Raw genomic sequence first — 576716 nt, 5'->3', positions numbered from 1 at the left:
ATCTTCTGTATTCTTTAAATATTTATGAAGGTAAATAACACCAAGTGAAAGACCATTATAATGTATATGTATTTTTTATAGTAAAGATATTATTTTAATTTACTTTTAAATATAAGTTTTATGTTAATACTCTTGAATAAAGTAGCTCTGACTTATGAACAAATTTATTTGCATCCAAATATAGGTGTGATGATTTGCAAAACTTGTCGTGTATGTTATCTCCAAAGTCACTGATTAAATTAATTTTCAATTGTGTAATAAAATGAACTTTGAAAATAACTTTAAAAAATTAGTTGATTTCTAAAAAAGTAACTTCACTATGAATTAATAGCTTATTAATGAATGTTAAATAATAAGGTCATAATATATAAGACAAAGTATGTATAAAGTCTGTAGAGTAGATTATATGTTATGCGAATAATTATGTATGTTTGTAAGATACATTTGTGGCATATTGATAATGAAATAATTAGTTATCAATAAGAAATAATAGTGTTAAGAACCGCATAGAAAATTTGCAGCTCTTCTATTCATCTATTCTATAAACATCAGCTAGATACTATTTTATTTTTTAAATATTTTGATAATACCTTACAGAACTCTGTGTTCTCAGTCCTCTTGCTAACATATTAATTGAACTGTAGCATAAAAATAGTAACTAGGTAAATTAATGTAATTGAAGATGACCTGTGAAAAGAAAAGTTTAATAGATACAATAATATAGATATGTGTTAGACTGTTGTATTATGAAGATAGGTAGTATTTTATGATTTAAGCTTTCATCCGAGACCTGATATATTGACTTAATAAAATATTGAAAACTGATTTCTTGTATACAAACAGTTATTACATATCTAGGATTATCTTGAGGTTTTAGAAGGAGAGTGTTTTGTTATCAATGTAAGTACTCACTTATCTTTAAAAAATTAATTTGGTTTGACTTAAAAAGTTTTATATTGTCTTAATAAAGTAGCCTCACAGAACTGGGTATGTTATAATTAGCAAAGTAAGCCTAAATTATTCAGATAACTGTGAATGTTATTATCATTCACAGTTTTGTTAGCTTCTCAATTAAATCGTTTTCCAGATAATGTGGTTTTAATCCATAATAATATGCAAAAGTTTGTTTTGTTTTAATTTTAACTACAGATTTTAAAATAGATCTGTTCCGGGTTCGGATGGAAATGTGTTAACTTTTGAAGACTAGTTTGATTTTTCAGATATCGCTAATGTCATGCAAGGAAATGGGATATAATAAAAATAGTAGTACTAACCAGTCGTTATATCTTTACCAACTTGTAGTCTTTAGTGGTTCAGTCTGTAACTGTCAACATTTAACGTTCTGTATATTTACTGCTTTTCAAGACTATCAGAAACCTGCACATAATAATTTTAGGAACAAAATAAATGGCAGAATACTAACTCTAAGAAGCACTTAATATGGTATCACAGTGATCTCCAAATCAGTAGTGATAGACTCAACATGGAAAATTTCTCATTCTAGGCAGATTGTGTTTGGTGACCTGTAGTGCACATTAGGAATCCATGTAAGTTCAAAAGAAACTTAGGACAAGTTAAGAGCACCTGTTCTTTAAAATGCCACTTATCTCAGCTTCATTCTCCACTCTTTCCCAATTGGAGACTTTCTAGAAAATTAATATTACTAAAGCACATTTGATTAACTTGGAAGAGTAGCTGAAAGAAATTGTATCTTTCAGTGAGAGGTCAGACTCCACCAGTTGCATTGCAAGCAATACATTTTTAAACCTTTTGCTCACCTTCAATAGTTAAAAGTTTTAAAATCTGGATGTATGTTAGGGCTTTTCTTTTCTGTCTTTTCTGTATACTGCTTAAAAACAAAACAAAACAAACAAAAAACAGAAATAATTAAAATTCCCAGAAGAGAAGTGAGATAATCCTAACCAGTTTAAGAATGAAGGTTCTTTTTTCCCTCATGTTACCCATGTATTAGAACCAGGAATACATTGTTGAAATAATTTTTGGATTTGAGTATTCTTCTTTTTTTTTTTTTCATTCTCTACTTTTAACTGACTTGATAAATGATTTAAAACCATTTCCAGATTCACAAGGGTTATATCCTATTTTGTTTTGAAGTACCCATGTTTCAAGAAGTGACTGCTTTCTAACACCAAACTAGGTTATTCAGTCCTCTAAACCTTTGGGGTTACCTTGGTAATTAGGAGAGTTAATATTCCATATTACTTTATGGAATAATACACAGCATACTTTTATTGTGCTTGTGTCTTGTGTGATTTTGCTTGATGACCAGTGGTTAGAACTAGGTTGATTTTGTTCATATTTGATTATGGTTTTGCTTAAGTAAGTGTTCATTGCAATAGCCTTTTTTCTTACCTCGTTCTCTCTTCCTAGCAACCAGCATTACTAAATTCTTCAATCTTTTAGGTACTTCTAGCATCCTTTTGTTTTTACTTTGCCTCTCAGTTCACATCAAATTCCTCAGATCACATCAAATTCTCTGTCTACAGACCACTAAAAGGTCTTCCTCGTCTTTCACAATCATTTTCTGTCGCAACTGTTCATAATCCCCCCAACCCATTCAGGCCGCGTACTAATTCTTGGAAATATAGATGAAACAGAACTTGGAATTTAATAGCCTATATTTGTTTCGTTTCTTTTGTAATTTCTACAAAGATGGACTTATAAATTATTACAAATAATTCGATGACAGTTTGGTAAACAAGTAGAGTATTGACAAATATGCTAAAGTAAAATACTTAAGATTTTTTTTTTTTTTCACAGAGAACTATCAGACCCTGACTAGAGCATAATGATCATGGAATAATCTATAAGAAGCTATTGCATAATAAAATGCCCCTGGGGAAACAAGACTTTGAAAATTCTTGGCTTCAGGAGCTGCTAAAATGTATAGGAAAGATACATAGTATCAAAGTATACACTAATACTGATTTTCTTTTATTACTTGCCTGTTTGTTTCCTAAGTCATAGAAATTACAACTACCCTGCAACAGGGAAGATAAATTATTGCAAAATTCTTCTCTGGCTACAGTCCTAAAAGTAAGCACAGAGCAAAGAGGAAGAATAAATCAGGTATCATCTCATACCGTTTTATCTCATGGAAAGCTACAAATGAGGTTTTTTTTCTTTTTTTCTTTGTTTACTCAGGATAAGGAAAGGGGGGAAGATCAGATGATGCTATGGAATGAAGCTGGTTGGTGGAAAGTTTTTATTTAATTTGCATGTGATATCTTTTGCCTTATTTTTCTTTGGAAGAGAAGTTGCTTAAATGTGGAGGTTATATATTTTATTTTCTTTTGGATTGTTGCTATTTCTTTAAGGAGCTCATTTGGAGAGTCAGATCTACCAAAGTAGTTTAACAGATACAGTTTTCTGAAGTAAAATTTTTACTGAAATGCACAAATTGATACATTCAGAAAAATGCAAAAATCGTAAGTATTTAGTTGGATGAGTTTTCACAACTAAATCCATCTGTGTAATGACCAAGGTCAAGAAATAGAATGTTACCAGCCTTCCAGAATACCTCCCACCCCCCCCACCCCCCCCCACCCCCGCTGCCTTGTGCTCCCTCTCGTTTACTCTCCTTTGGTAGTCACTATCCTGCTTTATAACCCATAAATTAGTTTTATCTTTAAAATAAAATCTGTATACACAGAATCACACAGTATATACTATGATTGCTTGGCTTCTTTTGTTCAGTAGGCTCACAAAACTCAAAATTCATCAATGCTGTTGTGTAGAACAAAAGTTTCACTCAAACTTATTGCTGTCTGTGCATTTTCATTGTTTGAAGGTACCCCAATTTATTTACCCAGCCTACTGTTTTTTTTTTATGTTTATTTATTTTGAGAGAGAGAGAGCGCACACGTGAGTGTGTGTGAGGGGAGGAGGAGCAGAGAGAGAGGGAGACAGAGAATCCCAAGCAGGCTCTGTGCTGTCAACACAGAGCCAGATGCGGGGCTCAAACTCACAGCCCTGAGATCATGACCTGAGCCGAAATCAAGAGCTGGATGCTTAACCGACTGAGCTACCCAGATGCCCCCTATCCATTCTATTGTTGATGGATATTTAGGTTATTTCCAATTTGGAGCTGTTATGAACAGTACATGTATGAACATTTTTGCAGATGTCTTTTGATGAGCATATGGGTATGCACCTAGGAATGAAGTTGAATGAAGTTGCTTGATCATAGGATGTGTGTATATGCAACTGTAGTAGATGTTGCCAGTATTCAAATGGTGGTGCTAGTTTATTCTCCCTCTAGCTGTGGTTTGATGGTGTAGTTTCTCCATATTTTTGTGAACACTTGATATTACCTTTATAAAAAGAAAGTCTTTTATTGTTTCGTTTTATAAAGATTAAAAAATTATCTTTTTAATTTTGACTGTTCTGATAGGTACATAGTGGTATCTCGCTGTGGCCTTAATTTGCTTTTCCCCAGTGGTGAATGAAATGGAGTACTTTTTCATGTGTTTGTTGGCCATTTGGATATAAATATATAGATTGTAAAATATTATCTTTTTCTCTATGTAATATGTAGGGAGAAAAGCTGGGAACTTGAATTTACTGATCATTTTATTCAGTGATTGTCTAGTATAATTTTGGTTTTTCACATGTCACTTCTCAAGTTACTAAATTATCAGTTATTTTGCGTAAAACTGGAAATATGAAGAAACACTAACGTAGAAAAAAGGGTTAAGTTAAATGTAGATGTACCACTACATACTTCAGACCTTCTTTTATTTATTTTTTTAATGCTTATTTATTTTTGAGAGACAGAGCTCAAGCAGGGGAGTGGCAGAGAGAGAGGGAACCAGAGGATCCCAAGCAGGCTCCATACTGTCAGTGCAGAGCCTGATGCGGAGCTTGAGCTCACTTACAAACTGCGAGATCATGACCTGAGCTTAGCCAGTTGAGCCCCCCCCCCCAGGCACCCCAGTCCTTCTTTTTAAAGAAGAGCTAGAGAAACTTTACAGACTATTACTAGTTCTGTCTCCTCCGTATCCACCTGTCCATTTTTTCCCCTTAGTGTGACCTTCCTGCTACCTCTGATGAAGAGTTCAAGGCTAGGGGCACCTGGGGGGCTCAGTTGGTTAAGCAGCCAACTTCGGCTCAGGTCATGATCTCACAGCTTTTGAGTTTGAGCCCCACATTGGGCTCTGGGCTAATAGCTCAGAGCCAGGATCCTGCTTCAGATTCTGTGTCTCCCTCTCTCTTTGCCCTTCCCCAACTTGTGCTCTGCTTCTCTCTCTCTGAAAAATAAACATTAAACAATTTTTTTTAAAAAGAGTTCAAGCCTAAAAGAACTCTATACCTTCAGATTATACCCTCATTCTTGTTAATTCAAGCAAAGAATTCCCTTTCCAACTTTTATTACCAATGGGATTTATAACATTTACATTCAGATGCTTTCAGCTGCCCACGGCCCACCTACAGACTTACTCCTACATCTGCCCTCTCCTTGCTGTTGGAGATGTCCCTGCTTTGAAGGCCAGTCTTTTTCTCATAATTTGAATTTTATCCCTTGCTCTGCTCCCACCCACTCTGGAAGCATACTCGCAGTTATCCCCTATTCACCTGTGTTTAAATTCTTCTCTCAACTGGATCCTTCTCAACCATTCTTTTATTCTTGAAATAAAACTACACTCTCTTCTTTCTGACTTTCTGCCTGCCTCTGGTTCTCTGCCACTAATTATTTACATTTTTTATACTTATTGAGGCCTTCATATCTTACCACTCCATACTTTCTTCTTTAAGCAATGTTATTCATAGTTTGATTTTTCTTCTTGTCCAACTAAATTTCTATAGCTCGCACAAACTACTTTACTTTGAGCTTCAGACCTATGTATCCAGGTGCTTAATTGGTAGTTGCATCTGATTATTTCAAAGGCACCTTCTGCTCAGCAAACTCACGGTCTTCTCTGCGCATCTAGTCCTCCTCCAGTATTCCCTGTTTCTGCCAATGGCACCAGTATCCTTACTTGTGCAAGTCTGACACCTACAAGTCATCTGTCATTTACACTGAACCTCGATCTAATTTATCAGTGGAAGTTCTTCAAATATCATTTCTTCCTTCTCTTTCCTTCTCTTTCAGAGTCTTCCTTCTCTTTCCCCCACAGGTTACCCAAGGTAAACTCATTGCCACTCTCTTGTATCTCTTACTTGAACTGTACTATGATTGCCACAATTGGGAATCACCATGATCAGGACACTTTCATGACCAGTTAGCCACTGCAACTTGTGCCAGCTCCAGACCTACACCCACCTCACTCAGAGACGTGCCCAGCATTCCTGAAGCTAGTGGTTAAATACTAGGATCTTTACTCATACTGTCGTCGAAAAACCCTTGACCTTGTTTGCCAAGTGGTCTTTACCTCATTTCTGCATTCTGTATCCAAGTGCATCTGCTGGCCAAATCCATCTCACTTCTAGTTTTTTGCTTCCTATCTCCTGTAATATGAGAAGGTGCTCTAGAAATGCATTGTCAAGTACAGTTAGCCAGCAGCCACATGTGGCTATTTATTTATTTATTTTTAATATAATTTATTGTCAAATTGACTTCCATACAACACCCAGTGCTCATCCTAACAAGTGCCCTCCTCAGTGCCCATCACCCACTTTCCCCTCTCCCCGCTGCCACATCAACCCTCAGTTTGTTCTCTGTATTTAAGAGTCTCTTATGGTTTGCCTCCCTCCCTCTCTGTTTGTAATTTTTCCCCCTTCCCTACCCACCATGTTCTTCTGTTAAGTTTCTCAAGATCCACATATGAGTGAAAATGTATGGTATCTGTCTTTCTCTGACGGACTTATTTCATTTAGCATAATACCCTCCCGTTCCATCCACGTTGCTGCAAATGGCAGGATTTCATTCTTTCTCATTGCCGCATACTATTCCGTTGTATATATAAACCACATCTTCTTCATCCATTCATCAGTTGATAGGCATTTAGTCTCTTTCCATAATTTGGCTATTGTTGAAAGCTCTGCTATAAACATTGGGGAACATGGGCCCCTATGCATCAGCACTCCTGTATCCCTTGGGTAAATTCCTAGTACTGCTATTGCTGGGTTGTAGGGTAGATCTATTTTTAATTTTTTGAGGAACCTCTACACTGTTTTCCAGAATGGGTGCACCAGTTTACATTCCCACCAACAGTGCAAGAGGTTTCCCGCTTCACATCCTCACCAGTGTTTATAGTCTCCTGATTTGTTCATTTTAGACACATGTGGCTGTTTAAATGCCAACCTGTCTCTAAAAGGGAATAAATGCAAAACTGCATTAGGTGAACAACAGATGTTAAATGTTCCCTGTTATATCTAGAAGTTGTCTGGGCTGAGCTTTCAGATGAGATCATTCAACCCTGCTATTGAAAAATAGAGGAAAGGAAAGGAAAGTTGATATGTGACCATTTTCAAGATATAGAGACTGAGGTTTTGAGTGACTAGTGAGGCACTCCCTGGTACATTTTGTTCATCTTTCCAAAGAACTGGCTTTTTTCCTTTTTTGTTTCACTGCTTTCAGCTTTTATGATTATTCCTATTTTCTTTTGTGTATTTTGTTATTTTTTTCTACTTTCTTAGGTTGGGCACTTGGTCTATTCATTTTCAGTTTACCCTGTTAATAATAGCATTTAAAGTTACATATATTTCCCTCAAAGTAGAGCTATAGCTCTCCGAGGCTTTGATGTTGAATATTTTCCTTTTCATTAATTTCTAGGCAATATGTACATAATTTCAACTTTTAATTTGCTTTCATAAATCTGTTTTTTTTAATCTGTAAACAGCTGAGGTTTTTGTCATATTTGACACTGATAGTTATTTGATTGTTATTTTAAAATGTAAGCTGTAAAAATCACTTTTTAGAATTAAGACTTTCTTTGTGACCAAATTCATTACTGTTGTTTTAAATTTCTGAGCTTGGATTTGAGGCGTTGTGCTGTTTTGTTTATATGTATGTTTGTATGTTTATATCTATGGAAAGTATAAGCATCTTAAAGGTTTTTTTTTTTTTAATCATTCAAATTCCTTATAACTGTGCTTATTTTTGGTTCACTTATGTCAAGTTCTGTAAAAGGTATATTAAAATCTTCTACCCATGATTATTTTTATGAAGTTTGAGAGTTTTTGCTCTTATGTATATGGATTTTGGGTTGTTTGGAGCATAAAAGTTTATGACTATTTTAACTTTTCAGTTGGTTATATGCCTTTTATCATTACCTACTACCACTCTTTGTGGTTAATTTTGACCTTAAGTTCCAATTTTTCTGATAATAATGTCAACACTCTTGCTTTTCTTTTGTTTACTTTTGTCTTTATCTCTGGTTTCAAAAGTCTTTCGGGTTTGGTTTTGTTTGTTTTTAAAGGCAGTCTTTTTTTAAGTTTATTTATTTATTTTGAGAGAGAGAGCATGAGAGCATGACCGCCAGCAGGGGAGGGACAGAGAGAGAGAAGGGGAGAGAGAGAGATTCCCAAGGAGGCTCTGCACTGTCAGCACAGAGCCCAATGCAGGGCTCGAACCCACGAACCATGAGATCATGACCTGAGCTAAAGTCAAGAGTCGGACACTTAACCAACTGAGCTACCCTTGGTTTTGTTTTTAACTCAATTTGATGATCGTTTGTATTTTGATAATGGAATTCAATATATGTTTATATTTACTGAGAAATTAATGTTTGATTTTTTTATTCTTATTTTGTCTATAATATTTATGATACTTTTTTGTTTTTTACTTGCTATTGTTGGCTTAGCAAAATTTTTTTTCTGCTAATTTGGAAGTTTTTGGTGGCTACCTTCTCATTTTTAAAAATGATAATGAAATCTATATTTCTCTTGTGGATCAAAATATAATAATAGCTTTTGTTTCACTACTTATCCTTTCCCTCTTTACTCTTCCTTTTTTTTTTTTAATTCTTGGTTGCTAATAGTTTGTCTCTTATGGCATATCTCTTCTGTTTCAAGAGCACTTACTAAATACATAAAGCAACCAATTGTAATAGATTTAACTATATATTGCATGATTTATTGCTTACCATTATGATTTTGGGGTTTTTTTTATTAAGGATATTTAAAAACATACACAGAAGCAGAATAATTTAATCTCCCATATGCCTTCTTTAAGATTTCAGCATTTGCCACATTATCCTTTTTTTTCTTCTGAAGTATTTAAAAATGAATATCGACATTATGACATGTTATGCCTCTTTTAGATAAAGATATTTTGTTAAATAGTCATGATATAATCATCTAGCTAATAAAATTAATAATAATTCCTTAATAGCACCTAGTATGTAGTTCTTAGTCACATATTCCCAGTTGTCTCAAAATGTCAATTTTCACCTTGGTTTTGTTTGAATCAGAGACCAAACAAGGTCCATACGTTACATTTGATTATTCTGTCTTTCAAATCTCTTTAATACTGAACTATCCCTTCCAGTTTTTTTCACCTGCCATTGACTTGTTAAAAAGACTTCCTCTTCAACAGGAACTAGTTGCAAAATGTAGTCTAAGATAACTAATCTGGTTACCAGAAGTGATAATTTTGTTTTGTGAATAGTTGATCTGGTCTTCCTGCCAAGTCAGTCCCCCAGTAATTAGATACCAGAAGCAGCTGTTTCTTGAGGCTGCAATCTTTTTTTTTAACCTACATTTAGATAATGCTTACTTTTTTAATCCTGTGGAGAGAGCAGAGGTGTGGCCAACTTAAATAAACATGTTACTAATCCAAATGTGTTTTGGTACAAGTTAAAAATGAGAGGGCTCGGGGCGCCTGGGTGGCGCAGTCGGTTAAGCGTCCGACTTCAGCCAGGTCACGATCTCGCGGTCCGTGAGTTCGAGCCCCACGTCAGGCTCTGGGCTGATGACTCAGAGCCTGGAGCCTGTTTCCGATTCTGTGTCTCCCTGTCTCTCTGCCCCTCCCCCGTTCATGCTCTGTCTCTCTCTGTCCCAAAATAAATAAAAAACGTTGAAAAAAAAAAATTAAAAAAAAAAAAATGAGAGGGCAGTATTCCTCTTTTACTGTACTAGGAATTATCTGATTTGTCAACAAATCATTTTTACTGACCTTGACTCCCAAAGGATTTTTATACAGGCTAACCTATCATTGGTTCCTATGTAGAGTTTAATGCTAAGAAAAATCTATTAAAACTGTCATGTTATATAAATTTCAGTAGATTTCTCTAAAAGCAATCGACTTTAACAGATTTATAGCAGAAGAACCCAAAGCTTCTCCCTGCTTCTTTTGTAGATTAGCCATAGAAGCCCAGACTTAAAATTTATCGTGAAGAAAACTTACTTTATTCTATGCTATTTATTTATTTTTGCCATGGAAATTATTATTTATCTTTATTTTTTTATCAAATTTTTAAAATGTTTATTCATTTTTTGAGAAAGGGAAAGAGAGACAGAGATGAGTGGGGGATGGGCAGAGAAAGAAGGGGACACAGAATCCTAAGCAGGCTCCAGGCTCTGAGCTGTCAGCAAAGAGCCTGACGCAGGGCTCTAACCCATAAACTTTGAGATCGCGACCTGAGCCGAAGTCATGCATTTAACGACTGAGCCACCTGGGCGCCCCAATCATTATTTATTTTTAAAACATTTTCCTTTTTCAAGTTATTTTGAATTTTATATGCACCTGTTCTAAAATCCCATGGTCCTGAAGATGTGAATACATATCTTAGTATGTATAAGTTTCCTGCCTTATTTTCCCAGTCCACTGACCAGAGATTTCTTCTCAGTGTCTCTATTATTTAGTTCTTTTCATGGTAATTGCATTTATGTCTAGGCGTGTGTGTGTGTGTGTGTGTGTGTGTGTGTGTGTGTGTGTTTGATGGCTTTTTGGGGGAAGAGGGTGGACGGGGTGCACTCTGTTGACTAATAAATTTAAGTGCAAAGGCCAGAATAAAGAGGACAAAGTTCTTATTAAGACTTCATTTAGTGAGCTTTTAATCAGTAGTACCGAATGTGAAAATGACCAAGTCAGAAAGATTACATGGAATTACTAACTTTGAGACAGTTGATCTTCTGTAGTAACACTACACAAATTAAGATTTCTAGATGTCAACCAGAGTTTGAAGTCCCTCAGGTTTGTGCCTAAATACATAGTTTGGGTAACTGTGGTCTTTTCTCCTTGCTGAATCTGATTGCCAAATATATGTTCTTCTCTTGGATTTAATATCCTTGTGTTTTTTCAAGACAATAGAAAGTTTTATTAAGAAGAGTTTTCTTTGGTCAGATCTTGGATAAGGTCTTCTGATTTTTGTTTTGATTAACTAGTCATGTGTTTTTCTACAGCCTAGCAGACCTAAAAATAGGTGGGTTTCGCATTTGTGAGATGAGCATAAATAGAATCAATTAAATTATGGGCAATCCACTGATATAAATCAGAGGTGAACAAACTACAGTCCAGCCCATGGCTGAAAGCCTGCCGCTACCTGTTTTTGAAAATAAAATTTTGTTTGGACAGTGCCCCACACATTTGTTTTTGTATTCTCTGTGGCTGCTTCCTCACTACAATGGCAGAGCTGAATAGTTGGAACGAGACCCTTTGGCCTGCAAAGCCTCAAATATTTATTATCCAACCTTTACAGAAAAAGTTTGCCAATCTTCAATAGAAAGTAAAATACATCTCTCTTAGGTCACCTAGGCAGTGATTTCACAATGCTCTTTGTCAAACTTTTATAAGAATAGACTTTATGTTTTGTTCACCACTGTATCCTCAATGCTTGCACGTAGTAGGTATTCAATAAATGTCAAACAAATCAAAAAATAAGAAATCTCCAAATCCATTTTACTCTGCTCAGTTCCCTAGTTCTTGTGGTTTAAAGCACAAATCCAAAGTAACTTCCAGTCAGATTTGCCAAGTGTAAAAATGAAGGATAAATCGTGACTTTCTAGCCTACGTGTTATAATAATAATTTTCACTTCCTTGGCACTGCTGCCACATACCATAATAAGCACGTCATTCATACGTATTATCATTTAAACATCCCAGCAATCTTTTTTACATTTTACAGCCGAAAAATTCTCCAAAACCACATAACTACTAAATGGCTTAGTTATGTTCACACCTGTCTTCATCATAAACATTGTAATGAATGCAAAGGGGCTAGTTCTGATAGGATCTAGAATATAAGTAAAATTTCTGTGAGCTCTGTCCCAATCAAACAGCAAGCCTACCAGGTCTATACATAAATACATTAGGTGAGAACTTTTTCTTTTACATTAGTACATCTGTCTCTAGAAGAATGGTTCACAGGGAGCAACACATACATTTTAAACATCTCTGAGTTGAGCTGTATCAGATCATTAGTAATCTTGTTTTTCCGATTCCCAGAGATAACTGCCTCCATTTTGCCATATATAGGATATCTTACATTAGAAGATGACCAAGGGACGCCTGGGTGGCTCTGTCGAGGCAGCGTCTGACTTCAGCTCATGGCTTGTGGATTTGGGCCCCGCATCAGGCTCTGTGCTGACAGCTCAGAACCTGGACCCTGCTTTGGATTCTGTGTGTGTTTCTCTCTCTCTGCGCCCCCCTCCCCCTGCTCACTCTCCATTTGTCTCTCTCAAAAATGAATAAACATTAAAAAAAATTAAAAAAAAAAAGAAGATAACCAAGGAGTGGCCATAGGATATCCAGAAAAGTCTTTAATTCTAGAAGAGGTACCATGGGAGGTGAGACCAAATTTCTGGCAAGAAATTTTTGCCACTTACTACCTGTGTAACATTGGGCAGATTACTCAGTCTCAGTTTGAGCCTCAGTTTCCTCATTGAAATAGAGATAGTAGTTATCACAAAGGGTTGCAAGGATGAAGGGAATTAGCATATATAAATATATATGTACATTAATATATATATTCTATGTACATCCTATATACATATATATACATATATGTGCTAATTCCCTTTATATATGTATATTTATATATGCCTATATATATATGCACATATATGTATACATATACATACATATAGTGGCTAGAATGATGCCTACTACATAGCATGCAATAAAGGTATTTCTGCATTGTCTTGGTTTTTTAAAAGCGAGATAAAATTCATGAAACATAAAATAACCATTTTAAAGTATACAATTCAGTGATTTGCAGTATATTAACAGTGTTGTGCAGTCATGATTTAATTCCAGAACATTTTCACCACCCCAACAGAAACTCTGTGTACATTAAGGAGTCACTCCCCTGTTCCTCATTCTCCCCAGTCCCTGGGAACTACGGATATGTTTTCTGTCTCGATGGATTTGTTCATAAAGTACAAATGTATAGTTAAAATGGATTCATATAACATATGGCTTTTGTGTCCAGCCCTTCTCACTTAGCATAGTGTTCTCAAGGTTTATTCATATTGTAGCATATATCAGTACCATATTCGTTTTTGTGTCTGAATTATATTTATTGTGTGTATAGACCTCTACTGCATCCATGCGTAGGTTGGTGGACATTTGGGTTGTTTTCACTTTTTGGCTATTGTAAATAATGCTGCTGTGAACATTTGTGTACAAGTTTTTGTTTGAACACCTGTTTTCATTCTTTTCAATAAATATCTAGGAGTGTAATTACTAGGTCATATGGTGCTTCTGTGTTTATTTATTCTATGTTTATTTATTATATATATTTTCAAGGAATCACCAAACAGTGATTTTGCCCAGTGGCTGCAAAATTTTAAATTTTGATGAAGTATAGTTCTCTCTTTTATCTTTTGTTTTCTATCCCTTTGATGTCGTAGCTAAGCGTGCATTATAAAATCCAACGTCATGCAGATTTACCTCTATGTTTTCTTCTAAGAATCTTACCATTTTAGCTCTTACATTTAGGACTTTGATCCATTTCTAGCTAATTTGTGTTTGTAGTGTGAGGTAAGGGTCCAGCTTCAGTCTTTTGCATATGGATATCCAATTGTCTCAGCATTGTTTGTGGAAAAGGCTATTCTCTTCCTATTAAATGATCTTGGCATCCTTGTTGAAAATCAGCTGACCATGAAAGAAAGAAAGAAAGAAAGAAAGAAAGAAAGAAAGAAAGAAAGAAAGAGAAAGCAAGCCAGTTAACCATAGATGACTAAGTTTATTTCTGAACTCTGAATTCTTTTATTGAGCTATATGTCTGATCTTGCTTCATGACCATACTATCTTAATGACTGTAGATTTATAGGAAATTTTGAAATTAAGACTTGCAAGTCCTCCGATTTTGTTGTTTGTTTGTTTTCATGATGTTGTAGCTATTCTGGGTCTCTGGCATTTCCCTATGAATTTTAGGATAAGCATGTACATTTTTCCAAAATTCCAGGTAGGATTTTCATAGGGATTGTATTGAATCTACTTGGGAAGATCAACTTGGGAAGTATTGCCATCTTAACAGTATTAAGTCTTCTCATTCATGAAATGGGATATCTCTCCATTTATTTAGATCTTTCATTTCTTTCAGCAATGTTTTATAATTCACATTGTACAAATGTTACACATTTGTTAAACTTATTCCAAAGTATTTTATTCTTTTTGTTGCTATTGTAAAAGATTTGTCTTAATTTCATTTTCAGATTTTCTTATTGCTAGTGTGTAGAAATACAACTGATTTTTATATGTTGATCTGGTGTCCTACTACTTGTTGGATTTATTAGCTCTGGTACTTGTTCTGTGATGCTTTAGGATTTTCTTTTCTTTTTTTTTTAAGATTTAATTTTTAAGTAATCTCTGCACCCAATGTGAGGCTCAAACTGACAACCCCAAGATCAAGAGTCACATGCTCTTCTGACTGAGCCAACCAGGTGCCCCATACTTTAGAATTTTTTCCTTTTCTTTTCTTTTCTTTTCTTTTCTTTTCTTTTCTTTTTGTCTTAAGTTATGTATTTATTTTTGAGAGAGAGAGACAGAGAGAGAGAGTGGAGAAGGAGCAGGGAGAGAGGGAAGAGTGAGAATCTCAGGCAGGCTCTGCACTGTCACCACAGAGCCTTATGTAGGGCTTGAATCACAAACCATAAGATCATGACCTGAGCTGAAGTCAGGCACTTAACCAGCTGAGCCACCCAGGCACCCCTTAGGATTTTCTATATATAAAATCATATCATTTGTGAATGGAGATGGTATTAATTCTTCCATACCAATTTGGATGCCTTTTATTTGTTTTTCTTGAGTAGTTGCTCAGGCTAGGACATCCAGTACAAAAGTGGTGACAGCAGACATCTGTCTTATTACTAATCTTGGGGGGAAACTTTCAGACTTTCACCATTAAGTATGAAGTTAGCTATAGGTTTTTCATATATGCCCTTTATCAACTTGAGAAAGTTCCCTTCTAGTCCTAGTTTATTTATTTTGTTATCAAATGGTATTATATTTTACCATATACTTTTCCCATCAATTGAGATAATGATGTGATTTTAGTCCCTCATTTTAATAATATGGTATATAATGTTAATTTTTCATACATCGAATCCACCCTTGCATTCATGGGATAAATAGCATCTGGTCATGATATATAATTCTTTTTATATGCTGCTGAATTTGGATTACTAGAAATTTGTTGAGGAATTGTGTCAATATTCATAAGGGATATTGGTCTATAGTTTTCTTTTTTTGTAGTGTTTGTCTGGCTTTCAGTATCGGTGCCCCATAGAATGAGTTAGAAAGCATTCCTTCCACTTCTGTGTTTTGGAAGAGTTTGTAGAGGACTGGTGATTTCTTTAAATGTATATTAGAATTCACTAGTGAAGTCATCAGATTTTGCAATTTGGGGCTTTGTTGGATATTGAGGTTTCTTTTTTGGTTTTGGGTCTTTAAAACTAATCAATTTCTTTATTGTTATAAGTATATCCAGTTTTTCTGTTTCTTCACGAGTCAATTTGTGTGTTTCTAGGAATTTGTCTATTTTGTTTGAGTTTTCTAATTGCTTGGCAAACAATTATTTATGCATAGTATTTTCTTTTTAAAAAAATGTTTATTTTGAGGGGTGCCTGGGTGGCTCAGTCATTTGGGCATCCAACTTCAGCTCAGGTCATGATCTCATGGTTCATGAGTTTGAGCCCCGCATAGGGCTCTGTACTGACAGCTTAGAGCCTAGAGCCTGCTTTGGATTTTGTGTCTCCCTCTCTTTCTTCCCCACCCCCTGCTCATGTTCTATCTCCTCTCAATAAATAAAAGCATTAAAAATTTTTTTTTTAATTTTTAAAAATATTTGAGAGAGAGAGACAGTGGGTGTGAGCAGGGAGAGAGAGAATCCTAAGGAGGCTTTGTGCTGTTGTCACAGAGACTGATGTGGGGCTTGATCTCACAAACTGTGAGATCATGACCAGAGCTGAAACCCAGGATATTTAATGGACTGAGCCACCGAGGTGCCTCATGCATAGTATTTTCTTACAATTGTTTTTATTTCTGTAAGATTGGCAGTGATGTGTCCCCACTTTTAGTCCCGATTTTAATAACTTGAATCCCCTCTCTCATTCAAGTATAGGTTTATCAATTTTGTTGACGTTTTCAGAGAACCAACTTTTGGCTTTATGGAGTCTCTCTGTTGTTGTTCTGTTCTTTATTTCACTAATCTCTGCTCTAATCTTTATTATTTCCTTTCTTCTATTTGCTTTGGGTTTAGTTTATATTCTTTTTCTGTTTCCTTAAGGTGGAAGGTTAGGTTGAGATTTTTTAAATCATTGTTTATAGCTGTAAAATTCCTTCTGAGCACTGCTTTTACTGCAGCCTAAGTTTTGGTATGTTGCAGTTTTGTTTTCATTTATATCAAAGTGCTTTCTAATGTTTATAGTGATTCCTTTTTTTACTTTATACAAAATTGAATACCATGATTTAATTTACTTCTTGCTTAATGCTTAGTCATATTAAGTTAGAAAAATACTGATAAATAACTATTAATGTTAATGAATTAAAACCTCCCAGAATGAGTAAATCCAAAAGGAAATGATATGATCTCGAAATTTAATGACCTTTCCTGTTTCATTCACAATCTAAACATCCCTGGAAAAAGATTCTCTAGAGTTTTTCAGTTTTGTTCTTCAAGAACACAGTTTTCTAGGGGCGCCTGGGTGGCTCAGTCAGTTGGGCGTCCGACTTCGGCTCAGGTCATGATCTCGCGGTCTGTGAGTTCGAGCCCCTCGTTGGGCTCTGTGCTGACAGCTCAGAGCCTGGAGCCTGTTTCAGAATCTGTGTCTCCCTCTTGCTCTGACCTTCACCCATTCATGCTCTGTCCCTCTCTCTGTCTCAAAAATGAATAAACATTAAAAAAAATTTAAAAAAACCCACAGTTTTCTAGACTGTTTCTGTGTTCTTGTAACATGTACACAATTATCTTATAGAGAGATAACATAATGGCACTTGTCATTCATATATAAGTTGTTTTTGGTGTTTTTTTTTTTTTTTTTTTTGACTCACTGGTTGTTCATGAGTGTGTTATTTCCACACATTTGTGAATTTTCCAAATTTCCTTCTGTCATTGATTTTTAATTTTACTCCATTGTGGTTAGAGAAGATACTTTGTATGATTTCAGTATTTTAAAATTTATCTTGACTTACATTGTGGCCTAAAATCTGGCCTATTATGGAAATGTTTCATGTGTATTCTGCTATTGTTAGGTAGAATGTTCTGTGGATGTCTGGTAGGTAGGTCAACCAGTTGGTTTACTGTTGTTTAAGTCTTCTGTTTACTTGCTAATGTTTTGCCTAATTTCTCTGGACATTATTGAGAAACTGGGGTATTGAAGTTTCCAATATTACTGTACAAATGCTCCATTTCTCCCTTTAAATCTGTTAAGTAGTTGCTTTATATGTTTTGGGGCTCTGTTGTTAGGTGCATATATGTTTATAATTGTTATAGCATCTTGATGCATTCATCTTTTTTCATTATGTAATGTTCTTTTTTGTCTCTTGTAACCATTTTTGTCTTAGTGTCTGTTTTGCATGGTGTTAATATAGCCATACCAGCTCTCTTTTGGTTACTCTTTGCACTTAGTATTATTTTCCACCCTCACATTTTCACTTTGGTTCTAAAATGATTTTCTTATAGGCCCCATATAGTTGGAGCATGGTTGTTTTTAATCCATTTTGCAAGTTTCTGCCTTTTAATTGGAGAGCTTAATCCATTTACATTTAAAGTAATTACTGATAAGGAAGGACTTACTTTTACCACTTTGCTGTTTGTTTTCTATATGCTTTTTGTCTTCTCTTTTCCTAAGTTCCTCCTTTTCTGCCTTTTTTTATGTTAGATTTTTTTTCTAGTGTACCATTTGACCCAGTTTTTATTTTACTGTTGATATCTTTGTTTGTCGTGCGGATTACAGTTAACATTTATTTATAGCAATGTAGTTTGAATTAATACCTATTTAAATCATATAAAAACTTTGGCTCCTACAAAGCCTATTCCTATTTCCTTATGTAGTTATTGTCCCTGATTACATCCATATACATGTATGCCTATAGACATAGATTTATATCATTGTCTTCTTTTATATAGATTTATAATTATTGCTTTAGTTGTTGTCCTTTAAGTTGTATAGAAAAAAATTGAAATACTAACCAAAAATACACAGATGTTGACTTCTATATTTATCTATATGTTATCTTTCCAGTGTTTATCTCTTCATATAGATTTGAGTTACTGTCTAGTATTTTTTTTTTCCTTTCAGCCTGAAGAACTCCCTGTGGTATTTCTTCCTTAGCAAATCTATTAGTAATAAATTCTCAGTTTTTATGTAATTGGAATATTCATTTCTCTTTCATTTTTGAGGGATAGGTTTGCTGGACTTAGAATTCTTGGATAAAAATTTTTCTTAGCACTTTAAATATGTCATTCTACTACTTTCTGGCCTCCATGGTTTCTTACGAGAAATTAGCTGTTAATAATGTGAGGATTCTCTCCCTTGGACTTTGTCTTTTAACAATTTGATTTTTATGTTTCTAAGTGTGGCTGTCTGAGTTATACTACTTAGGATTGTTGTTGTTCTTGGATGCATATGTTTATGTCTTTCATCAAATTTTGGCTGTTTTCAGGCATTTTTTCTTCAAATATATTTTTTTTCCATACCTTTCTCTCTTCTTCCTATTGGACTCTCTTCTTCCTATTGGACTTCTTATTGGACTTCTTCCTATTGGACTCTCTTCTTCCTATTGGACTTCTTCCTGTTGGACTCTTCCTATTGGACTTCCTATTGGAACTCTTTATGTGTTCATTTTTCTTCATTCTTCTTTCTGCTCCTCATATTGGGTAATCTCAATTTGACCTATCTTCAAGTTCATAGATTCTTTCTGCTCAGCTCTGTTTTTGAGCCCCTCTAGTGAATTTTTATTTTCAGTTATTATATTTTTCAAGTCCGCAATTTCTATTTGGCTCCTTTTTAAAATTTCTGTCTCTTTGTTGAAATTCTCAATGTGGTGAGACATTACTTTACTTCTTTGTATGTGCTTGAGGATATTTAAAATAATTGACCTAGGGGTGCCTGGGTGGCTCAGTCAGTTAAGTGTTGACTTCAGCTCAGGTCATGATCTCACAGTTCATGAGTTCAAGCCCTGCGTTGGGCTTGAACAGCTGTCTGTGCTGAGAGCTCACAGCCTGGAGCCTGCTTCGATTCTGTGTCTCCCTCTCTTTCTACCTCTCGCCTGCTCACACTCTGTCTCTCTCTCTCAAAAATAAGTAAACATTAAAAAAATTTTTTTAAAAAATAGTTGACTTAAAGTCTTTGTCTAGTAAGTTCAATGTCTGGGCTTCCTCAAGGATAATTTGTATTAATTTCTTTTATCACCATACTTTTTTGTTTTCTTTGCATGCTTTATGATTTTTAATGAATACTAGACATTTAATCAGATTCTCTAACCCCACTAGGGTTTTTGTTTGTTTTTCTGTTTTTTGCTGCTTGTGGTTGTTGTTTGCCTAGTGACTTTTTTTAACTAATTTTGTGACATGTATATGTTATGTGTAGCCACTGACATCTCTGTTTGATTTGCTTAGTGGTCAGCTAATGATCCAGCAGATTTCCTTAAAGGCCCAAAGCCAAATATGTGGGGGTGGGGGGGGACTTAGACTTTGCTAGGGGTAGATTCTGTGTGTATGTTGGGGCATGCCTTCAGCATTCAGCTAGGTTTACAACTCTCTCAGCCTTCACTTTCTGCTTGTGTCCAGGCTAAAGGTCAGTCAGAAGTGAGAATTTAGAGCCTTTGCAGGTCTGAGTATGTACTCCACCTTGGGCATGCACATGGTCTTCTGGTTTCCAAGGAGTATGTGGGAGCTTTTCAAAGCCCATATTCTCCAAAGCATCTCATCAGTCTTTCCTCCAAAGCTTTTTGATGTGTCTTTGTATGGCCCAACTGCTATTCCTTGCCCCCTTTGGCACTGGCTAATAAATTTGCCATTATGTTTTTAACAAGTATCTTAGGTAATTAATTGCCTCTTTGCCTTGGAAGAGTTCTGAGTTTGGTAAAATAAAGGTAAGTCCTTTACACAATCCATCAGGGAACCAACAAGCAGACCAAAACAAACAACCATGGTTCTTTAAGAACCACCTTGCTTCCTTCAGCACTTGGGAGCCCACACCAAGAACTCAGATTGGTGTCTTCAAGACGCTGAGAATCAGCTGCCTTTTTCTTGTTTAAGTAGTTTGCATAGTTGAGATTGGGTCGATTCTGACCGTTTTTGCCAGATTATTTGCTGTTTCTGTGCAGGGACAGGCCCTTGCAGTTCCCTACTCTGTCATTTTTGCTGATGTCCCATAGCATTGTTTCAATTTTGACAAACATATCACTTTCATAGTTTTATTTTAAGAATGTTCATATGTACCTTCTTTACAGAGGTCATCCAAACATTAAGATAATTCATGTTCAAGTTGCCAAGGAACCATATCATATTTAGAAGGAAAAGAATTCTGCTAATTGACCTCTGTAGATCTACTGATGTCAACAGTGTTAAAGATAGCCACTTCACCCACAGCCCTATCAAAAACTTTTCTCTGCAAGCCAGAGAGATAAAAGGCTAATCTACTGAGTATAAGAGGTGAATGTTCTAACATTCAGGTCTCTAGTAGAAATATTATGTAAAATGTTAGAAAAGTTAACACATATTAGGGTCTTTACCTGTAAAATTGCAGTTGAGGACCACCTGGGTGGCTCAGTTGGTTGAGCGTTGGACATTAGCTCACGTCATGATCTCTCATTCTGTGGATTCAAGGCCCACATTGGGCTCTGTGCTGACAGCTCAGAGCTTGGAGCCTGCTTTGGATACTTTGTCTCCCTCTCTGTCTGCCCCTCCCCTACTTGTGCTGCATGTGTCTGTCTGTCCCCCCACCCCACCCCCTGCTCTCTTTCAGAAATAAAAATAAACATAAAAAAATTTTTTTTAAATAAAATAAAATTGCAGTTGAACATTCACATTGTAGTTATGGGGATGTTTTCCACATGGTTTATCAGATCAGTATGAATCTAACAGTTGTTCTCACTGCCTTCCCAAAGCTGTAGCCTCTTACAAAGTGACTCAACCCAAGTCTACTAACTGAATCTAAAGAGCTAATATAGAGATCTCTGATTCTGATGCGGCATTTTTTAGGTTTGAATTCTGTTTTCATCTATTTACCAGCAGTATCAGTTTGAGCAAGTTACTTAACCTCTCTCACCTCATCAGTAAAATTAGCCTAACAACAACTATACTTACCCTGTAGCTTTGTTTTGAGGATGAAATAAGTTAAGATTCATTAAGTAATTTACTGAAATTAAATACATCCATAAGCTAGTTTGAGGTGAAGCTTATCTAGAGCATGTATGTCTTTTAGACAGGGAAATCCTCAAATTTTTCAGTTCTGTGCACGCAGGGTGGAGCTAATTGGTGAAATAACCATACTGGACAGATTCTCAAGAGGGAAAAGTCAGACAATATTTGTGGGTAGCCTGAGATACTCATTCCTTAGCCAGGAGAGAACTGTCTATATCTACAGCTGGGTGCAAAACAAAAACATGAGGTTAGGGAACGGCATCCTAATGTGTAATGATCTGGGGGACTAGGAGGATGGGCCATGATAGTGGGAGATAAAGCTAAAAAGATTGGAAAAGACAGATGATGAAGGCACTTGGGAGTTACTGAAGGGTTTGTAATAGGAGAGCCATCTGGCTACATTTATATTTAGGGCACATATTGTGGCAGGAAAATGGAGAATTAGAATCAGCATGGTAAGACTAGAAGGAGGAAAATGCCTTAGGTGACTATTAGTTATTTTTATTTTTAAATATGGCAGAGGTGTTTCATAATGAGCATGAACTAATTTTGTAACACAAGAAAATACATGTTTTATTTTGTAAGAAATCTACTTTTGGAATTGTTCTATGATATAGTCCCAATTTAATAAAATCCAAAATTAAAGTCCCAACTAGAGAACAGTTACTGAAAGACATTTGTCCTCTTTGCTCAACAAAATCTCCATCACAGATTTTCAGTAAATAATCATCCTCTTCTATTGCATGTTACCTATTAAGTATAAGGAACACATCATTCTGTCTAGCAAACTAGAATGAAATTTTAACTGTATGACTAGCAAAACTTACTCTGCTAACTTTATATCTTCGCAGTCCTCTATAAGTCACAAGAATATTCACACCTAAGCTAAAATTGTTAACTAGAGTGACACCCAGGAGCTGTAAGCCCCAGAAAATTGATAGTGAAAATAGTGGTTCATAAAGAAAAGCTTTACAAATTCTCACTTTGCCTCTCTCCAGCTCTGTTTCTTTAACAGCTATTTAGTCCCAGGTACACAGATTTTTTTGTGTGTTTTGTTTTGGATTTTGAGTCATTTGGCCTTTTTTCGGACAGTAGTTTTAAGAATTGGACAAATTTTCAACTATAAAACAAAATAAATTTAATAAACAACTCTATTATCATTTTGTACTACTATGAATATGCTAGTTAATAGAATCATTTTGACCTAGGTGGAGATCGAGTTTTAAACCCAATTTGACATTGTGTTCATTGTTATTGTCATATATTTTATGCTGGCTATGTGAAATCATGTTTTCCGAGTTTATCTGTACACACAGGATTACATAAAATGTAATTTTATGCATACCCTTACTGAACTATTGTGACCTTTTAAATATGTCTAAATTGTATATAAATAGTGGGCAAATTTATTTTTGCAAACTAGACTGGAAACTGGACCCCACTGAAAACACCCAGGAAACACTAAAAAAATGTGAAGTATAACATACACAACTACATCTAATTATAGTTATTTTGGATAAATGCAAATGTAACTGCTTTCAAATAGGCATACTTTTGACATGTGAAATTGAGATTCCATAGGTTGTGGCTCGATGGTAAATTCAATATAAATAACAATGAAGAAACCACATATGGTAAGCCTGGGATTCAGAAATTGGCTTTAAGATTCTCAAATAAATAAAGACCTTCTTTGAAGGCACATGGATGTATTAATTTTTAATTTGTTTCTTTTTGATCTCTTAATTACTGAAAAAGATTTATTGGTTAATTTTAGGAAGGCAAGTGTTTGAAAAGTTTTGCCAAATACTGTCTTCTTTAAATGACTGTATGGTAATGAAAAGTTAAGAGGAGAGCCAAATTAGATTGAATAATTGTTCAGTCATGTGGGTCAGGCCAGTTGCATAGCCTGGTTGTTAGACTGATTGCTCAAATTACATTGCCTGGGGTCCTGCACTTGGTTGGCTGTCTTCTCAGATCTTAACAAGGTTCTGGGAATTTCTTTTTCTGACAACGTTTGCTTTGTGTTTTTCCCCTCCCCCTACCACTTCCAGGATGCTTCATCTGCAGACATTAGAAAAGCATATCGTAAGCTTTCACTGACTTTGCATCCAGACAAGAATAAAGATGAAAATGCAGAAACTCAGTTTAGACAAGTAAGTGAAGTGTGCTATTAATATATTTTGTAACAGATTTATAAATAAATGTTCTCTAGTAGAAATAGTAACTTATAAATGTAGAACATTTCTATTTGAAAATGAGGTTGTAGTTTAGGAATATAACACCATGTTTATTCATTTTTTTACAAAATATCACCAATATTTTTTTATATTAGAACTCTAAATAATTGGAGGATCATAATTGTCATAATTTTCTTGTCTAAATTATAGCTTTTGTTTTTAAAAAGCACATTTTAATAATTACTTTTGGATCTTTCACAAAGATTTATTTTGGTATCAAGCATGTTTTAACCTCCGAAGATCCTACTAAAAACAAAATGTTACATATAATTAAAATTGTGTCTGTTCATTGTATATATGAGCACCCAGGGTTTTCTCCTTGTGCATTATAATGTGTTCACCTTCCTAAGTGATTTCTTATAGTTGAGAGTATTTTTGTTTTAAAGTGATGCTTTTATTTTAGTTGGTGGCCATTTATGAAGTTTTGAAGGATGATGAACGAAGGCAGAGGTGAGTGTTCATTTCTGCTTTTGAATTAAGATGTTGTAGTTTGATGTCTCAGTTTATAAAGGAAAGAATTGTCTCACTAAACATTATAAGTTAGTGTTTTATTTCTGTTTCTTCCTATGTTTAGAGCAGAGTTTATTTACATTCAGAATATTCACTAGGTTGATTCCGTACTCATGGACTTCAGGATCATGAGTCGTAACATTAGCAAGTCATGGCTCCGTTAGATATGATTTTTAATGTGAGTGTCTATGCTTTGGGAAATACAAATACCACTTGACTTCAAACAAATGCCCAGTCATTTTTGATATATCAGTAATAACTCCTATCTATGCTTGGTGGTCTGTATATTTTTCTTATTCCTTGAATGTTTTGGAATTAGGTTGTCAGTGATATTCGCATTATCACAAATTCTTGATATTTCCTCACTCTCAAAATAAACCCCGGTATTTGTGAGAGAACAGACATGTATAAGTCTGTAAAAATAGGTGTGGAAGAAAAATGTTTGCTTCTTTTTCCTATTTCTTTTGCCTTTTTCCCTTCTCTTACTCTGCTCCGGTGATTCTGCATTTAGGGTTAAGCTTCGTAGTGGAGGCAGCGCCCTCACTTCGAGACTTCTCTGTGCCCTGTTCGGAAGAGGAAGAGTAGTAATATATTTATGCAGTGGTTTATAGTGCCAGTGACAGGAGGAGATTGCAGAGAGGCCCCTTTCCTCTGCTCCTTCAGAATGTGTGGAATGTATAGACACTATTGCATTGGGCTTCAGAGTTTCTTAAGTCAGACCCACAGTAAGAAGTATATTTGGCAAAAAAAAAAAAAAAAAAGTATATTTGGCATCATGCCTCAGAACACACATACACGTTCACATACCAGAAGCAAAAATTCCACAAAATACTTACAGTATATGAAACAGACTGATATGTTCTATTCTAGGCTAGTCTAGACTAGCCATTTCTTCAAAAAAAAATTCTTCAAGTGTATTATCTGGAATTATTCTGTGTCCTAAAACGTTAGCTACTACTCTTGGTTCTCATCTTAACTCTTTAATTTGAATACCTCAGTTTGTCAGATTGCAAAGCAAGAACTCAAGATATTCTCTGTAAGTGTTCTTTGCTTTATAACAAGGGCTGGCATTGGTCCAGATACCATAGCAGACATTCCTCTGGTTTGAGATAATCCATAGTGTTGAAAGAGTCCTAGAAGTGTGTTGAAAGAAGTGTTGGTCATTCTGTGCATATTTTCTAGTTGGTTTCTCTCACTGAGCCCCTAGTTTTATTTCACACATCAAGAATGTGTCTGTAAAGATAGCTTTATTTAGTCTCCCTACATCTTTGGCATTAGATTTTGTCTTTTTGTTTGTTGTTATCTTACAGGTCAGTAAACTTTGTAACAATTTCTTTCTGTTGGTGAAAAATCATTTATATCTTTACAGAACAAATCACTTCTTATGTATAAAATGTTTCTTCGTTAATGTATACTCCTCTTTTTAGGATTTCTTCTCTTTGCAATTTTTTTTCAATGTTAGTCGAAAAAATGGATCTGACAGTTACACAAACAGCTGTAGTATTTATACCCCCTGAGGCACAAGTAACTCTTTGGTAACTGGTTTTCCTTGAGGCAAAAGTCTTAACTAATCAAGCTGAGAATCACTTCTCTAAAGCTTGTGCCTGAGGCCAGGTGACCTATGTGTATTTAAACGTATATGAGAAATGCACCTCTACAGACAATTACCTGATGTTTCTAATTCCTTTAGGAAAAAAACCCCAGTAGTCATTTTTATCTTCCAAAAGAAGATTGCCTTATACTGGTATTAAAAAATACTCTTTGGTATCACAATTATTTATTATAAATATTCATTAAGTAAGTACTTTTAAATGTGTAACCTCCCAGGAATTTGCAATTTGGAAAGTTGTCATATGTGTTTCCCTATTTATTCCCCTTACAGGTAATTGTGCTTTCGCTTAAATCAAGTGCGTGCTTTAAATTTTGGTAGGAAAGAGAATAGCAATGGAAGTAGATAAAATAAACTGGATAACCTTTTTCTTTTTTTCTTTTTAAGTAAAAGACAGATTTTATTTTTAAACAGCCTTACTTGGGTATAATTTGCATACCATAGAAGTCACAGATTTTAAGTGTACAAGAAAATGATTTTTATTTAGTAAATTTACACAGTTGTGCAAATCACCACAATCCAGTTTTAGAACATTTCCATCACCTCAAAACATTCCCTCAAGCCCGTTTGCAGGCAGTCACCACTCTGATCCCAGATCCAAGTGATCACTGATCTCCTTTCAGTGTTTGTAAATTTGACATTTCTGGGCCTTTCGTATTAATGAAATCAAGTAATATGTACGCTTTTGCATCTGGCTTCTATCATAATCTTTTTGAGGTACATCCATATTGTAGCATATACCAGTAGTTCATTCTTTTTCGTTGCTGAATAATATTCCATGCCATATACCACTTTTGTCTATCCATTCACCAACTGATAGACATTTAGGTTGTTCCCGCTTTTCAGCTGTGATGAACAATGCTACTATGAATATTCACATACAAATCTTTGTGTGAACAATTTTTTTTTTTTTTTTATTCCTCTTGAATAGATTCCTGGGAGTGAGATTCTGAATAAACTTTCAAGCCTTTTTTTTTCCTCCCCAAACCATAGACTACATTATGAAAATAACAAGTCTGCCAGGTTAGTGGAAGGAAGCTTAGCATAGCAGCCTTTTCTAAACTCCAGAGGTAACTTGGTTATTTTGGGGAATAGCAGCTCAGCTATATTCTGACATAAATTTCTATACAAGTATCCTGAGTGTTAGAGGAAATGAAGTCCTGAGTAGATACCAATCATTACATATAAACACTAGATTATGCTTTGTAATATCAGTATATTACTTTTGTTTAAAATATATTCTAAATTTTTAACCAGCGGTATTTTGCTAACCCAGTTGTACAACTTTAAATTTGTTTTAGTTTTTTCGGTCTGTTTTACAGAACTATATTTGTAAAAGTTGAATGTATTTTTTTAGCTTACTAAATAAAATCATGTTTTATTTCAAATTCAGTAAAAAGTATAGTTATCTCAGCCTTAATATGATAAACATTTACAAATCCATTACATCATTATTCTAAATTTGATTGCAGGTGTGTTTGAAGAAAAGTAAACATTAACTTGAGAATAAGAAATCTTAGTACCTTCCCTAATTAGGAGATATAAGATACCTATTATATGCAATACATGAAGTGCTGTGTACCACAAGTTTTGGCATATATATATACATTTTATAAAGGAGAGTATGATTGATTAATTTAGATGTGTTTCTTGCTTATGATCTTTGTGTAATTAATTTTTATTCAAAGGTTCAAGATGGGACCTAAGTGCATGTGGTTATTAGTGTTTTAAACTAAAAATTCACACTTTGTATGATGGGAAATTTACAGTTTAGGCAAATGCTAGAATTATTTAAGTACTTGTTTTCAAAATAGGTATGTTTTCTATTTTAGTTTCATAGTTGCTATTTTATATTTCAAAATATGCAAATATTTTATATTTATATAAATTTTTTTCCATTGGTAATTTAAACCTTTTTAGATTTATTTGCTTTCTGATGTTTGTATTAGGCTAAATAATATTTGAGAAATTGAGGTTATAGAGTGAAACTCACTAATGATTATGTAACCGTTATTTTATATTTATCATGTACATTTTAAGAAAATCAAAGTAAACATATTTTAGGCCATATGTTGAATGTGGAACTGATTAATCAGTATTTTAACTTCCAAGATAATGGCCTTAATAATTCCATACCAGTTTTTGCATTAGCGATATTTTCATCACACAGATTTACTTTTGTTTTTTCTTATAACATATTCATACATGTGCGCATTCTTAATCTGGTTTTAACAAATTATTGAGAGTGGTTTGCATGAACTGAATTATAGAACATTTTAACAGTGTTATGTGTTAAATACAGCAACAGCATAACATAGTGATGCCTTAAATTTTATGTGTTGTCAACACATTTTTTCTTAAATGACTATGAATATAGTCCCTGCGTATTGTACAAAATATCTCTATTTTTCGGTGTTTCAGGAAAGTGGTGATTTATCTTTTAACAGCGTATATTCTAAAAAAGTGAACTATAATAGAAGCTATCTTCCCTTAAAATGGCCAGTCGTGTGAGCCATAATGTTCATTGATAGTAAAATCAATAGAGCATTGATTCTAAGCTTAATCCTCGGAGACTGTTGTTTAGAGTGGCAGACATAGCTTAGTAAATATCTGGTTCTGTTTAATGTGTTCAGTGCATGCGGTTTTGCCGTCTTGAATTTGGCTGTATACTAAGTACAACTTGTATGTGAGGGGAGAAAAGAGTTAGCTATTACTAGATACATAGCACTTCAACAATGATGGTGATAAAATGTGTGATATGAGATTCATAGCTACGAGTTTAGTTATGTCTTCTTACAATACAGTGTAGATTTAAAACAAATTCAATACTTAGTAATGCTCTTAGGGAATCGTCGCCACTTCCTTAGATGGTCTTTATCAATAACCACTTTCTACATGAAGTTATTTCATGGGAGAGATTCGCTGAAAACAGTGGTTTCTATATTCACCTCCTTTTCCCTGAACAAATCTGAAGTAGAATGTAGATTTAGAATACATGCAGGATTTAACATTCATTGGCCTTCATTCAAACGTTGTAATCTTGAAACCTTTTTGCCAATCCATTTCTAATTTAAAATGAGTCAATTTTTACAAAGATGGATTTAAACAAACTTCTGAGGACAGGAATGATAGCTTTTGATTCAATCATGTTATTATATCTTGATGTTAGTGTTCAAGAATTGCTATAAATATTTAAAAAGAATAGTTAACATCACATTTTGTCTGGTCTAGCCACTACACAACCATATTTTAATTTGTACACTCTTGTATACTACACAGTTTGCCTTTTAAGAGTTTAGTACTAATGTCTTTTGCTTTGAACATTAGTTATTCTGATCTGCCATTATTATTAATAATCTAAGTTGATCTAAATGTCAGATTTTCCAGTCTTGCTAATAAAGTATATTTTGAATTTGTAACCAATATTTTCCTACTGAGAAAAGAAGGTGCCTATAATAAATCCTCTGCTTTATTTTTTTTTCCAGCATATCTCCAAGGTATCAATTTAATAACTATCAAAGTAGCTACTGCAGTTGTTGCATTTAAATTGATTTACATGTCAAGACTGGCAGTTTAGCAGCTGCGCTATTATTCCTAGATCGGTCAATTTACTTGAGAAAAACCTACTACTGAGTTCTACTGACCTGCCTGACAATATAGGCCCTATTTCTATTCCTGTAATTAGGCCTGCGACTAACTCAGAATATTTTTAATTAAAATATTTTGGTCAATGTGTTGCACCAAATTAGGCCTTTCAGTGAAGATTTAATTCCAGAAATAGTGTGATTAGAATTTTTAATGAGTTGTGTTCAATTAAGATTAACAGGTTGTGTGTTTTGAACATACAGTGTTTGTGTGTGACCATTTTGAGTTTTACAATCATAAATGTTACTCCTGATTTTTAACCTTAAAAATATTTGTCTTAATAATGGTCTGACAGGTAAATTGAAATTCAGTTAAAATTTTATTCTAAAGAAAACTGATTTAAAATGCATTACTAGGAGAGCTTTTATCTGTTATGTTCTGTCCCTCCAGCAAAGCCAAAAATGAGGAAATTGCCACTTAAATGTTTACAAATAAACAGTTTTACTGAGAAATCTAACATAAACACTGGTTGTTTCCCATCTCTTTCTACTATGGAAACTTGTTATTCTTTAAAGGAATTTGAGCAATACAAAATTAAAAGATGCTTGTCTTACAGGCTTTTAATCACGAAGGAGCTTTGATGAAATATTATATATGAATTTTTCAACCTTGAACTACATAGTGCAGGGTTGGAAATAATAGCACTGGCTAGAAGATGTATCCTGAATTTGGTTCAATTAATATATAATTCATGGTAACAAATAGAGCTCTTATCTTGATTTTTATTCCATTGAGAACGTTCCCTTTGTTGCTGGCTTCTATGGTGGGGTCTTTACTGCAGACTGATACAGAGGTAGACTATATGGCTCCTTTAGTTTAGATGTCATTCCAGAAGTCACATCACTGTTAAATACAAGGTCTGGTATCCACAGTGTATGACTGTGTATCTTTTTGAAGATTGTGATTGTACTACACACAGAGGTTTGAATTTATAGGCCATTGTAATGCTGCTAATCTACACAAATGTTACATATTTTGGAGAAATTCTTCTTCTCTTGCCTCTTTGTAAATATGGGTATGAATAAATTTTTTTTTGTTTTTATTTTAAACTCCCCATGAAAAACTATTATATTTGCTACCGTAGGTATGATGATATTCTGATCAATGGACTTCCAGATTGGCGACAGCCTGTATTCTACTACAGGCGGGTGAGAAAAATGAGCAATGCTGAGCTGGCATTACTTTTGTTCATTATTCTCACAGTGGGTCATTACGCTGTGGTTTGGTCAATCTACCTGGAAAAACAACTGGTAAGTATTGGTAATAAATCAAATGATCTAGCCTCCTTAATTTTATCTGGAATTTCAGACATTTTATTTTTCAACAGATAAAAATTTCAATTTTTCTATATGTACTCCTTATCCTAATAGTTTTGTACTCCATAGCTGGTGTTCGATGTGCTCCTAAGTCAAGAAGAACCTATGACATAAAAGAAGGGTTGTTTTTTTTTCTTTTTTAATAAAAAAATGTGGCATTTGAATTTGTCATAAAATTTTGTGAAGGTCCAAATATCTAGCTGAAAATTACCAGGGAGAGCCATGTTTTCTTAATTGTCACCTTCCAAACAAATATTTTTTATGTAAAAATGATTTTAGAAATTTTTGTGTCATAGCCTTTTATGTAAAGAATTTTACTTTAAAAGGTTTTTTAACTAAATATAAGACTTGAAATGAGTATAATTTTATAATTTCAGAGATCAGTTGGTTAAAAAATTACACTTTTCTTCTTTTAACATACCATTACATAGTTTATTCTGCTCAGATTTTTTTTATGTGCTAAAGATAATCAAACATATTTATCAGTATTCATAAATTAGCATCTGTTTACTCATTCTTTTTGAAGTGACATTATTAAAGTTGGATGAATGAGAAAAAGTAAGTTGAATGCTTTCTCTTCTTAGAAAACTTTGATTGCTATGGAGATGCACATGACTGACAGTGCTGAACTTCATGTGTGTTTAAGGACTGGATGCCATGGCAACAGTTATTGTTAAAGATTGATGATTTTACTTAATCATGTTGGACCCTACATACATTTGCATAAATGTTCTTCTGTAATGTTTACCCTTCACAGAAGACTCTTGATAACATTTGAAGAGTATGTGTTAATGATAACCTGTAACCATAATTCTTTCCACATTAAGGATGAACTGCTTAGTAGAAAAAAGAGAGAAAAGAAAAAAAAGACAGGCGGCAAGAGTGTGGATGTGTCAAAACTTGGTGCCTCTGAAAAAAATGAAAGGTGGGTGCATATAAAAATATTGTGTAATTTGAAACTGTTTTAAAGCGTCTTTAATATGATCCAACTTCATATGAATAGTCATTTCAGATTTGCTAACATTTACATCTGTAGTAGGTTTATAAAAGATTAGTAATGTGCCATAGTTTATGAGACAGATCCTAATCTTAGGCAAAAGTTCTACAGGTTTTTTCCCCTTGTAAAGTGTAAACATATATTTAAGTAATCAAACCCCCGAATGTTTGTCATTTGAAATTTTTATACTGAACTTTAGAAATAAAGTATTCCTAGAAGAACCTGTCACTTTAATGTTTAGCTCAAAAGTGACAATATGCAGAAAGGCAGTGATATGCGGTACACTCAAAAAGATACCATTTCTAGTATCGATTCATAAAAAGAAATAAAGGGTTTAAATACTTCACACAGCAGGGCAGGAACTGGATCAATGTGAGATGGAGATCAGAGACTATTCTGCCTGTCTTCTGTTCTGATGACATCAGTGAGTAATGCTTCAGTGAACTGCAAATGACATTAATTTTTATGTATTGGTTTGTTTATGCTACAGTCTTCATATCTGCTTGTCAGCACTTGGGAACACTCTGATGGTGCTTAGTCTTTTATAGCTCAAGTAATCATAAGGTTTAAGAATTCATTTTACAGAACTGACGAAAAGTCCAGGTTAGAAAGAGAGCTTTTGTTTCTTTATAACTTGTTTAGGAGTCTCCTTCCCCAAAATCTTAGCCTAGCTTTTCTTAGTTGCTATGCATATTGCACTTGTTGTAACTAATGTATTTCGTGATAGAATACATCAAATGTAGTGATAACTGTCATAAATATTTCATTGAAAAATTTCTTCGTACTTTGGTTGAAATAGCCATTCATAATAGAATTCATGATCTTTATAGAAATATTTGTTTCCCAACTTTCTATATTTTACTTCTTTGTTTCTGTTTTTGTTTTTTTTTTCCCTTTTAGATTAGTGATGAAACCACAGTGGCATGATTTGCTTCCATGCAAGCTGGGAATTTGGTTTTGCCTTACACTAAAAGCACTGCCTCATCTAATCCAGGTAGAGTGTACCTCTTTCATATAATATTAGATGCTTTCATTTTAATTATTCATGAAATAATTTATGCCCATGTCTGCTATCCGAGTACTGATAGACAATGGATGTTTTATAATACTGATTGAATTGATATAAGTATAAACCTAGTTAGAATAGTTCTAAACTTATTTAGGTGTTTATCCCTATAACTGTCTCTTGCATTGCTTTTAGAACAACTTAGAATTCTAAGACATAGAAAAAGAAAAAAAAATACAATCGTTAGGTATAAGAGCAATAAAAATTTAAGTCACTGTAATCACTTAAGGTGTATCCAGAAAAAAAAAGAACAGGACTCAAATAGCCTGTCACCTGTTACTTTAACAGCATTTAAGTACACAGTGGGGGGGGGGAGGGGGGGGGAGGGGAACGCATGAACATTTGCATAATTATGCAAAAATATATATTGCTTTCCATTTTATTTGCAACTTTAAGAGGAGTGAGATATTTTGTCTTACATTGGCAATCAGTTTCTGTTGCTAGTAGGTCTCGATCAAACAATAGAATGTGGGTAATTTCTCGCATTTCTTAAAAAAATTCAGCATACCAAAGCATATTTTATTAAATTATTGCTTTGCTAATTTTAATTATTACATCTGGTTAGAAAATTCCGAACACATAAACATAACGTTTAAAAGTATATGTAATAGTTTGGGTGTAAAAATTTCGACGTTCTTTTAAGTTGTAATTTTGGGTAGGAAATGTTTCATTTCAGAAAATAAATGTTTAGAAAAAACAAGAGAGCCAGATGATTCCCACCCAGTTCTACCGCTTCTTTTCACATAGCAGAGCTGTTTTTCCTAATTATTTAAGGAAATGAATGACTCCAACTTCTGCATTTTATCCTTTTTTCCTCTTAAAACAAAAATTTTATGTTAGAAGGGAAAATGAAATAAAAATCACTAGTGTGTTTCTTTGTGGTCGTTCAAAATTATTTGCCAATTCTTCCATCAAAATAGTTCATCTTAATAGTTATTGCTTGCAGAATCATATATTTTGTTTATAGTTAATAGAGAAAATTGGAGTATTTTGGTAATTTAAAAGCTTTTGTTTATAAGTCATTTAGCATATTATCTTGTTTATTTGCGTAAAAACCCACAATCCTTGTATGCTGTGTATGTAAGTCTTAATAAGAGAGAGAGGTAAAGTATATTTGTCATACCAGTATCTATGTGAGAAGATGTAACCAAAAAATATTTTAGGACATGTATTTTCTTATGTTTTTTAAGAGTGACATTTTGTTTTGTTTTGTTTTGTTTTGTTTTGTTTTGCTTTAGAATCTGCAATAGGCAAGCCAGAGTGTAGATGCATTTTATAGTCATGAGGCAGAATAAATTGAGTATCACATAAAATGTCAGTCTGAAACACTTCTTTGTAATTGTAAGCCAAGTCATTTGAAACAATGTTTATTTGGTAAAATTACCATAAATCCAGGTTAGTATGCAGAGCAGTTTGCAAAACTAGAACCGATATATTAAGATGGCTTAGATTTATAAGGTGTTATTTTAAATTATCTGCCTGCAGAGTCTGGAACTAACAGATTATGTTGCCTTGCCATACATTTTTTAAAAGTTACAAAAATTAGAAATTTTACAAAAAATAGTCTCTTTAGAAACTCTGCTTTCTTAAACTGTTGGATCAGTATGAGTTTTAAAGTTTTTACTTACTTGGTTGTACCTGTTGCTTTCAGTTTTGAGACACTAAGCATTAGGTTTTTAAAACCTTTGTAAATATGACTTTTAAATTTTGTTCTAATTATTTCTTTCTGATAATTTCATTCCAAGAAGAAAAATAAGACAATGTTCCTTTTTTTTTTTAACAAATACTTGGTATTTTAATTCTGTTTTGAGGATATAAGATTTGTTTTTTCATGTTCACTAACAAAATAATGTATATAGTAGACTGATACAAGCTGTAAAAGTGAAAGTATTACAGATTGGTCAACATAGAAAGCATTAGCAAAGCAATACTGAATAGTTGCTGTTAGGATTAGATTTGTGTCTGCTTTTTTTTTTTTTTCTTCAGTCTACTGTAACTCTGTATTAATCTATCATCCATAAAAATGTGTAATGTGAGTACATATGCCTTCTTCACAACACTGAAGTTCTGATGTGATACTTCTATGAGGTCTTCAATAAGATATTTGTGAAATTTAGAAGAAGCCCTCCTTACCTGAAGCATTGTGAACTGGTAATTGGTACAGTGGTCAAAAAAGAGCCCTACTAGAGCTCTAAGTATACAAAATGATGCATATGACCTCAAACATTTTAAGCACGTACTTTAGATTTATTTATTTGTTGACCACTCTTGTGATACAGGGCCATCGTTTTATTTTTTCTTGCATATACTGTCTCTATAATTTTGGTTTCTCTAAGGACAACCTTCCAGTTGATTTCTTAAAGAAGAGTTAAACGAGACTCTTGCCAAACAATGTAATTGTATAATCCTTACAGAGTTTTATGATTTCCCCTGGTCTTTCATAATTGACTAACTTATATCTAGTTAACAGCATTTTTAGCAACTCTTTCATTGAGCTTTCCAAAGCATCTACTTGGTTTTCATAGAAAGAACTCTTTTTCTATTCACTTTTCCTTTTTTAATATAGTATTTAAATTGAATCATATAATTACATAACAATTATCACTGACAGATTTAAGAGCTAACACATCTAGCTCCTGTAGGCATGCGGTAAGTTAGTTAAGCAGATGTCCGTTAAGAGAATTTTACTTCTGTGTGTGAATCCCTTGAATTTTATGAAATTCATTAAAACTGATCTGCAAGTATTCTGCGTAAGTATGTAGCTATTTGGATATGAAGAAGGGTCCAAACTAAAAGTGGGAGATTCAGAGACTTCCAGCAAGTGGCCTTTACACTAGTCAGGTCTGTACTCAGATTTTGTCCTTGTCATATCAACAGCTCTTCGTCTCCAACTTCTTCCTGTGAATACCTATTCCTTTATTGTACTTCTTACACATAAATGGTTATCCGGTAGGAGTTGGAAAATGACAGTTCTAGATAATGGGAAAATTACAATAATTGGTATATTAGAAGAATGAGACAAAAGAACTAAAACCTATTATACTTGACACATATAAAATATTTGATAATGTTAAATTAATGTCAGACACTTCCCAGATTGGAAAATATCCAAGGAAAGGCGTATGGGCATAACTGTGTTTAGCAAAATGTATGCCTCATATCATTCACGCACCCACATATGCAGAAAAGTAAAAAGTCAAATGAGAAACCAAAGTAAAAAATGTGGAGTGTTTGTAAATTGACGAGAAGGAAGGTTAATGTGTGCATAGAGTGAGGAGAGAACATTAGAGAAGAGTAACATGCATGACTATATGCAGAGAAGTTGGGGAAACTTGAGAAAATGTATCTTAGTACAGAAAGCAAGTAGAATGATCAACAGAAGACATGGAATATGAATTCGAATATAACAGAGAGCTGGGACCGTATCAAGAGAGGCACTGTATGCTTGGAGCTTAGAATTTAATTTTAACATTGAAAGTTTAGCCCTAGTGACACTTGCGTCTTACCAGCCTGTTTCTCTTCTCATGGTAGTTTTGAAGGGAATACACATTCTCTTGGAATATGACTAAGCCAGTCATCTGTGTTAGCTAATTTCAGCCTATAATACCCAGAAATTTTTCTAGCCTCCAAAATGCCCTTTTTGGATATTTTTTGATTTATCATATATATTCTGAAACATATTCATAACCATGAAAGTAGCAAACAATTGACAAAATATACTATGTGCGTATTTCCAGTTTAACCCTTATAACTTAGTTAATTTTTGTTATTGCCTGTCTTTGTTGGATTCTTATATATTTGGGCCCATAAAAATTTAGGTTGGTAGTACCATTTGATTTCTCATATATAAAATCAGTAAGTGCCAAATATTCTAAGTAATTACCAGTCTAAATTATGGTTTATTCATAGTTCTCTACACTGCCTTTTTGTTGTTGTTGTTCTCTATACTTTCTAAGATGAAAACGGTCTTAGGCACTGAGAATTTATTTGCTTGATAGTTTGTTTGATTCTGAGGGAATTCACCAAATTTCTCTCTACCTGCTATATTACATTTCTCAGTTACATAATTTATAAAACATAAAACTCCTTTATGTGTGCACTGCCCACAGTTGTAAATTTTTCCCATTGTTAAGTCCCAGCCCCATCTTTTCTCACTACCAAGCTGATCTTATGTGAACACAGTTAAACTAAGAATTATTGTAGGAAATTTCCAGCACGCATAGCCCTACCCCCATCAGGATTCATAGATTGCCCAGGAGCAGTGTCTGAAAAAATAGAGGAATCTTCTCTATAATGCTGTGGCTTTTACCTCAAAAAATAAAAAGTTACCTAAGAAAGTAAAGGGAATATTCTAGTTTACGGAACTGTCTGTAAATGGAGGCATCCTCCCTCCCAAGAAGCTTCTCCCATGGAAACTACAACTGTGGACAAGCCTGGAGGTCACCTCTGTACAGTCAGGGCCCTTCCTTTCTAGCCCCTTTGCTTCTGCTTGCTGGGACTCTGTCAGAAACCAAATAAACAAAACATTCACAGCTAATTAGCAGCAGAAAAAAGCTCCTAAAAGGCTTTGAGGCAATTGTAGCAAGCTGAGTTGCCTGTTCTACTCAGAGTTAAACACAGATTCTCCAAGGGATGGAAAAGCTTACTTTTAGTACTCTAAGAACTTTAAAAAAAAAACTTTACAAACATACTTTATGTAGGGAGTATGCAAACAAATGAAAAGGGATGGAAAAGAGCGTCTGAATTTTTGTAAGGCTGAAACTCTACTGCTACAGAAGGACAGAGAGAGAAAGGAAGATTGGAAAGACCTCACAACAGAAGACAAAGATTCCATTCCTTCTGTCCTCTGAAAGGGGAACGAACATAACATGGAAGTACTTGGAGGTCCGAAGATAGAATATAAAGTAGAGTTTTGTAGGTTATTGCTAGATGTAGAAAAGATTTAAAAAAACACAAAATGTTAGGTACAATGTTAGAGATATATAGTCTCATAGATTCCATATTTTATAGATAAAAAGTAGTTAAGACTTAGCTTGGTGAGGCAGTTTGCTCAAAGTGACATAACTAGTGAATGGTAGAAATGAAACTTAAAGCAGATGAAAATAAGTATTAAAATATGAGAAATATAAAAGCTGAGGAAGATAACTTTTCCCAATAGTGGAATAACTAGAAGGATAGCTACTCTAGAGCGAATGAATAAGCTATCTGCTCTTACAAGTCCCTATCAGAGTATTTAGGCTGATTATAATTATTCTAAAGTTATAGGATTCTTGCATTGAGTTGGGGCTGAATAGATGACTTCTATATAGTCTCTTCTGTTTCTTAGCCCAAATGGAAAAAGTAGCTGTTAGGCCTTACATCTTGAATACCACTGACTGAGGGAGAGGAAGGCATAGCTTCTCAGTTTTTGTTTTATTTTTATTTTATTAATATTTGTGAATTCAGTGTTTGTACAAAACTTTGGACTCTTATTTAAAGTCTACAATATAGGGGGCGCCTTGGTGGCTCAGTTAGGCCTTGACTCTTGATTTCGGCTCAGGTCATGATCTCACGGTTTGTGAGATCAAAGTCTGCGTCGGCCTCTGTGCTTAAAGCACGGAGCCTGCTTGGGATTCTCTCTCCTTCTCTCTCTGCTCTTCCCCCCCCCCCCCCGCCGGCCCCCTTAGGTTTGCTGTCTCTCTTTCTCTCTCTCAAAATAAATTTTTAAAAAAATGAAAAAAATCTTTTCAAGGCCTACAATTTATATTTTTCCTATGCTCTTCATTGTAATTTTATTACACATTTTGTGTAACTCTGAGATTATAGTATAAGCCAATGGGAGAACAAATCTTGGCATAATACTTTGTGGGCAGATTTTCAGAAATGTACTTACGCTATTTCCCTATGTTATATGTAAGCTTCAAACAAGAGATTTGTGCTGTCAGACCATCAAAGAAGTGGCACATCCTTCATCTCTTTTGTAGCTACCTGTCCTCAGAGCTCTTTCATGTTCCTTATTCCCATTAGGACAAGTGATGGGTAGCATTTCGCTGCTTGTACCACTCTAGATCAACTCCCTTCTTTCCTACGTTTCCTTCAGTCATTTAATATTTTGAAGGTTATTTTTTTTTAAGAGGAAATGTTTATTTATTTGGAGAGAGAGAGAGATTAGGGGAGGGGCAGAGAGAGAATCCCAAGTAGTCTCTATGCTATCAGCACAGAGCTGGGATGGAGAAGTAAAAGAAAACCAAAACATGGCAAATAGTACCAGCTCAGCATGTTATTTTATCACTTAAATGCAATATGTCAGTGATGTTAAAAGCTTGTGGTATGGATATTCTCCATCTCATAACTCACTAATCTTGGAGGTAGTATCTCCAAGGCTTATATGAATGGTCATTATCATTAGGAAGTCCTTCCTGATTAGGCCAGTTGAAAACTTCCCATCGTATATTCTCTGTGGTAACTTCTAACTTCATAGCACTTATTATTTATATTATAATAAGGATAGATTGATATACTATGGCAAGGTACAGATCATCCTGAAATTCCAGTGGCTTAACATATTTCTAGCTTATACCATTCGTCTATCACTTCTTGGTAGGAAAAAGGGCATTCTGCTCTAACTAGTCATTCAGGGACTCAGAACAAGGACGTCTTTACCATCTTCCAGCTGTATGATCTGGAACATGTGGCCTCCTTCCTCACTATGGCAAGAGTATTGCACAGGCTTTTTGGTGCCTTCGTTTGAAGGTGACACCTGATATTTCCATCCACAGCCCATCCAGAACTAGTCCCATGACCCCACCTAATCTCAAGAGGATAAGGAAATGTAGGGAAATGTAGGGAAATAGAATGTTGGGTGAGCTTCATTCTGTTTTCAAGCAATTCATTCAACAAGTATTTATTGAGTGCTTACTATATACCAGCTACTCTTCTAGGCCCTAGAAATAAAAAAAAAATTTTTTAAGGCAAAAATCCCTATTCTCATAGGTTATTTTCCAAATTTGGGGTCATTCAGTTATTTTAACATCTGCCTTAAAGACAAGTGCTTGTCTTTTCCTGTAATCTCCATATATCCCAACAAGGCGCAGCACATATAATAGTGGTTCAATAAATAAGCATAAGTTAATATAACTAAGGTCTTATTGTGCAAGGACCATGCTCTACAATTACATACAAAGAAAACTCATAACATGTAAATTCTTTAAGTTGGCTGTACTTCTGCAATGTAAGATCAGGTCCCTGCTTGATATATATGTAGATAAGCTTTGAGCCCTTCAAAAAATGTTGTTAAGTACCAGGAGAGTGGCTTCTAAACTAAAAACTTTTGCTCATGTTCCGTTCATTGATGATTATGCTATAAGCTCATTGCCGATAGGAACTCTTGTTTGGAACCCTGTGAATCACGTAGTTTTAATAAAGTCTTAACAGAGCTAAACCTAGGCAGTCCAGAGCCCTGATTGATTAAAGTAAGCCTTCATTCATTCATTGAGTATTTATTAAGCTTCTGTTATGTTTCGGGCAATGTCCACAAAGATGGATAAGAAGTTTACTTAGAAATTCAAATTTTTTGTGTATAGGTAAACTGAGCTTATTTTGTTTGGACTCAAAATGAGACTTTATGTTTATTTTCTCTACTTGACAATTATATTGATGTGAATTAGCCACTCAGGAAGAATGGGAGGGGGCAATGTTTCAAAACAACTACTCATTTTTTTTTATTAAAAAAAATTTTTTTTTTGTTTCTGGCACAAATAAAGACACAGAGATAAACAGAACAGAATAGAAAACCCAGAAATGGACCTAAAACTACATGGTCAAATAATCTTTGACAAAGCAGAAAAGAATGTCCAAAGGGAATAAAAACAGTCTCTTTAAAAAATGGTGTTGGGAAAACTGGAAAGCAACATGCAAAAGAATGAAACTGGACCGCTTTTAATGCGACTGGACCACTTTTTAAACCATACACAAAAGTAAATGCAAAAGGGATGAAAAACCTAAATGTGATAAAGGAAACCATCAATATCCTACAAGAGAACACAGGTAACAATCTCTTTGACATCAGCCATACTAGATATGTCTCCTGGGTCAAGGGAAAGAAAAGCAAGAAAAGAAAAAAGAAAAGAGGAGAGAAGAGAAGAGAAAGGAAGGAAAGGAGGGAGGGAGGGAAGGAAGAAAGAAAAAGAAACAGAGAGGGGCAGGGAGGAAGGAAGGAAGGCAAGCAGGCAGGCAACTATTGGGACTTCACCCAGGTGAAAAGCTTCTTCACAGTGAATAAAATGAAATAATAAAATTAAACGGCAACATTTAGAGTGTGAGAAGATATTTGCAAATAACATATCTGACAAAGGGTTAATATCCAAAATACATAAAGAACTTATAAAACTCAACACTCAAAAGACAAATAATCCAGTTAAAAAATGGGAAGAAGACATGAACTGACATTTTTCCAAAGAAAGCATACAAATGGCTAACAGTATATGAAATGATGCTCAAAATCACTCATCATCATGGAAATGCAAATCAAAACTACAATGAGATTCACCTCACACTTGTCAGAATGGCTAAATTTAACAACACAAGAAATAACAGATGTTGGGGAGGACGAAGAAAATAGGGAACCACCTTACACTGTTGGTACAAATGCAAACTGGTGCAGCTTCTCTGTAAAACAATATGGAGGTTCCTCAAAAAGTTAAAAAGAGAATACTATCCCACAACTGAACGTTTGCACTACTAGGTATTAACTCGATACAAAAATGGCAATTAAAAGGGAAACATGCACCCCATTATTTATAGCAACATTGTCAACACTAGCCAAATTTTGGAAAGAGCCCAAATGTCCATTGACTGATGAATGGATTAAAGAAGAGGTACTACGTATATATCGCTTCTTGGCCTTTTGGCCAAGATCAAGTGAAAGAAGAGGTAGCATATATGTGCAATTGAATGTTACTCAGCCACAAAAAAAGAACAAAATCTTGCCTTTTGCAATTGCAAAATTGCATTTTGTTGATGGAGCTAGAGACTATTATCATAAGCAAAGTAATTCAGAAATAGACAAATACCATATGATTTCATGCATCTGTGGAATTTAAGAAATGAAACAGATGGGGGCGCCTGGGTGGCTCAGTCGGTTAAGCATCCGACTTCAGCTCAGGTCACGATCTCGCGATCCATGAGTTCGAGCCCCGAATCGGGCTCTGGGCAGATGGCTCAGAGCCTGGAGCCTGCTTCCGATTCTGTGTCTCCCTCTCTCTCTGCCCCTCCCCCGTTCATGCTCTATCTCTCTCTGTCTCAAAAATAAATAAAACGTTAAAAAAAAAAATTAAAAAAAAAGAAATGAAACAGATGAACATAGGAGGAAAAATAGAGAGGAAACCATAAAACAGACTCTTAACTATGGAGAACAAACTGAGGGCTGCTGGAAGGGAAGTGGGCAGGGGGATGGGTTAAAATGCTGGTGGGTATGGGGCGCCTGGGTGGCTCAGTCGGTTAAGCGGCCGATTTCGGCTCAGGTCATGATCTCGCGGTTTGTGAGTTCAAGCCCCGCGTCGGGCTCTGTGCTGACAGCTCAGAGCCTGGAGCCTGTTTCAGATTCTGTGTCTCCCTCTCTCTGACCCTCCCCCATTCATGCTGTGTCTCTGTCTCAAAAATAAATAAACGTTAAAAAAAATTTAAAAAAAAATGCTGGTGGGTATTAAGGAGGGCACTTGTTGTGATGAGCATTGGCTGTTATATGTAAGTCATAAATCAGTAAATTCTACTCCTGAAAGAAATATTACACAATACGTTAACTAACTGGAAGTCAAATAATAACTTGAAACAAACTAACTAAAAAAAAAATTTGTTTTTGATTCCAAAACAACTACTCTCATTCAACCCCTTTGACTATGTGATTCTCACTTAGAATATACCTTAAATAATAGCCATAGGTCTCTTCTTGAATATTACCTTTGAGATCAGTCTCTTTCATTTTAAGGTAATTTTAATTATTAGAAAGCTCTTCTTTATATTTATCCAAAATCAAAACTTCCATCTCTAGAATACACCATTCTCTCCTATAATGACCCTTAAGATATTCTATGATAGTTATCAGGTTATCTCTAATCTGATCTCCACCCCCTTTTAAGAAATAATTTCAAGCTTCCCTACCATTTGATCACTTTCCTTTTAAAGTGTTCCAGTTTGTCAGTGTACCTTAATGTGTGGTACACCAAACTGCACACAAGGAGGGTTGGAGTGGTGTAGGGTGTTGAATGCAGTAGAGTTCTTTGAGATCATAGGTTTCTTACAGAAGTGAGCCTTTCTGGAGTAGGCATATTGTTATTATGGTTTACAAGTACAAGTACGATATGACGAGAAAAAGGATGAGGAACATTTAAATAAATGCTTAGAAATGGAGCAAAAGAAGGAACGGATTCTTGGCCTAGAACAAACCGTGAGTGCAATTAGGGAATGTGTTAAAACTCTTGGAATTAGGTGAAGTAGGGTAAAGTGACTGAGTGGATAATGATCCTCAGATAAGTGTGATTTGGGGTCAAATGGGTAATTTCAAAGAGGAATTTTTGGTGGAATTCTGTACTGTAGCAGGAAGCAAAGACACGAACAGAGAAATATTCAAGTTTGGTAGAACCACTAGGAAGAGGCTGCTATTACCAAGTAAAAGATTTTTGTTTTGAGAGGGTGCAGGTGAAGAAAGCCTCATAAGCAAGAAGTTATAGGATTCTGCGGGAGTTTTGGTGAGGTCTGAAGCAGAAAAACTCACTTTTTGTGGTAGAGAATAAGGCTTTGGTAAAATAAGTAATAATAAAAATAGGTAACATATAGAGGGCCTGTGTGCAAGATGTTATTCTGAGTGTTTGATACATGTATCAGCACTTCAGTCTTCACAGTAGCTCTGTGATCGTCCCCATTTATGAATGAGATAATTCACACAACGCTGAGTGAAGTAATTTGCTGAATCCTATTTAGGCTGAAAGAAGGCAGAGCTGAGACCTTAATTCAAGTCATGTCGGGCTCCAAAATCTGTCCTAGTAATCACTGTATTTTCTCTCACTATACTGTACTATGATGTTTGATTTCAACCTACCTTCTTTCACATCTCATAGATAACTTATCTGTGCCCCTTTTTCTTGTATGGTGCCACCTTTCCTGCTCCCTTCAAGGGTCCAGTGCTATCCTGACCTTTTCCCTACTATTATAAACTACTGCCTGGGGGCGCCTGAGTGGCTCAGTCGGTTAAGTGTCCGACTTCAGCTCAGGTCATGATCTCAAGGTTTGTGGGTTCTAGCCCTGCGTCGGGCTCTGTGCTGACAGCTCAGAGCCTGGAGCCTGGTTCGGATTCTGTGTCTCCCTCTCTCTCTGCCTCTCCCCAGCTTGCATTCTCACTCTCTCTCTCAAAAGTAAATAAACATTTTAAAAAAATTTTTTTAATAAATAAAAAATAAAAACTACTGCCCGGAAAGAAGGTAATAAGCTCATTCATTCATTCATTCATTCACGTCATGGAACAAATGACTGATGTGGCTTAAAGAAAATAAGAGTATTCCAGGGCTGAGGTGTTTTTAGGGGTGCAGGGAATGTTAAGGGGCTATAAATCCTTCACCCCAAATCCTGTTGCATTTTAAAGTATATATGGACTGGGAGGATGAGTACGTTGGATTCATGACTTTATGTACCCTTCAAGTTATACCATTATTTCGCTGACCCAGGGCTTGTGGAGTCCTTCTGGTAGAAATGAGGTAGGAACATAAAAATGAGAATGGGAGAATAAGAGATACATCTTTATTATACTGATCCAGTGATTTTAGGAATGCCTATTATTTACCTAATTCATCGTCAGATGGAAGAGTTCTGATATAAGCCCAAGAGATACAGACTCTAAGAAAAGCTTTAACTCTTCTTGGACAGTCACAGATGAAAAGAGAAAATTCCATTCTAGGGTTTAAGTGTTCATGCATTTCCATTTGAATCAAGATAGAGCTTTTGTTCCTGTATTTCCTTCAAAAATAAACCCTCTCAGATGAGTCTATGATTTATCTGCCCTAGGGATCTTAAAATCTGGGAATGTTACCCTAGAGTTAATCCTTGATAGCTCTCTTTTTCCTGTTCCACACACAAGCCCTTTCATTTCTTCTTTTACAAGATTTCTCATATATTTTGACCTAGTTCAGTTCAATGAATATTTATTGTGTACCTGTTTTATACCAGATTCTGTGCTCTGGGCACACAAGTACCCCTGTCTCAGATTTCCCATTTTCTAAGAGAGAATATAGCATGATACAAGCAATCCTAGAAGTGTGCTTAAACACAGAAGCAGTATACAGGAGAGAATTCCTCTGCCAGGGAAGGTCAGAAAACCTTGCAAAAGGAGGTGATGCTTGAATAGTTTTCAGGGATGAATAGGAGTTCATCAAAATAATGGCAGGGGAGCAAAATATTCTAGTTAGTGGGCAAAGGGTATGCAAAGACTTAAAAGCACAACGTGGCCTGGCAGTTACAAGTAGTATTGCTGTGTGATGAATGAAGTTGAAGCCAAGAGGTAGTGGAAAATTACCTGTTCTGTTTTTCTCATTGTCAGGATCTTCATATGCTTAGAGCATCAATTTGTTGATCTCCACGTTTGTGATTATTGTAGGCCTGGTCTTTTTTCAGCACTCTGCTAGAGTCTTGCCTGTGTGCCATTCCTTGACACTTTAGCCACTGTATTTGGACACCTAAGTATGTGTCCTCAAACCTCCATGACAGGAATGGATCTCTAAGTGTGGTGGAAGGAGGAATGACATCTTCACTTGTATTGACAGGGTCAGATAGGTTTCTTAATCAGATTTGCATATGATAATTTTGAAAATCTTTTGCGGTGAAGGGATGAATATGAAAATAGTGCTTTGTTAGTCACAGTGACATAACTTACTGTGCCCATTTAGCTTAATTCAGCAAGTGTGTCTTCTCTTTGTCCATGGAGTAGCCCAACGTTGAGAACACAAACAGTGGTAGAAAACAGGAAGAGGAGTCCTCCCTTCCATGTCTGAGAGAAGAAACTCTCCTTAGATTTATACTCACGCAGGTTCTGGCCTTAATAAATAAGCTCTCTGAGAGAGAAAAATCGGGGAGAAACATTTATTGTTTCTTCTGTTCGTGGTATAATTTAAAACCATAAACTGAAAGGAAGACAATACACGGCTTTAAAATGAAGTTGTGCGTGACGTAGTATCAAAGCAAACCGATCTTTATGTTAATTTCTTTGTAACTTCTTTTTTAAGGATGCTGGGGAGTTTTATGCTAAATATAAAGAAACAAGATTGAAGAAAAAGGAAGATGCATTGAGTCGGGCTGAACTTGAAACACTTCAAAGTGAGTTTTAAACATTGTCTTCTTACTGTGTTAACAATATCATATAAGACTGATTATTTAAATTTGGATTTTCCTTTAAAGTCAAAAGTAATTAAATTTTCTGTGCTTTCATTACCATTCTCCATGAGCAGTTACTTCCTTAATGTATTAGATGTGGAAAGTACTATATTAGTTATTGCTGAACCACCCATAGTTCGGTATCAGAGGGGGGATAAAATCCACATGAAGTCATTTAGTTTGTCAAATCTAGGAAGCATCCCAAATCAAGGAAGTCGTAACATACCCCAGTGTTGTAATTGTCATTGATATTTAGTGCCATTTGTGTCCAGTTGGTCATTCAACTTACTGTAAAACAGTATCAAATCAGAAACCTGAAAATAGCAATGACTTTTGTTTTGAAAGTCTTTGCTTCATCATTAGTTGATGTATTATTATACAACATGAAAACCCTGGATTAAATTATCAGTGTGTTGAAGTCTTCTATTGAACACTAAAGGCAGTACTTGCTGATTTTAGGAAAAGTTAAACATACAATTAAAGAAGGCATTTCTCCAGCCCTGGTCTTTTTGTCTCATTTTGACAGATCTACATCTTTCCCACATATATCCCCTCCTCCCTTTACTTTGCTTTATTTTTTTTAAGTTTATTTATTGGGGTACCTGGGTGGCCCAGCCAGTTAAGCATGCGACTTTGGCTCAGGTCATGATCTCGCAGTTTGTGGGTTCGAGGCCCCGATTGGGCTCTGTGCTGACAGCTCAGAGCCTGGAGCCTGCTTCAGATTCTCTGTCTCACTGTCTCTTTGCCCCTTCCCTGCTTGCTCTCTCTCTCTTTTTCAAAAATAAATAAACATTTAAAAATTTAGCTTATTTATTTTGAGAGAGAGAGAGAGAGAGAGAGAGAGAGAGAGAATCCCAAGCAGGTTCCACACTGTCTGCATGGAGTCCAACCATGGGACTCCAACTCACGAACCATGAAATCTTGACGTGAGCCAAAATCAAGAATTGGAGGCTTAACCGACTGAGCCAAAGGCAGCAGTGTGATGTCCGACTTTGCTTCTGGAGTCACGTCTTTCTTTGACTGTAACTGGGAAAAGTTTCTGCTTTTAAGGGCCCATGTGATTAGACTGGGCAAATTTGGGTAATTCGGGATAGTCTCCCTTTTCAGGGTGCTCAGTCTTAATCATATCTGCAAAATCCCTTTTGCCATCTAAGATAAAATATTGCCAGACTCTGGGAATAGAATGTGGACATCTTCAAGGGTCCGTTTTTCTCCCTACCACAATCCTTCAGGTGTCTGGGCAGCTTTAGAACAGGGGCTGTTTCTTTTTTATCTTTATGTCTGCAGAATTAACTACAGTGTCCTGGCGCACAGTAAATGGATATATTGGATGAATATATGAATTAATGTCATGCCATGAATATTAATGAGCACCTATCCTGTATAAGAACTCTGTTTTAAGGAGCACATAATTTAACTTATAAAGTTTCAGGGTACTTGGGTGGCTCAGTCCATTAAGAGTCAGTCTGACTCTCAGTTTCGGCTCAGGTCCTGATCTCACGGTTTCCTGAGTTCGAGCCCCACTTCAGTCAGTGCAGAGCCTGCTTGTGGTTCTGTCTCGCTCTCTCTCTCTTTCTCTCTCTCTCTCTCTGCCCCTTCCCTGCGCATGCTGTCTCTGTCTCTCTCAAAGTAAACAAACTTAAATAAACTTAAATAAACTCAACAACTCTACATACTATGTAATTTTCAAGCCAAGGATATCAAAAAGTAGATTTCTGTTAAGAAAGAGTTTAGGATGATAGAAGATTACATATAAAGATAAGCGTTGGGGAGAAAGAGTGGGCAAATGACTATTATTGTTATATTAAGAATATTGAAACAAGTTTGTTATAGTAATTGTTGGGAAGTTTTAATTACGGTGAGTAAATCAATAAAAGTCTAAATGTAATATTTAGAGTTAATGTGGATATACATTTTATAGCTTTCATAGGCACAGCTTATTTTTATGTAGCTTTTGTAACAAACCACTTAATTGTTATAATTTTGGCATATATATTAGAACTCTGTAATAATTTGTTAAGTTTATACACTAAAACTTGGAAAATAGGAGTTAGACATAAAATATGTATCACAATGTAAGATATTTTATCACAATGTAAAAATTCCTTGTTCGTGACCATTTTCCCAAAGTCACTTGAAGATTTTTGTTCTAAGAGTTTGATGGAGGTTTTTAAGCAGATTAATAATTCAGGTTTTTTTTGTTATTGTCTAATAAAAAGATGATGTAAAGAAACACATGTTCGAATACATAAATATATGAAAACTCTTGTTTGCTAGTAAAACTACGTAGTAATCTTTTAAATATTTGAAAATTCATCATGAGCTTATCAGTTATTGAAACTCAAAATGGAAACAGCACTACCAGAAAGCATATTAAAAACCATATTCATACCAGCCATGAGTAATAAGACTTCTCATGCTCATGTTTTTGGTATCAGTGGTACATTAGGGAAAGGTCATGGTATCAACATTAAGAATGTTAAAGTACAGTCACATTATTAATAATGTCAGAAACTGTCATGTATTTTTTAATGTAGTCTCTAATGGTTACATGCAAAGAATCTTTTAATTAATTTTGTTAACTTCATTACAGTGTTCTGCATTGTATACTTTAGAATTAATATATAAAGGCCCCAAATCCCCCAGTGTGCATTTCATTTGCCCCTATCCTTCTTAATTTTAAAGACCATCATTGGAGTACTGAGTTCATAATAACATTTCCATCTGCTTAATTGAGTAAATGCTTCTCATGTAGATTAGCAGTAGCTATTTTATGCTGCCTGTTTTTCATGACCTAATTGCTAATCTGCCCTCAAGAAATCTGCTCTACTGCTGAGATTGTGCAGTACCCTCAGAGGGCCAGACCGTAAGGTGTGGTGGTCTCATTAAAACAGTGTGTTCAAACGGGAAATACGGAAAGGACGATTTCTTAAAAATAAATATCATTGTTCTGGGAGTCTATGCAGAAGATGTGATATCTGTTTGGAAAACTAGAGGCCCTTATTTATTTATTTATTTATTTATTTATTTATTTATTTATTACAAGCTTAATCAATTTTTATGTTTTATATTTCAATACGTTGAATATTTATACATATGACTTTTTCATTGTTAATGATATTTTTATACATTCTCTAATTATATGAGTTTTCTTCTAAGTCAATAGATGCAAATTCTAAGTACTATAATGAAACAGCTCATATCATGAACGGGAAAAATGAGTTATTTTATAAATAAATTGGCTCTAAAGGTGAAAATTTGAATAGACAAAATTGGGGGAGGAAGAATAGAAGTAAAACTTAATATTTCCCTTATCTTTTTCTCCATACCTTATATGATGTCAAACAGAAACAAAATCAAGTAATCAAAGCCTTACAGTCAAGTACTTTTTTGGCTGCAGATATGATAGTTTCAGACATTAATTATATTTTCTCCTAGTTTTGTGGTCCCCATTGCACACCCCAGTGATGGACCTAAGTACAGCGAGAAGGTGGAGGACTTTTTAGGGGGACAGGATGAGAAAACATTCACCTTCCCTAGAGTAAAGGAAGACTGGCTTTTAGAAAACTCAGGTTCGTGAAGAAATGAGATGCTAGTGCTGATTTAAGGGGTTGGTTGTGAGGAGGACAAAGGAGATAGGGTAGAGGTAACTCCAATTTAGGTTAGCACATTTACCCTGTGGTAATACAGTGTGCTCGTGGGTGGGAGAACACTGTCGGAGATAACCTAAGAAAAAGCATATTCCAGTCAGTAGCTCCAGTACGTTTGGAAACATGACCAAACAGAAACTCTGTACCTTAACTTAGGAATTGTGTTATATAGTAAAACCTAATAGGAGCCCCGGTCCCAAGAGTTTATATGTAGGCAGAGAATATCTAAAGAACAGTATTATTTCTTAGGTACTTTGCTCAAGTAACAACGGAGTGTGGATTTTTTCAGTCATACAGCTCAAATGTAAATTTACAATTCCTTCAATATTTCAAATTCTATGTCGTGTAGGCTTTAGTATAATGCCGTCTTAACACAATCTTAGTTTTCCCACTGAAATGATTTTAAAACCTTTTTATCCAACTGAATATGTAAACATTTATGGCTTTAGATTAAATTTGAACTAAAATTTTAACAATTAATTTACTTAATTTGGAACTAAAAATATACTTCTTAATATTATGCTTTTTATAAAATAATGTGTCCATGAAAAGCTTCATGCAGGAAGGTATTTTTGTCTGTCTTCTTTACAGCTGTAACCCCAGAGCCTAGAACAATGCCAGATATATGATAGGTAACTCAGGAAATACTTGTCAAATGGGTTAATGAAATACTTACTGTATTGTTCTTTTCTACTTCACACTTGTTAAAAGAATTTATTAAAACTTTTCAGTAACATTTTTGACAAGAAGATCTTTGTAATCAGTAAATCAGTAAAACTGCTTTTTGAGTGATCAACACAGCTTATTTATTAACACAGCTTATTAACAGAGTATATCCTCTTTATTTCCGTGTATAATGAAATATGGTCCCATGTATAGTGCTGACGCTGGAAACTTTATCCCAAGCCACAAGTACCTAGTCACTTAATATTAGGATTTTTTTTTCCTTTCTTCATGATTGCTACAATAAAACCACTGTATTGTTTCTTTTTTTTCCCTAGTATTTTTTATTATGGTAAAACACACCTAACAAAATCTACCATCTTAACCATTTTTAAGTATACAGTTCAGTGGTATTAAGTATGTGCATAACGTTGTGCAGCCATCACCCCATTCATCTCCCATGGCTCTTTTCCTCTTGTAAAACTGAAAGTCTGTACCCTTTAGACGGTAACTCCCTAGTCTCACCTCCCCACAGCCCCTGACAACCACCATTCCACTTTCCGTCTCTGTGATTTTGACTAAGTTTCTCCTGTAAGGCTGATCACATAGTATTTTCTTTTGTGACTGGCTTATTTCACTTAGCATGAAGTCCTCAAGGTTTATCCATGTTGCGGCATGTGTCAGAATTTCCTTCCTTTCTAAGGCTGGATAAATAATATACCATTCTATGTGTACGCCACATTTTGCTTATCCTTTCAAATTTCTGTCAATGGTTACTTGGGTTGATTTCACTTCTTAGCTATTGTGACTAATTCTTCTATGAACGTGGGTATACAAATAACTCTGAGTCCCTGGTTTCAGTTCTTTTGGGGATATACACAGAGGTAGAATTGCTGGATCATATGATAATTCTATTTTTAATTTTTTGAGGAACCAACATACTGTTTTCCATAGCAGCTATACCATTTTCTATTCCCACTGACAGTGCACAGGGGTTCCATTTTTGCCACATCTTTGCCAACACTGATTTTGTTTTGTTTTGTTTTGTTTTTTTATTGTAGCCATCTTGATGGGTGTTTCTTTAAAGAAATATCTATTCAGTGGGGTGCTTGGGTGGCTCAGTCGGTTGAGCGGCCGACTTTGGCTCAGGTCATGATCTCACAGTTCGTGAGTTCGAGCCCCGCGCTGGGCTCTGTGCTGACAGCTCAGAGCCTGGAGCCTGCTTCGGATTCTGTGTCTCCCTCTCTCTCTGCCCCTAACCCACTCGCATTCTGTCTCTGTCTCTCTCAAAAATAAAAAAAAAACCATTAAAAAAAAGAAAGAAATATCTATTCAATACCAAGTTTGAATTGGATTGATTTTGTTAAGTTTTAGGAGTTCTCTATATATTCTGGCTATTATCCCTTATGAGATATATGATTTGTAAATATATTCTCCCACTTTGTGGGTTACCTTTTTACTCAGTTGACATTGTCTTTTGATGCACACAATTTTTTCATGAAGTCTAATTTGTCTATTTTTTCTTTTGTTGTCTGTGCCTTTGTTGTCATATCAAAGCAATCATTTGCCAAATCCAGTGTCTTAAAGCTTTTGCCCTGTATTTCCTTCAGAGTTTTATAGTTTAAGGTCTTACATTTAGGTCTTTGATCCATTCGGACTTCACTTCATAGTGGGTAAGGGTCTAACTTCATTATTTTTTATGTGGATATCTAGGTTTCACTTGTCGAATTATTGCTTTTTTATTTAACTTTTTACTTTGAAATCATTATAGATTTATAGGAAGCTGCAAAAGTAGTGTAGAGAAGGTCCCATGTACCCTCCTAAAAACCGGGAACTTGACCTTGATATGAAGTGTGTGTGTAGTTCTCTATCATTTTATCACATACGTGTATTTATGTAACCACCATCCCAATCAGCCACTACCCCTTTATGATCACACCCATCTCCTCTGGTTCCCCCATTATCCCTAATATCTGGCAACTACTAATCTATTTTTTATCTCTGTTTGTCATTTTGACTATATGATTTAGAGAATGTGATTTGGAGAATCATACAATATTTGACTTTTTGAGATTGGCTTTTTCACTCAGCATAATACTCTTGAGATCCATTGAAGTTGTTCCATGTATCAGTAGTTCGTCCCTGTTTATTCCGGGTATGGCTGTACCACAATTTGTTGAACTTTTCACCAGTATAGGACATTTTGGTTGCTTATGGTTTTTGACTGTTACAAATAAGGCTACTGTGAATAGTCAGGTGTACATTTTTGGGCGAACCTAGTTTTTATCCGGGATAAATGACCAGAAGTGCGATTGCTGGGTGATAGGTTTATGTTTAGAGTTCAAAGAAACTGCCAAATTATTTTCCAGAGTATATATTTATATTTATATATATAAATATATATATTTATATTTATATAAAGAGTATATTTATATTTATATAAAGAGTATATTTATATGTTTATATATATATATATTTTTTTTTATCATTGAGTTTGAGACTCCTTTATATAATCTATATATGACTCATTTTCAGATAGGTGGTTTACAAATGTTTTCTTCCAATCTGTAGCTTGTCTTTCATTTTCTTAATAGTTATTCACAGATCAGGTTTTTAATTTTGATGAGGTCCAATTTATTGTTGCTATTTTCTGTGGATTATGCTTTTTATGTTATTTTTAAAAACTCTTCACCGAGCCCTATTCTAAAAATTTTATCCCATGTTTTCTTCTAAAATTTTTTTAATTTTATGTTTTACATTTAAATCTATGATCCATTTTGAGTTAATTTTTTGTAAGGTGTGAGGTTTAGGTTAAAGTTTTATTTTTTATTTTTTGCCTATGGATAGGCAGTTTTTCTAGCACTATTTTTAAATTTAAATTAAATTAAATTTTTTTAGAGAGAAAGTGCGTGCATGCAAATGTGCAAGTGGGAGAGGGGCAGAGGGAGAGAGGGAGAGAGTCTTAAGCAGGCTCCATGCTCAGCTCAGAGCTTGATGTGGATTTGATCCCATGACCCTGTGATCAGGACCTGAGCCAAAATTGAAAGTCAAACGCTCATCCAACTGAGCCACTCAGGCGCCCCTCTTTTTTTTTTTTTAGGTCAACTAGGGTGATTCTTCCCACTTTCCTATCCTTTTTCAAAATGTTTTAGCCAATCTAGTTCCTTTGCCTTTATATATGAATTTTAGAATAATCACTTGTGTATCTGCAAAAAATCTTGCTGAAACTTTAGGGATTATGTTAAACTTGTATATCAATTTGGAGAGAAGTGGATATTAACTATCTGGAGTCCTTTAATCTCTGGCTACTTATATCTTCTTTGATTTCTTTCTTAAGTGTTTTGTAGATTTTAGTATACAAATCTTTGTTAGATTTATATCTAAATGTTTTTCTTTTTGAGTGATTATACATGGTATTGGGTTTTTAATTTCACTTTCCATGTGTTCACTGCAGGTAAAGAAATGCAGTTGATTTTTTCTTTAATTTTTTCTAAGGTTATTTATTTTTGAGAGAGAGAGAGAGTGAGAGAGACAGCACACATGTGGGAGGGGAGAGAGAGAATCCCAAGCAGGCTCCATGCTGTCAGCACAGAGCCTGAAACGGGGCTTGATCTCATACATGTGAGATCATGACCTGAGCTAAAACCAAGAGTCAGAGTCTCAACTGACTGAGCCACCCAGATGCCCAAAATGCAGTTAATTTTTATATTTAATTATGTATCTTGCAACCTTGCTAGATTTACTTGTGAATTATAGAAGTTTTTATATAGGTTCCTTGGATTTTCGGTATGGACAATCATGTCATGTGACAATAGGGATAGTTTCATTTCTTCCTTTTCAATCTATATGCATTTTATTATCTTTTCATTTCTTATTTTGCTAGCTAGAACTTTCAAAACTATGTTGAACAAGAGTGGTGTGAGAGGACATCCTTCCTTTATTTCCAAACTTGGGTGGAAAGCATTTAGTGTTTTACCATTAATTATGTAAACTGTAGGGGTTTTTTGTTAGATACTTTATGTGAAGTTAAGAAAGTCTCCCTCTATTCCAAATTTTCAGAGTTTTTTTTATCATGACTAGAGGTTGACTTTTGTTAATTTTTTGTATCACTTAAGATGATCTTGTGATATTTCTTTACTTGTTGATTTGGTGTATTATAGTGATTGAGTTTTGAATATTGAGCTAGACTTGCATCCCTGCAGTAAATATCATATAATCTTGGTATATAATTCTTTTCATATATTGCCAAATTCTATTTGCTAATATTTTGCTAAAGATTTTTGCATCCATATGAGAGATTTTGGTCTATAGTTTTCTTTTTGTACTGTCTTTGTATGTTTTGGTATCAGAGTAGTACTAACATCTAAGGAATTGGAAGCGTTCTCCTATTTTCAGAAAGAGACTGTATTTAATTGGTGTTAATACTGTAAACATTTGGTAGAATTCCCTGGTGAGACCATTTAATATTGGCCTATTTTGGGAGTTTTTAAATTACAAGTTAAATTTATTTTGTAATTACAAGGCTATTCAAATATCTATTTTATATATCTATTTTATGGGGAGTTGCAGTGGTTTGTATTTTTCAAGCAATTGGTCAGTTCCACCTAAATTGTCAAATTTATGTGTGCACTGTTGTTTTTAAAACTAATTTACTATCCTTTTGATGTCTGCATGTCCTGTAGTGATTTCTCCTGTTTCAGTGTTAATATTGGTAACTTTTTTTCTTCGTCAGTTTTGCCAGATGTTTGTCAATTTTATTGATCTTTTCAAAGAACTAGTTCTTTGTTTCATTGATTTTTATCTATTGCTTTTGTTTTCTATTTCATTTATTTCTGTTCTTAATTTTATTATTTTTTTCCATCTGCTTGATCTTGTTTTGGTTTTGTTTGCTTTTGATATGGAAGCTTAGATTATGGTCTTGAGGCTTTTCATCTTATCTAATGTAAACTTCTGGTGCTTAAAATTCCACTCTCAGCACTGTTTTGTCTGTGTCCCACCTATTTTGATACATTATATTTTCATTTGATTCAGTTCAGTATTTTTTTTTTCCTTGAGACTTCTTTGATACCTGGATTGTTTTAGGGATGTTATTTAGTTTCCAAGTGTTTGGGAATTTTCCTGTTATTTTTCTGTTATTGATTTTTAGTTCGGTTACATTGTTGTCAGAAAACCCATTCTGGGGGCGCCTGGGTGGCTCAGTCGGTTGAGCGGCTGACTTTGCCTCAGGTCATAATTTCGCGGTCCATGAGTTCGAGCCCCGCATCGGGCTCTGTGCTGACAGTTCAGAGCCTGGAGCCTGTTTCAGATTCTGTGTCTCCCTCTCTCTGACCCTCCCCTGTTCATGCTCTGTCTCTCCCTGTCTCAAAAAAAAAACCAAAAAACAAAAAACCAAAAAACAAAAACAAAAAAAACATTAAATTGTTAGAAAAAAAAAAAAAGAAAACCCATTCCGTATGATCTCAATTCATTTAAATTTGTTGAGATGTGTTTTATGGCCCAAGATATGGTCTAGCTACGTATATATCCCATGGGCATTTGAAAAGAACATATATTCTGCTGTTGTTTAATGGAGTGTTGTTATGCTCCCAAAAGTCCCCAAGGCTCTGCTCTTTTTATTTTTTTTGTTTATTTTCTCTGTTTTTCAGATTAGGCAATTTCTATTATTCTGTCTTCAATTTAACTGATTACTTTCTCTGTTCCATTTTTCTGTTGAGTTCTCTCTCAATCATTACATTTTTTTATTTTAGTTAGCATATTTTCAGTTCTGATATTTCCACTTGGTGGTTCTGTATGTCTTCTGGGTCTTTGTTGTTGACTTTTTATTTCATTTGTTTTGAGGATGTTCATTATTACATGTCAAACCATTTTTATATGCCTTCTCTAAAATCCCAGTCGGATCCTTTGGATGTCTTTTTCATCTTGTTGATTATATTTTTCATTCAAGTTGAGATATTCTTGGTTCTTGGTTTGATGAGGGATTTTTTTTTTTAATTAAAACTTGGACATTTTGGCTATTATGTTATAGTTCTCAGAATCTTGTTTAAGTATACTACCTTACCTGATGTTCTATGGCAATGCTGTAGCTGGGGTGAGGAAGGGGAGAGTTGCTGCCCTGTTACACTCAGGTAGGGGTGGAAGTCCATGGCCTGTTTTATAGCTGCAGGAGAGGGTGGTTGTGGATCTTCCTAGGGTCGGGCAGGTGTGAGTGTCCTCACTTACCAGTAGGCTGCCTCTAAGAACACTCCACTAATATCCCCTTGCTGGCATAGGTAAGCAGGCCTACTTACAGCTCCCCACCTGGCCTTTGCTGACATTGTGGAGTGTTGGTCTCTTTACTGCTGGGCAGTTGTGAAAGCCCTAACTCTCCTGTAGGCTTTCTCTGAAGCCACCCTGAAAGCAATGGGGAGGGATGCCTCATTACCCCTGGGTAGCTATGGAAGCCCAGACTACCCCTACCCCTGCCATTGACTTTACAGGAGGAAGGGGTAGGAAAGAAAGTCTGGCTTCCTCCACAGTCTTCTCCCACATCACCCTGGTAGGGAGATTGGGGTGCCTTATTATAGCCTCACAGTGACAGAAGTCTAGGCTTCCCATCAGCCTTTGCTGGCAAGGAGAAGAGGTTGGCCACAATTTTGTCTTTTGTTTGCTTGAAGTAAATCAGTTATTATCTAAACTTGTCTTGCTATGCGAGGAAACCCAGGGTACTCACCACCTTGGTGTTCATCATGTCCTGCCATACCTAGCTGGCCTGTCTTCTCTTCAAAAATCAGTCTTCCTATATTTGTTTTATATGTAACATTTAGGGTTTTTCAATTTTCTTAGGGGGAGGAGTATGGAAAAGTACTTTCCCTCCATTTTTTTAGAAGTGGAAGTTTTGAATTACTTCTTTTAAGCGATTTAAAAAAAAAAAAGTTTATTTTAAGAGAGAGAGAGTGAGAGGGGGAGGGGCAGAGAGAGAGAGAGGGAGAGAGAATGCCAAGCAGACTCCATGCTGATAGCACAGAGCCTGACGCAGGGCTCGATCTAACTGTGAGATCATGACCTGAACCAGAATCAAGGTTTGGATGCTTAACTGACTGAGCCACCCAGGTGTCCCTTTAAGTGATTTTTTTTAAATGCTTCTTTACAAAAACATCCAACACTTGAAAGTGTGATACAACACCCTAGAAATAATAACTACATTTATTTGTTTATAACTGATTCTCTTCAAGAAGGCAAAAACTAGTACTGATGAGGTGGATTCTAGCTTATACGTGTTTTCTTCAAGCAGTACTTTGCTCAAAATAAAGGAATTGAGAGAAACTGAGTAATGTGACGTACGTCATGAGGAATCAGTTCTATGACTTCTTCCCCTTTCATGAGAAATATTTTGAAAAACAAAACCTGGTTGCCTAATTTGGGCTCGTATGGTACTCTGGTAATGCTGTCTTTTTAGTTTTTTGATACTTTTATTAGAGTCACCTGTCATTTAAATTGCTAATTTTCTATTACAGTATCAGGAACTTTTTTTTAAAAACTCACCATCTCAAAAGCCTGAAAATACAAAGGTGTTTAAGCAATATAAGGTAAAATATAGTGGTTAGATACCACATAATTTCTAGTTAAAATAACCCTTTCTAACTGGAACTGTTCCCACAGTACTATGTTCTTAATGTACATTATTCTTGGCATAAGCCAACTTTACAGACTTGAATGAAAAGTGAGTGAATGAATGCATGATACTACTCCTCCCTTCAAAGTTTCCTGTTCACCCGGCAATTTTTTATTTGAAGGTGAAATAAAATTCATAGAAAATTATGTATTAATTTGTGGCTTCTTTTGATCTTTTCCTTTTGTTGTTTCTCCGGCCCACATATGTGTTTTAGGAATTCTTACTTTCTCCAGAACAGCCCCTCTTTGTATATTAGGATAGTAATTTTTTTTTTTAAGTGTAGTTTTATTTTCTTTGAGAGAGAGCTAGAGAGCAAGTGGGGGAGGGGCAGAGAATCCCAAGCAGGCTCCATGCTGTCAGCACAGAGCCCGACGCAGGGCTTGAACTCATCATCTGCGAGATCATGACCTGAGCTGAAATCAAGAGTCGGACACTTAACTGAATGAACCATGCAGGCACCCCTAGGATAGTAATTTGTAAATCATGCTAATACTATCTTTTTGCATAGTTCTTTATAAGTTCTTTATTTTCCACATTCATTCTAATCATTTTATATGTGTTAATCTCATTTATTTCCCATTAACAATTCATCAGATTCAGTATTACCATTATTCGCATTTTACAAAACAGTAAAGGACCATAAGAAAAAGAGCTAGTAAATTGCAGAGGCTGAGTTTTAATCCCAGATCTGTCCACAGTGAGAGCTTTTTCATTCATTCATTCTCTATTTAGCACCAGACATTGTCCCAGACACTGGGAATTCAGTAGTGAACAAAATAAGAATTTTTGCCCATGTAGAAAGCATCAGTAAGATGAGTAGTGATAGATGCTGAGGCAAAATATAACAAGGAAGAGGGATAGGGAGCGTGTGTGTGTACACGTGGATGTGGGAGGCCTGCTGCGATTTAAATAAGGTGGACAAGGAAGGCCTCAATAATAAAGAGACATTTGAGCAAAGACCTGCAAGGGGTTAGGGAGTAAGCAAGGCAGACAAGGGAGTGGGTTTCAAGTAGAGGAAACAGATGAAAGGAGGCATAAATCACTTGGAGCCTTATATTCTAAGAACCTGGCTTTTACTCTTAGTGAAATGGGAGGTCCCAGGAAGGTTGTGCAGAGGAGTGACATGATTTGACACGTGTTCTCAGAAGAGTGACTGTGAGGTGAAGAACAGACTGAAACAAGGACTTGAAACAAAGAGACCAGTTGGGAGCTCTTTTAATAATCCAGACAAGAAATGGTGATGGCTTGGATCAGGGTGATAAAAGTGAAGAAATGGAACTCTATGTATTTTAAGTTCGAGACAAGATTTCCTACCAGATTTCATACAGGATATAAGAGAGAAGGGGGGATTGAGGACTCCCAAGGTTTTGGACCTCCGTAGGTCGAAGAAATGGGAACTTCACTGGAAAAAGCAGACAGAAGGGAAGGGATTTTATCAAGAGCTTAATTTAGAAGACGGTTCTATCCCTCCTTAATATTTAGAGCACATTCCTATACAAGCCAGGATTTAACTTCTGCACCTGTGCTGTGAGATAGGTAGAGCAGATATTTCATTTTATAGGTGGAGACTTAGAGATAAGTAATGTAAAGGAGGTACTAATGTATTGGTGAAGGACTCATGACATAGAAACTAGTTTTTCTGACTACTCGTTTCCTCTTTTTTCTACCACTTTTCATATTAATGATGTGATTCCAAATCTTTCCTATTCTGATAACTTTTCTGACATAATCTAGTTTTTCAGTTCTGCGTTATAGTATAGTGCTTAAAACTAAAACTTCCTTCCTGGGGCACCTGGTGGCTCAGTTGGTTGAACATCTGATTCTTGATTTCAGGTCACATCATGATCCCAGGGTCATGGGACTGAGCCTTGCATCGGGCTCCACACCAGAGTGTAGAGCCTGCTTAAGATTCTCTCTCTCTTCTTCTGCCCCTCTCCCCCACTCTTGCACTCTCTCTATAAAATAAAAATAAAAATTAAATAAATAAAACGTATTTCCTTTTCCTTTTCCAAGTTATGTTTCATTAATAACTGCTGCACTATTGTCTGAGCATTTCCAAAGAGAAATTCTCTGTGCCTGCTAGAAAAAGAAGATAACAAGTTAAGATGTTATGACTTTGCTCAATTTAAACTCTGTTCTACTGTTTTCAACACCATAGAGGTACAAGTGTTAAGACCTAAAGAATATCCTCAGGTTAATGGTCAAGGACCCCAAATTACTATTCAGCAAATGTGTCTTAGCATAATAAACACTTTTGCAACGTGTGACAGGAAGTATTTGGTCTTAGTAGCTGGCCCACTAGTTGAATTGTTTAGTGTAAGTTTCCAGATATATGAGAAGATAGGCTACTTATGCCAGAATATTTTGTTTTTTGTTCCAATGAAGACCCAAACTCTTCATTGTTTTGTTGAATAGGAGCATTAAACAGAAGGACTCCTTTAAAATGGTATTTGGCTCATTTCTCCTTCCTTTTAAAAATCATACTGTGTAAAATTTTTCTCTTGAGAGGAAACCATTTCTCTTCATTCACTAGACAGAGTACCTTGGAAATTATTTATCTTTTCTTTTTTCTTCCAAGACTTTATTCAAATTTAAGTTAGGTAACATATAGCGTACTATCGGTTTCAGGAGTAGAACTTAGTAATTCATCCCTTACATATAACACCGAGTGCTCATCCCAACAAGTGCCCTCCTTCATGCCCACCATGCAAGTAGCCCATCCCCCCACCCACCTCCTCTCCAACAACCCTCAGTTTGTTCTCTATTGTTAAGAGTCTCTTATGGTTTGCCTCCCCCTCTGTTTTTATCTTATTTTATTTTCCCTTCCCTTCCCCCATGTTCCTCTGTTTTGTTTCTTAAATTCCACATATGAGTGAAATCATGTGGTATTTGTCTTTCTCTGACTTATTTTGCTTACCATAATACACTCTGGTTCCATCCAAGTTGTTGCAAATGGCAAGATTTCATTCTTTTTAATGTCTGAGTAATATTCCATCATATATGTATACTACATCTTCTTTATCCACTCATCAGCCAATGGACGTTTGAACTCTTTCCATAATTTGGCTGTTGTTGATAATGCTACTATAAACATCGGGGTGCATGTATCCCTTCAAATCAGTATATATATTTTTTTGTCCTTTGAGTAAATACCTAGTAGTGCAATTGTTGTGTTGTAGGGTAGTTCTATCTTTAACTTTCTGAAGAACCTCCACAGTTTTCCAGAGTAGCTGTACCAGTTTGCATTCCCCCCAACAGTGTAAGAGGATTCTCCTTTTTCTGCAGAAAACATCTTTTTCTGTGGAAAATAACCTTGCCGACATCTGCTGTTTCCTGAGTTGCTAATTTTAGCCATTCTGATAGGTGTGAGGTGGTATTTCATTGTGGTTTTAATTTGTATTTCCCTGATGATGAGTGATGTTGAGCATTTTCTCACGTGTCTCTTAGCCATTTGAATGTCTTTTTTTGAAAAATGTCCATTTGTGTCTTCCGCCCATTTTTAACTGGATTCTTTATTTTTTGGGTGTTGAGTTTGAGAAGTTCTTTATAGATTTTGGCTACTAGCCTTTTATCCGATATGTCATTTGCAAATATCTTCTCCCATTCTATAGGTTGCCTTTTAGTTTTGCTGATTGTTTCTTTCACTGTGCAGAAGCTTTTTTTTTTTTTAATATTTTTTTTGAGAGAGAGAAGGAGTGAGAGAGCACACAAGCGGGGAAGGACAGAGAGAGAAGGAGACACAGAATCCAAAGCAGGTTTCAGACTCTGAGCTGTCAGCACAGAGCCCAATGTGGGGCTTGAACTCATGAACCATGAGATCATGACCTAACCCAAAGTCAGATGCTTAACCGACTAAGCCACCCAAGCGCCCCTCTGCAGAAGCTTTTTATCTTGATGAAGTCCTAAGAGTTCAATTTTGCTTTTGTTTCCTTTACCTCCAGAGATATGTCTAGTAAGAAGTTGCCACAGCCAAGGTCAAAGAGATTGCTTCCTGTGTTCTGTAGGATTTGATGGTTTTCTGTCTTACATTTAGACATTTAATCCATTTTGAATTTATTTTTGTGTATGGCATAAGAAAGTTTCATTCTTCTGCATGTTGCTGTCCAGTTTACCCAACACCATTTGTTGAAGAGACTTTTTCCCATTGGATATTCTTCCCTACTTTATCGGAGATAAGTTGACCATACAGTTGTGGGTCCATTTCTGGGTTCTCTGTTCTGTTCATTGATCTGTGTGTCTCTTTTTGTGCCAGTACCATACTGTCTTGATGGTTATAGCTTTGTAATGTAATATAGCTTGAAGTCCGGAATTATGAGGCCTCCCGCTTTGCTTTGCTTTTTTGACATTACTTCGGCTATTTGGCATCTTTCTGGTTCTATACAAATTTTAGGATTGTTTGTTCTAGCTCTGTGAAGAATGCTGGTGTTGTTTTGATGGGGATTACATTGAATGTGTAGATTGCTTTGGGTGGTATAGACATTTTAACAATACTTGTTCTGTTCTTGGTTAGCTAGTTTTTGTTTCTTGCCTTTGTCAGGCTTGCCATTAGGAATCAATCTATCTTAACTTGAAGCCCATAACTTACAAAACTTTAATAGGACTTACAGTTCCAGCAAAAATACTCTATATTTTCTATTTAACTACTTCCCCATGAAATTCATTGTGCTGCTTAAAGATCTTAGATTTTTTTTTCTTGGATGAACTATAAACACGGATGTGTTCACAACCCCAAAATTCATAATAGCTGGGCCCACACTAATTATATAGAGTTTATTGAAATTTGGAGGAAAGATGAGGGTAGTTAGCAGATAGGACTTTTTTTCCTTTAGGCATGTTTTGAAAACACCTGTTTTTGTTTTTGTTTTAATATATGAGAGGTTTTGCCAAGTGTAAAATGTTAGTTGCTATAGTCTTAGCCCTGTATTATTAAAGCAGCAAGAATTTAGTAAATATTTATAAGCTGTAGGTTTGTTGGTTTTAGAAATTGTATTTTCAGAAAGACTTATGTTGTATAATCTTTAAATTTTGTTTTTTTATTGATATCTACAACTTGGTAGAAATATATAAATATACATTCACATATATTATTTATTTTACTGATATGTTTCTTTCTTTCCCTTTATTGTCTCTTCCCTTCCTCTTTATCTGTACCCCCTACATACCTTGTAGGCATTCACCCATATTTTTCCCCATACTCTTATAATAATATTCAAATGTATTTAGATGAAAATATATATGCAAGCATATATAGGGATTTGAAGAGGCATTATTTTGCTTTGCAAATAGAGAATCTTATATGCTTTTCTGTATCTTGCTTTATTACTCAATGAAAATCCCTGTAAGTCAACTGGTATAGCTGAACTTTAGTATCTTTTTATGGTAATTTAATATTCCTTAGTATAGATACATCACCAACAATTATTCAGTCATTTCTTCTATTAATATGCATGTACTACATTAACAGTTTTGTATCTCCATGCTAACAGACACATATACATATATACCACATACTTACATACAATTACATTTTAATGCTTTTGTTTCTGAGGGGATTGCTGGAGAAAAGATTATTTTTTTTTATTTTAATCGATTCTCTTAGATCACTTTCCGAAAAGGCTGTAATATAATAATTCAAATTTCTACCACCAATGTAGAGATGGCCCTTTCCCTGCCAGCAGTACCTTTTGTTGGATTTTTACATTTCTGTCATATGATAGGTATGTTATTACTTCAATCTGCATTTCTTTAACCTTTTAGAGGTTGTGAGTATTTTTTCTTGTTTCTTGGCCATTTGGATTTGTTCTTCTGTAAACGTTGCCCATTTTTTTCTGTTGGGTGCTTACCCTCTTGTCAATATATACTATCTCTATATATTCTATAGATCAATCTTCTATTTGTACTCTAAATTGTAGATATTCTTTCCAAATATATTATCTCTCTCTCTTGATTTGTTTATTCTTTTTTTTAAATTTTTTTAACATTTTTATTTATTTTTGAGACAGAGAGAGACAGAGCATGAACGGAGGAGGGGCAGAGAGAGAGTGAGACACAGAATCGGAAGCAGGCTCCAGGCTCTGAGCCATCAGCCCAGAGCCCGATGCGGGGCTTGAACTCACAGACCATGAGATCGTGACCTGAGCTGAAGTTGGACGCTTAACTGACTGAGCCACTCAGGCGCCCCTTTATTTGTTTATTCTTTATCTTTTTTATAGCATCTAGGTTTTCAGTCTTAGTTAAAATTTCCTCATCTTTAAATATTACACATAATTTTTTAGATTTCTTTTTGCAAGATGTTTATTGTTTGGGCTTTTAAAGTCAAGTCTCTTATCTAACTGGAAGTTACTTCTATGTATTGGATAAAATTATGTCTACTTTCCTTTCCAATGGATATTAAGTTGCACCTGCATCATTTATTAAATCATTTTCCCACTGAATTGAAATGTTTAGGGATTCTTGGTTCTCTTCTAGGAATTTATCTATTTCTATGCCAATATCATGAATTTTACCATCAGCATTATAGAATCTGCAAACACACATGCACACACAGTAGTGAAGATATGGTTATAAGGCATTCGACTGTAGCAATTAAGAATGGAGTTTCTTCTCAGTATTGACTGTAATCAAAATGGGATTTGGGGTGACTGGGTGGCTCAGTTGGTCAAGTGTCCGACTTCGGCTCAGGTCATGATCTCACAGTTAGTGAGTTCCAGCCCCATGTCAGGCTCTGAGTGTCAGGCTCTGTACTGACAGCTCAGAGCCTAGAGACTGCTTCGGATTCTGTGTCTCCCTCTGCCTCTGTCCCTCCCTTGCTCTCACTCTGTCTCTCTCTGTCTCTCTCTCTCTCTCTCTCTCTCTCTCTCAAAAATAAATGTTTTTTAAAAAATGGGATTTGAAGAGGCCAGTTGATAATTGATAACTATCTCTGCTGCCACCAGATTAGATTTTGCCTTTGTTAAAATATTGAAAAGATGAATATATATGCTATTCATTAAAGAGCCACTGTTATACCACATAGTATGTTAGAGTTATATAATTTTCTGCATATCAACTTAAAAGATTAGATTTAGCTCTCTTTTACAAATGAGAAAATAGACACTTGTTCTAACAGGGTTAAGTTACTTGCCCAATATTATGGCACTATTAGGTGGTAAGGATAGAATTAAAACACTAATGACCAGGCTTTTTTGTCAATATGAAATGTTTCATGAAAAGTACTTTGAAAACTAAAGATCTATACAAATTGATATAGTGGTTATATCATGATCATCATCTCATCGTTAGCATCTCTGAGTTTTATTTAAAAACAATGCAGTAGCTAATGCACAATAAAACAGCTAGCTATTTACAGCAAAGCAGTTGTAATCTTTTTTAACCCCCTTCACCCATCTCTCCACTCCCCACACCCACCTCTGGCAACCACTGATCTCTGTATTTGTGAGTGGGTTTATTGAGGGTTTGGGTTTTGTTTTGTTAAGCTTCCCCATATTAGAGAGATCACAGGTATTTGTCTTTCTCTCTCTGATTTATTTCACATAGCATAATGCCCTTGAGGTTCATCTATATTCTTGCGAATGGCAAGATTACATTCCTTTTTATGGCTAAATTATATTCCATTGTATAGAGTTCTATTTTGATGAAAGAACAATTTTTTCAAGATACAGTATGAATAAAATGTTTAAAATTCTTTTTTATTCTTAACAAATATCAATAATTGATTCTCTTAAACATTTTTAGAACAGAAGAAAGTTAAAGTAAAAAAACCAAAACCTGAATTTCCTGTATATACGCCTTTAGAAAGTGCATATATTCAATCTTATGATCATGGAACTTCTATAGAAGAAATTGAGGAACAAATGGATGATTGGCTGGAAAACAGAAACAAAACACAGAAAAAACAGGTAAATAAACTTTAAAACATTTCTTTTAATTGAGTAAAATACAGAAAAGCACATAAAATATAGATACACAGCTCAGTGAACTATCACGATTTGAACCAAGTTAACTGTTGCCAAGATCAGGATGTAGAACATTGCCATTGTCCAGAAGCCTCCCTCATTCTTCCTCCTGGTCTCTACCTTCCTTTTCTTCCACAAAGATAAAACTACCCTGACTTCTAACATCATAGATTAGTTTAACCTGTTGTTTGAAGTTTCTAAATGGAATCATCCTGTTTTAGTCCATTCAGGCTGCTATAACAAAAGTATGATAGACTGGGTGGCTTTAAACAACAAACATTTATTTCTCACAGTTCTGAAGACTGGGAAGTCCAAGATCAAGACGCCGGCAGATTCGGTGTCTGGTGAGGGCCCTCTTCCTAATTCATAGACAGCAGTCTTCTCGCTGTGTCCTCACATGGCAGAAGAGGTGAGAGAGCTCTCTGGGGTCTCTTGTGTAAGGGCACTAATCCCATTCATGAGGGCTCCACCCTCATGACCTAATCATCTCCCAAAGGCCCTACGTCCTAATATCATCACATTGGGGATTAGGATTTCAACACATGATTTGGGGGGAACACAGAATTCAGTCCATAACACATTCCATGTGTACTCTTTTGCATCTGCTTTCCTCCATTTAGTGTGATATTTGTGAGATGTGTCCATTATTGTGTGTAGAAGTAGGTTGTTCATTTCATTACCGTATAGTAGTCCATTTAGAAATGTAGCAGAATTTATTCTGTTGAAAATTTGTATTTTTTCCAGCTTTAGGCTACAGTAAATAATTTTCCTGTGAACTTTGTTGTACTTTTAGTATGCATATGTGTAAATTTCTATTTTTGTAGTTAAGTTGCAGGGTCGTAGCTCAACTTTACTTCTAAACTATTTTTTAAAATATTTTTATCAATTTATACTTCAGCAGCAGGATATAAACTTTCCAGTTACTCTACATTCTTGCAACATTTCATCAAGTCTTTTATATTTTAACCATTCTGGTAGGTATATAGTGATATCTAATATGGTTTAATTTGCATATTCTTTGATCGATAAGATTGAATGAATACCTTTTCTTATGTTTTTGGACACTAATATTCTCCTATGTGAATAGGAGAATTGGGTTGCCTATGCATTCTATACTGATTTGTAAAGAGTTCTTTATATAATTTGTAAACAGGTTTTTTACATATATTTTATTCCACTCTGGCTTGCCCTTTTACTCTCTTAATGGTTTCTTTTGATGATGAGAGTCACTAATTTTAATTACCATGCTTTTCCTTTACTGTCCTTTCTTTGGTGTTTTTCGTGTTGTGTTTAAGAAATCTTTTCCTACCTTGAAGTCATAAAGATTAATTGCTAAATTCTTCTACAAACTTTAATGTTTTGTTTTTCACATTTAGATCAATAATCTCCTGGAATTTATTTTTGTGTTTTGGGGTGAAGTAATGTTTAAGTGTAATTTTTTTTTTCAAAAGTTTTCAAACAAGTTGACTCAATTAATGAAAATACTGCTTCCTACAACTCTACAAATAACCATCTTTATCATAAAACAAGTGTTTATAACTGTGTGGGTCTGTTCAGGCTTTCTACTTTGTTCCGTGAATCTACTTGTCCATCCTATGCCAATACCATACAGCATTTATTACTGTAGCTTTGTAATAGGTACCTGGTGCAATAATTTTCCAGCTCTGTTTTCCTTCTACAAGATTTCCACTTTATATTTTCATACACATTTTTGAAGTACTTGTCATTTTCCACAAATTATTCAGCTGAAATACTCAATTGGGATTATATTGAATATATAGAGATCAATTTTGGAAGAATTCACATCCAGACAGCATTGAGTCTACAAACCATGAATAAACCCATTCATTTATGTCTTTAAAACACTTTAATAATGTATTGCAGTTTCTTGTGTGTACATATTGCACATTGTCTTCTTGGATTTATTCCCTGGGTATTTAGTGTTTTTAGAGGACATTGTAAATGATATTGTTTCTTTAATTTCACTTTCTAATTACGTTTGATATATAGAAATATAATGGATTTTTTTAATAACCTTTTATCCAGCAACCTTGCTAAATTTATTTTTAAATTCTATTTATTTGTATGTTATTCATTTTTTTCTTTTGTGCTAATTAGGATCTCCAGTACATGTAGAATAGAAGTCATGACAAGTATCCTTGTTTTGTTACCAATCTCAAAAACTTCCATCATTGAAACTTTTTATTTCAGCTGTGAAATTATGTTTAAAATTTTATCATTTCATTATTAAATATGACCTATGTTGCCAGCTTTTTATAGAATTTTTATTGAGATATATTTCACATAACTTGAAATTCACCATTTAAAAGTGCATACACTTTGGGGTGCCTGAGTGGGTCAGTTGGTTAAAGATCTGACTCTTGGTTTTGGCTCAGGTCATGATCTCATGGCTTGTGAGTTGAGCTTTGTGATGACAGTGCAGAGCCTGCTTAGGATTCTCTCTCCCTCTCTGCCCCTCCCCTACTCACACTTTCTCTCTCTCCCTCTCTGTCTCTCTCTCTGTCTCTCAAAATGAATAAAGATTTTTTTTAATGCATACTCATTAGTGATTTTTAGTCTGTTCACTGTGTTGTGCAACCATTACCAGTATCTAATTTGAGAACATTTTCATCATACCAAAAAAATAAAAATAACTCTCTACCTGTTAGCAGTTATTTCCAATTCTCAGCCTTTCTATTCCATGACAACCACGAATCTACTTTCTGCCCCTATGGATTTGTCTATTGTAGACATTCCATTTAATTAGAATCATGTAATATGTGCTCTTTTGTGTTTGGCTTTGCATAATGTTTTCAAGGTTCATCCATGTTGTAGCATTTAATGGTACTTCATTTCTTCTTATGGCTGAATAATATTCCATTGTATGGATCCGTCACATACTATTTATTCATTCATCAGCTAATAGACATTTGATTGATTCTCCTCTTTAGCTATGATAAACAAAGCTACTCTGGACACCCACATACAGGTCTTTGTGTAAATGTTGCCTTTAGTTATTTGGTTTCCCTTAGTTCATTGAACATATTTAAAATAGAAGATTTAAAGCTTTCATCTAGAAAGTACATTGATCTTCCTCAGGCACAGTTTCTGTTTCTTTATTCCTTTGTATGGGGCATACTATCTTTTTTCTTTGCAGGGCTTGTAATTTTTGTTATTGTTATTGAAGACCAGATATTATCAATATTATAACTTGGCAACTCTGGAAACCAGATTCTCTCTCTCCTTCCTAGGATTTGTTGTTATTTGGGCTAATTGTAGTTGTCTGTTTAGTGCTTTTTTTTTTAAACTAATTTTCTGAAGTCTGTATTTTTTGTCATGTGTGAGCACTGAACTCTGTTTCCTTAGCTTAGTGAACAGCTAGTAATTGGACAGAGATTTCCTTAAATACCTGGAGCCCAAAATTCTTCCAGTCTTTGCCATGGCCTCTGTGTATGTGTTGGAGATTGCCTGGTGGTTTATAACTCTGCCCTATTCTTTTCTGTTTCCAAAGAGACTCAACATCAGCAGCCAGTGAGAACTTAGATTATTTTCAGGTCTTTTCTGAGAATGCTCATAGCCTTGAGCATGCACATGGACTTCTAGATTCCCAGCAATGTCAGAGGATCTCATTCCTCAGCCTTTCCCCCCATGCTTTTTGGTTAATCTGTTGCTTTCCCAACTGTTTTCTGTCACCTCCGTCAGCAGCGGCTAAGATATCAGCCTGTAAAAGTTTTCAACCAATGCCTCCAGGGTAGCAGCTTTAGAATTAGGCCAATTTTGACTTAGGCAAAATAAAGACAAGCTTTTTGGACCAGTATTCCAGGCAGCCAGCAGACAGGTTAGAACAAATAATTGTTTTTACTTCTTTGCAAATTAGCTCATTCTGCTCCTGCCATAATTAGGAATCAGTTATTATTTGCACAGGCTGTGATGAGCTGTGGAAAAGGGTATATGACTGGGGTCAGTTAAAGTGCCACAGAGTTTGCTGTGCTTTTTTTTAAATTGAAGTATAATTGACATACAATGTTATATTAGTTTCAAGTGTACAACATTATTGATTTGACATTGTGTACATTACTCTATACTTTCCACAGTAAGTCGTCATCTGTCACCATACAACGTTGTTACAATATTATCGACTGTATTCCCTGTGCTGTGCTTTTCATCTCTGTAACTTACTAATTTTATAACTGGAAGTTTGTAGCTCTTAATTTCCTTCATCTCTTTTGCCCACCCCCCAATTCCCCTCCCCTCTAGCAACCACCAGTTTGTTCTCTGTATTTAAGAGTCTGTCTGTCTGTTTTGGTTTTTAGATTCCACATATAAGTGAAATCAAAAGGTATAGTTTTCCTGTCTGACTTATTTCATTTAGCATAAATACCCTTTAAGGCCATCCTTGTCGCAAATGGCAAGAGCTCATTCTTTTTTATGACTGAATACTATTTCTGTGTGTGTGTGTGTGTGTGTGTGTGTGTGTGTGTGTGTGTCATCTACTTTACCCATTTGTCTATCAATGGACACTTAGCCATATCTTGGCCATTGTAAATAATGCTGCGGTAAACTTAAGAGGTGCATATATCTTTTCAAATTAGTCTTTTCATTTTCTTTGGGTAAATACCCAGTACTGATTACTGGATTGCATGGTATTTATATTTTTATTGTTTCAAGGAACTTCTGTACTGTTTTCCATATTGACTACACTAATTTACATTCCCACCAACAGTGCACAAGTTTTCCCTTTTTTCCACATCCTTACCAACACCTGTTATTTCTTGTCTTTTTGATACTATCCATTCTAACAGGTAAAAGGTGATATCTCATTGTGTTTTTGATTTGCATTTCCCTGATGATGAGTGATATTGAGCATCTTTTCATGTGTCTCTTGACCATCTGTATGTCTTCTTTGGAAAAATGTCTACTCAGGTCTTCTGTTTTTTCATTGTATGTTTGATTTTTTTTTTTTGGTGTTGAGTTATATAAGTTCTTTGTAAATTTTTGATATTAACCCTTTATCAGACATACCATTTACAAATGTCTTCTCGCATTCTGTGAGTTACCTTTTTGTTGATGGTTTTCTTTGTAGTGCAAAGATTTTATTTTGATTTAGTTCCTATAGTTTATTTTTCTTTTTGTTTCCTTGCCTAAGGAGACATATCCATAAATATGTTGCTAAGCCTAATGTCCAAGAGTACTGCCTATGTTTTCTTTTAGGAGTTTTCTGGTTTCAGTTCTCACATTTAGATCTTTAATCCATTTTGAGTTTATTTTTGTGTGTACCATATGAAAGTGGTCCAATTTCATTCTTTTATGGGTAGCTTTCCCCAGTTTTCCCAGCATCATTTATTGAAGACCCTATCTTTTCCTCATTGTATATTCTTGCATCTTTTGTCCTAAATTAATTAACCATATAGCTATGGGTTTATTTCTGGGTTTTCTCTTCTGTTCTGTTGATCCTTGTGTCTGATTTTGTGCCAATACCATACTCTTTTGATTACTGTAACTTTGTAGTATAGTTTGAAATCCAGAATTGTGATACCCCCAGCTTTGTTCTTCTTTCTCAAGATTACTTTGACTATTCGAGATTTGTGTGTGTGTGTGTGTGTGTGTGTGTGTGTGTGTATGTGTGGTTCCATACAAATTTTATTCTAATTATGTGAAAAATGCTGTTGGTATTTTGAAAGGGGGTTGCATTGCATCTGTAGATTGCTTTGGGTAGTATGGACATTTCAATAACATTAATTCTTCCAATCCATGAGCATGGTGTATCTTTCCATTTGTGTCATCTTCAGTTTCTTTCATGAATGTCTTATATTTTTCAGAGTACAAGTCTTTCACCCCTGGTTTAATTTATTTCTAGGTATTTTACTCTTTTGATGCAGTCATAAGTGGAACTGTTTTCTTAATTTTTATTTGTGCTACTTTGTTATTAATGTATATAAATGCAACAGATTTCTGTATATTAACTTGGTATCCTACAACTTTACCAAATTCACTTATCAATTCTAATAGTTTTTTGGTGGAGTCTTTAGGGTTTTCTAAACATAGTGCCATGCCATCTGCAAATAGTTTTACTTCTTACTAACCTATTTGGATGCCTTTTATTTCTTTATGTTGTCTGATTGCTGCAGCTGGGACTTCTAAGGACTATGTTGAATAAACTAGGTGAAAGCAGACACCCTTGTTGTGTTCTTGACTTTAAAGGAAAAACTTTCAGTTTTCACCACTGCGTATGATGGCAACTATGGGTTTGTCCCACTTGATTGTGGTGACAAGTTTTTTTTATGTATCGTTGAGTTTGGTGTGATAATACTTTGTTGAGGATTTTGCATCTATGTTTGTCAGAGATACTGACCTGTAGTTTTCTTTCTTTGTAGTGTCTTTGGTTTGGTATCATGGTAATACTGACTTCATAGCTTGAATTTGGAAGTTTTCCTTCCTCTTCTATTTTTTTTTGAAAGTTTTAAAAGAATAGATATTAACTTTCCTGTAAATGTTTGCTAGAATTCATCTCTGAAGCCACCTGGTCCTGGATTTTTGTTTGTTGGAAGTTTTTTGATGACTGAGTCAGTTTCATTGCTGGTAATCCATCTGTTCAGATTTTCTGTTGATTCATGATTCACTTTTGGAAGATTCTGTGTTTCTAGGAATTTACCAACTTCTTCTATGTTATCCAATTTGTTGGCATACAATTTTGTGTAATATTCTTTATAATTCTTTGTGTTTCCGTGTTGTCAGTTGTTATTTTCTTCCCCAATTTCTGTTTTTACTTACTCGAGTCCACTTTTTTTTTGTGATGAGTCCGGCTACAATTTTATCAATTTTGTTTCTCTTTTCAAAGGGCCAACTTTTGGTTTCCTTGAGCTTTTCTACTGTTGTGTTGTTGTTTTTGTTTCTGTTTCACTTATCTGCTTCAACCTTTATTATTTCTTTGCTTGTACTAGCTGTGAGCCTTGTTTTGTTTGTTCTTTTTTACTTTCTTTAGGTGTAAGGTTAGAACTGTTTATTTGAGATTTTTCCCATTTCTTTTTTATTAAATTTTTTACTTAATTCCAGTACAGTTAACATACAGTGTTATATTAGTTTCAAGTGTACAGTATAGTGATTCAACAATTCTATACATTCCTCAGTGCTTATCATGGTAAGTGTTTTCTTAACCCCCTTCACCTATTTCACCCATCCTCCCCCCACCCACCTCCCCTCTGTAACCACCAGTTTGTTCTCTATAGTTAAGAGTCTGTTTCTTGGTTTGTCTCTCTCTTTTTTTCTTCTTTTGCTCGTTTGTTTTGTTTCTTAAATTCCACATATGAGTGAAGAGATTTTCTTATTTCTTGAGGTAGGCAGGTATTGCTGTAAATGTGCCCCTTACAACCGTTTTAGCTGCATCCCAAAGATAAAGATTTTGGACCATTGCATTTTCATTTTCATTTGTCTCCATGTATTTTTTATTTATTATTATTATTATTATTATTATTTAATGCTTGTTTATTTTTTAGAGAGAGAGACACAGTGTGATCAGGGAGGGGCAGAGAGACAGGGAGACACAGAATCTGAAACAGACTGCAGGCTCTAGGCTCTGAGCGGTCAGCACAGAGCTTAACGCAGGGCTTGAACTCACAAACAATGAGACCGTGACCTGAGCTGACGGTGGATGCTTTTAACCAACTGAGCCACCGAGGCACCCCTCCATGTATTTTTTTTTTAATGTTTGTTTGAGAGAGAGAGAGAACATGGACAAGCAGGGGAGGGGCAGAGAGAATCCCAAGTAGGCTCTATGCTGTCAGTGCAGAGCCCAACGCAGGGCTCAATCTCACAAATCATGAGATCATGACCTGAGCTGAAATCAACCAACACTTCACTGACTGAGCCACCCAGGTGCCCCTCCATGTATTTTTTAATTTCCTCTTTGATTTCTTCATTGACCTATTAATTGCTTAGTAGTATGTTGTTTTACCTGCACATGTTTGTGTTTTTTCTGGTTTTGTTTTGGTTTTTTCCCTGTAATTGATTTTTAGTTTTATACTGCTATGGTCAGAAAAGGTATTGATGTGATTTCATCTTCTCAAATTTATTGAGATTTGTTTTGTGGCTTAACATATGATCTGTCTGGGAGAATGTTTCATGTATACTTGAAAAGAATGTATGTTCTCCTGTTTTGGGATGGAACGTTCTATATATATGTTAGGTCTATCTGTTTTAATGTGTCATTCAAAGCCACTGTTTCCGTGTTGATTTTCTTTCTGTCTGAATGATCTATCCATTGTCCCCTACTATTAACTGCGTTTCTGTCGATTTCTCCTTTTATGTTTGTTAATATTTATTTTCTGTATTTAGGTGCTCTTATCTAGGGTGCATATATGTTTACAATTGTTACATCCTCTCATTGGATTAATTCCTTTATCATTACGTAGTGCCCTTCTTGGTCTCTTACTGTGGTCTTTGTTTTAAAGTGTATTTTGTCTGATACAAGCATCGCTTCCCCAGCTTTTATTTTGCTTCCATTTGCATAGTAAATGTTTTTCCATCCCTTCATTTTTCTGTCTGCGTGTGCCTTTAAGTCTGAAGTGAGTCTCTTGTAGGTAGCATATAGTTGAGTCATGTTATATTATCCATTCAGTCACCCTGTGTCTTCTTATTGGAACATTTAGTCCATTTACATTTAAAGTAATTATTGGTAAGTATGTATTGCCATTTTGTTACTTGTTTTCTGATTGAAAGTTCTCTGTTCCTCCTTCTCTTGCTCTCTTCCTTGTAAGTTGATGGTTTTCTTTAGTGTTATACTTGGATTCTTTTCCTTTATTTTTTGTGTATCCATATGAGTTTTTGATTTCTGTTTACCATTGGATTCATATATAATATCATATATAGTTCATATATATAGTATCATATATAGTTCATATATAGTGTATATTAAATTGATGATGGCTTAAGTTCAAACATGTTCTAAAATCACTAACTTTTTATACCCTCCTCCACATTTTATGTATATGTCATATTTTACATCTTTTTATTTTGTGTATCCCTTGAATAGTTTTTGTAGATACAGTTGTTTTTACTACTTTTGCATTTTAAATTTTTTTTTTCAACGTTTTTATTTATTTTTGGGACAGACAGAGCATGAACGGGGGAGGGGCAGAGAGAGAGGGAGACACAGAATGGGAAACAGGCTCCAGGCTCCGAGCCATCAGCCCAGAGCCTGACGCGGGGCTCGAACTCACAGACCGTGAGATCGTGACCTGGCTGAAGTCGGACGCTTAACCGACTGCGCCACCCAGGCGCCCCTCTACTTTTGCATTTTAACCTTGACACTGTAAGTGATTGATCTCCTACCCTTCCTTTATGTTTGCTTTTACCTGTGAAATTTTTCCTTTGATAATTATCTTTCTTCTAGTTATGGCCTTTTCTTTCTACTTAAAGAATTCCTTTTAACATTTCTTTTAAGACTGGTTTGGTGGTGACGAACTCCTTTAACTTTTGTGTAGGAAAGTATCTTTCCTTCTATTGTGAATGATAACCTTGCAGGGTATTCTTGGTTGTAGGTTTGGCACTTTGAATATGTCATACCACTCCCTTGTGTCCTGCAAAATTTCTGCTGAAAAATCAGCTGACAGATTTCTTGGGTTGTTTTGGTTTGAGTTTTGTTTTGTTTTTTTTTTTTAATGTAACTGTTTTCTCTGTTGCTTTTAAAATTCCCTTTTTAACAGTAGTCTTTGCCATTTAAATTATATGTCTTGGCATTGACCTCCTTGGATTCATCTTGTTATGGGCTTTGTGATTTTCAGACCTAGAAATCTGTTTCCTTCCCAGATTAGGGAATTTTTCAGCTGTTATTTCTTTAAATAAGTTTTCTGCCCTCTTTTCTTTTTCCTCCCTTTCTAGGATCCCTATATGAATATGAATATTTTCTGCTTGATGATATTATAGAATTCCCTTAACCTATTCTCATTTTTTTTTATTATTCTTTTTTCTTTTTTCTGCTCAGCTTGATTGCTTTCTATTACCTTGTCTTCCAAATCATTGGTCCATTCTTCTGCATTTTCTAATGTGTTGTTGATTGTCTCTAATGAGTCTTTTATTTCAGTTATTGAATTCTTCAGCTCTGACTGCTTCTTTTTAATATTTTCTGTCTCTGTTGAAGTTCTCACTGAGTTCATCTACTCTCTTTTCAACTCCACTGAGTATTTTTGTGTCGATTACATTAAATTCTATATCAGAAAGTTTGCTCTTCATATCAAGAATCAGCTGATTTTCTTGAATACATGTTACCTGTGGTGCTGCAAGCCTTTGACTAATTTCCAGAGTTAAGAAGGGATTGATTGTCCTAGTTTTTGCCCATTTTTTCTTACTTTTATAGAGAGATGGAATTTGGAGTTCTTTACTCTGCCATTTTCATTGACATTATTCTAGGTTTTTTATAAATCAAATTAAGTAAATTCTCTTCCTAGTTTTGCTAAGAATTTTTATTCATTAAAAATTAATATTATAAAATGTTATCAAATACCTTCCTCTTTGTTGATTAAGGTGATCGTGTGATTTTTCACCTTTATTTTGTTAATGAGATAATTTATATCGATTGATTTTCTAATATTAAACCACCTTGCTTTCCTGGAATAAACCTATTTTATTGTTTTGATTTGACAGTACTTTGTTTAGGATTTTTGTTTTTATGGTTATGAGAGAGATTGGCCTTTTCTTATGAGAAAGATTGATTTTCTTTTCTTAAATCTTTGCTAGGTTTGATGTCAATCACATGCTGGACTTATAAAATATGAAACGTTTCTTCTTTTTTTAAACTTTTATTTTTAATCATTTCAGATTCATGGGAAGTTGCAAAGGCAGTAGAGAATTCTTTTTTTTTTTTTTTAACGATTTATTTATTTTTGAGTGAGAGTGTGAGCAGAGGAGGGACAGAGAGAGAGGGGAACAGAAGATACGAAGCAGGCTCTATGCTGACAGCAACGAGGCCAAACGTGGGGCTCAAACTCACAAACTGTGAGATCATGACCGGAGCCAATGCTGGATGCTCAACCACCCAGGACTAAGTTAAATGGACTAAGCCACCCAGGCACCCGGAAGTACAGAGTTCTTATTTAACTTTCATCCATTTTTCCCTAATGGTTATATCTTCTACACCTACAGTTTAATATCAAAACCAAGAAATTGACATTAGTGCAGTGGTTTGTATGTACTTGAATGTCATTTTATCACATCCATAGATTATATATATAAAGATATAGAACTATTCAAGATAGAGAACACACAGGTAACTCTCATGCTTCTTTCTGTCACACCCATCTCCTCTGGCTATTGGATTTAAAATATTTATATTTCTCTTGGGTATCTAAACGTGAAGTTGCTGGGTCATCTGGTAAGTTCTAGGTTTAACATTTTGAGGAACTACCACACTATTTTACACAGTGGCTGCACTGTAAAATTTACATTCCTGACAGCAATATATGAGAGATCCAGTTTTTTTCATCTTAACGAGCATATGGTGTTTTCAGTTTTTTAAATTTTAGATGCTGCAATAAGTGCGTAGTCATATCTTATGATGATTTTAATTCTATTTTCCCTAAGGATTGTTTATGTTGAACATCTTTTCGCTTCTTTGTTGTCTGTATATCCTCTTAGAGTGAAATCGTCATGTCTTCTGCCTTTTTTCTAATTCAGTTGGTTGCTTTTTTTGTGATTAAAGTTTGAGAGTTCATTATATGTTCTCTATTTAATGTTTATTTTTGAGAGGGAGAAAGAGAAAAAGAGCTTGCGTGAGTAGGGAAGGGGCAGACAGAGAAGGAGAGAGAATCCTTAGGAGGCTCTGTGCTGTCAGCGCAGAGCTAGATATGGGCTTGATGTCTCTGGGATTCTTTTTCTCCTCTCTCTCTGTCCCTCCCCCATTGGTGCTTGAGCACACGTGCACTCTCTCTCTCTCAAAATAAATAAATTTTTAAAAAAAAGATCTTTTGAATTTTTTGAGTCTCTATATTGTATGCCTCTCTTCTGTATCACCGATTAGTGCTCTTTTATTATTTATTTCCTTTTACTTTCTTTGAGTTTGTTATTCTTATCTAACCTCTAAAGATGGAGAGTTACCACATAGATTTCCAGTATTTCTTGTAACAACATATGCATTAAAGGCTCTAAGTGTCCCTCTAGAAATGGTTTAGCTACAAAGCCACAAGTTTTAATATTTTGTATTTTCATTTATCATTCAGTTAAAATATTTCTAATCTCAATGTGATTGCTTTGTTAAACCACAGACTCTTTAAGAATATATTTCTTAATTTGCAAACACATGAAAATGTTCTAATTATCATTTTGTTATTAACTTTCTGTGTAATTAAGTTTTGTGATAAGAAAAGATACTCTGATTTCAGTCCTTTGAAATGTGTTGAGATTTGCATTATGGACTACCCTATGTGGTCAATTATTACAAATACTCAGTATTCTTGAAAGAATTGTGTAATTGTGGATAAGTAATGTATATATGTCAGTTAAAGTTTGTTAGTTATGTTTTAAAACCATTTGACCATTATTATTAGGTTTTATTATGCTTGTTTAACCAATTAGAGTGAGACAGGTGTTAAAATCTTCCAGTGAGAAATTTCATATGTCAGTTTTTCCTTATAATTCTGTCAGATTTTGCTTTGTAAATATTGAAGGTATTAGTGCCTTTGAATTTTGAATAATTACATCTTTTTGATAAATCAAACCTTTTACCATATGAAGTATTTCAATTTCTCTCTGGTAGTGCTTTTTTTAATTTTTAAGTTTTCTTATTCTAATCTTAATATACCTATATTAGCTTTTTTTTTTTTTACTTTCTGTTTACAAAGTACATATTTTTCCATCCTATTACACTTTTGTTTCCTTAGATATGCCTCCAATTTTTTAAAATTATTTATTTATTTAAGTAATCTCTATACACAACATGGGGCTCAAACTCACAACCCCAAAATCAAGAGTCACATGCTCTCTGGACTGAGCCAGCCAGGTGCCCCATGCCCCCTATTATTGTGAAATTTAAAAAATCTAGTCTGACAGTATTGAATTTCTTTGAAACATTTATTCTATTTTTGGTTTAATAAAATTGCTGAACTTTTGGAATTTAAATCTCCCATCTTACTATTTGTTTTTTATATGTCCATCCTGGTTTATGTTCTTTTTCTCTCTCAAATTTTGACTTATCTTTAGGATCATTTGACTAATTTTTAGTATTCCATTTATCCTTCATGTTCTAAGTTTTTTTTTCATCTATTTTCTTTTGTGTTGATCGATTATTGTTTGCATTCTATCTCCTTTTTAACAGCTTTATTACTGATATGCAAATGACATATATGGCACATATTTAAAGTGTTGAGTTTCGTCCATTTTATGATACATGTTTACCTGTTAAACTATCATCAGAATCAAGATATTTAACAGATCTATCACTCCCAAAGGTCTTTTCATGCCCCTCTCTAATCTCTCATTCTCCACCCTACATCTGTCTCCTCGCAACCTGTCTTTGCTTTCTATTACTATAGGAAGTTTGCATGATCTAACATTATGTATATGGAAGCAGCATGCAGTATGTGCTTTCTGCTGTCTGGCTTCTTTCACTGTGCATAATGTTGAGATTTAACCATATTTTTTATGTTTCAATAGTTTGTCTTTTTTAGTACTAATATTTTATTGTATGGATATATTACAGTTGGGGTTTTTAAAAATCTTTTTACCAGTTGATGGACATTTGAGTTGTTTCCGGTTTATGGCTATTATAAGTAAACCTGCTGTGAAGTATCATCTACAAGTCTTACGCCAATATATGCTTACCTTTCTCCTGGGTAAATGCCTTATAGTGGAATGACTGGAACATGAGATGGGCATATATTTAAATAAGTAAGAAGCTGCCAAACTGTTTTTCAGAGCGGCTCTCCAACTTTACATTCCTGCCAGAAATGTGTGAGAGTTGTAATTGTTCCACATCCTGACCAAACGTCGCTATTATCATTCTTTTTCCTTTTAGCCCTTCTAGTCTCATTGTGATTTTAATTTCCACTTCCCTAATGATTAATAATGCTGAGCACCTTTTCATGTGTTTATTTTCCATCCAAATATCTTCTTTTGTGAAGTTCTGTTCAAATCTGTTGCCCATTTTTGTCATACTATTGAGTTTAAAGTTTTTTATGTATTTTAGATACAAGTCCTTGTCACCTGTGTGTTCTGCAGGTATCTTCTGCCGTTTCATGACTTGGTTTTTATTTTAGTCATAGTGTCTTTTGAAAGCAAAAGTTTTAAATTCAGATATTCAGTTTATCCAGCTTTTTTCCTGTATACTAAGTTGCTTTTATGTTCTAATTTAGAAATCTTTATCAAACCCCAAGTCTGTAAGAGATTCTCCAACGTTTCCATCTGGGAGTTTTATAGTTTTATAGATTTAGGTCAGTGAACCTTCTTAAGTTAATTTTTGACATTATGTAGGGTAAGGGTAGAGTTTCATACTTTTTTTTTTTTTTTTTTATAGCTAGCCAGTGTTCTAGCACCTTTTGTTAAAATGTTATCCTTTCCTCATTGGATTGTCACGGTATCTTTGTTGAAAATCACTTGTGTTGGTTTATTACTGGGCCTCTCTATTCTGTTATATTAATCTGTATGTCTTTATTTACATCACTACAATTGTGTCTGGATTACTTTAGCTATATAATAAGTCTTGAGATCAAATAATGTAGATTCAACTTTGGCATTTTTAAATTTCAATTTCTAATGGCCTTTGTGAGTATATAGAAATACAATTGATTTTTATATATTTATCGATCTTTTATCCTGAAACTTTGCTAAATTCACATATTGGTCCTAGTACCTTATTTATTTATTTACTTATTTATTTTGGTACACTCCTTGAGATTTTTCTACATAGATGATTATGTGCCCTGCAAATACAGTTTTACCTCTTCCTTTTCAATTTTGAGGCCTTAACTATCTTTTTGTTGCCTTTTTGATTAGATAGGACCTCCAATTTTAAGTGATGAAAGAAGATATCTTGGTTTCCTTGTTGATCTTAGAAAGCATTTAAGAATGATGTTAGATTTAGCCTCTTCATCAAGATGAGCAAAGTCCCTTCTGTTTCTAGTTTTTTGATAGTTTTTATTTTAAATAGATGTTAGATTTTGTCGAAAATTTTTTCTGCAGCAAATAAGACAATAATGTGGCCTTTCTCTTTTATGTGTTAATATAGTGAAAAAAGGGGCACTGGGTGGCTCAGTTGGTTGAGCGTCCGACTTCAGCTCGGGTCATGATCTCACGGTTCATGAGTTCGAGCCCTGCATCGGGGTGACTGCTGTCAGCGCAGAGCCTGCTTCAGATCCTCTGTCCCTGCCCCTCTCTGCCCCTCCCCTGTTCACACTCTCTCTGCCAAAAAAAAAAAAAATTTTTTTTTTAAATATACAGTGAAACATCTGTCAGAATGGCTAACATTAACAACTCGGACAACAACAGATGTTGGCGAGGATGCAGAGAGGATCTCTTTTGCCCTGCTGGTGGGAATGCAAACTGGTGAAGCCACTCTGGAAAAACAGTATGGAGGTTCCTCAAAAAATTAAAAATAGAACTACCCTGCGACCCAGCAATTGCACTACTAGGTATTTATCCAAGGGATACAGGGATGCTGTTTCTTTTTTTTTTTTTTTTTTTTTAATTTTTTTTTAACGTTTATTTATTTTTGAGACAGAGAGAGACAGACCATGAACGGGGGAGGGGCAGAGAGAGAGGGAGACACAGAATCGGAAGCAGGCTCCAGGCTCTGAGCCATCAGCCCAGAGCCTGACGCGGGGCTGGAACTCACGGACCGCGAGATCGTGACCTGAGCTGGAGTCGGACACTTAACCGACTGAGCCACCCAGGCGCCCCCAGGGATGCTGTTTCAAAGGGGCACACACACCCCCATGTTTATAGCAGCACTATCAACAATAGCCAAAGTATGGAAAGAGCCCAAATGTCCATCCAGGGATGAATGGATAAAGAAAATGGGGTATATATATACAATGGAGTATTACTCGGCAATCAAAAAGAATGAAATCTTACCATCTGCAACTACGTGGATGGAACTAGAAGGTATTATGCTAAGCGAAATTAGTCAGAGAAAGACAAATATCATATGACTTCACTCATATGAGAACTTTCAGAGACAAAACAGATGAACATAGGGGAAGGGAATCAAAAATAATATAAAAACAGGGAGGAGGACAAAACAGAAGAGACTCTTAAATATGGAGAACAAACGGAGGGTTGCTGGAGGGGTTGTGGGCGGGGGGATGGTCTAAATGGGTAAGGGGCATTAAGGAATCTGCTGAAATCATTGTTGCACTATATGCTAACTAACTTGGATGTAAATTAAAAATATATATATAAACACACAAATATATATATAATATATACTATCTATATACATATAATATATTGTATACAATATTGTATGTATACAATGTATATTGTATACAATGTATTGTGTGTATATATATATATATGTATAGTATGTATTGTATATATATTGAGAGAGAGAGAAAATATTAAAGCAGGGATAAACTTATCTTCCAGGGATAAACTCCACTTTGTCATTAGTATCATTTTCATGTATTGTGAATTTGTATGAGAATTTTTTTAATGCTTATTTATTTTTGAGAGAGAGAGACAGAGACAGAGGATCCAAAACAGACTCTACACTGAGCAGAGAACCTGTTGTGGGGCTCAGACTCACAAACAATGAGATCACGACCTGAGCTGAAGTCGTATGCTTAAATGATTGAGCCACCCAGGTGCCCCTGGATGAGAATTTTTTTTTAATTATGTCTATGTTCATGAGGGAGATTGGTCTGTAACTTCGTTTTATTTTCATATTGGTGTCTGATTTTCATATCAGGTAACTTAACCTCACTGAAAGCATTGGGAAGTATTCTGTCATATTTTCTTTTCTACAAGCATTTGTATAGAATGTCATGTCTCTTTTTTTTTTTCTTTTCTTTTAAATTTATTTACTTTTGAGAGAGAGTGCAAGTGGGGGAGGGGCAGAGAGAGAGGAAGAAAGGGAGAATCCCAAGTAGGCTCCACATGGTACCCAGAGCCTGATGCAGAGCTCAAACCTATGAAACCTTGAGATCATGACCTGAGCCAAAATCAAGAGTCTGGACACTAAGCTGACTGAGCCACTCAGGCGCCCCTCACGTCTCTTTTCTTAAGTGAGCCGGTAGTTTCTATCTTTGAAGGGATTTGACCGTTTTCTCTAAGCCTTTAAGTGTATTGGCATCAGTTGCTTGTAATATTCCTTTATTATCATTTTAATATCTGTAATGATGTCTTTTGTTTCTGATAATGGTAATTTGTGTCCTCTGTTTTATTTCTGATCAGGGTCTTTTAAAGTACATGCATTTTACTGGTTTTCCTTAAAAATCAACTTTCAGTATTACTGATTTTCTTCATTGTTTTTCAGTTTTGTATTTCATTGCTTTCTACTCTTTCACTGATTTTTTTTCATGTCTTCTACTTATTTTGGTTTAATTTGCTTTTTCTAGTTTTTTAAGGTGGAAGCTTAGGTCACTGATTTGAGAACTTCCTTCTTTACTGTTACTGCTGTAAATTTCCTCTGAACACTGTTTAATTTAAATATAATTTTATACCTTTATATATTTATATTACATCTTAGCTATATCCCACAAATTTTTATATTATATTTCATTTTTATTCAATTCAAAATATTCTTTTTGTTAATGTTTATTATTTTAATGTTTATTTCAGAGAGAGAGAGAGAGAGACAACTCGTGAGCAGGGGAGGGACAGAGAGAGAGGGAGACACAGAATCTGAAGCAGGCTCCAGGCTCTGAGCTGTCAGCACAGAACCCTACATGGGGCTTGAACTCATGAACTGTGAGATCATGACCTGAGCCAAAGTCGGACACTTAACTGACTGAACCACCGAGGCTCCCCTCAATTCAAAATATTCTAATTTCTCTTTTGATTTTTCTTTTTGACTCATGTTTAGTTACCTATTTGATGTTTATTTTCCAGAAATCTGTTACTGCCTTCTTTTTTGCATATAGTTTTTTAAATTTCAGTATTACAGTTTTTGAAATCTTGGGTGAGCATTTAATTCATTTATATTTAGTATTATTGACATTTTGGGATTTAAATTTGTTATCTCAGTGTTTGCTTTCTGTTTGTCCTTGTTTTATGGCCTTGTTTTTGTTGTTCTTTCCTTTCTTGGTTTCTTTTGGATTTATTAATTTTTTTAATTTCCATTTCTCCCCTCTATGAACTTGGTGTAGCTACATACTCTTTTATTCTTCTATTATTGGTTAATCTAGAGTATTTAAGTGCATCTTAACTTATTATACTATTGTATGACTTTCTTTTTGCCACTATCCAGATGGTAAAATGGTGTTGGACCCTTCGTATCATCTGTCTTCTTCCTAACCTTTTTTGTATTATCATATGAGTTGAATTGTATCACTCCCAAAATTCAAATGGCAACTCCCAGTATCTTAAAATGTGACAAGCAGCTATAGGGTCACTGCATATTTAGTTCAAATGAGGTCATACTGGAGTTTTTGTATGTAGAACTGTATGATGATGTAGCATTTCCTTTCCTGAATTTCTTTGTTTCAGGGCTTATATCTTTAAAAAAAAAAAAAAAATCCAAGGTAGTTAACATACAGTGTAATAATGGTTTCAGGAGTAGAATTTAGTGATTTATCATTTACATATAACCATATATGTACATATATCATACATATATCATACACATAACCCAGTGCTCATCCCAACAGGTGCCCTCCTTAATGCCCATCACCCATTTAGCCCATCACCCCACGAAACTCATCCAACAACCCTCGATTTGTTCTCTGTATTTAAGAGTCTCTTATGATTTGCCTCCCTCTCTGTTTTTATCTTATTTTTCCTTCCCTTCCCCTGTGTCATGTTTTGTTTCTTAAATTCCACATATGAGTGAAATCATATTTATCTTTCTCTAACTTATTTTGCTTAGCATAATACATTCTAGTTCCATCTACGTTGTTGCAAATGGCAAGATTTCATTCTTTTTGATTGCCTAGTAATATTCCATTATGTGTGTGTGTGTGTGTGTGTGTGTGTGTGTGTGTGTGTGTATACACACATATATATATATGTATATGTATATATATACACACACATACATACATTCACACACACACACCACATCTTCTTTATCCATTCATCCATCGATGGACATTTGGGCTCTTTCCATAATTTGGCTGTTGTTGATAGTGTTGCTATAAACATTGGGGTGCATGTGCCCCCTTTGAATCCACATTTTTGTATCATTTAGGTAAATACTTAATAGTGCAATTGCTAGGTTGTAGGGTAGCTCTATTTTTAATTTTTTTGAGGAACCTCCACACTGTTTTCCAGAGCAGCTATGCCAGTTTGCATTCCCACCATCAGTGCAAAAGTGGTCCCCTTTCTTAGCATCCTTGCCAACATCTGTTGTTTCCTGAGCTGTTAATTTTACCCTTTCTGACAGGTGTGAGGTGGTATCTCATTGTGGTTTTGATTTCTGTTTCTGATGATGAGTGATGTTGAGTATCTTTTCATGTGCCTTTTAACCACCTGGCTGTCTTCTTTGGAAACGTGTCTGTGTCTTTTGTCCATTTCTTCACTGGATTATTTGTTTCTTAGGTGTTGAGTTTGATAAGTTCTTTATAGATTTTGGATACTAACCCTTTATCCAATATGTCATTTGCAGATATTTTCTCCCATTCCATAGGTTGCCTTTTAGTTTTGTTGATTGTTCACTTTGCTCTGCAGAAGGTTTTTTATCTTGACGAGGTCTTAATATTTCATTTTTGCTTTTGTTTCTTTTGTCTCAGGAGACATCTCTAGTAAGAAGTTTCTGTGGCCAAGGTCAAAGAGGTTGCTTCCTGTTTTCTCCTCTAGGATTTTGATGTTTTCCTGTCTTAGTTTCAGGATGGTTTCCTGTACATATAGTACATACTGCCTTGATGATTACAGCTTTGTTATACAGCTTAAAGTCCAGAATTGTGATGCCTGCAGCTTTGGTTTTCTTTTTCAACATTACTTTGGCTGTTCAGGGTCTTTTGTGGTTCCATACAAATTTCAGAATTGTTTGTCCTACTCTGTGAAGAATACTGGTGTTGTTTTGATAGGGATTGCGTTGAATGTGTAGATTGCTTTGGGTAGTATGACCATTTTAACAATATGTGTTCTTCCAACCCATGAGCATGGAATGTTTTTCATTTCTTTGTGTGGTCTTCAATTTCTTTCATAAGCTTTCTATGGTTTTCAGGATACAGATCTTTTACCTCTTTAGTTAGGTTTATTCCTAGTTATTTTATGGTTTTTGGTGCAGTTGTAAACCAAGGCTAATATTCTTACTAGAATTTTTATCTATGGTTTCTGTGGTGGAACTGGCCATAGAAATGTAATCACATTTGGCTCTTATTTGATAAATTAATCCAGTGTTCCAAGTAATTTATCATGGTGACTTCTGCTGAGAGAGCATAATAACGAGGGGAGTAGTGACAAAATACTGGATTTTTAAGGTTGGGAGAACTGAATTCTAGTTTAGCATCACTGTTTATTACCTACTTGATCTACAAGTTAGTTTTCTTATTACTTAAAACCATACAAAACTTGTGAAGTTATCTACTCTTTCCACCTGAGAAATAAGAGTATATATGTTAAAATATTTTATAAACTGAGAAACCTTAAACATAGTTTTCTTTTATTCTAGCCTTCTTTGAGATCCTGTTGTAATTTTCAAAGTTTTTATCTACATTTACACTTTCTTTTTGTCTTTGTATTACTAGAAACCAAATGAAGATAAATATGTCCCAGTTGATCTCTCTGCTGTTTGTGTTAAGGAGTTGAATCTTTCTTCAAGAGTTTCTGTACTATTTTCCCTAGAGGTTTTGGTTTTATCCAGTATATATTTGGGAAGGTTTTAATTTCATATCTGTAAGCTCTTACAAAGTATTGATGTAAAATGATGTAATTGAGAAATGTGCTTCTAGGAAAGGGTGCTCTGGGGATATGACATGTTGGTGAATGACCACAGACAGAGGTTAATGTACCCATGTATAGCTCGCATAGACAAATTGGCGTAAGGAAAATATTAGAGTAGAAGGCTAGCTGGTTATTTTACTGATGATTCCATGTCAAATAGGGTTAATACAAAATTTTTATCATCATCATCCACATTTCTAACCTCTTTTGAGTACCAGATATTGTTCTCTGTGCTGTATATGGAGTAGCTTATTTAATCCTCACAAGAACCCTAAATTAACAATGTTTTATCCATTTTACAAAGGATGATTGGTTTGGGGGGACCACTGTGATATATATCCTTGAATCATATTCAGTAACAATTTTTTAGGGCCCAAACCACTGACATATCAGGAACTGTACATCACTTAAACAGTATAAATAAATTAAGCATTAAGCCATCCATGGAATTTCTTAACCTTCTTAAGCTCGTGGAAGGGTCAAACCCTGGTAATTTCTCCCTGAATTTGCCAGAGCTTTCATTAGTGATAGTGCCTAGAGCGCTTTGTAGCAATAAGTACAAGATGAAAAATTTCCAAAGAGTAGGAATATGAAACAAAAAGCAAAAATGTTTAGAGTTATTTCGGATTATTTTATAATTACTTGGCATTATAAATTAAGGTGGTGATGCTAATTTTTTTTCAATTCCTGAAACAATATGGTAAAATATTTTAAATAAGCAGGTGTCAAACATTTTTTGTTAAAATAGCCATTCAGATATACGATCAAGATAAAAGAGGTTTTGATGAGTCATTGGGTGAGCAAAACCAAATAATTTTCTACCATAAATCTTATAACAAATAAATCTTTTAAAATAAAATGGTTCCTTCCCCCTCCCCGCCACTGGTGACCTCATAGTGATGGTCTGCAGTGTTTTATGTAGGAGACCTGGATTCCGTTCCTGTTCTCGTTATCTCTCTCCCTGCGGCTGCAATGAATAAAATAAGAAAGAAAATCACTATCCTGCATCCTTACTGCCATGGGCTGTACCCTTGTCAGATTTCACAAGCTAAGCTAGATGGGTCTGGTCGGTACTGGGATTGAAGACCTCAAAGAAAACAGAGTCTGTGGAACACACAGCTTCTGTGCAGCCAGTATTTCATCTTTCTTGGACTCTTGTCTTATAGTTATTATTGCACTTTACTACTTGATTGATTTACTGGCTCTAGGGGGGGAAAGGTCTCTAAAAGTAAATGTATTCCTAGTAATTTAAATCAGTGCATTTATTTATTTTCCCTTTTCACATTTGGAAGTCTGTTTAGTTTGAAAGGTGTTTGGCCATATTTTTGAAGAGACACTAAGTATTCCAGTCAGCACTTTTTTGTTGTCTAAAAATTTAGTTTTTCAGGAACTTTTCATTTTATTTATCTGCCAAGTGTTGTCTGTTTCTGTGCGTTTGTGGAGAAATAGTGTTGCCCTTATTTTACAAATGATATAATACCACACATGAAATTATTTTTAAATAATTTATATAATTATTGTAATTGATACAAATACAATGTAACTGGGAAGATTCAAAATTTAGATTGTTTTCTTCTTCCCTCTAAAGTAGATTAATAAAGGGGTGACTGGGTGGCTCAGTCAGTTGGGTGTCCGACCTCAGCTCAGGTCATGATCTCACGGTTAGGGAGTTAGAGTCCTGAGTCGGGCTCTGTGCTGACAGCTTGGAGCCTGGAGCCCGCTTTGGATTCTGTGTCTCCCTCTCTCTCTCTCTCTCTGCCCCTCCCCCACTCACTCTGTGTGTGTGTGTGTGTGTGTGTGTGTGTGTGTGTGTGTGTGTCTCTCTCAAAAATAAATAAAAACATTTAAAAAAAATTTTTAAATAGATTAATAAATATACTCTGTAATTTTAAAATTTAATTTAGAGGTCTCGTGGCACAAAATCAGACACTCAGATCAATGGAACATAATAGAGAACCCAGAAATGGACCCACAAATGTATGACCAACTAATCTTTGACAAAGCAGGAATGAATATCCAATGGAATAAAGACAGTCTCTTCAGCAAATGGTGCTGGGAAAACTGGACAGCAACGTGCAGAAAAATGAACCTGGACCACTTTCTTACACCATACACAAAAATAAACTCAAAGTGGATGAAAGACCTAAACGTAAGATGGGAAGCCATCAAAACTCCTTGAGGAGAAAGCAGGCAAAAACCTCTTTGACCTTGGCCGCAGCGATTTCTTATTCAACACATCTCCAGAGGCAAGGGAAACCAAAGTAAAAATGAACTATCAAAATAAAAAGCTTCTGCACAGCAAAGGAAACAATCAGCAAAACTAAAAGGCAACCAATGAAATGGGAGAAGACATATCCGATAAAATGACATATCAGATAAAGGGTTAGTAGCCAAAATCTATAAAGAACTTATCAAACTCAACACCCAAAAAACATATAATCCAGTGAAAAAAAGGGCAAAAGATGTGAATAGATACTTCTCCAAAGAAGACATCCAGATAGCCAACCAACACATGAAAAAATGTACAACATCACTCATCATCAGGGAAAGACAAATCAAAACCACAACGAGATACCACCTCACAACTGTCAGAATGGCTAACAATAACAGCTCAGGCAACAACAGATGTTGGCGAGGATGCAGAGAAAGAGGATCTCTTTTGCACTGCTGGTGGGAGTGCAAACTGGTGCAGCCGCTCTGGAAAACAGTATGGAGGTTCCTCAAAAAACTAAAAATAGAACTACCCTACAACCCAGCAATTGCACTACTAGGTATTTATCCAAGAGATACATGTGTGCTGTTTCAAAGGGGCACATGCACCCCAGTGTTTATAGCAGCACTATCGACAATAGCCAAAGTATAGGAAGAACCCGATGGATGAATGGGTAAAGATGTGGTGTGTGTGTGTGTAATACACAATGGAGTATTACTCGGCAATCCAGAAGAATGAAATCTTGCCATTTGCAACTACGTGGATGGAACTAGAGGGTATTATGCTAAGCGAAATTAGAGAAAGACAAATATATGACTTCACTCGTATGAGGACTTTAAGATACAAAACAGATGAACATAAGGGAAGGGAAGCAAAAAGAATATAAAAGCAGGGAGGGGGACAAAACATAAGAGACTCTTAAATATAGAGAACAATACGAGGGTTGCTGGAGGGGGTGTGGGAGGGGGGATGGGCTAAATGGGTAAGGGGCATTAAGGAATCTGCTGAAATCATTGTTGCACTATGTGCTAACTAACTTGGATGTAAATTAAAAAGTAAATAAATTTTTAAAAAGTTATAAAATGGCAATATAATTCTATTTAGTTGCCTAGAAATAAAGGAAAGTAGATATTTAAAAAAGTAAACTGAGTTCTCTAATATCATCCCAACAGTGACCTATTAGTTTAAATTTTTAAAGCATCATTATGCACTCATGGGTGTAAATAAATTTGATGTATTTCAACCCCCCCCAAAAAAATTTCAGAAGTCTCAGGGGTGCCTGGGTGGTTCAGTCAGTTAAGTGTCTGTCTGACTTTGACTCAGGTCATGATCTCACAGTTTATGGGTTCAAGCCTTGTGTCGGGCTGTGTGCTGACAGCTCAGATCCTGGAGCCTGCTTTGGGTTCTGTGTCTCCCTCTCTCTCTGCCCCTCCCCTGCTAATGCTCTGTCCCTCTCTGTCTCTCAAAAATAAATAAACATTGAAACAAAAGAATTAAAAGAAGTCTTAAATGACAATTTTAATTAGAGAGATGTGTGTGTGTGTGTGTGTGTGTATAATACACAATGCATATAATTCAATTAAAATGCTCTAATGTTTTAACCATAAATGTCCCAATCTACCTACAGCTATTCCTCATAAAACACAAACACACCTTTCATATGCACATGCATGCACACACATAAACACATGCTTTTCTAAAACAGTGGCTTTGTTCCTTCCTTCCTTTCTTCTGCCCTCTCTCCCTCCCTTTTTTCTAATGACGTTCTACATAGAGCCTCAATATATGCAAGAAAGATACAAAAAGCTGAGCTTCTCTGATTAATGTCAAAATGAGGGACGCTAGTCCCATCCATCCATCCTCTTCCTCACCCTGTGGAGGTAAGGCACCTAGGAAAAACCCTGAAGTTCTAAGATACATGTCTGCCCTCCTCAGTTTCACGTTAATCCATATATACAAATATTTATATTTTGAAAAAAGAGTTATGGTGAGTAAAGAAAATTGAGTAAACAAAACATAGTAAGAACAGAAAGTCTGGTCATAGCAATCAGTTAAAGATGAATGGTTTATCCTTCTTTATGAAATAAGAATGGTCATTTATATTATGCAGTATTCTAGAATGATCTAATTTATAACTGAATACCATTTAAGATAACCCTTATGTGTCACTAATGATTTTTCGGGGAGTAGTTTTTCAAGTATTTTAGTGTTACTCATGTTAAGCCATCGTCATCAAAATTTTAGAATGATCCATGGAAGTGGTACGTGATAAATTTTTAAAATTTGATTCTTTAGGGGCGCCTGGGTGGTTCAGTTGGTTAGGTGCCTGACTTGCCTGACTTTGGCTCAGGTCATGATCTCACTGTTCAGGAGTTTGAGCCCCATGTCAGGCTCTGTGCTGACAGCTTAGAGCCTGGAGCCTGCTTCGGATTCTGTGTGTCTCTCTCTCTGCCTCTCTCCCACTCACACCCTTTTTCTCTCGTGCTCTCAAAAGTAAATACTAAACATAAAAGAAGTGATTCTTAGAGGGAGAAAGCCTCAGTTTGTAGCATTTGCCAATTTCAGTGATAATTACTCCCATTATAGCTGATTTGAAATTATCAACATGAAATCACTTGAAAGTGGACTTAGGAAGAGATGTGCAATAGTAATATATCATTACATAATATTTTTACCGTGTAGAAACCATAGATGTGAATATTCTCAAGGGCTTAGTAGTAACAAAGTACAGTAAAATAGGAAGTGATGAGTTTTGGGTTTTACCTTTGGTAGGATAATTCGATTCATTATACGTTTATATAATTTAATTTTTAGTGATGGATTTAATAACTGGCTATTTTTTAAATTCTTAGTAACTCATCTTGTTATAGAAGTATTTTCTGAGTGGAAAAAGATAAAACAATCACAGTCTTGACCTCAGAGTTTTACAGACTAGGGTAAAGTGAAAGCACAAAATAAACTGTCCCTCTGTTTGAACGAAAATACGTACATGAGGTTTTTGTATCAGTTTGTATGCATCACGTTCATGCACACATTCAAGTATGTGTGAGCAAACCAAAAATCCTATGAGAATAAATGAAATATATACGTCGTAGCCCTTCAGTAAATTTTTTAAATCTTAAGTAGACCATTTTCTGAGAGTTAATGGATTGTGGTTAAAATGGGTACTTCCCAGCATGTTTTATTCTACTGATGAATAAATACTCTGTAACGCCTTAGTTTCAAAATGTCTTTCAGGAACTGTATTTCACAGAAAGCTGAGGAAGATTTTTTTAATCATTTCTCTTGTGATGGCTATTTAACTTTTTAGTTACAAATTTAATTTCTTCTTAGAAACTTCCTATAATGGAAACAGTTTACAATCAGTTTGAAGAATGCCAAGATATTATTGATAATTAAGTCTTTAAGGTAGGACTTTTGTTAAGCCTGGGCATCTTATAATTAATGACTGCTGCCACACCACCTGCTCTCTTCTGCCTCGAATCTTATCACATCGATGTTGCTTTGAAATCTGAGCATGCTTTCCACTTCCTAACAATAAATATGTTACTTGTTTTAGTCAGACATGATATTACTGATTAGCTGAATACTGTTTCCTGTTTTTTTCCCTCTGTCTCTAAATAAATTGTTTCTGTCTTAGTAGGATTATGATGTTATATAAAATACTTAAATAAATTAGGATTTGTGTTTTGCAGTGGGAAGGAGGTAATAGAAAAGACCAATCATAGTACACTAACTGCTTTCCAAAAGTAAAATTTTGATATTTGAAATATAGTGAGGTACACCTATGGAGAGAGAGTTTTTAAAAATCCACATTTGTTTCTGGTCTCCCTTTTATAATGTAGTGATTTTTTTCTGTGTTGTATATATAGTACAGGGTTTAGTTTTTGTGTTATTATTTCTCTTGCATCCAGGCTTATTAATAACATAAGTAACTTTTTTAGGAAGAAACTGAAATATGATTCTGGTATTAGAGTTACTGGTCACTATTTTCCTTCTTTACTATACCATGAACCTCCCGATAGTGGAGTTCATGCTCTTTTTATATTCACGGTAGTGTCTGTCTATAGGGTAAATGTTAATTGAATTGAATTGAGTTCAATTAAACTGATTCCTCTAAGTTACTTACTCCATCACTGAGTATCCATTACTTGCTCTTATCCTCTATGTGTTTACCTTTCAAAGGACAATCTTATTTCCATTATTTTGAAGTTCCTGGGAGTATCTCACCATATTCTCAACTAAGAATCACAGGGGCAGCGCTAACTTACTTTGATTCTGAATTAGATTCAAGTTGCTAGACCGGAAAAGCAGTTTTCCAGTGTCAGTCTTTTAAGGAGACATTCTGATAGAACAATATGGGTAGAATAGAGGAAATAATCATTTCTTTTAACTAAATAAAATACCCAGGAGGCCAAAGTTATGCTTTGAATGTTAACTTACTCATTTGTGATATGGATCAGACTACTCTCTAAACATGATCAGTTTATTCTCTTCCATGTGTAATCTGTATTACATATAGAGGACCTTTTTTTTTTTTTAATTATTTTTGAGAGACAGAGACAGAGCACGAGCAGGGGAGGGGCACAGAGAGAGGAAGACACAGAATCTGAAGCAAGCTCCAGTCTCTGAGCTGTCAGCACAGAGCCCCACACGGGGCTTGAACTCACAGACCATGCATGATCTGAGCCAATGTCAGATGCTTAACCAACTGAACCACCTGGCGCCCAGTAAATGCCTACACTGATAAAAAAAAAAAATGTCAAATCAATAATTTAAACTTTATATCTGAAGGCTGGAAAAAGAAACTAATATTTAACCCAAAACTAGCAAAAGAAATAATTAAAATGAAATGGAGATAGAAAAGCAACAGAATCACTGAAACAAAAAGTTGGTTCTTAGTAAGATCATCAAAACTGAAAAAAACCTTAGCTAGACTGGCAAGGAAAAAAAGGTTATGCGAGTAAAATCAGAAATTAAAGTGGCAACATTACTACCAATCTTTCAGAAATCCAGACAATTTTTAGAGATTACTAATTGTCAACAAATTAAATAACCTAGATGAAGTAGCAAATTACTCTTCTCAAAGAAAAGACAGTGAATTCTTGGAAGACATGTTGAGCAAAGATACAAAGGCAAGACATTTCAAAGCATGCTCAAGGTAGGTGTTAGGTCATGTATGTAGCTCCTAAAATATGATGGGGGTATACTATAAGAGAAGGCTAGAAAGACAGGTAGATAACAAAATGTAGAAGTCTTTGAATGCTAGGCTAAGAAACTTAGATTTTATTTTTTATGTAGTGGGGAAACTGGATTATGAGCTGGAAGGAGTAGGGTGTTGATGTGCTGCTTTATAAATGACTCTAGCAGCAATAGACTGAAATTAGAGTGAGAGTAGAAAGGAAAAAAATTCCAGAAATGATACAGAAATAAAAATCAGACTTGCCTATAATCATAGCTAACTAGTAAATCATGGAGCTGAGACTCAAATGGTCTGATTCCAAAACCAATATGCTGTCTATCCTCCACAATATATTGTACTGTAAGTATTTATGTGTCTCTTTATTAGGAAAGAAAACTATGTCTTCTCATTTTTATGTTCCAGTACCTAAAAAAAAGAGTGGGTACTTCATTAGTTCAATCAGTAAACATTTACTGAGGGCCACCTGGGTGGTTCAGTTAGTTAAGCATCTGACTTTTGATTTTGGCTCAGATCATGATGATTCCAGGGTCATGGGATCGAGTGCCGCTTGGGGCTCCGTGCTGAGCGTGGAGCCTGCTTAGGATACTCTCTCCCACTCTCCCTCTCTCCCTCTGCCCCCCCCACCCCCGCTCACATTCGTTCCCTCTTTTTTTCTCTCTCTCTCAAATAAAAAAAAAAAAACCATAAAACTGTCTCTTGAGCACATTGTAGACATAGCGCCAGGGTGCACATGTTCAGCTCTAGTAGATAATCCCTGTTTTCTTTAGTAACTATAACCAACTTAGCACGTCCACCTTTAGCTGATGAGTGTTCTTGTTGCTCCACATCCCTGCCAGCACTTGGTATGGGATGTCTTCTCTTCATTCTAGCTCTTCTAATGGGTGACCCAGTGTGGTTTCTTTTTAAATAATTTTTTAAATTGAGGAGAAATTCACATAACATAAAATTAACCTTTTAAAAGTGGGTAATTCATTAGCATTTAGTACATTATTGTACTAACCACCACCTCTTTTCAGCTTCAGAACATTTTACCATTCCAGAGGGAAACTCTATACCCATTAAGGAGTTGCTCTCCACTCCCTGCCCCTTTTCCCATACCAGCCCTGAGCAACCACCAACCTGTATCCTGTCTCTGTGGAATTATAAAGTGGGCGACCTATTGCTTACGGCTTCTTTCACATAGCATGTTCACTTAGCAATGTGTTTATCCACACTGTAGCATATACCAGTACTTCACTTTTTGTGGCTGAATAATACTCCATTTTATACACACAGACACACACACCACAGTTTGTTTACCCGTTCATCAACTAATAGACATTTGGGCTGAGTCTACCTTTTGGATGCCATGAATGGTGCTGCTATGAACATGATTACACCTGTATTTGAGTACCTGTTTTCAGTTTCTTTAAGTATATATCCAAGTGGAATTGCTAAGACATATCATAATTACGTGTTTAGCTTTTTCAGGACTCCCCAACCTGTTTTCCACAGCAGCTGAACCATTTTACATTCTCACCAGCAATGGATGAAGATTCATTCCAGTTTCACATATCCTCATCAACACTGGTTATTTTCCGTTCTTGTTGTTGCTATAGCCATCCTAAGTTCACTGGTATCTCATTGTGGTTTTGATTTGCATTCCCCTAATGACTAATGATATTGAGCATCTTTTCATCTACTTGTTGATATTTGTGTGTCCTCTTTGGAGATCTGCCCTTTTTTTGAATCAGATTGTTTATCTTTTGTTATTAAGTTTATTGTGTATTCTGCATATTAGACTCTTATCAGATATAACTCACAAATATTATCTCTACCATTCTGTAGGTTTTCTTTTCACTTTCTTAAATATGTTCTTTAATAACAAAAGTTTTTAATTTTCAAGTTCAGTTTATCTCCTTCATTTGTTGCTTTTGGTACCACAGCTCTATAGTCTATTGTCAAATTCAAGCTAATGGATTTACCCATTTGTTTTCCTCTATAAACGTTATGGTTTTAGTTCTTATATTCAGTTATCGATCCATTTTGCATTAACTTGGGTATATTGTGTGAGTTAGGAGTATTGCTCCATTCTTTTGCATGTGTATGTATAATATTAGCACAGTTTGTTGAAAAGACTGTCCTTTCCCCAAGGGTGTCTTAGCATCCTTGTCAAAAATCATTTGACCATATACGTGAGGGTTTGTTTTAGGGCTCTCCATTCTGTTGCATTGGTCTGGTCTGTGTGTCTGCCTTTTGCCAGCACTCCGCACTGTTTTGATTACTGCAGCTTTGTAGTGAGTTCTGAAATCAGGAAGTGTGAATCCTCCAGCTTTCTTCTTGTTCTTCTGCCTGTTTTGGCTGTTTGGGCTCCCTTGAGATTCCATATAAACTTTAGGATGGATTTTCCTATTTCTGCACAGTATCGTACTTGGGATTTTGCTGGAGATTGGACTGAATCTGTAGATTGCTTTAGGTAATATTCACATCTAACAATATTAGGTCTTATAATCTGTGAACATGGAATGTCTTTCTATTTATGTCTTCTCTAGTTCCTTTCAACCATGTTTTATACTTCTCACTGCACACGTCTTTCACCTGTTTGGTTAGGTTAATTCCTAAGTATTTTATTCTTTTTGATGCTGTTTGCAAATGGAATTCTTTTCATAATATCCTTTTCAAGATTGTTCATTTTTAGCGTATACAACTACAACTGAATTTGTGTATTGATTTTCATATCCTACAACATTGCTGAATTCATTTATTAGTTCTAACAGTTTTTTTGTGGGATCTTTGCAGTTTTCTACGTGTAAGATGATGTCATCTGAAAAACATAAATTTACTTCCTCCTTTACAACTTGAATGTCTTTTATTTTTTTCTTACCTAGTTGCTTTAAAACTTCTAGTCCCAGACTGAATAGAAGTGGCAAAAGTTGGCATCCTGGTCTTGTTCCTGATCTCAGAGGGGAAAGCTTTTAGTCTTACCATAGAATATGATGTTAGCTGTGGTTTTGTCCACATGTGACCTTTATTACATTGAATTAATTTCATCCTATTTCTAGCTTAAGTGTTTTTGTCTTGAAAGGGTGTTGAATTTTGTCAAATGCTTTTTCTGCATCAATTGATATATGATCATGGGTTTTTTGTGTTTTTTTTACATTTTTAGTTGGTTTGCTAATATACCATTGAAGATTTCTGCATTAATATTCAAAAGGTATATTGGTCTGTAGTTTTCTTGTGATATCTTTGTCTGGCTTTAGAATCGGGGTAATACTGGCTTTATAGAATTTGTTAGGAAACATTCCCTCTTCTTCAGTGTTTTTGGAAGAGTTTGAGAAACATTGATCATAATTCTTCTTTAGTGGAATTTACCAGTGAAATCATCTGGTTCTGGACTTTCTTAGTGTGGAGTTTTGTTTTTATTTTTAACTCGTTCAATATCTTTATTGTTATAAGTCTGTTCAAATCTTCTATTTCTTCTTCAGTTTTAGAAGTTTGTGTATTTCTAGGAGTTTGCTATTTCATCTAGTTTATTTAATTTGTTGACAATTACTGTTAGTAATCTCTAAAACTTGTTTGGATTTCTGAAAGGTTAGTAGTAATGTCGCGACTTTAATTTCTGATTTTATTTGTATCACCTCTCTTTTTCATTGCCAGTCTAGCTAAGGCATTGAAAAATGTTTTTGATGATCTTATTAAGAACAAACTTCTTGTTTCACTGATTCTGTTCTTTTTTATTCTGTTTCATTTTAATTATCTCTTTTGCTAGTTTTGGGTTAAATATTAGCTGCTTTTTCTAGCCTTCAGATATAAAGTTTAAATTATTGATTTGAGATTTTTTTTTCTTTATCAATGTAGGCATTTACTGGGCGCCTGGGTGGTTCAGTCAGTCAGCATCTGACTTTGGCTCAGGTCATTGTCTCGTGGTCCGTGAGTTCAAGCCCCATGTGGGGCTGTGTGCTGACAGCTCAGAGTCTGGAGCCTGCTTCAGATTCTGTGTCTCCCACTCTCTCTCCCCCACTTTCCCACTCATGCTCGCAGGCTCTCTCTCTCAAAAATAAATAAACATTTTAAAAATGTAGGCATTTACTGCATAAATTTCCTTCTGAGCACAGTATTCATTCCATCCCATGTTTTAATTTCATTTTCATTAATCTCTAAGTATTTTCTAATTTCCCTTATTTTTTTTTTGACCCTATATGTTGTTTAATTTCTACATACCTGTGAGTTTTCTAGTTTTCCTCTTGTTAGTGATTTCTGGTTTCATTCCTGGTGATTGAAAAAGATACTTTGTGTCATTTTAATATTTTTAAATTTATTGACACTTGTTTTGTGACCTAACATAAGTTTATCCTGAGTTTTATATTTCAACTTGAAGAATTTTAATATTAGAGGCTCTACATGGTACTCTTTCTAGTCTTTTTGGTAAATATACATAGTTTTTGAATCCCTGTGGGTATTTTCACACTGATTATTTCTTTAAACATACTAAACATGGTTTTATAATCTTTGTATGACAATTCCAATCTTCTGATACTCTAACGTATAAAGTTTTTGTGGGTCTTTACCTTCTATCTGTTGTTTCTGCAAGTTCTCACTCATGCCTAGTGGTTTGTTTTGTTTTTTTTCCATTATTCTTATTGTTGGGAGTTCATCTTTCTTTAAAAAATATTGAACTCTTGGGGCATCTAGGTGATTCGGCTGGTTAAGGTGTCCGACTTCGGCTCAGGTCATGATCCTGGCTCATGAGTTTGATCTCTGCATTGAGCTCCACACTTGACAGCATGGGATTCTCTGCTTGGGATTCTATGTCTCTCCCTCTCCCTCTCTCTGCCCCTCCCCTACTTGTGCTCTCTCTCTTTCAAAATAAATAAATAAAATATATGTATTGAACTCTTTGAGGCCTTGAACGAATGTACTTCCTTCCAAGCGTCTGGTGATGGTAACACCACTAACATAGTATCACTTTAAACTGAATTCAGGACTTGCGGCTTTTTTGGATTGCCCAAGTAATAAATTTGGACTATAAATCCTGGTGAGAGCCAGCTCATGGTTATAAATTCTCCGGATCATCCTAAGGTGCTCAGCCTTTGGAAAAAAAACCTTTCTTTATAATCCCACGTTGATGGGAGGTGTGTAGTGAAGTTTTTTCTTATCTGCCTTGAACTGAGGATGGAATCCTTAATCGAAATCCCAGTTTTAATAAGAGGAGAAGATTCTATTAGACTTCCCTCCTTGTATGGACTCTGGAATTTCTGTCTCCTAAAATTTCAGGCACTGTTAAACTAGGTTTTTGCCTTTCCTTAAATTTTAGATAGAAAAATCCTTATTATCTTGTGAGTTCTTCAAAGCTTTTATATAGACATATATAATTGTTATTTTCCAGCCACAGTGGTAATCCACATACCTGGTTAGCCATTTTAAGGAAGCCCTAAGTTTTTGATGTCCATTTACTATACTAAATTATTTTCTGTAGAGCCCCAAATTATATTCTAAAAGTATCAATTAAAGCAGTTTCAGTAAAAGAGCAGGTCGCTCCCTTCACAATGATATAATAATAGCAGTTAATGTTTGTTGATCATTTATTATATAATAGGCATTATACGGGAACTACCTCAAGCCTTAAATCAACTCTATAGGGTACTATTATTATCTTCCATTTCCTAAGGAGTTAGCTGAAGCTTAAAGTAGTTATACTTTTGCACAAGTTTATATAGTTAGTAATTAGGGGAAACATCGATTCAAAAGGCCGTCTGTCTGATCCCAGTACTTTTACTCTTGATCATTACACCATACTGCCTTTAATAGGATGGTGGCCATTATATTATAGACCTTTCATAACTGAATTTGATTCAACTAAGCATGGTTATACTTAGTAAGTGTAATTTAACTTAGAGCTAATTAAGGAAATCTGAAGCTCAACAGTTCTTTTTTAATTTTTAAAATTTTAGAAGTATTTATATTTTATCATTAATACATTCAGAGCATGGGATGGCATACATTTCTTTCTTTGACATTTTAAGTAAGTTTTTATCAAATAAAAATCATTTTTCCAAAATTATAACAACGTAATAGCTATGCAATTTTAAAGAGTTTTTTATAGACTTTAATGTACTTCTTTCTTTGGAAGTATTACAGTCTAATTACCCATTCAGACTATAGTGTATTTGATCCACATGCCTGATTGTCTTATAATCAGATTACCAGGGTGTTTCTTTATCATTATTTTCTTCATTAAAACAGTTGCTTTGGGGCGCCTGGGTGGCGCAGTCGGTTAAGCGTCCGACTTCAGCCAGGTCACGATCTCACGGTCCGTGAGTTCGAGCCCCGCGTCGGGCTCTGGGCTGATGGCTCAGAGCCTGGAGCCTGTTTCCCATTCTGTGTCTCCCTCTCTCTCTGCCCCTCCCCCGTTCATGCTCTGTCTCTCTCTGTCCCCAAAATAAATAAACGTTGAAAAAAAAAATTAAAAAAAAAAAAAAAACAAACAAACAAAAAAAACAGTTGCTTTGGGGACGCCTGGGTGGCTCAGTCAGTTAAGTGTCTGACTTCAGCTCAGGTCATATTCTCACGGTTTGTGAATTCGAGCCCCTCATCAGGCTCTGTGCTGACAGCTCAGAGCCTGGAGCCTGCTTCGGATTCTGTGTCTCCCTGTCTGTCTCTGCCCCTTCCCTACTCTGTCTGTCTATCTCTCTGTCTCAAAAATAAAACATTTAAACAATTTAAAAAACAAAAAACAGTTGGCTTTGGAGCATATAACAATCATAAATAATTGAGTGAATACTTTATGATTCTAAATGCTTCTAGTTAACTTGGACAGCCCAATTAAAAATAATATTTTAATTTTTATGTAATTCATGTAGACTTAAGCAGGAATTTTAGTGTAACATCTATTAACCACGTAATAGTGACCTTCCTCCTCCAGTTTGTTTGATCAAAGGTCAGGCTCTATGCAATATGGCAAATGAAGTTAACAAATTTGCTGTTTATCATCTCCTTATTAGTGCAACTTGAAAGGACAAAGAGAAGCATCGATATTACAGTATATCATCTAGAAAAGCCTTTAAACTTATCTCCATATATTACCAAAAACCCAGGTAATCTCTTCCCCTTAAAAAGTTGAAAAATCTGTTCTTTCAAGTAGCCATTAAGTCATAATATCTTTAAAAGCACTCAATGTAGGGGCACCTGGGTGGCTCAGTCTGTTCCTATATTACTGACTAAAACTTGTTAAATTGGCATTGTCCTCTATATACTCCTAAAATCCTTTTTTTTTTTTAAATTCCAGTATAGTTACCATACAGTGTTATATTAGTTTCAGGTGTACAAATAGTGATTTAACAATTCTAAAAACCTTAATATTCATATCTCCTTATACCTGCACAGATGAAAAACTGTCCAATGACAATAAGATTATGAAATAGTTTCAGAATTTTGAGGTCATTAGCAAACCTCAGTAAGTAAATGTACCAACTAAAACTGGAATTTTGATTAGAAGATAGCACACTTCTATCTTCTTTGATTTGAATAAAAAATGAAGCTCTTCACCAAAAAGGTCGGAGAGCTAGGACTTATTTCACTGAGCTCACAGAACCAGCTACATAAGTGTTTTTGGATTCTCTTACTGATAAATGCAGGTGTGTGACAGAAAAAGAAAGTTAAGCTTATTCTAATAAATGATACATATTTCTTCTAACTTATGAAATACATTTGCTCAATTCAAAATAGTATATACTTCCAAGAACTTTGTACCTCTAATTCTGACATCTTGCTTAATATTTACACATTATCCTAACTATTATATTGAATCATTTTACCCACAAGCATATTTTTCAATACTTCTTATTCACTGATTAATTCATCGGATTCTAATCTATTGACTACTAGGTACAAGGCATGAACTAAGCCCTCAGGCTCCATTTGAGAACATAGTAAGCCCTGCTCTCCCGAAATTCACATTCTGACTAGAGGGACAGATTTTACTTGGTGTTCCCACTGACTAAGTTTACTGTGTCTCCCATGAGAACCTTCTTTGACAGTTTTTGATAACTGGGCTGTTAACTTTGTTAGAGACATTCAAAATTGCAGAAAGGCAGTGATGAATTTCCTTACAAACTGTACTCCACAGTCCTCTGCTCATCTTCCCTCTTTACTCCTGCCAGTTCATGTATGTCTCCATTTTCGGCCATCAACTCCATTCTGAAGACTTCGCAATTTCCATCTTTAAAACCTCTCACCTTTCTTTTATAGCTGCCTACAGAACCTTGATGTATCATCACACACAGTGCACCTTCGATCAATATATCTAAAACAGAACTTAAGCCTCCTGACTTTCTCAAATCTGTACTTGTACCTTAGTCTACCAGTACCATAGACTCAAGATTTTATATCTGTTTTCTTTAACTTCTTCCTGTGTTTATAACCCAATTTATTCTGGCTTTGTTATCTCTCTGTTTTTGTATCTCCCTTTGAAATCCCTCATGGCCAGCCCTCCTTAGTCCAGTATCTCATTATTTCATGACTGGTAATAGTTTCTTGACTATTACCCTATCAGTTCATCCTGTTGGCTTTTCTCAGATTAATCATTTTAAAATACTACTTCAGGGGCACCTGGGTGGCTCAGTCGGTTGAGCGTCCGACTTCAGCTCAGGTCATGGTCTTGCAGTTCATGAGTTCGAGCCCCACGCCAGGCTCCGTGCTAACAAACAGCTCAGAGCCTGGACCCTGGTTCAGATTCTGTATCTCTCTCTCTCTCTCCCCCACTCCCCTGCTCATGCTCTGCCTCTGTCTCTCAAAAATAAATAAATGCTAAAAAAAAAAAAAAAAATTAAATACTACTTCATTGGAGAGTCACTCTTTCCTAAAGTATTTTCTTACAAATTTCTCTTACCGTGATCTCTCATCTGAAGTCTTACAGCACCGTTTCTGTACTGCTTATACTTGGCTGTTACAGTGCCTGGAATTATCTAGTACAATTTGTATTAACTAATGTTTATTAAGTGGCTACTATGTACTTGCTACTGTTCTGTGCACTTTGTATAAACTCATTGAATCCTCACAGCAACCCCACGTGGTATGTGCTTTTATTTTCCTCATATTACACAGGAGAGAACTGAAGTACAGAGAAGTAAAATAACTTTTTCCAAATTAGCTTACTGGCATAGCCAATGATTCATGCCATAGCCATGATTCACACCCACCTCACTAGCTTCGATCACCATGCTCTTAGCCACTGCCACTACTATGTCATTTCACTGAAAAGTTAAGACAGAGACTTAAACACATTTTGAAGGGTACTGTAAGAGCTTTGTGAGAGGTTTAAAGTACTTTTGCAGTTCAGCAGACGGCAAGATGACTTCCACCAAGGGGACAAAAAAAAAAAAACAAAAAAACGAAAACAAACCCAAAAGCTTTATGAGGGATTTGGAAGTGGGGTGGGGAGAAACATTCCAGAGAGAGGAATTTGCATGATATAAAGCACTCTTGAGACAGACTATTCAGAGCATATTACCAGGAATTCTAAGTAATGTAGTTTAGCTGGGACAAAGGATACTCAATGATAAAGGGAAATAAGTTGTAAAAGTAGATTGCAGCCAAATTATAGGTCTTAAATGTGAAATTAAGGTGTTTAAGTCATAATTTATAGGTTGTGGAGTGATAAGCCTGTATCTTAGAAATGTTTGGCTACAATAATGTTTAAGGTCAAAGGGAAGAGAAGGACTAGCTAGAAAGTTATTACAATAGTCTAAGAAATAATGAAGCCCTGAATTAGATAACTAGCTGGAAAGTAGGGACCAGAGAAGAGACTGTATGTATCTTCTTGAATCTTCAACATTTGCCAAATGATTGGCTACCAGGGGGTTGGAAGAGGCAGGTACCATTAACTAAGATAAGGGAGCATCGTTAGCAGGGAACAGAGAAAGAAGATATAATCAGTTTGAGACATATGCCAAGTTTATGATGCCAGTAGGAGGAAACATTCAGCAGACAGTAATGTAGAATTTAAGAGATCAGGATTAGAGATGTAACTGTCGGAGACCTTGGTGTACATCTGATAGCTAAAACCAGGGAAGCAAGTAGAGGAAAAACAGCTAGGGGATAGATGGAGGAATCAGAACTACCGAAGGAATGTCCCCAAAGTAAGGAGAATCAGAAGGATTAAAATTGGAAGTGAGAGAGTGGAACGTTGCAGAGAGGTAAAACAAATGTGGCGAATTTCTTGGCCACATTTATGAAATCTAGGTTGTGAGAACAGGAGTAATTAGGCTTATATATGCTATTCTATTCCTTTCCCTTAGATACTTGTTTTGTCTCCTGTCATTGACTATTCTTCTTCAAATCATTTTCTAGTCTTTATATCATACAATTCCAGATCCTTTCACAGCACCTGGAAATCATAGACTGTGGTACCTATACATGTTGTATAGAATAATATGTATATGTATATGTGTGTAGATAGATAGATAAAGTATATCCAAAATATATATGGGTAATAACATATATATGAATAAAGTAAATATTATGTTATAGGCACAACAGTAAATGTAGGTTAGGTCTTGAGAAGGCTCCCTTGGGATCCCACCAACATGAAAGACAGCTGATATGAATGAACCCTGCCCTTCCAATATAAGATGAAGTATTCAGAACAACAAAAAAATGTAATCATAGCCTTAATAAGAATAAAAGAGAAATCCAGTTTTGTTTTAGTGCCAGTAACAACAGTTCAAAACCATAGTCATAAGTAGAACTGACACCACAGAAATAAGCCTTGGTCCCTGGGGTTTTAATACCTACTTGAGTCAGAAATTGTGCCTTTGGGTTCACAGGCAGCTGGAATTGAGCCTCTTGCATAAAGCCTAGTCTCACAGGGCTACTCTCCTGTGAAAGGAGAGTGAGCAAAATTCAGTGGTCCAGAGCCATTAAAACCTGTAGGACCCTGACAAAAGCCAATGCAAAAATTGTTCTGTACCATGAAACAGGGCTTTGGAAATTCCTGTTGAGGGAATTAAAAAAAAAAAAAAAAAAAAGCCCCAGTAAGGATGTGCTCACAGTGAAAATATAAATTTTGAGGGTAATCAACAGCTCCAACAAAGAAGACAATTGTAATTCCAAGAACAGAAGAAAACCTGACCTGAAGGAGACCATAAACTTACTTATATTAAATAAGTTACTTGAGAGATTAAAAAAAGGAATCAAACCATGATGAAAGAATATGACAGGAATAACAGGATAAGAAAAAAAAACAAACGACAATGTCTGGAAATGAAATGTTCGTTGTTGTTGTTGTTGTTGATTGTTTAATGGTTGGATTAAACTGCTGAGATGAGAATTAGTGAATTAGATGATCTGGTCAGATCACCCAGAATGTAGATTGAAGAGATGGGGAGATCTGAGAATGGCTGGGAGATATGGAAGGCAGAATGGGAAAGAACAGTATATACCTATTCAATGACAGTTTCAGAAGGTGAGAATGGGAGGTGAAGCACTCAACAAAATAATGGCTGCGATTTTTCAGAACTGACAAAAGAGTCCTGATATAGAAGTACACAATATCCTGAGCAGGAGAAATAAAAACAACCCATATCTAAACAAACCATGGAGAAATTGTTAAACATTAAAGCAAATGGAACATGCTAAAACCAAATGATGGAGAGGAAACCAAGGAACACCAGCTATACTAACAATTGCCTTCTCATCTACCACAAAAGGTATCAGAAAAAGTAGAAAAAGATCTTCAAAGTGCTGACAGAAAATAATGGTCAACTTAGCATTTTAGGTCTAATTAAAATATTAGTTGAGAATAAGAATAAAGACACTTTCAGACAAATTAAGACTTAGCTTACGGAGCGGAGCGCCTGCGTGGCTCAGTCGATTAAAGCGTCCAACTTCTGATTTCGGCTCAGGTCATGATCTCACGGTTCATGAGATCAAGCCCCACATCAGGCTCCATGCTGACAGCACAGAGCCTGCTTGGGGTTGTCTCCCTCTCTCTCTGCCCCTCTTCCACTTGTGTGCATAGGCACGCTCTCTCAAAATAAACTTTAAAAACGATTTAGGGGTGCCTGGGTGGCTCAGTCGGTTGAGCGTCCGACTTCGGCTCAGGTCATGATCTCACAGTCTGAGTTCAAGCCCTGCGTCGGGCTCTGTGCTGACAGCTCAGAGCCTGGAGCCTGTTTCAGATTCTGTGTCTCCCTCTCTCTCTGTCAAAAATAAATAAACATCTAAAAAAAAAAAAAAAAGGATTTAACAACTTGCCTTTCCCTAACCCTTACTATGAAGGCTATTAAACGATATATCTGCTTCAGCTAGAGGAAAATTGAACATAGAAGAAAGGAAAGGGCAGCAAGAAAAAGTTGTGACCAAAAAAATTAAATGTGATGGTAAATCTTAAGTGTTGTTGTACAAGAAACTATTGTAACAATGGCAACTAATTTGGGAGGGGTTAAGAACTAGATGGAACTAAAATACATGAGAGCAGGGGCACCCTAGTGGCTCAGTCAGTTGAGAATCCAACTTCGGCTCAGGTCATGATTTTGCAGTTCGTGGGTTTGAGCCCCAGGTCGGGCTCTGTGCTGACAGCTCAGAACCTGGAGCCTGCTTTGGGTACTGTGTGTGTGTCTCTCTCTCCCCCTACCCTGCTCATGCTATGTCTCCGTCTCTCAAAAATAAATAAACATTTTTAAAAAATTAAAATACATGACGGCAATACTTAAAAGACTGGAGAAGGAAACCAGAAACATTTTAGGATCCTTGTATTGAGTGGGACAAAGACAGGAAAACTAACTATAGACTTTGTTAGTGATTATTTGTAAAAAAAAAAAAAAAAAAAAAAAAAAAAAAAAAAAAAGGGGGGGTATTCATTAATAAACCTATGATGTGCAACTTTCAAAACCACTAGATGGAAGAAAAGAGAATAAGAAAACTTGATCAATAGAAGGAAAATAGAATAAAAAAAAACACATGGTAAATTAAAAGAATAAATTAAGATAAAGAATAAGTCCTAATATTTTAACGATCACAGTAAATGAAAATAGACTTTTCAAATTGAAAAACTAATACAAAATGCAGCTACGTGTTATTTATAACAGAGACATCTAAAGCACAATGTCCCTGAAAGATTGAAAGTAAAAAGAAAAAATAAGAATCCTGACCCTAATAATCTTTATGCATCTAACATAACCCAGACTTATATATGGCAAAAAAAATATACACAATTACCACACCTTCAAGGACCAGATAACCTCTATCTTATATAAAGTATTCTAATATTCAAGGAAAAACTCCCAAAGTTTTTTTATGAGGCTAACATAAATCTTAATTTCAAAAGTAAATTCAGTATGTATTCTGAAAAAGGAAAAATAGAGGTCAGTGTTGCATATGAATATAGATACAAAAATCTCAAAACTGTTAGATACTGAGTTTTTAGAAGTTGTTTTCTAATGTCTTAGAGTGCTATAAAATAATACAAGTAATCCATTACACCCAACTGCCAAAATATAAAATACTATATACTTAGTAGTGAAATACTTAAGGCATTCCCTTAAAAATCATGAACGTGAAAATAATACTTGCATTTTCTTCCATTCAACATTATCTGGAGATCCAGTTTATAAATAACTACTCATTTGTTGTGAAACCTTAGACGAGTTACCTTATTTTGGGGCCCTAAGTTTCTGGTCTGTTAAAGGAGCAGGATTAGAACACTGGCCCAGGAACAGGGACTACAGGCGATCCAGCTGAGCTCCCTGAGCCCAGTCCAGCCCAGATCAGCCATCTCTGAGTCCCAGAGACTCATTCCATAAATAAATGCCTGTTGTTTTATACACTGATATTTGCAGTTGTTTGTTTTGCAATAATAACAAACTAATACACTGGCAGAGTTAAAAATCAGATGTTGGCAAGTATGTGGAGGAAGAACAGGAACTCTCCATTGTTGTCGGTGGAAAAGTAATACAATCTCTTTGGGGAAGAGTTGGGCAATAGTTCATTGTAAAGTTGAAATTACCCATATTCTATCTACTATGATGGATCAGAAATTCTGCTTCTAAATATACCCTCTAGAGAAACACACATACAGGTAAAGAATGTTATTACAACATTCTAATAGTGAAAAATTGGAAACTGCCTAAATGTCTATCAGTAAGGGAAATGAATAAATTATATATTACATCATACAACATGTAGTGGGTTGACTAGTGCCCTCCAAAAATTCATATCCACCCAGAAGTTCAGGATACGATCTTATTTAGAAATAGGGTCTTAATTAAGATGTGGTCATACTGGATCCAGATGGGCCCTAAATCCAATGATGAGTATCCTTATAAAAACAGAAGATTCAGGGAAGAAGTCCATATGGTGACACAGCAGAGATTGAAGCAATGCACCTACAAGCCAAGGAACACCAGAACACAAGGAACTTGCATTGCTGGAAGCCCCCAGGAGCTAGGAAAGAGGCATGGGATAGACTCTCCTTCAGAGCTTCCAAAAGGAACCTACCTTGATTTTAGACTTCTCATCTCCTCATGGTGTATAGCCACCCAATTTGTGGTAATATTTCATGGTAGCCCAAGGAACTAATAACGCAACGAATACTACATACCAGATAAAATGAATGAACTGCAACCATATATGTATGGTTGCAGTTCATTAATTTTATATATATATATATAATGGAAAGGCATCTCATGATGATGGAGGAAAGACTTAATATTGTTAGAAGTGAATACTACTCAGAGTGATCTACAGATTCAGTGTGGTCCCTATCAGAATGGAATCTCAAGGGACCTCCCCCAATCGTGAAAAGGAAGAACTAAAATGGGAGGACTCACATTTCCTGAATTCAAAACTGACTGTAAAACTACAGTAGTCAAACTAGGGTGGTACTGGTATAAAGACATACAGACAATGCAGCAGATTAGAGAGCCCAGAAGTAGGCCTCACATAAGGGTCAAATTATTTCCATAAAGGTACCAGGACCATTCAGTAGGAAAAAGACAATCTTTTCACAAATAGTCTTGGGAAAAGTAGATGTCCACATGCAAAGGAATGAAGTTAGATGCTTGCTTTACACCATATACAAAAGTCAACTCAAAATGGATCAAAGACATAAACATAAGAGCTAAAATGACAAAACTCTTTGAACAAAGCATAGGGGGAAAGCTTTCAGGACATTGAATTTGGCAAGATTTCTTGGCTACGACAACAAAAACAGCAACAAAAGAAAACATTAAATAAAATGGACTTCATCAAAATTGAAAACTTCTGTATATTAAAGGACATTATCAAGAGATAAGTGAAAATGGGGGTGGCTGGGTGACCCAGTCAGTTAAGTGTCTGACTCTTGATTTCAGCACAGGTCATGATCTCACAGTCGTGGGATCAAGTCCTGTGTCAGGCTCTGTGCTAGGTGTGGAGCCTGCTTGGGATTCTCTATCTCTCTATCTCTATCTTACCTCTCTGTCTCTATCTCTGTCTCTTTCTCTATCTCCCTCTGCCTCTCTCCCCTACTCACATTCTCTTGCTCTCTAAAAGTTAAAAAAAAAAATGTTTTTTAAAGAAAGTGAAAATGGAACAGGGTGGGAGAAAATATTTGCAAAGCATATATCTGATAAGAGATTAATTTCCAGAACATATAAAGAACTACAACTCAACGACAACAAAAAACAACCCAATTCAAAGGTGGACAAAGGCTTTGAATAGACATTTCTCCAAAGAAGATATACTCGTACCAAATAAGCACATGAAAAGATGCTCAACATCATTAATCATTAAGGAAACACAAATCAAATACAAATATAGTGAGATACCACTGCACACCCACTAGGATGGCTATAACATTTAAAAAATGTTTCCTTAAAAAAGGAAAATAACAAATGTTGGCAAGGATAAAGAAAAAAATGGAATCTTCATCAATTACTGGGGGAAAATGTAAAATGATCCAGCTGCTATGGAAAACAGGTTAATGTGTCCTTGAAGTTAGTCAAACATAGTTACCATATGACCCACTGATTCCATTCATAGGAATTGAAAACACATACACAAATACATGTACACACATTCTTGGCGACACCATTCACAATAGCCAAAGGTGAAACGGCCCAATGTCCATCAATAGATTCATGGATAAACAAATGTGGTAAACACATAGAATGGAACATTACTCAGCCATAAAAAGGACTGATTCATGTTACGATGTAGATGAACACTGAAACATTATGCCACTAAATTGTACACTTAAAAGAGTTGATACGGTACATTTTTATATTATGTATACATTGCCACAATAAAAACTTAGTAAGTGCAGGTTTGTGGCAGTTCTGTGAACTGGGTAGGAAGTGGCCGCCGAGGGGAAGCAGTGTTGTGGCTGAGGCTGGTAGGAAAGCAAACACCAAGATCAGACTTCCCTCACTTCCACCTCCCGTCAGAGTACTGGGACCTATTTGCGAGTTCAATAACCCAGGACTAACATTTATTAAATATTATTTTCTAGGGCCTTAATATATGCCCTTAATCTATGACCTCACTTCATATGCTCAAATGTATCTCCTTCATGCTGTGATGACAAATATTTCCAATGGTTTGAGACATTAGAGCTCTTATTCTTATGTACCTATAACGTTATTTGTGGAACTCTAACACTTGAGCCGCATTAAGCATTGAGAACAAAGCCTGGTTGAAACCCTCATCTCGAATGTTCCTTCCCTTCCCCTCTTGCCAAGCCGAGGTTTGGTATGGGCCCGCACCACCCGCTCTTAAACCTCCTGCCCTTTTTGAATGGAAGCTTTACTCTTCCCTTGGAAAAGCAAGGGAGCTTAGTCTGCTAGGTTACTTAAAAGCACTGTTTAGTGGCAAATTACTGCCCCTCTCAGAAGGACCAAAATCTTTCTGTTTCTTTCAATCATTCATTCAGCATAATAATCATAAGTTCGCCGGCATGGTCTAGCATGCTAAGATAATCAAGGAATCTCTCCCCACATTTTCACTTGCGGATAAATTTATTACATCCCATTTTTACTCTCAAATACTGAAAACACATGAAGGAATAATAAAGCACTTTGTACATTGTTCAAACTAAAAATCTGTTGGCTGATACTATTTATATATGTGGAAAGCATATCAGAAGCCATACATTTTTAAGACTAGATAAGGAAGGAAAAAATATATAATGACAGTTGAATAGCTTTTCTTGAGAGTGAGGAAAATGAACAACAGTGAGAGAAAAATAGCCACAAATGTTAACTTGGGGGGACAAAAACCCCTGAACTTCTCTGTCTAAAAATGCAGTTAGATGCGTGGTGGTGCACACATATGGGTACCATGGAAGGTATCGTGCTGTGATTTGATCCTGGTGTAATAGTGGCTTTTATACTTTTCACGTCCACTTCTCATCCTAGGAGTCGTCGTACAGCTGTGTAGCTGGTCATAAGGAGGTCTGAATAAAACATGAAAATCTGCCCTTCAAAGAAGTAGTTCTTCGGTGCACACTTCCTCTAAGTTCTTGTTTGCCCCTAAACAGCCTCTAATCGATTTGGTTGGTGGTTTTCTAGATTTAAGTCTCTGAATTTGCAGAGATTGGGGACCTAAAGAACACCTGTTTTTTAAATTCTCATTTTATAAATTATTCTTCTTTATTATGTTTTCCCCCGCTGTATTCTTATTCTTACCCCTTTTCTGTAAGTTTTACAGGCCTTCCCTTGTTGATGGTTAATACCTGATACTACCACATGGTATTCTTTCTGTCAACTCAACAAGTGTTTTTTGAGCACCTAGTATGTTTCTAGGACTTTGTTATCAGACAACATTTACAGAACAAAAAGGAAATAACGATATTTGTCCTCCTCTATAGAATTTGCAGGTCTTGTCATGACTATGATGCTGTTTCAAATTGTAATCCTCCCTTAACTTTGTAGAAGCATTGAAAAGGTGTCCCACTTCAGCAATTTGGCTGGATGTATGTTTAAGGTGTTTCATGGTACAATACCTATGCCCATTGTCAGTGACAGCTTGACGCTTACACTGGTAACCTATAAAACTGATAGTGTGTTACTGGGCTACAGCGGAAAGCCTTGGGTCTTAACTTGGCTTTGCCAATGATTATCCCGTGAACCTAAGGAAGTTTTTTTCAACTTCTGTAGGCTTCAATTTCTTCTCTTAAATTATCTCTGTGATCCTTCTAATTCTAAAAATCGTATCAAATATTACAGCATATACACTATTGAAATGCAGCTTTTCTAAGAGAATAGAACTCCAGTATACATATGTAATACTTACTGAATAATATGACTTTGACAAGTACTGGATGGGCCATAGTTGAACAGAATGGAAAGAATACTGCAGATTTCTCATTTCCCCTGTACCATTAACAATCATAAATCCTGATTTTTTAAATCCCTTCAATTGCTTTTTATTGCAGTTATTTCTTTCCAAATAAGATAATATGGGACATTTTCTACTGGAGACAAAATACCTATTCCTTTGAGGTTACGTTGAACTTTGAAACTTATAAATACATAGCTGATTCGAATGTTTGTAGTAGCACTATTGATAATAGCCAAATCATGGAAAGAAACCAAATGTCTGTCGACTAATGAATGGAAAAAGAAGATGTGGGGGGCTCCTGGGTGGCTCAGTTGGTTAAGCAGCTGACTTCGGCTCAGGTCATGATCTCATGGTAAGTTTGAGCTCTGCGTCGGGTTCTATGCTGACAGCTCAGAGCCTGGAGCCTGCTTCAGAGTCTGTGTCTCCCTCCCTCCCTGCTCTTCCCCCACTTGTGCTCTGTCTCTTTCTCTCTCAAAAATAAACATTAAAAAAGGGAAGAAGGTGTGGTATATATATACAATGGGATATTTCTCAGCCATCAAAAAGAATGAAATCTTGCCATTTGCAACAACGTGGATGGAACTAGAGTTATTATGGTAAGCAAAATGAGTCAGAGAAAGACAAATATTATATGATTTCACTTGTGGAATTTAACAAATGAAACAGATGAACATAGGGTAAGGGAAGGAAAAATAAGATAAAAACAGAGAGGGAGGCAAACCATAAGAGACTCTTAAATTCAGAGAACAAACTGAAGGTTGCTGGAGGAGTGTTGGGTGGAGGGATGGGTAAATGGGTGATGGGCATGAAGGAGGGCACTTGTTGGGTGAGCACTGGGTGTTATATGTAAGTGATGGGTCACTAAATTCTCCTGAAACCATTATTACACTGTATGTAAACTAACTTGGATTTAAGTTAAATAAATAAGTGTGTAGGTATGTATGTATGTATGTATGTATATATGGTATAAATACATAAGTAAAAACATCCCCTGAAACATGAAAATGTGTCTTTCGCAGACTTCTACTTAGCACGAGATCTACATTTTGAGCCTCACAAACCCTGGGGAAAACATGTAATTATTTTTACTTCCCTTTGTGTATGTTATTCACTTCAAATAATACATCTAGACATTATTTTTATACCTCCAATAAGCTTTCCATTTATTTCTCCTATGGGTTCTTGTATTTTTCCCCAAAAATACTCATTCAGCAATTACTCACTGACTTTATAATGTACTACAGGCATTGAGGATATGAAGGCATGAAAGGCATGATCCCAAAACTTGAGAAGATTATCATACACACAATTACATAAAGAGACCATCATAGGGGCGCCTGGGTGGCGCAGTCGGTTAAGCGTCCGACTTCAGCCAGGTCACGATCTCGCGGTCCGTGAGTTCGAGCCCCGCGTCAGGCTCTGGGCTGATGGCTCAGAGCCTGGAGCCTGTTTCTGATTCTGTGTCTCCCTCTCTCTCTGCCCCTCCCTCGTTCATGCTCTGTCTCTCTCTGTCCCAAAAATTAAAAAAAAAAAAAAAAAAAAAAAAAAAAAGAGACCATCATAATATAATACAATGATTTTTTGTAAAAGTGTACTGAAGGTATGGAGTACCTCAGAATCCTGGGAGTTAGAAAGCCTTCACAAAGGAAATCTATTCCCCCCTGCCTTTTTTTTTTTTTTTTTAATGTTTATTTTTTGAGAGAGAGACAGCGTGAGTTGGGGAGGGGCAGAGAGAGAGGGAGACAGAATCTGAAGCAGGCTCCAGGCTCTGAGCTGTCAACACAGAACCCGACACAGGGCTCAAACTCACAAACCTTGAGATCATGCCCTGAGCCAAAGTCAGCCTCAGGTGCCCCCCCCCCTTTTTTTAATTGAAGTACAGTTGACCTACAATATTAGTTTCAGGTGTACAATATAGTGATTCTACATTTATATACATGAAATGTTCACCACGATAAGTGTAGTTACTTTCTGTCACCATACAAAGCTGTTACAGTATTAATTCCCTATGCTGATTAATTCCCTATTCCCTGTTAATTCCCTAGTTCATCCTCATGATTTATTTTACAACTGAAAGCTTGTACTTCTTACACTCTTTCACCTATTTTGCCCATTCCCCCCTGGAAATCATCAGTTTGTTCTCTGTATTTATGAGGCTGTTTCTGGTTTTTTAGTTGTTGTTTGTTTTGTTTTGTTTTTGATTTTACATAAAAGTGAGAGCATATAGCATTTGTCTTTTTCTGTCTGACTTAGTTCACTTAGCATAATACCCTGTGGTCCTTCCATGTTATTGCAAAGGGCAAGATTTCATTCCTTTTGATGTCTGAGTAATACTCCATTGTAGGGGCGTCTGGATGGTTCAGTTGGGTAAGCATCTGACTTTTGATTTCAGCTCATGATCTCACAGTTTCGTGAGTTCGAGCCCCATGTCAGGATCTGTGCTTACAGTGCAGAGCCTGCTTGCAATTCTCCCTCTCTCTCTGCTCCTCTCCTGCTCGCACTCTCTCTTTCTCAAAAATAAATAATAAATACTTCATTGTAGATATATATACCACATCTTCTTTATCCATTCATCTATCAGTAGATACTTGGGTTGCTTCCATATCTTGGCTATTGTAAATAACGCTGTGATTAACGCAGGGGTGCATGCATAAATCTTTTTAAATTAGTATTTTGTTTTCTTTGGGTAAATACCCAGTAGTGGGATTACTGGATTATATGGTATTTATATTTTTAATTTTTTGAGGAACCTCCATACTGTTTTCCACGGTGGCTGCACCAATTTACATTTCCAGTATCGGTGCACAATGGTTCTTTTTTCTCCACATCCTCGCCAACACTTTTTATTATTTGTCTTTTGATTCTAGCCATTCTGACAGGCGTAAGGTGTTATCTCATTGTGGTTTTGATTTGCATTTCCCTGATGATGAGTGATGTTGAGCATTTTTTCATGTGTCTGTTCGCCATCTGTGTGTCTTCTTTGGAAAAATGTCTATTCAGGTCCTCTATTTTTAACTTCTAGATTTTTTAGTGTTGAGTTGTGTAAGTTCTTTACATACTTTGGATTAACCCCTTATCAGCTATATTGTTTGCAAATATCTTCTCCTGTTCAGTAGTTTGCCTTGTTTTGTTGGTGGTTTCCTTTACTGTGAAAAAAATTGATTATTTTGTTTCCTTTGCCTGAGGAGACATGTCTAGAAAAATGTTCCTGTAGCCAGTATCAAAGAGATTAATGCCAATGTTTTCTTCTAGAAGTTTTATGATTTTAGGTTTCACATTTAGGTCTTTAATCCATTTTTAGTTTAATTTTGTGTATGGTATGAGAAAGTGGTCTAGTTTCGTGCTTTAGCATGCAGCTGTACAGTTCTCCCAAAACTATTTCCCATTGTATATTCTTGCCTCTTTTGTTGTAAATTAGTTAACCATATAATTATGGGTTTATTTCTGGGCTCTTCATTCTGTTCTCTTGATCTGTGTATCTATTTTTTTGTCAGTGCCATACTGTTTTGATTACTGTAGCATTGTAGTGTAGTTTGAAATCTGGGGTTGTGTTACCTCCAGCTTTGTTCTTTCAAGACTGCTTTGGCTCTTCAGGGTCTTTTGTGCTTCCATAGAAATTTTAGGATTATTTGTTCTAGTTCAGTGAAAAAATACCATTACTATTTTGGTAGGGATTACAGTGAATCTGTAGATTGCTTTGGGTGATATGGGTATTTCAACAATATTAATTCTTCTAATATATGAACATGATATGTCTTTTCATATGTTTCATCTTGAGTTTCTTTCATTAGGGTCTCAGAGTTTTTAAAATACGTGTCTTCATCTTCTTGGTTAAATATTCCTAGGTATTTTTTTGTTTTATTTTATTTTATTTTATTTTTTTATTTAAGTTTATTTATTTATTTTGAGAGAGACAGAGACAGTGCAAGTCAGGGAGGGGCAGAGAGAGAGAGACAGAGAGAATCCTAAGCAGGCTCTGCACTGCCAGGGCAGAGCCAGACATGGGGCTTGAACTCACAAAACCGTGAGATCATGATCTGAGCTGAAACTAAGAGTCACACGCTTAACTGACTGAAGCCACCCAGGTGCCCACTTTTTTTTTAAATGTTTATTTATTTTTGAGAGAGAAAGAGAGCATGCACTAGCGGGGGAGCGGCAAAGGGAAAGGGGAACAGAGTTTTTGAAGTGGGCTCCCCACTGACAGCAGACAGCTCAGCACAGGGCTCAAACTCATCAACTACAAGATCATGACCTGAGCCAGAGTCGGACACTTAACTGAGTAGGCCACCCAAGTGCCCCTTGATGCATTTGTAAATGAGATTGTTTTCCTTCTCTTTCTAGAAATTCATTATTAGTGTATAAAAATGGCACAGATTTCTATATATTAATTTTGTATTCTGCAACTTTACTGAATTCACTTATTATTTCTGTTAGTTTTTTGGTAGACTCTTTAGGGTTTTCTATATGTCATCTGCAAATGGTGAAAGTTTTATTTCTTCCTTATCAATGTGGATACCTTTTATTTCTTTTTCTTGTCTGATTGCTGCAGCTAGGACTTTCAGTATGACATTGAATAAAAGTGGTGAGAATAGGGGTGCCTGGGTGGCTCAGTCGGTTAAGCATCCGACTCTTGATTTCAGCTCAGGTCATGATCTCATGGTCCGTGGTTTGAGCCCCGCATCTGCACTGACAGTGCAGAGCCTGCTTGAGATTCTCTCTCTCTCTCTCTGCACCTTCTGCACACTATCTCTCTCAAAATAAAAATCAACTTAAAAAACAAAAGTGGTGAGAATGAACATCCTTGTCTTCCTTCTGATCTTAGAGGAAAAGCTGAAGGCTTTTCACCATTGAGTATTGTTAGCTGTGAGTTTGTCATATATGGATTTTATTATGTTGAGAGATGTTCCCTCTAAACGTACTTTGTTGAGAGTTTTTATCACAAATGGATGTTGAATCTTGTCGACTGCTTTTTCTTTATCTATTGAGATGGTCATATGATTTTTAATCATTCATTTTGTTAATGTGGTGTGCCACATTGATTGATTTACATACATTGGACCATCCTTGTATCCCTGGAATAAATTCCACTTGATTGTGGTGAATGATCCTTTTTAATGTATTACTGATTTCTGTTTGCTAATATTTTGTTGAGGATTTTTGCATCTTTGTTTATGAGGGATATTGAACTGTAATTTTCTGTTTTTGTGGTGTCTTTGGTTTTGGTATCAGGGCAATGATGTCTTCATAGAATGAATGTGAAAGTATTCCCTCCTCTTCAATTTTTGGACTCATTTGAGAAGAATAGGTCTTAATCTTCTTTAAATATTTAGTAGCATTCACCAGTGGAGCCATCTGTTCCTAGACTTTTGTTTGTTGGGAGTTTTTGATTACCAGCTCAACTTCATTACTAGTACTTGGTCTGTTCAAATTTTATATTTCTTCCTAATTCAGTTTTAGAAGATTGTATGTTTCTAGGAATTTATCCATTTCTTATAGGTTGTTCAATTTGGTAGGCATATAATTTTTTGTATTTCTATGGTGACAGTTGTAACTTAGTGTCTTTCACTTCTGGTTTCATTTGAGTCCACTCTCGTTTTTTTCTTGATGAGTTGTCTAAAAGTTTATCAGCTTTGTTTATCTTTTGAAACAATCAGCTTAGTTTTATTGATCTTTTCTGGTTTGTTTGCTTGTTTTTAGGTTTTTTTTTAATTTTTTCCACTCTGATCTTTATGACCTTCTCCTTCTAACTTTAGGCTTCATTTGTTCTTCTTTTTCTAGTTCCTTTCAGTTTGTAAGGATTGTTTAAGATTTTTCTTCTTTCTTGAAGTAGGCAGGTATTGCTACCAACTTCCCTTTCAAAACTGCTTTTGCTGTGTCCCAAAGATTCTGACCATTGTGTTTCCATTTTCCTTTGTCTCAAAGTATTGTTTGATTTACCCTTTAATTTCTTCATTGACCCACTGGTTGTTTAGTAAGTTGTTGTTTAGCCTCCATATGTTTTGTGTTTTTTCCAGTTTTTTTCCTTGTAATTGATTTATAGTTTCATACTGTTGTGTTCAGACAAGATGATTGACGATTTTAATCTTCTTACATTTATTGGAACTTATTTTGTGGCCTACCATGTGATCTATCCTGGAGAATGTTTCATCTGCATTTGGAAAGACTGTGTATTCTCTGTTTTTGTTTGGAATGTCCTGTATATGTCTGTTAAGTCCATCTCATCTAATTTGTCATTCAAAGCCACTGTTTCCTTATTGGTTTTCTGTCTGAATGATCTATCCATTGATGTAAATAGGCTGTTAAAGTCCTCTACTATTACTGTATTACTGTCAATTTCTCCCTTTATGTCTGTTCATATTTGCCATACATATTTGTTTCTATTTGTGTTCCTAGCACAGATATATAATTGTTTTATCCTCTTGTTGGACTGATCCTTTAATATATATGCCTTTCTTGGTCTCTCGTCACAGTCTTTTTTTAAAGTCTATTTTGTCTGATAATAATATTGCTACCCCAGCTTTTTTTTCCACTCTCACTTGTATGGCATGTGTTTTTTCCATCCCTTCACTTTAAGTCTGTGTATGTCTTTAGGTCTGAAGTGAGTCTCTTGTGTATTTTAACTGGAGCATTTAGTTCTTTTATTTATTTTTTTTTTTTAAGTAGGCTCCATGCCCAATGTGGAGCTTGAACTCACAACCCTGAGATCAAGAGTTACATGCCCTATCAACTGAGCCAGCCAGGTACCCATAATTCGTTTACATTTAAGGTAATAATTGACAGTTATGTATTTGTCGCACCTTTGTTTATTGTTTTCTGGTTGTTTTTATACACTTACTCTATCCCTTTCTTTGTCTCTTACTCTGTTCTCTTGTGATTTGATGACTTTCTTTTGCTTTAGGCTTAGATTCCTTCTGTTTAATTCTTGTATCTTTATAGGTTTTTCACTTGTGGTTAGCGTGAGGTTCATATATAACATATATATAGCAGTATATAATAAGTTGATGGTCACTTAAGTTCAAACAATCCTAAAAGCACTACATTTTTACTCCTTCCTCCACCTTTTATGTATATGACACATTTTGCATCTTTTTATTTTTTGTATCACTTGACTAATTATTTTAGATATAAATGATTTTACTGGTTTCGTTTTTTAACCTTCAAACTAACTTTATAAGTGATTACTCTACTACCTTTCCTATTCCAGTGAAATTTTTTCCTTTCATAATTGCCTTCTAGTTATGGCCCTTCTTTTTCTGCTTAAAGAAGTCTATTTAACATTTCTTATATGGTTAGTTGTGGTGAACTTCTTTAATTTTTGTTTGGGAAACCTTATCTCCCCTTAAATCTGAATAATAACCTTGTCAGAGTCTTCTTAGTTGTAGGGTTTTACCTTTTACCACTTCGACCTGTCGAGTTTCTGCTGAAAACTCAAGTTATAGCCCTGTGGGATTTCCCTTGTATTTAATTAGTTCTTTTTCTCTTGCTGCTTTTAAGATTCTCTCTTTAATTTTTGACATTTTAATTTTTATGTGTCTTGATGTGGACCTCCTTCAGTTCATCTTGTTTGGGGTTCCTGGACCTGAATATCTGTTTCCTTCCCCAGGGTAGGGAAGTTTTTAGTTGCTATTTTTTTCAAATAAGTTTCCTGCCTCTTTCTCTCTCTCTCTCTTCTTCTGGGGCTCCTGTAATTCAAATATTATCATGCATGATGTTGTGCCAGAGGTCTGTTAGCCTGTAATTTTTTGTAATTCTTTTTTTCATTTTGCTGTTCAACTTGGTTTCCACTACCCCATCTTCCAAATTGCTGATCTGTTCTTATGCATCCTTTAATCTGCTGTTGATTGCCTCTAGTATATATTGTATTTCAGTTACTGTATTCTTTAGCTCGTTTTGGTTCTTTTTTTATATTTTCTGTCTGTTTGTTGAAGTTCTTCCTGAGTTCTTCCACTCTTCTGTTATGTCCAGTGAGCATCTTTATGACCATTAGTTTGAACTCTTTGGTAGATTTGCTTATCTCTGTTTCATTTAATTCTTTTTCTCAGAGTTTATCTTGTTCTTTCATTTGACATCTATTTCTCTGTCACCTCATTTTGTCTGATTCTGAGTGTTTGTTTCTATGTATTAGACCAGGTATAGCTCCCAGTCTTGCAGGCGGTGGCCTTGTATTGAAGGCGTCCTGTGGGGCCCAGGAGCACACTTCCCCTGGTTATCAAAACCAGGCACTCCAGAGGTGTCCCCTGTGTGGGCTGCACGTGGCTTCTTGTTGAGACTGGGCTGCAACTACTTTGGGCGCACTGGTGGGTGGCGCTAGCCCCCAGCTCAGCTGCTCGTGAGGACCAGCCGTGGCTACTGCGTGCGCACCGGTAGGTGGGCTCAGCACCCAGACCCCCTGTCTGACGGCCCCGGTTGCAATTGTTGTGGGCATGTTGGTGGGCTGAGCTGCCCACCACTCCTCAGGGCAGGAGCCGCTTTGGAAGGGCACCTGCAGGGGCGAGCAGGTTAAATGGGACATGTCCACAGGGGAATACGAGGGAAGGACAAGCAGTGCTATCATGGTATAGACGAAGTGTGTCAGAACTGGCTCCAGTCAACGTCAGGCCAGCTGGGCTAAAGGAGAGCAAGAAAAATTGTGCCCGCCAGCACTTCCGTTCCCTAAGAGTTCCTACCGAAATTAGTCAATAAATTTACCTCATGTATAACCCAGGAGCTTTTCAGACTGTTGCCTGAGAAGAAGAACTATGGTAGCCCTTAACAGCAGAGTCTGAGTTTCCTATCCCCCTCTGGCTCTCCCCAAGTTAAATCCTGCTGATTTTCAAAGCCAGATATTATGGCGGCTTGTCTTCAGAGTACAGATTCCCAAGGCAGAGGATGCCCAGTGTGGGGCCTGATCCTCTCAGTCCTCAGGGAGGACCCCTGTGCCTGTGCTCTCTCTCCCACTTATGGGTCACCTTACTGGGGGGTTGGTTCCTGACCAACTCTCTGCCCCTCCTGCCCTTCACAATGTGGCTTTTCCTTTGTCTCTTTAGCTATGGGAGAGCTGTTCTACTAGTCTTCAGGTCATTTTCAGAGTGAGTTCCACTACACTGAGTTGCAGCTTTGATGAGTATGTGGGAGGAGGTGAGCTCAGGTTTCTTCCATTCTGCCGTCTTCCTGAGCTCCAAAGCCAGTAAAATTTTGTTCGGTTTTATGTACACTGATTTTTAAAATTTTTTTTTTTCAACGTTTATTTATTTTTGGGACAGAGAGAGACAGAGCATGAACGGGGGAGGGGCAGAGAGAGAGGGAGACACAGAATCGGAAACAGGCTCCAGGCTCCGAGCCATCAGCCCAGAGCCCGACGCGGGGCTCGAACTCACGGACTGCGAGATCGTGACCTGGCTGAAGTCGGACACTTAACCGACTGCGCCACCCAGGCACCCCATATGTACACTGATTTTAAATCCAGAGCCTACATGTGATTTTGGAGGCTCAGAAGTCTCATGATCTGCCGTCTGCAAGCTGGATACCCAGAGAGGTCTGTTTGAAGGCCTAAGAGTCAGAGAGTGATGGTATAGATTCCAGTCCAAGTCTGAAGGCCTGAGAATCAGGAATGCTGGAGAAGTTTTCCAGTGAGGACAGACTGGGTGGGCCTGAGAGGCCTCTCTGAGAAAACTTACTCTTAATGGAGGAGGAGTTAGGTAGACAATACTGCATTCTGGGCAGAAGGAATGTATTCAAAAAGGCATAGCGATAAGTAACAGCCTGAATGTTCAGCCAGTGATTTTGGATATCTGAGACATAAGGTTTGAGGCAGAGATTAAGAGGAAAACTAGAGAGGTAGGCAAGAACCAGATGCCAAGCCTTCAGATGTCATGCATAGGAACTTGGATTCTTTTTCCTATAGGAAATGGGGACCATTGGTGGATTTTTTAGTAGTGGATCCCATTTGTGAGCTCTTAGGCAAGTTCTATAATATCTCAATACTCTGTGATATGCTCTTAGATTGTTGAGGATTAAATGATTTAGTACATGTGAAGCACTGATAGATGCTTACTATGTGCCTGGCACTGTCTCAGAAGGCCGTGGAAGCCTTGTATGATCTAATCCCTGAATTCTTGAGTCTTATTTGTCAAAATATTAGTTACCCTGTATTGGACACAAGATTCAGGTTCATTGTGGTTTTGATTTACATTTCTCTGATAGCTAATGATACTGAGTATCTTTTCATATGCTTATTGGCCATTTGTATGTCTTCTTTGGAAAAATGTTTATGGATATTTTGCCTACGTGCTTAATTAACATTTTACCTACTTGCTTAATTAACAGTTGCTGGCCTGTTTTATTGTTGAGTGTGAGTTCTTTATGTATGCTGGATACCAGGCCCTTATCAGGGGCATATCTGGAACATGTATTTCACATTAGGGAAGTGCAAAGCAATGAGATATCACTTTACTTCCAGTAGGATGGTCATAATAAAAAAGATAAGAGAAATACTGGCAAAAACATGGAGAATTTGGAACTCTTGTGAATGTAACATGGCACGGCTACTTTGGAAAGCAGTCTGGTAGTTCCTCAAAAAGTTAAACATGGAGTTACCATATGACTCAGTAGTCCCCTTCTTAGGCATCTAATCAAGGGAATGAACATATGTCTACACAAAGGCTTATACATGAAATGTCTGTAGCAGTATTATTCATAATAGTTAAGAAGTAGAAATAATCCAAATGTCCATCAGACAATGACTGGATAAACAAAATTTGGTATATCCATACACTGGTGTATTATTTGGCAACGAAAAGGAATTGACGTACTGTTACATGCTACAACACAAATCTTGAAAACATGCCAAGTAAAGGGAGCCAGTCATAAAAGACCACATACTGTATACATGAAATACCCAGACTAGGGAATTTTGGGGGGGAGAATGTAGATTAGTGGCTGCCTAGGGCTAAGGAGATTGGGGCAAAGGGGGGGACACTAGGTAAAAGATTTCTCTTGGGGATAATGAAAATGTTTTAACATTGATTGTAGTAATGGTTGCATAACTCTTAATATACTTAAGAAACATTGAATTTGATACTTTAGGTGAATTTATAGTATGCTATTTAGACCTTATAATGTTATAATAATGTTTTTTTATACATTTATTTTTTATTAAGTGTGGCCTTATCCTTATTTAGGGAATCAAACTAAATAACTTTTAAAGGCTACTTCCCATGTACCTTGTATCTAATCTCTCTAATCTTAAATTATGTTAGTTTTAGAACTTGAATTTCAAAGCATGACTGACAAGCTGATAGACTAATTCATTTCCACCAAAACTAAAAAAGTAGTTTTAACTGCTTTTTCAAGAGGTCTTAAAGCCATTGTCATGTTCTAAAATTTTTCTACTAACATGATGTTAGTCTTGAAATATGATTTTACTTTATCCTAAGTAGTGTAATAGTGATGCATGTAACTGACTTTCTACACTTTACTATTCTGCATTGTTCTAAAAACAGCAAAGTTTCAGGCAGTGAGCAGTACTGTAATCCTTTATAAGGCATTTTTGTACCTTTCATCATATAAAAAACAGAAACTAATGACTGCATATAAATTATCTAGTATAAATTTACCAGTGCTCATTTTCAGAGTCTTCCTTTCTGACTAATATAGTAAATACATGTTTTTATATATATATTTATTATATATAATATATAATATATATTATATATAATGTATACATATATATTATATATAATGTATACATATTATATATTATATGTACTGTATACATATTATATATTATATGTACTGTATACATATATGTACATACATGTGCATACATATATGTACATACATATACATTATGTATGTGTACATATGTGTATACATATGTACATATGTGTACATACATATACATACATTATATATTATACATATATTATATATGTATATATATTATATATACATATATATTATACATATATTATACATACATTATATATATATACATATATAATATGTATACGTGTCTTTGTATGTATATGTAAATGATTTGGTAAAAGGTGGATCTTAATCTTTTCTATTTTGTCCAGAATACTTTTTTTTTTCCTTTTATCAGGAACTTTTTTTTAAAGTTTTATTCAAATTCCATTTAGTTAGCATACAGTGTAATATTAGTTTCAAGTGTGCAGTATAATCTAATACTTCCATACAACACCTGGTGCTCATCACAAGTGTACTCTTTAATCCCCATCACCTACTTAACCAACCCCCCCAGCCCTCTCACCTCTGGTAACCATCAGTTCTCTATAAGAGGCCATTTCCTGGGGCGCCTGGGTGGCGCAGTCGGTTAAGTGTCCGACTTCAGCCAGGTCACGATCTCGCGGTCCGTGAGTTCGAGCCCCGCATCGGGCTCTGGGCTGATGGCTCAGAGCCTGGAGCCTGTTTCCGATTCTGTGTCTCCCTCTCTCTCTGCCCCTCCCCCGTTCATGCTCTGTCTCTCTCTGTCCCAAAAATAAATAAAATGTTAAAAAAAAATAAAATAAAATAAGAGGCCATTTCTTGGTTTGCCTTTCTCTTGTTTTTTTCTCTTTGCTCATTTATTTTGTTTCTTAAATTCCACATGAGTGAAATCAGATGGTATTTGTCTTTCTGTACCTGACTTATTTCACGAAGCATAATACTCTCTAGCTCTATCCATGTCAATGCAAATGGCAAGATTTTATTCTTTTTTATGGCTGAATAATATTCCATTATATCTATATACCACATCTTCCTTATCCATTCATCAGTTGATGGACACTTGGTCTGTTTCCACACAAAATAGACACATAGATAAGTAGAACAGAATAGAGAGCCCAGAAGTGAACCTCAATTATATGGTCAATTAATCTTCAACAATGTAGGAAAGAATATCCAATGGGGAAAAGATAGTCTCTTCAACAAATGGTATCAGAAAAACTGAACAGCAATATGCAAAAGAATGAAACTAAACCACTTTCTTACACCATACACAAAAAGAAATTCAAAATGGATTAAAGACCAAACTGTAAGACCTAAAACCGTTAAAATCCTAAAAGAGAACACAGGCAGTAACCTCTTTGACATTGACTATAGCAACTTCTTACTAAATAGGTCTCCTCAGGCAAGGGAAACAAAAGCAAAAATAAACTATTGGGCCTTCACCAAAATAAAAAGCTTCTGCACAGCAAAGGAAACAATCAACAAAACTAAAAAGTAAGAAGATGTTTGCAAATATCTGATAAAGGGTTAATATCCAAAATCTATAAAGAACTTCTCAAACTCAACACCCAAGAAACAAATAATCCAGTTAAGAAATGAGAAGACATAAATGATACTTTTCCAAAGAAGACATCCAGATGGCCAACAGACACATGATGAAAAGATGCTCAACATCACTCATCACACAGGGAAATACAAATCAAAAGTACAGTGAGATGTCACCTCACACCTGTCAGAATAGCTAAAATCAGCAACACAAGAAACAAGTGTTGGCGAGGTTGTGGAGAAAAGGGAACCCTCTTACATTGTTGGTAGGAATACAAACTGGTACAGCCACTCTGGGAAACAGTATGGAGATTCCTCAAAAAGTTAAAAATAGAACTACCCTATGATCCAACAGTTGCACTAGTAGGTATTTACCCAAAGAATACAAAAATACTAATTCAAAGGGATACATGCGCAGCAGCATTGTCATAAAGAAAATGGCGAGGGGGGAGGGGATACAACAAACACTAGATGTCATGATTTATGTCCTTTGCATACATGATCAGGCATTATTTTACATGCAGGGATAAAATTTAAATAGATTGAACATTTCTTTGTAATTTAAAACAGGTTTAATGCAAAAAAACACATTGTGATATGCTACATCTTAAATTTATCTATATAATGGAAATTATATGGCACACAATAACACAATAGACAAGTAGATCAGTGTAACAGAGGGTCCTGAATTAAATGCAATCGATTGCTTTTTGACAATGATATCAAGGCAGTTCAGATGGGTAAAGAATAGTCTTCAGCAAATGATAGTGAAACAACTGAATATCCATGTGAAATAGACAATGAACCTATCTCATCCTAACAGGCACAGATTTCCTAGATAGTACACTCAAATCACTTACCATAAAAGAAAAATGTTAATAAGTTGTACTTCATGAAAATTAAAAACTCCTGCTTTTTAAGAAAATGAAAAGGCATAGACTGTCAACAGCTGTAAAGGGTGTAAAATTTCACCCTATTTATAGACTAACAAGTTAGCCACAGTGTCAAGGATACTGATGGAAGACATGACTCTTGGGTCAGAGAGCAGTAGCAGTAGCCAGAATCCCAGCATTTTTATGCCAGTTCCACCACCCTCACGTATCACAAGATGCATTACCAATTGTACGGTTTCCACCTTTACCCACAGGAAACATCTGTGGCAGTTTGGTCACCCATAACAACCCTGGAGTTGAGGTTGACCTGATTGCCTTCTACCACCATGGTAGGTAGTACCATTGGTCAGTTCAGATAGTCAAGAACAAATTACATGCTATCTTTTAAAATTGGAGGATTCCCATTATATTATAACTTACCCTTGTAAGTCACACTAGTCATTTCCAAAGTATCCTAGAAATCAAATAAAAGAAGTGTACTAGAAAATTCACAAGTATGTGGAGATTAAACAGCATGCTGCTGAACAAGCAGTGGGTCAAAAAGAAATCAGAAGAGAAATGAAGTATCTTGAAACAAATAAAAATGGAAATACAACATACCAAAAGTTATGGGATGCAGCAAAAGCAGTTTTAAAAGGGAACTTCATAGCAAAAAATGCCTGTATTAAGAAGCAAGAAAAATGTTAAGCAACCTAACTTTATATCTCAAAGAATGAGAAAAAAAAAAAAACAAAGCTGAGTTAGTATTCAGAAGGAAATAAAAATCAGAATGGAAGTAAATGAAATAGAGACTAAAAAGATGATAGAAAAGATCAATGAAACTAGGACCTGGCTCTTTGAAAGATAAACAAAATTAGCAAACCTTTACCTAGACTCCCCAAGAAAAAAGGACACAAAATCAGAAACGAAACAGGAGACATTATATCTTATACCACAGAAGTACAAAGGATCATAAGAGAGTATGAACAGTTATACACCAGCAGATTGGACAACCTAAAAGAAATGGATAAATTCCTAGAAACATACGACTGACCAAGACTGAATCATGAAGAAATAGAAAATCTGAGTGATGCCTGCTGGCTCAGTTGGTACAGCATATGACTGTTGATCTTGGGACCGTGAGTATAAGCCCAATGTTGGGCTTAGAGCTTACTTTAAAAAAGAGAAATAGAGGGGCTCATGGGTAGCTCAGTAGGTTAAGTGGCAGACTTTGGGCTCAGGTCATGATCTCACAGTTTGTGGGTTCGAGCCCCGCATTGGGCTCTGTGCTGATAGCTCAGAGCCTGCTTTGGATTCTGTGGCTCCCTCTCTCTCTGCCCCTCCCCCATTCACAGTCTCTTTCTGTGCCCCCAAAAATGAATGAAACATTAAAAAAAATTTTTTTAATAATAAAAGAAATAGAAAATCTGAACAGATTGGTTACTAGTAAGGACATTGAGTCGTTAATCAAAAATCTGCCAACAAACAGAAGTCTAGGACCCAGTGGCTCCACTGGTGAATTCTATCAAAAATTCAAAGAGGAATTAATACCAATCCTACTTAGACTCTTCAAAAAAATAAAACAGTACCCTGAAACCAAAACCAGACAAGGACAACACAAGTAAAAATTACAAGCCAGTATCAATATCCTTCATGAACATAAATGTAGAAAATCCTCAACAGGGGAGGATTGAGCCTGGGTAGCTCAGTCGGTTAAGCATCTGACTCATGGTTTTGGCTAAGGTCACGATATCACAGTTTCGTGAGTTCAAGCCTGGCTTGGGATCTTCTCTCTGCCCCTCACCCAATCACATTATCTCTGTCTCTCTCAAAATAAATAAACATATAAAAATCCTCAACAAAATATTAGCAAACCAAATTCAACAATTTATCAAAAGTGTTATACACCATGATCAAGTATGATTTATTCCAGGGATGCAAGGACAATTCAACATCTGCAAATCAAATCAATGTGATATACTACATTCAAAAAATAAGATTAGAGCTATCACAATAGATGCAGAAAAAACTTTTGACAAAATTCAGCATCCATTCATGATAAAAACTCTCAATGAAATGGGTATAGAGGGAACATACCTCAGCATAATAAAGGTCATATATGACAAGCCCACAGCTGATATCACACTCAACTAACATCGTACTCAACAGTAACAGCTAACATGCTCAACAGTGAAAACTTTCCCTCTAAGATCAGGAACAAGATTAGGATGCCCACTTTTGCCATTCTTATTCAACATAATGGTGGAAGTGCTTGTGACAGCAGTTAGACAAGAAAAAGAAATAAAAGGCATCCAATTTGGAAAGGAAGAAGTAAAACTGTCACTATGCGTAGATGACATGGTATTATATGTTTTAGAAACCCTAAAGACTCCACCAAACAACTATTAAGAACAAATCAACAAATTTTGTAAAGTTTCAGAATACAAAAATCAGTCACACAAAAGGAATAAAATATCGAGGAATAAATTTAACCACGAAGGTGAAAGACCTGTATGCTATTATATTAACATTGATCAAAGAAACTGAAGAAGACACAAATAGAAAGATATACCATGCTAATAGATTGGAAGAATTAGTATTTTTTAAATGTCCATACTATGCAAAGCAATCTATAAAGTCAATGCAACCTTATTAAAATTCCAATGGCATTTTTTATAGAAATAGAACAAACAATCCTAAAATGTGTATGGAACCACAAAAGACACTAAATAGCCAAAGCAGTCTTGAGAAAGAAAGCTGTAGGCCTCACACTGCCTGGTTTCAAACTATATTACAAAATTGCAGTAATCAGAACAGTATGGCATTGGCATGAGAACAGACGCATAGAGGAATGGAACAAAATAGGAAGCCCAGAAATAAACCAACACGTATATGGTTAATTCATTGATGGTAAAGGAGCCAAGAACATCCAATGAAGAAAGGCAAGTCTCTTCAGTAAATGATGGTGGGAAAACAGGACAGCCACATGCAAAAGAATGAATCTGGACCACTATCTCACACCATACACAAAAATTAATTCAAAATGGATTAAGGACTTGAACATAAAACACAGATGGTAAGCTCTAAGACAAGGCCCATAGATACAGAGAACCAACTGGTGGTTGCCAGAGGTAGAGGATACACACAGTGGGTAAAGGGAGTCAAAAGGTATAAGCTTCCAGTTTAAAATAAATTAGTTATAGGGGGGCCTGGGTGGCTCAGTCGGTTAAATGTCCACTTTTGGCTCAGGTCATGAGCTCATGGCTCGTGAGTTTCAAGCCCCACATCAGGCTCTATGCTGACAGCTCAGAGCCTGTGGCCTGCTTCGGATTCTGTGTCTCCCTCTCTGCCCCTCCCCCACTCGTGCTCTGCCTCACTCTCTCTCAAAAGTAAATAAACATTAAATAATTATAGAGATGTAATATACGACATGGTGACTATTGTTAATATGGTATTGCACATTTGAAAGTTGCTAAGAAAATAGATCTTAAAAGTTTTTATCAAAAGAAAAAATTGTAACTGTGTGGTGACTGATTTAACTAAACGTATTGTAGTAAACAATTTGCAATATATTGAATGATTGTATTATAGACCTGAAACTAATGTAACGTTATATGTCGATTATACTTCAATAAAAGTATATTAACATCATAGTTAGCTGTATTAAGAACATATGGGAACTCCATACTGTTTTTACAACTTTTCTAGAAGTCTGAAATTATTTCAAACTCGGGGCGCCTGGGTGGTTCAGTCGGTTGAGCGTCCGAGTTCACCTCAGGTCAGGATCTCGTAGTTTGTGAGTTCGAGCCCTGCGTCAGGCTCTGTGCTGACAGCTTGGAGCCTGGAGCCTGTTTCAGATTCTGTCTTCCTCTCTCTGCCCTTTCCCCGCTCATGCTCTGTCTCTCTCTGTCTCTCAAAAATGAATAAACGTTAAATAAATAAATAAATAAATAAATAAATAAATAAATAAATAAAATTATTTCAAACTAAAAGTTAAAGGATTTTAAGTGACAATATAAGTTACAGAATGGGAGAAAATATTCATAAAACATTTCTGACAAAGATCTTGTGTCCACAAAATATAACGAACTCTTCACCCAATTAACGTATAAGCAAAAGACATGAATACACACTTCATAAAAATAGATATTCAGTTGGTCAGTAAATACATGTAAAGATACTCAAGATCATTTGTAATCTTGGAAATTATTACCAAAATAAAACACGTTTCATTCCTACCAGACTGGTCAAAACTAAAACAACTGGCAATATCAAGTGTGGGTGAGTACCTGGAGGGACCCTTCATACACTGCAGGTTAGAATGTAAAACAATACAACTTGTTCGGAAAAATACTTACGTAGTTTCTTATAAAATGTATACTTTCCCTATGACTCAGCAATTCCACCACTAGGTATTTATCTAAGAAGAATTAAAACATATGACCACTATGACAATTATAAATAAATGTCCAAGCAGCTGTATTCATAATACATGATAGGGGTGCCTAAGTGGCTCAGTTGGTTAAGTGCCCAACTTCAGCTCAGGTCATGATCTCACAGTTCGTGAGTTTGAGCCCTGCATCAGGCTCTGCAGTGACCGTGCATAGCCGGTTCAGGATTCTGTCTCCCTCTCTGCCCCTCCCCCACTTGTGCATGCATGTGTGTGTGCATGCGCCCTGTCTCTCTCAAAATAAATAAACTTTAATAATAATGATATGTGATAACCAAGAGCTAGCAGCTACCCAAATAAATGTCCATCAGTAGGAGAATGGATAAATTGTGATACAAATCTTTTTTCTGATATGTGTTATGGAATATTTGCTCCTACTTTGTGGCATTCCATTTCATTTTTTAAATAGTTTCTTTGAAAGACCAACAGTTTAGGGGCGACTGGATGGCTCGTTCAGTTGAGCGTCCGACTTTGGCTCAGGTCATGATCTTGCTGTCCATGGGTTTGACAGCATTGGGCCCTGTGCTGACAGCTCAGAGCCTGGAGCCTGCTTTGGATTCTGTGTCCCTTCCCCGCTCATGCTGTCTCTGTGTCTTAAAAATAAAAACGTTAAAAAAATTCTTTTAAAGACCAAAAGTTTAATTTTAGCAAAATTCAAATATTTGTGGTTTTACCATTTTAAGGTTATTACATGTATTAAATGGTATTCTGATGCTGAGAGAAAGTTGCCAAAACCTCTCTACGATGAAGGAGTCTCTGGGGGGCACTAACAGGAGTAGGAGTGTCTGTCATTTTGCATTTTGGATGGGTTCTAGAGCCCTTTCCTAAAGGGGACCCCTACTCAAGAAGAGCCAGTTTGCAGCAAACAGCATAAAAGTATTTAAGTAAAATATGTAAAGGAGAAACGTGTTTCTTCCAGAACACAGAAAGGCCTAAAAGAAGTTGTGGGTGCTGAGAGAATCCGTAGCTGTTTCTGGACAGCATTATGGGTGGAGCATCCCTCTCAGTACACCAATTAATTTTCAAGACTTTAACCAAGGTGGCAAGACATTACATTTTGTACGAGGCAATGGCCCATTTCATTTTGGTGAGCTCCTTTGTCTGTCTTGAATGAATATGTCAAATGAATCTCCTCATGGGAAGAAGTCATCAGTGTAATGTCATACTTGTCTTCCTGAAAGAATCAGGAAGTAGTTAAGATCTTGTCCTTAAAGACTGTGAGGACAAGGCTGATGAGGTACCCCATGGTAGTTGGGTAGAAGTGTACCATACTTTGGAGGTGAGATAAACTGCAGTCAAGAGGCTGTTGAAATAGTCACTGAACAAAACATATTCACTAAATCTATAATAGCAAAATATTTACCAATTGCTAATTGGATGAAGTCAGTAACTGCAATAATATTGGCTATGGGGACCTTAATGAGGCCCACAGCATTTAGCTTGAGGTAATCTACCATGAGGCACCATTCATTCATTCATTCATTCAAGAGCAGGCCAAACTGAGCTGACACTAAAAGTAAAGGCAACAAAAACAAAAATAAACAAGTAGGACTACATCAAACTAATCCACTGAATGGGAGAAAATATTTGCAATTCGATATCTGATCCAAAACATTAAAGAACTCAATACAACTCAATAGCAGAAAAACAATGATTAAAAAATGGACAGAGGATCTAAATAGACATTTTTCCAGGGAGACCTATAGATGGCCAACAGGTAAATGAAAAGATGCTCAACATCACTCATCATCAGGAAAATGCAAATCAAAACCACAATGAGATATCACCTCACACTTGTTAGAATGAGTAGTATCAAAAAGACAAAGAAGTAACACATGTTGGCAAGGATGTGAAGGAAAGGGAACCTTTGTGGGCGCTGTTGGCGGGAAGGTAAATTGGCGCAGCCACGATGGAAAACAGAATGGAGATGCCTCAAGAAATTAAAACTCGAACCACTTTATGATCCAGCAATTCCACTTCTGGGTTATTTATCTGAAGGAAAATGAAAATGCTAACTCAAAAAGATATGCACCTCCACATTTACTGCAGCATTATTTACAATAGCCAAGACACGGAAACAACACAAGTGTCCATTGACAGATGAATGGATAAAGAAAATATGATACACACATAGACACACACAAGAAAATATTATTTAGTCACTAAAAAAAGGAAGTCTTGCCATTTATGACATGGACAGACCTTGAGGGCATTATGCTAAGTGAAATAAATCAGAGTAAGGCAAGTAGCATATGATCGCATTTATATTGGAAGCTAAAACAGAACAAAACGAAGCTCATAGATACAGAGAACAGATTGGTTGTTGCCAGAGGGGGAGGGTAGGGAGTAGGTGAAATGGCTGAAGAAGAGCAAAAGGTACAAACTTCCAGTTATAAAATAAGTCCTGGGGGACTTAGTTAAGCATCTAACTCTTGGTTTTGGCTCATGTCATGATCTCCTGGTTCGTGGGTTTGAGCCCTGTGTCAGGTCTGCGCTGACAGCAAGGAGCCTGCTTGGAATTCTCTCTCCCTCTCTCTCTGCCCCTCCTCCCCGCAAAGATAAAGAAGTAATCTTAAAAAAATCTTTTTCATATAAAGAAAGAAATAAGCCCTGGGATGTAATTCATAGCATGACAACTATAATTAATACTGTATTGCATATTTGAAAGTTACTAAGAGTGCATCTTTAAAGTTCTCATCACAAGAAAACAAAATACTGTAACTGTATATGGTGACAAACGTTACTAGACTTACCGTGATCATTTCTTAATACAGTTGACTCCTGAACATGGGGATTGGGGTGCCAACCCACTCACCCCCACCTTGTGCCCAGTTGAAAACCCACTTATAGCTTGACTCCCCAAAAACTTAACTAACTAGAGAACAAATGTTATTAAAATCATAAGGAAAAGAAAATACAGTTATAGGACTGTACTGTATTAAAAAAAAAAAAAATCCGTGTATAAGGGGACCCATGCAGTTCCAACCCATCAAATCATTGTGTTGTACACCTGAAACCAATATAATGTCTGTAATTATACCTCAGTTTAAAACTATCCCTCCAGTAGCTTTATGTATCATGCAGAGTAAATGAGCTAGAGTCCTTGCAGTGGCCTCTCAGTCCTTATATGATTTTATCTTCTTACCTCTCTGGCCTCCTCTCCTCTCCCTGCCCCCTTTGCTTGCTTTGCCCCAGCTTCCCTGCTCATCTCACTATTCCTCAAGCATCCTGGACATGCTCCTGCCGCAAGCCCTTTGCAATTTGCCGTTTCCTATCCCAGAGTAATCCCAGACTGTCATCGTTCACTGTGTGTCAAATCACCACAACACTTAGTGGCATAAAATAGTTTTTAAAGGATTAAACATCCTTGTGTCCGTTTCTCAAGAGGGATTTATTTACTGTTGCTTCCCCCAAAAGGAGGTAAAAAGAAATTTGAACTGTATGCATGGTCTTGAGCAAAGTTTCTCAAACTATCTGTAGTAAAGAACCAGGTGTAGAATATTTTTCTTTCCATCTGTTGCTGACCCATCTGTAGTCCTATTGTGCCCACACTTCATGTGACCCATCATGGTAGTCTGACAACATCTCACTGCTTATATTATTTAAAAGAAGAGTTTACTGCTCACATACTTGGTTGTTGCAGCAGCGTTAATTTGCTGTTTCTAATCCGTACCCGAAGTTTCTGGACTTACTTGGTCATGGATTGGTGACAAACTGGTTGCAGGCTGGCACCAGCACATGGATCACACTTTAGGATTGCTGGTCCAGAGGAGACCTCTTTCTGGGAAGGTAGCTAAATCATAGATGAAGAGACCTTTCTGGGCACGACATGAAGCGATTACTGGTAAAGGGTCACAGCCTTAGAACAACAGTTTGGGATGAGTTACAAGCTTTTCTTTAAAGAAGAGTATTCACTTCCTAAGAGTGAAAAAACATTTGAAGAGATAAGCTTTTAATTTTTTTTTTTAATATTTATTTTTGAGAGAGAGAGAGAGTACAAGCGGGGTAGGGTAGAGAGAGGGAGACACAGAATCCGAAGCAGGCTCCAAGCTGTCAGCACAGAGCCTGATGTGAGGCTCGAACTCAAGAACCACGAGCCGAAGTCGGAAGCTTAACTGACTGAGACACCCAGGCACCCCTGGGTTTTTTCCTTTACATACAATTTATCCACATATATAGTCAAGAGCACGTAAATGCTCAATTTTTAAGTTGGAAAGGAAAACTGTATAGGTGAAAGTCAAATATACATTCTGAAACACAAAGTCAGTATAGAATGTGGATTTGGAAGGTAGATTATTAGATTTGCCATCCATATTACTAGGTATACATTATGAGATCTGATAATATCTGATATTTTAACTGGGTGATGGTATTTACAAGGACATTATTTCTTAGGTAAAATTTCTGAGAATTTATGAATTGAGTTGAATCTACTACAAACTGTTGAATCCAAAATTGTAACTTTTCTAGTTATGTAAATAACGGTCATTAGAAGTTCACGTGGATAGAAATATTCATTAGTGAGTTTTACTATTAGATAGAAATGGATCTTTTGTCCTTACAATAGGAAAATATAATAAATAAGCCCATATAAATTTCTTTTAATTTGGCCCTAAGTTTCAGTACCAAATAAATTGCACGATACTTGGTAATTAACATTTGATGGTCTACAGCTGTGAGGGGGAAGGTGCATATGAGTTACTCAAAACATGGAGTGCGCTTTTCCTCTCTAGCTTCCAACTCCTATCCCCCAAGAATAGTAAGGATTTTCAAAGGCATCAAATCTTTGAACATATGTGGCTTTACGACAAAAATCTATCCCAAAGGGATATTATTTGGGAATACAATTTAAATTTTCCTATGAGCTCTTACTTTAGGAGATCTATTTGGGGATCATTACATAAAAATCGCGAATAATTTGAAAACTTACTTTTTATTTTTTATTCAGTATGGAGATTTATTCCCAGAGTGGGGCTTTTCTGATGCAAAATTGGAATGCTGGTGTAGTCACAACAGCTGTCCCCACACCATGTGGTATCTTCCATTACTTTACTGTAGAGATGAATTTTTGGCCCAGTGTCTCAGTAATATTGGACACACATGGTTTTAAGTGGCAAAGCAGTATGCGTATGCATTCATTTGACTTTCACAGCTACAGTTGGCTCCAGATTAGAACAAGGAGAATACATTCACACCACGGCCACCCTCACGGCTGCTGTAGGAGCTGGGTCACAGTAGGCTCAGTTGCTTCTAAAGACACAACTAACTATTGCCGAGGAATTACACATTCACCAAAGTGCCTTACAGCTGTAGGAGAGAGAATAATGAATTGCTAAAAGGATTCTTTCAAAGATTTCAGATTATGGGCCTAGTTATTATCGATCCAGTTTTTTTGTATTAATAATGAAAAAAATCACAGCCATGAAATAACCAGGAAACTAAAGGGAAAGACTGTCCTAGCAGTAGATGATTTTTCAGAATACCAGTCCAAATACTTAAAATTTTCCCTTCCCAGGGAAAAAAAAAAGTGGCACTGTTCTTTTAGACTCATCTTATTAACAAAGAATTAAAATCTGATTGATTTTTAATGCCCATTGTCCATATATGCAGCATATTTGGAAAGCCAATCTACTAAAAATTGAAATTATTTTAAAGAATTACTTTATTAATGTTTCGGCTTTTTAGAAAGAAAAGTATTTCCTTGAAAATCCAGTTATGTCCCTCTAATATCTGAGTATGAATTTTTCCCCTAAATAAAGGGAAAAACAAGCAAGAAGAAAAAAGCTTCAGTGTAAATTTTCAAATTATCTGATAAGGAGCATTAGATTTCTGATATTCATTAAATATCAAAGAAATTCTGACTATACCCTATGTGGGCTACCTTTTTATAGAAGTGAATTTATGCCTGTATCGTACAGATTGTACTGATGAATATGTTTGAGGCTTTCAGCTTTTAGTGGATACAAAATAGAATGATTGATAAAATCCTCCCTACTATTGGCTATTATTTCCTGACTCTTAAGTGGCAGGTTGTATTTATGCCAATTTATCTGCTTCAGGGAACATTCTTGATAGCAGAACAAAGTGAATAAAAGTAGTTTGCTTTGCAAATGAATGCAAATGGGAGAGCCTTTCGGAAAGCCCTTTAACAGGGGCAGTGCGCTTTGATTACGAGTGAAGCTGCCGTTTGGACATGGTGAAAAGAGCACGCTTGAACCATTGATTGGGGGAGACAGTAAAAAGTCAGGAAGGGCCCCGTTAAGCTTGCAGTGAGGCAGGCGGATGTCAGTGCGGTTAGAGCACAGTGGGAGAATGACAGCGAGGATTAGTGTCAGGGAGAAGCTTTGCTGTAGCTGTGGAGATCGTCCCTGGGGTCACTCACCTCTGACTGTTGTTCTGTGCTGACGGTTCTGTAATGCAAACGGCCTGATGTATGCTGTTCATTATCGGAAATGGTGATTAGAAAAGGTATTTGTCTCCAAGGTTCCCTTCTTTCTTGTTTCTTTCTTTTTAATTAAGGAAAATAAGGTGGGCTTCCTCCATTTCTCTGCTGACTCCTAGAGTATTGTTTAATACCAGAGTGGCTGCAGCGTCTGGGAGGGAGTAGTTTCGTGCTAAAATCTCATGTAAAATAACTGTAACGTGGTTTTTTGTTACTCAGTGGTAGGTTCTTTTGCTTTGCTCAGCTTTAGGTTTGACCAAGTAGTAGTGCTGATAAAATGCAGAGAATATGCTTGCTCTTAGAATTTTTGCTTTTGGAAAAAAGATTTGATAATCTTTCGGTTACTTTGTAACTCGCTTTAACAGATCAACTCTTAGAAGCTATTTACCTTCTCAGAAATGAACTGTTGCTTTGCTTGGACTTGAAATGGTTTAAGTCTTGGTTGTAGGCATGTCTCAGTTTATTTCTGTTCCAAGCTTATTAAAACGCTAGCGTTTGAGAAGCTAAACTTTTTGGAAATGCACGATTTTTAGAATGAAACAGTGTTACACAGAATGAACAAAAACTATCTTTGTCTCAGTTCTGATTCTAAATCAGCACATTTGCTTGTTCACCTTTTCATCTTCGCTTATAAGGTGTTTTGTTTTCTTCAAAGTATAATTTTTCTTAAAACTTGAAGACCTTTTATAGTGACCTTACGTGAGGCATCTGTGAGAGCAGCAGTGACATACAATGCATTTCATAGTCTTTGAGAGTCGTTCCTACTTTAATGCAAAACTGCTTTTTTTAGTGTCTTCAAAAGCCTGACTTCACAATATTTCTGCTTTCTTATTTCGTATACATAGGAAAATTTAAAAGGCTGCTGGAGCTTTGCATTCTAATGTTAAATATGCAACTCAAAGCTTTATCTAAACTACTGGACACGTGTTAGTACTGTTTTTGTAGAAAACAAATTGCCAGTGGTTTGTTTCACAGGCTTATTAAATGTTTTGGCAAACGTTCTCTAAATTATCTTTTTCTATAATGTTTTGCAGGCACCTGAATGGACAGAAGAGGACCTCAGCCAGCTGACGAGAAGTATGGTTAAGTTCCCAGGAGGGACCCCAGGTCGATGGGAAAAGATTGCCCACGAATTGGGTCGATCGGTGACAGATGTGAGTTCACTCAGATTTGCATTGTATGGAGAGTGACAAACCAGAACAAGCCAACTATGTAGAAGACAGACATAGATGCATCCGACATTCTCTTTGGAGAAAGGCTACAATCCTTTTAGGACCTGGAAGTGAACCATTAACGAAATAAGCAAGAAGCAGATGTCAGCCAGTCCCCTGGTCCACAGTTAACAGCTGTGTGAGGAATTCTAGTGTTCAGAGACTTAAGCTACAGTAACCTAACCACAGAAAACAATGCTGGTTTTTGTGTTTAAAGTGACCCCTTTAGCTGTGGAAAAGATAGTTCTCAGACTGATCAGAATTAGAGAAGTTAAATTTCAGCTGGATCTTTCTAACATTGAAGAACAGATTGCTATAGGTATTTAATCAGGTGGTTTGCATTAATTTAATCATCAATATTCTTATGTTTGCCTTTTTATTTCAAGGATGGTACCTACTATCCATTTTGACAAGTTGCTTAACCACAACAAAATTATATATATGAACAAATATATAATATAATATATATAACATATATAATATGCATATGTGTGTGAATGAATCTATAGGTGAATGACTGCCTATACCCAACATTTAAAAGACTAAGTATTTGCCTGGAAGGTTTGAATTTAACACTTTGGATGCTTTTTATTCAGTAAACTTAGGGCAGAGAATCTTCTAAAAGCAACTACCACAGTCCCTGACATGTACTAAATAGAAATTCAGAAAAATTTTTATTTTTACCAATATGAGCCTTATTTTCATAAATGATAGTAAATATTCTTTACCATATAAATCAGTAATTTACCAAGTTTACTTTAAATAAACCCTATACACCTAAAATATTTCAGGGGTTACTGAAAGCAAAGTTCAAGTGCCCTTTTCAATTCTGTTAGTATACCTTTGAGTCTTTTGATAATGAACAGTTTTAAAACCCTGCAAAATGATTAACACAACTACCCCCCCCAAAAAAAAACCCAGCTTGTTACATAAATGCTGAAAGTTATTTTTCATAGTGAGCTTCCACTATTTAATTTATAAACAAACTTACAAAACATTACCGTCAATCTTTTTATTTATTTATTTATTTATTACCCTTTGGATAGGAGCTGCTTTGAGAATTTTAAATTATAGATATGAATTTTTTACTACCATGTAGGTCTTTTAAAAATCACATTTAAAAGACTGAATTTTTATGTGATGTTTTGCATTATTTTGGTTTCAAAGTCTCATCATGTGAAAAAATAGCTCTAGTATCTTGTAACAATTTTTTTTTTCTTGGTGTTACATGAGGAGACCCATTATCTTAGGTAACTGGAGAAGAACCTTAAGGATACCTTTTCTTCTGCTAAGAATGTTAGTGGGCTATGCATTTTATTACCTTGTTTCTAGGTTGCTTGTAAAAGATAAATTAATAATGCCTTATCAGTAAATATCTGACCAAATTAAAGATATTCCATAGTTATTGGGGTTTCAAATACTATGACCCTGTAATTATACAACTACTGTTAATATAATGATTAATAAAAATTACTGAAATAATTTTTAGAAAGTTATAAAACAAACTGGTTTAAAAGGGCCCTAAACTTTTAGTTTTAATGGGAAAGAATGTTTCATTAATTTAGTGTCTCCTTTGAAGGCAGCACTGCCTTTAAATAAGATTTCTGGGAGACCTCATAGTTAAAAATGCCCAAGAAAGGCAGTTGAATAGAGCGATATTTTAAGTTGTTGTCATTAAAATCTGGCTAAATTTGTATCTGTGTTTTTAAAAAGAGAGATGAAAGTTTAAATGCTAAGAACAGACATGATGTAACCAACACAGCCTTGAGAATGGCTAGTTAGTATCAGAAATCTAGAAAATCTATACATAACCTAGTAGTCTTAGTGCAGTCTTAGTATAGGCAAAGACATCTTTCCAAACTTTTGTAAATTCATCCCATATGTTTCCATTGTTTTTCTTCTAGACTTACCCAGGGGAGACTGAATCCATGTCTGCAATAGATATTTTTCCTTTTACCATAGAAGTAGCAAACATAACTTTTGGGAATTTTTTTTCCCTCCAAGTATTCTATTTGCATAATACCAAAAGTACCTTGAAAATAAATATTTTAGTAAACCCAAGCTTTTTTGGCACCAAAAAATGCCCTTGTAACGAACTTTTCTTCTAGTACAGCATGTACTTTTTTTCATTCTGTGAGTATTTTCATTCTGTGTCATTTTCATAGCTGGACTACACATTTCACATCATAACCGCCCCCCTTCAACACACACAAATCTCTCTCTAAAAGAGAGCAGGTGTCAGAAGACTCAGATAACTCATTTTAGTGAACACACAGTGAATTACATTGAAGCAGCTAAAGTAGGTTGAACTAATACAGTTCCTTCAGTACAATGTCAAGTGAAAGTTGACCATACTTGAGAAGATCACTTATAGTTCTTTTTGGCTTATGGCGTTAATTAGATTTGTTTTCATTAAGTATTTAATTATGGGGACAACCCCAAGTTCAATTTGCTGTCATCAGAACCTCTTCTTAGTGACCTAGTCACCTGTGCCAACTCTCCCTGGTCTGCACATCTGTTCCTTGACCCGTTTTTGTTTTTTTGTTTTGCTGACTTTGTAGCTTCGGGTTTAGTTCTCTTTCCTTCAAGAGACAATTGACCTTTTTTCAGGGAGGGGCAAGAGTGTACTCTTGGTGGGTTCTATATATTCTTTATTGGGATTGACAGATTACAATGAACAACCCATTTGATTCTTCAATTTAAAAAGGAGTTTTCAGTGTATTAATTGTCACAGTCAACAAGTTGCTAAATTCTACTCTGGATAAACACAAGCAATGTGATTGCCTTTGTAAAAAATTAATGCAAAGTGTATTTTAACTCAGCTATATCAAAAGTATAAGACTTCCTTTATTACAGATTAAGTATTTTAAACATGAATGTATGCCTTTCAGCAGATAATTTTGATAATGACAAAGGATACTCAAATTGTAAAAACAACAAAGAAAACAAAAACTGGCACGTAAAACCAACCTTAATGTGATTATTAACTGCAGGCTTTCTAAATTAAGGTCAGGGAGCCTCAGATTTCTTGCTTGTGAAGTAATATCATTCTCTTGCCTGAAAGGATGTAAACTGATTCTGCTTCTCTCTGTGGCCACTAATCTCTTGCATTCTGGTTGTGATAACAGACTGATTGGAGATTTTCTGCCTGCTTGGAAAAGGCCCAGGTAGGCAGCCAAACAAAAAACAGGTGAATAGATTTAGACAGACTTTTGTAATTAGCTTAGTGCCACAGTGAGAGGTAAGAGGTGTGTAGTTAGATAAGCATCCCCATGTGCACATGAAAAAAAAGAGGGAAAAATCATAAAATTCCCAAGTGTGTTTTATATAGCTACAGCTAGAGAGGGGATACTCTTGGGATTTGTATGTAATGGCAGTTGTTCTAAAAATATGTAAGTGGAATTTTATTCAATAGAAAATAAACTTTACAGTTTATCAGTGAATTAAATATATACTACATAGTAATTACGTATTTAATATATATAGTAATTATTTTGGCAAGTATATTACTGCCATTACTTTTAGAGTTAGGCTAGACCTACATGAGTTGTAAAGATCACAAGGACTGCTTCCCTGCCCTCTTCCATCCAAGTACTAACCAGGCCCGACCCTGCCCTCTGAACCAAGCTTCCTGCCCTAGCACACTTCTCTTGGTTTGGGCCTGACCTCATCCTCTGGTCCCTCTCCTCCCTCACCTTCCCAACCTCAAGACCTTTAAAGGCATTTGAATCTTAGAAAGGAATAGGGCCTTTATCCCTTTCTTCTGCTACATGAGTCACTAGCTAACTTAATAACCAATTTTCAAACTAATATTAATAGACGATAATGTGTTACCAAACACACACACGTATTTTAATAGGAGCCTTCAGGTTCTTATCCCAAGTATATGAATGATTGGAATAAGAGTTTCAGGCAACTTGATTGCCTGTTTAAAGGAAAGAGAAGACAGTAATAGGACCTTTTGGGGTCCCATCAGACAAAATTACATAATTAATTGCTTAATCTGTCTACTGACCTGGTTAGACTTTTTCTATAATATGGCTTCTGGGCCAAAGGTGTGTAAATGTGCATTCCACGTCACCATTTCTGTCTCAACATTGAGTAACGTCACACACAGAACAGGATGGCTAAACTATACATTCACTGCATGAGCATAACATTGTAAAAATCAGTTAAGAGATCAAACCAACATTTTTAACTGTCTTAACTGATAATATTGGTTATTCCCTCATTCATCTTTATGCTCTTTTATATTTTTAAAACATTTAAACACTCCTTATTTTACTTGACCTTCACGACAGCATGGGGAGAGAGAGACAGGCAGCCATTATTCATCTCCATTTTACAGTTGTGTAAACTGCTGCTGAGACCTTTGTTCAAGGTGACACAACTACTAGAGAGTTGAGGCAACACTAGATAGTTTGGTTCTTCATCTCATATGTTCCTGTCACCACTTAATGTTGTTTATTGCTGTGTGCATGAAAAATACTTTATTTTTATTTTAGAGAGCACACGGGCAGGGGAGAGGGGCAGAGGGAGAGAGAGAATCCCAGGCAGGCTCCATGCTGAGTGCAGAGCCTGATTTCATGACCCTGGGATCATGACCTGAGCCAAAATCAATAGTCGGATGCTTAACCAATGAGCCACCCGGACGCCCCTGAAGAGCACTTTAAATATGTCTAGAGACTTTTACCATTAGACCTTTTTTGGTAAAACTCTATGTTCATATAAAAAATAAACTTTTAAAAGTACACTTAGGTAGGGACGCCAAGATGGTGGGATCGAGCCCCACGTGGGGCTCTGAGCTGACAGTGTGGAGCCTGCTTGGGATTCTCACTCTCTCTGCCCCTCCCCCACTCGTGCTCACGCACTCTCAAATAAACTTTAAAAAATAAATATACACTCAAAAAAAATTTATCTCATCAGCCATAATAAAAATTATTTCTATAAACATTTGTCATATATAATTCTAGACTTTAGTCTTCCTCTAGGCATGAGTATATATAATTTTAACACTATTAATCAGTATCCTGTCCTTTTCACTTCGCTATGAAACATGAGCTACCTTTCATGACACTTCATTTTTCTAAACACAGAATACTTTGTTGTTTTGATATAATTAAGTAGTATCATACCGATTGTTGTTTAAATTGCTTCCTTTTTTGCTGTTTTACGGGATTGTCTTTTTTTTTTTTCTTCATTCTACTTTCCACTTGTGTTTTTGTAGCTTGTATTCCTAGAAGTAGAGCTGCTTGGTTCAAGGCTATGGATGTTTTGGGGCACCTGGTGGCTCAGTTGGTTAAGCATCTGACTCTTGATTTTGGCTCACATCATGATCTCATGGTTCATGAGTTTGAGTCCTGTGTCAGGCTCTGCAGTGACAGCATGGAGCCTGCTTGGGATTCTCTCTCTCTCTCTCTCTCTCTCTCTCTCTCTGCCCCTCCCCCACTCACACACACACACTCTCTCTCTCTCTAAATAAGTAAACTTAAAAAAAAATATATATGGATGTTTTTAGGACTTTTGATGGCTTTAAAATTGGGCTCCAGAGAGGTTATAACAATACACAATGCCAATGGTAGTATATGAGAGAGGTCACTTCCTCGTAATCTTACCAACACTGAATGTTATTTTTTTTTTTTTAAGTTTATTTATTCTTAGAGAGAGGGAGGGAGAGAATCCCAAGCAGGCTCCACACTGCCAGTGCAGAGCCCAACACTAGGCTCCAACATAGGAATGCAAGACTTTGACTTGAGCGGAAATTAAGGCGGAAGCTTAAACAACTGAGCCACCCAGGTGCCCCGGATGTTATTATTTGTTTTTTATCATTGCCTGCCAAATAAGTGAAAAGTGCTACAGCACTGATTTTTGTATATTGCCTCCTTACATATTGGTCTTATTTCAAATAGAGTTTGTGTTAATGTGTTAGAATTTTAGGATAGACAGTCCTATCATCTGCATGTACTTCGGCATTTTCTTTATCTTACTTCTTATTTGACTGTATTACGTAGCTATTCCAGAGAAATATATTACAGTAATAGTGATTAGTGCAGACTTCTTGTTCAACATTATAGTAAAAAAACCTAATGTTTGGCCATTAATTTTAATATTAGTCATAGATATAAGAGATATATTATTACGCTGAGGAAATTTTATTCAGTTTTTCTAATTCTAATTCATTACAATTGTGCTCGGGAGTAGATACGAAATTCTAACAATACTTTTTTGACATAAATTGACATGATCATACAATTCTTCTCATATGACCTAATGAGGATCTTTGTATTTCCAAGATAGACTTTACTTGGTCATATAATACTCTTCTTTAATAAACACCTGGATTTGATTAGTTAATAATTTAAGATTCTTGCATATATGTAAATGTTTTGTTTTGTTAATTGGATATCTTTAGGTAGGGTTATACCAACCTTCTAGAATTAATTATACTAGCCTTCTAGCATCTGGAGGGTCAAGAAAGTATTGAATTCATAAAACAGGAAAAAGGAAAGGATGTTGTGGGGGAAAAAAATCAGGACAAAAATAAGTATCCAAATAAATGAAGTAGAATGGTTGAAAGTTATCAAGAAAATCTACTGTGAAGAAGAACTTAAAAAATGTTAAACTATTATAGAAAAGATAAGAACTACAGGGAATCAGTCCAAGAGGTCCAAACCCAATTAAAAGGAGTTCCAGTGAGAGAGAGAGAGAGAGACATGAGAGATGCATGAACATTATTCGGTAAACAGAAATGAAGTTTCCAGAGAGAGCAGTTTGTAAGAGCTGTCCAAAGTCAAGTTGGATACATGGAAAAGCTCCTGGGAAATTTTATGAACACTGAGATTACACAGAAGATCTTTAAAGCTTCTAGGGAGAAGAAACATCCAAATAAGGCCAATCAGAGTGACATCAAATTGCTTTGCAACTCTATGTTCTGGGACACAAGGGAACAATGCCTTCACTGTTCTGAGGAGAAATAGCTCTGAATCTAGAACAGACCAAATGTGACAGTTAAATATATAAGGCAAGGAGTATCTAAGGATTATTCCTTCTTAGAAAGTTCCCGGAGATTGTACTCTAGCAAAAACAAAACAAAAACAAGAAGGCTGAATAAATTTTAAAAAGAGAAAGACATGGAATCCAAGGATCCAACCCAATGAACAGGAATCCCAAGACCCCACAGTGATATAATAGGCCCAAAGCGCAATACAGTAAAACCTTGGTTTGTGAGCATAATTCATTCCAGAAACATTCTTGTAATCCAAAGCACTTGGATATCAAAGTGAATTTCTCCATAAGAAATAATGGAAACTCAGATGATTCGTTCCACAACCCAAAAATGTTCTTATAAAAATGATAACAATACTGTAACATAATACAAAATAATAAAAAAAAAATACAATAAGGAAAAATAAGCAAATTAACCTGCACTTACCTTTGAAAACCTTTGTGACTAGTGTGAGGGAGACAAGAGAGAGGAGGGTTATCATGTGGGACAACTTTCACTATCACTAATGGAATCACTGCTATCTGTTGGCTCAATGGAATCTTTTTCTTTTCTATGAAACTGTAATAAGGAACCTATCCAATGACACTTGTTTTTGCCTCCTTTTGAGAATTTTGCAGAAATGTGACCTAGCACTGTCATTAAACAGATTCATGGCTCGTACTGCTACAGCCTTATTCGGATGGTACTTTTCTACAAAAGTTTGTTTGCTCTGTTTCATACATTTTACACATCTCCCTAATCTCATTTGAAGCGAGGGATTCCTCCACCTTTTTCTCCTCCTCCTCTGCAGACCAGATGCAGATGTAGACTTCTCATAGAATCTTGCAGTTTCGGCCACTTGAATCTCTCAGTCATACTTCTTGGTGATTACCATCTTAACTTTCACTGTAATCATCTCCTTCTTCTTACTTTCTTTTCAACCTTTTTCTGCATGAGGGCTGTTGTATATGCTCATGTGGATGTTGACTACAGTGCCATATTAATAAACTTGCAATATACTGTATTTAATGTGACTGACAATAAGGCAACAGAGGAAAGGGTCTATATCTGCAGGCAGCCTGACCTAGAATGAAGCAAAGCATTCCTAAGCTTACTCTTGTGGGGAAGAGCAAAGGACTGTCCATAGGTGCTTTGAAGTGACAAAAAATATACTAGTGTGGGCACCTTCTGATGTTCTGAAAAATCACTAATTTCTGCCAAACACCACAGCCTGAGACCGAGCATCCGAGCATGGGAGATGAACACCCACAATGCCGAGCGAGAGAGAGAGAAGAACCATTAGCTCAGTTGTGATCATGTGGTGTTCGGCATACGTACTACTCGTATTGCAAGATATCGCTCGTTTATCAAGTTAAAATTTATTAGAAATGTTTGCTCATCTTGTGGAACACTTGCAGAACAGGTTACTCGCAATCCAAGGTTTTACTGTATGTTCACGTTGAAGTAGGAGAATGAAGGATTGTTTGACAGCAACCCTTAAAGAAAGGGAAATTTTATAGACTAGAAAATATGGCTGAAAACTTGGAAAAACTTTTATATATGGAAAAAGGCAAGCAGAAACTCCACAGACAACAGAAAACCATACAAAAAAGGCAAAGTCTAAATTTAAGTATACTAGAAAGTAGAGTAATACAGCCAAATAATTTGATATTGCGACCATTCTCCTTTGAGTAGCACAAGAAGCGTGTTCACAGCACAGTACTTGTCTCTACAGTGAGTAATATGTACCAGATCATAATTTATAAGATCTTACAAAATGGCTTTTCATATTTGAAACATTTTATGTGTTTTACAGATGGTTTTCCAATTTTTAAAATCAACAAGTTGCAGAAGACGATGGCAAGCTGCCCAGCAACAATTTGTCCAAGTCCCCCAAACCTCTGCTCTAAGTTACTAATTTCTTTTCAGAGGAACATAATTGAAATGATGTGTGTTCATAGGAGCTCTTATTCACTTTTCCCTTCTACTGCGCTGAAATACAAAATTTGCCTGCAGCCAAGCTACAACCTTGCAGGCAAAGACAATAGTCCCAAAGATGGTGGCAAAGCACAGTGGAAAGAACCTGGGGATGGAGTAAAAGGAAAATTGTAGATAGTGACAAGATAAATATATATATATATATATATATATATATATATATATATATACAACAGATTAAGAGGTTAGAGACCGAAGGGAATTGCAATTAAAAGTGGGGTTCTGAGGAAGGTCTCTCAAATAGGTAATATAGGAGCAGGGACACAAAGCAAGTAAAGGAGCAAGGTTGTCTGAGAAAAAGTGTTCCAGGTAGAGGATAAGGCACTTACAAAAGCTTTAAGACCAAGGACCTCCGTGGGGTGTGCAGAGTCCAGCATAGAGGCCAATATGGCTGACAGAGTGAGTAGACAGGATTACAGAAGATGAGGACAAGAGGCAGTGGAGGGCCAGATGATATAGGACCTTGCTGGCCAGGATAAAGATCCTGGATTTTACTCTGAGATGGTTACAGCACTGGAAGATTTTGAGTAAAGGAGTGCAAGATCTAAACAGGTCATTCTGACTACTTTGTGGAGAAGACACCATAGCAGGGAAAGTGTGTGAAGGCATGCCAAGTAAAAGGCTATTTCAGTTGTTCTTGCAAAAGATGATGGTAGTTTGGTCCAAGGGTTATTGGGAGAGGTGGGAAAAAGAAGTTTAACTCAAAGCATACACACATGCACACACACACACACACACACACACACACACACTGTAATCTTCAGAAGAACTGTGAACATAAATTATTGCCTCAGGATGTAGGGTACATTGCTTTTCATCGTAAGCCCTTGTTGGTTACTGCTTTTCTTTTTTAAGCTATGAACATGTATTACCTTGATTTTTAAAACTCTTTTTAAAAATCTAAGGAAACAGAATATGTTACCTTTAATGTTTTTCTGTATCAGTGTATATATACCTACCTGACTCATTTTTTTTTAATTATAAAGGCTTTATTGATTTACAGAAATAGGAAAAACAATCCTAAAATTTGTATGGAACTACAAAGGACACCAAGTAGCCAACACGATCTTGAGAAAGAAGAACAAAGCTAGAGGCATCAAACTTCCTGATTTCAAAATATATTACAAAGCTACAGTAATTAAAACAGTGTGGTACTCACATAAAGATGATGAGCAGACAATGGAACAGAATAGAGAGCCCAGAAATAAATACACATATATACAGCTAACGGATCTTCAACAAGGATACCAACTGTACACAACAAGGAAAGAGTAGCCTCGTCAGCAATGATGTTAGGAATCTGCATGATAACCACATGCAGAAAAATGAAACTGGACTCTTACACCATGTAAAAAGTCAACTCAAAATGGGTTAAAAAGTCAAACAAGGGGCGCCTGGGTGGCGCAGTCGGTTAAGCGTCCGACTTCAGCCAGGTCACGATCTCGCGGTCCGTGAGTTCGAGCCCCGCGTCAGGCTCTGGGCTGATGGCTCAGAGCCTGGAGCCTGTTTCCGATTCTGTGTCTCCCTCTCTCTCTGCCCCTCCCGCGTTCATGCTCTGTCTCTCTCTGTCCCCAAAATAAATAAAACGTTGAAAAAAAAATTTTTAAAAAAAAAAAAAAAAGTCAAACATAAGACCTAAAACTAAAACTCTTAGAATAGGGGAAAGCATCATGACATTGGTCTTGGCATTGATTTCATTGATATAATACCAAAAGCACAGGCAACAAGAACTAAAATAAGTGGGACCATATCAAACTAAGAAGCTCTGCACAGCAAAGAAAACAATTCAAAGAGTGAAGGATAACCTACAGACTGAGGGAAAATATTTGCAAACTTTATATCTGATAAAAAATTAATCTCTAAAATATATAAGGCTTTCCAACAACTCAATAACCAAAACATCTACATTACTTATAAAGCTAATCAGGAAGTTAGCATAACACACTCTTTTTTAAATGGTTAAGATGGGCACTTTTATTATTTCTTGTATTTTTCTGTCCAGAGAAAACATAGAAAAATTTAGACATTGGAGAAATAATAAGAATGAAAAGTGGCACCTGGGTGGCTCAGTTGGTTAAGTATCTGACTTCAGCTCAGGTCATTATCTCATAGTTTGTAAGTTTGAGCCCCATATCAGGCTCCATGCTGACAGCTCAGAGTCTGGAGCCTGCTTCAGATTCTGTGTCATCTTCTCTCTCTGCCCCTCCCCTGCTCGTGCTCTCTTTCTCTCTCTTTCTCCCAGAGACCCCGCAAAAAAGGAGAATTCCAATATCCCTGATGAACATGGATGCAAAAATTCTCAACAAGATACTAGCAAATTGAATTCAACAGCATATAAAAAGAATTCTTCACCATGACCAAGTGGGATTCATTCCTGGGCTGCAGGGCTAGTTCAATATTTGCAAATCAATGTGATACATCACATTGATAAAAGAAAGGATAAGAACCATATGATCCTGTCAATAGATGCAGAAAAAGCATTTGACAAAATACAACATCCTTTCTTAATAAAAACCCTCAAGAAAGTCGGGATAGAAGGAACATACCTAAGCATCATAAAAGCCATATATGAAAAACCCACAGCTCATATCATCCTCAATGGGTAAAAACTGAGAGCTTTCCCCCTGAAATCAGGAACACGACATGGATGTCCACTATCACCACTGTTGTTTAACGTAGTGTTGGAAGTCCTAGCCTCAGCAATCAGACAACAAAGTGAAATAAAAGGCATCCAGATTGGCAAAGAAGAAGTCAACCTTTCACTTTTCACAGATGACATGATACTCTACATGGAAAACCCAAAAGACTCCACCAAAAACCTGCTAGAACTGATACATGAGTTCAGCAAAGTCACAGGATATAAAATCAATGTACAGAATCAGTTGCATTTCTATACACCAATAATGAAGCAACAGAAGGAGAAATCAAGAACTCGATCCCATTTACAATTGCACCAAGAACCATAAAATACCTAGGAATAAACCTAACCAAAGATGTAAAAGATCTGTATGCTGAAAACTAATGAAGGAAATTGAAGAAGACACAAAGAAATGGAAAAACATTCTATATTCATGGATTGGAAGAATAAGTGTTGTAAAGTGTCAATACTACCCAAAGCTATCTGTACATTCAATGCAATCCCAATCAAAATTGCACCAGCATTCTTCTCAAAGCTAGAACAAAAAAAAAATCCTAAGATCTGCATGGAACCACAAAAGACCCTAAATAGCCAAAGTAATGCTGAAAAAGCAAAACAAAGCAGGAGCCATCACAATCCCAGACTTTAGCCTCTACTACAAAACTGTGATCATCAAGACAGTATGGTATGGCTCAAAAACAGACACATAGACCAATGGAATCGAATAGAGAACCCAGAATTGGACCCACAAATGTATGGCCAATTAATCTTTGACAAAGCAGGAAAGAGTATCCAATGGAAAAAAGACAGTCTCTTTAGCAAATGGTGCTGGGAGAACTAGACAGCAACATGAAAAAGAATGAAACTGAACCACTTTCTTACCATACACAAAAATAAACTCAAAATGGATACAAGACCTAAATGTGAAATAGGAAACCATCAAAACCCTAGAGGAGAAAATAGGCAACAACTTCTTTGACCTCAGCCACAGCAATTTCTTGCTGGACACATCTCCAAAGACAAGGGAATTAAAAGCAAAAATGAACTATTGGGACCTCATCAAGATAAAAAGCTTCTGCACTGCAAAGGAAACAATCAACAAAACTAAAAGGCAACCAACAGAATGGGAAAAGGTATTTGCAAATGACATATCGGATAAAGGATTAGTATTCAAAATCTATAAGGAAACTTACCAAACTCAACACCTGAAAAACAGTCCAGTTGTTCGGATTGAAAATGGAAAGAAATGGGCAGAAGACATGAACAGACACTTTTCCAAAGAAGACATCCAGATGGCCAACAGACACATGAAAAGATGCTTAGCATCACTCATCATCAGGGAAATACAAATCAAAACCACACTGAGATACTATCTTACACTAGTCAGAGTGGCTAAAATTAACAATTCAGGAAACAACAGATGCTGGCAAGAATGTGGAGAAACGGGAACCCTCCACTGTTGGTAGGAATGCAAACTGGTGCAGCCACTCTGGAAAACAGTGTGGAGATTCCTCAAAAAATTAAAAATAGAACTACCCTATGACCCAGCAATAGCACTACTAGGAATTTATCCAAAGGATACAGGAGTGCTGATTCATAGGGGCATGTGTACCCCAATGTTTACAGCAGCACTTTCAACAACAACCAAATTATGGAAAGAACCTAAATGTCCATCAACTGATGAATGGATTAAGAAGATGTGGTGTGTATACATATATATGTGCGTGTATATATTTGAATGTATATATATATGTATATATGTACATATATATGAATATGAATATATTGAATATATATGTGTATATGAATACTACTTGGCAATGAGAAAGAATGAAATCCTGCCATTTTCAGCAACGTGGATGGAACTGGAGGGTATTATGCTAAGTGAAATAAGTCAGTCAGAGAAAGACAGATATCATATGTTTTCACTCGTATGTGTAACTTGAGAAACTTAACAGAAGAACATGGGGGAAGGGAAGGGGAAAAAAATAGTTACAAACAGAGAGGGAGGGAGGCAAACCATAAGAGACTCTTAAATACAGGGACCAAACTGAGGGTGGATGGGTGGGGGGAGCAGGGTAGAGGGGAAAATGGGTGATGCGCATTGAGGAGGGCATGTGTTGGAATGAGCACTGGGTGTTGTGTGTAAGTGATGAATCAGGGGAATCTACCCTCAAAACCAAGAGCACACTGTATACACTGTATGTTAGCCAACTTGATAATAAATTATATTTAAAAAATAAACATTAAAAAATAAATAAAGATAAAAGAATGAACACTGCTTTCTACCAGTGGGAAACATTCTCAGGTAGTTTATTTAATGTTCAGATAACAGAGTGCCCTCTGTACTTGAAAGGTACAGTAGTTCTCAGTTACAATGAGTGCTCAGTTCATATTAGAGAGTTGGCCAAAATTAAATACAACCGAATGAAAATATGAACTTCAGTTACACAATTTTTAATATTAGAGTAATACTTAAAATGTCATCAAATCAGCCAGAATTTGAAAAATAGGATTTGAGATTATCACTAGTAGTCATCATTTATTTTCTGAGTTATCTGAAGATGCCAGGAATTGAGGATACACTTTATATAGCTCAGAAAATTGGAAAATTCTTCTGTATATTGAGAGTTACATGGTGGCATATTTATACTCTTCTGATCCTAATTGTACCTTATGGAATAAAATTTGCATTTTACTATTTTAATTTTCCTTTACTTTCATCAGTGTTCTCACTAGAAGGAATAAAACCTATTTTGGATTTTTTTCATCCATCCCAACCTATGCCATATGTCCCAGATTTGATTGTAGAGCCCCTATTTCATAAGAATTTTAAAGATAAATTTAGCCATAGCTATATTAAGAAGAAGGATTATAAAATGTTTCCTACTTGGAATCAGAACATGGGAAAACAAATTTTCCTACAATTCTACAATCCATGTAACTGTTAAAACACATGTATAATTTTTTTAATGTTTGTTTATTTTTGAGAGAGAGCACGAGACTACGTCTTCTGCAGTTGCACATGATATAAAAGCAGAATGAGTAACTGAAATTTTCATTATGGAATATGTGAGAATAATAACACTAAACATTCAAGACTAAATGCGCACATGTGCTATTGAAGTCATCCAGCTCTAAAGGAGAGAGAGAGACTTGGTGATGACCATGTCACCTCCAATGTCATCTCTGCAGATGACATGATATTATATATAGAAGACCCTGAGGACTCCACCAAAAAATGGTTAGAACCAATCAACTATTTCAGTAAATTTTCACGATACAAAATCAGTAAACAAAATATCTGTATATGAACAACATACTATCAGAAAGAGAACTTAAAACAATTCCATCTACAATAGCATCAAAAAAGTAAAATACTAGGAATAAATTTAACAAAGGAGACAAAAGACCTGCATGCTGAAAACTACAAGACATTGATGAAAGAAATCAAAGAGGACACAAATAAATGGAGATATATTCTGTACTCATGAATTGGAAGAAATAATATTGTTAAAAGGCCCATACTACCCAAAGCAATCTACAGATCCAATATACTCCCTATCAAAATTCCACTGGCATTCTTCACAGAAATAGAACAAACAATCCTAAAATCAGTATGGAACCCCAAAAGACCACCAGTAGCCAAAATAATTTTGAGAAGAACAAAGCTGGAGGCATCACACTTTCAGTTTTAAACTATATTACAAAGCTGTAGTAATCAAAACAATATGGTACTAGCATAAAAACAGACAAACTGATTAACAGAACAGGGTAGAGGCTACAAATAAACCCACACATATATGGTCAACTAATCTTTGGCAAAGAATATACAATGAGAAAGGGCAGTCCCTTCAATAAATGGTGCCTGGTAAACTGGACAGCACATGGAAAAGAATGAAATTGGACCCCCTACACAAAAATCAACTCAAAATGGATTAAGAACTTGAAGACCTGAAACCCTAAAACTCCTAGAAGAAAACACTGGGGGGTAATCCCATTGACATTAATTTTAGTGATGATTTTTTTGGATTTGACACCAAAAGCAAAGCAACAAAAGCAAAAGTAAACAAGTGGGACTACATCAAATCTAAAACCTGCATAGCAAGAAAACCATCAACAACATGGAAAAGAAACCTATGGAATTGAAGGAAATACTCTGTAAACCACATATCCAATAAGAGGTTAATATTTAAATATATAAGGAACTCCTATAATGCAAGAGCAAAAAAAAAAAAAAAGAGATAATGCTGGTGAAGATGTGGAGAAACGAGGACACTTGTACACTGTTGGTGGAAACATAAACTGGTACGTTCCTCAAAAAATTAAAAATAGAATTACCAAGGTCACTGGGCAGCTCAGTTGGTCAAGCACTCCACTCTTGATTTCAACTCAGGTCATGACCTCAGGGTTTATGAGTTTGAGCCCTGTGTTGGCCTCTGTGCTGATAGCATGGACCCTACTTGGCATTCTCTCTTTCTTCCTTTCTCTGCCCCCACATAAAAAACAAATAAACATTACAAAAAGTCACCTGGATATTTTTTTAGAAAAATAGAACTACCATATGATTCGGCAGTCCCACTTCTGGCTATCTATCCAAAGAAGGTAAATCATCATCTCGATGAGATAACCATATTCCATGTTCATAGCAGCAATATTCACAATTAGCCAAGGTACAGAAACAACCTAAGTGTCTTTCAGATGAATAGATAATGAAAATGTGATTTTATATATATGTATGTATATACACATACAAATACATAAAGACACACGCACACACAGGAATATGATCTAGCCAAAAAAACAGTCAAACTCATAGAAACAAATCATAGAAAAGTAGTTGCCAGGGGCTAGAGGGTGGGGAAAATAGGGAGAGGATGGTAAAAGGATAAGAACTTTCAATTATAAGCTGAATAGGGTCTGAGGATCTAATGTATAACATGGTGACTATAGTTGACAACACTGTGGTATATAATTAGAACTTGCTAAGAGAGTAGAACTTAAATGTTCTCACCAAAAATAAGTCCAATACATGAGGTGATGAATATGGTTAATTAACTCAATGGGGGAAATTCTTTCACGGTGGATATAAATACAAAATTATCATGTGCACTGTGAACATCTTACAATTTTAGTACAGTTTTGTCAACTGTACCTAAACAAAACAGTAAATTGACATCCATGGAATTGAAGTCATCTAGATCCATAGGGGAAAATTGGATTCAGCAATGACCATGGTCACTGAAAGATAATCTGACTTTCCTGAGGTGACCTACTGTCATACCCAGGGACATCCTGGCCTTTAAGCTTTATATTAGACCATCACTGGTTTAGAAACATCTTTATCTGCTTAGAATCATAAATAATATGCTGAGGATGCCACACTTGCCCCCAAAACAATTATTTTGTGATTATTGCCATATACATGTTTTCTCCTGAGACAAAGGCCAATGAAGAGAAATTCTCAAGGAAAGGGGATCATTGCTGTAATCATTGTCATACAACTGTTTAATGACACCAGGAAATGTGAACTTGACAAAGAGGCTAGAATATTAAAGGAACTCCTTTACCACATAGAACTGGAAAAGTCACAGTTGTGCTTTGCTTTTTTCTAATAAGTTCTAAGTTGCCTTTTAAGTGGGAGAAAAATATGGTTCAAAGATAACTGTGGTGACATCCCATTAGTTTCATTGTTAGATGCTAAGGATTTAAAGGACTCAGATTATAGCAGCTATTTGTTTTCTGTGATAGACAGGCCAGATTTGGATATATACTGTATTCAGAATTCTCTCAGCACAAGGAGTAACTAACCATGTATGCTCAAACCCACTCGTGAATACATTCTCTTGGAGGAGCCCTCCTGAGGTCAAAACAAATATGAAACACTGACCTCAGAAACTTTCCTTCAAAGGAGCCACAATTTGATTTCACTTGTTTGTAGAGCAGTTTATGCACCAGGGCATCTTGTAAACAGTAGAGCATCTGTCAGCAGTTAGCGGTTTTTAACAGCTCGGTGTGGTCAGGTAAAGAGAAGAGGAGTCCTACAAATACCACTATCATCCAGAATTACTGGGCCTATCCAGACCTGCACCTCCCTGAGGAACAACATTAGAGGCTTAACACAGGGGACAGAGGGGCATAGACTTCACTAAATAATCGAGCCATCCAATGAACAAACATGCAAATAACAAGTGTAATCGAGGGGGTGGGGAGTAGAGCAAGGGAAGACCAGTAACCAGAAATGCCGCCATATATTATCTAAACGTTCAGTTTTCAACAAATATGATGAGCCATGGGGGTGCCTGGCTGGCTCAGTCACAAAAGTGTACAACTCTTGATCTCGGGTCGTGAGTTCAAGCTCCATGTTGGGTGTAGAGATTACCTAAAAATAACAAAAAATGAAAGGGAGAGAAGGAAAGGGAGGGAGGGAGGGAGGGAGGGAGGAAGGAAAAGAGACAATTCAATGATTGGAAGCTTTAATACCCCCACTTTCAATAGTGAGTAGAACTAGAGAGAAGATCAACAATGAAGATTTGAACGATACAACAAACCAACTAGACCTAAAAGATATCTCTAGAACACTTTATTCAGCAAGAGAATATATGTTCTTCTCAAGGATGCATAAAACATTTTCTAGGACAGGCTGTATGCTAGGTCAAACAAACCTCAATGAGTTTAAAAGGATGGAAATAATGCAAAATATGTTTTCTGATCCCAAAGGAATGAAATTAGAAATAAGTTAACGGGGGGGGGGGGGGGAGTGGGAACATCAACAGATATGACAAAATTAAACAGCAGACTCCTAAATAACCAATGAGTCAAAGAAGAAATTACAAGGGGAATCAAAATTCTTAACATGAATGAAAATGAAGACCTAATGCACCAAAACTTAGGGAATGCAGCTAATGCAGTGCGTAGAGGGAAGTTTATAGCTTTAAATGCCTTTATTAAGAAAGAAGAAAGATCCCAAATCTACCCTTCTACCTTAAGGCACTGGAAAAATAACAAACTACACCTAAAACAAGCAGAGGAAAGGAAATAACCAGTAGAGCAGAAATTAGAGACTAGAGAATCAACAGAGAAAAATCAGTGAATTCAAAGTTGATGCTTTGGAAATAGTAATAAAATTGACATTTAGCTAGATTGACCAACAGGGGAAGAAAGGACTCAAACTGCTAGAATCAATCAGAAATGAGAAAAAGGACATTACTACCAACTTTATAGAAATAAAAAGGGCTTTGTAAAGGAATACTATACCAGGAACAAGTATATGCCAAGACATTATATACCTATTTTTTTTTAATGTTTATTTATTTTTGAGACAGAGACAGAGCATGAACGGGGGAGGGGCAGAGAGAGAGGGAGACACAGAATCGGAAGCAGGCTCCAGGCTCCGAGCCATCAGCCCAGAGCCTGACGCGGGGCTCGAACTCACGGACCGCGAGATCGTGACCTGAGCTGAAGTCGACGCTCAACCGACTGAGCCACTCAGGCGCCCCTATATACCTATTTTTTAATGCTTTTTTACTTATTTATTTTGAAAGAGAGCGAGCATGAGCAGGAGAGGGGCAGAGAGAGAGAGAATCTCAAGCAGGATCCGCATTGTCAGCTCAGAGCCCGATGTGGGGCTGGAACTCACAAACTGTGAGATCATGACCTGAGCAGAAATCAAGAGTCAGATGCTTAACCGACTGAGCTACCCAGGTGCCCCAGATATCTATTTTTCTAATAGATATTGGTGAAATGGACAAATTCCTAGAAAGACAAACTATTAAAACTGAATCAAGAAGAAAAAGACAATTGAAATCATAACAAGTGTAGAAAATGAACAAGTACTTAAAATACCTACCTACAAAGAAAAGCCCAGATCCAGATGGCTTCACCACGGAATTCTACCAATTTAAAGAATACTAGTACTTTACAAAATCTTCTAAAAATAGAAGAGAGTGGGGGCACCTGAGTGGCTCAGTTGGTTGAGCCTCTGACTTCAGCTCAGGTCATGATTTTGAGCCCTGTGTTGAGCTCTGTGCTGACAGCTCAGAGCCTGGAGCCTGCTTCAGATTCTGTGTCTCCCTCTCTCCGTGCCCCTCCCCTACTAGTGCACATATGCGCTCTCTCTCTCTCTCTCTCTCAAAAATAGACATTAAAAAAAAAAAATAGAAGAGAGTGAATACTTCCCAACTGATTTTATGAAGCCACTATTAGCCTTATACCAAACCAGAAAATTACAAGAAAACTGTAGACGAATTTTTTATGAGTATGAATGCAAAAATCCTAGACAAAATACAGCAAACTAAATCCAGCAACTTATAAAAATAATCTGATACCCTGATCAAGTAGGGTTTAAGTCAGGAAATGCAAAGGTGATTCAACAGCTGAAAATCAACTATTAAAGACATGGTATCAATAGAATAAAAAAGCAAATAGCACAAATCATCTCAATAGAAGCATATGACAAAAGCCAGCACCCTTGCATGATAAAAACACTCACCAAATTAGGAATAAAAGAGAATACCTCGACCTGAGAGTGTCTACTAAAACCCACAGTTAACATCAGCTTACTGGTGTAAGAGGGGATGTTTTCCTGATAAGAAAGAAGACAAGGATGACCGCTCTCACCACTTTTTTCAACATTGAACTACAGGTCTAGTCAAGGAAGTCAGGCAGAAAAAAAAATAAGATTGAAAAGGAAGTAAAGTGTCCCTGTCTGCCGATGACATGATTTTATATATACAAAATCCTAAGGAATTCACTAAAAAAAAACTATTGGAACTAATGACTTCAGTAAAGATTGGAGGATACATATCAATATGCAAAAATCAGTTTTATTTTTATAAACCTGCAGTGAACAACCTAAAAATTAAATTAATAAAGTAATTTCATTCATAAATAGCATCACAAAGAATAAAATACTTAGGTATTAATTTAACAAAAGAAGTACAAACTCTGAAAATGACAAAACACTGTTGAAAGAAATTGAGGTTCAAAAGAAGTGGAAAAATATCCCCTGTCCATGGATCAGAAGTCTTAATTGTCAAGATAGCAATATTACCGTAAATATAAGAGCTAAAACTATAATTAAAAACTATAAAATTATAAAACTATAATTGAACCTCATCAGAATTAAAAACTCCATGCTTCACAGGACACCATTAAGAAAGTACAAAGATAACCCACAGAAATGGGAGAAAATATTTGCAAATCATTTATCTGATAAAGGGCTTTTATCCAAAATATATAAAGAGCTCTTTACAACTAAATAATAAGCGAAATCACCCAAATTTTTTAAAAAGTGGAGAAAGGATCTGAATAGACATTTCTCCAAAGAAGTTATAAAAACGGCCAATGAAAAAATGCTCAATATCATTAGTCATTAGGGAAATGAAAATCAAAAGCACAAGATACTACTTCACACCCACTAAGATGGCTAGAATCAAAAAGTTGGATAATAACAAATGTTTGCCAAGATGTAGAAAAATCAGAAGCATCATACACTGCTGATGTAAATATAAAATGGTACAGCCATATTGGAAAACAGTATGGCAGCTCCTCAAAAAGTTAAACATAGAATTACCATATGTCTCCACAGTTCCACTCCTAGGTATATACCCAAGATAAATGAAAACAGTTTGCCCAAGCAAAAACATATCCACAAATGTTTACAGCAGCATTATTCATAATAGCCAGAAAGACTAAAACAACACAAATGTTTATCAAATGATGAATGGATAAACAAAATGTGTATATTCATACAGTGGAATATTATTCAGCAAAAAGGAATGAAGTACTCATATATACTACAACATGGATGAACCTGGAAAACATTACCCTAAGGGAAAGAAGCCAGCCACAAAAAAATCTATACATGATATGATTCCATCCATATGAAAGTCCAGAACAGGAACATCTATGGAGACAGAAAGTAGATTTATGGTTGTTTATTGCTTGCTGAGCGACGGGGTAGGAGGGGGAGAACGGAGGACGGTACCTACAGGGTACTGCACTTCTTTCTGATGTGATAAAAATGTTCTGACGTTGGCCATGATGATGGTTATACATACCAATATACTAAAACCACTGAATTGTCACTTCAAGTGAGTGAATTGTGTGGTATGTGAATTACATTTCAGTTAAGCTATTTAAAAAAAAAAAAAAGGAGATCTTTGTGTACTATTCTGTAATAATCTCCAAAATGTTTTGTTAAGAAAACAAGTCCAAGAAAAAAAAGAATTATCTCACATCTTAGATGTGGCGGTAGTTACTTGAACCTCTGAGTGTGTTTAGGGTGCCTCAGTAGCTCAGTCAAGCGTCTGACTCTTGATTTCAGCTCAGGTCATGATCTCGCAGGTTTGTGAGATCTAGCCCCACAATGGGCTCTGTGCTGAGGATGTGAAGCCTGCTTGGGACTCTCTCTCCCTCTCTCTCTGCCCCTCCCCTGCTCGAACTCATTCTCTCTCTCTCTCTCTCTCTCTCTCTCTCTCAAATACATTTAATAAATAAATAAAATTCATAGAACTATGTGACGAAAGAGAAAAAGATAATTAAATCTTTAAAAAACACAATAGAAATTGAGAGAGAAGAAGGATTGTCACCAGAGTTGGTCACCCTGGTAGTGAACACCAGGAAGTCTTCAAGAAGAAAGTTACACCTGAGAGTACCTTGAAGGATGGTTTGGCTCTAGAGAGAGAGATATTTAAGGGGAGGGTTGATGAAGAAAGGAAAATCGTTTCAGGCAATGTTAAGGATGACAAAAAGTACAGGGTAGGGAAATTTCTGTCTGGGGGAGCATTAATTATTCAGTTCTGCTCAAAGGAAAGCTACCACAGGAAAGAGAACAGACCACAAACTGTGGATCTCTTTGCATGTCAGGTTAAGAATTAAACGTTACATAATCAGTGATGCGCCATGAAAGGAATCTGATCAGAACTCTGCTTTAGGGGTATTAATCTATAAAAATTATTGGTAAGTAGGAGTCCATTTAGAAGGCTGTTACATTCATCCAGCCACGGGAGAATGAAGAACTAAGAGAGGAGGTGTGATTTGTGAGCAGGGAACAGACGGGGTTGACATTGTGGAGAGTGTAGCAGCTGGCGGGGGCGGGAGGCAAAGGTCCACAACTGGACTCGGGTCGTGAGCCTGGGTGACTGGGATGACAGTTCTATCAAGAAAAGGAAGGGCGCCTGGGTGGCACAGTCGGTTGAGCGTCCGACTTCAGCCAGGTCACGATCTCGCGGTCCGTGAGTTCGAGCCCCGCGTCGGGCTCTGGGCTGATGGCTCAGAGCCTGGAGCCTGTTTCCGATTCTGTGTCTCCCTCTCTCTCTGCCCCTCCCCCGTTCATGCTCTGTCTCTCTCTGTCCCAAAAATAAATAAATGTTGAAAAAAAAAATTTAAAAAAAATAAAAAAATAAAAAAAAAAAAGAAAAGGAAGCAAAAGCAGACAAGTCGGTTAGTTTGGTTTGAGGAACTAGGAGATCGCTAAATAAGAGATTCAGGGGCAGTTAAAGAGGGCAGTCACGTAGCAGAGCGGAAGGAGAGCATCGCCCATGTCCTCATCTATGCAACAAGAGATTTGGATTCCAAAGGCAGCATGTTACAGGGACTAAGAGACAAGATTTCAGAACCCAACTTGTCTGTGTTCAGCTACCCGTCAGCCTTTTAATCTTGCGTATGTTCTCTATGCCCTGTGAGCCTCGGATTCTGTACAATGGGGGTAATATTACATACCTACCTACTGTGGCTGCTGTGAGGAATATTTGTAGACACATATCTTAGAACAACGCTTGGTACAAAGAAAGCTTATTGCTATGTAGACGAAGGCCCTTTCGATCTGATGACCCATTGTTGTGTGGTCAATTCTGTTATACTGCCACTCCAAGGAAGAGGTCAGGGCTAGACATACAGGTTAATCATTCCTTTTCAAAAGTGTTACTGAACCTGTGGCATGAGATACCAACGGAGAAAATGGAAAGAACATATGAATGGCAAGGATGGAATGTTGAGGAGCATTATATGGGGTGGGGGGGGGTGGGATGGGCAGTGAAGGAACATTCAGAGAAAGAGAAAGCCAAAGGGAGTAGAAAAGACAGCTTAAGGGAAGATCACCTTCTGGAGTGGAGGCCACTTGAGCTCAGCGTGAAGAATCATGGGACACGGCTGACGGACAGGGAGAAGGTGAAGATGAAAGCAAAGGCAATTAGGGGCACCCTGGTGGCTCAGTCGGTAACCGTCCAACTTCAGCCCAGGTCATGGTCTCACAGTTCGTGAGTTCGAGCCCCGCATCGGGCTCTGTGCTGACAGCTCAGAGCCTGGAGCCTGCTTCAGATTCTGTGTGTGTCTCTCTCTGCCCTTCCCTCCGCTCACACTCTGTCTCTCCCTCTCTCTCAAAAGTAAATAAACGTTAAAAAAAGAAAAAGAAAGAATGCAAAGGAAATTAATAGATGGAGCATAGTTCTGGGAAAATTCAAGAGGAAGGAAGATAATTTCTTTGATTTGGGATAAAAGATAGGAAGGATATAAAGTGATGTAATCAGAATTTTGAGTTGAGAAAGTTGGAAGGCAAGGAGACTCATGTTGGAGAACTTCCTTTTTTCTCACATTAAATAAGAAACAAGGTCATCTGGAAAGAGAGGAAGGTAGGGAATAAAATTGAAGAGTGTTTCTAAGTGGCTTTAAATATTTTCTCTAATTCTGTCCTTTGTATGAATGAAAAACAAATGACCCATGTCAATTATAATAGGTAGTATTTACTGAGACTTGAATATCTGCTCGGTATCCTGCTAAGAGCTTATTTCAAATTTAAAACCTAATAGGCAAATGGTATTACTAGCATTATGCACATACTACAGAGGGTAATTCTTGACACAGAGAAAGGATTGGAAATTGCTTAAGATCACCCAGCTAAGAAGAGGTGGGACCAAGATGAGTCTACCTGAGTTCTTAGCAATCAGGCTTTCTGAGGTTTTATTTTCAAATCTCATTAAAGCAGCGAAACATTGATTCAAGAATATGCATGCATTAATGGGATAGAATACAAAGTGTAGAAAAATAGTTCACGTATACAGTGGCACTAATTTTAATAAAGTTAACATTTCTTTTTAATTTTTTTAATGTTCATTTATTATTTTGGGAGACAGAGCGTGAGCAGGGGAGGGGCAGAGAGAGAGGGAGACACAGAATCCGAAGCAGGTTCCAGGCTCTGAGCTGTCAGCACAGAGCCCGATGCGGGGCTCAAACTCAAACCGCTAGATCATGACCTGAGCCAACGTCAGATGCTTAATCAACTGAACCACCCAGGTGCCCCTAAAGTTAACATTTCGAATAAGTGGGGAAAGGATGGCTTGATTGAAAATTCATTGGGCAATCAACCATTTTTAATTTTTTTAATTAATTTTGATCCTGTATTTTAAGAAATCAGAACAGTGTTGTCAGTGGCAGAGTAGAGATTAACTTAAGGGCAGAAGAGAACTTTCTGGGATAACAGGAATGTTCTATAATTTGATTAGAATTAGAATGGTTATATAGGTCCTTTTTGGGGGGGTCAAAACCCATTGAATTGTACATTTAAAATCTGTATATTGAATTATATGTAAATTTTATATCAATTTAAAAAGAAATCCATATGTGGATCTCCAAGACATTGTTAAATGAAAAGCAAGGTATAGAACGAGACAAATGATGTGATACCATTTATACAGAGAACAAAGAAGTAACAGCGACTGAACGAAACTCTTTCTGTGGCCCCTCACTCATGTACGTACGTCTCGTGGGCCTTGTGTTAGGAAGTATTTTCTTCTTCCTACTCTTCTAGTGTTAGCCTACTATGCTCTTGTGGTTTCTTGAATGCAAAGAAAAGACAGACTTTTATGTTAGAACATTCGTTGAATTTCTCCACCGTTTATGATACTCAAACAAAAGTTTCCTTGTTGCTTAACTAAAGAGTGGATGGATGAACGAGGGTCCTTCTAGGCCGAAGATTCAGTAAACCCGGTTCGTTCACATGGACCTTGCGTGAAATAGGTCACTTGACCTACAAGAGATATGTGGAAAGTAAGATTTCGTTGCGTTTATATTTTGGAACAGGTGACAACCAAAGCCAAGCAACTGAAGGATTCAGTTACCTGCTCCCCAGGTGAGTCAGTGCCCCCTTCACCCCACTGAGCTAAAGTGACTTCTCCCACACAAATCCCTTTTCGTAAGGGTGGGTGCTAAGATGGACCTGATAAGTTTAAAAACCCTAAAAACCTAGTTCTTTGCTAGTACTGGGGGAGGGGCACACAGCGGGGGGAACCCTCTGGACGCCACACAAACGCGCGGTGCACGGCTCCCCCATACGGTCCACCTGCCAGCCCCACGCACACGGAGCCGTCTTTCAGAATAGACCAGCAGCTTTCCCAAGAACCCACATTTCTCAAAATATGTTTCCTCCAAGACTAACTGGAATTTTGCTAGAGTCTCCATACTGTTTGCCTGGAACCAGGAAGAGAATACTTCCTAAAACCTTCTAACTTAATTTAAATACAAGTCCCAAAGACAGCAATGCAGGTGAGCAAACCCAGATATCTCAAAAAGCCGTCCCCAGCAGGGATTCAATGTGGGGCTCTGCCGGCTTCAGGAAAGAAGGCATCTCCAGATTCCTGTTCTGCGAACACAATTCTTTGTTGGCACAGAGGCTAAAATGGGCAGTGAGAGGCCATGTGAAAAGGCCTTCCTGCAAGGCCTGCACTCTGTATTCTGGAAAAGGCAGTGTGGTGTAGACTGTGGCACAGATAGGGATCTTACTAGAGCATTGGGGGGGGGGGGGGGTGTAAAAAGTGACCAGAACAGGAGACGTATGGTTGAACATTCAGGGGCATCCCTGAGATGGCGCCTGAGAGCCAGTCCGTTTGCTCTTTACTGGCCAACGTGGTGGCACAGTGGCACTGGAAGCAGCTTGGAGCAGACAGCACGTCCCACAGCGTCGGTGGCTCACCTACAATGGTGTGAGCACAGCGCGAGTTTAGACAGATCCATTTTAGCTCCGCTAATGGAACGAGTCGTCCCAGTTCTGGATCGTAAAGAACATCCTTCCTTATCTAAAAAGTGTCAAAGAGAGGCGCCTGGGTGGTGCAGTCGGTTAAGCGTCCGACTTCAGCCAGGTCACGATCTCGCCGTCCGGGAGTTCGAGCCCCGCGTCGGGCTCTGGGCTGATGGCTCGGAGCCTGGAGCCTGTTTCCGATTCTGTGTCTCCCTCTCTCTCTGCCCCTCCCCCGTTCATGCTCTGTCTCTCTCTGTCCCAAAAATAAATCAACGTTGAAAAAAAATAAAATAAAAAAAAGTGTCAAAGAGCCACTTTGCATTCTTTGGCCACAACCTGATTCTGTACGTGGCCCTCAGTCCCTCAGAGCGTCGGAAAGGACAAAGAATCAGACAGAACTGGGTTCAAATCCCACCTCTGCTGCTCTCTGAGACTGATTTTTGCCATCTGTAGAATTAGGATAATGACACCTATCTTTCTAGAACACCGTGAAAATTAAGCAGAATCGTAGGTGCACAGCGCCTACCACACTGCTGTGTTGGTGACAGCCGCTGTTACTCTTGTCACCTGCATTGACCTTGCCATTCCATCTGTGTGATAAAGTGTGTCCTTCCCCACAGGAATGGTCAGACTCTCCGAACTCAAGTCAACAGCCCAGAATCTCCGGCCCACCAGGGCCGCCACGGCCTTGCCAGATGACATCATCACCCAGCGAGAAGATGCACGGCAGGCCGGGGAGGAAGACAAGGAGGACGAGCAGGAGGAGGAAGATGACGACGAGCAGGAGGCAGTGCTCCCGGAAAGCCGGCCACGGAGGCGGAGGCCGGCCAGGCCGCCTGAGGCGGCAACGAGGGTGGAGCCCGAGGAGAAGTTCAGAGGGAAGAGGCAGAAGGACTTCGATATTTCAGAACAAAACGAATCCAGTGATGAGGAGAGCCAGAAGAAAGAGAGAACTCGTGCTGCCGAGGAGCCATGGACTCAGAGTCAACAGAAGCTTCTGGAATTAGCATTACAGCAGTACCCAAAGGGATCTTCGGACCGCTGGGACAAAATAGCCAAATGTGTCCCGTCTAAGAGTAAGGTGGGTGAGGCGGGGGAAGAACAAGACCTGCGCGGCCAGCTCCACCTAATTGCCCACCTTACGCACACCCCTCTAGCGACAGCTGTCTGCGTGACCGTCCGGTGCGCTTCTAAGAGCATGGTCAGTCTGTGCACCGGATTGATTAGTGTGTATGAATGAGGTCAAGATTCTAAGGAGACCGTACAGACCGGTTGGTTTTCCTCAGAAAATTCCATGCATAGAGGATAAGTTTCACCCACAACAAGCCCGCCAACCTTCTGGAGCATTCGCCCCAGTCTGGCAGTTTGAGAGGAGCACGGGGGTGGCTGGGCCGCACCCTCATCCCCGGGGCAGCGGGAGCAGCCCTGGCGGCCGGCAGGCCCTCCCCCCGGCAGAGGCTCCCTTGAACCAGAGTGGGGGAGGTCTCCCTCCAGCTCTGCGAGGAGCCTTTACCCCAGGGTGAGCGCGTGGCGGCCCGTGTCATGCTGGTCATCGGGTCCACAGTGCACATCACTCTGGACTCAGCAGCTGCACCAGACTGGCGAGGCCCTGGCGGCGGGGGTGGGGGCCCGGGCAGGGATGACATGTAGGATTCAACCCACCCTGCAGCCTTGACTGTACTTTAAGTCTTTTCCCCGTTTTCGGCTCTCGGTATCTGCTTACAAACCCCCACAGGTAGTTCCCAGCTAGGCGGGCAGACGGGGTGCCCCACAGAGAGCCAGCGCTCACCCCAGCCTTTGCCTTCCGTCTGCCAGTTCATGCTGCGGGGCTCACGGTGTGAGCTTTCCCACTCGGGCCTTTCCCGAAACACACACCGTCTCCTGAGTGTCTTCCCTCCTCGCTATACTCTCAGTCTGAGGCACCAAGGAACGCGGAGAAATCAGAAGAACGAGTCTCTTCTGCCTCCTGTGCCTGTCACTCAGTAGCCTCTGGGCACATTGATGTTCATTTACATTCTTATTTTTTTTTAATTGAGATTCGATGTTGGAAAATCTAGCTTGTGGCCATAAATGTCCCCGTGTGTACAGGTCTAGTTATCTATCACCTACTTTAAAATGATGGAGTTGAGAATTCCCGGGGAGAAAAATAAACCATTAGCAGTTGATCTATTTGAGAAACACAGATTCTCCCAGCCTCTCCAACTGGTTTGCCAGAAGTAATTATTTTCCCTGAATTTCCCTAGCATCTGTCAGGACACAGGCATCTACATGTGTGATGAATTGACATTGGCTTCAAATGAAGGAGCTGGAACCGTGGATTCCTAAGGATAGAACATTCAGAAACTCACTGCCTCAGGGTTTGGAAACCCTCCCGTTTGAAACAGACACGAGCAGCCCTTTTATTGTCCCGCAAGTGTTCCCCTTAAGCCTTGACATTGGAACCAGTTCCCGGAGAGGTGGCCTGCTGACTCGTCTGCTAGGGAGCGAGTCCCTAAACGTGGCCTGCAAGCCGCTGGCGATGCTGGGCCTGGAGGAGGGGACTTTGCCTGAGGCCTGCGGCTCAGCGCTCTGGGTCGCCGTGGTCCCGGTGAAGTCCCCGCATCATGCCCGGGGCCTCGCCAGTGGGCAGCACAGCTATTAAGAAAAGGCTGGTATTTTAAAGACTGACCCCGTGCGCGTGATCGTTGGGGATCCAGAGAGGCACTTCTAGAAGCATCCCTCATACCACTCCTGAGCTAGAACCCTAGGAAGAGCATGAGCACCCACTCTGTGTCCCCGGCTGATAGAAGCATCTGGCAGGGAGCAGCGATCATGTTGCTCTAGACCTTAAGTTAGTGAAGGCTTCCAACGCCTCGGAGGGGAGTATCTCTTAGCCAGAAACGGGAACAGACTCTGGAAAGTACCTCATGATGGACAGGAGAGCGTGAGGCCCCCTGGCACCGCCCGCCTCTGCTCTAGGCCCGACTCCTCGCCCCCAGCGGCCACGGCCACGGCCACGGGCAGGATCTGGGCGGCGCACTCCCCGCCACGGTCCTGGGCGCTGGGCCAACGCGGCCACCACGGGAGGGTCCCCACGGCCCCTTAAGGAGAGGCAAACCCAGATGGGATAACAGGGCGGCCGGCCGGCCTCAAGTTGTCCGCTTGCTCTGACGAGACGAGCGATGACAGGGAAATGTGAAAGCTGCTCGTTATCGTTAGCGAGTTGAGAGGCATCATCGTGATGCCCGTGGTGTGCCTCACACGCAGCAGCACGGGCCCCTCACGCCAGCGGCCCACGCTGCACCTCACAGGACTGCCACTGGCCTGGGGGCACCCGGCAGCACGTGGGCCCCGGCCGGGGGGCCCTGGCGTGTGCGCGTGGGCCCGGGCGTGAGGGCCGCGGGGCTCGTCCAGCCGGTTGCAGGCCGGCCGTGGGCAGAGCGGACGCTCACGAGGCCGCCTCCCCGCACAGGCCGCGGCTGAAGCCCACGACGCTCACGCTGATCTGTGGAAATAACCGTTTCACCTCTCTTTTTCTCTTCCTGCAGGAAGACTGTATCGCTAGATACAAGTTGCTGGTTGAACTGGTCCAAAAGAAAAAACAAGCTAAAAGCTGAATATTCTGGAAGATGATGTTCACCTTCATTTTCCAAAACGATTATTTTAAAAGTCTTATGCAGAAATTTGCATTTTGTACCTCAACCTTTCTATACGTCATGTGCCTTAGTAAAAAAAAAAAAAAAAAAAAAAAAAAAAAAATTAAAAAAGTTTTTAAAATGTTGTGCTATATTGTTTAAACAAAGACTATGTTACAGGAGAAAAAGTATTCGGGTATTTTACAGATAATTTTCCCTCTCATCATCGCAAAGTTATTTCCCTGCGAACAAACTGAAAAGTGCTAACAATCGGCAAGTACAGGATTTTCAAGGAACAAATGAGCGAACGTGTAAGAATTAAAACTTAATGTGCTTTGGGGCACCTGGGTGGCTCAGGTCACGATCCCAGGGTTGTGGGATCGAGCCCCACATCGGGCTCTGCGCTGAGTGTGGAGCCTGCTTACAGCTCACACTGTCTCTCTCCTCCCCCCCCCCCCCCCCGCCACCCCGAAAAAACCTAATGTGCTTCTGTGAGTCAAAAGCACATGGGTTAACGAGCTCATTGGTAGCGGGAGGCAGGTGCTTGGGGAGAAAAGCGGGCTCACTTCTGAGCTAGCCGGCTGGCTGAGAAGAGTGTGAGGTTATCTCAGATGCATCTGGAAGAAAACTCCGTGTCGATGAACAAGGATACAAGGTGACAAAGGCAGCCTACTCCAGTTCGGGCTGCTTGGGAGGAACGCGTTCCCCACTGCAAGACCTTCCAGGGGACACGTGGGACACGCGGGAGAGGTGGTGGGGACCCGTGAGGTTGGTCCTGGCTTTCGACAGCCGAAGTCACTGTTCTGTGCCGGTTTCTGCTGCCCTGTCACCATCTGCCGAACGCTGCCTTCCAAAGCTCCCATCATCGGGTCAGGGCTTGCACACGGTTTGCTAAGTGCGAACCGTCTAAACTCGGAAAGCATTACGATCACGAGGACACATGTAAGGGAGGGACTTGAGAAAACATCTATGAAGAGATCACTTCTCTCTAAGGACTGAAATAAGATTCATTTCCTACAGGAAAGTCTGGTGGCAGCAGCCCCACTGGTCCCATAACCGTTCACCCCCCCCCCCCCCCCCCCCCCCGCGCAGGTCGCACCACCAGGGAAACTGAAATGCAAAAAAAGGGCAGGTTACCAACTAACTGGCTCCGTGGTCATTTGGTTTTCACAAACAGCCCCATCCAGCCCCGTCCCAGTCAGGTCACTGCTCTGTCCTGGGCCGGGGGACAGGCGGGCGTGGAGAGGGGTGGGGGGCCGGTGCTGTCACCGTGTCGTCCCGGCCGTGCTGGCCACCCTTCCCGACAGCGAACCGGAGCTCTGCAGGCCACCGGGACAGCCCCGCCGCCAACGGCTGCTCCCCCAGGGCTCGTTCCCGAAGCCGTGGGAACGTCGCTGCATTTGTCGCGGGCCACAGCTCACCTCCCCGCTCACCGGGGGGTCTGCACGAGTAAAACGTGCACGGAGGGAAACAAAGGAGAGAATGAGTCCGTCCTGGCTTCATTCCGGGCCCGGGACCCACTCATCTGAGTCCGGCTTCAGGCCTGGCTTTCGTGCAGCCTGGTGGTCCAGCTTAGCCGGTCTGTGGGTCCGTGAGCGCGAAAGCACGCCCCTTACTTGCAGTACTTGGGGTTCCTGTCACACATACCCCCAGACCGCGTTACAAGTGTCCTGGGCTCCCGGGGAGGGGCGGGGAGCAGCCCACAGGGCTCCAAACATGCCCGAGGATAGCACAACCGAGACAGAATGGCCTCTTTTCTAGACTCAAGGAAATAAGTCTAGCATGGCTTTCTACGCATGACTGTTCTGCCTACTAACTTCTTCAGAAAGAAGTCAGCGGCGCCTGGGTGGCTCAGCTGGTGAAGTGTCCGACTCCTGATTTCGGCTCAGGTCATGATCTCGTGGTTCGTGAGTTCTAGCTCCTGCTATCAGCATGGAGCCTGCTTGGGATTCTCACTCTCTGTCTCTGTCTCTCTGTCTCTCTCTCAAAAGAAGCTTCAAAAAAAAGGAAGAAGTCAGAAAGGAGCCCTTTCTTCAGGAGACTCTGGAAGCCGTCAAGCTGTGTTGAAGTCGGCGGGCCAGTGGGCAGGCCAGAGCTCAGTGACACACGGGAGACCCATGGGGTTCAGTCTGAACAAGGTCACGGCCCAGAAAGCAAGGGAGCCTCCAAGAAGAACGCACTACACAGATCACGGGGAGGGGGAGGGGGTAAAGCGCTCGGCAACACCAGCCGGCCGCCCCTTCCCACGCCGCCTTCTCCAGGCCGGGCTCCCCAGAGATGCGCTCCCCTTTCCAGAGCCGCCTTAGCTGTTGGAGCTCCAAGGCCAAGCTGTGTGACATCAGGTGCCTCGGTTTACCTCTTTGTCTCCGTGCAACTAGAAAAAGGAAATAACGGTAGCTGCTCCGTACGTTGTTACGATGATAAAGCTAGATAATGGGTGTAAAACCTTCACATGCTGAGAATAGCACTCTTTTTCCATCTGACCAGCCAGACTTCCTGTCTCCATCATTTCAAGTGGCTGTTGATGCGTTAGCAGGGCTGATGGGCCCGACGGGGTGCACGGCCCCTCATGTCCTGCGGTTCCTAGTCCCGGGGGTCCCCACTCGCTGGGTGCACTCGCAGGAGCCTGGGACCCCGGCAAAATCTATTTTGATTGTGTAGTTTTCAGGGAGCGAGTCCACACGTTTCACTAGGTGCCCCCCGGGCCTCTCGCCCGAAAAAGCCTCTTTCCAGCCTGTGCTGCAGTATTCATCCTGACGCGGCCCAGGGAGGGCCAGAGTGGGACAAGGAGAAGCCTCAGACTTGGCCTCTGACACCCAGAGGCTCGGGCCCCAGCTCTGCTGCTTGTGAACCGGGGCGTCCGTCTCCTGCCCCGAACACGCAGGTGTGAGTGTGCGCGCAGCCTCACGGGAAGGCAACGGCCTTCCGAGCAGCGGCCGCCTGGCCCCGGCCCCCACCTCGTGCTCCCATACGGTCTAGGGAAAGGGCGGAGGCTCAGAGTCAAAAGACCCGCGTCGGAATCTTGGGTCAAGTGCAGTGAGCGAGGGGGGAACCGGGCCACGGAGAGGGGGGTTTGGAAGGAGGCCGGGGGCACCCGGCAGAGGGTGTGGAGACCGGGCTTGAGGCACGGGATGCCGTTTTGACTCTTCGAGGTCCACACGCCCATTCAGACCCCAGCAGAGAACAAACAGCCACGCCGACCCCAGTCCCTTCCTGTTGGGTTGGGAAAGCCCTGGGCTGGCAGAGGACACATCCCCTGAGGACGCCGTGTCACCAGCCCCGCACGGCCAGGCGGAGCCCACGAGGGAGCTCCAGTGATTTAGGTGGACCTTCTCCACTGGGGCAAAAACCCCCCAGCTACAGTTCTCTAAACTGTGATAGCACTTTTTTTTTTTTTTTTTTTTTTTTTTAGTTTATTTATTTTGAGAGAGAGCAGGGGAGGGGCAGAGACAAAGGGAGAGCGAGAATCCCAAGCAGGCTCCACGCTGTCGGCACAAGAGTCCGAGGTGGGGCTCGAACCCACGAACTGCACGATCACGACCTGAGCCGAAACCAAGAGTCGGATGCCTGACCGACTGAGCCACCCAGGTGCCCCAATAGCACCCATTTTTAAAGGCCGCTCCCGTGTTCTCCGGTTTTTCCTCACAAAAGCCCCGACTGGCTGCCCGGCTTCAGCCCAGCTCCTGCCTGCAACAGGTGCCCAGGGGCGTCGAGCCACCTGCGCTGTGCCTCACCGGCTTTATTTGTAGAAACCAGACAGACGGCTCCGCTTAGGTTTCTCGCACACGATGTGCTGCTTTCTGTGGAACTTGTACGGGAACGACCTAGAGGTCCGGCACGAGCCTCCCGCTAGACGTCCCAACCCCGCTAGGGGACGATCTTTTCCAACAGAAACACTGCAGCCAGCGGGTTTACTCCGCCCTGGGTTTGTGTTTTCAAATTCCCTGCTTGGTTTTAGAGGAAGATGATGATAAGCTTTCTACCATAAATGTCTTGGGATAACCTAAAAACACGCCTCTCACCTCGGGCCCGCTTCCTGTCGGGTGCCAGTTCCGCCCCCCAGACCACATCCACCTACCCCTTTGAAAGCAGAGACCTAATCCCTCTAAATGACCAACTATTTCATTCCTGCTTGTTTCTGCAGAGTATGTTTTTGTAGTTGTTTTAGCATTTAGGTTTTTCCCCCAGAATCTAAAGGTCACAGTTTAAATTCTGATATTCTATCCACACGGTCCCAAGTGGCCCAGGACAGTTCCAGTTTACAGCTGACTCAATACACCCATTTTGGACAGTGTGTAACATGGTCGCGGGTCCATGTGTGATTGCTAACAGATGGCTGATCGCAAACACCCTGAGGGATTCTGAATTCCTCCGAAGAGGACAGACAGCGAGGAGACTTCGGCATGCATTTGCTTTGCCTTTGCCTTAGAAAGTCCCAAGGGTGTGTTGATCCCGACCCCCAGTTCCTCCCAAGGCACCCCACCCCACTCAGGGGAAACTGAGGCACGGGACACACCTGAGTCAGAGTCCAGACGGACCAGGGACTCCTGCAACTGGCTCTTGTGGTCCCAGTGCCTTTGAGAGAGGGCCGAGGTTGTATCCGGAGGCTGAGGGGCAGGGAGGCCTCAGGGTGGGTCCAAGCGACCACAGTGGCTTAGATGAGTCAATATTAGTCATTGGTCAAAACAGTTTGACACCCCATCCTAAATTTATTTAAAAATATTATTTTTAATGTTCATTTTTGAGAGAGAGAGAGAGTGCTAGTGGGGAGGGGCAGAGAGAGAGGGAGACGCAGAATCTGAGGCAGGTTCCAGGCTCCCAGCTGTCAGCACAGAGCCCGACGCGGGTCTCCAATCACGAGATGTTGACCAGAGCGGAAGCAGGTCGCTTAATGGACTGGGCCACCCAGGGTCCCCGCACCCCAGCCCCCCATGCCCCCGTCGGTTCCTACATTTTAAAGTTCCTTCCCACCAAATGGTCCTAAAATAAAGCCAGCTTTCCAAGCAACAGGCTGAAAATAAGCGCCGTTGTCTCTGGCCCAGTGTCCCGTGTAACCTCACTCGCTCTCTGCACATGGAGCAGGGTGCTCCGGGCGGGGCCGGTTTGGCCACAGGTCCCAGGAGGAGGCCCCTTTATAGACTGTAAAGGCGGTGGGTGGTGGCATGGGTCTGTCACGCAAACACGCGGAGGCGGCTTTTTCTTTTCAGCCGCTTGTGGCAGTAAACGGCCCGGCTTCCCCTGCGGGAGCCACACGCCGCTCCACCTGTAGCTCGGGGGGTCACCGCGGGGCTGGCCTGGAAGCCACCCCACTGTCTTGGCAACAGTCCCAGTCTCCTGTCTGAGCAAACGACTTGGCCTTCAGCCTCGGACTTTATTCACTGGGGAGCTAAATTAACACGCTGTAAAACTCAGCGGCTACGAGTATTTTCCTCGGGTCGGGTGGGGAAAAAAGAGCGGCTTCATGTAGAACAGAAACAGGGCAATCACTCCATCAATGTGACTCCCAGGCGGAAACCCCTAGTGCCTCAAACAGCAGGGGTCCTAAAGGGAGCTGAGGCCCAGCGCCGTGCCCTCCCCGACTGGGGGGTGGGGCGGACTCCCGCCTCCTTCCGCCCCTGCGCCCCCCACCCCCCCCACCCCCCCCCCCCCCCCGCACCTTGCTCTGCTCCTGGATCGAAGCCCATTCTCACATCCCGCTCCCTGCCTCGGACCCTCTGTGTATCCTCACAACTATTCCAGGAGTGGAGGGAAAACACACACTCAGTTGTTTCCCTCTTGCCTTCGTGACCTATAACAAACAAGCCAGGTGTGTAAGTGTCCCCGGGGCGGTGTGTCCTGAAGTATTACATGAGTTTAACTCAGTCAAGCTCGTCTTCGGTCACCGCCATTTAAACAGAATCCTAAGTCTCGCAAAATGAAATTGACCAAGATGGGAGTGGCCGTGAGGGAGTCTTTCTCTTACTTGGTAGGTCTCGAGTTATAAAGGAAATGAACAGTCGGTTAGGTTTTGTTTTCCACCATTATTTAAAAAAAATTTTTTTTAATTGGAAAATTTGAGATAGTATTGAATTGTTTATTCCAAATTATCTCAGTTCCAATCTGTTTCACGAAGGAAGATGTTACTGCAAACCAAGAGTAGATGTCTCTAGATATCAGCAGCTTGTCTCCCTAAGAGGCTTGGCTTAAGAAATTCCTATCGGAGGGGTGCCTGTGACCGACTTCGGCTCAGGTCATGATCTCACCGTTTGTGAGTTTGAGCCTCGCATCGGGCTCTGTGCTGAGACAGCCAGGAACCAACTTGAGATTCTCTCTCTCCCTCTCTCTCTCCGCCCCTCCCCTGCTCACTCTCTCTTTCTCTCAAAATAAATAAACTTAAAAAATAAAAAAATAAAAAGGAAATACCTACTGGAAATCTCTTGGGCTAAGAGGAGATCTATCCTGTTATGTTAAAACTGGCATTTAAGAATTAGATGTGGACATCTTTGCCTGGGGTGGTCTAACCAGGAGGGGGCGGGGCGGGGGGCAGATTCTGGCCAAAGGTGGGACAGGAAGGCAGGCAGTGGGAGGTACCGGTGACAGTGAACCCAAACTGGTTTTGATCCTCAAACTGTTGCCCCCCCCCACCCTCCACCTCCTCAGCACCCAAGAAACCTGCTCATTTCCAGCAAGCTACAGGGGGCCTGGGGACATGCCACCCTCCCTAAGAGCAAAGCCTGTGGGCGGGCAAGGGCAGGGCCACGGGCCACACCCCTGCCGAGGTGCGTGTCTCTAAGCCTGTTTGGTATCATTTTCCTGGTCTTGGGCTGGACATTGATTCCAAAAGTCAAACCCAAAACAGAGCTGCAGTAAGTTCTGATGGAGGAGTAAATGAAGGTCAGAAATCAAAAGAAGGAAACTTCCAAGAACCTAGGAAGTGGCAAAGCAGCAGGGCAGGGGAGGGCGGGGGCGGTCCGGCCCATGCTCCCTGAGGTGGTCGCACCCACCACAGAGCTTGAGGCCAGCCAAGGGACACTCAGTCCTGCAGCAAAATCCAAGACTGAGCGTTTGTGTCTGTGATTACAACATCAAAGCTTCATATCGGAAAGAGCGACAAGGCCCCCTGATTTGCAGCTGGGAGGACAGGCTCTCCAGCACCATGCCAGTTCTCGAGCCCGCCAAGTCCCACGGACAGGAATGTCCCTCCACAAGGCTCCAACCATGAGCCCCGGAGGAGGCGGGAGTTCCCAAGAGAGGCCGGGAAGGGGCAGGACAGCAGCCTGATGGCCAGTGGCACCCGTAAGGGGGGCAGGGTCAGCAGGACCAGACTGCTGGAGTCCTCAGTCCTGGCTGCACGCTGGGCTGGCCCGGACGTCTGCAGCCACCCCAAGGGCTCCGATTTTCCTGGTCCCGGCTCCAGAGAGCATGCTCAGGGTCCTAATCCTCAGGCGATCCCGGGGCTCCCGCAGGAGGAGAGCCACTGCATTTTGCAAATCGGATGTACACCTTATTTTGGTCAAGAGTCCTCTGTACTCAGTCGACTGAGTCGACTACAGTCGAGCTGCAGAAGACACCTGTCCGTGCTTGCTCTGGGAGAGACCAGGAGAACCAGATAGTTGCGAGGGGAGCGGCAGCGATGCCAAAAATGTAAAATCTCCTAATTAATCCGTCTGCTTGCTAAGTGAGCCAAGTGAAAAAACACCAGATGCATCAATCAGAATTTAAGGGGAATCAAATTAACTTGATCAGCAAAAAAGTCAATTTCCTTTTCTAAACTTCACAAGGCACAATCAAAATCAGAATGCCGTGAGTTAGCTTCTTCATCGGTGGCTTCACCCTTGGCCGGGCCATCACCCGCCCCCCCAACACACACACCCTGGGGCTTCGGGTCATGTCAACTCTGCCCGGGTTCATGTACTTTCAGGTGTGATCTCACGGGGCCCCACGCTGCCTTTCAACCGCGGCGAGGCCTCCAGGTCCTTCTGGAAGAAGTGCATGTAAATAAATAAACCGGGACGCTCCCTGGCTCGTCCCCAGATTCCTGTGCAAGTGACCCGAGGGCTCCAGGGTTCGCGGTCCCAGACCCGGCAGGGCGCGGGGCCACCGCTCCCCCGAGGTCAGACCCGGTGGAAGAGTCGGGGGTCTCCGGCCCCTCGCTCGCAAAGGAGGGGTTCAGTCCGCACCCCCGCGCCCGCCCCAGTCGAGAAGCAAGACCAGGCATACGAATCTCTGGCCTTCCTTCCCCAGCTCCCGGGTCCTGTCCCACAGCCACCAGCCTGGCGTGGCCCGCGTGGCGGGGAGGCGGAGTGACGACGGGCCTGTGTGCCCTGCGCGCTCCCGTGAAGCTGGGTCACACCCCGTCATTCCGCAGGGGATTTGGGGGGCGGTGGAGGAGCACCCTCTTTTCCAGGGTGATGCTGAAGTGCTTCCTACCTTACTCGCCTGGCTGTGTGGGCGTGGGACCGGCTCACCCTGCGCCGCCCCAGGTGCCTTCCCTGCTGTGTGGACAGGGGCTCGCCACCCGCCCTCGGGTCCGCGGGGGTGGCCTCGCTGACGCGCCCCCCAATTCCCACCCACGCCGGGCGGGTCGCCCCGGGAGCTGATCCCCGCCCGCCCCAGGCCTTCGGAAACCCTGAGTGTCGAGGGCCGTGAACTCCAGTCACTTGAAGCCGCTCGGGGGTCCGAGCCTTTGCAGTGGAGGACGCACCCGTGAAGACGCGACCTGGCGGCGTGGGTTAAAGAGCCTGCTACCTCCTGACCAGATCCGGAAACGGGACGTTTGCCCTTCCAACTTGAACCTCCCGGCCCCCTCAACATCCGGTGATGTGCGTCTTGTGACCGTGTGACCGTGGGCTCCAGCGCCTCTCCAGGAGCCCACAGCACCTTTCCAGCTCGTGTTCTGGGCCCGTTCAATACCGTCCGAAAAGCTCACGGCCTCCTGTTTTCCACGGCACCGCACGGTCCGCCTACAGCCTGCCTGTCTGTCCTGCCTCGTCCCCTCCCCTAAGTCCCAGACACCCTTCCCTGAAACAGAGGAAATCACCCGCCCGTAGGGAGCTCCTGCTATGACATCCACTCTGGTAAAAAGGCCCGCCACCCCCTTCCCGCCTGCGCCGTAAATCCCCAGATGGTGTCAGGAGAAGGCCTTGGCCAAAAGCGATGGCTTTCCTTTTGAACATTTGCTAATAATATTGAGGGTTTTGAGCTGTGGGCCCAAGAAACTGGTCATCAGAAAACACCCTTTCAAGAAACTCGTCATCAGAAAATACCCATAAAGACGACGCACTGACATTTGTTGAATGGGACGCAGGTCAGGGGAAACTGCACATCTGACCCAGAAAATTACTGAGTTACAGCAGATACAAAATTGAGTTTCTGAAATGTTTCAAGTGTCACTTTTTACTTAAGTGACAAAACCAGGCCACAAAATTATGCATCGACTATGATTCAACTATGTCAAAAGAGTACACATAAAAGTAGATCGGACTGTTGGCTACCTGTGTATATTTTAATATAAAAATTGCCAGTAGAAGGATGGACTAAATAGGGCATTTCTTTCTTTTTCTAGTTTTCAAAGTTTTGACAAAGTGGTCATGATAACTTCTGTAATTTAGAAAATACTTTGGGGCGCCTGGCTGGCTCAGTCCGAAGAGCGTGAGACTCCTGATCTCCGGATAGTGAGTTCAAGCCCCACGGTTGGGTGTAGAGATTAAATATTTTTAGAAATATTTGTTGCTGGGGCGCCAGGGTGGCTCGGTCGGTTAAGCGTCTGACTTCGGCTCAGGTGTGGGTTCGAGCCCCACATCAGGCTCTGTGCTGACAGCTCAGAGCCTGGACCCTGTTTCAGATTCTATGTCTCCCTCTCTCTCTCCCCCTCCCCTGCTTGCGCTCTGTCTCTGTCTCAGAAATAAACAAACATCAAAAAAAACTTTTTAAAAAATATATGTTACTGCTAGCACTTAACAGTGTTACAAGCACCCGGAAGGGATTTTCACGCTTGGACCCAACAGCTTGTCTGCTCCCCAGCTTGAGGCTTGGGACTTCCAGCAGGAAGCAGAGGGGGAGCAGACCACCAGTGAGGATGCGTGTGAGGGTCCGTGCCTCAGTCAGACCTGTGGAACCTGAGCTGTGACCAAAGTCCCCATCAAAGGAAACTCACGTTTTGCTGTAAACTTCACTGTACTTACAGGACTGTAAACATTCAATTATCAGTATGAAGGCTTTTTTTTTTTTTTTTTTTTTTTTGGTGCCAATAACAAGGTGAGGAATGGGACTAGAAGGGGAATAACAGTTGGCATGACTTTTTAACAAGGTAAAACTACTTAAAGATATACGAGCTTCCAAATGTTTACAAAAGTTCACAACTACTTCACTTAATTTCTACAAAAAGATTGGTGCCATCAATGTAGGTTTTCATTAGTAAATAAAACTAAGGCTAATAGTACTGTTCTCATTGAGAGTTCTAAACTCCAGAGCAAAAGCCCATCCCCTACTTTAAAAAACAGAATTACAGGTCACTGGAAGGCAACCTTTTGCCTACAATTCCAGGGGCCTCTCCTGTCTACTTCAGAGAGAGTCTGGATACAGCGATTGTTGCATCTTTTGCCTGGTTGACAGGGAGCTTAAGACAAGTTGGCAACTTGCTTTTCTTGGCATTCATTCCAGTGCTTCCCTCTGGACCCTGACACCGATCACACACCCACAGGACTTATGCACAGAAGCCCAGACAGGAACCCACTGATGGAAACGCATGTCCCTGCAGAGCAGGCTTTTCCAAGGGTCAAGGGCTGGGGGAAGGCTGGGGGGCAGCAGCTCCTCAGCAACTTCTCAGAGCAGAGAATCAGCCAACACCAGGGAACCACAGAGCAGCAACCCGGAAAACCCAGGTGTGTTTCCTAGTGGAGGTGATGAAGCCACCCAGGGCCTCCAGGCAGTTAGAAACCTACGAAAGCAAGTGCAGCTACACTGAGATACTACTATTCAGATCAACAGCCAAGGCGAGAACGTGCATGGCCAAGTACTGTTCGGTTCAGAGTTGATTCTCGGAGAGCGAGTCATCTGTTGTGTTAGAGGAGCGACCTTCCCTAGTCCTTCCGGGAGACAAGACTCTCCAGAATCAGGTATTTTCCATTTGTATATAGAAAAGTCTCTCCGGGAACCTAAACTTAACTCTTTAGTAACGTTAAAAGCCTATAGAACCAGTTTTCCTTGTTTCTCAACTCTTAATCACTAGGAGCAAATTACCCAGATCCCCCAATTCTGAAGTCTGAGCATTTGCAAAGCCCCACAGGTGATTCTGATGGAAACCAAGACCCGAGAACCGTGAAGTACGCTTCAATTTGTTTCATTTAACTTTACCAAGTATGAATACTATTAATGTGCTATAATTAATGATCTCATCTGGAATTTATTTTCCTTTTATTTCCACTGTAATTATTTTCCTCTTCTTTGCATGACAGCAGTTTTCAAAGGGCACTCTCTCTGATTACCTAAGATTTGAACACAGGGTCCGTTTGCTCTGCAGAGTTTCTCACGCTGTGTCAAGTTTACTCATGAGCAAGCTTTAGAGAACCCCAAGTGAACTTCTACCGGTAAAGCACAGGCAGAAACTACCGGAAAACACTGGCACCTGAGGCACCCCACTCCCCAGGGCCTTCATTCTCCCCAAACAAGAAAGGCACAGAGTGAGGTGGCCAAGCTGGTGACATAGGTCATTCCTGACTTCACTCCCACCTCACAAAACAACTAACGATTACTCAAGAATAAGACACCATTAAGAGAAGCCCAGAATGTGGGGGTGAGGCTGAAGTACCCTCAGGGACGGAGAGAGTCTGCATCGAAGGTCAGAGAAGCAGCCACGCGCGGGTGGCATCACCCCACGCAAGCACACCCCCCACCCCGCCAGCACAGCACCGCCCCGAGGCCTCCCCCGAGCCTACCGCTCCCCCAGGGTGGAGAGCCCAGGGGGAGCACTCGGCCCCGGCCCCGGCCCCAGCACTGCGGGTCGCTTCATGGAAACGCGTACCCTGGTTCCAACGCACGGGGACTGCGGAGGAATCTGCGGGTCTCGACCACCGGGAATCTGACAGAGAAGCGGGGACACACTTGGAAAACACCCCGCATTTGGATCTTGACAGACGGAGTCCCTACCTGCAGCGCCCGAACAGTCCGAACCAGCATCTCTGCTGTCCGCAGAGCCACGACACCGTGACCTGGGGCCTCGGTGGGGTGCCGGTCCGCCCACCCTCCGGCAATGGAGCTATCGCACAACTCCAGCCACTGCTGAGCGTGGCAGGTCTCTCCTCTGGTCGGGAGAGGCTGGGAACACCGGGAAGAGCAACTGGAGCCCAGGCAGGAGCGCGCCTTCACAGGCCCGCCCACTGCTAATTACGACTCCCAGTCACCTGGCCAGAGGGCCCGGAAGCTGTGTAGGAAATGCCGGAAGCCGTGTAGGAAATCCTACAGGCAGAGCTGATCATCTGCAGGGCAGAGGGTGGCCCCGTTCAGCCAGGGAACGTGGGGAGCGGGCAGGCTTGGAGTCAAGACCACAAAGAGCCTTGACGAGCCTGAAGTCCATCCCCTGACTCTGCCCAGGCAGGGGAGCGAATTCTCAGCCCCACCTGTGGCCCAGAGTAGCTCCTGGCCCTTCCCAGCTGTGGGGAACACCTGGGAGGGGGCCTGGGACCCGCAGTCCAGTCCTGCCCAGGCAGGGGAGCTAATTCATAGGCCCGCCCGGACCGAAGTACAGCCCCAGGCCCCCACCTGAACAGAGACCCTGGTCAGAACACCTGCAAAGCTGCATAGCACAGCAACACTCCATTCGGCCAGAGAACTTGGGGCAGGAGATGGCTTGAGTCAAGACCAGGGGTCCTGCCGGTCTTGGAGCCAGGTCTCCCACCCTACCCAGGTGGGGAGACTCACTGGTTGCCTTGCCCATTGCTGAACACAGCCTGCACACTGCCCAACCAGGGAGCCTAACCAGAGTGCACAGCCCTACTCCCGGTGTGGCCCCTGAATATGAGGGCACAGCCTGTGGTTTCCCCGCCCACTGGGCAAAACCAGTAGCCCTGTCTGGCCAGAGAATTCAGGGCCTAATCTTGCCTGATCAGGTTCCCCAGTGATCATGCGGGCCGTGGGGTCCATTCTGCTGCCCTGTGAGGGCAGGGAAGCTAACTCAGAGCCCCACCGACTACTGAGCATAGCACCCAGTCCTGACTGTCTAGGAAGCCGAACCAAAGAACCCAGGCAACAGTGGAGCCCATCCTCCAGCATCCCCCACCCCTCACTCAGACCTAAGGCAACGGCCTCACCCAAAAATGACCCCACCCCGCCCGGTAGCAGGGCCCACAGCTGGACATTCCCAGCAGACACATTCAGAAATCCAAAGTAAGCTGACTGATGAACGGTCTCTGCCTAAGCAAACCTACAAAACCTGGGAAAAGAAGACTACTTACTCATATGCATAGATACCAGTATAAAAAATGAACGATCACAAAACTCAGGAAACCATGAGGCTACCAAAGTAAACTAATAAAACTTTAATGACTGACCCTAAAAAAATAGAGATCTATGATCTGTCAAAGAATTCAGAATAATACCCAAACTTTAGTCAACTACAAGAAACACAGACACCAAATGAAATTAGGAAAACAACGCATGAACAATATGAAAAGTTCAACAAAGAAACTATTAAAAAACATTGGGGTGCCTGGGTGGCTCATTCGGTTAAGTGTCCGACTTCGGCTCAGGTCATGATCTCATGGTTCATGAGTTTGAGCCCCACATCAGGCTCTCTGCTGTCAGCTCAGCGCCTGGGGCCTGCTTTGGATTCTGTGTCTCCTCGCTCTCTGCCCCTCTCCCACTCGCACTCGGTCTCTCTCTCAAAAATAAAAACATTTAAAAAATTTGTTTTTAAATAAAAAATAAAAAATAACAACATCAACAGGGGCACCTGGGTGGCTCAGTCGGGTAAATGTTCCACTTCAGCTCAAGTCATGATCTCGTGGTTCGTGGGTTGTAGCCCTGTGTCGGGCTCCATGCTGACAGCTCAGAGCCCAGAGCCTGCTTCAGCTTCTGTGTCTCCCTCTCTCTCTCTGCCCCTCCCCTGCTTGCACTTTGTCTCTGTCTCTCAAAAATAATAAACATTAAAAAAAAATTTATATAAAAAAAAACATCAACAGAAATCTTAGAGCTTAAAAATATGATGACTGAAGAACTCAATGGAGAGCTTTCAAAAGCAGACTTAACTAAGCAGAAGAAAGTTATCAGTGACCTAGAGGACAGGACATTTGAAATTATTCAGTCAGAGAAACAAAAAGAAAGAGTAAAGAACGCCTATGGGATTTATGGAACACCATCAAAAGAAATAATAATCACAGTATGAGAATTCTGGAAGGAGAAGAGAAAGAGAAAAGGTCAGAAAGTATAATTAAAGCAGTAATGGTAACAACTGAAACTTCCCAAACCTGGGGAGAGAAATGGACATCCAGTTCCATGAGGCCCGAAGGACCCCAAATCGGTTGAACATGAATAGGGCTACACCAAAACACATTATAATTAAATTCTTAGAACTGAAACACAAAGAATTCTGAAAGCAATAAAAGAGGAGAGAGCAATTATACACAGGTAAACTCCCTAAGACCATAGGCAGATTTCTCAAAGGAAACATTTCAGGCCAGGAGGGACTAGGATGACATAGTCAAAATATTAAAATAAATGTCAACCAGGAATTCTATACTCGGTGAAGTTGTCCTTCAGAAATGAAGGAGAGATAGACTCTCCAGAAAAACAAAAAGCTGAGGGAGTGCATCACCACTTGTAAGACCAGCCTTCTTTGAGTGGAATGTAAAAGGACACTAATTAACATCATAGAAACATTAAAAGGTAGTATAAAACTCACTGAAAATGGTAAATATCTAATCAAAGATTCTGTAATATGGGAACAGTGGTGTAAAATTCACTTACAACTGTAGTTGAAAAGTTAAAAAGCAAACAGTAAAAGTAACCATGACTATAATAAACTTATTACTGAATACACAATACAAAAAACATGTAAACTATAACATCAATAACCTAAACTGTATTAAACACAAATGAATTAAATTCTACAAAGTAAGTAAAATGGCTGAATGGACTCAAAAGCAAGTTACAACTACATGCTATTTACAAGACTCACTTCAGCCTTAAAAACACACACACAGACTGAGTGAACAGATGGAAAAAGACCTTTCAAGAAATGATAAGAAAAAAAAAAAAAGAGAAGCTGTACTTTTATCAGACAAGACAGACCTTAAAAATGGTAAAAAGAAATAAAGAAGGTCATTAAATAGTGACAAAGGGGTCAATCCACCAAGTTGATATAACAACTGCAAATATTTATGCATCCAACATCAGACAACCTAAATATATAAAGCAAAAGCTAACAGAGCTAAAAGGAGAAATAAACAGCAGTACAAAAACAATTGGGGACTTTAATATCCCACTCTCAAATCAACACGGAAAAACAATTCAGACAGAATCAATAAGGGAAACAGCAGATTTGAACAACACAATGGAACAAAGGGACCTAACAGACATAAAGAAATTTCTGACAATAGCAGAATACACCTTCGTCTCAAGCACACACACAACATTTTCTAGGACACAAAATATGTTGAGCCACAAAACAAGCCTTGGCAAATTCAACAACACTGATTATCATACCAAGTATCTTTTCCAAACACAGTGGTATGAAACTAGAAAATAACAGGAAAGAAATTGGAAACCTCACAAATAAATGGAAATTATACAACACTTTCCTGAACAACCAATGGTTTGAAAGAGAAATTCAAGAGGAAATTAAAGCAGCTTGAAATAAAAAGGGAAACAAAACATACCAAAACTTATAGGATGTAGCTAAAGCAGTTCTAAGAGGAAAGTTCATAGCAATAAACACCCACATTAGAAAACAAAGATCTCAAATAAACAACCTAACTCTGTGCTTCAAAGAACTAGAAAAAGAAGAACAAACTAAGCCCAAAGTTAGCAGAAGAAAGGAAATAACAAACATTAGGGCAGAAATAAATGACATAGAGAACAGGAAAGTAACAGAAAAAAAATTAACAAAACTAAAAGTTGGTTCTTGGATAAAATTGACAAATTTTTATCTAGACTAACCGAGGAGAAAAGAGAGAAGACCCAATCCAATAAAATTATAAATGAAAAAGAAGACATTATAGTTGACACCACAGAAATACAAAGGATCATAGGAACCTACTATGAACCAACAAACAGGGCAAGAAGAAGAAACAGAAAAATTCTTAGAAACATAAAGCCTACCAACACTGAATTAGGAAGAAATAAAAAAAACCTGAATAGCCCAATTACTGGTAAGATTGACTCGGTAATCAAAAATCTCTCAGCAAAGAAAAAAGCCCAGGGCCAGTTGGCTTCCCTGGTCAATTTTACCAAATATTTAAAGAATTAACAACAATCCTTCTCAAAGTCTTCCCAAAAAATCAAATAGGAAGGGATGCCCCAAACTCATTTTATGAGGCCAGCACTACCCTAATACCAAAGCCAGAAACAACACTACAAAAACAAAACTACAGGCCAATATCCCTGATAAATACAGATGTAAAAATTCTCAATAAAATACTAGCAAACCTAATTCAGCAGCACATTAAAAAGATCACTCCTATGGAAGCCAGTTTGACAATAAATTATATTTAAAAAAAACCAGACCGGGGCCTGGTTGGCTCAGTCAGTTGAGCAGCCGACTTCAGCTCAGGTCATGATCTTGCGGTCCGTGAGATCGAGCCCCACGTCGGGCTCTGTGCTGACAGCTCAGAGCCTGGAGCCTGTTTCAGATTCTGTGTCTCCCTCTCTCTGACCCTTCCCTGTTCATGCTCTGTCTCTCCCTGTCTCAAAAATAAATAAAAACGTGAAAAAAAAATTAAAAAAAAAAAAACCAGACCATTCACCATGATCAAGTGGTGATCATAATCAAGTTCAACATACATCAATGTGATACATCACATTCACACAACGAAAAAAATCAGATCACCATCTCAACAGATGCAGAACAAGCATTTGACAAAATTTAACACCCATTCGTGATTAAGAATTCTTAACCAATTCAGTATAAAAGAAATGTATCTAGGAGCACCTGGGTGGCTCAGTCAGCTGATCATCCTATTTTAGCTCAGGTCATGATCTCATGGTTCATGAGTTCGAGCCCTGTGTTGGGCTCTGTGTAGACAAGCTCAGAGCCTGGAGCCTACTTCAAATTCTGTGTCTCCCTCTCTCTCTGCCCTCCCCTGCTTGTGCTCTCTCTCGCTCTTGAAAGTTAAAAAAAAAAAAAATTTTTTTTTAAATGATTTTTTTTTTTCAACGTTTATTTATTTTTGGGACAGAGAGAGACAGAGCATGAATGGGGGAGGGGCAGAGAGAGAGGGAGACACAGAATCGGAAGCAGGCTCCAGGCTCTGAGCCATCAGCCCAGAGCCTGACACGGGGCTCGAACTCCCGGACCGCGAGATCGTGACCTGGCTGAAGTCGGACGCTTAACCGACTGCGCCACCCAGGCGCCCCAAAAAAAATTTTTTTTAAATAAAAAAAAATTTGAAATGTGGGTGCCTGGGTGGCTCAGTCGGTTGAGCAACTGACTTCAGCTTGGGTCATGATCTCACAGTTTATGGGTTCAAGCCCCACGTCAGGCTCTGTGTGGACAAGCTCGGAGCCTGGAGCCTGCTTCGGATTCTGTGTCTCCTTCTCTCTCTGCCCCTCCCCCACTCACATTCTGTCTCTCTCTCTCTCAAAAATAAACATTTAAAAAATGTTTTAAAAAAAGAAATGTACCTCAATTGAATAAAGGCCGTACATGACAAGCCCACAGCTAAACTCACATTCAATGGCAACAGGTTGAAAGCTTTTCTTCTAAGATTAGGAACACTACAAAGATGCCCACTCTCACCACCCCTATTCAACCTAGTATTGAAAATCCTAGACTCCACCAAAAACAGACCAAATCAATGAATTCAATAAAGTTAAGGATACAAAATTAACACACAAAAATTAGTAGTATTTCTATACAGTAACAATGAATTCTCTGAAAAAGAAATAAAGAAAATGATCCTATTTACAACAGCATCAAAAACAAGGAAATACTTAGGCATAAACTTAATGAAGGAAGTAAAAGATCTCTAACCTGCAAACTACAGTGATGAAAGAAATTGAAGACACAAATAAAGGGAAAGGTATCCCACATTCATGGATTGGAAGAATATTGTTAAAATGTCCTACTACCCAACCACCATATATAGAATCGGTGTAATCCATATCAAGATTCCAATGGCATTTTTTATGGAAGTAGGAAAAAAAAAACAATTCTAAAATCTGTATTTAACCACAAAGGCCCCTGAACAGCCAAAGTAATCTTGAGAAAGAACAAAGTGGGAAGCATCACACTTCCTGATTTCAAGCTACATTATTAAGCCATAGTTATTAAAACAGTCTGATTGGCCTAAAAACAGACACATAGACTAATGGAACAGAACCAAGAGCCCAGAAATAAATCTATGCATGTATGGTCAACTAGTATTTCACAAAGGAGCCAAGAATACTCAATAAAGACAAGACAGTCTCTTCAATAATGCCCAGTGCTGGGGAAACTGGACAGTCGCATGTAAAAGAGTGAAACTGAATGCCTATCTTACACAACTCACAAGAATTAACTTGAAATGAATTAAACACTTAAATGTAAGACTTGAAACTGTAAAACTCCTAGAAGAAAACATAGGGAAAAAAACTCCTGGACATGGGTCTTGGCAATGATTTTTTGGGTATGAAACCCAAAGCACAAGCAACAAAATAAAAAATAAGTATGTGAGACTCTGTCAAATTAAAAAGCTTCTGCACAGCAAAAGAAACCATCAGCAAAATGGAAAGACCTATGAAATGGGATTTGCAAACCACATACCAGATAAGGGGTTAATACCCAAAATATATAAAGAACTCATACCACTCAAAACACGCGCGCGCGCGCGCGCGCGCACACACACACACACACACACACACACACTAAAAACCCAAACAATCCAATTTTAAAAACAGGTAAAGGACCCAAACAGACATTTTTCCAAAGATACACGTGGCCAACAGGTACATAAGAAAGTCCTCAACATCACTAATTAACAGGGAAATTCAAAACAAAACCATAACAAGATATCGCCTCACACCTGTTAGAATGGCCATCATTAAGAAGACAAGAGGTAACAAATGCTGGTGAGGAAATGGAGAACAGGAAACCCTTGTGCACTGCTGGTGGGACTGTAAAATGGTGCAGCCACTGTGAAGAACAGGATGGAGGTTCCTCAAAAGTTAAAAATAGAACCACCATATGTTTCAGCATTCCTACCTTTGGTAACGTATCTAAAGGAAACAAAAACACTATGTCAAAGAGCTTTCTGCACCCCATGTTCACTGAGCATTAGTCACAAAAGCCAAGACATGGAAACAACCCAAGTGTCCACTGACAGGTGAATGGATAAAGAGGCTGTGGTATACACACACACACACTCTCTCTCTCTCTCTCTCTCTCTCTCTCTCTCCGCCCCCCCCACACACACATGGTATGAAATATGTGTATTACACACATATAACATGGAATAGTACTCAACCATAAGGAAGAAGGAAATCCTGCTGTTTGTGACTCATGGATGGAATTTGAGGGCATTATGCTAAGTGAAATAAGCCAGACGGACATAGAGAAATACTGCATGATCTCATACATGCCATCTACAATCTATTAAAAAAGAGCCCAAGAGTGAGAGAGCGATAGACAAACTAACTCATAAAGATCAGATTTGTGGTTACCAGAGGAAGGGGCTTGGATGAGAGAATTGGATGAATGTGGTCAAAAGGTAAAAATGTCCAATTTTTCTAGAATAAATCAGTACCAGGGAGGTACTGCACAGCTCGATGACAGTTAACACTACGGTAGGACCACGTGAAAGTCGTGAAGACAGTAAATACTAAGAGTTCTAATCACAAAGACAAAACTGTTTTCGTTCTCTTATTTTTGTACCTGCAGGAGACGACAGATGGTAACTAAATTTATTGTGGTGATCATTTCACAATACATAGAAGTCAAGTTATTGTACTATATACCTGGAGCTTACCCAGTACTGTATGTCAATTATATCTTAATAAAACTGGGAAAAGGAAATGACACAGAGTTATAAACATTATTAAATTTTATTAACAAAAACTTTGTACATTTTCTTTAATACATGTGGAATTTTACATCTAGGTAAAATAACAACACATTCAAAATTTACCATTTATACAAATTGTTACAGAATAACAACCAGTGGGTTAAATAAGTAAAATAAACCACACCGATTTTTTTAATTATCTACAAAAGATTTGACTTTCTTTAAAATTCCCCTGAACATATAAAAATAAATTAATTTTACTTTTCAATTAAATCTACCAATTAGAAATATTACAAATCAAAATATCAATGTTATGAATTTTTCACAATACAAAACAGATTCACAAAACCTTATTTACAGAAATGAGGTAAGAACTGTGCAATGTTTAACCAAGAGACATATTGCAGAATTAACATGTTCTTCCAGCTAAGTACACAGTGGAGGTCTAATTACAGCTGGGTCTTTTCCACTAATAATTCACACATTTGAGAACAGTTCAGTGATTACATCCCCAATTGTTTAATTTCTACTCTGCCATACCGTCACCCCAGGGGCGTGGCTACCCCAAGTGTAAGGACTGTAAATACAGATTTCACCTGTTTCAGGAACTGCAGTTGTTCGGTCTGTTTGAAATCACTGTCAGTAAACGGGAAGTTGTTTAAATTAACAACAACAAAAAAAAAACAAAGTAAAAAAAATAAACTAAAAACCTTACCAAATCCACTCATTTTTCTTGTGACTCATTAGTGGATAAACACCCAGGTAATAGTTTTGCCTGAGCTATCTACAGTGGCATAGAAAGTTTTCAATCAAGGCAGAAGCACGGGGAAGGCTGCTGTGCGGCACCGACTGCTCCCACTACTCACAGGACTGACGACGCTGCAGGCTCGGCTGTCCAGAGCCGTTTCAACACAACGGAGGTACGAACAGGCACTTGATTCAGGCCAAACCCTGCCAGCAGTTTCCAGAGTGGCCCCTCTTTCTGAAAGAAATCTTTCACTTTGAATTGATCTGGTTCCCCCAGCAGCCTTAGAACTCACTTAACTCAAAATATGAGTAGTTAACTTTAAAACACGAGTAGGTCTAAGCACTTTAAAAAAAAAAAAAAAGTGTTTAGCAAAAGAAAATTACCTTTAGCAGAAGCAGACATTACCAGCCTAACTTGATTACCAAAATTGGCCAAATCCCATCATAAAGAAAATTTTTAGAACAAAGATTGCCAAGTCCCAGTTGATGACCTATTAATTTGCAATATTTAACCAATAAAACTCCAATAGAAGAAATTGGGACAGTTCCTTAAAATCTGTCTTAAGATCGGACTCACAGAGCAAGCATACTGTAACCCAAACAAAAGACTGTATTTCATATTCCAACTTGTACAACAAAATCAAAGTTTATAATGGAACACGTCTTTAGTTTTGCTGTTCATCTCTCCAATTTATAACAAAATGAGTTGTGCACCAACTATATTAAATTTCTCTTAGGTTGATAAATTCATTGCATGTAAATTATTTCATTGACAAAAGTTAGTTATTAAATTTTTTTCTCAAAGTTCAAAAAAATCTGGGTTGAGGGATGGGGGGCATGGAAATTCCATTTCAGTGCAACAAAGCAACAAGAAAATTAACCAAAGCCTTACAAGAATGTCCTTGTGGCAATTAATCCTTAGCTGTGCAGTTCATTTCTTGTCGCATTTCTTCATAGGTGTAGGAGGGCTGCAATGGCAGCCAGATCAAGTGCTAGAGCAGCAGGAGAGGCAATTTCTAGAGGTTTCTCAAGTGTCAACTTTTCTCTTGAGTGACAGGCCCAGTTTTATCACTAAGTCTCTGCAGTTAAACAAAATCAAAGGCATTAGCTAAACGAATTTGTGGCCCACACTTGAGGTAACCTTCTCTTAAACTGGAATTAAAACTGAGATAAATGGTGGTACATATGGTTATTCCAATTTTCTACAAGTTGGCATGACTACTTCTCTGCACAATATAAAGACATGAAATTTACTGATAAACATTATTGGCTGCTTTATATTAACTTCAGCAGGGCACAAAGACAGAAGTGCCCACCTGAAGGTCAGAAGTAGAGAACGGATGTAAATATCATCCCCCAAATTGACTTTTTCCACAAAAGTAGTAACATGGTGTTGTAGAAAATGAACTAAGAAAGTCATAGTTCTGATCCCACATGTCCTATTTGTCCCTTAAGCTTTAATCTCTTTGAGTCTCCTTTTTACTATCTATAAAAAAATTTTAAAGTCTTCAAAGACTGAAATCACATATACTATTGTATCTAACGGAGATAACATTATAACACAGAGTAGGGTACTCAGAAATATTATTTCCCAGCCTTGCTTTTCTCCCATTAGGTCATACTGCTTATTTTCCTTATTTACTATTGTGGTTTTCCATTATTTTAAAACCAAAAGCTTTTCCATTAAAATTTGCATTCCATTAGAAAATGCATCCCAGTACAACTCAGGAAAGGGCAGCTTATAAATCCACGCGCACCTCGTTTTGTTGCGCTTCGCTTTATTGCGCCCCCCCTCAAACTGAAGGTCTGTGGCAACCTTGTGTCAACCAAGTCTGTTGCTGCTATTTTCCAACAGCATTTGCTCAATTCGTATCTCTATGCCACATTTTAGTAATTCTTGCAGTATTTCAAACTTTCTCATTATTATTATAATCGTCATGGGGGTCTGTGATCAGTGATTACAACTTGCCGAAAGCTCAGATGATAGCACTTTTTCAGCAATGAAAAGCAGTTTCGATTTAAGGTATGTACTTTGTTCTCTTAGACATAATGCTGCCGCACACTTAACAGACTACGGTATAGTGTAATTTTTATATGCCCTGGGAGCAAAACAATTCATTTGTCTCGCTTTGTTATTGTTACAGTATTTGCTTTGTTGCAGTGGTTAACAGTGGCACTGAACTCCCACTACCTTCAGGGTAAACCCGTAATTTGCTTTTTTAACACAAGAAAAAATTGAGAAAGGAGAAAAACGGTGTAAGAAGTTCCTACATGAATACAGAATCACTGAAATTTCCCACGTCTGGGAAACACTGGATAGGTGACTAGGTTTGTGATAATGACAGTATTCACCATCAGGAAGTCAGAGAAACAGTGGGGCAAAGGCACCGAAGAGTTGATGACAACCAATAAACCTGTATTTTGAACCAACTCTTGTTCACTAAAGACAAACTAAAGCTTCTGAGGACGAACAGCACAGTAAACAGCAAGCTTTCAAAGTGACAGAAAAGAGCAAACATGGTGACTTTCCACACCGTTATCTGCCAAGTGTCCCACCGCATTGTTTCCCTTCTTCCTTTTCCTGACGTCCAGTCTCCATTCTCTATCCCAATATCCTTCCTCTAACACGGCTCTGCCCTGAACTCAAATTTAGGGGAAACATTTATACTCCAGTAAAGTAGACCTGATTGAAGGGGGGAATTAATAGAAAGAAACAGCCTCAAAATGTGTGCTGCTATATGGACAGTACACTGTCCCTGCATTTATTTTTAATTTATCTTCACGTGTACGGTGAAAGGGTAAGATGCTGTCAGTTAAAGGAAATTAATAAAAAATTTAAATTCCATTACAAATGTGATTATGATTTACTTTCTTTTTAAAATTCATCTGGCAGAGTAACTGGAGTGCCCTAAAATTTATGTATTAATCTTATTATAAATATAGTTCAGTTTTAGAAAGTACTTTAAAGCAAAATAAAAATATTCCAAAATTATCTAGACTGGTTTTATAATTACAGATTAGACAGAGATCCTCAAAAAACCCCAACTATTAACTTTTGAATGGACTGTCCCATACCACTTACTACATAGCTAAAATACATTTTCATTTTCAAATTGCTAAATTATAAAACGTCCTTCAAACCATATGCACAAATTTAAACCAATATACTCAGGGGACATAGAAACTGGCTTGGGTCCTTCATGCTTACACTGGCCAGCTGCTGAAACAACTGGTTTTAAGATGAAATTATCAGGGGAATAATACATCTAAAAAACAGTAAGAGAGGAAAACTAGAGACAGTCATCTCTGATTAATCAATACAATTCTTTCCCTAATTCCACGAGACAGGATAAAGCAAAGACACTTACCGTTACTTTCTGACTTGCACCGTCGCCGTGGATGGTGAGGAAGGGGTTGGTGGTCGCGGGGTGAAGCGGCGGCGCCTGGGTGCCCGCGAGCAGGTTGTTGATCGGTATTTGCGTGGGCCCAGGCATCTGGAGCTGCTGTAGCTCAGGCTGGTGGTGCTGCTGGTGGTGGTGCTGTTGCATCAACTGATACAGGAGGGCCTGATGTTGTTCCTTAGGGAAGAACATGTGCGACAAGATGAGTTCCCAGGCACAGAATTCAGCAGGCAGTGAAGCCTGACTTTCTGTTTTCTTCTTTACATTAGATAATACTAGATATTTAAATAGAGGTCACATTCATACTACTAAGAAAGAAAACGAGTATCTCATCCAGAAAAATACACTGCACTAGGTAATAACCATCTGCTATAAAATGTCTGTATTATTAGTGAATGGCGTATTTTCAAAACAGGGCAAACCAATATAGGAGATCTCTATTCAAATTAGGTTATCCATGATAATGAAGGGCAGCAGCAGCCTAGAAGTCACAAGTTATCTGGATCTGACTTCAGAAGGTGGGCCATTCTCATTCTCAATTCTGGGAACCTAAAGACACTTTCCAATTTCTCATTCACGTCAACAGAGAGTGCTCTCTTGCTGTAGTTATGAGACTATTCTTTGCAGCAAATATGTATTTTATTTCTTGAGTGTTTTACTATGTGCCAGCCAATGTTTTGAGACATATCAGTGGGGGGGAAAAATCTCTGCCCTCTGTGTCTCAGCCTGGTGGGGGGAAGAGGGAGAGACAAACAAAAATGTTACCATGTGATTATTGGTAAGGATCCAGGTAAACAGAAGGGTAAGACAGTACAGCAGGGGTGAAAGTCTGAAACACATTGGTCAGGGCAGTTCGCACTTAGACAAGGACTTGGGAGGCAAGGAGGGAATTCGCTACGTGGGTATGGGGGAAGGGAGGGGACTTCTAGGCCGATGAAGCAGCCAGTGCTAAGGGGCGATGTGGGGGTATACCCAGTGTGATCAGGGAACAGCCAGGAGCCCGGGGGCAGGCAAGAGACAAGTGCTCGAGTAGGACACGTGAGAAATGTGGGCCTCACGGTGGTAGGCCGTGAACACTCTGGCTTCTGCTCAGAGGAATAAGGGAAGCCGAGGAGGGATGCAGTCTGACTTGGGACTTCTTGATGGATTCAATGTGAGGCATCAGACAGGAATGAAGGATGACTGCAAGGTTTTTGGCTTGAGCAACTACAAGTACAGTGCTGGCTTTGGCTAAGGTAGGCAAAACTACGGGTGGAGCAGGTTTGTAATAGATCAGCAGTGCAGTGTTGGACGTGTTATGCTTGAAATGTCCGTTAAAATACCCAAGTGGAGATCTCAAATAAGCAGCTGGATACAGGAGTCTGAAATTCCAGAGAGGGGCCTGGGCTGACGAGGGAACATCCACACATATTTCAAGCTGGAATGGAGGATGGGATTTAAGTTCTTTGACTGGAGGAGGAGATCACTGAAATCTAGGATACTCTAAAACTGAGAGGCTGAGGTGGAGAGGAGGAGGACCCAGGAAAGAGGCTAAAAAGGAATGAATGGTTAGGTAGGAAGAACACCAAGATAATGTGGTATCCTGAAGGCTAAGGGAAGAAAGCGTTGCAAGGAGGAGGGAGTGATCAACTCTGTCAAATGCTGTTGCCAGATCAAGTAGGAAGAAGAACGACAACTGTCCACTGGACTTGGCAGTACGAAGGCCATTCTGGCAAGCAGAAAACGGGGCAGCAGTTGGTGGGGCTGGGGAATGGCCAAGCAAGAGTTTTTCTTAAAATGAGAGAAGTAAGTATGCCTTAAAATAAAACGTGATGCCTGTAAATGAACAAATGTCACCCCACAACCTTGGCCGACAAAGAAAAGGTAGAGTTTAAACCACTTCGGTTCTCGTGGCCTCTAAGCACGAGGCTATGCTAAAACCTCCTAATCAACCATGTTCTAGAAATGAGACTATTATAATCTTGATTAACAGGAAGAACCCCCAATAAACTGAATTTTAGTACTTCACATTAAGATGAGAAAGAGATAAGAAAACAAGGCCACAATTTAGTGCAACCATTAAAGAAGAATTTATATACGATCTCTCTTTTTACCACCGTAAGAACAGTAACAGTGAAAATGATGATCCAGAATCAAAACAAGTATTTTCAATATATTTTTGACTAAAGCAAAAAGTGGGTAGATACATTTTATTTTCAAAGATTTTAATTTTTTTAAGAAGATTTAAAAATATGTTTTTAAGTTTATTTATTTTGAGATAGAGTGTGCATGAGCAAGTGGGGGAGGGGCAGAGAGTGAGAGGGGGAGAGAGAGAATCCCAAGCAGGCTCTGCACTGTCAGTGCAGAGCCCAATGCAGGGCTCAAACCCAGGAACTAGGAGATCATGACCTGAGCCGAAGTCAGACGCTTAACTGACTGAACCACCCGGGCGCCCCACTTTTTTCTTTTTAAGTAGGCTTCACGCTTAGCACAGAGCCCACAGCGGGGCCTGAACTCACAATTCCAAGATCAAGACCTGAGCTGAGATCAAGGGTCTGACACTTAAGTGACTGAGCCACCCAGGCACCACCCCCACCCCACCCAGGCAGTAGACACATTTTAGAAAAAAATTACAAACAAAGGCTAAAATTCTGAGTTAATTAACCAAGCAGTCCAACTCAATGAAGTACGCTAAGGAAATAGAGCTGGACAGAGTCACTGACCACATCTAACCCCGTCTCGCTTTAAGTTTATGACGGCACAGGGCCAGTCAGAGTGTCCTTGCATGTGAGCCACACACTTCCAATCTTTTTTTTTTCTTTTTTTAAACACTTTGGGTTTTTTTTTGTTTTTTTTTTTTAATTTTTTTTTCAACGTTTTTTATTTATTTTCGGGACAGAGAGAGACAGAGCATGAACAGGGGAGGGGCAGAGAGAGAGGGAGACACAGAATCGGAAACAGGCTCCAGGCTCCGAGCCGTCAGCCCAGAGCCTGACGCGGGGCTCGAACTCACGGACCGCGAGATCGTGACCTGGCTGAAGTCGGACGCTTAACCGACTGCGCCACCCAGGCGCCCCTAAACACTTTGTTTTTAAGTAAATCTCTACACCCAACACGGGGCTCGAACTTACAACCCAAGATCAGCAGTCATATGCTCTACCAACTGAGCCAGCCAGGCACACCTCCCCCCCCCCCCCCCCCGCACATGCGCGCGCGCACGCGCGCACACACACACACACACACACACACACTTCCAATCTTGGTCAATTCTTCCTCTCTTCTTCAAGACACCTATTCCACGTTTACTTCTCACCAAAAGCACAACTGCCAAAAACCTCTAGACAGCCAAATCCAGTGGTCAGTTCTTGTCCTCCCAGAAACATTTTACACAACTTGAGTCTTACCTTTGTTCAGATATTTATATTTCTGCATCCTTTCCTTGGACTCCAGACTCCTACAACTGTCCAGTCCACATCTCACCTGAACATCTAAACACACGTGGCAAACTCGGCCTGCCTGTAACAGAACTTCCGTTTTCTCGGCAAAACCTGCTGCTCCTCCGAGTCTTCCAAATCTCAGGAAGACTCAACACCCAACTGTTTAGGACTCCTCTTTACCTTGAATGTCTGACAAACAAGTCTTGTTGGTTCTATCTTCAAAATACACAATCCCCGACAGTCGCCTGCCCTTACTTACACTGTTCTACGACACCACATCTTGTCTGCGAACTACTCCAACAGCCTCCCTGTTTCTTCTTTTGCCACCATCTCCCCTCCTGACACATACAATCTCCCATGCAACAGCTAAGCCGATCTTTTAAAAATGTGAATTGATATATCACTGTTATTCTGTTCACATCCTCCAATTAATTCTTTAAAATAATCCTCCAAGGAAAAGTGAGGCTATATGCAACAAGACTTTAAAAGTTGAGATACTTACTAAAACGAGGTGATTAGTACACTATATACTATTTTGACACATTTGACAATTTCCACAATAGACAAGCTTAAAAAAACGCGAATGGCTTTTCATCATACTTAACATCTAAATTTCCTGCCCCAGACGGCCAAACAAGGCCCACCTGTGACCTCCTTTCCTCTGCACCAGCCTCTCTCTTATTCTGCAGTCATGCCGGCCTTTCTAGTGTTCACAACATAAACACATGCAGTCTTTCACAAGTGTCTCCCTTCCATTCACCCATGCCCCAAATTCACGCTCCTTCAACTGTTAATTCAGGTCTGTACTCAAAAGTCACATACGCAAAGAGGCAAGACTCTCTTATGTAGAAAGGCCCCCGTCCCACTGTTCCTCTGTCCCCTCATCTTCCTTTATTTTTCTTCTCAGTACCTCACTACCAAAAGCTATACATGTATTTATCGTCCATCTCCACTGTCAGAGCGAAACTCCGTGAAAATACAAAGTCGCCCTCATCACATCACCATGGTCTCCAAGAGGACCACGCTACATGGTCTAGTATTCGTAAATGAATAGGTAATAATGTCGCCACAGGTACCACAGACTATACCAAATGGCAAGACAAACTGTTTTTGGGTGACGCATCCCATAATGCTGTTCACAAAGTGGATAACCTATACCCACACTGAACGCCTATTACAACTTGGGTCACTTGCTCCTAATAAAAATCAAGTATTATCAAAACGCAGAACTTACTGGCGTGAGCTGCTGAGAATTTAACAACTGCTGAAACTGCTGTTGGTGAAGATATATCTGTCTTTGCTGGTCAGAAAGTAATCCTAGTCCTGAGGCACTGAAAAACGATTACAATTCTTACTTTCTACTAGATACCTTTAATGGTTTTTAACATGTAAAATGAAAGACAACTTTACAACTTGACGTTCAATAAGTTAGCAAAGTCAAATTTTTAAACACAACACTTTCTGATCACAAAATCATGCACAAATATCTTATTTCCCTTTCTCTCTGTACACAGATGAACAAGAATTCACATTGTCAAGAAACGTTTTGTTTTCCTTCTTATTATAAACCAAGAAGGCACTAAGTATTTTATGGAATAGAAATTTAAATGTGTTTGTAACATACATGTAATAATTTTTATTTATTTAAGGAGAATTTAACCCATACTAAGTAAGACATATGTAAAACAAAGAAAGAATTTCAACTACTAATTGATTTGACCTAACCTTTTTTTTTAATGGTCCCAATGGTCAGTAAAATTAAGCACCAATCAAAAGGGAGCCAGAAGAAATAGTTTAGTAGTATCCCCTGCAATCCATTTAAAATGATTTATTCCTCAAAAGTATGTTCGATAACAACATGGCTTTAGTCTCCCTATTTTGAAGTCAAATGAAATGCCAGTACAATGAAACAGTTTCACTCACTGGAAATTCAAGATAAATATTTGACCTTCACCGGTACCAAAAGCTTTGATTATAAAATTAGCAAAATTGCATAGCTCAATTTTAAGAAATCAATATTCATATGTGATCTCATTACAATACTGTTTTTCTTCGGAATTTATGATACATGAAGGTATCGTAAGGGGATGAAGGTACAAGGGGAGAGAACACAGATCAAGAATGAAATTTTTCGCACAGATTATATTTCATGCTTTGCTACTAACAGTGATTTCATTTTGTTTTAATCTGAATGACTTAAGTTTCAAAAACAGTTCTCACAATAACACAGTTGGCCTAGAAGTTTGCTGGATTTTAATTTCTTTGACTGCATCTACAAGAAGCACATTAAAACTCCCAATCTAACGCATGGACAGCACTAGTACTGTGTGGCACAGAAAAACCCAAAGTATAATTAAGTGGAGTTTCTTACCTGTTAGTCAGTGTGGCTGGCATTGGATGTGTTGCATTAGGTGGTACAGTGGTGTGGGTGAGGGGGGTAGGGTTCTGTGATATTGTGACAGGGGTCTGAATAACCCCATTTAAAGCTCCTACAATGCCATTAATTGCCAGTTGGTTACCTGGCAAAGCTCCAATTATTCCACCCACTCCAGGCACTGCAGGAATGGTGGATGTTACAGTCTGCATTCCACCAGCCAGTGCCCCCACTGTCACACCATTGACCTGCTGAACTCCGCTAACGCCTGAGCCCGGCTGCGCTGGACTCTGCCCAGCGGGAGGTGGGGTAGAAAGAGCAGAAGAGCTGCTGGTGCTCTGTCCACTGGAGGTCAAGTCCTAATGCAAGAAGGAACAGAAACTTAAGTGCGGAAGAACACAGCAGAACTGTGTAAAATCATTTGAAGCCATTTAATGGGATCTACTATTGTTCATCAGAAAAACACAGAAATGAAACTAACCACACCCAAATTACCTGATTTAACACAGGAAGAGAATTATCAGGTAAAAAGCTGTTTCCCAGATGAGGGCTCTTACTGCTGTTCAAGGAATCAGTAGTAGGAGCTAGAATAATAAAAGACAAAAAGAAACCTATTTACCCTGTTAAATTACATCATGTGTAAGATTAAAGGCTTATCTAAAAAGCTTATCCTGAAGCCCACATTAAAAACACTTAAATATTAAGTCTTGCTATTTCTAATACCAGTTTAAATGGGAAAATCTATACCTCTATTGAAGACCATGGCTTTAAATCAATAGAGATCACTACACATTTAAATAACTATTATCGTTAAATTATGTACTAAAGAAGTCAGAGCAAATTCAAGTCGATCACTTAACAGATTCTTCACGTTCTCTGAGAATAAGCTATCATTCCTCCTCTTAACCATCTTCATGTAACTGGTAACCAGTTATTATTCACTTATTATGAAAAAGATATTGAGAGTCTATCCTACTTTCCCTTAGATACAAAATAAACATTTCACACTTACCATTCTGTGCTGAAAATGCATGCATTTGATGAGATGGGCTAGGATTTGTCGTTATTGTTGGAAAAGGCACTGAGAGCTGTGCATTCAGTAACTGAAGACGTTCTTTTTTGGCTGTCAAGTTTTTAATCTGTTCTTCTAATCTTCGATTTTCAACTTGAAGTTGATGTAATGACTTCAGCATTCCTAAAACTAGCAAACATTTGGATGGCTTTAATAAGGACAAGTTCCCACACACGACTAAGTATTTTACAGACCTAAGTGTCAATAACTTTAGAAATAAGTTAAAATAGGAAAGCGGAAATTCTGTAAAGCACTTTTATATTACTAGGTTTTATTTCTAAATTTCCTTTTATTTCTAAATTTATATGTAGATATAAATTGGGAAATAAATAAATACAGCATAATGTATGTGTGTGTATGTAAGCATAAAGAGATAGTGGGCCTGGATAATACCCTCTGGAAACTTTGTTGCCACGTATCAAAAAAATCCGCCCACCTGGTTCAGGTAATTTCAATTTCTCAAACAAAACTGATAGAACGTTTACGTTTTATTCTCGCCAAAATAAAAACCTAATCACAAAGTCGAAGTGCCTGCCCCAATCTTTCATTCAAATCGTAGTTCAGATGGGAAAGAATCCCTCCAATATCCCTCACCGCAGTCAAGAGCGCAAGTGCGCGCGCGCTGCTCGGTTCCGCTCAGCGAGGGCGAGCCGCCCGGCCTGCTGCTGCTGCACACGTTGCCCAGCAGGGAGCAGTGTGCGCGCACCGCAGCCCACATCCCAACTCCCACAGGAAGGCGTGTGCTGTCTGTAAACGAGGCCGTTTCCATCCGGCCTCGTCACCTCAAATACAGTTTCGATTCCTTCCACAACTCGGACGTCTCAACTGACAACACAGAGTAGTTATGCCAGGGTGATGGACGCTTTAAAAGTTCTATGTACGTATTAAAAGTTGTATTTGTTTAACATGCCCTCAGGGCCTTCCGAAGACACAACTGTACTGGTACAGCCGTCTGTGGTCATTTCCCAAGGATTTAACTTTTATCCCTCCTCTTCAAAATCCCACAAAGAAGCCCTTAGTGTACCCAAATGAGATGCAATAAGACTAAGCTAAACCTGTCCTCCAGCTATCATGTTTAAAGGATTATCCCGGCATGAATTTCCTCACAATTAGCATTTTTTGTCAAGGCACCATTCACAAAAAAAAAAAACAAAAAACAAAAAAAACCCCACAATTTATGGCACTTGTCTACTAACAAGAAGCAAAATGTTTTGTTTTAATATAATAAACTAGCAAAAGTTTATATCCCCAAATGATAAAAAACCATCTATTTTTTTCCCCCCAAAATATATATCCTTAACACTATCCCAGCTTCTCCAGCTACCTACCACTTACAGGAACTTTGCTTTTTTGGCTTTTTTCACCTATGGCCCTCCATAATACTTAACACTGGAAATACTAAATATGGATATAAAGATATATATATAGGCATCGATATAGATGATATAGATATATGATACAACTTAATAAGTGAATGATATTTAATGAATGAAAATTGTATGTAATTTAGTAATCGTTATTCTTGCTCATCTAAATTGTAAAATTAGGAAGACAGCTTGCCATACTTGACTATATGCATTTTTAAAAATGAATTCTCTAGAGGTAAGCAAGTTTTCTTCCAACAAGTGAAGAGAAGATGTAACTCACGTGTTTTAGTAAAATGTGAAAACTGGTAAGAACAAAGTACCAACGTGAAACTAATTCAAAAGAGTAATAATAACCACTCAACAGATAAGTGCTTACTATGAGCTAGGCAATGTTCTTCACATTTTTTATGCCATTTAATCCTCAAAACAACACTATGATATAGGTACATTATTATTCCCATTCTACAAATGGGAGATTAAAGCATACTGACATCAAGAAATTTGCCCAAGATCATATTGTTAAGAACAGGTAAAGTGAAGTCCAGTAGTAAAACTGCAGAATCCCTATTAAACCACCACTCTATACTTTCTCACCATATTACAGAAAACATATTTCATAATTTCACTGCTACTCCTGATGAAGTGTGTCTGTTACATCCATCCATCTGTCTGTCCATCTATCTTTCTGTAAAGACATGAAAAGAATACTTACTGTCACTAGGAGTACCCTGTTCTAATAAAAACTGCTGTCCTTCACTCCACTGCCTCTCCAAAAGCTGTTCTATGCTGGCTGCTACTGGAGGCAGATTTTCCAAACTGCTGTTGACTGGTTGATCATAGCGAATCTGTAAGCTGCTTACAGGAGATCTGTTGAAAATATTAACTCTCAGGTTAAACAGAAAGAGAGTGCATTTACGCTTCTTACCTTATGCTGGCCCGTTTCCCGTACAAGTTTTCTAACTCTAGGCTGCCTATGCTGGAAGAATGATAAAACCATTATCCACCCTAAAATTGAGTAATTACCATTCTTCCTCCCCAAATTATAAAAATCGCAGGAATAGCTGGCTAGACTCAGTAATTAAAAACCACTAGAACACATAAACACAACACCAATAATCTCTGAAATAAGCTGTAAAAGAACTTGATACAGCCTTAGACAAAGGAGGGAAAGATAGTATTAGAAAACTTTAAAATAATTAGCCAGAAAAGAAGAGTTCCACAATTCTGCTTTAATATGCAAAACACCAGAGGAACACTGTACAATTATAATAATGTAGAAAGCATTTTAATACACAATCAACAGAATCTCAAGTATCAGTAAAAAGATGATTTTGAAGGAACCCTTTGTTTTAAAGTAAAAAATACTTATTTTCTAGTATTTTCAGGATTAAGGAGCATTAGCAAGACCAAAGTAAATTTTTATTTGAGCCCTTTATACACATATTTCTAAAACGTCTTAGACCTATACTTCAAATGGTAATAACTAACTCTTTCAAAGCAAATATTACTTATATTAAGATAAGTATATAATGTTCTCTCGTCCACCTTTTGTCTTAAATTGGTAAGCATGCCCATTTCTGGTCTCCAGCCTCTACACTAACATAATATATTAGTAAAGGGCTTTGGAGTTTCCAAAGTGTTTCCATGTAATTATCTCATATGATCGTCAGAACAACCCAGAGAGAGAGAGAGAGAGAGAGAGAGAGAGAGAGAGAGAGGGAGAGAGAGAAGTCAAAAGCGTGGCTTACTGGTTCCATTTCTACAGGAGGAAACAAGATGGGGCTTTAGTGACTTGTCCAAAGACACACTGCCGATAAATGGCAGAGCTGGGGCCACAACTCAGGTCTCTAACAACCACCGGTGTTCTGCCACTGCCTCACTATGCTTCTCTATAAAAATCTCTTTGAATAACAAGTTAGACAAATGAGGTTTTTTATTCTACACATAAACATCACATGCTACATATAGTTGACCATCCCTCTTCAAATAATACATTATGCCAGGATACTTTAGACTATTACATGTCAGGCTGATTTTTAAAGGATAACATAAAGTTGGAAATATATGCTAAAAATAATTTAGTATGATTTATTGTTGGAAATTCCATTTATCTAATGAAAACCTGAGAACTATTGTGCTAAGCAAAATAGCACTAAGGGATCTCGCAGAATTTCTGGGTAGTTTCTAGGATATTTTAAGAGGGGAACATGGACATGCTTCCTCCACTAAACACACGAGCAAAAGTCCGCCTAGTTTTCTACTTTGAAAAGAAGAATAATAGAATAGTACAGAAGTAATCACAGCATAAAATTACAAATTAGTCGTTGATGTTATCATTGTGTGCTTCTGATTCCTAGTTTCAAAAGAAGAAATATTTCATTTCCTATAGTGCTCAATTATGAAAAATACTACTACTTTTAGGTCATCCAAGAATTTTATAGGAAAAGACACACCTAGTGGTACCACTAGAAAATAGCAAAATTCGACGTTACTGAACTAATCTCCTGATAAAGATGTTCCTTAACAGACTTTACCAATATATCAGCAATACAACAACAGATACTAACAGTATCATCGCATGAAAAATTTAATTTTTAATAGAATTTTTAAGTTTGCATAGTTGAAAAAAAAAAAGACTCCAGAATGGGCTTTTCCCTCCTTCTGTTCTCCATTCTCACCCAGTCTAACCATTCTTGAGGCACAGTTTACAAAATTAGACAGCAGAGAGCAAACAAACTAGAAGAAGGTATAGAAGTTAAAAGTCGTATATAATTAATTAATAAAAAGAGAGCTACGGCCTAAAGTTCGACTGTTTTCCATAAGCTGGCACAATATTCCCTTCTGCCATTCTCCCCACTGAGAACAGAAGTTGTGGGCACTTAGACTGTGCTCAGAAAAATTCAACCATCTCAGTAGAACTTTGCTAAGTGTGTCCTGCTAACTTCTTTATCTCCTATCAGAGATATTTAAGGCACCTAAGTTCGTTCAGATAATATCTAAGACAATTTTACAGAACGAATGTAAACATTTATTATACTTTGATTCAAACAATTTTAGGAACTAGAGGGATTTTACTTTATTTTATTTAGTTCATTTTTTTTTAGGCATCTCTACACCGAATGTAGGGCTCGAACTTACGACCCCAAGATCTAGAGTCCCATGCTCTTCCGACTGAGCTACCCAGGAGCCCTGAGAAGTAGAGGGAATTCAGAAATGAGCCCCAAGAACTAGGAACCAGAGATGAAAGGGTTCAAGTGCATTGCCTACAACAGAGCTAAAACTGGAACCCTAAGTTGAAAGCCTGGAGTCGGCAGCTTCAAGAGGTTTTAAAGACTATTTCATAACCAAAAAGAATTAGCCAAATTAACGTATTTAACAGTACCAGTCGCTAAATGTACAAATGATAAAAACAAGAGAGTTCAAATTGACTGGAAATCTAAGAAAAGGTAGGTCCTTCTAAAAGCTTAAAGTCTAACCATGTGTTTAAATTAATATTCAAATTAATTGAGAATCATTTTTCTTGACTGTCCAGACATGCTTCTTATCTACAGAATGCTTTTACAGCCTCACAAATGTGTGCTCTGATAGGAGATAAAGTAGTTTCCAAATCTCCAAACGTCTCCTTTGCCTCGCCTCTGCAGAGTAAACAGCGCTTACCGCGGTGAGAGACTTCCTCGGGGTGAGCTTCCTCTGCCAGCAAGGCTGCGGCCATTGTCTCCGAGATCTTGATCTGCAGTGTAAATATTTCATAGCTGATAAAGTGACTCTCACTAGATAAGAGGTTTTAAGCTCTTGCCCTGATTTTCCCTAAAACGTACATAAAACCTTTACCACTACTTCGCAGTTACTCTGAAAGTAGATCTAGTATGTTGCTAGTTCAGAATTGCTGAACTGTGGCATGTAAGGCGTTGTCCCTACACGTTTTTGTGGGTGTAGAAGGCCATGGATTATGTTCCGTTCTTTCATTCCTTTCAATTTTACAGCACAGAAGCGTGGTTTGCATTTGCAGTACCCTCCCCTCAGCCACTTTTAATTTCTACGGTTAAAGTAATGAATCACAGCTGTGGACAGCTAATCTGTATGCTTATCACAGCAAATCCTTATGCTTTGTATTTTTTAACACTTTGCATCCCAAGACAAGTCATAAAATACATAGTGTACGACATAAAGCCACACACCATAACTAAAATTACACATATTACACGGATCCTCACACCAAGGATAAAGTTAAATATAACACTAAATATTTAAATTGACAAAAACAAGTAGGAAGATAGCATGCTGGACTTAAAAGGAAAAAATTAATTTCTTCAAAATAATTCTTAGGTAACACCAAATATCTCTGCTTGACAAGTAACCTGTGTCTCCCCTACAGTCAGTTCCTTATAAAATCACCCTATCTGGCCTCTTTCAAGGTTGTCCTCCCCTTATTCTGAGTCAGGTAACCTCTGACCTGAAAGGGTAAAGACATGACTGATCCATTCTTGGTGAACTGCTAAACCCATTCCCTTCCCCCAAACAGGCATGACTACTTGGACATGTCAACAAATCCTTAAGGATGGAATGAAACAAAGCAAATCCAGTGGCTCATTAAAACAGTACAAGAGGCAAATGCTACAAAATGTCAACTGGTAAAAATTCACAGGATTACTAAACACTGTAGAAATTCTCTAACAGGATTTTTTTTTAACCAAGTTTGTGTAATGCAATTTCATGAATTATGCAAATAAAGGTTTAGGCTATTCACAGAAAAGCCCAGTGTTATGTTACTTTCATTGCACAGAACTGAGCACTGAACACATCAATCACAAAAGTCACAGGAGACATTGTTGCATTCCTGCCTGCTGATGGCTCTGCTTAAACATTTACATTTCAGACAGTAAAAAAAGCACATCACTATTTTGCAGCACCGCACACTATTTACTTCCAACTGTGACTCTTTTGGTTGGGGGTGGGAGTGGGCACAATCCTGTATTAACCACACCTTTAGACTTTTCAAAGAAAATGAGCCAAAAGCAGGGATGGGGTGGGGGGGGGGATTTACGCTGGGGGAGAGCTGAAAAATTCTTGAAAACTTACCTGTTTGACTGTTTTCAGACTGAACTATAAGAGCTGCCATTGATGAATTTGGATTTAATCTATTGCCATACATATGAGATGGTGCCTGACTAAGAGAAGATCCAGATAGGGTATTTGCCTAAATGAAAAGATTACAAAAATAAATGAATGATATGAGAAAATATCTTCACGCTTTTCCTAACAGACCTAGCAACTGTTTTCTCTAACCTAAGAATATAAGCAAACATTCCTGACTTTCTAAAGAGCAAATTTTATTCTTTCTTGTTTTACCATTCCAACATTTCAACTTTTTTGAAATAATTCCAAATAAAAAAAACAAAGACTGGCACATTCAAAGTTAACTACGCTAACTATAATTTCAAAGTATCTAGTCACTAACAAAACCCAGTGGCATGGTAACCATGTGAACATATGACTAATTATTTAATCTTATTAAACCATTTACAAAATAAAGGCAGGTAGACAACAGATGTCTAACAAATGCTTCAGTCCCTTACATCACAGGCTGGCTAAGGAGGTCAAAAGGGCCAATTTCTACTTTTAGTATTTTAACTACACAGAGCTATATTTCCATTGCTTAACTCTGTCATTAGTAAAACCTGCACACTATTCTGTTACTTCCTATTTTGATAGACTTGGAAGCCTGCTGCTTTTTCTGTTTTGTTTTGTTTTTATTTTAAAAGAAAGCAAACAGGCATCACAAGTATGTTTTCTATACAATGCAGAGCTCAACGAATCACAGCTTTGCCCTGACCCCATATAAGGCACTGTCTTTTTGGCAGGAAGCCAGCTCCACTAACTGAAGAGCTGGTCCAAAGTTTGTAATTCATTCATGTTGCTAACCACAATTCTGAGGGCCTCTACTGGGCCTTGTGCCAAACAAGGGAAAATGAACCCTTAAACAGATGACGCTACGGAGGCTGGCCAAAGTCTTGCGTAATCCAATGTAATAAAAATGCCTTCTTTGATGTGAATACTTTCTCCCACTTTCTAAGAATATTATAACCTTAAAATGTGGCATTCTGGGAGCAAATCTCCTGTACACAAAATACTGTTACTCTAAGAAGGCTATTCCTAGCCTCAATACTTTTCAGATTTAACATAACCATAGATTTAAAGCAGACTTCTTATTCTTTTTCATGAATGAGATCAAACTTAACCTTTTATAAAATGAAATTATTGTATAGTTATTTCATAACAGAATTCTGGAAAAGAATTTCAAAGGCTTGCAGCAATTCGAATATAAAGAGGCTAAGTAATCATAGGACAAAAGATGTGGGATGTTCTACCACACGTACAACTAACTACACACAGGAGACCAAGACATGTCGACACAGTAGTTATAAAAAGCAAAATATTACAGAAAATAAACTGGGTTTCTGGGAAGATTCAGACCCTGACATTATATATGGCTTCTGGCCAACTTACTGGGCATGAAAACTGGACTTTACAATTCACAGAAGTAGTCGGTGAGATAGAATCCTGTCCTTGCTTTCCACTGTTTCAAAAGGTATATTTCCTAGTTCATTCTTCAATGTCTAAGTTTAATTGGTCAATTCCTGGGTTTCATTTTTCTTATTAAAGATGTGTATACAAAGCCAATAAATTTATACCATAAAGTTTTGCTTAACAATCAATTAGCCCTCAGGAAAAGGTAAGTCATAATTTTAACTTCAAGATCATAACTAGATGCTTACCAGGTATTTAGTAGTGTAACATACTAAAATATACAATTCATAAATGGAAATATAGCTAGGTGTTTTTTTGTTTTTTTACCTCTTGGTTACTCATAAAATAACCCAGGGTAAGAAAAACCACCAAACAGACAAACAGAAAAGTACAGATGTTACTAGTCCCATGTGTTAACATCTCAGGTACCTTACACTTAAAAATATCCTTTGCAGAGCCGATTTGCTCTTACTCTAGATACAATTCTAAAAAGATCAACTGAGCATATAAAAGATTAGAAAGTGGAAAATTCACTAGAAAGAGGAAGAAAAGTCATTTCTTGAGACATCTGCTGGCAGCAGGAATCAACAGCTGACAGGAGGAGAAGAAAGAGAAAAAGAGGAGTGAGGTGGCGCTCAAAGAACATGGACGTCTAGATGCCTTAAACCTGCATCTCAGCCTTCTGGCTCTCCTGTTTCGTGCAGTCGTCGTAACGGTTGAAACTTAACTAACGTTACACCAGTTGGGTTATCAGTTTTATGAGCTGCCTTAGTCTCTTGATAAGAATCAAAAGATCCTACTCCAATCAGAAATACCCTTTTTCAGGAAGAATTCTTCCTGCAAGGGCTTTATATTTATCCTTATTAGCTTTCAAATTTTTTGATGCAGTCTTCAAATTATCTTAGTGTCTCTATCACACATTAGGCCCACCATACTACAGGATCAAAATGCAGAGCAGTACTGCATAATAACTGATTTGCATAATGACTATCATCAAGAAGAAGATAAATCATCTTTACCATAATTCCAAAAGAAGAAAGTAGGTATTTTATAAAGGTGGCAGACAAAAGTAAAGTTAATAAAATAAAAACCTAAAATGGGAATACATTTTTCATCCTCCTAAATGATCAATTTCCCAAATTCCCTGAATGAGTAAAAATTACCTGGTAGTTTGTTTTTAAAGAATTATTGCATTTATTGAAACCAGAAACTTTGGAATGAGATTAAAAGTTATTATCAGGTAGCATTTTATGGTGTATTAAAACATCTAAACCACTCTACATTAAAACTCAAGTCATTAACGTCATTTTAAGCGGTAACAAGAGTTATGAATACACAAATGTCTGACACTGCTTAGCCAGTACTTCTGAAATGATGTTTAGAATGGTTAATGTTGGGAACCCATGATAAGCTTGTTGCCACCTCTGGGCCAAGAAACCCTCATCAGTTTAGTGAAAAGATTCTACAAGTTAGTAGCAATAAGAAGGGTAAGTGAGGTGGGCAGGGGCAACTTACTTAGGAGAGCATACATATAATGTTGGACATTTTGTAGACTCAAAATTTTCTGTTGTCTTTAACAAGTGAAAGCACTAAGATTCTGGAGGACAGAAGGAAGTTCATGTGAATCTAAAGAAACACTGGTAAAGAAACATAAAGGGCACTTGAAAGCTTTCATTGTAAAAGAAATCTGGAATAAAGAAAACAACATACACATACTTCTCCCACAGCGTATGTCAGATGGGAATTTTTAAAAGAGCATCAAAAGCCAATGATTCACACACCAGAAGTCTGCTTCAGGAGACCTGGGATAAAAGACAGGCAATTCTTTTTGGAGAGAACTACCCACCTTAGGACATTCCAATTTTATCTTGCCCAAGTAAGCGGAAGGGCTACTAGGGACAGAGATCCTCCTTGAATCTACTGGCACTGTAAGAATAGTTGTTAACTCTGGGGAGGCCAAAGGAAGGAAATCTAAGATATATGTGAACTCTACTACTTTTGCAACTTTTCTATATACTGTACACCTATAATTATTTCAAAGTAAGAAGTTAAGGCATGCTTGGATGGCTCAGTCAGTTAAGTGACCTACTCTTGATCTCAGCTCAGGTCATGATCTCTGCACTGACAGCACTGATGAGACTGCTTGGGATTCTCTCTCTCCCTTTCTCTGCCCCTCCCTTGCTCATGCTTGCGCGCCCGCGCGCGCTCTCTCTCTCTCTCTCTCTCTCTCTCAAAATAGGTAAACTTAAAATAAAACAAAAACAAAATTAGAAGTTAAAACAAAACAAAAAAATGATAAGACAAACTAGTTAATAGTGTCTCGCTGAAATCATATCATCTAATCAACACAGTGTTAATCAAAATAGGTTAGATTAGATCAAGATAAAAATATTTAGTAAATATTTTAAGTTCATATTGCCATAATAAACTTTTTTTTTTAAGTTCGTTTATTTTGAGAGGGGGGGAGGGAACGGGAAGGAGGGGCAGAGAGGGAGAGAGATAGAGAATCCCATGCCGACTCTGTGTTCCCCAACTCGACATGGGGCTTGATCTGACGAACCATGAGATCATGACCTGAGTTGAAACCAAGAGTCTGAGGCTTAACCCACTGAGCCAGCCAGGTGCCTCGCCGTAATACACTTCTGCTTTCATTTCCAATATATGATACCTCAGAGTTTTTGTTCCCTCCCCAAGATTAATTGAAAGGAACCACTTCCACCCAAGATGTTATAGAACACTTATTCTAATACTCTAGTAATAAAGCCTCAGTAAGAGAGGTATTTTACCAGATGGACCCAAAGGCAAGTAGAGGAAGAATAAATTGAATAATTATTGAGGTAAATTCAAGCTACTTTGGAAAAAAAAAAAAAAAAGAGTATGTTTAGGTGCCTGAGTCAAAGAACCCTAAGCAAATTTAGAATAAGTTATACTAAAACACCTAGAAAGACACACAGGTCTCTACCAAGGCAGTATTCCAACTCAAAGCAAATCAAATCAAAGAAATTTATTGTTTCATAAGTAGACTCACGGACCATATTAAAATATTAACAAGATTAAAATGACATTTCAGCTTGAAATTTCCCCTGCTGTTAATAGTTCACCTCCTATTATATTTCAAATGTCTGCTTATGACCACGGAGAAATTTTAAAAGAACTCTAGCTGCAAAGCAACGCTACCCAATTCCTAGGCACTTGGCTCCTTCTAAAAGAGTCAGATTATGAAGGAAAAAAGTCAGACTAAGCCTACTCAATTATTTGAATATCAGACAAAAATGGATGCTGTTTTGTTAGGGCTTTTTTCCTCCCAAATGTTGGTAAAGGCAGAATAATACAGAATAAACAACAAAAATTCAGTTTGAGAGAACAGAACCTATAAAAACTTCACTTTTGGAAAGTATCATAGCAATACCTAGAGGTGGATATGAAACTTTATACTTTGATCATACAGGAAAGGGTTATAGTAAGCTTTTTTAAATGCACAATTAACCTGTCAATAAACATTAAAATCACATGATTCAAACAAGCTCAAAACACAGTAGAGCTTCTTCAAGCATTCCAACCCTGACATATGATATTAAATATATTCTTTCAAAATTTTGTCAGATTCACTAAATTGAATATTACTTTTAAAAATTTCTATCTCATATATACATCCTTAGAAGAGAATACTTTTATCACTATATCTGCCATAAATCAAGCTTTCTCACCGAGGGCAAGGTACTAGAACCTCTCTGTCCTCAATTTCCATTTGGAAGCACGGAGATAATAAGAGTACCCACCCTCATAAGAATACTGTGAGAATTAACTGAGTTAGTATACAGGGCTTATAAAGAATCCGTGGCACATGGTAAGCAAACTTTAACTTGTTATTTTAAAAATTATTTTCATAAGCTATTACAGCTTCCATTTTTCCATTAACTTCATTAGAGAATATATCAATTATATTTTGATACTAATATGGCTAGACTTCAAAGATTAAAACATATTTCCTTAAGAAAAACTAGATGGTATAAATGTCTCATTATGCAATGATACTGTAATCTATGTATTCTTTGGTAATAATATAGCAATAGTGCAGGGGTGCCTGGGTGGCTCAGTCGGTTGGGCAGCTGACTACAGCTCAGGTCATGATCTCGTGGTCTGTGAGTCTGAGACCCACATCGGGCTCTGTGCTGACAGCTCAGAGCCTGGAGCCTGTTTCCGATTCTGTGTCTCCCTCTCTCTCTGCCCCTTCCCTGCTTGCTCTCTGTCTCTCTCTCTCTCAAAAATAATAAACATTAAAAAAAATTTTTTAATAGTATAGCAATACTGCAAATATAATAAAATTCAAATATTTTAATGATAATTTATACATCTTTCCAATTTGCAAACACAATTTGACCAGAAAAGTTTCCAGGAAAAATTAGAGAACAACAGAAAGTTTCAGATATTCTCCAACTCAATTCAAACTTTGCACTATGAAACATATTCTGATAACAGACCCCATTTCTGTGTCAGCTCCCACCAGTAAGGCTTTAATACTCAGCGTGTGATGAGAGATGAAACCAAGTGTGAACAACTTTCAGGTCCCATGAGTAGGCTGACTGTTAAAGCTGTCAGGTTCAATTGCATCATTCCACATTATTCAATGCCTCAAACTGCTCCCTAATTGTTAGGAGCTTAACGTATTCAAAACCATTGTTTAGGCTAATACTGAAATGCCCCACAATTGAGTTTCTATAAAGTAGTGGGAGGGATTAAATTATAGTTAAACCATCACTGAACACTCATGATTGGACAAGAGGATGGCAGAATAACCAACCAACTCTAAGCAGGTTTCCTAATTGGTTAATACCTAATCAATACATCACCCAAGTTTAGGGGAAAAAATTTAGTCCCCAAGGACTAAAGCAGCTATTGAAATAATTTACGAACTGGAAAAACCTCAGTCAACAGCTGAACCTAAAATGACTAAAATTCATATACCTATGTATATGTTAACATGGAATTATAAATCTTAACAAAAATTTTTAATACTATTTTTAGTAAGGGAAGTGCTTCTGTACAATTTATCTCACTGGTAAACAGGCTGTTTCTGTAACAGCCAAAATTAAGTCCTATAAAAATTGTAACATCAGTGTAATAACCTTTAATTCCAAAGTACTTTATGGTCTAGAAAGTATTCTCATTTGAACTTCATAATGTACCTGTCCCTATAGCCGGTAGGACAGGTATTTAAAGTATTTTATTTTACAAATGAGAAAAACGGACACCCACAAATTTAAAAAGCCCCGCCCATAGTTATACTCGTGAGTAGGAAAGCTCCTGGAACCATGGATTTCTGACTCAAATTTCTGCTGTTTGGCATTATGGCACACAAATGGACACAGTAACATTCCTAACAATGTTTTTCAAAGAGATACCTCTTGACACAGAGGCACATCGCTGGGAAATTCATTTTTATGGGAGGGGGGGATTCAGTAAACCAGACAGCGGCCTCCAGAGGCAGACTGCCTGGCTTCCAAACTTAGTTCCCCCATTTCCCAGACAACCAACGCTGCACGGTTACTGAACCTGTACATCGCCCAATGGCAAGTGACATCACAAAGCACTTATAAAAACTTATTTTGCTCAGAATGTTAATGTCCTTGAAATTACAAGTCATTATGAAACTATTTAAAATATAAAAGGTGTAACTTTCATTCTGACCAATCAAGTCAGAGATCTTCTGAAGTCACGTCTATCTGCCTGGGAAACTGAGCCATTTTCTCAAACAGAATGGAAATGTCATATCAGACAGACATCATCTGAAAGGAAATTGAGGACTACACCTAAGACAACTCACACACACACACACACACACACACACACACACACACACACACCACAAAGTTATCATATTGGAAAACAAAGTATTCAAAGCTGCCTGAAATAAAAGTCTCACAGAAATGTGCGAAATATTAGTCCTTAAATTAACTGTACCTTAAAAATACTTAAACACCTGCATTTACTGAGTATCACATTAATAAATGCTTGAAAGTTCCTTCATCTAAAATTATTTAAATTTATTGTTTATGATAGTAAATACAGAGTTATCAAGAAACCAGGATTATATTTATGAAGTGTGTACCCAAAAGCAAAACCCAGAATGCAGAAAATACTACTTTTCATTACATTCAGTCTTAAAATTTGTTTATTAAAGGAATCATCCTTCAAACAAAAGCACTTGAATTTTCCCAAAAGACAAACAGAATGAATGTAGAACTAGGAGACAGAGTGGAATTTGAAAGGCAAAATGAAAAATTAATGACACACCTACAGAAACTATACCTCTACTCATGATACAACAAGGGCAGAGCACATCATTTAAAATAAATCATATGAACAGTAGTTCTATCTTCCAATAATGTTAAAAACTATTAACTATATTGTTATCTGAAAGAATAATTACTCTAAAAACAAATAAATAAAACAAAAGGATTTAACACTGAAGAATATAAAACTAGCTGATCAAACATTTTTAAAAGGTGTTTTCAAATTAGGGCTGCTAAGCATCACGTTTTCCCCTACAATTTTACAAGTGTCTCCTTTTTCCCCCATTAAGGCACAATTCTATTCTCAGTTTTTAATTTCTATTAAGCTCTTCCTGATCTTACCTCCCTGACCACTTTCCAAGGAACAATTCTTAAGACAGCAAATAAGCCAAACAAGAGGCCTGTCTATCTTACTTAAAAAACCGAGGCCAGAAAGATCAAGAATGACCCCTGGATCTTTATCCTGCTGGCACCAGGCCAGTCACTAAAAACTACTACCTTCATTAAATTTGGCAGGGGGGATGGGGGGGGGCGGGGCGGGGGGGGGAGCAGGGCATTATTCAAATTTAACATTTCCATTATCTGTTTATATTTTCTAAAATACTTGCTTGCTAGTGTGATGTTACAATTGTAACAAGACTTCCATAATCACGTTTTAAATATCGGTAATTTTAATTAACCCACTTACAGCATTGCTAATCAGCTACCTGTAAAGAAACCCTAAATAACAGACTACGATTTGATTACCTAAACACAACGAATTGTGCAATTTGAAAACAAACAGGGCCCATATAAAAGTTAACCAGAAATAAACTTGTCAATTTGAAGAGAGGATTCAATCACCAAGTACATCCCAATTTGTCAGAGTCCTAGCTAAACGTTCCCTTTATTCTAAATATTTTTGTACCCTTTCCCTCACACATTGCCTAGAAAATTCACATTTTGCACATTCAATACCAATACTATGGTCTCAGGCAGCTAAATTGAAGTAGTTCTGCACTCAGTTCAACTGAGAGGTCAATGTGCCTCAGTTGCCTGGAGACTGATGGTTGCTACAGCAGCACAGATAAGCCAGGCTAAATAAGCTTCAGCTTGAAGGCAGAAAGCATTTACTGCCGGACAGAATCATAGATGCAGTTGTCTCAGCATGCAGCATTTGAGTCTAACTAGATGATCATATTTATAAGAGACCCATCTTACTGAACATGGAAAGAGGATAAACAGTAAGGATTTTAATTGGACTGAATCCTGGATTACTTGCAACTATGATTTCTTTGTTCTTCAGTTGAGTCATATGTTAAGTGGAATTTTCCCTCTAGCTATAAATTTCTCTCCACCACCACTTCCCCCATCTACCTCCCTAATGCCAACCCCCAAAACCACAAACATAATGAATGAGAAGAAATGAGATTTTTGCTTAATTCAGCCTGGAATTAACCAGAGAGTAATTAAAACAGACTTTTATAAAGAGAGAAAAGAAAAACGCACACTGGAAATGTTCATGTGAGACTTTGTCCAAGGATAGAAAGCTATCAACAGCATATGGCTACACTTAATTAAAAGAGATGAAACTATTTACAAGAACCATTCTCTCATTTATCCTTTCACCCTCTCTAACCCCACACCCCTGTTATGCTGCCTATCTCACCAGGGCTAGTGAAATGAGCTACAAAAAACTCTCCCAAATTAGTCAAACTCCCCTTATTCAGGTTGAGAGGTTCACCACATAGTTAACTTTCATTTTCAAACATGATACCACTAATCACACCACTGGTTTTCTGTGCTGAACTGTCTGTTGTTTATTCTAATACCTGATCTAATTATAATGGTGACTGCGCTGAGCCATTACATATTTTTAAAAATAACTAAGGCTGTACTCTGATGTACAGCTTACAGAAAATACTTAAAAAGTGTGTATATATATTTTTAACTCTTGTTTAATATTTATTTTTGAGAGAGAGAGAGAGAGAGAGAGAGAGAGAGAGAGAGAGAGAGAGATGGAATGCAAGTGGAGGAGGGGCAGAGAGAGACACACACACAGAATCTGAAGCAGGCTCCAGGCTCCGAGCTATCAGAACAGAGCCCAACACAGGGCTCGAACTCACAAACTGAGAGATCATGACCTGAACCGAAGTCGGACGCTTAACCAATTGAGCCACTCAGGTGCTCCAAAAAGTACATATATATTCTAAAGGCCTGGACAATGGAAATTATGAACACATATGTAAAGCATAAATTTATAGCAACTTACAAACAACTAGCTCATAGTTTGTAATTAGAAATTTGTCTATATGGGGGCGTCTGGGTGGCTCAGTTGGTTAAGCGTCCAACTTCAGCTTAAGTCGTGATCTCATCATGGCTCATGGGTTCGAGCCCCGCATCAGGCTCTGTGCTGACAGCTCGGAACCTGTAGCCTGCTTTGAATTCTGTGTGTCTCTCTCCCTGTCCCTCCCCTGCTCACGCTCTGTCTCTTTCCTTCAAAAATAAACAAACATTTAAAAACAATTTTTTTAAGGGAATTTGTCTTTTATAAATTTCTCTAAATACTAAGATTTACTTCTAGAAGCTTGGATAAAATTAAAGTAAAATTATAAAGAATTCCAAATAAAAATATCTATATATACTTTAGGAATTTTAAATTATTACACCTTTGGTGAGGTGGTGGAGTAGGTATGTGTGTACAGCTTTGCCAATTTACTGTCCTATTTATAAATACAAGATTATGGTTTTTCTGATTTGACTCTTGCTTTTAAGGATTCCTGAAGACTACTGGCCTATCAAGTTACAGGTCTAAAGTGAAGGAAAGGGATAAATTTATGCACAATCACCAACAGAGTCACTTATTTATAATATTCATGTACATTCTTTCCTCTCCCACTAGGAAGAAAGCAATATAGTACTCAAAGGGATCGATCACTCTTTAACCTATATTCTCCTACACTGGTTTTTGAAAATTTAGACAGCAGACGATCATATATTGTTTCTGTGATTTTTAAAATTATAAAAGGAATTTTTAAAACCACAAAATCGGTTCACACTTTTGAAGTCCTATTTTTAATTTTTTTTGTTTTTATTTTTTAAGTTTATTTATTTATTTTGAAAGAGAGAGTGAGACAGGGGCAGAGAGAAAGAAGGAGGGAATCTCAAGCAGGCTCCGGTTTGTCAGCACAGAGCCCAGCGTGGGGCTCGAACCCATGAACCACGAGATCATGACCTGAACCAAAACCAAGAATCAGACGCTTAACCAACTGAGCCACCCGTGCACCCCAAGTCCTACTTTTTAAAAGAAAGAGTAAAAGTCCCCACCAAGTTACCAGTTTACATTAGGACAAAATTAGAAACTCAGAAACTAAAAACAGTCAGTTGAAGACAACATATTCCTTTGTCATCTCTCATAAATACCATGTAAATATGTCTATTATTTCCACTAACATGTCAAAACAAATTGAGGCATTTTAGAAATTCCTATAGGAAGCCCTATTTTCTTTCTTTCCTCTCCAATGGAATTCGCTTTCAGAAACGACAAACCCACCTACAGGTCACTTCACAGCACTGCAATAATTTACCTGAGTTGTAGCAACAGCTGGGGCTGCAGATGATGCTGCTGATGGGGAGAGAGCTCCCACTTGTTGCAAATGCCCAGAAGATTGCTGAGGTAAATGAGAACTGGAGACAGGAGTACTAGATCCTGAGCCAGATACTACATTTGGAAAGGATACTGCTACATCATTGCTGTTATAAATACCTGAAAGAAAAAAAATTATTTAAATACTTTGCAACTTAGCTGTCAAATTTGTCACAGATACTTAATATTAACCATTAAGTCAGAACACCCACATTTCTTCCTGATCCCTCCCCTCAATGATAAATTTTATTGGTGGTGATAAAAAAAAATGTATTAATAACTGACTAAATACTGACTTGTCATAAAACACTTGTTTAAAAAGAGCCTAAGTCATTTTTAATTTGTAACAAAAATGGCTCTGCCATGTGACTGGGATCACATCAGGAAGTGCCTCGTAAAAATAACAGTAAGTATTTTAGGAATCCCTAAGAGCAAAGAAATGTTTCTTAAAAAGGAGAATGAAGCAATTAGAGTTGCTTAAAAATCACCTGGTAAGCTTTTCAAAACGCAGATACTAGAGCCCCCGAATTCATGATTGAGAGAGAGGTCTGACATGGATGACTATGTTTTAGAAAGTCACCCAGTTTACAATATAGAAAACAGAAGAGAACTAGACTTGAGATTCAAAGATCAGTAAGTGGATTCTAGAAATATTCAAGAGGAAGAATGAACAGACTTTATGACTGAATGGGGCGGATGAGTAGGGGTAGGGATGGACGGGGAGAGAGGATTAAAAGATAATGACAACGTGGACTACATGGTGGTGGTAAGGGTCACTTCAAGGACACAGGAAAAAAGGATGGAGGGATGAAAGCACTCTCAGAAAGCATCATGGAGTTGGAAGAGAAGAGAAAAGAAAAGAAAAGAAAAGAAAAGAAAAGAAAAGAAAAGAAAAGAAAAGAAAAGAAAAGAAAAAAAAAGAAAAGAAAAGAAAAGAAAAGAAAAAAGAAAAGAGAAAGGAAGGGAGGACTGGGTGAAAGCAATCCATTCTGAAAAGCGGATGGAAAGAGGAAGGAGAGAGATGATGAGCAAAAGTTAAGGGGAAAGAGGAGTGACTAGAAAAAGATGTTGATTTTTTAAAGATGCGAGATCATGCTCATATGCTCCACAGGAGAGGCTCTTTGAGGATAAAGGTGAGAGATGGGAATATCAATAAACCAATAGGGTTCTCAATCAGGGATGATTTCTGCTCCACAGAGACATGTGATAATGTCTGAAGACATTTTTAGTTGTCAAAACTAGGGGGCACTACTGACATACAGTAGGTAGAGGCCTGGGATGATACTAAACATCTTAAAATGTACACGGCAGCTCCTCACAGCTAAGAATTATCTGTATTACAGTGTCAGCAGTGCAGAACCTGAGAAATCTTGATATAAACCAAGGCTCCTGGGAGGGTGGGAGAAAATAAGACCCCAAGATCCTAAGAATTTGACACTGTAACAAGAGGAAAGCAAGAGAAAAATGAACCTAAGTGGGATGTAGTTAAAAAAAAAAAAAAAGAAAGAGAGAGAGAGAGAGAGAGAAAGAAAGAAAGAAAGAAAGATTAGAAACTATAGCCCTTGCAAGCAACAATTATTTACATTAACAGTACAATGTATTTTGTTCTAGAGAACATAAGTATTATTGATTCATAATAAATAGAAGTACTCATAATCCTCAAACAAGAAAAATAAGGGAATTGTGACATTTGTAAAGGCCTTACAACTATAATTGAGGGTCCTAAGATCCTTTTTCTACAATTTCTCCAGGAAAAAAAGATAATTTATTCATTCACCAAATGCATCCATTCCGCAAACATCTGAGAGCTCACTGTTTGCCAGACATTATTCTAAGCCCTGGAGATACAAAGCCATTCAAGTAATGTGGTCTCCGCCTTCAAGAAGCTTAGTGGAAAAAAGAGACTATTACAAAAGACTGTGAAGAGTGCTATGATAGAGACATCCTCAGGGGCTCTGAGCACATGAAAAGGGGTATATAACCCAGACCTGAGGTGAGAGGATGAGGGTCAAAAAACTTACTGGAAGCGATGGATGCCTTTAGAGCTCATTTCTAAAGGAGCTGTAGAACCGAGGTGAAGGGTGGTTTGAGGAAGAAACAGAAGAACATGTAAGTACCATCTGGGTAGTCGAAGCAAGAAATGAGGCTAAAAAATGAGCAGGAATCAGATCAAGAACATTAAAAGCTAAAATGCTGGAAATTTGGAAACAACAGGATGCCACTGAAGGACTGTAAGCAGAAGCATGGTGTGATCAGACTGAAGTTTAAGCAAGACATCAATCCATGACACAAGTGGAGAACAGACTGGGGAGGGGATTTAAAGAGAGACTGAGAAAGCTGTTTAAGGGTTGCTACAATAATACCGATGAGCAAAAAAGGAGATTAAACTACAGTAATAGTAGTAAAGATACATTCTAAAGGCAGAGTTGATAGGACTGGTACCTAATAGGACCTCAAGAAGAAATAAGAGGGAAGAGTCGAGGATGACTCTTCAGTACCAGTAAGTGGGCGTGTGGTGATACCACTCACTGAAACAGGGATAGCAACTGGGAGCATCTAGTACTGTACGTGGTTACTATATGCAGGTCACTGTGCTCGCGTAATAGCCCAATGAGGTATATATTACTCCCATTTCACACAACAGCAAGCAGAAGTTTAAAGAAATAATCTGCTGGGGCATCTGGGTGGCCCAGTCGGGTGAGCGTCCAACTCTTGGTTTCAGCTCAGGTCATGGTCTCACAGTTTGTGAGTTTGAGCCCCGTGGGACTTTCTCTCTCTCCCTCTCTCTCTGCCCCTCACCCGCTTGCACTCCTCTCTCTTTCTCTCTCTCAAAATAAATAAATAAACTTTAAAAAAAATCATAAAGAAATAATTTGCTTAGTGACCTAACAGATGGTAGAATCGGGATTCAAACTCGCAGCTGCCTGATTCTAAAACTGCAAGCACTTTGTAAGACAAGACTGAAGTACAGGTTGATCATTCATGGTCTCTGACATGCCTGTGGAACACAGAACTCCTTCCTCTATAGTCTAGAACAGAACAGGATCAGCCTGGAGCTCAGCAGGAAAATCAGGTGTGGAGATACAAACACAGGAGTCAGAAGAATAATAAAGTTAGCGTAAGTAAACATGAAAACTCAAAAAGGCTTTCTGTTGGCTTGCACTGTGTTTGAAATCTTAAACTAGTTCATATTTAGAAACACTGAAACTTCACGTTTCAAAGCAAATTCTAATTTCTCCTGAAAAACTGAAGCTCTGTCAATATTGGACACCAAGTTCTGAAATAGCAATAATCTGCTGGAACTTTGGTCAGGGTATAGATTCTTTAACCCACCAGAGTCCTGTCATTCCTTATTCTTCATCTCTTCACTCATTTACGTCACCTACCTGGCCCCTGTGAATATGTGATTTACAACTCCTGATATGGAAGCTGGTCAAAGCCAAGGAACGGAAAAATGAAATCACCTAGACAAAATTCTCAGCATGATCAAGAGGACCAAAGACAGAATCCTACAGAACATTACCACTGGAAGAGTAAACAACAAAAAATAGACCACAAAGAACAAAATAAGAAAACTAAGAGAATCTTAGGAACCACTAGAGAATTTCAAAGGAATAGGTCAAATGATTCCACTGGTCATTTAAAGTCAGGACAGAAAAAGGAGTCACCAAATATGACAATAAATCTTGGCAAAAGTAACTGTTTTAAGAGGTTTGGCTGTGAAGGAAAGAAAAAAGGTAGCATGTAAATGGAGCTTATAAACCTTACATTCCAAAAGACATGCACCTGAGAAATACAAGTTTTTAAAAAGTTTGTTATCTCATAATTCATTTAACAAATATTTATTGAGGTTCTTATTATTAAAAAACAAAAAAGGCACTGAAGATAACAAAGAACAGAAAGGAATTTTGCCTTCAAAGAACTAATAGTCTCATAGCAGAACTAGTAAGTATTCATAAGCTAAAGAAACGCTAGGTACCATAAGGACACAGGACCTGAGTGAGGGATGACTGAGTTCAGAGGAAGAGACTAGGGGAGGTAGTTCCAGAGAGAAGCACTTGAACTCAGCCTTTGCCGCAAAGTACCTTAAAGGTAGAATGATAATAATCTAATTTTTTTGTGATGGAAAGCATACATGGAATCTCCAACTCTTAAAACTAAGATAACTGGAGACAGCATGCTAAAAAAACAAAAAACAAACAAACAAACAAACAAAAAAAAACGGAACAAGTGTTTGAGACAGAAATCCTGGCTCTCTCAACTATGTGATCTGAATCAAATTACTTAACCTTTCTGAGCTTCCATATTTTTCTCTGTAAAATCAAGTAATCACTGGGGCGCCTGGCTGGCTCAGTTGGTTAAGCGTCCGACTTCAGCTCAGGTCATGATCTCACAGTCCTTGAGTTCGAATCCCGCATCGGGCTCTGTGCTGATAGCTCTGAGTCTGGAGCCTGCTTCAGATTCTGTCTCCCTCTCTCTCTGCCCTTCCCCCATTCATGCTCTGTCTCTCAAAAATAAATAAAAACATTTTTAAAAATTTTTAAAAAACAATAAGTAATCGCTACCTTAGAGGCTTTTATTTGAGAACATCCACGTAAAGGGTCTAAGAGTAAGTAAGTCTCCATAAGGGTAGCCATAACTATTTTAGAGTTATTGCTCTAATAAAAATTTTAGGTTTAAGTCAGCAAAGAACAGTATTAATTACCAGGCCCTCTAATGTCCCTAATACTCTTTCAAAATTGAAAATACCATTGCCACATGCAATAATATATCCTAAAAGTGTAATGCTGGGAAGCAAAACTGTGGTTACTGAGGACCTCCAATATCTAAACTTGTATCTGTTTTTACATTGCATTAGAGCATACTTAAATAGGAAAGTGCACAACTAAATATGCAATGTGGTGAACACAACTTTGAAACTGTGTCTGGTGCTTGGGTTACTACTATAAATAGAACAGATAAAATTATCTTTTCTGATCCAGGCAGGGCAGTATAAATACCCAAATCTTTTTTTGAGTATGAGGATCACTGACTCTCCTAAACTTCCTCATACCTCATGAACCAACAGTTTACTAAGACCTCCAGAACTTTCAAAAGTTAAATGATCCTCCTTAAATTGTTCTGTGCCTGCTTTCTTTTTAACTTACTCTATTTCCATCTTTCACAAATTATATGTTATTTTTTAAAACTTTTTTTTAAAGGTTATTTGGGGGGGGGGGGGGGAGACTGCAAGTGGGGGAGGAGCAGACAGAGAGGGAGAAACAGAATCTGAAGCAGGCTCCAGGCTCTGAGCTGTCAGCATGGAGCCCAACATGGGGCTCAAACTCACAAACCATGAGATCATGGCCTGAGCCGAAGTCAGACGTTTAACCAACTGAGCTACTCAGGCACCCCTATGTTATTTTAATCTAAATCAAGGTGATATTCATGGAATTAAATAGAACTGAATCCTGTAATGCATAAACTCTAGGAAAATACCTGAAATTCATCTGTTTAGGATAAAGCGTAGGCACAAAGATATAGAATGATACAGAGGTTGGCAATGATGTACTGATCCATCCACCCAGCCATCCATCCACCCAATATTTATTGTGTGCCTACTAGAAGACAGGCACTGTGCTAGGAGCAGGGGAAGTAGGGAACATGACAGACAAGACAGACAAGATCTCGGCTCTCCAAGAGTTTACAAGTTAATTAGGGAGGCAAACAATAAAACAAACACATAACTATAAATTGTGACAAGTGTCGTGATTGAAGAGAAAGTACCATAAGAATGACAAATTAGGAAGCCGAAAGTATCTATCTGAAGAAAAGATACGTAAGCCAAAACCTAAAGTTCACACAAGTAGACATTAAGTGAACAGAGTGAAGTAGAAAAGCTTGTTCAAACTTGACAATGAAATAGAAAAAAGAGGAAAAAAAAGTAATATGGGTAAAGTATAGTGGAGAGAGTGGTGGAAGACAAAGCTGGAGAGAAGGGAAGGAACAGATTACACACGACCTTGCAAGCCATGTAGAGGTGTTGAGAATTTACACTAAGATCAATGGGAAGACACCAGAGGCAAATACAGCATGACTTGGTTTTTCAGAAGATCATCCTTCTAAATGTAGTAAATGAATTGAAAAGAGGAAGAGTGGAAACAAAAAGGTCATCTAGGAAGCCATTCCACAATCTAGATCAAAGATTATGTCCCTCAGGACGAAGGTGGTAGTGGTATGGAAACACTTGGAATGATATGGATCTGAAGTACATCTAGAAGTCAGATGCACTCAACTTGATAGTTAGCTACATTTGTAGATAAAGTATTATGAATGAACTGGCTAGTGGTTACAAGTACCATTCACTGAGGCGGTGAAAAAAGGGAAAGTGCATTTTTGCTTATAAAAGAGGAAAACATCGGTCTAGGACTAAGTCCTGAAGACCTCCAACATTTCAAGGAGGGTTAATGGAAGAGGAATCAGTACAGAAAATTGGTATCAGTGAGGTAAGAAGAACACCATGAGTGCAGCATCACTGAAGTCAAGAAAAGGGTCTAAAGAAAGGGCACATAGATGGTTATCAACTGATGCTGAATGGCTAATTAAGAGATAGACTGAAAACGTCCACTGGATTTGAAATATGGAGACAAATGGTGATCTTAGTGAGAACAGGATAGGGTGGGCAGAGCCAAGAAAACACTGCTGAGACCTAAGCTTTTATTAGTGTGCCCACGGCAATGATATAAAAACAACATATAAGACAGAACTATACATGACCAGCGACATAAATATTAGTGTTCACCAACCAGAGTTCCTGACTCCCAATTTCAAACTGCCTAGGAGGCCAAATCAGTGCCACATCAGGTTGTTTGTCCAGCACTGAACCAGAGTAAATGAATGGGACAGTCTTGAGGAATATTTAAGCTAGTAAATGACTAAACCTGTGAAGTTATCCCCAACCCATATCCTATGACTGAATAGTCTTTTCTGGAGGTTAATATGGTGTGAAAGTAGTTAAGTCCAAATCCTGCTCCCTCATGCAAATAACCTCTCTGGACCTAGTACACCTCATTTGTAAAGTGAGAATGGCACCAATATTTCACAGGGCTGGTGTAAGGATTGGCTAATACATGTACTAATACTATTAGTTACGTTCTCCTACCACATAGAAAGCATTTGATAAACAGTAGCCATATTATTATAAAGGAGCGATATCTATCTCCATGATAAAAGAAGTAAACAGAATCATATACACAACAATAGAAGATTCCATTGTAAATGTTGCAATGTAAATGTAAATGTTTCACTGTAAATGTTAACATCCTTTCCCTTTGGCAACTAATGCATAACAGGATTATTTTGGTTTTCCCTTTCCCTTTGGTTTTAGATTGTGAAATATATCCCTATATGATTAACACCTTCATTATTCAGAGAGGGTAAAATAAAATTTAGAAAAAGAGCTTTCTTTCCTGAGACTCTTGGCCACCTTGATGGAATATAGGTGTTCCAAAATCTCGTTAGGCAAGCATTAACTATTTCTTAGGCTGCTCTATTTTTACAGAGATCTGAACAATTCTGTATTGCTTCTTTTGACTTTACCTATAAAAATACTACATACTAATTATTAAAAATCTTAAGTAGATGGCAAAGTAGGGAAAAATTCATCCACACTGTTGACATTTTTATGTATTTTCAAAATTTTTGGTATATAGTTTATGGTTTTGTTTAGCTTTATATAGCTGCCTATGTATGAAACTAAACATTTTTAATCCTTTTATACTTAACGTATTTTCCTATTCCATTATAAAATCTTTACAAATGTTTTGAATGTTATTTTGACATAATCAATTGAATATTGCGTAATTGACTCTGTTTTACAATATTCTACAATTATTTATTGCCTAATGTACCCAGACAAAATACTAGATGAAGATACTACAAAAAACAAAAATAGGTATCACCCTTGCATACACGGTTCTTAAAATGAAGGAACCAGATATTAAGTAAGCACACAGATACCAGTGCGATGATGAAAAAGCAGAATGTACTGTGACCAAATCTAAGGGATAACTTAATTAAGATCAGCAGAGTAGGCTGCAGTGAAGAAGTGACACATAAACTAAAAGGAAGAGAGACCACTTCTATTGTTTTTACCTGTCCATAATTCTTTCCCGTTTTGTGTCCAAATAACATCCTATTTTCTGTCAGGGAAGTACCCCTCCTCCATTTCATACACTCTCAGCCCAGAGATAAACATGTGACCCAAGCTGTAATAGTCTCTCCTGGGAATTAGTATCTTGAAGGCATACACACCAGGGCAGAAAATGGTCAGACCTGTTAGTCTAATGGTAGTAATATTAGGATTCTATTAATCCTTCTTTACCCAGCCCTTGAATCTACCCTATTTCTGTCCTCTCAGAGGTCTGGGAAGGGGTTTTTTCCTTTAGTTCTCTAAATAACTGTACCTATCCAACAGATTCTTTTTTTGTTTAATTTGACAGAATCCACTCTGTGACTTACATACAAAGATATAGCCAGTGTAGTATAATAAGCAAAGAAATAAAATGCTTAAGATAAAGCTAGAAGTCAGTCCAAGAGCCAGCTCATGTGGAACCTTGCAGGTCATAGAGGACTCTCCACTTTCATCCTACTGGAAAGCCATTGAAGCATTTTAAGCAAGAGAGTGGCATGATTAGAACTTTACTTTTAAAAAGATCATTTTGGATACAATGTGAACAATGCCCTGAAAGACAATGGAAGAGTTGAATCAGGGAGATAATTTAAGTAGTTACTGTAATACGGTAGACAAAAGATTTTAAGCAGCTTAAATATGGTGAGAATTTTAGAGAAAAGGAGAGGCTCAGATTTAGCCCCAAGGAATTTCAACACTAAATTAGGATAAAGGTGAAGTAAAAACAAACAAAAAACTAGTTAAGAAATAGTCAAAACTGCAGGATAACCAAGTTAAGTATAATGTTAGAAGAGAAGGGGGAGGGGAGGGGAAGGGAGGGGAGGAGAGGAGAGAAGGGATGGGATGGGAACAGGATGGGAAGGGAGAGAAGGGATGGGAACAGGATGAGACGGGAAAGGAGGGACAGGAACAGGAGAGGAGCTTCCAGTAGCAGGAAGTCCTGAACAAAAATAAATATGCTAAAAAGTCATCTAGGCTAAAGACTGAAAAGTAGCCACTTGATTTGGCAACGTGAAAACTACTTGTAGGCCAAGTAGAGTAGTAGTTGTAGAGCCAGTATCGGGGTTTGAAAAATAAATCAGTAGGAGAATTTCTGTTTCTGGCAATGAGGCAGACCAGATAACCTAAAAACCTCCCCAATTAAAATGACCTCAAAATGAATAGCTGAGCCCATAGGACAGTGAGGGAAATCCTTATGAATGAGGAGGGAAAAGCTTTAATAGGCTGCCCTGGAGGAGTCAGCCTGTGTCAGTAATCCTGGAGCTTTGGCTTTAGTGCCCACAAGAAAAAGAGACAACACATTGGGCCTCCAATGGCTGAAAAGTTATAAGTGGTAAGACTTTGGTTATATAGATTGGACCTTCCAAGAGCTACATTTCTGGGGAAAGACAGACCAGCCCTTTCCCCCACTGCCCCCACCAAAACCCTACAAAACCATCAAAACACAGAAATTACAGCACAGAGACAGGACAAGGAAGCTCACCCAATTAGATTTAAGCTCTGGATAGGGGATGAAAAGTCTGCACTTAGAATTTAGAGCCATAGCTTTGCCTTCAAATAGCTTTTTGAGTTTGATTTTTTTTTTTTTTTTTTTTTAATTTTAGAGAGAGAACGAGAGCGAGTGAGCTAGGGAGAGGGGTAGAGGGAAAGAATCTTAAGCAGGCTCCATGTTCAGTGCAGAGCCCGAGGCAAGGCTTGAGCCCATGACACCGGGATTATGACCTGAGCCGAAATCAGGAGTCAAACACTCCTGAGTGAGCCATCCAGGTGCCCCAGGTTTTGGGGCATATGTGCCTAGTCTGATAGATCCCAAACATTAAATTAATGTAAGACGGGGCCAGCTGGTACTGTCACTTGAGTACACAGCGGAAGCAAACACAAAACCTCTCTGAAGGGATATAACCTCAATTCAGGCTATAAAATGAGTTCACAATCCACAATTAGAAAACACAGATGAAAACAATCCCCTTGATCACAAACTAGCAGACACAAACATTATTTGACTGTTATTCCAAGAACCTTAGAAAGAAAATAGAGCAAATAAAGATAAGACAAATATTTCAAATGACTAAGAAACTAAATGACTAAGCCAAGGACTCACAAGTGTAAGAAAGAAACAACACTCTCTCTATAAAAAAAGGCACCTGACATATCCTGCTGTGCTAGGCAGAATTCTAATGATGCCCACCCTCCATCCCAAGGTTCCCTTAATCAAGGCACTACTGTGAAGAGACTTGGCAGATTAAGTTAAGGTACTGATTAGCTGACCTTAAAACGGGTGGATTATTTTGGATTATGTAGGTAGGCCCAGAGTAATCACATGAACCCCTAAAAATAGAAGACAAAGGCCAAAAGAGTCAGTGAGAGATGTAATAGCTGAGAAAAAAAGAGAGATACAACAGAAGAGGAAGTCAGAGCGATTCTAAGCGTGCAAAGGATTCAACTCACCTTTGCCGACTCTAAAATGTAGGGACGTGTGAAAGGATGGGATAGAAGCCTCGAGGAGCTAAGGGAGACCCTCAGCTGTCAGTCAGAAAGGAAATGATGACCTCAGTCCTGCAACTGCAAGGAAAAATCTGAATTCTGCCAACAACCTAAATGAGCTTCTTGGAAGTGAATGAATTCCAGAGTCTCCTGATAGTAAGAGCCCAGCTGGCCAACACCTTGATTTTAGCCTTGTGCGACTCTAACAGAGCAACCAGATAACCAAACCCAGACATCTGACTATGTGCTAATAAATCTGAGTGCCTGTAAGTTGCTAATTTTGTGGTAATTTGTTATGGCAGCAACAGAAGACTAATATACTTGCAATGCCAGAAAATAAGTGTTCAAAGAATAATGAATGGGGACAACTGTGCCAGCTTAAAGGGGCTCCCACTAGCTAAACTGTGAACAATTTGAGCATCACAATAAATACATCATACCCCCACACAAATCTGTAAGTCCACACTGATACAAATTAAAAGTATGATGAGGAATGGGATATTTATAGTCTCATACTTAATTCCACAATATACATAATTACAAAGAGGAAAAGAAAACCTTTTCATTGGAAATGCCTGATTATGTGTCATCTGATAGATGCAATGGAAAGATCACATCTATGATATCCTGCTCCAAAATAAATAAATAAATAACACAGCTCTAATAATGAAAAAAAATGAACCAAACCCAAAAATAACTAACCTGTAAAATTCTGAGACAACAGTCAAAATATGAATGGCCATCTGACGAGTAAATGGTAGTAATATGGTGATATTAATTTCCTGTTCTTGATCACTGTATTGTGATTTTACAGTAAAACGTCCTTGTCTATAAAAACTAAAGTATTCTGGGCACCTCGGTGGCTCAGTCGGTTAAGTGTCTGACTTCAGCTCAGGTCATGATCTCCCGGTTCACAAGTTCTAGCCCTGCATCAAGCTCTGTGCTGAAGCCTGCTTCAGATTCTACGTCTCCCTCTATCTCTGTCCCTCCCCTGCTCACGCTCTCTCTCTCTCAAAAATAAACATTACAAAAATAACAATAAAATTTTAAAAATAAAGACTGAAGTATTCAGGGCTAATGTGGCACTGTATCTGCAACTTATTCTCAAATACTCTGGGAAGATACAGTTCTGTATATTATACTCTATGTAACTTTTCTGTAAGTTTGAGACTGTTTGAAAATAAAAATATTTTACATGTGAGAAAAGTGCTACATGTTCTTAAAAACAAGAAAGAGAAAAACAAAACCAGACCAGATCCATTTTAGAAAGGACCAAAAAGAATTCTAAAAATTGAGGGGCGCCTGGGTGGCTCAGTCGGTTAAGCGTCCGACCTCGGCTCAGGTCATGATCTCACAGTTTGTGAGTTCGAGCCCTGCGTCGGGCTCTATGCTGACAGCTCAGAGCCTGGAGCCTGCTTCTGATTCTGTGTCTCCCTCTCTCTGCCCCTTCCCCGCTCATGCTATCTTTCTGCCTCTCAAAAACGAATAAACATTAAAAAAAAAAATTTTTTTTAAAGAATTCTAAAAATTGAAAAGCACATTCACTAAAAATCTTTACCCATTAGGCAGGTAAAATTATAAATCAGTATGGCTGAAGAGATGATGAGTGAATATAAAAGATCAAAAGAAATTATCCAGGGGTGCCTGAGTGGATGGTTGGTTAAGCGTCAGACTCTTGATTTCAGCTCAGGTCATGATCTCACGGTTCCTGAAATCGAGCCCCACGTCAGGCTCTGCACTAATAGTGCAGAGCCTGCTTGGGATTCTCTCTTGGACTCTCTCAGCCCCTCCCCTGCTCACTCTCTGTCTCTCTCTCTCTCCCTCAAAATAAATTAATAAAACCTAAAAACTACTATCCTGCTAGAGCACAGAGAGATTGATAAATGGAAATTATAAAAGAAAGGTTAAGGGACATGGAAGACAGAATCAAAGTCCAAATATGTCTAACAAAAGTTACTGAACAACAGAAAGAATAGGGAGGATCAATATTTTAAATGGCCATAGGAGCACCTAGGTGGTTCAGTTGGTTGAACTTCCGACTCCTGAGTTGGGTTCAGGTCATGACCCCAGGTTCATGGGATGAAGCCCCACATTGGGCTCCACACTAAGCATTGGAGCCTGCTTAAGAGTCTCTCTCTCTCTCTCTCTCTCTCTCTCTCTCTCTCTGCCCCTCTCCCCCTGCTTGCATGTGCTCTCTCTACAATAAAAATAAAATTAATAAAAATAAAAATAAAAATATAAAAATACTTTAAAATGTAATGGCTAGAGTTGTGTCCAGAACTGACGAAAGACATGAATTCTCTTGGGGCGCCTGGGTGGGTTCAGTGGGTTAAGTGTCTGACTTTGGCTCAGGTCATGATCTGAACCCACAGTTCATGGGTTTGAGCTCTGTGTCAGGCTCTGTGCTGACAGCTCAGAGCCTGGAGCCTGCTTTGGATTCTGTGTCTCCCTCGCTCTCTGCCCCTCCCCCATTCTCACTCTCTCAAAAATAAACATTAAAAAAAAAAAATGAATTCTCTCAATTAGGAAGCAAAGAGGTCCTAAGAAGAATAAAATCACATCTAGACATACCACCCAGAACAAAGAGAAAATCTTAAACGAGTGAGTGGAGGTAGAACAGTTTAAGGGGTAGGCACATGAACAGCAATGTGTGATTAAAGGAGTTTGGGTTCTTTTGTTCAGGAGGACGGACAGGAGAGAATGCTTAGATGTAGATGGGAAAGAAAAGTGAGGGTGAGAGGATAAGGAAACTAACATGACAAGGCCTCTGAGAGGGCACAGAAGGGTAAGATGTGGAGCACAAGTACAGACTAGCCTTGCACTGCAAGCAGGACTGGAGAGAAAGAAAAGAGGATGGATACAAACCAAGTAGGTTTGCAGAATTGGGGGACTAAAAGATGCAATTTTAACTGGCAGTAAAAGTTTTAAAATACAAACAATCATGGCAAAAAGAGAGTTTCCTAGAGATTCGTATTAACACTGCCAAGCAATTTAAATGTCAGTGAAGGCTAGTATCACAAATCTATAATGATATGCATGTGTACATGACGTAAATTGTATTCTCTAGAAACACTTAGCTCAGATGAAGGATAAAAATATAGGTGGTCAGGTTAATGAAGGACATATTTCAACTAAGAAGAAAAAAGACTTACTGAAGTTATTATCAATCATAAGCCCAGATAACAAACATCATTGAGTACGTTACACAGTGATTTTTTTTTTTTTTTTTTACTGTTTCTTTAGCTTAAGAAAATTGAAAGGGAGGCTTAGTAGGAAAAAATAAATTGCTAATTAAAATGAAGAACCTAATCTTATTAGATGTGTCAGCTATTAAAACCATTTTCCATTTTTCATTAAAGGTTATCTATGATTTAAATAAAAACATATAAGTAATGACCATAATCAATTTTTAAAAATGAAGACAAGAAAAAAACTACTCTCAAATCTATTCTTTTAACATAATCGCCATGATAATTTTGCCTAACTTTTTATTCTGCAATTATTCATTTATATTTCTGACTCTTCCAATAGAATTTGAGCACCATGAAAACAGAATAAGAAATTGATAATCCTTTGTCCCATGTATACATTATTTTATACACAGTATACATACAATTTGTTGGGGTCAGGGAAAACCTATCACGGATATATTTCCAAGTTGTTAGGTAAGCTACCTAAATACCATTTAATAATTGAATCCAGGAGGTGCTACAAGAAATGTAACTGTAATCTTTATACTCCCAGTATTTTCAATTTTTTTTGCTATGATAATTAGCTCTGTTAAATCTAGACATTTCATATCTTGCACCACCTCCTTAGAACTGAAGTTATTTTTATGTAGTCTCCAAGAAAGACTTCATCTTAACAGTCCGTGTTTTAGAATCCTTTCCTTGTCTGTGAGATTTTAAAATTTCCCCTATAATGTGTCTAGATGAGAATTTTTCCTTCACTCTTTTTTCTTAGGCCCACTATGTGCCACTTCAAACTAAGATATCTCATCTTTTTTTTTTTTTTTTTTTTTAATGAAATTTATTTCCATTATTTCTTCAGGTTATTTCCTCCTCTCCATTTTTCTCTCTCTCCCTTTCTGGAGCTCCTGTTACCTGGATTCTACTTCTATCCTCCATACTATATAGTTTTTATTTTAAATATGTATAAAACCCATTAATTATTTTGTTGTTCACTGTATCCACTGTTATTTGTCCTATCTATTGTGTTCTTTACTTTGACTGTTACAGTTTTCCATACCTAAAATTTCTACTTGTTTTTTGTATCATTATTTTTTATTTTTTAGAGAGAGAGCAAATGGGGGAGGGGCACAGAGGGGGAGAGAGAGAGAATCCCAAGCATGCTCTGTGCTGGAGCCAATGTGGGGCTTGATCCCTCGAACCGTGAGATCATGACCTGAGCTGAAATCAAGAGTCAGATGCTTAACGGACAGAGCCATTCAGGTGCCCCTCTACTTGCTTTTAAACTTTTTTTTTTTTTTTTTTTTAATTTATTTTTGGGACAGAGAGAGACAGAGCATGAACGGGGGAGGGGCAGAGAGAGAGGGAGACACAGAATCGGAAACAGGCTCCAGGCTCCGAGCCATCAGCCCAGAGCCTGACGCGGGGCTCGAACTCACCGACCGCGAGATCGTGACCTGGCTGAAGTCGGACGCTTAACCGACTGCGCCACCCAGGCGCCCCTCTACTTGCTTTTAAAGATCTACTTTGTTTCAAATTATTATCTTCCCTCGTGTCTTTCCTATCTTCTTTACACTGATTTATTTTCTTTCTATAATTTCTTTAGGACCTGGTCTGTAGAAAATCAGATTTCCTATTACTGCCAACATGGATTAAAAATTTTTGGTCTCTGGGACACCTGGGCGGCTCAGTCGATTAAGTGTCCGACTTCTGCTCTGGTCATGGTCTCACAGTCCGTGGGTTCAAGCCCAGCGTCAGGCTCTGTGCTGACAGCTCAGAGCCTGGAGCCTGCTTCAGGTTCTATGTCTCCCTCTCTCTGTGCCCCTTCCTGCCTCTCTCTCTCTCTCTCTCTATCTCTCTCTCTCAAAAATAAACATTAAAAAAAATTTTTTTTTTAATTTTGGTTTCTAAATCTTGACACATCCAACAACTTTGAATATAATTTTTTATACATCTTTTGAATGAATATATTAGTTTCTCCTAACATTACAAGCATAATGCCAAACAGTCTGAGAAGTATAATTCCAAATACCTAGTGATTATTATACAAAATACCACCTGTCAATAGGCACATACATACACCCACAGATCCTTAAATAAAATGACCCTCTGAGTGTGAAACAAGTAATACAGGCCATCTATAGAAAGGGCTCACCATAAGACATGGTTTCTTTCTTTCTTTTTCTTTTTTTTAATTTTTTTTTACGTTTATTTATTGTTGAGACAGAGAGAGACAGAGCATGAACGGGGGAGGGGCAGAGAGAGAGGGAGACACAGAATCGGAAGCAGGCTCCAGGCTCCGAGCCATCAGCCCAGAGCCTGACGCGGGGCTCGAACTCACGGACCGTGAGATCGTGACCTGAGCTGAAGTCGGCCGCTCAACCAACTGAGCCACCCAGGTGCCCCCATAATACATGGTTTCTAACTCCAAGTTTAGTCATCAAGGTAACTGGGACATAGTTCCTGCAAACACAGGACTAGAAATTAATGTGGAAGGAAGCTGCTAAGAAAGCAATCAACTGCATTATACAGAAAGAAAAAGAACATTATCAAGATGGTGATAATCTTTTTTTTTTTTTTTTTTTTGAGAGACAGGGTGAGTGCCTGCACACAGGAGCAGGGGAGGGGCAGTGAGAGAGAGAGAATCTTAAACTGGGCGTGGAGTCCTACACCAGGCTTGATATCATGACCTAGATCTCATGACCCTGAGGATGACGACCTGAGAAGAAATCAAGAGTTGGAAGCTGAGCTGCCTAAGCCACCCAGGTGCCCCAACATGGTGATAATCTTTAAACATGACCTAACTAATTGTCCTTGTTCTGATGTCAGGTTCACTAATGAAGTAACTTTACAATTATAACTCGTTTTCCCAAGATTACTTTAAGGAAAAGTAAGATAAGCAATTCTGGGCAATTCTTGACAGTAATGTTTTAATCATAAATGATTAAATGACATTCATTTCTGCCATACTGGCTTGAGTTAGCCCACCTGATCAATTCCAGGTATACTGACAAAACCAAAAGGAGACTAATACAATAATGTGTGAAAGAAATGATAAGGATCTGTACCAACCTACAGCTGTGAGAAGGTGGGATTTTGAAAATAATAAATTAGATATAAAAAGTCATGTTTAGCTACCTTCAAATTAGAAGGTACCACTTGGTGACTAATTCAGTTGGGAGCAGGCAGAGAACAGAATCAAAGATGCACACAAGAGGAAAGGAGATAACTTCTCAGGAAACCCTGAGAATTACAAAATAAAGTCTTTACATATACAGGTATCATTATCACTATTATGTAATCATTAAAACATTTTTCTCAGTTACACTAACAGGACAACTTTTGTAAACACTCTCAAGTTACTAATGTATACCTGAAAGTGATCATTTGTTTTGGAGAGAAAACCTACTTCTAAAATTATCTAATTCATTAATTAACATTCATTAACCCCAAATTGTGGAGGTTAATTTTTTTCTTTTATACTCAATGTTTCCACAGCTATTCTGTCTTCCTTCAAGTTACTTTTCTACTTGTTCATCTATCCAGTTTCTTTGATTCATGAAATAGTCTTCTCTTGCATCTTAACCCTTTATCTCTCTAGAGTCTTCCTTTCCACTTATTAATACTTTTCTATTTTAAAATAAACCTGATCCAACCTTTCTGTCTTCTCTACCAACCTTGCTCAGCCATGACCAATTTCAGAGTTTATATTTACCCCCTATATGAATTTATTTCCAATTCTGTTTCACTCTAACCTCATCTGTTCATTTGCATGCTAACATCTATACCTAAACATCTTGTTGGTAAATGAATACCCATCCTCCCCCAGCTACTGCCATTCAATTTACTGACAATTATTACCAGTTCTTCTTGAGTAACAGATGTCCCACTAGTCTGACTTCCATTACCCTCACTCAGACCCTTAACACATTCAGCTAGATTACAAAAAAATCTAATTGGTTTCTCTGTTCTCTAGCTCCTTTCAATATTCTTACATGCTACAGCCAGATGAACCTTCCTGAACAACAGGTTTTATTTTTTTCCCCAACTCAAACTATTTCCCAACTACCAACTATTTTCAACTCCTTTGGCTAATACGTAAGGTTATTATTTTTCATACATTTCATATCAAATATCGTATCACCATCACTTTACACACCTATGTTCCACTGCTTGTGCTATCTGTATTCCAGGGACTGGAGTCTACCCCTGATCCCTATCTCCATATAGCTCAATTTTACATATTCCTTAAGCATCAGGTAAAATGTTACATTCTCTGGACATCTCATTTCCTCAGTTGAAAGTAGTTTTCCCTGCCCTGAATTCTTTTTATACTGTAGATCATTAAAGAAGTTATAATTCTATGTCTTGAAATTATTATTTATGCACATATTTATCCTTTTAGATTTTACTGCTCCTGAAAGGATCCATTTGCAGTACAGAATTATTTCCCCAAAGAAAATGACCAGGATTTTTAGATACAGAAAGAACTTTATACTTTTCAAGTGAAAAAAGACTAAGACACTTTTGAGAAGGAAAAGTTCCATAGTGCAGGTAATCACACCCACAAGATTAGTTTTATAAATATGTGAAACTGAGGTTTTTGGGGGAGGGAGTAGCTGCATACATTAACTGGTTAAGAATACTGGATTCAGAATGCACATGCTCACTCTCAACTGATCCAGAAGTATTTGAAAAGTACATCACAGAATTAGAAAAGTATTATAAATCACAAAATGTGGTCTCAGATTCTTCTTTCCCTCAGTGAGACAGAGGGGTCACAGATGTACAAAGTGGTCTAGGCATCTAGATCCTGACAGGTAAATAACTTTAGAAATCCTAAAACCCACCTTACCATGTCTTAAGCAATAGGACAAATCCAAACAAGTACAACAAGAACATTATAACAGTCATCCCATCAACCACCCAGAATTATGGAGAATTCCTTTCGGTTATCATTTCTGAGACTACAGATCCCCATTACTGCTTTATATAGGAAGGTTTCTAAGCTTCATTAGGATTAATTAACTTAACACTATTACCCTTTAAAATCATGCTTGAACTTGGTACATACCTATGAATTTAAGTTCCTGCTTTGTTAGTGTAGAACTGTCATCTCTGTCTAAAGAAAAGACACACTTTAATTTAAAATTTTTAATAACCAGTTCCTAAAAACTACCATGATAAGAAGTTGAGAAATTTAAAACACTATGGGGGGGGGGGGGGGAAGGAGGGGACAGTAATCAGTAGGGTTAAAGTAAAACAAAACAACAAAAAAAACTGTGGAAAATTTAAGTTATTATAAATTTGTTTTTGCTAAAATAAAAAGGCAGCACTCTAAATAAAGAGACTGTTAATGGCATTACCATTTAATTAATTTAAAAGTAATTCTTACAAATTCATTAGCATTTATACTAATCCCTTCCCTTTTCAGGTTCTCTCTTATAGTTTCAATGAAACTCCTGTAAGTTCATTTTGCTTTGTAGTAGTTAACATGCATACTGAAAATTACGTTTTCTTCCCAGTGCTGATTCACCATCCAAATGTTAATATTCTTCTGTGTTTATCACTTAAGATGAAGCCTATCTTCCAGAAGCTTAGAAGTGATCCAAGAGATAAATACCTTGGCTGATTTGAAATGGAAAAAACCGTACCATCTTATGGACAGTATATGTCTTCTACTACTTAGCAAGGCTATATAGTATTAGCCAAATTCCTTCCGGCATAGGAACAAACACTGGAACAAACAGTAGCATTTGCTGCATCCTGGAATGTAACAATGTACTGTATAAAAATAAAGAATACGGCCTTCTACATCACGTAAGAAGGAAAAACAAGTCTACTGTGATTAAAAAGAAATTAGATCTAGAATCATCTAGATCTATGGTTCTCAATCTCCCTACTGTTCACAGCAACAGCTCCTCCTATCACTAATACCTCATTATGTGCAGTGAATCTCAAATGATTAATAGGCTGTGGTGATGTCTGAAAATTGCTCATCTCTGTTCTCAGATCCCTACACCTTCTTAATGCTTCCCTGAAATGAAAAGGGGGCACATGTAAACAGCAAAGATCTAGTTTCCTACAAACTATTATGACAAACCTCAGTAGGATTCCATTCTTGAGGAAGAACGTTCATTCCTAAAATCAATTAGCATTCATGCTTATTCTAAATCCTATAGCAGATATTTATGAATAATTGGTTGACATTACTTTGCCTCCTCCATCAAATGAGATTTGTTTAATGAGCATGGTCATGACAAACCAGAAGTACCATAATTAAAGAAAATTTAAAAGCATAGTAAATGGGGCACAGAAATCAATTAGCAATATACTGCTGTGAAAACAGATCTAAGCACTTTAGCTACTTTAATCTACTATTTCAAAATTATATTAAAAATAGGAATTGCCAAGATAAACAAATGAAGCAAATGCATTATTGTAGGAAGAACCAAGTTACTACTCTTGAGAGAAACAAGACTGCCTAATGCAAAGTTTAATTTCCAAAGAAAATGAACATATTACCAAGAATATATGAAAACTCTTCCAGGACTATGTAGCAACCGACAATGATTTATTCATTCAATATTTATAGAGCATCAAGTAGATGATGAGCTAAATACCAATGAAATAAAGATGAATAAAACCCAACCCCTACTGTAAATGAGTTTATAGTCTAGTAAGAAAAACTTGTAAATAAATAAATTGTTAAACAACCTAAAAAGCACTAGAGTAAAATCACACCTGAAACAGAACAATTAGAACCAGGCAGATGAGATGTTAGTTTGCAACTGGACTATGAAAAGCAAACCATAATCCCCGTATCCATATCATTTGTTTCATCATTTTAAATACACCTACTAGATGAAACCAAGAAGTCACACTTACACTTTAGAGGCATCATGAAATCTAAATGCTCCTAGTCAAGCTGGCTAGCTCCCAGGCACCACCATAAAACCAAATGTCACAAAACATAAGGCACTTCACTCCACGGGCACACCTATTTAAAGTTTACCTTCCATACAGTGTTCTTTAAAATATTTAAATGATATTTTGTCTTTCCAAATTGTTGTAAAAGTTCCCAAAATGTGCTAACAGAGTTTTATGTTTTATCTTTCTCCTACCGGTTCTCTTTTTCCTTTATTGAGACAGTAATTTTAATATTATTTCTCCTAAATTTCTCTGGTCACATAAAATTCATCCCACTGTGCCTAATTTGTTTTTTGGTTTTTATTTAGACTGGTTGAAGTGTTTTCCTAAATGTGTTTTTCTCTGTATTGATGATAATATTTCCTTATCAGAAAGTACCAATTTTGGGGCACGTGGGTGGCTCAGTCAGCTAAGCATCTGACTGGCTCAGGTCATGATCTCACGGTTCATGGGTTCGAACACCGCATTAGGCTCTGTGCTCTGTGCTGACAGTCTGGAGACTGCCTGCTTCAGAGCCTTTCTCTATCTCTTTCAAAAATAAAAACATTAAAAAAAAATTTTTTTTTCAAAAGTTTATGGAATAATTATACACACACACCCAGAAGAGCAACCACCATTAAGTCCTAGGTTCCTCTCTGAGAAATACTAAATTAAGATGTAGCTTAACACATAATGCCCATGACTATTAATTAATACACAATATTTCCTACAATATTAGCTACAAGTATGTTATACTAATGCAGCATAAAGTTGGAAAGAAGAGATAAGGCAGATTATGAAAAACTCCACGTGTCATGCTGAAAAATATTAATTTTATCTCAAAAATACCAGATAATTCTTTGAGGATTTAAGTAAGACAGTGACACAATCCGATTTGCATTAGAAAAAAAATTTTTTTTTTTTAAATTTTTTTTTCAACGTTTTTTATTTATTTTTGGGACAGAGAGAGACAGAGCATGAACAGGGGAGGGGCAGAGAGAGAGGGAGACACAGAATCGGAAACAGGCTCCAGGCTCCGAGCCATCAGCCCAGAGCCTGACGCGGGCTCGAACTCACGGACCGCGAGATCGTGACCTGGCTGAAGTCGGACGCTTAACCGACTGCGCCACCCAGGCGCCCCAGAAAAAATTTTTAATGTTTATTTTTGAGAGAGAGAGAGAGAGAGAGAGAGAGAGAGAGAGAGAGAAAGAAAGAAAGAGTGCGAGCGGGAGAAGGGGAGAGAGACAGGGAGACACAGAATCTGAAGCAGGTGCCAGGCTCTGAGCTGTCAGCATAGAGCCCAACGCAGGGCTAGAACTCACACACCATGAGATCATGACCTGAGCCGAAGTTGGACACTTAAACAACTGAGCCACCCAGGTGCCCCTGATTTGCATTTTTAAGTAGGCCACTGATTCTAGCAGCAGCTAATGAATGAATTAGATAATGACATGAAGTTTAGGAAGCTGCTGAAAGAGTTCATATGACCCAAGTAGGGGCAGGGAAAACATAAAGGTAAAAAAAAAGCGATATATAACAGGAAAAACTTTTTTTTTAATTTTTTTTTAATGTTTATTTATTTTTGAGACAGAGAGAGACAGAGCATGAACGAGGGAGGGTCAGCGAGAGGGAGACACAGAATCTGAAGCAGGCTCCAGGCTCTGAGCTGTCAGCACAGAGCCCAACGTGGGGCTCGAACTCACGGACTGTGAGATCATGACCTGAGCCGAAGTCGGCCGCTCAACCAACTGAGCCACCCAGGCGCCCCATGAAAAACTTTTAAAAATAAAATGATAACCAAGAAAATGAGAAGTCACGATGAGCTTACTTTAACTCTGTGGCATAACAGATTTAGGTGGCTAAATCCCAAAAAGAGATAAGGAACACAAAAGAAGGAGCAGGCTTTGAATGGGAATGTAAGAGGAACAGATTTATTAATTTGTTGGAAATGGACTTGGAACTCAAGAGATAATTCGATATTTAGATGAACAGATTTGGGAATCTAATGAGCATCAATGATCGCTAAAGCTATAGATAGGTGTTACAACATTTCCTAAGAGAATATGTGCAGGAGGAGAAGTAAAAAAAAAAGAGAGAGAGAGAGAGAGAGAGAAAGAGAATACTGGGAATACAACAAAGAATACTCAAAATCATAAAAGATACCCATATGCCCTCATAAAGAAAGCTATAGCTGTAAAGGCCTATTAAAAAAAAAAAAAAAAAAACCCTAGGGGTGCCCAGGTGGCTTGGCTGGTTAGCGCCTCAGGTCATGACCTCATGGTTTGTGAGTTGGGAGCCCAGCTTTGGGGTCGCTGCTGTTAGCCCAGACCCTGCTTCATATCCTCTGTCCTCCTCTCTCTTTGCCCATCCCATGTTTGTGCACTCTCTCTCTCTCTCTCAAAAATGAATAAACATTTTAAGAAATTAAAAAATAAATAAAATTTTAAATCAATAATCTTCCGGTTTAGAAACTAGGAAAAAAAGCAAACTAAACAGAAGCAAGCAGAAGGATGGAAATAATAAACAGCAGAAATGGAATAAAAACAGGAACACTTTAGAGAAAATGTTAAATGTTAAAAGCTGGTTTAAAAGATGAACAGAACTGACCAATCTTTCAGAATGACAAAACAGAAGACTCAAATTACTGAAATCAGGAATGAAAGGGGATTGTAAGGATATTCACCTTATCAAATTAAAAAGATTATAAAGAGAATACTATGATAACTGTATGCAAACAAATTAAAAAATGCAGGTGAAATGGGCAAATTCTTTGGGGGGGGGAAGACTCCTAAAAACATAAAATTTTCAAGAACGGACACACAGAAAATAGAAATAGTCATTTCTCCAAAGAAGATCTAGAAATGGCCAATAAGAGCATGAAAAGATGTTAATATCATTAGTCATTAGGAAAAAGCAATTCAAAACCACAATGAGACACCACACCAGCTTGGATAGCTATGATTAAAAAAAGAAAGAAAGAAAATAACAAATCTTGGTGAGGACTGAAGAAGTTGGAACCCTCATAGATTGCTAATAGGAATGTAAAATACTACAAATGCTATGGGAAACAGTATTGCAGTTTCTAAAACATTAAATACAGAGTTACCATATGACCTAGCAAGTATACTCCCAAGAATATACCCAAGACAAATGAAAACACATATCCACACCAAAACTTATACATGAATGTTCACAGCAGCATCTTTCACACTATCCAAGAAGTACAAACAACAATGTCCACCAACCAATGAACAGATAAAATATGGAATATTCATACAATGTGTTATTCAGTCATAAATGAAGAATGAAGTACGGATGCATGCTACAACACAGATAAACCGTATGCTTAAATGGCCCCCTGCTGTACAACTCCCTCTGTATGAAATGTCCAGAACAGGCAAATCCATAGAGACAGAAAGTAGAGTAGTGATTCCCGGGTGATTTTGCAGGGAAGAGGGGCTTGGGGGTATATATGATTTCTTTTTGGTTTGATGAAAATGTTCTGGAATTAGTGGTGACAGTTAATACAACATTGTGAATATACTAAAAATGTCTGAATTGTATACTTTTAAACAGCTTAAAATGGTAACTTTTATGTTATGTGAATTTTATCTCATTAAAAATTTAGGGGGGAAATGAGATAATGAGATAATGGAGAAGTAGAAGAACCACCATTTACTCTGACACAGAAAAGAATGAAACAGGGTAAGGGAATGTGCTTTTTATACATGCACACTTTCAGAATAGAGCAGAGGAATGATAAATGTAAAAATCAGGACAGTAGTTAAACTTTGGGGAATACAGTGGTAAAGAGCATGCACTAGGCTCAACAACATTAGTGACATTCTATTTCTTAAATTGGTGAAAGGTTCCTGAGTATTTATTATTGCATGCTACAGAGCTTACACATATTGCTTAAAATGTATCAAATATTTCATAAATTGGAAAAGGATCTATGAAAATATGGCAAAATATTAAGATGTTAAATTAGTAATAAATTCACGATGTGTATCAGTCTCTGTACTTTACGTAATTCTGAAATATTTTATTTAAAAGAAAGAGGAGAATGTTGTAGTGTATACAAAAAGGTTCAAAACAGAGTGGCCAACAATTATTCTGCAAGGAATTGGCAACTGAACTAGTCACTAGCAGTTTAAGAGAGAAAAGTTAACAAAAAGCGTACTAAAGCCAAAAATACTTCATAAATGCACGTGCTAATGAAACCTAATTTTGGAAACAATTTATGTAATACCTTCTGGCATACTGATTTTGCATCCTGCAACTATACTGAATTTGCTTATTAGTTCTAACAGTTTTCTGATGAAGTCTTCAGGGTTTTCTATATAGAATATGTCATCTGAAAATAGTTTAACTTCTTTTTCCATCTGGATGCCTTTTATTTCTTTTACTTGCTTAACTGCTTTGGTTAGGACTCCCAGTACTATGTTGAATAAAAGTGGTGAGCGGACGTTCTTGTCTTGTTCCTGATCTTAGAGGAAAATCTTTCGGTTTTTCACTGTCAAGTATGATGCCAGCTGTGAGCTTGTCACATATGGCTTTTATTATGTTGAGGTATATTCCCCTTTTATACCCATTTCGTTGATAGTTTTTATCATAACTGGATGTTGACTTTTGTAAAGTACTTACCTACTTAGATGACCGTATAATTCTGTCCTTCATGTTGTTATATGGTGTGTCTCACATGAACTGATTTGCAGGTGTTAAACCATCCTTGCATCCCTGGAATAAATCCCATTTGATCGTGGTGTATGGTACATTTTAAAAAATGTTTATTTATTTTGAAAGAGTATACATGTGTGTAAGTGGGAAAGGGGCAGGGAGAGGAGAGGGAGAATCCCAAGCAGGCTTTGGAGCCTGGTGTGGGGCTTGATCTCAGAAACCGTGAGATCATGACCCAAGCCTAAATCAAGAGTTGGATGCTTAACTGACTGAGCCACCCAGGCGCCCCACTGCACAATAGTTATAATGCGTTATTGAATTTGTTTTGCTGATATTTTGTTGAGGATTCTTACATCTATGTTCATCAGGGATACAGGCCTGTAATTCCCTTTTTTTGTGGTGCCCTTGTCTGGTTTTGGTATCAGGGTAATGCTGGCCTAGTAAAATGAGTTTGGAAGAGTTTTGCCACTTCTATCTTTTGGAAAAGTGTGAGAAAGACTGATCTTACTTCTTCTTTGAATGTCTGGTAGAATTCACCAGTGTAGCCATCTGATCATGGAATTTTGTTTGTTGGGAGGTTTTTGATTACTGATTCAACTTCATTACTAGTAATCAGTCTATTCAGATTTTTCATTTCATCATGATTCAGTCTTAGAAGGTAATATGCTTCTAGGAATCCACCCATTTCTTCTAGGTTATCCATTTTGTTGGTATGTATAATTGTTCACAGTGCTCTCTTATGACCCTTTGTATTTCTGTGGTATCAGCTGTAATCTCCTCTTCCATTTCTGATTTTATTTAAGTCCTCTTTTGTCTTGATTGAGTCAAAAGGTTTGTCAATCTTCTTTATCTTTTCAAAGAACCAGATCTTAGTTTCACCGATCTTTTCTATTGTCTTTTTAAGTCTCTATTTCTGTTCTAATTTTTATTTCCCTCCTACGAACTCAAGACGTCATTTGTTCTTCTTTTTCTAGTGTCTTGAGGTATAAAGCTACATTGCAGTTTTTGTTTCTTGAGGTAGGCATTAATTGCTATGAACTTTCCTCTTAGTACTGTTTTTGCTGCAACCAGTAATTTTGGTATGTTACATTTCCATTTTTATCTCAAGGCGTCTTTTTACTTCCCTTTTGATTTTTTTCTCTAACCCATTAATTAATTATTCAGTAACAATGTTGTTCAATCTTGACATATTTGTGAATGTTCCAGTTTTCTGCTTGCGATTAATTTCTAGTTCCATATCATTGTGTTCAGAATAGATGTGTGATAGAATTTCAATCTTCTTAAATTTATTAAGACTTGTTTAATAGTTTAACATATGATATGTCCTGGAATACATTCCATGTGCACTTGAGAAGAATGTACATTCTTGTGTTTTTAAATGGATGTTCTATAAATTATCTGTGCAAGTCCATCCTGTCTACTGTGTTGCTTACGGTTGGTATTTCTTTATTGACTTTCTGTTTCAGTGATCTATCCAATGATGTAATGAGGTGTTAAAGTCCCCTATTATTATTGTATTGCTGTTTCTCCCGTTAGGCATTAATATTTCTTTTACATACTTGGTTGCTCCTATATTGGGTACATAAATATTTATACATGTTATATCTTCTTGTTAGATTAAGCAGTAATACTTACTTGTAATAAAGCAGTTAAATAACCATGAAGCAGATATGGTAGGCAGATAATACCTCCCCCCACCCCAAAGATAAACCTGTGAGTATGTTACCTTAAATAGCAAAAGGGACTAAACAAATGTATTTAAATTAAGAACGCTGAGAAAGACAGATTATCCTAGACTGTCTGAGAGAGCCCAATCAAATCATCCAAGCTGTCATAAAATTTGAATCTGAGAATCAGACAGGCATGAGCATAAGACAGACTCTACCCAACACTGATGGCTTTCAAGGCAGAGGATGAGGCCGTTATGCAAAATAAGCAGGCAGCTTCTAGAAGTTGGAAATGGTAAGGAAACAGATTCTCTCCTATCACCTTAAAAAAAAAAGAACAAAGCCTGCCAATATCCTGATTTTAACCCAGCAAGTCCATGTCAGACTTCTAACCTACAGACTGTAAGTTAATAAATGTATACTGTTTGACCATAGAAAATGACTGAATAAGATAAAACATAAATTCTTTTTTTATTCCTCTCTGATTGACAAGTTTCAAGCTTTTTATTGCTTGATACTCAATATAATAAAGAAATAAAATATGTAAAGTCTAACATTTAACACCTCACACCCAGTACTGTGGTTACTATAAAAAACAAACAAATGAGCAAAATAATAGGATGTGGAAAAATTGGAATCCTTGTGCACTGGTGGCACGAATGTAAAATGGTGCACCCACTGTGGAAACCAGTATGACACTCTGTCTTAAAACAGAACTACCATATGATCTAGCAATTGCATCTCTGGGTAAAATGGAGATTCAAAGAGATTACTTGCACATCTACATTCAAAGCAGCTTATTCATAATAATCAAAAGGTAGAAGCAATCTAATGTCTCTCAACAGATAAATGAATAAAGAAAATGACAGTATATACACACAATGGAATATTATTTAGCCTTAAAAAAAGGAAATTCGGATACATGCTTTACATGGATAAACCTGAAAGGCATTACTGCTAAGGGAAATAAGCCATTCACAAAAAGACAGATACCGTATGATTCTATTCTTATGAAGTATCTAGAACAGTCAAATAGATACAAACAGAAAGAACTATAGTTGTTCTTGGCAGGGTGGAGAGAGAAAACGAAAGCTGTTGTTTAATAACTACAGAGTGCCAGTTTTACAAGATTAAAAACTCCTGGAGACTGGTTGTACAACAATGTGAATATAACACTTAAAAATGGTTAAAACGGCAAATTTTATGTGTATTTTACAATTTAAAAAAATAAGCTAACACTTAAAAAAAAAAAGTGAGAGAGACAGAGAGAGAACACAAACATGGATTTTCCCAACTAAGTCCAAGTATTTCTCCCTCAAATCCTCATTAGGTTAAAATACCATTTCACCAGGCATCACTACTATTCTTCTCTTTGCAATAAAAAATATTAAGTCCAGAGCAACTATAAGAAAAAGGAATTAAAAGCATCCTAATTGAAAGGGAAGAAGTAAAACTGTCACTATTTCCAGATGACATATTATTTATAGAAAACCCTAAAGATTCCACCAGTTAAGAACTAATAAATTCAGTAAAGTTGCAGGATAAAAAACCAACATACAAAAATCTGTTGTGTTTTTATACACTAAAAACAATCTACCAGAAAGAGAAATTAAGAAAACAATCCCATTTACAATTACATCAAAAAATAAAATATCTAGGAATAAATTTAATTACGGGGGTGAAAGATCTGTATACTGAGAACTAGAAGACATCAACAAAACAAACTGAAGACACAAATAAATGGAAAGATATTCCACGTTTATGGATCAGAATAGTATCGTTTAAATGTCCATACTACTCAAAGCACTCTACAGATTCAGTGCAATCCTTATCAAAATTCTAATAGTATTTCACAAAAGTAGAATAAACCCCAAATTTGTATGAAACCACAAAAGACCTTGAAAAGCCAAAACAATTTTGAGAACAAAGAACAAAGCTGGATCCTTCATGCTCCCTGATTTCAAACTACATTACAAAGCCATAACAATCAAAACAATATGATATCAGCATAAGAACAGACACACAGATCAATGAACACAATGGAAAGCCCAGGAAAAAAACACATGCATGTAGAGTCAAGTTATTTACACGGAGCCAAGAATATACAATGGGGAAAGGACAGTCTCTGATAAATGATGCTGGGAAAACTGAACTACATGCAAAAGAATGAAATTGGTCCACTACCTTACACTGTACACAAAAATTAACTCAAAATGGATTGAAGACTTGAATATAAGACCCTGAGCCATAAAACTTCTAGAAGAAAACATAGGCGGTAAGCTCCTTAACATGAATTATGATATTCTGGATTTGACCAAAGCCAAAAAAACCCCTCAAGTACATCAAACTAAAATGGCACTGCACAGCAAAGGAAACCATCAACAAAATAAAAAGGCAGTGCACTGAATGGGAGAAAATATTCGCAAATCATATGTCTGATAATATCCACGTATTGTTGGTTTGTTTTTTTTGAGAGAGAGAGAGAGAGAGAGAGAGACACACAGTGGGAGTGAGGGAGGGGGCAGAGGAAGAGAGAGAGGGAGGGAGGGAGGGAGGAACTAAAAGAAGGTGAAAGAGGGAGGGAGGAAGAGAAAGCAAAAGAGGGAGGAAGAAAGGGAGGGAGGGAGAGAGAGAGTGAATGAATGAATCTTAAGCAGGTTCCACAATCAGCATGGAACCCAGCATGGGGCTCAATCTTACCACCTTACAGTCGTGACTTGAGCCAAAATCAAGAGTGGGCCATTCAACCGACTGAGCCACCAGGCACCCCCAAAACATACTTTAAAAACCTCATATAATTCAATAACAAAAAAATCCTCAAACCATCTGGTTTTGATGGATATTTTTCCAAAGACAATGTACAGGTGGCCAAAAGACACATGAAAAGATGCTTAACATCACTAATCATCAGGGAAATGCAAATCAAAATCACACTGAGTTATCACCTCCTATCTGTTAAACTGCTATTATCAAAAAGTTAAGAAATCATAGGATGCGGAGAAAAGGGAACCCTTGTGTACTGTTGGTGGGAATGTAAAATGGTGGAGCCACTATGGAAAAGTTTGAAGTTCTTCAAAAAATTAAAAGTTGAACATATATCCAGTAATTCCACTTCTGGATATTTATCCAAAGAAAATGAAAACACTAATTTGAGAAAATACGTGCACCCCATGTTCACTGCAACATTATTTACAAATAGCCAAGACATGGAAACAACCTAAACGTCCATCAATGGGTGAACAGTAATGAAAATGTGCTATATATACATACAACAGAATATTATTTAGCTATAAAAATGAACAAAATTTTGCCATTTGTGACAAAGTGATGGACCTTGATGGCATTATGCCAAGTGAAGTTAAGTCAGATAGAAAAGATAAAGATAAATACTATATGATCTCAAATATGGAATCTAAAACAAAACAAAATCCAAAATACTCCAGGCTCATGAATATAGAAAACAGACTGGTGGTTGCTTAGGAAAACAGAATCAAGAGAGGAGGCAAAAGGGGTGAAGGAGGTCAAGAGGTACAAACTTCTAGATATAAAATAAAATAAAGGTATTAAAAAAAAAAACATTATTTCATGTTTCAAAATTATGTGACTAAGAACACACAAATATCTGACTATACTACCACAGTGTTCTGTCTCAAACACAATCTTTTAAAGAAACACAAAATTTTAAAGAAAACCTGTGTTCATTCTATTAATCCCAGGACATTAATTTCATTCACCTATAGAGAAAAACATGACAACTGTCCCATTAAATTGACATATTCCAGTACTTTGTTGGCCAACAATGGCAAAGGATTTATGTGACAATTCATTCTCAATCGCTCCCCACAAAATCTACTTTATTATTCCAAGTATACGCTTTTCAAACTTTCTTTATGTCTCTAAAACTCTAATATTCCAAAATTAGACAGCCAAATTTATGCAAACTGAAAAAGATGTTAAACCTCTTCTATTTTTATGCTTCCCTACCAAAGAATAGTAACATATTTAGTTTATTTTCAGGAATGCTTCCAATCCCTTTTTCCTCTAGATACCTAAAGTTCAAGAGTTCCATGTTATCTGGAGAATTCACTGAGAGTCTGCAATTCCGGTTACACAGGGAAGCAAAGATTATAAATAAAGATACTCATTAATAAAATGATCATTTGTAAAATGGGTTTCCCATCCTGACCACCCCAACCCTCAGAATCAACACAAGTGTCTATGCCTTTTCACCATGCCATTGGTTTCTTGCTATAGATTTGTAAACATCTGACAATATACTCCAAATACAACACAAAGCGACTTGCAAATTAAACTACATTATCAAAATATGCAAGATTTCATGAAGTTAATAAAATGTGCTCAAAAACCTCTTAGAATTACATAAACTATCTTGAGCAGGTAAGTTATGTCAGTTAATAACTGAAAACAAGCAACAAAGAGGACACTAGATTCAAAAGAGTTTTTTTGAATACTAAATTTTCTTCAAAACCGAAGAATCACTCAAACATTACTGCAAACGTGACTCTCATTATAATTACACTGCAATATTGAAAAAAGCTAGCATTTGCCTCATGTCCTGATTTTAGAACCCAACTCTGCAGAAGATGCAACTCCCCTGTAAAAACCTGGTTCCAAATTAAGCATCATTTAAAAGGCTATCTTCCATTTATTCAGTATATAAAATATAGGGGCAATGCAGTAAAAGTATTCTACACAGTAACTTTTTTAAATCCCAACAACAAAATTCACATTTCAAGTTGTGGAAGAAGCAGCTAATTCTTGACCTAAGCACCAATTACTAACTGCACTGCCACAAGAGAGCTCAAAAGAACTAGAAAAACTATTTACAAAAATAGAAAAAAAAGAGTTTCATAAAGTTAGAACAACACTATTATCATTTTGCCTTCCAGAGAGACAATAAAAGCGAAACTGATGAACTATATTGACCTAGCATCCTCCTGTAGGCAATCTACAGAAAGTTCTCACTGAGGGGCTGAACAATTGCCTCACTGCAGAGCTGGGTTTCATTGTATCAATAGAACATGCAAGCTTTCAACCCGGGTTCTCTATAAAAGGCAACCTTTGTGATAAATGAACCACTAGAGAAGATTCTAATAAAACTTACCATTGTGTATTGCATTCAGCAACTCTGAGAAAGCTTTTAAGTAAGGAAAAAAGGACTTCAGGTTAAGATCATTCTCAAACACACAAAAGAAATACATAGGCATAGACTGAAACAGTATAATAAAATCTCAGTAAGTATCATGTATCATTGTTTGAATCATTAAAACTGTAAGCTTGGCTCAGTTTTTATACAGTATAAATTTCTAAATATTGTATTTCATTTGTCAATCTATCACCTAATAAATTTAATATGTTAGATATATTGTCATAATAGTGACAAATTTTCTTAATAATACATATATAAAATTACTTTTAAAAAGATGTTTCATAGTCTATGTAATGTCTTTCTTGCTAAAGTATCTGTAGGATTCAATTCTGTAAAGGTAAATCGATCACAACAAATTCTACACTCAGCAGTATTTATTATAAAGAAAAACTTCATTTTATCATCTAACCCAATCAAAAATTCTCATTTCCTAGACTTCAGTATAATAGTCTCGACATATATAAAGGTCAAGGCAAGAATTCTATCTAATACCAACATACAAATATTAAAAAATTACATTAACATTAAGATTAGTGGGAACCAAATTCTAAAAATATTACTGCAACAGGGAACAGAAGTCACAAGAAACACCACATTAAAAAGCCAACAATACTTAAAATTTGGTCGCAATTGGACTAACATGGATCTTGACCACAAGACAAGCAGCAAGTTAAGGTATCTCTGTAGGAGGGAAAAAACCCAATTAAGAACCAACCGCATTATGGAAAATTAAAACTTAAAGAGCTTCAGGGGTGGCATTATATAATAGGAAAAAAAACACTAAAGTAGAAGTCAAAAAGCCCGGGTTACCAACCCAGTTCGACAACTTACTAGCTGTTGGACAAGCTCCATCATGCCGATACTGCATGGAAATTTCTGTTGGGAGGGAGGAGAAAGGAATCAGGAGAAGTTGCCAGTGATTCGAGGGTAGAAAAAGAAAATAGGCCAGAAAAACAAGGAAACATTCACCTCAAAGTCTAGCTGAGAAGGTCAAACAGAAGTGTGGGAATAGAAATTATAAACCAGTATCTGGCATGTGATAATGTGATGGGAAGACGGACCAAACATGATGGAATTCTCACAACTCTTTGATGGGATAGTGCGGGAATGTGTACATGTGCATGTGTATACAAAGAATGAGGAAAAGGGGCGCCTGGGTGGCTCAGTTGGCCAATTTAGGGTAAGGTCATGATCTCAGGGTTTGCGGGTTTGAGTCCCATGTCAGGCTCTGTGCTGACAGGTCAGAGCCTGGAGCCTGTATCTGATTCTGTGTCTCTGTCTCTCTCTGCCCCTCCCCCACTCACACTCCGTCTCTGTCTCTCTCTCTGAGATAAATAAACATTAAAAACAATTTTTTTTTTAATTTTTAAATGTTTATTTATTATTGAGATACAGAGAGTGACAGAGCATGAGCATGGGATGAGCAGAGAGAAAGAGGGAGACACAGAATCCAAAGCAGGCCCCCAGGCTCTGAGCTGTTAGCACAAAGCCTGACGCGGGGCTTGAATTCACAAACCTTGTGATCATGACCTGAGCCAAAGTCGGACGCTTAACCAAATGAGCCACCTAGGCATCCCAACATTAAAAAACCTTTTTAAAAAAAGAGGAAAAGACATAAGGGCTTACAAATTAATCTGTGAAACAAGCGTGTAAGAAAAAATGTATTCATAATAAGAGGGAGTATAGTCAGCAATGTGATAAACTAATGTGTTTTATATAATTCATTAGACGAGAACAATTTGTCAAAAACATCTGAATTCTGTGGTCAATTAGACATTACAATTCAAGTACAAAAAATTAGTTTATATATGAGCAGAAATCTATGATTTTAATATAAAACTTGTCAAAACTACACCCAGCTTACTTTCTTGTACTTTTCTTTCATTTTTGATGGCGATAATGAATGAATAAGCCATCACTCTTATTCTTCTGCTCCACCCAAATGAAGAGAACAAACAGAGGATGACATAAGGCAATGAAACACTGCTAAAAGCAAAAGCTCCTGAGAAAATGAAAAATAAATTTCTGTATGGCATTCCAAAGGAAAAGCTAACTGGCACAGGACTAAGTCTGTGACTCAAAGGACCCGGCCTGCTAACCAGGGAAACAACAGGTATTCCTCTGTGGCTAACACAGTTGGGCTTTTTTAAAAAGAAGAATATCTGGAAATTCTCTGGAATTACTTAACCAAAAATATGACTTCTAGGAATCATGTGTACAACGGAGTCTTCTAGGCAACCATCACTCACACATCTACACATATGCATATCTCAGAAGTCAAGTCCAATCATGGGCACCCTCCAAATAACTTGAAATAAGAAAGACAAAGCAAGGCAGAGGCAAGCGAGCACTCACTTTTAATCGTTCTAATGTTTTTTAAAAAAAGGAAAAAACCCTTCACATTAGCTACTGTTGAAAAACCAAACTTCTGATGAGTTTAATGAAGTCCTTTCCAGATGATACTCAAAAACTGAGACATGGTGGAAGAATTTGCCATCTTTAATGCTCATTAACAAATTCAAGTGAGATTTAAAAAAAGAGAGTGAGGGCTACTGAAAAGATTGAAATGGTACATTATAGAGAAATGGTAGTTGTCTGGAATGGTGCAGAAAAAGAACCAAAGGACACTCATAATACCAAAAGGATTTTCTCTGGGGGGGAAATAAACAGAATATGGCTATTCTGGCCTTTGATCTGGTACTTTTGCAAAAAGACCCACGTGGTACAGGGCCAGCAAATTTTCAAATCATCAAAGACGAAAACAAAAATCAGAGGATTTTCTGAGGAAGCAAATTTCAAGGTATATTCTGGTCTTAGCAGCATCCAATATCCTATGATTTTCGTTTATGACCCAACATAATCAATATATATAAAACCATGAACTTGACTCATTAAGATGGGTATGAAGTATGTTCAATAACTGTTAAGTCTACTCTTGTGAATTTATTAGATTATTTGTATCTTTATGATTCCCTTATTTGTTTACAGAATACAGAATTTGTTTCCTTTTACCAGGAAAAGACTTCTCAATTTCATTTTAGTAACCTAAGTAGGATATAACATAAATAAGCATATATTTAACACAAACCCATTCATAGTTACATGGGCTCAAGTTAAACTTTCATAACCTTCACTTTTCAGTAGAAGTCAGAACTTCTTTTTCTTTAAAAATTTTTTAATGTTTTATTTATTGATTAATTTTTGAGAGACAGAGCGTGAGTGGGGGAGGGGCAGAGAGAGAAGGACACACAGAATCCGAAGCAGGCTCCAGGCTCTGAGCTGTCAGCGCAAAGCCGGACATGGGGCTCAAACTCGTGAACTGCAAGATCTTGACCTGAGCCAAAGTCGTCCGCTTACCTGACTGAGCCACACAGGCGCCACAAGAACAAACTTCTCTTAAAGTGATCTATTCATATTAATAACTCATCTCCATAAAACCTCAAGACTTCATGACTAAGTACTCAAGGTCAGAATCAAACAACTGCCTTCCTAGAATCTCCTTTTACAGCATTTATCACCACTAAAGAATTCCATCACTAAAATAGATTTCAAGTACCTCAACTTGCAAAGCTATGGCAGCGTCATATTAAAGAACTAGAGACTAAGATTTTTAAAAATGGGGGGGAGGGGGCACCCGGGTGGCTAGGTCAGTTAAGTGACCAACTCTTGGTTTCGGCTCAGGTCATGATCTCACAGTTCATGAGTTCGAGCCCTGCATCAGGCTTTCCATGGACAGCGTGGTGCCTGCTTGGGATTCTCTCTCTCTCTGCCCCTCCTCTGCTCCTGCTCTCTCTCTCAAAATAAATAAACTTTAAAAATAAATACAATTCAAAAATAAAATAAAAAACAGAGAAACTTTGAAAGGATACTCAAAGAAAATAAGTTAACGCTAAACCATCAACTACTTATCATTTAATGAAAACCAGAATTTTCTCAAATAAGATGTTAACTTTTATGAAGAAAAAAATGTTAACTTTCACTTTAGTAAATTGCAAACTCTTGCAATGTGGTTAAGATAAATAGGAAAAAAGGACAAATACAACAGGTCAACTTTTCCAAATGCTGTATTAATTTTCAAAAGCTCTACTTGTCTAGAATACATATAGAAAAAAAAAGGTTAACACGGGGGCACCTGGGTGGCTTGGTCGGTTGGGTGTCCGACTTCAGCTCAGGTCATGACCTCACTGTCCCTGAGTTCCAGCCCTGCATCGGGGTCTCTGCTGACAGCTCAGAGCCTGAAGCCTGCTTCAGATTGTGTGTCTCCTCCTCTCTCTGCCCCTCCCCCCACTCACAGTGTCTGTCTCTCTCAAAAATAAAATAAAAACATTAAAAAAAAAAAAAAGCTTAACATAATCTATACACCCAAACTTACAACCTTTAGTAGCCACTTAAAACAACACATTGATTTCCCATTTTGTACAAGTCACTATAACAGTAAATCACTTATCAAGATGTACTTCAACTTACAATAAAAATCTTACAATCCAAACCCTTGATCAGACAAGGAGCTTACAGATATTTTCTGGATTTCTACTCTGACAGGATCTGAAGTTCCTAGAAGAAATATTTTGCTACATACATGCTACTATAATTTGAATATGTCATGATAAAACTTTGATTACTATTAAGTCAATGTTTCTAACAATTTTAAGACAATCACATTACAAGGATCTGATTCTACTTCTGCTATATATCCTAGTTGTGGTAAAATCAGAGGAAATACAACAACGATAATAGCAGCTGCCCTATTTCACAAGGTTGTTCTTAGGAACAAGTAAGATACTAATTAAGAGTTCTTTGGAAACTGTTAGGTGCTTTCAAATATAGGACATTAACGATTACTGCAAGCTAATGGAAGCAATGTATTTTTTTTCTGTCAATGAAGTTCTTTTAATAGGAAGTTGCCAGAATTAAGTCCAGGATGTCTATTCTAAGACCAGCCTGGAAGTTGGATTTCTTCGGCCTGACCTTCAACTTCCCACAAACTCATCCTGTCCTACTTGGTCCACATTACCTCCACCTATCCCACAAACACAAGTTTCTTGTTTCAATTAGGTTTATCCTTCAAATACAACTCTACTTTCTTTTCTGATACTGCTGTGGGCGTTTCTCTGCCTACTCCGAAGTGTAATTCAAATCCCAACTTCTCTATGGTCTTTTCCAACTTAATTAACACATCCTAAACTGGTCTGTAATACTATATGGTAAATAAATAAATAAATAATTTCACTTGCAACCTGGCTATAAACACTTAGAAGTTAAAAATCACACAGGTACTACTAACCACATGATGTGTTCTCGGTAATTACTAATAGTATTCATTCATTAAAAAAAATATGTTTACAATCTATTATATACAAAGCACTGTGCTGGCAGTGAGGAGACAGCGATGAACATGACAAACAGACCTCCTTGCCTCATGAAGCTAGGATTATATAGAGCATGTTATAGTCTAACATCATAGCCAACAAGTGCTTACAAAGGTCACCTTCATCATTACTAAATTATCAACTTGTCGTGAAAGCAAACAAATCTTTTGAAAAGGTCATCATACAAAAACAATTCTGGATAACACAGTATACAGTATACATTTCTCCCTCCTACTTACTTATATGGGAAAAAAGTTTCCCGGTTTTAAAACTACAAAACTACTAATTTCTCAATCTAAAATTAGTTCAAAGAAAATTTAGCATTTTCATACTAGTAAGACATTCAACTTTGCAAGTGAAATTATTGGCTCAAATTTTCTCACTGATTCCGCTGCTTAAAGTATGACTGACACTATATACTAGTGTGGTTTTAGACCTTCACCAGTAAACACCTCTTGAATATTATAATCGAGGGTCTCTCGAATCAAGGAAAATGCATGCATGGTTCCACCATACAGAGCTGTGAAAATTGCTTCCACTTCTTTACAATGAGTAATAACACTCAATTTCTATCAAGTGCTTAGACAACGTGTAGTGGGGCACCTGGGTGGCTCAGTCGGTTAGGCAGCCTGACTTCGGCTCAGGTCATGATCGCAGTTCAGGAGTTTGAGTTCCACCTTGGGCTCTGTGCTGACAGCTTAGAGCCTGGAGCCTGGTTTGGATTCTGTCTCCCTTTCTCTCTGCCCCTCCCTCCCCTCTCGCTCTGTTTCTCTCTTTCTCAAAAAAATAAACATTGAAAAACAAAAAGAAAACAAAAAGACATTGTGTAGTACATACTATGTGTCAACAGCGGTTAACAATTCTTAACTTACGATTTAGAGGGCATAATTCCTAAATATCCATGGTAATTCCTAAATATCCAGGTTCTTCTAAGTAAGGAATAGACTTTTTAGTAGTGAGCTTATCAATAAGGGTATGCTCTGATCTAGTCCTAAAACTTTTATTAAAATGTATACTAAGGATATATTATCTCAAATCATTTTAAGTAATCTTAGTCCATGATTATAGCTTTGACAAAACATAAATCTTCAGTTATTTTTAAACACAATTTTAAGAAAAAAAAATCTTGGCAAGTCTAAATTTACATCATTTACTTTAATGAAATAATATTTATGGGAGTTTCTCCCTAAATTTCTTTACCTAACGGTGAGGTTAAAAAGACACAAATTCATGCTTTTCTCCTATAGATATACCACAAACACTGCCCTCAGAAAGTAATTATTGTGAAAAGAACACAATCTCCCATGGCTAAAATCTCCCTAAATCTGTAACAGGTAGGAAAATCTCTTCAGAGATGTAAATCAAGATTTAACTCCATTAACTTGAGGATGTGTATTTCAAACAGCATCTATTCGAATCAATGCAATTTCTGAAATGCAGTAACATTCAGACTATGCTTCTATGTATATAGGAAATCAGTGAGGATCTCTTCACAAAAGGAAATTCAGGCTTAATTTTCTCAGTAAGTTATTCACCTGATTACTTATGTCTCTTGCTAAAAAATGAGTATGAACTCAATTTTTTAAGTAAATTGTCTAAATTTATTTTGTTGTGACTAGGGGTTAATCCTAGTTGCTAAGCCCTTTGGTCTAAAAGAACACATATAAATAAAATGTATATTCAGATGTGCAATATAAATTTTTTCAATGGATTTATTTCTCATTACAATTTGAATTATTCCCCCCTAAAATAGTGGGTTTAGATTTTGCACCCTTCCCCCAACATTTTTTGATTGTCACTACTGAGGGGTGAAGGGGAACTTTGGATGCTACTGGCATCTAGTGGGTAGAGGCTGGGGATCCTGATAAATGCCCTACCAATGCACAGGACAGGACTGCACAGTAAGGAATTGTCCCGGCCAAAATGTCAACAGTGCCAAGATTGAGAAATCATGCTCTAAATCCATCCTTAATGCTTCTAATGAAACAATCCTGTCACAGTTTCTACTCATTCCTCAAAAACAAACAGATCCACTGTGGCAATGAAGCTGGCTAAGAAAAACGGAAAGAAAGAAATTGTCCGTTGTGATCTTGGGCAATTTATTTTACCTATCTAAGCCTTGGGATTATCAGCTGTAAAAGGGGGAAATAAATAGCCCATATTTTGTAAAACTTGTGTAGGGATTAAACAAGATAATAAACATAAAGCATTAACAGACCCTAGCACAAATGATACTTATAGTTAATAATTTTCACTTCTGACCTTTACATATGCTCTTTACTCCCTTAGAATGAGAGCAAATTCCCATTTACCTCAAATTGAAGAACAATTTAAAAGACAGATGTTGGCATTTAGGTAATATCTAAACTGTTAAGTTTTTGTCTAAAAACATGAACCTTAAAATCTGTAAGAACTGAAAATATTCATAATGCAAAGTATAGGTTAAAGAGGCATCCCAATGATGTAACAACATATATAAAATTCATTCATACTATAGTAAAGTCAATGGTAAAAAAAAAAAAAAACTGCTAAACATACTTGAAAACAAAATGAACATAAATCATTTCAGATATCTCCTGAAATAAAATATGACTGTTAAAGTCCATTTTTCAAATCATTTATTACTGATTAAAAAATATTCCAGATGGAGTACTTCAAGTAGAATTTGTGTGAGGAACTGAGAAAACTAAAACAATGTAAACTTTAGAGAACGGAAGCCCCAAAACAAGCACCAATCAAAAACAGTGCAAAACTATGCAAAACTCTCACACCTCAATTGTGAATTCTGAGTTGGTTTTAAAATACTTGCAGGTAAAGCAAAAACAAAAATGGGAAATTAATTCCAGGTATTTCATAAGAACTGAATGACCAATAAATAAACTATTCAGCCTATTTTTAGTTAAGCAAACTATCAGATTAGTGCCAAACATCTTGTCCAAATACCGAACTGTCTAAGATCTTACATAACAATTTTCTTTCCATTCAGACAAGTAAATGTCATTCAGCAACTCAAAGTATTAACATAATAATAGCTTAATTTCCCTTTTGGGGTACAAGAACGGGGACGGGGGCATTAAGTAAAAAAAAAAGGGGGGGGGGGCAAATCCCTACCTGAACCAACTGGAGACGAGCCAACACTAAGACTTTGTAAACTTCCATTCCTGAGCAAGGTAGGAGACTTCTGAAGACTAGAGCTGGTTACACTTCCTGCAGCTGATGCTACCGATGATGTTGGTGAAGCAGAAGAAACTGAGAGATGAGAAACATTCTCTTGATTTTTGTTTCCTTTAGGTCTACCAGGCCCATGCTTACTTTGTTTACTTCCTTTTCTTTTCTTTTCCTTTACAGTTTCTTCTTCTATGCCAGAAGTTTGAGCCCGTTTATATCCTGCTGTAGGAAGGCTGGAATTACCCAAATCTCCAGGTGAATTTTCAAAGCTTTTAGGCTGTGAAATAACAGCTGAGGTCGAAGGGAGACCCATTATGGAACTAAAACTATTTACCCCCCCTTCCTGGCTTCCAGACTCTCCTTTATGTACATCTTTGGTTGATGATGACTGTTGGGAGTGAGTATAACTGTCATTACGCAGATCTGAGTCTGTAAAGCTCAAGAAATCCTGGGGAGACTGTACTGAACTTCCCGAAGATGATTTTACACTGCCTGGAGTTCCTGAAAAACTGCCTGTAGTAAAATAAAAAAGGGGGGGGGGATAGGAAAAGAAAAAAATTGGATGCAAAAGTTCCCATGAGCAATAGAAATGATACAATCATCAAAAAGAGATGGAGAAGAAAAAACTAACTATAAAACTTAGGACAACACTATGTAACAAAGTAGAGTTTAAAAAAGGTGATTATGAAATCAAGTTTATCTATAAAACTTTCTTTAAAAAATATCTGTCATTTAATAGTTATTAAACTGAGTATTAACTCTTAAATTGTAAGCTATTACTTCTACAATGACCAAGATAAAAGATGTGCTTTATTCGACCTACCTTTTGCTATGGCAACATTCCTCAGTGTTTCCCCAAATACCTGTGTATGCTGGAGGAAGGACTGAAGAACAGCAATTCTCAAAGAGAGTTTGACAAGACTACTACTGTTAATCTGAATAACTGGGAGAACTTCCTCTTTTTCAATTACTGAAGATTTAAATGTTCCCAACACACACCCAGAACCAAAAGACGTTGCTTAGATTTTAAGTTCCGAGTTTTAACTTCAAGACAGTGTTAGTGAGTATTGCTATTCAGTTAATCTACCCCACCAAAACATGGATTTGATAAAATAATAATGATCACATGGAACCCTAATCTATATACCTTACATTCTCCCAGTCCACTTCCTCTGCAGCTGCATAAAGAAATCAGCCACTAACACTGTGCGATTGCTTTTATGAAAGTAAAATCATAAGAGAGGCACCCTAAGGAATCCCTTTCACAACTGCTTTTTCTCTCCTCACTCTTTAAAGAACATTAGTTGCCCACTATGCCATTGTAAAATAAAGGTTCTTAGTTACTTGGCAGAAAAACAATATGGCTGGGATGAAACAATAGTTTGGTCCACCATCCCAATTCACCAAACTGTCTCTAGGCTCACCAGACTCAGTTGTGACCACACATCTAATAACATTTCATAAAACTTACACTGTATCATATTTTAATTAATGTCTTAAAAACAAAAGCTCAAAATAAAGTGTTGCATCAGAATGGAAGGGAAATTTCAAGCTAAGGGTTAAATTTTATTGCAGAGCACATTAAAATATAATCACACATAAATCCACCTAAATATTTACAACAGTATTTTCCCCCACACACAAGAATTTCTTTTTAACTAAAGTTTCAAGGTTTTGAATTTTAAATCTTAAGCTCTTCTGAAATGGCTTATAAAGGAAGAACATTAATAGGTCTAAAATTTAACTCTTTGAAGAGAATATCCATTTTATTCACTTACAAAATTATTTGTACCTATGTGAGCATTTTCAAGTTATATCTGTATAGAAAAACATACATATTAAGAAGCCATTTACATTACATCAATCATTTAAGGATAACTAATTTGCCACTTAATTAGCAACTATAAAGAAATTCTTTATTATCCATTCTGATCTGTCACCATCTGTCTTTTTTCCACACATTTTTGTTTTTACAGCTGGTGTTAAAAGCTCACTACAGTGTAGCAAATACTTTCAAACATTTAGTATATGCAATACTTTAACATATATCTTCTAAAATTCACATATTGCCCACAATGAAAAAAATAAAACCAAGCATCTTAAATACCCTATCTTTAAATTTCAACTTTTAAAACTTTTATTGAATATTACCTCAGATATGAAAACATAACATCATTCTACCATGTCTCAACAGAGGCAGGAAAAGACTCTTCAACATTATAAACTTCAAGAAAATGAGGTGTTTCTTTTCTAAATGGATTAGTACTTCAAAGATTAAAAACCAAAAAATGCAATTTTTAACAGTGGAAAATAAGGTCTTAATTATAGAAAAGAGATAACTGAATTCGCTAATATCACATTCAAAATGTAAATAGTTACATTAAAAATAATTAAGGTTTTACTACTTATTTCCCACAGTGGAATAAAAATAACAACAAATATAAAGTAAATGTATTAAACTAAAACAGCAGGTTTGGCATTTTATTTCTTTTTCTACTTGTCTGAATTTTTTGTAATATAAGGCAAAAATTAAAAAAAAAAATCTAGGACTTGAAAATCCTGAAGCCCAAAATAATTTACTTTAAAATATATAAACTTTTTAATGAAAGATCAGCACTTAGCCGTCTCTCTACATATTCAGATTTTTATTAACAGCAAAAGCTGAAAGTAAAGAAAAAGACAACTTGTCCCCTCTCGTTTATTCCTAGGGGGCAAAAAACTGGGGGAAGGAGGTATATATATTGTACACTTCACTAATACATTTATCTCCAACAGTTTTTAACATTTATATTTCTCAAAATATTTATGTTCAAGTTAAAAATTAACACAAAATAGGGGCGCCTGGGTCACTCAGTCACTTAGGCATCCAACTTCATCTCAGGTCATGATCTCATCGCTCATGGGTTCGAGCCCCGCGCTGGGCTCTGTGCTGACAGCGCAGAGCCTGGAGCCTGCTTCGGATTCTGTGTCTCACTCTCTCTCTGCCCCTCCCCTGCTTGCGCGCGTGCGCGCCTTCTCTTTCTCTCAAAAATAAACAAACATTAAAAAAAATTTCTTAAAGATTAACACAAGATAAAAACCTAGAACATAGGGTTAATGGATTGTAAAGTTTAGCTGCGTTATTCTGTTCTCCATAAAATAGGGTTATCGTATAGAATACAGCATGCCCAGTTAATTTTGAATTTTAGTTAAGGAACAGATTATTTTTTCAGTATAAATATATTCCATGCATTTCTTTGAGACATACTGAAAAATAATGTTGTTAAACTAAAATTCAAAATTAAATGGGCATCTTGTTATAGTAGCCTTACTAAAAGAATATGCAAACTTAGCCAAATTCTACTTTAAACTTCAAACTTTGTAATAAATGCATTAATAATCAACAGCTATTATTTTCTGAGAACTATTTAGATTCCCTACAAATTACCCAGTATTTGTTTACTTACTAAAAATATATGCTTTAACTATTCTAGTGTTTAATTAGGAAAGATAAATGATAACAATTTATTAAAAACAAAGACTGTTCTATAGAGCAGAAAGGAAAACTCCAGCTTTTATTCTTTTTTCTCCCCAAACTTAAACTTTATTCCACATCTATTTAAACATTAAAATTTACAATTCAGCTTTGGAAGCACATGTCATAACATAAAAGGTCCCAGAAACATTTTAACAAGGAAGACTAGTCTTAAGTAATCTCACTACAGCAACTATTCGTAAAATAATCTCCAATTATCCATTAGTTATAAAGAAAAAATAATTTTACAAAACTTAACTGCTACTGATCATCGCAAGAACAATTATGTTAACTAAAACATCATAATTAATACCTTGCTGGAAAGGACTAGCTGCTGACACAGTCGTTCCTGGATTTCGGCCACCAGGCTTTCTTCCCCTTTGACCTGAGCTGTGAGCTGAAGATTTCTTCCCTTTTCCCTCTGACCCTCTAGCCTCTGAAACATCTTTTCCACTAGTTGTGTGCGCAGAGACTTCCTGGAAGTTTGCATTTGTAAATCGAGCTGCAGTATCTTCCAAACGCTTCAATGATCCAGATATAGAGTTGCTGCTAGTGCTTGTATAAGTCTAACATTTTGATTGAGAAAGGAAGTTGAAAGAAAAAAAGAACGGATTAGATTTTAGCTATAGGTGGGCAGAGGGGGAGGCATATTAATAATAATAAATAATTGTTCAGCTTCTAAGATAAACATATTAAAGTTTCAGTTATAAAGTAAGTGAGACCACCTAAGAAAATCACATGAAAACAATTATTTTAGTCTATTGCAAATATTTATAAATTGCAACAATAAGTTAAAGTACATATTAGTTATAGTTCTTCAGCAACACAGTTTTAGTATTGAAGGTACTTGCTTCTCAAGCAACACAATTCAATAAGAAAAAACTACTTCCTAGTCATGAAATTACCATCAGCTTTAACGTTCAGCACAAAGGCAACAATGAGCGAGAAATAAAGTGCTACAAATTCATTAGAGGAGAAGATCCATGAGATTATAAAGCTTCAGCACAGGTCAGAGCAAGAATCTTTAATTCAGGTGAAGGCTACCTTCCAAAACAGAAAGATTAAAGCCTTTAAAACACAAACCATTTCTTCCAAGTATTAAGATGAAGGAACTGTTATACTTTGCAGTTAAGATTTTTAAAAATTAGAAGTATTGGGGCGCCTGGGTAGCTTAGTCAGTGAAGCGTCCAACTCTTAATTTTAGCTCAGGTCATGATCTCAAGGTCGTAGGAATGTGCCTGGCATGGGGTTCTGCACTGAGCATGGAGCCTACTTGGGATTCTTTCTCTCCATCTCTCTGTCCCTCCTCCCCGCCTCCCCGAAAATAAATAAACATTAAAAAAAAATTGAAAGAAAGTATTATATACCCTAAAACGGATCTGTAATCACCCCCATGATCTAGATATGTTTAGGAAAAATACAAAATAAAGACCTGTCTAAACAATTAGTTTCCAATCATTTCCAATTAGTTTAACAATCATTTTTAAGACAAGGTATATGCAAATAATAGTAAATTAAATGACTATGAAAGGTGAGAATGTGTTCTAACAGATGTATATTAATCAACATGCTTCAAACTAAAAGGTTTGGGGTGCCTGGGTGGCTAAGTCTGTTGAGCACCCAACTCTTGATTTCAGGCCAAGTCATGAGCTCACAGTTCATAGGATCAAGCCCCACGTCAGGCTCTACACTGACAGCATAGAGCCTACTTGGGATTCTCTCCCCACACCTGCTCCTCCCCTGCTCATGCTCTAACAAAATAAATAAATAAACATTTAAAAAAGAAAAAAAGAAGTATAAGGTTTGTAAGTCCAATGGGTCAGGATTTTTGTTGTCCCTGTTTACGTTCACTAAATGCCTGAAAGACAAACAGCCCTAAATTTCTGCTGAATAAATAAATGAATAAATATTTTTCTGAATCATCTATCTAAAATCTCTGATGCAGGGGCACCTGGGTCAGTTAAGCATCTGACTTTGGCTCAGGTCATGATCTCACAGTTCGTGTGTTAGAGCCCCTGCATCGGGCTCTGTGCTGACAGCCCAGAGCGTGGAGCCTGCCTCAGATTCTGTGTCTCCCTCTCTCTCTGCCCCTCCCATGCTCATGCTCGCTCGCTTGTGCTCTCTCTCTCTCTCAAAAATAAACATGAAATAAATAAATTAATTAATTAAAAAAAAATAAAATCTCTGCGGTAATACAAACCACTCAATACAAGCCATCAGATAAATGTGAAAAACAAGAAAGGGATGCTAAAATCAGGTGTCAAAATAGTCGGCATTTGTAGCAAAATCAACGTTCAAAATGCAGAAAGAAAGAAGACTTCAAATGCTCTGCAAATCAAACATTCTTCACTACTACTTGTCTGCTACTTGCCTCTTGATACTGTCCTCACTCCACATGATCACACTGTCAAACAGATTTTCATCAAGTACAAGAGACGTTATCTCATAAAAACAAACCAATCACTATTCTAATAACAGAAACTCCACAAATGAGAAAGAAAGGTCCCAGAGTAAGTTTTAGGAGAAAGTCAATCATGTTTAGGCTTATTAAACTTCATGGATTGTTTTATGTCCAACTTCGGCTCAGGTCAAGATCTCACAGTCCGTGAGTCTGAGCCCCGCGTCAGGCTCTGTGCTGGCAGCGAGGAGCCTGCTCGGGATGCTTTCTCTCTCCACCCTTCTCCTGCTTGCACACTCTCAAAATAAATAAATAAACTTTAAAAGGTCGGGGGGAGGGCTAGGTGGCTCAGTTGGTCAAGCATGTGACTGCAGCTCAGATCACAATCTCCTGGTCAATGAGTTCAAACCCCGCATCTGGCTCTGTGCTGCCAGTGCGGAGCCTGTTTGGGATTCTCTCTCTACCCATCCCCCCGACCCGCCCCTCTCCTGCTTGCATACTCTCTCTCAAGATAAATAAATGAACTTACAAAAACAAACTTCATGGATTACTTTAGAAACATGAATGTTTCCATGCTGGGCAGGGTCACTTTGGGAACCACCTACTTTACTTTTCAAATACTTTTTTCTAATAACGAGTTGAGGTTCTCCATCCCATTCACATACAAGCCTAATGAAGTTTAAAAGTCATCTAAAGAGAACACAGTGATGTTCTTCATTCATGTACTTTGACCACGTACCAAATAAGCAAAGAAGAAAAAACTGGGTGGAGAACCAAACACAAAAATATACTATTTCCACATACCAACCTAAACTAGCGTTGGTCAATTTTCCCACTCATTTAATAGAATATCCTTGCTTACCCTTGAAGTATAAATATGTCCATAAACCCAATAAAAATATGCCACATGGAAGAAAAGGTATTACAAAGAAAGCAATGAATACAAATTAAGCAAATTTCACTGACAAAAGTCATACTAAACAAAATCGTAACATTTCTTTTTAAACTTTTTTTTTTTTTATTGAGAGACAGACAGAGACAGAGACAGAGACAGAGCATGAGCATAGGAGGGGCAGAGAGAGGGAAAGACACAGAATCTGAAGCAGGCTCCAGGCTCTGAGCAGCCAGCACAGAGCCCGACCCGGGGCTTGAACTCACAGAGCACGAGATCATGACCTGAGCTGAAGTCAAATGCCTAACCGACTGAAGGCGCTCCCATAACATTTTCTTTTTTAAAAAGTTATTTCTAAGTTTTAAAAATTATCAAAGATTTAAGAAAATTTTTAGTTATTATATATTTTTGAGAGAGAGTGCATGTGAGCAGGGTAGGGACAGACAGAGTGAGACAGAGAATCCAAGTAGGCTCCACGCTGTCACAGTGCAAAGCCCAACGTGGGGCTCAAATCCAGGAACTGTGAGATCATGACCTGAGCCAAAGTTGGATGCTCAACCAACTGAGCCACCCAGGTGCCCCCCGAAATATCAGATGTTTTAACAAGAAAAATATAAAACTTTAGCTAAAGATTCTAACAGCTCTTTTTAAAAATTACACATAACAACAAGAGGGAAAAATCTGTATGATTTTACTCAAAAAGAAATCTCCACCTTAACTCCACCTTTCTAAGTTAATTCAAGAGTATCTGTTCCAGGGGCACCTGGGTGGCTCAGCTGGTTAAGCATCCAACTTCAGCTCAGGTCATGATCTCACAGTTCTCGAGTTTGAGCCCCGTGTCAGGTTCTTTGCAGACAGCTCAAGGCCTGGAGCCTGCTTTGGATTCTGTGTCTCCCTCTCCCTCTCTGCCCCTCTCCTGCTTGTGCTCTCTCTCTCTCAAAAACAAACATTTAAAAAAATTTTTTTAATTAAAAAAAAAAAGGCATATCTGTTCCATAATACACAGTTTAAATAATATGGAATGGTGGAATTCCATTACAAATACACAATCTAATCAAAATCAAGAAGTGGAAAAGAAGTAAGAGAGGGCAGTGGGGAGGAGCTGAGACACAAGGAGTAACCTAATGCCACAAATCTACTCTTTCCTTAGTTTCTCAACCTAAATAACTCTCGTTTCATGAGCATCTCACTGCTCTAAGAGCAATTCTAGTGCTTAAAAATACACATCTTCCATGTAAATTAATCCATAAAATACAAACTACTTCATTTGGAACTTGTCTGAATAAAATACGGTCTTTTTTTTCCCCCTTTTCCACTGGAGATAAAACTGCATATTTGGTCTTATTGAGAGTCTCTAAGGAAATGCATACATACTTTGGTTTATGTTGTGATTTACAGGCAACTTAATGAATCTTTTAAATATTTAGAACATGTGTGATTTTTTGTTTTATGGCTAGCTACAATTGTTAGTCCTCAGATAAGATGCAATTGGTATATCTACTAAACAGTATTCACTGGAGCCAAAAATACACCCAACTTCAAAAAATTTTAAATTAGACTCACAAGTCAACAATGATTCTGTAACAGGCTAACCAAAAAACCAGATATTTTCAAAACATTGGTTGCCTGTAATCCACCTTTGGGAGAAAGAGGCAGAGGGAAAAGAAACAACCAACAGTTGTATGTCTTCTACCAACATGATCCAATGTAATAATGCTGGCTAAAATATTTTTTTAATTATGTAGTATTCAAGTGTCTGATAAAAGCCACACATTTTTCACACACACAAGTCTAAGAACAAAGCACAGGAACTATCAAAAATGAAGCACAGAAGGGAATGAAGACTTTAAAAGGGAGTTTGGTGGTACAGGGATTAATCAGTGAGCTGTGGGACAAGGTTAAGCAGCCTATGTCACTGGAGTACCCAAAGGAATGTAGGAGGGAAAAAATGTGAAGAAGCAGGAAAAAAATTATAAGATTTGATGAAAACTATAAAATCTACTACTGATCAACTAACTCCAAGTGCAAGAAACATGAAGAAAAATCCACAAATCCACATCACAATCAAACTACTTATCATTAAAAACCAACAATAACGAGAAAATGGTAAGAACAGCCAGGGAGTTTTAAAAAAGAAAAAAAAAATGCTTTATCTGCTAAGAAACAAAGTTAAGAATGAAAACAGATTTCTCATGGAAATAATGCAAGTTAGAAAACAAGAGTAAATAAAAAATCTTCAAAGACCAAAGAAACAGGGCCACCTGCGTGGCTCAGTTGGTTAAGCATCTGCCTCTTGATTTTCAGCTCAGGTCATGATCTTACAGTTTGTGAGCTGCAGCCCAGCATCAGGCTCTGCACTGACAGCAGGGAGCCTGCTTGGGATTCTCTCTCTCCCTGTCTCTCTGCTCTTCCCCCACTTGTGCATACTTTCTTTCTCTTTCTCAACATAAATGAACTTAAAAAAAAAAAAAAAACTTTTAACCTAGAATTCTATACCAAGCTAAAATATTTTTTCAAAAGCAAAGGCAAAATATATAGCTGACCCTTAAACAACACCAGTTTCAACCGTATGACTTCATTTATACAATTTTTTCAATAAATACAAAACACCACTGTGAATGTATTTGCTTTTCCATATCACTTTCTTAAAAACATTTTCTTTTCTCCACCTTATGTTATTGTGAGAACACAGTATATAATACACATACCAAAATATGTGTTAATTGACTGTTTACATTATCAGTAAAACTTCTAGGTCAACAGCAGACTATTAGAAGTTAAGTTTTAGGGAAGTCAAAAATTATATGCAGATTTTCTACTATGCGGGGGTCCTAACCACTACACTCTTCAAAGGTCAACTTTAATTGCCTTCCAGATTTTAAACAAACAAACAAACAAAAAAAGCTAAAAGAACTAATCAGCAAAGCAAGACTACAATAAATGCTAAAGGCTGTCTTTTAGGCAGAAAGAAAACAACAAAAGAAATGTGGATCTACACAAAGTAATTAGGAACACTAGAAACAGTAATTACATGGGTAAATATAAAAGACTTCTTCGGGGTGCCTGGGGAGCTCAGTCAGTTAAACAACTGACTCTTGATTTCAGGGATGCTCTCTCTCTCCCTCTCTCTGCCCCTCCCATGCTTGTGCTATCTCAAGATAAATAAATAAAGTTTTGGGGGAAAAAAAGACTTTTTAAATATTTAATCTCTTTATAACTGAAGGCTTAGAGTAAAATTAGTAACAATTGTGAGGTTTAATAATATATATAAAAATTTTAAATATGACAAAAATAGCACAGAACCAAAAAAGGTAGAATTACAAGTATGTAAATTCTAAACTGTATATTCTTTTGTTGTTTTTTTTTTTTTCTTGAGAGACAGAAAAAACACATGTACACGCATAAGCAGGGGAGAGGGGCAGAAGGAGAGAGAAAATCTTATGTAGACTCTACACTCAGTGCAGAGCCAGACCCAGGGCTCAATCCCATGCCTGGGAGCCCAAATTAAGAGTCAAACACTCAACTGACTGAGCCACCCAGGCAACCCTGAATTGTATATGCTTACACAATATGTGAAATGGCATAATATCATTTGAAGGCAGATTTTGATAAATTAAAACATGTATGACATAAACCCCAAAGCGATCAATAAATAAAATAACAAAGAATCATTACTAAGCAGCAAAAATGGAATCATAAAAAATATTCAATGACAAAGACAGAAAAAAAAGATGAAAAAGGCCAATAATAAGGATTAGCAAATGATAGCTTTAAATACAAGAATATCAATAATCATATGCTAATTAAGTAAACACTCCAGTGAAAGGCAGAGATTAGAACACTGAAAAAACAAACTCAAGACTATATGCTGCCTGTAAGAAAACCACTTTAAGGGTGGCTCAGTTAAGGGAGTGTCAGACCCTTGATTACGGCTCAGTCCACGATTCCACAGTTCCTGAGATTGTGCCCCGCGACGGGGTCTGCGCTGACAGTGCAGAGCCTGCCTGGGATGCTCTCTCCCCGTCTCTCTGTCCCTCCTCTACTTGCTTTCTCTCTCAAAGTAAATAAATAAACTTTTTTTTTAATGTAAATATAAAGACACAAAGATGTCAAAAGTGCAAGTGTGGGAAAGAAATATCAATTTAACACTAATTAAAAGAAGGCTGAATTCACAACATTAGTACAAACAAAATAAATTTCAGAACAAGGAATATTACCAGGATAAAGAGACCTATTTATCAAGAGGATAAAAAATCCTAAACGCTTTTGCACCTAATAAGAGACCTTCAAAATAAATAAAAACTGACAGAAAAAGAAAATGGGAAAAATAATAAAATCCATAACTACAGTAAGAGAGATCCAAAGCCTCTTCTCAGTAATTGAACAAGTACACAGAAAATATAAGTAAGCATATGGAGACCTTAAACAGTATAAATCAACTTGACCTCACATTTATAGAAAAACCCCATATACGAGGAGCAGAGTGAATACACATTCTTTTTAAAAGCACACAGGACATTACATACAATAATCCACATTGTGTGTCATTTTTTTAATCTTAAAAAACTTAAAAGAAATTATATAACACAAAGATATTAGAAATCAGTATAAAAAAATATGTGGAAAGTTTCCAAATGTTTCGAAAGTAAATAATCTACTTGTAAATAACCCATGGATCAATGAGAAATCAAAAGGAAACCACAAGGTACTGTTCAACTCAATAAAAACGAATATACAACATATCAAAATTCATAAGTAGTGCTTAGAACAAAGTCTGTAGTATTAAATGCCTATATTAACACTTCTGGGATTCTGGTCCAGCATGTAAAAAAACTTAAGAGGACAGAAGAGATGGGAAGAGAAGAGGGGGGGGAGGGGAGAGGAGGGGAACTTACGGGAGGGGACAGGAGAACAGAGATGCAATATTTGAATCAAAAAAGACTACAAATTTCCCAAATTAGTGTCAGAAACCATACCACAAATCCAGGAAGCTCTGAGACTACCAAGTAAGACACGTGTCAAAAAAATACACCTAGGTATGTAGATCACAAACTACAAGAAATCAGAGATAATACACACACACACACACACACACACACACACACACACACGTACTGAAAGAAGCTGGAAGGGGAAAAAGCCTTATCCATGAAGTAGCAAAGATAAGAATTACATCTGACTTCTCAGAAATAATACAACCAAGAAGAGAATGATATGAGATAATGTGTTGAGAGGGGGAAAAGACCTAGCATTCTGTACACTGCAAAATCATCCTTCAAAAGTGAAAACAAAGACTTTCTCAAACAAACAGAAATTGAGGGAAGTTGTTGCCATAGGTCTACCTTGCAGGAAATGTGAAAAGAAATTCTTCAGAGAGAAGGAAATGATACAGTTCAGACATTTAGATTTATATAAAGAAGAGCATCAGAGAATGAATCAACGAAGGTAAAATTAAAACTCTGATTTTTCTTATACTTACTTGATCTAACAGTGTTCAAAGTAATGATAGCAACAATATCTTTGTATAGTCTTAAGCACATATACACTTACATGTGCTTCTGTATAACTGAAATGAATGACAGCATTGACAGAAAAGATGGGAGGGAGGAATTTAGGAATATTTTGTCATTATAAGGTACAGGTACTAACTGTGAAGTGGTGTAGAATATTTGAAAGTGAACTTGGATTAGCTCTATATTTATATATACTGCAAACAGTAGAGCAACTATGAAAAAAGTATAATTGATATATTAAGAAATGAAAGAAAATGGAACCATTTAAAAAAAACTCAATTAAAATCCTTAGGAGGAGGGTCACCTCTCCCCTTCCGCGCGCTGACAGATAACCGGGAAGTTGTACTTGCTCTGCTGCTTTCCCTCTCCCACAGTATATCCGCTCTTCCCTTTCCAACCAGGGCCCGGCAGAAGGGCTCCCTCAAAGAAGCCTGGCAAGAAGAAAGGCCATTATGGGGCGCCTGGGTGGCTCAGTCGGTTAAGCATCTGACTTTGGCTCAGGTCATGATCTCACGGTTCTTGAGTTCGAGCCCCTCATCAGGCTCTGTGCTGACAGCTCTGAGCCTGGAGCCTGCTTCAGATTCTGTCTCCCTCTCTCTCTGCCCCTCTTCTCTCTCTCTCTCTCTCTAATATAAAATATAACATTAAAACATTTTTTAAAAGTGGGGGTGGGGGGGAGGGCATTCTGCCATTAATGAGGTACTGACCAGCTCAGAGCCTGGAGCCTGCTCTGGATTCTGTGTCTCCCTCTCTCTCTGCCCCTTGCCCACTCACACTCTGTTTCTCTATCAAAATTAACACTAAAAACAATTTTTTAAACTGAAAGAAAAACAAAAACCCTGATAAGTAGAAAACATTTGGAAGACAAAAACAGTACCAAAGATCTAGAGCAACAAATAGAAAAGAGTTACAAATCTGGGAAATATTAACCTAACTGTATCAATAATTACCTTAAACATAAATATTTTAAATATACCAATTAAAAGAACTGATCAAAAACAAGACTCATTTATGGGGCATCTGGGTGGCTCAGTTGGTTGAGCGTCTGATTTTGGCTCAGGTCATGATCTCACAGATCACAGGTTTGAGCCCCATGTCGGGCTCTGTGCTGACAGCTCAGAGCCTGGAGCCTGCTTTGGATTCTGTGTCTCCCTCTGTCTCTGGCCACTCGTGCTCGCGCTCTCTCTCTCTCTCTCTCTCTTACTCTCTGTCTCTCAAAAATAAATAAAAACATTTTAACAAAACTTAAAAAAAAAGACTCATTTATAGGCTATCTACAAGAAACACTTTAAATATGAAGACACTCATTGATTAAATATCAATGAATGGAGGGGTACCTGGGTTGCTTAGTTGGTTAAGCACCTGACTCTTGATTTCAGCTCAGGTCATGATCTCATGGTCATGAGATAGAGCCCCGAGACAGGATCTCACGGTTCGTGGGATTGAGCCCAGTGTCAGGCTCTGCACTGACAACAGGGAGCCTGCTTGGGAGTCTCTGTCTCCCCTTCCCCTGATCATGCACACTCTCCTTCTCTCTCAAAATAAATAATCTTCAAACAAATTAATGTAATCCATCACATCAACAAGATAAAAAAAAAATCATACATCATATCAACAGTTGTAGAAAAAGGGGCGCATGGGGGGGGGTTCAGTCAGTTGAGCGTCCAACTTTGGCTCAGGTTACGATCTCACAGTCCGTGAGTTTGAGCCCTGCACTGAGCTCTGTTTCAGATTCTGTGTCTCCCTCTCTCTCTGCCCCTCCCCTGCTTGCTCTCTGTCTCTATCTCTCTCTCTCAAAATAAACAAACATTTAAAAAATAAATAAAAATAAATAGCTGCAGAAAAAGCATGTGACAAAGTACAATACCCATTCACAATGGGTGAAGTTTAAAAACTCTCAGAAAACTAGGAATAAAAGGGGAACTTCCTCAACTTAGTAAAGTTGGTTAACTTACAGCTAACATCATGCTTAATGGTGAGAAACTAGGTTTCCAACTAATATCAGGAACCACTCCATTACAACATCATACTGAAGTCCTAGTTTATGTAAAAAGACAAGAAAAGGAAATAAAATATAAACTGATTGAGAAGGAAGAAATGAAAGTGTGGTTTTTCATAGAGAACATGGTTGTCCATGTAGAAAATCCAAAATTACTGACCAAAAAATTCCTGGAACTAATAAACAATTACGTAAAGACTGCAAAACCAAGGTTAAATGAAAGAGAGAAACTGCTTTCATATATACTCACAAGGAACAAGTGGAATTTTGAATTAAAAACACAATACCATGTACAAAAGCACCTCCAAAAATTAAATACTTAAAGTTTTAATCTAACAATATGTATAAGGTCTACATGAGAAAAGCAACAAAACTTGTATAAACAAAATCAAAGAACTAAATAAATGAAGAGATCCCAACTTCATAGACAGCAAAACTTAATATGGTCAAGATGTCAGTTCCTCCAAATTGATCTACAGATTCAATACAATTTCAACCAAAATCCCAGCCAATTTTTGCAGATACTGACAAACTGATGCTAAGGCACATACGAAAAGGTAAAAAGATACAGAATAGCCAACACAAAAGTGAAGGACAAGAATAAAGCTGGAGTAGTGACATTACTCAATTTCAGACTTGCTTAAAAGCTACAGCAACTAAAAAAAACAAAAACAAAAACAAACAAACAAAAAAAACAACCCTCCAGTAATTAAGATAGTGTAGTCCTGTTGAAAGAATAGACAAACAGATCAATGGAACTGATTTAAAAAAAACTTCAGAAACAGACCCACATAACTACAGTCAACTAACCTTTGATAAAGGTGCAAAAGCACTACAATGGAACAAACACAAGCTTTTCAACAACTAGGGCTAGAACTGGTTATCCCCATGCAAAAAATGAATCTAGACATAAAATTCATTTACACCCTTCACAAAAATTAACTCGAAATTGATCATAGATCTAAATGTAAAACACAGAACTACAAAACTCCTAAAAGATAACATAGGAGAAAATAGGACAACCTTGGGTTTGGCAATGACTTTTCAGATATAACACCAAAAGCACAATCCATGAAAGAAAGAAATGGTAAGCTGAACTTCATTAAAATTAAAAACTTCTGCTTGGGGCTCCTGAGTGGCTCAGTCAGTTGAGTGTCCGACTTCGGCTCAGGTCATGGTCCTGAGGTTTGTGAGTTAGAGTCCCACACTGGGCTCAGTGCTGACAACTCGGAGCCTGAAGCCTGCTTCAGATTCTGTGTCTCCCTCTCCCTCTGCCCCTCCCCCAGCCATGCTCTTTCTCTCTCTCCTTCAAAATTAAATAAACATTTTAAAAACTAGTAATGAAATAAAATAAACTTTTGCTCTACCAAAGACATCATCCAGAAAATGAAAACATCAGCCACAGGCTGAGAAAATACTTAAAGAAGACATACTTGACATTTTTCACAAAACTAGAACAAATAATACCAACATCCATATTGAAACACAAACACCCCAAATAGCCCAAGCAATCTTGAAAAAGAAGAACAAAGCTGGAAGTTTCACAATTCCAGATCTCAAGATACACTACCAAAGCTGTCATAATCAAAACACTACAATGCTGAACAAAAACAGGCACATACATCAACAAAACAGAGGACACAGAAATAAACCCACACTTGTGTTTATGTGGTCAATTAACTCCATGACAAAGGAAGTCAAGAATATACATACAATGGGGAAAAGAAAGCCGCTTCAATAAATGGTGCTGAAACTGGACAGTGACATGCAAAAGGATGAAACTGGACGACTTTCTTACACCATACCTAAAAATAAGCCTAAATGTGAGACCTGAAACCAGGACGAAAACCTAGACGAAAAACATCTTTAACACTGGCCATAGAAACACTTTTCTAAGTATGTCTCCCCAGGCAAGGAAAATAAAAGAAAAAATAAACTGTCAGGGCTACATCAAAATAAAAGTTTTGCACAGCAAAGGAAATCATCAACAAAACGAAAAGGCAACCCACTGCAGAAGAGTAGGTATCTGCTGGATCAGAGGGGTGGCTCAGTCGGTTGAGCTTCTGACTTCAGCTAGGGTCATTATCTTATGGTTCCTGAGTTCCATCCCTGCATCAGGCTCACTGCTATCGGTGCAGAGCCTGCTTCGGATCCTCTGTCCCCCTCTCTCTCTGCCCCTCCCCTGCTCACACTCTCTCACAAAAATAAATAAACATTAAAAAAAAAAAGAGTAGGTATCTGTCAATGATATATCTGACAAAGGGTTAATATCCAAAATATGTTAAGAATTTATACAACTGAACACAAAATAAAAGTGACTGCAAAATGGACAAGAGGACCTGAATAAACATTTTTAAAAGAAGACATACAGATGGCAGACAGACACATGAAAAGATGCCAAATATCACTAATCATGAGAAATATGCAAATCAAAACAGTTATCACCTCACACCCATCAGAATGGCTAAAATCAAAAAGACGATAAACAAGTGTTGACAACGATGTGGAGAAAAAGGGATCTTTGTGCACTGTTGTTAAGAATGTAAATTGTTACAGCCACAGTGGAAGATACTATGGAAGTTCCTTGACAAACTAAAAATAGAATTCAGAAGATAACTAAATAACCCTTTTATTTACATGCAATAAAGTTTTCTATTCCTCAAAAAAATATAAAAATAGAAATACCATATGATCCAATAATTCCACTACTGGGTATTTGCTACCCAAAGAAAACAAACACACTAATCTGAAAAGACACATGCACATTCTATTCTTACAGCAGCTTTATTTACAATAGCCAAAGTACAGAAGCTATCAAGCGTCCACTGATGGCTGAATAAAGAAGATGTGATTATATATATATGGAATGGGATGGAATACACAACAGAGTATTATGCAGCCATATAAAAGGATGAGATCTTGCCATTTGCAACAGGAATTAACCTAGGGTATTACACTAAGTGAAATAAGTCAGACAAATACAAATACCATATGATTTCCTTACGTGTAGAATCTAAAAAACAAATGAATCAACAAGCAAAAAGCAGAATCAGACCTAATGAATACAAGGAACAAAATGATGGTTGCAAGAGAAGAAGGGTATGGGGGGGATGAGCAAAATGCATAAAGGAGAGTGGGAAACACACGCTTCCAATTATGGAAAGAATAAGTTATAGGAGTTAAAAGATACAGCATAGGGCATACAGTCGATGGCATTTTCGTGACTATTATATGGTGATAGATGGTAACTACACTTGTGGTGAGCATAACATGATATATAGAGTTGTTGAATCACTATGTTGTACAGCTGAAACTAATCTAACATAGTGTGTCAACTGTACTCAAATTAAAAAAAGGGGGGGTGCCTGGGAGGCTCAGTCAGTTAAGTGTCTGACTCTTGGTTTCAGCTCAGGCTGTGATCTCATAGTTTGTGGCATTAAGCCCGGTGTTAGGCCCTGTGCTGACAGCACAGAACCTGCTTGGGATTCTCTCTCTCCTCTCTCTCTACCCCTCTCACACTTGTGCACGTGCATGCACTCTCTCTCAAAACAAATAAATACACTTATAAAAAAAAGGACATACCTGATTAGAAGACTTACCTAAAATATATAAAGAATCCTTCATAAAACAATAGCAAATGAACTGATTTTTAAAAGGACCAGAAATTCTGAAACCTCACCAAAGACGATATACAGATAGCAAGTAAGCACAAGAAAAGAAACTCCACATCCTATGGCAGCAGAGAAATGAAAATTTGAACAATGACATGCCACTCTACACCTATTAGCATGGCCAATATCCAAAAAACCAACAGTACCAGACGCTGGAGAGAACGTAGAGAAAAAGGAACTCTCAACTCATTGTTGGTGGAAATGCCAAATGATTCAGCCACTTTAGAAAACAGTTCGGCTGTTGACCTACAAAATTCAACATACTCCTACACTGTATTATCCCACAATTACATTCCTTGGTATTTACCCAGAAGAAGTGAAAAATTACATCGACACAAAAACCTGCACACAGATGTTTATAGCAGCTTTACTCATAATTGCCAAAACCTGGAAGCAACCAAGATGTCCTTCTGGATAAACAAACTGGTATATCCAGTCAATGGCTTATTATTCAGTCCTAGAAAGAAATCAGTTATCAAGCCTCAAAAAGATATAGAAGAATCTTACATTCATATTACTAAGTGAAAAAAGCCAGTCCAAAAAGGCTACATACTATGATTCCAACTTACGACATTTTGAAAAAGTCAAAATTATGGACACGGTGAAAAGATCAGTGGTTGCCAGGGCTAGAGAGGGTGGGAGGGATGAATAGCTGGAGAACGGGACTTTTTAGGGCAGTGAAACTATGCTGTATGATCCTATCATTGTGGGTAAGTAAGTGTGTCACCATACATTTGTCCAGTCCATAGAACACACAACACCAAGAGTGAATCCTAACATCAACTATGAACTTTGGGTGATAATTAAGAGTCAATGTAGGTTCACCAGCAGTAACAAATTTACCACTTTTTTGAAGGATGTTGATAACAGGGGAGGCTATAAATGTGTGGGAACAGGGAAAAAAGGGATATACGGGATATCCTAGTACCTTCCTCTCAATTTTGCTCTGGACCTGCAACTACCCTAAAAAAAATAACATCTTAAAAATATTAAGAAAAAGACATGGAGGAAACTTTAAAGCATAAAACCACATGAAAGAAGTCAACATGAATAAGCTACACACTGTGTGATTCCAATTTTATACGACATTTTGGAAAAGTTAAACTACGGCGACCACTAAAAAGACTAGTGGTTGTTGGGGTTTGAAAGGAAGGAGAAATAAATTGGCAGAACACTGAGAAGTTTCAGGGGAGTAAAAGTTTTGTAGGATACTATAGTGATGGATACGTGTCCTCAAATAGTTACTCACAGAACCAAACATACAACACCAAGAGTGAACCCCAATATCAACTATGGACTTTGGGCAATAATGGTGTTTCAGTGTAGATTCACATATTATAATAAATGTATCACTCTGATAGTGGGGGAAGATGAATATGGGACAGAGGGTACATTGGAAATCTCTGTAATTTCCACTCAATTTTGCTGTGATTCTAAAACTGCTCTAAAAAATAAATGTGGGTATTGTCAGAGGCAAGGGAGGCACTGGGGGATGAGGAAAAAAATGGATGAACCGCTTTTGTTTTGATTTAAATTCAAATAAGCTGCATTAAAAAAAAGAAAAGAGCTATTTGTCTGCCACTAGATTGCAAGGCAAAATTTCCCCACCCACACAGCATTTAAATCTACCCATTTATCTATTCCTTAATTTTTATGCATGGAAACTTCCAAAGTTCCTTTATAAAAATGTCAGTGCAAAACAGGTATTATTTGTAGATTCTACACTAGAAAGTATGATTCCATTCTTACTAAAAATTTAATTTAAAAAATCTAAAAAATTAATTTAAGTTTATTATTTTGTGGGGGGGGAGTGCCTGGGTGGCTCAGTTGGGTAAGCATCTGACTTCAGTTCAGGTCATGATCTCACGGTTAGTGGGTTTGAGCCTCGCGTTGGGCTCTGCGCTGACGGGAGCCCGGAGCCTGCTTCAGATTCTGTCCTCCTCCCTCTCTCTGCCCCTCCCCATTCACACTCTGTCTCTGTCTCTTGAAAATAAATAAATGTCAAAAAAAAATTAAGTTTATTTTTTTGAACTGCTATATCAAAAAAAGGCCTCAAATAAATTAAATCATCTTATACCTTAAAAAATTAGAAAAAAAAGAATGAGGTAAAGCCAAACCAAGCAGTAGGAAGGAAAAAATAAAATCAGAACAGAAATAAAAACCTAAAACTACTAAAAACTAAAATACAAAACCTTAAGATCATTAGAAAAAAAAAAATCAGATTCCAAAAGCTAATAATTTAAGATCAACAAACTTCATAAACCTCTATCCAGCCTGGATTAGAAAAAAAGATACAAACTGCCAAAAGTACCTCAAGAAGAACAGCCTAAATAGTTCTCTATCTATTAAAGAAATGGAATTATAGTTTTAAAAAAACTTCCCAAGAAAAACTCTATGCCCAGATGGCTTCAGAATTCTACCAGGGGCAGCCAGGGGGCTCAGTCAGTTAAGCGTCCGACTTGATCTTGGTTCACGTCATGATCTCATGGTTCATCATGATCTCATGGTTCATCATGATCTCATGGTTCGTGAGTTTGAGCCCTGCATCAGGCTCCACACTGACAGCTTGGAATTCTCTCTCTCCCTCTCCCCACCTCCCTCCCCCCCACCTACCCCCTCTCAAAATAAATAAACTTAAAAAAAAAAAAAGAGGAAACTCTATAAAACACTAAGAAATAATACCAAATTTAGACAAACTCTTCCAGAAAACTGAACAAGAGTGAACATTTGGCAACTCATTCTGAGTCTAGCATTATTTTTTAACCAAATCCAAAGACATTGTACAAAAAAAACTATAGGCCAGTATCTCTCATGAATGCAGATGCAAAAATGTCTTCACATTTCAAAAATCTGAATTCAGTAATGTATACAACTGGTAATATATCAAGACAAAGTGGCATTTATCTGGCTTAACAGCAGGAAAAAAAAAATCAACCAATGAATGTACTTCATCATATTAACAGATTAAAAAAAGAAAAAACATCCATCACATTAATGTATCTATTAAAATATATAGAAAAATTGTTTGACAAAATCTAATATCCATGGCCAATTAAAAACCCCACAAACTAGGAACAGAAGTAAACTTCAACATCATATACAATGTTAGAAGATTACTTTCCCCCTAATTTCAAGAATAAAGCAAAGATGCTCACTCTCACCACTTGTACTTAACAATATAATAAGAAATACGGGGCATCCAGACCAGAAAGGATGAAGTACAACTGTCTTATTTGTAGTTGGCCTGATCATCTATGAAGAAAATCCCACGGAATCAATAAGCTACTGGAAATAAGAATTTTCAGCAAGTTTGCAGGACACCACATAAACATACAAAACTACAAAAATGTATTTCTATAGACTAGTAAGAAACAATCAGAAATTTACACCTTAAAAAAGATTATAACAGCACCAAAAAACATCAAACATTTAGGAACAGAGCTGAAAAAAGATTTATAAAACCTGTATACTTGTTACTGAGATTAAAATACATTAAAGAGATATACTGTGTTCGTGAATCAGAAGACTCAATATTGTTAAAGACATTAATTCTCCCTCAAAATGATTTGTAGATTCAATGCAGTTTGAATCAAAATACAGGCAGTTTTATTTCAACAACTTGACAATCTGATTCTAAAACTCACGTAAAAACTGAACCTAGAATAGTCAAAATGACTTTGAAAGAGAAGCACAAAGTTGGAAAATGGATCCTACCTGACCTAACTCGTTATTATAAAGCTACAGTAATCAAGATAGTGTGGTATTAAATGTAAAAGACAGGGGCACCTAGGTGGCTCAGTCAGTTGAGCATCCAAGAATTGATTTCTGCTCATATCATGATCCCAGCATTGTGGGAATCAAACCCCACGTTGGGCTGTGCGTTGAGCATGGAGTCTGCTTAAGATTCCCTTTCTCTTTCTCTTTCTCTCTCTCTCTCTCTCTCCCTCCCTCCCTCCCTCCCTCTCCGTTCCTCTCTCACACTCATGCACTCGCGCACATAATGAATGAATGAATGAATGAATGAATGAATGAATGAATAAATAAATACTAGTTTTAAAAAATGTAAAAGCAGACAAACAGATCAACAGAGAACAGATTCCAAAAAGAGACCAATATCTATATGGTCAAGTGGGATTCAACAAATGTGGGTAAAGGCAATTCAGTGGAGAAAGAACAGTCTGTCTCACAAGTGATCCAGAAAAACTGGGTATCTATAATTCGAATAAGTGGACTCTGATGTATAAGTCACATAAGCAAAAATTAACTCAAAAGGGTAAATGTGAAAGATGAAAATATAAAACTTCTAGAAGAAAACATATTAAAAAAATGTATATACTAACCATTTAATTAAGATGTCTGCTTAAGGAGCGCTTGAGTGGCTTAGTCAGTTACCATCTGACTTCAGCTCAGGTCATGATCTTGCAGTTCACAAGTTCGAGCCCCGCGTCGGGCTCTGTGCTGACAGCTTGGGGCTGGAGCCTGGAGCCTGCTTTGGATTCTGTGTCTCCCTCTCTCTCTGCCCCTCCCCCTGCTCCTGTTCTGTCTCTATTAAAAATGAATAAACATTAAAAAAAAAAAAAAAAAGAAGAAGAATGTCTGCTTAAGCCACTGAGTGGGAAAAATACCTGCAAATAATGTACCCGATAAGGGACTTGCATCTAGAACACATGTTGTCTCACAAAATTCAGAAAACAAACCAAGTCAATAAAAAAAGACAGGTGATGAACAGATCTGAGCAGACCTTCACCAAAGAAAATAAAGAAATGGCAAATACACACATGGAAAGACATTCAACATAATTTAATCATTAAAGAAATGCAAACTGAAACTTCAATGAGAAAGTACCCCACACCCACTAGAAATGCCAAAATTAAACCATACCAAGTAGTGCAGAGAATGTAGAGAAACAGACCCCTGATACACTGCTGGCAGAATCATTGAATGGTACAACTATTTTGGAAAATAGTTTGATAGTGTCTTTAAAACTTAAGGCTACACCTACCAGGTGACCCAGCTATTCCATTCCTTGGTATTTATGCAAGAAAAATTTGTCCATATAAAGATTTGTATTATATTCCTAGTAGCTTTGTTAATAGCCAAAAATTGGAAAACAATCTGAATGTCCATCAATTACTGAATGGATAATCATTATGGTATGTCCAGACAATAGAAAGTACTCAGCAATTGGGGCGCCTGGGTGGCTCAGTCGGTTAAGCAGCCGACTTCGGCTCAGGTTATGATCTCGCAGTTTGTGAGTTCAAGCCCCGCGTCGGGCTCTGTGCTGACAGCTCAGAGCCTGGAGCCTGTTTCAGATTCTGTGTCTCCCTGTCTCTGACCCTCCCCATTCATGCTCTGTCTCTCTCTGTCTCAAAAATAAATAAACGTTAAAAAAAATTAAAAAAAAAAAAAGAAAGTAGTCAGCAATAAAAAGAACATACTGATACACACAACATGGATGAATTTCAAAGTATGCCGAGTGAAAGAAGACAAAGTGTAAAATATTGTATGTTTCCATTTTTAACATTCTAGAAAGTTCAAACTAGAACTCTCAGATTACCATGTAACTAAATATGATAGCTAGTCCTTATATTATTATGACACAGTTAACTTTTTTTTTTCCTTTTCTTTAACTTCACTTCCAGCATATTCACATCTTCTTGGTGTTCTTCCAAACTCTGGCCCTCTTCTCAGTCTTATTTGCTAGTTTCACCGCTGCTCCAAGACCTTTCAATACTGGCAGCCGTAGGGTGTCCTAAGGCCTCTTGTCCTCACCACCTGCACTCACTCCTCCACTGGCACCCACTCTCATGGCTTTACGTAAACTCTTTATGCACACAGTTGCCAAAATTATACCCATAGTCTGAACCTATTTTCCAAATGCTACACTATGCATGCCACTGGTTAATTAACATTTCTACCTGGGTGTCTAATAAATATTTCAACCCTAAAGTAGGCAAAACAGCCCAGCCAAGATGTCCACATCCTAATCCCTAAAACATGTGATAAGTTATGTTACATGGCAAGAGGGTCTTTGCTAATTTAAGTAAGGCTACAGACTTTAAAATAGGAAAATTATTCTGGATTTTTCAGGCAGACCCATTCTAATCTCACGAACCCTTAAAAGAAGAGAACTTCCTGTGGGCAGAAGCAGAAAAGGTGCAGCAGAGAAGAAGTCAGAGAGATCCCAAGTATGGGAAGGACTCAATAGGCTAGTGCTGGCTCTGAGATAGATGGACATACGTGTAAGGGCTGAAGAGAGCCTCTAGAAGCTAAGGGCAGACCGCAGCTGAGAGCCAGAAATAAAATGGACATAAATTAACAACTTGGGGGTGCCTAGGTGGCTCAGTCGGTAAGCGTCCGACTTCGGCTCAGGTCATGATCTCGCAGTTCGTGAGTTCGAGCCCCGTGTCGTACTCTGTGCTGAACGCTCAGAGCCTGGAGCCTGCTTCAGATTCTGTGTCTCCCTCTCTCTCTGCTCCTCCCTCACTCATACTCTGTCTCTCTCTCAAGAAAAAATAAACATTAAAAAATTTTTTTTTGTAAATCAACAACTTGAATGAGCTTAGAAGCTCTTGCTCCCAGATAAGAACCCAGGCCAGCTTTGAGAGATCCAGAGGAACCAGCTGAGCCCACCAGTCTTCCAGCCTCCAGAACAGGGAGATAACACTTTTATATTGTTTTAAATTGCTACATTTGTTCTGGAAGCAAGACGGCACTAATACCATATCCAAAACTGAATTCCTCATCTTGTCCTCAACCTACCACACCCCACCCACAGTCTTTCCCATCTTTGTTAACAGCAATTGCATTTTTCTAGTTATCTGGTCCAACACCCTTTGACTCTTCCTTGGATCCTCTCTTTCTCTCACACGTCTCATCTTCTTTCTGAGAAAGCTACGTGGGTTCTACATTTAAATAAATTCAAATTCTCATAACCTCTCACCACCTCCGCTATTACCACCATCTCTCTCTGCATTATTATAATAATCTCCTAAGGGCTTCCCAGCTTCCATCCTTGACTCTCTAGTCTATCCAGAACAAAGCAGCCAGATATCCTAATAAAACCTAAGTCAGATGGTATGCACCAATAGCTGGCTTTTGAGTCAAACTCAAAAACCAAGTCCTTGCACTGGTTTGCACAGCCCTACGTGATTGGCCCCTTGGCCAGTATCACCTTCTGTGGTTCTCCCCGCTCCTTGCTCATTATGTCCCAGCACCTTTCCCTGTCCACACTTGTTTTCACATTAGGCACATATAACATTTACTATAATACTTCCTATGAACCAGATACTGTTGTAATTGTTTTACATATATTATCTTATTCAATTCCATAATTATTTCACCCATTTTACAGACGATCAAACAAAGTTACAAAGAGGTTAATTAACACTCAGTGGTGAAGCCAGAATTCAAAATCACAGGTGAACAAAGCCCACTCTATAGCCCAAATTCTTAATCTCAGTGATGCCCCCCAAGTTGTTAGCCTTACTTACTATTTTTCAGAACTGAGTATAAACAGAATGTAAAATAAAAGACTAAGAAATGGGAATCCTAAAGTGTTTAACGTAGGGTTAAAGAGGTAAGAAAAGTTAAAGGGAACCAGGACACTGAGAATGATATTACTTCTTAAAGGTAAAAGCCAGCACATAACTAGTTATTATATAAAACAAAATATGGCACTTAAAACTTACTTTTTCTGTGGTAACAGTCAAAGAAGGAACCAACGCAGGTGATGGCTCTGGTTGCTTCTTGTGTTTTTGTTTGTGTTTGTCCTTTTCTTTATATTTCTAGAAACGCACAGAAATAAAATCCAATTTAAATTTAAATCATAAACCATGTATATACAGATTAGATTCTTTCATAATTCTGTTTAGTAACTCAAAATGTTAATGAATACTTGACAAATAATAAAACATTACTTCCTTTGATTGTATTCATATTATTTGATAAACAATACTAGTAAAATAGTATTATTATACATTAAGATGTATAGTAACACTGGTAAAAATTATTTTAAGTGATTTCAGCTCCCTTATTCTTGACCAACCTAAAATAATATATAAACAACTGAAGTCTATAATTATTTGATACATTTATATCAGGCAACCTACATTTTTTTTCTACCTAAAAACACCAAAGGGGTTCCTCAGTAGCTCAGTCGGTTAAGCATCCGACTCTGGATTTCAGCTCAGGTCAGGTTCCTATAGTCATGAGACCAAGCCCCACATTGGGCTCTGTGCTGAGCATGGACCCTATTTATGATACTCTCTCTCTCCCTCTCTCCCTTCGCCCGCCTCAACTCTCTCAAAATAAATAAACACTTAAAACGAAACAAAAAAACATCAAGTACTTTTGGTATATTTTATACATTGCACTTTAAAACTTCATAGCACTTTGACATACACTATCACATTAGAATAGTGTCAGATTCTACATCACTATGCATTAATTTCTATGGCCCACAAACTGGAAACCAGGCCACAGAAACTTAAGTTAAGAAATTTTTTCCTAGGTTTACTCAGAAAAATGTATGAATCAGCTATCTCAAACAAAAATAATTTAGGAGTGCATGGGTAGTTCTGTCAGTTAAGCGTCCGATTCTTAATTTCGGCTCAGATCATGATCTCAGTCCACACTGACAGCATGGAACCTGCTTGAGATTCTCTCTGTCCCTCTGTCTCTGCCCTACCCCACTTGCACTTTCTCTCTCTCCGAAAATAAACTTAAAAATTTGTTTTAATCATTTAAAGTTTTGGTGTGCTACTTTCAATTTAAAGTACTAAAACTGATGAATTAAATATAAAAAGAATTCAATTAAATTAGAAATTAATTACATATTAGGAGACCAACTTTATTTAATGACAAAAAATTTAAACAAACTGTTTTCAATTGTATTGAAAGAATTGAAACTGAATTGAAAGAATCGGGATCGGGAGTAAAATTTACTATTATTTAAAGAGTTACATTTTAAGGATGCCTGGGTGCCTCAGTGGGTTAAGCGGCTGACTTCGGCTCAGGTCATGATCTCAGGGTTCGTGAGTTTGAGCCCTGTGTGGGGCTCTGTGCTGACCGCTCAGAGCCTGGAGCCTGCTTCAGATTCTGTGTCTCCCTCTCTCTCTCTGCCCCTCCCCCACACGCACTGGCTCTCTCTGTCAAAAATAAACATTTTAAAATAAAAAGAAGATATAGAGTTATGTTTTCATTGCAACAGATCTTAGTAATGACCACCAAGGAATCCTGCCTCTGTTTCTTTGTAGCAGGATGTCACTGCTCCTCCCATCATAACATGTCCCCTTCTCCACCGCCCCCACCCCCCCATGAACCTACATTAGCTTTGTGATTTGCTTTGGCCAAGAGAATGTGCATAGCGATGTACAAGTTCAGGAGCCCAAAGCTTTACAAAAGTCTTAGATGGCTGCCACCTTTGCCCCTTTGATTCCAGTCACCATGTAAGTAACCACTTCAAGCTTTCTGATACAGACAGCTCGAGAATGAGTAGAGAAGTAGAGAATGAGACCCTGTGGCGAAAAACTGAAGTACCCCAGCCCATAGCCAGCAGCATCTAACACCAGATATGTGGATAAGACTACCTTGATGGAATAATTTAGTAAAAGTAAAATGACTTAAAATGTCAAAAGAATAAAAACAAACAAACAAAACGCCTATCTTACACTACCCTGCCAGCCACCAGCTGAATATAGTCTCATAGGGAAACCCAGCTGACAACATGTGGAAGCAAGATGAATTGTTCCTGCTGAGCACTGCCTGTTATAAGCCACTACAAGTTGTGGGGTGGTTTACCAAGCAACAGTAGCTAATTGTAACAAGACTAGAATACACAATTGGGTAATGAGAGTTAAAGAAAGTATAAATTACAGTATAACTTATAAATATGAGGTTCAAATGATCCCAGGTCTTTAAGTTCTGTATCAATATTTTTCTCCCATAAAGTTAATGAAGAAGCTTTTTTATCCTTCATGTTCTCCTTCCCATACTGGGTTTTATTCTTCAAGGGTTTTACTCTACAAGAGATGGGATGATTTAATAGTAAATAACCCTGACTAACAACAAGGTAGACAAACTCTTAAAATGTGGAAACTGCTTGGGAGTAAAAGGCAAAGAATGCACATGTACATGTATGAAAATACAAACATACAGAAATCATCATGGAATTACACAGAATTCTGGTTCTATGTGGTACATCAGGAAAGGTATCCTGACATGAGGATTGCAAGTGTTCAGTGGAAACAGACTGTGAACAGATTATATCACTAGTCTGTAAAATATGAATCAAAACAGTCCAATTATATTCACTAAAGAGACAGGCTGGTTTTACTCCAGAAAACAATATGGAGTTTTCTCAAAAAGTTAAAAAATAGAACTACCCTGGGGAGTCTGGTGTCAGTATCCAGTATCCCACTCTTAATCTCAGAGTCTTGAGTTCAAGCCCCACGCTGGGGTTTAACTTAAAAAACAAACAAACAAAAATAGAGCTACCCTATAATCCAGCAATTGGCCCTACCAGGTATTTACCCAAAGGAAACAAAAATAATGATTCTAAGGGATATACATGCACCCCAATGTTTATAGCAGCATTATCAACAATAGCCAAATTATGAAAAGAGCCCAAATTTCCATCAACTGGTAAGGGGATAAAGATGTGGCATATATACACAATGGAATATTACTCAGTCATCAAAAAGAATAACATCTTGCCATTTGCAATGATATGGATGGAGCTAGAGAGTATTATGCTAAGCAAAGTAAGTCAGAGAAAGACCAACACCACAGGATTTCACTCATATGTGGAGTTTCAGAACCAAAACAAATGCACATGAGGCAAGAAAAAAAAAAAGAGGGGGGACAAACCGAGAAACAGACTCTTAACTATAGAGAACTGAGGGTTACTGGAGGGGAGGACAGTAGGGGGATGGATTAGATATGTGACAGGGATTAAGGAGGGCACTTGTTTTGATGACCACTAGGCTTCTATGTAAGCGATGAGCAACTAAATTCTACATCTGAAACTAATGTTACACTGTATGTTAACTAACTGGAATTTAAATAAAAATTTGGAATAAGATTTGAAAAAGAAAAGGGTGCCTGGGTGGCTCAGTTGGTTGAGCGTCCGAGTCTTGATTTCGGCTCAGGTCGTGGATCTCCACGTTCACGAGTTTGAGCCCCGCATCAGGTTCTGTACTGCCAGCACAGAGCCTGCTTGGGATTCTGAGTCTCCCTCTCTCTCTGCCCCTGCTCTGCTTGCACTCTCTCAAAAGTAAATAAACATTAAAATAAATAAAAATTTAAAAAGAGAGAGGCTGATTTTAATAGATCAACACAACAAGAGGAAACTGTAGAACAAGATTCAGTTATATGTAAACATTTAGCATATGATAAGGAAGGGATTCCAAATTTGCAAGGAAAGACTAAAATTACCAAATACTGGTACTAGAAAAACTGGTTAATAACTTGAGCAAAAGTACATTATTCAAAATATAATAAAATCCAGATGGATTATTTTAAAGAGTTAAATAATAATTAAAATAACCTAAATGGATGGGAAGACAGTATTTTTGAAATCTTTAACTTTTAAAAAGAAAAGACTCTTTTCTACATATAAAAACAAAGCAAAAATTATAAAGGGAAAAAGCAGGTTTAGCTACTGACATTTGAAATGCTTCTACATTAATTTAAAAACCTTTCAAAAGCAAAAATTTGGAAAATGAGTAAAATAAATGTTCTACATTTTCAGCACTGTTTAACTTTTTTTACAAATCACTGAACATATATACACATAAATGCCATAGAACAATGTAAAAAGGACAATTCACAAAAGACACAGAGTCACTAAATAACAAAAAATGTGAAACTCAACCTTTAAAGAATTAAAGGTAGTATTTTGCTCTCACTAGTAATCAAAATTGTTGAGTTTTGCTTTTTGTAAGACCCAATGTTGCTCAGGTTATGGTGAAATGAGCACTTGCATATATTAGAGACAGTATAAATTGGGAAGGACAATTTTAAAAGAATTAGAAACCATAAAAATGTTCTCTGTCCTAGAAATTTCACCTCTAGGAGGTGAACAAAGGATTAAATACTGTTTATTACAGTACTATTTGCCATGAGAAAAACCTGCAAACAATCTGAGTATGCAACAACAGAGATGTGACTGAAAAAAAATCATTATAAAACCATACAATGGCCATTAAAATTAGTATGTTCTGACGAAATGCTTAGAGATTTAGGAAAGTGGTTAATATATGCATGAATAAAAAACAACCAGAAGGAAATAAACCAGTATTGGAAATTTTTTATATAAAGCCATAGGTCAGAACCAGTGTCACTCCCAACTGAATCAGTGAGCACAACTAACAATAAAAATAATCAGAACCATACAAATACATATATCTCTTTTAATCCTTAAAAGAGCCCTGTGAGGACCTATTTTTATAAACCAAGTCACTTAATCACAGAGTAGACTCTTTTATCCACACCCTCAAAGAAACTTAAACTTTTAAAAAGCAGACTTTTTTTAATTTAAAGAAAAAACAAATGGACAAGTTGGCTATGATGAGAAATTTTTACATGGAAAGGTCAAAGAGTGGAGAAAGGAAGGAAAAGATGAAAAGAAGGGAGAAAAAAATTTCAATTTTAAAGTAGCTTTAGTTCCAGAATGAACTATTTTTAAGGACAATGATACAGGAGTTTTTAACCTATGTTTAGAGTTCTTGTGTGCAAAGTGGAATGGGTAAAGAAATTCCTGATGGAAAATTAAGGGGCACCCAGATGGCTCAGTTGGTTAAGTGTCCGACTTTGGCTCAGGTCACGATCTCACAGTTAGTTCGTGAGTTCGAGCCCCACAGTGGGCTTTGTGCTGACAGTTCAGACCTTAAAGCCTGCTTCGGATTCTGTGTCTCCTTCTCTCTGCCCCTCCCCTGCTCCCTCTCTCAAAAATAAGTAAACATTAAAAAAAATTTTTTTAAGGAAAATTAAAGTACACAACAATAGATAACCCTTAAAATAAACTCATGTGTTTAGACCCAAAAGAATCAGAGAGATCTTAGAGAATTTTGAAAGTACAAAATCTAATCAGTGAACCACTGACAGAAATGTTTGGTGTAGGTTAAAAAGTGAATTCTAGAAGGAATGCATTATCAGGCAGGAGGTTACTTTCCAGAAAAAAATCTAAATTTTTAACAAAGGTTCGCTGGTATGTAGTAAAGAATTTCATTATTACTAAGTGCCAAGAAGAGTTCACCAGGAAGCCGAATATTAGAAAGTAATTGTGTAGCCATAACATAAGAAAGAAAACGGGGGCACTGGGTGGCTCAGCTGGTTAAGCTTCTGACTTAGGCTTAGGTTATGAACTTGGAGTTCACAAGTTTGAGCCCCGTGTCAGGCTCTGTGCTGACAGCTCAGATTCTGTGTCTTCTGATTCTGTGTCTCCCTTGCTCTCTGCCCTTCCCCCGCTTGTGCGCTCGCTCGCTCTCTCTCTCTCTCTCTCTCTCAAAAATAAATAAAAACATTTAAAAAATTAAAAAAGAAAGGAAATGAATATGAGTTATTTTAATATAACATAATTCTGTGTTGGAACTGAGTGAATTTCTATTAAGTTGCCTATGTTCAACTAACTCTCAAGCGCTTAAAAATTAGGTGATATAAAATCCCATCAAAATTTCCAACGTTAACCAAGTAAAAAACAAATGAACAAACAAAAACCAGTAGAAAAAAAGAAATGAAACAACAAACCCAACAGTAACTGAAACTGGGGAGACGACAAAAGCAGATAATAATGCATTAACAGGGGCGCCTGGGTGGCTCAGGCTAGTTACCTAGTTACCTATCCAACTCCTGATTTCAGCTCAGGTCATGATCTCACGGTTCCCTGCTGACAGCACAGAGACTGCTTGGGACTCTCTTTCGGTCCCTCCCAACACACGCATGCTCCCTCCCTCTCCCTCTAAATAAATAAATAAATAAATAAATAAATAAATAAATAAATAAAGTTTTTTAAGTTATGATTAATACTTATATGTAAGAAAATAATAATGCATTAAACAAAAATTGGCAACCAGCAATAAAACAGAAAATTTTAGAAATAAGAGCAGAAACTGTCCCAGTCTGAGCTATAGAATTCAGCTCTTCATCCTGCTTCCAATTCCTTAGAATTCTGAGAATATCACAAAAACTCCCAAATCTGGAAAGAAGAGATCTTTTTATCTTTTTGCTTTCCTGCCCCCTTAATTTGTTATTTTTCTGCCTAAAGAGTAATACCAGCTTCAGGGCAGAAAAAGGAACAAGTAGGATACAAAAACAGGAAGAGTGAAGAGGTGCTGACTCTTTGGAAGTCAAGGAAGGATCTAGACTAAGAATGAATTGTATAAAATCAGGGTATTCTCCCATAGGAATGAGACATCCCACATAGTTGACAGATTAAAATCTAGTACAAGGCATTTAATCAAGCATTAAAAAAGAGAGCTGAATCTGGGGTTTTACAAAAAAACTTATACCGCCCTAGCTGAAATTTTACACTGTACCCTTGCCATTCCCTCTGGCTTCCAAAAGAGGCAAAAATACTTATTAGCCCTCACCTACCTCAATATAATAAAGGCTTTATATGAAAAACGCACAGCCCATATCACACTCAACGGTGAAGAACTGAGAGCTTTCTCCCCAAGGTCAGGAAAAAGATGAAATGTTCACTCTCACCACTTTTATTCAACACAGTACAGGAAGTCCTAGCCACATAAAACAACATAAAGAAATAAAAGACATTCAAACTGGTAAGGAAGAAGTAAAACTCTATTTGTAGATGGCATGATAACTACATATAGAAAACTCAAAGACTCCACCGAAAAACCACCAGAGGATAACAGCATACAAAATCAAGCATTGTACAGAAATCTGTGGCATTCCTATACACTAAAATTGGAGTAGCAGAAAGTGAAATTAAGAAAACAATTCCATTTATAACTGCACCAAAATTAATAAAATATCTAGAAATAAACTTAACCAAAAGGTGAAAGACCTGTACTCTGAAAAACTATAAAACACTGATGAAAGAAAATCACAACAATGTAAAGAAACGGGTCAGAAGAACAAATATTGTTAAATTTTTAAAAAATGTTTTTATTTATTTTTGAGACAAAGAGAGACACAGCATGAGCAGGGGAGGAGCAGAGAGAGAGGGAGACACAGAATCTGAAGCAGGCTCCAGGCTCTGAGCTGTCAGGATGGAGCCTGACGCAGGGCTCAAACTCTCGGACTGTGAGATCATGACCTGAGCCAAAGTCGGACACTCAACCGACTGAGCCACCCAGGCGCCCAGAACAAATATTGTTAAAATGTCTATACTACCCAAAGCAATCTACACATTTAATGCAATCCTTATCAAAATATCAACATTTTTCACAGAACTAGAACAAACAATTCTAAAATTTATATGGAACCACAAAACACCTTGAATAGCCAAAGCAATTGTGAAAAGGAAAAACAAAACTGGAGGTATCACAAATTCCAGATTTCAAGTTATATTCCAAAACAGTAGTAATTAAAACAGTACAGTACTGACATTAAAAACAGGGGCATCTGGGGGCGCCTGGGTGGCGCAGTCGGTTAAGCGTCCGACTTCAGCCAGGTCACGATCTCGCGGTCCGGGAGTTCGAGCCCCGCGTCAGGCTCTGGACTGATGGCTCAGAGCCTGGAGCCTGTTTCCGATTCTGTGTCTCCCTCTCTCTCTGCCCCTCCCCCGTTCATGCTCTGTCTCTCTCTGTCCCAAAAATAAATAAACGTTGGAAAAAAAAAAAAAAACAGGGGCATCTGGGTAGCTCAGTCTAAGCATCCAACTCTTGGTTTCAGCTCAGATCATGATCTCACAGTTTTGTGAGTCTGAGCCCCAGGTCAGGCTCCATGCTGACCATATGGAGCCTGCTTGGGATTCTCTGTCTCCCTCTCTCTCTGCCCCTCCCCCACTTGTGCTATCTCTCTCTCTCACTCTAAATAAATAAATAAACTTTTAAAAAGTTTAAAAAAAAAAAAGGGAGGTGCCTGGGTGGTTCAGTCCGTTAAGCTGCCGACTTCAGCTCAGGTCATGATCTCACAGTCTGTGAGTTCGAGCCCCACGTCGGGCTCTGTGCTGACAGCTCAGAGTCTGGAGCCTGCTTCCGATTCTGTGTCTTCCTCTCTCTCTGCCCCTTTCCTGCTTGCTCTCTCTCTCTCTCTCAAAAATAATAAGCATTAAAAAAAAAAAACTCTTTTTTAAGTTAAAAGAATTTTTTTTTTTAAGTTAAAAAAAAAATCTTTTTAAAACAGACACACAGGGACACTTGGGTGGCTCAGTAGGTTGAATGTCCGATTTCAGCTCAGGTAATGATCTCAGGGTTTGTGAGTTCGAGCCCCATTATCAAGTTCACTGTTGTCAGCACAGAACCCACTTCGGATCCTCTGCCCCCCTTTCTCTACCCCTCCCCAGCTTATACTCTCTCTCAAATAAACATTAAAAAAAAAAAAAAAAGACACATAGATCAATGGAAAAAAAACAGAAAACCCAGAAATAAATCCACAATTATATGGTCAACTAATCATTAACAAAAGAGGAATGAATATACTATGGGGAAAAGACAGTCTCTCCAACAAATGGTGTTGGGAAAACTGGACAGCTACATGCAAAAGAATGAAACTGAACCACTTTCTTTCACCATACACAAAAATAAAACGGGTTAAAGACCAAAATGTGAGACCTGAAACCATAAAAATCCTTCAAGAGAGCATAGGCAGACGTTTCTGTGACATCAGCCATAGCAACATTTTTCTAGATATGTCTCTTGAGGCAAGGGAAATAAAAGCAAAAATAAACTATTAGGACTACATCAAAATAAAAAGCTTCTGCACAGTGAAGGAAACAAAACTAAAAGGCAACCTATGGAAGAAGAATTCTAAAGTTAAGGCAGGAATGATTTCCCATTATGAAAAAATTCAAGAGAATACAGGCTGTAAGAACTTATTTTTGAAAAAACTTGACAATAAAACTCAGTCAATTTAAGAGATGATATAAAAAACTTACTGGAGAAGCTGTGGTAAGAGGCCTGGTAGTGACCATCTAACAAACTGAATACAGAACTCTGAGGAAGTGATTATGTTTTTACAAACCTGAAAAATGTAACATGAAAATTTTTTTTAAACATTGGATAGCAGAAATGGGGTTGCTAAGGTTTTTACAGCAGAACTCAATATAGATTTTGAAGCATTTTGTCAGAAACATAATAGTTTGCCACCAAACAGTAATTACACATAAATCCCTTCCTTGTAGAAGGGATTTTCTTTGGCTAATCACTCTCTCATATACTGATAAAAGTGGCCTCATACTCCAACCCAGACAGGGAACATGGGTGTGTCTGAGTCAATTAAGATAAATCTATTCTCCTTAGCCACTGACTGCTTTAGTTCTGGGATAGGTTTGGGTTGGGATAATAAAACAGAAGGGGACATTTTCTGTGAGATGACTATGAACTGAACATCCCATTCTTAAAAAGGTACTCCCTTCCTGCTTTCGGATGTTCAAGTATTAGGTCAAGATCCTGGGAATAACTGCAGCGACCTAGCAATCATGCCCAGAAAAGCCAAAGGAACCACAAAAACACAATGCCCTGCCACTCTTGGACCGGCTATTGTGAAATTAACAATCTAGAAAAGTCTAGCCTCTGAACTTCTTATGCCAAATAATAAATTTCCTGTTCCTTTAGCAATATTCTCTAACAGCTGAGAGCATCTAAATTGGAAAGATAATGGTGTTTGTTTTTATAATATCCATTATTAAACTTAAAGTTATATATACGGAAATAATATCCTTTGTGATAAGGAAATTTTATTTGAAGTTCAATTGTGGTATCTATTTTGCTTCACTTTTTCATCTATGTACCTAAATCTGACTTTAATATTTTTTAAGTATTAACAGCATTACATCATCTTAACAAAATAACTGTTATCAACCTAACCATCCTTTTTAATGTTTCTACATGTATGTATAAAAATGACATCTAGAATGTTTTACTTAGTAAGAATGATGACTATTTCTGGATGGCAGATTCAGGAGTGGGTTTTGGGTTTTTTTATTATTATTAACTTGAAATGGTTAAAATGTTCTCTAGTTTTTGTAATTACATATGACTTAACAAAAAGAATGGGCTAAAATGAGGTATGCCAGCTATCCACCAAACCCATCTCTTTATCTTCCTGAGACTATATATAACTAGACACTTCCCTCAGTTTCTTTTGCAGTTATATGCAGTTATAGAACTTTTGGGTTCTAGCCAAATGCAATCTGAATGAAAAAGCATGGAAGTCACCTCTGGGCATGGTCCTTAACAGCCCCCAACAATTAAGTGTCCATGCTCCTTCCTCTTCCAGAGATTAATGCAAATGACCATGGCAGCCATCAAAGCAACACGGAAAAGAAGGCTAAATCATAAGATGGAAAGAACCTAATTTCCCGATTCATGACCTGGAAGAAAGCTGTCTGCCAATCAAGATCACCGGTTTTGGACTTAGCTGTGAATGAAAAATTAACACTATATTAAGCCAATTCATAATTTGAGAACTGTTAAGTGTTGGGAGACAATTCTATAGGAGTCTCTACTGTTTTCTCTGCATGTCTTAGGAGAGAGGCAATGCCTTACCCATTGTTTTAGACTATCTTTTCAAGGTTGTATAATGAACAGAATCGTAAGACAGAGTGTCTGCCTTAGGAGCAAAGGGCAGCCATGCTTACTGTCCATTAGAAAAGATTCAGATGCCCTAAACTCAAGGTTTTTCTACTACAATGCAACAGATGGCATAAGCAGATGTCACGTGGCCCTCTCTGTGTTGCCTTATGGAAACTGGGTCTTGGGGGAATGGTACAAAAATACTGATACTCTGGCCTGTGACTCATGTAAGTAACAAACTGGCCTTCATTCCTGACCCAGAATTCTTCTGTCTCCTAAGCAGTTACAAGTAGGGTAATCATGGACCTCTTTCACAGCGCCTGACAGCTTGGTGATGAGAACATGATGCCATTAGAGAGAGACAGGGGCTTCTGGAAAAGTAAGGATAAGGGCGCCACAGGCCAATTAATGGGATCCAAGAGAAGTCTATGGGAACGGGTAACAAACCTATCAAGTAAATTATATGGGCAATCAGGCAGTAAATAAACCGTCCTCCATTTTACTGTTTTATAAGGAGAAGGATTTGAGGAGATGGTTGCAGGTTGAGAACTGGGAAATACAAAGAGAGCTGTCCAAATGATGTTCTGGTGGTTGCTAAATCTTCTCCAGAGAGAAAGACTTCCTTGACAATACACCAGTTGGCTTCAGTTCCATCCAATTTTAACAGTAAGATTCATTCATAGGTTCTATGATCTACTGATATAGATTCATCCTTGGAGGACAAAATGCTCCAACCCTCTTGAGGTAACAGTTACAGAGACACTGACCTCTACTGAATAGGAAAGGAGGAAAGCTAGCATGCAACCATAGTGGACAGAAAAGAGGCAAATCTTTAAAACTCTGATTCACTTGAAGGAAGAATGGCATCAGCAAAACTGTAGCAAAACACCTCCTGCAGGCTATCCTGCCAACTTGATTTTCATTTAGAGATGACAGTAAAAGATCTCAGTGGGTCCTGGCTGTTTAAAGGCAGTTCCAGTCCTCTCAGGGAGATTTTCCAGAGATAAACCAATTCCCATGGAAAATTACAGTTGAGACCTTGACTAGTGTTCAGGCTCTTAATGCCCCAGATTGGATTTAAAATGCTAACAGAGCATTTACAGTGTGATACAGGTCACCACTGGATAATGAGAAATCTAGCTAAATTCTTACCAGTTGGCAAAGCCACCCTGAAACACTCTCCCAGCACTTATGAAACTACCACCTTACTGAAAGTAGGTGAAAACTTGAGAGGCTACTTTAGTAATGGGGTGGCAGATATTCCAGATTAAGGCAAGCTCTCCAAAAGAGGTCCCCACTATGTTAAGCCAAGATCTAGTCAACCAAAGGGTAGAATCTGGCTGCTAAGTCAAGGGGTTCCAAGGGTTGAAATAAATGGCATCGATCACAAGGACATCACTTAATAGGGCACTGTAAGTTCTGAAAAGATGGGAAATTTATTTGAGTGACTCATGAGCAGTCACCGTGCCTTTCAAAATTGAAAGTAAATACAAAGGCATATTTAATGGTACAGAGCCACTCTCTAACCCCACAACCTCTCACTCTTCCCCAACCTCCTCATCCTTTAAGGCAACACCAGTTTTGTGAAGAAGAAAAATGATTAGAGATGGCGATGAGGTTTCCCTGTCACCAAGAAGGAATCAATCAATGACCATATATAACCATTCAAGTATGCTGAGGAATGTGGAGAGAAGATACCCAGATCACTATCTTATCTGGGCCATTAAAGAAAAAGGCACTAGGATTCAGTGGACAGATTCAGTAGGGCAAGGATGCTAACATGACTTTGTAGGCCAAGCCTTTGGGTAATTAACTATTCTTGTGCTGCTTATATACCTAAAAGTGTAGCAGGAATTGATATGACACCCAACCTAGCAATAATCTTTGTATTTTTAAAGAACTGTTAAAAATGGTAGGGGGTGGAGGTGGGGAGAGGGAATATGTGACAGAGGCTGTATGTGATCTGCGAAGCCTAAAATATTTACTATCTGGTTCTTTACAGAAAAAGTTTACAAACTCCTGTGTTATATGCTTGTCATTACCCACCTGTAAGTGCCAAACAGTATTCCCCCAATCAGGAAGTGCTAATGGAACATAAAAATAGTTTCCCAAACCATTTCCTTTCCCTCAGTGGCCCAAGAGAAATGGAACAGAAATTCCAGGAGGACAAAGGGAAACCACAACCTTGATTAAAGACTTACAGTAACAGATGTGCTATCTGAACACAAAAACCTTGCAAGGCCACTGGAAAAAAAAAAAAAAAAGGTGAACAGGAGCTAGAGACTTAACAATAGTAAATTACTGTCAACTGAGTTAGTTATTGCTCTCACAGTCACAGCTGCTACAGACTTAATCTATTACAAGGACTGATGGTACTTGCTAAGTTGTCCTGGACACTGCCAATGCCTTCTTTGCCATACCACTTATAACCAGAGGATCAAGTCAGTTCATGTGCATACTGCAAGGCCTCCGATAGAAGTCTGCAGCGCTTCCTCAGGACAATCTAAATCCCCTTGCCAAATGTCACACCAACAGGTATGCCAGGATTTAGTGTCTCTTTATCCTCTGATTTCCAAAGCTTTCGCTATGGGCTGTTGAGTCAGTAGCATCACTCTCAACACTCTTCCTTCGATGTTATCACACCTCTCCCACCAAGGCCAGGTGAAAAACCACAATAAAATTCAGGGACCTGCTCAACAAGTGAAGTTATTTGGAACTATGTGAGCAGATTTACAATGTCTGATCCCTCGTAGGTCTCGATACCCTACCCCACTATCAAAAAGGAGACTAGGTGTCTTGTTGAACTTTTTAGGTATTAAAGCCTCTATATGATTCATTGGCATTTTACTTGTTCCTTTATATCAGCTCTCCTGTAAATATGCATTCTTTGAGAGGAGCCCAAACCAACAGGTTGTGCTGGAATCTGTGCAGCAAGCTATATTCTCTACCTTTAGGGCCCCTCATTATGCATTTGACCTAGAAGTTTCTGTGACTGATGATTTTGCCATTTTCAATCTCTGGCAAAGCACGCGCATTGAGGTTTTAGACTGGTTGCTGTCCTGACACAGCTATCAGTGCACCGAACTATATGCACTTAAGAATGGTTAAGATAGGGGCGCCTGGGTGGCTCAGTCAGTTAAGCTTCTGACTTTGGCTCAGGTCATGATCTCACGGCTCATGGGTTCAAGCACTTCATCGGGCTTTGCACTGACAGCGCAGAGCCTGCTTTGAATTCTCTGTGTCCCTCTCTCTCTCTCTCTGCTCCTCCCTCACTTGTGCTCTCTCGCTCTTTCTCTCAAAAATGAACGAACATTAAAAAAATTGGAGTGCCTGGGTGGTGCAGTCAGTTAAGCATCAACTTTGGCTCGGGTAATGATCTCATGGGTCATGAGTTCAAGCCCTGCTTTAGCTAAGCTGGAGCCCCACTTTGGGTGAGCTAGAGCCCCACTTCAGACTCTGCACTCTCTCTCCCTCTCTCTGCCCCTCATGGGATTCTCTCTCTTCCACTCTCTCTTTCTCTCTCATGCTCTGTCTCTCAAAAAAAAAAAAAAAAAAAAATTAAAAAAGAATTAGAGGATTGTCTAAAAAAACAAACTTAAAAAAAATCTTGAGATGCTCCATTAAAAAAAATGGTTCAGATAGTAAATGTTACATGTATTTTATCTTAATAAACAGAATTAGGAGTTAGAACTACTATGGAGAGAGAAATATAGGGCCCAAGGCATTATCATTATCATAGGAGAAGCAAAATAAGCTTGTACAGAGAAGTACAAGTGGCTGGAGAGCTACCCCAAACTGCTTTTATTAAAATGTTCTGTCTATATGCTACATACTTCTTTTCCATACATTCTCCCCTCTTAAATGAAATGCTATAACTAAAAGTTTCAGGTCAATTTGTTTCTGATACTGCCTGTTTGTGAAGTGAAAAACAACAACAAAAATCACTTGCTTTTAAGATACAGCTATTATGACACAAAAGATCTGATAACACACTAAGGTATTGTAAAACTACTTTGTACTACTTCTGTCACAAATTATCACTTGAGGTTAATACCCCCTTTAAAATTTTAAGTGAATCAGGGGCGCCTGGGTGGCTCAGTCGGTTAGGCGTCCAACTTCAGCTCAGGTCTTGATCTCATGGTTCATGAGTTCGAGCCCTGCATCAGGCTCTGTGCTGACAGCTCGGAGCCTGGAGCCTGCTTTGGAATCTGTGACTTCCCCTCTCTCTCTCTGTCCCCTCCCCAGCTCATGCTCCGTCTCTGTCTCTCAAAAAATAAATAAACGTTTCAAAAAAATTTTTTAATAAAATAAAATTTTACGTGAACCAATGATAGCGTGAATTATCAGTGATAAAAATACCTCACATGATACGATAAGGTAGTAGCATATAAAATTAACATATAAAAATCTATAGTCTTTATACATACAGATGATAAAATTACACAAGTAGAAAACTCCTTTTAAAATAAGAAAAAATAGGGGCGCCTGGGTGGCGCAGTCGGTTAAGCGTCCGACTTCAGCCAGGTCACGATCTCGCGGTCCGTGAGTTCGAGCCCCGCGTCGGGCTCTGGGCTGATGGCTCAGAGCCTGGAGCCTGTTTCCGATTCTGTGTTTCCCTCTCTCTCTGCCCCTCCCCTGTTCATGCTCTGTCTCTCTCTGTCTCAAAATAAATAAACGTTGAAAAAAAAATTTTTTTTTAAATAAAATAAGAAAAAATAAAATAGTAAGAAAGGGAATTTGGTGGCAGCATATAGCATACAGTTTCCCAATCTGAGTCCCCACATAAAAAGAAACAGCTTAAACAAGAAAACCAAAATCCGTGGACTAACATTTACAACAAAACCAATTGTTCAAAATATCGCCATGAACTCCAAAATACAAGCAGGTTGGGACAAAGCCCTAAAGACATGCATGGTAACAGTATTTGTGAGGGGAGAAGGAAGTAGCAAGTAAACCCCCAAATCAACAGTCTCCACTGGAAAGCACTGGGGGCCAGTGTGAGAACAGCATCTGAGACAAGGGTTTTGTCCTTGCCAATACTGGACAAATGCAAGAGGCCTACAGAGAAGAAGGACTGATCTAAGTCTCAAATCACCCTTCCAGGCAGGGGTCCATTGTAAAACAGGGACACACGCCAAACAGAACTGGCTTCTAAATACCATCCCCAGTAAAAGAATATGATATGATGATATTTTCTTTTAAAGGAGGTGATGCGCTATGAACAACACACCCCTTATGTGGTAATTCTATCAAATATATTTAACCTGGATCTAATCAGGAGGTGTAAATAAATAAGAAAAATCCCTGGAGAAGGATAATCTGTGAAACAAATGGTCTGGCCTCTTGAAAAATATCAATGTCAAAAAGATAGAAAAGCCTGGAGACTGTTTTTAGATTATAGCAAATTAAAGAAAAATAACTAAATGCAATATCTGATACTTCACTCTATCCTGAGTCAATTTTTCAAATCAGCTATTAAAGTAAAGCTATTACTGGGACAAAAGGAGATATTTGGATATGGACTATGTATTAAATAGTGATTATATTTCATAATTAATTATGTTTTATTTCCTAAGTATTTAATGTTATATCAAAATAGTATTATATTACACTAATATATTAAATATAATCATAGGTGATCATTTATAACATTAATAATTAATGAATACTATAATACATGACTTTCTACTACATTAATGTTATGTTTCTTAAGTAAGATAGTTACATTGCAGCAATGTAGAAGAATGTCCTTAGGAGATGCATGCCTATTTAGAGATGAAGTGTCACCATGTAAGCAATTAATTCTCAAATGGATACACAAGGTTTTTTAAATGTCTCTGTATTTTATGCATATGTATAAAGATAAATCAAATGTGGTGTAAAATGTCAACAATTGTTGAATCTAGGTTAAACCTACATAGCTGTTCATTGTACTATTCATACAAATTTCTTGTAATATTAAAATCTTTTAAAATAGAAAGGTAAGGGGTACCTAGGTAGCTCAGTCAGTTGAGCATCTGACTTTGGCTCAGGTCATGATCTCACATTCCATGAGTTCAAGCCCCACCTCTGGCTCTGTGCTGACAGCTCAGAGCCTGGAGCCTGCTTCTGATTCTGTGTCTCCTTCTCTGTCTGCCCTTCCCCTGCTCATGTTCATGCATGCTCTCTCTCACGCTCGCTTACTCTCTCGCTCTCTCTCCTTCTCAAAAATAAACATTTAAAAAACTTAAAGAAAAAATAGAAAGGTAAAAATAACCTGGTATATAAGTTATTTAAAAACAAACTAAACAATATTTAGGAAATAGTCTTAAAAAAAAAAAAGCTAAATATAGTAGAGCTATCATGGTTAACACCTATTGACTTTTCTTCCAGTCTTTTATAAATAAAATTATTAAGCAAAATTAGGAATAAATTTTTTTTAATTAAAACAATTTTTAATTAAAGGGGTGCCTGGGTGGTTCAGTCAGTTAAGCATCTGACTTCAGCTCAGGTCATGATCTCACGGTTCCTGGATTTGAGCCCCGCGTCGGGCTCTGTGCTGACAGCTCAGAGCCTGGAGCCTGCTTTGGATTTTGTGTCTCCCTCTCTGTCTCTATCCCTCTCCTGTCTTGTGCTGTCTTGAAAATAAATAAACATTTTTAAAAATTTATTTAAAAAGTGTTTTTAACTAAAAAAAATTTAAGTGCATATTGCATCTTTTGTATATACACTGCATCTTTTACTCCTATTAAAAGGCCCTTCCCCCATTATTTGTCTTTTAAAATCATGGATTTTAAATATAATAATATTGGGGCGCCTGGGTGGCGCAGTCGGTTAAGCGTCCGACTTCAGCCAGGTCACCATCTCGCGGTCCGTGAGTTCGAGCCCCGCGTCAGGCTCTGGGCTGATGGCTCAGAGCCTGGAGCCTGTTTCCGATTCTGTGTCTCCCTCTCTCTCTGCCCCTCCCCCGTTCATGCTCTCTCTCTGTCCCAAAAATAAATAAACGTTGAAAAAAAAAATAAATAAATATAATAATATTAATAATATTAACTAACACTTAAGATGCCTTTCAGTTTTCTGCACGGACAACCAGATTTCCAACTAGCACTTCTAAGACATGCCAAGGCAGGGGTGGCACCTGGGTAGCCCAATCAACTGAGCATTGGACTTTGGCTCAGATCATGATCTCACAGTTGGTGGGTTCAAGCCCGACATTGGGCTCTGCGCTGATTGTGTGGGGCCTGCTTGGGATCCTCTGTTCCTCTCTCTCTGCCCTTCCTCACTCTCTCTCTCAAAAATAAACAAATCCTAAAAAAAAAATTTTTTTAAGAAGTGCCAAGGCATTTTTAGATGCATTAATTCACTTAATTTTTACAACAATCCTATGAGATTAAATACTAATATCACCTAGACACAATGAGAAACGTGAGGCACACATATCCCACTCCACACGAGTCATAACTTTTCATTTATTCTTGGCCATTTATATCATTTCTAAAAATTAGGTGCTATAAGTAGCTAAATAGTGATAAATAACCATTTTATATATACACCTTAAAGTAATTACCTAATACTTATTTGGGGGAAAGAATATGAACTTTAAGCTCCTGACATGCCATATTTAACAGATTCTAAGTAACTTATTTAAACCTATAAAATGGACACGTATATTACGGTGATCCTATGTCACAATTTACTCGGCATCCTTTTTTCTTTCTTAGTGGTATGTATCAATCAGTGACAAGTCAAATTAGATGAAATACAGTAAACATCTTTTCAAAAAACTTCACCTATTTACTCAACACTCTCACTGCTTGTAGCTCCATTTCTGAAACATACAAAAGTCAAATGAACAGAGCACAAAAGTTTAAAAATATAAACTGACCTTTCTCGCTATTAGGCTCCCAAATGTATAACTTTGGACAAACTGTTTAATATCAATGAGACGCTCTACATTTTTAATTTGTTTTCCTAGGAAATGAGCATGGTGTCTGAAATTCAGTAGATGCTTCATAAACGTTTATCAATTAAACATGCATGTCCTTATTTCTTCAACTATGAAAAAGGAAATTAAACTAGATAGTTTAACATAGATAATATATTGACAAATATTTGTATTATAATAGTAAAACAATTCCTTATAGTCACTGAATCTCCATAATGCTATGGTTTTTAGATAGCTGGAATATAACCCTAAACACCTAAATGTATGTAAGCATTTGAGTCTTTATGTCTTGTGGAATCTCAACCTTACGAAAAATAATAACTCTATAGACTAAAGAACTTAGCCTTCAACCAATTCAATTAGTCACAAAAGCCCATTTCATGGACATGCCATTTAATTGATGCACACTGTATTAATGTTTGTCTTCAACATCTAAATTCAAGAAAAATTTCAAAAAGGTTATTCACACCGACTTGTAATTTTCACTTGTCATCCATCCTCTTTGACAAGGTATCTATCCCTTCTAACCTACACACTCTTTATAAATCCCTTCTCCCAAACATTTACTAGGCTAAATAACAACCTCCTGAAACACTGTATAAGATCCATAAGGAAAAAAAAGATTCCCAAGATTCTTTGCACTAGCATTCTTTTTAGAACATGAAAAAACTTCACCATGTGTACTCATACAAAAAAAAAGTTTTGTAATATATCTGATTTATCTAACTTTTAAAGAAATGTGATTATTAAACCTCCAATCCAAGAAAAAGACAGGAAGATATATGAAAAATAATCCATGGACTTTGGGGTCAGGCATACTTGGTCTTAAATCCTGGCTCTGTCATTTACTAGTAGGTATCTCTTGTTTTTGTCTGCCCATGATTTTTCTTTAGGTAATTCTTCCCTACTCCATGTAAGACCTTCAACCACAGTATCCCACCAGCCCTGACCACAAGACCACAATTAGCCAAAATAAGGTTAATCCTAGGTGGACAAATCTCACAATTCCCGAACATCCTCAATTCCAATAGCATTCACTTAAATTCTCTCTTCTTCAATATGCGTATAATAACATCTTGTGCCAGAAATTACGAAGGGTCTACTATCCTATTTAACAAGTGAGCTGCCAGCTTCATGGATGCTGCAAGAAGATACTAGAGTCCTGGTTATACACAAAGGGCTTTATTACTCACAACAACAGGAGTAGCCAGAAATGTCAGCATTTCCACGGGTTCCCCAAGTCCCAGTTTTAACACGATGACCTGGAAAGTGTCAAATGATGCTTGCATACATAGTGGGTTTCATTACAGGAGAGGAACTTTGGGCTTAGGAAACCCAATTCTGAACAGTAAGCAGGCCTACTGCCAAATACCCCAGAAAGAGATATTATCTCTGTATATTTTCCATGGCTATAAGCAAATCTGCCCTTTGCTCTTGATGACGGTGCCTCCATTTTCGAAGACTGTTCATTACGTAAACAACTCTGAAAAGATAACCTGGAACAAAGGCAGTCAAGGCCTCTATTCATAAGATGTGTACGAATCTGAGAGACCCATGGAGACCTGTCTCGCAATAACTGATGTCAGAACGACCAGTGAAATATTAAACCACTACGATCTATACTTTCTCCATAACTTTGCGTTGATTCACACTCTTACTTGTTCTTGGACCTCACTGAGTCTTCCAGACCCTTGCTCCAACATTTTGTCCAAATCTATGTGACCCTGTCCCCTAGTTTCACTTCCATCTATTTATCCAACTTGGATCCCATGACTTACTACTTTAAACACTTCTGACAACAACTCACTTGTTCCTTTTCCTTATATTTACACCCAATCTGCATAGCAATATCTCCCTTAGGATTCTGTCCATACCTATTTTCTCTGCTTCATTATCCAGGTGACCAAGTTAAGGATCTAAATGACTCTTTCCTTCCTCCTCCCACAATACAGGAAGACAAAGTATTCTTCTTGTTCACTACTACACCTTAGTATCATGTATTCCTCCGGTTATTGCCCTATTTCTTCCCTCTTACTGACATCCAAGATTCTTTTAAAACAGTTAAATACTCTATTTACATTTCCTCATATTTACTCTATTCATCTACCAACTTCAATTAGCTTCTCCTCTGACCATTATACTGAGACTGTCTCAAGAACTTCTTCAGCATTAAATCCAAAAGACATATACTTGCTTTACATTAGTTGATCTCTCAAATGCATCTAATTGCTGAGCACTAACTTTCTTAAAATATTCACATACCAGATCTCTCCTAATTTTCTTCCTGTATCTATGGCTACTTCCTTTATAGAATCCTCCCTTGCCCATTACTGATGAAAAACGAGAGAAAGGGAGGGAAGCTCTAATTTACAGAATACCAACTAATTAATGGATATAGAATGAATTATGGAAAATTATTTTCTGTCAAACACTATTTCAGGTAGAAGCATCAATGGATGCTAAAACCTGTGAGTGAAAAATTTAATAGGAAACAGGGTATCTGCCCAATTCTCAAGGTGGAGTAGCCAGCCTCCAAGAATATCCCATGATCTCTGCCCATAGGTAGTATCCAAATACACTGAATAGGTTGCTCTGTGTAACCGACAGAATATTGCAAAAATGAAGTGTCTTAAAAGTGGTTAAAATGGCAAATGCTATTTTATATATATTTTACCACCAAAAAAAAAGTTAAAAAAAAAAGTCATTCAACAAGGGGGGTGGGAAGGCAGCATGTAACATGCGAGGCTAGGTCACAAAAAAACTGCAGCTTTCAGGGTGTCTGGGTGGCTCAGTCGGTGAAGCGCCCGACTTCAGCTCAGGTCATGATCTAGCAGTTCCTGAGTTCAAGCCCCACATCGGGCTCTGTGCTGACAGCTCAGAGCCCGGAGCCTGCTCTGGATTCTGTGTCTCCTCTCTCTGCCCCTCCCCTGCTTGCGCTCGCTCACTCTCTCAAAAATAAACGTTAAAAAAAAAAAAAAAAAAAAACTGCAGCTTTCACCTTGCTCTTAGATCACTCACCCTGGGGAAAACTAGGTGCCCTGTCACACAGCACCTAAGCAGCCCTAATGAAATACCCACGCAGCCAGAAAGTGAGGTTCTTAGCCAGCACCAACGTGCTAGCCATGGGACTAAGCCACCTTGGAAGCACATCCTCCAGCCTGAATCAAGCTTCAAGCTACTGTATTCCTGCCAAAATCCTGACCGCAATCGGATGAGAGACCCTGAGCTAGAAAAACCCTAAGTCCAAATTCCAGACCCACAGAAACTGTGAGACAATAAATGTTTATTATAGTAAAGCTACGCAACTTTAGGGAAATTTATTGTGCTGCAATAGGTAACTGATTCAGATTTTGTTATGAGGCGTGGTACACTACCATCACAAAAAACCCTAAGATGGGGGAGTGGCATGGAATTAAGCAATGGGCAAAAGCTAAAAGGACTTTCAGGAGATTATGAGGACAGACTAATGAATACTGAAGAGACTATTACTTGAAACCTTCTGGCCTTTCAGGAAGGCTGCTATCCAGAGCATAAAACAAAGTGAGAGAAATTTAATTGTATATTAGAGGAAAAGGGGTCCTTGTTATATAGAAGCTGAAAGTTTAACAACATTGTTGCCTGTGGTAACACAAAGTAGAAAGTGTATTTAATGAATTGGATGATTTAACCAAGGCGATTTTTTAAGTAGTATGTTGCAAGTGCAATCTGATTTTTTGTTTAAAAAAATAAAGGAATACAGAGATAAACTAAATCAGGAAAGGTTATTTGGCGGTCCTGAAAATTCATATACTATGCAAAAAGCAGACAATATAAAAGTAAAGAATGGCTTCCAGACAAAGATAAACAGTACCACCTTTTCATGAACAACTCAACTATATAAATGGCAATCTATGAGTATCAGTGTACAATGAAGAAAATTAATCAGCTAACTAGAAGTTGAGTATACAAAAATTAATGTCTACATAAAATTGGTAACACACTTTTAAAAGGAAACCAATTTCTGAAGAGTAACAAGGTACTGAAGAGTACTCTCAGAAAACCATTCCAGGAAGAGTAAAACAAGGGTGTGACCATAAAATCCACTGTTAAGATCAAAGCAATGTCTCCAAGAACCTGAAACAGGGCTTCATAGTCATCAAGGTCATGAAAGACAAAGAATTAAGGAAATATTCCAGAAGGAACAGACTGAAAAGCTGAGGAGACATGACAACTAAACGTGATCCTGGATTGGATTCTGACCCAGAAAAAGTTTCCCCCGTCAGTATGGAGGATATCAGTGGGGGAAATTTGAATGGGATGTGCAGATTAGCTAATGGTTCTGTAAAAAATGTTAATTTACTGATTCTGATAATTGTACTATAATCATGTAGGAAATCCCCCTTTTTATTAAAACTACACACTGAGTAGTACACTTAGGCTAAAGGGGTATTACGTTTCTAATTTATTCTCTAGTAATGCAGAAAAAGAATATACAGAGTGAAAAAGAGGGACAGCAAAGAGGGGAGGGGAGGGACGACATGATAAAGCTTAAAATGTCAACATTTTGAAAATGTGGGTGAGTGGTACAGAGAAATGTGTACTATTTTTCAACTTTTCTCAGAGTCTAAAATTATTGCAAAATCAGAAGTCAACAAAATTTTAATCCTTCTGGCTGGCTGCCCAACACCTCAGGATAAAGGATCAAACGAGCATCACTTATAAAATCCTCAGGAACTGCCCTTTTTTGACCAAGTGGTCTCCTGTCACTCTTCAGCCCCACCAAACACACACCCCAGGCATTCTTAACTGCTGTTCCTGAAAAGACCTTGCCCTCTCAACTCTTTGCACATGTAGAAGCTTAAAGCTTTAACTTGAGTGGAAGATTTCCAAAAGGAAAGTACACAAAAAAGGAAAGGGGATGACAGGTAGCTCTCAATGCTGAAAACTTTTAAAAAGATACAGAAAAGTAATGACAACTCTGTGAATGAGAGTTTGTCCTCTGAGAGCCACAGAAGTAGCCCAGTTCTCTTCAAAGAAATGAGTATTCCTACAAAACGGTAAGTCAGTATCTGTGGTTCACAAAACACTAACTGCAAACCTACCTCCCACAAACACCCAGCATACACTAACAATATTTATGTTGGCAAAAGCTCCTTTATCTATTGCCAATTGTTAGTAACAGTAAAGTAGAGCAAGTAAGGGGGGTGGAGAACACTGCAGGAGATAATCCCTCATAGCTACAGTAGGGGACAGAACAATTTTCTAGGAAACCTACATGGAAAAGAGCGCATTTCCACATAATACATTGTCACTAATGGTGACTTTGCTGCAAAGTATTGTTAAGTATAATACCACACTTTTAATACATCATGGATTAGTTAACATTAATGAGTAGGGAGAGGATGTGTCTGAGGATCATTTGAACTGCATTATCTCAATGCATTAAATAACCACAGATTTCTAAATAAAGACCCACAAATTAACTTTCAGAAAAAAATCCTTTCTGAAGCTGGGAACCTCACAATACAACCACATATTGCCATGTCTGATACCCCTTCTCCATTTCCTAACCTTGGCCCACAATCTCACTTCTGTAAACATAAAAATATTAGGCTTAAAAGAAAATTCTGTTTTATAATGAACATTAATAGTCTTAGAGGGTAGGGGTGCCCGGGTGGCTCAGTAGGTTAAGCATCCGACTTCGGCTCAGGTCATGATCTCGCGGTCCGTGAGTTGGAGCCCCGCATCAGGCTCTGTGCTGACAGCTCAGAGCCTGGAGCCTGTTTCAGATTCTGTGTCTCCCTCTCTCTCTGACCCTCCCCCGTTCATGCTGTCTCTCCCTGTCTCAAAAATAAATAAATGTTAAAAAAAAAAAATTAAAAAAATATAGTCTTAGAGGGTATTCTTCTTAAACAATACTTAAAGATACAAACTGTGTAATGACTGAATTAAACTCCTCCTATACATAGTTTCAATTCATTTCAAACACGTACTTTTGTTCCTTTAAAAATACATATATATGCCAACTTTTCCATTTGTATGGAAACTGTCCTTTATTCAAAGTTGTAACTCACTATTAATTTTCCTTTCTCACAGTTAATATCTAACCAGTATTAATATATCTTGGGTCACACATAAATTCTCTGAAAAGCAAAAACTATGCACTTTTTTATGTTCTCATAGTTACATAAAAAGGTAATTTATAAACTGTTGATTTCATTTTCAAATAAGGGATCTGGATAGCACAATCAGTATGAAATATTCTTTATGACCACTTAGTTATAACTTAATACAAAATATTTAAAATAGATTTTAAAATATGTACCAGTATGAAGGTAGATAAAAAAATTCGAAGGGAGAGTGACTCCAACATACCTCATGAATAAGACCAAAATTCACCTCACAATATACAGTATTCTAAAATCAGAATGAATTGTGAGTGCTACCGTTCAATGCAACATTTTATAACAGGGTAAGAATATACTAGATAAACCTACTAGATATTAAAATCTTAAAAGAGATAAAGAGGGATAGAGGATGACACAGTCTATAACACCCAGTCTTTACAGCTGTATTATCATTTAGCATCATACCATAATAAAAAAAGTCCCTTCCCAAATATTCCCAAGGCAAGCAACCACGTCCAACAATAATAAATGTATACTATGTGTACCTCATAGCCTTTATAGATTATCAGAAAAACTATTACAAAATAAAATGTAGAAATGATTTTAAGTTTGACAACAAAATCAAGTTATACTAATCTTACATATGCCAAAAACAAAATGCAAATAGTACTCATATACTAATGAAAATACCAACTGCTAAAATTCATAAACAGTTTGACTAAATACAATGTTGTTAGCCTAGTATTCAACTGTAAAAACACTCATAAAATGAAAATCTCATTCCTACAACAAAAAAGATAAATATAGTCATTAGCACTGTATTTATTAAACACTGTACTACATTTAATAACTGACCATTAAAAACAACCATGACGGGCATATATTAGGATAAACATGGTCATACCACAAACACTTCTTTAAACAAGATAATGCTCATGAAATGGCTGAAGAGAAGAATATCATCAGTAAGACTTCCCTCTTCACAATTTACAATGAGCCCTACCTATATCCCTCATTCGTGGATTAAAATAAGCTTACATAAAATCTCACAGCGCTTCTTAGTAAAACTGCTAATTAAACCCAATCTGCCATTTTCCCATCAGTAATCCAAACAAGACAGCAAAACAGAACCCTATAATTGTCACTATCACAAAACCACCTCATTAAAGAAATCAAGATGAATATGTATACTTGCTGCCTATAAGGTCTATAAAACATATATATAAACCTAACAAATGCTATAAAGGCAAATACAAAGTTATCATTATTATTTCACTCATAACTGAAAACCCAAGTTCAAAATTAAAAATTTAAGCTTTAAAAATGTTTACCTTAAAAAAAGACACACACATAAATTCAAATCAAATCTGTTCCCAAATCCTAAGAATTTACAGACATGAAAAGGTTCCAAACTAGTTTATACCAAATGTTTAAGAGTAGTATTACTTTCCAATTGAAGATGTCTTTTTTATCCTCACTTCATTAAAAACAATTCACAGTAGTATCCTTTTCCTATGTTGGCAATATAACCTATGAATGATTCTACTGTACTTATTATTAGTTCACTAAAAATTACTCATATCCTATCCTTTAAAATAAATAAAAACGTAAGCAGAAAAAAGGTAAGTCAGAAAAAGACAGATTAGTATCAGGCAAGCTTTTAGTGCTTTATTAAAAGATAAAATGTTCTCAAATGATATTACATTTGGCCATTAAAAAAATAATAATAATAAACCATTTAGCAGCACCACTGGGGGAGAAAAAGTCAAGAATATACAGAACTTCAAAACTGTTCCATTATAAAGTGAAAAAGATGATGAGATTTTTACTTACATGTGAAATAGTCAGTTAATAATGTATAGCCACAAATGCTGAAGTCACCTAAAGATTTCACAAGATGACCACAGTAACACATGCAAGAAATCTCTCTCATGCTTTCGGTCAAGCTGTATTTCAAATTTTCAGTTGAAACAGGTACATACAAACATATTCACAAATATGGCATTATTTTAAACCTACTCTTTGACTTTATACTCTCAATTAGTCAAAAATTTTCAGTATTTCCATGTCTCAATCCAGCTATCAAGAACTTAATTTTATCTAAAAAAGGGGAAAAAAAAAAAAACTATTAAGTAGATGTGCTACATATATAGCAACAACAAATCCACTTACTTTTTTCTCTTTCTCATGATGTTTATCCTGAGAGTGAGAGGAAGAATCACTTAAACTTTGATCATATGACCTATTAGATCCCCGTTTGCTCTTTTTCTAAAAAAGAAAATATATATACATACATGTATATGTATATAAAAAATTTTTAAATAATCTTTCTGTTAGGCTTAAACCAATTCAAGTGTGCAGTATTTAAAAATGTCTACTGAAGTAAAAACAAAAACAAAAAAACAAAACAAAAAAAAAACCACCTTGCTATTTCAAACTATATAATCCAGTTTAGACACCATCTATATGCTGTCTATTGCATTATAAAGGAAAATCTAAACCTAAATTCAACATTAATGCCATATTTTTGTACATTTATGAAAATGTGTGAAAATAGATTATATTTTCAAATAAGCAGGAGCTTATTTGTCACTTTATCACAAAACCACCTCTTAAAAGAAATCAACTATAATTTTTCATTGTCTTCTTTAAAAAAGAAAAGGAGTTCCAACCAAAATAGAGAATGCCATACTGAGGAAGGATGCCAAGACTAGAAGAAAAGAAAAGAAAATATTTGAAGAGTTACTTTTCTGCCACACTAGAAAAAGCAAGAAGCCTTTATATCTCATACTTTCAGTATTAGGGCATAGTTTTCTAAAAACTTGTCTCTGCAATTCATTAAGAAAAAAATTAAAGAAAATGTCAGCATTAGACCCATGCATTTCTCAAAGCATTAATAAAAGTATGCACATTTCTGTTTAAAATACTTAAACAATTTCATAATAAAGTATGACAGTGAGAGTTATATGAGGTATTTAAAACTGGGTGGTACCATAACTAGTTCAAATTAGACAAAAATGACTATGAAAGGCATTCAAATTCTATGCAAATGTAGGTTAAATAATCTTATTAAATTATTAGACTTTTCCTCCCTAACTAGCAAATGGGACAACAACATGTCAATAACTAGCAATGAGAAAATTCAATTTACAGACTCTCATAATCCATTTTCATTATTTCTGAATTTTGATCTATATCATCTTCCATTTAGAAAACTAAGATTCCAAAATGCTTTTAACATCTAGAAAGCAAAATTTTCAATTTTACTATCTCAAAATTAGTCTTAAAACACTTCAATATTCTTTGTCCTTAAAATAAAAGTTTTCGATAGCAAGCAATATATTTACACAATCTAAGTATTTTATATGCATGAACCAGAAGAGAATCATGAGCTGATTTCATGAGTAAGAGGCCCTTACTATTTACCTAAAAGAAAGAAATAAAAAAATAGCCCCATTCACAAGGGAAAGTTAATAAAAATATAAACAAGACATTAAAAACAAAGAAGACTTAAACTTTCGTGTACAAATCTGTCATCATTGAAGACTAAAAAAAATAGACACTTAGGACATTAAATATCGATCCTTCAAAGGAAAATGGACACAATATATGTAACAACTAACCAAATTTTACCAACTCAATCATCTATGCTATTATGTAACAGTAAAAATTGGCAAAAATCTAAAATATTCCCAAAGTTGTATTTAAATACATTTTTCTCAACATCTTCAACCAAGAAGTTACAAAACAGCTTTGTTTCAGTTTTACTATCTCCTAGTAAATAAAAATGAAAATAAGTAAATAACAGTAATATAGCAAAAAAGATGACTAACAAGTGAGAAAAATCACCAGAGTTAGATTATAGAGTTCTTTATACATGCTTTTTCTATTAAATGTATCCTAACATTTACTATTAATTAATAGAACTTATTTTATAATATTCATCATTATAAATGAACCAAAGCAAAGCAAAATCTTTAAGAATTACTAGATCTTTTAAATCTCAGGAGAGACCATGAAATTGCAAACAATTTCACACAAAAATCAAGAGAAAAGCAACAGCTATTATGCCTTTTTTATAAAACAGAATTTTGCAAGTTCAAGATAAATTCTTACCAGCTTGCTAAAATGGTATTTACAGTAGCCACAGTATTGGACATTATCTGCACCATTACCTTCTTCTTCACAAAGTAGTCCAGCAAACTGAGCACTAAAAATAAAAGCCAAAAAATATATATAAAAATATAATATGTATACATTAAATCTCAAACTACAGTTATGTATATATAAATAAAATGAAACTCACTTCCAAGCATGTAAGGTTTGTAATTAAACCTTATACATCTAAGAGTAAAGGGGGAAAATGTAAAGCTTTATTCTTACTGTGATCAAGTACATATTTTTTAAGTTACATTTGTAGCTTAGAATAAACTTTTGATCCATCTACCTCTAATAAGAATGAAGATTTATGTATGTTTTAAACATGCATATATATAAATGTTTAACATTACCAAATAGACATTAAATTGTTTTAAGATACCCCCCACCCATTTTACTTCTTCACTCTATTATCACAGGTACTAACAGAAAGGCCAGGCTTCTAAAAGACTGAAATGACTTGGGATGGGATGTGCCCCATAGATGCAGATTACGTACTGTTACAAGGAAATGCTTCAGTTCATAGAACCATACAGGAGGCAAGATAAACATAAGCTGTGTTTTCCAGTCAAAAACAATAGAAGAAATGGAATCGAATCCTAAAGTTACGATATTCATTTAAAAAAAACCCACAAAGTGGTAAGGTTTATAATCATTATCTTGTCAATTTGGCCTTCCACTTTTAACATTCCAAAGTTACAGTAGTATTAGCATATATCTTTACCCAAGAAAGAATTTTCATCTTAGAAAAATTAAGTTCATTAATAACAGAATTTATACAACCAAAAGTCTTTTCCATTCCCCAAAATTAATCTAAAATGGACTTCTTAAATCCATACACTAAAAGCTCAAAAATAAAGCATGTGTCTATACTGGCTGCTAAATACAGACTATTTCCTAAAAGTAACAAGTCCTTGGATTATTCCCAAACTTTAATTTTGAACTGTTGTCTATCATGTTGAATATTTTATTTTAGGACAATTTTTACTCTTGAAATTTTATGCCAAAAAAGTATCTTAAGTAACTTCTTAAGAAGTAGCTACCAGAATACTGAGAATATGACAGTGACTGCTTTCCCCCTCTCCCCCACCTTCAAACATGCAGTGAAGAAACACGATCATTGATTAAAATCCTTACTAATATTGCAGGCACCGCACTAAGTTTACCTACATCAGCTCTTTCAGTCCTAACAACAAATCAAAGGTTAGGTAACAAACACCGATATTTTAAACAAAATGAAACTAAATAAAACATGAGAACCAGAATCCACCTATTGAAAATCTGCTCTGGTAAATTCAATTATTAGAATCATCTTTATTAGAAGAAACTCTAAACACAGAAATCATCCCAATAAAATTTACTGTAAATATTTGAGTACCTAAGCCTTTAATTTACAAGGTGTTTCCTTGTACGAAGCACAAAATTTCGGTTTTGTACGACGACAGAAGCATACTTACCACGTCACGTGGAAAGCCTGCCGACATCCGTGTTTATTACATGTCATGCAAGCACCGGTAGCTGCTTTGCTTTCTCGTCCTTGTTCATCACAAATGTAGCAAGTCTTAGGATAGAAAAAATAAACAAAATTAAGCAAAAACCTTACAAGTGTTTTTATAGCGATGAATCTTAGGGGCACGTGGGTGGCTCAGTCGGTCGAGTGGCCGACTTCAGCTCAGGTCATGATCTCATGGCTTGTTGGGTTTGAGCCCCACGTCGGGCTCTGTGCTGACCGCTCAGAGCCTGGAGCCTGCTTTGGATTCTGTCTCTCTCTCTCTCTGCCCCTCCCCTGCTTGTTCTCTCTCAAAATAAACATTAAAAAAAAAAAAAAATGAGTTTTACAATTATCTGCAGAAGTCAAGATTAGGTTTACCATCTAACCTACTTTACTTCAAAACATGAATTCATTTTTTCTGTCAGTAATCTGATTTTTACCAACATGCAGACATAAACAAGGATAGGTAAACAGCACTAGTGGAACTTCACAAAGACCCAGTCTTCCTCAGGCTCAAATACCCTGCACAGCAGCGAGACTCTTCACAGGCACCAAGGCCAGGGTCCAGGACATAGCCTACGACACCTTGGTCTTAAAACTTCCTCACCAATATTCAACTGATTTCTGGGACAAGAGTGTAAAAAAAGATTCGTCTTTTCCTCTGCTGGAAGTAAGCATATCTACGGGAGTTTGACACAAGGAGTTGGGACCTAAGAGATGAAGCATGGTCCTGGATGATGAGCGAAATTTAGGCCATGTTGTCTCTTGACAAGAATCCTACTTGAGCTGCCATTCAGCCTGCCAACCTGACAGACTGAGCCTGCGGGGAAGACATTTTCGCTAAGGAGGTCAGAGATGCCCCCAGGAGACACTGACCAATAAACACTGCCACCGACTTTGACTTACATCTGGTCCTTTTCCCGGGTAAAAATAGCTGATAAACAGTACCACCTTTTCATGAACAACTCAACTATATAAATGGCAATCTATGAGTATCAGTGTACAATGAAGAAACTTAATCAGCTGACTAGAAGTTGAGTATACAAAAATTAATGTCTACATAAAATCGGTAACACTTTTAAAAGGAAACCAATTTCTGAAGAGTAACAAGGTATAAGCTAGCCAACTTCAGTGGGACCACATATATTTTTAAACTTAGAGAGCTTTCCCCCATTATGCACTGTGGTGCCAGAATAACACAATTCAACAATATTTACAAGAACACAGGTCTCAAAAAAGCCTAGTATCTAGTCAGGTAAGTTAATTTAAACTCCTCTGTTGAAATACAAGGATTCAGACTGAGAAAAATTATTTTTTTAAGATTATTTTATTTTTGGGGGTGCCTGGGTGGCTCAGTCGGTTAAACATCCAACTTCAGCTCAGGTCATGATCTTGAGGTCCATGGGTTTGAGCCCCTCGTTGGGCTCTGTGCAGACAGCTTGGAGCCTGGAGCCTGCTTCTGATTCTGTCTCCCTCTCTCTGCCCCTCAACTGCTTGTGCTCTCTCTCTCTCTCTCTCTTAAAACTAAATAAACATTAAAAAAATTTTTTTAAAGATTGTTTTATTTTTGAAAGAGAGCACATGGGAGGGGCAGAGAGAGAGGGAGGAAGGGAGGGATGGAGGAAGAGAGAGGGAGAACGGAGGGGGGAGGGGGGAAGAGGGAGAGAGGGAGAGGGAGAGAGAGAGAGAGAGAGAGAGAGAGAGAGAGAGAAATATTCCAAGTAGGCTTGGCACTGTTAGGGCGGAGACTGATATGGGGCTCGAACTCACAAACCGTGAGATCATGACCTGAGCCAAAATCAAGAGTCAGACACTTAACTGAGTAACCCACCCAGGTGTCCCTAAAATAATTTTTGTAGGGGCACCTGGGTGGCTCAGTCGGTTAAGCATCCGACTTCGGCTCAGGTCACCATCTCACCATTCGTGGGTTGGGACCCCACATTGGGCTCCTCGCTGACAGCTCAGAGCCTGGAGCCTGCTTCGGATTCTGTGTCTCCCTCTCTCTCTCAAAAATAAAATAAACATTAAAAAATTCTTAATTATTTTATACCTGTAACAAGTAAAATCCCAAGTTACAACAAAACCAAACCAGACACAGTGAATAAGAGCATCTCTATCCGTTCAAATTACAAAAACAAAGTATCAAACAATTACAATGGGAAACTGTAACATACATTTTATAACCTACAAATGATCAAGAAGATTAAAAAAAGAAAAGATAGAGCAGACTGAAACAGTAACATTTTATATAGCAAAATTCATGGAAAATATGCAAGTGGGCCTTAAAGAATCTCTCAGTTAACTTCCAAAACAGTGAAAAGACACCACCTTTTGACAATTCAATAAAACTAAAAATTATGATGAATATTAAAAAGAGAGAGAGAGAAGGACTTCCAGACTCCTGGAATGGTGGAGTGAGAGCTCCATGGATCCCCTCTCCACTTCCAAGATTTGGAGGGCACTGGGGAGAGAGTCTCTGAAAATTATCCTAAAGACATGCAGCAAACAGTGGAAAATTTGTTTTTTGAAAAAGTGTACTGAATCTCACTAAGAACAGTGAGAGTCTAGAATTTGAGGCATGATCTGCTCCCATCACCACCCTACCACACACACAGCTTCTTGTGATGGAAATTCCCCTCTGGGTGGGTGTGGCCGAGAAGACAAGGCTCCCTCTCCCCTCAGCTCCTAGTCTGAAGCTATCGTTTTACCCTAGAAGAACCAGTCTCCAGTGACTCTCATCCTACTTACAGCTGGTAGCTCTCACTCATAGAATCCCACCCTAACAACAGGCCACGGGTCCTGAGGCCATTATCATCCCTCCCCCTTTTGCTAGTAGAATGGAAGTTCCATGAGAGGAGGAAATGGGTTGAGAAAACCAGGGGGCTACTATACCCTTTCTTCCTCCCAGCACACTGCTGGAGTACCTGTGTCTCTTCAGGAGAAGCAGAGTGCTATCCCCATCCCCAGTTCCAGAGCAGTAATGTAGAGATTCTCAGAAAGGCACATGGGTAAGGAACATCTTCAGAACAAAGAGCCCAACAGCTTTGCCTGAGAGGACTGACTATGTGGAGAAGCTTAAGGACACTGTCAAAAACACCCTGGCGGAGGGGTGCCTGGGTGGCTTAATTGGTTAAGTGTCCAACTTCGGCTCAGGTCATGATCTCACTGCTCATGAGTTCGAGCCCCGCGTCAGGCTCTGTGCTGACAGCTCGGAGACTGGAGCCTGCTTCAGACTCTGTGTCTCCCCTCTTTCTCTCTGTCCCTCTACCTCTCTCTCTCTCTCTCAAAAATAAACATTAAAAATAATCAATCAATCACTCTGGTGGCAAGCAATTAAGACAGGACTGGTAGCTCCAAGGTACTAATAGAAACAAGTAAAACCAGCCTGAAAATTAACAGAGAGAATAAGAGAAAGACAAGAAATAAGGGCCCTCCTAGGATCACATTCATCCCTGGGGGTATAGAAGGCTATGTACATGAACTAGGTTGCACCCACTCAGGAAAAATCCAAGTGGGACTCGAGGCCGATGTAAAAGCATTCCCTAAAGCCACACACAGATCCATCAGCCAATAAGGCTCATAAGGCTTTAGTACAACCTATGACGAAAAACTGGCTGAAAAGTAAGTTACTGTGACCCAGAGGCAACTCCTGCGAATCTAGACTTGAAAATAAAATCACACTCATGCGTGATGGTCTGAAAGATTGCATGCATGCTTAAGGCTGCACATGTTCGAGAACAACCGACAGAGAGAACCTCAGATCTCCTTAGAAAATAATCTCTAAATCACATACATATTAAGTGATAAAGGGTGAAAATGTAACTAGCTAAAGGGGCTTAATTTAAACATAATCTTTGACTAATAAGTGGTTTATGTTGATCCACAGGCAACCCTAAGAAGTCAGGCCTTTTTTTTTTCCCCCAGGACATTTGAGCAGGGCCACCTGAAGTTACACACTGTTGGGTAAACAGACATAAGAAAATTAGTCCAACCAAGTCATTAAACAAATAAATGACAAAACAAACAACATGACCCATAAGAAGGAAGGATCATTCTCCAGAGTGACTATATTATCTAAAATGTCCATTTCAACAAAAAATTACAAGACGTGCAAAGAAACAGGTCAGTGTGACCTACACACAAGAATGAAAGTAGACATTAGAAACTGTCTTTGAGGACGGACCCAGATGTTAGACTTGGAAGACAAAGACTTCAATCAAATGGAAATACTTGAGTTTAAAAAATTCATTAAAGAGGCTCAACAGTAGATTTGAGTTGGCAGTCAGAAAACAATCAACAGACTTAAAAACAGATCAACAAATGGGGCGCCTGGGTGGCTCAGTCGGTTAAGTGGCCGACTTTGGCTCAGGTCATGATCTCTCTCGGTCAGTGAGTTCGAGCCCCGCGTCAGGCTCTGTGCTGACAGCACAGAGCCTGGATCCTGCTTCGGATTCTGTGTCTCCCTCTCCCTCTGCCCCTCCCCCATTCGCGTTCTGTCTCTCGCTGCCTTTCAAAAATGAATAAATATTAAAAAAAAAATTAAAAAAAAACAGATCAATAAAGGTGTGCCTGGCTGGCTGAGGGGAGAGCATGTGACTCTTGATCTTGGGGTCATTAGTTCGAGCCCCATGCTGGGTGTACAAATTACTTAAAAATAAATAAACTTAAAAAAAATAGATCAATAAAGATTATACAATCTGAAGAAGGGACTTCTTTAGATTATACTACCTGAAGTACAATTTCCAAAAAATGTGGGACACCATTAAGTACACCAGCATACATATGAGAAAACAAAGAGATGAAAGAAAGGGACAGAAACTGAATCTAAAGAAATAACGGCTGAAAATTTCCCAAATCTGGTTAAAACCAATAATCTACAATTCTAAAAATCTTGATAAACACTAAGAGATCCACGCTCAAATTGGTCAAAGCCAAAACACACAAACAAAGATATCTTGAAAGCAACAAGAGAAAAATGGTTCATCACAAGCAAGGAAAACTACAATACAATTAACACCTGAAGTCTCAAAGGAAACAATGGAGGGCAGAAGGCAGCAGGATAAGATATTCAAAAAGCTTAAAGAACAAAACTATCAACCAGGAGTCCAATATCCAGGAAAGCTATATTGCATAAATAAAGATGCAATAAGGACATTCCCAAACAAACAAAAACAGATATTTTGTTGCTCCAATCCTGACTAACAAGAAATACTAAAGGAAGTTCTTTAGGCTAAAATCAAGTGACACTACACAATAATTACAACACACACACACACACACACACACACACACACACACACACACACACACACAGAGTCTAAGAGCTCCAGTCAATTTTACCTCAATAGAGCTGAAATCTTTAAAAAATAAATCTAACAGGCCAATTAATAAACACACATAAAAGGCTCTAACAAAGGTAATTATACAGAAAAAGATAAGACAGTATGATTAAATATTTCTCATTCTTCTCTTAATTCAAAAGGCAAAAGCATAAAACAATGCCATAAATTGTACTGTTGGGCCTATAACAGAGAAATGTAATATATTTCACAATGACAACACAATTAAAGAGGGTGGGAATAAAGATACATTGGAGTAAGAAAGTAACACCAGATGGTAACTTGAACCCACATGAAGAAATGAAGAGAAACACAAATGGCAAATGGTATCTAGCAACACACACACACTATATAAATATATCTGTGGTCTTCTTCTCTTAGCTTTAAAAGATAAGGGGAGGCCTCAGTGGCTCACATGATTAAGTGTCCAACTCTAGATTACAGCTCAGGTCATGATCTCGTGGTTCATGGGTTCAAGACCCGTGTCAGGCTCTGCACTGTCAGAGCCTGCTTGCAGTTCTGTCTTGCTCTCTCTCTCTGACTCCTACCCACTCTCTCTCTCTCTCAAAATAAATAAACATTTTTTTAATGTGTATTTTAAAAAAGACTATATAGAGCAATCATTATGTTTTAATTTGAGAAAGAGACTCAGAGCACACAAGCAGGGGAGGGGCAGGAAGAAGGGAGAAATTGAGAGAGGGAGAGGGAGAGGTGGAGGGAGAGGGAGAGAATGAATATGAATATGAATATGAATATATGAATATGAATATGAATATCCCAAGCAAGCTCCACACTCAGCATGGAACCCGAAGGGGGACTCGATCCCACAATCCTGGGATTATGACCTGGGCTGAAATCAAGAGTCAGACACTCAACTGACCAAGCCACCCAGGTGCCCTAACAGAGCAATAATTTTAACAATATATTATTGTTTGTAGTTTATACAAACATAATATCTCTACTAATAATAGCACAAAAGGGGGAAGGAATGGAGACATATAGGAATGAATTTTCTGTATCTTACTGGAGTTAAGTAGATTCTGATAAGATAAATATTGCAAACCCTAGAGCAACCACTAAGAAAATAACCCCAAAAAATATAATTTAAAAATCATGAAAGGAATGAAAAAGGTACACTAGAAAATATCCACTTAAGGTAAAAGAAGGTACTATAAAAGAAAAAGAGAGGACCAAAGCAGCCATAAGACAATGCAAACAAAAAGTAAAATGGCGGGCATAAAACCAACCATATTAATGATAGCATTGAATGTGAATGTATTCCAATCAAAAGGCAGAGATTAATAGACCAGATTAAAAAAAAGAAAGTTCCATACACTGTCTGCAAGAGGAATACTTTAGATTTGATAGTACAAGTAAGTTAAAAAGATAAAAAAAAAAAAAAAAAAGATATAGTACGCAAAGAGCAAGCATAAGATGGCTGGAGTAGCTATCATTATATCGGACAAAAACAAAAAACAAAAAGAAAAAAAATAGACTCTTGAAACAAAACATTACTAAAGATAAAGAGGAATATTTTAGAACGATAACAGTCAATCCATCAGGAAGATACAATTATAAGCGTAAATGTGTGTATATACATATACATATACAGAGAGAGAGGGAGAACAAGAGAGCCCCCAAGACATATGAATCAAAGTAGAAAAAAGTAATTTGATTATTTTATTTTTTTAAATGACCTGGGCTGAAACCAAGAGTCGGATGCTCAACCAACTGAGCCATACTAGCACCCTAATATTTTGATAATTTTTAAATATTAGCTATTAGATTAAGAAGAAAATATGCAAAATAACTGAGGATTATTGAAAAATTGTTCCCAAACAAAATCATATCTAAATAAAATGTCAAGTATGTGAATAAAGCTATACTCAAGAGGCAAATTCATAGCCTACAAAGTTTTCCCTGTTTTAGAAAAGTAATATTTTAACTGAACTATTTATTTTTTTAGTATGACAGAACATTTAATTACATCAGTTTCCCATCAATACACTAGTCATTTAATGATGATTACATTGGCCATTTCCAATGGTTGGCAGGAGGCTCTTCCACTAAAGGCTCCCGTGGTTTTCATTGTATCATTTTTCCTGCCAGACTTAATTCATTTTCAGCTTGAAGAGTCACCTCTTCCAGTTGCCCACCCTGAAGTTGGTCTAACTGCTTAACATCTGATTCCACTGTAACCATACACATACAAACACATTTGTAATCTGTTCTGTATATTTCCTATATGCTGCATTTTTAGGAATTTGCTCAAGAACGTCAAGAATCTTTGTGTCCAATATTCTTAACCTCTCGTGTGGACTCTCACATACAACCAATCCCACAAGGCCAGGGGTCTTCTTCAGCAAATCTGCCATGGCAGTGCCAGTAGGCTCGGGACACACAGCCCTTTGAACCTAATTTTTTAAATTAAAGAAACAGGCCTCATATCAAAAGGATTCTGGGGCCAAATTCCAACCCCACCTAAGAAGTAGCTGAAAGCATCACTCCAAACATAACTTGAACAAGCCACTTAAACTACAAAAATACAGCTCTTCTTGTAACTGAAAGATGTGCTGTTGTGGTCAACCAAGTAGCCTGAAATCCAAGGGAAGACATATTCTCCCCCCCAACTTCCTAAGAAGCACAAAATGTTCAGACTCTCCACCACTGATACAGCAAGAAAGGGAAGACATGGAGAAAGACATGCATGTAAGAAGAAATCCGCTAAAATTTTAATACATTGTTGTTAAAGGCTGACTGAGGGCTAATATGATACTGCAGAACCACTAGAACCACTGATAGAAGAGTTCTCACTCACTCTCAGGCTCCACTACATGAACTTTTATGAGGGGTTCACGGGGAAGACTGATACCAAGGAGACAAAACCACCAGAAAAAATCTCCCTTGAGGTTCAGGCATGAAGAAGAGGATCAGACTCTACTGATGGTAAGATATGAAATCCTACCTCTCACCCAAACACTCCTTTCAAAAGCATTTGGGGGACTGGAGCAAGCCCTGTCACATCCAAGACATGGGTAAGGCCCACCATGACTAGGAATACAAAGGAAAAACTCTTTACACCCAGGCAAGGGGCAGGAAAAATTCTCAAACCCAAATTCCCAACCCTGTTAGTAATAAAATTAAGAGGTCTTCTAGTGCTGGGGGTAGAAGCAGAAAGTTCTCTTCCTCACAAGTCTTTCCAAAGACACAAATATAAGTCTGCCATGGTGAGGAGGAAAGGAATGGTGAAACTGTGAGGCCCAGACATACAGGGCCTACCAAAGAGAGAGGGTGGACCAAAACAACAGAGAAATCCCAAGCCCAAAACATCAAATAACAAACAACGGCAATCTAACACTAAGGGAGAAACAAAAGCATACCAGGAAGAAACTTAGCGTGTCTGACTCAATATTGTTTCTATTTCCCTTGCTACCATGACCTAAAACAGAAACTTCTGCTTAGCCCTGCGCATAGGCATGTTACAGCTAAGATCTGAAAAAAACTGCTTTTTAAAATCCAAAATCTACCTCACCCGGGGAGACAGAGGAGATAAGGAAGTACATAAATGACTACGCTGTGTTTAAGATTTACAGGAACAACATGACCAGATTCCTATACACAACAACAAACTGACCAAGAACAATGAAGTTACCTGACCTTCCTTGATGTCTACAGGTATCAGTCGCCTTCTGACTCCAACTCCCTCCCACTTTCCCCCTCTTCTTAACATAAAAGAAGCTCAAATCTCTAGCTGAGGAACTGGCTCTTTGGGACAACAGTCTGCCATCTCTTTGGTCTGCTGGCGTTCAGTATCAAGTCCCTTCTCTACATCCACATCTTGCCTTTTGACTCACTGGCCTGTCACACAGCAAGCAGAACAAACTTGGGACTTAAAAGTGTGGTAAAGAAACCACCCTCTGTGGCACTGGTGAACAGATACAGCTAAACGCTGGGGGTGGAACACAAACACTGTGAAAGCAAAGAACCTAATACTCCAGGGCTCCTGGGTGGCTCAGTCAGTTAAGCATCTGATTCTTGATTTCACTTCAGGTCATGCTCTCGCAGTTCATGAGTTCGAGTCCCTTAGGGTGAGCCCCGCTTTGGGTGAACCCCGCTTCTCTCTCTCCCTCCCTCCCCTCCAAAAAAAACCCCTAATACTCTGGCCTTCCACCTAAACTTACAGTATCATTAGAAGACGACCAAGGGGCAAGGCCACCCCAATGGGCTCAGAGGACAGAGCATCAAGCCACACAGAATTATTCTCAATCTTAGAACCTAAAAACTGTCCTGTTGAGTTACAAACCTGCTTTGCTTTAGTCCAGTAACCCCTTTTTGCCTTCTAACTTCTCCCTTTTAAAATGGGACTATCGGGGCGCCTGGGTGGCGCAGTCGGTTAAGCGTCCGACTTCAGCCAGGTCACGATCTCACGGTCCGTGAGTTCGAGCCCCGCGTCAGGCTCTGGGCTGATGGCTCAGAGCCTGGAGCCTGTTTCCGATTCTGTGTCTCCCTCTCTCTCTGCCCCTCCCCCGTTCATGCTCTGTCTCTCTCTGTCCCAAAAATAAATAAAATTTGAAAAAAAAAAAATTTTATAAAATGGGACTATCTATACTACACCTATCCTACCACTGTATCTTAGAAGCAGACACCTTTCCTATATTTCACAGGGTCACAGATGGAAAGGAATTTTGCCTCAGGATTGACCATACCCAGAATTTCACCCACATCTGATTTACATGATTCAGAATGAGATTTGGAACAATCTCATTGAGATTATTAATACTTAGATAAAACTCTGAATTTAAGAGTTGATGCTAGAATCAATTAAGACTTTGAGAGATGATAGGATGAAATAAAAGTATTTTGCATGTGGTAAGAACATGAAGGCGGGGAGATTACTGTGTGTTGAACTGTGTCCCTGAAAAAAGGTATGTGAAGTCCTAATCACCCCAGTAACTCAGAATGTGACCTTATTTGGAAAAAGGGTCACTGCAGATATAATTAGTTAAGATGAGGTCACACTGGGGTAGGACAGGCCTCTAACTGAATATGACTGGTCCTTATAAGAAGATGGCCACTTGATGGGGCGCCTGGGTGGCGCAGCCAGTTAAGCGTCCGACTTCAGCCAGGTCACGATCTCGCGGTCCGTGAGTTCGAGCCCCGCGTCAGGCTCTGGGCTGATGGTTCAGAGCCTGGAGCCTGTTTCCGATTCTGTGTCTCCCTCTCTCTCTGCCCCCTCCCCCATTCATGCTCTGTCTCTCTCTGTCCCAAAAATAAATAAACGTTGAAAAAAAAAATTTTTTAAAAAAAAAAGAAGATGGCCACTTGAGGACACAGAGGCAATGAAAGAACAGTGGGGTCAAAAAGCAGAGACTGGGGTGATAAATCCATAATCCAACGAATGCCAAGGATTTCCTGTCACCACAACAGGCTGGAAGAGAGGCACAGAACTGATGCTCCCTCACAATTCTCAGGAGGAACCAATGCCAATAACTTAATTTCAGACTTCTAGCTTCCATAACTGTGAGAGAATGAACTTCTGTTGTTTTAAGCCACCCAATTTGTGGTACTTTCTTAAGGCAGCCCTAGGAAACCAATACAGAGGCTGTATGAAAAACTGGCTAGGAGTTGGTTATGTTTTGGAGTTGGGTGATGAACTAGGAGGGATGGGAAGTAGTTTCATTCTATTATTATTTTCTACATATGACAATTTCCAAACCAAATACTTATATTGTTATAATATGTAGAATAAAAACGAAAACTTCACGTAAGCATAATTTAAAAAGTTAGAAAACATTAGAATAATAAAATTAGACATAAAGCCTAAAACTGTTCTTTATTATTAGGCACAAAACAGATCCATCAAGAGCTTAGATAAAGGTAAAAACTCCAATGAAATGTTTATGTGAAGAAAACCCAAAAGAAATGAGGTGACACAAAAAGTATTCAACACATTCAAAAAAGTAAATTAATTTGTAAAGAAAGCATCAAAATTATTTTATACTGTTATAAAGATCTATATGCCCCCAGTATCACACAGCACACCGATTTAGTAGCCTACTTTCAAACCAGACTTTTTGCAGCTAAGATATATTGCTTTGTTACCTCATCCTTGTGGAGGAGAGGAGGTAGATACAAAAGGTACCTGGCTTATCCCCTAAAAAAAAAAAAAAAAAAAAAAAAAGGTCACATGCTGTGTTAACTGGGGATTTGGGTAGCCACAATTTCAAAGCAGGCCAATGCTTTGAACTTTCAAAGGGAAAAACAAATCAGACCCATCATGGATTTAAAAAAATGGCAAACTGTATTCTACAACTTTGTACCTAGAGAAAAATCCCCCCCCAGCAGTAGTAACCTGATGACAATCAGAACTTGTTGCTAGGCACTCTACTTCTCTTTGACACTATTTCATGGTTTCCTATTACCTGGCGCTGCTGACATTACCGTTGGGTGATGAAATCTCATTATTCTAATTTCAGACCCAAATGTATCCTTATCATTTTCTTCTTAGATGTCTTGTTTTTTCCTGTATCTGGCATCTCTGATCATCTTATTACTCCTTGTAATTATAAATATGTACATGATATTTATATGATCCTGTAAAATAAAACTTCAAGTTTTCCTTCTCTTAAAATACTACTATAAGCTATGGGTCTCCCAACTTACATGACCTCCCCATTTCCATCCTCTCTCTTTGAACCTGCATATTCTACTGTCACCTTGCCATTTCCCTTTCTAACAAGTTAATAAATTTTGACTTGCACTGAATATAATTTGGTCTAATAAAAATATTTCTGACAGAACAGAAGCCTGATCCAGCAGTAGGGAAGATAACCATGAAAAAGCCTCCATGCTGCAGGATGGATGAAGGCAGAGACCAGTCTGCTATAGTACAATACAATACGATATGATGCGATACGATACAATATGATATCAGTTTTTCCATAGCTGTGGAAAAAATACTGTCAACATATCCAGATATGCAATTCAACCATTCTTTTCTTCATGAAAAAAGAATGGACCATGTGTGTACTCTTGCACAAAAGACATTCACTTCTGACGATCCTTACATATTTTAATTTCAATGTTTTGGTTTTTAGTTTCCCTCTTAACAGTCTTTGACAATGAGCAAAGTCATTTTCATCCTACATGTAACTTTGAAAACCGCAAGAGAAGTTGTATCACTTTGCCTTATAGGTCTCACTTACAACATGCAGAAAATAATTAGATTTTAACCACCTATGGAGAAAGAGCCAGAGTAAGGGTTACTCTGTCCATTTTCTGGAGCTTGCTGAATGATTTTGTAAATGTGATGTGTACCTTCCTTAGTCCCAGGTAGCTGCTCTGTGCTCAAGTGTAGAGATTAGTGTACAAAACAAGAGTAACACTGTTAATTGGTGCATACTCTATACAGCTGACCCTTGAACAACAAGGGGGTTAGAAGCATCGATGATCCCCCATGCAGGTGCAGGTATAACTTCTGACTCCCCAAAAACTTAACTACTAACAGCCTGTTGACCAGAAGCCTTACCAATAACATAAAGAGCAGATTAACACATATTTTGCATGGCGTATGTATTACATACTGTATTCTTATAATAAAGTAAGCCAGATGAAAAGTGTTATTTAAAAAAATCATAAGAAGGGGGGCCTGGGTGGCTCAGCAGGTTAAGCATCTAACTTCGGCTCAGATCGTGATCTCATGGCTCATGAGTTCAAGCCCTGCATCAGGCTCTGTGCTGACAGCTTAGCCTGGAGCCTGCTTTGGATTCTGTGCCTTCCTCTCTCTCTCTCTCTTCCCCTTCCACACTTGTGCTTTCTCTCTCAAAATATGAATAAACATTAAAAAAAAAACTTTTTTCAAAAACTCACAAGAGAAAATACATTTAGGTGCTGTACTGTACCATGCTGATCGGACGAAGTCTGCATGTAAGTGGACCTGCAGAGTTCACACCTGTGTTATTCAAGGATCGGCTCTAACCCTATATACCTTAATTACTTTGCAAAGATCCCATTTTTAATCACCTTGTTTACTGCCACCCAAAAAAAACTATAAGGTGTAACTGTGTATCTATGAATATTTTATGGCACCAAAATGAAGACAAAGTGAAAAAAATACTTGTGGTATATACAAACAAAAATTTGTTATCACTATTTAAAGAGGTCATAACTTTAGAGGCTCCTGGGCAGCTCAGTGGGTTAAATGTCCGACTCTGGGTTTCACTCAGGTCATGATCTCACAGTTCTTGAGTTTGAGCCCCACATCAGGCTCTGTGCTGACAGTGCAGACCCTGCTTGGGATTCTTCCTCTCCCTCTCTCTCTGCCCCTCCCCAGCGCACACTGTCTCTGTCTCAAAATAAGTAAACCTAAAAAAAAATAAAAAGAGTACATAACTTTAGAATGCCTAACAGTTTAAGAGCTAAATGGGCAAAAACAGACACAAAAAGAAATATTATTCTGACGGAACCTGACAAGTAATCAAAAATTCAAATAACTGGGTATCATTTATTATCAAACTGGCAAATGTAGAATATGATTTTAAAAATGAATACAGACAATGGTGTGGTAAAAATGGCATTTTCATAAATTATTAGCTATATAAATGTGGAAAACAAACAGGCAATCTTATCAGAACCTTACAAACAGGTATAATCTATGACACAATAATTCTAACTCTAGAGTTCTAGCCAAAGGAAATCAATCTAAACACAGAATAAAAGGGTTGGTGAAGCAAGATTCTTGTCATGCTTTAAATTACAACAGAAAAATAGCTAGGTAATGTGGGAATGGTTAGGAAAATTATGACATAAACATCATAGTTAAGAGTCATCCAGGGGCACCTGGATGGCTCAGTTGGTTAAGCATCCAACTTCGACTCAGGTCATGATCTCACAGTTCACGGGTTTGAGTCCCACATCGGGCTCTGTGCTGACAGCTCAGAGCCTGGAGCCTGCTTCAGATTCTGTCTCTCCCTCTCTCTCTCTGCCCCTACCCCGCTCACGCTCTGTCTCTCAAAAATAATAAACGTTAAAGAAAAAAAAAAAAAAAAAAGTCATCCAAAGAGAAGAGCCAAGAATAAAATCTGTATATTTGGCATTATTATAACGCATACTTACAGATTTTTCAAATGCCAAATATTTAAAAATGTTTATACATTTAAAATGTATTATTTTTAAATGCATCAATTATTAAATCAATCATTTAATTATTTATTATTCAAGGTAATCTAAAATTTGGTAATCCTATGACAGGGAAGCAGAGAATTTGAGTATCAAGAAGTATTCTTATAATCCTTCAGAAAGTATATGTAAAACATTTTGTTATAGTTCAGATGTATATTACTCTGTAGAAAGAATTCTTACATTTTATCAGAATCTCGAAGACCCAAAAAATGTAAAGAAGCACTAGTTTAGAAAAATCGGACATGCCTTCAAAGTGTCTTCCTGGACACCTGGTACACTATGCTAAGATTTACTATTTTAAAATCAAGCAACTCAGGGGCATCTGGGTGGCTCAGTCGGTCAAGCATCCAACTCTTGATTTCGACTCAGGTCATGATCTCACAGTAAGTGAGCCTCACATCCGGCTCGTGCTGACAGTGCAGAGCCTGATTGGGATTCTCTCTCTGCCCCCTCCCCTGCTCTCTCTCTGAAAAAAAAAATAAACTAAAAAACAAAAGTTAAAAACAAACAAACAACTCAAAGAGATCAGTTTACTCAGTTTTATTCAGCATGAATCCATGCTGTCATAGAGTATACAAACAGTTTATGCCCTAATTCCATATGCTAGTGTTATATAATGAGAAAAAACATCCCAACATACAATTGTCCCTGGATCTGTTTTTTACGAAGTCATCAGGTGACCTTAAATCATCTCTTTTTAAACCTGGTCAAAACTCCTTTCTTTTTAAAAATTTATTTATTTATTTGGGGAGGGGGTGTTATTTGGGGAGGAAGGGGGGGGAGAAGAGAGACAGAGACAGAGACAGAGACAGAGACAGAGAGAGAGAGAATGAGAATGAATGCCAAGCAGGCTCTGCACTGTGAGCAAGACAGGGGGCTCAATTCCACAGACCTAAGAGATCATCACCTGAGCTGAAACCAAGAGTCATATGTATAAATTAAATGACTGAGCCACCCAGGCCCTCCGGCCAAAAACTCCTTTGTGAATTATTAAACACAATTTTAATTTATTGCAAAAAAAAAAAAAAAAAAAGACAGAAATTCTCAAGAAGGTTATGCAGAACACTACACTATTTTATAAAATTAAAGAATTAGCATATGCAATTTGGCACAGGTACATCAGGAACAGTTTATAGGCTTTTTTACCTAGTTGTTTAAATAGAATATTTACGAGACATGAAGGTAAACAAGAGCACCTGAACTCCGGCGTCTTTTGTAGAAACTAACTGTGCTCAATTGTTTTTAATTTTTTATTATCATTTTTCTTTTTTAAGTTTATTTATTTTTGAGAGAGCAAGAGAGACAGAGACACCACACATGAGCAGTAGAGGGGCGGGGGGGGGGGAGGGAGGGAGGGGGAGAGAGAGAGAACCCCAACAGCCTCCATGTTGATAGTGTGGAGCCTGAAGGGGTTCAATCAAAGAACCATGAGATTGTGATCTGAGCCAAAATCAAGAGTCCAATGCTCAACTGACTGAGCCAAGTGCTCCTATTATTTTTCTTATTTTAGAGAGAGACAAGGTGTTAGAGTGGGGGAAAGGGACAGAGGGGAAGACAGAAGGAGAGAAAGAAGAGAGAGAGGAAGAGAAGAGAAGAGAAGAGAAGAGAAGAGAAGAGAAGAGAAGAGAAGAGAAGAGAAGAGAAGAGAAGAGAATCTTAAGCAGGCTCCACACCCAGCATGGTGCCAGATGCCACCAATGCTGGGATTCACGACCTGAGCCAGTATCAGAGTTGGACACTCAACCGACTGAGCCACCCAGGCTAATGATGGAATGGTAACTAGGCATCTATGTTTTTCTAGGTGAAAATGGCTTCGAAGCCCAAGTACCTAGACCATACTTACTCTGTTAAAAATTTAGAACTTGGACACTGAGTCAAGTTACCTGTAGGAAACTCAGATAAAATGAGACACGGAATTAGAGATGATGTGGAAACAAGAACAGACCACAGACAGAAAAGAGACCGTAGGACCCTCACCAAAGTTGGAATGGATGGTAGTCAGCCTGTGACTTTCTAGTTCCAGGTCCAACTCCCCACATATGTTGCAGGAATACCTACTGTACTGGCCTTACAGCCAACCCTATTTGTACTTTAGCTAGTTTCAGTCAACTTAATTTCTGACTAGGATAAAGTTTTTGATCTTAACTCTAACCCTGTTATCATTTATTTTCCTATGAATAAACCAAATTTCTCAAGTATGACTTGCCTTGCTTTAAACTACTGCCTAGCAATGTAATTTCCCTTTAAGTACAGATGTTAACAGAATCTTATCCTAGCAGATTATACCACAGAAGCATCTATCATCTAGGAGTGCCCAAGACACCAAACAAACATGAAAAAAACCTGATACTGGCAATCTGTATGTTGGTGAGATTATTAAGTTTACTTCCATGAACAATTTGAACTTAGCCACTGTGTATTGGCATTTCCAGTTTAGACTGGACTGCTGCCTTGAAAAGAGGAGGGAAGAAATAACTGTGAAAGAAAGTACACTGCCATTCTTCCACAGTCCTTAATAAACCCTGCTTAATAAAACTGCCTCTGAGCCTCGGAGTTGAAAGAAGGCAATGAAGAATGAGGCTGAACACGAAAGCACAAATACACGAAAAGCAAATAAAAAGAAAAATAATTTACTATCCCCTGAGAAAATGAGAAACAATACCAAACAAAACAGAATACGTATACATGGGTGTACTGGCAAGCAGGGGAGAGACACAAACACTACAATACAGAGAAGCCTAATAGGGAAAGTGAGAATCAGCAGAGGTGCAAAAAAGGGCAAAAAGATTTTTCTATAGAGACGGTTGCAAGATTGTTTTCCTTTTCCAAACGACACAAATGTCCACAAAAGAAAAAAAAAATTACGTGTTCATTTGAGTAACTAGGATACAAGTGCCAAGCAAAAACAAACATGTATTATATTAGATATATACAAAAGCAAATATTCAATGCTTCAGCAGAAATGTGAATTTTATCTTGGAGTCTTATAATCATATTGTTAATGTATGCTGGCAAACAACTTGTAGATTCAAGATTTGTTCTACAAACAAAGTAGTAAGTCCCACCAACATCTGCCAAGAATTTAAAGCTTAGTGTCTTTGTTCTAAGAAATGAGTCAGTTAACTTGATGACTCTATATAGACTCTATCTCAGGTGATGATGATGTGCTCAGTACTTAAGTTCTTGAAACCGAAAGGCCAGTCTGATTTTTTCTTCCTCCCTCATCTGTGTGTCATCACACCCAGTCAATCAAACCTCTCATATGTTACCAAAAGATCTGCCCCTTCTTCCTTCCTAGTACTACTCTCCTACTTCAGACCCTCATTATTACCTCTGGAACACTGCAAAAGCTTAAAAAGTGTCTAAGTAACTCTTGTCTCTTCTACACTCCCTCTCCCAATCTTCCTTTCACTATCCTTTAGATGGTAGACCTGAGTACATCCCTCCCCAAGTAAATCTAAAAACCCTTTATGGAAATAGAACTCAAACTCCTTAACAGGACACAGGAGGCCCTTGAGAATCTCTCAGCATTTTACATATCACACTCAAACTCCTAGCAATAGTGCCCTTCTCCCTCACCACTATACTACTCTCACTCCCTCACCCTCTCCCTCTCAACCCTCCCTATTTCCCACTTCAGAGCTTTTATGCTCCTCCAGTCTGTAAAATTAATAGCTACTGTCGCACTCCCTCCTCTTTCCTCTCCTCACAGCCAACACCCAGAGACTTCTCACTCTTCAAAATTCAGAGAAGCTACAATCTTTTCTAAGATATACCTTCCCTCTCTTCAGCACTGTTACACTACGCTAAGTAAACATTCTCTGTGTTCTCTAATCCTCGCACATACTACACTAACAATCATTGATGTGTACATATCTATCCTACCACGTAGGAGCTTTATGTATTCCTTATGCTTCCAGCAGTGCCTGATAACAGGGCATGCCATACATAAACGTTGGCCCAATGAATGGATAGATATATGGAATGTTTAGTTCCACTCTCTGAAACCTAGCTTTTTAAATGGTACTAATGAGGAATCCCCCAATCAGAGAGCATATTTAGTCCTTTCAAACTTTCCCACCAGATGCTAAATATATTGATCAACACTTCTCTTGACAGCTATTTCACCACTACTCCTTTCAAAAAAGACTGAAGGGAAGTCGGGCTAGCAATTTCTAAGTATTCCTCCACCTTTAAGCTTCTATAGTTAAATGACACCATGCTTTTATTTTGTTTTTTGTTTCTCTGTTTGGTCTATTATGGTCCTACCTATACTTACATTCATTTCTTCGTGGTCATCGATAAATAATGACTCTTCAAAAGCATATATATGGACAGAACACATGTATCATTTACCAACTATTCTCTGGAAATTGTAGCTTTCTAAAATAAATGCTTCCTGATGTGACATGATCTCGGGGTTGTAAGTTCAAACACCAGGTTGGGTGTAGAGATTACTTAAAAGTAAAATCTTTAGAGGCGCCTGGGTGGCTCAGTTGGTTAGGCGTCTGCCTCTTAATTTCAGCTCAGGTTATGATCCCATGGGATCAAGCCCCAAGTTAGGCTCAGTGCTGGGTGTAGAACCTGCCTGTGATTCTCTTTCTCTCTCTCAAAATAAACATATAAACGTATAAACAAACAAATAAATAAAATCTTTAAAAATAAAAAAATTAAAATTAAATTAATTTTAATTAATTTAAAACTCTGGGGGCGCCTGGGTGGCGCAGTCGGTTAAGCGTCCGACTTCAGCCAGGTCACGATCTCACGGTCTGTGAGTTCGAGCCCCACGTCAGGCTCTGGGCTGATGGCTCGGAGCCTGGAGCCTGTTTCCGATTCTGTGTCTCCCTCTCTCTCTGCCCCTCCCCCGTTCATGCTCTGTCTCTCTCTGTCCCAAAAATAAATAAACGTTGAAAAAAAAAAAAAATTAAAACTCTGAATACAAGCCTCTATCCCCGAAAACTTCAAAAACAGCTCAAAAAAATCTGTTTCTTCAAAACTATTACAATTCTTCACATTTCTTCAAAATTATTAAAAGGTAACTTAAAGGTGACATATGCCACTCATTATTTTATTAACAAAATGTATATGTCAGTGAAATGAGGAACTGATTGCTACAATATGAGAGGTCAAAAAATAAAAACAAGAATCTGGTGACAAAATAATAGAAAAACTGGCCATTATGTATTTAATGACATGTAGAAAACTTAACAACATAATAAGTCAACACGATGAGTTCTCTGAAATTTAGATACACTACACAGATATTCTAGAAAATTTCCTTTCCTATCACTCACAAAATTTCCTTCGTGGTTTTTTTTTTTTCCTTTCCTAAATCCCACTATGTTCCAGCCACACGGGATTATTTATTATTCTGTGAACTGCCTACCACCTTTCCTTTGCACTTACTATATTAGTTTATGTTACTTTCTCTGAGTGGAATTATCATATGATCCTTTTTTTCCACAGGTCAAATTCCTAGTTATTCTGCAAAGTCCCTATAATCCCTTTTTATGTTTTATTCAACTCCTTAGGCAAAGGTAATCCCTCCTTTCATTATGTTCCATAACACTCCACTCACATTTTTTATTATGACAGAAATCTCCCATTTTTCTAAAGTTTGTGTTATGCCACTTTGATTTGACAAAAGGCTTACATTAATAACTGTTTTTGCTAACTGAAAGAAATCCAAAAAGAATTTTTGCTTTTACGAAAAAAGGTGAAAAAGGAAAGCGATGTTCAGCATCTGCTTTGCCACGAAGCCGTCACAGTGTCAATGTGCACCCAGGGCAGCAAGAGCGGCGCTGCCCAGCTCCTTCCCCAGGAAGTACCCTGAGCATCCATCTCAGCAGCAGACCTCCAGAGCTTTGAACTATGTCTGGAAGCATCTGTGCTTTGTCTCGGTTTATTTCATGCATTTGTTAGCAAGATGGGTCCTAAGTTATCAGAAAAGCCTAAGAAAGGTTATTTTTTCAGACCGGGAACACTCAAAACCTTTTCCACATAGATTAATGGTAACTGCTTCCTCAGCTTTACACCAATTTCAGCTTACGAAAAGTTTCACAAGAATGCTTTCTACTTTTGGATAGCTGCAGAAACCTGTACTTACATATTATTATTTTTATACACTGTAATTACATTATTTACTCTTCTTTCTAATTGAGAGTGTCACATGAAGAAAAATCCTACATTTTATGCATCTTTGAATTCCCAGTGTCTAGCACAATGCTTGATATAAAGTAGGTCCACAGTATGAGCCCAGTATATTAATAAATGCTCTTCAATGCTCTTTACTACCATCCATTAAAAAGTGGTATCTTCCAAAACTCAACAATCCATTTTCCAATTGTTCCTATCATTTCAGAATTATATGCCTCATATTGGCCACACTGAATAATCATGAAGAGAGTATTATTAAGCTTTCAAGGTTAACTATACAAATCGACATCCATAAAAATCCAAGAAACATAAACAAGAGAGTTGACCCATGACCACCATAAGTTTGAACTGCGCCTAATTATATGTGTGATACAGTACAGTATTGTAAGTGTACTCTCCTGTGATTTTTTTTTTAATTTTTTTAATTTTTTACTTATTTAAATTCAAGTTTCTTAACATATAGTGTAGTACTGGTTTTAGGAGTAGAATTTAGTGATTCATCACTTACATATAACACCCAGTGATCATCCCAACAAGTGCCCTCCTTAATGTCCATCACCCATTTAGGCCAACCCCCACCTACCTCCCCTTCAGCAACCCTCGGGATGATTTTCTTAAGAATATTTTCTTTTCTCTACATTACTTTACTATAAGAATACAGTATCTAATACATATACAAAATATGTATTTATTCACTTTATTTTTTTAGTAAGGTCAACAGTAGACTATCAGTAATTAAGTTTTGGGGGGAATCAAAAGTTATACATGGATTTTCAACTGTGCAAGGAGTCAGCACCCATAACCCCTGCATTGTTCAAGGGTCAACTGTATAGCACCCCCATACAAGGAAAACTACAAAAAACAAAAAACAACTTGATGGAAAGAGACACCAAGTTTCTAGAAGTAAATATTCAATATTATAAAAAGACCAATTCTTCTAGGGGCGCCTGGGTGGCTCAGTTAAGCATCCGACTTCGGCTCAGGTCATGATCTCGCAGTTTGTGAGTTCAAGCCCCGCGTCGGGCTCTGTGCTGACAGCTCAGAGCCTGGATCCTGCTTCGGATTCTGTGTCTCCCTCTCCCTCTGCCCCTCCCCTGCTCACACTCTGACTCTGTCTTTCAATAATAAATAAACATTAAAAAAAAAAATCAATTCTTCCTCAAAATAGTATTTCATTGTAATACTAATATAATCACAATTGTATTTTGTTAGTCCTAATGTTAATCTGGAAAAAGAAATCCATAACAATACTTGTTCTACCATGTACTATGGTGTATATAAAGCCATAATAATTTAGAATAGGTTTTAGGAAAAGAATAGACAGATGCAACAATGGAACAGAAAAAAAGTGTTCACAACATCCAAGAATTTAATAATGATTCAAACAGTATTTCATTTCTTTCTTTCTTTCTTTTTTTTTTTTAAAGTAACCTCTACGCCCAATGTGGGGCTCAAACTCACAACCCTGAGATCAAGAGTCTCAGGCTCTTCTGACTGAGCCAGCCAGGTGGCCCAAAACAGTATTTCAAATCACTGTGTAAAACATAGATCATTCACTAGTGTTGAAAACTGGACTATGTGGTAGGGGAGAAGTTAGACACATACCTCACCATATTATAAAATGAACTCTAAATGGATAAAAGATTTATACCTAAATAATTCTTCCTTCTTCCCTCCCTCTCTTACTCCTTGAATACATTAGTCTTAAAGCCTTAAGGTGGGTCCAAGCACGGCAGCATCCATGCCAGGGAAGGGAGAAGTCCAACACAGGTGTCAAAGCCCCAGCAGAGCTGGCTCCCATCGGGGTTTTGGAGGTAGAGGGGAAGGCAGTGCCACACCCTGAGCAAGGTGATGAGACCAACTATTTGAGGGATGAGGGAAGAGTGGTGGCCTGGAGCTGAGTGTCAAATACCACAACTAATACAAAGGGTAGCCAATGCAGGGAAGCAACAGCAACCCAGAGTGATGTGTGGAATCCAAACCAGGTTAGGGTGGTCATTGCATTAGGGGATGGGAGCAACGTTAATACAAGAGAGATTGATCAAATAAGCAAACACATTGAGGATAATGGGAGTCAGATTTCTCACTGTTGGCGTGAGAGTCATAAACATAAAAAAGTTTATGTTTATGTTAAATTTGTGTTCGTAAACTTGGAAAATCCTGCATTGCTGGATTGGATTTGGAGAAATTACTAAGAGTTTATGGTTCTCTATATATACAGAAATACATATGTGTATAATGTATACCCATACACTGAATCGGAAGTATCACTGTGACTTAACAGTCTTCAATATATAGAGATATCATTGAAAAAATACAGATGTGCACGTGCATATATCTCTGTATCTATATATACACATATATTTCCGGAGAGGGCCAGGGAATAGCAATATCCCAATAACAACAAGCACACTTAGTGCCCACTTTGGTTTCTAAAAGGAATCAATACTCCTTGGATAAATGGTGATGATTCATGGCTAGCTGGGTCAAAAATGACCCAAGATGAGCCTGAACATACTGTAGTGTCAAAACTAAAGAGCTCACAACCTTATTAAAACACAAAGCCAGTCTGAAGGGAGTCCCAGCAGACAAACCTGAGACAAAATGATCATTAAAATAAATGGCAGTAATAGGGAATGACCCATTAAAATAAAATAGTTAACACAGAAGTCCATGTTAGTCCACACTTATATAAATGGGGACTGGAACAAGTTATTCCTTTAAGTGAACTACCAACTAAAAAAAAAAAAATAAAAGTGGAGTGTCAACCGATGAATGTAAAACAAATGATGGAAACAGAAAACCACTACTTGCTATCAATTACAGTAATAAACTAATTAAGCCAAGAAACAACAATGGATGCTAAAATCAGTGGGTTAAAGGCACAAGGAACAAGATATTTACAGACAAAGCACTTCCTCCAAAATGCTTATTTATTACAAAGGGAAAGAAGATTAACTTCCCAGTGAAGAAACCTTACAGATACCACCTTAACCAAGTGATCAAGGTAACATCAAGTAATGGGAAAATCATGTACCACCTGACAGGATGCAATCACAGCATCACTTCTGTGACATTCCTGCCAAAATACAAGATCTAAAACTTAATCATGAGGAAACATCAGAAAAAGCCAAATCGTGGAATATTCTACAAAATAACTGGCCTGTAATCTTCAGAAGTATCAAAGTTATGAAAGTTAAGGAAAACTGAGTTACTATTTGAGATTACAAGACAAAATGCAATCTGTGATCCTTTTGCTATGAACGGCTTAACTGGGGAAATGGAAACATGAATGAAAATTAGGGAAATGATGAAGTCTGTGGATTAGACAGTAATAATGCATGAATTCTGATGGCTGTATTCTGGTCATGCAGGAGAAAGTACTTTCTTACAGGAAATGCATGTTAAAGCATCTGGGGTCTGAGTATATAATGATAAATAACTCTGAAATGGTTTAGGAGAGGAAGAGCTCTTTACACTATTAATGCAACCTTTAAGTTCGAAGTTACTTGAAAATTGAAAGGAAAACCAAGTATTTAAAAACATGAACTTAGGTGCACTTGTGTGGCTTGGTTAAAAGGCCACTTCGGCTCAAGTCATGATCTCACAGTTTGAGTTTGGGCTCTGCGTGGGGCTCTGTGCTGACAGCTCAGAGCCTAGAGGCTGCTTCAGGTTCTGTGTCTCCCTCCCTCTCTCTCTCTCTCTCTCTCTCACTGCCCTTCCCTCACTTGTGGGGGTGCGCGCATGCTGGCGCTCTCTCTCTCAAAAATGAATAAACATTTTTTTAAAAAAACACGAACTTGAAAGCACTAAAAAAAAGTCTTATACAGTAACATACAGATTTTCTTTGGAAGTATCTGAGTGGCTCAGTCGGTTAAGCATCTGACTTCAGCTCACGTTATGATCTCGCAGTCTGTGAGTTCGAGCCCTACGTTGGGCCCTGTGCTGACAGCTCAGAGCCTGGAGCCTGCTTCGGATTCTGTGTCTCCCTCTCTCTGCCCCTCCCCTGCTCATGCTGTGTCTCTTTCTCTCAAAAATAAATAATTTTTTTTTTTTTAAAAAGAAAGATTTTCTTTGTATGGTGTCAAAAGCAGAAACAATAGAAGATATTGTGTAAATTATATAAAAATGTTAAACTTCTCAACTAGAAAAAACCCGCTAGAGTACCGACAGTAATTTTAAAAAACTGAAGACATAATGAAAGTTAAAAAGCAAATGTTGAATTATGGGCAAAAGCATACACAGCAAGTACATAAGACAAATGAAAGAAACCTCTAATATAAAAAACACTTTGGAGGCACCTAGGTGGCTCAGTCAGCGTCTGACTACTGATTTCTGCTCAGGTTATGATCTCACGATTCATGAGTTCCAGCCCCATGTCTGGCTCTCCACTGACAGCGGAGAGCCTGCTTGAGGTTGTCAGTCTCCCTTTCCCTCTCCCTCTCTCACAAAAATAAACAAACATTAAAAAAAAAAACAAAAAACACTTTGTTAGAAAATAAATAAAAACAGGGCTCCTGGGTGGCTCTGTCAGTTAAGTGCCTGACTTCGACTCAGGTCATGATCTCACGGTTCCTGAGTTTGAGACCCACGTCGGGCTCTGCACTGACAGTGCAGAACCTGCTGGGGATTCTCTCTCTCCCTCTCTCTGCCCCTGTCCCAGCCTCTCTCTCTCAAAATAAATAAATAAACTTTAAAAAAATAAATAAAGCTCTACGGAAGAGAGATTTTAAAAGAAAAAATAGAAGTGCCTGGGTGGCTGAGTCAGTTCAGCGTCCAACTTTGGCTCAGGTCAAGATTTCATGGTTCGTGGGTTCGAGCACCACTTTAGGCTCTGTGCTGACAGCTCAGAGCCTGGAGCCTGCTTCTGATTCTGGGTCTCCCTCTCTCTGCCCCTCCCCTGCTTGCTCGCGCATGTGCTGCACACTCTCCCTCTCAAAAATAAGTAAAACAGTAAAAAAAAGAAGGAAAAAGAAAAAAGAAAAACATTACAATATTAAAACAAACAAAGAGCTTTTCAAGGTCAACAAACATGAAACGCTTTTTTTAAAAACTGTAGGGGCGCCTGGGTGGCTCAGTTAAACGGCCGACTTTGGCTCAGGTCATGATCTCGCGGTCCGTGGGTTCGAGCCCCGCCGTCGGGCTCTGTGCTAACAGCTCGGAGCCTGGAGCCTGTTTTGAATTCTGTTTCTCCTTCTCTCTGACCCTCCCCCGATCATGCTCTGTCTCTCTCTGTCTCAAAAATAAATAAACGTTTAAAAAAAATTTTTTTTTTAAAGTGTAAAATATTTAACCTTACTGTTTACTCAGAAAAAAATCAGACACTAATATTTTTCACTAAAAAGAATAGCGAAGATTTTTTTAATGGTAATATATAGTGCACTTACCAGGATATAAGGTTATTAGCACTGTCACCTATTACTCATGTAGCATAAATTAGAAACTGCATTCCACAGTACAATTTCATACAATATATTTATGGAAGCTTCCAAAACATTCGCACCCCTTTACACAGAGATTCTGTTGCTACGTACAAGCCAAAGCCAAAGCCAAACCCAATCAAGGCCCTTCAACAGTTAGGCATTCCTTAACCAGTTTATCAAAACTAATAATACTGTATATTACATGCTAACTATCCACTAAAAATAATGTCAAAAACGTAACTGATTGATACAAGAAGATGTTCAGGGTTGATAAATTTCAAAAACAAACAAACCAGTATAAGCAATATAATCCAATTTTAATAAATATATATTACATATAAAAATGTACACACACACAAAAATCTAAAAGGATCAGAAAAGAGAAGATTAGGATGACTTCTGTCTTGCACTTTTCTATTTGTTTCCTGTATTTTTAAATTTTAAAAATAAATATTAATAACCTATATTGTAAAATGTTTAACACAAAAATATTTGTGTTAGAACTGGTGGTAGTGATAATTTCTCCCCACAAATGAAATAAAGTAACAGTACCTTAAATTAATGGTGACACCATACCTAAAGACACATTGGGTGAAAGAAAAATCATCTAACATACAAAAAGAGAATGAAGCAATAATATATATATGTACTATAAATCAAGAAAAAGATATGGGGGAGCAAAGCAAAGAAAATATTAACTAAGTTGCTAAGAAAAAGCTAACAACAAAAATCCTATCTTGGGGATAGAAAAAAACTGGGGAAAGGAAAAGAAGCACGTAGTATTCTGTAATAGGGTTATTTTTCAAGAAAGGATGTATGGTATCAAAACAAATGTTATACCAAATAATGATTAATTTGAATTTAATAGAACCTTTATGTTTGAAAGAACCTAAAAAGCCAGTAATTCTTAAAGGACAAATCTATATAAGGATGGAAATGTCACATAAACGTTAAAATGCTAAATACCTAGGTGAGTATAAAAGGTAATATATTTTTGTTTGTGTTGTACTCCTGTGACTTTACAACATATTTTAATAAATGTAGTTTACCATTTAGTAATTATCCTTTTTTCAAATCTCTCTGGAATCTGGAGGCCTATGATTTAAATTTTTTTAATGAAAGCCTATAATAAAACAAAATACAAAAAAAAATCCTTTTACATTTCCCAGTTTTAGAAAAAGTTGTATTTAAACATCAATAAAATAACATCCACTGTACCTTATTGTAACGATCATGTGGAACAGACTGTAAAACAATTGGTTCCATTGTAGAAACATTGGCAAACTGTACCTCTGGAATATACAGGGCACAAACCACATGAGCCCAACCTAAAAATAAATAAAAATAATGTCATTTTCCAGTTTTCAATAAAACTTTTTCAAAGATAAACAAAATCATTAACTTCCTAAAGAGATCCCTTCAAAGCCTAGTTAAGCAAAAGTACAACAAAAAGATGAACAAATTCTCATTACTGACTATAAATAGTCAAACCACTACTGATAAAGCACTCCATCATTTCTCCAGCACATCAGCACAAACAAAAGAACATTCTCAAAATGCAAATGCTAGCACGGACACTTCTTATAAGAGCACACTAAATGATTTGAATCAACACTACTTCTGAGAACCACTATGAGAAAATAAGAAAGCTTTAGAGGCGCCTGGGTGGCTCAGTCAGTTAAGTGTACGACTCTGGCTCAGGGCATGATCTCACAGTGTGTGGATTCAAGCCCTCCATCGGGCTCTGCGCTGACAGTGTGGACCCAGTTTAGGATTCTCTCTGCCTCCCACCGCCACTCACACTTATTCTCTTTCTCAAAATAAATAAACTTTAAATTAAAAAGTAAGAAGCTTTATAGTTGAATACCTAAAATTAAAATTTTAATCTTAAAAGTCAATTATTAAAATTTTAACTTTTATATTAATATTGATACTTTAAATACTAGTACTAACATTCACTATTTTACTGTTTCAATATTTAACTTAAAATATTTTAGCAATTAATAAATATTAATGTTTTGGGGCACCAGGTGGCTTGAGTGAGTTAAGCATCCAACTCTTGGTTTCAGCTCAGGTCATCATCTCATAGTTCATGACTTCGAGCCCCACATCGGACTCTGGGCTGACAGCACGGAGCCTGCCTGGGATTCACTCTCTCCCTCTCTCTCTGCCCCCTCCCCTGCTTGCTCTCTCAAAATAAATAAAACAATTTTTTAAATAATAATAAACAAATGAGTATCAATGTTTTAGTTTTTGAAATGTGGCTGAAACTATCAAAGAACTGTGATAATGAGGAAATACTGAGCCAAAATTGGAAAATAATGAAAGTCCAAGGAGGTGAGTACAGCTTTTGGCCACTTTTGCCCCCCCACTGCCTATTTCACAGAAAGCAGGTAAAAAGGGTAAAAGGTGGTTTTGACAAACTCAGAAGGCTGGAAGTACAGGGATCTATGTCCACAGACAACTGAAGGAGAAGGGGAAGGAGTAAGCCCCTCCCTTCCTTCCAGCTGAGACACTGAAGGCTGCAAGCCAGAATAATCCAAGTACACAGGCCCTCAAAGAGACTGCACCTAGGCTTTAAGTTCATCTCAAACTCTGAAACTGGACTCATGTTATACTAAATTACAAGTGCCCCCAGGCACCAGACAGAAGCAAATTATACATCCTCTCTGGAGGAAAACAATGTAATCTTGACTACAAATAACTTCTACTACTATTGGTTCATTATCATTTTCAGCACAATAAAAAGTACCAAACACATGAAAGACACAACATAAATGAAAACCAGCAGAAACAAGAAAGTCAAACCAGATCTATACTTTGGAGTTTTAGCCACAGACATTAAAATAAGTATACTTATTATGCTCAAATACAACACAAAGTTGAAAATTTTTTCAAAGAACTGAAAACTATAATAATAAATAAAAAATTCTAGAAGTAAAAACAAAAATTTGTTCAAAATCAATGGATGGGATCAACAACGGTTTAGACATAGATGAAAACAGAATTAGAAGGCAACAACAAAATAGGTCAGAAGAAAATGTCCAGAATGTTAGCACAAAACACAAAAGTGTGAAAAATACAGTAACAGGACAAGAAGCATGAAGAATATAATCAGCAGGTCTCACACACATGTAATTAGAATCCCAGAGAAATGTGAGAGACAAAGTAGCACAAAAGCAAAATTTCAAATGATAATACCTAAAAACTTTCCAGAACAGAACACAGCAAATCATGGACAGAAGAAACACAGTAAATCTCAGAATAAATAAAAACAAATCCATACCTAGGCCAATTAGTAAACCTATAGAAAACCAAAAGAAAGAGATAAAAATCTTCATACAACCAAAAGGCAAGTTACCATCAAAAGAACAACTGGATATCAGAGTAGCTAAAATGAACAAATCGGGAGACTATAGATGCTGGACAGGATGTGGAGAAACGGGAACCCTCTTGCACTGTTGGTGGGAATACAAACTGGCGTAGCCACTCTGGAAAAATTTTTTGGAGGTTCCTCAAAAAAATTAAAAATAGATCTACCCTATGACCCAGCAATAGCACTGCTAGGAATTTACCCAAGGGACACAGGAGTGCTAACGCGTAGGGGCACTCGTACCCCAATGTTTATAGCAGCACTTTCAACAATAGCCAAATTATGGAAAGAGCCTAATTGTCCATCAGTTGATAAATGGATAAAGAAGTTGTGGTTTATATATACACTGGAATACTACTTGGCAATGAGAAAGAATGAAATATGGCCTTTTGTAGCAACGTGGATGGAACTGGAGAGTGTGATGCTAAGTGAAAGAAGTCATACAGAGAAAGACAGATACCATATGGTTTCATTCTTATGTGGATCCTGAGAAACTTACCAGAAGACCATGGGGGGTGGGGGGGGGGGGAGGGGAAAAAAAGAAAAAGGTTAGAGTGGGAAAGAGCCAAAGCATAAGAGACTCTTAAAAACTGAGAACAAACTGAGGGTTGATGGGGGGTGGCAAAGAGGGGAGGGTGGGTGATGGGTATTGAGGAGGGCACCTTTTCGGAAGAGCACTGGGTATTGTATGCAAACCAATCTGACAATAAATTTTGTGTTTAAATAAATAAACAAACAAACAAACGAACAACTGGATAAATAAAGTCCAAAACTATCTTTAAACAGATTTCAATTAAAGGGAACACTAAGTAATTTTCCTCAGGCAATGGAAAAATGAGCCAAGAAGAAAGGTCCAAGATGAAGTAAAAAAATGATAAGCATATAGGTACTTTTAATGGCTACTGACTAGATAAAACAACAATATTCTCTTCCAGTGAAAATACATGACTGCTTACATCACAAGTTAAAAGTTTATCTGGTAAAGTTTTCAGTGTATATAAATTTAACACATATTAAAACTACAGTAAAGACTGGAGAAGAAGGTAAAAGAGATCTATATGGTTTCAGCGTTTTTACATTTTGTGTGAAGCAGTACACAGAGTAGTCTAAAATTATTAGTATGAGAACCGTAATCCCAAGAGCAACTACTATATACACAAATACGGCCAAAAAGATAATTTAATGCAATTAATTAAATTTAAATGCAACGCTAAGTGCATTATTAAACTGATTAAATGCAATGCTAAAAAATATTCAAATAATCACAAAGAAGGGGGAAAAAAGGGAAGAAAGGAATAAAGTAAAAATCAAAGTTAAAGAATAGGTGGCACCTGGCTGTCTAGGTCAGAAGAGCATGAGGCTCTTGATCTCAGGGTCATGAGTTCAAGCCCCATGTTGGGTGTAGAGATACAAAAAATAAACTTTTTTTAAAAAAAGAAAAAAATAGCAGACTTCTTCTGGTCAAGATGGAGAAACAGGGACCATATTTGGCTTCTTGCATGCACAATACATATTTCCCATGGCAAAAAAAGAATAAAAAGATAAAATAATTGAGACAATGGTTTTCAAGACGCTGTGTATCAGATAACAACGACAGTAATCCCAAAGAAACAATAAACAAATGAGATGAGCTCTCAGTTTGCCCAGTTTAACATCTTGAGAATTCTTCCAGGCCAAAGCACAGGGAGAGAAACTAAGGCCAAGCCCAGAACACTCCCAAAGTTCACATCAGGTAAGACCAAGGCAGCTAAAACTGTAAGGACAAAGCACCAGAAATGAAAACTCTTTACAGAGAGAACAAATGCTCACAGAGAGATACAGAGAACACCATTTGAATATTAAAGGACTGAACATATGAGAGAAGAAATTACCTGAGGTTGAAAAAAGAACCATCCAAAAAGAAGTAAAGGAAACTGTATCCAGCAGACAGGAAGAGCTAGGAACATTGCCTGGTCTCCTTAGCCAGACTGAAAAAACCTCAACTCTCAGGACATTGGGTAACTGAATACTCAGAAAGATCTTGCCTCCATAGTGGGAAATAATTACCCCTAGACCAAGTACTGCTCCTAATAAATCATAAGAGCAGGACCTGACAGGATCTAACTATTTCTAAGGAACCTAACTTCAGAACAAACCTGAAGAAGATATAAAGGAAGGCAAAATTCCCAGACTTCCATCAGCCACAATAGTGGAGTAGGAAGCTCCAAGAGTACCTTCCACCATGGAAATATCACAAAATCACGCAGGAACCGTCAGAACCAATTTTGTTAGCACTCTGGAAAAGAGAATGAAAGGTTTGCAGCAACCAAACACTAAATCAAGAAAAGGGCAACTTAAAAATGGCAGGAAAGCTCTGGGCATTTTTCCTTTCCTATAACCCATGCCCACCCTACGTTTAGCAGAGGTCTTGAAGACAGCACTGAGTTTGAGTTTTCAATGCGGAACCCTAGTTCTTTCTCCATTCCAAAAGTTCAGAAAGTTAAGTACAGACACAAAAGATACAAAAAAGATCCACAGTAAACAACTGTTTAAACAAAAATACCGGGGAATTTGTTGTGGAGTTTATAACAAAAATAAATGCATGACAACAATTGCATAAAGGCCAAAAAAAAGAGAAATGGAATTAAATTATTTTGAGGATCTTATACTATATGAGTAGTAGTATAATAATAACACTTGATGGTAAACTCTACTGAGACAAAGATGTAAACTTTAAGCCCTAAGACAATGACTAACGTAACACAACAAAATTCATGGCTAATAACACAACAAAGTAGACAAGATGGAATCATAAACATTTCAAAAGAAGGCCAGAAAAGAAAAAAAGAGAACAAAAACAAAAGGAGCAAATAAAAAACAAGTATCAGGGCACCCAGCTGGCTCACTCAGCAGAGCATGCAACTCTTGTTCCAACCCCACACTGGGTGTAGACATTACTTAAAAATATAAAATCTTGGGGTGCCTGGGTGGCTCAGTCAGTTAAGCAGCCGACTTCAGCTCAGGTCATGATCTCGCGGTCCGTGAGTTCGAGCCCCGTGTCGGGCTCTGTGCTGACAGCTCAGAGCCTGGAGCCTGCTTCAGATTCTGTGTCTCCCTCTCTCTGACCCTCCCCCATTCATGCTCTGTCTCTCTCTGTCTCAAAAATAAATGAACATTGGGGCGCCTGGGTGGCTCAGTCGGTTGAGCATCCGACTTCGGCTCAGGTCATGATCTCGCGGTCCGTGAGTTCAAGCCCCGCGTCAGGCTCTGTGCTGACCGCGCAGAGCCTGGAGCCTGTTTCAGATTCTGTGTCTCCCTCTCTCTCTGACCCTCCCCCATTCATGCTCTGTCTCTCTCAGTCTCAAAAATAAACATTAAAAAAAAATTTTTTTAATAAAAAATAAAAATAAACATTAAAAAAATAAATAAATAAAATAAAATCTTTAAAAAATAAACAAAAAAACAAGTATCAAGATGGTAGACCCAAATCTAACCATATCATTAGTCACACTAAATGTAAATTAACCAACCACCCCAATTAAAAAGCACAAATTGTTGGAATGAAAATAACAAGTGGTCAATAAGCACATGAAAAGATACTAGTCATTAGAGAAATGAAAATCAAAAACAAACTGAAATACCCTTCATATCCACCAGGATGGCTAAAACCAAAAAGACAAACATTAGCAAGTATTGACAAGGATGTGGAAAAATTGGACAACTAATGCACTACAAGTAGAAATGTAAAATGGTACCTCCACTTTGGAAAACAGACCAGCAATTTCTCAAAAGGATAACAGTTAACATGTGACCCAGGAAATACACTCCCAAGAATAATCCAAAAAATTAAAACATATTTCTGCAAAAAAATTGTAAATGCATGTTCACAGCAGTATTATTCGTTCACAGCAGTATTCAAAATAATCAAGTGAAAACAACCCAAATATCCATCAACTTTTGAATGGTTAAGGAAAACATGGTATATCCATACACTGGAATATCAATTGGCAATTAAGTGAATTACTTAGACATGCTGCAACATGGGTGAATGTGGGAAATAGTGTGCTAGGTTAAAGAATCCAGTCACAAAAGACCACATATTTTATGACTCTAGCTATATGAAATATCTAGAACAGGGCAAATGGACACAGAATAGGTTAATTATTGCCTCGGGTGGAGGTGTTGAAGGGAAATAGGAAGTGAATGCTAATAATGGTGACAGTGTATCTTATGAAAATGTTCTAAAGTCGACTGTGATGATGGTCACACAAGTCTTTGAATATTTTTAAAACCAATGAATTGTGTGCTTTAAATCAATCAATTGTATGATATGTAAAGGTATTATATCTAAACAACTAACAATAAGAAAAAATTCAATTTTTTAAATGGGCATCTGATTTGAACACACACATCACCAAAGAAGATACAAGAATGTCAAATAACCACGTGAAAAAGGGCTGAAATTTTCTACTCATTACCAAATTGAAAATTAAAAGCAGAAGGATACCACTACATAACTATTAGAATGGCAAAAACTAAAGAGTGATCATACCAAGTGTTGAAGAGGATGTAGAGCAACTGGAACTCTCATACGCAGCTGGTGGGAATGTAAAATGTTACAACCACTTTAGAAAATAGTTTGTCAGTTCCTTGAAGAATTAAACATGTGAAGTGAAATAAGTCAGAGAAAGATAAATACCATATGATTCCACTCATATGTGGAATTTAAGAAACAAACAGACACAGGGGACGAGGGGGAAAAGAGAGAGAAGCAAACCATAAGAGACTTTTTTTTTTTTTTAATATTTGCTTGGGTTTTTTTGAGAGAGACAGAGAGACAGAGAGAGAGAGAGAGAGTGAGAGAGAGAGAGAGAGAGAGAGCGCGAGCATGAGCGGGGTAGGAACAGAGAGCGAGTGAGCGAGTGAGATACCGAGGATTCAAAGCGGGCTCTGCACTGACAGGAGAGAGCTCAATGTGGGTCTCAGACTCACGAACCATGAGATCACCTGAGCCGAAGTCTGACACTTACCCCTACCGGAATGAGCCACCCAGGCACCCCAAGAGAGTCTTAACTATAGAAAACAAACTGAGGGTTGATGGAGGGAGGGAGGTGGGGGGGATGGGCTAAATGGGTAGGTGGTGGGTATTATCATGGTGATGAGCACTGGGTGTTATATGAAAGTGATGAATCATTAAGTTCTACATCTGAAACCAATTTTACCATATATGTTAACTAACTAGAATTTAAATTAGAACTTGAAAAAAAGAATTAAACATGCACTTATTATTATAAACTAGCCATTTCATGCCTAAGTATTTACCCAAGACAAAAAAAGACTATGATTATAGAGAACATGTACTCAAATATTAACAGGATCTTAATTTGCAACACGTAAAACTAGAAACAATCTATCTACAGGTAAATAAACTGCTAGATCCATACAGGGGAAAAACAGTGAACCAAAAAGGGAATAAAATATTAATGCATGTCACAACAAGAATCTCAAATATTTATACTGATGGAAATAAGCCAGACAAAAATAGTGTCTGTATTACTATAAACCCATTTGAGTGTCTAGACACACAAGCACATACATTCCACTTAAAACACAAGAAAATACAAATTAATCTATAGTAATGGAAAGCAGATGAATGGTTACCTGGGACAAGGCTGGGGAGGAGATGGGTTGGTACAAAAGAGATACAGTACAAAAGAATAAGAGGAAAGTTTTAAAAGCGATGGATATGTTCACTGCCTTAATTATGTTGATTTCATGGGTACATACAATAGTCAGAACTTAACAAGTTGTTCACTTTAAATATAGACAGTATACTGAATGTCAATCACAACTGTATAAAGCTGTTTTAAATACTTTTTTAAAGAACAGAAAGATCTCAATCCTAATTTCAATTCATACTAAATGTTAGTCATTTATATACAACAGGTAAGGGAGAGATTAAGAGGGCCAGAGTCGATTAAAATTTTAAAAAGACCATACTACCATATGCTGTCTGTAAGAGACACACTTTTAATAAAAAATGCTAAGTTTAGGGGCGCCTTGGGCTGTTCAGTCAGTTAAGCATCTGATTTCAGCTCAGGTCATGATCTCACAGTTCATGAGTTCAAGTCCCTCATCGGGCTCTCTGCTATCAACCCACTTTGGATCCTCTGTCCCCTTCTCTCTGTGCCCCTCTCCTGATCCTGTGTGTGCGCTCGCTCGCTTGCTCTCTCTCAAAATAATGAAAAACAAATTTTTTAAAACCTTTAAAAAAATACTGGTAAGTTTAAAGCAAATAAAGCAAATGTATGGAAAGTAATATATAATGCTAACAGTAAGAATACAAAGGCTGACATGACTATTTTGATGTCGTAGCACACTATGAAGCAAATACTCCATAGCTAAAAGGGGACATTTTCCTAATGATAAATAATTCATTACAAAAATCAATTAGAAAAGTATCTACACCTAATAAAAACACTTTAAAATACATAAAACACTTAACACTATTAAAGGAAGAAGCAGAGGATGTTCCAATCGTTACAGATGTTTAACACACCAGACTCAGTAACTAACAGATGAAGTAGACCTCCCCCCCAAAAATCAGTTAAGACTAATAAAAGAGCTTGAGTTCAACTACCTTATTCAACCGAAGAATATACATTCCTTTTCAAATGCATATGGTACATTCAACACAAACCATATGCTAATACCTAAAATAAGACTCAGTGAATTTTAAAGGATTAAAATCATCTAGAGTGTAATGAGTAACCACAATGAAATTAAATTAGCAACTAATAATAATTAGATAGCTACAAAAACCCCTAATATGTGGAAAATAATAAACTTCTAAATAATTTAAAAATCTAACACAAAATCACAAGGGAAATTGGAAAACATTTGAACTGAATGGCAACAATTCAACAATATGCCAAATTTTGAGACATGCTGCAAAAGCAGTCCTAGCAGGGAAACGTATCTTTATATACTTTTACTACAAAAGAATGTCTCAATTCCAAGATCTAAGGTGCTACCTTAAGAAGTTAACAAAGAACAAAATATACAAAAAGTAACTAAAAGTAAGGAAACTAAATATACTAAAAGTAACTAAAAGTAAGGAAAGTGAAGATAAAAGGAGAAATCAATAAAATAGAAAACAGGCATATAACTTTAAAAATTAACAAAGCCAAGGGGCAGCTGGGTGGCTCAGTCAGTTTAGCGTGCGAAACTTGATTTTGGCTCAGGTCCTAATCCCAGGGTCAAGGGATCAAGCCCCGAGTTGCACTCTGTGCTGGATATGGAGCCTGCTTGAGATTCTCTCTCTCTCTCCCTGTCTGCTCCTCCCCTGCTCTCACACTCAAGCACTCACTCTCTCTCCCTCTTCCAAATTAAACAAATAAACTTTAAAAAATAAACTTAAAAAGGTTTCTCAAATAAAAAATAAAAAGAAACAAAGGAACAAAACTGCAACTATCAACATAATTAAAAGTGAAATTTCAACACATCCCTCTCAAGTGGAGAAGAAATAATGGCCTACAATCATCACTTCTATTTAGTGTTGTGCTGTAAGTCTTAGTCAATGTAGTTAAGGCAAAAAAATCATATACATTCATTTTTATTGTGAATTTTTTTAAAAGCACATAACATAAAATCCACTACCCTATTTAAATGTACAGTTCAGAACAATTAAGTATATTCACATTGTGAAAGAACTCCAGAACTTTTTTCATCATGCAATCTGAAACTCTACACCCAGTAAACAATCACTCCCCTTTTTGCCTGTCTCCTCAACTTCTATAACCACTATACTTTCTGTCTCTATAAATCTGACCACTAAGTACCTCATATGAGTGGAATCATAAAGTATTTGTCCTTTTGTGATTGGCTTATTTCATTTAACACAACATCCTCAAGATTCAACCATGCTGTGGCATACTGCAACATATTCAGCTTTTTAAAGATGGATAATATTCCAATGTATGTACAGACAACACTTTGCTTATCCATTCATCCACTTAAGACATTTGGGTTGCTTACACTTCTTGGCTATTGTGAATAGTGCTGCCATAAACATGAGTGTACAAGTATCTCTTGGAGACCATGCTTTTAATACCTTGGGATATTGGCACAAAAGCAGACACATAGACCAATGGAATAGAATAGAAACCCCAGAACTAGACCCACAAATGTATGGCTAACTCATCTTTGACAAAGCAGGAAAGAACATCCAATGGAAAAAAGACAGTCTCTTTAACAAATGGTGTTGGGAGAACTGGACAGCAACATGCAGAAGAATGAAACTAGACCACTTTCTCACACCATTCACAAAAATAAACTCAAAATGGATAAAGGACCTGAATGTGAGACAGGAAACCATCAAAACCTTAGAGGAGAAAGCAGGAAAAGACCTCTCTGACCTCAGCCGTAGCAATCTCTTACTCGACACATCCCCAAAGGCAAGGGAATTAAAAGCAAAAGTGAATTACTGGGACCTTATGAAGATAAAAAGCTTCTGCACAGCAAAGGAAACAACCAACAAAACTAAAAGGCAACCAACGGAATGGGAAAAGATATTTGCAAATGACATATCAGACAAAGGGCTAGTATCCAAAATCTATAACGAGCTCACCAAACTCCACACCCGAAAAACAAATAACCCAGTGAAGAAATGGGCAGAAAACATGAATAGACACTTCTCTAAAGAAGACATCCAGATGGTCAACAGGCACATGAAAAGATGCTCAACATCGCTCCTTATCAGGGAAATACAAATCAAAACCACACTCAGATATCACCTCACGCCAGTCAGAGTGGCCAAAATGAACAAATCAGGAGACTACAGATGCTGGAGAGGATGTGGAGAAACGGGAACCCTCTTGCACTGTTGGTGGGAATGCAAATTGGTGCAGCCGCTCTGGAAAGCAGTGTGGAGGTTCCTCAGAAAATTAAAAATAGACCTACCCTATGACCCAGCAATAGCACTGCTAGGAATTTATCCAAGGGATACAGGAGTACTGATGCATAGGGGCACTTGTACCCCAATGTTTATAGCAGCACTCTCAACAATAGCCAAATTATGGAAAGAGCCTAAATGTCCATCAACTGATGAATGGATAAAGAAATTGTGGTTTATATACACAATGGAGTACTACGTGGCAATGAGAAAGAATGAAATCTGGCCCTTTGTAGCAACATGGATGGAACTGGAGAGTGTGATGCTAAGTGAAATAAGCCATACAGAGAAAGACAGATACCATATGGTTTCACTCTTATGTGGATCCTGAGAAACTTAACAGAAACCCATGGGGGAGGGGAAGGAAAAAAAAAAAAAAGAGGTTAGAGTGGGAGAGAGCCAAAGCATAAGAGACTGTTAAAAACTGAGAACAAACTGAGGGTTGATGGGGGTTGGAGGGAGGGGAGGGTGGGTGATGGGTATTGAGAAGGGCACCTTTTGGGATGAGCACTGGGTGTTGTATGGAAACCAATTTGACAATAAATTTCATATATTAAAAAAAAAAAAAAATACCTTGGGATACATAACCAGAAGCAGAATTGCTGGATCATAGGGTAGTTGTTTTTAACTTTTTAAGGAACCTCCATACTGTCTTCCATAACTGCTACACCATTTTTCAATCCCACCAACAGTGCACAGGGGTTCCACATCAATACTTGTCATTTTCTGGGATGGTTTTTGTTTGTATGGGGTGGGGGTGGATTGATAGTAACCATTCTGCATGGGTGAGCACTGATTTCATTGTGGTTTTGATTTGCATTTCTATGATGATTAGTAATGTAGAGCATCTTTTCACATGCCTGTTGATCAGCTGCATATTATCTTTGGAGAAAAGTTTATTGGTGTTCTTTGCCCATTTTTAAATCGGGTTATTTGATACTTTTGCTGTTGAGTACTAAGAGTTCTTTATATATTATCTCCCATTCTATTGCCTTTTCAATCTGTTGATTGGGTTCTCTGATGCACAAAAGTTTGTAAGCTTGTGTATGGTCCCACTTGTCTATTTTTTTTTGTTCTTTTTAAATTTTTTTTTTATGTTTTATTTTATTTTTGAGAGAGAGAGAACGAATAAGTGGGAGAGGGGCAGAGAGAGAGGGAGACACAGAATCTGAAGCAGGCTCCAGGCTCTGAGCTGTCAGCACAGAGCCCGACGTGGGGCTTAAACTCACACACTGCAAGATCATGACCTGAACTGAAGTTGGATGCCCAACCGACTGAGCCACCCAGGCGCCGCCCCCTCCCCCTTTTTGGGAGGGGTCTATGCATTTGGTGTCATACCTGAGAAATCATTTCCAAACCCAAAGTCATGAAGCTTTTCCCATATGTTTTCTTCTAGAAATTTTACAATTTGAGTCTTATGTACCTAAATCTTTGATCTACTGTGAGTTAATATTTGTATACGGTGTTAAGATAAGGGTCCAACTTCATTCTTTGGCATGTAGCTATCCCATTTTGCCAACACCATTTGTTGAAGAGACTGTCCTTTCCTCAATGAGTTGTCCTGGCACTCTTATCAAGGATCATATTTAAAAAAAAAAAAAGGGTCATTTGACTAACATACAGAAGAGTTTATTTGTAGGCTCTCTATCCTATGCCATTGGTCTATTTGTTGTTATGCCAGTACCACCCTGTCTTGATTACTGTGGCTGTGTAACATGTTTTGAAATCCTGAAGTATGAGTCCTCCAACTTTGTTCTGCATTTTCATAATTGTTTTGGCCATTCATGGACTCTTGAGATTCCCCATAAATTTTAAGGTTAATTTTAGCATTTGCACAAAAAATGCTTTCAGGATTCTGAAAGGGATTATGTTCAATACATAGATCACTTTAAGTACTATAGACACAAGATAGTTTTCCATTTATTTATGCCTTCTTTCATTTCCTTCAAGAACGTTTTGTAGTTTTCAGTGTACAAGTCTTTCCTTCCTTGATTAGGTTTATTCCTAAGTGTTTCATTATTCTTTTTACACCTTTATTAAAAAAAATCTTAATTTCCTTTTCAAATTATTTATTGTCACCGTATAAAAACAACTAATTTGGGGGGGGGTGCCTGGCTGGCTCAGTCAGCAGAACGTGCAACTCTTGATCCTGGGGTTGTCATTTTGAGCCTCAAGTTGTGTGTAGAGATTACTTAAAACTAAAATCTCAACAACAACAACAAAAAGATAAATTATGCTTATTTTTTTAGTGCTAATAGTTTTTGTGGGTTTGTTTGTTTTTGTTTGTTCTGTTTTTTTGGTGGGATCCTTAGGGTTTTCAACATACTGGATCATGTCATCTGCAAACACAGATCATTTTACTTCTTCCTTTTCAAACTGGGTGCTTTCTACTTCCTTTTCTTCCCTAAGTACTCTGGCTAAGACTCCAATAATACGCTGAATAGTGGTGAGGTGCGCAGACATTCTTGCCTTGTTCCTTGTCTTAAAGGAAAATCTTGTCTTTAACTACTGAGTATAATATTAGCTAGCTATGGGTTTTTCATATATGGCCTTTGCATATATGTTGTACTTTCCTTCTAATTCAAGTCTAATGGGTTCATTTAACACAAACAGGTGTTGAATTTTGTTAACTGTTTTTTCTGCATCAATGGAGATGAGATTATCACATGGGTTTTGTCCTTCATTTTGCTATTATGGTATATTATGCATTGATCGACTGTCATATGCTGAACTATTCTTACATTCCAGGAATAAATAAGTCATATATGATCCTTTTAATATGCTGAATTCAGTTTGCTAGTATTTTGCTGAGGACTTTTACATCAATATGTATCAGTGATACTGGTCTGTAGTTTTCTGTTCTGCTTGTAATGTCTTTGTCTGGCTTTTGTTTTCAGAATAATGCTGGCCTCATAAAATGAGTTTCAATGACCTCCTCTTCAATTTTTTAGAAGAGTTTCCAGAGAATCAATTCTCTGGCAAAACCATCTGGATGTGGACTTTTCTTTGTTAGATTTGTAAATACTGAGTCAATCTCCTTACTAGTTGTTGGTCTCTTCAGATTTTTTATTTCTTCATGACTTAGTCTTGGTAGGTTGTGTGTTTCTAGAACTTTATCCGTTCTTCTAGGTTATTCAAGTGTTATCGAATTATTATTAAATTCTCTAATAATTCTTTTCATTTCTGTGGCATCAGCTGTAATGTTCCCCTTTTTCATTTCTAATTTTAATAATTTGTATACTTTTTTTCTTAATTTAGCTAACAGTATGGAATCTAAAACACAAAACGAATGAATAAACAAAAAAAGCAGAATTGGACCTATAAAATACAAAGAACTAACAGTTGCCAAAGGGAAGGGAATGGGATAACAGGCAAAATGGGTGAAGGGGAAAGGGAGATACAGGCTTCCAGTTATGGAATGAGTAAGTCACAGGAATAAAGGGTACTGAATAAAGAATATGGTCAGCTATATGGTGACAGAACTTACAAAGAAGTTCAATCACTACATTATACACTTGAAACTAAGGTAACATTGTGTGTCAACTATACTCAAATAATAAAATAAATGAAATAAATGTCACTCATGCCATAAAAAAATCTGTCAATTTTGTTCATTAAAAAAAGCTCTTAATTTCACTGCTTTTTTTCTGACTTTCTACTCTCTATTTCATTTATCTTTCAACTAATGTTTATTTCCTTCCTTCAGTTCACTTTGTTTTGTTTGTTCTTTTTCATCTAATATTTTGAGGAGTTCAATTAAGTTGTTGATTTGAGATCTTTATAACATATGCAAGGGGCGCCTGGGTGGCGCAGTCGGTTAAGCGTCCGACTTCGGCCAGGTCACGATCTCGTGGTCCGGGAGTTCGAGCCCCGCGTCGGGCTCTGGGCTGATGGCTCAGAGCCTGGAGCCTGTTTCCGATTCTGTGTCTCCCTCTCTCTCTCTGCCCCTCCCCCGTTCATGCTCTGTCTCTCTCTGTCCCAAAAATAAATAAACGTTGAAAAAAAATTAAAAAAAAAAAAACATATGCAAGAAAAAGGCAAAGGAGCGTAAGGTACAAAAAGGTGACAAATGTTATAATATTAATTATGGAGGGACTGGCAGAGGTAGGTTCACTTAGTGTTGCAGACAGTTGGACAGGTGAAGCTGCCTTTAACTGAAATAGGCAGGGTAACAAAATGGAATGAGAAGGTCAAGTTCAGATAGCCATGGGGTTTGTTTGTTTTTGCTTCTATAGTATCTTTTTTAAATTGAAACACAGTTGACACATCATGTTACATCAGTTTCAGGTATACAACACAGTGATTCCACAACTCTATACCAAATGTCCATGTTGAGTTTATGTACCCATCACACAAGCAGATGATGTATAAGCAACTAGATATTTATGAGTCCAGAGTTCAAGAGAAAAGGCTGGAGATATAAATTTGGATGCTATCCATGTATACATCACAGATGTTATTCAAATCCGTAATACTCAAAAAGTTCATTCTGGAAGTAAGTGTAGAAGGCCTACACTCTGAAGCACTCTATATTTAGAGGTAAATGTCCATAAGGGAAGAATGCAGAAAAATAAAAGGGGTAATCAATAAGGTCAAAATAAAAGAAGACTGCTGTCCCAGCAACAAAATGAAGTGCTCAAGAATGATCAAATGTGTCACATGTTGCTACAAGATGAACTAACAAAGAACTTGAGAACTGGTTCAGCCACAGGGAGAGCACAGATTACTTTACCAAGAACAGGCTTTGGTGGCTTGGTGGGGAAAAGCCGGACTAGAATAAACTCAAGAGTAAAAGAGATGTAAAAATAAGAAATGAAGTGGAGGAAATAAAATTGTGATTTATATACATTATCACTGTCTATACAGAAAATACAGAATACCAATTTCAACAACTTGCATAGACTATAACTAGTTCTTCATGTTTTTCTTTTCATTTTAAATTTTTAACTCTTACCTTTAATGTAGAGTTTACTACGCACAGGCCTTGTTCTACAACCTTCACATAGATTAACTCATTTAACTCTCATTCAATACAGTACATATTATTAAACACATTTTACAGACTTAGAGAAAACTGGACCATAAAGAAATGAATACAATTCTAAAATTTATATGTAAAAATGATGTTCTAAGACTACGCAAGACCCGCCTGAAGAATAACAAAGAGGCTCCTAGCCTAGAGACTTGAGAGCTTATTATAAAGTTGATTTCCAACACAGCAGCCACAGTGATCATGTTTAAAAACTTGCTTTAATCAAGCACCCCTCAGCTCAAATCACCCCAGTGGTTTAGCAACTTACCCTATGTGACACCAAATTATTACAGTGATTTCACAAACCCTACAAGACTTATGCCCACCCCCTCCTCCAATTCATTAATCTCAGGTCCCTTTTCAAATGTCATTTCTTCAATGGAGTCTTCCCTTATCACCCTAAAGCTTCAAAAGCACATTTCAGATTTCGCTCTGCACCTCTTCTTTATTTTGCTCCATAATACACGTCATGCTACAAATTTTATTTACCTATCTCATTTATTGCCCAACTTCCCTCACCAAAATGTAAGTAAACCCTGAAAGGGCATGGATTATTAGCCTATTTTGCTCAATGCTGTATCTAGACCACTGCCTGTACATCGGAGGCACACAATAAATATCTTGTTTGAAGACTGTCAATTTTCCCTAAGCTAACCTATAAATTTAAGACAAGCATCATAAAAATACCAAAGGGATTTTTTAAAACTTAGCCTGACAATATCATTCATCAGTGATGTCTCATGGACAGTTTTATACTCCCTGATACGACAAGATAAGAAGCAGACTTAACCTCAGCGGTACTTTTTCCCAAAATCTATTAATCCAAGCTAATTATGAGAAAATATCAAGAGAAACCCAGACTTGGGGGAAGGGGGGCCAGTGAACATGTATCTGGCCAATATTCCTCAAGACTGCCAAGGTCATGAAAAACAAGAAAAGACGGAGAAACTCTTTTAAACCAGAGGAGACATGGAGACATGGCAATTAAATACAAAGGGGCATTAAAGAAAAAAATTGGTGAAATCCAACCCTTCCCCCCCCCACCAATACAACCAATCATCTGGTGGGGAAAATGTCCAGCAATTCATACCACGAAGGACTAACTTCCCTAAAACATCAAGAGCTCCTACACAACAATCCAAAAATGTACCTCAAGGAATTTGCCAAGAGAAAACCGAGGTAAGAATATGAATGAATACTTCACATAATGGAAATATAAATAGCTTTAAGCATATGAAAAAAAAGGTGAAAAACTTCTCTCACAACAGACATACAAATGAAAGCTATACTGACATAATTTTTATCTACCAGATTGGCAAATATAAAAAGATCCTTAACAATGATGGATGGAAAGGGTTAAGAGCTAGACTCAGAATCCCTCTTTCAGGCTCTTGAGGAAAATATGGTAGTTTAACTTCCTGTAACATCAACCCTGAAGACAGATGACAGTACTCGGGGTCTGCCATGTACTAGTAATTTATCCAAGATGCTCTTTAGCCTGTTGCACTTGGTTGTCAGGAGTCTACATTATAGGAGTTATAACTTATAGTCCACAGCTACATTAAAACAGGATAGCTAGCCACTTACAAATACAGAGGATGTATAGCTAGCAGGCATTTTTAAGCTGAGGGTACACAAACCTGGTGTCTTCCCATGCTAAAGTGACCTGCATTCACATTAGCTTCTTGTCAACCTTACAACCAAACACTGAAGACATTAAGACTTGCATCAGAGTCTGGAGGTCTCTGAACGATTCCAACTGTATATGCTTTTCCTTTATTAAGTATATCTGGTGTGGCATAAACCAACTGTGACTTGTGAGTTTGATAAATAATCCAAAATTGAAACCCACTCAGATGGTTGTGTGACCGTGCTGAGATTAAGCATGATATACACAGTTTCTTCTCATGTATTGTGAATAAAGCATGAATTACTGCAATCTCAACAGAGGAGGATTTGGGAAAATCCACTAAAATTACAGATGTACATACCCTCTGATCCAGCATTTCCACTTGCAGAACTTTTGCCTATAACTAACGACCCAGTGTATCTATGATTACATACAGTAACTGATCACAGTCAGTTACTACAGTACTCTTGGTTAAAAAAGGAAAAAAAAAAAAAAAGAGTACAGACAGAACAGAGAAGCCAACCTGAGAAGTAAAAGATGAAGCCCTCGATGCCTCAAAAACAGGAAACAAAATCCCAGGCAAGTGACACATATGTCTTGGGAGCACACCTGCCCTGGAAATACAAGGCGATACCTCCAGATCCATGGACTAAATGAGAGATCCTGGAGTGTGCTTCAGATTCTGGCTGTATTCCCAGAATTTCCATTTCCATGTGGCATATCTTTATGCTCACTTTGAGCATCCCAGTGCCCAGCTTATTGCTGGCTAGAGATACCTGAAAGGAGCTGGCATGGTAAAGAACGAAAAGAGAGCAACGCATTGTTTGAGACAAGCCTCCAAAGAGGACCATCCCTGTGATTCCTTTAACCTTGCAGTAGAAAAACTGATTAGGTCCACAGAAGTAGGCCTATTGTTTCAGGAAGCCAGTACCACCTTAAAGACAAGATGAAGGAGGCTAGTAACGCTTCCACCATTCCCGTTGAAACTGGCTGAATCCTGTATTTCCCTATAAAATCCCCCAGCCCCTTCCTCTGGGAGGGCTTGCAGTTTTTCAAGGCCATAGCCTGCTGCAGTAATAAAGCTATGTTCCTCTTTATCACCAACTGACACCCCCCCACACACACAAAAAAAAGTCTGATAGTAACTAACTTTCCATCAATAAGACACTGGTGAAATAAATTATGGTTCATTTATACAATTAAGTATCAATATCACACACATGTATATGAGACAAAAGGAGAGCTCTTTATTATTATGCCCATGATATTCAACACATAATATTAAATAAAGAAGCAATTCATAAGGCATTGTACCCTACATTTGTTTAAAAGAGCGTTTATGCAGAAAATAACTGTGGACAAATATCAAGAATGCGGAGGCCTCCCAGGAAGGAAACCACATGACAAAGATGCAGGAAAGAGCTAAAAGCTGTACTATATCCAATGCCTACTGACATATATAATATTTGTCTATCTCACCATCACCTTAAACTCCACACACAACAAGTACATCTTGGGGCACCTGGGTGGCTCAGTCGGTTAAGCGTCCAACTTTGGCACAGGTCATAATCTCATGGTTCATCATTTCAAGCCCCCACATCAGGCCCTGTGCTGACAGCTCGGAGCCTGGAACCTGCTTCAGATTCTGCGTCTCCCACCCTCTCTGCCCCTCCCCTCTGGGACCTTGTCTCTATCTCAAAAATAAACATTAAAAAAAAAAAAAAGTACATCTCAACATTCTCTATTCCCATTCTCTATTCTGCATATAACATCCTCTAATGCAGGTTAAGACCATCTACATTAACCTATCCACACAGGAAATCTGAGCGGCTCTTCTTCCTCATCTGGGCCCACATCCATTAAGTCATATGATACTACTGTAGATGGCTAAGATTTAAGCATGTTCAGTGATTAGTTTGTCTTCTTGCTAGAACACCACTCCTGAAAAGACTCTGTTAGTGGCTCTAGTTACTCCAAAAAGCTAGCTGCCTGATTTTCCCTGTAAGTCTGTGAGTTTATCATACCCTTCCATACACTTTTTGTTTAAGTTATCCAGATCTATTTCTGTTACTGACAACACCAAATAGTATGCTGCATTTTAAAAACTGGCAAATAAACGTGAAGAATAAAGCATGTGAGGGCACCTGGGTGGCTCAATCATTTTAGTGTCTGACTCTTAATTTCGGCTCAGGTCACGGTGTCAGCGTCATGAGATTGAGCCCCGCGTTGAGCTCTGCACTGAGCATGGAACCTACTTAAAATCCTCTCTCTCTCTCTCTCTCTCTCTCTCTCTCTCTCTCTCTCTCTCTCTCCCTTTTGCCTCTTCCCTGCTGGAACACACATGAGTGCTCTCTCTCCCTCAAATAAAAAATGGGGCGGGGAGGAACAGAGGAAAAAAAAGAATAAAGCATATGGAGTGATAGTAACTCCAAGTGCCTATCCTATTATAGAAACACTGAAATAGAGTAGAAAATGTCAGAATCAACTATGACAGAACCCCTGAAAATAGTTAAAAAATTATAGCAACCAAAAAAAATAATAATAAAACCTAACTTTACACCTAAAAAAACTAGAAAAAGCAAAGTTAGAAGTAAATAATAATACATAAAACCTTAAAGACTCCACCAAAAAAAAAAAAAAACTATCATAACTAATAAAAGAATTCAGTAAAGTCACAGCATACAAAATTAACATACAGAAATCAGTTGCCTTTCTATACACTAATAACAAACTGTAAGAGAAATTAAGAAAACCTCATTTATAATTGCATCAAAAAAGAATGAAATACCTGGAAATAAACTTAATCAAGGAGGTAAAAGACCAGTGCTTCAAAAATTATCATACATTCGTGGAAGAAATTGAAGACAACATAAATAAACAACAAGATATACCATGCTCATGGATTAGAAGAATTAATATTTTTTAAATGTTGATACTACCCAAAGTGATCTACAGCTTCGGTGCAATCCCAATCAAAATACTAACAGAATTTTTCACAGAATTGGAACTAAGAATCCTAAAATTCGTATGGAAGAACAAAGTCCCTAAATGGTCAAAGCAATTTTGAGAAAAAACAAAGCAGGAGGTAATCACATCCCCTGTTTTCAAACTATACTACAAAGCTAGAGTGATCAAGTATGCTATAGTACCAGCACAAAAACAGCCATATATATCAGTGGAATACAGCAGACAACCCAGAAATAAACCCACGAATATATAATCAATTAACCTATGACAAAAGAGGCAAAAATATACAATGGTACTGGGAATGTTAAACAACTACATGCAGAAGAATGAAAATGGACCACTATCTTACACCATTTACAGAAATTAATCCAAAATGGATTAGAGAATGCAGGAAGTAATCTCTTTGAGATCTGTCATACAAACATTTTTCTAGATAAGTCTCCTCAGGCAAAAAAAAAAAAAAAGAGAGAGAGAGAGAGAGAAAAGGCAAAAATGAACTAGTAGGACTACACAAAATAAAAAGGCTTTTGCACAGCAAAGAAAACCATCAACAAAATGAAAAGGCAACTGAATAGGAAAAGATATCTGTAAATGACTTATCTGATAGTAAGGTTAATATCCAGAATATATAAAGAACTTCTACAACTGAGGGTGCCTAGGTGGCTCAGTCAGGGCATTTGACTTCGGCTCAAGTGATGACTTCACGGTTCATGAGTTCGAGCCCTGCATCAGGCTCACTGCTATCAAGTGCAAAGCCCACTTCAGAACCTGTCTCCTTCTCACCCTTCCCCTCACCCACTTGTGCGCTTGCTCTCTCTCTCTCTCTCTCTCAAAAATAAATAAAACATTAAAAACAAAAGGTATACAATCAACATCAAAAAACAATCCCATTAAAAAGTGAGCAGTCAAAGCATAAGAGACTCTTAAAAACTGAGAACAAACTGAGGGTTGATGGGGGGTGGGAGGGAGGAGAGGGTGGGTGATGGGTATTGAGGAGGGCACCTTTTGGGATGAGCACTGGGTGTTGTATGGAAACCAATTTGACAATAAATTTCACATATTGAAAAAAAAAAAAAGTGGGCAGAGAACCTGAATAGACAGTTTCCCAAAGAAGACATACAGATGGAGGCACATGAAAAGATACTCAGTGTCACAAATCATCAGGGATATGCAACTCAAAATGACAATAGGTATCACCTTACACGTCACGCTGGCTATAACCAAAAAGAGAAAAAAGAACAAGTGTTCACAAGAATGTGGAGAAAAAAATAACCCTCATATGCTATTAGTGTGAATGTAGAGTGGTGCGGACACTAAGGAAAATGGTATGAAAGTTCCTCAGAAAGTTAAAAACAGAACTACTATACAATCCAGGAATTCCACTTCTGTGAATTTATCCAAAGACAATGAAAATACCAATTCAAAGAGATACACGCACCCCTACTGTCTTTTCGGCATTATTTACGATACCCAAGATACGGAAGCAACCTAAGTGTCCACGAAGAGATGAATGGATAAAGATGATGCGGTACACGGGTGCGCACACACACACTACACAATGAGCTACCTCTCAGCTATAAAACAGAATGGAAACTTGCCATTTGCAACAACATGAATGGACCTAATGTGTATTATGCCAAGGAAAGTAAGTCAGATGGAGGAAGACAAATACGGTATGATTTCACTTACATGTAGAACCTAAAAAATGAACCAAACAAGCAAACAAAAGGGAAACCAACTCATAAATACAGGAAACTGTTGGTTACCTTAGAGGGGAAAGGCTGGGGAAGATGGTGGGTAAAATAGGGGAGTAGGAGGTACAAAACTCCACCTCAAAATAGTATCATGGTGATGTAATGTAGCGCACAGAAATAACATTGGGGTTATTTTGTAACATAAGCAAATACCAAATCACTATGAAATACACATGAAACTAAGAGGCTACTGCATATCAACCGTCCTCCCTTTTAAAAAGTTAATAGCTGGGGCACCTGACTAGCTCTGTCAGCACAACATACAACTCTTGATCTCAGGTCCTGGGGCTGACAGCGCTGAGCCTGCTTGGGATTCTGCCCCTTCCCCCTTCTCTCTGGCCCTCCCACTCTCACTCTTGCTCTCACCAAAAAAAGAAATAAAAACAAAAACCACAATGAGATATCACCTCACAACTTCAGAATGGCTAAAATCAAAACTCCAAGAAGCAGCAAGTGTTGGCAAGGATGTGGGGAGAAAGGAACTCTGACGAGAATGCAAACTGGTGCAGCCACTAAGGAAAACAGTATGGAGTTTTCTCAAAAAACCAAAAATAGAACTACCCTAAAATCCAGCAATAGCACTACTCACTATTGAGTATTTACCCAAAGAATTCATTCATTTGAAAGGATATATGCACCCCTATGTTTATTGCAGCATTATTTACAACAGCCAAATTACGGAAGCAGCCCAAGCATCCATCCAAGATGAAAGAATAAAGAAGATGTGGTATATTTACACAATGGAATATTATTCAGCCATGAAAAAGAATGAAAGCTATCTGCAACAACATGTAGGGATCCAGAGGGTATAATGCTAAGTTAAATAAGTCAGTGAAAGACAAATAAAATATGATTTTACTCATGTAGAATTTAAGAAAGAAAACAAATCGACAAGAAAAAAGAGACAAAAAAAATCCAGACTCTTAACTACGAATACCAGAGGGAGGTGGGGGCGGGAGATAGGTAAAGGGGATCACGAATACACTTATTTTGACGAGCACTGAGTACAGAATTCTCAAATCATTATAATGTCCACCTGAAGCTAATATAACACTGTATGTTAACTATACTAGAATTAAAATTTTGTAATTAAAAAAAAAAGTTCTTAAACAAAAAAGTGTACAGCAACCAATTAAATAGTCAATGTGAGGAGCGCCTGGGTGGCTCAGTCGGTTAAGCGTCGGACTTCGGCTCAGGTCACGATCTCACAGCTCGTGAGGTTGAGCCCTGCGTCGGGCTCTGTGCTAACGGCTCAGAGCCTGGAGCCTGTTTCCAATTCTGTGTCTCCCTCTCTCTCTGCCCCTCCCCTGTTCATGCTCTTGTCTCTCTCTGTCTCAAAAATAAATAAACGTTAAAAAAAAAATTTAAATAGTCAATGTGAGGCTCAAACTCACCACCCCAAAATCAAGAGTTGCATGCTCTACCAACAGAGTCAGCCAAATGACCCAATAGGCAACTTAAAAACAGTCCGTTTTGGGCTCCAGGAGTTAAGACTGGAAAAGTAGGAGGAGGACCTCGATTTTCCTCATCCCTCAAACACAGCTGTATTGAAATCAGATTACTTGGAACAGCCAGGAGATAGATCTGCGGAGCAGAAGTATCTCCAGTCAGAGGGAGAGAGCTTGGCAGGATCAAGGTGCATGTAGGTGAGCTGGGGGAGATAAAGCGGCGGGCCCACGGAGGAGAAGGAACCCTTTCTGTGGAGAGACACAAGGGAGACAAAGAGATAGGGGTTGTGAAGGTGTGGCATCGAGTTAGCAACAAGAGACACAGACTAGGTAGCAAGAAGCACTGAGGATGCCAGCTCTTTTTGGAAACAGCCTTTGGAGCCAAAACACTGACGTTTTAAATTTTTTTCTATTTACTGTTTATTTTTGAGAGAGAGAACAAATAAGTGGGAGAGGGGCAGAGAGAGAGGGAGACACAGAGTCCGAAGCAGGCTCCAGGCTCTGAGCTGTCAGCACAGAGCCCAAAACGGGGCTCAAACCCACAAGCTGTGAGGTCATGACCTGAGCTGAAGTCGGACACCCAACCAACTGAGCCACCCAGATGCCCCTGAAACGGTGAGGTTTTGGAACTGTGTGACTTTCTCTGGAGTGAAACCACGGCCCATGCTCCTGGGGAAGTGGGAGCTGGCCCCGGAGGGCACAGTGTGGTGTAGTGATCTCACAGGCACACTGGGAGAGAACAATCCCATTCCTGGAGTACTCTGGGAAGAGAGTTTATTGCCTCGCCAAGGACAAAATTCCTGGCATGTGCCCACCAAAGGCCTTTCATCAGCAGGGTGGCAAGGCTCTACTCCAGAGGGGAGATCCCCACTGTGCTGGGTCCTTTAAGACCCTGGGTTTGGAATCCCAGCCACACCTTGAGTTCCGGGTCCTTTAAGACTCCGGGTTTTGGGGCACCTGGGTGCCAGGCGTTTAGCATCCAACACTTGATCTCGGCTCAGTTCCTGATCTCATAGTTCATGAGTTAAGAGCCCCACGTCAGGCTATCAGCACAGAGCCTGCTTGTGCGCTCTCTCTCAAAATAAGTAAGACATTGAAGAAAAAAGAAGACTTCGGATTTTGAATCCCAGCTGCGTGCCAGAGAAAAAAACAGCAAGAGAGTTTGGGTGCAGGACAAGCTGGCTTCCCTCACTAATCTGTGGGGGCTGCCTGAACAGCAGGGGTTGAGATACCTGGTCACAGGACAAGAGACTGGGGTGGTGCCATCACCGCCCCCCAACACCAACGTGGTGGGATTTCAGAGAGCAATACAGTGGCCGCCACTGGTGGCAAGGTCTGCTTACCCCAAACCCTGCCCAACCCTGCCTGGCAACTGCTCACTTACTGGGGCAAGAGTAACACTAAGCCAAGACAGCCAGCCTCTCCTCCTGACAAGCACAGCCACCGGCATAGCATCCAGGCACCAACAGAGAACACTTTTTTTTTTTTTTTGGTTTTCTGTTTTTTTTACCTCCTTCATATTGTGCTTCTGGAATAAGGCTCATAGTTTGATTTTTTTTTTTTTTGTCATTTTATTTTTATCGAAGCTTTTTTAATTCTTCTTCCTTTTCTCTTTTTTTCTGCTTTTTTTCCTTTCTTTTTTCTTGGAATCTGATTTATACTTTTGATTCTCTGTTTTTTGTTATTGTTGTTCCTTTTCTCATTTTATAGGATCCAGCTCCCTGTTCCCCGTTATTTTTTTTCCAGACTTACTTCAACAACAACAACAACAAAAATCAAAGCACACCTGGTTAAAGGTCCAAACACTTCACCACTGCAAGCGAGGAGGAGCTCTCCAGAAGACTGACCAGTGGGAAAGAGCAGCCAAATCACAACAGCACAGTGCACACAGCACACACCAGAAGCACTCTGTGGAGCGCCAGGCCCTCATCAGTGGTATGACCCCTTTTTAATATAGTTGTACTCTCAGGTGCAGGAAACATAAGATTTAAATACACACAAAAGATGGAAATTTAGCCAAAAGGACAAGACGCAGGAATTCTCCACAAAAGAAAAATCAAAAATAAATCACAGCCAGGGGCTTGCTCAAAACAGATATTAAAAATATATATATGAACAAGATTTTGAACCAAAGCCATAACCCTACTAGCTAGGCTTGAAAAAACACATAGGGGAGGTGGCGGGAGGTAGGTTAAATGGGTGACGGGCATTAAGGAGGGCACTTGTTGGGATGAGCACTGGGGGTTATAGGTAAGTGATGCATCACTGGGTTATACTCGTGAAGCCAAGACTACACTGTATCACTCTGTGTTAACTAACTAGAGAATTAAAAAAAAAAAAAAAAACAAAAACATAGAAGACACCGGAGAAACTTTTGCTGCAGAGATCAAAGATCAAAGAACTAGTTAGGATGAATTTAAACATGCTATAACTGAGATGCAAAACAAACAGGATACAGGGACAGCGAGGACCAATGAAACAGAGGAGAGAAGAGGTGAAATAGAAGATAAAATTATGGAAAATAATGAAGCTTTAAAAAGAGGGAAATGGGGCGCCTGGGTGGCTCAGTCAGTTAAGCGGCCGACTTCGGCTCAGGTCATGATCTCGCGGTCCGTGAGTTCGAGCCCCGCGTCGGGCTCTGTGCTGACAGCTCAGAGCCTGGAGCCTGTTTCAGATTCTGTGTCTCCCTCTCTCTGACCCTCCCCCGTTCATGCTTTGTCTCTCTCTGTCTCAAAAATAAATAAACGTTAAAGAAAAATTTTTTTAAAAAAGAGGGAAAGGAAGTAGCTAGATCATGAAGACAGACTTTAGAAAACAAAGTGATTCCATGAAATGAAATAATATTCATATCATAGGAGTCCCAGGAAGAGTGAGAAAAAGGGACAGAAAGTTTATTTGAACAAATTCTAGCTAAGAACTTCCCTAATCTGAGGAAGGAAACAGGCACCCAAGGACAAGAGGCACAGGGAACTTCCTTCAAAACCATCAAAAACAGGACAACATCACGAGTTCTCATAGTGAAACTTACAATATACAAAGATAAACAGAGAATTCTGAAAGCAGCTAGGGACAAAACGTCCTTAATCTACAATGATAGACACACAAGGTTAATAGCAGACCTGTCCAAAGAAACTTGGCAAACCAGGAGGGAGTGACAAGAAATATTCAATATGCTGAATACAAAAAATGTGCAGCCAAGAATCCTTAATCCAGCAAGGCTGTCATTCAGAATAGAAGGAGAGATAAAGACCTTCCCAGACAAACAAAAACTAAAGGGGTTTGTGACCACTAAACTAGTCCTGCAGGAAATTTTAAGGGAGAGTCTGGGTGGAAGATGTTTAAAAAAAAAAAAAACAAAGACCAAACATCAAAGACCACAGAGAACATCACCAGAAACACTAAATCTACGTATAACACAATGGCACTGAATTCGTATCATTCAACAATCACTCTGAATGTAAATAGACTAAATGCTCCAATTAAAAGACACAGGCTATCAGAATAGATAAAAAAATAAGATCCATCTATATGCTGTCTACAACAGACTCATTTTAGACCTAAGGACACCAACAGACTGAAAGTGAGGGGATAGAGAACCACCTATCACACTAATGGAGATCAAAAGAAAGTGGGAATAGCCATACTTACATCAAACAAACTAGATTTTATTTTATTTTTTTAAATGTTTATTTATTCATTTTTGAGAGAGAGCGTGCACAAGAGCACAAATGGGGGAGGGGCAGAGAGAGAAGAGGAAACAGAATCTGAGGCAGGCTCAGAAACTGTGAGATCATGACCTGAGCCAAAGTCAGACACTTAACCAACTGAGCCATCTGGGTGCTCCCACACAAACTAGATTTTAAAACAAAGACTGCAGGAGCACCTGGCTCAGTCAGTTAAGTGTCTGACTTCAGCCCAGGTCATGATCTCGTGGTTCATGGGTTCATGGGCTCGAGCCCTGCATCGTGTCGGGCTCTGTGCTGACAGCTCAGAGCCTGGAGCATGCTTGGGATTCTGTCTCTCCCTCTCTCTCTGCCCCTCCCCCACTCGCACTCTGTTTCACTCAAAAAAAAAAATGAATAAACATTAAAAAAATTTTTTTAAACAAAGACTGTAATAAGAGACAAAAAAGATCATTATAACATAATTAGTGGGTATATCCATCAAGAACACCTAATCATTGTAAATATTTATGCCCTCAACATGAAAGCATATAAATCAGTTAATCACCAACATAAAGACACTCATAGATAATAATACCACAATAGTAGGAGACTTTAATACCCCACCTACAGCAATGGAAAAATCATCTAAGCAGAAAATCAACAAAGAAGCAATGTCTTTCAATGACACACTGGGCCAGATGGTCTTAACAGATATACTCAGAACATTTCATCATAGAGCAGCAGAATGCACATTCTTCTCCAATGCACATGGAACATTCTCCAGAACAGATCACATACTGGATCACAAATCAGCCCTCAACAGGTACAAAAAGACTGAGATCATACCATGAATATATTCAGATCACAACACTATGAATCTTAAAATCAACCAGAAGAAAAAATTTAGAAAGCCCTCAAATACATGGAGGTTAAAGAACATCCTAATAAAGAATGAATGGGTCAACCAGGAAACTAAAGAAATTTAAAAATACATGAGAGCAAATTACAATGAAAACACGACATTCCAGACTTATCAAAAAGAAAAGAGAGAGGACCCAAATAGATAAAATCACCAATGATGAAGGAGAGAACACAACCAACACCACAGAAATGCAATTATAAGAGAACACTATGAAAAATTATATGCCAACCAACTAGACAATCTGAAAGAAATAAATTCCTAGGCACTTAGACACTACCAAAACTCACACAAGAAAAAACAGAAAATTTGAACAGGCCCACAACCAGCAAAGAAATTGAATGAGTTATCAAAAATCTCCCAACATATAAGAATCCTGAGCCAGATGGCTTCCCAGGAGAATTCTATCAGACACTGAAAGAATACCTATTCTCAAACTGTACCAAAAAGCAGAAATGGAAAGAAAGCTTCCAAACTCATTCTATGAAGCCAGCATTACCTTGATTCCCAAACCAGACAAACACCCCACTAAAAAGGAGAATTACAGGCCAATATCCCAGATAAACATGGATGGAAAAATTTTCAACAACATACTAGCAAACTGAATTCAACAGGACATTAAAAGAATTATTCATCATGATCAAGTGGGTTCCTGGGCTGCAGGGCTGGTTCAATATTCGCAAATCAATCAGTATGATGCACCACATTAATAAAAGAAAGAATAAGAACCATATGATCCTTTCAATAGATGCAGAAAAGGCTTTTGACAAAACACAACATCCTTTCGTGATAAAAACCCTCAAGAAGTAGGGATGGAAGGAACATGCCTCGACATCATAAAAGCCATATATATATGAAAGGCCCACAGCTAATATCATCCTCAATGAGGAAAAACTGAGAGCTGTCCCCCGACAGTCAGGAACACAAAAGGGATGTCAACTCTCGCGACTGTTGTTCAACATAGTACTGAAGTCCTAGCCTCAGCAATCAAAAGAAATAAAAGGCATACAAATTGGCAAAGAAAAAGTCAAACTTTCACTCTTCACAGAGGACATAATATTCTACAAGGAAAGATTCCACCAAAAAACAGCTAGAACTGATACATGAATTCAGCAAAGTCTCAGGATATGAAATCCATGTACAGAAATCAGGTACATTTTGCACACCAATAATGAAAGAGCAGAAAGAGAAATCACAGAATCGATCCCAACTGCACCAAAAACCGTAAGAAACCTTGAAATAAACCTAACCAAAGAGGTAAAAGATCTGTACTCTGAAAAGTACAGAAAGCTTAAGAAATTGAAGACACAAAGAAATGGAGAAACATTCCATGCTCACAAAAGGGAGAACAAATATTGTTAAAATGTCCATACTACCCAAAGCAATCTACACATTCAACGCAAACCCTACCAAAATAATACCAGCATTCTTCTAAGAGCTAGAACAAACAATCCTAAAATCTGTATGGAACAACAGAAGACCCCAACTAGCCAAAGTAATGTTGAAAAAGAAAACCAAACCAGGAAGCATCACAATCCCAGACTTCAAGCTATATTACAAAGCTGTGATCATCAAGACAGTATGGTACTGGCACAAAAACAGACACAAAGATCCATGGAACAGAACAGAGAACACAGAAATGGACCCACAAACGTATGGCCAACTGATATTTGACAAAGCAGGAAAGAATATCCAATGGAATAAAGACAGTCTCTTCAGCAAATGGTGCTGGGAAAACTGGACAGCGACATGAAGAATGAATCTGGACCACTTTATTACACCATACACAGAAATAAATTCAAGATGGATGAAAGACCTAAACATGAGGCAGAAAACCATCAAAATTCTAGAGAAAGCAGGCAACAACCTCTTTCACCTTGGCCACAGTAACCTCTTACTAGACATGTCTCAGAAGGCACGGGAAACAAAAGCAAAAATGAACTACTGGGACCTCATCAAGATGAAAAGCTTCTGCACAGCTAAGGAAACAATCAACAAAACTAATCGGCAACTGACTTTTTAGAATGGGAGAAGATATTTGCAAGTGACATACTGGATACAGGTTAGTGTTCAAAATCTATAAAGAACTTATCGGGCTCCTGGGTGGCTCAGTTGGTTAAGCATCTGACTTCGGCTCAGGTTATGATGTCATGGTTCAGGAGTCCGAGCCCCACTTCATGTAAACGCGAGCCGGGCTTCGGGTGAGCCACTTGTCTACCTCTGCCCCTCATGGGATTATCTCTCTGTCTCTGCCTCTCACTAGCATCCTCTCTCTCTTAAGAAAAGAAAAGAAAAGAAAAGAAAAGAAAAGAAAAGAAAAGAAAAGAAAAGAAAAGAAAAGAAAAGAGAAAAGAACTTCTCAAACTCAACACCCAAAAAGCAAATAATCCAGTGAAGAAATGGGCAGAAGACATGAATAGACACTTTTCCAAAGAAGACATCCAGATAGCTAAAAGACACATGAAAAAATGCTCCACATCACTCATCATCAGGGAAATACTAATCAAAACCACAATGAGATACCACCTCACACCTGTTAGAATGGCTAAAATTAAAAACTCAGAAATCAACAGGTATTGGTGAGGATGTGGAGAAAGGGGAACACTTTTGCACTGTTGGTGGGAATGCAAACTGGTGCAGCCACTCTGCAAAACAATATGGAGTTTCCTCAAAAAATTAAAAATAGAATTAACCCTGCAACCCAGCAACTGCACTAGTAGGTATTTATCCAAAGGATACCAAAATGCTGATTCAAAGGGGCACATGCACCCGAATGTTTAGAGCAGCACTATTGACAGTAGTCAAATTATGCAAAGAGACCAAACGTCCACTGACTAACGAATGGATAAAGAGTATATACTATACATGTACAATGGAATACTATTCAGCAATCAAAAAGAATGAAATCTTATCATTTGAAACAACATGGATGTAACTAGAGTGTATTATGCTAAGTGAAATAAGTCAGAGAAGACAAATATCATATGATATCACTCATATGTGGAATATAAGAAATACAACAAATAAACATAGGGGAAGGAAAGCAAAAATAAAAACTGAGAGGGAGGTAAACCATAAGAGATTCTTCATACAAAGAACAAACTGGATTGCTAGAGGGGAGGCAGGTGGGGGGGATGGGCTGAATGGTTGATGGGCATTAAGGAGGGCCCCTGATGGGATGAGCACTGGGGGTTATAGGTAAGTGATGGATCACTGGGTTCTACTTCTGAAACCAATACTACACTGTATATTAGAATTTCAGTAAATTAATTTTTCAAAAAAAGTTTTATGTCACTTTTACTTGCTTTTGTTCCACCCCTCCTCAGATTGACAATGGTCTGGAAGACTGTATCCCGTGTCTCTAGTGTGGAACTCTCATCCCTGGTTCCAGAAGGGATACAGCAAAGCTTGTTCGCAAAGACCTGTGTTTTTTAACAGGCCTAACTGTATGACGGGCAGAGAAAGCACATGAAGGACTGACTCAAGGCATTTGCCTTTGTTTCCCTTAACTTGGCTATTTCTCCAAGTGGTATGAATTTAAGAGATTAATTGTAATCACCATGGTAACTACTTAAAATATATATAAAAAATGAAATAAGAATTAAAATCTGTGGGGTACCTATCTGGCTTAGTTGGTGGAACATGAAATTGTTGATGTGAGGGTGGCAAGTTCGAGGTCCGCCCTGAGTATAGAGATTACTTAAAAAAAAAAAAAAAATTAAAATCTGTCACAAGGGATAAAGAAAAACATTATACATTGAAAAATAGGTTAAAACACCAAGAAGATTTAACATTTATAAACATACATACACCAAATATCACAGCTCCAAAATACATCAAACAAAAACAAATCTAATTAAAGCTAAAGACAGACAATTCTTCAGTTGGAAACTTCGCTACCCAAGTTTCAATAATGGACAGAACTCTGAAATTCAATAGGGATATATAGAGAACCAAATAACACTACAGACCACCTATGCCTACTAGACTAAAAACAGCCAAATACACATTCTCCCCAAATACACAGGAACACTCTCCAAGATAGATCATAGGTTAGGCCACAAAACAAGTGTCAATAAATTTTAAAACACCTGAGATCAGATCTTATCCAACCACAATGAAATGAAAACAGAAATTAAAAACAGAAAGCAGGATGTCTGGCTGGCTTAGTCATTAGAGCATTCAACTCTCGATCTCAGGGAGGTTGTGAATTCCAGCCCCACTTTGGGTACAGAGGTTATATAAAAATAAATTCTTAAAAAAAAAAAGAAGTTAAAAACAGAAGGAAAACTGGAAAATTCACAAGTATGTGGAAATTAAACAACACTTAAATTTTTTTTTTTCAACGTTTATTTATTTTTGGGACAGAGAGAGACAGAGCATGAACGGGGGAGGGGCAGAGAGAGAGGGAGACACAGAATCGGAAACAGGCTCCAGGCTCCGAGCCATCAGCCCAGAGCCTGACGCGGGGCTCGAACTCACGGACCGCGAGATCGTGACCTGGCTGAAGTCGGACGCTTAACCGACTGCGCCACCCAGGCGCCCCAACACTTAAATACCCAATGAGTCAATGAAGAAATCACAACTGGAAAATAAGCAGTAAAACAAAACAAAGGGAAAAAAACCACAACATACCAAATCTCATGTGATACATAGAAAGCTGCAATAAGAGATAAATTCATACCTGTAACACCTATGCTGAAAAAGAAGAAAGATGCTCGGGTGAGGTGAGGTGGGGTGGGGTGAGGTGAGGTGGGGTGAGGTTAGGAGGGGTGGGGTGGCTGAACAAATAAGGGGATGAAAGCTTAAAATCACAGGCTTTCCTTCTAAAATGATGGAAATGTTCTAAAACTGCCTGTGGAAGTTGCACATATCTGTAAATATGAAAAAAAAAAAACATGAATTGTACACTTCAAATGAAATCTATAGTATATAAACTACATCCCAATTAAGCTGCTTTAAAAAATGAAGATCTCAAATCAATTAACTATATATATATATCTACTTGGAGAAGAAAAAGAGCAAACTAAATCCAAAGCCAAACACAGGAAGGAAGATTAAAGATCACTGTGGAGACAAAAAAGAGAACAGAAAACCAATAAAAGGGGCACCTGGGTGGTTCAGTTGGTTAAGCATCCAACTTTGGCTTGGGTCATGATCTCACAGTTTTTGAGTTTGAGCCCCACATCAGGCTCTGTACTGACAGCTTAGAGCCCGGAACTTCCTTCTGATTCTGTTTCTCCCTCTCTCTGCCCCTCCCCCACTTGTGCTGTCTCTATCTCTCATAAAAAAAATAAACCTGAAAAAAAAGAAAAACAAAAAAACAAAAAGAACCGACAAAATCTAAAAATCTTTGAAAAGATCAACAAAACTGACCAACTTTGAGACTAAAAAAGAAAATACTCAAATTACTAAAATTGGAAACAAAAGGTGAGGACATTACCATTGACCTTACAAAACTAAAATTGTAAGAAAATACTATGGGGGCGCCTGCGTGGCTCAGTCGGTTAAGCGTCCGACTTCGGCTCAGGTCACGATCTCATGGTCCATGAGTTCGAGCCCCCTGTCAGGCTCTGTGCTGACAGCTCAGAGCCTGGAGCCTGCTTCGGATTCTGTGTCTCCCTCTCTCTCTCTGCTCCTCCCCCGTTCATGCTCTGTCTCTCTCTGTCTCAAAAATAAATAAACATAAAAAAAAAAAGAAAGAAAAAAGAAAATACTATGAACAATTACACACCAACAGATTAGACAACCTACATGAAATGGACAAATTCCTAGAAACACAAAAACTAACAAAACTGAAAGAGAACATCTGAACAGATAGAGACTGAATCGATGAGTAAGCAAAAATCTCTCAGCAAAGAAAAGCCCTGGATCAAAAGCAGTCACAAGTGAATTCTACCAAACATTTAAAGAAGCATTAGGGGCACCTGGGTGGCTGAATGGGTTAAGCATCCATCTTTGGCTCAGGGCATGATCTCATGGTTCATGAGTTCGAGTCCCAAATCGAGCTCTGTGCTGACAGCTGAGAGCCTGAAGCCTGCTTCGGATTCTGTCTCCCTCCCTCTCTGTCCTTCCCCCACTCACATTCTCTCCCTCTCCCTTTCCAAAAATAAACATTTAAATAAATAAATAGATAGATAAGTAAGTAAATACATAAAATAAAATAAAATAAAATAAAATAAAATAAAATAAAATAAAATAAAATAAAATAAAATAAAATAAAATAAAATAAAATAAAATAAAATAAAGCAACAAGCAAGCAAGCAAGCAACATAACACAGGGGGCACCTGAGTGGCTCAGCTGGTTAAGCATCTGACTCTAGATTTCATCTCAAAACATGATCTCATGGTTCATGAAATCAAGCCCTGCATCCAGCTCTTCTGTGCTAACATCCTGAAGCCCGCTTGGTATTCTCTCTCACCCTCTATCCCTGCCCCTCTTTCTCAAAATAAATAAATAAACATTTTTTTTAAAGAATAAAATAGGGGCGCCTGGGTGGCGCAGTCGGTTGGGCGTCCGACTTCAGCCAGGTCACGATCTCGCGGTCCATGAGTTCGAGCCCCGCGTCGGGCTCTGGGCTGATGGCTCAGAGCCTGGAGCCTGTTTCCGATTCTGTGTCTCCCTCTCTCTCTGCCCCTCCCCCGTTCATGCTCTGTCTCTCTCTGTCCCAAAAATAAACAAACGTTGAAAAAAAAAATTTTTTAAAGAATAAAATAAAGAAGCATTAACACAAATCTCAAACTCTTCCCATTAATAGAAGAGGAAGAATCACTTCCTAATTAATTCATTCTATAAGGTCAGCATGTTATCAAATGCCCCCAGAGCCCGACAAAACATAGGAAAACAAAATTACAGACCAATATCCCTTATGAATATACATGCAAAAAATCTCAGCAAAATACAGTGTATTAGTACCCTAGAGCAGCCATAAAAAATATTACATCAAATTTGGTAGCTTAAGAAAACAGATTTATTCTTTCACAGTTTGGGACACAGAAATCCAAAATCAACAGGCTTCTATCCTAACTTCTGGTGGCTCTGGCAATCCTTGGCATTTCTCAGTTCACAACTATGTAACTCCAATCTCCACCTTAGTCTTCACATGGCCATGTACTGTGTCTCCTGTGTCTTCTCCAATCATCTTTTACAAGGACATTTATCATTGGATTTAGTGTCCATACTAGGCCAGGATGACCCCATTCAAGATCTTTACCTTAATTATATCCATAAAGACCCTTATTCCCAAATGTGGTCATATCCTGAGGTTCTGGATGGACAAATCTTTTGGGGAACAAAATTAAATAATTAAAAGAATTATACACCACGATCAAAAGGGATTTATGATAGAAATACAAAGGGTGTACAACATAAGAAAAAGTCAATGTAATATATACCATTAATTTTTTAAAAAATTTAAAAACCACATCACCATCTCAATACAAAAAAAGCATGTGACAAAATTTGACACCTTTTCACAAGATAAACACTCAACAAAATAAAAAAAAAAATGGAACTTCCTCAATATGATAAGGAGAATTTTTGAAAAATCTACTGGTAACAGCTAACTCAACAATGAAAGACTGATACTTTTCTCCCTAATGTCAGGAAGAAGACATGGACACCCACTATCTAGTTCCACTGCTATTCAACATTGTACTAGAAATGCTAGCTAAAGCAATTAGGCAAGAAAAATAAAAAACATAAAAAACATCCCAATTGGAAAAGATTAAGTAAAACTATCAGTATTCACATCATCTTACCTAGGAAAAAGCTTAAAGAACACACAAAAAACATTAGAACAAATTCAGTAAAGCTGCAAGGTGTAAGAACCACAAGATATCAGTTTTATTTCTACATTTGAACAATGAACAATCCAAACAGAACATTAAAGAAAAAATCCTTTTGTATCTAAAAGAATAAAATACTTAAAGGATGTGAAAGACTTCCCCACTGAACACTATAGAGCAAGGCTCAAAGAAATTAAAGACATAAATAAATGGAAAGACACCCTACATTCATACAATAAAAAACTTAACACCATTAAGATAATAACTTTACCCAAAGCAATCTACAGATTCAGCACAACCCCTTATCAAAATTCCACAGATCTTTTTTGCAATCCTCAAAAATCACATGGACTAGAACCTGAACAGTCAAAGCAATACTGAAAGAGAAAAATAAAATTGAAACATTCACAGTTCCCAATTACAAAACTTATATCAAAGCTATGGCCTTTCAAAAGTTTGTACTGGCATTACAACAGACATAAAGACCAATGGAATAGTAGAGTCCAGAAATAAATCCATGTATCTACAGCCAACTGATTTTCAACAAGGGTACCAAGACCAGTCAATGGAGAAAGAAGACTCTCTCCAACGAATGGTGCTGGGACATCTGGATATCCATATGCAAAAAAAAAAAAAAAAAAAAAAAAAAAGTTGGATTTAACTCAAAATGGATCAACAACTAAAAAAGTTATAAAAAGAGAAGTCTTAGAAAGAAACATAGGTATAAATCTTACTGACCCTGGATAGCAATGGATTCTTAGATATGACACCAAAAGCATGAGCAACAAAGAAAAATTAAATAAACTGATACTAATCAAATTAAAGACTACTGTGAATCAAAGGACATTATCAAGAACATGAGAAGACAACATACAGAGTGGGAGAAAAGATTTGCAAATCATGTATCTGATAGGGATCCAGAATACATAAAGAAGTCTTACAGCTCAACAACAAAAAGACAGACAACCCAATTACAAAATAGAAAAGAATATAAATAGGGGTGCATGGGTGGCTCAGTCAGTTAAGCGTCTGACTTCGGCTCAGGTCATGATCTCACAATTTGTGGGTTGAGCTCCATGTCAGGCTCTGGGCTGAGAGCTCAGAATTGAGAGCGTGCTTCGAATTCTGTGTCTCTCTCTCTCTCTGCACTTCCCCTGCTCGTACTCTGTCTCTCTCTCAAAAATAAATAAACAATAAAACTAAAAGAGGGGCAGCTGGGTGGCTCAGTCGGTTGAACGTCTGACTTTGGCTCAGATCATGATCTTGAGGTTCATGAGTTCAAGCCCCACATTGGGCTCATTGCTGTCAGCCTGTCAGCGCAGAGCCTGCTTCAGATCCTGTGTCCCCCTATCTCTGCCCCTTCCCCACTTGCACTTTCCCCCAAATAAATATTAAAGGAAGGGGAGGGGAGGGGAGGGGAGGGGAGGGGAGGGGAGGGGAGGGGAGGGGAGGGGAGGGGAGGAATAGACTTCTCTCCAAAGAAGATTCACATATGGCCAAAAGGCTCATGAAAAAAAATGCTCAACATCACTTATTAGGGAAACAGAAATTAAAACAAGGAGGTACCACTTCAAACTCACTAGGATGGCTATAATTTAAAAATTCAGAAAAAAGTTAAGTGGTGGTGAGAATGAAAAGGAATTGGATCTCTCATACTTTGCTTGGAGGACTGTAAAAATGGTGCAGCCACTATGAAGAACAGTTTGGTGGTTCCTCAAAAAGTTAAACACAGAATCACCGTACGACCCATCAATGCCACTCCTAGTATATACTCCTCAAATCTAAAAACAGATAAAATAGGTTCTTCTACAACAATGTTCACAGTAGCACTATTCAAAACAGTCAAAAGGTAGAAACAATGCAAACATCCAACATAATGTAATCTCTCTCGTATGCATGTGCACACACACTCTCACTCTCCTTCTCTCTCTCTCTCTCTCTCTCTCTCTCTCTCTCTCTCTCTCTCTCTCACACACACACACACACACACACACACACACACAAATATTCAGCCATAAACAGGACTGAAGTACTAATACAGGCTGCAACAGTGATGACCTTGAAAACATTATGTCGAGAAAGAAGCCAGACTCAAAAGGTCATACGCTGTGTGATTATTATACTTAAGTAAAATATACAGAATAAGTAAACCCATAGAGACAAAAAGCAGACTGATGGTTGCCAGGGGCCAGAGGAAGAAGGAAGAATGCACAGTTTCTGCTTATGAAAGTGTGTTTTCTTTTAGGGTAATAAAAATGTTTTGGAAATAAGGGCAATTAGGGGCACCTGGGTGGCTCAGTCAGCTGAGCATCCAACTCTTGATTTCAACTCAGGTCATGATCTTGCAGTTTGTGGGATTGAGCCCCGTCTGGCTCTGCACTGATGGTGTGGAGCCTGGCTGGGATTCTCTCTCTCCCTCTCTCTCTCTGCCTCTCCTCCACGCACGAATGCACTCTCTCAAAATAAATCCACTTTTCAAAAAAATGTTTTGGGGGCACCTGGGTGGCTCAGTTGGTTAAGCATCTGACTTCGGCTCGGGTCATGATCTCATGGTTCATGACTTCGAGCCCCAAGTTGGGCTCTCTGCTCTCAGCACAGAGCCCACTTTGGATCCTCTGACCCACTCTCTCTCTGCCCCTCCCCTGCTCATGTTCTCTCTCTCTCATCATTCTCTCTCAAAAATAAATAAAACATTAGAAAAATATTAAAAAAGAAAGTAAGTAAGTTAGTTAGTTTTGGAAATTAACTGGGGTAGCAGTTGACCAATACTGTCAAAATACTAAATACCACTGAACTGTATATCTTAGGATGGTAAATTTTATTCTACAGGAATTTTACCTCAATTTTAAGAAAAAAGAATAAAAGATCTTGTCCTTCCTTCACAAACTATATTTCAGGATAATGAAATAATTGATAAGAAATAGGTTTTCTTTATAGAAGTAATCCTGCTAGACGGGATGGGGTGGTGGGAATAAAAGAAGTAATCCTAATGCATGATAGAATATCACAATTTATTCAACCTCTATTCAATAAAATAATGGTCTAGATACTGGTCAACAGCTGCTGATACCACAAAAAAGAAAAAAGGAAGTATCATATGCTTCATGAAGAAGTATACAACACCATGAAGTATTTTTAGCTGCCCCCACAATAAACTGAACGATCAAGCCTAACTACTCATGTACAGAAAATACATGGAACAAAGCAACGTGTTCACACACACACCATCTGAGATGCCATCAGCAACATCTACTGTGAGAAACCCTGCAGGGCAAATGTCCCACATTTTCCACAAGTAAACCAACAAGGAAATCAAGGGGGAGGATTACAAAGAGACCTAAGAGATATTTTAAGCAATTGCAACGTAGGCACCTTATAGATCCAGCTTATGGACCTTATTTGGATACTGACTTATTCAAACATAAAAAGATAACATTTAGGGGTACCAAGTGGCCCAGTGGGTTAAGCATCTTGATTTCGGGTCAGGTCATGATGTCACAGTTCATGAGACCAAGCCCCACACTGGGCTCTGCACTGACAGCACGGAGCCTACTTGGGATCCTGTCTCTCCCTCTCTGCCCCTCCCCTATGCTGGCACGCATGCACATTCTCTCTCTCTCAAAACAAATACATAAACAATAAAAAAATTAAGAAAAAGATAAAAACAGAAAAAGAAAAACATTTAGGAGATCAGGAAACTTCAAACAAAGACTGAACAGTTGATGGCTTTAAGAAATTCTTGTCAATTTTTTATGTGTCATAATATATTGTGTATTTTTTAAATATCCATGCGTGTCAGTGATGCTCACAAAATTCAAAATAATCGTCAGAATGGGGTATGGAAAGGTATAAATGAAACAAGACTGGCCATGACTTGATCACTGTTAAAGGTTGGTCCCTGGGGATTCTCCCTACTTTTTTGTAGGCTCAAAATTTCCCATAATGAAATAGACATATAATGTTTCAATATACCTGTAAACTTTTACCACTTAATACCTCTGCTGTCCATTCCTTCATTTTTACCCTCCTACTACTATCTTCAACCAGTCCCTCATCAACCTCTCTCTTAGACTGCAATAAAGCAGAGTCTCATCTTTGCAAGGTTCAGATTCTAAAGCAAAAAATAAGCATAATCAAAACTATCCTTGGGGCACCCGGGTGGCTCAGTCAGTTAAAGGCCCAACTTCAGCTCAGGTCCTGATCTCGTGGTTTTTGAGTTCGAGCCCTGTGTCAAACTCTGTGCTGACCACTCAGAGCCTGGAGCCTGCTTCAGATTCTGCGTCTCCCTCTCTCTCTGCCCCTCCACCACTTGCACTCTGTCTCTCAAAAATAAATAAACATGAAAAACAATTTTTAAAAAAAACTATCCTTGAAAAATCCCTTAAAATTCCAACAGAAAATGCATTACACTGTATATCATTTTGAATATATATAAATATCATGATTCTGTAAGTTCTCCTCATCTTTCTGTCACATAGTGTCTACCAATGACCCTCAATTCATTTTGAAATTTCTTCAACAATTCAAGTAATAAATAATCCATTAAAAATGGGCAGAGGACATAGACATTCCTCCAAAGAAGACATCTAGATGACCCACAGACACATGAAAAGATGCTCAACATCACTCATCATCAGAGAAATGCAAATCAAAAGCACAATGAACTATCACCCCACACCTGTCATAATGGCTAAAATAAAAAACACAACAAACAACAAGTGTTGGTGAGGATGTGAGGAAAAAGGAACCCTCGTGCACAACTAGTGAAAATGCAAAATTGTGCAGCCACTATGGAAAACAGTATGGAGATTCCTCAAAAATTAGAAATAAAATTGCCATATGATCCAGCAATCACACTCCTAGGTATCTACCCAAAGAATACAAAAAAAACTCTGGTTTGAAAAGATATATTCACTCCTATGTTTATTGCTGCATTATTTACAATAGCCAAATTATGGAAGCTGCCCAAATGTCCACTGATAGATGAATGGCTAAGAAGATGTGGGAGTGCCTGGCTGGCTCAGTCAGAAGAGCATGCAACTCCTGATCTCAGGGTTGTGAGTTCAAGACTCACGCTGGGTGCAGAGATTGCTGCAAAGAAAATAAACTTAAACTTTAAAAAAGACATAGTATATACATATAATGGACTATTATTCAGCTATTAAAAGGAATGAAAGCTTGTCATTTGCAACAACACAGATGAATCTAGAGTTATAATGCTAAGTGAAAAAAGTCAGAGAAAGACAAATACCGTATTATTTCACTCATATGTGGAATTTAAGAAATGAACAAACCAAAAAAAGAGACAAACCAAAAAAAAAAAAAAACGTACTCTTAACTATAGAGAACAAACTAATGGTTACCTGAGAGGAGGTGTGGTGGGAGGCGGGGGGGGGGGGGGGGGTATGAAATAGGTGAAGGGGAAGAAGAGTAACACTTATCAGGCTGCCTGGGTGGCTCAGTCAATTAAGCACCTGACTCTTAAGTTTGGCTTGGGTCATTATCACATGAGATCAAGCCTGGGCATGGCACCTGCCTAAGATTCTCTCTCTCTCCCTCTGCCCTTCCCCCACTCAGGCTCTCTCTCAAAAACAAAACAAAACAAAAATGTGTAATACTCTTTTTTTTTTTTTTAAGTTTTTTTTTTTTTCAACGTTTATTTATTTTTGTGACAGAGAGAGACAGAGCATGAACGGGGGAGGGGCAGAGAGAGAGGGAGACACAGAATCGGAAGCAGGCTCCAGGCTCTGAGCCATCAGCCCAGAGCCCGACGCGGGGCTCGAACTCACGGACCGCGAGATCGTGACCTGGCTGAAGTCGGACGCTTAACCGACTGCGCCACCCAGGCGCCCCAAAAAATGTGTAATACTCTTGATGAGCATGGAGTAATATACAGAATTGTTGAATCACTATCTTTTACTCTTGAAACTAATATAACACTGTATGTTAACTATACTAGAATTAAAAATTTTCTTAATTAAAAAAATAAATGAGAAGTAGCATCACCATCTCTTGCCTGACCCCTCAATAATATATTTCATATCTTTGTCAATGATGGTTGGGAAAGCCTTACAGTCATTCACAGGGAGTCCCATTAACGTTTGCCTAGAGTGTATGCTCACTGGGTAAAATGCCAAACTGAATTACCTCTACAATTTATTTATTTGCCTATATCTCTCCCCATCCCCCAGGATATATAGTTGATTTCAAATATGTTAAATGCACTTATAATTCAGCTCCACTATTCTTTTTTATAGCTGGTGTAGTGTCATATCCTTCCAATCTATTCACCACAATGCCATCAGAGAGTGATCCTTCTAAAATAGAAATCTGTTACTCCTCAGCTTCAGTGGCTCCCCACAATCAACAGGATGAAGTCCTTAGGACAGAAAAGGAGGTGGGGAAGGGGGCGGGAGGAAAGGGAGGAGAAGGGAAGGACAGGAGCAGGGGAGGGGAAGGAATGACAACTTTGTGTGTATTATCGGTTTCACCTCTCAGAAGGCCTGCCATTCAAACCTTAGTCTAATTCCCAATTGTTTCCAATTCTGTATATCTGTGTCTTTATCATTTGCTTCTCCTTCTGCCTGTAATACCCCAACCCCACTTTTCACATACTAACCTATGTTAAGCTTAAGTATTTACTTACCTTTAACAACTGAGAACTACAAACAGCAGCTGAGATTGAGAAAATTAAAAGCTGCATTGAGAAACTCCTCATCCTGATTGCCAGAAAAGGAAAACCTAAACTAAAAACTTGTAATATACTTTCCAGCATGAAAAAAAGGGTATTAGATATTAAAGAACAGTTATTATCAATACTGTACCATCAGGTACATCGTGGGGTTTTGTTAACTACTCTAGAAATACAATTAGCATTTCTATAGGAAAATGCATTCCAGGTTCCAAAATAATTTACAAATCAATTTTGGAACATAATTTAGTCAGAATGTTTTAAATACACATCAAATTTAGACTCTAACAAAGATGGCATTTCAAATCAGTGAAGAAAAGATGAACAGTTTAATAAATGGTGATGGGACAAATGGAAGCATTTTAGCATCTAGGAAAAAATAAAGTTGGATCCATACCTCACATTGTATTACCTGGATACATTCCAAATGTATCAAAGATTAAACTGTAAAAAAAAAAGAAACCATAAAAATACTAGAGGAAAATGTGAAAGAATTCCTTTACTAACTCTGGAGTATGGAAAGCCTTTCTAACTAATGGTTCAAAATACAGAAGCCATGAAAGACAAGATTAAAAAATAAACCTAAATAAAAATCAAGAACTTCTGCATGGTAAAAAGCCCCATAAGACTGAACAACTGGGAAAACCTGGTTCAACTCATATCACAAAAGCCTAAGGAATGAGGGGCTCCTATGAAAGCTCCAACAAATCAAAAAGAAAATGATCAACAACCAAAGAGAAAAATCATATTAACAGACCACAAAGAGAAAAATGCAAATTGCTTTTAAAAACGTAAGATGCTCAGCTTTACTCATAATAAGAGAAATGTAAAATAAATGCTTTGAGATACCAATTTTCACCTACTGGATTACCAAAGGGTATGGAGAACACAAGTTTTTCATTCACTGCTGCTGGAAACAAATTGGCACAACCACTAGGGAGAATAATTTGGGAATATCTACCAAATTAACTGCAAAATCCCTTTCACCCAACAGTTCCACCCCTGGGAATTAATAATCCTACAGACATAAGCGCATATATGCAAAATGACGTGTATACAAGTCATGAAAGCAGAAGATCAGAAAGTCTATCAACAGGTGACTGATCACACAAAAAAAGAAAGCTTTAAACTATTAATAGATAAATTTGTTCACTGGAAAAATTAAGATACTTAAAAATTAGAGAAGAAAATATTCGTTAATTCACATTTATTTCTATATGCAAAAATAAAAAACCTAGAAGGATATGTAGAGAAGTAATAACAGCAACTATATCAAAGCAGGAAAGTTGTTGAGAAACCAGGCAAATGGTGAACAAGGATAGGAGAAAAGGTTTCTAACATTTTTTAAATTTTGTACATGACTGTGTAACAGTCTAACCATTAAGTTTGTATATAAATAAATTTATGTAGAGCCAGGCAAAAACATTTTATTTTTCCCTTTCATTTACTAACATCATTACTCTATCCCAAAATGCTTTAGAATTGGCTGCCCAAAATGGAAGTGTACTAACAGTAGTTATAACCTGTGCTTTTAAAAGTTTCTTTATTGGTTAGTTTTCATAGTATGCACAGTTTAAGACATTCATGTTTACATATTTAAGAATGGTACTGAGTTATAAAGAAACACGGATTTCTCAGAGGAAAGTAATGAAAAATGGAGATATAAATGAGAAATACACAAGAGTTCTCAGGAAAGCACACCAAAATTTAAAGACAGAAGTCAGTATTTCTTTATATTCAAGCAACAAAATTCCTCAGGGTGTTAAAATTAAGAATTCACTGGAAATATCATCTGTCTAGCAATACACAAAAGAGAGGGAAAAAAAGATTCTAAAACGCTAGATTTTAGCTCTAACAAAAAAAGTGGTTTATGTTTCCAAAAATAATTTCTAATATAAGAAACCGTACCCATTTTTTTTTAAATCAAGATTTTAATTAGAAGTATGTAGACCATTCTGCACAAGAAAAGTGCTTAGAAGTTTGCCCACGAAGTAGGGGGGAAGAAATCCATAAATTACATACACTACTATTACAATTATTTGAGTGGTAAACATTTATTTGATATTATAATATGAACTGCCAGGTATTTTTAAATACCCCCCACTCCACTTTTCAATAAAAAATTTTTAAAAAGTCTCTGTACTTACCCCCATTATCTGTTCTTTTTAAAGCTCCATCCTTATGAGGACACAGTTCACATCTCTATGTAAAAAAAAGAAAAAAAGATTTTTCAGATTACCAAGCTATAACAAATTCTCTGTAACTTCAAAACTATTAAAAATGTGGGAGTATGTGCACTACTTACCACTAAGAGTTTTTCAGAACATTCCTCACAAAGTAATTCTCCTCGACATGGGATCATCCTCAGAACACCAGATAATTTTATACACATCTATACATATGTGCGTATATAAATATGTACACATATACACACGTTTTAAGTAATTGCTACACCCAATGTGGGGTGTGAACTCACAACCCACAGATCAAAGAGTCACATGCTCTGACTGAGCCAACCAGGAACACCATCAGATAACAACTTTACAAAAGTATTACTCAACTATTACATTCCTGCCATGATTTTTTGTAACGTGAATAAATACAAAGAGGGGGCTGAAGCACAGTTTTTAACATTTGCCTCTATCCCTTTGCTTTCTGTCTAGGATTATCTAGTATTATCATAGTCAGTTAGGTTTGGTTTCTCCTAAAATAAAGAGCCAAAGTCAAAAACTTTGAATTTTGATTTAAATGAGGGGCAGCTGGGTGGCTCAGTTGGTTAAAACGCCCGACTTTGCTCAGGTCGTGATCTCACAGTTTGTGGGTTCGAGCCCCGCATCGGGCTCTGTGCTAACAGTTTGGACCTGGAGACTGCTTTGGGTTCTGTGTCTCCCTCTCTCTACCCCTCACCTGCTCACACACACTCACTCTCTCTCTCTCTCTCTCTCTCTCTCTCAAAAATAAATAAACATTAAAAAAAATCGGGGGGGGCGGCAAATACTGTTTCATATACTGTTGATAGCACTATAATCCAATTCTTTTGGAAAGCAACTTATAGCAACATGATTCCAGAAAAATACTAATTCAATTACTTCATTTCTAGAGAGCCAAAGGAAAAATATGATAGAAATAGGCACTAAGTACTGTCATTTTTATATCATTTATATACTTTAATTTCAAGACATGAAAATGTATGTATATAAAAATACTTTATATGGCTTTTTATTATAACTATAAAAATTGTATGAAAAGTCTAACTGTATAACACTGAGAGAACTAATGTAATAGTACATTAACAAATATTTATACATAGAAATGAACTCTAAAATATACAAAACATATTAACAGGATTATGGTGAGGATGGTAAGATTATGAGTGAATTTATTTCTTTATTCCAAAATACTTCATTTCTTTTATAATTGGAATTTTTGTAGCAATACATTACTACATGTTATATCTTCCTACTAAAGATAAAAATAATATAGGAGACTTTAAAGAAAAAACTTTCAGGAAAAGAAAAGAAGGTTAAGTTATAGTTAGAAGACTGTACCCTAAACCCAAGAAGAAAGGATCTGGTATGAGGGACCTTGACCACAGGGACTCCAGATCCTATAGTCAACCAATCCAAAGTAGAAGGTTTTATAGGGCAGGATGCAGTCACACATGTTACTATTACAATTCCACAGATCCATTCTTATTTTAGTGAGAAGTAGTGTTAAAAAGGTATAAGTAGGGGGCCAAGGCAGGGGAAAAAACTAAAAATTAAAAATAGTACAAGTAAATCCTATGAAAGGTAACAGACATTATAAGGAAACCAAAAACAAACAAACAAGCACACATTAAAGACCTCACATTTTAGAGGAAAAAAAAAAAACAAGAAAGAAAACGAAGGAAAAAGAAAAAACACCTTTAATTGAAATGGCCCCAACAAATGCCAAGTTACACAAGGTGGCTCTTTCTTTTCTACATCATATAGTATAGCAAAAAATGATGCAACTATTTTCCATCTTCAGAATGTAAATGTCAATTTCCAAATACTTTTACTACTTTATATTAGATTCTTCTGCCAAAGGATAAAACCCACTGTATCAACTCACTAAATCAAGTACAGCCAACAAAAATACTGACCCTCAGGAAGCTGTGGTTATGTAACAATCTATTGCACTCATACTGGCTTGCCCACACTGTGATTACCATCATATTGCAAAAACAACAAGGTAATAAATGAAAATAATATAAATAGATAAAAATAAATAAAATGATAAAAGAGAAGGTTTTAAGTTTGATCTTCCTCATATTATATAGAAGATGTAACTGTGGCACACAGACGCATCTGTAGGATAAAACATTTACCATCACTATTTCTTTTCTTTTTTTTTTTTTTTAAAGCAAAAGATAAAAAATAAATCTAAAATAACCTATCTTGGGGCACCTGACGTGGCTCAGTCGGTTAAGTGTCTGACTTCAGTTCAGGTCATGATCTCATGGCTCATGAATTCAAGCCCCGTGTCAGGCTCTGTGCTGACACCTTCAGAGCCTGAAGCCTGCTTTGAATTCTGTGTCTCCCTTTCTCTCTGCCCCTCCCCTGCTCATGCTCTCTCTCTCAAAAATAAACATTTTTTTTAACTTTAAAAAAATAAAACAAAATAATCTATATTCTCTTGTATTTTACAAAGGCTCAAGGTTACAACAGACATGAGCAACCTAGTGCCAAGGTTGTGGTCTCCAAACAACATTTCCCAAAGGAACCAGGACCCCTAAGAGATGTAGAGAATTCTTGGTCTAGGTCAAGTAAGTCCAGGTAACTTGTTCTATCAACTAGCCAGGAAGCAATAAAAGACTACTGTAGTCATGTCCAAAGGATTTATCAGCCAACCTAAAGAGGTTCCTGCCAGCCAAAGATGAAATCATTTAAGACCAATAAAAGATAATAACTGCAATGAACTGAAACACACCAAATATTTTTAAATCTGTAATAAAATTCATTTGTACTTCCAAAACAGCTAAGTAAGGTTATAAGAGAGAAACTCCTATACAGATAAACAGCCAGATTCTGGTTTCCCACTAGAAGTCAAAACTTGGAAGGAACCAGCAAGAAGTCTCCCATTTTTTAGGACTTACTTTTAGCCTGAAGGCAAATTTGTACACACAGGATCTGTCTCAGTAACCTTGGACCATACATGCACAGAACAAGCTTGAACCCAATTAAGGAAAAATGAAATAAAAGAAGATTTAAGCAACTGCTCAAAATATAGAATAAGCAGTTTGAATCCAACCAATCAACTGCCTGATAAAAGCAGTAACAATTTCCTCAAAGGAATATAACAGAATCAAGGCTTCCCACATACAACATTCACAACGTCTAGAAAACAATCCAAATTACCTTATCTATTAAGAACCAGAAAAATGCTAATCATGCTTACGATAAACGATAATCAATAAAGGCCAACCAACCTTAAGATGACCTAGACACTGGAATTAAGACTTTAAATAGCGATTATAATAGAGTCCTAGGAGGCAAATAAAAATGTACCTCTATGAAGTGAAATAAGAAATCCCAACAAGAAACTATAAAAAAGAATTCAATAAAAATTCTAAAACCCAAAGCTAAAATTTGTGAAGTGAAAAATTTACTGGACAGATTTAACAGAATCAAGATGACAAATAGAGTCAGTGAGCTTGAAGCTACACTAACTCAAATCTTTACTCTGAGAGAAAATAGTGGGGAAAAAATGAACAAGGCTTCAGGGACCGACTGAATGGTATCAAGAAATCGAACATGTATAACTGATGGTCTGGAAAAGGAGGAAGAAAAGGGGTAGGGAGTAAGAATACAGAATATGAGAATACCAAAAAGAGTTCTGAAAACTAGTAGATGAAAATTTTGATTTGAAGAAAGACAACTTTACGGATTCAAAAAGCACAGGGAATCCCAAATAGCCAAACTGGTTGCTGAAAAGCAAACGCAGGACAATCTCTTCAAGGAGCCAAGAGAAAATGACACATCAGATACAGGGGAACGGTGATTAGAGAAATGGCTGATTTCTCATCATAAAGTATGGAAGCCAAAAGACAGTAAAATAAAATCTTTAAAGTGCTTCAAGAAAAAGAACTGTAATTCCACCCAGAATTCTATATGCAACTAATATATCCTTCAAAAACAAAGGTGAAACAGATATTTTCACGTAAAAGGCAGTAAACAGAATTCATCACCAGGAGACATGGACTACAACAAAGGCTAATAGAAGAAGTTCTTCATAATAAAAGGAAATGGTACTAGATGAAAATATAAATCTTTAGGAAGTGAAGAAGAGGACCACAAATGGTAAATATCTGAAGAATATAAAAAATTTTAGTTCTTAAATTCTCAAAACTACAAATGATTATTGAAAGCAAAAATTATAATACTGTTTTCTGAAGGTTATAACATATAGATCTAACACATATAACAAGAGCATAACTGACAGCAGACAAAGGGTACATCAAACAATCTCTATGGTTGCAAGATTTCTACACATTCAAGAAGTGATATAGTATTAACTGTAAGTGGTACACTATATAAATACATGATAAAAGGGTAAGGAAAGATATTGAAATTGCTAAAGAAATAAATGCTAAAAGGAATAGCTTTACAAAACTGATGTATTAAAATTCTAATCTATATGCAGGGGTGCCCGGGAGGCTCAGTCGGTTGAGCGACCGACTTCGGCTAAGGTCATGATCTTGCAGTGAGTTTGAGCCCCTCTTCTGGCTCTAAGTTGACAGCTCAGAGCCTGGAGCCTGCCTCAGTTCTCGGTCTCCCTCTCTCTGCCCTTCTGTTCATGCTCTCTCTCCCTCTCAAACATAAATAAATAAACTTTAAAAAAATGTTTTTTAATAAATAAAAGTAAAACAAAAGACGTGCAAGACCAAAGACTGAAAACTACAAAATATAGGGAAGAAAAAAAAAAACAAAGATGATCTAAATAAATGGAGATATACCTTGTAATTAAGAGGAAGACTTGTGGCACCCAGGGGACTCAGTGGGATAAGTGTCCAACTTCAGCCCAGGTCATGATCTCACAGTTCATGAGTTCGAACCCCGTGTCAGGTTCTGTGCTGACACCTTAAGAACCTGGAGCCTGCTTCAGATTCTGCCCTCCCCCCTCCCCTCCCCCTGCTCTGCCACTCTCCTACTCACACTCTGTCTCTCTCAAAAATAAACAAACATTAAAAATATTTTTTTAATAGGAAGACTCAACATGTTAACATGTCAATTCTCCTCAAACTGACCTACAGATTGAAAGCAATGATAATCATAATCCTATCAACCTTTTTGAAGAAACAGAAAAGCTAATATTGTAATTTATATAAAGTGCTTAAGACTTAAAATACGCAAAGCAATCTTGATAAGGATAAAAAAGGTTGAAGGACTTGCAAATCTAACTTCAAGACTTACTATGAAGTACAAATAATCAAACTAGTATTACAATGATATAAAGACAAATAAATCAATGGAGCCGAATGAAGACTCCGGCAATAGCCCACTTATGCAGCCAAGTGCTGTTTCACCAAAGCAGTTCAGTAAGGAAAGGAGACTCTTTTCAACAAATGGGGCAGAAACAACTGGTTATCCAGATGCAAACAACAGACCCTACAAAACTTAACTTGAGATACATTACAGACCTAAGTATAAATTAACAAAAAGTTTTAGATGAAACAAAGCAAATGACCTTCATGATTTCAGGGTTAGGCAAAAGTGTCTTAGCTCATAGTAGACAATAAAGACAAAAAACTGACAGACCATCAGACAAATATTTCTGCTCGTCAAAAGCACAGTTAAGTAAATGAGATGGGGTGACTGGGTCGGCTCAGTCAGTTGAGCGTCCAACTTCAGCTCAGGTCATGATCTCACAGTTCACGGGTTAGAGCCCGGCGTCGGGCTCTATGCTGACAGCTTGGAGCCTGGAGCTTGCTTTGGATTCTGTGTCTGCCCCTTTCTCTGTCCCTCCCCTGTTCATGTTCTCTGTCTCAGAAATAAATAAACATTAAAAAAGAAAAGGAGGGCGCCTGGGTGGCGCAGTCGGTTAAGCGTCCGACTTCAGCCAGGTCACGATCTCGCGGTCCGTGAGTTCGAGCCCCGCCGTCAGGCTCTGGGCTGACGGCTCAGAGCCTGGAGCCTGTTTCAGATTCTGTGTCTCCCTCTCTCTCTGCCCCTCCCCCATTCATGCTCTGTCTCTCTCTGTCCCAAAAATAAATAAACGTTGAAAAAAAAAATTATTAAAAAAAAAAAAAAAAAAAAAAGAAAAGGAAAGGAGGGAAAAAAACACAGACTTGGAGAAAGTACTTACAAAACATTTGTCTAACAAAAGACTAGTATCCAGGACATGTAAGGATCTTTAAAAAGATAGAATTAAAAAGGGGGGGGGGGGGGAGGGGGATTTTACCAAACTCTTCACAAAGGAAAACACACAAATGGTCAACAAGCAAATTAAAATGTGCTCAACATCACTAGTCATTATGAAAATATACAATAAAACCATAATAATATCACTTCTAGTCGGGATTGAGTAAAAGGGACCAACTTCAACCTTTTGCATAAGATAACAAAAACCTAACAAAATGTATATGAAACAACAGCACTGAAGATTTTGGAAAAGTAATGAAAGACAGTGATCCTGGGAAACAAAAAACAAACAACAAGAGAGGCCATACATTTGCCCAGCTTACTGCCTTGAGTTTCCAGGCCATGAACAGGCAGAAGGAACCCAGGCAGGGCATGCGGTCTCCCCAAGTTGAAGAAATAATGTTGGGCGTCCAAGAAAGCCAAGGCAGTTAGAACTCAAAAGGAATACTGGCACGGAGGAGAGAGCTAGAGAGAAAGAAAAAGGAAGAGATCTACAGAGGCCTGTCCTAGAAAATACTGAGTAATCAGTACTTGCATGTGAGAGAACTATTCAAGGCCAGGTAGAGAACCACCAGTTGAATCAGAAATAACCCCAGCACCAGAACTCACAGAAGGATGCAAATAATGCTTGTTTCGGAAAGTCAGAATTAAAACACCCAATAATTAATACTGCATCAAAGTACTAAGAAGGATTATGCCTCCGAAAGTGGGAAAAGTTAACCCTAGACTAAACTGAGCTCTGGTCTATCTAAACAAAACATAAAACCAAGACCCAGAAGGGACAAACTTTTCTAATAACCATGTCACAGAACAAAGTACAAAAAGTATTTTTAGGCATACTAAAATAGAGAACATAACAAGATAAAATTCACAATGATTAAAAATCAATACAAACTTACAAGACATACACACAGAAGCAACAAATTACATCCAATAATGAAACAAATACCAGTCAAACCAATCTTGAAATGACACATAACAAATTTAGTACACAAATCTTATAAAACAATTGTAGTGAATACACTCACTGTTCAAAAAGCTGGCAAAAACATTAAACATGTTAAGTAGAAATATGAATAAGAGTTTTTAAAAATTTGAACTTCTAGCGATGAAAATGACCAAGGTCTAAGATGAAAAATATACTGAAAAAAAAAAAAGATGAAAAATATATTGTATAAGATTTACAGCACAAGAAATCAAGTAATAGCTAATAACTAAAATGAAACACATAGAAAAAATACTTTAAAAAATTAACAGAGTATGGGGCACCTGGCTGGCTCAGTAAATGGAGCACATGACACTTGATCTTGGGGTCGTGAGTTTGAGCCCCAAGAGTAGAGTTTACTTAAAAATAAATGAAGAGAGTTTAAGTTAGCTGTAAGTTAACTTCAAAAGGCCAAATATACTTGAATTTGGAGCCACTAACAAGGAGATAATGCAGGTGAAAAAAATCGGGAAAAATGTCAACAATCTGCCATTCTTAATGATATTATAAGCATACAGAACAAAAGCACTCTTTAAACACCAAGCAATAGAAACATAATGAAATGTAAACCATGTATCAATATATCCAAAGAAAGAAAGAAACGTAAACTAAAACATATGATTACAATTGGCAAAAATCTTTATACATAATATACTTTTAAGTATCTTTAAAGCAGCCAGAGAAACAGTTCATATTACATCATGGAGTATCAAAAAAAGTAAAAATGGTTATATTAATATCACTTAAAGTAGATTTAAAAATCAATATTATCAGGATGCCTGGGTGGCTCAGTCAGCTGAGCATCGGACTTCAACTCAGGTCATGATCTCACGGTTCATGGGTTCGAGCCCCATGTCAGGCTCTGCGCTGAAAGCTCAGAGCCTGGAACCTGCTTCGGGTTCTGCGCCTCCCTCTCTCTCTCTGCCCCTCCCCTGCTCGTGGTCTGTCTCTCTCTCTCTCTCAAAAATAAAATAAACATTAAAAAAAATTTTTTAATCAATATTATCAGAAAAAGGAGGCTTATTTCACAAAGATAGTGGGTTTAACAAAGGTGAATTCTACCAAACATTTAAAGAAGAGTTAATACCTAGTCTTCTCAAACTATTATCAAAAAAAAAAAAAAAAAAAAAAAAAAAAAAAGGAAGTAAAGCTTCGAAATTTATTTTACAAGGCCAGCATTAACCTGATACAAAAACCAGATAAAGACACTACAAGAAAAAGAGAACTACAATCCTATCTAATATAGGTGCAAAAATTCTCAACAAAATATTACCAACGGAATCCCGCAATAATCAATAAGAATCATTCACCACAATCAAGTGGGATTTTTTTCATAGGATACAAGTGTAGTTCAATATTTGCAAATGAATCAACATGATACATCACATTAATAGGAGAAAGGATAAAAATGATATGATGTCAATAGATGCAGAAAAGGCATTTGACAAAGTACAACATGTATTCATGATAAAAACCCTCAACAAAGTAGGTGTAGAAGGAACATTTCTCAACATAATAAAGGCCATATATGAAAAACCCACAGCCAACATCATAGTCAACAGTGCAAATTTAAAAAAAGCTTTTCCTGTTAAGATCAGGGAGGAGACAAGGATGTTCACTCTGGCCATTTTATTCAACACAGTACCGAAGTCCTAGCTGCAGCAATCAGACAAGAAAAAGAAACGAAAAGTATCCAAACTGGTAAGGAAGAAGTAAAACTGCCACTGTTTGCAGATGACATGATACTATACATACAAAACTCTAAAGACTCCATCATTTTATTATACTGTAAATGAATTCAGTAAAATCACAAGATAAAAGAATAATAGAGTAATATACAGAACTCTGTTGCATTTCTATACATCCACAACAAAGTAGAGAGGGGGCTCTGGGTGGCTCAGTCGGTTAAGCATCCAACTTCAGCTCAGGTCATGACCTCACGGTTTGTGGGTCCAAGCCCCACGTCGGGCTCTGTGCTGACAGCTCAGAGCCTGGAGCCTGCTTCAGATTCTGTGTCCCCCACCCCCCCTCTGCCCCTCCCCTGCTCACACTCTAAGTAAGCACACATTTGAAAAAAAAAAAAAAAAAAGAACAAAACTGGACCACTTTCTTAGTCACCCACACACAAAAAAAACTCAAAATAGATTGAAAATCTAAATATAAGACCTGAAACCAGAAAACTCTTAGAAGAAAACATAGGCAGTAATATCTTTGACATCAGCCATAGAAAAATTTTTCTAGATATGTCTCCTCAGGCATATAAATAAAAGCAAGGATAAACTTTGGGACTACATCAAAATAAAATGCTTTCGCACAGCTAAGGATACCCTCAACTAAAAGCAATCCACTGAACAGGGACAATGTTTGTACATGATAAATCTGATAAGGGGTAAATATTCAAAATATACAAAGAGGGGCACCTGGGTGGCTCAGTCAGTTAAGCGTCGGACTTCGGCTCAGGTCATGATCTCGAAGTCCGCGAGTTCGAGCCCCGCGTCGGGCTCTGTACTGACAGCTCAGAGCCTGGAGCCCGTTTCAGATTCTGTCTCCCTCTCTCTCTGCCCCTCCCCTGTTCATGCTCTGTCTCTCTCTGTCTCAAAAAATAAATAAATGTTAAAAAATAAAAATAAAATAAAATAAAATACAAAGAACTTACACAACTCAACACACACACACACAAAAAAAATCTGATTAAAAAGTGGGCAAAAGCCCTGAATGTACATTTCTCCAAAGGAGACATACAGAAAAAGAAACCCTTATGCACTGTTGGTGGAATCTCAACGGATGCAGCCATTGTGTAAAACAGCATAGTGATCCCTCAAAAAATTAAAAGTAGAAGTATCATATAATCCAGTAATTCCACTTGAATATTTACCGAAATAAAAGTACTAATTCAAAAAGATACATGTACTTCTATGTTTACTGCAGTATTATTTACAATAGCCAACATATGGAAGCAACCAAAGTGTCTATGGATAGATGAATAAAGAAGGTGTGCATGTATGTGTAGGTAATGGAGTATTACTCAGCCATTAAAAAAAAAAAAGAATAAAATCTTTCCATTTGCAACAACATGAATGAATCTAGAGAGTATAATGCTAAAATAAGTCAACCAGGGAAAGACAAATTCCATATGATTTAGCTTATGTGTGGAATCTAAAAAAGAAAACAATAAGTGAACAAACAAAACAGAAACAGACCCATAAATACAAAGAACTGGGGGCTGCCAGCAGGGAAGGTGGGGAATGGGGAGTAAAATGGAAAAGAGTAAAGTGTAAGTGGGTAAAATAGATAAGAAGAACAGTAATAAAGGTGATTAGATTAATGATTATGTTGATGAGCACTGAGAAATGTATAGAATTGTTGAATAATATTGTACCCCTGAAACTAATGTAACACTATGTTAATTACACTTCCATAAAAAGACATAAAAAAAATCAACAATATCAGGAAAAAAGAGGATCATTTTACAAAGATAAAGGCTTTAACTCATTAAGACAATATAAAAATCCTAAACATTTATTCATCTAGTAACAGCTTCCAACTACATGATGTAATAATAACAGAACTACAAAAAGAAATGGGAAAATCCACAATTATATATGGAGATTTCAACAAACCTCTCTCAATTGGTAGAACGAGTAAACAGAAAATCAGTAAGAATATAATAACTTTGAACAACATTATCAACCAGAAGAACACCATCAAACAAACTGACATTAAGTGACACTGACAGGATACTCTACACAAACTAGCAAAATACACATTCTATTCAAGGACATATGGAAGATTCACCAAGACAGATCTATATTCAGGCCATGAAACAACTACTGATAAATTTTAAAGGTTTCAAGTAATACAAAGAATTTTCTCTGACGAGTAAGTCAAAAAAGAAACCAAAAGAGAAAATTCAATCTATTTTTAAATGAATGAAAATGAAAACAAAACTTACCAAAATCTGTGCAAGGCAGTTAAAGCAATAATTGAGGGGAAAAGTTACAGCACTAAATACCTGTTAGAAATCTCAAATCAATGACTTCACCTTGTACCTCAAGAAATTAAAGGACAAAAACAAAAGAAGAAATAAGGATCAGAGCAGAAATCAATGAAATATAAATCAAAAACAACAGAGCCAACTCATTGAAATCAAAGGCTACACTTCCTCCATTTACTGGATGATGGAGATGTACTTTTCCCTCTTAGGCAATACAAACAAAACCTGTAGACACTATAAATGAAACAAATACATTCTGAAAAATGTTAAGAAGGCAAATTAGCTAGAAACCACAGGACTCAAGGAATAACATGGCACTGAAGTTCCATAGGTTTTCTTTTTGCCTAATATATCCCACTCTTTGATTGGAAAAAGTCAGCAACCCAGATGCACCGACAAGCACAGAACAGACCCCCCCCCACCCCCAAAAAAACCTCAAATGAAAGGACTCCTCTCTCTTGCTAGACAAACAACCAGGAAGGGCTCATATTAGCTAGGAAAAGAAAACTTTTAGACAGTAGCTGCTCTACTCCAGCACATCACCACAGAAAAAGCTGATCCCACCCACTCCTGCAATGGTCAAGCAAGGAACCTAGACATCCACTCTTGTGAGATTATGAGTCATTCCAAGACTACCCCTGGGGTAGTGTAAGAGCAAAACAAACAGGGAACCAGAATTCTCAACCTCACTGGCTGGTAATGAGCATGTCCCCCCACTGTGTCAATGGAGACAACAAGGGAAGCCTGGACTTTCACCTCCATCTGGCAGTAACAAGGAAACTGATCCTGTCCCTGGGGTGGTGTCAGAACATCTAGCAAGGACTTAGGAGTTTCACCAACACACAGTGGTAAATGAAGCCATATCCACTGTGGCGATCAGGTAGAGCACCATCATATGCACCTCTGCTTAGCATTAACAAGCAGCCTCCCTCAAATGTCAACAAAGGCCCAAGAGGGAATGTGAACTTCATCCCACATCTGGCATAAGGAGATGCCAACCACAACTCCTCAAATCAGACAAGTGTCAGAAAAAGCCAGCTAAAACAGGTTTGTGTAAGATGCAAAGTCCCAAAACATAACACAAAAACGTTCAGGTTTCAATCAATCATTTGTCATAGGGGCACCTGGGTGGCTCAGTTGGTTAAGGATCCAACTCTTGATTTCAGCTGAGGTCATGATCTCATGGTTTGTGGGTTTGAGCCCCACACCAGGCTCCATGCTGGCAGTGTAGAGTCAACTTGGGATTCTCTCTCCCTCTCTCTCTGCCCCTCCCATGCTCGCTCTCTCTCTCTCTCTCTCTCTCTCTCTCTCAAAATAAATAAAATCATTTGTCGTAACAAAAACCAGAAGATCTCAAATTGAATGCAAAAGACAATCAACAGATGTCAACACGCAGATATTTGTAATTTTAACATCTGACAGAGGTTACAATTATCCTTTTTTTTATTCTTCTTAAGAGAGAGAGCACGAGTAGGGGTGGGTCAAAGAGAAGAGAGGGACAGAGGATCTGAAGCAGGCTCTGCACTGGCAGCAGTGAGCCCAATGTGGGGCTCAAACTCACCAATCGTGAGATCATGACCTGAGCCGAAGATGGATAGATACTCAACCAACTGAGCCGCTCAGGCACCCCAGGATGTTAGAATCTTCTGATAAAGATTTAAAAACAACAAAAAAATTTTAATGTTTATTTTTGAAAGCAAAAGAGAAAAAGACAGAGTGCAAGCAGGGGAGGGGCAGAGAGAGAGGGAGATACAGAATCCAAAGCAGGCTCGACTCTGAGCTGTCAGCACAGAGCCCAATGTGAGGCTCGAACCCACATTATCATGAGATCATGACCTGAGCCAAAGTCGGACGCTTAACCGACTGAGCCACCCAGGTGCCCCCTGATGAAGATTTTAAAGCACCCATAATAAAAATGACTAAATGAGGAATGCCTGGCTGGCTCAGCCGGTACAGCATACAACTCTTGATCTCAGGATTATAAATTCAAGCCCCACACTGGGTGTAGAGATTAAATTAAATCTTTTTTTTTTTTTAATTTTTTTTTCAACGTTTTTATTTATTTTTGGGACAGAGAGAGACAGAGCATGAACGGGGGAGGGGCAGAGAGAGAGGGAGACACAGAATCGGAAACAGGCTCCAGGCTCTGAGCCATCAGCCCAGAGCCTGACGCGGGGCTCGAACTCACGGACCGCGAGATCGTGACCTGGCTGAAGTCGGACGCTTAACCGACTGCGCCACCCAGGCGCCCCTAAATCTTTTTTTAAAAAATGATTCCAGGGGCACCTAGATGGCTCAGTCAGTTAAGCATCTGACTCTTGATCTTGGCTCAGGTCATGATCTCACGGTTCCTTGGGTCAAGCCTCACATCAGGCCCTACACTGACAATGCGGAGCCTGCTTGGGATTCTCTCTCCCCCTCCCTCTTCCCCTTCCCTGCTTGCATTCTCTAATATATAAACTTTAAAAATATAAATAAATAAATGATTCCATGAGCAATTACAAACACAGAAATGAAATATAAAAAGCCTCAGCAAAAATCTAAAATATAAAGAACCAAATGGAAAATTTTAGAACTGAAAAGTACAATAAACAAAATTAAGAGCTCAATATGTGACTTCAATAGCAGAATCAAGGAAAGAGAGTAAAAGAATCCATGAGCTAGATGATATAACAATCAAAATTATTCAATATAAACAACAGGGAAGAGTGTGAAGAAATAAAAATGAACAGATCCTCAAAGACCTTTGGGACCATAACAAAAATTCTTAACATTTATGTCATCAGTCTCAAGAAGAAAAGGAGAAATAAAGCGGGACTACAAAAGTACTCAATCAGTTGGGTGGCTCAGTCAGTTGAGCATCCAACTTTGGCTCAGGTCATGATCTCACAGTTCATGGGTTTGAGCCCCAGGTCGGGCTCTGTGCTGACAGCTCAGAGCCTGGATCCTGCTTCGGATTCTGGGTCTCCCTCTTTCTCTGCCCCCCCATCTCTCTCCCAAAAATAAACATTAAAAAAATTTTTTAAAGCAGAAAAAAGAAAAAGTACTCAAACAAAGAATGACTGGGGGCACACAGGTGGCTGAGCATATGACTTTGCCTCAGGTCACGATCTCATAGTTCATGAGTTCAAACCCCACACTGGGCTCTCTGCTGTCATCTCAGAGTCTGCTTCAGATCCTCTGTCCCCCTCTCTCTTTGCCCTTCCCCCCCACTCAAGCTCGTTCTCTCAAAAATAAATAAAACACCATTAAAAAAAAAGAATGGCTGAAAATGTTCTGTTTTGGTAAGACATAAAACTACAGAATCAAGAAGCTGAGCAAATCTCAAAAGGGATAATTCAAAAGGCAACTACCCCTAAACACATCCTGATTAAACTTCTGAAATCTAAAAACAAGGAAAATATCTTGAAAAGAAGCCAGAGAAAAACCTTTTCTTTATACAATAAAATTAACTTGGGAGCAAATTTCTCATCAGAAATCAGAGGCCTGGGGTGCCTGGGTGGCTCAGGTTAAGCATCTGACTTTGTCTCAGGTCGTGATCTCACGGTTCGTGGATTTGAGCCCCACATCAGGCTCAGTGCTGACAGCTCAGACCCTAGAGCCTGCTTTGCATTCTGTGTTTCCCTCTGTCTCTGCCCCTCCCCTACTTGTGCGAGCGCTCACGCGCTCTCTCTCTCTCTCAAAAATAAATAAACATTAAAAATGTTTTAAATAAATTAATAACAAAAGAAACCACAGAGGCAAGAAAGTGACACAATATTGAAAGAGGAAGTTGTGAAGAAAATGAAAAAAAAAAAAAATCAACTCAGTGAAAATCCTAAAACCTGTGGGACATACTAAACCAGTAATAAAAGGGAAATTTATAACCATGCACAGAAAAGTCAGAGTCTCAAATCAATAATCGAAGCCTCATGGGGCGCCTGGGTGGCGCAGTCGGTTAAGCGTCCGACTTCAGCCAGGTCACGATCTCGCGGTCCGTGAGTTCGAGCCCCGCATCGGGCTCTGGGCTGATGGCTCAGAGCCTGGAGCCTGTTTCCGATTCTGTGTCTCCCTCTCTCTCTGCCCCTCCCCCGTCCATGCTCTGTCTCTCTCTGTCCCAAAAATAAATAAACGTTGAAAAAAAAAATTTAAAAAAAAAAAAAAAATAATCGAAGCCTCTACCACAGAAAACTGAAAAAAGAACAAAATAAACCCAAAGCAAGCAGACAGCAATTAAAAATAAAGAGAAGTCAGTAAAATTTAAACTAGAAAAAAAAAAAAAAGAAAAATCAACAAAACAAGGAAGGAGCTGCTTCTCTGAAAAGATCAATAAAATTGATAAACCTCTAGCAACGCTGACAAAGAAAAGGAAAGAAGACAAATCAGTATCAGAAATGAAACTGGGGATATCAGCACAGAACCTGCAGACAACAAAAAGATAATCGGGGAATACCATGAACAACTTCACACGCATAACTGACAGCTTAGATAAGATGGATCCCTTCCTTGAAAAACACAAACTACTCTGACTCACCAATTATGAAACTGGTAATGTGAATAACCCTGTAACTATTTTAAGTTTTTTGGGGTTTTTTGTGGGGGTTTTTTGGGTTTTTTTTAGTAATCTCTACATTCAATATGGGGCTTGAACTCATGACCCCAAAATCAAGAGTCATATGCTCTTCCAAATGAGCCAGCCAGAAACTCATAGCCCTGTAACTATTTTTAAATTTTAATTTGTACCTTAAAAACTACCAAAAAAGAAATATGAAGGTCCAGGTAGTTTCAGTGGACAACTGTACCAACCATCTAAAGAATTAACACCAATTCTATACAATCTCTTCCAGGAAACAGAAAAAGCAGCATTTCTCCCAACTCATTCTACAAAGCTAGTATTACTCCAATACCAAAACCATATAGAACATGAAAAGAGAACACTACAGACCAGTATCTCCCATGACTAGAGAGATGAAAAAATCCTTAACAAAATATAAATAGAATCCTGTAACACATAAAAAGAGTTATGTGCCATATCGAGCGGGGCTTACTCCACTTAAGTTAAATATTCAAAATCAATGAACGTAATCTACCATATTAACAGGTTTAAAAAAAAAAAGTACATCTATTAATGCCAGAAAAAGCACCTAACAAAATTCAACACCCATTTGTGACTTTTTAAAATAAATACATAAGAATGGGGCGCCTGGGTGGCTCAGTGGGTTGGGCTCAGGTCATAAGCTCACGGTTAGTGAGTTCAAACCCTGCGTCAGGCTCTGTGCTGACAGCTCAGAGCCTGGAGCCTGCTTCAGATTCTGTGTCTCCCTCTCTCTCTGTTCCTCCCTTGCTCGTGCTCTGTCTCTCTCTCTCTCAAAAATAAAGATTAAAAATTTTTAAATAAATACATACACACATACATAAGAAAAATAGGAATACAATGCAGGTAACTTCCTCAACTTCATACAGACATCTACAAAAACCCTACAGTGGTTTTCATCATCTACAAAAAAGCCTACTTAGTGGTTTTCATCATGGAATCAATCCTTTCCCCAAAGGTCTTAAATCTTAAATCCAAACCATGCTGAGATTTCTAGCCAGAAATTTCACTAAAGGCGTACAAATTGAGAAGGAAGAAATAATAATAACCCTACAAAGAAAATCCCAAGGAATCTGTAATAAAACTCCTGTAATTCATACAAGAATTCAGCAAGGTTGCAAAATCTAAGGTAAAAATCAATTGTTACTACCATGCCATGACACCAAAATTAAACATTCAATACTACTTCTAACTGCTTCCCCCAAAATTAAATACTTAGGTATAAATCCACAAAATGTGTATAGGACTTGTAGGCTGAAAACTACATAAAAGTGCCAAAAGATAGGCACCTGAGTGGCTCAATCAGTTAAGTGTCTGACTTCAGCTCAGGTCATAATCTTGGCGTCCATGAGTTCAAGCCCGGCATCAGGTTCTGTGCTGACAGCTCAGAGCCTAGAGCCTGCTTCAGATTCTGTGTCTCCCTCTCTCTCTGTCCCTCCCCAAGTTGCGCGTGCACACGTGTACGAGTGCTCTCTCTCTCCCCCCCCCCAAAAAATAAGCATTTTAAAAAATTATTTAAAAAAGGGGTCAGTGAGAAATACAATACTTATAGTAAAAATACTATGGACAAGGGAAAAAAGTTTCCCTCCACCAACAGTTAAGATACACTACAGGAGGGGCGCCTGGGTGGCTCAGTTGGTTGAGCATCCAACTTCAGCTCAGGTCATGATCTCAAGAGATCAAGAGTCACATGTTCCATGGACTGACCCAACCAAGTGCCCCCACTATTTATCTTTTTATATTTTTGAACCATGTCAATATATCACCTTACCAAAAACTAAGTAAGTTAATTCAAGCTATTGCAATTCTCCAGACAAAAAAAAAAAATTAAAGCTTAAATTATGCCAATGACTATAGAGGTAAAGAAATCAAATTTAAAAAAATGTTTTAATGTTTATTACTTTTGAGAGAGAGACAGAGAGCAAGCAGGGGAGGGGCAGAGAGAGAGGGAGACACAGAATCGGAAGCAGGCTCCAGGCTCTGAGCCGTCAGCACAGAGACCGACGCAGGGGTCGAACCCACAGATTGCAAGATCATGACCTGAGCTGAAGTCGGCCACTTGACCGACTGGGCCACCCAGACACCCTGAGAAATCAAATTTAAGATGCCTAGGATACCTAGATACAGATATCCAGAAGGTAATTGCAAATATGGATCTGAAGGCTAGATAAAAATTATTCAGGTGATATTATTAATACTTAGATTCCCCAAGCATACATCATAATTTTTCAGAGTTAAGATAATCAAACAAACAAACCAGAAAGCAATCGTGTAACTTAAATTTTAAAGGAAGGAAGGAAGTAACACCAAACAGGAAACCAAAAGGTAATATGTGTAGAGGTTAGAAGAAAGCAGCTTCCCAAAAGTCATGAGAAGAGAGAGTTGCAATGCAGTGATCAGTTTTTACAATGACACTAGTGATCACAGAGCAACTGAGTGATCACAGTTTTAAATGCTGACAAGTGGATCGAAGAGAATGAAAACTGAAAAAATGTTGGATTTGCCCATTTGAAGTTAACAGCATAATCAACAATGGCAGACTTAGAGCCAAATGTAATAATATCAAAGGTGAATGAACAGGAGTTTGTGGTATCTTATGCACTTATTTATTTACACTCAAATTTTTTTCAGAAAAGGATCTGAGGCAGTGCACACATTAACAACCTGTATTATAACAACAAAAAATAGAAAAATGAACATTGAAAGCCAGTATGAAGGTCATCCCCCTGATTTAGGGAAACTGCTCTTACCCCTGACTCCAACTATGTAGTTCTAGTGAGGGTTGCCATTCATAGTACCCTCCCCACTCCAGCCACAGGGATGGTGGGTACATGATCCAAGACAGGCCAATCAGAGTCCTTCCCAGGATTCTTCAAGAGAGCCCCTTCTTCTGGTAGAAGGGGCTGGGAAGATGAGAGCCAAGAGCTGCCAGCAGTCATGGTTCCAGCCTCATGAAGTAGAGAGTCTGTAGTATGAGAGAATGAAATCAACACGCAGAGAAACAGAGATAAGAGGTGAAGTCCTAAACCCCACAGGAGGAGAAGGAAGAAACAAACATACTAATAATCAGATTAATATAACTGATGTAACTAAAGACCAGATTTGGTTCTGGGCTGCCTGATAGCCAGAACAAAAAGAAAAACAGAATGTGTATCACCAGAGCTATCAAAAAGGAGGAAATATACCAAATCCTCAAGGGAGTCACTTTTCCTGATGCTAAGTTATTAAAAGAATTTCTTTGTACACGAACTTTTATATAAGGATTACTAAAAGACGAAATGGACAAGTGTCCATGATGAGAGTCTTACAGTAAATACAGATTTCATACACAGCTGCTTAAAATGACAACAAAGTGTATCTCAATCATTATGTACAACTAAGAGGCTAGACTATACTAGACAGGTGAAGCAGAAGTATCAACTACAGATTTATTCTTCCAGGAAGCTCGCTAGGGAAAGAGAAAAGACAAGAAATGAAAAGGGAAAAATGTAAAGGGAAAGTAGAATCCATGGGAAGATTCAAAAATGTCTGTAAAGTGAGTAGGGGAAACAAATCAAGTAAAAAGGACAGACTAAAACATAAAACAAGACCCTGGAAGAAATGGGAAAAGACCACATCATGAGCACAGGTAGTTAATTCCACCCTCCTTCCTAGAACTCCAGTAAGTGAGGTAAAAGGACATAAAGTCACAAATAGAAAAAGAACATAAGAGAAGACAACAGCTATAAAATTTTGGAAACTAGAAAGGAGACAAGGAGTAAATGACTTAACAAATCAGAAAAGGTTGCTGCAATAAGATAAGCCCAAAAGTAATGTATCTTAGACTACATAGCACCAGAAACTGGAGAAACTTTAGGTACCAGGCACTAGGGGGTAGGAGTCACACATGCACACTGCTGGTGTATGTATCCAAAAAGAATGCGTTCAGGTGAAGCTAAAAAGGAGAGACGGGATATACTGAAAAACAACCAAACTCCCCTCTAATCTACTTCTCAACTACCCCCATCCTCAGAAACTGCAGAAAGGGTAAATGAGGAAATCTGGATTTGAGGATACCAAGCACAGCTGAGGAAAGGGGTACCATACTGAAAAAGAAGAATTAACTGAAAATCTAATTGTAAATAGGAAATTCCAGCAAACATCTGGCTCAAAGAATACTGGTAACCAGGTCTGTCAATCCCAACCAGATGAAAGACTTCCCTCTCAATAAACTAACCAGCTGGTGGTCTCCTAATAAAAGAATCCAGTTAGATCACCTAAAATGAAGGCAATCAGCAACAATCCCTGCCCACGCACACAAAGCTTCCAATCTCAAATAGGTGCCTAAGAGTCACCACACTTTTTTAAAGGAATTCTTTTATTTATTTTTTATCGCTTCTCAGCCTTTTGGCTAAGATCAAGTGTAGGAATTCTTTTATTTTTTTATTAATTTTTTCTGAGAGAGAGAGTGCGCACACACGAGTGGGGGAGGGGTAGACAAAGTGGAAGATGGAGATCTTAGGCAAGATCCAGGCTAGGCGTGGAGCCCAACACCCGGCTCAATCTCACAACCTTGAGATCATAACCTCAGCCTAACTCAAGAGTCAGCTGCTTAACTAACTGATCCACCTAAGCACTCCCAAGTGTCACCAGATTTTTAAGCAAAGTCTCTAACAGGACAGGCCAAAACAACAATACAAAGAATTTCTGAGGAAGAGAGTCCCAGGAGCACAAGAAAACTTCAGAAAACTGACACAAAACAAAACAAAAAAACCTTCTGGTTAATACCTTCACAATGAAGGGAAATACAACATTCAAGAGATATTCCATACTCATGGAATGGAAGAGGCAATATTGTTAAAATATCCATACTACCCAAAGCAGGCTATAATCCCTATCAAAATACCAACATTTTTCACAGAACTAGAATAAAACTAAAATTTGTATGGAAAACCACAAAAGACTAAATAGCCAAAGCAATCTTGAGAGAGAAGACCAAAGCTGGAGGTAACACAATCCCAGAGTTCAAGATACATTACAATGCTATAATAATCAAAACAGTATGCAACGGCACAAAAACAGACACACGGATAAGTGGAACAGAAGAGAGAGCTCAAAAATAACCCGACGCTTATATGGTCAAGTAATCTCCAACAAAAAAGGCAAGAATATACAATGGAGGAAAGACAGTCTCTTCAACAAACGGTGCTGGGAAAACTGGACGGCTACATGCAAAAGAACAAAACCGGACGCCTTTTTAGTCACAAACAAAAATAAACTCAAAATGGATTAGATCAAAATTTGAGAGCTGAAACCAGAAAACTCCTAAAAGAAAACATAGACAGTAATATCTTTGACATCAACCATAGAAACATTTTTCTAGGTAGGTCTCCTTAGGCAGGGTGAAAAAAAAAAACAAAAATAAATTATTGGGACTACATCAAAATAAACCCTTTTGTATAGCAAAGGAAACCCTCAACAAAATGAAAAGAAAAGGCAACTCACTGAATGGGAAAAAATATTTGCAAATGATGTATTTGATAAGGGATTAATAGGCAAAATCTATAAAGAATGGGGGTGGCTTGACTGGCTTAATCGACAAGAGCATGTGACTCTTAATCTCAGGGTCATTAGTTCAAGGTCCATGCTGGGTGTGGAACCTACTTAAAAAAATTAAAAATTAAAAAATATGCTAAATGAAAAAAAAGAACTTAACACCAAAAAATCCAATTTAAAAATGGACAGAGGTTGAGGCACCTGGCTGGCTCATCTGGTGGAGCGTGTGACTCTTGATCCCAAGAGTTTGAGCCCCACGTTGGGTGTAGACATTACTTAAAAATAAAATATTTTTTAAAAATGGGCAAAAGACCTGAAACAGACATTCTTCCAAACAAGACATACAGATTGAACAACAAACACAATAAAAGATGTTCAACATCACTCATCATCAAGGAAATGTAAATTAAAATCACAATAAGAAATCACTTTACACCAGTCAAAATGGCTAGTATCAAAACCACAAGAAATAACAAGTGTTGGCAAGGATATGCATGGAGTAGTGGGAACCCTCGTGCACTGTTGGTGGCAGTATGAATTGGTGCAGCCACATTGGAAAGCAGAATGGAGGTTCCTCAAAAATTAAAAATAGATTACCATATGACGTAGTAATTCCACTACTGAGAATTTACCCAAAGAAAATGAAAACACTAATCCAAAAACATATACGCACCTTTATGTTTACTGCAGTATTACAATAGCCAAGATAACAGAAGCGACTCAAGTGTCCATGGAAAAAGAATGAGCCATAAAAAAAGAATGAGACCTTGCCATTTGCAACAACAAGGATGGCCCTAGAGGATATTAGGCTAACTAAAATAAGTCAGAAAAAGACAAATACCATATGATTTTGTTTAAATGCGGAATCTAAACAAAACGAATGAAGGAACAAAGAAAATAAGCAAAAACAGACCCTGAGGGAATGGGCAAAATGAGTGAGGAGGAAGTAGGAGATACAGGCTTCCAGTTATGGAATAAGTCACAGGGATACAAAGGCACAGCAGAAGGAATATATTCAGTGATTGTCTCACAGCACCGTAGGGTGACAGATGGCAGCTACGCTTGTGGTGAGCACAGCATAACAGAGAGAGTCGTGGAATCACTATGTTGCACACCTGAAACTAATGTAACCTTGTATGTCAACTATACTTCAACTAAAAAACAAAGAAATAAAGACATCCAAGAAATAAAAACAGAAGATAAAAAATAAAACACAGAACACAAGAGAAAAGTATAATAGACTTTAAAAATTTAAGTGAAGGGTCAGAAGACAAAGTAAGGAATTGCCTCAAAAAGTAGAACCAAAGGGGCGCCTGGGTGGTTCAGTTAGTTAAGCGTCCGACTTCGGCTCAGAGCATGATCTCAAAGTTCATGGGTTTGAGCCCCACATCAGGCTCTGTGCTGACAGCTCAGAGCCTGGAATTTCCTTCATATTCTGTGTCTCCCTTTCTCTCTACCCTCCCCTGCTCATGCTCTCTCTCTCTCTCTCTCTCTGAAAAATAAATATTTAAAAAAAAAAAAAGAACCAAAAAAAAAAACTTAAACACAAAATATTAAAAATTGGAAAATTAGTTCAAAAAGGCCAACATCTTACAGAGAACAAACTGAGGGTTGATGGGGGCTAGGGAGAGGGGAAAGTGAGTGATGGGATTTGAGAAGGGCACTTGTTGGGATGAGCACTGGGTGTTGTATGGAAACAAATTTGACAATAAATTATGTTTAAAAAAAAAAAAGGCCAACATCCAAATAAAGAAACATACAGGTATGCCTGGGTGGCTCAGGCAGCTAGGCGTCCAACTCGATTTCAGCTCAGGTCATGATCTCAGTGTCATGAGATCAAGTCCAGCATCCAGCTCTGCACTGGGCATGGGGCCTGCTTAAAATTCTCTCTCCCTCTGCCCTTCCAACCACCCCTGCACACACACGCATGCTCTCTAGGTAAAAAAAAAAATTAAAAAAAAAAAATTAAAAATACTCAACATCACTCATTATCAGGGAAATACAAATGAAAACCACAATGACATACCACCTCACACCAGTCAGAACGGCTAAAATTAACAACTCAGACAACCACAGATGTTGGCAAGGATGCAAAGAAAAAGGATCTCTTTTGCACTGCTGGTAGGAATGCAAACTGGTGCAGCCACTCTGGAAAACAGTATGGAGGTTCCACAAAAAGTTTAAAAAAAAGGGCGGGGGCGCCTGGGTGGCTCAGTTGGTTGGGCGTCCAACTGCGGCTCAGGTCATGATTTCAGGTTTTTTAGTTCAAGCCCCTCGTCAGGCTCTTTGCTGACAACTCAGAGCCTGGAGCCTACTTCGGATTCTGTGCCTTCCTCTTGCTCTGCGCCTTCCCCACTGCCCACCCCCCCCACTGTTATCGCTTTGTCTTGCTCTTAAAAATAAACAAACATTTGAAAAAAAAAAGTTAAAAATAGAACCACCTACCAATTACACTACTAGGTATTTATCCAAGGGATACAGGTATGCTGTTTCCAAGGGGCATATGCACCCCAATGTTTATAGCAGCACTATCGACAATAGCCAAAGTATGGAAAGAGCCCAAATGTCCAACAACAGATGAATGGATAAAGAAGATGTGGTATATATATACAATGGAGTATTACTTCGCAATCAAAAAGAATGAAATCTTGCCATTTGCAACAACATGGATGGAACTAGAGGGTATTATGCTAAGCGACATTAGAGAAAAATATCATATGACTTCACTCATGTAGAATTTAAGATACAAAACAGATGAGAAGGAAAGCAAAAATAATATAAAAACAGGAAGGGGGACAAAAATAAGAGACTCTTAAATATACAGAACTAAGGGTTGCTGGAGGGGTTGTGGGTAGGGGGATGGCTAAATGGGTAAGGGGCACTAAGGAAGACATTTGTTGAGATGAGCACTGGGTGTTATACATAGGGAATGAATCACTGGAATCTACTCCTGAAATCATTATTGCACTATATGCTAACTAACTTGGATGTAAATTTTAAAAATTTTTTTGATTAAAAATAATAAGAAAAAAGAAAATAAAGAAAAATACTGAAAAAAATGACAACAGAACTGATGAAATCATCAAAGAAATAATTTTTAAAAGTTCTACTACTGACCGAACTTAAGTTCCCTAACATGATTTGCCAAATCAAAAGGGCCATTGTGTGCCTAATACAATGAGTGAGGGGAAACACACTACCATGAAAAATACCAGAAATAACCTGGATAAAAAAATACTAAATCCAGAGAGAACAATCACATACAAAATATTAGAAATCAGGACTTCACAACATTTCTTAACAGAAACACTGAAAGCTAAAAAGCAAATTGCCAAAATTCTAAAGGAAAATGATTTCCAACCAAGAATTCTATATTCAGCCAAACTATCAATCAAGATGATAAAGCCAACAATTTTATCAAACCTGAAAAACCTTTAAAAAATTATTCCTCACACACCATTTTCTATGAAGTTGCTAGACATGCCCACCGAAACAAGCAAATAAACCATTAGAGATGAAGAAATGGGGAAGTGAGGTGTTACAAAACAGAATCCAAAATAAGCAAGAAACAAAGAAACTCCCAAGATTATAGTGAAGGGAAGATCCACGCCTAAAGAGAAACCAGCCCAGATGACAGCAGGGAGATGGTACCCAGAAGAAGGTCTACCGATTTAAAAAGGAAAGGAAAGTGAAAAGTGAAAGAGGAGGGAGAAGAGGAGGCAGAAGGAGAAAGAAAAGAAGGGGAGAAGAAAAGAAGGGGGAGGGAAAGAGAAAGAAGAGGGAGGAAGAGGGGAAGGGGGAGGAAGAAGAGAGGAAGAGGATGGAGAGGAGGAGGAAAAGAGGGAGAGGAGAAAGAGAAAAAGGAAAAGGAAAATTGAATTCATGGAAAATTTTACTAATACACTACCTGATTCATTAACCATTTGGAAGATTATATGAAGAAGCAACAGAGGGAAAAAATTTAGCCTTAAATAAAGAATACAATGAAACTTAAAATACAAGATGATTATTAATCCCAAGGAAATGAAATTAATAAAAAAAAAAATCAGTATACTTTTGGCTCAAAAATGAACAAAATATTTAAGTAGTCATAATAATGTAAATATTACTGTTCAACACTACTGATTTAACAAAAATCTGTGATATACTGAAAGGCAACTACTAAAATTGATATGTCAAGAACAGCTGCTTATGGGGGTGCCTGGCTGGCTCAGTCAGTAGAGCATGCAACTCTTGATCTCAGGAGTTGGGTGCAGCTGGGGTGCAGAGCTTACTCAACAAAAATAAACTTTAAAAAGCAATAGCTGTGGGGCACCTGGATGGCTCAGCTGGTTAAGCGTCCAACTCTTGATTTCACCTCAGGTCATGATCTCATGGTTCATGAGTTGGGAGCCCCCAAGTCAGATTCCAAGCTGACAGTGCAGAGTGGGCTTAGGGTCCTCTCTCCTCTCTGCCCCTCCCCTGCTCACGCTCTAAATCTCTCTTCCTCTCTCTCAAAATAAATAAACATTTAGAATTCTGTAAATAAAATAAACAATAGCTGCTTACACATTCCTTTTAGAAACATACAAGTACCAGAAGGAACGGCCAAAAGAAGGTTCAAGGGTAAAGCAGCAGGTACTGTTTTGTTTGAGTGAGAAAAGTTTTTGGTAATACCAGACTTAGACTATGTGCATTCATCGCTCTGGTAAACATAAAAATTAAATCCAAAAAAAAGGGAATAAATAGGTGCCATATGCTGGGCAAGGTATCAACTTCCTTTCTCTCACTAGTTACACAGGTGAGAGTTACACTTGTTAATACAAACAAGTATTAAGCACCTACTTCATATCAGCCATTAGGTTAGGCTCTTCTCACAGTAAAAGAAGAATTCAAGAGAGACCAGAGAAATTGGCCACTTACTACATTTTATCTATGGTGGTAAGCACTAAATCTGTTAACTTTCTAAAAGCACCTCTTTCAAAGCTGTAAGAACTTAATATACTATGAGAAATTTAAAGGCAAATATTAGATATGAATCAGCAATAAGAAAAAAATGTTAGCAAATATTTAACTCTGAAGGCATTTTTTTTAATGTTTATTTATTTTTGAGAGAGACAGAGTGCAAGTATGGGAGGGGCAGAGAGAGGGAGACACAGAAACCAAAGCAGGCTCCAGGCTCTGAGCTGTCGGTACAGAGCCCGACACAGAGCTTGAACCCACGAACTGTGAGATCATGACTGAGCCGAAGTCAGACACTTAACCGACTGAGCCACCCAGGTGCCCCAATGTTTGTTTAGTTTTGAGAGAGAGAAAGACCGAGCACGAGTTGGGGAGGGGCAGAGAGAGACACAGAATCTGAAGCAGGCTCCATGACCTGAGCCAAAGTCAGATGCTCAACCGACTGAGCCACCCACCCAGGCACCCCAATTCAGAAGGCACTCTATTTAAAGTATACAAGCTAAACTGCTTGTACAGAAATAAAAGGGAGAAAGTTATATATGAAATTTTAACTGCCTTCTTGCACTCGGGAATCAAAGGTAAGTTGAAAAAAAAAGAAATCAAAGATAAATTTGAAAACAATATTTAATTATGTATATATCATGGTAAATCTCCAAGTGGCAGAAATAAAAAAGAAAAGTTGAAAGAATAAACATCAGTTGAAGCTGAGGCACCTAATGAAAATATCAGATCTAATATATAATACATACACCCTAGAGACTGGGGTGGACTATGACACCAGCATAGACCCTAGACACGTAAAAAAAAAAAAAAAAAAAAAAAAGTTCTAACTGGGTTCCCTGCATGAGGACAGGAGTTGTTAAGTGCCTATCCCACAACCAGAGGGGAATCTATCCTAGAAAAACATGGCCTAGACCAGTAAGACTAGAGATGCTGCACTGAAGATGTCTGTTCTGGACGTGAGGAGTCACTCTAGAAAAACTGGAAACTCAAACCTATGTTGAGAGAGAGTGGGGCCCAAAATCCATTATCTAAAGAGTCCTGGGACACCTGGGGGGCAGACTCACGATTTCAGCTTAGGTCACACAGTTTGGTTAGGGAGACTGAACCCTACCTCTCCCTCTGCACTGACAGCAGGGAGCCTGCTTGGGATTATCTCCCTCTCTCTGCCCCTCCCCCACCCACCTCCGCATGCATGCTCTCTCTCAAAAATATATATAAACATTAAAAAAAAAAAAAAACCAGGGGTGCCTGGGTGGCTCAGTTAAGCGTCCAACTCTTGGTTTCAGGTCAGGACATGATCTCATGGTTCATGGGTTCAAGCCCTGCGCTGGGCTCTGGGCTGAGGGTGGAGCCTGCTTGGAATTCTCTCTTTTCCTATCTCTCCGACCCTCCCCTGTTCATGATCTCTCTCAAAATAAATAAATTATTTATGAATAAATAAATAAATAGATAGATAGATAGATAGATAGATAGATAAATAGTACTGCAATCCAAATCAAGAAACAAAAATCAGTCTGGAGCAATGAACTCCATCCAGTAGGCAAACTCTAACAGTCTGCTGTTATCAACCCCAAAGCCATTCTCCAGATCTTCCCTAGTAACAAAACTCCAATTGTATTTAGTTCTCCAATTGACCCATATTTTGAATTATAACAATTCAAAGCCAGTAAAATTAAGCATAATCTGTTGCCTGGGGCTTCAAGAAAATTTAAGAGAATCAGTCAGCTGGGAGGAAAATCAATTTTCATTTTGCACCCCCCTTCTCCCTAGAACTTCTTTCCACAGTCACAATGACTGTTTCAGCTGCCATCCTCTCTCTGACTGTGGGACAACCCTGAAAACAAAAACCATGTGCTAAGGTTGGTATCGTAGGAGGACAAAAAAAGCCTGATCCCAAATGATGTCACAAGAGCTGTCATAAAAGCTTTAAAAGGCCTTTTGAACTCCTTTTAAATGAAAGAATCTGTAAATCTGTAAATTCCTAATCTATAGAAGCCACTAGAATCTGGTCTTTGGTAAGGTCACACAGGGTTCTTCAGAGACAGAGCAAATGCAAACACTTTCCATAGTAACATCTTCACTGTGTTCCTAGAGGAACAGGAATCCCAAGGAAGACAACTCCTGAGGATTAGCTCACAGCCAAAAATTACAATGAAGACATCTACCACCAGAGTTAACAATTCTAATTCTAATTTAGAGAAATCTAAAATCTCTAAGAGGTTTTAAAATAAGTATTTTTTTTTAAGTAAGCTCTTCGCCCAATGTAGGACTTGAACTCATGACCCTGAGATCAAGAGTCATGTGCTCCATCGACCAACCCAGCCAGGGGCCCCTAAAATAAGTATGTTTCAAATGTTCAAGTAATAAGGGAATATAATCCATAAGGCAATAATAGCAAAATATTATAAAAAAAGAAGCAAATGGAAACATAAAAACAAATAGAAAGTCTACATATACTTTACTCAGACAAGAAATTCACTCATAGGGTTAACAATATGCATAAATTTCAAGACAGAGCTAAAGAGATTATCCACAATAGAGAGATAAGATAGAAAATATGATGAAAAAGAAATTAAAAGGCAAGCAAAAAAGAACAAGAATCTCAAGCATATACCTTAATTAACAGTTCCAGAAGAAAATTAAATGGGAAGGTGACATATGAAGAGAGAGCAGAAAATCTGCCGACATGTAAGAAAAACTGAGTCCACAGAACAAAAGCTGATCAGCTCTGAAGCAGGATAAGCATACTGTCAACAAATTTTCTATTAGCACAATTAGATACCAGAAGACAAACTAGAATAAATTCTTTACTTACAGGAAAACAATTATTACTCTAAAATTCAAACTAGCATATAAGACAGCAAAATAATAACATTTTTAGACAGAGATGAATATAGTTTGCTTATTGCTTACTAGGCACTGAACCCTAGAACTGTATTTTAAAAAGAGGGGTGCCAGGGTGGTTCAGTCAGTTAAGCGTCCAACTTCAGCTCAGGTCATGATCTTATGGTTCATGGGTTCAAGCCCCGCGTCGGGCTCTGTGCTGACAGCTCAGAGCCCGGAGCCTGCCTCAGATTCTGTGTCTCCCTCTCTCTGACATTCCCCCACTCATACTCTGTATGTCTATCTCTCTCTCAAAAATAAACATAAAAAAAAATTTTTTTTTTTAAAGAAAAGTAAATGACTATAAAGCAGCAAGGCAAACAAAAAACTGGGTTAAACAAAAACATCAGTAATGTTATATCTAAATTATAAACCCCTATTTAAAAAAAACACAATTTGGGACGCACCTGGGTGGCTCAGTCAGTAAAGTATTCAACTACTGATTTCAGCTCAGGTCATGATCTCACAATTCATGGGTTCAAGCCCCACATCGGGCTCTGTGCTGGCAGTGCAGAGCCTGCTTGGGATTCTCTCTCTCCCTCTCTCTGCCCCTCCCCCACTCATGAGCTCTTTCTTTCCGAAAACAAACTTTTAAAAACTAAATAAAATATAAACATAAAAATAAGGAAATTAAATACACTGTGGCTCTATAACAAAACACTAAAAAGCAGATAAAAAGAATGAATTAGATCAGTATGTATTAATGCAGCTATATCACAATTTACAGAACACATATACAATGATACCATTCCTGTAAAATAATACTAGATGGTATTTATGAATATAGACATGTAGTATAAGTATTAAAACAGATGGTAGTGTATGCATACAATGGAATATTATTCAGCCATAAAAACGAAGGAAATCATGCTGTTAGCAACAACACAGATCAACCTTAAGGGCATTATGCTAAGTGAAACAAATTAGAGAAAGACAAATACAAATCTTCCCCAATATACAACAGTGTTATGTCCCAATAAACCTATCACAAGTTGAAAATATGACATAAGCTAAAAATGCATTTAATACACCTAAACCTACAAACATCACAGCTTAGCCTAGCCTACCTTAAATGTATTCAGAACACTCACATTAGCCTACGGTTGGGCAAAATCATCTAACACAGAACCTATTTTAAAATAAAGTGTTATGTATTGAATACTGTACTGAAAATGAACAACAGAGTAGCTGTTAAGTATACTGGTTATTTGCCCTCCTAATCAAGTTGGCAGCTGATTGGGAGATGAGGCTCACAGGTGCTGCCCAGCAGCATCACGAGCGTATCGTACCGTGTATCACTGTTCTGGGAAAAGATCAAAACAAAACTTGAAATACAGTTTCTACTGAATATATACTGCTTTCACAACCACGTAAGGTCAAAAAATCCCAAGTCAGGAACCGTCTGTACTATATGCTCTCAACTTACATATGGAATCTAAAAGAACCACTCTCATAGAAACAGAGAACAGAGTGGTGGTTGTCAGAGACAATGGATGGAGGGTAGGGAAAAGGGGTGAGGTGCAGTCAAAAGGCAGAAACTTCCAGTTATAAGGTCTGGAAACATAACATACAGCATGGTGACTATAGTTAACAAGACTGTATTGTGTATACGAAAGTTACTAAGAGTAAATTTTTTTCAAGTTGTTTTTGTTTTTTGTTTTTAAGGAAGCTTTACATCCAAACATGGGGCTTGAACTCATAACCCTAAGATCAAGAGTCCTATGCGCTACCAACTGAGCCAGCAGGCATCCCAAGAATAAGTCTTAAAGGTTCTCGTCAAGGGGCACCTGGGTGGCTCAGTCGGTTAAGCGGCCGACTTTGGCTCAGGTCATGATCTCGCGGTCCGTGAGTTCGAGCCCCGCGTCGGGCTCTGTGCTGACAGCTCAGAGCCTGGAGCCTGTTTCAGATTCTGTGTCTCCCTCTCTCTGACCCTCCCCCATTCATGCTCTGCCTCTCTCTGTCTCAAAAATAAATAAACGTTAAAAAAAAAATTAAATAAAGGTTCTTGTCAAAAGAAAAGAAACAGGGCACCTGGTGGCTTAGTCAGTTAAGCACCCAATTCTTGATCTCAGCTCAGGTCATGATCTCAGGATGGTGAATTCAAGCCTTACGTTGGGCTGCAAGTAGGACATGAAGCCTACTTAAAAAATAATTAAAAAAAAAAAAAAAAAAGAGGGGCGCCTGGGTGGCTCAGCTGGTTAAGCGACCAACTCTCAATTTTGGCTCAGGTCATGATCTCACAGTTTGTGAGATCAAGCCCCATATCAGGCTCCGTGCTGACAGCACGGAGCCTGCTTGGGATTCTCTCTCTGTGTCTCTCTCTCTCTCACAAAATAAATAAATAAATAAACTTAAAAAAGAAAAAGAAGAAGAAAATTGTAATTATGTTAGGTGATGAATGTTAACTAAATTCACTGTGGTAATCATTTTACAACATATAAACATATCAAATCATTACATTGTATACCTTAATACAATGTTATATGTCAATTATATCCCAATGAAACTGGAGAGGAAGAGAGAGAGAAACAGACAGACGGACAGGTTGGTCCCAAGACACGCTAAAAGGTTAACGGATGACTCAGACTGGGGACAGTACAAAAGTATTTCAAGTTGGGGCGCCTGGGTGGCGCAGTCGGTTAAGCGTCCGACTTCAGCCAGGTCACCATCTCGCGGTCCGTGAGTTCGAGCCCCGCGTCAGGCTCTGGGCTGATGGCTCAGAGCCTGGAGCCTGTTTCCGATTCTGTGTCTCCCTCTCTCTCTGCCCCTCCCCCGTTCATGCTCTGTCTCTCTCTGTCCCAAAAATAAAATAAAACGTTGAAAAAAAAAAATTTAAAAAAAAAAAAGTCTTAAAAAAAAAAAAGTATTTCAAGTTAATATTTTTTTACTATTCTTTTTCAGAAGGTAAGAGTTGAGGCAAATATGAAGAATCAACATTAGTTCATTGTGAGTGAAGAGTATTTATGTTTTATATTCAAAACAATTTGTGATAACTATATACTAATGTAATTTTACTTAATAAAATTAAATAGAAATATACACTACAGTTAAGCATATAGTTTAGATGGTTTTATAGATATATAGGGACTTTTGCATTATATATCTTCATTAAACAAAAACTGAAAAATGTGCAACTCTAGGTCAATCCCCATATTCTGGGTTTACATTCCATCTAGTAGTTCTTCCCCAACAATGTTAAGAAGCCAGGAATAAATACAATATAAAGAGGCAGAAGAGTAGGAAAAAGTTACATCTCACCTCCGGTAGAAATCATCTTTTCATTTAGAGCTAGAATAGCAATACCTAAATAATGTAAAATCCTAATGGGCTTTTAGCCATTTTATTCTCTTGCACAATCCACTCTATGTTTTCAAAGTAGAATATTTAAAACCTAATATATCCTCTTTATCTCATTAAAATTATATAAGTAGATAAAATTTCTAGTAAGTCTCCTCAGCCTGTCGTAATTAAAAACAAATACCCATTAAATACAAAACAGTCATCAGTAAGTATCTTAATCTCTAACCACCAAGAAGTTAGTAAACAGTGTTAAGTCTAATCAAAAATCTTCAGCAAAAATACATGTTCACTTGAGATAAATAAGCAATTCAAGTGCTTTTTCTGAACAATGAATGCCTACCTACAAAGAGTTTCCCTTAAAAACCATCCAAACCTTCCCTCACTCTTTTACTTTCCTCTTCCCTTACTTTTTCAACATTCAGTCTAATCCTACAATCTCTACTCTCTTCAGTACCCTATAATGAGAGGTCTGCCCAAACCAGGGAACTACGACTGTGGTCTTAGAAACTTTTCCCAATGCTTCAGGTCCTTACAGCAAGGTTCTACTGCAGGTTCTCCTTTCCTGAACGTTCATGATCCGTTCGTGGTAACTTGTTCTCTTACTCTCCACAAGTGTGGATGGATATTCACCATAGCCATCTTCATTTTTCTTTTCTCTAACAAAAAAATGTCATTGGTTCCCAGTCTTCCTTCTAGGCAGCTACAACTCCAACTTAACTCCATTACATTAATCCTAAATTTCCAATGAAAACTCCCAGCAGCATCAAAACAAACATGCCCAAAACAGAACTTTACTCTTCAAGTTTGCTCTCCTTTTGCCATTACTCTATGACTATTTACGGTACCACCATTCCAGAGTGATTAACTTTGGTACTCAGAATTGTCTTTGATTACTCCCTTTCCTCTACCCAATATCCATGTGTCATTTCATCCTTTAAAATGTTCCCTCCCTTCCTTTTCACTCCCTCTCCTCCTTTCCACTCCCTCCCCTTCCAGTCTCACATATTTAGTGTAATATCATCCTGTGTTTCAGTTTCTAACTTCCCATTTCAAATCCATTCCATCCACTACCAAACTTCTTGTGTGAAATTACAACTTTATTACTCTGGTTTTTACTCTATAGTATCTGCCAAGGTACTACCAGCTCATAATTCCCTCTTCTCTGAGAAATGAGCTATCTCAAACCCAGACATCTTGTGTCTTAAGCAACCTTACTGCCTAGCCATGGCTAACTGGTCCAGAGTCAGGCACCTCATCCAAGCCGACCCAGTTTCTTTCCTCCCCAAAGGAACAGGAGATTCAGATGGACAGTTAAGTCTCTTGAGACAGGAAACAGAAAATATTAGGAGCTGAAGTATGGCCACTTTTCACCACAGGAGGCAATACAGAACATGATGATTGAGAGCTTAATCACAGCCCAGCCTCCAAATAGATATGCATTTCTCTTAAAATCATGATGTCTTGGGGCGCCTGGGTGGCTCAGTCCGTCGAGCATCCGACTTCAGCTCAGGTCATGATCTCACTCAGTCCGTGAGTTTGAGCCCCGTGTCAGACTCTATGCTGACAGCTCAGAGCCTGGAGCCTGCTTCTGATTCTGTGTCTCCCTCGCTCTCTGCCCCTCCCCCACTCATGCTCTGTCTCTGTCTCAGAAATAAATAAACATTAAAAAAATTAAATAAAAAACATGATGTCTTTACCCATAAAATGTGAACAAAGTACCTCAAAGGTTTGATAAGATGATTAAACCAGATAATTGTAGAACATTTAACATAGTACCTGACAGATAGTAAACAGCTAGTAGCAGAGAAACCTGCAGAAAGGAAAAGAATAAAGCAGACAAAGAAAAGCAAAAATAAGATTAAGACTAATTCAATTCTGGGGCACCTGGGTGGTTCAGTCGGTTAAGCATCCAACTCTTGATTTCAGCTCAGGTCATGATCTCACAGTCTGTGAGAGAGTCTGTGGGGATCCAAGCTGTCAGCATACTCTCTCTTCTCTCCCTTCTCCTCTCCTCTCCCCTCTCCTCTCTCTCTCTCTGTCCCTTGGGATACTCTCTCTCCTGTCTCTCTGTCCCTTTCCTACTTGCGTGCCACACACTCACGCTCTCTCTCAAAATAAATAAACGTTAAAATAAATAAATAAGGGGCACCTGGGTGGCTCAGTCGATAAAGTATCTGACTTCAGCCAGGGTCATTATCTTGCAGTTTGTCAGTTCAAGCCCCACATCAGGCTCTGTGCTGAGCGCTCAGAGCCTAGAGCCTGCTTCAGATTCTGTTTCCCACTGCCTCCTCTCTCTGCCCCTCCCCCACTCACACGCTGTCTCTCTCTCTCTCTCTCTCTCTCTCAAAAACAAACATTAAAAAATATATTTTTTTCATAAATAAAAATAAATAAATAAATAAATACGGGCGTCTGGGTGGCTTGGTTGGTTGAGCATCCAACTTCAGCTCAGGTCATCTCACAGTTTGTTTGAGCCCCATGTCAGACTTTGCGCTGGCAGTGCAGAGCCTGATCCAGACTGTCTCCCTGTCTCTCTCTGCCCCTCCCACACTGGCGTGAGAGCGTGTGCATGGGCTCTCTCTCTCTCTCTCTCTCTCTCAAAAATAAACATTAAAAAAATAAAAACAGGGCGCCTGGGTGGCTCAGTGGGTTGAGCGTCCGACTTCGGCTCAGGTCATGACCTCACGGTTTGTGAGTTCGAGCCCTGCATCGGGCTCTGTGCTGACACCTTGGAGCCTGGAGCCTGCTTTGGATTCTGTGACTCCCTCTCTCTCTGCCCCTCCCCCCCCCACTCGCACTCTGTCTCTGTCAAAAATAAATAAAATGCAGGGGCGCCTGGGTGGCGCAGTCGGTTAAGCGTCCGACTTCAGCCAGGTCACGATCTCGCGGTCTGTGAGTTCGAGCCCCGCGTCGGGCTCTGGGCTGATGGCTCAGAGCCTGGAGCCTGTTTCCAATTCTGTGTCTCCCTCTCTCTCTGCCCCTCCCCCGCTCATGCTCTGTCTCTCTCTGTCCCAAAAATAAATAAATGTTGAAAAAAAAAAAATTTAAAAAAAAATAAATAAATAAATAAATAAAATGTTGAAAAAAAATTTTTTTAATACATAAATAAAAATTAAAATAAAATAAAATAAAATAAAATAAAATAAAATAAAATAAAATAAAATAAAGACTAATTCAATTCTTGGGGTGCCTGCCTGGCTCAAAGCATATATGACTCTTGATCTTGAGGTCCTGAGTTTGAGCCCCACCGTGGGGGTAGAGATTATTTTAAAAATAAATAAATAAGCAAAGTAATAATGTAATTACTGAAAGGGAAGGATTTACTTTAAAAAAAAAAAAAGACTAATTTAATTCTCTAAGTAACGGATACATTTCCATGTTAGGCTTCTTGGCTCCTCTATCCTCACATTAAAATGTCCTTGTGGATGGGGCACCTGGGTGGCTCAGTCGCTTAAGGGTCTGATCTGGAGGTTCGTGGGTTCGAGCCCTGCCTTGGGCTCCGTGCTGAGCTCAGAGCCTGGAGCCTACTTCGGATTCTGTGTTTCCCTCTGCCCCTCCCCTGCTTGTACTCTGTCTCTCTTTCTCTCTCTCAAAAATAAACATGAAAATGCCCTTGTGGCTCAGTCACTAGAGCATGTGACTCTTGATCCCCAGTTGTGGATTCAAGCCCCATGTTGGGTGTACAGATAAGTTAAAGATAAAACCTTAAAATAAACAATAAGACGACCTATCTCTGCCTATTTAAGCTTAGAATGAGTTTTTGTTTTTACAAAGGACCTTATCTTTTATAACTGTACACTACAGGAAATTAAAGGAAGTTGTGCCTCTTCTTTAGAACCTCGAATGACCCCCACATCCTACCGAATAACACTAAAATAAAATGTGTTCTTCAATATGCCTTGTAAGGTAACTACCTCAATTCACCTTGATATCTTAACCATGCCCTCAGAGAATAAAGGAATAAAAACAGGCAACAAGTGGCATTTAAGGCAAATAATTTTGGCATTCTACTACTCCCCATTGACAGAGCTCTTTATCCTCTCTCAATATCTGCCTTCCTATTTTCTAATCTTCCTCTGGCCTTGAATCTACTGTGACATCCTCTGGAATAGCCTCACCTACTATCAATGTTTACTAATGAGTTAAAATATAACTTCCTTTGCTTGGTGACCCATCAACCCCAAAACTATAAAATGCTACAAAGACGAACAAAAACCAAAAAGGAGACCTATGCATACATCAAATCCTAAAATTTATATGACTGATTCCATCTCCTACTTGCTAATTCCAACCATTGTAATGCTAGAATAAGCTATAATTCTGCTATAGTGTATTCTCACACACAAACAAAACATATGAACAGAATAATGCTCTGAGTTTCACAGTCCTAAATAGGCTACTCAGCTATGACTTCTAATCAAGAATTGCCTAGGCAAAAATAAAGTTTCCATGCTACTCATGTAGGTAGAAAAGCCGAAATGTTTGTTTTCTACCTTCTGTCAAATTCTCTAGTCAACACCAAAAAGGAACTATCGCATAGCAAACAGTAATACTTTTATATGATTGATGAAAATTAAGTTTATTTCTCCCTAATATTTCCAGAAGCTCAATTGTAAAAAATGCCTTGGGCCACAAAGAATAAACATATCTCCCTTATGATTACAATAAGTTTACAAAAGTGTTCAGAAAGGTAGCCAGCCATGTGAAAAAGGAAGATTCTTATGTTGCTTTGCCAAAGAGACTAAATGTCTGAAAATACTGAACATTCAAAGTTAAAATATACATGTGCAATGCAGTAAAAATATGAGTGGTTAAACTCTAGTGTTTTTTTTATTCATTAAACAGACCCTAGCAGAATTATCAGCTTAACTTCCTTATGTTCTACTGCCATCATATTCTCACTAATGATTAACTAATTTAACCCTTCAAACCAGTAAAAAGGGCTAAAGCCCAGCTACAACTTTGTGTTTTATCTGCTCAACATATAGTTATGTGGCTCAATTTGTTTTTTCAGAGTTTGTAAATTTGGTTTAAAACAGTTAAGTTGATATCTGGCCCAAATTCAAATTTGAACAAGACTGAAAACCTTTCAAACTGAAAGCATCCTAAGCTACTCACTGAAGTATTTTAATGTTTTGATAAAACAGTTCTTACCACTCTGGCTGCTCTCTCCTGAGATTCACATTTCCTGCAAAACCATGGTCCAGTGGGTACTTGAACAATGCCATAGCAAGCTATTGGGAAATAAAATATTTTAAAATATGTTAAAATTTAAAGAATTACAGAAAATTAAATACCCTTTCAAAGCCCTCTTAAAATAATTACCTCTCAGACTATTCACATAAAACACCTTCTTTGTAAAGAATTAAAACGTTTTATATTTTTATTTACCACATATATATTACTACCACCTAATAAAACCTGTATGACATTTTAATAAAAATGTTAAAGGACCAGCCTTTTGTTATTTTATTTAAATAAGTATAAGCATTACAAAGGGTACTTATCTGGGGAGCTGGGTGGCTCAGTTGTTTAAGCATCCAACTCCTGATTTCAAGCTGGGACCACCCTCACCCCACCTCCCCTCCCACCCACACCCACACCCACACCCACACCCACACCCACACACACCCTCTCCAGTTCCACACTGACACTGGGGGGCCTGCTTGGGATTCTCTCTCTGCCCCTTCCCTGCTCACTCTCTCACACTCTCTCTCCCTCTCTCTCAAAATAAATAAATCTAAAAAAATTGTTTATTCTTTTATGATAGAAAAAATATCAAGTAAAAATTAACACATAGATTCTTTACAAAGAATTACTAAGAAACTCGTTAATTCATTCCTGTATCCTACAGTTTAAATAGAAAGCACTTTAGGTAAGGCTAATGAAAATACTTCTAAATCACCTGTCAAAATGAGCAACAAGTATTGCAGAAAAGAAAACGAAATGTAATGTTAAGCGTGAAATGATTCCGTTTGTATAAAATGGAAACGGCAAATCAACAGAAAGTACACTAGTGGTTGTCTAGGGGAGTTGGGGAGGTGTTGGGGAAAAAAAGGACAGTAACTGCTAACAGTCCACGGTTTTCTTTTTAGGTTGATGAAAATGTTCTAAAACGGAGTCTGTGGCAATAAATGCAAAACCCTAAATGTACTAAAACCAGTGAATTGTACGTTTTAAGTGGGTAAATTATTTGGTATGTAAATCACATCTCAAAGCCATTACTTTAAAAAGCGTGTATTTATTGGGGCACCTGGGTGGCTCAGTCGTTAAGCGACCGACTTCGGCTCAGGTTATGATCTCGTGGTTTGTGGGTTTGGGCCCCACTTCGGGCTCTGTGCTGACAGCTCAGAGCCTAGAGCCTGGAGCGTGTTTTGGATTCTGTGTCTCTCTCTGTTTCTTCCCCACTCACACTGTTTCTCTCTCTCTCTCTCTCAAAAATAAAGCTTAAAAATCTTTTTTTTTTAAGTGCACATTTATTTCTAAATATATGATGTGAATGTTCCAACAAGTGATCTGAGTATATGTAAATCACACTCTATTTTTAAAAAAATTTTTTTATTGGTATTTAACTAGGAATTGAAATTTTCCCAAAAACCTAGAACACTAATATCCAACTGACATTCTCGCATGAACTTGCTCACAGGAAGCTTGAAAATATCTTAAATATTGGAAAACACTCAAAGAATACAAAATCAACACAAATTTTTAAAGCTCCCAAAAGCTAAACTTGAAATTCCTTTTAAAATTCATAAATATATCAGTGTAAAAACATTCGGTCAAGAAACCCTGCATGAATATCCAAAAACTTACATTTTAATTCAGAAGTACTACTTCCGGACAAGAAAATTTATGCTTAAATGAATGTCTTCCGTATTGGGAGATGACATTACTTATTAAAACTTGGTAATTGAGGATCCAATTCATAAGAAATACGTCCACAAATGCGAACGAACACTGTGATGGAAATGCTATACATCATTTCTAAAACTTTAAAAACAGCATATAGGTTTCAACACATATTGTTTTCACTCCTTAAAAAAGGAAGGTGTGCAGGGCGCGCCTGGGTGGGTCAAAGGTTCGACAGGGTGGTTAAAGGCCCAACTCTTGGTTTCCACCCAGGTCATGACCCCGTGGTTCCTGGGTTCAAACCCAAATCAGTCTCTGTCCTGATGGTGTGGAGCCTGCTTGAACTTCTCTCTCCCTCCCTCTCTCTGCCCCTTACTTGCTCACTCCCTCTCTCTCAAAAAAACAAAAAACAAAGTTTAAACGGAAGATGTGCAATTAGGTTTTCGTTAAAACTGACTGCACCCCAGTAATTAATTCACTATCTCCTAAGTCTCCCTTCCCCATTCTGAGATTTCATTCTACGAAGAATGCACTTCAACCTCTTATGTTTCACACTGTCTCATTTGGTAGTGTCCTTTCCATATACTACTAAATATCAACACCACTCGGCCAAATACAGAAATGGGAAGCGGGGCGGATTGGTAACAGGCACAATATGTGTAACAGACACCCAAAAATTATCTAGGTTTCCTTACCACAAGATATGGGAAAAGTCAGAAACTTCAATGGCCAGAAAACTCCCTAAGTGCCCTCGCCTTTTTTGTAATATCCAAAAAAACTCACCGAATGGAAACACCCAGAAATAAGCTAAGATGCTCCCCAAGTCACTGGCCGCACCACCACCTCCTCTTCTCTCCAGTCACTTTAGCTGAGGAAGTGGCCAGATACAGCCACTGAACAGCCTTATCCACCAGCCTAGGGCAGCTCAGCCAAGCCACTCCTGCAGCACACGAAGGCGACGGCGGAAGGCCACCGTCTTCTACGCAGGAAGCTCCCAGTCCGCAGCAGCAGGGTCTCCGCCAGAAAGCTTGGGGGTGCAGCTGTGGCGCCTTCCCTCCCTAATCTAAAGCGCCAAGGCCACCCCTCTGGCTCCGCGACCCGCCCAGGCGCAGCGAGTGGCATTCCCGAGCCCGACTCCATGCCACAGGAAGTCTCCAGACACACTGCGGCAGACAGGAGCAGCCAGTGAAGGGGGAGGAGCCTCCACGTTCCCAAACCCAAACCCACTGCCACCGCGACACCACCGAAGGGCGCACACTCGGTCCTGCCGCCGCCCCCGGGGCGCAGGCCGCGGCCCCGCACCCCCCCACCCCACCCCACCCCACCCCCTCGCCTCCAACCACCGCCTCGAAAAGTCTCCAGCCCCACGGCTCCGGGCGCAGGCGGCGGCCAAATGACACTTGAGAGAGTGAGCGCAGAATCACATGACAGCCCAGGCCACACGCACTTTCTCCCACATGCACAGCCCACACCCCCTCCGCCCCGCTGCGGACCCTCGGAGTCAATCCCGGGCCGCGGAACGAGGCGGGGGCGGGGGCGGGGCGGGGCGGGGGGAGGGGCGGTAGGAGAACTGGCAGTTGCTGCCAAGGTGGGGGAAGCGGTGACGGTTGGGAGCAGGCCGGGTTCGGCCCGGCGGGCGGTTGGGTGTTTACCTTGATGCACCGCGACGCTGCAGCCGTGCCCGTCGCAATAAACCAGCGGGTTCTCGGCCCAGCCTCTCTCGTCTGAGCAAACGCAACAGCCTCCAATCATCTCCTTCATACTATGGGAGACCTCGTCCTCCAGTGACACGGGCCGGTCGCTAGAGACCATCTAAGAGGGAGTTGGGGGGACCATTAAAAAACACATGCAAGCCAATTAGCGCTTCCCCCCCCCCCCAACGCACAGCCACCCGCGTCCCCGCTCCCTTCCCTACGTCCCCGGCCCCCGCCCGCCGCTCGGCCGCTCGCTCACTCGGGCTTTGCCGCTCAGTCACTCACGTTCCGCACAGGAGTCAGGAGCCATGTCCTTGCTGACTCCCCCCACCTCCCCTCCACCGCCTCCTCCGCCTCCTCCTCCTCCTCGTCTTCTTCCCTCCCCACCTCCACCCGGCCGCTAACGCTGGAGCCCGGAGAGGGCACACATAATCAAGTAGGCCTCCGCACAGGCGCACTGGGGGGGCTCCCGCTGGGGCAGGGGCAGCCAGGGAGGGGAAGGGGGCTGCGCTTCCTCCTCCGAGCGTCACTCGGCGTGCGCGCCCGCCCTGCGGCCGGCGTGAGGGAGAAGGCCCGGGAGAGGCAAGGCCTGCGTGCGCGCCGCCGCGTCCGGCCCGCAGCCCCGGCCTACCTCCCGGCCCCTTCCCCTCCCCCGCGCGGCTCGCAGCCGCCGAGGTGTGCTTGGGGGGGGGGGGGGAAGGAGGGGGTGGTGAGTGGAGCCGGCGGCGCGCTGAGGCCGGAACGAGCCAACGAGAGGACGCGGGGGCGCGCACGCGGGGGCGGGGACGTTGGGGCCGCCGTCTGCAGCGCCGCGCCGGTCGCGCGGGCTGAGCGTGCACGTCTGGAAGGGGCCTCAGAGGGAGGGAGGGGAGGAGGATGCCGAAGACCCGGAGGGAGGGTTGTTGTTGTTGTTTTTTTTTTTAATCGGAGTAGCCAGAGGGGACTGACTTCCCCGGGGCACCTCTCTGCTTTGAGAACCTACCTGCGGGCCTTTTCCTCAAGAGCTGGCCCGTGGGTAACAAGGGGTAGGGCAAGTATGCCAGCTTCCATGAAGGGTGCAGTGAAGCATGGCTTCCTGCAGTTGGCCGCGCTAACTTCACAGTGCTGCCGCAGCTTCTCCACCCATTAAATTCACATCCTGGACTCTACCCAAAGTTCACGCAGTGGAAGTGCCACCAGATCCGCAGCCCGTTTACACACCACATTGGCCCCAGTGACAAATGAAAGTGCATCACACACTGAAGGTCAAAAGCCTGGGTTAGGGTAATACTCAAAGAGGGAACACCAAGGCTACCTTTAGCTTGATGTTAGAAGAACAAATGGTTGTTAATCAGGAATTAGCAATATAAAGTGATGACCTGGAAAATGCCGTAATGTGATACCAAAGGATGAAGGAACCCAAGTTCTAGTCGGTCACCAAATGATAACACCATGAGAGAGGGGAGCCCAGTTTTGTTTGAGGATTTCTCTGATCTGACTCTGTACTCCAGATTTACTCTCTTGAAAATTTAAGGTCCCTTTTTTGTTTTTTCAAGGTGATTTAAGTGGCAAAGATGGGAGCTCGCTCTTCACATACAAATAAGAAATGGATTAGGCCTATCTGAATAGAGTAATTAGCCAGATAGTACGCAGTTTTGAGCTGTAAAATCTTCCACTGTTGCCCTATCCCCTGTGTATCCATGTAAGCCCAAGATTGATTTTAGACAAAAAGTGTCTAATTATGAAAATTTATCATGAATAGGAATATAGATTGTTAAAATGACAGGCATATTTAACAAGGTGAATTCATGGCTTTGGTTAATAACTTGCAGGTACAAAATGGTTGTTCATCAGGAATTAGCAGTATAATGTAAAGATCTGGAAAATGTAGCTATTCAATGATAAAGGATGAAGGAACCTAAGTTCTCTTAGTCACCAAAAGATGATTGGTTTTATCTTTAAAAGCATTCCAAATGTTCTCAGAAAGGAAAAAAAAAAAATGGTAGCATGGCTGTTTTTTCCATTTCAAATTAATTGCTAGAAATCTACTTAAGAACTACAATAGATACAATACAATGCAAGCATATGTTAGCAAGTACATTCAAACATTTTAAAGCTAAGTGAGATATCTACAGTAATGGAAATCAACTAAAAGTTTAAGGGAAAATGCACACTAAAGAGACACATAAAAATGAGAATTCTCTTTTAGCTATTAGTTCATTAAGAAAACATGACTAAAAGATTACATACCTATACAATGCAAATTCTTTTGAGGGGTATGGCAACACTTAATAAATTTCTAAACATATAATAATTATGTTCTTAACATGTCATTGATATTTATAAAGTTAAAACCACCCTCAAACAAAACTGTATCATTTTGTGTATCTTTACTATGTATTTTATCTTTACCCTTTCACAAGGGATACCAAATCGACATCCAATTCCTGCTCAGGTTCAGACTTCTAATGAAGAGTAATCCTGAGTTAAAATCAGTGTGAAACTTCCCTTCCCAAACACTGCTGTCAAACCTTAATGCTCTAAATTATTCACATACATTCATTTTATTTTTAATACATTGGAGCCTAGTTCTTGTAATAGAATTAATTTATATGTAAAGAAGGATGGGTACTTTATCCTATTCTATAACACTTAATAAAAGAAATATAGGTAAACAGTCTATTCAAATAAAACAAATTCATCATTCATAAGAGACTTGAAATTTAGAAAAATAGAGAAAATACACTATTTCATAAGAACAGGCCTGTATATTAAAAAATAGCATCTGAAGCAGAAATTTTATTAAAGATGTACATATAAATGTTGATAACATATGTCAAATTATTTAAAACATATTTAACATATTAAATGTTGAGTTATGAAAATTATAAGAAAAAAATAATGGGTATAAATAGGCCACTCTAACATCAACTCATGTACCAGATATAGAACTTTTCTTATGTTGTTATATACCAAAAGTGTAATATTTAATATGTTTCTATAAAACATTAAGTGAAAAGGAAGAATAACAGACATTATAAAATAGTTCAGATATACAATTCATTATTCATTCAGTAAATATTTATTGAACATTTACTGTGAGCCGGGGGCTATTTTGGACACAGGAAATATATCAGTGAGCAAGTTATATTTGTCCTTTGTGTGAGATATATACCCGTACATGCATGCACACACACACATATATACATATACACACATACATATATATACATATGACATTGACTGAATATGCTAATTTTCATATCTTAGAATGGATAAAACTTACCAATTGCCATTATCGTTAAAGTTCAAGTTAGTTTTTAAAAATACATGGTAATGGGGAAAAAAGTCCATGGGATTTATAAAATAACTTCGTAGAGAGGACAATTTCAATCTTAATATTACTCTTTATATCTGAGTCCTCATTCTCCAAACATCCTTTGGAAAAGTATATCTAGTACCTGTAGAATAAAACAAAAGCCTGTTGTCTCCAGTATTCTTCTTCACATAACAGCAGCTAAGTCAGTACTGGCTCATCTATTTCTCTGAACTAATCATCTGAGGCAAACCACAAAAAACTCAAGTAAAGTATTTTATGATGTAACCTCTAACCCTACTATAATGGGAAACTGTATTTTTTTTTTCTCTATGGGTAATATATCTTCTTATAATTTTCTTTATTCCTCAACCTAGGGACCAAATTTTTGGATTTCCTTTTCCATAATCATTTACGTAAGTGGATACTATGAAAGAAATAGTTAAAACCAAATTTGGTTCATGGGTTAGTATTGCTTATATTCATCTCCTTTTTAAATTGAAGTTTTATTTCTCTTGTTTGTGCACATATTTAGTCTACTATATCCATTGTTGATGTATATCTCTATAATATATGGAAAATGACATATATTTCTATAATGTTAACAGTAGATGCATTTTTCTTAACTCAGATTCTTAACTTCCGTAAAGTGTTTAAAATTCTGTATTGGCTCTGATACGAAGGTTTTAAAACAAAAGCAATTGATACTATGGTTTTAAAACAAAAGCAATTATTAGATTTCATTCATCTACTTAACCTCATCAGAAACTATACCCTTATTTCTAAATAAAGTATTTGGAGAATGCAAAAAGGCAATTTCTTATGATCTGTACAAATTTTCAGATATGTCCTCTTTTACATAAAGGAATCCCTGAGTAACATTTTTCCTTGCTCATTTGTAAAAGGTTTCCTACCTTTTAAATTAAGAGTTTATTATGAACTGTATATTTACACTAGTATGATAAACATATTGAGATACTTCTGAAACTAGTTTTATTTGTCTCACAATAAGTGAGTATTGTATCTTTATACTCCATACAAACACACACATGGCACCTATATTATGGAGTACTATTAGAAATTTCATTAAAAGGTATTCATTTCAATTCCATTTTCAATTGATATTCTGTTAATGGCTTTTGGGAAATTCCATTTAATGAAGCATGTTGATCTTACTAGGTGATTTTTTTTTTTATTCACCATACCACCTAGCAAGTCTCTTGCACGTAGTAGGCCCACAATAAATATTCCTTTTATGTACAATGCTAGTGTTTAAAAGCGAATTGCAATCTGAACTTTATTCTTCAGAGTAAAGCAAGACTTTATTTTGTATGTACAACTGAACTAAAATTTCTAAGTAATGATAAACAGAAATGTTCAGATAAATTGGTCTCTTTAAGGATTTTTGATTGTTGAAATTCATATTGGTGAAGAGTTTTTATTTACCAGGTAGTTTAGAATTTATATTTTATTTAAGTAGCACTCAAACGTTAACCACCTTTTCATGTAAGAGTCATCATTTTCTTACAAAACAGACTGCAACTTAGAATCAATCACAATTAATATCATTGTGAGATACACTTAACTGTTGAAAAGTTAGGTAGGTCATCCTGAAATTTAAATTGTATGTAATCTAAATTTTAAAATATTTTTAAGAATCAAGGCCTAATATTTACTGTAAAGGGTTTGGCTTGGTTAATCTTGTGTTTGGCTTCAGAACTACTCCTTCTGTTATAAAATTGATATATGTTGGTTGGATTTACATTTTTGGATAAAACACCTTGTACTTACCAGTAGAAAAATCGTATCTAAAAGATGACTTTAGATTTTCTAAGCATTGCATAAACCTCAGTAACATTTCAGAGTTGGACTATTTTTTTTCCATGATGCAACGATATCTAAGGGTGTTAAGTGCCTGACTTTTCCGAGTATCATCAATATAATATATAAGAAGGGTGAGGTCCATATTCCCATTTTTTTTAGTGATACTGAAGAGATGCATTTCTGTTATAATTAAAGTGTGATTCAAGTGACCTATTTAGGTGTCTGTTTATAGGAGACGATAACATTATGTAGGTGAAAAGATTCTGGACATAGAAAAGAGGAAAATCAGTTTTTGCACTGGAAGAGACCTTGAAGGAAATGAAACAAATCTTGGACTTAAAAAAGAAGAAGAAAATAAACTGAGTGGCTAAATACTATTTGGGCCAAAGAAGAGAACTTTTTAAGATTTAAATGTTTTCCTCTCTGAAAGGAGCCACTGCTTAGCAAATCCAGAAACAAGCCCAAGAATATGTTAATTAACTGCATTGTGTCCCAGAGAGAATGAGGTTGACAAATTCATTTTTTTTATTCCTTCAATTAATAAACTGTTTGCCTATTGCATCTTAGATTTTTAAAAATCTATAATATGTATATTTATCTCTTGAAATTATACAGTAACAGTGCCAAGGTCCAACATGGCCCCATAGGGTGAATCTTAGGAAGCTTAACATTCTTGGCGAATTAAACACACAAGCCTCCGATCACTTATTGTCAGTCTTACTTTACTGTGGCGCTTAAGAGCCAGAATGTAAGCAATTTTTATATGGTGGCCCTTTACTCCAACTTAAAAAGCAATGATCTTTGGTACAAGCACAAGTGGAAAATATAATGACATAATATTAATGAAAGGTATTATGAAGACTGACCAGGAATGCTACATATCCCTCTCCATCCCCACCCCCATTCATGCCCTTTTTTCCACCCATTTGTTGTTTTTCTCACAAGTATATCATGACTTGTAACACATTTTTTAAATTTGAAATGAAACAAAAAATGTCTCAAACACCAAAAGATGTAAAAAGATTCACCTTCTACAATCAACTACATAGCAGAAAACTTCTAAAGCTATTCTAAATATTCAAAGACTTATAAATAAAAAATGTAAATTGAATCCAAGTAGTTGGGGAGGGGGACCATGGGAGGATGAGTGTGTAAGGAATGAACAGATTGAGAATACCTCCTTTTCAACACCAATGTTTTTTTCTGTTCAAACCTTTCCATGGTTACACCTCCAGTGATTTCTTCTATAAGAATTTCTCCGTATACCTCGAAATAACTGAATGATTTCCAAGAGGAAATGCAAGTTTAGGGAAGAAGATCCGTAAAATGAAAGTGTGCAAAAGCAAAACACTTTTATAGCATTTCAAATGCAAAATCACCACTACCTTTAACTGACTCTTAAGGGTTCTTTTCAAACAGATGCTATATATGAACATCATCTGTTAACTTCTTTCTTGTAATTCAAAACTCTTGTCAAATGATGTTTTCATGATGACGTGCAAATATAATATTCCATTAGAGATCAATTCTAATTGGTTTTTTAAAATCCACCTTGGGAAACAGTGCTGCATCATACACAGACCAGTAATGGGGATTTTAGAAGGAATTTCCGCAAAGTCTATTATAAATCTAAGTTTAAATTACCCTCTTGCCCTAGTAAGGTTTGGGCCAAAGGATTGAAATCATTTCTTCCTGAGTTTTCACGCACGATGACTTTGGTCTTGTCTTCGAGACTCGCGAGCACTTGTTGGAAATCTTCATTTTTTAGAACTGTGACGTTTGCCAGAAATATTTTTTCCACATGTCTCACAAAGGAAAACAGGCAGAGTTTCGTAGGTGGGTTGCAATTGTTTCCAAAACGTGCTTTAAAAGCAAATGACACGTTTTTCCCTTTTGAATTTCACTGCTATTTTGAAAACGCATTTCACGTTAAGAAATCAAGCCTGTTTTTGTTAAGAGCAGCTCAGCCCTTGCTTTTAAATTTTACTGTGTATACAACAAAGAGCTGAATAAGAACAAATAGAGACAGCGAAACATGCTTTTCCGAACTCCTTTGGACCCCGACATTCACTTTCGTATCCATACGTTAAAGATATTCAAAATGACACAATCTGCTCTAACTTTCCGGATCCTGGAAAAAAAAAAAATGCCCACATTTGTCTCTACCTAGTTATCACTTTATAAACATATCTGGGCTGCTTTCCCTCTTCTTTTAATGTGTGAGTTGCAGGCTTGCCCAGCTTCCTCCAATTTAGCGGCACGTTGTAAAGCCTCCTTTCTACAGGCTCCTGAGTTGGGAACCCCTCGCTGGCCGAGTCTGATAATAAAACTTGCGGCGCCGACCCGGCCCGGCCCGAGCGCTGGAGTTCGGGGAGGCGGGAGTAGGGGGTCGAACTGGGCCGCAGGACCCCTCCCTCGCGAAGGACGCGCTCGGAGAACAGCGAACCGCAGCTAGAGGGACGAACAATGGGGGCGGCCGGGCGAGAGGAGCCCGGCTCCCGCTTCCTCGGCGGCGCCAGCCGCGCGCCCGGCCCCCGCCCACCGCGGCCCTCCCCGCCCGCGTTTTCGAGCTCGCACGGCCCGCCGCAGCCTTCCTCCCGAGGGCCGCAGCCCGCAGCCCGGCCGGGTACCCGCGCCCCGCGCCCCGCCGCCTCCGCGCGCCTCCTTTCCCTTCCCGGGCTGGCCCTCCTCCTCCTCCTCCTCCTCCTCCGTCTCCTCCTCCTCCAGCCTGCGACACCGAGGCGCTCCCTTCGGCGACTTCAGCTTTCGCTGCGGCCGCCTTCCCGCTATTTCGTTAATATATTCTAAAAATTTCTCCTTTATTTTCAGAAGTGGTTGAAATGTCTCATTTCCACCTTGATTTTAATTTGCTATTTCCCTCCGGAAAATATTCCTCAGGAAATCCAAAATCCAGAAGGAAATACAGCAAATCCAATAAAACCCTGTAACTCTAAATACATTTCGTATTTTGTTAAATTTGAACGCGTTTATGTCGTCTAAACTGGCAAAAGAACTCTCCCCTCTCTTTTTATTTCCTCCTCTAAATACTGATATTTTAAACTCTCCATCAAATGCGTTTTGACGAAGAAGGCAGAGAATGTGTCCAGCAGCACGCAGCAAATCAGAGGTTTTATCTTACGCCTCCTGGGACGGAAAAAAAAGTGGAACGTGGACGAGGGAGCTTCTAGGGAAGAAAAGCAACCCAATTCGCTGGGGATGAAGCCGGGCCAGGCGGGGGGGAGGGGGGGAGGCCCGGCGGGGGCGTCCCGGGCCCTCGGGCTGTGAGCAGAGGAGCTGGCCAGGAGCAGAGAGGTTTTAAATAGCGGGGGCTGGGAGGGCGCTGGGCCCGCGCATGACGGTACTTTATGAGAAAGGTTGGGGCAGCGGATGAGATTACTTTGCTTTCTCATCCCCCAAGAAAAAAATAAAGTTAGAGGGAGGCGGAGAGAAGAGCCATCCTTGTTTCCTCCCCACGTTTCCGCGGAAGGGCCGGGGCTGCGGCGGACGGGGAGAGGGCGCGGGACGAGGTGGACCAATAGCAGTCAACAGGTCCAGGCCTCGGCTGGGCAGCGGGGCCGGGCCGCCGGCCGCCCCCCACTCGGATCTCCTCCCCCCATCCTCCCCCCCTTCCCTCCCCTCCCCCGCAGGCCCGGCCCGGCAGGGGAGGCCGGCTCTGCGCTCCCCGCCCCACGCGGCCTCCCTGCGGCCGGGCGGCCCGGGCTCTCGGGGTGGGGGTGGGGCGGGGGTTCCCAGCCGGAGAATCCTCCCCCGGGGCTGGCGGCGGGGGGGTGGGGGTGGGGGGAGGGGAGGGAAATCGGGGAATGGAGGATTAAGAAGGACTCGAGCTCGGCACGAGCGCGGCCCGCGCGAGGGATCCTGGGTAAAAAGTGGCCGCGCGGCACCGGGAGAGCGCGGAGAGGAGCCGGGGTCAGAGGTCAGGGCCCTGGAGCCCCGCGTGCAGAGCCCCCCACGTGAACGCTGCGAGCAGGAGGAACCTTTTTGTTTTCTACCGCGCCAGCATGCTCCCCTATTGACCGAGCTGCTTTTCCCGGGCCGCTGGAGAGTAGCTCCGTCCCGGATCTCCTAACCCCACCCCCCCCCACTTCCACCACCAACACACTACCCAACTCTACCCTTCCTCTCAACTCACTTCCCAGCCCCCCGTACCGGGCTTGCAATAACGCAGTAAATTTGCTTTAACAACAAGTGGGGGTGGTTGCATTTACTCCTCCCTCTCCTCTCTCCTCCCCCTCCTCTTGCTGCGGCTCTTGACGCTACTACAAACCAGGACTATAAACATAAACATGTGTCACTGTAACTGGGCAGGTAATATACGGATTTGGGGTGGGGTGGAGGGGGGGCTTGGTCGCTGCTTGGGGGGCAGTAAAAAAATGTATGTTTCACGTGCTCGACCGCTTTGGGGGCTCCCCCCACACACCAATCCATTTATATAATGCCGTCGGCACTCGGTCACTTACTCATTCAGCCACAGAGACCCACAAAGGCGGACTTGCTGATAACCACCGTACCCCAAAGCAAATACATTTAAATACGAATCTCTCTCCTTTCCCAGCCACCGCTGCCACTCAATACTTGAATCCCCTTTCCTTTTTACAAAATTATTTTCCACATAGCAATAGCGAACAGTTTTTCGAGCAAAACAGTACACCACCCTCTTGCCATAGACAGTACTAAGGATTTTGTACGCAGAAATCCTTCCAGACAGCAAGAACGGCCATTTAAATGACTGAGTTCGAAATCTATACTGTAAAGGTTGTTTCCTGGGCTTTGCCTTCATAGATTTAGCAACTTCTCCTGTAAGTTGCTGCGACCGGCGCGGTGGAGATTCGCCACAGCACGCCTTTATTATTATTATTTAGTCTATATTTACACTGCCGCTCAACTTTTCCCCTCATTCTCAGTTCAACAAGGCTAGCAACAACTACCTAAGGTAAAGTAAAGCGAATCCCCTCGGCAGCTTTTTGGCTTGGAACGGAGGGAGACACAGAAAATATTCAGATGGAGAAGTGGTTCCCTTTGTTCTTTCATTGTTTCTCTACGAACTGGTGGATACAAGGACAAACACTTACCTTCTCTTCTTTTTGCTCCAAAAACCAGACGTTCCCATCAGCCTTAAAATACACAATCCACCTTGAAAGTAACTACGAATGTCGGGAGAGTTTGTATTCCATTCTTTTTCGCTCTCTGCCCTCTTTTAGCGTAGGATTAAGTTGCCGAGCACGTTGCTGCAAGCTGTAGCCCCCCGCCTTAGTGAATCGGTCACGTTTAGGACCCTCTAGGTCCATCCTAATTCTGCCAGTAGAATTGAGGGTATTGGAGCTCTAAACTTTCAAAAGGAAAGGGGCCTGCAACTACCCAGAAAACTTATGGATACCCTGAATTTTTTTTACCACTGTATTTTTGTACCACATCACCAAATAGAATTTGCCAAGAAACATTAGATATTTCTTCAAAGTTTTTTTTTTTCAGTTTATACCTAGCAATGTGCTACTTAGACAGATGGTGTTAAAAGGCAGGTTTGTAAGGGCATGTAACTGAACCAGTGCGTTTTCCACAATGTTTGTTATGTCCTGTGTTTTTCCAAAACACAAACAAAACACCACTAGACCTGAAAAAGGAAAGAAATGGAAGTTTGAATCACAACGTTGTAGAATGACATAAAAAGAGGCGTGTATTTGAAATTTATTAGTGTAAAAATTGGCCTGAAAAGCTAAGAGTAAGCTTTTCGAAGTTCAAAGACTTAATTTTCATTCTGTGATTCAAAACAACAACAATAACAACAACAACAACAAGGACAACGACAACTTTTCTGGTTAGTGGGTGATACTTGTCAATGTTTAGTGCCCAGCCTGGTGGGTATTACTGCCCAAACCTTGTTTAAATCTGATTATGATGTGATTTGTTGGAGTCATGAATATGAAATGATCCTTGTGTATCTATAAATGCGAACTTGGGATTTTTTGATCTCCCGCTTTTTTTGTGTGCGCCCAGTAGCTGCAGCAGTGGAAGACAGTGATTGGCTCCAGTGCTCCTAGAAGGATTTGGGCTGAAGCCAGGGGAACAGAACCAGAGGATTCCCTTTCCAGAGACCATCAGGCCCCACATGTCTTATGTTTCCCTTCTCCCCTCTTGGGTGCTCAGAATTTCTCCATGGCTTCAGCAGCCTGTAGGTAGGCCTCAACACTCAGTGTCATCACTGCGGTTTCTACACATTTGACCCTTGTGCAAAATAAACACAAATTTGGGCAACACAAATAAATTGTAGGTTTTGATATTTGTGTATTATTTAATATATCAACACTGAACTCTACTTTCTCAGATTTTTTTTTTTTTTCAACATTCAGGATCAATTGTGAGAAGCCCTGGTGTCTCGTAGGAAAATATTGCAACAAAACAAGATAATTGGGGGGAAAGGCTGTTGCAGTAGGAAAAGTGGCTTTTCGTTGATAGCATTTAATTGGAATTAAAAGATTCTTTAGCTGTAAACATTCTTTATTTATTCAGCACACATAAGCAGGCATTGTTTTTATCACCATCATAATTATGGTGTCCTTTAAACTGGCTGATAGCAGGAAAGATAAGGGAATGTGCGAGTAGATTCAGATCGCTTTTCCCTCGCTCCTCTCTTTCTTTCCCTTCCTCCCTCCCTCCCCTCTCTCTATGCCCTTCCCCCCACCCCCATTCCTTCCTTGGTCACTAGGGTCCCCCACAGCCCTTGAGATGAGGAGAGCAGGAAGATTGTGGCCTAACCATTTCTTACATCATGAAAGAGATTTGTACCACACTCTAATTTAATGCAATGTATAACCTTCTTGTCTCCCATGTTTATAACTGCTTTTTAGCTTACAATATATGTTAACTGAAGAGTTGTCTATTGCTCACCTGTATAAAATCTTGTCCACTAGGTTTTGTTGCTTCACCTTTGTCTAATTTAGAAAGTACACTCTTAGGGCTTTTTCAGAACAAAGCCTCACAAAAACCCCTTTACCTCCAAGGATTTGCAAATTTATAAAGCCTGCATTGAATTCAAGATGGGTCAGGGGGCAAAAAAAGGGTAGAAGGTCACTGCATTTTGATTATGGGTCAGTAGACAACATGGCATACACTCTGTGTCCCAAACTTCTATTAAAAACAGGATTTCAAAATGCCTAAGAACAGAAGGATGGGCCCTTTTGGAGACTTGCCTTGATTTGTGTGGGTGAGACAAAAAGAAAAAAATTAAGGAAAATATACTAAGTTATAATTTAAGCTACTCCTTAATTTACCATTTCCTCCTCCATTCTCATTTTCCCCTCCCCAAAAGTAGAAAACATGTGAAATTAGATGAATTTTGATGAGGAACTGTTGACTATCACAACATTTTATTGTCCTATATCCTAAATTAATTCAGCCATGTGAGGCTTTGTATTATTATTATTTTAGAATGTGTTAGATGTATTATAATTACTTTTGGCTAACAGTACAAGGGGCTTCTTTTATTCTCCTAACCAGTATACTTACATTGTTGAGGCCTTTGTGATGTCCTTAGTCTTTTCTGTCTGAATTCACTTGGAACAAAATGTGCCCAGTAATCAGTAAAACAAATGTATATGGTGAAGAGTTAGGTGGTGGTGATGGTGATGTGGGGGGATGATCCTCATTTAAATTATATGTGTATGGGTGAAAGCTTGGAAGGAAAAGGATTATTTTAATGCTCTTCAATACTTTAATTATATGACAGTTGTAGTGTAGAAATGCAAAAGTACTCTTAGGTTTTCCTTCAGGTTTTCAAAAGAACTTTCCCCATTAGTAAACTACTCCTGCAAATTGCTACTGCATTTCCCAGCTAACCATTTAAAAGACTGTAAATGCCGTGTGCATTACTTCGCTCCAGAGGAAAGAGGTCAGACTGAATTGCAATGGTATTTAAACATAAAATACAGTAAAAATAAATCAAAATAGAACATCCGAAGGTAAATTTACCACATTCATACAGGGTAAGTAAAGACAAATATGTACATATCTTCATAACCCATCACTTTAAAAACTGAAAGTACTGTTTTTTTTTTTTTTTTTTTTACAACAAATGCAGAAGTAAGAGGACATTAAGAATATACTTCTATCTGTATTTGCCACAGAGGATTTTCCTTTAGCCAGCAGCTTTGTTTCCAAAGCTAAAATACTTTTTATGATAGTGAGTAGATTGTGCATTCCTCACTGAGAAAATAATTACATGTAATTAACAAACTCCATGCTTATCATATATATTCCTAAATTCTCAATAAGGTAATTCTCTGAACTCTTAGAGATGGATACACACATAAATGTTAATTTGGGCATATCTGCCCACATATGTATATGCATTTGAGAAACAGAAGTTGATATATCTTTTCTTAAAAAAGAATTTGAATACAGTCCATCATCTGAATTGGGTTCATCTTTGATTGTTGAGGCGGCTGACATGGTCAACAAATTTATCAAAGAAACCCCCTGGCTTTTGAAGAATAGTACTTTATACATCTGGATCTGCACATCCAGGCAAAGTAAGTAAATTATTGCATAACTTTAAGCATAATTGATAACAGACACCTTTAATTTTTCATCCCCATTCTTTTGGCCAGCTTTCACATTAATAATCTAAGCCATAAATGTTGGTAGCTATTGATCGAAATCCCCTGTGTGCATGCAAATCCATCTTAAAGTCCCCTGCCTTTCATGTGTGAGCGCTCAGGGGCCTCTGCTAGATCTTTTTATCGGGATCGACCCCCAATGTGCCTGGAGAAGACCCCGGATATGCAACGTGTGCTGATGGCCACAAGAAAGCTGTCTGTCACATTCTATGTATGTGTGTGTGTGTGTGTGCGTGCGCGTGCATGTGAATGCACGCACTCACGCCTTAACACACACACATACACACACACACACACAATAATGGGGAAGTTAAAGGAACAAAAGAATGTATTAGACAAGAAGAAAGATATGTAATAAGAGTATTAAAAATGTATAAGTGTAAAGGTGCCTGAGTGTACATACAAAGATACCTGCATAAATTGTATATATAGACACATCTCCCAAGTCATCTGGCCTTTATTTTTCTTTCTACTTGACCCAACAGATTGTACCTTTGGTTTAAAAAAAAAAACAACACAATATTCTACTAGTTTTAACAACCACCTATGTTGCCAGTGTTTTAAAGGTGGAAACAGAGGAAGGGAGAGAAAAAAAAAAGGTAATTTTGAAAAGGTTACTAAATCATGTTGCCATGTGCAAGAGTAGGAGTGTGTGTGTGTGTGTGTGTGTGTGTGTGTGTGTGCGTGTGTAAATCTAAATAGGAATGGAGAACAACTAGAACTACCTGGCCAAAAAAAATAAATAAATAAGGATAAGGATGTTCCAGCCAACCTTTTGTAATGTCTTCTCAAAGGCTTTTTCTGAGTTTACTATTTCTTGGCTGTTTGACTCTTTGGTCGAAATCTCAAAGCTGGAGGAGGGGAATTGGACGGGGGTGGGGTTGGAGGAAGAGAGCTGCCAGTATATAAGTGCATCAGGAGGAATTTTAAAACGACATTATTGTCGCTGGCAATGGAAAGACTCTGGTCATTAGACTTTAAAAAACAAACACCAGCATCTGCTTTTTCTGGAAACTTTGCTTTCTACTTAAACCTTTTGCATTTTGCCTCCTGTGAAAGTGAAAGAGAAAAACGCGGTGTGATAGATCCAGATGCAAAAGAAAGCCAACTCGGTGGATGGTATTAGCTGTGACGAGGCATTGTTCATTGCTGCCTCTCGGTTACGTTTAAAGCCTGAAATATCACGAGATCCATTCAATGATCCTTCTCTCATTCAAGGGACAAAAATGTAATTTGCTGTAGCTCTGATTTCTTGGATGGAAATGCTAGCCTTAGATTTCAAAGGCAAGAACTAGACATCGTGGTTTGTACACACATTGATTAAGTTGAAGAGCGGCGATTACATCTGTGCTGAGTGCAACAGTAGTCCAGGGCTGACTTTTCAAATCCCAACCTCTGAGTTACAGACTCTCTTAAATAGACTTCCTTAATTTCCGGATGCACTTCTTGAAATTCCCAATTCTCTTCAAAATTCCTGGGAAATTACTAGGGAGATGAGGGTGGGGGTGGGGAACTATGGCCGAGGTTTCATGCAAACTACCTTTTTATATGTCTGATTCCTCTGTTTTTATCTTTTTTTCCCTTTTCTTTTGAGCCATACCTGCTTGTGCTAGCCAGACCAGAGCAGGGGAAACTGGAACTTTTGAATGGGAAGGAAGAAATTACTGTACAATTCTTTTCTTGCAGGCTCAGAAATATCCGTTTATTCTTTTAACCACACGGATGTGTCTATTTTTGGAGGAACAAGGAAACATATAAATGCCTGGGTTGCATTTATGCTGTAGTTGCAAACACCGAACAGTTAAGAAGATTTTGCCGAATTTTGCAAAGGAGCCAACAAACCACCTTGGGATCCTGATAATGCAACTGGGAAGACCCTTGCTCTCATTTGGCAATATTTTGGATATCCTTGAAAAGACACCAAAATGTGCCTTAACTCGACTAAGAAGAGGTTAAACAGCATTGATATTCATCCAAAGTGATTATTTTTTTAAGCAGATGCTTGGCTTTCATGGAAAAAATGAGAGTTGTGGAAGATTCATTTAAACTCGCAACCGAAAGCATCACAGACCACTGGAATAGTCTGCATCGTACATCAGCACTTTCTTTTCATCGTTATTACGTAAAACCTCTGGAAGCACCTTGGGCGTTTTACATTTTCTATTCTTCGCTGCAGAAGCAGTCTGCTCCCTGGAATTCTGACCTGTGGTGAACAGGACCCTGGCAAAGGCTGTGCTGGGGACTCTAGGACGATCTGGCCTCTAATCCAGCCTGGTTAATCGTGAAAAGTGTACACATTTCTGGCTTATCTATGCTTTGTTATGGGTCTGACGTGCAGCTACCTCGTCCCCACCCCACCCCCCAGCAGAGAACCCAAATCCAGTTGAATTGTTACAGTGTTTCGGAGCTGGAGCCTTGAACTGCTTCCTTGGTCAAATAACTTTGTTTCTGGTTGTAAAAGGCATTTCAGGAAAAAAAAAAAAAAAAAAAAAAAGGAAAATCGAGAGAAATTCAAAACGTAAGTCTGTACTGGGGTGGTTCACTGCGCGGGTTTAACTTTGGAGCTCCCAGCCGGTCTCCTCCACTCCCATAAGGGAAATACCAGGCTATTCTGCACATTTTCGCTTAAGCTCCATTTTCCCAAGGAAAAGGGGGTGGGGTATGTCTATTTAGGCTTGATAATGTTTTTAAAATGCTTTTCTTTGAAATGATAATAGCTGCAGCGGTAAAATGCAAATAAAGGAAAAAATAGGCAATATTCCTTTAAAGGCGAATATACAGGGATTTTTTTTTTTTTTTTTTTTTTTAAGCGTACACACACTGGTTCAGATGAAGTCTGTGAGTCAGGCTGTTTCTGAGCTCCGATAGTTTAATGGAAAGATTTATATACCGACTGTATTATTTACTTTGGGAGGGGAGGTGGCAGTATAAGGGTATGCTAATTAGTGGGAGATTTTGGGGGGAAGGGGTGGAATATCAATTTTTATTGCATCACCTGTCAGGAGTGTCCAATCAGCGCTGGCTTTAGGGGAATTAATTGATGAAGGTGTCTCCGGACGAGCTCACTTCACTCTGTCATTTTATTTGTAGCTAAAGCAGCGGCGGGAATAGCAGCTGCATTTCTTTTCTCTTTCTCCCTTCACATTCCATTATCATAGTGCTCCAATGGAGAAGGAAGGAATAGAGGGGCCCAGGTACTGATCTGCATCGGGGACTTAGACCAACACACTGGCAGATCAGAAACCGGATGGTTTTTTCCCTCTTTTTAAAAAAATACGAAAACCAAAAAAAAAAGCAAGAATCAAGTCAGTGTAATTTCATGTTTTGTTTTGTTTTGTTTTGTTTTTTTTCCAATAATTTTGCCTAGAGTTTGGCACTCCCTTCGCCGGGAATAACAGTCTTTGTTATTTTATTAGCAGGATGCCTTGAGACACACGCAGCATCTGGTGGAGGATTAACATACATACATGTGTATGTATGCGTCACGTATATATTTACTGCAAATGGTGGGGATCATTTAGTGCCCGAGATGGGAGACCTGAAGTCAGGTTTTGAAGAGGTGGATGGCGTGAGGCTCGGCTACCTCATCATTAAAGGAAAGCAAATGTTTGCCCTCTCCCAAGTCTTCACGGATCTGCTGAAGAACATCCCGAGGACGACCGTGCACAAGCGCATGGATCATTTGAAAGTGAAAAAGCACCACTGCGATCTGGAGGAGTTGCGGAAACTCAAGGCAATCAACAGCATCGCATTCCACGCCGCCAAATGCACTCTCATCTCCCGGGAAGACGTGGAAGCACTCTACACCTCCTGCAAAACCGAGCGTGTCCTCAAGACCAAGCGCAGGAGGGTCGGCCGGGCCCTGGCCACAAAGGCGCCGCCGCCAGAGCGCGCCGCCGCCGCCGCCAGCCCCCGTCCGGGTTTTTGGAAGGACAAGCACCAACTTTGGCGGGGCCTGAGCGGATCCGCGCGGCCCCTGCCAATCAGCGCGCAGTCCCCGCGCCCGGGCGCCGCCGCCGCGCGCCCCGCCGCCCATCTACCTCAGATTTTTAGCAAATACCCGGGCTCGCACTACCCGGAAATCGTGCGCTCGCCTTGCAAACCCCCTCTAAACTATGAAACTGCCCCGCTCCAGGGAAACTACGTTGCTTTTCACTCGGACCCTGCTTATTTTCGGAGCCTGCTGTGCAGCAAGCACCCGGCCGCCGCCGCCGCCGCCGCCGCCGCTGCCGCCGCCGCCGCCGCCGCCGCCGCCGCCTACTACCAGGCTTCGGCGGCCGGGCCCCAGCCCAAGGCGGCGGCGGCGGCGGCGGCGGCGGGCGCGGGAGGCCCGGTGAGCCTGACCTACCGGTGCAAGCGCAAGCGCGGGGGCGCCAAGGACTGCCTGCTCGCGCCCCACGCCGGCGCCCGCCGCCTGCTGCTGCTGCCCAGGTCCTACAAAGCCAAGGCGGCGGCGGCGGCGGCGGCAGCGGCGGCGGCGGCGGCCGCCGGGGCCACTTGCCTGGAGAGGTTTCATCTGGTTAACAGCTTCTGCCCGCCTCCCCACCACCACCACCACCACCATCACCACCACCACCACCACCACCACCGGGCCCAACAGCCGCAGCAGAATCACCACCCCCCTCATCACCACCGGCCGCAGCCCCATCTCGGCAGCTTTCCCGAGAGTTGTAGCAGCGACTCGGAGTCCAGCTCCTACTCGGACCATGCAGCCAACGACTCCGATTTTGGCTCCAGTTTGTCCAGTTCCAGCAACTCCGTGTCCTCGGAGGAAGAGGAGGAGGAGGGAGAGGAGGAGGAGGAGGAGGAAGAGGAGGAGGAGGAGGAAGAGGAGGAGGGGGGCAGTGGGGCCTCGGATTCCAGCGAAGTCAGCTCGGAGGAGGAGGACTCGTCCACGGAGTCGGACTCCAGCTCCGGCTCCAGCCAAGTGTCGGTGCAGAGCATCCGTTTCAGACGCACCAGCTTCGGCAAGCCTCCCAGCGTGCAGGCGCAGGCCAACTTCTTGTACCATCTGGCCTCCGCCGCCGCTGCAACCAAACCCGCTGCTTTCGAGGATGCCGGCAGACTTCCCGACCTCAAGAGTAGTGTCAAAGCCGAGTCGCCGGAGGAGTGGAATCTGCAGAGCTGGGCCCCCAAAGCGTCTCCGGTGTACTGCCCGGCCAGCCTGGGGAGTTGTTTCACAGAGATAAGGAACGATAGGGTATCTGAGATTACATTCCCACACTCTGAAATTTCCAGTACTGTAAAGAGAACTGACCTGACAATTAACTGCTTGGCGGAGGGGGCCTCTTCACCTAGCCCAAAGACAAACAATGCATTTCCACAACAAAGAATACTCCGAGAGGCTAGGAAATGCCTACAAGCAACTCCTACTACGCACTGTGCTGATAACAACACAATAGCTGCTAGGTTCTTCGATAATGATTCTTCAGGAGCAGCCGCAAATTCAGAAAAAGACTCCAAAATCCCTCATTGTGCTGAATTTGCTACGGATTTGTCCTCTTCCCAAACCGCTTCTGAGGTGGATGGAGCAGCACCAGCAGCAGCCACGAAAGCTGAGAATCCGTGCACTAACGCGGGCGACAAGACCTTGCCATTTCTGCACAATATTAAAATCAAAGTAGAAGACAGTAGTGCTAATGAAGAATATGAACCTGACCTTATTACAAATAAGCTTAAGTGCGAGTGCAATGATACAGAGGGTGAGTTTTACAGTGTGACTGAAAGTAAAGAGGAGGACGCCTTGTTAACCACAGCCAAGGAAGAAGGTTTTGCATGCCCTGAAAAAGAAACGCTTTCCTTAAACCCACCGGCTCAGAGTCAGGGCCTCTCATGCACTTTAGGTTCTCCAAAACCCGAGGATGGGGAATATAAATTTGGTGCCAGGGTGAGAAAAAATTACCGGACACTAGTACTGGGAAAACGACCCGTACTTCAGACACCTCCAGTCAAACCAAATTTGAAATCAGCTAGAAGCCCTCGTCCTACAGGTAAAACCGAAACACATGAAGGAACACTGGATGATTTTACAGTTATAAACAGACGCAAAAAGGTAGCCAGCAATGTAGCATCAGCAGTGAAAAGGCCATTTAATTTCATGGCAAATTTTCCTTGTCCACCATCACTCATTATTGGGAAGGATGGGGATTTGTGGCCGGCGTATTCCTTAAACACCACTAAGGATTCCCAACCTCCTCACAAAGCCCATCCTATATGGAAATGGCAGCTGGGCGGTTCTGCAATACCTCTTCCACCGAGTCACAAATTCAGGAAATTTAATTCATAAAAGTGTTTTGGAAGATATTTTCTTGAACCATATTACCTTCCTTTTGTTGTATAACTGCACAGGATGGTTTGTACAAGTCCATTAATGTGTTACACCCCTTTTGGAGCCCTGGTTTATCGCATTTTGAAGACAGAAATCGGATTACTTTTTTTCCATTGCGGGTTTTTTTTTTTTTTTTTTTTTCCTGGAGGAGGGTGGGGGCGGGGTGGGAGAAGGGTTGGTTTACATTCCACAGACTACTTCAGGCTAAAGACTCAAGTAAAACTCAGTTATTAAGGTAGAGCTGGAACACTTTACTGTTTCAATGCTAATAATGCACCCGGTACCTCAATTCAACTGCTACAAATAAATGTCAAAAGGTTGAATAATAAATATTACAATGAGCCATTAAGTTTATGCACTAGATTTCAGACCTGAAAGTGTAACTGTTAATTCAGTGAAAGTTTGTTAGGTTACGTGGTTACACAGTGAGGTAGAAAGAAGTTTCTGTGAGCCCAAAATGTTCTTTTCTGGAGCTCTTTTTTGTGGGGTATCTTTTTCTTTTGCTCCCCTCATTCCTTCTCCAAGAGTAGTTGCACTTAATTTTCTTCCTTCCTTCCTTTCTTCTTTCTTTCTTTCTTTCTTTTCTTTCTTTCCTTCTCTCTATCTCTTTCTTTCTTTTTTTGAGTGGAAAGATTGGGGAGTCCTGCTTGAATGCTGGTAAAAGCTGCCTCATATATGCTGAGTAAAAGGAATATGAGATTGCTTTTTTTTTTCTTGTAAAGGATGGGATTTTACTCCTTGCAATTGGAAAAAGTCCTTTTTGTGTTCTCACCCAAAGGTTATAAATAAGGTGACTCTTATTCACTATTGTCCTGCTTACCTTGTGGTCTGACTCAAGTTTGACTCCTCAAACTTGCAAAACAATTAAATAGTTCCCTTAATAGCAGGATATTTTATGGTCTGACTCTTCATAATGACAGAGCAGTAAATACAACCGAGAGAGAAAAGTACAATGGGTCAGAGTTCTAAGCATATCCCCAATGAAAAATAACAGTTATTTTAGGGCTCTTTGGTATCAGAACTCAGGCACTTGGGTTTTATTACCTTTTACTTTTTCCGCATCTCTCGAAACTTCTGTTTTCAGACCATCCTGTGACAAAGCAGGAGAGTTTCTACTGCAAGTGACAATCAGAGGTGACTATCTATATTTGCACTTAAAATCAAAGTAGTTCAACATGCAAATGGCTAGGGTCTAGCCCTTGGTAAGGGCCATGCTGGTGTGCTATCTTGTGATGATGGAAGCAGCAAATCAAAATTATGGAAATTTGCACTGTTGAAAAGCATGCTTTAGCTTTATTTTCAATTAAAAACACTGTTTAAAATTCCTGGTTCCATACATTTCTACTTATTCCAGATTGAAGAACGGTTAACAGGAATGAATGGTTTTGTTGGCATTTTCATTTGTCATGTTTTTGCCTGAAAGAAATGCATTTGTTGGGTGTAGTGTTTTGTTGTAACACCATGTGATGAGGCCAGGCAGGTTCTGTGCAAAACACTGGATTTCTTTCTAAATAACAACAGAACTTTGCAAACTTGTTCCAAATCAAGCGCAAAAAGTTTCAGGTTTAAGACAGTGAAGCAGAGATCAATTGCTATTTTAATGAATGTTAAATCTGGCAATTTTTGGTCCACCCCCCTTAGTCTCACAAATTAATTATGGATCTCAGATTTTTGCCATCATATTCCTAAGAAGTTGCATCTATAGGTCATAAATCGTAAAACAAAACAAAACATCAATGAGATGTTTACTGTGTGAATTTAAGTCACTATTTCTCATGGAAATGGACTCTTTTTTTTATTCCTTGCCCTTCACCTTCTAATTCCTACTCCCTTTGAAATTTGTCTTTTGTCTATAAATGTTTCAGTTAGATCTGGATGGTCTCAGCTCTAATTGCTGTATATGATCTGTGGTTTTACTCTTACTGTAAAGGACAGAGGCTGAGACTACCTGCATCCAAATACATTTGGATGGAGTAAACACATGCTTTGAACTGCCTCCCTTCCTTTCCTTCTTGAATGGTGGCAGATGTAGGTTCACTGGATCCTTTTTTTTATTGGGATGATAGATATGGTCAAAGCAAAATTTGGGGGATGTCCTCCTTGAATTCATGTTTGTGTATCATTCCAAAGACCAGTACAAGTTACAGTTAAAGCCCCTAGAAAGCTGAACAATCAGCTTCACAGCCTGAGTTCTTTCCTCTTTGGAAGGCCATACAGAATTTGGGTGCAGTGATTTGTCCTGCAAAATCAGTCTGTAAAAAGTGTGATATACACACACTGGAAGTCTGTAATTTCTATTCTTTAATTACTGCTAAGTCAAGAGAGTTCAAAGTATGATGACTTCTAAGACTAGTACTTTTCTTGTTGGCTATGGAATCATTGTTCCCATATTATAAATTGAGAATATATTTGAAGTCTACAGATCTTGGGGTGTGAGAGGACCGCTAGGTAGAATAAGCACAATTTAAAACAAATATACCCAATGGAATTTCTGACATAAAATATCGGCTTCCAGCTTTGACACTTGGTCTCCAGCCCTCAGAGAATCAATAGTTTCAGTTTATAGGAGCTGGAGAATGAGCAGCATGGAGGCCGAGGCATTCCAGAGTGATACCATCAAAAGGAAAGAAATTAAATAGTCAACACAGATTTCACCCCACAGTACTACAACAAGCCAGCCAACCACAGCAAAATCTGAGTTGGGGCTTCTGTTAGGAGAGTGTACCAAATAGTATTCAGTAACTTGCAAATACAAGGTATTCTTTAGTCCCTTAGCTGTTTTCCCATTCTGCTGTGGGAATTATTCTCGGTACAGTTTATTTCATTTTGGTTGTTTTATGATTAATGTTTTCTAAGATGCTATAAGTGTCCCAGTTGTTCAAAAAGTTAAGCCTTATTGAGAGAAAAACAAAGTTACCTCCATTGGTAGATTGCATTTTTACCTTTTGATGTTTTCAGGTGATAGCATTTTTTTAAAGGCACTCTATGGTCCCAGGGTCACTTAGTCCTATGTCTAAAGCTCACCACCTACAAACATAAAGAAAATGAAGGAATCTATGACTATTTGGGGAAACAAGCTTATTTTGGGTCTCCTGTAAAAATAGTTTCCTGATAAGATTCTGAAATGAAGACTTAATTATTTTTTTAAGAGATGTGTGCACTTTGTCTTCCAGTCAGGTTATCTGCCTTCTGAGAAAATGGAGCTTGCTCTTTTTCAACTATTTACTCTTTAAAGTGGGTGTTCTTTTCTACTGGCTTACTTGATTACAGTGCAGTAATCTCAATAATGGTTGTTTATTTTTAAATCAACAACAAGGAGCCACCACTAAACGGCAATAACACAAACTAGATGGGCTTGGTGTGTGGATTTTTATCTTACCCGTGTCTGGGTGACTTTCAATGGTCTAAAAAATTTTCAAAGTTCTGGTCACAAGAATTGAAATGTCTGGTTGATAGGAGAATGATAGTTTTGTTTGAATGCAGGAAAAGATAGAGACTCATGCCTCAAAAGCATTTTTTTTCTTTCAAAGAAAGCAAAAACAAAAATCCTACATGGTAAAAAAACAAAAACAGAACCCTCACATTAAAAATAATAATAATAAAGCTTTAGTATCTACAAAAGCTAGAAAATGTGAGTTTTGCTTCACCTTGAAAGTAACTTCCTGCTGATAAAAGATGTGAAAAAGAGTTTCTTAGAGCCAAACGGGGGGGGGGTGGGAATTAAAGGCTCCCCATCAACTAACTTCAGGAAATTGACAAGGAGGAACAGGCCATCCACCTTAGGGAGTCCGCCCGGTCACCCAGGTCTTCCCCAGGATTTTCCCCTTCCTGGAAGGAAGAACTATTTTTAACGCTAGCTTTGGTTTTGGTTTGCTCCCTAGGCCAAAGGGCATTTGCAAACTAGCCTGGGGGGTAGGGACGTAGGGAAGCTCAAGGAGGTGGGGGGAAGGGCTGCATTTTACCTGTTTGGCAGGCAGTCTTTTGCAAAAAAAAAAAAAAAAAAAAAAAAAAAAGGAGGGGGGCCCAGCTATCATTCTTTGCCCATGCCCTAGGCCCCCGCTCTTCTCTCGCTCCTTTTCAAACTGTGGCGGCCTCACAAGCTCCTACTTTAAAAGGCCTGAGATGTTTTGCATGAAGCCCTCACAATAGGGGTTGAGGGAATTGACAGTTTCAAAAACAAGGCGTTCAGTCCTTTCCAGCTGCCGGGCCCGCTCTCTCGCACCAACTCCTCGTTCCTCTCTGCTGGTGGCGTCCTCGGGAGAGAGCTGCCATCCCCCACCCCGCCAGCCCGCATTCCGGCCGGCCCCACCCCGCCCCCGGGCTGTGTTTGTAAACAGGGGTCAGTGTCCAGGGGCTGCTGGCGCGGGGCTTGGGACTGGCGGACTGGTAGGGAACGCAGGGGACGGCCTAGCCGGCGAAGGGCCGACCCGGGGGACGTAGCGGCTTCGGGGTCCCTTTCCCCCTAGCTTTCCACCTAGGTGCCAAGCTCTGGCCACCGTGCTGACCCAGGGCAGCTCTTAGCTCTCTGGCCTGGGCCACCACACCGGAAAGATGTTTAAATGCCGCCATTTTGCATGGTGGCAAACAAATTTCTTTGTGACTCCCCCCCTCCCCCGGCCAGATCCTGCTCTCCTCTGAATTTGTCACCTACTGGCTCCCCGGGGCGGAACAGCCCCGTACCCCTGAGCGCACGACCCCCAGCTCCTTTCCACGCAGCCTCCTGTCCCAGTGGCCTCAAGGCCAGGCCCACCGGGAGCAGAGGCGACAGGGCGCGCGGCCGGTCCTCAGGGACTGGACCGCCTCCTCTCACTTTGCGCTCCTTTTGTGTGTTCTGAAGTCATCTCCCACCCCGGCACACGCACACACTGCCTAGCCATTTCTCACCTTCTCGCCCAGGCCTCATCTCTCTATCCCAGGCAAATGGGGCCCAGCTTTTTTGCTCTGGGCGGAGGGCTGGCCCAGGTCTCCAAAATGCGTGCGTGCGACGCAAGTGGCAAAGAGATGAGGCTTCACACTGGGCCAGCCAGCACGGCTGTGAACGCCTTCTGGGAAGTGGCCCAAGACCTGCGGGCCCGGAGTCTGGGGAGGGCACGGGTGCGCAGGCGAAGGCCCAGCAGAACTCCCAAAGAGGGGGAAAGTGTGATGGGGCAAGGCTTGCTTTTCTTTGGCGCCGTGGTTCCTGTCCTTGGAACCTCTCTGAGCCTCTGCAAGTGGAATGATGACCTGGAAACGGGAAACGGGCGACAGTGACCTGGAAAACCACCCTTGGTTGGGGAGGTGGGAGTGCAGCAATGCAAACAAAGCTGCTCCCGGAGGAAGAGGGGAAACAGAGGTGCACCGCAGATAGGTCACAGGAAAGTGCAACAAGCTTGCTTTTCCCGGGTGTTTAAAATGCAGCCCCAGTTGTAAAGTGTGTGAAATTACGCACTGGTCTCTTAAAGAGTGCCTAATTTATAGTAAATAGCAAGGTCTTTGTAAATGGCTTTATTATGTTGTTTCTTGTTAATTGTTGAGAAAATCCCCATTGTTGAGTGTGAAAGGCTTTATGAGCTAACCTGGTCCTCGGCGCAATCAGAGGGCAGTAAATGGCCGCTCGGCCTCGGAGGCCCAGCGCGGAAGCGGACGCCGGGCCGAGCGCGCCCGGGCGACCTCTGGAGACGGCGACTCGGCCTGGGAAGCAAGTGGAGAGGGTTTCCAGGCTTTCATTAAGGAGAAGGCGTGTTTTGAACTCGCGGGCCCCCGAGAGCGGCTCGCTAAGTGGGCCGCGGAGAACCGGGAGCGCCGGGGCGACCCGGGCGGCTTGGGCCGCGGGGAGGCGGAGCGGGGCCCGGCGCCCCTCTCCGCTCCCAGAGCCTCGGACACAGGCCGGCCGGGCCGGGCGCCGGCTCCAGCCGCGCCGGGGTGGAACTGGTTCTTGGGCATTGTCTCCACTTCTCCAGCCGCGTGGAGCGCAGGCTCGGGCGGTTTTGGCCAGGCCTGCGGAACGCCCGAAAATGCCGGGCCGAGAGGCTGGAGGGGCTCCGGGCGGAGCAGCCCCCGAAGGGGAGCTCCAGACCCCTGCCTGCGCCTCCTTGTCTTTTGTTTAAAAGCTGTCTCTCTCCCTCTCTCTCCCCCACTCTTTCTTCCTTTCTCTCTCACGCGCGATCTCTCTCTCTCCCTCTCTCTCTCTCTCTCTCTCTCAGAAACCTGAAATGGACTCCGAAGAAATGAGAGGAAAGGTTTTTGTGTGGGTGTCTGGGTGTGAGACAAGGAAAAGAATTTCTTCTTTGGTCTAGGATAAGATAGTCTTATCTCCTTTCCCCATCTTCTCCAGCTGTCCTTCCAGTGAGTTGGGACCCAGGAAGTGTATGGGCAAAACCAGGCAGGCGCTGGGGTCATTTGATGAACTTTGAGGCGAGGACCCCGCGGGGTCCTGCAGGCCTGGAGAGGGCGGACGGAGAGCGCCTCCCTGGGCTCGGCCCGCGGCCTTCCCGGGACTTGAGACCCGGTGCATCGAGGGGAAAAGCAGCAGCGGCTTCTGAGCTCTGGCAGTGGCCCAGGGAAGAGAATTTCTTCGTGAGCCTACTTAGGGGAGGTTGGGGGGGGGGGGGCGGTGGAGAGACTGGGTTAGGTGGACTGTACGTCAGGGTTTGGACATTAGCAAATGCAAATCACAAGGAAATGTTAATTCCAGTCAGAAAAACCTATATCTTCCCTATCTTCCTGGCCTTCTAAGATGGCCTTCTGCTTGCGCACACTCGCTCTCTCACCAAATTAGCTATTACGTGAAATCCCCCTGGGTTTAAAGCACTTGTTTCGCGGATTCGTGTACAACCCATATTAACTATGCACTTTCTGCTATTCCTCTTGTGACTGTCCCTGTCTCTTTCCTTCTTTGAGGAGCGTATGATGCATTTTATTTTAGCCCAATCGATGCGTGCAAATACTGGGATAACACAGCCCACACTTCTGCGAGGGAGGCTGTTTTCAAAATTGAGTTTAGGGATCAATACGAAGTCGAAAAGCTCCAAATTGCACGAATGCACCAAATTCAAGCCTTGGGGCTCCCGAGCCCCTTTCCTGAGTGATTAAGGCACTGGTGGGCAGTCACCGGCGCTCCACCGGTCCTGCTTTCTCAAAACAGGATGTTTTCATCATGTGTATTTGGCTTTCCCTGAAGATCACTCCAGTTTGCTTGGAAAAACACGACCCCAAAACGTGTGGAGTTAAACCCCAAGTCAGTGGCTTCACGCGGGGCTCCTCTCATGCCGGCACTGCTGACCTCCGTTCCTCTTTTTTTCTCTTCCTAGGACCTAACAGCAGCACCTAAAATTGCCATAGTGGGTGCCCGGAAAACGTTTGCCCAGTTGAATAAATGTTTTGCTGGCTGGAGCAGCCCTCTCCTGGACCACTATCTGACTCCCACGACTTCTTCGCCCAGAGCCAAGCTGTATGGTGCAGCAAGAGCTCTCTATTCTTCTGCGGCTGCCGCCATGGCTGCGGGGCTGACTGGTGTCTAACTGGGGGAAGGGCAGTGGTTGTCCCTTGCAAGGGACGTTAAGGCCAGAGAGGTGAAGGGACAGAGATTTTGGAAAAAGAATTAGGAGAGCGTGCTGCCCGCAGATGTGTGTGTGTGTGTGTGTGTGTGTGTGTGTGTGTGTCCCAGTAGTGTGAAGAGAACATCTACAGGAGAAATAGACCAAGTACCTAGGATGCTAGGGTATCCCTATTCCTTAGCTCCTGCTGTTGGGATCTTCCTTTCCTTGAGAGACTAGAGCAAGACAGAAGGAGGTGGAGAGAGAGTGGCAGGCAGCCTAGAGGCTCTCCAGTAAGATCCAGTCATTCATCTAATCAGTGCCATCAATATGTTTGTGTTTGACCCTTTTGGATGGAAGAGGCTTAGAATCAATAGATTTAGACCCTAAAATATTGCCAGTCTAGCAGAGAGCAACTGCTCACAGGTCTGCAAGGGCCCACCCTGGCCAGGGTGCTCCGAAGGAAACAGAGGGAAACAGGAGGGAAACTGAGTGGCTGCCTACCTTCATCTCCAAGCCATCAAAACAGACAGACAGACAGACAGACAGACAGACAAACTCCAGTCTCCTGGAGGCTGGGCTATTGGACAAGCACATGCTGGGCACCAAAAGGTTGGAATATAATTTCCATTGTTAGTGCTTGTCGTCTTTTAAATCAGTTTAGGTTAGCTCCAGGAACCACACAATACTTGTGATAAGTGCCCGGCAAAAGGGAGGAAAAACAGTGTAGAAGAGAGACTGCACTAAGGTTAGACAGCAGCCTTCCCTCTTTCCTGGGGAAGTTAGAAACGGACACAAACATGTAAGAGATCTTGAGGCTACAACTCCGTCAGTAGGTACGAGTTTCTGTCTCCGAAATGACTGCAAAGGACCTAGATTCTTGGATCTCCCAGGAATAAAGGCACATTTTTACATTCATTTTTCCTCATGTCTCTCTCACCCTCTCTCTTTTTCCCTCCTGTTCAAATGAATGAATACCCTGATTGTCGGTGGGGCAAATGTGGAAGATTAGTTTTTGGCCTCTACGTTGGACCCAAATATGCAGACCAGTGGACGCTAAGCTTTCAAATGCCTGGATATTATAGCCATTCAAAGTAAAACCTGCATGATGCAGTAGAAATTGCCAGGACCAGGTTTATTCACCTTTTCCCTTTATCTTCTTTTTCTCCTCTCCCACCTTCTCAGCTTTTCCTTTTCTCCCCCTCCTCCTACCTAACCTTTGTGCCCAATAGGCAGCAATACTTTCTCCAGAGGTGGAAGGAGGGTAAGATCTGGGCTTAAACCAATGCTGATGGAGGCAGTGTGGGAACCTGCAGTGACCCTGAGCTTCCTTGCTGGGGTGAGAGGCCAGGGCTTCCCAGCCTCTTGCCCTGCATGTGCTAAGCTATTCCTGTTAGGCTGTAAAAAATAGAGTGCATCTCAAGACCAGGAGAGTCGACTCCATAAACACATGGCTATGGTTCTAACATGTAGTGCATTGCCCAATGCAAATGCAGAGATGCTTTTAATTTGGTTCCAAGTGTGTTAGACGTCATGTGGCAAATTGGTCTTCAGAAAGCCAATTTTGATATTTTCTGTTAATAATAAAGGCTTTTCAAACGAACAACATTAAACATATATGATTGAGAATGAATCACACTCCTACCAGTGTGTTTCTTATCTGAATTTACAAAAGAGAGGTCGTACTTTTTACGCCCTTCTAAATAAGAAACATTTTAAAGTAGAAGAGGTTGGTTAACATTTGGATTGTTCAGTTGTTTTGCGGCTCGTATGATTTTAAGAAAATAAAGTATTTAAACCTTTGTGTTTTTTTAAACCCTTTTACATCTTTACGTATTGTAAATTTAAAAGTAAATTAGGAAATTAGTTACACACTCCTGCCATCTTCTATAGAAAAATGACCTCAGAAACATGTTTTACCTAAAATGTCAAAATTTCATATTATCTTACACAATTTCAGCCGGCTGCTTGTAATTTAATGCTACTATCAAATTGGAGGGAAATAGAACTTGCTTTGTATTAATTAAATGGGAGGAAAATATAACTAATTTGTAGATTTAGGGAGGTTGCCAGCACTTCTAAAACCTTGTGCTTTGTATCAATCTCTAGCTGGTTTATCTGAATACGATCCGATCCTATGTAACATGTGGACTGCCTATAATATTCTGACACAATGCAAGATTTCTAGATGAACTGAAGGCTCCTGACTGTGAATTTCCCATCTCTTACTGTTTTGAACCAATAGTTTAGTGTATACTCCAAAGTTTGTTTTAAGTGTGATCTCCTTCAAGAAGAAAGTGCAAAAATAATTACAAAAAAAAAAAACCCACAGGAAATCTTTTACAACTAGTGTTGGGGCCATTGATCGCCCCGTTACCTGCTATAATGTGAATGGAATCATTATGGCTGTTCCATTGACACACTTTCTTCATTCAGGATTCTGGCCAAAGGAATAGCATGTCAACGTGTAAAATTCTAGCCAAAGATAAGCCATTACAATGGAAATCGCGATGTGCAAAGTCTCATTGAAGCCAATGAAATTGAGTGTAATATCCATACTGCATTCTCATCGGCTTGCCCCAGGATTTAGTATGCGGCTCCGCATTGAAATGAGATTATGCATATAAAATGCCAATATAGAATACAATGCCCAATAAAGCATTAGAAAAGCAACTTACAGCCCATACACATGGGCTTTACTTAAATTCGAACTTCATGTGCAAAATAAGCACACCACCGTCGGAACACTAAATCTACAAAATGTCCTCACTCTGGTTTTTCATGCTTCTTTCTGCATGATTCCCCCCCACACCCCCTCTTATCCAAACACAATTCTTTTAAGGGCACTCTTCAAATCATCTAACAATTCCCAAAGGGTATTCCAGGAGTCTTTTAAAGTGTCTTTCTAAATTAAAAGGCCCCAAACAATTTAAGTGCATTTTTGAACCAAAAATATCAGAAAGCATTTGGATTTTGGCAAACCTAAGGGTTTTTGCAAGAAGAAAGGGACCAAAGAGAAAACGCCCCCACAGTGGATTACAAGGTTAGGGGACAGGTCACTAGGAAAGGGAAATAAAACTGAATGTTAGGTTGGGCTTGTAAATTATGCACCTTTCAGGGAAAGCGGTTTTAAGGTCTCTTCACTCAAGGGTTTTTTTTTTCCCCCATCCATTTTGCTATTAATTCTTAACTCTTGGTAGGCAGCTCTTTAATGAGGCTGTTTGTGGCAGGTTAATTTTCTCCAATCTACTGAGCTCCTCGTTTTCCCTTTTAAGTGCACTGCTGCCTAGAGCTTTCTGCAGTGTCCCTACCAGAAAACAAAATACACGTGAAGTTGCCGGGCCGGGCTGAGAAATAAAGGCGTTACGAGGACAGAAAACCAGAGGGCCTGAACAGATTGGAGTAGGAGGGTAGTAACCCGGCGGAGTTGAGGGCGTGAGGGAGAGGGAATTCGGTCTTAGGAGAGCAATGACCCTGGGAGTGTAATATATTAAATATTGCAGCGATCGATTTCAATACCCCCAAGTGGACACGGGAATAAAAATTCACCAACAAGCTGAAGTGATTAGGAATGCTTTGTTGCGAAGGAGGGGGAAAAAATGTGATTTTCTTCAGATCCTTTTTGTTCGGGTTAGAAGAGGCCTAGACAATCCAAGTCTAAGCCTGGACACTCAGTTTGGGATATAACTCTGAAGGTTAGTCATATCTCAGTGGTGCTTCTGCATAGTGAAAAGATGGGCCTTTGTACTAAGGAGGATTAAGCATCAACCACAATTATGGCTGGTCACTCTAGGAGCCTTCCTCCCAAGTCGGAGAGGAGTACATCTTGGAAGGGCTGCCCCTTTGCTGTGTATTAGTCTTTGTTTCAGCTCTGGGACAAAGCAGTTGCTTTTGCACAGTTCTTCTTTCATTAAAATCCAGGGGAAAATGCACAATATGGTTTACAGAAGGTTGATTCACAATAGCGGGACGTAAAACAGCCTTTGGTGCTATGGGGGGGGGGGAGAAACATTTTTGAAATGTCATTCCTTGGCCGAAAGTAGGCAACTGTCCTGTATATTTGCACAAATACCCACTACCACACGTGATTTTTCGTTAGCGATTTCAGCATTGGGTGGGATTTTCTGTTCTTTTTTTCTACCAAATCTAGCTCTTTGACAGTCATGCTATGAACCGTGTGTCTCTCAGTCCAGGAATCTGCTTTGGGATTTGGGGTAGCCACTGCGGAGCCTGCTTGGAGGTGGGGGGGGGGTTGTTTTCAGTCACAGCCCTAATGGGCAAGGCCTGGGCTCTTCACACTGGGGATACCGAGTCTGCTGCTGGGGACACACTGCTGGATGCCTGCATGTAGCCGCAGCAGCCACAGCCACTGCCTGCCGCCCTCCTCCTTCGGTGTGGTCGCCACAAATCTGGGAAAGAAATGCAGCATCATACAAAGGATTTCTTTAATGAGGATGAGTTCCTCAGAGTGACTGGGGGCTGTGCCTGCTGCTCAGGCCTCTCTTTCCCTCTGCCAGATCTATCCCTCCCCATCATATCCTTCCTTATATACTAGCCTGGGGTTGGAAAGGGCATCCCCCCACCCCACGCCCACCCCCACCTCCTCTGATAACCCAGAGGCTGATTTCTACTCTACTCTGGTGGCTGAGTGAGGATGGACTGGAAGGTCTGAGGGGGAATCTCCGAGTCTTGCAAAAGTAAACATATGTGTATATATCTCTAGTGCCCCCTCCGTTCTCTGCCATCAGTCTTGTCTTCTATCCTAGTTATCACTTATCACTTATCCAAGCTGCCACTTGGAGCACGGTCCTAGGGACTAGCTATATTTCTGCATGAAGATCCTACCAGGGAATGTTCAAGGCAGAAGGAACCCTAAGCCTCCCCATCTCCTTTGAATCTAATTTGGGCTGACCAGGGTATAGTTAAGGCCCAGGCTGGTTGTGAAACAGAGCCCTTAGGCTCCTGCAGCTTGAAACTCCCAGGCTCTCTGTGGAATGGTGACTGGTTACAGGGAGGCCATTTCTGCCTTAGAAAGCTGTTCGTCTCCCCTAAACCTACATGGCTCCTTGCTTCCTTCAGGGTGGGGAGAGAGGTAGGTCCAGGAGCAAAAGATCACTCAAAAAAGTTACTTGGAGTTAGAGCCACTGAAACCAGTTCTCTCTCTTCTTGAGTGTGGGAAAGACTGGGTTGGGGGTTGGGATCTGGACAATAAAGGTATTGCTCTGTTTTGCTCCGGCCCCCCCTTTGGCTTTTTATTCTGCATTCTGCGTCTCTCCCTGACTTTTGTCTTCTTCTGCTGCTTCTCCTTGTCTTTTCCCTCAAGTCAGGTCAGGAAGAGCAAGCAGGTTGGAAGCATCAATGGACTTACGCTGCGAGGGCCAAGCCAAAATGCAGCCTGGCCATGTCTGGGCAGGTGGTTCAGAGCTCAGAGATTCTTGTGTGACTGAGGAGTAAATTGGAGAAAAGGAATCTCCTGGGGGTGGGCGGGGAGGTGCAGGTGGGGGCACTCTGTCTCAGGTCACTGAGAAGCGGGTTCTGCGCCCACAGCCCAAGCTCTGGGATCCCGAGAGCCTGCCTTGCTGTGGAGTACCTGTTGCCTGAAGCTGCTTGGGGGAGCTTTTGGGCCTCTGCCCTATTGTGAGTCTTGGGGGTTAGGTCTGGCTTCCCCTGGGGCCGCTGGATTCACCTGTCACTACGCTCACTGCCCAGGGACCCTGACAAACCTCCACAATGTGGGCCTGAAAAAGGGCGCTTAAGGTTCACTGATCTGTGTGTAGAACTTTGCAAAACTGCAAATAAGCGAGAAAATTTGTCTATTCTTGTGGAGGGAAATACAAGTTTGCACTTAACATGGAAGCCTGAGAAAAAGAGGGGGGAAAACACTTCTCCTGGCCAACAGCCCCACTGTAATCTCCAGAACAATTTCATTTCCTCTGCAGCACCCTGGCTACCCTAGCCGAGGCCTCGGAAAGGTCAGGGAAGAGATGGAGCTGAAAAGCGGGGGTGGGGAGGGAAAGCGGGGGCTAGGCCCTGGGCAGGGTCGCAGGTGAGGGCCAGGCCGGGTGGCGAGGAGGAGACTGACAGGTTGCAAGGCCACAGGACGGGAGGAGGGGGCAGAGCCGCGTCTTTTGGAAGGTTTGCGTGTTTCCGAGAGGGTTTTTTTTCGGAGGAATTCGCACCGCCCGCCTCCGGGGCAGCTTGCTGGCGCTCTCCCCCGCCCCTTCTCGCAGAGCAGGTCGCAGGGAGCTCGGGTTTCGGCGAGGCCCCGCGCCGCCAGGCCGCCCGCGCTCCGCCAGCCCCGGCGCGCAGGCCTTTCCCGCTTGCTGAGAAAGGGAAAAGCGCACGCCCGGGGCCCTGCGGGCGGGGAGCCTGTCGGTGCGGCGGGAGAGCCGCTCCTCCGCGGGAGCCGAGCCGCTGCGGCCCGCCAGCTCGGTCAACCCGGCCGGGCCGCGCAGGCGGCAGGGGCTGTGCCCGGGAAGGGTCTCCTGCGAAGGGCGGCCGAGCTCCCCCCGTCGTCGCGCGGCTGCTGGGAAGCCGCGCGGGCTGCAGCGAGCAGCAGGCCCCGCGAAGCTGGTCTGCTCCCCTGCAAAGGGGAGGTTGGAACTTTTGAACCCTTTGCTTAAAAGTGATTGATCGTGTCCCGCCAGAGAGCGGCCCCACCCCCTGTCCCCACCTCCGCCGCCTTCCCTGGTCACCTCGGCTCTAAGCGTGCGAGAGGAGACCGCGCGGGGCGCAAGGGCTGGTGCCTTTGGAGACGTGTGCAGCAAACGCGAGCACATCGAGCCCACAGAGCCAGAGCGGCTGTTGCGATTCTGGATGAATCCCTTGTGGGAACTCCTAACGGGAGGGTGGGTTCCTGCCTCCTTCCCCACAGCCCTCTAAGTGAAAGACGCAAACGACAGCTTTTCCCCCTGAAACCGTCCCTGCGCGCCGGCCTCTCCCTACGAGGAAGTCCTCGCAGGAGCCGGGCTCGGCTCTGGGAACCTTCAGGGAACTCTGCATGAAGGCTCGAGGCCTCCACGAGTTAAGTTGATTATTAATTTGGGCTGTTCAGGGCGAGTAACACACTTAACGCCTTTGGCTTTGGGGATTGTCCCGGAGCTGGGACCCAAGCATAGATGACCCAGGGTTGTGGATGGGAAATGCGAGTTGCCGAGACTCCCGGACGTGTCTGAGTGGTCTGGGTAGAGCTCCCGGGGCAAAGGTTGGCTCTTCCTCGCCCCCAAGTAAATTCCTGGTTAACTAGTGCAGACTAAATACCTTAGTATCACTAAATGGGGTAAAACAGACGGGGTTGAAAGTGAGGGCATGCCAACTGGACCCAGACCTGGTCATACTTCTCCACCGGTGATAAGTCAGGGTGCTTCAAACACGAAAATAGAAATGTAACATTCAACTGGACGAATTAATTTTTGACGGATTTACGGTATGATTTTCTTTCGAGCGGTATTCATTGGTTCCTTCGAGCTGTAGTGCGGTCCGAAGACAGAAATATAAACAAGCACTTTCTGCTTTGCGGAAACCCCTTAACAGTATCTCCCAAAGAAAGATCAAGACACTTTGTGAATTTTCCCCAGATAATGCCTCATATTCCGAATGACTGATCAGAGAACTCCGGTATTGTTAAATAAAATGAGAGGAAGGGGAGTGACGTGGGAGTCGAACAATGGCATTTCTGAATCAGTTTGCTTGATTGACATTGGGGGCTTCATGACCCCAGGGAATAGGACTCATTACGGTGAATACACCAAAACATCAACCAAGATTAGAACTCTAGATCCTGTTTTAATCCCATTTCAGTCTAAATTATAGTGGGAAAATATAAAATCCAAGAGGAGAGAATTACTCCATCATATATTGACCTAAAGTCTTAATTGTTCAAAGGGGGAAAGAAAAGTGGAAAACCGATATACTTTTCATCACTTTAGAAGTGGCACTGACATTTAAGTCAAGTGTAAAGGTTTGGTAGGGTGGATACTAAGAATATTTCTGTGGTATAACATATACTTATTTGGGGGAGACATACTGAAGAAATACACAGGGAGCTTTTTGCATGTATGAGAAAAGCAGAATCCTCCGCCACTGGGTAAAAAAGAGGGATCATCAGCAAATTGATGCTGAGAAATAATTAGATACCTTAAAGGTGGAGTCTCAATTTCCACTATTATTTGGAAGACTTCTCTATTTCTTTGGAGAAGATTTCTATTTTTAAATGACAAAAGTTGTGTAAATTTAACCCTGTAAGTTGTTGAGAGCAGATCTTCAATTCAGGTTGGAGAAACAGAATGTGTGTGAGCAAAGTCTATTTTTAACCACAGAAGAGTGTGAGATACTGTGGGCTGTGTTAGATGGGAGTATAATCTATGGCAACTTCACTACAAAAATTTTTCATTCTTCATTGGAACTTATTCTCAATTCTCAGGAACTTGAAAGACTGGCGATCTTAAGTAACATACATTAAACTGAACCCCTACCATACGGAAGGACAAAGCTGTGGCAAAAGGCATTGTAGTTATATTCTATTTTTTTTAGTAGGTAAATCACAGCAAAGGGGGAACGTAACAGGAAGATATAAAAAATAGAGCATATATATAAGTAATGAAATAGAAAGGGTTGCTCCACAATACAGCTTCACATATTTTGAGGGGTGGATTTTAATGAGAAGCCTCTGTGTTGCATGGGAACTGGGAATCATAGAAATTATTTATGCAGCAAGAAGGAACGAAAATTAATTATTAGGAGCTCAGTAATCACCAAATAAACTCTGAGCTTTGAGGTTAAAAATAGACGACTATCTTCATGTTCAATTATACAGTATCACTTACTAATACAACTGATGTTTCAGCCTCTTGGTGAGACCAGATACCATCTTCTATGGAGATATCTTGGTATTAATTAATGACTGCTTTATTCTCATTATTCACAAGGAAAAATAGGGGTCGTGTCACATTAAAATTAAGATTATCTTAGTTTATCGGGGCTCTTAAACAAAGATCATTCAAAGTAATTATATTTTGAATTAACAGAGGTAGGCAATTTATCTCATTTTTTTTTTGTTCAAAGACAGAAAATAAAGATCAGAAATAAGCAAAGTTTCATTTTGAAGATAGAAAGAACCAAACAAACATGTCTTGACTTTTGTAATATTTCCCTTGCTAAAGGGGGAATGAGGGAACTGTAAAAGACGTGACTTTGCAAAGTCAAGTCCTTTTTAAAAGACTCGGATCGAAATTCTTGCTATGCAACAAGGATTCAGGTTTGATTAATTTTCTGCAAGCGACGTGACAGCGGTGTTTTAAAAGATTAATTAAAATTGAAGTGATACGGAGCAGGAATTCAACCTGCAGAGGCGTCCCTGGCGCCTTGGGGGGCTTTGCAAGCGAGTCCCAAGTCCAAACTGCGGGCTTTCCCGAGCCTGGGACGCAACTCCCCGTCTCCTGGAGAGGAACGCGGAATTTGGCAGGGCGCCCGCCTGGCCGCCTGGCATCCCGAGCTGGCCGCCAGCTCTCGGGGGTGGGGACGGGGTGTGTCCCGGGGAACCCGCTGCCCAGAGAACTGCTGGCGCGGCGCGCGAAGAGCCAGTGAGGTCCAGGGTCACACCAGAGGCCGGAGGGGATTCCAGGAAGCCGCGAGCTGACTGCCCCAGGCCGCGTCCACTTCTCCCGGGGGGGCGGAACCTACTTCGCGCCCCGGCTCCCCCGGAGCCCCCTCCACGGTCGCGAGCGCGCGGAGGGCGTAGATGGCACGCTGAGAAGGCTCATTCAGAGCTGAGGGCGTGGAGGGCTCGGCTGCTGGGCTGCGGCTGCCCGGGCCGGGGCGTGGGCCTGCCCGGGCGGTCCTGCCTCAACTGCCTCGGGACTCGGGACTCCGGGAGGCCGTCCACGCCTGGGCCGCCCAGCCACGTCCTCCTACCTCTCCGTTCAGTCTCCTGCCCCAGCTTCTGTCCCCCTGCATCCCTGTCCCTTGGCTTCACTTAGCGACGCCTTCGCCTAAGTAAGAAATGAAGCTGAGCGCAATTGTAACTGTACTCAAGAAGATACAATCGCGGGAGCCCTCGGGGTCGCGCGCGCCGGCGAAGCTACGCGGGTGGCGCCCCAGAGGGTGGGTAGGGGAAGAAGGGGGCGTCCGTTTGCAATTCGCCTTCCCAGGGCACGAACTACGGTGTCCCCTTTTCTCCAACTGGGGAGAAACGGCGTCCCCTTCTCTCCAAGCGTGGGGCTCGGGTGCCGACGGGGAGGCCGCGCACGGCGGGGCCCTCACCCCAAGGCTCGGGCGGGGTTGTGCGCCCTCGGGCTCCCGGCGACGCGGAGGGGGCGGCCTCCCAGCTGGGGCTGTCCCTTCGCCCTGCGGCGGCGCCGGGAAACCCCTTCCTCTGCGGCGGGTCCCAGGGGTCGGGGCCTAAAAGGCTCCCTGGGGATTCTCCGAGCAGCGGAGGCGACGTGGTTCCTCCTCCCCCTCACGTCTGCCTCTCCCACCCTCTTCCCAGAGACCTTGGAGGTGGCCAAGTGGGAAGGGAGGCGGGCAAACAGACGGTGGAGGCCTGGGAGCGGGAGGCTCGGGAGCTGGGGGGGGGGGGGGGGAGTCCGGGGCAGGAAAGAAGCATTAGGACGCGAAGGAAGGGGCGGTGGGGCGAGGAGGACTTAGCCGCGAAGGGCTGAGGGTGGGGGGGTGAGGCGAGAATCCCTTTCTTTCCGAGTGGCGCAGGGGGACCTCTTCCCCGGGGAGCCCCCACCCAGCAGCTCCCAACCTCGAGAACAAAGGGTCTGGGAAGCACGGTCGGGGTCGGGGAGCGGAGGTGGAGGGAAGCAGGAAGGCAGGCGGTGGGGGCAGGGGAGGGCGCTTCCCCACATTTCCTCTCGCGGCAGAATGACGGAAAGCTCCCTCCAGCAAACGCCTCACTGAGGCCGCTTCAAAATCCGGGAGGGCTCGGGTTCCTTACCTAACGGATGCACTCGCTCCCTTCCTCCCCCAGCGTCCCCACCCCCTCCGGGGACCGAGGCCCGCGAGCAGCGAGGCTGGCGACGCGCCGCGGCGCGGGCGGAACCGCGGGGCAGCAGCGCCTCCTGCAGGTGCCTGGCGCCTCCGCAGCCGCCGTGCCGCGCGGTCTCTTAAGGTGGAACCAGCCCGGTTCCCCCACCCGCGCTTTCGGCTCTTCCGCAACCGTGATTCCACCCGCCGCAAGTCTCCTTCGCGAAGCGGGCCTGACTGTCCAGAACGGTCGGAGTCTGTTGGTCCCTGCTGCTATTTCCTTGATGCCTTGACTCCACTACCTGCAGCACCTCGTCCGAGGAAGCCCCGGTATCGATTTGGAAAATCACAATTGATACTTCCCTGCAGGTATAAAAGGCTGCGTAAGTCACGCTTCAGGGCGGAAAGACCAAAACGGCGTTTCTTTAATCTCAAAGCAAACTTTTATTTTGGTTTATTAAAACCAGAAGCCTAGCACGAAAGGATCGCCGAGAGTAGACCTGCCCAGGGGTCTTCTGGATCTAAGAATTCAGGATAAGATTGGCCGGTCAGAGGGTCGCATGCAGCGCTCCACACCCCGCAAACTCGTGGGCAGCTGCGGGCGCAAATAGGCCGGGGAGGAGCGGCAGGACTGCGGGGAACCCCTCCCTGCGCGTCTCCCGCCGCCTCCGTTTTCAGCCCACTCTTTGTTTAGTGAAAAGCGGGAACGTGGGGAGGATAGAAGAGCAGTTTTTGTTTCTTTCCTCTTTTAAACTAAATGTGCGTGTGTCTGTGAATTCATCGTCCTTGAACTAAGTGTCCTCAGCGAACTCGACATTCTTGGGGGAACCCTGCGAGCTCTGAGCAGGACCCGAACAAGCCAACTTTGGTTCCGGTGCCATGTGCAGTAAATTCTTCTCCTTTGCTCTTCCCTCTCTCCGCGTCACGGAGAGGGGGCCCCCTGGGGGCTGCCTCCGTACTCCCGCACCCCCAGGACCTGGAGCCGCGGAGAGCTCAGGTCCCAGGGCAGGGGCGCCAGGAGGTATCGGGGGAGGGGAGACTAGCGGTCCGCCTGGGGTGTGAGCCTTACCTGCACCTTGGGAACCTCCTTTCCCCTGGACGCCCGGCCTTGGCTCCGCCCTGTCCGGCCCCGCCCCAGGGAAGCTGGGCCGCCGGTGGGGCCGCCGCGGGGACAGCTCCCAGGGGCAGGTGCCGCAGGGTCACACCCGCCCCGGGGGTTGCAAACCGCAAGCGAAAGTCGAGAGGGGCTGGAGCTTTTCCTCTAATCCGTTTTACACTGTGAAAACCGCAAAGCTGTCGCCTAGGCGGCCACTTTTTAATTGGGAGGCAAACAGACGAAAAACCAAAACAAACGCGCGAGCTGACTTTTCTTTCCCTCTGTTTTCTCCTCAACAAAAAGCTCGCTTTCTGGCGAAGAGGGAAACCAACGACCCGCGCTGACGCTTGCTCGCTTCGGGGCCTGGAGCGGGGCGCGCAAGGGGGCAGCTTGCGCCGTGCCGCTGTCTCCACGCTCTGCCCGCGTGGATCTCCAGCTGCGTCCCGCCTCTCCACGGGCCACGCCTGCCGCCCCGTCGCGCGCTTTCTCGTTCGCGCGGAAGGGCAGATGTGGGGGGACCTGGGTGTTGGAGGCTCGGAGGTCGTAAAATTGGCCCCAGGTCCGGGCTCTTCCGAAGCCCGGGGCCGGCAGAGCAGGGGCTTGGGCCGCCAGTCCGGGGAGACCTCCCAGCGGAACAGAAGGAGCACCTGCAGACGCTCGAAGCTTCCCCTGGGGAAAAGCATACGTCGGTAGACACGCTGCGCGGCGCCAGAGCTAACTCTCAATTTACCGCGCGTCCTGCCTTGGGGGGTGCTGAGGCCCTTGGGGGGAACCCTTGAGAAAAGCAGAGGACGCGGGAGACCGTCCGGGTCAGGTGGGCCGAGACCCACGAAGGTGGATGTCTGCTTCCCTACGTCCTGCGTAGAAAATGATTTTTAAAAATTTTATTTTTGAAAATGATTTTTAGTCACACTTGTCGTGGAGGTAGGAAAAAGGAGGGAAGTCAAAAGAAAGGAGGAGGCCGACCTTTATTTTACAAGAAAAACCCAGGAAAAATGGATTGGTCGAATTGTGGAGTAGGAGGGAGGGAAGGAAGGATGAAGACTTTCCTTCTTTGTTCTTAAAAGCCCGAGCACTTTGGTTTGTTTGTTTGTTTCCCCAAATCAAAATACAGAGAGGCAGTCCTTGTAGGGGCATGCTTATGCAATCGAGAGATGCTGCTCATTAATTAGTTCACTTTTAAAACATTTGCTGGGCTGAGCAAAGTTTTTAGAAGGTTCTTTCTCAGAACCCAGCCCCGATGTGAAGCTCAACTCGATTTAAGGCAGACCTAGGATCAAAATTTCAGACGAGATCATGCGTGTATACATCTGTACAAAAATACACATGCCACAAAGTTTGTATTCCTTCCAGGCTAAGACAAGAGATTCTATAGTAAATTATATGCGATGGCTGAGTTTTTTTCTGGTAACCTCTCGTCACCAGAGAGGAGTACTGAGTTATCTTTCTCTCCATTCCCAATTAATAAATCTACTGAGAGAGAACTCTCCTTATGAGAATATGGCTTTCCCCCCCACTCTCTTTCTGGTTTAAACGTTCTTTCCTACACGTGAACACGCACAGAATATACATGATAAGCGGAGTTTTCCCTAATCAGCCTGTAATGTATGATCTATATAAATCCATGCCCACTGTTGAGGACTAACTTTGTTCTTCACCATGTGGGCATTTCATCAGGAATCTTTGGTAGACCAATAAAACGATTATCTTTGCTGTGAATTTCTTTGTGATTAAATGGAAAATAGCATTAATGAACAACTTGAACAGTACTTTTTAATATCAAATGTCAACCAGTAAAAAAAAGACCCATACTTGTTCCAAATATTCAGAATGATGGCTTCTCATTTGCAGTCATATTTTGGCAAAACTACTTCATATTAATGGAAAATTACTAAAAACAGTGCACGCATTCCAGATAGAGAGGCTTATTCACTGAGCTTTACCTCTAGCAACTTAAGCTATCTGGTTCAAATTACTTAAGTAGTTTCAACTGAAGGAAGGGCTGGGAAATTAGGAACTGTGGAATAATTTGTGTTTTGGTCTTTTCATGAAGCTTTAATCAAATCTGATTTTTGTGAAAACGAAAACAATACGATAATCCCTTCAGTGATCTTGTAGAATAGTGTGTAATTGTTATTAAAAAAGAAAAGCGTGCCCAAAGGATATTTTAATGAAATGAGATGAATACAAATACAACTATTGCTAAGTTGTTTTTCCAGTTATTTTTCTCTCACACGTAAGACATGTAGGACTCCAGAATATGCACTTTCATGTGTTGTGATAATAAGAAAACTATTGCTGGTTTTCTTAGAGGAGCACTGTTATCTAGGGGCAATGCCAAAATCATTAGATAAGCATCATCTTTCCTGTCACATTGTCTACATGAAATTCCATCTTAGGAAATATGCGGGAATATTATATTTGTTTCAAAAGCTTGAAAATACAATAGAATTTGAAATATTGAAAACATGATCCTTACTTGACAGTATCTTTGAAGTTGCAGAGGTATCTCTTTTTGAGATGACTTTAATAATGACTGACTTTAATAATGCTGGAACGTAAGGAAAGATTTCAGCAGCAGGCAAGATGTGATGAACGGACACAGGAACAATGAAGCTATTGACAAAACATGCCAACTTTTAGAATTCTATTTAAATTATTATTTTTCCTTCTAGTGCAGAGGAAGACGCCCAAGTGCATCAATGTTCATCAGATGCAGGGTAATAAAAACGTGAGCGACGGTCAATGGACCGTGACTGTAATATGATTGTTAGTGTAGGTGGGCGAGTGCCTGTTTAAAGGTTTGCAGTCCTCAATGGAGGTAGGGGAAGCTTGTAGAAAATTGAGATCGTGAAGAAGAGGGAAAGAAGGTTAATCAAAGAATAAGGCAAATTCAGTAATTAAAAAACTATTTTCTATTTTTGATTTGACTTTCGTCAATTGTTCCTGCCAGCTATTTGGATGAAATAAATGGAACATCATTTAATAAGCGGATCCTCTGATACATTTTCCTCTTAAAGTGTCTGATTCCTGGCATCCAAAGGAAACTGGAATACAAGTTAGTATTAGAACTCGAATTTGTTCTGCCAGAGTGAAAATTGGTTCCATTAGGCATCAGTCACAGAACTCTCACAGACCTGGCTAGGGCCGTAGATAGAATATATCCAACTAGCTGAAATAATAAAGTCTTAAGTGATGCTAGATGTGCTTTGGGAAACCATCCAGAGGGTTTTAATTTTTTTTAATGAAAGTTTCCCAATTTTACAGTCCTCATAAATCTGGAACAAGCCTAATTTAGGTCATCAGGGTGAGTGAAACCTAAATGCCTGACCCTTTGGAAATAACGTCATAAAAATAAGTTAAAACGTGAAATATTCAGTTGCGCACCATCTTTACCAAGGATTCATTCCCGGACATTTTTCTTACTCACTTGCCCATACTTCCTTCTCATTATAGATTTATAGTGCTCTGCAGAAACCCTTGGAAGAAGTGATATATCAGAGAGATACACTTTCCGGAAGCTTAAAAGTTAGTCTGGCTATATAAATAAAAATCTAAACAACAACAGCCGTACACACACACACACACACACACACACACACAAATCAACTGTATCTTAGATGAACAATTATATCTAATATATTAAGAAGGAAGGGGAAAACGTGCCTGTTAGCCAAAAGCTCATAGTTTGTTAAATATAGGAGGGTTTCAAATAAGTTCAATTCATAGTACACATGTGGATTTATATATATAAACATAATGATCTTTCATAACTAAAATTGATTGAAACCCCTGGCATATTCCTTATATGAAAATATTTTATTGCTATCATTAGATAATTAATTATACATTATAAGAATTTAAAAGTTACTAACGAGAAATAGAATAGACAGTAGAAAATAGAATAGACAATAGAAAAATTAAAATAAACTTAAATTCTTTTAAATGCATCGCAGAAACCTGTTTTCTATTACTTTTTATTTTGGGCAGAAAATGTGTCAACTTATTATTTGGCATCAATTTCTCCTTCTATGTATTTTGCCTTATTTACTTGTGAACAGATGTTATTAGCTAAGTTAACAGTACCAAATTCAGTAATCATAAAATCTCAGAAGTAATGTTTTGACATGAATAGTAATTCAAATTTAGAAGTATTTATGGACAACCTAGAAACCTTACTTAATTATTTTCTTATTCTTCTCTTCCACTGGATTAACTTCTTTTGTCTACAAATGGCAGATACCAATTTTTTTAAGACATGTGGAAACAAATGTTATCTCCAACAATTTTGGTAATTTGGGACTTGAACTGAGCTTGTCCAAGTTCTTTAACAAATGGTTAAAGTAGACGAAGTAGTTTGCATTTCTTTTGCAGATTAAGAAAAACATTGAGGAATATTCCTCCGCATAAATGTAAGTATTTTTTAGTTCTTGCAAAATATCTGTTGGCTCCGAAACCATTAAGCAACAACAGAAAAGTCCCCATTAAAAGTTAACGAGTGAGGCGCCTCTGCGGCTCAGTTGGTTAAACCTCTGACTCTTGGTTTCGGCTCAGGTAAGGATCTCACAGTTTCGTGGGTTTGAGCCCCATGTCGTGCTCTGCGCTGGGAACATGGAGTGTGCTTGGGATTCTTTTTCTCTCCCTCTCTGTCTGACCATCCCTACTTGGGGATGTCTCTGTCTGTCTCAAAATAAATAAACTTAAAAAAAAAAAAGTTAATGGCCACCTGGCTGTTTCAAAGTAGTTCTGTAGACTTGGCCAGAAGCTGCATGTCGGAGCCTAGCTCTTCCTGATTTTTCTCTCCTTCCACATTCAGAGATTGCTTTGCCCGTGGCTCTTCCCAATAGTGTGGAAAAAAAAAAATGCAATAGGCAGTTTCAGGAGTGTTGCCTTTAACAGCGTGTCTCAGGGGACTTAATATTGGAGGTGGCAATTGGCCAAAATAAGTAGGAAACTTGGGGGAGCTGCCAAGCTATACTGCTGATGAAAGTCCTGCCATAACTAAGGAGAATTCGGAAGGAAAGTTTTTCCATGAAAAAGAGCTAGACACTGAATGACTAGTGGGGAGGGAGAACTGCTCCTGGTGTGTGTGTGTGCAGGGGGAAGGATAAACTTTGTGGATCTTTAGAATCATCTTATAAAAAAGCTATTTGGGGGGCGCCTGGGTGGCTCAGTCAGTTGGGCGACCAACTTCACTCGGGTCATGGATCATGGGTTCGAGCCCCACGTTGGGCTCTGTGCTGACAGCTCAGAGCCTGGAGCCTGTTTCAGATTCTGTGTCTCCCTCTTTCTCTGACTCCTCCCCTGTTCATCCTCTGTCTCTCCCTGTCTCAAAAATAAATAAACATTAAAAAAAAAAAGCTATTTGGGAGTATTTTTTACTTTTTAAAAAAAATGCTTATTTATTTTTGAGACAGAGAGAGAAAGAGGAGGGGAGAGAAGGGGAGGGGCAGAGGGAGAGGGAGAGAGACGATCTGAACGGGCTCTGTGCTGATAGCAGTGAGCCTGATGCGGGGCTTGAGCTCACAAACCCGTGAGATCATGACCTGAGCTGAAGTCAGACACTCAACCGACTGAGCCACCCAGGTACTCCAGGAGTAGATTTTATAAAAAAAACCTTATAGCAAAGCTATTTGAAAATAGTTTTGTTGATTTGAATATTGCTTTTCTTCATGCTTTAGAAAACAGAATTTTACCATTAACAGTACTTAATAACATTGGTCTGAGCTATGAAAATAATATAATGTGGAATTACAACATTTATTTATTTATTTATTTATTTATTTATTTATTTGTATTGTTTATTTATTCCTGAGAGAGAGAGAGAGAGAGAGAGAGAGAGAGAGAGAGACATCCAGAACATGAGTGGGGAGGGTCAGAGTGAGAGAGGGACACAGAATCTGAAGCAGGCTCCAGGCTCTGAGCTGTCAGTACAGAGCCTGACGTGGGGCTCGAACTCACGAGCTGTGAGATCATGACCTGAGCTGAAGTCGGCGCTTAACCAAGTGAGCCACCCAGGCGCCCCACAACAATTATTTTTTTAATGTTTATTTATTTTGAGAGAGAAGAGAGAGAGGGAGAGAGAGAGAATCCCAAGCAGGCTCCACTGTCAGCACAGAGCCCCAGGGTGGGGCTCAAGCTCATAAACTGGGAGGCCATGACCTGAGTTGCTTGACTGTCTGAGCCACCCAGGCACCCCACAACAATTGTTTTAATGGCCACAAGTTTGGCCCATTCCAGAATGCACAGCCCTTTGTAATGTGACTTTGCTGCTCCCATCCAGAAGCAGAATCCATTTTCCAGCCCCTGTAACATAAGCTGGCCTCTGTGACTTACTTTGACAAATGTGATAGGGTGGAAGTGATGTTGTGCAAGTTCTAGAATTGAGGCCTTGTAAAGCTTTTGCAGCTTCCTCCTTTGTCGTCTTGGAACCTCATGCCCCCAAGAAGCCTGGGATTTTCATTGTGAGCAACTCCCACTGAGCCCAGCCCCCAGCACTCCGACTAGCAGCTATGTGAATGAGCCCAGGGAAATTCAGCAGAACCACACAGCCAACAGAATCATGAAAGACAATAAATCATTGTTGGCTTAAGCCACCAGGCTTTGAGGCGGTTCCTTACACGGCAATAGATAACCATACTTGTCTTGTTATCTGCAAAGATCACAATCATACAAAGTTGAGAGAGAATTTGTTGATATGGCAAGTATTTAAATCAAGAGCTGTTTCTTTCTTTCTTTCTTTTTTTTTTTAAGGGCCTGAGTTAGCATATGTGAAGTCATCACAGACCTGAGGTTCCTATCTATGTATGATTGTTATGGGGACATTTGATTTTCATCCCTGAGGTTGGTGAGATTTCAGAAAGTCACATTATTTTATATCATCCACAGAGCCACCCAGTGAAGCAGACAGTGTGTTTGCTACCTACATGTTAAGGTTGAATAAACGGGCACAGGAACACAACAGAAATCTGGAGACCAGCGTGTGGCTCGAGAAGGGGTATCCCCGAGGCGATGTCAATGAACCTCTTTTTTTCTACTTGGAAGTGGAAGAGATTGTCTTAGAGGATTTCTTTTTTTTAATTTTTTTTTTTCAACGTTTATTTATTTTTGGGACAGAGAGAGACAGAGCATGAACGGGGGAGGGGCAGAGAGAGAGGGAGACACAGAATCGGAAACAGGCTCCAGGCTCTGAGCCATCAGCCCAGAGCCCGACGCGGGGCTCGAACTCACGGACCACGAGATCGTGACCTGGCTGAAGTCGGACGCTTAACCGACTGCGCCACCCAGGCGCCCCATGTCTTAGAGGATTTCTGAAGTTCCTTTCATAGTGGCAGAAGTCTCAGACTGGGCCACATGAATCAGAGCGAGTGGAGAGGAGGACAGAGCTGACCCCAACAGGAGCAGAAGCGGAGAGAAACCAGCTTGCGTGAGGCCGGGGCATCTGGATTTAACAGAAAGCTGTTCGTTCACTCCATTCATTGAACAAGAATTTGTGGACCGGTTTTTATCTGCCCAGCACTGTTCTAGGCACTGGAGATGCAGTGGAAGCTAAATCCCATAAAGCCTCGGCTTCTATGGGAGTTCTTCTTCTTCTTCTTCTTCTTTTTCTTCTTCTTCTTCTTCTTTTAACATTTATTTATTTTTGAGAGAGAGAGAGAGAGAGTGTGTGAGCCAAGAAGGGGCAGAGAGAGAGAGGGAGACACAGAATCTGAAGCAGACTCCAGGCTCTGAGCTGTCAGCACAGAGCCTGATGCGGGGCTCGAACCCACGAACCGTGAGATCATGACCTGAGCCTAAGTCCAGCACTTAACCGACTGAGCCACCCAGGCACCCCAGGAATGTTCCTTTTTTAAAATTTCATTTCATTTTATTTTATTTGAAAACACTTTTTAAAAGTTATTTTGAGAGAGAGGCAGAGAGAGTGATCAGGGGAGGGGCAGAGAGAGAGAGAGAGAGATAGAGAGAGTCCCAAGCGGGCTCTACCCTGTCAGTGCAGAGTCTGATGCGGGGCTTGAACTCACAAACTGTGAGATCATGATCTGAGCCAAAACCAAGAGTCGGACACTTAATCGGATGAGCCACCCAGGCGCCCCGGAATGTTCCTTAATTAAGGCCTGCACTGCAGAGTACTTGCTAATTCCCTGTTCTTTGAGGCTTTTAGTTCCACTTAGGGATCTTGGCTCTACTTTCTGAGATATCCTACTTTCCATAAAAATGGCTTGTGTTTGTAGCTGAGCAGTTTCCTCAGCCCTCTTCCTTCCCATGGAGACCTGGGGACTTAGAGGGCGACTTGCAATCTGGACAAAGCTAGCCTCTTTCAGTCCTAGCTGATACAAGTTCCTTAAAAGGTGTTGTAGGCTTTCTATGTGTGAGATTTATAGGCTACTCCATGAGAGAAAAGCCACACCCACAATTCTTTTTGATGCAGGCCTACCCCTTAGACTTCTTCATAGCTATTTTGAAATTAGGCCTCTTCGGGACCAAGATTCCTGGTAAGATTCCTGGAAGCCCTTTTGTCTATTAGGTACCGCCTTTAATGTTTCTGAAGTTTTAGCAAAGGGTCTGATCGGCCAACCCTCAAGTTCCTCTTTACCCTGAGGCTATTTCTTACTCTGAGCATCTTTTGCTGCCCGGATCAGCTAGAGATGTGAAACAGTTTTGTTTTCCAACATAAGCAAGTCCTGGACTTCCTGTGAATTCTTCTAAATTCTACTTGCAGACTCTAGTTGCTTCTTTCACCCCCCTCTCTCTGGAAGGACTTTTATCCTGTGCCGCCAGGATTAGCCAGCTGGGACTTCCAACATTCCACTTGGAAGTCAGTGTAGCTAGATTCAAAAGTTTATTAGCTGCCTTTTCTGTCTTCCAAGTCACCACAGGTGACAGCATTGCCAACTGTTTTTACTGCTACATAACACAGATCACCCTTCCACTTTTTCACTGCTTTTCCAATCTCTACTGATGATCCTCTCACTATTTTTCCAGGCTTTGCTAACAGTTTCCTTCTGCTTTTCCAGCCCCTACCCATTGCCTGTCCCCAAACCAAGTCTTGGTACTTTCAGGTTTGTCCTGGCCGCACTTCACTCACGGAACCAATAATTGCATCAGTGAGAGTTCAGTCAGGGAAGCAGAGGCGTCAAGAGCATCGGAAGAGAAGGCGTTAGGAATTTGAGACATGACACAAATGGAAGACGAACGAGGGAGGTAAGCGGAAGTCTGGTAGGGGAGTTGAAGGATCAGAAGAAGAGTCATTATCCAGACTGCCTGCAGTCGGGCAAGTTGGAGTTGCAGAGAAATCTGAGAGGCCAACCACCGTTCAGGCTCTGAAATGGGACCACAAAGGGAGAGCTCACAGACAGGTCTTTAGAAGCTGTTGCCTCTGTGAGTCTGTGACTGCACATCTGGTGGTTTATCTGGGGCTGCTGTTAGTCTCCGGGCCAACAGCTGGGGAGATGATCCGTGTGCAGGGGGAAGGAGAATGATGACAAGCCGGGGCCTGCCCAACCGCCCCCTCCGCCGCCCCCCGCCCCAGTCTGTCTTTTACCTTGTCTGGCTGGACAACCTCCTGAAGATAATGGCTGTTTTTTCACTCCTGCCTTCCAAATTCCACTCAAGTTCCTCTTCTGACCCGTTCTAACTTGGAACCCACAGGAAAGGGGATTCTGGGAACTATAGTTAACAAGTGGGTAATAGCCCAGTCCAGTGCACCCCGCATGCATTTTTCCATGCCTCTTGTGGGAATGGTACCACTTTACTGAGGTCTATTGTGAGAGGCAGAGAAGTCCAGACATCCAGGCATTTATGTGTGTGTGGGTAAGTGGAACAAAGGGAGTGACGGATAGTGCCATCATGATTTTGAGTGACTGGCCTGACTCTATTTTCTGTTGGAAAACAGAATCCAGCCTGTTCTTGGTGTCTAAGAATTATCTACAGCTGTGGTTTCCAACACTTGATTCACGTTAACCTCTAGGCCCACTGTCATCTGTCTCCATTAAAACCGATCTTACAGAGAATACTAATGACCTCCTTGATGCTAAACCCAATGGACGCTTTTTGGTTTTTATCATATTTCATTTTTGGGGGGGAGAGTATGAGTTGTCAGCCATTCCCTCCTTGGCGTTCTTTCTTTCTTCGTTCTTAGGATGGCTTATTCTTTTGGGATTTCTTTTGTTCTGTCCATCCCTTGAATTCTTTCTCGTGTGAAGGTTCCATGCAGGGCTCTCTTCTACTCAGGGCTGAGCCGGAGCTGGCCTGCAGCAGCTTTCAAAAACCGATCGGGTGCATCTAGTCCCAGTTCCGTGTTCAGTGATGACAAGTTGGTAGTTTGAAACTGACCACAGTGGGAGTATTTACACCACAGACATCAGCAAATGCTGCAATCAGGGCTCCTCTTGCTGGAGAGCGGATCGTGACACACTTAAGCAGCACATCGATGCTTCTATTCTAGCTCTTCACACGCGCTCCCTGGATAATCCACCGTTTTAGTTTCAAGGACCATCTCTGAATTGATGGCTATCACATCTTTCATCTCCAGTTGAGATCTGTCTTGAGGCCCAGCTTTTCAAATGCCTTCCGGCTTCCCCCGGCTGTCCCACAAGCATATCATATTTCCCCTTAAAATAGCTCTCTCTCTCTTTTTTTTTTTAATTATCTGTTTCAGTGAATGGCACCATCCGTGCCCCCCTCATCTCCCTACTCCTTATTCAAACAATCATCAAATATTCATCAAATATGCTCAATCACTACTCTGATTCTTCCTGGAATCCAGCCGTTCTTCCTCATACCCATTGCAACAGCCCTGAGTCAGTGTTTCTCTCCCAGATTACCGCAACAACTTCCAAACTGACTTTCCTCCTTGTGGTCTTACCTCCTCCCAGTCTGTTCTTTGTGCTGCAGCCAGAATGATCTTTCAGGAGCACAAATATGATCATGTGACTGCCTTGTTTAAACCCCTTCAGCGGCTTCCTGCTGCTGTCAGCCTAAAAGTCGACTTTAATTTACATGGTGCACAAATTCTTTTTTTTTCCCAATGTTTATTTATTTTTGAGAGAGTACAAGTGGGGGAGGGGCAGAAAGCGAGGGGGATGGAGGATCTGAAGCGAGCTCTGTGCTGACGGGCAGAGAGCCCCATGGGCGGCTCGACCTCACAAACCATGAGATCACGACCTGAGCCCAAGTCCGCCTCTCACCCGACTGAGCCGCCCAGGCGCCCCTTGGTGCACAAATTCTTTGTAATGAGACCTTGCTTACCTTTTCAACCTCACAGCTTATTACAACTTCCCCAGTTTTCATTCCAGCCACTTCACACTGAGATTTTTCATTTCTGGGTTTTTTTTGTTGTTGTTGTTCTTTCTTTTTAGTGTTTATTTATCGAGAGAGAGAGAGAGAGAGAGAGAGAAGGAAAGAGAATCCCAGGCAGGCTCCATGCTTAGCACGGAGGCCCACGTGGGGCTTAATCTCACGACCATGAGATCACGATCTGGGGCAAAATCAAGACTCAGATGCCCAATCGACTGAGCCCCCCAGGCGCCCCACCTCTGGGGTTTTTAACACGCAGTGCTCTCTACCTGAACCACACACGCCTCTCTGCTCTCAGTTTCTCCGTTCACTCCCCTCATCCTTTAACTCAGAAAGCGCCTCTTCTGTGTGGCAGAGACAATGCTGTGGGCTCACCGAGGCATTTCCTTTTCTTTCTTGGGCCCAGGAAACCTGCATGATCTAAATCTCTTGCATCGAGGTGGGGCCATGCGGCTGGTCCTGGTTAATGGAATGTAGATGAAAACTATGTGTGCTTTCCAGATGCAAGTTGTTAAGTATCTGATGTGCCTTTCCACCACCATCCCCATCCCACCTTACCCCTGCCCTATGCTGGACGACTCAGGGGCAGCCTTGAAGTACTAAGTTTGTATGGTCACAACATGGAAGCTGCCTGGGGCCCCTGAGACACCTTTGGAGGAGACCGCCAAGGAATCTGCCCAGGCTGAACAAAAAATATTTATTGTATTAAAATCACTGACATTTGGGGGTTGTTTTACCAGGTAGCGAGCAAGTGTCCTGATTAATGCAGTTTGGGAATCTGTTCCTACAAGCCCTTTGAGGTTTGGTCGAGTACTCGCCTACGTATTCCCGTACCTCTGTGTCCTTATCCCTCGCAGAGACCTTCTCTCTATGTCCCATAAATGCCTGTGCTGTGGTTTCTCTCCGGCAGCTGTAAGCTCTTGGAGGCCAGGGATTGTGTGTTGCTCATGATTGCCTAGCCCAGCACCCAGCAACTGATTTGTCATCTGCAACTGGTTTCCCATCTGCTACGCTAGTCCTTTCCTACCTTCTTCATTAACCAGTTGAGGCCTCCCATTTACATAAGTGCAGCATCTCTTGAAGCTGTCCCCTCCCTCACCCAGTCATCCAACAATACTAGGGGCTTATTCAATCCAGAGGGATGAGTGCTGCTCTCAAACATCAGGCAGAGAAAAAGCTGGAGAGTTGAGTCAGTTCACCTCTGGGCTCCCGGTTAGGACTGCTGTTCCTTAGATCATTGCTCTGTGATATCACTCTAGTCAAGGCCTGGCCCCCACTGCTATTCCTCCTCTGTGGCCTTCTAGGCCTGGATATGGGACCTGGATCACCTGTGCAGAATTCTCCTTCATGGTGAGTTCCCCTTTGAAGCCTCACATGTGCTTTGTTCCTACCCCGTCTCAAGCCTTTGGAGCGGTTGCCAGGACATTGAATCTCACAGGGAAGGGGTCAGGGTTTCATCACTTTCCTCCCAGGATGCTTCTTGGTCCCCATGCAAATTTACAGGGACCGCCTCCATATACCAAGCTTTGATCAAGAGGCAACTTTTCCAGGCCACAAAAGGTCCTCTTATCCTTTCTCCCAGAGCAGCAAGTGCCTGTTCAGCACGTATTTACATAACTACTAAAGGCCACTCATGGGTTCTGGCCCCCTCCGCTCACCAATAGAGAGCAGATACATTCTAAATGACATCCTCTGTTCAGCTCAACCAGCAGTTGTCAAACGTTTTTGTCTCAGGACCCATTTTTCCTCTTAACAGTGTTTATTTAATAACAGTTCTATTTATCTATAGTTACAACATTAGAAATTAAAATAGAGAAACGTTAAAAAATACGTTCATTAATTCATTTAAAAATAACAATAATAGGGGTGCCTGGGTGACTTAGTTAACCATCTGACCCTTGGTTTCGGCTCAGGTCAAGGTCTCATGGCTCTTGAGTTCGGGCCCCACATCGGGTTGTGCTGTCATCCAAGAGCCTGCTTTGTATCCCTCTCTCTCTGTCCCTCCTGCCCCCCATCGCTCTCTCTCTCAAAAACAAAATAAACATTAAGAAAGTCACAATAATAAACCCTATGTTAATTGCAAATAAAATGCGTTTTATGAAAATAGCTATCTTTTCCAAAATAAAAAGCTTTAGTGGGAAGAAAAAAATTCACATTTTTGTAAATATCTTTCCTATCTGGCATAACAGAAAATGCTGGATCCTCGTATTTATTTCTGGATTCAATCTGCTGCAATGTGTAGTTTTGGTTGAAGTACTTGGGAAAAAGAGGAATATTTTAGTAGCCTTTTTAGAAAATCATATATTATTCTTTGATACCACACCAAAACTCGATAAATTTTAATTTGTTAAAATTTAGTTTGTAATGTTGAATCTGAAATCATATCAAATCTGTTGATCTATTTTGCAGTTTTTCTTTTTTATTGACGTTACTTATTTATTTACTTATGTAAGTTTATTTATTTATTTGTTGAGAGCGCGAGAGAGAGGCAGAGAGAGTGACAGCGATGGAGAGAATCCCACGCGGGCTCCACGCTGTCAGTGCAGAGCCCCACATGGGGCTCGATCTCACAAAGCGTAAACCTGAACTGAAATCGAGAGCTGGACATTTAACTGACTGAGCCACCCAGGCGCCCCAGTCTATTTTGCAGTTTGAATGGAGTTTTTGGGTGCAGAGAGAGAGAGGGAGAGAGAAGGAGTGAGAATGCGGAGCTCGGAGTGGGGCTCGAGCTCACCTGATGTGGGGCTCAAAATCACGAACTGTGAGATCATGACCTGAGCTGAAGTTGAAGGCCTAACCGACTGGGCCATCCAGGTGCCCTGGATCTTTTACCCATACAAAACTTTGTTACATCGTGTGCTGGGCATGTGGGAAATACTAGTCCCCTGAATTATGTAGATCTTTTGAATGTTGACACAAGTCACTAAACAATATTTATTTATTTATTTATTTATTTATTAAAAAAATTTTTTTTGATATCCTGAATTTTTTTTTAATTTTATTTAAAAAAAATTTTTTTTAACATTTATTTATTTTTGAGACAGAGAGAGACAGAGCATGAACGGGGGAGGGGCAGAGAGAGAGGGAGACACAGAATCGGAAGCAGGCTCCAGGCTCTGAGCCATCACCCCAGAGCCCGACGCGGGGCTCGAACTCATGGACTGTGAGATCGTGACCTGAGCTGTAGTCGGACGCTTAACCGACTGAGCCACCCAGGCACCCCTTAAATTTTATTTTTTTAAATTTACATCCAAATTAGTTAGCATATAGTGAAACAATGATTTCAGGAGTAGATTCCTTAATGCCCCTTACCCATTTAGCCCATCCCCCCCTCCCACAACCCCTCCAGTAACCCTCAGTTTGTTCTCCATATTTACGAGTCTCTTCTGTTTTGTCCCTCTCCCTATTTTTATATTATTTTTGTTTCCCTTCCCTTATGTTCATCTGTTTTGTCTCTTAAAGTCCTCATACGAGTGAAGTCATATGATTTTTGTCTTTCTCTGAGTAATTTCACTTAGCATAATACCCTCCAGTTACATCCACGTAGTTGCAAATGGCAAGATTTCATTCTTTTTGATTGCCGAGTAATATTCCATTGTATGTATATACCACATCTTCCTTATCTATTCATCCATCGATGGACAGTTGGGCTCTTTCCAAACTTTGGCTATTGTTGATGGTGCTGCTATAAATATGGGGGTGCATGTATCGCTTCGAAAGAGCACACCTGTATCCCGTGGATAAATGCCTAGTAGTGCAATTGCTGGGTCGTAGGGTAGTTCTATTTTTAGTTTTTTGAGGAAACTCCATACTGTTTTCCAGAGTGGCTGCACCAGCTTGTATTCCCATAATTTTTTTTTTAACATTTATTTATCTTTGAGAGACAGAGCATGAGTGGGGGAGGGGCAGAGAGAGAGAGGGAAACACAGAATCCAAAACAGGCTGCAGGCCCTTAGCCGTCAGCACAGAGCCTGATGTGGGGCTTGAACCCACAAACTGCGAGATCATGACCTGAGCTGAAGTCAGACCCTTAGCCGACTGAGCCACCCAGGCGCCCCACTAAAAAGAATCACATTTGTTGTCTTCACCATTTATCTCATTTGAATACCTTTAAGGATTGGGAAGCTGTTAAACTCATAGTGGCAGATACAAGTTTTCCAAAATCCAAATTTTCCCTTAAAAGCTCACATTTTATCTCTGGCAACCAACACTGTCAGTTGTTTTCTTTGAAGTGACAGGCTCACTTCATTTATGTTTGAGAAAATGTGCCAAATACCCAAGTCAAAATAATCATAGTACGTCTGTCAGTTCTTTTAAGTAAAAATGGTGTTCCATGAAAAAGCTGCTGGTTCAGCTTAGAACTCAAGCAATCACACAAGTGCTTTTCCCTGGGGCAACCAGGCTACTTTGGTATGCAGCAGAAATGTTTTATTTCCATTTTGTCACATAGAATATTAAAAAGATGCATAATTAGAGTTAGGATTTAACACAATTAATAATTTTAAGTAAAAGTGGCTTTATTTTTATCTATCTATCTATCTATCTATCTATCATTTTTTGTTTGTTTTTTGTTTGTTTTATTGTGAATGTATGAAAATAGTTTGGTGCCACTGCCTTGATTTGTGCTAAGTGGCTAGCATTTTTACACACATTTGCTTTTGTACCATCAGTGCAAATGTAAGTAGTGGAAAGGCAAATTGACATCTTAAGGCATATTATTAAAATACTTTGATCTTACAGATGCCCTGAAAGGATCTTGGGTCCTCCAAGATTTTCAGACCACATTCTAAGAACTGTTGAGTTAGACAGTTCTCCTTCTTTCTTCTCCTAATTGTTAAAACAAACAAACAAACAAATAAATAAAAAACAAAAAGCCACAAAAAACATATTGAGGTATAACTGGTATACAATAAGCTGCAGATATGCTTCTTTACCTAAAAAAAAATTCTTGAATTCTACCTTATCGTGCACCCAGCATGTGGAAACACTTATCCCAGCCTTACCATGTATCTCCTGCCCTTGACTTGGAATTGGCTATTTCTTCAAGGAGCCTTGCTTCCATTTAGTGAGAGATAGTGTTTAGAACACAGAATCTGGGGCACCTGGGTGGCTCAGTCGGTTGGGCGTCCGACTTCGGCTCAGGTCATGATCTCAAGGTTTGTGGGTTCAAGCCCCACATCAGGCTCTGTGCTGACAGCTGAGAGCCTTGAGCCTGCTTCAGATTCTGTGTCTCCCTCTCTCTCTGCCCCACCTCCGCTTGTGCTCTGTCTCTCTCTGTCTCAAAAATAAATTTAAAAAATTAAAAAAAACACACAGAATCTGGGTACTAGGCATGCTTACTGCCACTTGTTTAAGACTGCTCCTAGATACTTTGAGTGGTTAGAGCTAGGAAATATAACTATATATATCTCTCTATATAGATGAATAATGGAGATACAACTATATAAATCTCCATATATCTCTCTATATAGATAGATAATATAGATATATCTCTTTATAGAGATAGATAGGAGGAGAAAAGATAATTTTCACTCTACCCTCTGAATTCTTGGCTGAGACTCCTGTAATAAAAGACAGATTAACAAGAGAAGAACAAAGAGACGTTTACTAACATGTATACTTCATGTATATATGGGAGATGCCTAGGGAAAAATGAATAACTCTCAGAGGTGGCTTAGAACTCCAGCTTAAATATCATCTTCAGCTAAAGACAAAAGAAAGGTGTGGAGGAGACCACTTATGTGGAACTTACCAGAAAAGGTGTGGTAAACAAGAGTATGATTTGTTATGCAGGTTTAAGTCAGTGCCTTCTTCATTGGCAAGTTGTCTCCTGGATTAACTTTTCTCTTTCTTGGTAGAAAGGAGAGAATGGGCACCTTTGTACATGAATGTTTTGCTTTAGAGAGAGAGTAGAGAGTTTTCTTGCTTCTGCTTGTTTTTAATTGCTTTCAGCTCAAAATAATGCTATGACAAAGTGCAATATTTTGGGGTGGGATATTTTGCAACCCTTCAGTAGATAGATTTAAAAATCAAGCTTATATTAATATTTCCAATTCAAATTTAATAAGTTCAGTGTATTTATTTGCTTCTTTTATTTTATGCTTCCAACTCTTTTATGCTGAAATTCTTGGTGCCAAACAACAGTAATGTAATTATTTATTTTCTTGACCTATATGTTTATAAAATAGTTTGTGAATTTTAAAAATAATTTTTAAATTTAAGCTCACCTATTTATTTATAAGTTTATTTATTTATTTATTTATTTATTTATTGAGAGAGAGAGAGAGAGATTGATTGAGAATCCCAAGCAGTCTCTGCACTGTCAGCACAGAGCCCGACATGGGGGCTCAAACCCATGAATGATGAGATCATGACCTGAACTGAAGTTGGTTGGTTAACCACCAGGTTAACCACCTGAGCCACTCAGGTACCCCTAAAGTTCATCTATTTATTTGGAGAGGCAGGGGAGGGGCAGAGCTAGAGAATTCCAAGCAGGGTCTATACTGTTAGCACAGAGCCCAACATCGGGCCCCATCCCATGAACTTGGGATCATGACTTGGCCAAAATCAAGAGTTGGATGCTTAACTGACTGAGCCACCAAGGACCCCCAGTTTGTGAACATTTTTATATGATTGCATCCATGTTCTCAATGAAGCATGAGGTAAGGTTATCAGCTGAGAGTGAAGGGAGCAAGGGTGTTGGAGGTATGAGCACAGAGAAGCTCTAAAGTAGTCCTTTTCAAGAATGGGTAAGGGAATTTTCTAGGGCATGAAGTAGAATTGTCTGGCAGCTTTAATTCCTCTATTTGGGGTTTGTGATAATACATTTAATGTCACAACAATCAGCAGGGTTGTGTGACTTTCTGCAGTTGTGGACCCTGCTCACATGTGGTCATGGGATTGTATGTAGGGGTCTAGTCTAGTCAGGACTGGGATTTTCTAGGCGAATGCAAAGAAAAAATAGAGGAGCAAGAGGTTAAGAGTGTTTTCCTAGAAGTAGTGCTGGGTCACAGAATCTAAGAGTAATTGTAAGAAGAAAGTCAGAGCATGAGGGCAGTGAAGAAATGATTAGGCCAATGGATTAAAGATTCCTGTAAGATAAAAAATAGCGCACAGGATCCAGAGTAAGTAAATTGGAAGGATAAAAATAAGAAGGAATGACCAAAGGGTGGGATGCTTTGACAGCATGATTTTGAGGAGGAAAAAGCTGCACAGGATAACGTGTGACAGGGACAGAGAATTCAGTAGAAGCAGGATGTTGGAACAAGGGATAAGGAGATATGTGTTTCTTAAGAATTCTCAGAGATATGGGAGGTGAAATCCTAGGTGTCCTACCATACATGGAATGTTATTGGAGTCATTTGGATTTAAATGTCATGATATGGAGTAAACCCTGCAGTCTGGAGGATGGGCAGACATCCAGACGACTGACTTCTGGGTTACACTTTGGGATCTTGTCTAGAGCAGTTTGAACTCTGGTGCAGATCCAGCCGCATATTGGATGCCATCACTCCAGAATTGAGACAGGAGTACATCTTTGCTAGGACAACCTCACCTACCCAACTTTCGCTAATAAGTTAACCTGCACAGGATATTTTGGTTCTTGAACAAGACTTCAAAGTCAGAGAACTTATTGAAACTACTTGAGATGGTCCTTGAAGGTATAATTCAAGAAGGGAGGTTTTAGGCAGAGGGAGCATTGGGTATGCAACACTGTGTGAGCTTCCTAGAGTGTCCAAGACCAAGAAATTCCAGAAACAACATGTGAGAGGGAATCCTGGAAGTCAGCGTGCAGATCTATGGCCACAGAGTTCCCGAAAGAGGAAAGGAGGTCCTTGGTAGGTGTGCTTTGATTGATCCAATGTTCTTATCTTGCTGCAGTTGCTGGGAGAGGGTCCCCTACAGAATGGGCTTATTCTGTAGGGCAGGCAGCTAGAAAATCAGTGGAGCCCCTGGAGCAGTGCTGCCAGAAACTGCTGTATAGAGTTTTGCAAAGAGTTCTAAGACCCAGACAGGAGAGATTTGAAGGGGAAAAAAAAAAACCAGGCTGAATTAGAGTCGGTGACTGTCTCTACTGTTCATAGTGGTATGTCGCATGTATAGGAGATAAAACTCAGAGTTAAGCCCACGAGTCCAGTAAAATCAAGATACAGGCATATATCAGAGATATTGTGGGGTTCAGCTCCAGCGAAAATCCCTTCAAATGAATTTTTTGGTTTCCCAGTGCATATTAAAATCATGTTTACATTACACATTATTCCATGAAGTGTGCAATGGCATTTTATGTAAACAAACAATGTACATACCTTGATTTAAAAAAAGCTTTATTGCTGAAAAATGCTAACCATCATCTGAGCTTTCAACAAGTCATAATCTTTTATTCTGGTGGAGGGTCTTGCTTTGATTCTGATGGCTGCCGACTGATCTTGGGTGGTGGCTGTGACAATTTCTCAAAATAAGACAACAGTGAAGTTTGCTGCATTGACTTCATTTCAGGAGTGATTTCTCTGTCACATGCGATGCTGTTTGATACCATTTTACCCACAGTAGAACTCCTTTCCTCCCCCCCCACCCTTTTAAAAAACATTTTAAGTGATCTCTATACCCAATGTAGGGTTTGAACTCACAGCCCTGAGATCGAGAGCAACATGCTCCACTGACTGAGCCAGCCAGGGACCCCAGGAGAACTTCTTTCAAAATTGGAGTCAGTCCTCTCAAACCCTGTCACTGCCTTATTAATTAAGTTTATATAATGTTCTAAATCCTTTGTCATCATTTCAATCATCTTCACAGCATCTTAACCAGGAGTAGATTCCATCTCAAGAAACCATGTTCTTTGCTCATCCATAAAAAGCAGCGCCCCATCCAGTCAGGTTTTGTCATGAGAGGGCAGCAATTCAGTCCCCTCTTCAGACTCTTCTTCCAATTCTAGTTCTCTTGCTATTTCCACAACATCTGCAGTTACTTCTCCCACTGAAGCTTTGAATCCCTCAAATTTATCTATAAGGGTTGGGATCAATTTCTTCCAAATTCCTATCAGCGTTGATCTTTTGACTTCTCATGAATCACAGATGTTCTTAATGGCATCTAGAAGGGTGAATCCTTTCCAGAAGGTTTTCAATTTTCTTTGCTCAGTAAAGAATGTTCAGAGGAATCACTATCTATGGCAGCTATAGCCTTATGAAATGCATTTTTGTTTTTAATTTGAGAGAGAGAGAGAGAGAGAGAGAGAGAGAGAGAGAGAGAGAGAATCTTAAGCAGGCTCCACACCCAGTGATGCAGGACTTGATCCCATGACCCTTGGGATCATGACCTGAGCTGAAATCAAGAGTCAGATGCTCAACCAGCTGAGAGACCCAAATGGCCCCATGAAATGCATTTCTTGAATAATAAGACTTGAAAGTCAAAATTACACTTCGATCCACGGGTTACAGAATGAATGTTGTGTTAGCAGGCATGAAAACAACATTAATTTCATCATATGTGTCCTTCAGAGCTCCTGGGTGACCTGGTGCATTGTCAATGAGCAATCATATTTTGAAAGGAATGTTTTTTTTTCGGAGCAGCAGATCTCAATGGTGAGCTTAAAACATTCATCACAGATGTGCTGTCATCCAGGCTTTGTAGTTCTATTTGTACAGCACAGGCAGAGTAGGTTGAGCATAATTGTTAAGGGCCCTGGGATTTTGAGAATAAGTGAACTTTGGCTTCACCTTCAAGTCACCAGCTACATTAGCCCCTGACAAGAGAGTCAGCCTGTCTTTTGAAGCTTTGAAGCCAGGCATTGACTTCTCCTCTCCAGCTACGAAAGTCCTGGATGGCATCTTCTTCCAGGATAGGAATGTTTTCCTTACATTGAAAATCTGTCGTTTAGCATGGCCACCATCATTAATTATCTTAGCTAGTACTTCTGGATAACCTACTGCAGCTTCTACATCAGCACTTGCTGCTTTTGTCTTATTGATATGACTTCTTTTCTTAAACCTCATGAATCAACCTCTGCTAGCTTCTAACTTCTGTTCTGTGGCTTCCTCACCTCTCTCAGCCTCCAGAGAATTGAAGGGAGTTAGGACCCTGGTCTGGATTAGGCTTTGGCTGAAGGTTGTGGCTGGTTTCATCTTCTCTCCAGACCACTCAAACTTTCTCCACATCAGTAATAAAGCTGCTTCACCTTCTTACCATTTGTGTGTTCACTAAAATAGCACTTTTAATGCCCTTCAAGAAATTTTCCTTTGCATTCACGACTTGGCTGTTTGGCTCAAGAAACCTAGCTTTTGGCCTATCTCAGCATTTGATGTCTTCCTCACTAAGCTTAATCATTTCTAACTTTCGTTTTTTTTTTTTTTAATTTTTTTTAATGTTTATTTATTTTTGAGACAGAGAGAGACAGAGCATGAACGGGGGAGGGTCAGAGAGAGGGAGACACAGAATCTGAACCAGGCTCCAGGCTCTGAGCTGTCAGCACAGAGCCCGACGCGGGGCTCGAACTCACGGACCGTGAGATCATGACCTGAGCCGAAGTCGGCCGCTTAACCGACTGAGCCACCCAGGCGCCCCAATCATTTCTAACTTTCGATTTAGGGGTGCCTGGGTAGCTCAGTCAGTTCACGTCCAACTTTGGCTCAGGTCATGATCTCACGGCTTGTGAGTTGGAGCCCCGATTCAGGCTCTGTGCTGACAACTCAGAGCCTGGAGCCTGCTTCAGATTCTGTGTCTCCCTTTCTCTCTGCCCCTCCCACCACTCATGCTCTGTCTGTCTGTCTCTCTCAAAATAAATAAATAAATAAACGTTAAAAAATTAATTTTTGATTTAAAGTGAGAGAAATGTGACTCTTCCTTTCACTTGAACACTTAGAGGCCATTGTGGGGTTATTAACTGGCCTAATTTCAATATTTTGTGTCTCAGGGAATGGGGAGGCCTAGGGAGAGGGAGGGAGAGAAAGAGAGAGAGAGAGATGGGGGAATGCCTGGTTGGTGAAACAGAACACACATGTTCATCAGTTAAGTTCATCATCTTATGTGGGCGTGGTTTGTGGCACTCCCCAAACAATTACCGTGGTGACATCGAACGTCACCCATCATAGATCACCGTAACAGATATAATAACAAAAAAGTTTGAAATATTGTGAGAATTGCCAAAATGTGATAGACGCAAAGGGAACAGGTGCTGTTGGAAAAATGGCACCAATAGACTTGCTTGACGCAAGGTTGCCATGAACCTTCAGTTCGTAAAAAATGCAGTAGCCATGAAGTGCAACGGAAGGAGGTGTGCCTGTACTAGAACAGGAGGCGACTGGGAGAGATGTTAAGCCTTGCTTTCCCACAAGAATCCCTGGAGTTTTGGGGACAGACACTAGATTTCCCCCTGAATATAGGATAGGACAGTGAGCCTTTTTTTTTTTTTTTTTTTTTTAGGTACAATCCTATATCACATTATATTAGTTTTAGACTTACAACATAATGATTCAATGTTTATATACATTGCGAAACAGTCACCACAATGAGTGTAGTTACCATTCATCACCACACCTACGTACGGAATTTTTTTCTTTGTGATGAGAACTTAAAAACATTTTTTTAAATTCCAGTATAATTAACAGACAGTGTTCTATTAGTTTCAGGTGTACAATATAGTGTTTTTAACAATTCTATATATTATTCAGTGCTCATCATGATGCATGTACTGTTGACCCCCTTCGCCTCTTTTATCCGTTCCCCCTTCACCTCCCACCACCTCCCCTCTGGCAACCACCAGTTTGTTCTCTATAAGAACTTTTTTTTTAATGTTTATTTTTTAGGTTTTTTTTTGAGAGAGAGAGAGAGAGAGCGAGCACACGTGTGTGCATGCACGTGAGCGAGGGAGGGGTAGAGAGAGAGGGGGACAGAGAATCCGAAGTAGGCTTTGTGCTGCCAGCAGAGAACTCCACGTGGGGCTTGAACTCTTGAACTTTGAGATCATGACCTGAGCTGAAGTCGGATGCTTAACCAACTGACTGAATCACCCAGATGCCCCATCTATGGGAACTTTTAAGATTTACTCTCTTAGCAACATTTCAAATGTAGCTATTGTCAAATTACCCTCTAGATAGGTTGTGCCAGTTTTCACTTCCAAAGGCTAATTCTAAATTATTTTTTAACATTTATTTATTTTTGAGAGGGGTGGGGTAGGGGCAGAGAGAGAAGGGAGGCTCAGAATCCAAATCAGGCTCCAGGCTCTGAGCTGTCAGCACAGAGCCCGACATGGGGCTTGAAACCACGAACTGGGAGATCATGACCTGAGCCGAAGTCCGATGCTCAACCACTGAGCCACCCAGGTTCCCTTCATAGGCTAATTCTAATCATGAACTGCCTGTTGACCCTAGATGACCAAAGGACTTGTGGACAGGCAGGCAACTGAATTTTGGGTTACATCCAAATGACCTGTTTGGCATAGCTTTAGGAACTTTCACTCCTGTGGCTACCCTTGTGGGTCATACCAGGTGGGCTTTGGTTACCTTGTCATGCTCTTCATTAGTTTCTTTTGTTGGTTTCATATCCTCTGTCCACCCTTTAAGCTTCTTTCTTGCTTGCTTTGTATATTTGTCTGAGTGATTTGATTCTTTCCATGGCTTTGAGCTTTCCAAGTTGATGCCTTCCAGATCTATACTTTCAGAGTTAAACCCATGTATTCTTTGTTGCCATTTGTTTTTGTTTTTAAAGTTAATTTATTTTTGAGAGAGACAGAGACAGCATCCAGTGGAGGAAAGGCAGAAAGAAAGGGCGAGAAAGAGAATCCCAAGCAGGCTCCGCACTGTCAGCGCAGAGCCCTACACGGGGCTCAAACTCATGAAACCATGAGATCGTGACCCAAGAGTTGGTCACTTAACGATTTGAGCCCCCCTCTTTGTTGCCTCAGAATAAATAAATAAACTTAAAAAAAAAAAAAAAAGATAGCAACTTGGCCACTGCCATAGCTCTGTGACAGTCCTCCCAGGTTCCAGTTTCTTCTTTTATAATCTAACCTCCAGCTCTCTGTGAGAATTCTCTTTTTAAAGCTGTGTTTCTTTTTCTTTCTTTCTTTCTTTCCTTCTTTCTTTCTTTCTTTCGAGAGAGACAGAGACAGCGCAAGCAGGGTAGGGGCAGAGAGATAGGGAGACAGAGAATCCCAAGCTGTCACTGAGCTGTCAGCACAGAGCCCCATGCAGGGCTCAAACTAACGAAGGGAGCGATCATGACCTGAGTCAAAACCAAGAGTCCTACGCTTGACCGGCTGAGCCACCCAGACGCCGGAGAATTATCTTTTTAAATCCAAGTCCAATCCTCAGCTTGAATGTCTTACCTTTGTGACTTCCAGAATAAATCTGAGTGATTTAGCACAAGGTCATTAGCCATCTGGAATCCTGTCTGCCTGCGAGCTTCATGGTTTTCCATTCCTTCCTCCCACGCACTCCCAGCTGCCCTTATCCTTGAGTTCCGCGGCCACACTGAACTGGACTCTTTAACACCTCCTTTTCCTTCCCGGCTTACTTATTGAATAGGGATCTGGTTAAAAGGTAACCTCTTTTACAAATGCTTTTCCACCCTTTCTCATAAAGAATGGCTGTGACAGAGATAATCACTGTCTGCACTGCTATGAAAGCGAGGGCATACCAGCATTATTGTACTCACCACACCGGACTAGGACATCTGACTACCTTGCTTGACGGGCACTCCCAAGGGGGGCGGGGTCCAAGCATCCTGGTCATTTTCATAGTCCTGACTATTCACAATGGCTGGCCCATGGTAGACCCTAAATACACATTTGTTGACTCGGTGAATGAGAACGAGGGTCTAGAGCAGCATATATGAGCTGGGGAAAATCCTTTATTCTCATCTGGGATCAGTATTCTTTATTTGTAAAACGGTCCCTTCCTTTCTCAAAATTAAAAAAAAAATTTTTTTTTAATGTTCACTTATTTTTGAGAGAGGGAGACAGAGTATGAGCAGGGGAGGAGCAGAGAGAGGGAGACACAGAATCCAAAGCAGGCTCCAGGCCCCGAGCTGTCAGCCCAGAACCCAACACGGAGCTGGAACCGACAGATTGCGAGGTCATGACCTGAGCTGAAGTTGGATGCTCAACCAACTGAGCCCCCCAGGTGCCCCTTTCCTTTCTTAAAGGTTTATAGTCCTGAGAGGATAGATATGTCTCAACTCTTGAAATTGAGGATTAGGAAGTATTACTTTTGCTCTTTAAGTGACTATAATCCTACTTCATTAATATGAGATCTGCCCAGCAGCCTGATTTCTTTTCTGCATGGCCTGGCCATTTCGGGTTTGCAATGTTGCTCAGCAACATTCTAGATTCACCACATCATAATCAAAGAGCTCAGTACAAGTGCATTATTTATTTATTCAGAACTCCTTCAATGTATGTCAATGTTTGTCTCATATTTTCCTGGTATTTTCGCCCTGGAATATTTTTCCTGCTTTATTAAAATATGATTGGCAAGCAAAAATTATATGTATTTAGGTTGTATAAACATAATTTGGGGGGAAATTTTTTATTGTGGTAAAATATGCATAACATAAAATTGACCATTTCAACCATTTTTAAGTGTTCCTCCTTCAATTTTATTGGCAAATAATTCAAGGATATCATTCCAATCCCCCCCAATGTTCAATAATATATTGAATATCTACCTATATCAATATATAGATTTCTCCTATAGCAGTGGAAATCTGCATATCATCTGAGAGGTTCAACACTTAGAATGAGCAAGTACAGGGGTGCCTGGCTGGCTCAGTCAGAAGAGCATGTGACTCTTTTCTTTTTTTAATTTTTTATAAGTTTATTTATATATATATTTTTGAGAGAGAGAGTACAAACGGAGGAGGGCCAGAGAAAGAGAGAGAAGGAGAGAGAGAGAGAGAGAGAGAGAGAGAGAGAGAGAATCCCAGGCAGGGAGCCCTATGTGGGGCTCAAACTCACAAACTGTGAGATCACGGCCTGAGCCAAAACCAACAGTCGGGCGCTTAACCAACTGAGCCACTCAGGCGCCCCAAAGAGCATGTGACTCTTGGTCTCAGGGTTGTGAGTTCGAGTCCCAGATTGGGTGAAGAGATTACTTAAATAAATAGGACTTAAAAAAAATAATGAGCAGGCATATCATTTTTCAGACCATTTTGTTTATAAGAATTCAATGACAATGCATAGCCAGCTCGTTATAAAGGCTTGAGCACCTTAGAACGAGGTCACTACTCAAAGCCAAACTGAATATTTTGGTGAGGAATGAAAGATTAATTTTAACATGAGCGAGAATACTTTGAACCTTAATTGGATTTTAGAAATAGTCTTTCAGCTTCTTTCTCTACATTTCACTCCGAGTTTCTATATATACATATAGACTGGTAGGAAAAGTGAATGCACTAATTAAGTCATGATGTTTTGAATTTCTGTTTTCTCTCTTACTTGGTATAATCCAAATTTCAGGAAAAAAAATTATTTTCTTAATTGGTTTTATTTATCACGAGAAGTCACATTCTTTAGAGTGAAAACAGCTTTCATAGGTAACAGCCAATGATCAAATCTGAGAATGCATTCCAATGTAAAAATATTCTTGCTCTCTTTCTAAAGTGATGCCATGCTGTTCAGGTTTAAGCAAGGAAGGTTTCTTTCCATTTCAGAGCTGGGAGGGGGGTGTTAGAGTAGACCAGTTCAGCTGTTTTTGTACAAAATGATTTTCAAAAATCCTGGTGACCTTTTCCTGCCCTCAAATAACTTTAAGAACGGTTGGACATAAAAACTTCAAACTCTACATATTCATAGCTCTCTGAGGAATATAATCATTGTTAGTTTGAGAAAAAGCTTACTATTTTTTTCAGCTGGAAAGCTCTAACATTACATGTTTGCACATGCTTGGTACGTAACTCCTAGTCTGCCGACGAAAAGTGATGGGAGACTTTTATAGCATATGTGTAGATGCAGATTTTTTTACTTTATTTACCATGTCATAGAACGTATAAAGGCATATGGAATTTATGCTGTAACCCTTCTATCAAAGTTAAAACTTTACATCTGTTCAGTCATATAAAAACAGAGATCCTGCTACGACATAGCAGAAGTCATGTAGAAAACCTTAGCGTGGCTAGTCTGAAGAACTCTCAGCTCCGTTCATGTCCTCATCAAAGGAAGCCCGAGTCTTCCGGCACTCTATAGGAAAGGGTTGGTTTTTGTTTTGTTTTTTTGAGGATCCGTAAAAGACTGTCACACACACGTTCTGGTTAGAGCCCTAAGCAAAGATTGTTGATTGCTGGTGAGGTCAGGCTTCTGACACCTGGGGTTTAAAAATAACTTACATCAGAGTTCTTTTTTAGAACACTGAAGGTAGTTAATTCCTCAGTGCCTCATGCAGGACCCCCTGAATGTTTGGCTATCATCCAAATGCAAGCCCTTTGTATCATCCTCTCCTCTGGTTTAAATTCCACATTGTTCTACATTTCCTTTTCCCCATTTGTCTTCTAACTGCTGTACTCTGATCTCTGGAAGCTCTTCCATCAAAAGCAAACCCCCTGTACTCTAAGCGTCTTTCCAGAAGTCTTCCTCTCCCTACTCGAAGAGATCTACTCACTCATACTACATCCCTGACTGTTGCCAGCAGGGTTAGTTTCCTTGTAGTCTCCATTCCTGTGAAGAACTTTTCTTTCTTCTTTTAAGTAAACTCTACCCACAACGTGGGGCTCGAACTCACTACCACAAGATCGAGAGTCGTATGCCCCACCTACTGAGCCAACCGGGTGTCCCTAGAAGGCTTCTTAAAAGAAAATGAAAATAAAAACTCTCCCTGATCCCCAACCAGGAGATAAACATTGTTATGTTTTTTAGTATATCTTTCAAAACACAGGTAGTGAATTATACTGTATGTATTCCCCTCCCCCCCCCCCCGACATATACTATACATTTCTTTAAAAATCTACTGTAAGCAAGCCTGGGTGGCTCGGTCGACTGGTTGAGCATCCGCCTCTCGATCTCGGCTTGGGTCATGATTCCAGGGTCATGGGATCGAGCCCGACGTTGGGCTCCCTGTGAGTGTGGGGCCTGCTTGAGATTCTCTCTCTCTCTCTCTCTCTCTCTCTCTCCCTCTTGCCCCTTTCCCCCATTCACACACACTCTGTCTCTAAAATAAAAAATAAATAAATAAAATAATTTTTTTTACTGTCAATTATGTCAAAAATATAGAGAAAAATAGAAATATGAGGATCTCTTGCACACCCACTAACTGGTTTTATGAATTTGAATAGGCCATCTATTGGATATCTTCCGGTTATCACTCCAGGTTCATCCTTTACCCTTCTGTACCCTGCAGACTGCCCCAAGAGGCTGGCTATTATGGACTGATCTACTGCCTCGCTCTTTAGCTTCCACTTGGTCCATGGGAGCACCTATGGGAGGAGCCAACAGGAGGAGACAGAAGGGTAGGAGGTGAGTGAGGTCAGGATATTTACTCCTTCCTCTCTCCAGCTCCATTCCTGCAGGGTTGCCGCTTGTTGACTGAGTCTTTTCACTGAAAGCCCTGGTTCCTATATGAGAGCTGTCTCTCTCTGGGCTCTCAGCAGCTCTTCATGCCTAGAGTTGAAACAGCTCTCTGGTGTGATTAGCCCCAGGATACTGTACTATCTATCTCTTGTTGGTTTCCTCAGATGCTGTCTACGGCTGTCATGGGTTCCGTTCAATTATATCCCCTCCCTCTCCCCACCATTTATAGAATCTTTACAGAGGGAATCAAATTAAAGTGAGGTCAACAGGGTGGGACCTAATTCAATATGATTGTTGTTCTTCTTGAAAAGAGAAATTTGGACACAGACATGGAGGGAAGGGAATGTGAAGGCACAGCGAGAAGAGCGGCACGGGCAATCCAAGGAGAGAGGTCCTTCCCTCACAGCCTTCAGAAGAAATCAACCCTGCCAATACCTTGATTTTGGACTTCAGCCCCCAGAACTGTGAGACAATAAAATTCCAGTTGCTTAAGCTACCTAGTCTGTGGTATTTTGTAATGGCAGCCTTTTATAAATACTCTTTTCATTTAATAATATTTGAGTATCTAGTTTGTGTTATCTGTTTCCTGTAGGAACAGATTGATCTAGGTCTATAATCTATAAGCCTGTCTATGCCTTATTTACTTTATTTTTTATTTATTTATTTTTAAAAATTATTATTTTTTAATATTTACTTATTTTTGAGAGACAGAGAGAGACAGAGCGCCAGCAGGGGAGGGTCAGAGAGAGAGAGGGAGACACAGAATCCAAAGCAGGTTCCAGGCTCTGAGCTGTCAGCACAGAGCCCGACGCGGGGCTTGAACATACAAGCCGTGAGATCATGACCTGAGCCAAAGTCGGCCTCTTAACTGACTGAGCCACCCAGGCGCCCCTGCCTTATTTACTTTAGACTGTGTTTTTTTCTGTTAAGAAATTGAACGCTATAGATTCGTGAAGTGCTTTCATGTCAATACACATGTTTGCACAACACTCTGAACATACTGAGGAAGTGTGACCTAGAGTACTCCCCTAATATCAGCTCATATCTAGACTTTTCCACACACAAGGAGATAGGACTCCTCTGGAGCTGTTTGTCCCTCCAAGATGCTGTTACTCATTGGTCACTTTGACCAAAATCATCCTTGGAATCACTCAGTAACGGTGCTATTTCTGTGCATATAAATGTTTTAATCACCCTCCAAAGTAGACCCGTAAGCAATTGTTGGCTTCTGACAACTCGCACATCTGTTTTGTGGAAATCTCTTTTATTGTAAAGAGGCAATACAGTTGTCTGAATATTTCACTTCAAGCCTTTTTATTTCGAAATTGTTATTTCTTTGTTTCCAGTAATTCATTAGCTCTATTTTTTTTTTTTTTTAAAGAACACCACTAAAGAACAGAAAACTTTTAGTGCTCTGATTTTTAAAAGGGGAACAAGGGGTGCCTGGCTGGCTCAGTGGTAGAGCATGTGGTTCTTCATCTTGGGGTTGTGAGTCCCAGCCCCGCGTTGGGGGTAGAGTTCACTTTAAAAAAAGACTTTAAAAAAATAAAAAGGGAACAAAAATGCCAAGAGCTTTTCACTGGAAATACCCTACTTAAAAAAAAATACAAACAAACAAGCAAACAAAACCACAAAACCTCTCTCTGCCAAATTAAGTTTTAATGATGTCAAAGGTGGTGAAGTCAAGCTTTATGTTTTCTTTCCTGTCTTGGATAGGATTATCTTGGATAATTAGCAAAGCAGGTCTTTCAAACAGAATTAGCCAAAGAAGAATGAACAGTTTAGGAAAAAAGAAATGTAGCAGTCTTGGGGAAAATATAACTAGAAATTGAAAATTCAATCTGTGTTACATTTTGTGCTACTGAATGTGATTTGACTGTATGGGAGAGTGGCCTGGTAAATCCCTCCAACCACTGTCCATCTTAAAACATGGCAATGCTTGTCACTTAGGTTAGTATTTCACTGTGGCTTTCAAGATAATATGCTGTCCATTTTTTAATAACATTTAAAATGTTCATCTCCTTTTGACTGGGCACTTATAGCAAAATTATTAGTGCTTACGGCTTACTGCAGACAGTATTTATGCTGCTTTCCAGAAGCCACTTTTATCTGTTGGGAAAAAAAAAATCTCACTGTAGGATTTCCAACCTTTTAGGCTAACGTCTGACTCTATTAGCTCCTAAAGAGAAGAACCATAAATAATCTCCCCATTTTATATTCTATGCTTTTAGCCAAAGCATTAATCACAGAGGTTTTTTTCTTTGCCTCATGAGAAAAGCCAGCCTTATGGTTTGAAATTTTGGTTTACAAAATATGGTTTTTAGGGTAGGCAGGCATGGGGGTAGGATGTAGAAAGAAGAAGGGGTCTTTGCTGGGCTTTATGAGTAGAAAACTTTGGGAACAAATGAGTTCTTTTCTTTCCAGGGCCAGATAATATCTCAGGGGTCTCCCACTTTTGTGGGGAGGGGAATCTTATTAACTCTTTCAGGTCAGAAGGGTGCCATTTATTCATCACAGTGACAATGCACTTGAACCATCCTGAGCAGTTGATGTGGCTCCCAAAGGGCTTAGTGTTTAAACCTACTGGGGCGGTAACCTTAGAACAAGATTAAGGCTGATTAACTACGCTTCTTTTTTCCTGGGCTTTCTCTGAAATTCGCATGCATACAATTTAATTATTATTGTCATGATCTTTCTTGTCATTGAAATGATAGGTATTCTTAGATGTACTTCATTCAGTAAATAGGCATTTTCTTTTTCTTACAAGATGATCATAGGAAAGCAGTTTTTAACACAATTCTCTCTCTTTCTCTCTCTCTTTTTTCCCCCTTTTTTTCAAAAGGCACCCCATCATCAGTAGGAGTTAGCGTGGCAAGGCTTGATGGTTCAACCATGAATTCCTTACGTCATTTGCTTCTTGAACTAGGTTTCTGCCAGGTCAGTAACTCATTTCTGAGCCTTGAGAATTCCTTGTTTGATTTGATTTTACTTGCTGACAAAATTTGCCTTTTAATTTTGTTAATGCCTTTATACTATCTCTGACTTCAGTTAGCTCCGACTTTCAAGGAACAATTTCAGTTGATTTGGATTAACAGCGGTAATAATTTACTAAATGGCAGTGTTATTCATCCTTAAATATATATCTGGTCTTGAAGTTTCCGATTTCTGTAATAGCTATAAATGGGAATAAAATGACCAAACTACCACATACAAATTTTTCCTACACTCCTCAAAATCGCTTTAAAGAAACAAATACACCAGATTTTCTTTTTATTTTTCATGAATCTCAAAGAACTTTATCACACTGTTGTTGTAACTTCAGTATCTCTGTTACCTCATTCTGTTCTCCATTAAGCTGTTATTTTCCAATCATTTAAATATTACTGTTTCCAAGAGACTCAACTTAATTGGTAAATAAGATTCCCATTAAGGAATCGTGTATTTTTTCTTTTCTGAGACACCCAAGTTTCCTCCTCCCATTGGCTGTTTGGGTGCTAAGAACAAAATGTTCTCCATTCTTAGAAATATTTTCTTTCTTTCTTTCTTTCTTTCTTTCTTTCTTTCTTTCTTTCTTTCTTCTTTCGTGTATTTATTTTGAGAGAGAAAGAGAGAGAGAGAGAGAGAGAGAGAGAGAGAGAGAGCTTGTGAGTGGCAAAAGGGGCCCAGAGAGAGGAGATATAGAATCCACGCTGACAGTGCAGAGCCTGATGCGGGGTTCGGTATCACAAACCGTGAGATCAAGACCTGAGCCGGAATCAAGAGTTGGCCGCTTGACCGAATGAGCTTCTTTTTTCTTGACGCTTACTTCCTTTTGTTATGTTTTTTTTTTTTTTAATTTTTTTTTTCAACGTTTATTTATTTTTGGGACAGAGAGAGACAGAGCATGAACGGGGGAGGGGCAGAGAGAGAGGGAGACACAGAATCGGAAACAGGCTCCAGGCTCTGAGCCATCAGCCCAGAGCCTGATGCGGGGCTCGAACTCACGGACTGCGAGATTGTGACCTGGCTGAAGTCGGACGCTTAACCAACTGCGCCACCCAGGCGCCCCCCTTTTGTTATGTTTTAAAACTACATTACAGGTATCTTTGTTATTCGAATAATCTATTCTTTAACATGCTTTAGTTTGTACTTTATTATGTATGTATGTATTCGTTCATGTTGTATTGAGGTATAGGAGACATGCGATGTTACATTAGTTTCAGGTGTACAACATAGTGATTTGATAACTCAAATGTTATGCTATGCTCCCCCCAAGTATAGCTACCGTCTGTCACCATGCAATGTTGCTAACAATAGCATTGACTATAGTCCCTATGCTATGCCTTTCATCCCCATGACTGACTCATTCCATACCTGGAAGCCTGTACCTCCCACTTCCCTTCACCCATTTCCTCCATCCCCCACCCTCTCCCCTCTGGCAACCACTGGTTCTCTGTATTTATGGGTCTGTTTCAGCTTTTTTCGTTTTCTCGTTCATTTGTTTTGTTTTTTAGATTCCACGTACGAGTGAAATCACATGGTACTGGTCTTTCTCTGTCTGACTTATTTCACTTGGTATAATATTCTCTAGGCCCATCCACGTTGTTGTAAATGGCAAGATCTCATACCTTTTTGTATGATTTTTAAAATTTTTTTTTTCAACGTTTATTTATTTTTGCGACAGAGAGAGACAGAGCATGAACGGGGGAGGGGCAGAGAGAGAGAGGGAGACACAGAATCGGAAACAGGCTCCAGGCTCTGAGCCATCAGCCCAGAGCCCGACGCGGGGCTCGAACTCACGGACCGCGAGATCGTGACCTGGCTGAAGTCGGACGCTTAACCGACTGCGCCACCCAGGCGCCCCGTATGATTTTTAAAAAATGATTTATTGGGAGCCTGATACGAGGCTCGAACCCATGAACTGTGAGATCATGACCTGAGCTAAAACCAACATTCAGATGCTAATTGAGCCACCCAGGCCCCCAAATGTGAGATTTTAAAAACTGTATTTGGTACCCTGAGAAATAAACCACTTCTCCAATGCCAAGTTCCCTGGCATCTTGGCACAACAGGGAAGGGGATGGGAAATCCTAACAGGTTAATATTACCTGTCAGATTAGTGGAATGAGGAGTCATAATGAAAATTAAGTTAAGGTGTAGAAAATAAAGAAAGTTATATTTCTTTTTTAAAACTTATTTATTAATTTTTTTTAATGTTTTTAGTTTTGAGAGAGAAAGAGAGGCACCAATACACTCAATGAATGGTAGTTATTACTATTTGGATAAATACTTCATAAAAGGTGAGTGTCAATATTGAGCAAGGCTAAAAATGTCATGTACTTGGGGGCACCTGGGTGGCTCAACCAGTTGAGCGGCCATCTTTGGTTCAGGCGGTGACCCCACGGTTCATGGGTTCCAGCCCCCTGTCAGGCTCTCTGCTGTCAGCACAGAGCCTTCTTCAGATCCTCTGTCCCCCTCTCCTTTCTGCACCTCCCCCTCTTGCCCTCTATCTCTCTCAAAAATAAATAAACATTAAAAAAAAAAAAAAAAGGTCGTGTCCTCCAAGAAACCATCTTTGAACCTCAGTCTAAATCACATTCTCTCAAGCTGTGTGTTTTCCCTTTATAGCCTTTGCTGCCATTGGTAACCATGCATTGATTATTTCTGTTACTGTTCAACAGAGTAGTTGCAAACTTAGTGCTGAGCTGGGGAGATCACGTGTGGACTGAGAAGAGCTCCATGTCTCTAACCAAGGCAGTTCCCACTACGGTGTGTCAGTAGTTCTTTTGAAGGAGTGAGGGACTCAGTGCTCCTGGATTTTCCAGTTTTTTATATAACCCGGAACCTTGGCTTTTTATAGGAAATGACTTGGTCTGAAAAGGTGGGGAAAGAATTCAATCAAAAAAAGACATGGTGGGGCACCTGGCTGGCTCAGTCAGAAGAGCATGCGAACTCCTGATTTTGAGATTGTGAGTCTGAGCCCCACTTTGGGTGTGGAGATTACATAAAATAAATAAATAAACATTAAAAAAAAAAAGACGAAGATATTGTATGGCCAACCAAACTCATCTGTGTGGTCACAAGAGATCTGAGAGCTGCCAATTCACAATCTCTGGTTTCTTTTTTCTTTTTCTTTTTTTTTTTTTTAAGACAGAGAGAGCGAGCATGAGTGGTAGAGGGAGAGAGAGAGAGACTCTCAAGCAGGCTCCGTGCTGTCAGTACACGGCCCAACGTGGGCTCGAACCCGTGAACCGTGAGATCATGACCTGAACTGAAATTGAGTGGGACCACTAACTGACTGAGCTACCCAGGTGCCCCCAGTCTCTGGTTTGTATTTGTCTCCATGATTAGACTGTATTGTTTGTATAGTGCCTGACAGAGTAGGGGTACATAGTAAGCACTAGATGTTGAAAGAAAGAGAAGGCAGGAAGTAAGAAAGAATAAAAGACTGCAGTTGATTTCTTTTTTTTCTTTATAATAAATTACATTTGAAAAATTGCCAACCTCGAGGACATTAGACAATCTGAGCAAGTTGATAGATTTCATATTTAAGAGTTCCATGTTAATATAAACCAAGAAAGAAAAAGCACTCACTCCTTCTCTGTATAATTTTCAGGAAAAAGTAAAAACATGAGGTCTGTGGGGCACCTGGGTGGCTCACTCGGTTGAACGTCTGACTTCGGCTCCAGTCATGATCTCACAGTTTGTGGGTTCGAGCCCCGCATCAGGCTCTGTGCCGACCGCTTGCTCAGAGCTGGAGCCTGCTTCAGATTCTATGTCTCCTTCTCTCTCTGCCCCTCCCCCGCTCACGCTTTGTCTCACTCTGTTTCTCAAAAATAAATAAATGTAAAAAAATAAAAAAAATGAGGTTTGTTGCATTTATAACTAAATGGTAACAAAATGAAAAAAATGTTTTGACTACCTCAGAAGCAACATTTGCCATGTGTAAGTATTTTATTGAAAAGACTGTTGGTCACATATTGTCAAACCAAGTTTTGTTTTCTGGGAAATAGAATTTAATCTCTGACCTCAAGTTTTATTGTGTAATGAGCTCACCAAATACACTGAACTGCAGATTTCCATGGTAGTATGATTTGTGTACTGACATGAACTCTGGAAGTCATTGCAGCTGTCAGTTGGCGAAAAATAGGAAAAGAGAGGCTTTGGGGAGCTTAGATTTCTAGAGCCAATGGAAGAGGGAAAACCTTAAATGCCAGATTATTTAGAAACTGTCTAAATTGAAGTGGCTGTCTTTGACATATTTGTAAATTTAAGGATTCTTAGAGATTTGCCTTTGGGGACACAGAATATGCCTCAGAAACTAGAGTGGTCTACCGATCAGATCCCTGAATTGCAAAATTGAAGATCAACAAATGTTCCTAACAGATAGTTATATATTCTGTACTACATCAGGCACTATGGCCCCAGAAAGTAAGTATTAGAAGTAATGGTGGGCGTGGGGGGGCGGGGAGCATCTGTGTACTTAGGGAGTTTCATTCTAGCTGGGGAAAAAAAAGACCAATAATTGGGAAAGGATAAAAGACTCTGTGATTCAATGCTAAGCCGTGTGTTAGACTATAGTGTAACAGGAAATCAGAGGGTAAAAATCACAGCAGGCTTCATAGATTAGGTAAGACTGCCACTACAACTTCCAGAAAGTATTATGACTTAGAGAAGGAAAGAATACATATCCCTATCATGATCCTCTCTGCTTTTCTGAAAAAGAATTTTTAAATATTTATTTACTTTTGAGAGAGAGAGAGAGAGAGAGAGAGAGAGCACGAGTGAGCAGTGGAAGAACAGAGAGACAAGGAGACACAGAATCTAAAGCAGGCTCCAGGCTCTAAGTTGTGAGCACAGAGACCGCCCAGGGGCTTGAACTCACGAACCATGAGTTCATGACCTGAGTCAAAGTCAGACACTTAACCTGACTGAGCCACCGAGGCACCCCTCCTCTCTGTTTTTCAAAGTATGTTAATTCTGATCTTGGGTTTTGTTTTTTTGTTTTTTTGGTTTTTTCTTGAGAGACAGAGAGAGAGAGAGAGAGGGAACAGGTTGGGGAAGGGCAGAGAGAGGGTGAGAGAGAGAGAATCCCAAGTAGGTTCTGCACTGTTAGTGCAGAGCCCCAAGCCTGACTCAGGGCTCCAATTCGAACCTTGAGATCATGACCTGAGCCGAAGTCAAGAGCCAGAAGCTTAACTGACTGATCCACCCAGGCACCCTGATCTTGGGATTTTTGGAAAGCGACAGAAAAAAAAGTGAAAGTTGTTTCTTTGTCTACTATCAATCTACGTATTTAAAATATTTTTCTGTAATTCCTATATGTGACCAGTCAACAAGTCCTATGATTTCTTTGTTCAAATTGTGTTTCTTGTGGTAATACCCTTGCTGAGGACTTTAAAATTTCATGCAGATTTTGATTTGTCTAAGTTTACTTTGCGAGTGGCAAAGCCAAGAGTAGAACCGAAGTCCTGTGCTTTGTCTTTGACCCCATATGGTATGGCCCACCCTCTACAATCATAAAATCGTCTCTATTATTGGTTAGAGAAACCATAGCACATTCTTCTGATGAAGTAGCATGCAGCCATCGTAAATTATGATTTATACTTACATTTATTGCTGTGGAAGTTGTTCATTGTGTATTAGCAAATGAAAAAAGCAATCAGCAAATATGATCCCATTTTTGTAAACATATATCTTTATGCATATGCTTGCATGGGGAAGATCGGGAAGTTTTATTCTAACACATTAACAGTAGTTGTTCTGAGTAGTGGGATTTTAGATAACTTAGATGTTTTCTTTGTAATTTCTCATCTTTTGACATTGATCATGTGTTATTTGTGTAATTAATAAATCCCATGTTAACATCCCCTCTTTCAAAAATCATGGAGGGCTCCTCTTGCTTACACAAGCAGTAATAAAGATTAAAAACCCTGGTTGCATACGTTAATCATCTGGGTTATTAAAAATAAACATACTGGTGCTCAGGTCCCACGTTAGACCAATGAAATTAAAATCTCTGAGGGGTAAGTCCCTGGCTTTGGTTTTTCCAAAAAGCTTTTTAGATGGTTCTAATGTGCATCCAGTCTTACCTGGGAATATATGACAACTACAAAATCTTGGGTCCCACCCCAGATCTGCTAAGATGGAGACTCTGGAACTGGGGTGTCACAAGCTGTTATACCAAGTTTCCTGCCAAAATTCCAGAACCACTACCATTGAGTAAAAGCTCAGCTTGACACTAGCCTCAACGTCCCCAAACTTACTCTGTACCATTTCCAACCTTCCACTTGCACTCCAACCAGACAAGTTGGTTGTATGTCTCCTGAGGCTACGTGGCTGGGTCTACCTCTTCTCCCACGCTCTTGACTCTTCTGGCATACCTGCTTGCCGTCCTTGCGAGCCACCCACGTTTTAGCTCTTCCTCAAGGCCAAGTTCATGTCTTGCAACCTCCATGAAGCCTTTGTGCTTCTTGAGTCCTGTCACTACTAGATCTCCATTTTCTCTCACATTTATTTATTTCTTCAATAAGTATTTATTTCATGCTTGTTGTCTGCGGAGTGTTGAGTGAAATATCAAAGAACTACACCAGGGCCTTTTAGAGGGTTTTTAGTTGTTTATATATGAGATTAAAGGTGAAAAAGTGGATGTGGGAGGAGACGAAGTGAGAGGTGATGGGATGCAAAATTAGGAGGTGTGATAGGGTGGTTAGAAGAGCGTGGAGATAGTGGGGTTGAAAAGTATAATGTGGACCGTTTGCTCCGGGAGATGACCATAAGAAGACAGGAGAGGGCAAGTTCTCCCATGCACCATACCTTTTAAAGGAATACGTTTTCAGGGTGGCTTAGTTGGTTGAGCGTCTGACTGTTGATTTTGGCTCAGGTCATGATCTCAGGGTCATGGGACTGAGCCCCTCGTTGGGCTCTGTGCTGAGAGTAGAGCCTGCTTAAGGTTCTCTCTCTCTCTCTCTCTCTCTCTCTCCCTCCCTCTGCCCCTCTCCCTGGCTCACTCTCTCTTTATCTCTTCAAAAAATAAATGAGAGGAAGGAAGGAAAACTAAAAAATAAAGAATACTTTTCCTCTTTACAAAAGTATTTGTTTATTGCAGAAAACTTGGAAAATATAAAAAAATCGAAAAATATCACTGACGTTCCTACTACTTGAGGACAAAAATGGTTACTTCTTTGTTGTGTATTTTTTTTCTTTAAAAAATGACTAAATGCACATAGCCATAGATAAAATATATTTTACAATAAGATCATATTAAACATACTGTCTTGTTACTTGAATTTTTTTTGTTACTTGAATTTTTAAGTCAATACACTTTCATATGTCTTCCTGTCATTAAGTTTCTTTTTTTATTAAAAATTTTTTTTAATGTTTGTTTATTTTTGAGAGAGACAGACAGAATGTGAGCAGGGGAGGGTCAGAGAGAGGGAGACACAAAATCTGAAGCAGGGTGTAGGCTCCGAGCTTCAGCACAGAGCCCAACATGGGGCTCGAACTCACCAGCTGTGAGATCATGACCTGAGCTGAAGTTGGACGCTTAACTGACTGAGCCACCCAGGCGCCCCTGAGTTTCTTTTTTTTTTTTTTTAAGTCTATTTATTTATTTGAGAGAGAGAGAGAGAGAGAGAGAGAGAGAGAGAGAGAGAGAGAGAGAAAGAGGAGCAGGGGAAGGGCAGAGGAGAGCAAATCCCAAGCAAACTCTGTCTTGTCAGTGCAGAGCTCAAAGTGACTTGGGGCTTGATCTCACGAACTGTGAGATCATGACCTGAGCTGAGATCAAGAGTTGGATGCTTGATCCAACGTGATCAAGCCAGCCACATGCCCCAGGTTTTAATGATCATATTTTTGAGTGATCACAGAGTACTTCACAATTTAATCAGTCCTTCTATTATTAGATTTTATCCCCCATTTGTTCCTTTTTCTATTTGTGGGTTACATTTGTTCTCCTAAAATTCTCCTTTAAAATGCTCAGGCAAATGTTATTTATCACAAAATATTTTCTTTAACACATTTTCCAGTACTGTATAGTTGTTTGGAAATCCAACTCTCAGTTTAACACCCTTGTATATTTTTTGCTCTTCTTTCTGAGAAATGTCCTCAGTGTTAGTTTTCAATGCTTCTACTGACTTTTTTACCCTCTGATAACATATTTATAACTTCTAACAGCTTTATTTTTCCTGATATCTCATTTTTTAGACTATTCTATTCTTGTCTTGTGGTGCAATATCTTATCTCTCTGAGTTTTCTTTTAAATTTTTCTTCTTCCTACATAGTTTCTGTTTCTTCCAACTTGCTATTTTCCATTTCTTGCTTTGGTGTTTGTGAAGTTGGATGAAATAGTGCATAAGACCACCTCACTTCTGAAACCAATTACAAGTTCAGGGGCTCTCAAGGCCACCTTAGGTTTGATAATTCCTGAAAAGGGCTCACAGAAGTCACTGAAAGTTGTGTTTTGGAAAGAGGAAGGATGAGAGGGTGTGGAACGATGAACCTTTGATTCCTGGATGACTTCAAGGTCACGCATGGTATAGAATTGCAGTTCTGCCATCGGTTACTGGAGGTCAAAGTTAACAATGGAACTTAGAAATGATGGATCCAGTTCCAAGGACCTGGCTCACTAGATGCATACAGAATTTCAGAGTAACAAGAAACAAGCTAAATATACAACCCTTGGTTATTGTTATCTGTAACAGCCAAAATGAAAGTAAAGGAGATTGTTGGGGTTGATCTTGGCACTGGGCCAATCATGGATTCTGGTTTGTAATCTGAATCTGGTTTGTAAGTGGGCCAAGCTTAGATTCTGAGCTACAGCTGCTAGCCTCTGGGTCATTACCAAAGAGAAAAGTTATGTTGAAACAACAGATAGTGAAGATTAGAATAATTCATAAGAGAATGGGAAAGAGAACGAGGAAACTTAAAGAACTCATCCCAGCAGAGGAACACTCTTTTAAATGTAATTAAGAAATGACACGAATATGGGGTGCCTGGGTGGCTCAGTTGGTTAAGCGTCCGACTTCAGCTTGGGTCATGATCGCATGGTACATAGGTTTGAGCCCTGCATTGGGCTCTCTGTGCTGACAGTTCAGAGCTTGGAGCCTGCTTTGGATTCTGTGTCTCCCTTTCTTTCTGCCCCTCCCCTGCTTTTGCTCTGTCTCTCTCTGTCTCTCAAAAGTAAATAAACATTAAAGATAAAAAAAAATGAATAAACAAAAGAAAGAAAGAAAGAAAAAAAGAAAGAAAGAAAGAGAAAGAAATGAGATGAATGGGCACCTGGGTGGCTCACTTGGAGGAGTATGTAACTCTTGATTTCAGGGTTGTGAGTTTGAGCCCCATGTTGGGTGTAGAGATTACTTAAATAAAACTTAAAAAAGAAACAAGGGGTGCCTGGGTGACTCAGTGGGTTGAGCGTCTGACTTCAGCTCAGGTCATGATCTTATGGTTCATGGGTTTGAGCCCTGCACCGGGTTCTTTGCTGTCAACACAGAACCCACTTTGGATCCTCTGTCCCCCTCTCTCTGTGCCTCGCCCCAACTTCTCTCTTTCTCTCTCTCTCTCTAAAAAAGAAAGAAAGAAAGAAAGAAAGAAAGAAAGAAAGAAAGAAAGAAAGAAATGAGATGAATAAAGTAGACATTGATAGGGTCAAAACAAAGGTCTTCATGCAGCACTCTTGGAATTTAGGTGCAGTAATAAGAGTTTCTGCTGGTCCCCTAACCCTGAAAGGTTCCAAACAAGTCTACTCTATTATGCTAGTTTTGAGAAATTTAGAAGGCCAGAAGACAAAGATGACAGGCAGAAATCTGATCTCTAGTCACTCAGAGTGACAGTTCCACAATCTAATTAAGATAAGTATTGACAAAAGGGCCTGGGTCCCTTGGCCCAAGCCCTGTCTGAAGACTCAAGGTCATATGCACTTGAGTGGGTGACATGGTCAGAGGATGGTGAAGAGACTTTTCTGGGATTCCTTGACATGGGAGCCCAATGCACTGTGGTTCCAAATCTGTTGGTAGAAGCTTAACAGGGTTACATTTGGATTGGCAGGATATAGAAATACAGTGTTTGATGGGATCAAGAGGAACATATGGATGAAAATTGGGATGACTGAACAGATTTCTTTTTTTTTTTAATTTTTTAAAGTTTATTTAAGAGAGACAGAGTGAGTGGGGGAGGGGTAGAGAGAGAGGGAGACAGAGGATCCCAAGCAGGCTTCGTGCTGCCAGCGCAGAGTCCGATGCGGGGCTCGAACCCACAAAACCATGAGATCATGACCTGAGCTGAAACCAAGAGGCAGACACTTAACCGCCTGAGCCACCCGGGTGCTCCTGGACAGATTTCAGTGTGAAGTATTTGTGCCTTCGTTACCTGAATGTATTAAGGGGATGGGTATACTGTCTGATGGAGGAGTACCTTTACCTTGTATTATAAAACGAAGGCATATAAACTTGCCCTTCAGCCAATATGGGTTTGACATGCTTAAAAGAAGCCTGTAAGATTATCCAAGCCCACACACGTTGTTAATTTGAAACCATATAGACTATTTGGTAGACAAAAAGGTTATTACTGTATACAATTCCCTGTTAGAAGCTGGAGGGCACAGACACATTCTCTCCACAGTAACCCTGTGGGGAGCACAGACTAAGGTTTAAGGTAAAAGCCAAGGAGCACCACCCAGCAGTGGCCACTGGGATTTTGGATCATAAAATTCCCATTTGGAAGACCACTAGCTTGTTATGAGACATTAATTAACACTGCCTTAATGACTGAAGGACGTAAAAAAAAATCTTGAAGCCTGGGTAGCTCAGTCGGTTAAGCATCTGATTCTTGATTTTGGCTCAGGTCATGATCTCACTGTTTGTGAATTTGAGCCCCGCATTGGGTTCTCCGCTGTCAGCACAGAGCTGGCTTCAGATCCTCTGTCCCCCCACCTCTCTTTCTGCCCCTCCCCCATGTTTTCTCTCTCTCAAAAATAAATAGACTTTTAAAAAACATCTTGAAACCTGAAATACCCAAAATGTCTTAGATGATGTTGAAGAAATATTTTAATAGGAAGGGAGGTTCTCAGAAGTGTTTAATAATAAAATGGAAAAGATTTGTGTGGGGACATGTCACCATGGGAATGCTAGGGACTCATTGTTTTGTGGTAAGAAAGCTTTGGCAAAAAACCAAGGAGTGGCCTATAAAGTAAAGAATTTAGTGTTGCCCAAAGAGAGTTCTGGCCTTTGCCATGGGCTTCTGGGAGGTAATTTCCAAGCTCTTCAATGTCATGCCAATAGGAATGTTTTTGTATTTTTGGGGGCCTTTGAGCCACACCAGTGACATGATGCAGGGTGGGTGCTTTGGTTCATGCCAAATCATCTTGACCTCCTGAGGGGCTGGAGACTGAGGTCAGCCATGTGGATAGTCAGCCGTGCTTCAAAGATGGAGCCCCAATAAAAACTCTGGACTCAGGGTGAGCTTCCCTGGTTGGCAATACTCTGTGCGTGTTGCCACACATCATCAGTGGGAGGAGTTAATGGTGTCCCTGACATCATGGGGAGAGGACGACAGGAAAACTCTGCATTTACACTCTGCCCTATGCACTCCCTCCTTGGCCTATTTTAATCTGTGTCCTTTAGCTGTAGTAAGTCATACTTCTGAGTATAACAACTTTTAGTAAGTTCTGTGAGTCCTCTGAGCAAATGATCAAACCCAAGGGCGGTCTTGGCAATCTCCAAATTTACAACTGATGTCAGAAGTGAAGGCGGTCTTATTTGCAACAGTGTGGATGGAACTGGAGGGTAGTATGCTAAGCGAGATAAGTCAGTCAGAGAAAGACAAATATCATATGATTTCACTCATATGTGGAATTTAAGATACAAAACAGATGAACATAAGGGAAGGGGAGCAAAAAGAATATAAAAACAGAGAGGGAGGCAAACCATAAAAGACTCTTAAAACTGGGGCGCCTGGGTGGCTCAGTCGGTTGAGCATCCGACTTTGGCTCAGGTCATGGTCTCACGGTCTGTGAGTTCGAGCCCCACGTTGGGTAGAGCCCCTGCTTCTGTGTCTCCCTTTCTCTCTGCCCCTCCCCTGCTCATGCTCTGTCTCTCTCTCTCTGTCACAAATAAATAAACATTAAAAAAATAAAAGACTCTTAAATATAGAGAACAAACCGAGGGGTGCTGGAGGGGTGTTGGGTAGGGGGAAGGACTAAAGGGGTGATGGGTATGAAGGTGGGCGCTTGTTGGGATGAGCACTGGGCGTTATATGTAAGTGATGAATCACTAAATTCTATTTTTGAAATTATTACTACACTCTATGTAAACTAACTTGGATTTAAATTTAAAAGATGAATAATAAAAAAATAATAAATTAAAAAATAATTCAAGCAAAAAAAAAAAAAGAAGGGAAGGCGGTCTTACGGACTGTTACTTCTAACTTTGCAGGGTCTGTCTTTGCTATTAGAGTCTTTCTTTGGATATCTGTTGATATCTGAGTATCAGCTTCCACCTAAGCAAGGATGGCTAAAATGTTGTGCGTGGTATCTATTCACAACACTTCACAGCAGGCTGACTACTTAGGGGGGAAACTCCAAGTAGGTCTTTGCTCTTGGGCTGGTCAATTTTTGTAGAAAAGACTCTGTCACATCCCACATGAGGGAGGGAGCTGGTTGTCAAGGTTCTAGAAGTTGAGGAGTAAAAAGGATGGCAGTCTCAGTAACCAGTATGCATTCCTTAGTGTCCTCACTCCCAGGTCCCTCTCCATTTCCCCTCCAGAAATAAAGTCTCTTGTGGGGAGGAGGCAGTCGCCTGTCTGTTGGTAGCTGGGAAGGGGAAATGAAGATCTGATTGCTTCTCAAGGAGACTTCTAACAGTCCCTCTTCTTTTCTTCTCTTTCCCCACTCCACCCCTACCCCATTTTAGCTCCACTTCCTGCGGTATCTGGTGCTGCCCTTTCCTGAGACTTTTGGGGCTTCTCTGCTGTGAATCTACTGGCTTCTTGGCTTTCTTCACTATCAGCCTAGGATGCAGTTTTATCAGAGTGTTAAATCATTTGTCACATTACTATCTGCTTTCCAACTTTCACAGTTTTGGTGCTTTGTTTCCTCTCCTATTCTGTGTGTGTGTGTATTTTAATAGTTTATTTATTCTGAGGGAGACAGCGAGAGAACAAGAGACAGAGCATGCGCACGAGCAGGGGAGGAGCAGGGGGGGTGGGTGGGGAGAGAAAGAGAAGTCCAGGCAGATTCTGCGCAGTCAGCTCAGATCTAGTTCTGATCTCACCAACCTCGAGATCATGACCTGAGCTGAAATCAAGAGTTGGGCACTTAACCAACTGAGCTACTTAGGCGCCCATATGAGTTTGTTTGTTTGTTTATTTATTTATTTATTTACTTATTTAATTTTATTTTTATTATTTATTTTTTTAATATATGAAATTTATTGTCAAATTGGTTTCCATACAACACCCAGTGCTCATCCCAAAAGATGCACTCTTCAATGTCCATCACCTCCCCTCCTTCCCACCCCCCATCAACCCTCAGTTTGTTCTCAGTTTTTTTTTTTTTAATTTTTTTTAACGTTTATTTATTTTTGAGACAGAGAGAGACAGAGCATGAACGGGGGAGGGTCAGATAGAGAGGGAGACACAGAATCGGAAACAGGCTCCAGGCTCTGAGCCATCAGCCCAGAGCCCGACGCGGGGCTCGAACTCACGGACCATGAGATCGTGACCTGAGCTGAAGTCGGTCGCTTAACCGACTGAGCCACCCAGGCGCCCCTGTTCTCAGTTTTTAAGAGTCTCTTATGCTTTGGCTCTCTCCCACTCTAACCTCTTTTTTTTCTCCTTCCCCTCCCCCATGGGTTCCTGTTAAGTTTCTCAGGATCCACATAAGAGTGAAACCATATGGTATCTGTCTTTCTCTGTAGGGCTTATTTCACTTAGTATAACACTCTCCAGTTCCATCCAACGTTGCTACAAAGGGCCATATTTCATTCTTTCTCATTGCCACGTAGTACTCCATTGTGTATATAAACCACAATTTCTTTATCCATTCATCAGTTGATGGACATTTAGGCTCTTTTCACAATTTGGCTATTGTTGAGAGTGCTGCTATAAACCTTGGGGTACAAGTGCCCCTATGCATCAGTACTCCTGTATCCCTTGGGTAAATTCCTAGCAGTGCTATTGCTGGGTCATAGGGTAGGTCTATTTTTAATTTTTTGAGGAACCTCCACACTGTTTTCCAGAGTGGCTGCACCAATTTGCATCCCCACCAACAGTGCAAGAGGGTTCCCGTTTCTCCACATCCTCGCCAGCATCTATAGTCTCCTGATTGGTTCATTTTGGCCACTCTGACTGGCGTGAGGTGATATCTGAGAGTGGTTTTGATTTGTATTTCCCTGATGAGGAGCGATGTTGAGGATCTTTTCATGTGCCTGTTGGCCATCTGGATGTCTTCTTTAGAGAAGTGTCTATTCATGTTTTCTGCCCATTTCTTCACTGGGTTATTTGTTTTTTGGGTGTGGAGTTTGGTGAGCTCGTTATAGATTTTGGATACTAGCCCTTTGTCCGATATGTCATTTGCAAATATCTTTTCCCATTCCGTTGGTTGCCTTTTAGTTTTGTTGATTGCTTCCTTTGCGGTGCAGAAGCTTTTTATCTTCAAGAGGTCCCAATAGTTCATTTTTGCTTTTAATTCCCTTGCCTTTGGGGATGTGTCAAGAAATTGCTGCGGCTGAGGTCAGAGAGGTCTTTTCCTGCTTTCTCCTCTAGGGTTTTGATGGTTTCCTGTCTCACATTCAGGTCCTTTATCCATTTTGAGTTTATTTTTGTGAATGGTGTAAGAAAGTGGTCTAGTTTCATTCTTCTGCATGTTGCTGTCCAGTTCTCCCAGCACCATTTGTTAAAGAGACTGTCTTTTTTCCATTGGATATTCTTTCCTGCTTTGTCAGATTAGTTGGCTATACTTTTGTGGGTCTAGTTCTGGGGTTTCTATTCTATTCCATTGGTCTATGTGTCTGTTTTTGTGCCAATACCATGCTGTCTTGATGATTACAGCTTTGTAGTAGAGGCTAAAGTCTGGGATTGTGATGCCTCCCGCTTTGGTCTTCTTCAAAATTACTTTGGCTATTCGGGGCCTTTTGTGGTTCCATATGAATTTTAGGATTGCTTGTTCTAGCTTTGAGAAGAATGCTCGTGCAATTTTGATTGGGATTGCATTGAATGTGTAGATCGCTTTGGGCAGTATTGACATTTTAACAATATTTATTCTTCCAACCCCTGAGCATGGAATGTTTTTCCATTTCTTTATATCTTCTTCAATTTCCTTCATAAGCTTTCTATAGTTTTCAGCATACAGATCTTGTACATCTTTGGTTAGATTTATTCCTAGGTATTTTACGCTTCTTGGTGCAATTGTGAATGGGATCAGTTTATTTGTCTTTCTGTTGCTTCATTATTAGTGTATAAGAATGCAACTGATTTCTGTACATTGATTTTGTATCCTGCGACTTTGCTGAATTCATGTACAGTTCTAGCAGACTTTTGGTGGAGTCTATCGGATTTTCCATGTATAATATTATGTCATCTGCAAAAAGTGAAAGCTTGACTTCATCTTTGCCAATTTTGATGCCTTTGATTTCCTTTTGTTGTCTGATTGCTGATGCTAGCACTTCCAACACTATGTTAAACAACAGAGGTGAGAGTGGACATCCCTGTCATGTTCCTGCTCTCAGGGGAAAGCTCTCAGTTTTTCCCCATTGAGGATGATATTAGCTGTGGGCTTTTCATAAATGGCTTTTATGATATTTAAGTATGTTCCTTCTATCCCGACTTTCTCGAGGGTTTTTATTAAGAAAGGATGCTGAATTTTGTCAAATGCTTTTTCTGCATCGATTGACAGGATCATATGGTTCTTATCTTTTCTTTTATTAATGTGATGTATCACGTTGATTGATTTGCGAATGTTGAACCAGCCCTGCATCCCAGGAATGAATCCCACTTGATCATGGTGAATAATTCTTTTTATAAGCTGTTGAATTTGATTTGCTAGTATCTTATTGAGAATTTTTGCATCCATATTCATCAGGGATATTGGCCTGTAGTTCTCTTTTTTTACTGGGTCTCTGTCTGGTTTAGGAATCAAAGTAATACTGGCTTCATAGAATGAGTCTGGAAGTTTTCCTTCCCTTTCTATTTTTTGGAACAGCTTGAGAAGGATAGGTATTATCTCTACTTTAAACGTCTGGTAGAACTCCCCTGGGAAGCCATCTGGTCCTGGACTCTTATTTGTTGGGAGATTTTTGATGACTGATTCAATTTCTTCACTGGTTATGGGTCTGTTCAAGCTTTCTATTTCCTCCTGATTGAGTTTTGGAAGGGTGTGGGTGTTTAGGAATTTGTCCATTTCTTCCATGTTGTCCAGTTTGTTGGCATATAATTTTTCATAGTATTCCCTGATAATTGCTTGTATCTCTGAGGGATTGGTTGTAATAATTCCATTTTCATTCATGATTTTATCTATTTGGGTCATCTCCCTTTTCTTTTTGAGAAACCTCGCTAGAGGTTTATCAATTTTGTTTATTTTTTCAAAAAACCAACTCTTGGTTTCACTGATGTGCTCTACAGTTTTTTTAGATTCTATATCGTTTATTTCTGCTCTGATCTTTATTATTTCTCTTCTTCTGCTGGGTTTGGGGTGTCTTTGCTGCTCTGCTTCTATTTCCTTTAGGTGTGCTGTTAGATTTTGTATTTGGGATTTTTCTTGTTTCTTGAGATAGGCCTGGATTACAATGTATTTTCCTCTCAGGACTGCCTTCACTGCATCCCAAAGCATTTGGATTGTTGTATTTTCATTTTCATTTGTTTCCATATATTTTTTAATTTCTTCTCGAATTGCCTGGTTGACCCATTCATTCTTTAGTAGGGTGTTCTTTAACATCCATGCTTTTGGAGGTTTTCCAGACTTTTTCCTGTGGTTGATTTCAAGCTTCATAGCATTGTGGTCCGAAAGTATGCCTGGTATGATCTCAATTCTTGTATACTTATGAAGGGCTGTTTTGTGACCCAGTATGTGATCTATCTTGGAGAATGTTCCATGTGCACTTGAGAAGAAAGTATATTCTGTTGCTTTGGGATGCAGAGTTCTAAATATAACTGTCAAGTCCATCTGATCCCATGTATCATTCAGGGCCCTTGTTTCTTTATTGACCGTGTGTCTAGATGATCTATCCATTGTTGTAAGTGGGGTATTAAAGTCACCTGCAATTACCACATTCTTGTCAATAAGGTTGCTTATGTTTGTGAGTAATTGTTTTACATATTTGGGAGCTCCCATATTCGGCGCATAGACATTTATAATTGTTAGTTCTTCTTGATGGATAGACCCTGTAATTATTATATAATGCCCTTATTTATCTCTTGTTACAACCTTTAATTTAAAGTCTAGTTTGTCTGATATAAGTATGGCTACTCCAGCTTTCTTTTGACTTCCAGTAGCATGATAAATAGTTCTCCATCCCCTCACTTTCAATCTGAAAGTGTCCTCAGGTCTAAAATGAGTCTCTTGCAGACAGCAAATAGATGGGTCTTGTTTTTTTATCCATTCTGATACCCTATGTCTTTTGGTTGGCACATTTAGTCCATATACGTTCAGTGTTATTATAGAAAGATATGGGTTTAGAGTCATTGTGATGTCTGTATGTTTTATGCTTGTAGCGATGTCTCTGGTACTTTGTCTCACAGGATCCCCCTTAGGATCTCTTGTAGGGCTGGTTTAGTGGTGACAAATTCCTTCAGTTTTTGTTTATTTGGGAAGACCTTTATCTCTCCTTCTATTCTAAATGACAGACTTGCTGGATAAAGGATTCTCGGCTGCATATTTTTTCTGTTCAGCACATTGAAGATCTCGTGCCAATCCTTTCTGGCCTGCCAAGTTTCAAAAGAGAGATCAGTCACGAGTCCTATAGGTCTCCCTTTATGTGTGAGGGCACGTTCATCCCTTGCTGCTTTCAGAATTTTCTCTTTATCCTTGTATTTTGCCAGTTTCACTATGATATGTCGTGCAGAAGATCGATTCAAGTTACGTCTGAAGGGAGTTCTCTGTGCCTCTTGGATTTCAATGCCTTTTTCCTTCCCCAGTTCAGGGAAGTTCTCAGCTATTATTTCTTCAAGTACACCTTCGGCACCTTTCCCTCTCTCTTCCTCCTTTGGGATACCAATTATGTGTATATTATTTCTTTTTAGTGTATCACTTAGTTCTCTAATTTTCCCCTCATACTCCTGGATTTTTTTATCTCTCTTTTTCTCAGCTTCCTCTTTTTCCATCACTTTATCTTCTAGTTCACCTATTCTCTCCTCTGCCTCTTCAATCCGAGCCGTCGTCGTTTCCATTTTATTTTGCATTTCGTTTAAAGCGTTTTTCAGCTCCTCCTGGCTGTTCCTGAGTCCCTTGATCTCTGTAGCAAGAGATTCTCTGCTGTCCTCTATACTGTTTTCAAGCCCAGCGATTAATTTTATGACTATTATTCTAAATTCACTTTCTGTTATATTATTTAAATCCTTTTTGATCAGTTCATTGGCTGTTGTTATTTCCTGGAGATTCTTTTGAGGGGAATTCTTCCGTTTGGTCATTTTGGATAGTCCCTGGAGTGGTGCGGACCTGCAGGGCACTTCCCCTGTGCTGTGGTGTATAACTGGAGTTGGTGGGCAGAGCCGCAGTCAGACCTGATGTCTGCCCCGAGCCCACCGCTGGGGCCACAGTCAGACTGGTGTGTGCCTTCTCTTCCCTTCTCCTAGGGGCGGGATTCACTGTGGGGTGGCGTGGCCCGTCTGGGCTACTTGCACCCTGCGAGGCTTGTGGTGTTGGGAATTAGCTGGGGTGGATCGGCAAGGTGCATGGGGGCAGGAGGGGCAGGCTCAGCCCGCTTCTCCTTCGGTGATCCGCTTCGGGAGGGGACCTGCGGCACCGGACGGGAGTCAGACCCGCCAGAGGGATGGATCCGCAGAAGCACAGCGTTGGGTGTTTGCGCGGTGCCAGCAAGTTCCCTGGCAGAAACTGGTTCCCTTTGTGGTTTCGGCTGGGGGATGGGCGAGGGAGATGGCGCTGGCGAGCGCCTTTGTTCCCCGCCAAGCTGAGCTCTGCCTTCAGGGGGCTCAGCAGCTCTCCCTCCCTTTGCCCTCCAGCCTTCCCGCTTTCCGAGCAGAGCTGTTAACTTATAACCTTCCAGTTGTTAAGTCCCGCTCGCTGTCGGAACACACTCTGTCCAGCCCCTCCGCTTTTGCAAGCCAGACTCGGGGGCTCTGCTTGGCCGGCCGGCCGCCCCTCCACCCCGGCTATCTCCCGCCAGTCCCTCCCATCAGTCCGTGGAGCGCGCACCGCCTGGCCGCCCTTCCTACCCTCTTCCGTGGGCCTCTCGTCTGCGCTTGGCTCCTGAGAATCCGTTCTGCGAGTCTTCTGGTGATTTTCTGGGTTATTTAGGCAGGTGTGGGTGGAATCTAAGTGAACCGCAGGACGCGGTGAGCCCAGCGTCCTCCTACGCCGCCACCTTCCCAGAAGCCCCCTGAGTTTGTTTTTTTTTTTTTTTTTTTTACTGTTTTTATTTATTTTTGAGGCAGAGAGAGACAGAGCATGAGCGGGGGAGGGGCAGAGACAGAGGGAGACACAGAATCTGAAGCAGGCTCCAGGCTCTGAGCTGTCAGCACAGAGCCTGATGTGGGGCTCGAACTCACGGAGTGTGAGATCATGACCTGAGCTGAAGTCAGACGCTCAACCGAGTGAGCCACTCAGGCGCCCCCTGAGTTTGTTTTTTTAATTGAAACCCTTTGGGTGAACTGGGTCACTTCTGTTGGGTTCAGCAAGAGCTGAGTTTAGGATTCTGCTTGATTTTGCCTAAGATTTTAGCACTGAGACAAGAAGCACTCAAAATTGGAAGGGATGTGGGAGATCATATGGGGTCTGCCTTCTCCTTTCCCACATGGTGAAGTCAAGGCCTCTAGATGGGAAGGGACTAGCATGCTATCATGCAGCTGCCAGGGGCAGGGCTGGGACTGGAGCCTGAATTTGGTGATTCCTGGATGACCAGTTCTTGCTACTAAGTTCACTGTCTTCTTGGAGATGAGAAGAAAGCCCCATCACAGAGCTCGTTCCAAAGTTTTCAACCAGGGTCTATAGAGATGTTTTTGGGTTCTGTATATGCTTAGCTCAGATTTCATTTTAAAGCAGATTTAAACCATGAATGTTCATATTTTGCCAATTTAATAAGGCATTACTTTCATTGGATTAAAAAAAAAATCCCTTTACTGTTATTTTAGCACGATTTTAGGAGGGAGAAGTAAATGCCTTTCATCTTTACCCAGAAGTGGGGACTTCGTTTTCTGTATCTTTCCTGTTCTTCGCTATGATCTAGAGCGGCAATGAGGACCTTCAGGATAGATAATAATGATATTCATTAACTTCTCAGAAAGTAAGATAAAATGATTTCATTATTTTTTCGATAAGTGGTGATAGGGTTTAAACATTTTCTTATTGGACGTTTTAAAAAAAATTGAAGTATAGTCGAAACTCAATGTTACGTTAGTTTCGGGTGTACAACATAGTGATTTGATAACTCCAAATGTTATGGTCTGCTCATCACGAGTGTAGTTACCATGTGTCACCATACAATGTTCTTACAATACCATTGACTACCTTCCCTACGATGTACCTTTCATCCCCATGACTTTATTTATTCCATAACTGGAAGCCTGTATCTTTCTTTCCCCTTCACCTGTTTCACACACAGCCTGTCTGTCAAACCCTCCGTCCCTCTGGCAACCATCAGTTTGTTCTTTGTATTGTTAACATTTAAAATTTTATCCTTGATAATCTGGGTTTATGCTGTTTGGTCACCCCTAACATGAAAATGGAAAATGGGATAGCAAAGTGTCCAGGGGAAGAAATAACAGAAGGTAACTATTGAAGCTACAAGTAGAAAACAATAAAGAGGAAACAAGTGAGAAAATGTCCTTCTCCTGGCTTTCTTTTCTCTTTCTCTCCCTCTCCTTTTGTCTCCTTCTCTTTCTTTTTGTGTTTGGGGAGCAGAATCTAATTAGGAATTCATTCTTGGGGTGCCTGGCTTGATCTTAGGGCTGTGAATTCAAGCCCCACGTTGGGTAGAGAGCTTACTTTCAAAAAAAAAAAAAAAAGGAAAAAAATTCCTTCTCAGTGCTTAATAATAATAAAAAAATTAAAAAAAAATTTTAATGTTTATTTATTATTGAGAGACAGAGACAGACAGAGCATGAGCATGGGAGGGGCAGAGAGAGGAGGAGACACAGAATACAAAACAGGCTCCAGGTTCCGAGCCGTCAGCACAGAGCCCGACGCGGGGCTCGAACTCACAAACTGCGAGATCATGACCTGAGTTGAAGTCGGACGCTTAACCGACTGATCCACCCAGGTGCCCCTAAAAAAAACTTCTATGTAAATTTTATAATAGGTCCTTAAAGAAAATTAACATCTTGTAGTTGTTCTATGTTGTTGGTTAAAAAGACTTGAGAGAATGTTATGTCTCTTAAGTACATTGTTATGTGTTAAGAAACACAGCAATTACTTTGGGTGTGTGGACCTTGTTTGGATCCTGATTTGAGCAAACCAGCTATAAAATGTCATTTTTGAGCCAAATCAGGATATTTGATTTTGGAGTGGGTATTAAATGACATTAATTTTATTAGTAGAACCAGTAATATTGCGGTTTATACAGAAATGTCCTCATTTTTTTTTATAGGTGCATAGAGACAATGTACGAAATTTGCTTGAAGATATTAAAAAAACCACTGCGCAAACACACATAAAGGGAAAGAATGCAAAAAAGGAGTAGCTGGAACAAGAATGACAAAGTGGCCACGCCTGAATTTGGGGAGGAGTTCGCTATGTTATTCTGTTCGTAATCCTTCATATTAAAAAGTTTAAAATGATATTTAAAGTCCTGCAAGTTACCCCTGGCCTCTACTACTGAAAAGATTTTACTGTGCCTGCAGTAAATGGAAACTCAAAAGCGTAAAACAAGGGCAAATGTAAATCTTTTAGGTAAAACAGCAAATGAAGTTATAGATGCTGACCCAGGCAGGAAAGGGAGCTCTGGAACACTGGTAATTTGTAGAAACAAGATGAGAATAGTAATGTTAGCAATAAAAATAATAGCTAACACTGACAATGACTGAGGCTTAGCAATCCTGCAGCTGTGTATCAGGTACTGTGTTTATCTCACTTCTATGACTCCAGAAGCTTATGAGCTAGATACTGATAGCACTGCTTTTCTACAAATGTGGAAACTGAGGTACAGATCTTTTAAGTAACTCACTCAAGAGTCCCACGCCTGGAAAATGGCAAGCCAGGATTTTTGTCCTGCCCAGAGACCATACTCTTTACCTTTATTTTTTAATTTTTATTTAAAAAAAATTTTTTTTTTAACGTTTATTTGTTTTTGAGACAGAGGGAGACAGAGCATGAACATGGGAGGGTCAGAGAGAGAGAGGGAGACACAGAACCTGAAACAGGCTCCGGGCTCTGTGCTGTCAGCACAGAGCCCGACTCGGGGCTCGAACTCACGGACCGTGAAATCATGACCTGAGCCAAAGTCGGCCGCCTAACCGACTGAGCCACCCAGGTGCCCCCATACTCTTTACCTTTAAAAACCTGGCCCCTAGGAAAATAACTATTTTTGGAACGCACAAAGTCATGGCTATCTTGACAAGGAGGTTTTTGTTCAATGCTTTATAGATATAATTCATTGTACATTTTTTAATATTTATTTTTGAGAGAGAGAGAGAGACAGAGTGAAAGTGGGGGAGGGGCAGAGAGAGAGGGAGACACAGAATCTGAAGCAGGCTCCAGGCTCTGTCCGAGCCGTTAGCAAGGAGCTGGATGCGGGACTTGAACTCCTGAACCGCGAGATCAGGACCTCAGCCAAAGTCAGACGCTCAACCAACTGAGACACCCAGGCACCCCTATTGTACATTTAAAAAGTAGAAATGCGCCTGCAGCCCCTCTCCTGTGCATGTAGTTTCTGGAAATTTGTAGGATGTGTATGAATTGTTCATCTCTAGCATTTGTGATTTGATTTCTCCCAGGTGGAAAATATGTCCTTCATCACACAGTAGTGAGTGCCAGGTAAACTTGGTGTTCCCGAGCTGCCCAAAGGGGATTTCTGGGAGAAGGGGAGGGGCTGGCTAGAACCGGAGCAACTGACACCAGCTGGCTCCCCTCTACCTAGGGCTTCAGTTGCAAACATTTTAACACTATTTTTTCCCCACGGCAAGCGAATGGTTACAGAAATTAGCTGCTATCCAATAAGACAACTGTGGTTGAGACTGTTGGAAAGTGAAATCTCTTTGGGAGAGTAGAAATGAGCTCTTCTGGGGGTGCCTGGGTGGCTCAGTCGGTTGGGCAGCTGCTTTCGGTTCAGGTCATGACCTCCCGCTCATGTGTTCGAGCCCAGCTTCGAGCTCTGTGCCAACAGCTCGGAGGCTGGAAGCCTGTTTCGGATTCTGTGTCTCCCTCTCTCTCTCTGCCCCTCCCCTGCTTGCACTCTTGTCTCTCAAATATAGATAAACATTAAAAATAGATAAATGAGATCTTCTGTTCATTCTGGACTGTTCTGTCCACTGCACATGGATGGGCCCATAGTTAACAAAGCTCTTCTCACATAAAAAAAAAAAAAAAAAAAAAAAAAAAAGGCAGCAGGTGCTCTTTAAAAAAACAAAAAGAAAAGAAATATTAGTGATTTTTTAAAAAAAGACCTGAATCGTACGTGTAGGTGGCTAAGAATGACTTGGGTATGTACTCCAGGCCTGTGTTTTCAACTCTGACTTTTGCACGAGCAGGAAGAGGAAGAACCAATTTTGTTGATATGAGATAAAAGATGTCCTCACACATGATGAGTGTCATCGGCTTCACTAGCCAGCATCTGAATTGTGAATTTTGCAGTTGCAGAAAGAGAAGAATGAAAATAAAAACAAGGAGCGAGGGAAGATAGAGGAAGATTATAGGTTATGCCTACACAGTTTATGGCAAAGGAAAGCAGTGGAATCTCGCTCAGGACAGGGGTGTGTGCAGGGTATAGCTGTAGGTAGTAATTGAAATTTATATAGACTTTGGCTAAACTGTGACCACCACTCGCATTATCTCCATAATCTCCCGGGCCAGACGTGCCATTAAGTATGATACGATCACTCTCACAACAGGGGCTGCTAGTTAGAGAGAGCTCCAAGGTGGTTACTGAAATGTCTGAGGAAAACAAAGGACAAAAAGAACAACGCTCTGATGCACGGAAAGAACAATCAGAATTGGTCTGGCGGCACGGCCTCTGGACAAACCGCCAGGCAACGTAAGCGCCGTTCCCCCTTCGCAGGCCTTCCGGGTCAGGATCTACGGGATGTAGAGCAGAGAGCGTCTTATGAGACTACGTGTCAGTGACTATATTTATGATGGTATTGCAGATTTTCTTTCTTTCGCAGTAGCATAGGCATGCCCTATATGGTCACTAGTGTAATAATAAGCAATAAAAATAATCATCTACTGAGTGATTACTGTGAACAGGCACAGTTGGGTCCATTATGCTTTCCCATCTTGGGAAAGATGTGAATCCCCAAAGGAATGTCAATCTCCAAAGGAACGGTTGCTGCTTAGACCAAAATGACAGAGGCCCACTACAGTATGACCATTCCCATTCAACAGAAAAAGAATCTGAGTCTCAGAGGTGTTAAGTAAGTTGCCCAAGGTCACACAGCCGGCGTATGAAGAGGCCCTCACCTGTTCTGCTTTGTAAGCTCAGGCTCTTGATATCTCATACTTGGTGGACTATGCATGGACATATCCAGGGGGCACATTTCTGGGAACTGTGTCCTTTGAACACGTTTGTATGGGATGTTATAATTTTAACATATTTAAATAAAACATCAAATGTACTCTGAGCATTTGTTCCCACTGTTTTTTATCAGGGTGCTTTTAGGTTCCAGGTTCTGAATCTTTCCTTTTCCTGCAAATGAAGCAACGAACTTCCTCCCCTACCTCCACTGCGGGCAGAACCCTTAAATTCTGGTCTTAGTAAGTGAATTTGAGGAAACTTGGTCCAACAAACAGGAACCAAGTGCCCTTGTTCTTTGTTTTGGTAACCTGGTTTGATTTCTCATCTCATTCTGGTACTTGGATTTTTTAGCACCTTGTGTCCAAGTACCTACCATCACCACGGGTTTAGATCCTAGGCCTTCAGGGACTTGGATACTCTTGCTTTTGCCAGTTCCTTCCAGGAACACCTGGCCAGGCCTGGCATTGTTGCTGCCCTACTTATGTTATGTGTTCCATGGCCTCTCAAAGTACCTGGTCCTAGATTTGGCCTGTCCATGGGTCTTCCCATTAACACATGCTGGACTTTTCCAATGCTGGCCATTTGCCTAGACCACCACATTTTCTCTACTGACATGAGTTTGGACTATAAAGTTTTGCACGCTTCTGGGGTGACTTTCTCTAGGTCCCAGAAGCTTTTTTCTTCCTCAGATGTGGTCCTACCCAAACGGGCAACTTACATGGAGTTCTGTGGTCTTCTCTCCTACCCTCCCTGGCAACAGTTAACCAGGATCCTCATAATTGGGTTCCAAGTTGTGAAGTTTTCTTCTTAGGAATGTTATTTTGGGACGCCTGGGTGGCTGAATCTGTTGAGCATCTGACTACTGATTTCGGCCCAGATTATGATCTCACAGTTCATGAGATCGAGCCCCGCCTCAGGCTCCACGCTGACAGCACAGAGCCTACTTGGGATTCTCTCTCCTCTCTCTGCCCCTCCCCCACTCATGTTCTTTCTTGCTCTCTCTAAATAAATAAATACATGTAAAAAAAAAAAGAAATGTTCTTTCTCTATCTCCTCATTTCTGCATATGCAAATCCAGCTGACTAGTTAAGGAATAGCTCTGAGGTCACGCCTTTTTTTTTGAAGTCTGATCCTACAACTGGTAAAAGTATTTCCTACCTTTGTCATCTCATGGCGTTTTATTTTCACCTCTTTGATGGCACTGATTACAAGCTCATGTATATTGGGTTTCATTCAACTGTAAGCTTCTTGACGTCAGGTAGCACTGCAGAAACACCTGTAAATGAGCTGGCACCACCACTGGCTAGAGAGGTCATCTCATAAATATTTGTCAAATGAATACATCACTTGTATAGCTACTTTTCTCTTCTTTGGCTTACTTAAAAAAAATGTTTATTTATTTTTGAGAGAGAGAGAGAGACAGACAGGCAGACAGACAGAGCAGGGGAGGGACAGAGAGAGGGGGAGACACAGAATCCGAAGCAGGTTCCAGGCCCTGAGCTGTCGGCCCAGAGTCCGACGCGGGGTTCCAGCCCATGGGCCGTGAGATCGTGACTGGGGCTGAAGTCAGACACTTAACTGGCTGAGCCACCCAGGCGACCCTCTTTTCTTTAGTTTAAAGCAGTGAAAGAAACACAAGTAATGAGGCTCAAATTCCGGTCTTAGCATGGCTGCCCACTTAGTCCACCAACTTGACCAAACCACCGCAAAGTATCTTTATCTCAGTTTGCCCACTGAAGAAGTAGCAATAAAAATACTTCTAAGGGATCATGTGTATGTGTATACAAGACTATAGATGTCCTAGCTCAGGCTTTTAACAGGAAAAGATTCCTACAAGTTGCCCTTACTAAGACTGGAAATAAAATGGGGTCCCGAATGGGAGTGGTGGGTACAGAAGCATAATGGACTCAATGTTAATCTCCAGTCTCTGATGCGAAAGAAGATTGGGTTGGGGGCCTGGACACCATTCTGTGTAGAGAAAGGGTTATAACTAGATTTCATGGATTAGTTAAGCCAAAGTCATATATGTAGGAAAGGCAGAATGGATGGAACACTGTGGGTCTCCATCACTTCATGTGGACATGGCCCTATTGTGGAGAAAGTCTCTTTTGAAAGCCCCCAGACTGCCTCCTGGGTCCTCCTCAACTGGCCTTTGGTGAAGTTGTGATATTGTGATTTGCAATAAGAAATATATATTTAGTCTTTGTCCCTACTGGTGGCACAGAGCTCCTAAAACCCTTGGAGTTTCCTAAGCAGTTAATGAGGTGACTTTGGAGGGAACCTAGTGATGGGTGCTGGTTGCCAGGGGAGTCAACCATGTGACGACTGGGTTAGAGCTTTCAGTCCAATCCCCCAACCTCTGGTGGGGGGGTGGTGGAGAGGGGCTGGAGGTAGAATCGATTACCAATGGCCAATGATTTAATCAATCAGGCCTATGTCAGAAAGTCTCCATAAAAAACCCAAAGGACAGAGTTTGGAGAGCTTCTGGGTTGGTAAACACATGGAGATTTGGGGGAGAGTGGGATGCTTGGAAAGAGCATGTAACCCCCCCACCCCTTCCCCATACCTTACCTCACGCATTTCTTTTATCTGGCTGTTCCCGAGTTATATCTTTTTATAATCAGCTGGTAATCTAGGAAGGAATATGCATCTGTGAGTTCTGTGAACTGCTCTAGCAAATTAATCAAAACCCAAGGTGGAGGAGGTCATGGGAGCATCCAGTCTGTAGTCAGTCAGTCAGTCAGTCAGTCAGAAGCCCAGGTAACAAACTGGGCTTATGACTGGGGTCTGAAGTGGGGGCAGGAGAGGGGGCAGTCTTGTAGGACTCAATCCCTAACCTGTGGAAACTGACTCTATCTCTGGTTCATAGTATCAGAATTGAGTTGAGTTGTAGGACATCTAGTTGATGTCCGAGAATTCCTTGGTGTGGTGAATCCCCTCTATCCTACACATTAGAACTGAGTGACCATGCTAGGGGTCCTCTAACCAGGTTCCCTGACAGGGCTGATAACTCAACAAGGGTCAAAATATGTGAGTTCTAACCAGCTATGTGTCCACGGTAAGTTACTTTACCTTTCTTGAATATTTATAGTCTCATCTTTAAAAGGGCAATAAACATGCCTGTGTCTTTAAGAAATTTAGAGTGATCAAATAATATGTGTGAATAAAAAGCATTTGGCAGAAATGCATGGTATAATGGGAAACAAAAGTAGATTTCAGTTCTTTTGAAATGAATGCCAATTAGGCAGAAAATAGTAAAATAACACTTTGTGTGTTTGGCATCATTGGGGGATTCATAAAAGTGAATTTTCTGGGTTTGCTAACCCCTTGAAATGTCAACATAAGAAAATTATACTATACACAATTGATCGTACATTAAGTGAAAATATCCCAAATGATCATGAGGTCACTTTATCCCCCTCTTCTCACCCCCTTGGGGCCAATTACCAATTAAATTATACTCAAATTTGCAATTTTGCATTATTGTGAGGTTTTATTATACATGCTTTTCTGTGTTCCTGACTTGTATATATGGAAAATAATTAAAGATTTCTGAGGTCTTGGTTATGAATACAGTTGGGATATGATACAGGATATTCTGTCTCTACAGTACATGACCCCAGACTGTTACGTTTTGTTGAATAATTGAATTTGCTCTTTATAGCTTTTCTGAACTCTCCTTTTCCGCCTGGTTTTCTATGGTCATTTTTGCTTTTGTCAGAGAACTGCGAACCAGTGGTTGTTTTCTTTCTCTTCTATTTGCTCCTTTTAATCTGCTATGGGTTAGAAAGCCAGTAAATCAAGCTGATTAGAATTATATGTGCTTCCCAGGCCACAAGCCAAGGGGAAAATACAAGGTCATCAAAATAGGTTGTACAACAAACAAACAAACAAAAAAAATAGAAACAACCTAATGATGATAATATTTGATGTCTCAACTCTTACGTGCTTAACTATGAAAACTCCAAATTCATTCAAATTGCCCCCTTTGAGCTAGAAAAAGCAGAGAATTTTTCGGTTACCATCCAAACTTCCTTCTTTATTCACCAGGCCACGGGTTCTTGCCTTGGATGTGACGGATGTGCTGGGCCACTCATTCCGGAGGTACGGGGATGGCTGATGCCTGGCTATGGCTGTGCTAGCGATTTATACTCTGTTGCACCTGCCGGACTAACCCCGACCCCAGCAGTGGACGCCAAGGTAGTGTGGTCAAGTATTATAATCACGACCTTAGTAAGCCATGCTTCCTGTGTCCACAGTCTCTCTGTAATGTCCCTCTGCTGCTCCCTTCATCCAGAGTAGAGTCTGCTACCCCATCTCTTGTCTTCAGGCTGCTTTGTGATTTGCTTTGACTCACGGGATGGGGTGGAAGTGACACTGTGCGACCTCTCAGGCTGGGCCTTACGGTGTCGTGCAGCTTCCCTTTCGCTGTCTTTGAAACGCTGCTGATGTGTGAACAAGCACGGGCTGGCCTCTTTGAGGACCAGAGACGAAGAGAGGGAGGCACAGCTGTCCCAGCTGAAGCCCCAGACCTGTGAGTGGGAACGTCCCAGATCAGTCTGGGCCAGCCAGCCCCCTGCCAAGCCATCAGCTGACTACAGCTGCACAGTCAGCCTTGCTGGGACCAGGAGAAAAACTGCCCAGCTGATCCCAGCCCAGATTGCAGAACTGCGGAAAGAGAAATGGTTTGTTGTTGGAAGTCACTAAGGTTTGGGATGATTTGTAACGGAGCAAAGGTATAACTGAAACAGGGGGATAGGAAAATGCTTCTTTCCCGGCAGCCTCCGTGGTGTTTGTGGTATATCCCAAAATGCTGTCTGGAGTTATTCTCGTTTATACAGAATAAGTGATAAAGATTTTGGTTTTGTTGTTCTTCTGTTTTATTGCGTTGCCCCTAGAACGCTGGCTTCTCTTGTTTTCTTTTTTTAAGTGTTTGTTTATTTATTTATTTATTTGAGAGAGAGAGAGAGAGAGAGAGAGAGAGAGAGAACCAGCAGGGGAGGGGCAGAGAGAGAGAGAGAGGGAAAGAGAATCCCAAGCAGGCTCCACACTGTCAGCACAGAGCGTGACGTGGGGCTCGATCTCACAAACTGCGAGATCATGACCTGAGCTGAAATCAAGAGTCAGATACTTAACCAACTACGACACCCAGGCGCCCCGAATGCTGGCTTTTCTTAAAGGGAATGCCACGTGCTGTCATCCCTAGTGCTCATCGGAGCCTACGCATGACTTTCCTTACCCAGGAGCGCGCATGGGGTTCCTACTCCCTGTAGCTGAGGGGTCTTACTCTATGGCTGTTGGTAGATCTCAAAAAACCCCTAGGAACATGGAGAGTAGCTATCCCAAAATACCCTCCCGGACACTGGTGAATTAGTCAAATGGACCCAGTTTTCTCTCTGTCTGCTGGGACTCCATTCCATTGATCAAAAGCAAGAAAAAAATGTATTGATGGTAAGGCCTGAATGGTTCTCTTTTGAGCAGGTTATTTCTTCTACTATTTTTCTGGCTGGCCAAAGGCCTTTTTGGATTGTCAGGATACTTGGCTCTCTTCTGGTTAGCTAAGGTTGCTTGATAAGTGATGACCTCCAGATAAATTGTTTTCTGTGTAAGGCGCATCTATCTTATTTTATTTTTTATTTTTTAAAATTTTGTTTTATCTAGTGTTGTTAACATACAGTGCTATATTGGTTTCAGGTGCACAACATAGTGACTCAGCAATTCCATATATTAAGAAGCATGTAAAATTAGAATTCCTTGTGTTTTTTACACTCTACGATGGAAAGATTAGTTGAATGAGATTTCACCACAAGCATAACTGTGTAGAAAAGAGCTTCCTAAGATAAGCCCTGGACGGCCTTGTTTCAGAGTGGGAGAAAAGGTATAAATCTTCAAATAAAAATAATATGAATTTAAAACTCTTATTCACTGCCATAGTTGTGAATTTTGCCACCCAAATGTAAGTCAGAGAATGACACAATGGAAGCTAATAATAAAAAAAAGTTTTTTTTTTTCTTTCGTTATTGAGGGGCGCCTGGGTGGCTCAGTCAGTTGAGCATCTGACTTAGCTCAGGTCATGATCTCACTGCTCGTGGGCTCGAGCCCCGCATCAGGCTCTGTGCTCAGAGCCTGGAGCCTGCTTCAGATTCTGTGTCTCCCTCTCTCTGCCCCTCCCCTGCTCGTGCTCTGTCTCTGTCTTTCTCTCTTTCAAATATAAAATAAAACATTAAAAAAAAAAAGGAAATAAAAGTCACTTAATCTCCCTTCCAGGAATAGGCACTATTAATGTTTCTTAATATGTCCTTCTAGACTTTTTGAGTGCATACACTCATTTAGGAGGAGTGTTCTCAAAAGTTGGAAAGCAAACTTTCTTCCGCCTCCAACTCGTATTTTACTCCAATTATTAGGTTAAAAGTTCACCAGGACTGTCTATTTCCTTTTAGACAACTAGGAAATTTTTATGGTGGCTAACTCATCATGCTTTGGGGATGGGGTAAAATATGGCCCGTGTAAGACCAGTGAATTTAGCTGTCTGGGTTTCGTCATTGTGTGATGATGCCTGCACAACCAAGAAAACACTTGTCGATTCATTTAAGCTAAGCGGACATTAAAAAACAGACTTGTTGGTGTCCATCAGGTCAACAAAATAACCTGTCAGTTGACAATACTTTCCCTCTTCCGGATCTGGACTGCGTTCGTTTTGGTTAATGTTCTCAAAGACGTGAATATTACTCCCAAAGAATCACGTTTACTCAGCCTGGCTCAAGTGTGCTTCAAGGCGTTCACAATTTATTGGAATCTGAAATGAAATGAAGAAGGCATGAAAGCTGCTTTAACTAACAGATGGCTTTCATTAAATACAACCATTAATCTTGTCCTGATTATTTACTGGAATGTGTTAGACTGCAATGTTTCCTTAATCTATTGATGAACTATCACCACAAAATATGTCACTGAAGTAAAATAATTGTTGATGTGCTAATGAAAACCACCAGAGAGACCCAGGAGCCTTCCCTGTGTAGAATTACGGCGAGGAAGAATCTAAGAAGAAAGAAAGGGTTGCTCTAGTATCAGATTGAACTACCTCTTTGGAGCCATTTTTAAGACTGGGGAACCAAGAGTGCAAAGCTGTGTAAATGATCTATTGAATTACAGGAGCACTGCCTTTTTTTTTTTCCCCCTTCAATCAAAATTCCCACATATTTATTCCTGAACCAACCTACCGGGGCAGAGGCAGAGTAACAGATGAAAATGATTTCCTCCATAAAACATATCTATTGTTCAGGTAGTAGGGGCGTTTACAGAGCGCTAGGAGAGGCACATGTGACCTTTTTACGGCATAAGTATGTGTGCCATCTCATGTGTGATCCCTTATAGACCCAGCTTGGTTCTTCTCCAGTTGTGTCTGATTTTATTACCAGTTTTCATCTGAATCCACTGGGGAATAGGATGATTCTACTTTTGTTTCTTGGCCAGGATTCGCTTGATCCTGAAAGTCTCATGAGAAGATGTGGACTGAGCCACCCAGGTGCCCCTTTTCATTTTCTAAATAATTTACAATATAGTTAATAACACCACTGTATTATGTACTTACAAATTTGCTAACAGGGTAGATTTTATGTTGTGTTCTTAATAGTAATAATAATAATAATGATGATAAATAGGGTGGGAGGAAACTTTTCAAAGTGACAGGTTTATAACATAGATTATGGTGATGATTCATAAGTGTTCGCTCATCTCCAAACTCATCAGGTTGTGCACATTAGATATTTACAGCTTTTTTATGTCAATCATATCTCAATGAAGTGGTTTAAAAACAATAACAATAAAATTACATGTAAGAACAACACACACAAAAAGATTCACAGAAGAATTTTTATAAAGGATTTATCATCTAGTAAATTTAATATAGCATTTAGACTTTAAACTCCTATCTGTAACATATTGGGAACATATCTAAAGTTAAAGTAAAATGAACTGATATGATTCATAAAGTTTACAATGGAGGAAGCAGGTGGGATTATGAAACCCCTCAGTTTCATCTGTTGGGTTCAGAGCACCTTTTACACACTGACTAACAAAGGAGAGGTTGTGCTTCAAGTATATGTATTTCTTCTCTCTCTCTCCATATATATGGAATTGGAAGGGGCTCAGTGAAACCTTTTTTTTTTAAGTTTATTTATTTATTTCCAGGAGTGGGGCAGAGAGATACATACTCTGAGATACATACTCTGTCCCCAGGAGGGGGCAGAGAGATAGGGAGAGAGAGAGAGAGAGAGAGAGAGAGAGAGAGAGAGAGAGAATCCCAAGCAGGCTCTGCACTGTCAGCACAGAGCTCAATGTGGGGCTTGAACTCACAAACTGTGAGATCACGATATAAGCTGAAATCCAGAGTTGGTTGCTTAACTGAATGAGCCACCCAGGTTCCCCTGAAACATTTTGTACTAAGTAATCACTGAACCCAGAGAAACAAAGAGATTGTCTAAACCAGTCAGCCAGTGAATGGCCAGCTATTATGACAATCAGAAGCCCAAGTTCTGGCATTTGACTGCTGGGTTCAAGCCCTGGCTTCTCACCCTATTAGCTACATATCTTTGGTAACTGATTTCATTTCTCTGTATCTAGGTTTTCCTATGAGAAAGCAGAAGCTAGGATTATCTACTGCCAAGGGTGGTTGTGAGAATTAAGAGATTCTCCAGGTGACTCTCTTAGCCAGGTGACTCTCTTAGCCAGGTGACTCTCTTAGCCAGGTGCCTTCCTTATTCATAGCAAGCACTCAGTGAATGGTTACTGGTGATTGCTACAGTAGTCTTTTTTTTTTTTTAACGTTTATTTATTATTGAGAGACAGAGAGAGACAGAGCATGAGCATGGGAAGGGCAGAGAGAGGAGGAGACACAGAATCCGAAGCAGGCTCCAGGCTCCGAGCTGTCAGCACAGAGCCCAACGTGGGGCTCGAATTCACAAACTTCGAGATCATGACCTGACCTGAAGTCGGATGCTCAACCGACTGAGCCACCCAGGTGCATTATTCTTAATAAGGACAAGGACCAGAACTCAACTTTCCTGACACCCAGCCAGGGTCCTTTCCTCTACTCATGTGACCAGGTGGTATTTATCACGGCTGGGGTACCAGGTAGTCAGACTGAACTCACCCAACCATGGTGGCCACCCTGGCATCCTCCTTCCCTCAGGGATCGCCCCACTTAAAATCTCACTCAATACAGTGGATGTCTCCACAGCTCTTGGAATGCATGTGCAGAAACTTTGTATAACTTGGGGGAGGCATTAACCACCGGTGGGGGGGAAATAGGAATCGTTTGGAGTAGGGCTGGCCCTGATGGTGGCATCTTGACTAAGCCATACAACCTCTCTGTACCTCACTTTTCTCACACTTAATACTCACATGCTGTGCAAAGTTGTTACGGGAATCAACAAGGGTCAGCAGTGGGACAGCCCTTTGAGAAAGGGTAAACCATTACACAAATGCAGGAGACTTGCAAAATACCTGAACCTTCAAGAAAACAGGTTCCAGAATCTACATATGTCTCCCACATCACTGTCACATTTTATGCTTAGCTTGTCTCTGAGATTTAAAACATCACATTATATTTCTTCATTTTTATATTGGCAAAGTCAATCAAAATGAAAGGTTTTCTGTCCTTCTCTTCAGAAATGAGAATCAACTTCTTCCTATTAACAAGAAGTGATAAATGGGGAATCATTTCCCTGAGAAATGGAACGCACTATTTTATGATAGCTTAGGTTAATGAAAATATCACAAATTAAGTCCATGAACTAGAAACTCGTTATGCTCTTCAGCAAGTTTTTTCTCAAGCCTATCCTAAACTCCTTTCACAAGTGAATAATGAATGTCTAAACCCACTCAGGGTTGGTAAACACTGTTTTAAACCCTGTTACGGAGTTGGTGATTTTTAAACATCAGAGCGGCTTAGCAAATAGTTATAACTGGTGGTAAACATGTATTTTCAATTTTTGACATTTGTGCCTCTTCAATAAGATGTTGGCCTTTTTCCTCTTCTGACTCAATTTCCTTTCTGTTTCTTATTCTTTTTATAGATTGTTTCAATCTGTCTCACTTCTGAGCCAACACTTTTGAGATTAGGATACCATTTGGGAACCTTCCCCACGTCTTGCATACACATGCCTCTACGATCGTTTACAAGGACGCACATGCACACAGAGCTAATTACACCAGGGCTCAGCTCAAGCCTTTAATCACACGGGTACTCGCAAATATCCAAAGTGCCACTAGGAAATAATGAGACAGCTTTCAAAAGCTGCTCACAAGAGTCTGTTTCTTCCCTTTATAGTGAAATTGTTCCTGCGAATATGTGTAATCAAAGAATGGATTAAGACCTTTCGAGGCCCACATCCTGCAGAGATGATGACATCTCAAATATATGTATATATGTGTGTGTGTGTATATATAATATACACATGTATATATATACACACACACACACACACACACATATATATATATATATAATATACAAAGAAAACCAAATAAGAATAATTTAATTTCCACAATGAACCCTCACTTTTTAGATTCTCTCTCTGTCTCTCTCTCTTTTTAATGTTTATTTTTATCTTTGAGAGAGAGAGCAAGTGGGGCAGGGGCAGAGAGAGGGGGACAGAGGATCCAAAGCAGGCTCTGTGCTGACAGCAGCCAGCCCAATATGGGGCTCGAACTTGCAAACTGCGAGATCATGACCTGAGCTGAAGTCACGCTCGACCGACAGAGCCACCCGGGTGCTCCGAGAATCCCAAGCAGGCTCTGGTTGTCAGCACAGAGCCTGACGTGGGGCTTGGACCCACGAACCATGGGAAGATGGCCTGAACCAAAATCAAGAGTCAGATGCTGGACCGACTGAGCCGCCCAGGCGCCCCCCTCTCTGTCTCTCTTTAGTACTGCTGCTTAGCTGGTGGCCGAGGCACGTACTTGGTCCTTTTCTGGAGTCGTCAGCCCCACATAGGCCCCCAGAACCACACAGGAATAGGGGCTTCCTTCAACCCTCCCCCCAGGCTCCAGGCCTCAAACCTTTCTGCTGGTCTTTATGAGCCTCTGGGAAGGCTCCACTCTGCTGTACCTTCTTCCTTCCTGCTTTTCTTCTCACCACTCAAGCCTCCTAGCTCGGAAAGTTCTTCGTGCCGTCGCCCCCATCTCCTTGCTATTGGGGTTTAAGGCTGATAGGGTTCAGGACAAGCAATCCCAAAATAAGATACTTTGGCCGATTGAATATTTGAGTTGAAGGAATTTGGGAGGTACAGGTGCAGGAAGGACTCTGATGATGGTCCCTGTGCCCTGAAGCAGGTCATGGGACCCTCACATGAGAGATGCCGTCCCTATATTCAGAGGGAAGGAGCATCCTTATCTCTCTCTGTAGATGGAGAGATGCCCGGAGTAGCCCGAGTGAACAGGCCCTACCAAGTTTCCCCACTCTACCCCTTTAGTCCATTCTCTCTTGTCCAATCACCTTTTTCCATGACCTTCCACTCTTCATCTCCTTACGAAGGCTCCTATGACACATAAAACTTGGGCGAAATGAATGTGTAGGTCTTTCTTTTCTTTTTTTTAATGATTATTTTTCTTTATTTTTGAGACAGAGAGAGAGAACGAGCGCACGAGCAGGGGAACGTTGAGAGAGAGAGAGAGAGAGAGAGGAAAACACAGAATCTGAAGCAGGCTCTAGGCTCTGAGCTGTCAGCACAGAGCTCGATACAGGGCTTGAACCCATGAACTGTGAGATCATGACCTGATCCAAAGTCGGATGCTTAACCAGCTGAGCCACTCAGGCCCCCCTTAATTTGTCGGTTTTTCTGTTACGAGTCTGTCTTTTGTCAGTTCTATATGCGGGCTCCTGATGGGGACCAGACGGTGGGGACAAGAAGAGACTTTTCCTCCCTCCCCTACTAGGCCGCAGGTTTGTGCAGAAGGAGATAACCGTTCTGCACCAGGGCACCGCCGCCAGAGACCCCTGAGGGCTGTCATTCCATCTGTGTTGCTTACCCTCCGTCCTCTGATGGTGGGGCGGGGGGGGGGGGGGTGAAGGTTCACTCGTTTGTCCATCCCTACACTTAGTTTTCTCATCCATGATTCAACTAACACGGGTTTTGAGTGAAGACTATATTCCAGGTGCTGTGCTATCATCAAAGGAAACCAGGGCCGGATTGCACTTCCAGCTGTAAAAACACATTGCATTCAGGAACTGTCGCAATAGGGAAAGAGATAGCTCAGCATAAAACTGGCCTCAATTCTGAATACAATGAGGAAAAGTGGGAATTTATAGCCAAAGAGCAGGATGAGGGTCAGTGGATGGAAATGACTAAAAGGAAACATCAGGAATAAGGAGGGATTTTGGTTAAACAAAACCGAGCAGGATGATTGCTGAGGACAGGCCACAGCGATCAGATATCATCTGGTGGGGGTCGGGATGAGAAATGTGATCGGATACCGACGGTGGGGGATTCTCTCTTAACCGACTTAGCAAGATTCTTGCTGAAACAGGGCAGTGCTGGCCCAACATGGATGGTCCCTGCTGCCCGAGGTTGAGGCTTCATTGAGAAAGAGCTTAGAGCATCCTGTCTCTGGAGAGATCCCTTGTCACTGGGCACTGGGGAAGGGTGTGAGGGGCAAAGGGAGTCCAGGACGCTATCCCTTCCTTAAGAAGCAAGCAAATGCGAGCAGATAATCTCATCCTAACCATGTGGTCAGCGCGCGTGCTGGGTGCTTTAGTAGAGGAAGCAAATCACCTTGCGACCGAGCCCCATTTCTTCTTCTTCCGGGAAGGGCAGTTTGAAAGACTGGTCCCAGGACCCCCGAGAAGTCCTTACTCCAGCAGAGGAAGGGGGGGGGCCCTCACGAAACAATGCCAGGGTTCTCTGACTTGCTTTGAAGTATAAATTCAGATCTTTCTGGCCAGTTGAATTTCCGACCGTTTCAAGTTTTTAAAACAGGAAGATGTTCAGATGTGAAACATAGCTTGCTCATGCTTACTTCTCCCCTTTAGTGGGCATTTTGCCTTTAAATGTTGTACAGATGCCTGAAGTATTCCCACTGTGAGAGTCAACCGGGACGTGCATGTCGTAGTTCTAGATGTGTTTGATGTTCAGTCTTGCTTTGGATACTTGGCCTCATGAGTTTATATATCTAGGGCCTCCTAAATCAGAGGCCAGTCGTTAACATGGAAAAGGCAGGAAAATAATGTCCCAGGTTGAGAGGAAGAAATGTAAAAATTCCACTTGGCTTTCTTTATTGTTCTATGGGTGGCATGGAAATATTTTTTATAAAAAAGACATCCGGGAACTAGATTAAGATTCCTGTTTCTGTTACTTTGGGTCAGGAAATAGCCTTTTTTTTTTTTTTTTTGAAATCTTTTTTGATGTAGATCAGATTTGTTTTGTTTGCTTTGGTGTGTCTTATGTGGACCAAATAAGTGGTCTGTGAGGAACTAGATGGAAACAGTCCCTGCTTCCACTTGCTTTGTTATACCTCTGGGTGGAGAGTTAGAAAATGAAGCCGCGTTAAAAAAAAAAAAAAATGAAAGCAGACTTCAGGGTTTACAGATGTTTGGTTGGGTGTTCGTTTGCATCTGTACAGACTCCTCAGTGGGAGGCAGGGTGCTCAAGTCGCTGTTAAGTAGCAAAGAACGTTTCTTTCTGATTATAATGAACCATTTGGCAGAGTATTTGGAAATGCTAATGGCCTTTGACTTACTCCATCCAGATAAATCCTTTTGTCCAGTTGGAATTATCCCTTTCCCACCAGGTGCGGGGGGGGGGGGGGGGGGCAGTGGAACTGCCCTGTATGTACCCCGGGAGGTCCTTACTGGGAAGAAAACTCTCCCTTGGTCACACTCAGGGTCAATAACACGTAGTGTGCTGTTTTTACAGTGCAGACATAGTCTCAATTAGGAAACACACACACACACACACACACACACACACACACACACACACAAGAATAGCCTAAAAACAATGCTAATTGGAAGAATATCTTTTTTAAAGATACAAATAGAATCATGTTATCTTTATAGTAAGAGGAACACCATTTAGCGTAGCTCAGTTTTATTCTTCATCACGTCATTGAGAGGCTAGCTCTGCAAAGGCATCTGTCTCTTCTTTTTGTTTTGACCCCCTAGATGAGAAAGCGAACCCTGAAAACAGGTGCAGGTAATTCTTATTAATTATTTTGATTTCATTGGGGGTAAAACTTGAGGAAAACCCCTTATAATCAGAGCCGAGTGAACATACACATTCTTTCCCTGCAGAAAAGAGACCCTCCCACCCCACCCCTCAATCAGACAAAGACAGTCTACAAAAGACGGCCCTGTTACATGAAATTTCTTTCAGGTTTACCAGTTTCTTTCTTCTTTTCCCTTCTTTTTTTTTTTTTTTTTTTTTTTGGTTTGTTTAGAGCTAAATGACAGGCCTTTATCATATGTAGGCATCAAGTGCTTACTTTCTCGGTTGCGATTCCATCACCCATAATGGCCTTTGTATACATATACATTGCCCTTCTTTAATAGAAACCTGATGAACTTCAGAATTTATGTGAAATATGTCTTCAATATGAACCTCTGTTCATTTTTTTTTTTTTTTTTTGCAGAAGCAGAGTAGCACAGCCGCCTCCATTTGTTTTCAACATCGTTTCTGGTCTCATCTCATTCCTTACAGCAGCCCTGTTCACAGGCTGAATGGAAACATTGATACACGTGAAGCCGTGCTCAATTTCTCTAATAATCAAAGAAACGCATATTAAAATGAGATGGTATCATTTCTCCTATCATTGTGACAGAAATGAAGGATACTGATCATGCCCATCGCTGGTGAGGGAGTGGGGCAGAGAACCTGGGAGAACACTGCTCCCTTCCCTCAGCGTCCCAGGGCCCACCCTTCCTGAAGCCCCTGCTCTATTCCAGCCCCTGGGAGCTGCAAATCACATGTTCTTGCAATAAACCCTTTTTCTTTTTTTGCATTTGTTTTTTACTTTTTCAAAAAAGTGTTTTTATTTATTTTTGACAGAGAGAATGTGCATGAGCTGAGGAGGCGCAGAGAGAGGGGGGACAGAGGACCTGAACTGGGCTCTGCACTGACAGCAGGAACCCCAATGCGGGGCTGGGACTCATGAACCCTGAGATCATGACCTGAGCCAAAGTAGGACACTTAACCCACTGAGTGACCCTGGTGCCCCCCACTTTTTTTTTTTTTTTGCAAGTCAAGAGTGTTAATAATACCTTTGCCTTCATTTCAACCTATTTTCTCTTGATGGTATTTATTACATTAGCGAATCATCACCGTGCGACTTCTTGCCTTCGTTGTACTAAGGATACCAAACCGTTTTCTAATATCTTTTCGGGATCCTGCATACAGTCATTTTCAGCTGTAGGCTTGGATTTTCAGTGAGCTTTCTGGGCATTTTTCCCTTTTCCTTTGTCTAAGCGTGATTTCACAGATCTCAAGTTTTGTCTCCCCACACCCTCCCTTTTTTGAACTTCAAACGAGAGATTGCTATCAGATCTTTAATTGCTATTAAATACCCTTAGCTCTACCCACTGGGTACTTCCCCCTCTAGATCTAGAGCTGGGGGTCAGACTGATATGCTGAGCTCTCCTCCCCCTCCCCCCCCCCCCCCCCCGGTCCCCAGAGGGTTCCATCTAGGGAGGCTCTTGAGGTACCCAAGTATGAGAACTTCCTGACCCCCCTTTATCTTGCCCTTTGGTTCTTTGAACCACTGGAACATGGGAACAACCGTAATGGACCTCTCTCTCCAGGACAGATTGCGATCCCCATGGGCTGCCCCCCGGACTCCTCTCTTCTCTGATCCAGTCCACAGAACTTCGCCTGTGGGGTTATGCCTCCCAGGATGCAGAGCACCATTGCTTATCAGCTCTTTCTTGCCCTGAGTTTTCTGGCAGAGAGACAAGGTGCCTACGGGGAACTTACTCTGCCTCACGGCTCATTATTTGGTTTTTTGGTAGCCACAGACACTCAGTCTCTGAGACAGGAAGGAGACTCCGAGGGAGGTGTAACATGTCTTAATGCTTTTCTTCGGTCTGGCTCTGGTTAGATTGTTCTCAACCTGCCTCCACGGGCAATAACGGTGGGGGGAAATTTCTAACAGGTTTTGGCATTAGATGGTCTCTCAGTGTGAGTTTTCAGTAGATAGGAAGGAAGCTGATGAGGAATCCAGCGATCCTTTGCGTAGGACCTGCCTGCCCACCACATGAAGTCTGTCGTACTCCCCGTGGGCTTTAGTGGTCTGCAAATGGGCCCAGATCCTGTAATCTATACCCTCTGCTCCAAGCAGCTGGCCTCCTTAGCCTGTTTATTCCTGTCTCTCTTCTTCCTGGCAGGATCCCTTTCTCTGTTCAGCTAAATCTTTTCATGTAAGGCTACCATAAAGTTCCATCTCCTTCACGAAGCCTTTTGATGATTCCAGTGTACGTCCAAGTCCTCCATTTTCTTCCATTCATTCATTCATTCATTCATTCACCGAACACGTATATGTTAGATGCTTATGCCATGCCAATTACCGTGCTTATGTGGTAAGCAGATGTTTGCAAATAAGGCAAACTTGTTTCCTGCCTTCGAGGGGCTGAGAGTTTAGGCATTGTACAGATGCAAGAATCACATAATGATAGATTCTTTCCTCCTTATAATCTTTATTTATTAACCAGGGTAGGTTTTGTGGTTGTTGATTTTTGGCTTTCGGCAACCGGTGAAACCCAGTTAGGAGTACGGGCCCGAACGTGGATTTCTTGGGGGAAGAAGATTCTGGCTCACAGACCAGGTGGCAGGCAGAGAGGCTCTCCAGGGATCTCAGCAGCAGAAATCTTGAGGCTTTGAGGCCACGGCCCCAGCTTCAACAACTGATCCTTCCCGCACGGGAGCTGAATTTCAAGTCTCTAGAAAAACCTGGGATGTTCAAGCGTGAGTCAGGTTATTTAGATCATGCAGTCAGGTGGAGGTGGGTGAGGGCGCTACGGCCACTGGGGGCCTCGCTTGTGAGTGGGGACCTCTCCCAGAGCAGGGGAAATTGTTGTGACCTGCAGCCATCCCCTGTGGATGACTATGCTGCCCCGATTGCTCCTTCAAGGTTGAAGAACTTGTTCCCCAGCTGCTGGTAGTGCGGCAGGCCAGGCGGGGAGCCACCTGGCTGTCAGGGCACCCTGGGAATTGCCTCTGCTCCAGGGGCCACCTTGCTCTAGGTCCCAGTCCCCACCTGGGCATCCTGCACCCAGGGACTGGTGGGAATGTGTGGGGCTGCCTGCAGGCCCAGCGAGGGCAACTTTGAAGGGATATTTTAGCTTCAGAGTTCCCCACAGAGGGCAGGGGTGGGCCCCGAGAGCACTTCCCAAGATCTTACTGTGCCTTAAATCCCACCTCAGAGTCGGCTTCTTGAGGAACCCAACCTGTGACGCACCTGGCAGGATTCATAATGCCCACGATGGTCACACACTCCCACCCCTTATCATACATTACCTGGAATAGTTCGCTAATTATTTCACATCGCTTATCTCTTCCAAACTAGACTTCAGACTTCCTATGAATATAGAAACCTTAACTTCCCCGGCATCCAGTCCTCAACCCCAGTTGCAGCAGGAGATCATAGGCGTCACTCAAAATTACATGTTCCCGCACGGACGATCCCAGGTGAGGGTCAAAGTCGTGCTAAGTCTGACGGGTCAAATGTTGCTGTGTTAGACGGACCAGAGATTCCACACTTCAAAAGGACCTCTTTTACAAGGGTTTCAGACTGCAGTCAAGAGGTGTTGGTTTATTTTGTTTTTATTTGCTTTCATTTAGTTAGCGGCCAACTCCGTGATTTTAGGGCGGCAAATTCTGATCGCGGAGAATAAACCCTTCTGTGATAACACCTTCTCTCTCTCTGCCGGCTAGCCTTTCCGTTTCTTTGTTCCCTGGGGGGTGCAGCCACACAATCTTACAAAACCTGCTTCAGCTCATGATTTTGAGAGCTGTTTCCTTTCTTCGTGAGCATGTGTGGGTGTGTGAGTGTGTGGGGGGGCAGACAGAATGTGCCCTCTAGACTGTGACATCATACGTCTCAATGACCACAGTAGAGAGCTGGCCCTGTCCACAAGAGCCGCGTGTCAAGAAGAATGGAAAGTTGGTGAGCGGCTCCCAGGCTTTGAGCTTTAAAATAAGAATTTTTTTTCGAGAAGGGGGATTTAGGAAAAAGCCCTCTCTGCAAGTACTTCTGTAATCATCCCGGTTCTCAGACAGATCAAGTAAGATTCCTTTGACTTAGAAAATGTTCAGTTTTCAAAATCAAATAAAGGCACACGTTTCTAGTTCTTTCCCCAGTCCCTTAAACAGTCCCGTGCCCATTTGGGGAAAACAGCTCCATAAGCTTAAACAGCTCCATTTGGAGCTGACACTTGCAAAGGGAAGGTATTGCCTCCTACCCACGAGTTTCTGTCTGACTCTGATAATATAATAATATTTCATGTGGCTACCCCGTGATGCAGGCACACTTTCTACACTCAGGACACATGGGCCACTTCCTTTCATTTTAGAAAAACTGTGCTGTGAAACACAGCAAGGAGAATAACCCCTGTGTTTTTCCTCTTCTAAGGAATGTGCTTTTCTGATATATTTTTTAATTGATTAAAAGGTAAGGGTAATAAATGAACATCTGATCCAAGTTTCAGCAAAAGACCCTTTATTGAAGTACAGACTCTAAAAAGTTATTTTAGGCAAGTTCCCAGAGGCAATTTCTTAAACCATAAGGCTGGATGAGGAGACTGTGATTCTAATAAATTCTGCCATTCCTCAGAAATAAATTAAGAGTTTCCTTCCAAGTGGGGTAGCTAGTGGGCCGAACGATCATATTTTAAAATAGCTGAATCCAAACATAAGCTGGATTTGCATTTTTTTTTTTTATAAAGCCTATAGTTTGCTTTTCACATTTTCTCTCTTCCCCAGTGACTCTGGCATTGTATGGTCCAAGTTGCTTTCTTGCAAAGGTACCTTGTACTCACTTTATGAGGTGTGGAATAGAGAGCCAGCCTGGTGCTTTGACTGGCTGAAATTTCCATCCTGCCTTAAACAACCTGGGAAAAGTCAGTGTGATTTATGATAGTGGTTACCACTACCCCTTGACGTAGCCAGGAATATTCTCATGCTACCAACGGCCTCCCCCCACCCCCCCCCCAAACAAACAAAAAACCCCAAACTGGCACATTTTGAACCACTGTCATGTCTACGTCTTGCCTAGCCATTGGAGCAATTAATAAATTAAATACACTTATGCCACTAAGGAGCCTTCCTTGTAAGTGAGGAGGTGGAAATAGGTGATTGCTTTTTTTTTTTTTTTTTTTTTTCTAGTTACATCCAATGCAATCTCCAAGACAGGGAGAGGCTACTGAAGAGATACATGGTGCCAGACTGCCAGGTTGTTTTCGTGAATTATTTCCAGGTGTCAGGCACTCAAGCCCAAGATCACGCAGCAGGTGCTGGTGTCTATAACATTCACTGGGGGCTTTTCATGCCAGTGTTTTAGGTAGTGTGAATCCATGCAGGAGAGATGAAATTAGGTACACATACACGCACCCCTCTACCCCTCCAAAAGATGCTCCCCCCAGATGTTTCTGGAAGATTAGGATTCTAGGCATGTGTTTGTAAAAAGTCACTTAGAGATGATATCTTTACAATTGTATTGTGCCTTTCTCTTCCAGTAGCTTAAAGCACTTCCTTTATATCTACTATGTGTTTGGGAATGAAAAACTCTTATGTTGCATAGAGGTTCAAGCCACATGCATCAGAATGCGGCAGATGGTCACTCTCAGGTGTACTTCCCACTACTGATGGGAGACAGGCATCCCTCTCCCTATACTTCTCTCCCGTATTGGCAATTCCCCGCATCGGACCCCAAAGAAAGCTTGTTGGGGGGGGCGTGAATAAATTAGGTTACAGTTAGTTGGGCTAATGGTGACTCTTCTCTCATTTTTCCCCCACCCCATTTGTAAAATAGTTCATTTTGGGGGCACCTGGGTGGCTCAGTCGGTTAAGCGACCGACTTCAGCTCCTGATCTTTTGGTTCGTGAGCTCAAGCCCTGCCTCCGGCTCTGTGCTGACAGCTCAGAGCCTGGAGCCTGCTTCGGATTCTGTGTCTCCCTCTCTCTCTGCTCCTCCCCTACTTGCATTCTCTCTCTCAAAAATAAATAAAAAAACATTAAGAAAATTTAGTTTATTTTTTCTTCCTCTAATTTTTTATTGTGCTAAAGTGCACATAACATATAATTTACTATCTTAACCACTTAGAGTGTATAATTCAATGTATTATATATGTTCATATTATTGTACAACCATCACCTCTATCCATCTCCTTTCATCTGGTAAAACTCCTTTCATTTGGTAAAACTGAAACTCTACCTGTTAAACACTAACTCCCCATCCTCCCCTGGTCCCAGCCGCTGGCGACCACGAGTTTCTCTTCTATGATCTTACCTACCCTACGTACACGAGTTTCTGCTTCTATGATCTTACTTACCCTACGTACATCGTATCAGTGGAGTCATACAGTGCTTGTCTTTTTGTAAAGGGCTGATTTCACTTTGCAAAATGACTTCCAAGTTTTGTCCCTGCTGCAGCAGGTGTCAGGATTTCCTTTACTCTTAAATCTGTTAATATTCTGTTCTATGCGTATACCACATTTTGCTTATCCACTCATCCGTTGATGGACACCTTGGTTGCCTCTATGTTGTAACCATTGTGAATAATGTTGCAATGAACATCAGGCGTACAAACATCTCTTTGAGACCCTGTTTTCAATTCTTCTGGGTTATATTCCCAGAAGTGGGATCGCTGGATCAGAAGGTAGTTCTATTTTTAATTTTTTTGCAGAACGGCAATACTGTTTTCCGGAGTGGCTGTATCATTTTACGGTCCTTGCAACAGTGTATGAGGATTACAATTTCTCCACATCCTCACCAAAACTTCTCATTTTTATATCTATCAATCAATCTATCATCATCTATCAACTTTCTATCATCTATTGTATTTATTTTGATAGCAGCCATCCTAATGGGTGTGAAGTGGTAACTCATTACAGTTTTGATTTGCATTTCCCCAATGATTAGTGACGTTACACATCTTGTCATGTCCTTTTTTGGCCATTTGTATATTTTCCTTGGAGAAAGGTCTGTTCAAATCCTTGGCCCCTTTTTAAATTGGGCTCTTTGTTTTTTGTTGTTGAGTGGTAGGAATTCTTTATATAGTTTGGATATTAATCCCTTTTCAGACATGCGATTTGCACAATATTTCCTCCCGTTCTCTGGGTTACCCTTTTATTTGTTGATATTATCTTATTTTTTTATTATTACTTTTTTTTTAAATTTTTTTTCAACGTTTATTTATTTTTGGGACAGAGAGAGACGGAGCATGAACGGGGGAGGGGCAGAGAGAGAGGGAGACACAGAATCGAAAACAGGCTCCAAGCTCTGAGCCATCAGCCCAGAGCCCGACGCGGGGCTCGAACTCACGGACTGTGAGATCGTGACCTGGCTGAAGTCGGACGCTTAACCGACTGCGCCACCCAGGCGCCCCTTATTATTATTACTTTTAATGTTTATTTATTTTTGAGAGAGGGAGAGAGAGAGAGAGAGAGGTCGCGGGGGGAGGGGCAGAGAGAGAGGGAGACAGAATCCAAACCAGGCTCCAGGCTCTGTGCTGTCAGCACAGATGCAGGGCTCGAACCCCATGAACTGTGAGATCATGACCTGAGCTGAAGTTGGACGCTCAACCGACTGAGCCACCCAGGTGCTCCTACTTGTTAATATTATCTTTTGATGCACAAATTTAAAACAACTTTCATGAAGTTCGTTTTGTTTATTTTTGCTTTTGTTGCCTGTGCCTTTAGTGTTACAGCCAACAAATCAGTGCCAAATCCAGTGAAGATTTTGTCTAGTGGTTTTTTTCTAAATTTTACAGTTTTAGGTCTTACATTTAGGTCTTTGATCCGTTTTGAGTTAATTTTTGTATGTGGTGTTAGGTAAGAGTTCAGCTTCATTCTTTCACATGTATGTTTTCCTAATACTATTTATTGAAAAGACTGTCCTTTCCCCTATGGAATTGTCTTGTCACCCTTGTAAAAAAATCATTTGACTATATATATTTAAAGGTTTATTTTTGGGTTCTCTATTCTATTCCATTGGTCTATATGTCTTTATGCCAGTACCACACTGTTTTTATTCATTATATATATATATTTTTTTTAATTTTTTTTTTTAACGTTTATTTACTTTTGAGACAGAGCATGAACGGGGGAGGGTCAGAGAGAGGGAGACACAGAATCGGAAACAGGCTCCAGGCTCTGAGCCATCAGCCCAGAGCCCGACGCGGGGCTCGAACTCACGGTCCGCGAGATCGTGACCTGGCTGAAGTCGGACGCTTAACCGACTGCGCCACCCAGGCGCCCCAGTACCACACTGTTTTGATTACTGAAGCTTTGTAGTAAGTTTTGAAATTAGGAGGTGTAAGTCTTCTAACATTGTTCTTTTACAAGATTGTTTTGGCTGTTTGGGGGTCCCTTGAGATTATGTATGAACTTTAAGGTGGGCTTTTTTCTGGGGAAAAAAAAGGAAATCTTTGGGATTTTGATAAGAATTGCATTGAATATGTAGGTTACTTTGGATATTATTGACATTTTAACAGTATTAAGTCTTCCATTCAATAAATATGGGAAGTCTTCAATCCATGAACATGGGATATATTTCCATTTATTTATGTGTTCTTTAATTTCTTTCAGCAGTGTTTTGTGGTTTTCATTGCACAAGTCTTTTACCTCATTGGTTAAGAATTCATGTGCTGTAGTAATCGGGTGGAGTGTTCTGTGTATGTCTGTTAAATGTAGTTGGTTTATTGTGTTCTGTTCTCTATTTCCTTACTTACCTCTGTCTGATTTTTCCCTTCAATTCTGTCAGGTTTTGCTTCATATATTTTGGTGGTCTCTCATTAGGTGCATAAATATTTATAATTGCTATAACTTTTTGCTGTATTAAAACTTTTATTATATTATAATATCCTCCTTTGTTTTTTATTTGAAATCTGTCTATTTGCATAGCCACTCCTCTCTTTGGGTTACTATTTGCATAGATTGTCTTTTTCCATCCTTTTACTTTCAATCTCTTCCTGTCTTTAGATCTAAAGTGAATCTCTTGTAGGGAAGATATAGTCAGATCATGTGTTTTTATCCATTCTGCTAATCTCTGTGTTTTGATTGGAGAGCTTAATCCTCTTATGCTTAAAGTAATTAACAATACACAGGGACTTACCTCTGTCATTTTGCTGTTTGTTTTTTGTATGCCTTAGAGGTTTTTTGCCCCTCATTTTTTGCATTATTGTCTTCTTTTGTGTTCTTAATGTTTTGTTGTGAAATATTTAAATTCTTGTCTCATTTCCTTTTGTGTATATTCTATAGCTATTTTCTTTACAGTTGCCATGGGGATTGTACTTAACATTCTAAATTTATAACACTTGGATTTGAATTTATGCCAGCTTAACTTCAGTAACATACAAAATTTTTGCTCTTTTACAGCTTTGTCCCTTTTGGTTGCTAATGTCACAAAATTACATCTTTATTCATTGTGTGCCCCAAAATACAAACTATTAATTCTTTTAAAAGCATTAATCTGTGAAATTATATAGAAAATGTATATAGAGTTACCAACTGAAGTTTAAATAGTAATAAAGTTTAATAGTAATAAAAGTTCAGTAGTAATAAAACTAGACAAATAATTATTCTTTAAAAAAATATATTAGACTTTTAAGTCATGTTCAAAACAAAACATGGAGTTACAAGCCATTGACACAATAATACTAGCTTTTATTACTGCCCATGTATTTATCTTTATTGAGATCTCTATTCATAGGGCTTCTGTGGGAAATCAAATAGCTATGTCCTGGTTGAGGAGATTATAGGGAACCCATCACACTGCTTTCTGGCCAAGCTGAAAACAGCTGACCAATATCTAGTTAATGCATATTTAGGGGTTGGGTCCTGCTTGTGCTCGTGAATTCCTTAGACCACGTTACCTATGGAATATCTTATCTTGTTCTCCACCCTGCTTTCAGCATTTGCTGTTTCATAGTCTTTGGAACACCTTGTTTTTATGCACACTTTCTATATGTTCTTACTCGCATGTAGCAATGGACATATTGCACAATGTTTTCCCTATAGAGTGTGCCTAATAAATATGAAAGCTTGAGAGCAGTTTGGGGAGACTTCCCTTAGCCTCCTTCTCACCTCTTTTGACTTGCATGGAGTCTTGAGTAATCCTTTTGGCTGCCCTTGGCTTTGCTGGACAAAGGTGAAAGCTGAACCCACAATTGGTGACTCCGACATGATAAGCTGAACCCACAGGGCTTCAAGTTAGTGTTCAGTGTCATTTCATTTCACCCTGCAAGACTTCCTTAATTCTTTCTTTCTTTCTTTCTTTCTTTCTTTCTTTCTTTCTTTCTCTTTCTTTCTTTCTTTCTTTCTTTCCTTTCTTTCCTTTCTTTCTTTCCTTCTTTCTTTCTTTCATGTTAGAGAGAGAGAGGGAGGGAGAGAGAGAATGAGCAAGGGAGAGGGCAGAGGGAGAGAAAGAGAGAGAGAGAGAAACTTAAGCAGCCTCCACACGTAGTGGAGGAGCCCTGACTCAGGGCTCTATCCCATGGATCCCTAGGATCATCACCTTGAGCCAAAATCAAGAGTCAGATGCTTAACCAACTGAGCCACGCAGGCACCACTTTCTTGATTCTTTCTTTCTTTCTTTTTTTTTTAATTTTTTTTAACGTTTATTTATTTTTGAGACAGAGAGAGACAGAGCATGAACGGGGAAGGGGCAGAGAGAGAGGGAGACACGGAATCGGAAGCAGGCTCCAGGCTCTGAGCCATCAGCCCAGAGCCCGACGCGGGGCTCGAACTCATGGACCGCGAGATCGTGACCTGAGCTGAAGTCAGACGCTTAACCGACTGAGCCACCCAGGCGCCCCACTTGATTATTACTTAAAGGGCAGAAATTGTTCTCTTTTTTTTTTTTTTTTGTTTATCTGTTTATCTTAGGTTTTGTTTGTCCTTCACTTTTGAAGGACAGTTTTGCTGGATATAATATTCTTTTTTTTTTAAGTTTATTTATTTTGAGAGAGTGAGCACAAGTGGGGGAGGGGCAGAGAGAGGAAGAGAGAGAGAGAGAGAATCCCAAGCACTAGTAGTGCAGAGCCCAATGTGGGGCTTGAACTCACGAACCGTGAGATCATGACCTGAGCTGAAATCAAGAGTCAGACTCTTAACCGACTGAGCCACCCAGATGTCAATGGATATAGTATTCTTAGTTGATAATTTTTTTCTTTTATCACTTTGACTAGATGGGCCAACTGCCTTCTGGCTTCCAAAGTTTTGATTAGAAATCTGCTGGTAATTTGTTGAGGATCTCTTGTTTGTGAAAAGTCACTTCTCTTAATGATTTCAAGATTCTTTGTCTTTCAACAGTTTGATTATAATGTGTCTTGGTATGAATCTCTTTGAATTCATTTTAGTTGGAATTCGGCTTCTTTGATGTTTATATTCATGTCTTTCATCAAATTTGGAATTTTTCATTATTTCTTCAAATATTCTTTCTGCCCCATTCTCTTTGTCTTCTTCTTTGGGGACTCCCACAGAATATATGTTCATTTGTTTGATTATGTCCCACTGGTCTCTTATGCTCTATTAACTTTTCTTCATTTTTTTTTTTCTTTCTGTTCCTCAGATTCAATTATTTCCATTCTCCAACCTTTAGTTCACCAATTCTTCTGCCTACTCAAATCTACCTTTGAATTCCTGTATGGAAATTTTCATTTCAACTATTGTACTTTCCAACTCCAGAATTTCTTTTTGGTTTCTTTTTTATCGATATTTCCAATTTGTTCTTACATCATTGTGTTGACTTTTTCTGCATCTTTTCTTAGTTCTCTGACCATCTTTAATATATTTATTTTAAAGTATTTGTCTAGTATGTCTGTCATGTTTTGTCAGGGACAGATTCTATTGATTCTATTTTTTTCCTTTTTTAAAAAAAAATTATTTATTTATTTTGAGAGAGAGAGAGAGAGAGGCAGAGAGAGGGAGAGAGAGAATCCCAAGCAGGCTCTGCACTGTCAGCATAGAGACTGATGTGGGGCTTGAACTCATGAACTGTGAGATCATAACCTGAGCTGAAACCAAGAGTTGGCCACTTAACTGATTGAGTGACCTAGGCACCCTGATTCTTTTTTTTCCCCTTTAAATGGGCCATACTTTACTGTTACTTTGTATGCCTTGTGATTTTTTTGGGTCAAGAACTGGACATTTGAGTTTAATAGTGTGGTAACTCTGGAAAGCAGATTCTTCTCCTTCCCCAGAGATTGCCACTTTTATTATTGGTTTTGTTTATTTGATTGTTGTAGGCTGTCTCTGTGCTGAGGATCAGCCTGAGACATAAAGTTAAGGTCTTCTCAGATTTTTTTTTGTGACTTTCCCTGGGTGTTCTTGCTTACTTTCTAATTTTACCCAAAAATGCAGTTATTTTTGGGTGCCGTAACCTTTATTTTTTAAAAAAAAATTTTTGATGTTTAGTTATATTTGAGAGAGAGAGAGAGCAAGCGAAGGAGGGGCAGAGAGAGAGGGAGACAGAATCTGAAGCAGGCTCCAGACTCTGAGCTGTCAGCACAGAGCTTGACACGGGGCTTGAACCCACGAACCGTGAGATCATGACCTGAGCCAAAGTCGGACACTTACCGACTGAATTACCCAGGTGCCCCTTGAATGCCCTTACCTTTAAATGTCTGGATCCTAAAAGGGGAAAAGGAGAGATGTGAAGTGGGGGAAGGGCACTGGCTCTTTACATTTTTTTGGAAGTCACTTCAGCTAGACAGGGACTTGCAACAATGGAAGGAGGTGCAACAATGATGGCCACCTGCCTCTTCATCTGTATCTGAGATTAGAAGCAGCAATCAGTGACTGGAGCACACATCCTTGATATTTGGAGGATAGGGTCATTTTTGCCCACCTTGGCACCCTTAAACTAGTGCGGGCTGCTCCAGGAGGACATGCCCAGGCTACTGCCATGTGGCTGGGGATGAGAGATGGATAGCTGCTGCTGCGCTAAGAGATGAAATTGACTGAAATTAACTGCAATTTACCATGTAAGTCTTACCCCGGAATTTGCAAGCCTTCAATAGACTCTAGAGTTCCAAAATGGTTACCTAAGATGGATTCTGGTAGTGTAATTGTTGTCTAGCTCAGGAGAGAGTCCCCGTACTTCCTATTCCACCATCTTCCCAGAATTTCCCCCTCCTCTCATTTATTTTTTGCAAAAAAGAAATATTTGGAAAAAAGTGTTAGGGACTAGCTCCTTGTGATGTATCTCACAATTGATGCCAATAAGCCCACATGTCAGGACCTTCCTGTTATGGACTTTTGCTCCCAAATAGTCCAGTGCAATTGGATCAATCAATTATGATTATATGGGTTTTGTTTACCATTTAGCAGGAAATCATTTGCTCTTCAGGGATAACCTGTCCTTTGTTTCTAAAGGTAAAAACAGTTCTAGTCCTGGTGAAAACCCATTCTTATTTAATAATCATGATATGTCTGTTGCTCAGCCTTAGTCTGTATCAAAGCCTCAAATAGAGGAGTTACAAGGGTGATGCACAAATTTTTGAAATATTCTATACTTTTCAGCCAGACTAGATTATGTAATCTTGATAGAGTCCATACTCTTACCATTATGCGTATTGGAAAAAATGTTGTTTCAGTATGAGAATGCAATTCTTATCTCTGCTTGAAATCCTAACATGCATCTCCCTTGCCTGTGCTTTGGTTCAGTGTTTCCTGACTTTTGATCTCTCTTTTCTCTGAAATTTCACTGCATTTTAATCATTCTTTTATGGCATTTAATATGTCCTCTTTTGTAGTACTGGTATTTGTGTCTGTGCTGTAATAGACTCTAACTTACAGGGATCACCCAATGCTATCCCAAAATATGCTACTTTGGCATAAGAATTATTTTGAACTGAAGGTTATTGGAGTTCCTGAGATCCCTTATCTGCCTGAAAGCAGAACGTCCTAAAGTAACTCAGTTGTCTTAATCCCCTACAGCAAATCTACTCTTCTCTCTTTAGAGACAGAGGTCCAGAAGTTGGCATCATACCCAAATTATCATATTTCCCATCTATTCTCTTAAGGGCTCATTTATCTTTCGAAAAAGTCATTTATGTTTTCCTAAATGCCTTTTCTGCCCTGCCTTCTAAGAAGTCATTTATTCTCTCAGATGTGGCCCTTGTAGTTCTTCCCATCCCCATTCTAACCACCTCCTTGAGTCTTTTTTTGTGTATGTGAACTCCTGTGTATGTACACAAATACAAATCTCACTTTTTTCCCCCGAATTTGCCTTCGGTCAGCTTAATTTGCAGGCCCCCAGTCACCAACATAAGAGGATAGAGAAAAAGTTGTTGTCTCCTCAACATAGCTTTCTTGCTGGTAAAAGAGGAGGTCGTATATGTAGTGGTAAAGATTTGGAGAGATGGGGTTGAGTATGTTGTTTTAGACTTTTTTTTTTGAAAGAGTGAGCAAGTGCGGAAGGGGCAGAGGAAGAGGAGAATCTTAAGCAGGCTCCACGCGCAAGCATGGAACCCACTGAGGGGCTCAGTATCACAAGCCTGGGATCATGACCTGAGCCGAAATCAAGAGTTGGACGCTTATCTGACTGAGCCACCCAGGTACCCCCAGGGTTGAGTATTTTTAAATTCCTGCATTGCCATCTATTTAATTAAATTACTCAGCTTGTCTAGCCCTCCTTGCACTTCATCTGTAAAATGGGGATAGCAATTTTACCTACTTCTCAGCGTTGTTGTGAGGGTTAAAACAGATGGTGTATGTAACGTGCTTAGCATGGTGTTAGGCACATAGCAAGTGTTCATTAAATGTTAGTGTTGGCTACTGTTGTTCATTGTGATGTTTGTAGCCTTCTCAGCAAACTTTTTGTATTTAATGACTTTGATGACTATGGAATTAGTTTGGATTGAATTTGGCACATTTGGGCCTTAGGGGAGGAAAAATAATTTTCCCTTTACCCTCCTGAGTTGTTGGCAGAGACCCTTGTAATAAAAGACAGATTAACAAGGGAAAAAGAAACAGAAGTTTATTAACATGTATGCCTCATGTATACATGGGAGACACCCAAGGAAAGATGAGTAACTCCCCAAGGTGGCTTAGAACTCAAACTTAAGTACCATCTTAATAAGGAAAGAGGAGAGGGAATGTAGGTCTCTTAGGGGAGAGCAAATAATTTTAGGAAAGATGAATGGGGCCTTAGAAAAATAGATGGGAGGTATGATAGCTTGTGACAAAGTTTGTCTAGTCTTCTCTCCTGTGATAAGAGTCAATCTTCCTAGGTTGATAAAACTGCCCGGCAGGAGTTCTTTGACAAATGAGGTCCTCTTGAAGGATCTGTCTTTAAGCAGATAAAGAGAATTCAGGGAAGGCTTCTCCTGCATTGGCTGTTTTCACGTGCCCGCAGCTCAAAATAACCTACATACCAAAGTGGCATATTTGGGGGCATCATGTCTTGAACTCCTGTTTTGGAGTGACATATTCTGCTACAGGCCTTTACGCAGCCAAAGAGAATTAGAAAACTAGCTACAAGAGAGTTTTCATTCTTTCCCTCCTCTGGACCCCTTTGGCCCTTTGAGCGTGCATTTATTTATTAAAGCTTATTTATTTATTTTGAGACAGAGAGAGAGAAGCAGAAAGAGGGGGAGAGAGAGAATCCCCAAACAGGCTTTGCACTGCCGGCGCGGAACCTGATGCAGACCTCAAAGTCATGAACCGTGGGATCATGACCTGAGCCGAAACCAGGTGTCAGACCGACCGAGCCACCCAGGTGACCCTAAGTACTCATACATTTAAAAATATTTTTATCTTATCTCTTCTACTAGATCTTAAGTTTCTTGAGCATAAGTACTATCAACCTGTGTGTCTTTCTGTTAGTTCACAACCTCCTTGAGTAAAATCTAAAAGCGCCCCCCATATGTAAAAGCATCCCCCATATGTGGAGGGCAAGGAGAGACTGAAGAACGAGGCGGAACACCCCAGATTGGTAGGCGGCAGATCTCATAAGCAAGGGCTTGCTTACGAGGCTTGTCTTGGACAGCCGCAAGACAAGTAGATTTCCACACCTGCCTTCCAGAATCTTAAAAGTTTGTATATATTTTATAGAAAGCCTTAACTGGGTTCAGGCATGTAGGCAGGAGGCCTTAACTGGATTCAGTCATGTACCCAGTCCAGAGAGCCTCAACACCATGTTTTTATCTCAGGGCTGTATCCTTGGAGTAGCTTCTCGGAGTGGAGAAGGCAAGGGGAACGCACACTCCAAGGATGAGGTGGGTGGGAGCCTTCAGTTGGGCTGGGTCCTGCCTGCAGACCAGCCTGCGGTCATGTCTTCTTTTTTTTTTTTAATTAAAAAAAATTTTTTTGACGTTTATTTATTTTTGAGACAGAGAGAGACAGAGCATGAACAGGGGAGGGGCAGAGAGAGAGGGAGACACAGAATCTGAAACAGGCTCCAGGCTCTGAGTGGTCAGCACAGAGCCCGACACGGGGCTCGAACTCACGGACTGTGAGATCATGACCTGAGCGGAAGTAGGACGCTTAACCAACCAAGCCACCCAGGCGCCCCTGCGGTCATGTCTTCTTAAAGACTTTTTCCAACAACCGCCTGCAGGGTATAAAGTAGGAATCAATACACCTGTGCTTCATGAATGCATGATTCTCTTGCTCTACTTTGCCCCGAATTTGTTAAATCCACCAGATAATTTATTTTGTGTTGGAGAGATTTGGCCTGGTTGCTTTTTCCTTTTTTAATTTTATTTATTTATTTATTTGAAAGAGAGAAAGAGAGAGAGAGAGAGAGAGTGAACAGGGGAGGGGCAGAGAGAGAGGGAGAGAGAGAATCCCAAGCAGGCTTCGCGCTGTCAACGCAGAACCTGAAGAGGGGCCTTAAACTCACGAACTGTGAGATCATGACCTGAGCTGAAACCAAGAGTCAGACACTTAACCGACTGAGCCACCCAGGCGCCCCTGGCCTGGCTTCTTAATAATTGTTCCTACCATTAGAGAGGCATCACTGTCTTTACTGAGGTCAAAATCTTTCATTGAAAAGAAACCATTAGTAGAGCCAGAAATGGAATTCAGGAGTCCAGACCAACAGTTACAAACATTTAATCTCACTTTTTATGAATGAGAACTGGGAAGGACAGTGAAAACCCTGGAAACTGCACAGGGTTTCAGCCAGCAGCATGACGGTGTGGGTGGGGAAGGGGGGCGGTGCACATGTTGGGATCAGGTCAGGAATTGGTGATGGAAAAGGTACACAAGGCCATCCGGCCTCTACTGGCTCTGGTAAAACCATAGGGTCAGGGCTAGTGGGTGGCTGTTCTTTTTACTTTGCAAAATAGGAATGGAATGAGAAAGAAAAAAACTTTTAAGGTAAATTTGCATGAGAATAGAGGATTGGAGAGGTGAGTGATGTCTGGGAAATTTGTAGTACTCTAAAGGCCACTGGGGTGTGTGAGAAACAAGATGTTAATCAGAAACAGAGGGAGCACAAAGAGAAGACCACAACAATTTAAAATCTACAATATCCTTCTCTCTGATCTAGAAAAAAGACAGATTTCTCCCAGTTGGTAGCACTGAAAATCTTTGATTCGATCCATCTTCTTTTTCTTCTGGAAAGAAAACTCGAAAAAGTATTAGTACTCTTAGAAGTACTAGTTGAAAAAGTGGGGCGCCTGGGTGGCTCAGCCGGTTGGGCGTCCGACTTCGGCTCAGGTCATGATCTCACAGTCCATGAGTTCGAGCCCCACGTCGGGCTCTGTGCTGACAGCTCGGAGCCCGGAGCCTGCTTCGGATTCTGTGTCTCCCTCTCTCTCTGCCCCTCCCCCTCTAGTGCTCTGTCTCGCAAAAATGAATAAAATGTAAAAAAAAAAAAAAATTAAAAAAAAAAAAGAAGTACTAGTTAAAAAAGTGTGTTTCTAAGGAGCTGTTACATGCTCCCCACTCACGATGTAGGATGAGGGATGTTTCCCTGGTCCACTCCTTCGAGGCACCAGAAGCTGGACCATTGCCATCAGGGTTTTCTCTGAATATGGCTGTGACAGTACCCGAAGGGTTCATTAGTTTGGAATTTTACAGAGTTAATAAGGACATTAATTAAGAACGCCAAAACTCACACGTGGAAGGAGACGCGGGTCTAACTTACTCTGCTCTAAATGTAAGCACCATTTTCTATATAACAACTACAGATACCTTACCGTGTGGTTCCGCTATTAATTTATAATCCTTCGCTGCTGGGGCCTCGGTGAAACCTTTGTGTGCCTAAGGGAAGGGTTTGTGCTGTGTGTCTATTCTTCTCTTTTGTTAGCCAGGTTCTGTGTTTTGTCTGCTGACCTTTCCAGAACGTCCCATGCCACTCTCATCGTGCGCCACGTTGCTTCAGTCTATCAGGGGCCTTTTCTTTTTCTACTACTAATTGAACATCTCATATTGCAAAAACACTCAGTTTAGAGCTCAGAGAACACAGTCCTTATTAACTGAGCAAAGGCTGTTAGGCATGCGCCACCGTGCGTGGCCAAGTGCCTGTCGTCTGTGCCTGGAAAATCTTTTCTCTGTGTCTTTTCCCTTTCAGAAATAATGCTGGAGCTCTAAGTTCTAGGCAGATGTGGTCTCCTGCCTCCTGGTACTGTTGACGTTGACATTTTCATGAGCTCTTGTCTACAAAAATGCCCTTCCTCTTTAGCCTGTAGTACAATTAAATCATTTATTGTGTGGCTGATTGTCAACTTATTCTCTCCCATGCTAAGGTGCCAGAGGGCCGAGGCAAGTCTCTCCTGCTAATTTTTTTTTAATGTTTATTTATTTGAGAGAGAGAGAGAGAGAGAGAGAGAGAGAATGAGCAGAGGAGGAGCAGAGAGAGAGGGAGACACAGAATCTGAAGCAGTCTCCAGGCTCTGAGCTGTCAGCACAGAGCCCAATGTGGGGCTGGAACTCATGAACCGTGAGATCATGACCTGAGCCGAATTCAGATACTTAACCGACTGAGCCACCCAGGCGCCCCTCTCCCGCTCATTCTTGTATCTGCAGCATCTAGACCAGCATCTCGCCCGCAGAGGGCATTTGATCAATAGTTGTTGAATAAGTGTCTCCTTCACACTGGGGCATAAGGGAGGAGGCTATGTCCTTGCTTATTTTATGGGGAAGAGAAACTTCTAGGCTGAGTTGGACTTGAAACTGAAAGAGCAGACCTAGGCCGGCTGAGTATTGACTATGTCCCTGACATGGCCGCAGAAAGAGGTTCCCGCTCAAACCTCAGACCATGCCTCCTCCCCTTGAATAACTTATGTTTTCTAAGAAAGCAGGCTACTGATTGATGCATTCCTCTGAAGTCTAAGTGGGAGAAAGGGGAGTATGAGAGGCGTGGAAAGTGTGAGTAGAAGAGGGAGGGCTTCTCTCAGGTAGGGGCCAGAGGCAGGAGCCCTCAACCCTGTCCAGGCTTAGAATGACCTGGGAGCATTTTACCCCTCCCCAAACCAATTAATCAGAGTCTCTGGGGATGGTGTTTGGTGCTAGGTATTTATATAGCACAGCAAGGCTGACAGCCAATGGTTAATAGGTGACCAGTGAGAAATGTTCTGTATACACTGAGGCCAAACATGTTAGAGATCCTCAGACACAGTGGTTCTTAAACTTCAGGTGCATCAGAATCTCCTGGAAGACTTGTTCAAACACAGATTGCTGAGCCCCACCCCCAGAGTTTCTGATTCAGTGGGTCTGTAACCACCAGGCCCAACATTTGCATTTTTAACAAGATCCAGGTGATGCTGATAATTGCTGATCTGGGACCACACCTTGGCAGCCATTGTTCTATCCTTCCCCAGCCAATCGGCTGAGGCCATGACCCTTCCTCAGCCAATCGGCTGAGGCCACGACCCTTCCCCAGCCAATCGGCTAAGGCCATGATCCCTATAAAACCTTTGTGCTTTTGAAACCCACTCTCTCTCTCCGGTATCTCACCGCTTCGTCGGTGCAGGTAGGGGATTGAGCTCGAGCTAGCTCGAATAAAGGTTCTTTGCTTTTGCATCAGACTCGGCTCCCTGGTAGTCTTTGGGGATCACGAATTCTGGGCATAAAACGATTTCCCATTAGGCAGGTTCTACACTGTGATAAATTGGATGGTGTGCTAAATCAATGCAGCTTTAACTACAATCCTGCAAGAGTTTTTCGGGTTAGTCGTTTCATGCTCATGGTCTGTACAGTCTCTCATTATAATTTCAAAGGGGGAGGGGCGTGAAACCAGTGAACTAAAGAATATGGAAAGTTATCCAGCTAATTCAGGACAAAAATGTGTTTAAATGTGTGTTTAAGTGTTTAAATTTAAGGCGACACTGAGTGTAACGTTTCAATTGTTTACAATGAGAAGCTTTGTTTTCATCAGCTTGAATATACAAACTTCTAGGAATATAGAAGAAATAGTCCAATGTCTCCTCATAATATTTAATTTCATTAAACAATTATAATTTAATTTAATTACGCATTTCCAATGTAATATTGAAAGTATTAAAGAAGAGACAACAGGCCCAAAATGGATAAGCTCCATGTGAGCAAACCAAGACTTAATTCCAAACCTAATTGTGGTTTCAGCCTTTCCCAGGAATGCAACCTTCACCTAGTCAATCTGGAATTACCTGGTCAGTCCTAATGAGGTAATCTGCCCAATAGACCCCGTCTGTCCCCCATGGGAGACCCTGCCTGATACAACCCACTTTTTCTTGTCCCCTACTCCTTCCACCCTTCCTGCCTATGAAAGCCTTCCATTTTGAATAGCTCTTCAGAGCGCCTTTCTGTTTGTGGCATGCTGCTCCCTCCATGATCGTTGAATAAAGCCCATTAGATTTCCAATGTATTCAGCTGATTTTTGTTTTTTGACAGATTTGGTGGCAGTGGCAGGATCTCAAGTGAACCTCTGATGGCTTCGGTACCAACAAGAGACACAGTTGGAGTACTTGTCAACTCTTTGAGTTCTCTTTCTCACCGTTGGTAAGTTCCTCTTGGTTTTGAGCTCTGCTCTTTTTTTATTTTTGTTTTAATGTTCTTTATTTTTGAGAGAGTGAGAGAGAGACAGAGCGAGAGCAGGGGAGGCACAGAGAGAGAGGGAGACACAGAGTCCGAAGCAGGCTCCAGGCGCAGAGCCCAACGCGGGGCTCAGACTCATGACCCGCGAGATCGTGACCTGAGCCGAAGTCGGCGCTTAACCGACTGAGCCACCCAGGCGCCCCTGAGCTCTGCTCTTTTACCTCAAGTTTGTGATCTAATTGGCTTTCTAGCTAGTTCCCCGTTTGATTGGAATCCCTAGTTCCATGTTGGGAACTGCTGGTGCCATCTCAGGCTCCCCCTTTGTTTGGAAACAGCCTACAATCCCCATTCTGCGGGTTCAGTCCTTTCTCCAATTCCCAGTTCTGTGATGGGAATCATCGGTGGTGCACGTGGGGCCTTGAGGGCTGGCCTTCAGTAACCTCTCTCTGGCTACTGCTGGTATGTCAGTGTGTACATGCTTGTCTGTCTTGTTTTGTGTACGTAAGGCGATTGTCCTTGGGAATCCCAGAAGCCCCCAAAAGGGAAGAAAAGCTGCAAAATCTGTGGGCGTGGGTCAAGCATGTAAAAGCTGTATAATATAGCTTGCTATCTAATTTGAAGGCTCTTAAGATAAATTGGTCACAGGGGCGCCTGGGTGGCGCAGTCGGTTAAGCGTCCGACTTCAGCCAGGTCACGATCTCGCGGTCCACGAGTTCGAGCCCCGTGTCGGGCTCTGGGCTGATGGCTCAGAGCCTGGAGCCTGTTTCCGATTCTGTGTCTCCCTCTCTCTCTGCCCCTCCCCCGTTCATCCTCTGTCTCTCTCTGTCCCAAAAATAAATAAACGTTGGGGAAAAAAAAAAAATTAAAAAAAAAAAAAAGATAAATTGGTCACAGAATGGGTTAGATTGACACTAGATTACCTGCTACCCTCAGGAAAACTTCCATGCTACAAGGTAGTCTGTAAAGCTTCGTACAACTTCCAACCCAGAGGCACATCCCTTCAGGTACTAGTTTGGCTCTGAGAGACTCAAAGACTTAGCTAAAATAATAACAATACTAGGAAATAAGAATAAAAAATGAGATCCTCATACTCCAAAGAGTTGAACACGCTGCCTTCTAACACGCCTGCTTGCTTTTCGTCTAAGTACTATACTTCCGGAAACGATAAATATGTATAAAAAAAACCCAGTGAAATCTCACTAAAAACGACCTAGAATTACAATGGCCGTTATGGGGAATATTCCAGTTACACATGGTCATTTAAGAAGTGTACTTGAAAGCAAGGACTCTCAAGCCGAGCAAGCAGAATGGGACACCTATTTGAATTGTCACACGGAAACCTCTAAAAAGGCTTCAAAATTCTAAAATAGCTCCGTTGAAGGGTTTGCTGTAAAAGGCTAATGAAAAATTAAGGACACAAGAGGCACCTAAAACAAAGGGCCGTAAGACTACTGCTCCCCTCTATCCTCCTTTTCTTGAATACTTATTTTAGGAATCCTCTGTCTAAATTGTCTTTCCACTCTGAAGAGACCACATGACCAGACACCCTTATACCTGCCCTTGAAAGATATTTCTGCCCTTGAAAGGTCCCCAGGGTCCTCCCTCAGCCGATTTGCTCCCAGGGATTTCTCTGGTAAACTGCTACTAGTAATTCCCTTTCACAGCCAAAGGGAAACTAAAATGAAAATTAATGAAAAACTTCGCCAAATTCCGGGAGATGGTGGAGCTACACTCTCTACTTTAAGTCCCACTTGGAGCCTGCAGATAGGATCCCGGAAAAACCAGCAGATGCTGGCAAAGGATGAGAACTCTTACCGGACTCAGCTCTCTCAGATCTCTGTCTGTTAGTGCCTGCTAAAGAGAGAAAAAGAACATGTCGTCTGCATCCTCTTTGAGGACTCCTCTTGGGTCCACAGGGTTGTTTAGCACTGCCAGAAATATTTGCTGTTTGTCCCGGATGAAACCTGGCAAGGTGTTTGAAAGGATTTAAGAACTCTCCGATTAGAAATTTGGCCAAGTTGGAAACTGATATTCAGAGACCGACAGGAATCTGTTTAGACCTTTCCCCCTAATCTAAATGGACCTAGAGGGAAAGGAAGACATTCCAGCATAGGTAGATGGGTGTGTCAGTCTTCCGATATTATTTAGGCTACAACTCAAGTCTTTGAGGAATTAAGAACAAATATCCCTTCCTTACAAATCTTTGTAAGACCACAAATGGAGCACTCGAAATAATTCAAAGCCCGCCTGACCTTTCTAACAATTAACCTCTCCTATTTGTCTCAAAGATCTGTTGGTAGGTATTGTAAAGATTCTGGCCGGGGCGCCTGGGTGGCTCAGTCGGTTAAGTGGCTGACTTCGGCTCAGGTCATGATCTCACGGTCCGTGAGTTTGAGCCCCGCATCGGGCTCTTTGCTGACAGCTCAGAGCCTGGAGCCTGTTTCAGATTCTGTGTCTCCCTCTCTCTGACCCTCCCCCGTTCATGCTTTGTCTCCCTCTGTCTCAAAAAAAAATAAACGTTAAAAAATTAAAAAAAAAAAAAAAGATTCTGGCCTTAGGGAACTTGCATTCTTTCCCTGTACCTTTGAGATATAAATGTTCTTTCTGGTCTACAAACTTCAGAGAGGTAATTCTTGTCAGAAGAAAAAAGGGGAAAACAGGTTTTTGTTTTTTTTTTTTTTTTTGGAATTTGGGCGAATGAAATATCTTAAGTGTCTTCTCCACAGATATTAATAAAAGCTTTATCCATTGGAGCAGATAAGCTTCACTTATTTCAACTGTTCTTTTATAAGCTAGTGAGTTTTTGCATTGTAATCCCCATCTCATAGCGGTAATTTTAGAACGAAAGCTGTAAGGTCCCTGTTTGCATCTGTCTGCATGTTTGTGTGTCTATCATCTATCATCTATCTATGCATCTGTCTATTATCTATGTATCCATTTGTCTATCATCTATCCATTTGTCTATCTATCTATCATCCATTATAGATGTATGATATTTTCAACTTCCAGGTAATATTACCAAAATCAATTTGTAAAAAGCTCTATTTAGTTGGTCTAAAGAAAATTAAGGTCTTAAATGAGTTACAGATTCATAAAATTCTTTTTTTAATTTTTATTTATTTTTGAGAGAGACAGAGACAGAATGCAAGTGGGTTAGGGGCAGAGAGAGGGAGACACAGAATCCGAAGCAGGCTCCAGGCTCTGAGCTGTTGGCACAGAGCCCAACGCGGGGCTCGAACTCACGAGCCGTGTGATCATGACCTGAACCGAAGTCGGACGCTCAACCGACTGAGCCACCCAGGCGCCCCGGATTCATAAAATTCTTGGAAATATAATAAAAACTAACCCAAATACTGTTCAGTTCATGTGATCTGAGATCATCTTTAGTAAATAAGCTAGTTTAAGTTTGTTGGCCTCACTGAAATAGACATGTCTTTAGAATTATTGACATTAAAAATAATGTAGACATACTACATAAAAGTAGATATACTTTTATTCTACCTGGGTTTACAAGTCAAATAAATTAATGATATCTCTGTTATAAAACTTATTAGTGAGGAAGTAACTTGCTATGATAACATTTTTGTAAGTAATCTAAACATAATTGTTGAGCATGAGTGAATCAAATGGATGTAAGTGGGATAAAAGTTTTTAGGCGAATTTTTAACATTGTTTCTTCAAATCTTTTTGGTAACCTGAAACCTTAAAGTTTTGATAAGTTGGGGTGCCTGGGTGGCTCAGTCGGTTGGGCGTCCGACTTTGGCTCAGGTTATGATTGGTCGGTTTGAGCCCCGTGTAGGGCTCTGTGCTGACAGCTCAGAGCCTGGAGCCTGCTTCAGATTCTGTGTCTCCCTCTCTCTCTCTCTCTCTCTCTCTGCCTGTCCGCTGCTTGTGCTCTCTCTCTCTCTCTCTCAACAATAAATAAACATTAAAAAAATTTAAAGTTTTGGTAATTTAAATTAAATGATGGATAGTCATTTAAATATGTAGACCATTGGGGTGCCCGGGTGGCTCAGTCAGTTAAGCGGCAGACTCTTGATTTCAGCTCAGGTCATGATCCCAGGATCATGAGATCAAGCCCTGTATTGGATTCTGTGCTCACTGTGGAGCCTGCTTGAGATTCTTTCTTCCTCTCCGTCTGTCCCTCCCCAACTTGTGCTCACACACTCTCTCTCCAAAGGAAAAAAAAGATGTTTAGATCTATTAGTAAAACATCTTGTGCCAAAAATAAAAACAAAAAACAAACAAGCAGCAAAAAACATGTTTTGTGCCACACATTAAAAAATAAAAAGTTAAAAAAATAAAAAGTTAAAAAATGAAAAATTTACTATGAGAAAGCATATGTATCTCGATATTACAAATGTATTTATAAATATGCCAAGCTACAGAATGGTAATGTAAAAGACAGTTCACAATTGCTTGCTTCTCAGTTTTCACTGGACATTAAAGCTTTCTAAGGGTTAAAAATTCTAATATATGTAATTAAAACTTCTAGAAATAATCAGGGAGACATCTCTGTAATACAAGGAAAGTAGGATATATGTTTTTATCAAAAGAAGGTATGAGTAAAGGAAATGCATTTCTTTTGAGGGAAAATAATTTTGTCCTAAAGTGAGTTTGGTTATTTCAGAAGGGAAAAGAAGAAACACATAGGACAAGATCTGAATGTGGGGGCACCTGGATGGCTCAGTCAGTTAAGCATCTGACTTCAGCTCAGGTCATGATCTCGCGGTTCATGAGTTCCAGCCTCACATTGGGCTCTGTGCTGACAGCTTGGAGCCTAGAGCCTGCTTCAGATTCTGTGTCTCCCTCTTTCTCTGCCCCTCTCCTGCTCATGCTCTGTCTCTCTTGCTCTCGAAAGTAAGGATTAAAAAAAAAAATCTGAATGTGAAAAAGAAAGTTGTAGAAGGTTTGTGGAAAAAGGATCTATGGAAAGAAATTTTGATGTGTACTTCAGCTGGCTAATGTTAGAGTGAATTTAATTAAGTTAAATGAATTTTAATATGAAAAGTAAGCTGGTGCAAAATTAAAATTTGGTTTTCTCTCTGTTTAAAGGATAAAGTTTTCTTGAGTGATTGGTCTGCTTTTGATCAGAGAATGTAAATGTTTTTCCCTTTACTTTGTAAGTAATCTGGCTGGAAAACAAAGATTTTGTGTCCTACCAAAATAATTTCCTCTGTCTTTATCAGATCACTGATTACTCAAGAAAACTGAGTCTTGTCTATTAGAAGAACTAAGATCAGAGAGAGGCAGAGAACTACCGTGCTTTGTAGTTCAAAATAAAGTAATTGGAAGAGTACTTTGCAACATGAAAAACTTCATAAGGACTCAAATATAAAAATGTTTCATCTTTTTGAGGGTTAATTCTGTAAACACCCAGGCTTGCATTTCAACATGAAGCATTTTCTACTTGGTATTTTGGAGCATTCCCTGTGACGTAGATTTGTCTCTCTGTTGATTAGTTCACGGGACCATTCTTCAGTTTTCAGCCTCACCTTAAGCAATCATTAACAAGCAAATATTTAATGTGTAGTATTTAGTGAGTGATTTTTAAAAAATAAGTGCTTTGTCAACTGACTTGCTAAAAATGAATTGGAAACTTGAGAACACTTGCAGTTTCTCTTTTTTTAAATGTGTCTTTATTTATTTTGAGAGACATTGTGAGAGCATGTGTGCACGAGAGCGGGGAGCGGGAGGGGCAGAGAGAGAATCTCAAGCAAGCTCTGTGCTGACACCCCCACTAGGGGCTCCATCTCGTGGACCCTGAGATCATGACCTGAGCCGAAATCGAGTCAGACGCTTAACTGAGAGAGCCACTCAGGCACCCCTGCATTTTCTAATTGTTGTCTCCCTGAGCCAGTCCTTGTCTTTCTCCGTCCCTCCCTAACACAGATTTACAAATGATTCAATCAACGAAATATGGGACTTAGCTCCTGAATCTTGCTTCTGGGCTAAGTCCCATATTTCCTTGATACCAACATTTAATCCCCCCCCACCCCCCATTTTAACGTCTCTGAAATCAAGATGCATCTTATAGTTGTTGGTATCCAAGTTGCAGCTGTAATGTGGTGGAAGGAATCTGGTCATAGCTATCCATATTGCTGTCACTTTAACTGAGTTATATGCGTTTAATTGTCATTTACAATGTCTTCAAAATACTTTCAGTATGATTTGGCATTGAAACCAAAAGTTATTGTAATAGCCAAAATGCATTGTGATATATAATGAAACTCCATGACTCTGGGTGATATAGAATGAAACTCTATGACTAAATAAGTCTCAAAGACCTTTGTCCATATGTAAAAAAAATTTCAGTGATAAGAAAGCATTGTGTCAGAGTTTAACTGGTACTGTTTTCTCTCTTTTAGTGCGACATAGTGAGATATCTAAAGATCAAGGGCATCGTAGACTTAATGAAGTATGGTAGTATTTGCTTCAGACTGAAAATTTGAATCTCATGTCTTTTTCTTGGTAAATTTCTCATTCTGATGTGCTTCATGCATTCCTAGCTTCCAAGAGCACATTTAAAGGAAATTGTCTGTAATCTGTTTACTACAAACTTTGTTCAAGTTCAAGCTGCAGATTTTCAATCATACTGTACTTCAAAGCCTTACACAGGGGGACTGAAAAATCTGGTGAACACGTTGCAGTGACAGGAAGTATTAAAACCTATAAAGGTGCAAGAAGATTTGAAATTATAGGAACATCACAGCTAAATAAAGTACATATTGCACAGTGTGTTTTCTAAAAGAAAAAAAAAAGAAAATCTCTATGGCTTCATAAGGAACTGGTTTAAAGCTTTCTAAACAAGATTGGAGCCGTTCAGTGAATCTTCAAGCACACATTTGTCGTGAAAATACTATATGTAGGGCTCGGTGTTCATTCATACCTAATATTTAGTGAACCTACTATATGCTAGATGTTGCACTGGTCTCTAAGAATAAACAGTAAAAGAGAGGGTCACAGTCCCCTTGGAGCTTCTGTTGAGGAAGGCAGATCAATGTTAGCAAGACACATTTCTGAGTTTTGTAGATATTTCACTCCGATGAGCCTGAAAGCCTCGTCTGACACTGCCCTGCAGGGTGGACCATGAATGAGGAGAATCAGTCAAGGTTCTGGCAGGAAGCAGATGGCACGCGGAGAGCAAAGACTTTGCAGATAGTTTGCTAGAAGGACTCTTTACAAAGGTGTAAGCAGCGCATAGGGAAACCACGGGGTAATTTTGTACATGAGGAGCTAGGAAGAGTCACGGAGGAGGGGAGAGGTGGGACAGAGTAGAGGGTGAGGGAGCAGGATCTCCACCATCAAGCCTCACCAGGAACAGTCAGGGGGAAATTGCAGATGCCAAGGAAAGAAAGTTTTTCAAGTATTTAGAGAGGCACTTTGAGGGATGCCTGGCTGGCTCAGTCAGTTAAGCGTCCAACTTCGGCTCAGGTCATGATCTCACGGTTCGTGGTTTGAGCCCTATATCGGGCTCTGTGCCAACGGTGTGGAACCTGCTTGGGATTCTCTCTCTCTCTCTGCCCCCTCCCGCCTCATGCTCTGTCTGTCTCTCTCTCAAATATAAAGATAAACATAAAAAAAATTTTTTTTAGCGAGGTGCTTTGATGTGATTAAAAAAGAAGGCTCTGTATCCAAACGGACCAGGATTTATAGCTCTTTGCTTATTAACTGGTCTTCTGAGACTGTTAACTCTCCCCAGTAGGCGTTTCCTCTCCTTCTGTTCCATAAAAGCATGTTCTGGAGATTTTGCTGGTCACACAATATCTCAGCTACAGGCTGTCTTGCCCAGCTAGCTCTGGACATGTGACTAAATTTGGATCTGTGGGATGTGGGCAGAGGTGATGTGTGCAACTTCTGGATTATCTTCTTAGTGACATTTGATTCTAACTCTCTCTCATCCTTGCCACTGGCCAGGCAATGGCAACGACTGGAACCCGTTCGGAAGCTACGTGATGAGCAAAGCGACCTACCTCTCACGTCCAGATTGTCGTGTGACAGAGAGAGAAATTTCTGTCTTATTGACCCAGTGTATATTTAGGTCTTTTTGTTATAGCAGCTTAGCCAATCCCTTAATGAATACATCATACGACTTGGATAAATGATATAATTTTGTTAAACCTTGGTTTCTTTACAGTAAAAATAATTTTCTTTTCATAGGGTTTCTGTGAGGACAAAACAAGCTAATGTATGTAAAGTAATTAGCATGGGACCGGGCACACGTTCACTGAAACCCGGGATGACTGAGGACTGGGTGTTGCAAGGAACAAGGCAACCAGTGAGAAACCTGCCGGGGGTATGGGAAATGATAAGAAATATTGGTTTCTGCCCCCGGTTCCTGCTAATATTTGGTCTTTGACCCCAGTTCCTGACACAGAGCTCCTAAAACACTTGTAATTTCTGGAGTATTAGAGTGTCTGACATAGAGCTCCTAAATCCTGTGGAATTTTCTGGATCATAGGTGTATCTTTGTTTTAATGAAGTGACTCCCAGTGCACTTCCGGATAGAGGCTGCTCACCAGAAAGACCAAGCTATGATTAGAAGCTTGAAATTTCCAGCCTCCCCCCTACCCCCCATTCTCTAGAGAAGGAAGTGGGGCTGGAAATTGAGTTAATATTATCAATCATGCCTACCCGATGAAGCCTCCATAAAAATCCTTGAACATTCAGAGAGCATTCAGAGAGCGTCTGGGTTGGTAAACACATCTGTGTCCTGGGAGGGTGGCCCCCTCCAACTCCAGAAGGACAGAAGCTTCTGTGCTGGGGACTCTTGTGGACCTCGCTTTATGTACCTCTTCATCTGGTTGTTAGCTGCATCCTTTATCATATCCCTTATTATATAATAAGCCAGTAATTGTAAGTAAGTGTTTCCCTGGGTTCTGTGAGCCATCCTAGCAAATTATTAAACCTGAAGAGGAGGTCATAGGAACCCTGATTGATTGACTAATTTTTATAACATTAAATAATTATTTCAAAAATTTTTTGAGACAGAGAGAGAGCACAAACAGGGGAAGGGCAGAGGGAAAGGGAAGAGAGAATTCCAAGTAGGCTTCACGCTCAGCGCAGAGCTTGGCGTGGGACTCGATCCTACGACCCTGGGATCGTGACCTGAGCCGAAATCGGGAGTTGGATGCTCAGCCAACTGAGCCACCCAGGTGCCCCACGGGAACCCTGACTTAAAACTAACTAGTTGTTTAGAAGTGTTGGTAACAATGTGGGACTTAAGATGGGCATCTGAAGTGCGGGCATTCTTGTGGGAACCTTAGTTCGTGGGATCTGATGCTAACTTCAGATAGAGCGTCAGAACTGAATTAAGTTGTCAGAGAATTCTGTTGTCAGAGAATTGGTTGGTGTGGGAAAGACCCCACTCGTCTGGTGTCAGAAGTATTGTAAATACAAGAGTAAAGGAAAATTTAGTGAATTTTCCCTAGACAGGGTGACTTAAGAACAAGAATGAATAAAATGTGAGCCGAGCTATTTGCTGTGAGTGTTGACCCACATACTTTTAGTAAAAGTTTGCTTGTTTTTGCCAGTGGTCGATTTTGAGGGAATCTCAGTATAAGGGGTTGCCGCTCACATGATACTGTTTTCAGAGTGGAGATAAAGAAACAGCAAAATGGAGAGGCAGGAATTCGAAACTAGAAATGGCCAGAAGAATAGAAGATGTACTGGGAATTTGAGGAATTCTTGGGAGGTGGGTATAGGGGTGCTTTGGTCCTCTATGGGGCTTTCATCTGGTTTGCACGGATCCCAAGACAGTGGGTGACTCGAGCTGACATCTTGGTGACACAGAGTGTCTCTATCCTTGCTTAATATTCTTGTACACATATGCAAAAGTAACTCTATGGTCAATTTCTGAAAGTGGGGGTCAAAGGGTATTTGATTTTAACGTTTTGGATTGCGGTTGGGTTGGCTGATTTTAGGTTGATTGAGAGGATCTGATCACCTTACGTGCACACCAGGTACCTTTCCTGCTCTTCTACCTTCTCTCAGCGTTCTGCTTTTTGTCTGCTTTGGAAACTTCTGGCTGCCTTAGGGGTAACCAGTGGCTGAGAAGGGCCGTAGTCCCATCCGGATAAGCAGATTTCAGTCACGCAGGCCCTGGGTTGTTGCTGGACCAGCCTGTGAGTGTGTGGAACATGTAAGCTGGGGACACAAGATAGAAATATTCATGTGACTTAGACACTGGGTTTGGAAAACTTTAGGGGTCCAGTTAGCTAAATGGATGTGGTTTCATGACACAGCCATGGAGGCGGTTAGCACTGGTGCTTCACACACGTGTTGGTGGACTGGTGTGAAATGATGGTGTGCCAGGTAGGTAAGTGTCAGTAGCAATTTTGGGGATTATCGGAGATCCTGGCTCACACCTGGATTTAATGGGAAAAAGATATTATCTGCTGTCGAATGCTTACTGTAACCAGAGTCTTTATGGGGTGTTCTGAGAGGCAATCCCAGCATTTCTCTGTTTGTCTCAATTAGGGGCCAATTTTCTCTTGAAGCCTCTGACCTTGTGGCTGTGTAATCTACACCCCTGGGACCACTATTGGATTTCTAGCAGGCAGTATAAAATGCGTCTTCATCTTGGGGTCATGGTTAACCAACCACCTTGCTAGAGTAATTTAAAACTGGCTTGCTCATTCTTTGGCCACCTTACCTAGCAGATTTTATCTGCTTATATCTATCACTTGCTCACCCCCTCCTGCACTTGTAGCCCAACACGCCCCCTCCCCATCCTCTTCAACTTGCTCTTTGCCTTCAAAAGACTTGGAAATCTCTTGAGAGTCCTCCCACTTGGCTGAATTCCTGGCCTCAACCTACCCCAGACATCTTCGTGTTATTAACAACCAGGCCCTGGTAGGGTCCGCTATTTTCTGGAGCTTCCTTCAGGTAGGTCAGGTTTCTGAGAAACAGACTCCAAGACGGAGATTTGTGCACAGAGGTTCTACTGAGGAGTGCTCTTGGTAACAACAGCTTTGAGAAGTGAAGGAAGCAGGTTGACCAGAGGGAGGAGTTGAGCTGCAACGTAGTGGCAACAACGAATGCAGTCTCCGTGGATCCCAAGAGAGCTCAGAAGCTGGGATGGACCTTTGGAGTCATCCCAAGTTGAGGAAGGGGGCTGGGTCTTTGTACCAGGTCGCCAGCCAATCACTGGCTGTGGCCTTCCTCTGGGGAGGGGTTGCAGATTCAGCTACGATCTTCAGCTGCCAACACTCCCAACAGCCACAGGAGTGATGCTTGTGCTCTCTTGCCCTCTCTGCTCCCCACCCCACCAGAGGGGATGTGGGCGGGGCACCACAATGGGCACTGTAGGACTAAGACATTACTTATTTTCATGGCTTCTTGGAGCCCGATCTGATGCAACTGGTCAGAGAAACCCTCCTCTCTTTTGAAGTGTATAGTCACATCTTTTATTCTGGGAAATTCTTTCTTCTGATCATAACATCTTGGCTTTCAAGTTTTTATTTGTTATATTATGTGGGAATGATATTATATGTGATGCACTGCTCTAGGCTTGACGAGGGCTGGAAAGATGAATTACATTAGGTGGTTTTCCTTAAAGGGATTCCTAAGTTGGAAAAGGGAATGGAACAGGGGGGCCGTGGAGAGGGTCACAGAAAGTGAGACTAGAGAGAAGGGCTTTGTGTAGGCAAATTGAATGAGTCTTCAGCTCTGAGGACTAAATTCTAACACTGTCTCACTGTAAATTTTGCCTGACAGCATGGTTGACACGGCCAGTCCTCCCAGATGTGGGCTCGGAGGGCAGAGTTGGAGGAGGGCAATCTCCTTTTGAACTCAAAAGACCAGGCATAAGAAAGGACTAGAAAGGGGATTAAATGAATATCTGTGATAGATGTCTATCTAGAAAAACTAGAATATGCAGAAAGTGGAAAGGAAAAAAACCCACGCTCTCCCTATCTAGAGAAAACCATGGTCAATCTTCTGTTGCATTTTTTCCCTCTGTACCCCTCTCCTGTTTTGAAAACGTAAGAGAGATGATCTTTTCCTATTATCTTGCATCCTGTATTTTTTACTTAACCAGTGGTTAAGTGCAGGCTCTGGAGTCACACTGTCTGGGTTCAAATGCCCATTTCCTCTTTAGTTTCTGTGTGATGTTGGTCAAGCTAGTAACGTTTCTACTCCTTTCTCATTTCTAAAAAGAGGACAATGATAGGACTTTTCTAATAGGAAGATGGAATGAGCTAATGTGTGTGAAGCTTAAAAATTTTTTTTTAAATGTTTATTTATTTTATTTTTGAGAAACAGACACAAAGCGTGAGAGGGGGAGGGTCAGAGAGTGAAAGAGACAGAATCCGAAGCAGGCTCCAGGCTCTGAGCTGTCAGCACAGAGCCCAACACGGGGCTCGAACTGACGAACCGTGAGATCATGACCTGAGCTGAAGTCGGACGCTTAACCGACTGAGCCACCCAGGCGCCCCTGTGTGAAGCTTTTAATACCATTCCTGGCTTTCAAAAAGTGCTCAGTAAATGTTAGCAATCATTATTTTCTCCTTATTTGAATCTTTCCATATATCATATACTACTATGTATATGTTCTGTGGTTGAACTCTGATTTACTTTTGTTGGACATCTAGGCAGAATCCACTTTTTTATCATTATAAAAATTGTTATAATGAACATTTTTGTATATAAACAATTTATGAATTTTATATTTTTTAGGCTAAAATTCCAGGAATAGAGTTATTAGGTCAAAAGGTAAGCTCTAGAATCTGCATGTGTGCATTTTATGGAAAATTCATTTTCTGTATTTAAAGTTAAAAAAAAATTTATTTTTTAACATTTATTTATTTTTGAGACAGAGAGAGACAGAGCATGAACAGGGGAGGGGCAGAGAGAGAGGGAGACACAGAATCTGAAGCAGGCTCCAGGCTCTGAGCTGTCAGCACAGAGCCCGACGCGGGGCTCGAACTCACGGACCGCGAGATCATGACCTGAGCCGAAGTCGGACGCTTAACGACCGAGCCACCCAGGAGCCCCTGTATTTAAAGTTTTAATTGCAGTAAAGCCTATGACATATTATTAGTTAATTTATTACATATGTTTCTTAAACATTTACTAAAATGTCTAACTTAATGTTTTAAAAATAGTTCAACCCTTTTTTTTTTTAATTTTTAAAGTTTATTTATTTATTTTGAGAGACAGAGATAGAGCAAGTGAGGGAGGGGCAGAGAGAGCCGGGGAGAGAGAATCTCAAGCAGGCTCCATGCTGAAAGTGTGGAGCTTGAACTCCTGAACCGTGAGATCATGACCTGAGCTGAAACCAAGAGTCGGATGCTTAACTGACTGAGCCACCCAGTGGCCCCTCAACTCTTTTTTAAAATCTTTATTTTTAATTAATGTTTATTTACTTATTTATTTATTTATTTATTTTCTATAAATCAAAAATTTTTTTCATGTTTATTTTGGAGAGACAGAACACAAGCAGGGGAGGGGCAGAGAGAGAGAGAGAGAGAGAGAGAGAGAGAGAGAGAATCCAAAGTGGGCTCCAGGCTCTGAGCTGTCAGTCCAGGGCCCAATGCAGGGCTCCAACCCATTAACTGTGATATCACGAGCTGAGCTGATGTTGCATGCTTAACTGACTGAGTCACCCAGGCACCCCTTTGTTTATTTATTTTTGAGAGAGAGAGCACAAGAGCCTGGGAGTGAGCAGGGAGGGGCAGAGGGAGAGGGAGACAGGATCTGAAGTGGGCTCTGTGCTGACAGCAGAGAGCCTCATACGGGGCTCGAACTCACCATGAGATCATGACCTGAGCCGAAGTTGGATGCTTAACCGAGACACCCAGGTGCCAACTTCTTTAATAGATGCAAAATTATTCAGATTATTTATTTTGTGTTACTTTTGGGAATATATCTTTCAAGAAAATTTTCTTTTTTGATTTGTCATATTCATGAGCATAAATGTTTTCATAATGTTCCCTTATTTTTTTAATATCTGTAGAACTCATAGTGTTTACTCTTTCATTCCTGATAGGATAATTTGTGTTTTATCTTCTTTTATCTGTGATCAGTCTATCTAGAGGTTTATCAATTTTCTTTCTCTTTTCCAAAAACCAAGTTTTTATTTCACTTTATTCTTTGCCTATTTCTAGTTCACGGATGTCTGTTTTTATATTGTGGGTTTTTTTTTTTTTTTCCATTTTCTTTTATGTGGCTCTTTTGGTGCTCACCTAGCTTCTTAAGGTGAAAGCATAGATTGTTGATTTTAAGCTTCTTCTTTTCTAATATAAATATTTAAACTTATATATTTCCTAAGCATTGCTTTAGTTTGTATCCTACAACTTGTTTTTTTTTTTTTTTGTTAACTTTAATGCCAAATTCTTGGTTTTATGATCCAAAATAAATAAAAGAATATGGACATTATCCCCCTAAAACTGATGCTGACTTAAAAGTTAATATAAAACATCTATTACTGTTTTAAACCCACATGATAGCAAGAGAATTTGGTTTTCTTATTAACTTTTTTTAATTTAAAATTTAAAATTATTTAGAATAAAAAAATTCCAATATAATTAGCATATAGTATTAGTTTTAGGTGCAATTGCATCCCACAACTTCTGATATGCTATCCTTTCAATATCATTCAGTTCAAAATATTTAAAAATCTTTTAGTTTCTTTTTTGAGCCACACATTATTTTACAGTATGTTTCTTAGTATTAAAATAATTGGATATTTCACATATTTCTTTTTGTTATCAATTTTGAACTTAATTCCATTATAGTTAGAAGGTGTACTCTTTATTATTTCAGTTCTTCTGAATTTATTGAGACTTATTTTGTATCCTAGCATATGGTCTCTGCTGATGAATGCTCCAAGTCACTTTAAAAGGCCGTATTCTACCGTTGTTAGATGTAGCTTCCACAAATGTCAGCTGAGCTATTTTGATTGATTTTGTTAGTGAAGTTCTATTATATCCTTACTGATTTTCAGACACTTGTTCTATCAGTTACTGAGTAAGGAGTGTTGTGATCTCATATAGCAAATGTGGATTTTTATATATCTGGTTCTATCAGTTTTTGCTTTATAAATTTATAAATACATACACATTTGAAATCACTATATTATTGTGGTGAATTGACCTTTTGTCAATATGAATGTCTCTTTGTTCTGATAATATGTCTTAAACTGAAGTCTGCTTTGGCTGATATTAATATGGTCATTCCTCCTTTTTTTGTGACTAGTGGTTGCATTCTATATCTTTTTCTGATTGTTTTATTTTTAATTTATGTCTTAATGTCAAAGTGGGTTTCTATATGGATTGCATGTAGTAGGGTTTTGTTTTTTTTTTTTTTTTAATCTTGTCTGTTGGACAATCTCTGTCTTACAGTTGGAGTGTTTAGTCTGTTTATACTTAATGTAATTATTGAAATGCTTAGGTTTAAATCTATCATCTGGCCATTTTTTTAGTTCTATCTATGCTTCATTATTATTTTTCCTCTCCTTCCTGTGTTCTCTGACTTAATGGGGTACTTTTTAGTATTCTATCTTATTTCTCTATTGGCTTATTGACAAGGGAGCTCATGTCCAAAGATGATCCCCAGTGAACCATTACTCCTGTGTGGACCCACTCCATTAGGGATAGCCCTGTGACTCATTTTAATCAGTAAAATGTGGTGGAATCAATGTTCTGCCAGTTCTGGGCCTATGTCTTAAGAAGGCCAGGAATCTTTGTCTGTTGTGCCTTTGAGATCCTAAGCTTCCGTGGAAGAAATGTGATTGATACCTGCATATGAAGATCAGCCACACTTCACTATTTTTCAACTGTTATGCCTTTCATTTCCCTCCTTCTTTTAATTTTTTTTTTTCAACGTTTATTTATTTTTGGGACAGAGAGAGACAGAGCATGAACGGGGGAGGGGCAGAGAGAGAGGGAGACACAGAATCGGAAACAGGCTCCAGGCTCTGAGCCATCAGCCCAGAGCCTGACGCGGGGCTCGAACTCACGGACCGCGAGATCGTGACCTGGCTGAAGTCGGACGCTTAACCGACTGCGCCACCCAGGCGCCCCTCATTTCCCTCCTTCTAATGTTACGGTGGTTAAGAATGTA

At 39.2% G+C, this 576716-nt stretch overlaps 3 protein-coding genes and 2 pseudogenes across 13 annotated transcripts in view; 3 read left to right on the top strand and 2 right to left on the bottom strand.

Moving 5' to 3' along the window:
* DNAJC1 (DnaJ heat shock protein family (Hsp40) member C1) overlaps window positions 1-169703 on the top strand; it is a 219546-nt gene extending 49843 nt beyond the window's left edge. Inside the window, exons 1-12 of one of the 2 annotated variants that reach the window (XM_047065330.1) lie at window positions 3167-3211; window positions 23768-23869; window positions 24357-24403; window positions 30802-30967; window positions 31861-31958; window positions 32931-33024; window positions 46344-46434; window positions 66190-66353; window positions 139196-139315; window positions 165073-165121; window positions 166627-167087; window positions 169534-169703. In XM_047065330.1, the coding sequence (XP_046921286.1) occupies window positions 3203-3211; window positions 23768-23869; window positions 24357-24403; window positions 30802-30967; window positions 31861-31958; window positions 32931-33024; window positions 46344-46434; window positions 66190-66353; window positions 139196-139315; window positions 165073-165121; window positions 166627-167087; window positions 169534-169602 (1470 nt within the window). In that variant the 5' untranslated portion in view covers window positions 3167-3202 and the 3' untranslated portion in view covers window positions 169603-169703. Of the gene's footprint in view, window positions 1-3166; window positions 3212-23767; window positions 23870-24356; window positions 24404-30801; window positions 30968-31860; window positions 31959-32930; window positions 33025-46343; window positions 46435-66189; window positions 66354-139195; window positions 139316-165072; window positions 165122-166626; window positions 167088-169533 lie in introns of those variants that run through there. The other variant, XM_047065329.1, reaches the window with a different exon arrangement.
* Window positions 169704-189812: 20109 nt separating this feature from the next.
* Window positions 189813-429867, bottom strand: MLLT10 (MLLT10 histone lysine methyltransferase DOT1L cofactor). Of its 10 annotated transcripts, none has more exons than XM_047066600.1 (24): window positions 429614-429867; window positions 429185-429344; window positions 425838-425917; window positions 388233-388287; window positions 343105-343214; window positions 315754-315857; window positions 314255-314348; window positions 312311-312406; window positions 285098-285193; window positions 263247-263499; window positions 259363-259932; window positions 251714-251758; window positions 250838-250870; window positions 237531-237578; window positions 218556-218734; window positions 207248-207365; window positions 205826-205898; window positions 202881-203035; window positions 200742-200930; window positions 200225-200313; window positions 199727-200088; window positions 198590-198686; window positions 193907-194116; window positions 189813-191617 (listed from the first exon to the last, which is right to left on the bottom strand). In XM_047066600.1, the coding sequence occupies exons 2-24, from the start codon at window positions 429342-429344 to the stop codon at window positions 191573-191575; spliced, it is 3261 nt and encodes a 1086-aa protein (XP_046922556.1). In that variant the 5' UTR covers window positions 429614-429867; the 3' UTR covers window positions 189813-191572. The 10 variants fall into 10 exon arrangements, with proteins under 10 accessions (XP_046922556.1, XP_046922555.1, XP_046922554.1 ...); XM_047066599.1 differs by lacking the exon at window positions 429614-429867 and adding an exon at window positions 429512-429565; XM_047066598.1 differs by lacking the exon at window positions 429614-429867 and adding an exon at window positions 429486-429556.
* LOC124502121 (NADH dehydrogenase [ubiquinone] 1 alpha subcomplex subunit 5-like) lies at window positions 322933-324137 on the bottom strand (annotated as a pseudogene).
* LOC124502847 (uncharacterized) lies at window positions 408392-408481 on the top strand (annotated as a pseudogene).
* A 16622-nt stretch (window positions 429868-446489) lies between the features above and the next one.
* Window positions 446490-449261, top strand: SKIDA1 (SKI/DACH domain containing 1). The gene has a single exon (XM_047065314.1). The coding sequence runs from the start codon at window positions 446505-446507 to the stop codon at window positions 449259-449261; it is 2757 nt and encodes a 918-aa protein (XP_046921270.1). The 5' UTR covers window positions 446490-446504.
* Window positions 449262-576716: the final 127455 nt, after the last annotated feature.

Source organism: Lynx rufus, unplaced genomic scaffold (assembly GCF_022079265.1).
Source record: "Lynx rufus isolate CCGP_SWC_20201006 ecotype Redwood Valley unplaced genomic scaffold, mLynRuf1.p SCAF_7, whole genome shotgun sequence".
NCBI lineage: Eukaryota > Metazoa > Chordata > Mammalia > Carnivora > Felidae > Lynx > Lynx rufus.
Note: the sequence above shows the minus strand (reverse complement) of the source record. Positions and strands in the feature narration are given on the sequence as shown.

What these genes read in the sequence shown, in the direction of transcription:
- MLLT10 (XM_047066600.1), bottom strand. Translation starts at nt 429,344, where the DNA reads ATGGTCTCTAGCGACCGGCCCGTGTCACTGGAGGACGAGGTCTCCCAT. An exon ending in CAGCTGTTGCTACAACTCAG is followed by an intron (nt 207,366 to 218,555) that starts GTAAATTATTGC and finishes CTTTTCATTTAG; the next exon opens with GCAAATACCCTATCTGGATC. An exon ending in ACAGGGTACTCCTAGTGACA is followed by an intron (nt 200,931 to 202,880) that starts GTAAGTATTCTT and finishes AATGTTTGCTAG; the next exon opens with TTTTAGGAATGCTGAAGTCA.
- SKIDA1 (XM_047065314.1), top strand. Translation starts at nt 446,505, where the DNA reads ATGGGAGACCTGAAGTCAGGTTTTGAAGAGGTGGATGGCGTGAGGCTC.